This window comes from Strongylocentrotus purpuratus, unplaced genomic scaffold (genome assembly GCF_000002235.5).
Source record: "Strongylocentrotus purpuratus isolate Spur 01 unplaced genomic scaffold, Spur_5.0 spur5_scaffold_2, whole genome shotgun sequence".
Classification (NCBI taxonomy): Eukaryota; Metazoa; Echinodermata; class Echinoidea; order Camarodonta; family Strongylocentrotidae; genus Strongylocentrotus; species Strongylocentrotus purpuratus.
Window position 1 is genome coordinate 35777808 of NW_022145605.1, and position 514819 is coordinate 36292626.

The 514819-nt window shown below is 37.1% G+C and overlaps 11 protein-coding genes and 2 long non-coding RNA genes across 25 annotated transcripts; 5 read left to right on the forward strand and 8 right to left on the reverse strand.

Moving 5' to 3' along the window:
• Positions 1-3264: 3264 nt before the first annotated feature.
• LOC582144 (myeloperoxidase) lies at positions 3265-24967 on the reverse strand. Its single transcript, XM_782111.5, has 13 exons — positions 23985-24967; positions 22748-22872; positions 19191-19632; positions 14273-14469; positions 13609-13776; positions 12612-12842; positions 10806-11186; positions 9995-10209; positions 8748-8860; positions 7109-7288; positions 5541-5719; positions 4269-4362; positions 3265-3784 (listed from the first exon to the last, which is right to left on the reverse strand). Exons 1-13 carry the CDS (start codon positions 24017-24019, stop codon positions 3664-3666), a joined length of 2481 nt encoding a protein of 826 aa, XP_787204.4. The 5' UTR covers positions 24020-24967; the 3' UTR covers positions 3265-3663.
• Positions 24968-27579: 2612 nt separating this feature from the next.
• On the reverse strand, positions 27580-66015 carry LOC592143 (copper-transporting ATPase 2). Of its 4 annotated transcripts, XM_030992308.1 has the most exons (22): positions 65889-66015; positions 62265-62680; positions 60767-60965; positions 59737-59805; positions 50221-50592; positions 48188-48351; positions 47007-47168; positions 45888-45967; positions 44987-45137; positions 43876-44109; positions 42876-43125; positions 41240-41364; positions 40381-40530; positions 39435-39632; positions 37800-37985; positions 36649-36805; positions 35956-36114; positions 34740-34882; positions 31045-31248; positions 30440-30557; positions 29005-29107; positions 27580-28284 (listed from the first exon to the last, which is right to left on the reverse strand). In XM_030992308.1, exons 2-22 carry the CDS (start codon positions 62652-62654, stop codon positions 28221-28223), a joined length of 3678 nt encoding a protein of 1225 aa, XP_030848168.1. In that variant the 5' UTR covers positions 62655-62680; positions 65889-66015; the 3' UTR covers positions 27580-28220. The 4 variants fall into 4 exon arrangements, with proteins under 4 accessions (XP_030848168.1, XP_030848169.1, XP_030848170.1 ...); XM_030992309.1 differs by lacking the exon at positions 59737-59805; XM_030992310.1 differs by lacking the exons at positions 59737-59805; positions 60767-60965; positions 62265-62680; positions 65889-66015 and adding an exon at positions 57888-58920.
• A 5276-nt stretch (positions 66016-71291) lies between these two features.
• On the forward strand, positions 71292-73608 carry LOC115926844. Its single transcript, XR_004065299.1, has 2 exons — positions 71292-72284; positions 73241-73608. It is a non-coding gene; the product is annotated as an uncharacterized LOC115926844 (long non-coding RNA).
• A 15539-nt stretch (positions 73609-89147) lies between these two features.
• Positions 89148-93336, reverse strand: LOC105444401 (netrin receptor UNC5B-a-like). The gene is made up of 2 exons (XM_011678612.2): positions 91126-93336; positions 89148-90088 (listed from the first exon to the last, which is right to left on the reverse strand). Exons 1-2 carry the CDS (start codon positions 92797-92799, stop codon positions 89705-89707), a joined length of 2058 nt encoding a protein of 685 aa, XP_011676914.2. The 5' UTR covers positions 92800-93336; the 3' UTR covers positions 89148-89704.
• A 5169-nt stretch (positions 93337-98505) lies between these two features.
• Positions 98506-105294, forward strand: LOC763307. Its single transcript, XM_001199227.4, has 3 exons — positions 98506-98569; positions 100858-103268; positions 104380-105294. Exons 2-3 carry the CDS (start codon positions 101472-101474, stop codon positions 104782-104784), a joined length of 2202 nt encoding a protein of 733 aa, XP_001199227.2. The 5' UTR covers positions 98506-98569; positions 100858-101471; the 3' UTR covers positions 104785-105294.
• Positions 105295-122721: 17427 nt separating this feature from the next.
• LOC763319 (A-kinase anchor protein 1, mitochondrial) lies at positions 122722-168555 on the reverse strand. 2 transcript variants are annotated; one of them, XM_001199246.4, is made up of 9 exons: positions 168391-168555; positions 148897-150214; positions 133416-133611; positions 132312-132408; positions 130679-130800; positions 129024-129204; positions 128091-128306; positions 127119-127261; positions 122722-126625 (listed from the first exon to the last, which is right to left on the reverse strand). In XM_001199246.4, the coding sequence occupies exons 2-9, from the start codon at positions 149817-149819 to the stop codon at positions 126488-126490; spliced, it is 2016 nt and encodes a 671-aa protein (XP_001199246.3). In that variant the 5' UTR covers positions 149820-150214; positions 168391-168555; the 3' UTR covers positions 122722-126487. The 2 variants fall into 2 exon arrangements, with proteins under 2 accessions (XP_001199246.3, XP_003726488.2); XM_003726440.3 differs by lacking the exon at positions 168391-168555 and adding an exon at positions 150884-150901.
• A 7525-nt stretch (positions 168556-176080) lies between these two features.
• Positions 176081-217628, forward strand: LOC594031 (serine/threonine-protein kinase unc-51). 2 transcript variants are annotated; one of them, XM_011678609.2, is made up of 26 exons: positions 176081-176637; positions 177979-178071; positions 178609-178650; positions 186679-186748; positions 189097-189147; positions 192701-192826; positions 193369-193442; positions 194059-194219; positions 195913-195995; positions 196496-196546; positions 197397-197674; positions 198723-198765; positions 200112-200172; positions 201498-201623; positions 202767-202884; positions 203803-203919; positions 204880-204952; positions 205752-205949; positions 206450-206589; positions 207329-207542; positions 207925-208115; positions 208590-208756; positions 209106-209224; positions 210350-210543; positions 213104-213194; positions 213687-217628. In XM_011678609.2, exons 1-26 carry the CDS (start codon positions 176548-176550, stop codon positions 213761-213763), a joined length of 3048 nt encoding a protein of 1015 aa, XP_011676911.2. In that variant the 5' UTR covers positions 176081-176547; the 3' UTR covers positions 213764-217628. The 2 variants fall into 2 exon arrangements, with proteins under 2 accessions (XP_011676911.2, XP_011676912.2); XM_011678610.2 differs by lacking the exon at positions 203803-203919 and having other exon boundaries at positions 176082-176637.
• A 6991-nt stretch (positions 217629-224619) lies between these two features.
• LOC593425 (inositol oxygenase) lies at positions 224620-243002 on the forward strand. Its single transcript, XM_030992313.1, has 7 exons — positions 224620-224747; positions 226193-226357; positions 230101-230190; positions 237385-237477; positions 238441-238578; positions 239481-239821; positions 240500-243002. Exons 1-7 carry the CDS (start codon positions 224745-224747, stop codon positions 240606-240608), a joined length of 939 nt encoding a protein of 312 aa, XP_030848173.1. The 5' UTR covers positions 224620-224744; the 3' UTR covers positions 240609-243002.
• Positions 243003-248512: 5510 nt separating this feature from the next.
• On the reverse strand, positions 248513-281054 carry LOC763357 (integral membrane protein DGCR2/IDD). Of its 2 annotated transcripts, none has more exons than XM_001199299.4 (10): positions 280861-281054; positions 269491-269601; positions 267836-268014; positions 264230-264463; positions 262307-262421; positions 256573-256815; positions 255920-256042; positions 255206-255326; positions 254163-254338; positions 248513-253499 (listed from the first exon to the last, which is right to left on the reverse strand). In XM_001199299.4, exons 1-10 carry the CDS (start codon positions 280904-280906, stop codon positions 253249-253251), a joined length of 1599 nt encoding a protein of 532 aa, XP_001199299.2. In that variant the 5' UTR covers positions 280907-281054; the 3' UTR covers positions 248513-253248. The 2 variants fall into 2 exon arrangements, with proteins under 2 accessions (XP_001199299.2, XP_011676910.1); XM_011678608.2 differs by having other exon boundaries at positions 255920-256039; positions 280861-281053.
• Positions 281055-281370: 316 nt separating this feature from the next.
• On the forward strand, positions 281371-295595 carry LOC584245 (peroxisomal membrane protein 2). Its single transcript, XM_030992314.1, has 5 exons — positions 281371-281540; positions 289328-289426; positions 290088-290250; positions 291338-291457; positions 292424-295595. The coding sequence occupies exons 1-5, from the start codon at positions 281440-281442 to the stop codon at positions 292493-292495; spliced, it is 555 nt and encodes a 184-aa protein (XP_030848174.1). The 5' UTR covers positions 281371-281439; the 3' UTR covers positions 292496-295595.
• Positions 295596-297220: 1625 nt separating this feature from the next.
• LOC584224 (serine/arginine repetitive matrix protein 2) lies at positions 297221-344462 on the reverse strand. 3 transcript variants are annotated; one of them, XM_030992315.1, is made up of 12 exons: positions 344332-344461; positions 334873-335133; positions 331664-331774; positions 330180-330341; positions 329128-329202; positions 326418-326483; positions 311706-311732; positions 311016-311111; positions 309958-310152; positions 309111-309290; positions 307715-307860; positions 301192-301305 (listed from the first exon to the last, which is right to left on the reverse strand). In XM_030992315.1, exons 2-11 carry the CDS (start codon positions 335109-335111, stop codon positions 307740-307742), a joined length of 1272 nt encoding a protein of 423 aa, XP_030848175.1. In that variant the 5' UTR covers positions 335112-335133; positions 344332-344461; the 3' UTR covers positions 301192-301305; positions 307715-307739. The 3 variants fall into 3 exon arrangements, with proteins under 3 accessions (XP_003726265.1, XP_011676806.1, XP_030848175.1); XM_003726217.3 differs by lacking the exon at positions 307715-307860 and having other exon boundaries at positions 297221-301305; XM_011678504.2 differs by lacking the exons at positions 307715-307860; positions 311706-311732 and having other exon boundaries at positions 297221-301305; positions 344332-344462.
• Positions 344463-346052: 1590 nt separating this feature from the next.
• Positions 346053-394555, reverse strand: LOC584206 (leucine-rich repeat-containing protein 74B). 4 transcript variants are annotated; one of them, XM_030992318.1, is made up of 15 exons: positions 394295-394555; positions 386050-386197; positions 385421-385444; positions 380053-380225; positions 377708-377815; positions 376617-376710; positions 366368-366417; positions 365748-365915; positions 365033-365148; positions 364462-364540; positions 363971-364066; positions 363280-363522; positions 359273-359358; positions 352757-352796; positions 346053-349646 (listed from the first exon to the last, which is right to left on the reverse strand). In XM_030992318.1, exons 1-14 carry the CDS (start codon positions 394445-394447, stop codon positions 352766-352768), a joined length of 1569 nt encoding a protein of 522 aa, XP_030848178.1. In that variant the 5' UTR covers positions 394448-394555; the 3' UTR covers positions 346053-349646; positions 352757-352765. The 4 variants fall into 4 exon arrangements, with proteins under 4 accessions (XP_030848178.1, XP_011676807.2, XP_030848176.1 ...); XM_030992317.1 differs by lacking the exon at positions 352757-352796 and adding an exon at positions 355826-355898 and having other exon boundaries at positions 349542-349646; XM_011678505.2 differs by lacking the exon at positions 352757-352796.
• LOC105444355 lies at positions 368598-376285 on the reverse strand. 2 transcript variants are annotated; one of them, XR_004065301.1, is made up of 5 exons: positions 375519-376285; positions 371250-371357; positions 370363-370481; positions 369872-369973; positions 368598-369063 (listed from the first exon to the last, which is right to left on the reverse strand). It is a non-coding gene; the product is annotated as an uncharacterized LOC105444355 (long non-coding RNA). The 2 variants fall into 2 exon arrangements; XR_004065300.1 differs by having other exon boundaries at positions 371246-371357; positions 375519-376284.
• Positions 394556-514819: the final 120264 nt, after the last annotated feature.

Genomic DNA, 514819 nt, shown 5'->3' on the forward strand with positions numbered 1-514819 from the left:
TTAATTTGATGACATTTTTATTGACACCTCTTCGTGCTTTTTGTCCATGAAATTGCACAAGTCTGTTTTTTTCTTTTATTTCACTTTTGTTCTCGAACTAACTTCACTAGATGTCCAGAAGAATATAATTCTGCATACCATATTTTATTTTCAGGGGAAGAGAAACTGCTTTAGAGTTTCTCTTCCAGAAAGAAGGAAAAAACTGAAAATGTTTGTATAAATGACATGGAGAGTTGTCCGTCTGTGATGATGTCATCACATTCAATGTGATGACATCATTACTACTACCACCATCACCACCACTACTACTAATACCACCAATACCACCACTAATAATACTACCACTTCTACATTTAGTATTACTTGTTCTACTATATTGTGATACAACTGAAACGTGCTTAATGAACATTCAGTGATCTTTCGCTCTTGCAAGTTTCACAAAACAAAGAACTCATCCCGTCTTAATTCTACGGAAGAATTTTTTTTTCCTTCTTTCTTTTTTTTCACTTAGGTTTGGTAGCTTTATTCTTCTTTTTGGTGAAAAGGTAATTAAACATTTTTTTTTAGTTTAAGGGTCTTTATTTGTTTGTTTCTTTCTTTCTTATATGTGTAAAGATATTTTGGATTTGCTTTTGTTTTTGAACGATTTTTATTACCTAATAAACTATAATGGTTAATGATTATTCAATTATGAGTTGCTCATCTTACACGTTCTTTCCTTTTATAAGTTTATGTTTTTATTGTTTATATTATTCTGATGCTCTTAGCTACAATTTTCGCACGTACGAATATGCTTCAAACATTATTTATCATATACGCCTTATTGTTGTAATTCAAAACATCCATGTCAAGATAGAGATTGGATCGTTCGCTATATATATATTTTGATATGTGTGAAATAACATATTTGGGGAAGACATCACTTTTGAGTGATGTAGAAATCTCATGGAAATTCGATTCAGGGTCGAATTTAGGATGTAAAGCCGCGAGAAGGTGGTGAGTTGACACAAGGTAGTGAGTGTGTGGATAGCTTAAAAAGATACAATGTTGGGGCTGAATTTCTATGTGTAAATTTACAATTTAGTTAATACCTTTCTAACCGCCATGTGTATATATGTCGATTTCTGAGGAGTAATGCAAACATTATTCTATGAAAATGCATGGCTGAAGAATTGTCGTCGAAAAAACCTATTTGAATTTGTATCGCTATTATTATTATCGTTTGTAACAGTAAAACTAGAGGATACATGCATCAGTACTTGATCACTCAATTATATGTCCCTTTGACGTATCTTTAGTTCAAAACATGGGAAACGATTTTCTGTCGTTCATTTAAACTAAGTTTCAAAAGTAATTTGATTAAGGTAGCACCTGTTTGTAGTTTACCGTGATAATCGAATCGTATAGTTTATGTCATCTTTGAATGTTGAATAATTACATGTGTTTTATTCTAAAATTTTATTTATGTTTTAAAATGTTAGAATTCGTTTAATGTTTAATAGACAGATATCCCGAAAAGAATTATCAGCAACGGTAAACCTTTTCGTATGCAATTACTCTAAATGTTTATTATGTATCATACTTATCGAGGTATGAGTATATATAAAGATATTTCATGAAAATTTTCTCTTGAAAATAAAAAATAGATAGAATCTATCAATTTGTATCTAAATATATTATATCATATGCCCGAATTAATGTATTGCAAGCATACCTTTCAAATTCGTCATTAAAACAAATTATTGAGTTCGTCTTTGTAAGAAAACTCTATAGAGCCTCATTTTTTTAGTTATTTCGTTTTTCATTCTACATATTCATCTGTTGAATAATATTATATTTTTTTATTATAAATCGTCAGCGTCACAAAGAAACGATCATCTTCCATCCACTTCTCTTACAACACACATAACTTTGATGACATGAAATCGAATGCTTCGGATCGATCTTTCTTCCATCAAACATGTTTCAGACTCTACGCATTCCATAACCACTATTAGGATGATGCCAATAAGCTAAAAGGCTAAATCATTAAAAGTTTCTTGTTTCCTCCTTCTTTTTATTTTCTTTTTATGCCCGCCTCGATTTCCTTTTCAGATCTTTTCTTCTTTTCCCCCCTTTTTTGTCATTTTATATTTGTATGTTCTGAAAACTAAATTTAGACAATGGAGTTGACAAAAGTCATTCAATTTCATCTGTTTTCAGCCTCTGCAGTGCATATATACAAAATACAAATTTGAAATACCACTGATCTGTGTCGAAATTAACGGAGCAGCATTTCTTTACAGAAAAATATCAAATATAAAATATTATGGAACCCCATTTTCAAAAATATCGGCTGATAAATTCGGAATCGATTTTACTTGGCAAAATGACACAAGATTTTCCCTACTCATTCCGAATGTGATCATATCAATAATTGTCACAGTAATCAAAGAATCGAGAAACGGATTTAATAGTGTTGAAACAGATTTTATTTTATATTTTATCGGAGAGAAAGTAAAGTTTCATACTTTAACAAAGTAAATTTAACACTTTACTATTTGTTCTTCAGACTTTAGTTACTCATTACAAAAGATCGTTTTCAGAAGAAGGATTGTGCCATTATAAACAAATCAAACAACCTACATTTCTGTTTAAAGCCAAATAATAATAATATAAGAGATAAATTGTGTTATCGCAATATGTAAGTAAAAATTCGAAGGTAAGCAATGAGAGAACTATTAAAGCACAAGGACTTGCTGACAAGAGTTGGTGAAACAAGAGCTCAAAAATTACTTTGTTGTACTTTTCATAACATAAGTTATATTTAACTAAAGGTTACATCAAAAAATTATTATCGTATTTAGTATGAGTTTAACATCTTAATCCTGTCAAATAAAGCAAAAATCCATAGGTCCTAAAGGTAAATTCAGTGTAATTTAATAGATAAAAAATAATCTAATAACGAAGACGTAGATTGTTTTAAACCTTGTATCTCAAATCATGAGCGCTTTACAAGAACCCACTATTATTATTATTATTAAAATAATGTCTCAACACAATTATTATACGATGTATATAGAGTTACATGTTTATATATTTTTGGAAAATGTCTATAGTATCTTGTTTTTATTTAATCATCTAATGTTTTCAAATTTAAAGAGATCCAACAGCATGTTATTTTCCATTTCAGTTCATCACATGAAAGTTATTAAACTAAGACAGATTACATTACTTTAATAACCATCCGTAACCACATACCTTAAAGTGCTCTACCAAACTACACCAAGATAATTAAGACTTCATTATAATTTCTTAAAATACCCACGACGTGGCAGTACGTATACAGTCGCCCATAGCTAGTAAAGGCAATGTTGTGAAACGCGTACACGCGCTCATAGGTTCATGGAGCCCCCATAACTTATTTGAGAGAGAAAATTGTGACATGAGCATAATACGCGAGAGCCTCCATAGCTTAAATAGTTCCCTCCTATGCACAATCTCTATGGAAGTGAACTTGGAGCTGCATGAAATGGCTGACCAATCAGTAACTATTTCCGCTGTCACGACTGTCTCTGAATCAACTAGATACGGGAGCTCCTAAATAGTTTCCTCCATTACGATTGAATGTGGGAGGGAACTATTGACTCCTCCCTCCTCTACTAGCTATGCAGTCGACCAAGCCTAAAGGCCCGATTCTTTCCTCACACATTTGTTGGCATTCACACACCATGGGTCAAGATCAAACTTAGGGATGGATTTATATGCGAAGCAGTCAGCTTTTGGGTTGGTGCGGTGATCAGCCCTACAAGAGAAATCAATGAAATTTGTTGTTAAATGTGTAGCAATTCTAAAGGTAGAGTGGACATCAAAAAGGCAAATTTCGCAACAATGGTATGTAATATAAAAAATAAACCTATGTTACTGCACAGATTGCGCTAAGTAACATGAAACATTATAGGGGCGTCGGTACATCTCGCTTTTTGATCATCGAATCGATGGTGTCGAGCAATAGGGATTCTAAGAAACGGGGGTAAAGCATAGAGGTGTCGGAAAACAAGGGGTACGATTAATATGTCGAAACTGTGTCGGAACATTGGGGTGTTGGAATATTAGGGTGTATGCCACAAGGGGAGCTGCAATACAGGGGTAACCGAGGATATGGGCACCAGGACATGAAGATGTAGTAACATCTCGTGTAGGAATATAGGGCGTCAGAAGGGAGGGGGGGTGTCCAAAATAGAGGACTCTGAACATAAGGAAAAAGATAGTCTGAATGTTTTACTTACAACTTGAAGACATTCTTCTGGAATGTGACAGGGTTGTCAAGGGTTTGACAAAGAACACGAGCCATAGTCATTTTGTCGATCACATCTCGTTGAGCTGTGTTAGGAAGGTAATGTAAAGGAACATCGGTGTGAAACACAATAGTTTGCATGCTCTCAGTATTGTAATGATTTTTTTTTTACCTTAAAGATACCAAATCCCTTTTGCAGCCAACATCGATTTCTGTAGAACTTTGCAGGAATTATTAATATATGATGTATGTCCTATCTGTGAAATTTAAACATTAGCAGTGTCCTGGTATTCAAATTATGCAAGGAAACCCGTTTACTTTCTAGACTTCACTGCCAGACACTATTGAGTGACTGACTGACATTTTTTTTTTTCTTTGGTAATAACATACATAAAATGAGCTGTAACAGAAGAACCCACTCCTTGTAATGGCCAAATTTAACTGATGGAGTCTTTGTGCAGCACAAAACGTACGACCATTCAGTAAAAGGGTCAGAAAATTAGTATTTAGTATTGTCTTTCAAATGTCGTTGGAATTTAACCTTTTCATGTTTTTGGCTTGCAATGGGACATAATATAGTACCTTTAATACCGGTATCCAATATCCCCTTTAAACTGGATATTATATTGCTGTTTGTTCCCAAACCATTAGTGATGTGATTCACCTCGTACACTTCGCGTGCACATCTCTATCAATTTATAACCAAATATATTGTAGAAATTGTAGCCATCCAAAAAAGCTTGAAGATACCACATAACAAGTGGTGGATCCAGGGGGTGGCACGAGGGGCATAAAAGCTCCCCATCCCTCCTTCCCTTCCGGCAAAGCAAATGAAGTACACTCCCGAATACAACGTGATATCTTTTGCTTGATTTCTCTTGTTTTCTTTTTAAATTTAGTAAGTTATATATTATTTCTGTAAAAGTATATTTTATTTGTTTACCTATTCATTTGTCTATTTAGATTTTAATTATTTATCTATCTAAATACCTACTTATTTATTAACAATAAAACCTGCATTAGGCACCACATGCATCTCATATCCACCTGCTTATGAAGACCAGTTTTCTGGTATACCTTCGTTCATCGGTCTTTATATCCAGGTTTCACTGTATTTATATATGTAATCATTGATTGATTAATACATTTGGTCAACAATTCTTAAAAGACCTTTACCACCCACCCCCCCCCCCCCCCCCCCCCCCATCAAAGAATGCTAGATTCGCCTCTGAATACTGGTGTACTGATGTAGATAATGAATTACCTTTAGTAAAAGCCTGTGGACCTTTAGGATTGAGATAGAAGAAACGATCTCCCTCCCGTAGACTCTTAAACTGACGACCGATGATACATGATAGAGTAGGGCCTAAAGTCCCGTCCTTGTTGGCCGGTTTCTCGGCGACGAATCCCACGAATGGGTCGATGAGTTGCACATCAGCATTTCTAGGGATGTTAAGGTTTTTTTTAAAGATAATAATTTTCATGTTAACCCCTTACAGGACAACTAATCAGTGTCATCTGATTCAGAGTAATACTAGTATACTAGATGCATGAAAAGAAAATGGCAGAGCTTTCTACACACATTGTATCCATTTTTTGCATGACCAAATTGCGTTTGACGCCAAAGATTCTGAAGGGAAATAAACTGTAATGTACTTAAAGGTACTATGTCCCATTTGCAGCCAACCTCAAATTCTGTAGAACTTTGCAGGAATTATGAATATGTCATGTATGTCCTATCTGTGAAATTTAAATGTTAGCAGTGTCCTAATATTCAAATTATGCATGGAAACCCGTTTACTTGCTAGCTTCACTGTCATAATTGAGTGACTGACTGGCTTTTTTCTTCTTTGGTAATAACATACATAGAATGAGCTGTAAATGGCACATGAATATTTGTCTACATCAATAACCCACTTCTTGTGATGGCCAAAATTAAACTGATTGAATCTTTGCGCAGCATAAAACGTATGACCATTCGGTACAATGGTCTGAAAATCAAGACTATTACTTATCGGCTCTATAGCTCCTAAGTCGATTTGACAACTAATAGTCGTTATTTTCCCACTTGAAGATATTTTCAAGCCCCACCTTTTTTAGGGAAGTTCTAAATTAGTATTATCTTTCAAATGCCGTTGGAATTTAACCTTTTCATATTTTTTTTTGGCCTGCAAATGGGACATAGAACCTTTAAATTAGCAACAATATGGGACTCAATATCATCGTTAATCGCGTTTAGCGTACAAAATTGGCAATGTTTTTGTTAACTTTTCAACATAAAGCCCATAACCATCCATATCGTGTTCAGAGACAAGTCATTTTATTAAAACCATTTAGTAAAAGAGAAATATATAATTGTTGCCCATTTGAAGAAGAAAGGTTACTCAATTTAACTCTTTTAAATTCCTGTTGCTCTGTTAGTGTAGAACTATTGTTTGACTAACTCATCCATACGTGTATATGGAAAACAGCAACCTAAACACGAGCTTTCATTGCTTGAGCACTTTATCATGGTAGCTCGGCTATTAAAGCCGGGTGCTAATATAAATGCATGGCCTTCAGGAAGAACAGTCTTGATACTGATGAGGTTACCCTGGGTCACCAAGACATATTATCATTATCATTATCATTTTCATTATTATTATTATTATAGTTTTCAAGTTAAAATACTTATCTTAATGGTTACATGTCTATGGTTATTACCTACATGAAACGGGGTGAAAGTTTTCACAGTCTTCCCCGATAAAACAAAATCATTAAATGTTTCCTTGAATCATGATAACTTCCTGAAAAGTCTTGTTTTTGTGGAAATGGAAGCACTATAAAACTTACTCGTTGCCGTATGTTTTCTTGAGTTTAGCAATGGTATCTGCGGTCATTATCTTCTTAAGATCAGACCATTTTGTGATCGGCGACAGACCGCAGTATTTTCTCCAGCGATAGTAAGGTTGGATGCCGTTATCTCGACCACGGAGTATGTTGAGGGACAAGAGATCGAGACCAGTTGCATCACTGAATCACGGAACGGGTGAAAAGAGAAGTATAAGATTAATTTTGATTGTTACAAGCTTGTAAGGCACATACCGTACACCCGATCGTAAAGACTTTCGAGAAATCAACCCAGGCAATGTCAACATGGTTCTCCATCACCTCTGGAAATGTACGAACATTACAATGTCATTCAAACATGATTTGATTGGATATACAGATGTGCTTTTCCTTCGCCTCGTACTATTTTTCCTCTCACTTTTCTCACTCGGTATTGTGAACCCCGTACCATCTGCCAGGGCTAAGGGAATCTACGCTGTTCTCATTCGAAATCGTTAACCCCTAACTATGTCTGATTTGATACGGCTTTCCCGCCTTCACGGGTTAACACCGCTATCCTAAGCTCCCGACTATGTTGACTTCTCTTGAGCTGTTAGCACCTCATTTAAAGAGACCAGCATTGTCGTGCTAACCCTGTTTCTTTTCCGGGGCCACATAATCACAACCTTTCGGTGGGGCTAGCCAAATTTGGTAAAGCGAAGTTGCGTTAAAAGTTTGAAATGCATCAAAATGAATTAAAATCGATCTTTAGCTAAATTCTCCAAAGTCTTAATGGTCGTATTCGTGTAAAATGATACATAAATGCTATACTTATTTGTGTCTCTATCTCAAATTTTCTTTTAAACGTACGCAATTGAAACGAGGATTCATTTTAATTGTATTAGTACCGGTATTAGTACCATTAAAGCATTTAAAGGAATTTAGTGCCCGCACCAACAATTCAAAGATAAACTTGCACTATTCACTTTGCATACACTGCTCGCATGCGTGTTTGCAAGAGGAAACTCTCACATGGAGTGAAAAAGAACGCGAAATTCCCTGCCGTAGTCCCTGCCGTAGTCCCTGCCGTAGGTCCTATATGTCAGCAAACTGACTCGTCCAGTTCAAGGGGTATGATACCTCAGACACACCAATGAGACTGACTTCATACCCACTCACTCGTGGCCATTTGTCGTAATGTAAATTGTGGTTAAATAGATTTTGTAGGATATTTCCAAAGTATGTATATTTTTTTGAATTCGCACCGTACAGGTCCAAGGAGACATTTCTCTGGGTTATTTATCGAATGTTTAAGTTCAAAATTCTTTTATTTCCTTTTTACAGATTGTTTAACATAAATAACATGACAAAAAATCATTTCTGAAAAGAAAGACTTAATACCATTGTATTAAGTCTTTCTTTTCAGAAATGAATTTTTGTCATTAGTCTCATTAGTCTCAGGAAATAATAATTAAACATTACTAATGCCAATATAAACATTCACATGTTATTGCCTTCGTGATTATAGTTTTTTTAATATGGCATATACAAATAGCTTTACTAGCATATTATATACCCCAAAACTTACTTGAATCACTTTATGATAAGGTCATTGAAGAAGAAAAAAATGATAAAAACATACAACATACAGAAGTATACTTACTCGCTCTCATCAGGGTTGACAAAGAGCTGGTTTAGTAGTGTTTGGCTGAAGAAACGGTCGATTTTACGAGCAGTTTGTCTGATCATTCCCTGCATAAACCCGTCAATACCGCCCTGCAAATTTTTAGAATAAAATTACATTTCAAAGTACTAACGAGCAAGACCCGAGAATGAAAGACGAAGTTCTCGATTTGGGGATCTTTGCAACTACAGTCCAAACTATAGGTTATGATTATAGGTTTCTTCAGATATGGCGTGGCGAACCGGGCCAATCTGGGATGGTCTTTATAGATTGGTTTGACTGTAAAATGGGCAATCGCCCCCTAACCACCTCCCACATGTTGTCCTTGGAAAGAGCATCAGGATTTGTATCGTCATATAGAAACTTTTTTCTTTCTTCAAACGTATCTACAAACGTTTCGACGCGTTTAAAACCAAGGTTTTTACAAACCCAGGTTTAAAACGCGTCGAAACGCGTCATAAATTATGACGCACATAAACCTAGGTTTGCCGAGAAACCTCCTTTGTGAATTCAGGCCATTAGGTTTACCACATCCCAAGTTCCTTCGGTACCTACTCTTCCCACAATATTTCTGAAAGAGTTGTAATGTGTAGGCGAGTTAGCTCAGTCGGTAAAGCGCCTGCCTGTGGAACCAAATATCGTAGGTTCGAATCCAACCCAGGCGGATAACTGAACCCTTCGTCGTGAACTGTGACGTGCCCCCCTCCCCGTTTCATAGACACAGGCTATATGTTACAGTGAAGAAAAAACACTTCGTCACTCGGATAGGACGTTAAACAAAGGCCCCTTGTAGAGGAGAGTCACAAGCTTTACACGCAATTAACCTACTGCACTATTTGTATAAGAATAGGGGAAACCCCTGCGTAGTGGTTGATCTACCTTCACATCCCAATCAGTTATACCGGGAAGAGAGATCCGAGGGCTACTAATCACGTTAGTACACACTTGCGACTGCTTTTAATCAATTCCAACTTTTCATAGGACGGGGTCATGGATCTGAATGCCCCTGTAAAGAGGTTTTTGTGGCGGGGGAGGGAGGTGTTGGATTTTGCTTACCAGTACAATAATATTGCTTAGGAGAGATGGTCAAATTGATTCGAGTTGGGCACAATATCGCGAATACAGCTTTGTTGGGTAAGGACAAAACAAAATTCTATACGCCATGATGTGACCAACTGAAACCCCTTTGGCCAAACCATGAGGGTATAGATGGATCTGTTGCTTACGTTTGCGACGTCATACATGTAGAAGGCGTTGAAGAATGCCTTGGCAATGGGTAGGGGTTCTAGAGGGATATCATCACCCTCTGCATTGACTTGATATCGGTAAAGACTATCATCTACAGCGCTGTGCCCCTGACGAAACCCTGATGTTGCGAACACGTTCGAAATAGACGGGTTGATGCTGGAGTCGTACCCCGAGTAACGCAGTCCGATATACTCTGCACGGATATTGAGGAAGGGCATATAATTGAAATGGATTGAATTTATTTCACATCATTGACATAAGTACATCAATATTTGTTTTTATTAACGCGAAAAAAAGAAGAAAAGGAAAATATTTACAATTTGTATACATTTCAAAAAACAAAATACTAATATAACAACAATATTTCACTCATCGATCTTACCCATTAAAAAATCTCACATCAATACTATGAATTTAAAAAAAAGTTTGCTTTAGGCTGAGGACGACATCTTCATTACCTACTTTAATTATGAAATAGGACCTTTGTTAAAAGTATTATGTTTTGTTATTTGAGTAAAGGGCGGCAAAATATTTGTTATGTATCATCACATGTCACACTAATGAAAAAATGTTGTGTGTAGAAAATGTGGAAGACTAAAATATTGAATCTTGAAACTTGATTTGAAATAGGTAATGTCAAATTTAGCAAGAAAAGCGAGGAATGTGCATAACCTTCAAGAATAAGAAAACTCTCAGCACTTTCGTTGTTTACTGTTGCAAGAATGAACTTTCCACAATTAGGAATAGACCCTTGTTTGAAATAATCATTCTGATGAGGTATTTACATACTTTTGTATTCCGCCTTTCCCAAGAGAGTGGGAAGGTATTCATTGTAGGTGATAGCCTGCATGGTGGCGCCCACAATCTTCCGAGCCTCTTCGAATACGCGATCACTGTTGCGAGCCCACCCTGGATTCCTACTCTTCAACCCCTCGGCGATCTCATTGTGCAGACGGACGAAGATGGTGTGAAGACTTGTCAAACCCGGCTGTTCGTTGGCACGAAAATCACCCGCCTCTCCGCAGACGATGCCGAGTTTTTTGTCCTCACCGAAGCAGTTGCCGCTTTCTTCTTGATGGTGGGGAAGAAGGGCACCCCGGTTTTCATCCTCGGGGAACTCTTGAACTCGTAACCGACCAGACCCAATGGCGAGCTCCTTACTGGTTAGCCCTGTAATGATAATTAGATAGAATATGGTAATTAAACATTATGATAATTATTATTCGCCTATTAATGTTTCTCATTTTATTTTGAACTCGATTATTTTTAAATAAATTTGAATTGAATTGTCTTCCCCGTATGCATAATAACACACCCACTATTTAAAATATGTAAATATAATTTAACAACATTTTACAACAACTATAAACGGAAAGATGAAAGAAAGGTGAATCAATCATGTTAAGGTGATTTAGTGGATAAGTGTCTGGACTATGAAGCACAACGTACTGGGTTCGATTCCCTACCATGCAACTAACGTCCTTTGGCAAGACATCAATCTGCATATTTTGTCAAGCTCTACCTAGATAAGGTGAATTGAAACATGGCAGGAATGTATTCCTTAGAAGCACGCCGCCGTAAGAGCAGCCATGCCAAAGCTGGGCTAAAATTGGTGAAGCGCCAGGAGTGCCAAGAGTGACGGACATGAGCGCTGTACAGGAACCCACTATCATTTTTATAATTGTTGTTATTTATTCTTATTGTTATTATTGTTATTGTACCTATCATTATTATTATTATTATTGACCTATTGTCATTATGTGGACGCTAAGGAAAACTGACCGGACTGCGGACAATAGCATGAGTCCATCTTCTAGATAAACTTAGAAGCGTAGACATCAGAAAGTCATTGAAAATCTCCAAGACAATAAATGAGGATATATCCAACCGTCGCCTGAAATGGTTTGGACATGTGGCACGTATGCCACAGGAACGCCTACCAATACAAGTCCACACCAATGACTTTACTTTGCCATGGCCACCAGGACGTCCTCCCTCGAGGTGGACAGACCAAATTCGCTGACACTTTTGTGCAGTATTTTTCACGTTGTTAATATGTCATTTTCAGTTTTACCGTCTTAACAGTTTCCTGTACAATCTTTCATAGTTCATCAATTTCATTCGAAAACCTCTAGAAGATTAACATACTCTACAATGCATAATGATCTATAGATAGACTAAAGCGGAAATTTAAGCAAAATAGCCAAAATGAAACCCATATTTCAAGATCAAAATAATGAATGAGATTATCAAAAAAGATTTTTTTAAATTGTTTGGAGATGATGAAGACTGATGATAAAAGATCCCCTTGCTGTATTCAGAATTATAGAGGTGTCGTCATGAAGTGGTTCATTCCCTAGTCTCTCAATTCAAGGGTTATGAGTTCAAATCCCAACCCGGCAATAATGTCCTTTAAGCATGACATCAATCCACATTTGCCACTCTCTACCCGGGTGTAAACGGGTACCTGACCATTGATGGGTAATGTCAATTGCAGGGCCCCCAGGCAGAGCAGTATTCATACCGTCGAGGCTACCCTGGGCAAATAAGACCCAATTATAAATAATCATTTATCATGATAAGGATGTTACAAACCTGGCACAGAGCGAAACCTGAGATATTCTACCTCTCCTTCCGTTGATCCGTACACATTAGACGCATCTATCATAGCTGTGATTTCATTGAACTGTTCTCTCGCTTTACTATCACCGCAGTGAGCGAGGGTCCGGGGCACCTCAAAACATACCCTGTCCTTGAAAACTGGGTCATTGCCCGGAACTTGAAGCGGGAAGCAGGAGGAGTTCAGAGTCCCACAGTCACAAGGCTCTGAAGAAAAACATTGTTTTCATAAAGGTCACTTGAAGAACAATTCAATTAAGGGTAAAGACCAGTTATGGTCATGCGATTGAATTGTGGAATCGATCAGAAAAGGTTGATCATCTAGCATCTAGCATCTGCAAGGTTCTGGAATCATCAAAATGATAAGAAATTTGGCCCATTCTTCGTAAAGTTACAAGCACTATACACAGAAAGATGTATATGGGACTACCCTATATCTCTCACAGACCATGAGAGAAACAAATTTACCAAATATATGAATTAGTAGGCGGTTTCCCGGCAATTTTTTTATCATCATGTATTAGTCAAAACATATTCTTTCACATGATTGGTAATGAGAGCTTCCATTTAATTTTTTGAAATTGGGGCGTTTCCAATACTGGTCTTTACCTTTAAGGCGACATTTCTAATATTGTATGATTCCAAGCTGACGTAAAAAGAATGAAAAGCCCACCCTTTTTTACTTTCTCTGCAACCCATCTTTCTCTTTAAAACCCAATGTGAAATTCCTTCTTGACACAAAACATCAGTGAGCAATCCGTCCTTCGGAAAGGACGTTAAACAGAGGCCCTGTGTAGAGGAAAGTCATCATAATTCTTTTGTTTTTTATTCCTTGTCTAAATTCGATTTCCCCTGTTTTTGTTTTGGTCACCAGACACTTTTCGGAAATTTCTATTCCCCCCCCCCCCCCCCAATTTTTGTAACAGAATTCAGAATCCACCCCGGAGTATGACCCCCCCCCCCCCCTCCTTACCATGGGCAGCAGGGGTGTGTGTGATGTCGTGATCGGTGAACTGGCCCCAGTGCATGATAAGGATACTGACACCAGATTGTGCCTTGTCTTTGCTGCCGTCATCTGCATCGGCGAACGATGTCGATTCTTCACGCGGGGAGGAGTGGTAATTGCGAGGAAGAAAGCTTCCTGTAGATCAAGATGAACATTTTCAAATACATATTTATGCATTTTTATAATTCTACTATTATGCTGAGCATTAAATCAACATGTTAAAAATACATCAAAACCAAATGAAGAAATTTGTACACTGCCTATTATTATGGTAATATAAAAATGGATGTGTAGTTCAAATTTACTTTTAGTTTTGCCATTTTCTTTTTCTGTCTATGATCGATTTTTATGGGAAGTCCAAAAGTTTACGGAATTATTGTATTAATCATTTAGTTCAGGCGATTGCTGTCGTCAATAGTTTCAAAGGGGTTATACATTTTTGCCTATAGTCTTATAAAGGTTACAAAATATGCATTCATCAATTGCAGTTCATTCTGTTTCCTTGTCTAAACATGAGAGGAGAGGGGCAAATGTAGGTTGATGCCTTGCAAACATTTTTTTAAATTCGAATCTATAACAAATATTAACTTTATTCAAAATCAGTTGTTAGGTGTTTAAAATAATGATTTACCATGACCGCTGTAGTTCGCTGGTAGCCATCGGACTAGGGGTTCGAGAGAACTACCCCAGCTTGTATGTTCAAGGTTGTTACATGACCCGTTCATAGTACGGTAGGTAGCTCTGCGGTCACATGTAACGTCAGCATAACCGTGGTGGGTCGAGTGTTCGCAGATATCATTCATGTTGATCTGCATGTCGATGTCGATGCTGGTGATCGTAAATAAAATGGAAAAGTTTATTGGACATTATTTTGTATAGGTATTGTTGATTGTCGCAGGGATGGTCGTCATCATCATTATCATCACCAAAATCATCAAGATCATGATCATCAAAATCATTACCATTATTATCATCATCATCATCAATCATCATCATCATCATAATTATTATAATTATCATTTTCATTCTCATTCCGTCCCCTTCTCATTTTCATTCTCATCGTCATCATAACCGTCGTCATCGCCATCGTCATCGGCATCGTCATCAACACCTTCATCAGAATCATGGGCGTGGAATTTAGGAGAACGTTAACGAGGTGGGAAGGTGTTTCGGAGAAGTTTTTATAAGATAGATGGCCTTTTAAGACATCTGCCCAGTACACCGACAGACCATGAGAACGACAGCCCACAAGACCAATAACCCACGAGACCGAACAAGCAAAGAACTGGACACACTTCCAAAATGGTCTACGAGATCGACGGCCCTAGACACTGAGAGCCTCACACGAATAAGAAAACAAAGAAATTAATAAGGAAAGATAGAAAATGTAGTCGGTGGGCCGTCGCACAGTGGGCCAGGGAGGAACCAAAGTGCGCCAAAACTAAATTTGGGTGATTTATTTTTTTCAATTTTTTTCTTGCCCAGTTGAAAGGTAATACATAGAGGAATACCTCAGTGAAATATTTAATTCCGGTATGCACAATAAGGGTATAAATTTACTACTTCAAACTTCAAAATCCTACATATTCACAGCAGGTCCGCATGGAATTGGTGAAAGGAATGAACGAGGGGACAGATGGGTTCAGTGGTGTGAGGGGGAGAACATGGTCATCACTAATACTTGGTTCAAAGAACACCCTAGACGAATATACACTTGGAAGAGTCCTGGCGACATCGTCAGAAACCAGATAGACTATATTGCCATAAATAGTAAATTTAAAAGAGCAGTGAAATAATCAAAAACGTATCAAGGGGCTGACTGCGGGAGTGATCATGTGCCGGTGATATGTACACTTCAGTGCAAATTAAAGAAACTCAAGAGACCAAAAGTTGTGAAAATATTGGATTTTAAACAGTTGAGTAAACCGGACATTCGTCAAGAATTTACTGTACAAGTAAAGAAAAGGTTTAAGTTGCTCATAGATGAAGGTGAAGAAAATACGTGGGAGACGATGAGAAATATTCTGGTAGAAACAGCGGAAGAGTATATGCCGACGAAAGAGAGAAAAAGAAGGAACAAATGGATGACAGAGGAGATTCTTTTAATGATGAAAGATAGACAGAAAATTGGAAATAGACAATGCAAGAAATATAGGGACCTAGACAAACAAATTAGGCAAAAATGTAATGAGGCAAAAGAGAGCTGGCTAAACGAATAATGTGTAGAAATTGAAAATCAATTCGATAAGAATGGTAATGTTTACCAAAGAATAAATGAGATTTCAGGTAAAAAGTCTGGTTGTTCAAACCCTGGCTGTATCAAAGGAAAAGATGGGTCAATCCTGTTTGAAATGAAGTACAAAATGAGTAGGTGGACGCAATACATTGGCGAACTTTTTGAGGATAGTAGGGAAGCAATGCCGAGTTTTGCAGATAAAGAACAAAGCAGCTGGACCAGATGGTGGTCACTGAAATGTTTGAAGCATTAGAGGAATATGGTGTTGATAGATTAACAGAAATTATCAACAAAATATATGATGACGGAACATTTCCAGATGAATTGGGCAGATCCATTTTCATTACTCTCCCAAAGAAACCGGGAGCAGTAGATTGTGAGCAATATAGGACAATCAGCCTTATTTGGCATATCACTAAGATTATTTTGAGGATTCTGCTTTTGAGAGCAAGAAGTAGCATAACTCCCATGGTCGGAAGGGAACAATTTGGTTTTGTAAAGGATGCGGGCACAAGAAATACAATATTTGTGGTTAGAAATATAACGGAGAGAGCAGTCGAAATGCAAAAGGATGTGTACATGTGTTTTATTGATTATTCAAAGGCTTTTGATAAAGTAAGACATTCAGAACTTTTTAAAGAGCTGAAAAATCTTGATATATATATAGGAAAGATCTAAGACTGCTACAAAGTCTATATTGGAATCAGTTTGCATGCATCAGGGTAGAAGGAGATTGTAGTGAATATATCAACATCAGACGGGGAGTCAGACAGGGTTGTGTGATGTCGCCAGACCTGTTCAATATGTATAGTGAAATCCTTCTAAGAGAATTGGAAGATGAAAATGGGATACAAGTGGGTGATCATTCAATCACAAATATTAGATATGCTGATGACACTGTTTTATTTTCTGAATCAGAGAAAGATCTCCAGAGACTCCTGAATGTAATTGTAAAAGAAAGTGAGAGAATGGGACTAGAGATCAACTATACCAAGACAAAGTGCCTGGTGGTATCCAAGAAGAGCAGTCCAAAATGTAAATTGAAACTGAAAGAACAGACTATTAAACAAGTCTCCTCATTTAACTACCTCGGCAGCATGATTACCGATGATGCCAGATGCGAGACAGAGATCAAGAGAAGGATAGCTCTCGCTAAATCTGCATTTTCAAAGTTAGGCAAAATTCTGACAAATCGAACAATGTGTATGAAGACCAGAATAAGGGTATTGAATTGTTACATCTACCCAGTACTTATGTATGGAAGTGAAACATGGACTTTAGCCTCTGATACTAAAAAGCGTTTGGAAAGTTGCGAAATGTGGTTTCTAAGAAGAATGATGAAAATCCCTTGGACTGACAAAGTTAGTAATGAGGAAGTTCTTACACGAGCTGGAGTGCAAAGGAAAATGATACGTGAGATGTTGATTAGGCAGTTGAAGTTCATGGGTCACATTACACGTAAAGAAGGCCTAGAGAATCTTGCTTTGACAGGGAAAATTGTGGAAAGAAGGAGTAGGGAAAGAAGGAGGATACTTTGGATGGACAGTCTGCAGAAATTGTTGGAAGAGAGAGGGGTGAAAGAACTGGGAGTGGTACTAATACAGAAGGCTAGGAGCCCAGGGTTGTGGAACAGCTTGATCGCCAAAGTCAAACGATATGGCACTTAGAGAGAGAGAGAGAGATTCACAGTTTTAGTGCAAAAGTGACTTTTGTTATAAATGTATTCAACATGAAGTTTTTAAGTTATTGATATGAAATTGCTCTCACATATTCCTGATAGTTCATTTCTTTGAATGAATGGGTTAAAATTAATAGAAACACAATCTTCATGATATACACTGTTGGTCATAATGGTGGAATATTTATTTTTACCCCAGTTTAGGGAAGGATTTAAAAAAAAAAATTATTTCTAATAGATCTAGATAATGGCATACATTCTCAGATTTTATTGAATATTAATTTGCGAGTGTTTGTTTTGCGTGACTGCTTAATCATATGTGTGCTACTATGCTAATCAGCTAAGGGACCTACGTCCTTAAGTCATAATTGACAGTAATGGGGATTAATGCCTCACAAAAGGGCACTAATATATAGCTGATCGACACGATTTTTATCCTGGGGCCTCACAGTAACGAGGCCATTGCTTAGCCCCTGAATCATGATTGTACGCAGTGTTTGCTAGGGTACGCGGCCCCTTCCACAAATCCCCCAAAACGAAGAAAATGCAATAAATTGTCAAAAATTCATTGCATTTTCCCCCGGCCCCCAACAGGAAAAATTCCTCTGTAGGGCCATGCATTATGGTTCAAGTTTTCAAATTTAAGCGAAAATCCCTGGAAATCCAAACATTTCCTCTGGATTTATATGAGGAAACTTTTTTTTTGGGGGGGGGGGGGGTCTCGAAATTTGAAAATTTGACATTTTGCTCCGTTGGGGGGGGGGGGGGGGTAAGGTCAACTTTTTTAGGTCAGCCATTGGTATATATGTTTTGTTTTTTTTTAATTTTTTTTATTAAAACAAATAAAACATACCAAAGGGGGGTTTAACTCCCCAACCCCCCCCCCCCCCCTGCGTACGCGCCTGCGTCGGTCTATAGTGAAAATAATTAAAAGACCCAGGAGACCGATATCATCGGGCTTGTAGACTTGCGGTCTAGTGGGCTTTCGGTCCCGTGGGCCGTCGCGACGGTCTAACGAACCTCTGAGGAAATGTCAATAGGCCTACGAGATCAACAATGTTATTCCAGCCGTCATTGGCCTTCTGGTCACTTTTTAGAGGGTTTACTAGACCAACGCGAGGCCAACGAGACCGACATAAGACTGTCGGTCTTATGGGCCATGGACCTTTTAGGTCCATATTCTACTTCTTAAGTTAGACCCGACCATGGGTCGAATATCACATTTAACAAAAAAATTATACCTCAGACTGTCTTTTAACCCAATTTTGAAGAGAAAAAAGTGGGGAAAGGAATTGAGCCCTACGTCGGGTCCATATTTTGTAGAATACCGGCATTAAAATTTCAAAATGTGTTCACTGAGCATTATTTTTCTTTGTTTTATCGGTCTGGTGCGCTCTGATGACTATGTTTATTCAGAAAGAGAGAGAGAGAGAGAGAGAGAGAGAGAGAGAAGGAGAACAGAGAGAGGGAGTGAGAGGAATAGATAGATAGATAGATAGAGAGAGAGAGAGAGAGAGAGAGAGAGGGAGGGAGTAAGAGGATTAGATGGATAGATAGAGAGAGAGAAAGAGAGAGAGAGAGAGAGAGATCGGCGAACACCAAGTAAGAAAATAATCAGAACTCGAGAAAGCATACTTGAGCATTCGTTCCAGAACAGCCTCGTTGCCAGTTCGGATCGCTTTAACAAACTCCTGCCTATCAAGCCTTTTTTGTATACGTTCTTCTTTTCTCCTTTGCTTAGCCAGTTTCCTTAGTAACTTCCTTGCCCTCCTCTGCGCCCTCCTCCGCTCCCTGTATTCTATCCTCAATCTCTTCCGCTCTGCCTTCTGAAGACGTTTTTCCTCCTTCAGCGCTTCTTTCTGAAGACGTTCTTCCTCCTTCGTCAGTTCGCCGTCGGCCTGTCGTCTGGACCTCTCGCCGCGTTCGAGTCCGTCGTCGACCAGGGCAGCGGCCCCGGGTGCATTAGCGGCTTTGATGTTGCGTTTCTTGATGGCATCACGTCGCTTGCGGCTGTTGAACTGAAGGAGGAGGTCCATTGGTTCCAAGCTCCAACGATCTGCTACATCTTCCAGATTTTCTAGATTTTAACCAAACCGTATAGAAATGGAATGAAAGTGGTTTCATATTATTTATCTGAGCTTCTGCTTGATTTGCATAAAATCACAATTCACACCATAATGTATTTACATCTAGTCAGCTTCTGTCCAGCTATATCTATATCATTTTCTAGCTCCTGATTCTAGCAAAAATAAAATAGTTTTATGTCATTCATAATCCTGAATAACTTGTAAATCACCACAATATCCGTATGCATTATCACACGGTTTTGCTTTGAATAGCAGGTACCACTGGTTATTGTATTCTTGACATGCCATATTTTCCAGATAGCTTTTATAATAGCACCGTTACATATTATCTTTGCTAATGTATTTTTTTCTGTATCTAGTAATGTAATCGAAGGGATGAATGAATCAATTTATTACTATTTCTGAAACACGATATAAAACATTTTTAAATAGTATAACAGAGTATGTGTAAATGGGATAACACGAAATAGCCGAATGACTAATGAAAATGTGGAACGTCATAATACATAACACTTCTTAAAAAACAATTAAACATTATGAATCTTATATTCCATAACAAAATGAATCAGGAAATCATTATGCCTTGTAAATGTAAATACTGGCAGTAATTGCACGTGTTCACACCAACAAAAAATATGCTTGAATGCTTTTAGACGATATATATGTAGTTATTATTGGACAACATTTTTCATAAAATGGGTTCAAGAATGTAGCCAATGAGAAGCGTCGAAATGGATCACGTGACCGTGCATTATTATTATTTTTTTTAAAACTAAATTATGCACAGTACCATCTGCGTATTGGGGTGCATTTTGGTGATACAACCGTGGAAGAAGGTTGCGGGAGACTTCTTATGGCCTTGCTTAGTAAGATTGTCGCTCAATTTTATAAAACAAATAATACAAAGGTGTTTTTCCGTTCGTGTCATTTTGGCGATGCAGCGTTATTCGTGTATTCAAAATGGCACAAAATACACCCGGCTACGCCTCGTGAATTTGATTGCACCATAGTGAATACCCTCATGCGCTGCATCGACCATAACGCATTCACACCTGTGTATTATTTGTTTATCACCAGTTACTTTAAGTTCCTATGTTATATTATTTTCATTTTGTAATTACATTGCAATTCATCGTACTACTACAAAACAAATTGCCTAGTAAACCACTTTAATTTAAATTGTATTGATTTGAAATGATTTGAATTCAAATGAATTAGTATTGAGAAATGCCTTGAAAATCTATTTTTTTATTTGCTTGATATACAAAACTTGCAGTACATTGCATTAATTCTTACTTTCATCGCCATACATTTTGTACTATCAAAATAATCATCCTTGTTTTTATGAAGAATTTCATTTAAAATTAATACATACATTTATATAATGAATTTGCTTGTGACATTTCCTCCGCGACGATCAAAAAGTATACAAAACTTTTAAAAAGAATAAAGGAGAGGAGAAACTTTCGAGTTACTCTCAAATAATATCATATGATCACTTTTTGTGTGGTTGTTCTTCATCATTTTCATCACTCATACCATCAACTCTAACAAAAACAAAACCATAATATTGATCATAAAGGATACAATTATTATACGTTATACAGTGCGTCCCATATGTTTTATCAGCCATAGACGAAAGACTTCATGCATGGCTAATTGTCAACGAAACGGAGTTAAGTCTTTTGTCAATTCTGCTTGTTGCTACGGCAGGCAGCCAGTGAAAACGAATTCGTTTAATAACATTATGGAAATGCAAGCCTTATTTTAAACAAACAGAACTTTGTTATTACTCGCTCATTTTTCATGATTGAGGTGTCATATGAAAGGGCAGAAACAAATCTGATTTTCTCGTTTAAATTCAGATACCTCCCGTCAAATGACTTTTTAGTTCCCGCTCTTCAAATTAATTTTAATCACTCATGCGTGAAATATGAATTGCATCAAATGAAAGGAGAGGATTTGCATGATTATAATGATATAATAATAATATATATGTAGAGGTTTCGTAGAGTTGTCGTGATCTAGTGGATAGGTCACCGGACTGTTGATCACATGGTTCGAGGCTCGACCCAGGTGAGGTAAAATGGTAGTAGGAATGATTCCTTTAAATGCTATAGAGCGCCCTAATGGCAGCCCTGCTAAAGCCGGGGTAATGATATTATTGTGGAGTGCCAGAAATGCCAAGTTTGACATAATAATAATAATAATAATAATAATAATAATAATAATAATAATAATAATAATTACAGTGCTTATATAGCGCCTAACACTTACTTTGTCAGAAGTCTCTAAGCGCTCTACAATAATGCAGCATAATTACCCTGGCTTTAGCAGTGCAAATAAAATAAATTCCTACCAGGTACCCATTTACTTCACCTGGGTGGAATGTGGCAAATGTAGATCAATGTCTTACCAAAGGACATTAGTGCAGCGGCGGGACTCGTACGGAGCAGTACTGGCTCTTGACTCTTCTTTATTTTTGTTTACACTTCTTCTTTTTACAAATTCTTCTTTCAATTTGATGGATAATAACAAGACGTGTAATGTAGACAGTAAACATGAGACACGTTTGAATATGTAATTTTAAGTGACATTCTTTTTATAAAAAAACCAACAAAAAAAAACAGGAAGGCTGTAGACATGAGCGCTATACAATAACCAACTATCATTACTATATGGTTCATAGAACAATGAATATAAGAATACGATAAGTGGTATAAAGATATCATAATACGTGGAAATAACACAATAATATATAGCAATCGTATAATTACTGGTATAATAACATTACCGTGCTATAATGGTATCAAAATAGTGATATGTAATACAATATAATAGGTTTATAGAATACGTGATATGATATTTGCCTAATATAATGCAGTACAATATAACAATATTGTAATACGTAACGTAATTAATGTTCTGTGACATAACGATAAAAATACGAAATACATAAAACAATATAAAATTATATAAAAATATGTGAAAAATAATGCAGTGTAGTAGACACAGTGTAATGACCTGATATAATGATATAATAATACGTTATATATAAAGTGCATTATAATATGGTAAATATGATATCATGAAAGGTGATCTTACCATCTTCAGCGTAATATTCGTCGTTCCTGGCTACACTTCTCTTCTCGACTTGAAGAATGATCTCTTCCAGTTGCGCATCTTGGGCGGTTGTCTGCTCAAAGACGCAGCACAGTACCGCTAAAAAACTGACGTCATAATGACGTTCAAGTAGGAAAAGGAGTCAAATTTGTCATTGATCTAGTAGGTTCTACACGCAGATAAGCATTATTGGGTATATTGCCATCTGGCTAACATATCGTTGTAACAGTTTTCCCGATTAGTTTGAGTATTTTTAATTGAATTGAATTGAATTTATTCACCACTTTCATAAAACCATGCAAAGGCAAAGAATACCAAAGTTTCTTGCAAACAAAGATAAACCACTAAAATGGAAAATACACTAAAGGAAATTACGAAGTGGTTGGATCATCAAAAAAGTTACAAAAACTTATAGGTAGATCACTATGCACTATAAGGGAAATCCTCTGACAAAATAACCTAGATTTACTAAATCCACTTTGTCTACATCATTGGTGATAAAATATTATTTTAAACATACAAAAAATATATATATATATATATAATTTACTTTATTGGAATTTTTTTGATTTTCTCTTGTTGAGATTTTAGTAACAAAATTTGTTGTTCTGTCCTTTCGGAATTTACAAAGTTGTGAATCTCTTGAAAAATTAAATTCACTTCATTTTCATAACTCTACATCATACGTAATAATCATTTTGTATAAGATAATTTTTATCACATTTTTCGTACATACGATTTACTTCATTTTACGTTATTTTGAGAAAATTTAATCGAAGTATTTGTTTCATATAATAATCCAAATTGTATCATTCCCTCAAAAAGTTCATCATTCACTCAGAACATGTTACAATTATCACTAAAATATTGTAGAATTCTGTCTTTGGGAAAGGAAAGTAATTTGATAGATTGATAGTTTATCATTTCTTCAAGATGTTAAACGAATTCTATATGTGGTTAAAAAAAAACAGAAATGTGTAGACGTACCTTAGACTTAGTGTAACAAAAAACTACTAAAAAACTAACAACTCGATGTAAACATTGAAGTATTCCTACTACACTGTATTACCGGTACACTGTATTAATGAAATAATATATGAAAGAACAAAACAAAACTGATGTAACCTACGAAGTAGTGACGAAAGTAGAGCTGAATTAAGGATAAGTGAATGATAAAAAATCAAATTGATATTAAAAATATACAAATAGAGATACGCACCTCACTAACAAAATGAAATGAGCTCTTCCCGCCATGATCCTTGTAAGGCCCCAAACTGGCCGTTTGGGAACAAAACTACAAGATGATGTATTCACTTTCCTTTGAAAATGTCAATTCAAAGCTATGAATTAAAGATTAACCAGGCAAGGCAGATCTGTCAGTTATTACAAGTTCTCCTTGTGAACAACTTTTTGATGACTGGTTGTGGACAGTGCATCAACGGCATTTATATATTTAGAAGAGACTTCAGAATATACGATTCAGTATTCTTGTTCAATTTCACACTTTCTACAAAAGAGCGACACGCCACTGTGTCGTCAAAGAAACAATAGAAGTTGGAACATGTGTGCAAATAATAGTGCGACTGAAATAATCGAAATCGATTCACTCTGCATTGTCTTTTGCGTTATGTTTGGTTTGTAACTCGGTGGGAACCAAAATCCTGTCGACAATTGAGTGAAACGGAAAGCAGGTCGAAAGCTGGGCTTGGGTGCAATCGCTCCTCTTCCACCAAGAGACCACAAAATCCTCTTTTTCATCATCCCTTTGCTTTTATAAAACGAAAGTTTTGAATTATCATTTCGAAAGGCCGTAAAGTAGCCACTTTCTTTAAGTAGCAAAAGGGTAGAATCACACCTTTGTCATATTCAGATTAAAATCAGTTATTTAAAATTATTAATATACCATTACGAGCAACTTGCGGCTACTTTTCCCGGGCCTTTTAAACATTTATATTCTGTTTCGTTTTACAGATCCAACACTGTAGTCACATGTATAATACCACTTATCACACTCCTTTGAACATTGTATTGTCCAATATCAATATAGTCTCTTACACTGCTCTGACAGAACTTTAAGAAATATATTCATCAAACAATTTTTAAAATAATGTTGAAAAGGAGAAACTGAGGCATTTGAGATTTGAGGGTGGATTTAGTAGTAGCAGTAACAGTAAAAGTAGTATAGTAGCAGTGGTAGTAGTAGTAGTAGTAGTAGTAGTAGTAGTAGTAGTAGTAGTAGTAGTAGTAGTAGTAGAAGTAGTAGTAGTTGCAGCAGCAGCAGCAGCAGTAATAGCTGAAGCAGCTTGAGTGGTAGTAGTAGTAGTAGTAGTTGTAGTAGTAGTAATAGTAGTAGTAGTAGTAGTAGTAGTAGTAGTAGTAGCAATGTAGTAGTAGTAGAAGTAGTAGCAGCAGAAGTAGAAGCAGCAGCAGTAGTAAAAAGTAGTAACAGTAGTAGTAGTATAAGTAGTAGCAGTAGTAGTAGAAGTAGTAGTAGTAGTGGAAGAGTAATACCAGTAGTAGTAGAAGTAGTAGCAGCAGCAGCAGCAGCAGTAGTAGTAGTAGTAGTAGTAGTAGTAGTAGTAGTAGTAGTAGTAGTAGTAGTAGTAGTAGTAGTAGAAGAAGTAGTAGTAGTATAGTAGTAGTAGTAGTAGTAGTAGTAGCAGCAGCAGCAGCAGCAGCAGTAGTAGTAGTAGTAATAGTAGTAGTAGTAGTAGTTAGCAGAAGTAGTAGTGATAAAGAAACAACAAAGGATACAAGTTAGTCTGAGACATAAATACATGTAGATGCAGCGTGTTTTAATATTTCTTAAAAATTGTTGCACTGCACAAAAACAGACTTTGTATTATATCATTCAAACAATACAAATGCAATATACAAACACAGATTGCATATTAAAAATGAAATCATTATTATCTTCAATGATATTTTAACCTTTGTTCAACATTTCTAATGGCAATTTTCAAAATGTATGAAATGAGTCGAAATTTGTAGTAGATTAAGGCAACCTAAACCACTGTTCTATAACCATCAGCATTATCTATTTAATTATATATTTTACAATCGTCTGTTTGGAGCTAGAAGGCCTCCTATACTCTTACACAGAGTAAATACTCTTGCATCTCTCAACATATGAAATGTGTATTTTATTTATCCACGATTCATTCAAACTTCATCATGATCAAAATGGAACCCATATGCTTAAAGGTAATACAAAGTTTTGGTATGGGGTCGTGAATTTGGTTTAAATGAACATATTGGAAGCATATGCGATCCTACGATATTCACTGATCGTTGTCGTGGTCGAAATCGACTCTAAAGTTATGAAATTGTAAATAATAAACACTTTATATTGTATAGCTCCCTCTCAAGGTCAAGATATTAATTAAGCTATAAAACAATGTTTCTTGACTAAAATCGACCGATTAGCTATTCCCGTTCGGAAATTATATACCACAATTACATATTCTGATATTTTCATGGTCGCAGCTACCATTGTACGGCCGTAGGAGCTATTTGAAATTCATCTCCATTTACCAGGAGCTCCGGTAATTTTTTCTAAATTTCCCAAAACTTTGTAATACCTTTAATCAAACATATATTTGTAAATTGCCCAACCAAGAATTTGAAATACCATGCAGGTTTTGAAATATTTCTGTCTCTACATATCAACTTATATATGCCATAAATAATACAGTAAAATATAGAAAATATTTTGGAGAAAGAAATGTAAAATGTGCTCCACTCTTTTTAAATCTCAAATGTGGTCTCATGGATAATAGAGAATAATTTTATTCCAAAAATACTTAATTCATTGCTTAAATTACACATCAGCAATCATTCCATTTCCTGTGATTTTTGTCTTTCATTTAATAGGCAAATAAAAGATCTCTGTACTGTCCCCTCCCTTTCTTGTCTTTGATTAGGCAAATAAAAGATCTCAGTTCCCCCTCCCTATCTTCTCTGTATGTACAGTTGTTTTTCTGTATTACCACTTTTCTACATATGACTCTTCAGTACACCTCAAAAATCATGAATATTACACAATCAATTATACTGTAAGAAGTTCTTGGAAACATGGCATTAGCATTTCCTATCAGTTATCTAATCTATCAAATTAAGCTGATTCAACTTCTCATATAAGCCTCTTGTGCTAATAAATTTTGTTACAGTGATATTTAACAACAGAGTTGCCACATACATCATTTGAGCAAATAAAAATGGAATGAATACAATAAGTACGGAAGACATATTTACAAAGTGAAAATGCATATTTTGTGCCATTGTTAAAGTTATATTTTAAATCAACTATGTAGTCATTACATCTCCAAAAAGTTATTGTGGCAAGAACATTAAAGCATCACAACATGTGTACATTTTGGAAATAAAAATAGAACAAACAATAATACAACTGCAATCATTAAAATCTACTGGTACTGTGTGGGTTGTCGGTGCATAATAGTGCATAAATATTTCAACACGTTTTTATTATTTCATTTTGTTCAATTTGTTTTCTTCAATATAATTATGCATGGAAATAGAGAAAAAGAAGCATTTTACATTTATAATATGTTATGCTCATATGTAAATATTTGTGTTGTTAAATAGATAAAATGTCTACAATTTCAGCACTAAAGTCATAGTAGAAATATTGTGCTTGCTGGTTATATACATGCATTCATATCTCTTACATACTTCTTATAGGCTCGACTAGCACTTGTGCTATTAACAACTTCACCTAAATATAGTAATACACATATTTACGTAATAATATGCATTACTGTTCAATCGACATTACTCTTATGTTATATATATACATGTTTCAGTATGATTTTTTTCATTGTATGATTGTTCATATGTACTGTCATTATTGTGATGTGTTGTTGTTAATAAATTCAAATTCAAATTCAAATATTGTCTCCTGCTTCAATTAAACCGTTTTTAAAACCTCTCACAACAAACTGCACAATTGTCTTCATGAACATCTCTCACACCGCCTCTCCCTACCCTATCCTTAACATCATCAACTGAACTGAAAATCACATTGTTACATACAAACACTGAATCCAGTGTAAAGGACTACAATATTCAGGTATGTGAAGTTTGTACACGCCAATGAATGAATTAGCCTATTCATTTATCTGTGAGAGTTTATGAAAGAGAGGTCTTGAAGATATACATGTAATTCAAAGAAAGTTGACAAGTAAAACCAAAACCTTCCCAAATTGTATGAGTGGTTCAGACTTGCAGTAGTTAGATGCCATAAAGAATTGAATCACATCACTGAATTCTGGAAATCATGACCTTTCTTGATGCACAATGGCCAAGTCTTAAAAGTTCATGACACAAATGTTCTGATTTCAGCTGAAATATGACACAACTACAGGATTGTTTATCTGTAAATAGAGTAGGTGGGTGATGTATAGTAGGAGAGGTATTTAGTGTTTTGACCCGAGTCTTAAACCATAGCAGATGAACCATTGCTTTCGACCAGGACTCTCTTGTAAGTTGGCTTTTTGTACCTGACAAATGAAAAAAGAGATGAAGAAAGAGGTGAAGATTTAAACAATTCTTCTTTACTTTCTATTTATTCCATACATTTGTATTGTAAACGGTATCACTTTAAAAAAGGGGCAAGGAAATGAATACTAACCAAAATAATCACATTAATTGAAATTGATAGTTGCTCTTGACATTATAAAAATGAGAATTTGAAATGGGTATTTTTATTTTGGCTGGATGAATAATAAGAAAATAAAACAATCCTCTTCTTCAGAAACACATAACATGCAATCCTCTAGGGATCTGATAATACCATGTTTTAAATGCCCAATTCATTTTCGGGTTAAATATCTATCATAAGTAAAAAAAAAATTTAAAAAAATCTAAAAAAAAAATCAGTTCAGTTCAGGTTATTTTATTTTTGCACGGCACCAACTTCAGCCAAAGGCTGTTCTTCTGTAGGTCCGTGCGCAATATAAAAATTACATGTACAATTATTAGATAACACATATCATAACATATGAAATATTTAAACAAAAACAAAAACAAAAACACTACATTGATTGGTTAATATCAGTCCTTATATCCATCACACTGACATATAATTAATTCAATTAACAAGGAAACTTTTACAAAATTCATTCCTAAAACTTTATTCAGAATAATAGTTGATTAAGACCAAGCACAACAGTTTAATTGTGCAAGAAAAAATCTTAAGAAAAGGGAATAATGCTACTTACAGTTTGAGCATGAGAGAGGAGGAAACCACGGAAACAGAAGACATTGCCATGGCAGCTGATGCCATCCAGGGACGTAAGAAGATGTTGACTGGAGCTAGGACACCTGAAGAACACAAACATCATTCCAGATTAATATCAACATCTCCTATACAAAGAAGACAAATGTCTATTTTTCACATCAGTTTTTGTATCTATCGTATTCCCTCCCTCTTGCAATAATTTCTTTCTCCTTTTGTTTTATAATTACAATTCTTTTTCCTTTAGATGGTGTTTAATCACAACTTTTTTTGATTGAATCAAAAGATTTGATAATGTTCACAGACTATTTATGTTCTCCTTTCTGTATGTATCTATGTTCCTGTCATTTTGTTTCTCATTTTGTTTTTCTCCCTTTCCCCTCCTTCATCCATCTCCCCCTCCTTCTATCTCTCTAACTACCTCGTTTTTATTTCTCTTTCTATCAATTTTTATTTTTTCTAATGCCCTCATCAATTATCATGCTACTATCTGATCAATCCAGCTCCCTTCTTTCTTTCTCTCTATCTCTTGGTCACTTTACAGACAAAAAAAAATGAACTTTCATATTTCAATTAACCAGTCTACTTGCTGAGAGTAAGCGATACAAAATTATATGAGCTAAAGCCCTTCTGGCACAATCCGCTATATATGTATGTGCACTTGTGCATGCACAGAGATTTTGTATTACAGCTATTGGAATGTACAGGCTCGTTGGGCTGCTGGAGCAGGGGTACAAAACTTCCTAGGCATGGGTATGAAATAGGGGAATCCAAACGTTTTAAGGTCCAAAGTTTCATTTGTTGAAAAACCTTAAGCCATAGTTCTGCAAATGTATTCACATCAGTAATACTTCTAGTATTATTAAACATTTAGGTAGGAATATTTTCCTATGCAGGGTATCCCTTTCCTTAAATTTGTATGTTGTCTGTTGTGTTGTTTTTTCTGTCATTTAAAGGGTGATTGAGATATGATTGCGCCGATGGCTCAAGGTTAGTTTGGCTCTACAATAAATGGGCATAAATATACAGTCATTATTGTTTTTTACAACAATATGGAGCTAGCTAGCAAACGAGGGGGAATTATTGGTGAAGATTTGAGTTGAGTGATGAAGAATATATTTAGTTGTTGTTAATATTATTATTAATATTTTGCCAGGTATGGGTATAATGAATTTCCTAAATTGATAGTAGCCCGCCGTACAGTGCGCTACCGTTCTGTCTGCTATACACATCTCCAATTGATTCTCGCTGCACCTACCCGGAGCATATATGCCGTGAATACAGCAAGAAAACATTAATACGGTCCTTTTTTGCCTCTAAATCCCTTAAAACCACAAAAATCTATATATCCGAGGAGGAATCTCATGCCTGCAATGTGTATGCATAAAAGAATCTAGTAGAAATGAAGGTAATCTTACCAGCAGCAATAGGGATGCCTACAGAGTTGTAGATACAAGCAAAGAAGAAGTTGATGTAGATCCTTCTTACGGTGTGTTTGGAAAGGTCAATGGCACCTGCAACGTCCATCAGGTCACTCTGAAGGCAAAATGGAGACAAAATATATACAATCATTTTACTGTAGTTATTACAAACTAATAAATGAGGAGAACACATAATGTATGAAATTAAGCATCTACATATCAATGACAATATTTGAAAAACTTTTCATAATCATTGACACTGTTTATTTAAAGTCAGATTAATAAAGCAGATTTTAATGTAATTCTCCATATAACGCAAAGAACATTTCAAAATGTAGAGAACATGAATTGAAAAAGTTATGTATTTTCAATTTGATCATTATCATATTATTCGTTTGAGAGGAGTTAACACACTTTAATTATTGTTTATTTCCATCAATTGTATAAAGTGTGGCATAGAAGACACTTTCACCCCCCTAAATTCAAATTACTGTATCTGTCAATTTACATAAACAATGACAAATGGAGAGACAGAGGCAAAGGAAGAACGCGTAAATACAGAGAGAAAAACAAAAGAGAAGCGTAGACGATCAATGGCCCACCTTGATGAGAACAATGTCCCCTGCCTCTACAGCAACATCCGTCCCTGTTCCGATGGCAATACCCACATCAGCCTTCACTAGGGCGGGGCTATCGTTGACCCCATCTCCTACCATAGCAACACGCTGACCCTTGGCCTGTAGTTCAGTGATCTTTTCCACCTTGTTATGAGGGAGGACCTCAGCAAAGACTTGAGATATTCCAACCTGCCATGAGACATTTATAATAATCCATTTAATAGACTATACAATAAACATAATAATAATAATAAAATAAGAATAGTAATGATAATAACAACAACAGCAACAATAATGATAATAATAATATGTCATATATTCAAATAGTGCAGCTACTATATAAATATACTCGATTGTGCTTAATACAAAGTATCACATAATTAACTTGGCTATAGTCGAGCCACCATGTTTACAATGTCATCTTTCATATTACATTGCAATCCATTGATCTTTACTTGTGACCGATATCATTATTAGTGTGGGTGGGGCATTCAGTCGTCAAGCCTTATTGCTTTTATGGATGCATCATATTTTTATGTCATGTGTAATCATATCTTATTTAAATACGTGTAGCGAAAAAAAGAAAGTGGATACTGAAATCGTGGATAAGTCATTGGATACCTCCTGTACTCATCAACATTTGAAATTGCCAGATGCCTCTTTTGTTTTTCTTTCAGAAATGTTCACCAATGTTGAAAATCTTAAATATAAATAGAGTCCACATTTTCCCCCCTTTTTTTTGCAGAGTGAAGTTTGATCATATCCCAGATTCAATGTTATAACTTTGACTACGGTACATCACAATTACCAAATTTGATAATTTGTGTAGTGTCTCCATGGCTTTTTATATTTATGTACATGTAAACATATAACCATTCACCCTTCCCCAACACACTGCTGCATAGAAATTGCATTGACATTGAAACACTTGTTTCAATATTCACCATTGTAATTAATTTAATTTGATCAAGTCAGATGATACAAATTGCTTGTTGATACAGCTCTAATTTGCATGACAATGACGTTACGCAAACAAAACAGGTGTTCTTTGCCTTGGTTAAACACACGCCTTACTGTCTGGAGACAGAGGCCAGATGGCGTTCAGTTTGTGACTAGGCTCACAGATGCTGGTGTAGCCTGCTACGGCTACGGGGAAGTGATTGTAGACTAGATGTAAAGTGTTGATTGCTATTGTTATCTATATCTCAAACCTCACACCCCCTTGATTGCCCTGCCCTTCATGGTTTAGACCTTGACCCAAGAAAAAGGTTCTTTAGTTTGTTGACATGATACTGGGCTGTGTGTAGTAGAGTGGGTTGAGGGAGGGTTGAGGGAGGGTTGAGGGTGGGTTGAGGGAGGGTTGAGGGTGGGTTGAGGGAGGGTTGAGGGTTGAGGGAGGGTTGAGGGAGGGTTGAGGGTTGAGGGAGGGTTGAGGGAGGGTTGAGGGAGGGTTGAGGGTGGGTTGAGGGAGGGTTGAGGGAGGGTTGAGGGAGGGTTGAGGGAGGGTTGAGGGTGGGTTGAGGGAGGGTTGAGGGTGGGTTGAGGGAGGGTTGAGGGAGGGTTGAGGGAGGGTTGAGGGAGGGTTGAGGGAGGGTTGAGGGAGGGTTGAGGGAGGGTTGAGGGTGGGTTGAGGGAGGGTTGAGGGAGGGTTGAGGGAGGGTTGAGGGTGGGTTGAGGGAGGGTTGAGGGTGGGTTGAGGGAGGGTTGAGGGAGGGTTGAGGGAGGGTTGAGGGAGGGTTGAGGGAGGGTTGAGGGAGGGTTGAGGGAGGGTTGAGGGAGGGTTGAGGGAGGGTTGAGGGTGGGTTGAGAGTGGGTTGAGGGAGGGTTGAGGGAGGGTTGAGGGTGGGTTGAGGGAGGGTTGAGGGTGGGTTGAGGGTGGGTTGAGGGAGGGTTGAGGGTGGGTTGAGGGAGGGTTGAGGGTTGAGGGAGGGTTGAGGGAGGGTTGAGGGTTGAGGGAGGGTTGAGGGAGGGTTGAGGGAGGGTTGAGGGAGGGTTGAGGGAGGGTTGAGGGAGGGTTGAGGGAGGGTTGAGGGAGGGTTGAGGGTTGAGGGAGGGTTGAGGGAGGGTTGAGGGAGGGTTGAGGGAGGGTTGAGGGAGGGTTGAGGGAGGGTTGAGGGAGGGTTGAGCGAGGGTTGAGGGAGGGTTGAGGGTGGGTTGAGGGTGGGTTGAGCGAGGGTTGAGGGTGGGTTGAGGGAGGGTTGAGGGAGGGTTGAGGGTAGGTTGAGGGAGGGTTGAGGGTGGGTTGAGGGTGGGTTGAGGGAGGGTTGAGAGTGGGTTGAGGGAGGGTTGAGGGTGGGTTGAGGGAGGGTTGAGGGTGGGTTGAGGGAGGGTTGAGGGTGGGTTGAGGGTAGGTTGAGGGAGGGTTGAGGGAGGGTTGAGGGAGGGTTGAGGGTGGGTTGAGGGAGGGTTGAGGGAGGGTTGAGAGTGGGTTGAGGGTGGGTTGAGGGAGGGTTGAGGGTTGAGGGAGGGTTGAGGGTGGGTTGAGGGAGGGTTGAGGGTGGGTTGAGGGAGGGTTGAGGGAGGGTTGAGGGAGGGTTGAGGGAGGGTTGAGGGTGGGTTGAGGGAGGGTTGAGGGAGGGTTGAGGGTGGGTTGAGGGTGGGTTGAGGGAGGGTTGAGGGTTGAGGGAGGGTTGAGGGTGGGTTGAGGGAGGGTTGAGGGTGGGTTGAGGGTGGGTTGAGGGTGGGTTGAGGGAGGGTTGAGGGAGGGTTGAGGGAGGGTTGAGGGAGGGTTGAGGGAGGGTTGAGGGAGGGTTGAGAGTGGGTTGAGGGTGGGTTGAGGGAGGGTTGAGGGAGGGTTGAGGGAGGGTTGAGGGAGGGTTGAGGGAGGGTTGAGGGTGGGTTGAGGGAGGGTTGAGGGAGGGTTGAGGGAGGGTTGAGGGTGGGTTGAGGGAGGGTTGAGAGTGGGTTGAGGGAGGGTTGAGGGTGGGTTGAGGGAGGGTTGAGGGAGGGTTGAGGGTGGGTTGAGGGTGGGTTGAGGGAGGGTTGAGAGTGGGTTGAGGGAGGGTTGAGGGTGGGTTGAGGGAGGGTTGAGGGTGGGTTGAGGGAGGGTTGAGGGTGGGTTGAGGGAGGGTTGAGGGAGGGTTGAGGGTGGGTTGAGGGTGGGTTGAGGGAGGGTTGAGAGTGGGTTGAGGGTGGGTTGAGGGAGGGTTGAGGGTGGGTTGAGGGTGGGTTGAGGGTGGGTTGTGGGAGGGTTGAGGGGGGGGGGGTTGAGGAAGGGAAGAGGAGAAAAAAACATCTATCTTTGTAGGTTGTATTCATTGCAGGCGTCATTATTATAACAAATAGTATTAATAATAGTTAAAACAAAAAAACAAAAAATAATAATAATAGTAATGTTGATGAAAAGAAAAGAAAAGAACAACACAAAGCAAAAGACGAAGAATAAGGAGAAGAAAAGGAAGAAGAAGATGATAAAGAAAAAAGAAGAAGAAAACAAGAAAAAAAACAAGATTAAGAAGAAGAACAAAACAAAGGAAAAATAAAGACAAAATGAAGAAGAAGAAAAAGGAAAAACAAGAAAAACAAGAAAAACAAGAAAAAGTAAGAAGAGAAGAAGAAGAAAGAGAGAATAAAAAGAAGAGAAGAACAAGAAGGAGAAGGATACGATAAACGGAAGACGAAGACAAAAAGGAGGAAACTTATCGCTACAATTTTTTTTTTATCCATTAGAAAGAGCTTACCTGTTTAGCAATAGCATTAGCGGTAACCCTGTTATCACCTGTGAGTAGTACTACATCGAGACCTAGATCCTTCAATGTTTGAATGGCTTGTTTGGCTTCTGGTTTCACTGTATCAGCAATGGCGATCATTCCCACTATTTGATCTACATAAAAATACAAGAAGTATATACTTAAATGCTAGAAGTTTGCTGCAAGATTCAATCAGTTTAATTTTGGCTATTACAAGAAGTGGGTTATAGATGTAAATAAATACTCATGTACTCTTTACAGCTCATTTTATGTATGTTATTACCAAAGAAAAAAAAAGTCAGTCAGTCACTCAATAGTGTCTGATGGTGAAGTCTAGAAAGTAAACAGATTTCCTTGCACAGTTTGAATACTAGGACAATGCTAACGTTTACATTTCAGAGATAGGACATACGTGACATAATTCATAATTCCTGCAAAATTCTACAGAATTTGATGTTGGCTGCAAGTGGGACCTAGTACCTTTAACTGAACAGTTTGGCTGACCCATTTTCTGTTATCTGAATATCAGAAATGTGGGTAAACTCAATTATCAATCATCATTTTAAATGGGTAAACATGTAGATTCATTCGTGTTGGCAGGGAAAATGGTCATGGGGGTGGTGTTCATTCAAAATGACCTTCAAAACAAACTGTACAATTTTATAGATCATTGTGATGGAATTGAATTTTTCGGTATAGAAAGAAATTGTAAACAAAGAAATAATTATACATGATCCCCAAGATATAGTAAAGAACATTTTATATATTTTGTTTAATTGATGTTGTTTCAAATGCTGTAGGTAGCAGGCAGGCTTTCACTAATGACTTCACCTTCATATATGCCTCACCAACTGAAACACTACCTCTTTTTCAACCCAGTTATAAAAACCAAACTATTAAATATAGGTAAACATCTAAAAGGAGGTAATTCCATCACTAATTTGATCACCATCACCTTCACTATTATCATCATCACCATCGTAACACCCCGACTGCCACAACAACCACCACCACATACCACCATCATCCCCCACCACCACCACTACCACTACCACCATTAACACTATTACCACCATCATCACCACCCTCACCATCATGCTCATCTTAACCGTCATTATCACTCAAATCATCATCAGCATCATCACCACCACCACCACCACCACCTCTACTATCCCCACCACAAAAAACTGAGAGTAACAACTCTTACCATCCACTGCAACTAATACAGCTGTTTGCCCCTGTGCTTCGTTATGACCCAATGCCTCGTTCATATCAGCTGTGACCGTCAGGTCATTCTTTTTCATCCATTCCCTGTTTCCAATTAGTACTGTGAATTCATTCTTCTGATCCACAGCTTTCTTAATTTCTGAAATTATTCAACCAAAAAAAAGCATTAGCCATACTGAAAATAAGATGATTGACGTTATGATCAGTGTAACTTTCAAATCTAAGACGTTGTCATCAATCTACCTATTCAACAGCATTAAAATTTGCATATTTGAAGGAAAATTATTTACAGAATAAAATGTATACAGAGCTTAGAATCAATAAACCTGTCATGTTATGGTCTACTGCATAGATCCCAAGACTGTGTATCACAGGGTATAGGGTTGTACTCCTTGTCAGTTCACTATGGCAAGACATTAATCTACATACCGATATGCTACATACCGGTATAAGAAAAGTGAATTAGGTGGCTACCCATATTGTTCTTGAAATGAAAGTGTGTGTTGAGCCTGTTTGATGGAGATGAAGCTGGGGTAATCATATAGAAAACTATTTCATTGACTTGATTATTTATGTAAAACATTGATAGGCTTTAATAGGCCTATTTGAAGGATTACAAAATTATTATAAAATCACAATTACATCAGATCGAGGGCAAGGTCAACAATCTCACCTCCGCATTTCTCCTGTTTCTCGCTCTCATTGGCAAGCAATTGCATTGTGGGAAAATTGTCAAGCATGGCTCCCACATGACTGACAGTGCAGCGGAGTCCGTAGCCAGGCTCGGCATTGAAGTCTGAGCACCTCCCAACCTGTTCGGCGCTTAACATCTGTCCACAAAAAAACAATCAATTTTATTTTATTTTCTCTGACTGCACTGAAGGTGTCAATTTTCTCATATACTTGGGTATGTGAGTGTTCGGTTCATATAGAGGTGTATAAATCAGATACAATCTTTTAAGTCTATTGTCTATTGACCTTTTACGTCAACAATTTGTGTTTGATTAATCGCATCTTCAAAAATTCATAACTTTCTTATTGGGTTTTTGCTCAATGTTCACTGACCTGCTTCTCTCATTTTTCTGCTTCTATTAACTCAAACTTAATATCAGGATGGACTTCCCCTTTTAATAACATGGCACAATTTTCCTGGAGGTGATGCATGTTTGAATATGGGTATATGTACATGTATTTCCAGCTGCCCCCTCCCCTTTTCCATCCTCCCCTTCGTTCAGTTCAGTTCAGTTCAGTTCATTTTATTCAAAACCATACAAAGCATGATATAATCTGTTACATAAAAAAAGAGACTGGTAATAGTACATCAATCAGCATATTCTAACTTGATTACATCATAAACTGAACGGTTTTAGGACCCCTTTAGAAGCTAAGCTTGTACCCCATCGTATCCCCATCTGCACCTCTTACACCTATATTGGATCTTTCAATCAATGTCAGACATCTCGGTGTAGTATTTTTACACAGGACCAACTTTTATCTTTATTCAACCTAAAGCATTTGGGTAATTTTAGGTCTCTTCATCTCAAATATTGACTTATGGATTACTGAAAATTGTGTTGACTACAGTTTTAATCAGTTATAGTATACTGGAGGCGCACACAAGTAGTTAATTCCATTCAACTGAATTGTATTATATTAGTAATATTTAATTTTATTTTGTTGCTTTTAAGCTATTGAACATGTTGAATAATTATACTAAGTTAGTCAATACCACATGTGCGCTTAGAAACGCCTGTATTAAGCGCCCTATAAATGTAATTATTGTTATTATTATCACAATTAACAAGAAAGACATAGGTTAAGTACCTCCTTGGCATGCTTAAGAACAGCCGTACCCAGAGGATGTTCACTACCAGACTCTGCTGTCCCACAGATAGCAAGGAATTCTTCCTCTGTCATACTGTCCAATCCAGCAGAGAAGAGCTTAGTCCTCATGACCCTTGGTTTACCATAGGTCACAGTCCCTGTCTTATCAAACACAACTGTCTTCACCTGTTAAAAGAAGGTAGAAACAAAAGAAAATTTAAGGTCATTCACTTTTCCCACACACAGGCTGCATTAAAAAAAATATATACCTTTTTCAAGTTGAAGACCGACTTAAACATATAGCTCTGTCAGTTTGGTCGACAACAGTTTGATTTCTGTTAAATTATCACAACATATTTTCTGGAAATTTGAACACTTTTATGACCTGGGACCTTTGACCTCTTAGACTGAAAATCAAATCAATTCATCAGTGCTCATTCATACTTCACCCAAGATGGGTTTGAAATGCCTCATTGCTTTTCAAGTATCATGGTTACAAGTAGTGCTGTAGCTCGGAACCCAAAACCCGGACCCGGCCCGACCCGGCAATTTTCTAAATTTCTTAATGGGACCCGGAAAGGTCTGGTAACCCAGTGAGAGTTGGACTGAAATAATATTGACAAGATTCTATTTGAAAGCTACAAACACATCTTGTGTGACCTACCGACCTTGTCCTGAATAGAGGGCACATCGCTTCATTTTGTTTATCATGCTGTCTGTGAGTCTAGACATATAAGTCCCAGGTCAGCATAAATTATCACCCTTAATCCACTCCCTAAAAAGTTGAAGCATAAGGCTAGCTACATGTATGTAGGCATCCTAAAAAATAGCTCATTTCCCTGTCAGAGTGCCCATACAACATGCTCTACTATGATTGGTCCGTTTGTCTGCCAATTAAAAACAATGATCACATGTAAGGCACATGGTCTTAGCCGACATTTGCATATTTTTTAGATCGAGCCATCATGCTGTGTTTCTTTCCAGTTACTTTTGACAGTTTTTTATCGTGATGAAAGATAAGTAGATAACGAATAATGAGCTATTTAAAAACTCTTTTTTACTGCCGGGTTTTGTTACCGAGTTGATCTAATTCTAGCTACAGTTCGGCCCGGAACTGGTCCGGCCCGAAATGCTCAACCCGGCGGCTCGAAATGCTCAACCCGGCGGGTTGGAACCCGGTAAGCCTTCCGGGCTACAGCACTAGTTACAAGATACTTTTTTTTTTTTTAAATAATTTTATGACACTGCAATCTTTGACCTTTGACCTCTTCCACCCAAAATCTACTCACTTCATACTTTCATGCTCATACATAATTTATCCGAGTTTGATTTGTATTGCTTCAATTCTTTTCAAGTTATCGTGGTAACGATAATTCCTGGTATTTAAAAAAACTTGTACAACCCTGTGACCTTTGACCTTTTCCACCCAAAATGTAGTCACTTCATCCATGCATGCTCATACATACTCCCTCCGAATTAAAAGAAAAATCTATTGAATGGTTTTCAAGTTATCAGGGTAACGGGATGGACGGACAAACGGACGACCCGAAAACGTAACACCTTTCGGTGGCGGAGGCATACAAATGTGATCTCCCATCCGGAAGTAAACACAACAAGAAAACAATACTTTCTTACCTTGTGGGCCATTTCCAGGGGTTCACCCCCTTTGATCAAGATGCCGTTTCTCGCCCCAATCCCGGTGCCTACCATCACTGCAGTGGGGGTTGCCAAACCTAGGGCGCAGGGGCAGGCAATAGCCATGACGGCAATGGCAAGCTCAAAGGCAAAAGAAAAGATGGTTTCCATTCTTTCTTGATGAATCACGTCTTCGGTCTGAAGATAATTAATGATTAAAGATAAAGACAGAGTGATATTATGATACTCTTTCAAAGTAAATAATCTGTGGGGCCTATGGCATTGGATGGGGTTATAGGTAAAATGCATAATATATAACAGGTGTTTACACCTGTTACTACAGCATCAAAGATGACCAAACTATCATGAAAATCTTGCATAAAAGTCATAAACTTAATGATGGATGGACAAGACCTCCTAAATGATGCCTAAACAGTCAGAACAGACAGAGGGTCTTTAAATAACTATTTTTTTTCATTGGATTTTAACAGACCCGGAAGTAACCATCTAGAAGGTTGCATGAGAGATAGAGATCATGATTAAGCATGTTGAGCATTCTCTTGGGATGTAATAAAGCCAAATAAAGTCATTGAAGCACAAGCACAAGTAGAGTTTAACAACTAGGCAAATGCATACAAACATATATGTAATATTGAACAACAAATCTTCTAAAGTTTGAGTAATCATTTTTTAGCCTAGCAGAGAAAATATTATTACTTTCTCTGCTGTATGTACATTTAACTTTTTTCATTTTCAAAATTTTGATTTCTTTCAGTGATCAAAGGGCATGAGCTCATTTTATTTTTAAACATCCCTTCCTATTATTATACTACTATATATGTTTCTGGAAATGAAATGAAATAGGATAGATAAAACAATTCATCTTTGGAAAGTAGGCTAGTACGAATAGGTTTAAGGTCTCTCGTTACAAGAAGGGTTTGCTTACAGCATTTTCAGCAGGTGGGGAGTATATAGGAACTATTTCAATGTCCACAAATCCAATAGTTAACCAGATACCCAACGTAATGATGGATAAGAAGAGAATGGTTGGAACAAAGCGCCCGGATATCTTGTCTGCAATCTGCTGAATTGGAGCCTGAAATGTATAGAAGAAAATACAGATTGTCAGTGAATGATATACTGGTACTGTTATTAACATGTAAAGGTATAATAAAACGAAGCCAAAATTAAACTAGGGTTCTTAAGAACACAAATTAAATGGCTTAACCTGATTTTAAAAAAATATTGAAGAAACAACTTGCTATTATTGTGTTAAGAGAAACAAAATATATTTTTTTGACTGGTCAGAAAACAATTTTTACATTATCCACAAAATTGGAGGTCCAGGATTCTGAGATAATAATAAACAATAGAATGCATATCTAGCATTAAACTGAATTATTGTGAAGCCACATCAAAATCAAGTCGCAAATTTTGCATTTAGCCTTCTCCCTTACAAAATTGACTCTCGCAATAATTGAGAGAAATGGCTTAATAAGCACATTCACCAACAAATCTTGGGTCACATAAAATACAACTTTTTTCCACTATCTACTTTATTCATTAAGTGATCCGGAAAGTCCTCCATTTAATTACAAACATGCAAACTCTTATCTCTATATTACAGAGTAGATATATCAATTTTAACCTAATCGCAACTGTTTATAAATAAAAACGGGTCGAGGCTATTTTTTTAATTGCTGTTTTTTGTATTTTGAAGAAAAAATGTTCTATTACTGGCTATTCAACAATGAATGCAGTTGTCATTAAAGGGAGGCTTTCCAAGATGAGAGTAAAAGGTTTACCTTAGAAGTCTGTGCATCCTCAACTAATTTGACGATCTGAGCCAGAGCGGTATCCTTACCAACGTGAGTAGCCTCCATCATTAAAACACCAGTTTGATTGATAGATCCACCAATCACCTTAGATCCTAAAAAGAAAAAAATACCCATCATTTATTTATTTATTAGTCTTTTTTTAGTAGGGTGGCTCCATCACTAGTTAAATACTGTTTTCCAGGGAGGCCCTACAACATAAATACAAAATTTACAAACATATTGATGTAACCAATCCAAATCGAGACAAAATAAATTCAGTTACAACATTTTCGAACAAAAACAACACAATGGACCAATGACAAATGAAAAACTTTGTTTTCCCATCTGGGTTTTTATCTTAGGTAAAATTAATCCTGCGTTTTGTGCACTGCGCGTTCTAATGTTATGTTATGTTATGTTCTTAACTTTACAATATCACTTCTTGACATCATAGACACAATGTCATCTGACTTTTCTTTTATTGGATACAAATATTCTTTTCTGAGTAAAACGACTCCTAGATCATTAATTTTGGGTGAGGCGTTTTGATTCTATTGTGATTTTTGTTTGGCAATGTTGTTTTAAAAATTTACTACCAGTACTTCTCCAACCAAAGTCATGCTTGAAGCTGCCAAATATTGCTCATAATGGCTTCCCATACAATCAGCTGTGTTGATGACGCAAGCACTCATGCATTTGTCCACACAGCTGATTGTATGGGAAGCCATTGTGCACAAATTTCTCACTGCTTCAAGCATGACTGCGGTTGCAAAAGACAATTTACCTTTGGTCTTGCAATCCTTATTCTGTGTAATTTGGTTTTATTCTGCTTGTTTCGTTATATATCGTTGTTTAATGTGTTAAAGTAAAAGAAACAAAATTTGTTATTTTCTTTTCCTTATCACCACATGACTTTTTACGGTGGAGCGGAAAAACTAATATTTACACTTTTGAATGTAACTCTAATTACACAAGGTTATGAAAACCATTTTGAACCCTATAAATTTAGGTCAAATCAGTCTTACAATAAGATGACAAACCTCTTCCAAGGCTTCAGCTGTTAGATATGTCATACTTTTAATCATGCTACCCTATTATAAACTTCTAATATACAAATTAAAAGAAAATGGAAGACTGGGAGCAAAGTTTGCTTAATTGTTTTGTATGTTTCATATTATTGTACTCTGTTTCTCGTATTATTGTAATGCTGGTGGGAAGCATATTTCCACATTATGGACGAATAAATCAAATCAAATCAAGAAGAGCCTTGACATCCTGTTTCCCACTGTTTATGCACACCCAATTACAAAAACATTTACACTTTTAATCATCTGGTATAACAGCAAATAACAGCAAGGTTGTGATAATCATTCAAAATCCTTGCTTACTTTCCATTCTATTTAATAGCACAATGATGTTCTTTTAACATGTATTATGTTATAATCTTTTATCAATCTTGATTTTAACAATGGTTTGTTGGTCACAGAAATGAAGCATAGGAGACATCTTAGACCATGGAAGTAGCCAAGAAATTTGACCCATTACTACAGCAGTAATTTACAAAAGTAGTCCATTCAACCTCTTTTAATCAATTAGTTAACAAAATAATTTGAGAATTGTTTACCTGGTTTCTTACTGACAGGCATAGACTCTCCCGTAATAAGAGCTTCATCAACCGACGATATCCCATAAATCACCTCCCCATCGACAGGTAGCTTAGAGCCTGGAACCACCTTGAGTTTATCACCCCTTTGTACTAGTTCTATACTGATCTGACGCTCTTTGAGGACCTGGTACTCTGGACCTAGTTCTACCAAGATGGCCTCAGCGGGCTGAAGGGACATGAGCTTGGACAGGGCATCCGACGTCTTGGCCTAAAAGATGATTACAGGTAGATAATAAGATGCAATCCGGCAACAACTGCTCCATGGTCAATATGTTTCACTATACAAATTTTTTCCTTCAACCCTGCAGTACCCATATTAAATCCTTAACCCCTTACCTACAACAAAAATGAAATCCCAACCCTAACCCTCTATCTTTGACAAAATAAAGCCAGGAGCTATTGTCACTGGAAAATATGATCGAGCAGCGATTGAAGTACAGTACATGAATGTAACATCACTTTAATTTCACACAAAGAAGGTGATAGAAAATCAAGTGCTATCCTATGATAGCACTTATAAACAGTCATTATTATATACAACATCCCAAAGTATTATGGTAAGAAGAAAATCTTCTGTTACAGAAGCTACAGTTAAATAATATAAAAGCGTTTTTCGATATAGCAATATTATAAAACATAACACCAATCAAAAAACTATTGTTTATGACCCTCTTTTCTCGGGCTAACCATTCAAATCACGAATTCACTCAACAATTACAAGCTAATTAGAGTCAAATCTATTATAATTTTTGTTTTCATTTTTATTTCTCTTTCATTTTTTTCTTTCTTCAAATGCTACATTATGAGCAAGTGCAGAGGATGTTTGCTTTCTTGTCTGAATTTTGCTGCATGAGTTTGAGCATTACCAATTTCTCATTCAGTTTACAAATCTTAAGGACCATTTAGCAACAGATCATCAAATCTTGAACCTTTCTTGCTATATGAATATAAGACCCACCTTAGCCATGTGTTCCAACCATCTGCCTAGCGAAACAAAGACAAGCAGCATGGGAGGAGTGTCAAAGAACGTCATAGGACTGCCGTCTTCTTGACGACCGATGGCGACGAGGACAATGATGAGGGAGTAGACGTATGCAGTCGATGTCGCCATCATGATGAGGACATCCATGTTGGCTGTGCGATGTTTGAGGGCCTTGTAGGCTTGGACGTAGAAGTACCGACCACCTAGAAACTAAAGGAGCACACACACAAATATCTGATTACGGTACAAGACACAATTTGGAATTGTGAATATTTGGCTCTGAGACAATACATTTTTATCAAAGTTTCTCTTATTTTTCTAAGGCCAAGCTACATTTATACAGAAGAAGATGAAGATGACTATAGATCAAATTGTTGATACTAAGAAGCTACTGATTTATTAATTGTCCTATTTCTTTTTTGTATTCTATCACAAAGAATCTCATGAATCTCTTCATCCCTGTGTAACCATAAACAGGTTCTTACAGATTGAGGTTTGAATGGCATGGATGTTGAATAATGTGAAGTTTAGTGAAAGGATGGCAGAATATATGAAATTTGTACACCAGCCTATGGGAAATTTAAAAAAATACATTATTTGAACACATTTGTACACAGGTCTATGGAAAACCAGTGAGTGGCATATACTGGAATACCAATTAACGACACTTACCACACCTCAAGGAGCTGCAGTAAATGTTACCGTATATATGACCACTTGCCGTTCATAAACTTAACGTTTTATGAAACAGGAAGTTGCCGCTGCTTCCAAATTTGCAACAGGAACTGGACTTTAGCACTGAAAATGGGACTTACAGCTACGGTAAATGCTTTTGACCCCAGGGCCCCGTTGCTTATTTAAACTGGAAAAACAGCTCTGACAATAAAATATATAAAATTCAAAAAATGCCACGATCCCTGCAACGAAATGTCAAATTTACAATAGCAAATGCAAACAGAGATCACTGTCTGGTAAATAAAACAGTTATTATGACACTGCTCGAAAATGCCTCGTGATTGAGAATCCAGTAGTGAACATGTCTTAGAGACAAACAAATCAAATTAAATGTTGAATTCATTGTATTTACCTGAACCATGGTGGCACAGATGAAGAGGATAAGATTCTCAAGTGAGAGTCCAGGAATGACGATGATGTGATTCTTTGAGATCATAAAGTAGAGCATCGTTGTAATGGCTGGCACACCAAAGATGAGTGAGATGAAGAATGATGTCCTCCACCTTAGGTAGGATTAGAAAACAAAGGTTATCAATACCCTCAAGCTAAGCAAAATATTAAAGTGGATGTTATAAAATAATGAGAGAATATTGTATCATCCAGGGTTGTTTGAGATTAGAGGGCATTCCGACTGGTAAAGGCAAAGAATTTATTATTTGCAGGAGAGGTTCTTAACAAGTTTGTGAATGGACATGTAAGATCTGTCTATTGTAAAAGAGAAATATACTTCAAGTTAGCAATACCACATCTGTTATCCTTTGGATACTTGAGATGTGTCAAGGAGTAGGTATGATAAACTGACTTTCACAATAACTTTCTTAACTTAATGTATACGATGCAACAAATACATTCATAAAATTTTTCATTATACAGCAAAAGACTATGATAAATACATATACATGATACAACATAAATAGAAATCTTCATTAATACATCTTTCCCTGCATAAATGAGATGCAAATGATTGACGTAATGAGCATTCACAGAATGGTGTCCTGCTTCATTGTGTTATGTAAAATATGGTTTCTTAGAATGTTTTCAAAGACTTGAAAATAATTAAACATCCAATTTAAGCTTTCTGTTCATTCTAGCAATATACGCTGAAGAGTGCAAGATGTAAAGTTCTGTATCTTTTAACTACAATAAATATATGAAGAAATGAATTCCCCAAAACAACCTGAAATAGGCTGAAAGGATTAAGTCTCTGTATTTCATACGAGAATAAATGTGCGATTGATGGTTGGATGACTTACTTCTTGATAGTTTTCATGTGTTGATTTGCCAAGTTGATCTGGTTCTCTTCTGTACTGATTTCACAATCAAAGCCAGCATCCTAAAAGAGATCAAAATGAGAAAGGAAACACATTGAAATCATATTACCGCTAACTTATCCCAAGAAGCCAGTATTACGATAAAAATCTCCATTCTTCTTTGTCCCTTCGTCAATTGAGCGCAACATACAATGTAGGTACATGTGTATTTGCTTTAAAGGCATTTTTTAAACAATGTTTTCAGTTTTACAAATCTGAGATACATAATGGCCCTACGTGTTAAATTGCGCTTCAAAATGATCATGAAGTGCTTCAAAAAAGTTTAAATCCTTGAGTGACCCGTTTTACCATACTCATTTTCCCTAGTAGACTGTAGCGTTGTTCAAAACTGTTTGGCAAACAGTTTTTGACATTCTTAATTCCAATCATAAATATCTTGATAATCAGACAGGCGATCGGCTTGTAAAAGTAATGGGACTCCTGACTGGCCTAAAGGTTTATAATTACGATTGCAACATGAGCCTAATCCAGGATTTTGTATAGAATATGAGGTAAAGATACCCAATCCCTTTAATAGCTCTGTGATAACGACACAGAAATATGAAGTGTATTCATCCACTTTAAGTCATCATAAAAAGACTGCTGGGGTTTAGAACTGCGTATCTAAACGTCATTTAATACATGAATTATACATTAACTTTCAGGAGCCAAGCATTTGGATTGGCTTTTTTTTTAAACTGCTTTTAATGCAAATTATTGTGAAAGATTTGGAGGGTTCTGTTTTTATATGCAAACAAAAAATGCATGTATCATCCAGGTGATAGGCTTCACAATTTTTGTGTTTAAGGACATAGGAGGGTGAATTTGATCGATATTATCATGAGTTACTACACAAAGCTGGGAAGAAAAATAAAGAGCTGCTCTAAAATTACAAACTTCGGTTAAATTTTTACGAAGTTTAAAGAATTGAAAATGGGCAGCATAACAGTTTCTGCATACATGTATATATACATTTAAGTTTTACGCTAAAATTAGATCCTACAGATGTTTGTTTTATTACCCTAAGAATTTTTCAATTTCAATTTGTTATTTTGTACGTACCTCAATGGAATCCATGATGGTTCTTGGTCCAATGCTCCCTGGATCATAGCGGAAGACACCTTTACAGGTCGTCAAGGCAACAGAAGCATCTTTAACTCCTTCCAGTGCTTTTGTTAGACTCTCAATGTTATTGACACATGAAGAACATTCCATACCATTGATCTAATGAAGAAGGTAGACAAGACAAAATACTGGAAATTCATAATGTTCCTCTTTATATTTAGAATGAGCTTTAGTTTCCTTGACAGGCTTAATGAATGTTTACATCAATTTTTATTATAACAATTAAAAAAAACTGTCATCGTGTATATTTTATTTGACTGATTTTGGAGTTTAAAAAGCAAAAATAAATGTGCGACACTTCAGAGCCATTACATCCACACCACAGAGTGGTGGTCAGGTTCCACTGATATCAATGAGGCTATACATGTAGCTGGGGTACTATTTTGAAGTTCCTTGCAGTTCATGATTTCCTTTCTAATTGGTATCCATTTACTAAACCTGGGGGGTGTTTCACAAAGACTAAGATTGTCCTTAAGTTGGACTTAAATATGACGGGTCGTTCTTGCCACTGTTTTCTCTCACCATTATGATCTTTAGACAACATTTTTTCCTTCAATAATGAATTATCAAAAAATGTAAATTCTGTAGATTTGTGACTATGATTTGTACATCCCTTGAGAGATCAATGCCACTTAATGGTGATAGCAAACCTGCTATAGTTAAGTCCAACTTAAAGTTGATCTTATTCTTTGTAAAACCCCTTGGGTAGAGAGAAAGAAACAACTAGATATTTTTTCTATGGACATAAGAAATGGGCAAGGATTTTGAAAACTCAAAATACTTTGGTTTGAAATAAAGTCAATGAACCACTTTGCACTTTGGCATCCTCATTTCATAAATATACCTCAGAGTCTGCAATAGGAAGACACTGCCGTTATGGAATTCAACACAAAATTATCAGGGGGGTGTTTCACAAAGATCCTAAGTCGAACTTAACTCTAAGTTGTACTTAAACATTATGGAGAGCCATTTGTAGCCTTAAACAAAAAAAAATTGTGGGGCCGTGTAGGCCTGGCCAGGGCCTGGCTCTTTTCTCACTGTAAACAGGGTCTTAGAATCTTTGTGAAATACCCCCCAGGAGAATCGATAAATATGTTATTTGAAGAACTTTTACTTACAATGAGATTGAGCGTCTCTTCTCCAGCCATCTGCTCCTCTTTCACCTCTGCATCAAATCCCATGTCTTCTATCATCAATGCAATCTCTGCAGGAGTTACCACGGCAACCTGGTACTTCACTTCTGTCTTTTGGGCTATCAGAGAAACAGTCACAGCTTCGATGCCTATAATATTAACATGGAGAACAACAAATATATGTAAATTAGTTTTGTTTGCTTGTTTTTTTTTATGAAGTTTAGTTTTAGTTTAGTTTAGTTTATGAGGGAATCTAGTGAAAAGCAGGGCTTGTTAAGACAGATTTATAAAAAATAAAAAATAAAAACAATCCAATGCACAATGTACGGTATGCAACATTACAAAAATAATCTCCTTTTCAACTACTGATGTTTATACTTCATATTACCAAAAGCCCATAAAAGATGACATTCTTGTCATTAAGTAAGTCATACATGTATGGACCTTACAAATGTTTAGTAATTTAAAGAATTAGCATGATAAACATAAATCCAATATGCAATCTTGGAGAAAAAAAAGTATTTACCGGTACATCTTTAAGCAAGTTTGATTTTTCTTAAAGGTAAAGACCAGTTATGGACATGCGATTGCATTGTGAAAGAAACGTTGTGGAATCGATCAGAAAAAGTTGATCATCTAGCATCTAGCATCTGCAAGGTTCTGGAATCATCAAAATGATAAGAAATTTGGCCCATTCTTCGTAAAGTTACAAGCACTGTACACAGAAAGATGTATATGGGACTACCCTATATCTCTCACAGACCATGAGAGAAACAAATTTACCAAATATATGAAATGGTAGGCGGTTTCCCGGCAAATTTTTTATCATCATGTATTAGTCAAAACATATTCTTTCACATGATTGGTAATGAGAACTTCCATTTCATTTTTTGAAATTGAGGCGTTTCCAATACTGGTCTTTACCTTTAAACTATGATAGAGTGGAAAATACAAATCATTATTGCCAATTTGAGGAGGAGAAGCTGATTCATTTAAACCTTTCAAAGATTGAACTGTTATGGGTTAAAAACTTCATGTTTGTGTGAATCGAGTGATCTTTTTATATCAATAAACAGAAAATAAGAACAATACAGATAACATTCAATGTGTCGCCTTCGCCACAGGTTATCAAAAGGGCAAAGCAATGAGAACTTTCTCAAATATTTACTGGACCATATTTACTCAATATACATAGTCTTCATTCAAGGCAGAATACAAGTAAATTTCATTCCTGTGAAAAATAAGTTGATCAAATCTTGAGTAAGTAAAACTATCAAATGTAATCCCCTCTCATTTTTCGGGGGTCAAGAAAGGGATTGTCGACAAATTTTCAAGAATATGTTGTTTTATAATGCAATTTTACAACAAAATATATACTCTTTTTTTTTACACAGTCATTCTCTCTCGAAATCTAATTTGAATATTCACAAAGTAAGTTTTTATTTGTGCTTTGGTTTACTTCATACAGATATTCTCATGTGGGAAAGCCTCAATAATTCAACCCTGACTTGTAGCATTATCACATTAATACACGTGCACTCTATTCAAGTATAAACATAATTATCTAATTAGAATTTAAGGCTATCCTGTTCCACTAATATTGTTTGTGAAAGTGAAAGAAAATATAATCAGCCACAACAAAGGGTATCAGCATTGGATTATTCCTGAAAATAACATTCACTCTAAAACTTGCAATTTTGTTGCGAAAATGAATACATACATTATTTGAAATCTAAGGAGAAAGAGTGGATGCAAGATTAAAAGTTGAAAATGGAGAATTCTAACTTTTAAAAGTAATAGTAAAGAAACCAAACCTCACTTGAATGACAAGTTTTGTCTAAATGTGAAAACAAAACTTGTTACTGTCTGTTGAAAGCCAGAAGGACATTAACCCTCTGTTAAAGAATATGAGTTAATGCCCTTCTTGCTCCAAACAGATAAACATTCCTGCTATAGTCCCTCACACCCTGCATTGGTTCTAAAAATGCTTGTTTTACAAGGAATTTTGAAAAGTTTACCTCTTTGTTTGATGAGTGATTTTTCAATGGTATTGACACAGGAGGCACAGGTCATCCCAGTCACTGTAATGACACATCTCCCGACCTCCACCTTCCCATCATCCTTCACCATAGCAACCCTAGGCTTCATCTCAAGCACAACATCCCCGTTCTTAATCCCATTCTCCCTGGAGGTAGAGGGTGGGGTATCCCCCTCAGATGCTATCAGGGCTTGTATCTCGGCCCTGTCTACGGAGGTGGGTTTCTCTTTGGGGTGGGCGGGGCTCGTGGAAGGGTGATCGTCGTTACCCCCTCCCCTGGGGTTGTGGTAACTCTGTATGCAATCGCTCGTTGATTTGGGAAGATGGGCATCGTCAGCTGGCTGTGAACAGTCTAAAGTGATGAAAATAAATTATAAATGTCAATTTTGGAATGAATTATTCTTTGGGGAAGACAGGGAATTGGCAACTTGTAAGCTTTCATTTTTTATCACATACACATAATCCTTTCAATGTTATATATTTCTACTGCTTAAAATACATGACATTAACAAATCAAATTGACTAAAACGAACCAACTCAAATTAAATCAGAGGGGTAGGTACATGTAAGGACCATGCATAAGAATGTACATGTACAGTTCACAAGAAAAAAAGCATAGGAAATAAGGCTTTTGCAAATAAACCACAAATAACAACTTGATAATTTCAAATAGAATAACTAGTAACCATAAAGATGAATATAAAAGGATGTCCCTGAAAGCTAATCCAATGTTCCGCTCTAACAGGATAATTGAATGACTTGTGTCAGCTATACGCCATTGTCATCTTTCAAGTGTTCCATACAGATTTGAGGACAACCACATTAATGTGGGTTAATGTTTTAAATCCCACTTCCTCATATCCCATGCATGCATACATGTACATGTACGTCATATCAATGTCGGTCTACTTGATAAAGAACAAATGCTTTCATATTCACTCTTATTTGAGTCAGTTAATGAACAGATCCATGATATACATAATAATATATGGCAAGATGACATAAAATGTTTGTGACTCATTAATGACATGTCATGATGTGATATCAGTCAACATCCCATATATACATGTGTATAACAAAAAACACATTTAAATTCCTAAGTAATGGAAAACAAATATGTACCCAATAAAACAATGACAGACTGAAGTTTACAGGTGTATGTATATTAAAAAATGAAACTAGGAGAAATGACAAACAATTTCACACTTTTCTCGACCACGATACATGCATGTAGGACATGAGAAACATCAAGAGAACGTAAAGTAAAGAATAATAATTTACTGTAAGGACTATAAGGATCTCAATTATGTTTTGTCTAATTGAACATTGCATATTTTTTTTAAAGTAACATAATCCGACCACACAAGATTTTCCTTTTTAAAAAATCTATAAAACAGATTTTTTGTTTGTGTATTTGATTTGAAAAGCTAAAGGTCTTCATACATGGGAGAGAAATACTGTCTGTTTGACATACATGTAACAAGAAGATCAAATACATGTCTATCTCTACAGAGTTTATGAAATAAAATGTTTCAAAAGGTGACTACATGAAATACATGACATTTCCCTTTAATGTTTCCCTTTAATGTAATTTCTAGTTTGTTAGTTCAAGTGAATGATTTACTCTTCACTTTATAATAGATATATAATCCGTTTATGGCACTTGTTTGCCATACCATGCTTGATATTTATGAATAGGACAATGACAGGCTGTGAAACATGCTGATTTTCATGATTATTTTCTGTTCGAAACAGAAATTGTGGGGGTGTGCATGTTTTCCAACTGAAGCCAATGACCCTGAACAATAGTATCCATTCTGAGAAACAGCTTGGAGCCTACTTTCATCAGAAACTCCTTGCATGTTCTGGCAACCATGAATTGGGATTTGGATTTACTACATTCTCTTGCTTTTTAATGTTTTGTCATTGTCTTAGAGATATGTATGTAATGTTTCACGTCACTTGAATATTTCTACATTCCTATACCTTGAAAATCAAAAGATACTTTTAACTTCATGACAAACTATTTCTTACAATGTACATATTTTGGAACTATAAGCAGTTGTATAACAATGGTATGATCTATAGACATTTTCAATATTCCCCCCCCCCCCAACCTCCTGAAACAAAACAAAACAAAACAAAATCCTTAAATAATGATGATGGATCTTATCAGTATATATCAATTCTCAATCCTCTCAAACATTAAAACAAACTACATCAGCTTTTAATAATAAACTGTGAAAATGACATATAATTTATAATTCTTAGTGTGGTAAACAGTGCAAGTAAAATAAAAGTCATCCATGCTACATCACATCCTTTTTTTGTTTGTTTTGTCATGAACAATATATGTTTTTTAAAGTACAGTGTGTGATGGCTTTCTCAGGTACATGTATATGCTTTCAAATGGCAATAAACTCCAGGTGGTGTTTCACAAAGATCTTAAGTCAAACTTAACTCCTAAGTTGGACTTAAAACCTTATGGAGAGCCATTTGTAGCCTTTAAAACAAAATATATTCAAAAGCAAAAATTCAAGTATTTTAGACTTTTCATAAATTACACATTGAGATTATGAAATCTCCTAGATAATAGAAAATATGAATGTTTTGAATCACCATTTTATGCCTTTTAAAATAACTTTTACAAAATATTTTCAAAGATACTATGGCTTTCCATAATAATAAGTCCAATTTAGAGAAAAGTTCAATTCAGAGAAAACTTCAACGTAGGATCTCTGTGAAACACCCTCTTGTCCCTGTTTCATAAAACTTGATATCAATAACAAGTTACAAGCTACTGTTATAAGCTACTGAAATCAAGGCATCTGATTGGCTGAGAGCAAATTTGTCATAGAAATTTTGCATTTGTCATAGATAAAAAGTTTTATGAAACTGGTCTCCTGTATATATTTTATTAGTAATTTTTGATTCTCCCTACATTTAGGGCAATATACATGTTTGTCATTGATAAGAGGAAATTCCAAGGTTTGGGTTGGTTGCAAAGTATAAGTCATTCGGAAGGAAACTAGAGGTGGAACAACTTCCAAAGAATCATACTTTAAATGCAATAGGTATTTCCAATTGCTTCCTCTCCTCTGATCTTGGGAAAGTAGGTTTATGTGTCAATCACAAACACCGTGTGATAGGTTAAGTACTATTTTTCACTTTTCCTAAACCATTTTAGTTTTATTTGGTATTCAAATATAGGAAAGCAAAAGTCTGTATCTCCCTCCAACTATCTCTCTCTATCCCCTTCTCTCTCTTTCCTTCTCTCTCTTCCTCCCTCCATTCTTATGTCTCTCTTTGACTCTGTCTGTCTTTGTCTCTGTGTGTGTCTGTCTCTCTGTCTGTCTGTCCGTTTATCTCTCTCTCTCTCTCTCTCTCTCTCTTGGCCGTGACCCCAGACTCACTCAGAAAAGGGGGCATACATTGTCTTTTAATTGTGGCCAATTTGTTTTACAGTGCTGAAGTTGTTTAGTGTAAGGGCCTAGGGGGGGGGGGGCTGTGCAGGAATAATAACTGAGCTCCACGAAAGAAAAAAGAAAAGTAAAAGAAAGAAAAAGTCTTTTCAATGACAGAAATGCTCCCTTTCTCAAATTTGTCACTGCATGCCTCTTTTTTTTGTGAAAACGATACTTTTCATACTAGTGAGAGGAAAGTTGATAGTCATTGTACATATAAATCAAAGTTGAACAGAAAAATCACTTCTTAGCGGGGCTTGCAGAGATGTTTCTCATGTGTTGCCAGCTATGCACAGACATTATTCTAATAATAAGAGTTTCCATGGCAATCTCAATGATACTAACAAATTGAAGTAGTTATAATTTTCAGAAGACCACCGTGCACAATAAAAAGATTATTTCATGGCAGAAGATATTTCTCTTCATGTTCATGAATACACACATTTATTCTTAACACAATTCATACATGAAACCAATCAAAGCCTACATGTATCCCATTTAACCTCTCATATTTTCTTTGAACTTACCATTAATATCAACAAGGGCAACATAGGCTTGACTATCTTTCTTCATGTTGACTAGAGCTCATTAACCTTATTCCACCAATGCAGAGGGAAAAGTTGAAATGAACTCAAGAGAGACTTGTAGATGATGACATATACGTTCACAAACATCTCATCTCACAATTCCAGTTCTTAAAGGATATAAGAAGCAAATAATCCTCAACGCTCCTCAATTATATGCACTTGATCATGATCGACAGCTCAAGTTCTAAACACACAATTTTAAGAGAGCATTTTCCTTCACTTGAAGTTCAACTTTGATAGAGACGTACAGCACCAATGTCAATATGAATGAGGAAAGGTTTGAAACAAGCTCTGTATTATTAGGAATAGTTATACACTTATGCTTCGCTGCTGCAGTTAACACATGCTGTGAACTTCACTGGAAAAGAGAATGAAAGTCTTCCAGCACCCCATAGAGGTGATGAAAGAAAGGTGAACCACCGCGGCCTCTGCTTACCTGCAGCCTATACAATGGACTTGAGAATTTCTCCAAGCCAATAGCCCTGCAGCACAAGCACAGCTTGTTGTTATCACAAGTATACATATGCTCAGTTTTGCTCGCCTCAAAGGAGAGTTTGATCTACTCTGATTGTCAATTTGGTTTTAATAGAAACAGAAAAACAGGCCAGTGAAAGTTTGAGCAAAATCTGATTAATAACAAGAAAGATAAGAACTTTCCAAGGTACAATCAATCAAACACAAATTGGTAACTCTGTGAAGTATCTTGCAAGCTCCCCTCCCTAGTTAAATTTTCCCTTAAGAAAGTGTTTAAGCTTACATTCACCCTATGCAATTATAATTTTGCTAATATGTATTTATACAACCACTGCATGAAACCAATCAATCCCATCATCAATATCTAAGAAAATAATAATCTATCAAATTTTCTGTACAAAGCAAATTGGAGAGGAGCTCGCAAGATTCGTCACAATGTTGCCAATTTGTATTTCATTCAACTTCAAGAATTCATAAATTTCCCATTTTAGTCAGATATTGGTCAAACTTTCACTGATTTGTTTCTCTCATTTTTCTACTTTCAATTATTTAAATTAACTTAATATAAGGGTGGACTTTCCCTTTAAGTACAATGGACGCTAGCTCTCGAGAGCTAAGTTGTAAGTTATACCATGGACCTACTTGTAGTAGGTCCATGGTTATACTAAGGGTACGTTTATGCTCAACTTTTTCTGGCCAAAATGAGGCCTTTGTTACGTGTTTAGTTCAAAACACAGTTGCGTCCTTCTCATTTTTGTAGAATCACCGAAAAACAGTGATTATACTCGCCAATCGTAAACTCACAAAAAGGTGCGTTTTGGATCGGCGATTCTAAGGAAGCATAAACGCACAATCATTTGTAAATGCGTTAAATTGGGGTCAACGTAGCATACGCAGTGCAGGTTTGCAAATCCAGCTGCAGAGTCAGAGAAGTGAGCATAAACAGTACACCGTGGAACTGCGATTATGATGAGCGTTTACGATGAGCGTTTCAAATTGCTCATTCTGCCTTCAAAATTGAGTATAAACGTACCTAAAAGCCTATCCTGTAAGAGTTACAAAGGTTGTTCACACTAGTCTGCCTCCAGAGCCGGTTATTTGTCTATCCCTTCCCCATTCAGCCAAGCAAAGTTTATTGTATACAATTGTATAGCTAGAATAGTTTTTTCTAGCCTGTACGTATGTCATGTATGTATCCACACATTGTGTGTCTGGACAGGTTGGTTATAAATCCGAACAGTTTATTTCAAACAGTAATCAGAAGTTTACATTTAAATTTGGTAAATCTTCAAACTAATGTTGGACAATATTATATAACAACAAATCTTCATGATAGTTATTGCTATATGATGCATATTTTTCGTTAAATCCAAAGGCAAAAGTGACAGCTCATCTTGAAGAAAATAACAAGAAAGATAAGAACTTTACAAGGCGCAATCAATCAAACACAAATTGGCAACTCTATTGAATCAGGACCATAAATGTGCAAATCGTACTGAACGAAAACCATGAACTGTTTGGGATCGAAGGGCCTAGCATAAAATTCCAATGCAGATATGACACAAGCTGACACCAAACATACAAGGTTTAATAGCTACATACTATTTACACAATATTCTTATCTGGTGTGTACAATGTACACCAACTTCACTACATAACGATTCTTTATCCAAGCATCGTACAATTTATGTCTGGTGTGGATGCCCTCCCAGTTGCCCAGAGATCGCAGACAAACCGAACACACCTGTAGAACTGAACTTTAGACTGTGTTCTTATTCCAGGCTGAGTTGTTGATGTGAGTATTCCTACAGGAACTCTTTTATACACACCTTCAGTGCTTTACAAAAATGGTTGGTAGTCTCTTAATAGCTACAATGTATTTCAAATTATATCTTTATAGCTTCATAATTAATCCTCAAGAAAATTATGTTCTTGCATATTGGTTTCAAAATTCTCAAGTGAATATCGAACAATTCTCATTTTCTAGGGCAATATATAGCATTTATCATTTTATTTCACCCAAAATTGAAAATTTCTTGATATATTTGACCATTGACCAATGCTTCTTTCTTGTATCATATAACAGTATTATATGGTTATATCAAGATTTTGTTAATATTTTTTATGATATACAAACACGTATATATTGCACCTCGAGGGCCCTCTAAATGAACTGAAATGGTTCAACACTGTTCAATATTAAAGCCAACTGGTTCTGTAAAGAGCACAGGATTTTATGATACTCTCCTCAAATATTTATATACATATAAATATGTGCCGGTATACGTTACAACATGTGCCAGTATACCATAAAATCAAAGTTCCCACAAAATTGATATTTCAATGGTAGTTATAGTATACTCAAATATATGCATATATTTTGATCAATTTGAAAACAACAAGAGGTTACATGTACGTGGGGAATAATGTTCCATTTCTTAAATTCCATGCAACAGAATTTACATTCTGCAAATTGCATATCTCAAATACAATTATAAATTGATATAATTATATTATAACAATCAAATGGATAATTTGTAAAGACTTCACTAGCTTGGTTCCCACTTCCTGCATTCACTTCTCAATTGTTAAACACAAACTGATATATACATGTACATGCATGTATAAACGAGAATGTTCAAGCAAGATTATTTTCATGCATGGTTAGCTGCTATTAAATTAGATTGACAAAAAAAGAATGAGTCAACAGTACAGTACATTAAAAACCATGATCGTGTCTATGAGCCTGTTTTCTAGTAGTATAAGCTGTATGAGCTGATATTGCAAGTTTGCACACATTTTTGTCCTAATTCCCACTTATTCCATTTGATATGACAAGGATAATGAACATGCATGCATAGTCCGTAAGTACAGTAACCACATAAAACTACATGTTGGAGCAGTTGGAAAAATTACATATATATCATTCAACAAAAAGTTGAGAAGTAAATTTTAGTGTATAATAAAATAGAGATACATACATGTACTCTAGGAGTCAGAGGGCGAATAAACAAATCACAGGTAGTGATCTGAGAGAGAATGACCAAGAGGAAATATCGCCAACAAAATGCCTCTTGAAAGAAAGAAGCTACTTCACCCCAACATTTTCTTGGCCCACTTACCATTGACGGCAACTAGTGCCACATATCCTTGAGTGTTTTTCTTCATGTTATCTTCCTCTCAAAGTTATCCAATGAGAGAAATCCTTTAATCAAATGTTGCTTGTCTGCATGATCCCCAATGTGAAATCTATCTCAAATAAGTTCTTGAAAAGAACATTCTTTGGCTTCAAGGCCAACTACCTACACAGTGATCTTCATTTTCTATGAACTTGGGTAATTCAAACTGAGGAATATCAGCAGAAAAGCAGATTACAAAATCATCCTTCGCTTTCAACTTGAACTTTCTTTCTTCCACAAACAAGCTCCTTTTCCAAATGACAGAACAACATGGTTCACTTGATTTTGATGGTTAATGTTTAGCTGAAATATTTGATATTTGTAGGGATGAAGAAATTTCCGACTTGGTCTCGATGAGGTGTCCTCGTCTCAAAGTGAAAGTCAGTCTTGGTGTGGGGGACCAAAACTGGAATTGAAGAACCAAGTCTCAATTTCAAGGACCTGCATGGTCTAGATTCCCCCAAAATAGGCCAATGTTATTTAGACTACATTTAATATCAAAGTGTTTTCAGCTGTATACGGTCTGCTCTCTTCCTTCCTAATTTCAAAGAAATAACGGGACAGGCACAGACAGACAAAGCACTATAGCTGAGCTCACTCATGCATTTTCAAAGTGCACTGAACAACGGATGAGCATATATAGTCTTAGAGGTACATGCCCCAAGCTCCAATAATAGAACCTTCAACCTTTTCATTCCATGATTGAGCACGTTGCCCTTTGCAGCTCAGGATCAGTATTCAAATGGAGCTGATTAAAGCTTAAATCATATTCTCTTCACAAGTCCAATGTAGAAAGCAGTTCCTAATCACAATACACCTTCATATATATCCAATTATGATCGCTTGATCCAATTATGCAGATTATTGTAACATTAATTTCCCCTTGCTGGTATATTCTAAACTAGAAAGCTCACACTCTTTCCAATAACTACATGAAAGCCTATATGTGCACCGTACGTACACTCATCGAGTACAATGCTCTGTTGATTCCATTGTGCAAATAAGTTCAAAAGCTCTTTCATTGTATTCCATTGTTTGCTCTCTAAGGATTTCAAAAGAAGTAAAAAAAAAATAGTCTCAGCGTGATGCCCCAGCATGTTTTCTTTTCCTTTCTTTGTTCTTTTTTTTGGTGTTTTTTAAAACAAGATCTGATGGTGTTTCAATTAGGCTTCAAGAATATTTCAAGGCTTATAAGTGCACGCTAATAAAAGATTAACAATATACTTCATCGAGTAATGAACAAAATAAAAGAAAGAAACAGCAAGCAAAGAGGTAGAGGGATATGGACAAGGGGAAAGGAACAAGAAAAGAAGATTCCTGGACCATCTCCAGCATCCTCCCCCTAGTCAGTTACCTTGTCAATTTGCATTTAATATAATGTAAGAGTTCAGACGATTTTGACCAATTTTAACAATTTTGACAACAACAAAATAATTCAAAGAGAAGAAAGAGAAAAATACGTAAAGAAAATGATGACAGTTATAAAAAAAAAAGACAATGAGATAACATGCTATGTAAAAAGTAAGAGAAAAGGCAGATGACATACTACAGAAAACAATCTAAATATGACCAAAACACTGGTGAGAACAAAATAAATTGGACAACTAATATGATTCTAGTATTCCAAAAAATGGCACCATGGTTGTGATAACAGTGATACTACAAAGACAAATGCAAAATGATTTGAAGACAAAATCAAAATCTGTGTAGTGAGTCTTTCAGGTTGAATGTGACACCAACAAAATGGATGTTGACACTGACTTGACAGTGAAATTTGATTAAATTGATTTACCAAGCAAATTCTGCAGTTCTTCTGTCGTTCCTTTCTCATTTCTCCTTCTGCTCTGTCTTGATGTGCCAGCTTGAAATGTATTATGTGTTAGTCGCCATGAAAATATATTAATCAACACAACTTAAAATTTGATTTTAAATCCCCTTTTTTTTTCTCTCTCTCTCTCTCACATTATTTATCTTTGTCCTACTCATTCTCTCTGTTTTTTCCTTTATCATCTCTCCAACTACAATATTTGTTTTCTTTATTTTGTTCTTTCTTCCCCCCCCCCCCCACCGCGAATTTTTTTTTCCTACGAACTTTGAGCTCGCGAGGGGAACCTGCGCATGCGCACTCGCGAAGGAAACCAGCGCATGCGCACGTGGAATCCGGTAGGGCGGTCAATAGGGTGATAGTAATTATACAAAGCAATCTTTCATCAACTCATCGTTAGCTCAATCGGTAAGGACAGCATTTTACTAATAAAACCTTGGAGTTGCCGTGAGGGTTCAAATCTCAGTTTATTTAGTTTTTTGCCTTTATAAATAGTGAGGCAAAGCAATAAGTAATCAAAGTCTAATTGTTTGTGACCTCCTTGCATGCGTGAAGTATAAAAGTTTGTATGTGAGCATGCGCCAGGTATAAAAGTTCGTAGGAAAAAAAAGTTCGCCCCCCCCCCCCACCTTCTCTCTCTCTCTCTCTTTCTCTCTCTCTCTCTTTCTCTCTCTCTCTTTCTCTCCTATCCTTCATCATCCAATTCCATTCTCCATCTACTCACTTTGCCCATTACCCTTTAACCATCACCTCTCCCCCTTCCCTTCCCTCTCCCTTCCCTCTCTCATCTTTTTTGTTCTCTCTTTCTCTCTCTCTCTCTCTCTCTCTCACTTTCTCTCCCTCTCTCTACTTCATTCATTTGTCTATCTTTCACTCTTGTAACCATCTGTCACTTGGACTTTGATTATCAAACAAAACAAACTGCAATCTGTCTCATTAAAAGCTTTCAACTATTTGTTAAATGTTTGTTTGATATCTAGCAGAGTTGTGTAACTACCTGTGCTTGATTCTGACTGATAGCCCAGCTTGGCAATGACGTCCATCACAAAGCTCTTCATGCTCTTCCTTCCCGGATCATGAACCACTGTTAGGGCGCCCTCGTGGTTGACTGTTGCTCTCATGACCCCAGGACACTCACGAACCTTCTCCAAGACGCAAGCCGGCAACTGACTCCCTCTTATGATCTTTCCTTCAACCTAGAGGGAGGGGGGGGGGGGTCAATTTTTTATTTAAAGTACAGTTAAAAACGTAAAATGCCCACCTTTTCTTTACTTAAAAAAAAACATTTTCATTCTAATTGATCTGCTATCCATTTTCAAACTGAAGATGACAAAAACATATTTTTATAACCCACAACATATATAAGGAATATCTTATCTCGTAGACAACTATTGTGTCAACAAAATGAATGATAAAATTGCTCTCCAATCATCCTTTTTGTAAAGATAGCACAATAGTTCGATCAGGATTAATAATCTACTTTAAACCTAAACTAAGGCATGGTCCTGGGAGTTTTTACAATTATTTGAATGATCTAGAGTGCATCAAATGTAGCATGAACTCATTCTTCAAACCAAAGGAAGTGTTGCTCAAGTGTTTTTTCCCCTCCTCACTTTTCATTGAACAGCAATTGCTATCAATATTCTTTCTTTTTGTATTTATTGTCGATCAATTTCCACAATTTGCAAATACATGTCAACTGTTTTTAATTTTTTGTTTAATAATTATGAACTTGACATCAAGTTTTAGATAGCAATTACACCAGACCCATTTATTGAAATCTTCATAAGGATAACAAAATATTTTTTAAAAAACTTTGAAGTGAAGTCCTGCTATAAAATAGATGTAACTGTTGCTCAATAAGAGTGGTGAAATAAATTACCAGAAGATCATTACCTTCAAATATCAATATATGAAAAATACTGAGGGGAGGAGAACAATTTAAAACTAGAAAGATAACAAAATGCCAGAGACAATTCAAACAGATTGGGAAAAACAGTAGACTTCAAAACCTTGTAGATCACAAAATCTTACTTAAATTCCAATTTCAAAAAAAAAATGTCATTGAATTGAAACATGATTATTAAATGTTAGGCCTATACTTGATATCATCATTTGATGATAGATTTCTCCTAAAGATAAATTTAAAATTCACCTGGAAGAACTTAGGAATTGTATTTTTTTAGAACCCTGAAAAAGTCTCACTTTTTTTTAATTTAATATGAAAGTGACAAAATAAATACAAAGCAAACAATTTACTCTCTATTCTTTAAAAAAAAGAAGACAAACAATATTAGAAAAATATTCTTAATTGGAAAGAAGACAGAATAAATACAGTAGGGATAAATACTACTTGGACAGTCTTGTTCTAAATTCTAAAATGGTACTGAACTTTACAATGTTTCTTCTGAATTCACTTGACAGGGATTTTTTAAAAAATTGTTATCCAACAATCGATATAAAAAAATATGCCGACTTAAAAAAAAGACACTTACCTTGATTATCAAGTTAAATGTCTCACACTTCGGTGGCCCTATTTCCTTCTCCTCAAAATCTGTTTGTACATTGGCTACAGCAGAATCATCATCATCAGATTTTCCGGACTCAGATACAACAGGAGCGTTCTCATCCTTTGATCCAACGTCGGGTGAAACTGGATTGGCAAAAGACTCCACTTTGCCTACTATATAACCAAGCTCATCAATGACATGAGCTATGACATCATGACCAATCAGTTCATTGTCATAGAAGACCCTGACGATCCTGGTCGGCAAAGAACTTTTCACAAGTTTGACCCCTTGAAGCTTGGTGAGTTCAATCTCGATCGTTCTGCGGCAAAGCTCACAGTTCATGTTGGGGACTTTGATAATGGCAACGGAAGCCATCTTGAAAGTTTTTCTAAGAAGAGGATCTAAAATAAGGATGAAAAAAGACAGATCCCCAAATGATGTTATCTAAAGTGAGCATTCGCTGCTATTCTAGTCAGCAGGAAATATTTGTGAGGAAATAATCAAGTGCAGTGAATTAAGGAACATCTGCACACATGATGACAACATGAATTAATACTACACCTGAAAAAAATTGGTTTAGAAAGGTATTTCCCCCTCTAAATTCTTAAAATTTGGAAACATTCCTGTTGTTCTTTCACATGAATTCATATGGGAAATGACACAATAACCACATCCACATAAAAATAACTTTGATTAAAGTAAAGGAAAAAAAAAAAAAAAATCTTTTTCTTTCACCATTTGTTCAAAATAGTAAGTGCTTTTCACAAAATTTTCCTGATCCCAATATTATCAGTGGGGCTAAGGGGTATCTTAGCAGCACTGAAAGTAGAGGACTCATAATGTACATTTGGTTTTACCAAAGTAGGCTAGTCCCATCTATAATACAGGATTATTTGGTCCCAGAAAAAGCAGGGTTAGCACCGCAATTGTAGTGATATCTCTTGAAATGCGGTGCTAAGAGCTCAAGTGAAAACAGAAATCAAAATATTCTGGGGCTAAATCAGATTTGTTAAACATTTAAATCAGATTTTAAAAACAAATTTCAATCAATGTTTTAATTTTCTTTAAATAAAAAATGTTCCATTAAAACATGCTTGCCTACATGTACTGTAGTTGAGGTCATGAGGACCTTTAATATGAGAAATATCTCATTTTTGTGATACATGTACATTATACTTTCAAATTTAAAAATATCTATGATGTCATCAACATTACAGAGCAAACATAAAACTAAAGCACAATGCCCCAATAGCCTTGCCATAATGATTGGAACAGGTTATTTTTCCTGTGACATACAAGAAGCAAATACACAAATTTAATTTTTTAAGGAACCATTACTTCCTCAATCAAATGGTCAAATTCAATGGCTTTACTTGTGCAAACATGTGTGAAGGATATTCAATCAAACACAAGGTTTATTTCTCATCTAAAAGGTAATGGAAATATATTTTCAGGTGGCAAACTAATAAAACTATACTAGCCTCTAACTATTGTGGGGGCCATTATACAAAATAATTACCTATACAAGGTAATTCCACAATGCAATTAAAATGCCTATTTGGCCGATTCCGCAAACTAGCAGTTTCAAGCGGGCTATATTTCCTGATATTTTAACTCTTCACGTTGTATACAAAAACTCAATATTGAGCCCAATATGTGTTGGCCCTATTAAACATCTGAGCCCTTCAAAGCAGCTGAGTTTGATCAGACTATCGTGCGACGCGGTAGCAAGGTATAGTACCCTACGGTATTAACCTTTCATGACTCACAAAGGAATAGGGGCAATTATAATATTGACTGGCTTATCTTTTCGATGATACAATGATACAATTGCCCTTACTAAAATCACATTGGCTCTTTTTTGACTCGGTTAATCTAATTTCAGTAAGGGCAACATTTCCTGGTATCTCTATCAAGGCCAGTCAATATTATACATGTATATTTTTAGCAGATGGGTTTATCATGTTTTGGGACCAAATGGAAAATAAGCCAATTTCATACAGGATATGTTTCACGGAATCGCATATTGTATACAACACCTTAGACCTCTATAAGGCCATTTTTTAAAAATTCATGTTAAGCGTCCCCGTCTGCTTTTTTTTTTTCTCTTATTTTAATATAAAGACATGAAAAACATACTGCTAAAATCCTATTTTTCTGAATTAAAAAAAAACAAACATAAAAAATAGCCCGGCCTGGCTTGGCATCAGGGAAAATGTACCGAGCGGCCAAGGGCCTCTTGCCCTCTTCCTTCCTATTTTTCAAAAAGGCCTAACATGCTTTATACAGTTCATTAACACTAACAGGCCCCATCTGGTTGATCAAGAGTCTTGATCATTATCACCATCATTTTTTAGACTTCACTTTTGTATATATGTGTTAACTTTCATCAACACAATGTTGGCGACAGTTCAATATCTCCAATAACAAACCCCTTTGAAGAAAATTCTTTGCAGAATAGACAATCAAAACCGTCTACCTTCTTGAACATCCCATTAAAAAATGTGTTATAAAATTAACATGCATTTCTATGGGATGTCCCCAAACTTAGACTTACACATAGAAAAGTAGCTTACATGTCCATGTACAGTGTATGCACTTTACGTTCGACACGTCTCAGCCTCATTTTCAAACACTGGCGCTTTTTGCCCTGATTGGCTATTGCTGCCATTTGCTCAACGTTATAAGATGTTAGTGCGAGGAAAAAGCTTGCAATTTTCTGTTTGATCTGATACGGTTCGAAAATCATGATATTCCAGTTAAGCCTTCTATTTTGTATGATTTTTTCAGCATCCTTAAAAAGTTAAGTACTTTACTTAAGTTTAAGCCTTACTTTAGTTTGAAAAATTCTCATTTTAAATGTTTGTTGATTTTTCTATTTTATGTGTGTACCTACATAGATGCTTAGTGTCCACCATGCAGTTATGTGTATAAAGCATAACGTGTCAGAGTGTTGTGTAAGATTGCGTATTGGCATTGTCATTGCGCTCTCTGCTTAGATTTAAGTGAACCCTTTCTCACTTAAATTTGAAACCACTCGAGCGGATCGGCCAATGAGAGCGTGTTAACTCACTGTACAGCGCTACATGACGTGATTATGACGATTTCGAGAAACTGGCCCTTGCTATCTCTTCAATGCTAGTATTATTCTAAGTTGGGAAGATGCTGATGATCATCGAAATTCTGGTGAATACACAACAACAACACATCACAATACATCACAACAACGCCCATAAAAACATTCAAATTTCCACATAAAACAATAACATGTGTCACTTCCTTACAATTCTGCCATGTTCATCCTCAGAAATCACATCTTGCTCACACCCACCACATGCATTTTTTTTGCAAACTCATTCATGATTTACTGGCTACTACTGCATATATATCATCTCATCACATGTAATTCTAATTTCTAATTAAATATGCGCGTGTCTTGAAAATGGCTTCTATTGGTAAATCAATAATGATGAATAAAAATCGATTTTAGCAACTGTCCACCACAAAAATACGCACGCCATGAACATGAACATGAACATTTTTGTTCTCAAAAAGCCTTCAAAAATATTTGGTAGACAATCTAGTAACTGTTAAGTTCTGAAATATTACCTATACAATTTTGTATTCGTCGACGAAAGCTGAAATCGAAATTCACCACCAAAGATGTTTTCCTGACTCTCTAAACGTTCGACGCAACAAGGATCTAGAACAACCGACGCGACGATCAGCGAGGAAATTCATACCAACAACAGGTCATGTGATCAGTCACATGACTTCAACTACGTCATGATATAGTCACCTGACTTAAATCACCTGATATATCGTACGGAAGTAAGCCGATGAAATCAGTTTTTGTTTGTCGCGTTCATATTTTGGTTCATGACGTAATTTTCTCTACATCTTCCTTTTACTTTGAATAATGAGAGTGTTGTAGAAAACAGGAAGAGCAGGATAATACCGAATGAATGAAAACATAGTCATAACAATTCGCTGACAAGGATGTTTTCACCAATTCATAAGAATTCATAGGCCTACATGATACTGATAGGACTGGACATTTATTGTCATATGGATAAAGGTTTCCCAAATCAACAATTCAACTTTTTTCCGGGATACAGTCTATATGTAATATGTTCTTGGTATTTTTAATTTTAAAAAGTTTCTCTTCATTCGTTTTGTTCTATCTGTTTTTGTTGTATGTTTTTCTTCTTCTTCCTCCTCTTCTTCTTCTATTTGGTGTTAATTTGTTTGTTTTATGTTTATTGTGATTTGTTTCGTCTTTTTCTGTGTTTCTCTATTTCTGTTATTAAATATAATTTTTGTTTTGAATCTATTTTAAGTTATCATTCATTTTTTATATATTTCTAAGCAACAATAACAATTAAAAGATCGGATCACATATCAACTATAGATTTGAAGAAACAAAGGGAAATTGCACAGCTAGTCTCAACAACGGCCGCGAATATTAAGATTGATAAAAAGAAAACTAGGAAAGATCCGAGAAAGATATTTTCAATCAAGAACAACTCACATTATCACAATCACTACATTAAAAGAGTTTTGATTTTTTTTCCAGATACCCTTATGGGCAACAGCGATCTTCATGTTTAAAAAAAAAGTAGGAACTTGAAATGTTAACAGACTGCAATGATGTTTTGTTTTTTCCAAGCAATTTTTTTTTTTAGAAATAGGGAGTTCGGAGTCGGGGTGCTAAATTTGGTTTTGAGGACTTGTTCCCTCCACCCCTTCCTGATTCACCACTAAATGTCATCCAAATTAGCATCGTATAGGCTTGTTTCTTGCGTGTTTCTATTAGAAGCCATTATCCGGTTAAGCCGATAAGGGGTCAATTTTGCCTAATAGAAACTGTACTTATCCGGATAATGGCCGTGGGGGCTGTGACGCGTTCACGGGATAATGCAGGGGAAACTGGATATAACGTAAGTAGAAACTCACGCCGTTCCGATTGAGTGCACACGAAACATGCCCCAGGTTATTTTTTTTCTCTCTTTATTTTTTCTTTATTTTTAGGTAGGCCTACTCCAAAACGTATTTATATTTATAATGGTTAATAATTTGCAAAATAAATGTTTATTAAAGTGATTCGGTAACATTGTTGAAGGTTGATGGAACAACAGTCTGTGTATTTGTGTATGATCGAATGTTAAATTGTTAATTATTATATTCCTTCTACTGTACTTAAAAATCCTGAGAAAATTCTCAAACCACAAAGGTATTTGTGATTTTCTTTGAAGGCGCCACTCTTCAACAGCCTCTAACAGTGATTAACAGTAAATTCTCTAAACCATTTTTAAATTTTCCGGGGAATTTTCCCAACCGTTTTCCTTGAAAATAAGACATAAGACAGGCTATAACAAATATGTCGACACTTAAGTGTCTGGAATGGTATACAGAGCCAATTCATTGCTTTGTGACGTTTTACATGCACCTAATGTAATTGTAATATAGTTGGGAGAATTAAGGAATCGATCAGATCAGTTTTTCCCAATTTTATCATTGATAATGGTCCGTTTTCAAACTTTCAGATTATCTTTAATTGTAAATCTAGCATTGAAGTCACTATACCTTAGCACTCTCATCTGAACAATGTTTAAATTACTGTAACCAAGTCCCTTTAACTAAAAGGCAAATAAAAACTTTCGAAAAATGTTGCCATTATTGTATCAGGTTGGGTAGCAATAATACACTCTCATTCATATTTCAGTTTGATAAAAGAGAGCAGAGATTGAAAATTAGATTAATGTTTTTATACTATAAAAACCGGTTTGATATAAAATCTCGTACTCACAACGAAAAAAAAGAATACAAATGAATTATAGTAACCTTTGGTACATCCGAACAGTCTTTGGAAAGATGACAAGTGCATCCCCTTCATAAGTTTTATACTGAAATGAAGAAAAAAAAATCAATGGAATCAGACACATGCCCAGTTTCTTCAATTCCCTTTGGGTTGAATATACAAGAGGACTACGGGTCGGTTGCTTTCTAATCGACTAGTGCCCTCTAGCGGTTTATCATGCTTATTTTAGTCCCTCTCGACTTGTATTTGTCTTCTATAGCCATAGAGATATATACTTAATAAGTATATATCTCTATGTCTATAGCTGACGCGAATAATATGGTGGCCCTGAAGGGACATCGCGAATAGACTAAATCGTGAAAAATATGCGATAAAATTCACGATATCGTCAATTTTATCGCATATTTTTCACGAAGAAATTCACGAAAATGACGATATCGTGAACTTTATCGTGAACTTTTCACGATGAAATTGACGATATCGTGAATTTTATCGTGAAAAGTTCACGATATAAAGTTCACGATATCGTCAATTTTATCGTGTACTCTATCGTGTACTCTATCGTGTACTCTCCTGACGGGCGCTTCGTAAACAAAACCAGCCCTAGCTTGGGGAGACAGAGAGAAGGAAAAAAGGGAAAGGGAAAGAGAAGATAAAAGGAAAGAAAGAATAATAAGAAGAAAAGAGGGAAACGGGGGGGGGGGGCGAAGGGCTCTTGCCTCCTCCTCACTCCCCCCCCCCCCCCCCCCGCCAAAAAATAAATAAGGAGAGAGAGAAGGGAAAGGGAAAGGGAAAGAAAATATAAAAGGAAAGAAAGAAGAGGAAGAAGGAAAGAGGGAAACGGGGGAAGGGCGAAAGGCTCTTACCTCCCCCCCCCCCAAAAAAAAAATAATAAGAGAGAGAGAGAGAGAGAGAGAAGGGAAAGGGAAAGAAAGAAGAGGAATAAGAGGGAAACAGGGGAAGGGCGAAGGGCTCTTGCCTCCTCCCCCCCCCCCCGCCAAAAATAAATAAGAGAGAGAAGGTAAAGGGAAAGGGAAAGGGAAAGAGAAGATAAAAGGAAAGAAAGAAGAGGAAGAAGAAGAAGAAAGGAGGGAAACGGGGGCGAAGGGCTCTTGCATCCCCCCGCCCAAAAAATAAATAAGAGAGAGAGAGAGAGAAGGGAAAGGGAAAGAGAATAAAAAAGGAAAGGAAGAAGAATAAGAAGAAAAGAGGGGCTCTTGCCTCCTCCCCCCTCCCGCGCCAACAAATAAATAGGAGAGAGAGAGAGATAGAGAGAAGGGAAAGGGAAAGGGAAAGAAAATATAAAAGGAAAGAAAGAAGAAGAAGACGGAAAGAGGGAAACGGGGGAAGGGCGAAAGGCCCTTACCTCCCCCTCCCCCCTCCCGCCATAAAGGGAAAGAAAAGGGAGAGGGAAAGAAAATATAAAAGGAAAGAAAGAAGAGGAAAAAGAATAAGAAAAGAGGGAAACAGGGGCGAAGGGCTCTTGCCTCCTTTCTTTTCTTTCTTTTCCTTTCTTTCCTATTCTCCCTCTTTTTCGTTTTTCTCTTTCTTTCTTTCTTCTCTTTCCCTTTCCTTCTCTCTCTCTCTCTTATTTATTTTTTGGCGGGGGGTGGGGGGACGAGGCAAAAGCCCTTTGCCCCCGTTTCCCTCTTTTTTTCTTCTTCCTCTTCTTTCTTTCCTTTTATCTTCTCTTTCCCTTTCCCTTTCCCTTCTCTCTCTCTCTCTGATTTATTTTTTGGCGGGGGGGGGGGGAGGGGGGGGGGGCAAGAGTCCTTCGCCCTTCCCCCGTTTTCCTCTTTTCTTCTTCTTTCTCTTCTTTCTTTCCTTTTATCTTCTCTTTCCCTTTCCCTTTCCCTTCTCTCTCTCTCTCTGATTTATTTTTTGGCGGGGGGGGGGGGGGAGGGGGGGGGGGGGCAAGAGTCCTTCGCCCTTCCCCCGTTTTCCTCTTTTCTTCTTCTTCCTCTTCTTTCTTTCCTTTTATCTTCTCTTTCCCTTTCCCTTTCCCTTCTCTCTCTCTCTCTGATTTATTTTTTGGCGGGGAGGGGGGGGGGGGAGTGAGGAGGAGGCAAGAGCCCTTCGCCCCCCCCCCCCCCCGTTTTCCTTTTTTCTTTTTATTATTCTTTCTTTCCTTTTATCTTCTCTTTCCCTTTCCCTTTTTTCCTTCTCTCTGTCTCCCCCAGCTAGGGCTGGTTTTGTTTACGAAGCGCCCGTCAGGAGAGTACACGATAGAGTACACGATAGAGTACACGATAAAATTGACGATATCGTGAACTTTATATCGTGAACTTTTCACGATAAAATTCACGATATCGTCAATTTCATCGTGAAAAGTTCACGATAAAGTTCACGATATCGTCAATTTCGTGAATTTCTTCGTGAAAAATATGCGATAAAATTGACGATATCGTGAATTTTATCGCATATTTTTCACGATTTAGTCTATTCGCGATGTCCCTTCAGGGCCACCATAGAATAAGGTGTGGAAAACTACTTATTGTATAAATGTGAGCGGAGTAATACAAAAAAATGGTTGAGTAAGAGCGAAAGAAAAATACCCTGTTGGTTCTATTTGGTTTGTGTTATAAATCCCTCATTTCGATTAATAAGTGCGGCGTAACTGGAAATTATGGCGCCCTAAACAAACACCCCCCCCCCCCCCCGCCCAAATGTATTACCTCAAATACAAACTAGGTTAATTCCCGCTTTTTCACTAAAAACTCAATGCAGTATGTGGAAGAAAAAAAATTGTGATGCGCTTTCTTGATTGACTGTTTAAATACGAGAGCAAAGCGACCGAGCGTTATGTTATATCATATATGTTATGGACTATAGAAATATTAAAGGATGGAGCTGATGTATCACTGGGTCAATGTGGTGTTCTCTGTTGCTAAAAATGTATTTAAAAAAAAAAAAGATGTAGGATTGTTTGGTTGGCTGTTTGGTTTGAAAGCAATGCTAGGCCAATGACCTATAGCACACGAATGTCATCCGTAACTATAGAGATATTCTGTTTCCCTTTAGAGTCCATTAATTTCGCGGAATAGTTAACCTTGTGGGGAATGCAACAGGAACATTTATTTGAAATGCGATCTATTTCACCGCCTATTCCATGTGATCAACAGCCAATACATCAGGATAATTCAAAGACATCATTTAGTAGAGACAAGTAATCATCCATTAGTTTAACAACTGTAACCCCCATAAAAATGGCAGTTACTAAAATCATATTTTGTTATTTATTCTTTTCCTATCTCTATCTCTATCTCTCTCTCTCTCTCTCTCTCTCTCTTTCTCTCTTCTCTCTCTCTCTCTCTCTCTCTCTCTCTTTGTATCCATTCATTTCATCTCATACTTCTAAGAAACAAACTCTGCTTTGTGCTCCTTATGCAGTTTAGTGCAATATAGGTTTGTTCTCACCCAGATTATTTTCTTCTCCCAGTTTAAGAACTCTTGCTGGTAGATAACTTATTTGCTAGAGCTTTGACCATCAATAACACTGGACACAGTGTTTGGGATTATATTGTCTCCCACAGAATTCGGTGCCCTTTCCCCTTTGTCTATCCCCTTTAATAGGACCCTCTTTACTTAAGTGGTGTTTGCAGGTAGATTGTGTCCCTTCAGGATGTTGCTACTGTTAATCTCTGTATTCAGGAGAAGTATAGTTTTAAGTGGTTGTACTAAGAAAAGACGAGCTTTTAGACCATGCTGTAGAGAGCTGGCTTGGAGTATTGGGTTTGAGACAAAGGATGGGTCGTTTTAGTAAAGGATGCAAGCTTGGTCCTATCACATGATGTTAGGTAACCAATAAGAAGTCTAGTTGGAAGGAAGGGTAATGTGGGTCTGGATAGTTTAATAAAACTTTGAAACTTTAAGTTTCCAGCTCATTCTCTGCCCAGCTGCCATTGCTTCGAACACTGCCCTGTATATATTCAATCTCCATGTTGGAGCATGTGCTACTAAATATATCTGTAGCCTCTATCTGATTTTCTTCTTCAATATATATATATATATATATACAAAACGTATATATCAACTTTACCTTCTTCAAGTTCTCTAAGTTTTGAGAGAGTTTCCTGTATTATATTTGATTGGGCATTTCATCCAACTTCAACCTTTATGAGTTGCATGGTTATCATCCCAGTTCCTGATTTTATATTGCAAGCAAGTGTTGGCTTTTTTACTAGGTAAGAACACTATATTTTGCTATGTATGTTTTCATTACTCTGTTGTATGAAGTGTGTGTATATCATGATGATATCTATATTTTGCTTGTATGACTCTGAGTGTAGTTTGAGACTGTAGCATACATTCTATAACTTTTTAATTCAGATGTGTGTTATACAAGATTGATTCTTTCTGCTGATCAAACAATTCAGTTAAATGAGAAGAAAAGATTATGGGAGATTATTTTGCAGTTATTATACTGCATAGCATGCGAGCCCTAAAATAGCCCATGCTGAAAGATAATTGGCTTTTATTTAGGGTAATGGCAACTCGTGCTAGAAGGCATTGGACTCTCACTAAATTTGGTGGTTTGAGATACTTGGTTGTAGATAAGATTTACTAACCTTATCTACTGATGTACTGGTAATGTGTATTTGCTGTTCATTATGGTTATGCGCAGCGTGGAGCATTATTTTGCATATTCAATTGCTGGACTTTTCCATTAATTGTAAAAGTCAAATGTTATTTTGGCAAACTCTAAATCAAGCGATATGGTCAGGTCAATCAGATAGATCGAGCTATCTATCTGTGGCATCCCTATCGCATTCATTATAGCTCATAATGATATTAATGAAAACTCTACTGAACAGTTGGTGCACTATGCCATCTTTCTTGCATGCAATTATTGTGATATATATTAATTGTATATTTACTAACATGGGATAAGTACTATTTTGAAAAGGATTTTATCATGTTAATCATGAATTACACCAAGGTAAAACTAGATAAATTAGTTGACAGAATTGCATTCATTCTTCCAAAGTTAATTAGATAAATCAAGAGGCAAACTCTCATTCTTTTCTTAATTTAATCTATTCAGGGACGAGCTTGTTATATAAAGATATATATATATATCTTTCCCTCTCTTAAGGAATATTTTATTAGAAGAGTTTTGTTTATTATGCTTTTTTACTAGGTGGATCTTTTACTAGATCAGTCTTTTACTAGGATTTTTACAAGAGCCTTTTAATTGATGAAATTCATCAAGCTTCAAGCTATCGTTCAACTTGTTCCTGTGTTCTGCGTGCTGCGACGTCCTCTTCAACGACCCAGAGACGCCGGATATATTGATCAACCGCGTACCGCGAGCGAGTTCATGAACGTTTAATAATTTGGTTACTTTAATATTTAGATAATAGTCGGTTTAGTTATAAGTTATAATACCTTATAATGTTATAGTTGTAAGTTGTGGAAGTTTTGTTTATTTCAATGTTTACTTGATTTGCAGTTGTTATTGACAACGAGCTAATAAAGGCATTGCCAGGTTATTTTGTTAAAACGTAACCTCAAGTGTGATTTCTTTATTTATGGACCTGGGAAATTGTGACATTCGGGTTACATAAATTGGGGGCTTGTCCGGGAACTAAATTTGCATATATGCATAATTAATATTACTTACTTGATAGATACTTTATAATTTCCTTGTAATTAATTAATTAATATTCTCCGCTTATTAAGTTTTAATTGCTAGTGTAAGCAATTAGTATTATACGTTGTTGAAGGCATTGTAATTGTCTTCGTCATTATAGTTAAGAGTTTAAGAGCCAACACTTGCACAAGTTAGTAGAAGCAATGGCAGCGAACAGTTTGAAAGAATTTGGGCAGGAGTGGTGCAAGGAGGAGGGAATAACGGCAGATAATGCCCTCCTACTTGTAACACCAACAATGGCAATGCCTGATGAGGTATTTGCCCTGGCAATTTCGGATCGATTTCCCACCTTAAGTGGGATACTCAGAAAGAATGAGCCAACTAATAACGAAACTTTGATACTCTGTATGTTTGAGGGAGCCACTCCCATTGTCGGTGTAGGGAGGGAGATCCATATATCCGTAGATGGAGACACTGTGTGCCAGGTAGTTAGGTTGGAAGATAGGGACCCCTCGAAAGAAGGTAGGGTAAACATTAAAGACTTAAAGGATAGTGGGTTGGTAGACGAATGGAAGAAAGCTAAAGAAGCCGCATTGCTTAAGGAAGAGGTTTCCAAGAAAGAAAATGTTTCCCCTAGCCCTAGCCCAGCCACAAATAACTTAGATCGGGAAGTCCCTTCATTGTCTGCGTCGTTATCGAAATGCGCGCTTACAACAAACTACAGAAAATTGCGCTGTTTCTCAGGCGCGAGGAACCCCGCGCGCGATGAGGACACTTATCCTTTGTGGATAGAGCATGTTGAGGGTCAGATGGATGAGTGGCAGGATCTCGGAGACGGCGAGCGCCGAAAGCGCATTCGCGAGGCGCTGCGCCCTCCGGCGTCTAGCATCATTAGTGACCTCCGTCGTGAGCTTCCCCACGCAGACTCGTACGAGTATCTCAAGGCCTTAGATTTGGCCTATGGGGACACGAACACTGACGATGAGCTGTTCGTCAAATTCCATAACACCACGCAGCTCGAGGGCGAGCGACCCTCCGAATATCTTTCTCGCCTACAGGAGATACTAAGACAAGTAGTGAGGCGTGGAGTAGTAAAACCAGCAGACTCCAATCAGGTAAGACTAAAGCAGTTTATCAGAGGCATCTTGTATAATGAGATGCTCCTGATCAACTTACAACTCCGCGATAAATTAACTCACCCTCCTTCATTTCTGCAGTTATTATCCTCTGTAAGGAAGCAGGAGGAAGAAGACTCCATGAAGGCCAGCCTCACCCGGCCGAGACAAAGAGTAGACGCAGGTAAGCGTGCCGCCGCACATAACCGTGTGGAGGCCCCAGTCCAACCGGTCCAAATTTCTCGAACTTCTATCCCCTCTGAATCCACCTCTTCTCACAGGCCGTCTCCTCCCAGGCCACATGGCAACACATCTGAGGTCATTTGCTTCAAGTGTGGGGAGGTAGGGCATATAAGTAGAATATGCAACAGCCCAGCTGCCCCTGAAGCCATCAACAAGAAATTGATCCAATTTATCCTAGGCAAGCAGGGAAACGCCAAAGGACGCCTGGTAAGGGGAGACCAGGAGTCCACTTAAGTACAGCACCCCAACAGGTATGCGATGTTCCCCCAGGACTGGTTGGGGACAGTATCACCCAGAAGTGCTGGGTGGATGGGATAGAGACTACTTCTCTCATAGATAGCGGCTCACAGGTGACACTCATTCAGAAAAGCTTATTCGATAAGCTCGATCGTGAGTTGCATTCTATGAGGGATCTAGTACTCTATCATGGCGGTGACGGAACCTTACCCTACTTAGGCTATGCCTATGTTAACATAGGATTTGACAAGGCCTTTAGCGGGACAGGGACCCAATTCAGTACTCTAGCCCTAGTAGTGCCGAATGCTAAGCATCAAAGAAACCATTCAGTAGTTATAGGGACAAATTCCGGTCTTTTCCGTAATTGCTTTGAGTCATGTAAGAGGTTAGCTGGGGTTCGATTTGCACAAACTTTGCAAATAAGTCCTTTTTGTAAAGACATCTACTCTTCTCTCTCCAAGAAACAGACACTCCCTGCCGATGGTAAACTCGGCACCATCAGAACAAGAAAAAGACACGAAGTCCACATTCAACCTCATAGCCGTCATACCATAATAGGTCAATGTAGAAACACACTCCGGGCACCAGCGACTGCGGTCATTGAGTCCCATTCCCCAACTAGGTTAGCAAAGGGCTTAGAAGTGATACCCTCGGTAGTTGAGGTCCCTGGGGAAGCCTTTTGTAAGGTCGAAGTTCTACTTGTCAATAAGAGCTCAAAGCAAATCACCATCCCTGGGAACTGTCCACTGGCTGATCTATTCATCACAGAGTGGTGCCGCCAACCTCCCAATCAGGGCTCTACTAATGCTATCCATGCATCATCTTCTTCTACAAACGCAGAAATGGGCACCACCATTCCACATGATATCGATGTTGCGGACCTCCCTATCAGTTGGGGCCCCATAACCCCTGAATGGAAGGAACGCCTTCTACACCAGTGTAGGCGGAGGAAAACTGTGTTCTCCAGGCATGACTTTGACCTGGGATGTTCTGCCTATGCTGAGCATCAGATCAACGTCAACGACAGCACGCCATTCAGGGAGAGATCTAGGAGGGTAGCCCCTTCAGACTTGAAGGATCTGCAACAACATCTGCAGCAGCTACTTGACCACAAAGTAATCAAAGAGTCGCGAAGCCCATACGCTTCTCCAATTGTTCTTGTTCGCAAGAAAAATGGGAGTTTGAGAATGTGCGTAGACTACCGCACCCTCAATTCACGCACGATTCCTGACCAGTATGCAGTCCCTCTGATTCAAGAGGCCATTGATTGCCTTAATGGAAATAAATGGTTCTCGGTGATAGATCTGAAGTCAGGTTTTTATCAGATCCCCATGCGTGAAGAGGACAAAGAGAAGACAGCCTTTATCTGTCCTCTAGGCTTCTACCAGTTCGAGCGAATGCCCCAGGGTGTAAAAGGGGCCCCGGCCACTTTCCAACGTTTGATGGAGAAGTGTATGTCAGGTTTAAACATGATGGAGGTACTTGTGTATATGGACGACCTCATCATTTTCTCTAAGACGCTAGAAGATATGGAGGAGCGCCTGGGTAGAGTGCTTGATCGGATGCATGAATTTGGCTTGAAGGCATCCCCTGAGAAGTGTCAATTCTGTTGTGAGTCGGTCAAGTATCTAGGTCATGTAGTCTCGGCAGAGGGAGTGCAGACAGACCCAGACAAGGTAGCAGACCTCGCAACGTGGCCTAGACCAGAAACTATCAGGCAAGTAAAGTCTTTCTTAGGATTTGCAGGATACTATCGGCGATTCATCAAGGACTACTCCAAGATATCACGCCCATTAAATGCTCTCACTATTGGGTGTGTATACCCAAAGAAGAGAGGGCAGCCACCTCCCAAGAGGCAGCCTGACCCTAATGCTAGACGAGCTAATGATTCCATTAGTGACCTCTGGACAAGTGAGTGTGAGGATGCGTTCCAATCACTCAAGAAACTACTTGTTTCTGCCCCAGTGCTTGCCTTCGCAGACCTGTCACAACCCTTCGTTTTGCACGTTGATGCGAGTCGTGACGGTCTGGGTGGTGTCCTATACCAGGAGCATGAAGGAAAGCTCCGCCCGGTTGCATACGGCAGCCGAGGATTATCAGCAAGTGAGAAGAATTACCCAGCCCACAAGCTGGAGTTCTTAGCCCTTAAGTGGGCAGTTACAGACAAGTTCCGTGAGTATCTGTATGGGGCTAAGGGTACGCGGATTATGACAGATAATAATCCGCTAACATATATACTAAGCTCAGCCAAACTCGACGCCACAGGCCATCGGTGGTTGGCTGCACTCTCATGTTTCGATTTCTCCATCCACTATAAGCCAGGTAAGGCAAATATTGAAGCCGACGCACTGTCTCGCAAGCCTCAAAACCCTGCCTTGGACGAGGAATACGAACAGCGCCAAAAGTGGAAGCTGAGTGACCTGGAGGCACGGCTCAGGGATGACGCTGATGTAATCTGCCCCCAGGAAGCCATCAGTGCCCTGTACCAGCGGTACGAGGCTGTCCCCAAGACAGAAGTAGGCCCCATACCTAAGGTCACCCATAAACATGTACCTATGATAGAGACCCTTTGTGCAAGTGCTGAGTCCATTCCCAGCCTTTATGCAAAAGGCTCAGACCTAAACAAGGTAGACTGGTCCCAGGCACAAAATGCAGACCAAATCGTGAACCTGGTCCGGAGTCATGTAGAGCAAGGTAAGAAACCCTCTTCGTTGGATGGTGTACCTCGTGATGCTAAGCTCATGCTCCGTGAATTTGATAGGCTCGTGCTGAGGCAAGGCATCCTCTATAGGTCTTTCTTAGATTCTCTTGGGAAGACTCATTACCAGCTCGTCCTACCCTCAAATAGCCGGAGGCAAGCTATGAGAGGCATCCATGATGAGGTGGGTCATCTTGGCATTGAAAGATCAATATCCTTTGCTAGGGACAGGTTCTACTGGCCCAAGATGAGTGCCGAAATAACAGAGTGGGTGAAGCACTGTCCCCGTTGCGTGGCAAGAAAATCACATCAGCATCCATCAGCACCACTGGTTAGTATCAAGACGACGAGTCCATTGGAGCTGGTCTGCATGGATTTTCTGTCCTTAGAGCCAGACCGCTCTAACAAAAAGTCAATACTAGTGGTAACTGACCACTACACTCGATATGCGCAAGCTTTCCCAACAAAAGATCAAACTGCTAAGACTGTGGCTAAGGTCTTATGGGAGAACTTTTTTGTACATTATGGCTTGCCTCAACGCCTTCACTCCGATCAAGGCAGAGACTTCGAGAGCAAAGTCATATATGAACTGACCAGGCTCCTTGGAGTTCAAAAGTCAAGGACCACCCCGTATCATCCTCAAGGTGACCCCCAACCCGAAAGGTTCAACCGAACTTTACTAGGTATGCTAGGGACCCTAGAGGAAGAGAAGAAACAAAACTGGAGCAAGTACGTTAGTGCATTAGTGCATGCGTATAATTGTTCAAAGCATGATAGCACTGGTTTTTCCCCATACCTTTTGATGTTTGGTAGGGAAGCTAGACTACCTGTTGATTTGCGCTTTGGCACGAGTCCAGACAACCATAGTGGCACGGATCACGTTCAGTATGTCCAGGGACTTCGTGAACAACTCGCTCGTGCTTACAAGCTTGCATCTGAGGCGTCAGACAAGTCGGCCGAGGCCAACAAGAAAAGGTACGATGCTAAGGTGCGAGAAAATGATCTCCAGACAGGAGACAGAGTGCTTGTGAGAAATGTCGGTCTGACTGGCAAGCACAAGCTAGCCGACAAGTGGTTTCGAGAGCCACAAATTGTTGTACGGCGTATCAATCCAGATATGCCGGTTTATAAGGTAAAGCCGGAGAATGGAGAAGGTCGAGAACGAACCCTCCATAGAAATCTCCTCCTACCAATTGAGTATTTTAATGAGACCGTTTCCCCTATTGTGGAAAGAGTCCGTAAAGGTCCATCACATCGGACTAGATCCAAACAGGTTCTAGCCGCCGAACCGAGTCACTCAAGTGATGAATCTGCCTCGGATGATGAGAGTGTCGCTCTACTTTTCCCAGAGATGCCACCTGCCCCTGGCCTCCGTGTGGATGCCCCTGAGTTTGTCCCAGATAGGGTAAGGCCTATTCCTGAGATCCCATCCCCAATTATAGTGGAAGATGGAAGTGATGAAGGAAGTATCTAAGATGGCAGTCCTGCAGTAAGTATGATCGAAAGTGATGAAGAAATCTTATTTCCCTTGAATGAAGCTCCTGAACTGATAGAGCCCCAGCAGAGGGCCGAAGAGGTAGGTTATGGGGACCAGATTCTGAGGAGGGAGAATACTGATGACGAAGAAATGGGTGCTGACCCCGTCGACCAAATAGGTAATGTATCTCTTGAGAATCCTTTTGTTTCTAGCGATGTACCTGTTGTCTTACCAGACATCAAACCTGGTGCTGTAGACGCAGAGCCCGAGCCGCAATCCATCCGACGCTCAACGCGCTCTTCTAAGCCGCCGCAGCGCATGGTATATAGCGATTTGGGCGATCCTCTGACAAGATCGGCTACCTCCTCTAGGTTATTTGCTGGGTTAAGGCAGAAGATTTTTGGATTTTAAATATTGTCTAACTTTTACTTATGTTCACGGAGTGAACAGGGTTTGAGGAGGGAGGATGTAACCCCCATAAAAATGGCAGTTACTAAAATCATATTTTGTTATTTATTCTTTTCCTATCTCTATCTCTATCTCTCTCTCTCTCTCTCTCTCTTTCTCTCTTCTCTCTCTCTCTCTCTCTCTCTCTCTTTGTATCCATTCATTTCATCTCATACTTCTAAGAAACAAACTCTGCTTTGTGCTCCTTATGCAGTTTAGTGCAATATAGGTTTGTTCTCACCCAGATTATTTTCTTCTCCCAGTTTAAGAACTCTTGCTGGTAGATAACTTATTTGCTAGAGCTTTGACCATCAATAACACTGGACACAGTGTTTGGGATTATATTGTCTCCCACAGAATTCGGTGCCCTTTCCCCTTTGTCTATCCCCTTTAATAGGACCCTCTTTACTTAAGTGGTGTTTGCAGGTAGATTGTGTCCCTTCAGGATGTTGCTACTGTTAATCTCTGTATTCAGGAGAAGTATAGTTTTAAGTGGTTGTACTAAGAAAAGACGAGCTTTTAGACCATGCTGTAGAGAGCTGGCTTGGAGTATTGGGTTTGAGACAAAGGATGGGTCGTTTTAGTAAAGGATGCAAGCTTGGTCCTATCACATGATGTTAGGTAACCAATAAGAAGTCTAGTTGGAAGGAAGGGTAATGTGGGTCTGGATAGTTTAATAAAACTTTGAAACTTTAAGTTTCCAGCTCATTCTCTGCCCAGCTGCCATTGCTTCGAACACTGCCCTGTATATATTCAATCTCCATGTTGGAGCATGTGCTACTAAATATATCTGTAGCCTCTATCTGATTTTCTTCTTCAATATATATATATATATATATATACAAAACGTATATATCAACTTTACCTTCTTCAAGTTCTCTAAGTTTTGAGAGAGTTTCCTGTATTATATTTGATTGGGCATTTCATCCAACTTCAACCTTTATGAGTTGCATGGTTATCATCCCAGTTCCTGATTTTATATTGCAAGCAAGTGTTGGCTTTTTTACTAGGTAAGAACACTATATTTTGCTATGTATGTTTTCATTACTCTGTTGTATGAAGTGTGTGTATATCATGATGATATCTATATTTTGCTTGTATGACTCTGAGTGTAGTTTGAGACTGTAGCATACATTCTATAACTTTTTAATTCAGATGTGTGTTATACAAGATTGATTCTTTCTGCTGATCAAACAATTCAGTTAAATGAGAAGAAAAGATTATGGGAGATTATTTTGCAGTTATTATACTGCATAGCATGCGAGCCCTAAAATAGCCCATGCTGAAAGATAATTGGCTTTTATTTAGGGTAATGGCAACTCGTGCTAGAAGGCATTGGACTCTCACTAAATTTGGTGGTTTGAGATACTTGGTTGTAGATAAGATTTACTAACCTTATCTACTGATGTACTGGTAATGTGTATTTGCTGTTCATTATGGTTATGCGCAGCGTGGAGCATTATTTTGCATATTCAATTGCTGGACTTTTCCATTAATTGTAAAAGTCAAATGTTATTTTGGCACACTCTAAATCAAGCGATATGGTCAGGTCAATCAGATAGATCGAGCTATCTATCTGTGGCATCCCTATCGCATTCATTATAGCTCATAATGATATTAATGAAAACTCTACTGAACAGTTGGTGCACTATGCCATCTTTCTTGCATGCAATTATTGTGATATATATTAATTGTATATTTACTAACATGGGATAAGTACTATTTTGAAAAGGATTTTATCATGTTAATCATGAATTACACCAAGGTAAAACTAGATAAATTAGTTGACAGAATTGCATTCATTCTTCCAAAGTTAATTAGATAAATCAAGAGGCAAACTCTCATTCTTTTCTTAATTTAATCTATTCAGGGACGAGCTTGTTATATAAAGATATATATATATATCTTTCCCTCTCTTAAGGAATATTTTATTAGAAGAGTTTTGTTTATTATGCTTTTTTACTAGGTGGATCTTTTACTAGATCAGTCTTTTACTAGGATTTTTACAAGAGCCTTTTAATTGATGAAATTCATCAAGCTTCAAGCTATCGTTCAACTTGTTCCTGTGTTCTGCGTGCTGCGACGTCCTCTTCAACGACCCAGAGACGCCGGATATATTGATCAACCGCGTACCGCGAGCGAGTTCATGAACGTTTAATAATTTGGTTACTTTAATATTTAGATAATAGTCGGTTTAGTTATAAGTTATAATACCTTATAATGTTATAGTTGTAAGTTGTGGAAGTTTTGTTTATTTCAATGTTTACTTGATTTGCAGTTGTTATTGACAACGAGCTAATAAAGGCATTGCCAGGTTATTTTGTTAAAACGTAACCTCAAGTGTGATTTCTTTATTTATGGACCTGGGAAATTGTGACATTCGGGTTACACAACAAAAATACACTTAGACTTGAATGCATTCATTAACAAAAATCAAGTTACATCGTATTTCAGCATGATAACAATTATACATTTGGTAAATGGAGCCAACAAATAGTAAGGGCTGGTTAATATCGCCCGATGCAATACAACATACATACAATCAATCAATCACTAACAGTAAATATTGAATCATAAAGAAATAGTTTTAGTTTGCACCAACCTTAAACAATGTTGTTATGAGATATTATCATAAACGAAACAATCATATAACCAAAACATAAGAAAACAAAAAATGTATTTGAAAACTATTTACACAATCTGATTGAAATATTTAAGTAATTCTATTCATATTGCATTAATGTAAATAGATATTACGAAATGGTATGTAATACAAAGTTTTGGTCTGGGGTCATGAATTTGGTTCAAATGAACATTTTGGAAGCATATGCGATCCTATAATATTCAGTGATCGTTGTCGAGTCTAAAGCTATGCAATTGTAAATAATAAACTATTTATGTTGTATAGCTCCCTCTCAAAGTCAAGATATTAATTAAGCTATAAAACAATATTAAATTTTTCTTGACTAAAATCGGCCGATTAGCTATTCCCGTTTGGAAATGATATATCACAACTACATATTCTGAGATTTTCATGGTCACAGCTACCATTGTACGGCCGTAGGCGCTATTTGAAATTTATCAAAATTTACCGGGAACACCGGTAAATTTATGTTATAGGGGCTAAACAAATTTAGTGTTTATAAAACATCCACAGGGGCATTCAAGTATATCAAAATTGTAAAGAATCACTATTCACCCAATATTCCAAATTTCCCAAAACCTTGTATTACTTTCAACGTTTGTTATGTCTCTATATTAAGATTCCTTTGAATATGTGCAGCACTTGCTTCTTGTGTAATCAATATTATCAATAACATAATACATGGTTTAGTTTATGATTTGTTTTCTCTGTAGTATGGATATCCTCAGTTGGGTTGTTGTGCCCACTATATCAGATATAATACGTAGAAGTAGTAATGCGACTATAGCTATCCTATCCTAAAATGGCACATGATATCGTAATTTAAGGAATTTGTGTACCAGTAGATCTCCCCATGAAGAGGTTGGGGAATCTTCGCATGCTCCTAAATAATGTTTTGAAATATTCAATTCCAATATCCTGTAATGTGAGGCACACTAAAAACCAGTGCTAATAAAGTATTAATTTTATTTAATAACTTTAACTATCTCTTCCCTGTTGGATGGGTGAACTAGCCCTACTACATGCTGACTACTCCACTGGATGTGCTTTTCTCTTGGGACATTTTCATTCGTTGTCACATTGTCATAAAACTTCTCCAGTATGAATCGAGTTATAACAGGTGTTAAATAAAACCGACTGCAAAGTTTGTATCACTTTCCATGCCATCTTATTCAAGCATTGGTAATATGGTATTGTGCTGTCAGTCAGCCCAAAGTTCTAGGTGTACTTTCATTTTTTTTTATTTGTTCTGACATACGGTCATATCTTCGTCCTCTAGAAGAAGAAAAAAAGGTTGGTGAGGGTGATATAGATGATGAAAATGTAAAAGTCCGTTTTTAACAGACATTGGGATCCATGACAGGTAAATTGAACAGTGACTCGAAAAACTTCTCCAGTCACCTATTTAGGAAGCCATCTTGAATGCGATAAACGCAAATATAAATAAAATAAGGATTCCATCTTGACTCACACGGCTAATAATCTCCAAGTTTGGAAGCGCTTAGTGATTCTAATAAGCGCTATATAAAAACTCAGTATTATTATTATTATTATTACCAAAATTATTAATTACATTTTTATGTGTATAAACTCATATAAAGACGAAAAATATTTATTTTCCTATTCTTAAAAGGAACTTTCTTCGGGAATTCTAGGGATCTAAATGATTCTAGCTACAGGAGGATTAAACTGGTCTTCATGGATTCATTGCTCTCTTCCCCCAAACAGGGGATATACTGGGGCTAATGATTCAATCCTGTGTTCAAATACCGCAGTCCATCTTGGACGGCGTGTATCTAAGTCAACTATTTCCACCTTTTACATTCATGCCGGTGCCAGCAGCCTACTTGGATAGCAAAACAGCAACCATTTTACGAAACTATCTTGCATAATAACTCAGTGGCGGACCCAGGAATTTCTTACCGGGGGGGGGGGGGGGCACAAAATCGCATGGGGTGAAATATATGAAAAACGATGGAACGAAGCGACAGAGCAACGCGACAGCGGCGAGGGAGGTGAGTGACGAAGCGGTGGTGGGTCTGGGAGGGGGTCAGAACTCCCTCCCTGAGTAGGAAGCATTTGCAATTTGAGAACCCCATTTAGCGCACTTCCTGGAAAAAAAACGAGGCCTTTTGATTGTTTAGAAGTTAGAGAAAAGTGATCTGTTATACGTCGCGAGACGCTTCGTTGCTGCACAATGCACAAAGACGTTGATCTGGTACTCCACCAATAGTACTTGCAAAAATTATCTCGAGTGTATAAACTGAGCTGTTATCAGGAGCTTTGCTAGGGGAGGGGGTTTAGAGGCCACTGATTACCGACAAAACTAGCCACAAATTACCGACAAATATATTAATGCTAATGTCCCGATGTCTACAAATTTAACCCTATGAACCCGCGGGGCTAGGAACTAAGTCATTTTCAGTCCCCCCCCCCCCGGCACCCTCCCGATTCGTTGTACCGTTCCCGACTCTTAATTCTTGTTTCACCCCTCCCGCGTCTAGCACATAAGCTATGGCGTTTCATTTAATTATTAGAGAAAGAAGACGATTCGTTGTAATGTTTTCGACTCTTCATCCCTGTCTGAATTCAGTTACCTCCTTCCCGCGCGAAGCGCAGAAGCTATGACGTTTCATTAAATTATTATTCTCAATCCTTGTCTGAATTCCCTTTCACCCATCCCACGCGAAGCGCAGAAGCTATGACGTTTTATTTAATTATTAGAGAAAGAAGACCATTCGTCGTACTTTTCTCTACTGTTAATCCTTGTGTGAATTCAGTTTACCCCCCTGGATCCGCCACTGTAACTATAAGCTAAATGATTCCGACTATCTGTATATCTAGGTATGCATATTTTTAATAATCACAGTTATATTTCATTACGATTTGTTGTATGTAGAATAATGTTATCAGACTATATTATTCAAGCTGTATGGCTTGTTATCTTGTCAGGTATCAAGTTAAATATATTGTCTCCACTCTTTCTCTCTTTCTCTCTCTCTCTCTCTCTTTCTCTTTCTCCCTCCCTCCATCCCATCCCTTTCCCTCCTATGAATCTCTCTTCCCATAATCCTCTACTGAATATACATTTACTTACGTTGCCTGATAGGTCATGTCTACAGTAATAGATATAGGCGTAATGCACCAGGAACTTGGTGACCATCAAAAGAGAGAAACACAAATAGTGGCGTAATAATAGATACACGCCCCCCCCCCCCCCCCGTGCCACCACCCATTGAGTGGGCAAATAAGAAAGGAAATTGGAAGGGAGAAAGTAACAGAAAAGAAAACGCCCTGACCACCTCCGTACTCTCCCCTTATCATTTTAGCCTTGTTTATTCGCATATCATTACCGAGAGAGACCGATGCCCAAAAATATTTCCAGTGCACTATCATCCCTCAGTAGGTGGATTCACGCGATACGCCCTGTACATACAGGGGCGGATCTAGCTTTTTGCCAGGGGGGAGGGGGGGGGGGTTGACCCAGTAGCGGATCCAGGATTTTCCAAAAAAAATGCGCCGTTTTACTGTTTTTACTTTTTTCTTCTTCTTTTTTTACTCACTTGGCCGCCCAAGGGGGGGGGTTAAACTACCGAAACCCCCTCCCTAGATCCGCCCCTGACATTGTGTTAGCAAAGAAAATAATACTAAGCTGGAAGAATTGTTGAATATACTTTAATATTTAGCCTATGTTATGTTTCACTCAATCATTGAGTTATTAATGTACAAATTACTATTATGGAAATAAAAATCTCGCTTGAGGATAAGAGAAAAATATATTTTTATATACATATTATGAACACTATTTTCGTTTGAGCCCTCCGACAGGATATAGGCGGTGTAGTGGAAATAGCATACCAAATATAAGTATTTCGAAATATTTCCATGGGATTTCCCTGTTTGCATCACGGAGGGTTAGAGGAATCAGGCATTTAGCCAAACACGTGCCTATACAGCAAACCCACAGCAAACAAACAACAAGGTGAAAGGTAAATGCAGTTCGCTCAGCATTGTGAGCGTCTGTACAAATGTCACCTGGTATGCTCCACGGGGAGTGGAAAATGTGCATACATCGTATGCAGGCAAGTCTAAATCCGATGACCGGGGTAATAATGATATTATCTGTAAAGCACCTTTATTGAGATAAACGCAGAATATAATAGGATAGGAAATTGTGTTCCGTGCAAGCAATGTAATTATATTGGCAAGGCATTCTACAACCTTCTAAGAAAACGAATCAAAGCAAAGCATCTTTATCTCAGGTCTTATAGAAATCATAATTGGAAGTGCAGGAAGCCGTTTCAGAGATATAAATCTTGTATAACAGCCTTGGATAAATACATTCAAAACATTTAACCACCTAGTAGTTTTAGATTAGTAAGAGCGCATAATATGTTATGAGTGTGAACACAGAATCAGATTAGTAAGAGCGCATAATATGTTATGAGTGTAAACACAGAATCAGATTAGTAAGAGCGCATAATATGTTATGAGTGTGAACACAGAATCAGATTAGTAAGAGCGCATAATATGTTATGAGTGTGAACACAGAATCAGATTAGTAAGAGCGCATAATATGTTATGAGTGTGAACACAGAATCAGATTAGTAAGAGCGCATAATATGTTATGAGCGTGAACACAGAATCAGATTAGTAAGAGCGCATAATATGTTATGAGTGTAAACACAGAATTAGATTAGTAATAGCGCATAATATGACAACAAATTGTTAGAACAAAATTGTATACGACACAGGAATAGGCTGGCTATGAAAGGCAAATATAAATATTACGTCAAACAAGAGGATTGATAAAAGAAGTAAAGTTTGACAGTATGACTACTCTGAAAATACATAATTATAACAACAATAAAAGACAATAAAAGACAAAAAAAGAATATGCATTGTAATAAGACATAAGCGTAGACATTAAGGGTATTAAGGGTTTATATTATAGTTTCATAACATTCTTTGTCGCTCTTTTGATGGATAGTGTTGAAAATTGCCGGCATCAGGATCTCAAATACCAGGGGCTCAAAATGGTAGCATTCCCGTATATCATTTCCAAGGGGGGGGGTAGATATAATCTGTAAAGGGGCTATTGTACACCGGGCTGTCGAGATACGCTACGCCCCCCCCCCCCGAAAGAACTACCCCCATCATCCTTCAATTCCTGGATGCGATTCCCATAAAGATATCCATTGTATAGAATAGAGACTCAATATTCAATATTCAAGTTTTTTTTTTAAATTCAAATAATTTTATTTCTCTTGCAAAACATAGTACAATGAATAATTGAATTACAAAAATATGCACAGAAACGACAAAATATAACAGAAAAAGCACGAGAAAAATGGAACTAACTAAAAGCAGAGCTTGTTGAGTTAGTTCCTCAGACGCTGTTTTACAATATAACATGAACAAAGTATGCTTAAAAAATCAATAAATAGACAAAATATGTAGCTAAGAAATTTTAGATTTTTGGGGAAAAAATAAATGAGAGGAAAAAATGGGAGGAAATTAGAAGAAGGCAATTCAATTCAATTCAATTTTCTTTCGTCCAATAATGACATGGAAATTCATTGTGGGATTTTACATCTTGCGTTTACATTAAAATCATGTATAAAAAGACATTAAAAAAAAGAAAGATACAACAAAAAGGGAAAATGAATGATTGCAAAAGCTCTAGAAAAGGAGGTTAGATTAGTAGAATGAGTTTCGAGTTGTATTGTTCATAATTACAGAGCAAGTTCAGTTTATGAATAAAAGAGCAAGATGTAATAAAAATAACAAAATCGTGAATAATCACTCATCATGGAAACCTACAGAGTACATATCACAAGTTGTTTAGGACCTATTTCCTGTCCAAATTTAAGTATAGATATTTAAAAGAGAATAACCGTGGGAATTCACGTTTTGTCAATGTACGAACTCGACTAATTGTTTTTATTAGTTTCATTTTGTCTACGTGCAAATGATTTGATATGATGTGAAATCACATTTCTCGTTAGACAAGAAACAGCCATTTCTTTTGTTAGCTTTATTTTATCAAGTTTCTCTCTATAAGAATTGTAACTCGACCAAAAAGACTGACATGACATTTTCAAGAAGCCTTTTATCTTATTTTCTCATAATCAATTTACACTTTAAAGTTCGTATAAGGATTAATGAATAACTATTGAACAAAGAAAAAGACGGAAAGTCTCGTGTGTTGTTAGTATGTACATTCTTAAATTATGTTTTAAATAATATAGTGTAGTTTAAGTGCAATATATAATGACCCCACCATCCTTTATTCATCAGTGCAGTTAATTATGATCACAATATAATATATTTGTGTATGATTTTAGATTTTGTTTACTCCGTATGAATATAGCCTTTACATTAATCCATCAATCATGAACTTATAGAAGGGATTACACGAATCATTCTTGACACCAAATGTTGTTCGAGGGGGAGGGGGGGGGGGGGAACACCTTTTCTACAAAACACAGATATTTCATCATGATAATTTTACACACTGTTGGGACACTTAGGATTTCATCAGCTTCCAACCTTACGTGTATACATGAGTGCATATCGTGGGGGGGGGGGGGAATAACTAACGAATCGGCAATGTCGGTTCAGCAGAACTTCTGAAAAGTTGTCAGGAGCAGGTCCAGGAAACCGACGAGGTCCACGAGACATTCACATAGCTTTATTGAGAGAGTTCACAAGACCGACAGGCTGTTGGTCCCGTGCGCCATCGGTCTCTAGGGCTGTCGGCCCCGTGCGCCATCGGTCTCTAGGGCTGTCGGCACCGGGCACCATCGGTCTCTAGGGCTGCCGGCCCCGTGCGCCATCGGTCCTTGGGCTGCCGGTTTACTGGGATATCCCTATCTTGGGTGTACGCTGGCATCACCCTTTACGTCAAAGAGATCGGCCATACACACTATTCCATATCTCTTCAATGAGATAGCATATCAGAAATAGGGTCGATCTAAAACTATGGCATATCGTATAAAACGTTGAAAACTTTTAATTTCGTCCTTTTCAAAGTATTTATGCAGAAAGCTATATGTTATATTAGCATAACATATTAGTAACTCTGCATGTCCTGCATTATAATAATTATAAGTTTGTTAAACCACAAAAAACCTCATCAGCATTCATACTAATCTTCCTCCACATGAGTGTTTAGTCTCAACGATTCGATACCATCACCCAGGTACTTCGCTACCTCGTCCACCGCGTCGTACCGTTCTGCGTCACGAAGTACTCCATAGAGCCATCGACAGTCCTTTCCTTTCTGCGCTGCGACGTCCAACAATTCCTCAGTAGGACTTGGCTTCATACGAATCAGACTCACCAAGGAATCTAGATTGAGACTTTCAGCCAGAACACGCCAGTCATTGACCGAGGATGTGAGGGAACTGGGAGGGTCCAGCAAGGCCATGAGCTTCGACCGGAGCCGAAGAGGGAAGACAGCGGCAGGAAGGTCGTCTTGCAGGAGATCAAAGTTATCAGGTAAATCAGGAGGAGGTTGCACTATCATCTCCTTGGTATAAAAAGAAGAGAAACACACACAGTTGTAAAGAATGACTTTTATCGACACACCTATGTTATGACAAATAATCGGTAGTAAAATCGGTTGCCCAAATTATTTAAGTGGCTAGAAAAATCACTAACATACGTAAAGAAATGTTTTACATAACATACGTGAAGATTAGCCTGGTGACGTCTAAAGAATCAAATTATCCCTTGTAGGCATATAGTGGACGACGGTAAAATAAGAAGACAAATCTTAATATGTACCAGGCACAGATGACAGATGGCCCAATGAACCGACAGCACATGACAGTCGCTCTTGGGAACCCTTTCGAATTTTGTCAAAGGTTCATGTCCGCAAGGCCGATATGTCTTTCATGAGCGATTGTCATCCATCATCCATGTACCCTAAACAGTGTTGTAGAGGTGTTGTGGACTAGTGGATAAGTCAACTTCATATTCCTTGTACCAGATAGGTCGTATTATAAATTTTCTTGATAAAAAAATTCACCAAAACGCTTATATACGCATTTATCGCATGCCGTCTTGACCAATGCAATATTAGCCTTCTTTATGGCCTTCCGGACTCGCACATTGCAAAACTCCAGGGAATCCAAAACTCTGCTGTCAGGCTTGTAACACGCAAACGTTTTTTGTGAACAAATTACTCCTGTACTTCGCAAATTGTATTGGTTGCCGGTGATGTACCACATTATTTACAAAATCTTGGTTTTAACTTATAAATGTATTCATGAATTGGCACCAAGTTATATGCAACAACTTATCCAGGAATACAAACCCTCGCGCAATATTTAGTCATTTTCACAATTAAACCTCAATTCAGTGCTATATATCTGGCCATTGTTGTTATTATTATCATTGTTAGACGATTCGCGAGAAGACAATTTCGGTCTCGCCTCGCCAATCGTCGTACTCGCAGGCCGTCGGTCAACTGTTACCCAAAGAAATGAGAAGAAACACTATGAAGAGGACTCGTCACCCAACAAGAATGAGAGAGGAGGCAATCTCTCCCTTAGATTTACTTACTGTGTGAATATTGATGTTTGTTGTGTTCGTCGATTTAGAATGTGAGCTGGTCATTAACATAGTGTCAGCTACTTCATCATCATCAGTACCGCCTCTGTCAAACGAGAGATCATTATCGTGAACATTAGCGGTGGTGCTCTTGTCATTGATCACGGGGTCATCATGACGGCGATCTCCCCCATGCACCGTCGACTTGGTAAAGGCCGTCTCTGATGGCGTCGATGAAAGACTACGCTCGAGTCCGTTGGTGACTATAGAAGGCACTGCTTGTGTAACATGCACAGTTAGATTGGTGGTGGCGTGTGATTGACTCTCAGCAGTGCTCCAGGTTGGATTCTTACATGGAAACGACATGGCAACTTCGAAGTGTCGCTTGACGTCAGGCATGTCCTTCTGAAAGAGACAGATATTGAAGTTGAGGTCTGTGCAGGATGGATTATCGTGTTTGAATATGAAGGAAATGTTGTTGCACTTCTCTTGCCAGATGTCAAGAAAGCGGCCGATCTCCTCCCACTTGCGTCCTACAGGATTCCACCCCTCACTCACGTGTTTCAAATCAAAGACGAGGTCTCCTCCTTCCTCATCAATCAGGAACTCTAAGGGACATCGAATCATTGAGCAATTGTATTTTGATTGTTGATAGATTGCAAATTGCAGAGCACATGGTGTGTTGTTGAGCATGTATATAAACACCTGGAATTGTCCTCCCTCCTTCTTTCCGAAAGCGGCAAGCTGAATCCACTTCTTGGTCAACCGAGGATGTGAACCTTGTGCGATACAGGTGTACAGAGAGAAGTGAGATAGGTACACCTGACACTGGTTTTCAAGAAGAGCGTATTGAACCTTGCCACATTTCTTCCGATGCTGGATTGGTTTCCAGTGTTTGTCCTGAGTCAAATGCGTCTCGCTGGACAGCACCGCGATGTCTTGAACATCATCACCGCAATGCATTAGGCTAAGGATGGCTGGTCTTAAGAGCTTAAGCCCATGTGGACCACAGTGAACCACAGGACTTATAATAGTCTGGGTGTCTGTCATTGGTGGGTAGTCACTGAGTTCCCAGTCACTTGCCAGTTGGATGATCTGCTTCTTACCGCGAGGGATGGCACAGGGTGGAATTAGAAGTGAGATACCCATCTTGTCCAAAACAAGAGTTCCACCTAAATCATCGATCTCTCTCGATATGAATACTAGTAGTTTGCTGTCGACCTTTACAGTAGTGCTCTCCGTCATATCCGTCTTTAGCAGCTCTATTAGCTCACTATCTAGGCGACCGCTACCACATCTATCTGGGGTTATCAAATCAAGCTGCTCGTGAGACACTTTCAAATCTTTTCCTAGGACACCCGAGTCACTAACACAAGGGCCACATATTGGATCCGAACCATTCTGGAACTCTTCATCCTCAATGTCTGGGTCATAGGCAGGTATCGCCTTCATATTCTCACGAGCCATCGTTTGTAGACCAGTCATTGATGTGATTGACTGGGTGTGGGGATTCACGGTATTGATAAGAGACATCCGGAATTCTCCATCCCCTCCCCTCTCCGAACGTCGTCGCTGATATTTCTTCCATTTCATAAAGGCGACGTAAATCGCTAATATCAAAAGAACCAGTAATAAGAGTACGATGGCAATACTTAGGAATAAAACCACCACAACTGTGTTATCCATCTCTGGCACCAGTTATTACACTTGAATATATAACCCCGTAGACGACCGTCAAGCGAGCTGTGCATATTGCACATAGGTTATTGCAAGTTATAATGTTATCGTCTTGATGTCTGCTCCAGTCAATTTAATACATGTACCACTATGTTCGTGCAAGGCGGAAGCGACAGCGAGTCTATTTCATCCGCCCAAGTTCGATTCAGTACAATGATATCTTCTTTTGTCAAAATCGAAATATGAGTAAGCCTATATTTAAATACTAATATTCAGCTTGCGGGTGTCATCAGTTGACACGCGGCTATAATGCTACTTGAGATGATCTTTCGACTTCTCATCTTGCAGAAAATCACTTCAAGAATTCAACGATAGAAATAAGTGTCAATGTTTCATTTGCCTATTCGCCGAGTGCGTTTAGCTGGAAGTTCTGTGGATTATCTGCAGACATTTTGTATATATTGTCAGTCAAAAGTGACATATACAATGGGTCACATTTCTATATACCCGCAAGTCCTATGAAGTCAATTGCCAAACATTCGTGATGAAAATGATCACATACTCTCCCAGTCCGTGATTCATGGCTGCGTGGGAGGTCATGGGTGTGTTCTTTTCTCATTGCCAAAGTCTTTGTGTCATGATTGTTGAAAAAGAAATCACAGTAAAAAAAAATCACATGATATTATCATTCAATTCAATTGATCTAGATTTCTAGTTGAATAGAGCAATCACACCAGAGAAATGATAGTGGTTACTGGTTCCCTAACAAAATAATAGTAGTGTGTAAAGGGTAAGGCATGTCGTGCGAAGGTCGAGTGTGCTATGACTGCCTTGGGGTTCTCATACTGATGTTTTGCTTTACAATAATAATACCGGCCACAATATGGTTCTCTTTAGTAAACAAAGTTTTATGTGTTTTTATTTTATGTTTTAATTCCTCTGCTTTCCTCAACCATAAATGTAAATACAAGATCCAGAGGGTATTTAAGAAATAAGGAGTGTTCTTTCCCACGCTTCTTGATGAAAGTAGTGTTTTTCGCCCGGGGGGGGGGGTACTCAGATTTGGTTTGGACGGTGGTGTGCCGCTTGGAAATTTTGAAAAAATGGACCCATTCTTAATGGTATTTTGTGGGACCCATGTTTAGGGATTTTTTTGAGTGAAAAAGTGATCCATTAGAGCGGCACAACCCTGTATGTCCTAATATGTGAGTACCCCCCGGGTTTTTTCGCCATCACCCTTACTTTTACTGCGATATAATCAACTGTCGATTTCGTGTTGTTTGAATCAATATTATTTTGTTTAATAGTACATCGCGTGTTCTAGTTTGCTTCCCATTATCATGATAGATGAGGAAAAGTTGTATTCTTTACAATAATAACGGTTTGCTCATGACGATACGGAAAACACCGCTTCTTTAATTTGATATGTAGTATAGGCTAACAGGAAAGATCTATTTGGCAGTCACCATGGCGTAGTGTGGTTCTAGCCATGAGGGGGGGGGGGGTTACGGAGGAAGGGTGGGGTTACCGGTCAAGGATGGATGGACGAATATGAGAGAACGAGTATATCGAGTATAATATGTGCGCATGGAGAGTTTATACTTCACGCGATGTGGTGTCTCCACCCTATCTTTCGTTTTTTCTCTCTCTTTTCTGTTTTTTTTCCTTCACTATTTGATTGGGATCGCGCCCTAGATCTAGGCCCGTACCCACTTAGCTACGCCATAAATGGCTTTCTCAACTGTGGAAACTAATACAGTATCCATTTTTATCGTCTTTTGACAGACAAGCATACTGTTTGGGAGATATACAATGTACAACATATTATGTTATGGTCATAATAAAATATGTCATATCCGATGAACTTCATGAAAAAAAAAGAATATTTGGTGTTTATCCGTCGCTTTAATCTCAAACCGCCCATGATATTGAAATTCAGATGATAAAATAAATTGTACTTCACCCTACATAACCGCTGACTGTGAACAAATAATGGTCACATCGATATTCCTGGTTCAAATAAAATGCATTTCCTTTTCGAAGTTGGTCATAGGCCCCTAACTAAATACGTTCATACAATTGCAATCTCATGTGATTCATATGAATGCATGCATTATTACCCATGAACAAACACACACAATTCGGGGGTACATGTAGGGTCCACATAATGTATCCAGATTCAGAATATTGTTTTTACTTCTTGTTATGTTCATATTTAAGTGATGAATGAAACCACATAGTTTGTATTGTTATTGGAATCCGTTTAGGCCTATTCTATTTAACAAAACAGCCTTTTATACTTTGAAGGGGACAAAATATTTACAATAGGCTTTCCAAACATTTTACAAATTGTGCTGAAGCAGACACTCACGGAGCATGCTCATAGCTCTGGTGGGCAAAACAATTAGTTGGTTCACTGCATCTCAGACTTAGAGTGCCCCAAAACCCTAAATGATTACAAAACAAGCGATACAAGCAAACTATTACAAACACAAAATAAAAATAAAAGAAAGAAGAAATAAAACAAAAATAAAACAAATTACGTCATATCAATCATATCATAATAGAAACATTGCTACTTATGGAAGTAAGACATGGGCCATGACTAGAAGAGATATGAAAAGAGAATAGATGCATTTAAAATGTGCGTGTATCGGCGAAAACTGAGGGTTCCTTGGGCAGACGCACTTGACTTACTCCTTGTCAAACATCCAACTGTAGTCATAGAGGTTACTGCTGCTCCAGGAGTGTCTCACGTCAAGCTAGATGTGAGACCAACCAGGCGGCAGCAGATGTGGAGGATAGTATTACTTTACACCAAGCTCAGTGGGAGAAGTTTGCTGAGAGCTTGGGATCAGTCAAAGATGAGATAGAAGCTAAGCTACCATATGCCTCTGTGAACGAGATATGGCTCATCTTCAAATAGCTTCAGACGACTTATAAATAAACGCGACAGACTAAGCAACAAATGCAAACACCTTTGGAAGAGAGAGGGCCTCATTCCATATGCTATGGAAGAGCAGCTCCGTGACCTCAAAAGAACGCTCCAAACCGAACTCAGGAAAGCTTACTGGAGCTATGTCGACTCCATCTTTACTTCTGTTGAAGATGATGACGAAGGTCCAGAGAAGTACAACTGCATGAAGAGATTCTGACAACTCATCAAGCATAACAAAACCGACAGTGCTGGAATTGCGGAACTCAAATCTGACGGCATGCTCATTAGTGAACCTGCTGAGAAAGCTGATGCCCTGAATAAACAGTTCAAGAAGATTTTCACACATTAAGCGCCAGGGCCCGATGGGATCACCCCCACGCATCCAGGGTCATCGCTCCTATATTATGCAGCATCTACAGACTCTCGTATGCCACCGGCGAGATACCAGATGACTGGCATAAAGTAAACGTGGTGCCTGTCTACAAGAAAGGCGACAGAACCGATCCAAGCAACTATCTATCGTCCAATCTCCCTCAATGCATCTGCTGCAAGATGATGGAGCACATTCTTGCAAGTAGCATCATGAGGCATGGCGATGAAAAGAACATCATTCATCCCCTCCAACATGGGTTCCGACCTAAGAGATTCGTCAGTGACCTCCACAAGAACATGAAGCTAGGACTGCAAACTGATGTCCTTGTCATGGATTTCAACAAAGCCTTCGACAAGGTCAGTCACCAGAAACTACTGCACAAGCTGGACCACTATGGAGTGAGAGGAAAAAGCAACAGGTGGATCATCAACATTCTTCACCATCGAACCCAGCAAGTCGTTTTAGAATACCGTGCATCACCTGAGGTTGACGTCGACTCAGGAGTACCCCAAGGCTCTGTCCTAGGACCCTCTCTATTCCTGTACTACATCAACGACTTGTCAGACAAGCTCACCTCTCCGGTACGTCTGCGACCCAGTAATCGAGGTCAGACAAGAGCCTCTTGAACTACAGGAGGACTTTAATATACTCGCTGAATGGTCCGCTGAATTGATAATGGAGCTCAATACGGACAAGTGCAAGGCCATCACAGTATCCAGGAAGAAGAGCCATACACGACACCATGCAGTACATCCTGAACAAAACACAACTGGAAGAAGTCTCATCAACCAAGTAGCTTGGCATCACACTCATATCCGACTTGAAATGGGACAAACACATCACAAGTATATGCCAGAAAGCAAACAACACCCTCGCCTTCCTCCGACGAAATCTCCGGATCAACTCACCAGACTTGTAGAGTACTGCCAATTAAAGCTCTAGTAAGACCACTCGTTGAGTGCAGTGCCACAGTGTGGGATCCCTCCTCTGCAAAACACATCTATCTAATAGAAATGGTACAGGGACAGGCCGCTAGATTCACCCTAAATCGGTACCACAAGACCTCTAGCGACCTCCATGCTTCAACAACTTGACTGGACCAAACTCGAGCAAACGCAGAGAAAAGTTCAGACTGGTGATGCTGTACAAATTATACTATACTTCAATTGCTGCTGCGACTGCTGCTGATTATGTTTATACTATATTACTACTGCTGCTACTTCTACTATAAAATAGTGCTATGTAGACAGACGCGGATCCAGGGGGGCAGCGGGCCCTGCCCCCCCCCCCCGCAAAAAAAAATAGAGAGAGAAAGAGAGAAGGGAAAGAGAAAGAGGAGAGAAAGGAAAAGAAAGAAGAGGAAGAAGAAAAAAGGGGGGGGGAAAGAAGGAGATCGGGGGACCGAAAGGGCCTTGCCTCCCAGCTGTTACCTAACCCCCCCCCCCCCCCGTCAAAAAATATGTAGGCACACTAAACACCGGTCTTACATCGTGTAGCGTATTAACGTGCATTGGGTGTGACTCTCCTACATACGGGACCTTTACTTCACGTTCTTTTCGAGGAGCGGATTGTATTTACCTAAACCCGAGCCTGCATGGATCGAGAATAGATCGAAGGGACGCGCTTTATATACATGTACACTCAAACTTGTCGGCAAATTTGAATTGAACACCCTTCCAAACCCGCACCCCTTCCTAACCCGTACCCCTTCAAAATAATAATAAAAATAGTGGCTTCCACTTTTCGGTGCTCATGGCACATATTGGAATGTATATAGGCTTCAGCTTTTGTGAATACATACACGTAAAAGAAACCCAGGTATTCGCTCGGCACACGCCCATTAAAAAATGATGTCATCCAGTGAATAGGGAAATCCCCATTTTGATGCAACAACACCAACAAAAGAACACGTCATGATAGTCTACGTTCGGGTCTCATACTATTCCAGTGTTTCCAGTAAACATGATAAAACTCTCACTCAATTACCCAGAAACTAGTCTTCAGTCTGTTTCCCTTGTAAGGATTAAGGAAAAAAGAACTGAAGGAATTTTGTATCGATCTTTTATCAACTTTGAAAAATATTGTGTTCATTCTCGTCTTAAGCCACACAAACGGTTTGTTTATGAAGACTACATTCGACACTCTCTCGTTCAGTAAAGACTAGTGTGATTTCACTGCCTCTGTATATTGATTTGACATTATCTAATAGTAACCGAAGCCTTCGAGATAGGTAAAATGTTACGATGTATTAACCTGTTTCATTGGAGTTTTGATCAGTCACTTTTGATCTAGAATTCCTAAATTGTGGGTTTATATTGCGACTATTCGTCTCCCTTGCTGTTACGAGTATTGAAGACATGCAGCGTACTACACGACGAACGTGAAAACAGTATTTTCGACTGATTTATTCTACGTGAAGGCAGCATCGACTTGGTGAATTAATTTGCAAAGTTCATGACGGTATTCAGGTAAGCACATAATTTAAATAAAATTTTAATGAAGTAATGGATGTGAATCATGTGATGTTTTGTTAGGGCTATCGCAGAAATATACGAGTATATATTGAAGAATGCTAGATATAGAATAGTGGTATGGACTTTAGACCGACGACCATTGTGAAGTGCGACCGCGGTTGGGTATTACAATGGGTCAATCACTGATTTTTTAACAATGCTTGATCGGGTCTGAATTTAATCGTAGTAAATGTTATAAGGTGCTTTCTTCATTTAACGATCAATTATTTTGTTTAAACTGGAGCACCAGACCCGATCACTTTACAAGAACCCACTATTATAATTAGTCATTATTATTATTATTCATATTATTTTCATCATTATTATTATAATTATAATTTATTATTTGTTATCAATGTTATCATTATATCATTAGGCCTATACATGATTCATTGAGGTTCGAGTCCATAATTAAACCAAAACATGTAAAAAGATTTAAAAAACTTCGTACCAGTTTTGAAGAAGTAGTCCTATACATCTAATAATTTAATGAGAATACAACTAAATGATAACAAAAGACCAAAAATTAGTAGGGTGTAATTAATATTCTGAGACATTAACAAAGATTCGGTCTTATTTTGGTCCATTAAAGGTATTATGTCCCATTTGCTGGCCAAACAAATGAAATGGTTAAATTCTAACGGCATTTGAAAGACAATACTAATTTAGAACTTCCCTCAAAACGAAAGGGCTTGAAAATGGATTTTAGTGGGAAAATAACGACCTTAAGTAAGTTGTCGAATCGACTTAAGTGATTGCAATCACCTAAGTAATAGTATGATTTTCAGACCCTTTTACCGAATGGTCGTACGTTTTGTGCTGCACAAAGATTCAATCAGTTTAATTTTGGCCAGGAATGGGTTATTGATGTAAACAAATGCTCATGTACCTGTTATAGCTCATTTTATGTATGTAAATACCAAGGAAAAAAGGTGACTGACCGTGAAGTCTAGAAGTTAACCGGTTTCCTTGCATAATTTGAATACTAGGACACTGCTTATGTTTAAATTTCACAAATAGGACATACATGATATATTCATAATTCCTGCAAAGTTCTACAGAATTTGATGTTGGCTGCAAAAGGGACATAGTATCTTTAAAACTACCCTTCCTGCGGGCCCTATGCCTTATGACGGTTTAAACAAAAACTATTACACCTAAATGCAGAGGGGGAAATGTGGGCAAAACACTCGGTCCATGTGTGTAATCTTGGAGTAAGTCTCGAACCTGGAACCTCATGTAAGATAGTCAAGACAGGCACGGCTCTAGATGAATATATTTTGGAGGGGCTTGAGATGCTTGAGATTTTTGTTTCAGGGGAACCCCCAAAACACCCCACCCCCACCCCCTCTTGACTCGCTACCGAGTCTAGATCCTTCACCAATACACCACAGAAGTATTCCCACCTCTTAATAACCTCTAACACACTAGAAATAAAATGAAAGGATTACTCGACAAGCTCGATACTTAATCAAACTGAACATAGTGAATGAGGTGTAATTCAAATAGTTGGAAGTGATTTATCACTCCTGAACAGGAAATTGCACCAATACAACCAGTCCTTGCTTTTATGGATTTTTCATTAATTTCTTTAGATTGTTGTCCGTGATTGTCATATAGTAGTCGTAAGACATTACAATATTCATTAACCTTCTCTTATTATAGGATATAAGATAAAATATGAATTTAAAAAAAAATTGCAAACGGAGCTCATTGACCATTTAAATAATTCTCAGCCATGACCTCTACATGTTTAAGAATACATGAATTGAAAAGTATGCGGGAAAGAGCAGTAACAATTCAACATTTGTTTTGGTTTTCATGCCCTAACATTTATCCAAGCCCCAGAAAGAAGAATACTCGACCCCATCCCTCTTTTAAAAAGGGAAAGAAAATAGTTTTCTAGAACCGCTCCTTGGAAGGACGAAGGACTACTATTGTTTTTCTTTTGCGAATTGGATTTAAAGTTTTTTTTGTCCAGACATTTTCTTTCAAAGGGTATTTTATTGCCGGAATACAAGATGCTCTTGAATGTTTAATATGAGCTGGTTATTTGAATCCTTTCAAGTATCGTCTATAGGTCAAGGGCAAAACCTGACTCACCTGCATGATATACGACAATACGTGAGCGTTTTTTCCTCATCAGAAAACAAACATAAACTTCGGACGAAAATGACATTTCACGTAATCAGTAATACAACTTATCTCTCTCTCTCTCTATTCATTGTCTTTATTTGTCATAGAATCTTGGAGCGACCTGTTTTGAACAAACTTATAGGTCCAAGCCGAAAGATCCGCTTGGACAGTTCAACCACCGATCGTCAAATTCTTTTAAGTGCTAAGAAAGATCAGCATAAGTTTGCTCTCAGACTGTTTGAAGTTCAAAGGGGATTGATTATGCTTGAGTGTTTATCATTCGGAGTAGATTGAAAGAGATTCATATTTGTATTGGAGAGCAGAGAGCCGAACCAGGTATTTTCATGGGTGATAACATTATATGAATACTTGCATTCCATAGAGATTTTGTCCTTGCTGCGATGTTTACCTTACGATGCAGATATTTAGACAGAGAACAAGGGAAACGTCGCCGATCTTCATACACGTACACCTCCGTTTCGATTGTGGAACATTAGACTGATCGTGGAAAATATCTTTGAATTCATTTTGTACTACTACTGTAGGAGATGACTGAGAGCAAACAATAATGACCAAATTTCACTCAAATGCAGTGCAATCTGTGGAAAGTATCTGAATTCACTACTTTGTAAAATGGTATGGTTCACTCTTGAAATTTAGAATCTATCTGGAATTCGATCCAAAGATTTGAGGCAGAGCATCAGGAGGAAATGTTTTTACGATGGATGCCAAAGGCAATAATACTCACCAGACTATCACAGCAGCAGTCTTAAGCGTTGTCATTGTGCTATTGGTGATAATCCTTACGTTGTTGGTAATCTACATCGCCGTACTCAAATGGAAAAAGGGTCAGCGACGTCGTTCAGAGCGCGATGTCGAACGTCCGACCTCGCTGTTTCATCATAACCCTTCCAACTGCATTATATCAAACGCCATCAATTCGATGACCAATTACCAAATGAGGGCCCATGAGAACACTAAAGTGAATCCTGCGTATGTCCAAGAGCTGGAGGACGAAGGCTCCCAGAATGGATGGACTCCGGGTTGTGGTCCTTGTGATGGTGACTCAAGTGGTCACCATGTTAACGAGAACGACCTAACTATGGCTCATGAACAGGTGGATATATTAACTCCTAACAGTTGTGGTAGTGGACGTATCGACGGCGAGTTGATTGAATTGTTAAAAACAGATATGAGGGAAAGTGTCACTGTTGAGGTCGACAGCAAACTGTTAGTGTTTATGTCAAGGGAGATCGATGATTCAGGTGGAACTCTTGTTCTGGACAAGATGGGTATCTCACTTCTAATTCCACCCTGTGCCATCCCTCGCGGTAAGAAGCAGATCATCCAATTGGTACTTGACTGGGATCTCAGTGACTTCCCACCAATGACAGACACCCAGACTATTATAAGTCCTGTGGTTCACTGTGGTCCACATGGACTTAAGCTCTTAAAACCAGCCATCCTAAGCTTTATGCATTGTGCTGATGATGTTCAAGACATCGCGGTGTTGTCCAGCGAGACGCATTTGACTCAGGACAAACACTGGAAACCAATCCAGCATCGGAAGAAATGTGGCAAGGTTGAATACGCGCTTCTTGAAAACCAGTGTCAGGTGTACCTATCTCACTTCTCTCTCTACACCTGTATCGCACAAGGTTCACATCCTCGGTTGACCAAGAAGTGGATTCAGCTTGCCGCGTTCGGAAAGAAAGAGGGAGGACAATTCCAGGTGTTTATATACATGCTCAACAACACACCATGTGCTCTGCAGTTCGCTACTCAGCAACAAGCAAAGTATAATTGCTCAATGATTCGATGTCCTGTAGAGTTCTTGATTGATGAGGAAGGAGGGGACCTCGTCTTTGATTTGAAACACGTGAGTGAGGGGTGGAATCCTGTAGGGCGCAAATGGGAGGAGATCGGCCTCTTTCCTGACATCTGGCAAGGGAAGTGCAACAACATTTCCTTCACGTTCAAACACGATAACCCATCCTGCACAGACCTCAACTTTAATATCTGTCTCTTTCAGAAGGACATGCCTGACGTTAAGCGACACTTCGAAGTTGCCATGTCGTTTCAAATCAAAGGTCCACCCAGGAGCACTCGGAGATACCTACATCCCACCACCAATCTTAATGTGAATCTTTCCCCTGCTCTGCCTTCGTTTGTCATCAACGGGTTCGACAGCGGTATTTCGACCACTGCGTCGGAGACGACCTCTTTTAAGTCGGTGGTCATGGATCATTACCAGGTCACCAATAACGAGAGCAATACTGATAACGACGACAAAGATGGTCATTCATACCACATAGACGTGTCTGGTTGTTGCGGGGGAGATCAGGCGTATGATGGCAGCGAAGAGAGTGACGACGACGACGATGAAGGTGGGGATTTTGAGGAAGTCACATCAACCACGAAAAAAACTCACCTCGTCAAAAGCACACGAGGACAAATGCCGACGGAATATTCTGAGAGTACCAAATCGAGAAACACAACACATATCAATATCCACACGGTAAGTAAATACTTCTTTCTGCCTCACTTTCTAATAATAAGTATAACTTTAATGGGATACGAAATCTTCTTTATAGTTTTCTTTCTTAGTATTTGCCTTTACTAGCCAGCTCATTCACTTTCATTTTAGTCCATATATCTTATCTCCTTGTAGCACAGTGTCCTCACTGTTCGTTTCTACATTTGCATGTCTTGTCCGTTTGATCTTTAAAGCCTTTTCTCCTTTAAGAAGAAATCAGTCAGCATCGATGAAGTTCTAAAAACCTAATACTGACTATATATGTTCCATTTCATGTTCTGACCAGAGTCCTGTCCACCCCCTCAGTAAGGGATATTCAGTGATTATTTTGCTTTATTTAAAATTCTGTCGGTAAATTTTTGGGCATTTTTGAACAGATTGTTCTGCAAATGTGAAGAAATTGCTTTAAGCTATAATAATGATTGTTTTTCAATATTCTTAATTGATTCCATTCAATGCATAAACCATACATAAACAATTCATCTTGAATAAAAAAAAAACCTAGAAACAGTTAGATCAGAAATAAAATAATTACATCTTTATACAAGCCAAGACAATGAATTAACCTTCACAAACAATCCAACTTCGCTATATATACACTAAGAACCAATTAAAAACATAACACCCCTTCAAAAAAGAAGGCAAATAGTTTTTTTTTTATTATTATTGATTCCAAACAATACAAATTAATTTTAGAAATAAAATAGTTTTTTTTCGTTGACATGAATTCAAACATTTTTCATTACATAAACTGTACAATTGATGAAACAAAGATGAAATCACCCACATACACATACACACACGCTCACACACACACGCACACGCACGCATCGTCGAAAAATGATTATGTCACTTATGTCACAATAATGATGTCTCTATCGATTGAAAACTGTGTTAGCAGGTAATTAGGAGTTTACAGAGTATTTAACATCAAGCAGCCATTGTATTAGATTAGAATTCATTTCATCTTTGACATTATGGACTGAAACAACTCAGGAGTCAATTTGTAAATCGTGAAAGGGATGAATACGTTTTTGTCATCAATAATGCCGTTCAATTCGACTGTGATTCTTTTTCTTTCATCTCCATCCAGGGGAATGTAGTTCAACCTTCAAAATCCCTCGATCACCGTCAGCTCCTGCAAGACGACCCTCCTATCGCTGTCTTCCCTCTTCGGCTTCGGTCAAAGCTCACAGCCTTGCTGGACCCTCCAAGCTCCGTCACATCCTCGGTCAATGACTGGCGTGTTCTGGCTGAAAGCCTCAATCTAGATGCCTTGGTGAGTCTGATTCGTATGAAGCCGAGCCCTACTGAGGAATTGTTGGACGTCGCAGCGCAGAAAGGAAAGGACTGTCGATGGCTCTATGGAGTACTTCGTGACGCAGAACGTTACGACGCGGTGGACGAGGTAGCGAAGTACTTGGAGACCGAACAAACATGTGGACGAAGAGGAGGTTCGATGCAGGGATTCCAGCATATCGAAGACGCTCTCTTGTAGTTACTGATATACAGCTATCAATAGCGTTGACAATTATTATAGCATCATAGCATTTTTACAAGAGGTGTCATTTTGATTGCGTTATTATTTGCGTTAATCAGACCTATATCAGTATATGTCTTTGAGGATCAATTACGCCTAAAGGCTTGTTCAGATTATCAGATATGAAACGGCAAAACCGCGGCGGTTATGATAACGTATATGGTAATACGCTTCAAATCCTAAATTATATAACACATAGTTTAGTGAATACTTGCCTTTTGTTGCGCGCTGTTGCCGGTTGCCGTTTTTGCGACGGTTTACCGCGCATATCTGAATGAGCCTGAAATCATGCACCAGTATTTTAATGGAACAGTATTACACGTCTTATTTTGCAGTCGCATTTTGTACGAGGACATGGCGCGTCAAAGGCCGCACCAGTCGCTGACACAGTCTTGCGTTACCGGATAACACCTCGTACGCAACGTGCAGTCTTGAAGAAAAAAATATATATATAACTGTTTTTTTTTTTTTTTTTTTTTTTTTTTTTTTTTTCTACTGTGGGAGAGAATTGTAATCAAGTAGAATGACATCAAGTTTATGCTCTAATGATTTCGAAAATTTGCAGCGTTAAATCAATGCTTTCCATCTAATAACCCTAAGCTTGTACAGAATAATCTGTTTAATGAATCACAAATCAAATTTATCTTTAGTTAATTAATAGTTTATAATGATAACCTTTGATTTCAATACTAGTATTCCTGTATAATATATTTTCATTGAAATGATCGTCATTATCTCGCGTCGTCAGCATGATCATCGGCAGCGACTATGAGCGACACCTTCGTTATCATCATCTCTATCATCACTATCGTTATCATCACTATCGTTATCATCACTATCGTTATCATCATTATCGTCATCATCACCATCATCAAACTCATCATCATCGTCATCGTCATTAAAAGATCCATCACCATCATTATGACCATCACTGCCAGCATCATTATCACCATTACAAGATCCATCATCATCATGACAATCACTGCCACCAACATCATCATCATCATCATTATAGTTGCCATCAGCGTAATTATCGGCATAGTATTGTTTTGTTATCAATAATTTGCAATACATGCTAATGCCATAGACTTCCTATTTTATAAGATGTGTTTATTTTACTCTTTTTTTAAACTAAGAGTGAAAAATACAATTTGTCTCATGGTAAGAATGTAAGAATATTCGTGTAGCCACGAGGTCTAGGTTAGAATGACACTTGCATGTATTTTGCATCAAAAGACCCAAAGATATTAGAGAAAGTAATCAATGATGATTTGAAATCAGCTACGAAATGGTTTTCAAATAATGAATTGTTGCTTAACGTTGACAAATGTCAGGTCATGTTAACCGGCTCAAAGTCAAATTTGAGTCGTTTCTGTAATATTGATATTCGTCTGAATAACAAAAAATTACTTAGAGTAATGGAATGCAAATATCTTGGGATTTTGCTTGATTGCAATTTCTCATGGAACCCACAAATAGACCATGTAAAGAAAAAGGTTTTAAAGACATATTTTGCTTTAAAGCGAATGAGACAATTCAGCCTCATTTCGCTTATTGCAGCACGATTTGGATGAACGGTAGAGAAACTCGGTTAAAACAACTTCAAACTCTACAAAATAGGTGTTTGAGATCTGTACTTGGAGTGAATAGTAGATATCACACTGAAATTCTTTATAAAACCCTTGAAATTGACATGCTAAAAGAATACTGGGTCAAACAGGCTTTAGTTACTATATTTAAGTTGTTACATAATCTTGGTCCACCTGTTTTATCGTCATTGATCCAATTTAATACTAATGTAAGCTATAGGTTCCGCTACGCAAATTCACAAATCCCCCTTCCAAGACCTCACACTAATTTTATTCAACATAGTCCATTATATCATGCATCAAAACTTTTTAATACCCTACCCAACGATATCAGAATTATAAATGTTTTTAAATCTTACAACACTGAGATTAGTAAAATTCAAGATATTTTTGCTCACTTCTTCCATCTCGTAGATAATTTTTTTTTTTTTCTTTTTTTCCCCCCCCCTCACTTTATCACTATGATTCTATTTTGTACTTTGATTCTATTTCTGTAAATATGTTCACTTATTATAACTTGCATATTTGTTTGTAAATTGTATTTTCATTGTTTTATTTTCTGTTATATGTAATCACGGCCCTGCTGAAAAACAGCTTTTGCTGAATGCGGGCACAATTGTATTATGTTTTTAACCGTGAATAAATAAAATATACCATACCATACCATACCATACCATACCAAATCCCAATTTACATTTTGAAAGGCTTCACATGTTTTCGCAAAATTCCGCATTCAGTCAGTAACAGAATTGTATCAGTCTTAGTGAATACAGACTTCACCGATAAGTCACAAGCACCGACAAGATTTTTTGTAAACAACGTTTTGAAGGTAGTGGTGTAGCATTGGTCCAATCTTTAAAGAGGCACTGGAGTCATGGGGGAGATGGTAGCGGTCATGCTCATTGATGACATTCCAGAGAATATGACCATCATGTAAGGGGATGGGTTGAGGTGCCGCAATGTTTATAGGCTTTCTCTTTCTCTCCTTTGGTTTACCTTTTTATTCATTTATTTATTTTATTTCTAAAACTTGATAAGGGCGTGTGGCTTCCGTGCCAGCCCCTCCCCTTCCCTCTGTATAGCTATAAACACCACTAATAAATGCTCTGTAAAAAACATGACGACAGATCTTTCAACTGCTGCCAAAAAACGATTTGAAGACAGACTATGAATTCATTGAAGTATCTACAATTCTACAGGGAATGTCTAAAAATGGATGACCAATTTAACAACATGACATTATGTTTACTACTTCTACAATTATCATTATTCATGCTCTGGGTGTCTGAATCGGTAAGAAATATGGGAAGAATCTACACTGTTGCCCATGGAGTTAGAACGATTTTTTAAAACCTCTTTCCATAAAATGACTGTGACAATATAATTCATTCTTGGTAAATAAAGTTGATATCCTCTTACACATTCGTTGATGTATCTAAAGAGTCATACAGATTGACCAAGTTCAAGTTCAAATTCAAGTTCAAAATTATTCAACACTCTTCATAAAGACATTTAAAACATACAAATACAGAATGGAATGATAAAAAACAAGATAGTGATAACAAATAACAAGGGCAATTTATGAGAGCATTTGGGATAGGCAGAAAGGAGGGGTTCCTTATATGAAAGCCTACCCCAAAAACACATGCATACAGGAAAAAAAGAAACATGAACAAAAGAACAGAACAAAAACAAAAAAAACATACCAAAACATACTGTCATGTACAAATAGAGTAAAAAAAAGGTGTCAAATTTACCCATGCTATTAATACTGATTATTATACTTTTTTAACAGAAATTGTTTATATTTAATTTTAAACCAATTTTAGACCAATACAGCTATGAGAAGATATAAACTTTATCTATCAAGAATGACCAATATTCTCACAATGATTTCATGAAAAGAGATAAGAAAAAATATTCACATTTTATGGGAAGCAGTGTGTTACGAAATCATACTGCATACATTGTTACTATACTACCGTTTTATTGCATTGTTCAAAATGATTGATGTAAACATGACTGTAAACGTACACACCCAACGTCATTTATATTTCCATTTATGTATATAAATAGTCAAAGTAGTCAGCACGTTTCAACCTTCCAAATAAAAAAAAATTCTATTCATATGTGAGTTTCATGATTTAAGAATTTTATTCCAAGTTCTTCCTGTTTCGCGTATAATCTAGAATGAATTTATTCATCCAGCTAGTTCCTTTGTGTAATGAATTATGATAATCAACTCATTTTGGGTCTGTGCACCTCATTTCCCTCATGCATTTTATTTTTTTTCGGCTGAGGGGGAGGGGGGGGGGGTAGGAGTACATCCATTTATATGTATTTAAATGTATCCATTAAAAAGATATTTAATATGTATATGTTGTAAGCCTGTTTGTATTCAAGTTTTCGTGAGGATAAAGAAAAAACAATAATAAAGCATTTACCTTTTTTCAATTTTAAAGTGACATTCGTGATGAACAGCTGGCTGAGAATATTTAAATACTAGAGTAAATGATTATTATGTTTAGATCATAAAGCCTCTCCCTTTCCTCTCTCTCATTCTCTCTCTCTCTCTCCCCCTCTCTCTCTCCCTCTCTCTCTCTCTTTCTCTCTCTCCCTCCTCTCCATCCCTCTCTCTCTCTCTCTCTCTCTCTCTCTCTCTCCCTCTCCCTCTCTCTTTCTTTCTCTCTCTCTCTTTCTCTCTCTGTCTCACTGTGTCTCTATCTATCTTTCTCCATGACTCAATTTCTCTGTATGTAATATGCTCATACATGTCTATCTTTGTTCCTTTACTTTTCTCTCCTTCTCTTTTTCTTTCTCCTTTTCTCTTTCATATTCTCTCCACTTATCTTACTGTCTCTTACTGCCATATATGGACCCTGGTGAACACTAGCACGAGTGCTCCATCCCACAAGTTGTAAATACATAAATAAATGAATAGGGCTACGTATAAAAAAAATACATAATTACGTGACTTGATCAGTACATAACGCGTTCTAAAAATACGTCTGGGGGAGGAAAAAAAAAGAGTTCTTAATTACCGATAATTCATTTCCAATAAAAAAACCTTGATGTATTCTCTTTTCGGGTGCTCAGGTATTCAAAGTATCATACCAGGTAAACCAAGCATTTCTCGATTATCATGATGCATGACATATATGGGGTTCAATATGGCGATGACGTCATTGCATACAATCAAAAAACGTGTCGATAGCCAATGACAACAATGATACGCAAAGGTAAAATGGGCGAAATTCCCCATTTTACAGTAGCGCAGACCAAGACAGTGGGGAGGTATCGGCATCATGAGGCCGGGGGTTGTACTACATGGACGTGTGTGTGTGTGCGTGTGTGTGTGTGTGTGGGGGGGGGGGGGTGTCATGATCTTTTCACGTTACTTCCCCTTCTCTGTAAATCTTCTTTTTCTTATTCTTCTTTTCTCTCTCTCTCTCTCTCTCCCTCCCTTTCCATTTTCTATCGTTTTTTCCATTCGACAGGGGGAGTGTTCCCCACGTGCCCCCAGAACTACGACACTGAAAGTAAATATTTCAAGATTGTGGGTCTGACTCTACCTTGGCATACTAACAGGGGATGGAGGCTTGACCCCCCCCTCCCCCCCCCCCCCCTCCCAATAAAATTCAAACGTGGTTTATTTCTTATTCGATACCAGTGAGATACCGTTTATTGCTTACTTCAGTCCTTCTTCTTTCACATGATTTCAGTAGAACTATGTTACTTTATGCTATTTAATTCTGATTTCTCCTAATTTGTGTTTCCATATGTTACAATAAGCTATATTTCTCGTATTTATATACTGATTTATTTTTAAAATTCAATATATCATGTTATGCTATTTTATACATTACATTACGTATTGTTAATTTTGTTTGTAAACTTTTGTAATTCGGCTGAACGCCGCAATGAAAGTTTTATTTGAAATAAACCATTTTGAATTGAATTGAATTGAATTAAAAATGTTGCTGAAATTACATGATTTTCCGGGGTTTTTTTCTCACTATTTTGTAAATAATACTTTTGAATGCGACAATATCCGCACACGCCCCTCCTTAAAAAGAAAATTGCCCATTATGCCACCTGGTGGTGTTGCGAACTTTTTTTCTGCTCCCCAAAAAAGTTTTGGCTCATTACGCCACTGAAGCTCTAGTATGTACGTGATTTCAAAGTCTTTATTTTAACAAGTAATTGAGTTGATGTGGACAATAACAATAGTTCAAACAATGATAACATGAAGCCACAGTTTGCAGTCAGCAAACCAAGATCTTCGGTAGAAAAAAAGAGCTTCGTGATAAACGCAACGAAGGGCTTGGAAGGCAAAATATGTATCTGTATATAGACAAATATAAGTAACGTTTCTATCACATTTTTAGATATTATAGTATGATTCACAGTTTTTGTCATAAGAAAGTTAGTCGTCTATGGGGGGGGGGGTGCTTTCATTGTAAGATGATATTCTAAGTCTACATAAAAACCAACTTTGAATACCAGGCAATGACATATGTAATCACTCGTTTCAATAATTTGCATTAACAAGTAGGACCCGTTTAAAATGAATGGAAGCTTGTTTTCAATTTAATTTAACATTAAAAAAAAAATTAAACATACATGTAAGTAAAATACATTACATAAAAAACCATTCTGTTACAATTAACATGGCTATATCATCCATAGTCAAAAATGACATCATAATCACTAGCCTGAAGCCAGAAGGCTATACCCTTATTATTTATCTTGCCAAGAATGTAGGGGCGACCCCCCCCCCCCAACAAAAAAGGTGCCATATAACTCATGCGAGTTGTTTCCAAATATTTAAATTATGTTACAGGTGGAACAAAAAGAAATAATATATTATTTGCTAATCTTTATATTATAACACAAACAGGACCCACGAAACAATCGAGAGAGACGGGAATTCAACGCTAAACGAATGATAAACTATCGTTGATAGTGTATCAATAAATAAATCATGATTACAATATCGGATTTTACTTCATATCTATAAAGCTACGAAATTCTTACTTGACTTATGATTTTCTCTAAATTGACATGCATTGAACATTGCCCGTGAAATGAGGGGAAACGAAACGAATTTCCACTTCATATTTTTAATCACTATTATTATTATATTTGAGATAAGGTCTGAAGTCCAGTGCTATATGAAATGTGTGCTTCGCTCGTGAATGCTAACCACTTACTTCCACATATCAATGGGATCCTAAGTTTCCCACTTGAAATTGTTGATTTGTCCAAAGTCCACTAATGAAAACCAATGGCGGATCTATAAAGGCTGCCGGGGGTACGTGCTTTAACAACAAAAAATGATAGTTTCCTACACCCCTCCCCCTAGTGGCGTAGCGTGGTCTCAGTCACTGGGGGGGGGGGGGGGGGCAGTTTTTTAGTCTACTAGATCAGCTTTTAAACCCTTTTAGTTATAGTCACGGCATTCTTTTAGGAGTTGAAAAGTTTCGCGTCACCCCAATCCAGATTTCACCAAAAAGGATTTGTTTCTCATCCCTCGTATACAAAGACGAACGGACACATTTTCGCGAGAGGGCCTCTTGCCCGAAATTTATACTATCCACATCTTAAATATTGCGAGCGAGCGAAAAATTTGCACTTTTATCAGGGCAAAAATGTTATTTAGTCATCAATATAAACTAGATGAAATGTAAGATTACATATTCGGTCATTTCGTTACCAGCAATCATCATGAGTTATCAATTTTGCGAGAGGTTAAGCCAACGAGGGAGAAAATGACACCTCCTTCCCTCTCTTTCATCTTGCCCTTTCCTCACCATCACCCTGCCTAAATATCTCCCTCTCTATTCACAATCAATCCACCAGAATCTCCATCCCACTTCTCAAACATACTTACTCCAATGCATGAACACAACTGTATGTATGTAGGTCAAGCGTTCGAAGGGCGTTTGCTTCCCTGCTTGTTAGTAGAGTAAATACATCGTATTTGCTCGTCGGGGGAAGTGAAACATTGATCTTTAAACTAGTTGATTTGAATTTGTCTCGGTATACAGGATTTGATAAGACACCAAACATAATTATCAGTGATAACACTCGAGATCAACAATTACAATGCTATCCTAGAGCTTCAAAACTCAGAATGAGATTAAACCTGTGTTCATCTAGAGGCCCAAGCTGGTGAGGAGGCACTGGTGTCCCAAATTTCAGAGCCATCTATATACAAACACGGAGTTTGGCCAATCGGTTTCAGTTGGTCACAACATGGCATATTCATTTCTGTTGTGCTTGCCCAACAAGGCAGCATTAGGTCAAATTCGTAGGGTTTTGGACCGGAAGACAACTCTCACTCTCATCCATGCCTTCGTCACCTCTAAACTTGACACATGCAATGCACTTCTTCCTAATTTTCCTGCCAACGTACTTATGAAGCTTCAAAGAATTCAAAACATCGCAGCCAGAATCACAGAGAAAGCAACTGGTCTCACTTCTACCACATCCCTTCTCCGTAACCTCCACTGGCTCCCAATCAACAAGCGGATTCACTTTAAGATCCTACTTCTCACCTACAAGTCTCTCTCTAACTCTTCCCCTTCTTATCTGTCTGAACTCATTCATACCTACACACCCTCCCGTGCTCTCAGATCCCAGAACAAACATCTTCTCCAGGTTCCTCGTTTTAAGACCCAGTACTACGGCCGTAGCTCCTTCACCTTCAATGCTCCCACCCTCTGAAACTCTCTCCCGCTCGCCATTAGAACTGCACCTTCCATCCAGACCTTCAAGACTGCACTTAAGACCTACCTTTTTAAGACTTAATTATTATCATGCTTTGTTATCTATAATTTCAATTGAAATTGTATAATTGTCTACAACTTGTAATATATGAATAAAATCTTGAACCATAATTGTTGTATCATTATTTAAGAATGAATTATAATGTTTATCTATCTAGTTACTGTTGTACTATTTTAGTTAAGATTTTGTCAGAATTTTTGTTTGAGGATAGTTCAATAGTAGATGCATGTAATTAATTAAGCTTGTAATACAATTTAAAGCGCATAGAGACATACCTTGTATAATGCGCTATAGAAATATAATTTATTATATTATTAGCCATACTGTGCAAAACTCGAACAGGGTTAGCCAAATTCTTCTAATCAATGGCACTGCTAAAGTGCCCCAAAATAATTTTCAGGTTACATGTACTACTAACTTTTGAAAAGAAATATTTGTGTATTTATTACATTTTATTTCCTTCTCAACGGTACAATATGCAACACAATGTATATATAAATTATATATGTAACAATGGTTTCAACATAGAGTATACAGTAAATAATTCAGATAACAAAAGGAGGCGAAAATCCGAAAAGCATGGCTTGTGTTGGGAACGCCCATATTAGGTTAACACAGTTAATACATTTATGGTCCAAAATGTGATCGGAAGCCTAATTTTGAATAACGATAGTGTTATGGAGAATAGTTGATAATACTTTTCTACAGATACGATGATATCCATGGATTTTCGGTTTTACGCATCACGGTAGAAATAGAATTCTTATTACTTTATTCGAAATCAGCCTTGACAGTGTTATAGGAGTAAGTTGTTCTTGAAACTTAGATATTTGTTTCCTTCATTTTATTTCGTTATTTTACACCATGAGAGCTAACTCATTACAAGTCAAAGTATTAACTTCTTAACTTGAATAGTACTTAATGTCATATGGATTGTTTATAAATTATCTTCTTTAGGGAAGCCGTTCACGTGTGCTTAGCTCAGGGGCGTAAATCCGTACCGAGGAGTGGGGGGGGGGGGGGGGGATGATCTGCGATAGCCATCACATACTAGCAGGAGCACACGCCCACACTAATTTACGCAAGCGCGCGCGATCGCGCACGCACAAACACACAACACAACACACACACACACACACACACACACACACACACGCTCGCTCATAAGGGGTGTGTGGGCGATAGGCCTACCGCGCGAAGCGCGGAAGCTTAGACGTTTCGTTAAATTATTAGTAAAAAGAAGACGATTTATTGTACCGTTCTCTACTGTTAACCCTTGTCTGAATGAATCCCCCCCCCTCCCGCGTGAAGCGCGAAAGCTTTGGCGTTTCATTAAATTATTATAAAAAGGAGACGATTTGCTGTACCGTTCTCGACTGTCAATCCTTGTCTGAATTCAGTTACCCCCTCCCCCCCTCCCCCCTCCCGCGCGGAAGTTTTGGCGTTTCATTAAATAATAGGAGAAAGTAGAAGATTTGTTAAACCGTGCTCGACTCTTAATCTTTGGCTGAATTCGGTTTACCCCTCCCGCGCAAAGCGCGGAAGTTTTGACGTTTCATTAAATTATTAGAGAAAGCAGACGATTCGTTGTACCGTTTTCGACTCTTGATAAGCCCTATTTATCTGAATTCAGTTTCCCCCTCTCGCGCGAAGCGCGGAAGCCTTGACGTTTCCTTAAATTATAAGAGAAAGCAGACGATTGGGTGTACTGTTCTCGACTCTTAATTCTCGTCTGAATTCAGTTTCCCCTTCCCGCGCGAAGCGCGAAAAGCTTAGACGTTTGATTTAATTATTATAGAAAGAAGACGATTCGTTGCACCGTTTTCGACTCTTAATAAGCCCTATTTATCTGCATTCAGTTTCCCCCTCTCGCGCGAAGCGCGGAAGCCTTGACGTTTCCTTAAATTATAAGAGAAAGCAGACGATTGGGTGTACTGTTCTCGACTCTTGATTCCCGTCTAAATTCTGTTTCCCTTTCCTGCGCGAAGCGCGAAAAGCTTAGACGTTTGATTTAATTATTATAGGAAGAAGACGATTCGTTGCACCGTTTTCGACTCTTAATAAGCCTTATTTATCTGAATTCAGTCTCCCCCTCTCGCGCGAAGCGCGAAAGCTTTGGCGTTTCATTAAATTATTATAAAAAGGAGACGATTTGCTGTACCGTTCTCGACTGTCAATCCTCCCCCCCCCCTCCCGCGCGGAAGTTTTGGCGTTTCATTAAATTATAGGAGAAAGTAGACGATTTGTTAAACCGTGCTCGACTCTTAATCTTTGTCTGAATTCGGTTTACCCCTCCCGCGCAAAGCGCGGAAGTTTTGACGTTTCATTAAATTATTAGAGAAAGCAGACGATTCGTTGTACCGTTTTCGACTCTTAATAAGCCCTATTTATCTGAATTCAGTTTCCCCCTCTCGCGCGAAGCGCGGAAGCCTTGGCGTTTCCTTAAATTATTAGAGAAAGCAGACGATTGGGTGTACTGTTCTCGACTCTTAATTCTCGTCTGAATTCAGTTTCCCCTTCTCGCGCGAAGCGCGAAAAGCTTAGACGTTTGATTTAATTATTATAGAAAGACGATTCGTTGCACCGTTTTCGACTCTTAATAAGCCCTATTTATCTGCATTCAGTTTCCCCCTCTCGCGCGAAGCGCGGAAGCCTTGACGTTTCCTTAATTTATTAGAGAAAGCAGACGATTGAGTGTACTGTTTTCGACTCTTAATTCTCGTCTGAATTCAGTTTCCCCTTCCTGCGCGAAGCGCGAAAAGCTTAGACGTTTGATTTAATTATTATAGAAAGAAGACGATTCGTTGCAACGTTTTCGCCTTTTAATAAGCCATATTTATCTGAATTCAGTTTCTCCCTCTCGCGCGAAGCGCGGAAGCCTTGACGTTTCCTTATCGTGACATACTGTATACGTGTAGGCTATACATAAACAAAATAACTCATTTCTCATGCATTATGCTGCAATTGAAACAATCACATTTTTTCTTCTTCTTCTTCTTCCTTTTTTTTCCTCTCTTTTTTTGGTAATATTAGGGGGGATGATTGTACAGGTCATCCCCCCTACTTCAAACCAGGGGGGGGGGGGATGCAGCCCCCCCATCCCCCCGGGATTTACGCCCCTGGCTTAGCTTATTTACAGTAACTACGGAGAAGGGGTCCCTTTACCCTTCCCCAGATCAAATTGATTGATTGATTGATTGATTTTATTCGCCAAGCCTCCAACATACCATAAATTAAAAGAATAACAAATCCAAATGAAGTCAGCTTGAACAGGATAACCCACGAAAGCTCGAGAGCTTATTTCCATTTGGGTCCCCGATACATGTTCACAATTAGTAAGTTAAAATCGTATTATTTACAGACAGATAAGATTTAATTTTTTTTTATATTAACGATAGTAATAATAATAACATTAAACTGAATGATAATAAGTACAAGAAGAATAAGAAGATAAAGAAAAGAAGAGGATAAGGTAGAAGAAGAAAAAGAAGAGGAAAATAATGATGAATATGTTGAAAATCTATAACGTACAAAAACATAGGTATATATTTTATTTAAAAAAATATGAACCGGCAGAGAAAAGAAAAGTGTTCTGTATTTAATCATATAACATGTCATTCACTTCTCTCCTCTGACTCTCAAGTGTTAGGTATTCCTTTAAGTTCCTCTTAAAATGAGCAAAATTTTCTATTTCTTTTATATCATTTGGAAGGGAATTCCACTTTTGCTATTTTCATATCATCTGGCCGGACCACGGCTACGTTGCTGCCCTGATATTATGGTTAACTTTGTCTTTGTGTTCTCCTTGATGTGAGGTATTGTTTTAATAGTTTACTGTCAAATTTGAGAATTGAATAAAAAGACATATTTCTTGGACAAATCTTACTAATGTATGATGAATGATGATTGACGATGATGGTGATGAAGTTATTTACCTGTCAGCTTGTAGACAAGTAACTAGGGGCCTTCATCTTTACATCCTATCCGACAGACTTGGGAATGAGAATTAATGAGAATTATTGCTTCATCCATGGGCACTCGCACATCCACTAATTTTCGAACCTGAAACCTCCCTGTTGCAAGACCATTGTTTTATTGAATATAAACACAACTGACACTCTTTTTAACAGGTAAATCAAACAAAATTTTAATTCACAACAAAAAAATCCATTTATGGCTGAGGTAACATCTACTTTGCTTAAAAACAAACTGAAAATTTCTGTCATTTTACAATTTTACATATTATACACAGAATCTACAGCCAGGTATTGCTCTGAGAAAGTGTTTCTAATTGGGATAATGCTGCGATTAATTCAAACAACTTTTGAAAGGGATGAAAGCGTACTTGAATATCATTCACATTGGGGGAAAATTTACTGACTAGTAATATCATACACATTAAACTTCTTAAAATATACAGCAAACAATATGCATACTGTGCTCTTAACTGTGATTGTCCTATTTACTTCTATAGGTACTCAAATAAATATAATAAAACTTAAAAATGTGTCTTTAAGTAATACCAATTACTGAACATTTTGCCATAAATATTGATAATTTGGGCCAAGCATCTAAAGAAAGGAAATTTATACTCATTTTTTACTGATAAATGCACAACATAAAGATTGCTTCATAAATTTACGAAAAAAGGACTTCATGGACAATACGAACAAACGATTGTAATCACGTAATAATACTTGCAAGCAATCACATCAAGAAAGGAAAAGAAACACACAGCATACATTTATACAATTACATTTAGAAATTAAGATACATGCATTCAAAGTAGATGATTGATCCAATGGAGATTGTCAAAATGAAAGAAAATTTTGGCAAAAGTCCTTTTATGAAAAGCAAGAAAAGATTCTACAAAATGGAGGGAGCTTATATTAAATTCAAAAGTTGGCATTTTTTAAGTAAACGTGCTTTCTTGGGATATTGATCGCAAATATTCCCATTTTGGCACAATTTTTTTTTATGAGGAAGAATCAGTCCTGGTTTTTAAAGAATATCTATAAATCTAATTTAATTTTGAAAATTTTGTTGGTGTTGTTCTCTCAAATCTCTGGTTAGGTCTGAAAATACATGTGTAAATCATTTATAGGAAAATCTTGACTCTCTTTTGGTACTTTCACAGTTCACAAAATACATCACTCATTTAGCACTTGAAAAGTGGGAAGAATAAAGGATGTAATTTTTGGCTCTTTCTACACGTATATGGTACTACAATAAGGCAAGTCTGATCAAGAATAAAAAAATTCAAAATAAATAAATTCCACAAGAACTATATTCTACTTCCAGAAGTGAAAACACAAGTTCATGTTAATGCAAATACACTGCGTGATTCAATTTGTCTGAAGTCAGATGAAATCTGGGTGTTTAGCATGAGTATAGCTATCACAGGCATAGTCACTAGGTACATGTGTGCACTAACACATATTGAAACAAATCACATACAAGCAATATGACATCATGTTAAACAAACAAAAAGAAAATGGAACAGTCGCATTCTTGACTACACTTTGGCAAATTTTCTGGACAAACGATAGCATTTCTATGCTTCTGAAGTACATTGAACCTATCTATTGGGAATATCCAAGCACATTTCAATATTATGATCTGAATAATTTATCAAAAATGACATGGGAGTATGGCTAACCCTGTAAACGATCATCGGATCGGCCGCCGATACCGATCCGATCAGGGGTGATCGGCGAAAAATTTCCGATCGCCGATCAATTGAAATGATCGGAAAAAAATCGGCAATTTTTTTTTTTTTTTTTTTTTTAAATGACGAAATTTTTCAAGTTTTTGGCTATCAAATGCTCAAAAAAAGTTCATGGCTGGGATTATTTTGTCATTTGGAGTTGTTGTAGACCATGTTTGTTGATATTTAGTGCCTTTTCATGACTTTGAAATTAATAATATTGGTCTAAGAGCAGAGGCAAAACATGCGGGCCGCCATCTTGGATTATAATGCATAGAGGTCTACCTACATTATAATTCAAGATATGGCGGCCTGCATGTTTTGCCTCTGCTCTTAGATCTAGACCAATATTATTAATTTCAAAGTCATGAAAAGGCACTAAATATCAACAAACATGGTCTACAACAACTCCAAATGACAAAATAATCCCAGCCATGAACTTTTTTTGAGCATTTGATAGCCAAAAACTTAAAAGTTTTCGTCATTAAAAAAAAAAAAAAAACCTACATTATAATCCAAGATGGCGGCCCGCATGTTTTGCCTCTGCTCTTAGACCAATATTTTTAATTTCAAAGTCATGAAAAGGCACAAAATATCAACAAACATGGTCTACAACAACTTCAAATGACAAAATAATCCCAGCCATGAACTTTTTTTGAGCATTTGATAGCCAAAAACTTGAAAAATTTCGTCATTAAAAAAAAAAAAAAAAAAAAAAAAAAAAAAAAAAAAAATCGGCCGATTTTTTTTGTCGCTCTTCCGATCCGATACCGATCAAAGGTGCGAGGGTGTCGCTCCGATCTTCCGATCCGATCAGAGCCCCAACTTACAGGGTTAAGTATGGCTATTACAATGGCTTACTGTCTATGTTGAAATAGACGTGATTATATAAAATACTTTGATAATCAGTATGCCCTATAAATGTATCACACACAAGTTTATATCAAAGTACATTAGGGACACTATGCAACCGTCTGTATAACAATGCAAATCTTACACAATTCAATATTTGACAAACGTTACAGAAACTATCCATATACATTTTTCTTTTTACAGCCAACTATGTCATTAAGCAGGTAGTATTAAACAATAAAACTTGTCTATACAGCTCTACCATACTTCTCCATACATGTTAGGAATTAAAGAAGAAAGTCTGGAGTTCTGCTCAGAGTTTGAGAAAAACAAAAAAATTAAAATGATAAGACCCTACAAAAAGAAATTGAAATGATTTCATTTGACTTTTTAGAGTTGTTATGCACATTCTTTCCCCATAACATGCACCAAGGTGCAAGGAGAGAAGAGGACACAAAATATTGTTTCACAAAGAAAAAAGAAGGCAGTAAGTAGGAAAGATTTAAAGGTGTACTGCAAACACCCCCCCCCCCCCTCCTAGCAAAATGTTGAGACGTTGCTGTATTTATTCTGAACTCAAATTTTAATATGTATAGCATGGACTTAAGGACATTAACCTATCGTAAAGATGACCTCATCAACTCAAAAACATATTTTCACTGATTTAGCTAACATAGAATATCTCCACTTGCAAATCTTACAGAATTAGCAATAACAAAAAACATTTCATTAAACATACATTCATATACTTATTCAATATGAAAGGATACACACATACAGAAGTCTTCTGTTTTTATTCAAAGATATAAAAATCTGAAAGGAACAAGAAATAGATAGCAGATAACTTTGACATGTAACTGAAAGTAAATAGACAAATGTTTTATTTTCATATTTTCAGGAAGCTGCAGGATAATTTTATTCCAGGCAATATAGGTCATTACATGCTATAATTTGAATACTCTTTTATTTTTCTCTCTGGTAAACTTTTAAGTGTGACACACCTCTACAAGTTTTGAAATCAATATTCTTTTATCCTGATAGAAACTGTATTTGATTTGATTATATCCTGGTTAATTCCATCACAATCTTCTGTTCAGCTATGTACAGTACATTACATTCCTGTGTCGTCATACCAGGAGAAAGCTTACTTCATTTACAACAACTCCTTCTTTCAATCACTTTCTTATGTCCCAGTACTTACATAAAAATTACTACAAGGAAAGTTACAAAGCTCTAAAATATTTTGAATTATTTATAGTTTACACAAACTCATATGAATCTCTGGGTGGGCATAAATTGCTTTGTAGAAAATGCAACACTTCTATCATTCTTCACAACTGATTAATTATCTTCTTTTATTCACATGTTAGCAGAAGTCTATTCCTAAACATTTTTTTCTTCTTCACACTGACATACAGATCTGAAAATGAGATACAATTTTACAACCCATCAAGGATTTTAACACTTTATATTAGCCAACACTTTAATTTCCATTAAAATCTGTTAAATACTTTGATATGCGAAGACAAAAGGGTTCGTAATCCAATTTCATTTATATCGTTGCTACTTTTCAAACTCGTAGACTATTCTGAAAGATCTTTCCTTGCTTTTCAAATTCATTGCAAAGATCTTATTTATTTATAACATTAAAGAAAAGATTAGCACTTGCAGTAAATGGTGAAACTATGAGTTAGCTATTTACAGGCGTAACTACAATGCGCTCTCTACGATACTTCTCAATGTCCTATCATGAATCAAACATGTATGCTTAATACTAAATTGTTTTTCTTTCAAAAGAATCAAATACAAAAGTTCATCATGCTAACCAAGAAAAAACTAATCATACATTCCTTGAAGACCTAATTTAAGACCTCCATCAACCTATCAAAACATGCTCCCTAAACTGCTAAATAAACTACAGGACAAGTTATCTCTCTGTGTGGAGCCAGAAGGGCGCTAACTCAGACATTCAACCGAGTCGGAGAGTTAATGCCCTTCTGGCTGTAAACAGAAGATTTAGAAAGGTAGGCATACCAGACATGTTGATAGATTAATAGATGCTATGTTATACAGAGGCAGACAGAGATGACCTGTCTTGTTTGCTAGTGGTCAAAACTGAGAGTAAGTTTTTATCAAAGATTCTAATTCTTTAAACCTTCCTATTAGATCAATATTGATGGTTTCTACTTGCGCATCACTATTTGATGATTGTAATGGGGGTAGATAGACATTTGACCCCATTTCATTCTTGTCTGCATCATCACCTGCTGCCACGGGGCATTCCAACCCAGTTTAGTTTGGAAGCAGCTGCTACAGGGATTATATGTCATGGTTCAACATAACCTGGACTACAAACAAAGATGGTTGCATTTCCAAAGATTTTATATTTCTTTTGATTGCTAAACTGACTATTTTGTATTACTTTTTCTGGCTACGATCCAACCTTTTTATGATGACAAACCAATCCTAGACTTACTATTCCACAAGTTTGGTAAGAACAACGACTTTTGCACCATTTACGTTACTGTTTTGGTAATTGCTACTTGGAGAATGTAATGGGTATGTGACTAGGGTTAAATCCTCAACATAATCTACAAGATTAGAACCGTTACTTATAAAATAATAACAATTTCAAATAATAAGCATTCTTTGCCACAATACAAGCTTGAGTAATACATATCATACCATCCATCCCATAAATGTTTTGCACATTACTTGGTTTAAATTGGCTGAAAATATGATCAATTGTGAGTACTCCTAGCCATGGCAATGAGGACTATTTCACCAAACCATGCTTTAAAAGCTGGCCATCAGAGTTCTAACTATTTGTATGCATCCTTGAGTAATGACAGTCATTTCAAATTCTGGGTAACATGTCATGAAGTAACTTCTGTGTTGATCCTAATACACAGCTTCCACAATCTGCTTTACCTGATTAAAATGATTTTTTTTTTTAATGCAACAGATACTGTCAGCTAGTTTAAGCAAAACATTACATCTCAAACCCAAGTTTTCTTTAAACAGTATTTGAGGTAAAGCAAAGTAGACAAAAGTTCATGAAATCACTACTTTCAGAGCATTCATTAGTAAGACCGTTTTACAAAGATCTTTGCAAACCCACTCAGTCACAGTGCACTCAAGTGCGCATATCTGTTGGCTACTCCCAAAACTGAAACGAAAATAAAACATTATAAAAGTATAAACTGCACCCCATCTTTTCCTTGATGATACAACCAATACCAAGCTATTCCAATCTACAAAAGAAAGAAAGAAAAACTGAATGACTTTCTACATAGATCACACAAAAATCAACCTGATTTAGAACAAACTTCTTCATCTACATTCACAATGTTAGTTCCAATAACATGCAAATTCACCATATTTCATCTCCTCTTTGCTCTATACTCCAATCACAAATGTTCTAATATACATCATTCTCAATCCCATCACTACAAGAAGATTTTACAAAGTAAATGCAAAAGAATATCAACTTCAATCCTCATTATCTCTGCAAACTCTTTTCAATGACTCTTCATGTACACAATACAACTACCAGTATTTTCTCAAAACTCAAAAATATATATATTGTTCCCTTGTACCAACCATTCGTTTTCAACACAACTTAAAAATTGCTTGTTGAAAACATAATCCAATAAAACAAACACACTCAATGACTATCATAAACCATTCGATGACAAATACATATCGGTAATATCGATATCATACACTGCAACCCAACGTTTGTCTTTTGCTTTGGTAAATAATGCATACTCCTGACAGCTTCTGGGTCTATCTCCTACCAACTTTTCATTAATAACTGCTAGGTGTCACTGCACCATCAAGTATTATACAGACCAGACAGTTTAGATACAATTTTCTCCACTACATTGTCCTACATAGCGACTTTCTTTTATTATATTCTTGCTCATTTTCTATGATGTAATTTGGTGAATAATAGCAGCCAATTTAAAGAGCATCTCTATATTTACCCTTTTGGTTTGTTTTTGTTTTTAATTTTGAATACTGAATACTGGTACTGCAACTCCAATGCCAAGAATCCTAAGGGATGACATGAAATTTTCCATCAATGTTTCCAACTATTCATCCTTTTCTATGGATATACACATCTCTAGAAACTTTGCTTTGTGTCAATATGCTAACTCAATTTGCAAAAATAGCAAAAAGACAAACTTCTGTATAGATTGAGTGATATTGTGACAAAATCCAAAGAAAAGCACATTGAGTAAACGAAATGACCCAACTATCAGAAGTACGGTATGTATAAATGTATGCGAATGCTGTAAATGCTAGTTTGCATCCATTCACCTAAAAAAAAAAGCGGGGATGCTCACAAGAATGGTAACTAACCATAAAACTACATTTCAAATTCCTCCTTGGCACAAATCAAGTTTGGAATTACAGTCTCCCTAAAATATATATTTATATTTCTAAATTGCCCATGCAATGAGTGATTAATGAAGATGTCTTGCTCATATGATCCCATGTACAAGTAGGAAATCAAATGAACTGTTGTGCTTTTCATGCATAAACACAGGACAAATAAGAGAATGAACGTGAATTTGGACACAAGTATCAAGCTATTACAACTTTCTGATCTCTTGTCCAGCACAATGTTAATACTCGATGCAAAGCCGTACTCTTGAAAGCACATTCAATCAAGCTTTGTCATGAGTTTTATACCATGTTTCAAGGATACAGTTGGGATAAAATACTGAAAGTCACACAGTGTCTTCAGATATAAGTTAGTTTTATAATCCCTTGTTAAACATCAGCTAAGAGTGAATACCACAATAGGAACTTGTAATGTAATGACTTCAGGTAAGTAACTGTTATGAATTTGACACAGAAATGGTGATGAGTTTTTCCTAAGGTCACATGTAACTCAGTAACTTTGAAAATGTTTCTCAGTCATAAACGTCACCATACCATCAAAAGAGGCACTAATCATCCAGTTTGAAATATAGTCTGCATAGAGGCAGAAGGGGGTAACTTTTGTAAGATGATAAGGGATAAATGATATATCATGTTTGAGCAAATTAGTTTATAATTGACAATGCCAGTAAGAAGTATGAATTGTCTGCCCATCATACAGCCAACCTTTGCATAGCATCATAGAAATTGTCTACCGGTAATAGCGAAGTGATCGATGGGCATTTTTGTGGATGTTAAAAACAAACCAATTCCTTTTGCATATCTCTTACATGACCAAGTATCAATTCCTTCCCTTCTCCAGTTGTTTGCTAATATCAGAAGACAGAACTTCTATGCAGACTGGAAATCATCTCTACAAAGTATGCCCAGTTTATAATACTATCTATGATAAGCTACATACCAAAATGCTGATGGCTGACGAGAATACAAGCAGTGCACATTTATAATGCACATCAAGGAAGAGAAGAGTATTATTGAAGATATATCTCATGGCACAAATGAGTGTCAGTCTGTAACAGCAGGTGAATCTCATTTGACCTGTACTGTAATGTGTCACTCTCAACAGCACATTAGATGTGTAATATATTGTCTGTTAGGAGCCAGAAGGGGTTTGAACATGCTTCAGGCTCTCAAGAGATGATATGAACTCATAATAGTACATTGGCACTTGAATTATAGACAATATCTGTCTTTGGTACACTAGTGGGCAGTGATATATATGAAGTCCTTGGAAGATTATTGATAATATAGTCCTTGATAAAATAGTCATTTATATTTGTAGAAATAAGCATGGTCTGGAGCCGTCATTTCTGATCTAACAACAAACTCAACCCAGTATCAAACCATGCAATCTCACAGATCATTGTTGAGGGTATCTTCATCCTGCCTAAATGCTCCTTCTGATATAAGCGGTAATCCGCCGCACAAAAGCCATGTTTTTTGTGACGTACCTAAATAGCAGCTAAATGCAATAGCGGTCCTGCACGTTTTGAGATATAAGATACAGAAATCTTATGCATATTAGACTTTACGTCATCATATCAAACTTGCTGCGGTTTTGCTGCTTCATAATCTGAACGAGGCCTTACCATCTAAGGCATAACAGGTCCTCAAAACATCTTCAGTCCCCTTCTCCCATCCAGCCTCACCCTCTCTCTCTTCTTCTGCTTATTTTAATTCCATTCACCATCTGAAAAAATTGACCTGTGTAGCTGTAAACAATACAAGGAAGAAGAGGATCCCTATCAGTAGCCAGACATCAGTCTTAGACAAACAAATGATATAATGGGGGTGAAAGATAACCTCACCATCAATGATATTCATATTATTTTCTTCCTCTTACCTTTTTCAGATCAGACACAAACTAAAAATGGACATTTAAACCAAGGTAGAACCTTAACGACCAATTATTATGCATAATGCATTCCAAAGCAAAAGTAGTGTGTGTGTGATACAAAGGGATGAATAGCTTGTCATCTACAAGTACAAACATCATCCTTCGGTTCATCTTATCAATGGAGTCTGGCTCCAGTCTGTTGCTATGGGAAACATATGGTCATCACCTCATCAACTGTGTCTCCATCCATTCCATTCATCTTCCTCCAGCATTTACAAGCCTTAATATCCTTCAAAACTCAAAATTAAAAAAAAATCTAAAAACAGACAGGATTCCAACCTAACCATCATCATTTATCCTTCTCTTCCTCATGTCTCTGACTTTTGCTTTAACCTTCAAAATGTCCTTTCTAATCACACAACCCCTCCAATCCTAGCTCGGTCTGACCAATGTCTCCATGCTATAGAGGGCGCCATTTGTTACTGCATCCGGGCTGGGTTCCGCTGCCTCTGTACCTTCATACCAAGATACAAGACCCTGGTTCACCAATTCTTTGTTCAGTGACTGCGACTGTGTGTGCAAAGAGAGAAACGCAAAAGAATATCATTTAGCACTTGGGCATGAAGAAGATTTGGACACAGTCATACTACTAGTACTTGGCAGAATGGTGTTAGGCTGTTAGCATGGGCATTCCTAAAAGTTTTAATATACAATAAACCTGTATATAAAGACTGCTCAAGAAAAGAAAAAAGGTCTTTACAGGTTCTTTGGATACATGTTTCCAAAGAGAAATGCATATCAAGGGAAATAAAATGTGCTCTTTATAGAAGATGATCGCCTAAGCAGGTTTCACTTTGTTAAGAATTACCCAACCCATGCCTTCTTTGTCAGACAACAAAAATGCTCCTAAAATACAAATTTAACATGGACCAACACTTTGAATCCACGGCTAACCCTCTCGGCAATTCTTCTTTCCCCCAAGATTGTGAAAACCATCAATGGTAATAAAGACAGCTAAAAAGCCCTACCTTGTTAACATATACGGTATAATACATTTGCTTACCTTGCCAAAGCTGTCAATAAAGAAGATTTCAATGAATGGGATACCATCTACAGAGTATCCCGAGATGGTTGCTTGCATTACACCAATACTCTGAGCTAGCTGCTCAATGAAGATCCTACAGGACTCACTGAAGTCAGCATCACCTGTATCAGATAGCAAGAGAGAAGGATGAAAACTCCTCTAGACTAAGTAGCTTTTGTACAACCTGCTGTACTGTCTGAAAAATCGTTCAAAGTTTTGATCAAACATACTGTAATCTTGAAGGAGATAAGGTAAATATGGCTCAAATTTTCCACTGATTAAAAGTTCCATTAACATGTAGTCGTACCCTTTACTTGAAGCACAACTGTCAATAGTTTCCCAAAATGATGAATGTCTTTACTATTACAGTATGTATTTTTCATGCAATAGGTAATATAAACAGACAGCACAATTCAATGGGAACAGCGAGCATTTTCCCTCTGGGAAGCTCAAATAGAGCTATGAAAGACTCAAAAGGAGCTAAACAGAAATGAGAAGAAGAAATACAAAAATGGCCTCATAGAAATCTTGTTTAGAAAGCCGAAAAAGCTTCTGGGAAAAAAAAAAAAAATTTCCCTCTAGATTATTATGGATGCCTGCTACTTCTTACTTTTATTTTTCCATGAACATAATAGTAATTCTACATGGAACCATGGTGAAAGCCTTCAACATCTCACTTTTATTTCCTTAAGAACAAAAACAAAATTTTTACACTGAAGTATAATGAACTCATGAACTTCTAACATTTGAGATTTTAGGTTATCACATCATCTTATGAACCTACTTGCCCTACTAAAGCTTAGATAAGACCGACTATAGAGTGATATGCCACTTTGGATGTCAATTCACGTTACGAACATCCAAATACTTGGTAAAGTTTGATGCATCATATGAGCAGATAAACCTTGGACTGCCCTGCCACTGAGCTGGACATCATGAAGCTTTCATTACCTGGGAGAGGAGCAATGTTACTCATGTAGCATTCTGTAGCCTGGAAGGGAAGCCCCAGGAAGTCTGATCTGATCTGTCTCAGGGCATAGGCCTCTACCCTGGCGTAGCCTCCATAGTCTAGGAATCGCACATCCACCTCATCGGTTTCATGAGTGACCTCAACGACCTGGGCTCGATACCAGCCGTCCATCACAGGTGCTGCACAGATTACACCATCTAAAGAGCAGAGAAAGCAAAGATACATCAAAGTTTAGGGCTATTTTACAAGCTTATAAAGTAGGCTACCTGGGCATCAGTTCAGGGAACCATCATAGGCACAAGTTCACTGACATCCCACTGAAATGCATATTAAATGTAACATACGTTTCAATGAGATGTCTGCAAAATTGTACTTCTGACAGTGTCGTGAAACGATACGCCTAGGAGATATATGACTTACAATCCTTTTAGGCAGGCTTAAAAAATCATTGGAGATGAATGCCTTACCAAAGACTAGTGCACATGGTATTTTTGTTTTTCAATTTTCTTTTTGAAACTCTAGATCTCCCAGCTGTAACAATCATTCTTTATTCAATAAGTTGTCATATCTCTATTTTTCCTATCAGTCACTTTCCCTCAAGAATGTTGTCGTTCCCCATAATCACAGCTGCAATACTATATGATGTGTTGCACAGTAGTTTCATAGCTTTACAGAGGTTCTTTATTTCTTTCCCATGTTAACTGTATCGTGAAAGACCATATAAAGGAATAAGCTATAAAATAATAGGATTCAGGCATTGTTTCATACCAGAATTTAAAAAGAATCAAGGCCAACTTGTAACCTGAAAATCGTGCAGAATGGAAGTTGTACATAACTGAGTCAATTTCCTCCAAAACAAGTTGCTTTTTATGATGTTTCATATATTAAATGCTGTGATGTAAAAGGGGCCTTACTCTCAATGGGTCTTGGGAGCTGTGGAGTCATATCAGCTTGCTGGTAGATCTGTGTCATGAGGTTGTCCTGAACATTAAGACCTTGATAGGTCTGGTGTACGGGTTGCTGAATGAAGATATGGCCTCCAGAAACAACACTGGAAATCAGGATACTGTTAGGCGTCTCTTCTGGTAAGTGAAGCTATAACAACAATCAACAAGAGACGCAATCATTAATGTTGGTACATCTATGTCATCAGGTTGTCCAAATGCTTGACAGGTCTGGATAAAGACCACACTTAAAATAAGGATGCTGTTTGGTATCCATTCTGTTAAGTGGAGCTAAAAGAACAAACGAGAAAAAATGTCACCATCGGTAGAAAATCAAATCAAAACACTGATAATGGATTTATTTGAAGAGCCTTACAGGGATGAGAAGCCGATGAGGACAGGACCTAATGATATCAACTTCAGGAGTACTTGTGGCTGAGGACAAATATTCTTGAAGTGGAATAAAAACACATTATGTAGACTGTGTGTAACACACAGCAAGAATTTGCAGGATAGTACAACTTTCTTATAAAACTCTTTCAGTATTGTTCAAGTTGGGCCAGTGATTGAGACAAGTATTGACTTTTAATGGCCTGGCTTACAACACTACTTGCCAACATTATGACAACATGACAGTATTGAATTGTGACCTTGATTTAACCTAGCACAGCTGCTGATCTGTAATGCAAACCAGGCACCAATCTGATTCAAGTGTTACAGACTGTGGTCTCAGGGTTCAACCACTGCTGACTGACTAATAGCAACCACAGAGAGACTCTTGTATCTTGGTGTGGTGTGGGTCAGCTGAGACACATGATATACCCATCCGCAGCAAGCTGGGCATACTATGGGCATTAGCTGGCCATTCGCTCTCTACGCTCAGTATTTGTTGGATGGATGCTATGGATGCACCTTCATTTGTTACTATGGACACTAGTTATACAATCAGAATTTGTTTCTCATTCGATGGGCACTCGTCTTATACCCCAGAGATTGATTGTAGTTGAGGGTATCTGGTCTTTGCCAAATTTCAAGGAAAAAAACTGTATGCTAGGGATGAGTTAGCTCTATGTGATAATATATGACAGGGGCTTTAGACAGGTTAGAACAGAATAAACAGTCCATTTCACTTTTAACATTATAGCATCCAGACTGATATTCTACTTCTGTTATACATCAGTCTCAACCAATATGTCCTGACCAACAACAAACCAAACCAAACTACCACAAATCCTGACTTCAATCTGAGTTCAGAAGAAAATGCAATAGCATTTAATTTGGACATTCAAACTTTAAAAATCTGAATGGTCCATTAGTCTGAATAGTCATATACTTTAGTTTCAAGGGATTTCAAGCTTCTTTGTAAAAGTACAAACTAAATCGGCTCAGAATCATAGTGATGTCAGACCATTTTTTGCGATTGTGTACAATTTGAAGCAGATTTTATACAGCTTTAAGTCCACCAAGAAAGCTCAAATGCACTAAAACTCGGGTTGTTAGTATTCTTAACATTATTCAGAAACTGAATTGGGAAGAAGATGCTTATTCAATTATATGAAAATCAGATAGCAAGAAGATGATGATATGTGTGCTAAGCATTCCAATGAATGATAGAGTGTGCTAACCTGTGTCATGTCTGGTGATTTATTCTTCTTTTGCTGCTGTGTATTGGCTCGTCTGCTAAGGTCCACACTAGGGAACTTCTTCTTGATATACGCCAGGGCTCCATCAACCTCCCCTCTCAAGCCTGCAGCAGAACAAACAATTACAGTGACCATGCTCATTTCTCAATTCAAATCCATAACACTTTTTAATATTCTTCATTTTTCATGTGTTTTTTTTTTGGGGGGGTGGGGACATTTTTAGCATGCACAAGTATGCTCCTACGTTGAAATTCTCTTCTTTTCTTTTTCACCTACCCTGAAAATGCTGCTTTGATTAGGCAAGGTATTTACATTCTTATTACTCCCAAAATGGATGATAAGGGAACATTTACCTTTCTCAGTATTATAAGTTGTTTCACAGAGATTCATTTTGAGATGCCTTGATTGCGCAATCACCTAGGCTAACAAATCCTCTACAAACATTACCAATCTGGAGATTTCCTAGAAAAGCTTTAAGATTTGAAGTACCAGGCTAAAGAAGTCAACATTTTACCCTTTCCTGCAGGGAACATGGAATTAGTGCCAGCAGAAGAAGAAAAAAAAACTCATTTTTGGCATGTTAAAGAGAAGGTTTAGTTCTGGGGAGAGGCGAAAAAATAATTTGAGCATTTTCAATATTGTTTTTACCTATGCAAGTGTGGAAAATCATCAGAGAAAAATAATGTTCCTTAAAGGTAAAGACCAGAATTGGAAACGCCCAAATTTCTAAAAATGAAATGGAAGCTCTTATTACCCATCATGTGAAAGAATATGTTTTGATTAATACATAATGATAAAAATTTTGCCGGGAAACCGCCTACTAATTGATATATTTGGTAAATTAGTATATCTATTGGTGTGTGAGAGATATAGGGTAGTCCCATATACATCTTTCTGTGTATAGTGCTTGTAACTTTACGAAGAATGGGCCAAATTTCTTGTCATTTTGATGATTCCAGAACCTTGCAGTACACACCAATACTTATATGCTAGATGATCAACCTTTTCTGATCGATTCCACAACATTTCTTTCACAATGCAATCGCATGACCATTATTGGTCTTTACCTTTAAAAAGCATGGCTCTTCAAATGCCTTCAAATTCTGAATATAATGACATGTAACAAATGAGGACCACATTATTATGCCACTTGTTTGTGTAGTCCCATATACATATTTCTGTGTACAGTGCTGTTACTTTTACCAAACCTAGGCCAAATTTCTTACCATTTTGATGATTCCAGAAACCTTGCACTACACACCTATACTTAGATGCTATATGATCAAATTTTTCTGATCGATTCCACATCATTTCTTTCACAATGCAATCGCATTACCAGAACTCAACTTTATCTTTAAGTGTTGAGTCCTCCAATTAGTGCAGTTTGTTCATGAAATGTCTACCAATGACTCCATAACTCCATTACTTTGGCTCAATGCACTTGATTTCAAACATGAAATACTTTTAAAGGAAATGGAAAGAATATTTAAAGAAGTGAATTATTTGAAAATAGTATACCCATATAGAACCAGTCTGCCTGCACCCACAAGTACATGTATCTGAGTGCTCATGACAACTCTCAGGACAAGACGAGTCTGTGGAATGATTTACATACCTTCTACAACACAGATCTGATGGCTGGTACTGTATGGGACATTCTTCAGTATGACCTTGGCTCCTGTCTTATCCTTCAACTCACGAATGTTCTTTCCCTGCAAATCAAACATTAGGTGATGTCAATATATGAACACGTACTGTACACTCAATTGGATTCAAGGTAATGCAAATAGAAGGATCCATAAATATTGCTATATTCCATTTTACGGCAATCCTAAATGAAATTGATTACCGGTAGACTTTGAGGTATAAAATCTAAATTTACATCCAGGACCCTGTCTTATTAAGAGTTGATATTAATTGCAAATATTTGTGATTGATGAGTTGACTTCCGATTGATCCAAATCAATCGCAACTCTTTATAAGACGGGGGCCAGGACTGGTAATATACTGGCAGATAATCTAAGCCATAATAATGGCTTGTGAATTGTCCACCTGCAATCCAAAATAAATTTTAGAGATATGTGTTCCTACCATTCCTTCTCAATTAAACATTATGAACTTGTGAATACTAACACTGTATCTCAAAACTTTGATTAAATTGAACACCTCTGGCATCCACAGGAAATGATATATATGCGTCCCAGAAAAAACGAAAAACAAATTGACAAAAGACTTAACTCCGTTTCGTTGACGATCAGCCATGCATTAAGTCTTTCGTCTATGGCTGAACGCCAACGAAACAGAGTTAAGTCTTTTTTCAATTCTGTTTGTTGCTACGGCAGGCAGCGAAAACGAATTTGTTTAATAAATTATGAAAATTCAAGCATTACTTTGTTATATCCAGCTCATTTTTCCTGATTGAGGTGTCATATGAAAGGGCAGAAAATGAACTTTCTAGAATCCAGTTATTACTTTAAACTTAAAATCCAGTGTAAAAATACCGTTCTATTCGCTGGACCTCTTATAATTATAGGATTTGGTGTTACATGTATATAAAAGCGATTTTCTCACAGAGATATTGAAGTATTTCATTGTTTCATAACAGAGCATATAAGGAGTTTTCAAGAGTTAAATGGCTATTGCTCCTTTTTTTCACTGGTTTGATCATTGTAAAATACATATTCCGTTTTACCACGTCCAATAGTAGCCCACAACTCACCGACTTTCCTATGAGTCTACCACATAGCTTTGAAGGGAATTCAAACTGATACATGACTGGTCCTTCCTTCATTGCCGATGCTTGAGTGATAGCAGCAGGGCTAGCACTAGCCCCAGAGTCTCTTGAGCCATGACCACTGTCTATCGATGAACCCTCGCTGTTCACCTCAGAGCTTACGTCATATCCAGTGGAGTTACTGCAATCAACAACAAAAAACAAACAAATTAATAAAATTATAATGGTCCTTAATTTCTTTATTCTTATGTAGTCTTTCCTATAAATTCTAAGCCCCATTACAAATTCTGGAATGATTTAATATTCCATCTGTTCAGGGTAAAAAGGGCATTAAGTCTGTGTTAACTGTACATTACAAGTGTAAATTGCACTAACAGAAGTACATGTTTGTATTGCCACTTTGCCAGAACTCCATATTTTTTCTTGCTCGACTATACTGGGCAAAAGACAGCAAATAACCCTGAATTTTCTGAAGCTGTCTCCCATAAATAGATGTCGTGCATAGAATTAAAGAATTTAAGTGAAGAAAAGATGGAAAAATAAAAATTTGCGCCTAACTCAGCAGAATTTGTTGACTTTCAAGTTGATGAATACATAGGTCAATCTTTCATTGCACTGATAATACTGATCTTGATTATTCAGACACTACTTTACAAACTTTGAACAAAATAGGAACACGTACATGAACTTGAAGTCAACCCCCATTTATTCCAAACCTATTCAGGGCTCTTTTCTTTAGATTGGAATGTGCTAGATGTACATCCATCATACTTAAGGTTGTCTTGATATGATGAAGTAAACTGTGGCAGTTAGCATGTATATGTTTCACATATCTATATCTTACAATTCACGGATTGTAAGATGTAATACGTGTACAGCCTTTTTGGCATGCGGCTACTTTGTTTCATTTCAACTTTACATTCACAAATGAAATAACCCAATGCGGTTTCCTGCATGTGGGAACAACCCCTTAACGTTGCTTTTTTATAATTCCAAAGTATTCCCATGTGATATCAAGGTATGGAAAAGCAGGAAAAGTCGTCTAATAACGGATGTTATATTAAAATATCTTGATCATGAAATCAAGATTCCAAGGGTTTCTCTGGAAAATTCCATGAATGATTAATGGATGTTTCACTTTCTCACAGTTCAAACGTGTACAGAGTGACTTCCCTTGAAAAATAAACTTAGCCTTGCTACTAGATATAATTAATTTGTCTTTGCCTTCATGAACCAGGGCAGTCTAGATTCAAGATGAGTCTATCTTTCACTAACTGACTGAAGTCTGTGATAAATCCTCCCTCCAATTATCAGGAAAAATTAAATTGTCCAGCCTGGTAGCAAAGCTAAGGTGAAGTGTACATAGATGTTTCATGAATGAAAGCTCACGTACACCAACAGAAAGTAGAGCATGACCTACTGTATGAGCCAAAGTTTTAACTCAATTGAGAATCCGGATATTAATGTTCAAATACAGACAGATGCAAACAAATTGTTCACCTGTTGGACTATCAGCTTACTATGCAAACAAAAACAGTCATTAAAGCTAGGATTATTGAGCTGTACTCCATTTTTACTCAACACTTACTCAACACTATATTTCCATAGGCCCTTAGCACTTTGTCTTAAAAAACATGGGTGTACATTTAGAAAAGTCTGGGGTGTTTTTTCTGCCGTAGTGAGAAATGTTATAAAGCAGTTCTAAACTTAATTTATTTTGTTTTTGTTGTTGTTGTTTGTATTACAAACTTCCATTTTGCATCCATTAGTTGTTGCTTAGTGAAAAGAATATTTTATAAACTCTCAATGCTGTAAATACATGTAGACAGTTTCATCCACAAAGCTTGCATTTAAAGGTAATGCAAAGTTTTGGGAAATTTAGAAAATTGGACGGAAAGTAATTCTTGAAAATGTTGATATATTTGGATGCCCCTGTGGATGTGCTATAAGCACTAGAAAATCTAGTCCATAAAACATTTCTGTTTTCGAGAAATTGAATAATAAAAAATTTACCGGTACCACCATTAAATTTCAAATATTTCAAAAAGCGTCTATAAAGCTATTCCATAGTAGCTCTGCAATCAGGAGAATCTCAAAACATGCAGTTCTAATATATAATTTCTAAACAGAAATAGCAAATCGGTCAATTGTAGTCAAGAAACATCGTTTTAAAGCTAAAGTAATATCAGTCTTGAGAGGGAGCTATACAATATATAGAGTTTATTATTTACAATTTCATCACTTTAGACTTTTTTTTAACCGCGACAACTATCATTGAATATTGTAAAATCACTTTATGCTTCCAACATGTTCATTTGAACCAAATTCATGACCCCATACCCAAACTTTGTATTACATGTACCGGTACCTTTAAATCTGGTTGATTTTTATTTGTGCAAGTGTACATTCAATTCAGTGGATTTGAATAATCTCCACTGTGAGAAAGTTTAATGGATTTAATGTCCTTAGATTGTTTGATATACATACATACAGTGTACATGTCTCCGACCACATTGACATGTGTATGCTATACACATTTTTAATACAGGTTGTACCAGTATGCCTGATCATAAAATGATTAGCTAAAGTTTACAAGCTTGTCTTTATCTTAAAGGTAAAGACCAGTTTTGGAAATGGAAGCTCTTGTTACCAATCATGTGAAAGAATATGTTTTGACTAATACGTAATGATACAAATTTTGCTGAGAAACCGCCTACTAATTGATGTATTTGGTAAAGTATTATATCTATTTGGACCTGATAGATATTGCGCACATGTCACGCACGTGTCGCGTGGTCCCATATACATCTTTCTGTGTACAGTGCTTATAACTTTACCAAGACTGGGCCAAATTTCTTATCATTTTGATGATTCCAGAACCTCGCAGTACACACCAATACGCTACATGATCAACCTTTTCTGAACGATTCCACAACGTTTCTTTCACAATGCAATCGCATGACCATAACTGGTCTTTATCTTTAAGATCACTGTTATTAATACATCACACAGATATCTTGATGAACCTTTATCTTTGCAAGATTAATGTCATATTGATATGTCTGAAATAATTGTTTTTGTTTCTCAACCAGATAATCACCCCCACTATAAATCATCCATCCTAAAATCACCACAAACCAAATAATGCAGTCATCATTAGTGCTGCTATCCGACAACGACCTAATTACTTCCCACTCAACAGTATCACCTCTCCTGCAAGCTGGAGAAGGGGGCTACATAACTGACATTAGCTCCACAGGCATGACCCCGAATGCGAAGGACATGCGCTTGTGCATTAGCTGCAGTTCTAGTGCAGCCATGCGAGATTCTACTGGGGTCTAACTTTGATGACTAGTCTTGAGCTGCAGACTCAACAATTTGAATATTCCATTTTTCTACTTCCACTTCATCTTCTCATCACTGGAGTAGTTATACAGTAGGCTCGTGGGTGCACCATGTGAGAGAGAGAGGATTGAGGAGTCCTGAAAAAGAACTCTCAGTAATCTTTCTTGAGGGTGTGTAGTCCTGAAAAGGACTGTTTGTGCAGTCTTGAAACACATTTTTAGAACGAACGAAAGGCACTTCGATGTTATTTCAAGGGCTTTGAATTATTTTGCTTCATCAAAATATCAAGGGTAAACCATTATGTTGTGGATATATTTTGACAATTAAATTAATGTCTATTATTAGTATTACGATTTAATTGTAATAGTCTGATCAACATTTTAGTTTTGTCTGTGGGACTTTCTTAACTTGCTCAGTCTTCAGTGGGTCATATTTCCACTTCCGTTTCTGAACGCACTCGGTACCACCCACCTACCGTCAACTGAAACGATATTCATTTATTTCTTAAAGCATCTTAATTTAATTCAACTGATTATTTTATTGTTTTGAAAGCAGTAACTGTCTTTTCCGTTCAGTATTAGAACAGCAACTTCGTCTAACTCCCAACGCTGCACGAACACGATTTTTAGTGTCAGTGCAGTGGTGACAATTTCGGGTACCCAGTCCCCGCCCGAAATTTTCAAGTCAAACCCGGGTTTGGCAAAACCTGTGATGACTCAGGCCTAATTTCAACTATCAAAAAGAAAGACCAGGGCATACCGATTTTCTCAAGAAAAAGACCAATAATGATTCAAATGTCATGCATACTTCTTGAACAAAAGTAACCCAAACAAGCCCAACATTGTGATAGGCATACCTAATATAGCATGGGTGGACTCCTTCCATACAAATCATCAAACAAATTTGAATAGTAAACAGGTCTATATGCCACATGTACATCTAGCTATGGACCCCATTTTTAAAAGTATATTTACCAGAGGTCTGGATATTTCAAATTTTCAAAAGGTCTATTTGGATACAGACTAGACTAGTGTATTTCAACTTGACAGTGAAATATTTAGACTGATGTACAAGAGTGGTAGAGATGATACAATTAGCCATAGGATATACTGCTACACCATGACTGTGATTCAGACTGCAGCATCTCAGCTAGCTCGACCAGCTCAACTTAGTCTTATTCATACTACAAACAGACCTTGCTATGCTTCATGCGCAGAGCCTGAGGAACTAAATACACTACAAGAATTATATGCCAGCAATGATTTCATGAAAAAGGGCACAAATCAGTCATGTCTAGCTTTGCAAAATCAAGGCAAGGCATTGTTCCTGGGTCTTTTTAAAAGGATAAATATAAACAATCATCCCACTGTACAGGCAACTGAAAATATATAAAGAGATGCACTGAAATGTCGCCCCCTATATTTTAACAACAAATCAGTATGAATTTGTATCTATAAGCATATGCGTGCAGTGCCAAGCCAGCCATTCCTTATCACGTTTACAATGTTGCCCATTGCCATTCATTTACACTTTAGTGGTTTAAATATTACTTTGGCAAGTTTTTTTTTTTTTTTTTTACCTTATTAGAAAAGAATATGGATTATGGAATGAAAAAAAAAAGAACATACATTTTCAATAGGATTGCCTCATACTTGTACCATATGTGAGACCTTTGCTAACGTTTGGCTCAATGACTCTTGTACCTTTCTGATCTTTATCAAATCAAAAGTATTTTTCACTCAGAGAGTGCAATCCAACCCTATCATATTAAGATTAATTTGTCTGAGATAGATTTGTCTGGTCTGAGTTTTAAGACTAAGTTCTTTTCATCTGATCTGGTTGAATAAACAAGGTAGTGAAGAAAACACACATCTCGGCTTGCAGAGAGACGGGACAGCCGCAGACAGAATTCATCAATGCAGTCTAAGTACAAGACTAATATAAATTAGCCTTTCAATGAAAACATATCAACTGTTACTAATATAAAATGATTATCAGAAGTGATTAACTTATCTTTTACAACAAAGAAATAAAACAGTAATTGATTTTGATAACATTTGGTTTCCTGAAATGAAAGGAGACTTTTTGGGGGTAAATTTTCAAAGTATTTTCTCATTTTGGACAATTGGAAGAAATTACAAATTGTGAATTACCGGTAGACACATCTTGATTTTTACAGTGTATGTTTGTTTCTGACTGAGTTTACCTACATTATTTTATATATACATGTACATAAACTTAAAATATACAAAACATAAATTGAATACCGGTATTGGTAATTCATGTCTATCTTTCAAATGCAAAGATGGAGAAAGTTATATGCGATTTATCAATTATTTCTGTACATTTATCATATCTCACCTTCAGTTGATTACAACATTCTGAGGCTTGTTTTTCATTCTGTTTTGAGTCAGAGCAAATAATAGATACTAAAATATATTGCCCAAGGGACTTGGATATAAACTAGGCGACCCAGTATAGGAGAAGGAGTGGGTAGCGTTGATATGCAGGGATGCCCTTTTCTAGACAGCATGCCCTTTAAGCATAGTCAGCTATGCAACCAGGCCAATATGCTGTTTAAGGCTGTGGGTGAAACCCCCTGGTGGATGGGTTTAGAGCTTAGGCTGGGTGTCTTGTCGTCTAGCCACTGGAGGATATTCATTGACACATACATGCAGGTACAACTCTGCATGCATAAATATACATATGTACATAGATGTATGGAACACTATGAGCATATATATCTACATGTAGGTAATATGAATCTTCACAAAATGACAGAGCTGAAATACACATACAGTTAAGAACTAAATTGTTCATACTACATGTATACTGTATAAGCTGAATAAGACATTTATAAACTAAATTTCAATATGGCTATCAAATCTTCCTATTTGTATTTTAATGTCCAGAATTGGGTGAAAAAGATAGATTTAGAAACTGATTTTTCTGAAAAAAATTGCCAGACCTAACCTAACGATCTCTTATACACTGTAGAAGTGTTAATCATTTGAATGCAAGTTAAACAACACAAACTCTTTCCTATGTTCATGTACATGTAGGTTGGCAGGTGTATGTACAGGGCTACACATTTAACATAAGATAATTCTTCCTATATTATTTCTAACAAGGCCTTTCATCCCCCACCCCCTTCTCTCGTGAAAAGCAATCATGCTAAATTATCAGAACGGGCATCTCATTAGCTTCACTTGTCAGTAGTATTTAATATGTATCCATGTCTGTCAGTGCTTTTAAAGAGAGGGTAGAGTTCTGGTTAAGATGATAAATTATTTGTGAGCTCCCTTATTCTTTATACATGTAGTTTGGAAGAATATCATAAAAGAAATGTCTCCTGGAATGGATTGCTCTTGAAATCCCCTATTACTTTGATATATGACAAGAAATACCCAACAAGATAAGCCAAACATTTGTGTGTTGTCCCATATACCCATTTCTGTGTCCAGTGCATGTGAGATTTGAGTCAGGTTCTTTCTATTTTGATCATTCCAACACCTTAGGGCATGCATCAATTATCAATTAATCAAACTTTCCAAATTGCTTCCAGGTAGCTTTTTTCACAATGTAACATTATATGACCATCTCTCAACTTTACCTTTAACTCTAAGCCAGCACAAGGGAAGAGGGAGATATCAAATATCAAGTAGAATGTGAGAGCTTGGTCTTGGCCACCCTTCACCTCTGTTCCCCTCACTATCATATCCTAAATATGACACCCATCTCCCTCCCTACAGTCTGCCAATGCTCCTACATGTACATGGTAGCTAGGGACACACAAGCACATTTTGCATCTCATGCATGGCTAATATCATTCGCATGTACACCTGCATAAAGGCATAGACAAACATTAATGGTGTGAGCTATACACTGATCATCCCCTCTTTGATGCAGCACTTTCTAAATAAAGGATGAATTAAGATTTTTAATTTAATCTCTGCACCTGCCTCGCATCAAACCCATTCATGATTACAAAAAAAAAGGTGATTATGATTCTATTTCGCTTTTAACTGTTAACTAATACTGCAATATAGCCAATACATGTATGTCTATTTGTTAATTCATTTCTAGAATTTACATCAGTGAAAAACAAATTTCCAAAATGGATTAAAATATTGATTTCAATTTCAATAATAGTTATTTGGCAACAAAAAAAATTCATTGATAATAAAATTGATATCCTTTCCTTCTGTAATGGGTGCTCACGGCTGTCAACCAATATCGATACTTTGTTCCGGTGAACTACAGTTAACTCTTAGTCCTGAGGATTTCAAAGGGGAAAAAAGGGAGAGGGAGAATTTGACTTTATGAATGAACTTGTGAATGGAGATGCTATTTGCATTCATTGCTATTCATTTGATAAAACTGCAAGTTCAGTGAATTTTTCTCCTCAAAAGAAAAATTGAATTTGCTTTTATATAAAAGCTTGTGTGCAGATGAATGAACGAGTCACGCTCGTGTATTATGAACTTAATCTTGTTGTTTGTAAAAGTATTGAATAGTGATGAAAAGCAAATTCATTTACATTCACCGAAGCCATTTTGAAGTATTTTACAATACTGAATGCTTTTCTTTTTTGTCTGTCTGACCTCACCAGTTCATGTCCCCTGTGACTCTTACTAAAATTAAGTATGCAATGCAGTCTCCATAGTCTCCAGTCTCCATAGTAGGAAAAAACATTTGCTTAAAATGCCAATTACACTAAATTACCAAAATAATGTAAAGCTGTTAGTTAAAGGTACTATGTCTCATTTGCAGGCCAAAAAAATGAAAAAGTTAAATTCCAACTGCATTTGAAAGATAATACTAATTTAGAATTTCCCTAAAAAAGGTGGGGCTTGAAAATGGCTTCAAGTGAGAAAGTAACGACTATTAGTTGTCAAATCGACTTTAGGGCTATAGAGCCCAAAAGTAATAGTCTTGATTTTTAGACAATTGTACCGAATGATCATACGTTTTATGCTGCGCAAAGATTCAATCAGTTTAATCTTGGCCATCACAAGAAGTGGGTTATTGATGTAGACAAATGCTCATGTACCCCAGGGAATAATTTTCCTGGTATCGCATCGCAATTTGCTATGCATTTTTGCATGACTGCTATACAAAATATCTTTTGTGTAGCAGTTTTCTTCCATAGAAATGTACAGAATTTCATTTGAAATATTTATCCATCGGCTGAAATTGCTAACCAAAAAATTTGAGGAAAATTATTCCCTGTACCCTTTACAACTCTTTTCATGTATGTTATTACCAAAGAAGAAAAAAAGCCAGTCAGTCACTCAATAGTGTCTGACAGTGAAGTCTGACAGTGAAGTCTGACAGTGAAGTCTAGCAAGTAAACGGGTTTCCTTGCATAATTTGAATATGAGGACACTGCTAACGTCTAAATTTCACAGATAGGACATACATGACATATTCATAATTCCTGCAAAGTTCTACAGAATTTGAGGTTGGCTGCAAAAGGGACAGAGTATCTTTAAATTGTGAGTTCTAAAAATCACATTTTAAGTACAATCTGGTAGACCAAGAATGTGGATCTACTTAATTGTCTGCTTTGTACATGTAGTTCTCTGCACTCAAACACCAAGATACAACAAAAATTAACCAAACCAATCAATAACATCTGATCTCACAAAACACATGAACGGTGGTTCCAGATGACAAATTCATACTGCTACTCTCCCACTGACAGAATAGTAATTTCTCAATCAATTACACAGAACTCAGTGGATAAGACCTCAGATATTTCACATGAGCTAGAGAGAGAGAGAGAGAGAGAGAGAGAGAGAGAGAGAGACAGAGAGAGCTGTGCATTGCCTACATTCTTCTCAATTATCTCTTCTCTTCCCAATCACATTCCCATGTCTGGTGAACCTGCTTTGAATGACAAAGCAAGGTATCAAGTCCAAGAACATGCCCATAGGTTCCCTTTCATCACAACTGTACAGAGTCATACCATGGTCACTCTGGGCGCGTCTTCATCCTGAAATGCGCTATAAAAGAACAAACTATTATTATTATTATTATTATCTCGAGATTGCCAAATAGCCTGCTATTTCTGATTTGGGAAATAATCCCGAAGTAACAAATCACGTTTTCACTATCTCGAGATTCGACCTCGAAACTTGAAATTCGACCTTGAGAAACTAGCTTGAGATATTTTGCTCAGCGTTAGCGCCTATTGCGAATCTTCGGTCTAGTGAAGACGCACGGGACAAATAGCTGGATATTTTGCCAAATAGTGGGATATTTTGCAAACTATCCCAAGATATCTTGGGATGACAATCCTGACCAAATATCCTTCTAATTGCTACTTCGGTCTGATGAAGACGCAAATTAGCTGGATAGTTTGCGATCGGGATAGTTCAAATAGCTGGATATTTGGCAATCTCGAGATAGTGAAGACAGGCCTACTGGCAAGGACAACACCAGACCAAACCATAAAATGACCTCAATGACCAGGGGGCCGTTTCTCGAAACCGTCATAGCTCTAACTTCTAGAAGCATGTGTTATAAAGTCACCACACGTTTCTATGCGATGTCATAGACTTGTGACAGTTTCAGACAGTTAGCCCTAGACCGACAACAGACCAAACCAGAAATCAGACTATCCCTACTGGCCAAGAATCAGTTGGTTTGAAGTCACTGTTGGGTCAGTTTGTGAGTGTGACTGAGGTACATCTTACAATTTATTGACAGCTCTTAACTGACCCCCTCCCCCACCCAATTTTCATCATGTTTTTTGGGAAATGTCATGCACGCAATATGATACAAATCATATAACCTGGGCAAAGGCATGGGGAAATCAAGTTTTGGGGGATAAAAAGGGAAATTAATGGGATTAAACTATATAAAGCAATTGATAAGTTGTGAGGACATGACGTCACAAACTGATAACCATCTTGGCAATTTGTGTTGTGAATCTCATTGTTCCATAGTTTTACATACTTTTTCAAAAATTCATAACTTTCTTATTAGTTATCCGATTTTGCTCAAATTTTTTTTGATTGGTTTGTCTGATTTTTCTGCTTTTATTGAAAGTAAGTTATTTTTCGAGTGGACTTGTCCTTTAAAATAAGACAAGTTTGACAAGGCAAGGGATAACTTGGACACCAGTGCTTTGGTTTGGATTCAAAATTGTGCTTTAACCCAGAATTATGTTGTTGTTGCTTAATGGCCTTTATGTTCAAGGTTTTACAATACATTGATATAGAATCTACTTAATTTTTTTGCATTGCCAAAGTTACCACTAGTGAATGAAAAATAGCAATATCAAGTCTCATGAAACATAAGTACCATTTGAACTATGGCTTCTTTTTAAAAGTTGGTCAGTCATAACTCCAGTCTTGTGCTCGATCATCGCAATTCATTTATATAGGGCTCAATATTTCATTTGTTACTATAACAGTAAAAGTTTTAATGTTTTTTTCAATTTTTTTCATCAACATTTGAGGCATAAATTAGTTAATTTTGACAATGATCTTTATTCAGAAGATGTAAGAATATATACTTCATGTAGATCATTTAATCCCCTTTTCATTGAAAGAGCAAAATTCCTCCGAGTAAGCATATAATCTTTATGTATTTAATACAAGTACAATGTACATTGTATACATGTGTGTAGCGCAAATATTTCCAAACACTTGTCTTATCAATACATGTACCAATGTCAGCGGGATATCACAAGTATGTATGTATGACATTCACAGCCAAGTATCTTCATGTTACATGTGTACATTGTATTCAATCACTAAGCCATCACATGTTCAGATCATTAGCTACCATCTCTGAAAGACCAAGGGTGCGTTTATAGTACCTTTTTTGCCTAGAATCAGCGTTTTCAAACTCGTTTTAGGCAATTTTTAATGGTAATAAATGCAAGCCTGTTTTCAAACGCCTTTAGATATGGGTTGAGAAACGCCAAAAAAAAAGTGCGTTTTGAATGTGCATAGAGCCAGAATCACATTTCTGAGACAGATGATAAACGCAAAGCTGTCTTGAAACACATACATATTGGACCTTCCCAGACTAATATCCGTTTCAGATAGCTGCGTACTCGTCAATTGTATTGTTCATTGTTTAGTATTATGCGATTACGTGCTCAAAATAATGTTTTTTCATCGCATGCACCACTCCCAAGAAGAAAAAGCGCTGGCCCTAGTTGACTTCCATGCAAACCTCTGCTTCCCGGGTCAAATGGCGCACAGCAGCCGCGCAGAGACAAGGCCTTTATTTTGAATCTGAGTGGCAAAACATGATAAACGCACCCCTAGTCAGACCTCTACAATGATGATAAACTATAGGGATACATAATGTGAAAATAATAATAATGCTATTAAAAAGGGGTCACACCTAAACGTTAAAGTGATTGGGGTTTTGTCATCAAGTACAATGGACATTGTGCACTACTGTAGTATGCCTAAAGCAAATTATTGTATCATTATTATAAATTGTTCTGAACTGATGTCACATCACAGGAGTAAACTTGTTAGCTTGCAGACTTTATTGTTGACGTTTGCGCTCAGAAAATTGCTTGCCGAGCAATCTCAACATCTCAATGAAAACATTTGGAGAGAGGCTCATTACCATAACTCATCAAGGCCTGACCTACAGTGTGCAACAACTTCAAATTCATTTTTCACATTAACTGGTTCAAATTAGTTAGTTCATAGCAATGGGGGGGGGGGGGGGAGGGGGGAGGGGGGGGAGGGGGGAGGGAGATTTATTGTTATAGACTTAGCTATCATACATGTAGTTATCATTATCAGTGAGGTCTGACCTGGACCAGGCTTTTTAGATGGCAGATTGCTTTAAGTCATCTCAAGTTATTTCATCAAATCCCATGATTTCAACATCATGTGCAGTCCCTTCCTAATTAAATTCATTATGAAGCAGGAAATGAATATAGTTCACAGGCGCTTTTGCTTTGTTAATTTAAAATAAACAGATCAAATTATGCGGTTTGTTGGAAGTTGACTTGAAGAGGATGAATCTCCTAAATTATCTTTAACATGAACATACCTTTCCTGATCTAACACCATCTTAAAATGCAGCAACTCAAGTCATTCCAAGATGGGAAGGTCCACATCATCTGATCAAAAGCTTCAATTCCCTGAAAAATTCTTCTCAAGTGTACAGCTTCCAGAAATTCCCACTCCAACCGGATGGATAGATCACCTCTCTTGGTTCAATTAATGATCATTCCCCTCTAATATACATGTACATGTAATACTTCTTTACATTCAGAACTCCTACAAATCATCTCCAAGTCACTTGTGCTATTCACATCCTGTATTTCTTATTATTAAGATGCACAAGTGCCAAAGCTTCTTATACAAAATGCTTGCAACTCTCTACTTCAACCTGTGCATAATGAATTGATCACTTCAAAACCATCTGTTTGCCTTGATAACCAAACATTGCAGCAATTCCACCTATTGTTAAACTGTACATGTTTAAATTCCAAGGCCAGAACTTTTTATGATAATTCCTTTGATCTGCCTTGACAAAAGGGCCATGTGTTGTACATCCCACAGATTGGGTTTTGTATAGTTGGCTCACAAGGTTCAACCTCCATTGCAGATTTATATTTCAGTTTCAGACAGACATTAGTTAAAGGAAACCTCCCTGAAGATATATGTTATTCTGAGAGAAGCATAAAGCAAGAAAGTGTAGTTTCTCAGCACGACATGTGCATCGCCATTTTCTTGATAATGGGGCGTACTATAAAAATGAAGATGTTTATCAAGTAAATGTATTCAAATTTATGGATGCTTTCCTTCCAGGTGTGTGTGATGATGAAGTATTTTATTCACCTACTTTTATACTTTGTACTACAATTGCCAGAATGCACATTGCATAAATTAGTTGGCACTCTTCTGGGGTGAAGGTTTCGCAAAATGAAATAGATCTGTCAACAGCATATATTTTAGTACTTTTAAATAAATGAGTTACAATTGTTCCCCTGTTGTATAATTTTCACCAAATTCTCAGTTACGATTTTCCCCCATTAAAAAGTAAAGGTTTTGTTAAATTGAATTAAAAACTCTTTCCAACTAAAGCTTGGTGCATCTACCTTAGTAATAAGATGCATTGAGAGATATTTGAAGAAGAAAAAAAACATCAAGAGGAACAGTTAGGTTAAGGTGAAAATCTGTAAATAACAAACAAATTGCCCAAATCGTTATTGAAGAACAACAAAAAATTGGGTTATTTGCAACTTGGCATTATGGCCAATGAGACATTAAAATTGTGTCGAAATTGCACAAGTCACAAGAAAATGCTGCCAATTTCAGACTCTTGCAGAATGCCATAAGATCTATGACAAATTATAAATAAATAAAAGGTATCAAAACGTAATTTCTTCCTCAAAAATAAACTTACAGAAAAAAACTCTTCTCCATATATTGTAATGTACAATGTACATGTTCATTAAAGATGGTCTGCTAATTCTTACTTCTATGCACATTACATATCTACATGTACAGTATACAGGAGAGAAGTTCAGTTGGTTTTGATGCAATTATCTGTTCCAGTAGCCTTCACTCTAGTTATACCTTTGTACAAGGTCTAACAATCCTAATATAAATGTGTAAACTAATAAAAATATCATTAAGAGATTAAAGAAGACAAAATCAAAGTCCAAAATACGACGTGCACTAACAAAAATTATGCTGGAGTCAACAATTGTCCCTGGAAAAGTGCTTATTCTCTTTGTGATACTGTTTTTCTCATTCACAAATGTAATCAGGGTTTGCCTGGCAGGAAGTCTAATTATGTTGATAGTTTTACCTTTGAACTTCAGTCTGAAGATGATTTTGATAAGGTTGGGAGGGAGTTGAGGGGGGGGGGGGGGAGGGGGTTGGAAGACTGGAAGCAGTGGTCTTTCATAGAATGCCCTTACCCTTCTCAATAACATGTGTGACTTTGTGGGAGGAGTTGAGAATGACTTCATTCATCATATGATACACCTGCTACTGTCATCATTTACCGCTTGCCTTACATTGTACCTACCTATCAAATCAAACCCTGTTGCTTCTAGCTTCTATAAAAACCCTCTTGCCATCCCTTCCCCCTATCCCCCCGCCCACCTAAAAAAAAAATTAATAATAATAAAAATAAATAAATAAAATAAAAAATAAAATAATAATAAATTAATAATAATCAAAAAAGAAAAGAAAAAATTAAAATAAAAATAAAAGTGAATTCTAGTTTTATAGTGCTTATGTCTGCTATGTCTCACTATTAACATGACGGACAAAGAAGGCGGACAAAATATACAGTTCCTCAGGTAGACAAAAGAACATCCCTTCACATTTTTACACAATAGCAGTGAAGGGATGTTTCTTTATCTACCTGAGGAACTGTATATTTTGTCCGCTTTCTTTGTCCGTCATATTCATAGTGTCTAACACTCCAATATTATCCCAGCTTTAGCATGGCTTCTTTTACAGTTTTCAGACATTTTAGGGAAACAATTCCTGCCTGATACCCATTTACCTCACCAGGGTGGAGTGTGGCAAATGTAGACCAATGTCTTGCCTATGGAGGTTAGTGAACATGAGTAAAAAGGATGAGGAAAACACGAATTTCAGTTGGAGCTGTATTCTATCCATGTCTAGGGATTGTTGAGCAAGTTTCAACCCAGACTCAATGATGGACTGAGGACTTGAGGCACTATATGTACACCAACTGTTACTTTTATAAAAGTCATTTGTAACTTTAGAGATTCATGTTGAACACCCCCCCCCCCCAACTGCTCCTCCCCATTTAGCACTTGCATCCATTGAGATTTTTTTTCAAAATTATCAGGCTTCCCCCACAAAAAAAAAATAGATTTTCAATTGAGAAAATTATGTGGTAGGGATTCTATAATATTACAAGACAGAATAATCCCGGCTAAAGTTGTCGCAAAAGCTGGTCACATATAAAACGACAATGATAAAAATAAAATCAGCCTATGTAGAGAGTAGAGACCATATTGGATATGACAAAATCAGTACTCATAGCTCATTAGCATGTAGTGAGCACCATATATTTCCCTACATAGAACAATTTTATCATCATCATTATTTTTGTTTAATACCAGTCGTTGATGCATTCTCACCTTTCATTGTTTCCAAGAGACGTGCCATTGGAGCTATGTGCCTTCTCATCCAGGAGTACAGAGGAAGCCCAATCAACAGTCTGGAGCTTGGATAGGTCATTGCCCTTCTTGTTACCTCCTTTCTTACCACTAGCAATGGACCCCTTCCCATTGTATACAGGAGCATTATTCACATGCTTAGCCTTCCTTCCAGACTTTGAATTGGTCGTCGACGCTCTCGTTGATGTCTGATTGTCTAGCACATTGCCGTTTGTTATCGATGAGGTCTTACGATTTACGTTGTCTAGGGGTGGGCGCATGGATTCACAGGATTGTCTTTTGGTTGGAACTATTGCTTCCTGAATGGGCTGTGGCTGGGTGGAGGCTGTGATTTCGTGGATGGGATTTGGGATGCTTTCCTCCAGAGCTTGAAGGTCCTCCATAATGTGTTCATTAGATGCATTGAGAGAGGACCCTGATGAAGCGTTTGTGTCCATGCTACACTCCATCATAAAATCATCAACAACATTTGTTATCGTCTCTTCAATTTGTCTTTCTTTATTTACTACATTCTCATTTTCATTTCTTGTGTTCTGTGCATCTTCAGCACTTAGTTTTTCTAGCACCTTCTCAATTGCTTCAATGTCTGGTGGGCATCCGTTTGTACATGAACCAACATTTTTGCTGTCACATTTCTTAGCGTTGGCTTCATGACCCGCATTGGCCATGTTGAGCTCCTGTTTAGCCTCCTGCTGTAAACGTGCTTCAATAGCTTGCGTTCCACTGCCAACATTCTCCTCTCCTACTATGTCTCCCTCCTCAACCTTTTCCTTCATCTTAGCTTTCTTGAGGTTGTTACGGGTGTAGAGGTAGTATCCAGCCAGTCCCGCAGCCGTTAGAGCGGTGCCACACGCAACCGCCTTGGCATAGCGAAGCTGAGCCATGTCGGCGGAAGATTTCCTCGATTTACAGCACAATCTCTCCAGAGCGTCGCCCAAGTCAAATATTGACAATCCCACTGAAGACCTAACCTAGCACACCTCCAGTGTGCTTTACCACTTTCACTCCTAAACCTTCCTCACAAAGCAATTAGATATGAGCCTGCCAAGTCTTGCTGATTGTTGCTGAGTCCCTTGATATGTCTGGTTGGCTTGTGCCTTGTGCAGTGCGAATGTTTGTTCTGTAGTAAAGCGCACGTTGGGCCAGCCTGGTAGAAATGTCTATTTACTGGGTCAAACTCCAATCTTGCATCAGTGCATAGAGTACCCAATGAATGGATGAATAGACTGCGAATGATGTAATGCTGTATGCCAATGACAATCGATGAAAATCCAGAAATCTAGAGAGAAAATGACATAAGAAAGAAAGACAAGGTTAACTCCAGGGTTTTTCCATTCATTTAGCTGATGTAATGAAGATTAGTCTTGTTTATACTAACAATGATAAATATGAATGAAGAACATACAAATGAGAACTTATAAATAATCCTTCAAATCATGTAACCTGTTAATTCTTAGAGCTCAAACAATAATTTATAAAAGCTCCTGACATGTTCAGGTTGAACTTTATTCATCCATTCTTTCTTTCTTTTTCTTTTTAGTACATAAACATTTTTTAAACATCCCCATAATGTGTATTATTAGTGTTATATGTATTTGTTTTCCAATGTGTAAATATTTTTTAGCTTCCATCACTTAGTTTTAATTATATATGTACACATGTACATGATTTCAAAGTTGCTTTTAAAAATACCAGTGGAGTAAAATCTTTCTCAAGTCTCAACCCTGTCTCTTTAATTTGTTAAGTATTTGAAAAATTGAATTGTCCTGATTTATATTCTTTGCGATTTTGACATATATAAAGCTTACATCAGTTTTTTACAAAGGTCCAAATTCGACAGACAAAAAAGAGATCCCAATAAGTCATCAACATTACTCCAAGTAGCTGATAAAAAACACCACAAAACACATTCTGGAACAGAAACACAAAAAATAGAAATCATTCTCACATTGGTGAAGTGCTGCAATATCTTTCCAATAAGCAAGGCTCAGAGCACACGTTGTCCATACACACTACACTTATGTACGGTAGCATTATTAGCATATGAATACAATAACAAGACGATGCTTCTACAGGTGAGGTAAGGGTGCCAGATTATTGCATCTGCCTTTCTTGTCCATTTCACTACAAACTCAAGCATGTAGATATAACGGTATTTGTCATCATTACCATTGGACTACAGGATAAGCACGGCAATGCTTTCAAAAACTGAGGACATAAAAGATGATTATTGCAAACAAACCTCTCCTCTTTTTACCATGTTCACTCAACCTCGTCCATTAGTTGCATACTCAGCAAGACTCTTTCAAAGGATTGAACCACAAATCAATAAACAGGTACTACAAGCGTTGTCTGTCTGCGGGACTAGCATTTTGTTGGCGCTCTTTTTTTATATCGGTCATATCGGTTCATTGATTTTACACAGGTTTACAAATACCTGTAAATGTTATGCAAATAACTTGTTCTACTCAGTTATACTATTTAGTAATAACAATATTACATTTCACATGTCAAAGAAATATATACTATGGGATGTCTCATTGACTTGCTACAATGAAAATTAGAAAAGGAAAAAAAGGGGGATTAAAAGGTCACAGACTCATCTGATCAAAAATAGCACAACTCCAGAATTTCAGAAGTTACTTTCTTCTTTCTATTTTCATAGGGAGGGGTGGAGAGAGGAAGAGAGGGGCTGCCATGAAAGATGATTCTTGAAACTCATCTAAAAAGTCCCTGACCCAGTTACATACTAGCTGGAGGAATTGTGGTAATTACTTTTCAAGGGATACTCATGGTGATCTACAAAATGTATTATAGCAGTATTATGAAACATGGTATAAAGGACCAATCAGGCTGAAAAGAATGAAAGTTGGAAAGCATTTTGCCATATTTTCTCTCAGCAATGGTGCAAAACCTTTCATTTCACTGAATCAGAGTCAAAATGTTCATAGTCATTCCTGGGAGAAATCTTAAAAGTAAACTATTTTCCATATTGTTTGATTATTCTTATTACTATTCAACTTTTTATTACAGTAATTTCGAAGCCAGGAATTCAATTACATGTATAGCCCTATAATTCCCTGTACAACTACACTCTGTAAACCTGCTCTCTAATAAAACTACTACTCTACTTTTACCCCCCCCCCCCCCCATACTAATCCCTAGATAACTACCTCCTAGGTACAGTGTACATGTAGATGGCCGGTGGTGTACGATCATAACACAAATGTAATCTCCCATTTTTCTATTACAAATATATACCAAACATTATGTTTATTTGTCTGTACATTGTCTTTGTCTCATTAACACACTAGGCACAAGGAAAACTTGCCCTTGAGACAGGGGATATACTCCACCTTGCCCTAACATCTTCCTTCCTGGGGATGAATCTTTTGTTCCTAATTGAGAAGAGCTCCTGAGTAGAGAGGGAAACTAAATATTCCAATAGCGTTCTTAGTAAAAAGCCAGGTGCCAGGTACATTACCAGTCTATGAATTTGATTGTTGAAGGCTATTGATTAAGCCCCCAATGTTGTTATTTGTCGCCAAATACAAAATAAAGTCAGCAAAGAGCTGTGAAAGCGCTGCCGGCTTTCCTTACAAGGCTTCTTTATCTAATGAACATCAGAACTTCTTAAAGCTATCTTGAAGAATTTTGAAGCGCAAAAGATTTTGAGGCGAGCTGGTTTTTATGAAGAAACCCTTCTTTATCTAACGAACTGTGAAACTTCTTTCTTGGGGCCATCTTGAAGAATTTTGGGATGCAAATGATTTGGAGGCGCGTGGAGTGTACTGATTAAACTCTTCTTTATTTAAGGAACATTTGAACTTAGTAAAACATTAACACACATGGCAAAAAATAAAGGGGTCTGTGGGGGGCTACACAACCCTCAGACCCCCAGCTATCTCTGGTGGCTGGCTATTCCATTCAATTGTCCTGCTATTAGTTTACTTAGTAAGAACCCTGTTGGGCTCAATTTCAAATAAATTGACCTAAACAGTATCACTGGAGGCAAGAATATTGTTTCCAGTGTTGAACTATGGCCCTCAATCCACTATGAAAACAAAGAAAGATGGATCTGAGGAGATGGAATCTTCCATTGTGCGCCTTCTTCAAATATTTGAGGTCAGTAGTTCAATCTACACATAGCATACAGATAAGAATCTATGCTCTCCCCCACACTGGTTGAGAACATTATTGGGAGATTTATCAAGTTCATGGTAATTTGTCTTTAACATACAATTTACTTGCCATGCTGACTAGTGAAAGTCACATTGTCAGAACATTTTGAACACTGGGAATTTGTGAAAAGAAATTAAACCAGATCTCACAGCAAATATATCTGTATATACAGTGTATTCCGATATAGTCTGTGGAGGTTTACTGGATACTTTGTCAGACTGGGTCCCACGTGGCTCATGGTTCGATTCCTGCCGCGAAACTTCTGTCCTTTGCCAAGACATTAATCTTCATTTGCCACACTTCACCTACATGTTGTAGGTGTTAAATGGTTAACTTTAGGAAAGAATTCCTTGAATACTGAAGCAACGAAAGTGGTAGCCTACACCAAAGCCAAGGAGCACCATTATTGGAGCACTTGAGCACCTTGCGAAGTTGATTTGCTGGCTATAAAATGATCAAAAAATTAATATTATCATAAAAAAACACCATAAAGTTGCTTCTTGCAAGTGTAATGGGGACCCTTAAGTTACATCATTCCAACAGAGCTTACAGTAAATATTTCAATATTGATTTCAAGATAAGACTAGGTTAGCCTATAATCTGTAATAGTAGCTCAGCGGCTCCATTAGATAATTGACATCAATATTGACACAGTAACTGTGTGATAGACTACCAAAGTAGTGGGACAAACAATGATAGCAGCTTGTCCAGCAGGTACATGTACAGGTACATCTACTGCACATGTAGCATCTCCTATTTCTAGCAGTTTACCCTCATAAATGTATCTAGTATACCCTCTACATGTATCGTATAGTATACCCTCTACATGTATCGTATAGTATACCCTCTACTTCCATTTATGAATAATCAAGTTGACATACATGTATGTTGAACAATGCAAACTGTGACCACGTTTTAGAGAATGTAATTATTTCTCTTCTGAACCATAAAACTGCTTTCATTTTCATGTACAATGTATTAATGTAATGGAATGAATATATTGTACATCATTCAGCTGTAAGTTTCTTCCTTGAAATACATTTGCTTGGTCTCTTCAGTGTTACATTAGGAAAAAGACCTCTTGGTCAGAACTTGCTTTTAGGGCATTCCCCCCCCCCCCACCCATTTTTGTTTTATTTTTTTAAATCTTCAAATCTTGAAATGAACATTTTTTTTTCTTTCTCAATCCAAATCTCTCACAGCTATAGTCTAGAGAAACTTGGACAATCAAGATAATCTCATCAGTAAGTTGCATAAAGATGGGAAAAGCACTTGTTTTACCGATATGCTAATATAACTTTCATGGTGATGTGGCCTAGAGGACTAAATAACTGCCATGGGAGTTCAAATGCTTGACCTCTCAGAGAACAATTGTTACTGAATAATACACAAGTTGTATTTTATCAAATGGGATCTGCACTCCAGACTAATTCTTATTCATATCAGGTCACCTGCAGGTCACTCAGTGAGCACTCAATCTCTTCAACTTTTTTTTTTATCATCATATGATAAAAAGGGGCTTCTACACTGAATCGAAGCACAATTGATTTAATAATTTCTTAGTATTACATAATCTGTAGGCCTACCAAGTAAAGTACCATATGATGGTACCCTGCACTATGCAAAAGAACACGCAATATTTATATTCTGCAAGAAAAGACACATAATAAAACATTGTAGGTATATTCACTCTTGTTTTAAGAGTACAAAGCCTTGTGATGAGGTTCTTTATTCTAAAGCATTGTGATGAGGTTCTCTACTCTAAAACCTCAGTCACATCCCTAAAGCGACTCCACAAAAACTCTAGAACAACTGATGTTTGGCCATTTGAGGTAAAGTAATATTTTGTCCGATCAGCATTTTCACTAAAAATCATAGCTATTTTCACATTTTGGTATTTCATTGTAAGTTGCTAAGCAACCAATATGAAGACCTGACACACCAAATGACTGAACAATAAAGGAGCTCTCTGCACTCTAACCTAGATAAGATTGAACCTATATTCTGCCCATACAAGGAACGTTCTTACACACCACCATTACTCACTGTGACTGAGCACATGGCATCAATCCAGCCATGCACGTGGCTTAATCCTTCACTACTACCAGTATCCTTTACTACCAGCAATATACTACTGCTGAAGCAAGATCCCCAGTAGGGCTACTTCTTGAAGTTTCAGCTTTCCAGCTCTATGAATCTTGGCTGGCCTGCAAGTCGCACCTGTACATTTCAGATGAACTTTCAGGATCTGAACATTGTAAGATCTAATCTACAGATTGAAGTACATTGTACAGTATATGGAGAGTAGCATGGGAATATATAGCATTTCATAATGTCCTAAAGGTATTCTTTCTTTCCTAGATTTAAAAGTACCTGAAGAGTAGTAATATTTCACATTACATCATTTCCTCTTTCTTTCTTATATTCAAACTTGAAGAGATCAAGAGAAGTATGGGAATATTTCAGCAGCTCATATCTTTCTATACTGTGTCTGTGGTTATAATTAGGGCTGTGCACAACAGTGTAATGAGGTACCCGAGTACACTCCCAGGCTCACAGGCGAATACCCGAATATTCGGACGCCATGTTTTTTGATTTTTTTTTTGAATTTTTTTGAATTTTTTTGATTTTTTTTTAATTTTTTTGATTTTTTTTTAATTTTTTAATTTTTGGATTTTTTTCCTTTTTTTTTCCTTTTTTGCCACTACCATACCACTCGGCAGTTTCTCAGGACCCTCGCTGAAAACGCATGCAACTTTACTTTGAGTTGCAGTTGAAGGCGCCGATTTAATAAGAATAATAACAGTAAACAATGCTGTTTTAAAAACCAAAGATGGCAGAATAATCCATTTTCCTCCAAGTCCAAACAGAAATCTGGACATTTGGTCCCAGTTTCAGAAAGGTGAGTTTGACAGTGCTTGAGTTGGGAAACATTTTTACCGACGGTACCATGCCAGCGGACGCCGCTCTCCCTGGCACGGGTAAGCGTGGGCCTGGACATTTTTTTTTTTTTTTTTTTTTTTTTTTTTTAATTTTTTTTTTTTTGCGGCCGAATATTCGGGTACAAGAAATCGTACCCGAGTAGTTGTCAACCGTGCGGGTACTCGAGCATTCGACTACCCGTCGCAGCCTTAGTTATAATGTTGATTATTATGATAATCATATCATATAGCTTAAAGGAAATACAAAGTTTTGGGAAATTTTGAAAATTGGGTGGATAGTGATTCTTTACAATTTTGATATATTTGGATGCCTCTGTGGATGTATTATAAGCACTAAAAAAATTAGCCCCTAAAACACTTCTGCTTTTGAGAAAAATTGAATATAAATATTTACCTGTGCTCCCGGTAAATTTTGATAAATATCAAATAGCGCCTACGACCCTATAATGGTAGCTGTGACCCTGAAAATTTCACAATATGTAGTTGTGATATATAATTACCAAATGGGAATAGCTTATCGGTCGATTTTAGTCAAGAAACATTGTTTTATAGCTTAAATAATATCTTGACCTTGAGAGGGAGCTATACAACATAAAGAGTTTATTATTTATAATCTCATAACTTCAGACTCGATTTCAACCACGACAACGATCACTGAATATTGTAGGATCGCATTATGCTTCCACTATGTTCATTTGAACCAAATTCATGACACCATACCAAAACATTGTATTACCTTTTAGTATGAAAACAACCCATCACTGACAAGAAATTTATCTAAAAGGCCCTTACTATTTCTATATATGGGAGGGGGACAAAATATTGTTATGACTTTCTTAGTGACAAAAAGCATAATTTTGGTTGCATGATATTTATTTTACAAAGGCCATACAGAAATTGTAGATCCATGTACTAAGAATAATTTCCTTGTCTTACCTAATACATGATCTAGAATATTTGTATATATCAAACATAACAAATGTATAAGTTCTAGTCATTATTCAGTATCTCTTAGTCGAAGAACTTGTGCAAGAAGTCTCTAATCATTGTACGATCCAGTACTCCACCAGCATACAAATACTAAACTGAACTCTAATTAAAGAACAATCTGGGCCAACATTGATTAAGTCGGAGATTTCCCCCCTAGGACAATTTACACTTACAGTAAAAACCATGTTTTTTTTTTAAATCACATACTTACATTCGAAGTTGCAATGTAATGACTCCCACCCCCCCCCCCCCCAAAAAAAAAACCCTGCTTCGCTTTTGCTCACTACCAGGGTCAAAGATTTTCAAGAAGACATGATGCCCATGAACACAACTTGCCCAAAAGAAAAACACCCACAGTTTCATTTGCAGCCAGACTCCACAGTATCCAAGTGTGAACAGTTTGGTTTTTTAAAACGAGCAGGCCTTAAATTAATCGACGGCCATCGACGGCCAGGCCGTCGATGCCCCTATGACTGGCCGCGGTGCCCTCCCAAAAAAAGATAAATTCACGGCCAAAAAGGCCGTGCCCTTTTTTTCAAACTGGCCGACGTGCCTTTTTTCCAACTGGACGTGCCCTTTTTTTTTTAAATTTGCGCACATAAAACCACCAATTGCGCTTAAAACTAGACGGCAAGGCGCAAGTGTTTTCCGTGAAAATGCGCCCATAAATTATTAGAACAGAAAAAATACACGAATCACGAACAGTTTGCCGCCCACGAGCTCTCTTCTAGCTTCGTATTTAGTGCTTTAATAAGGCGCAAGTGCCGTGAAAATGCGCCCTTTGTTATTATATAGGCAATGCGCTAGCGCACGTACGTTCATGCGATCGCATGATATGCATATGGTGCATGTTGTTGACGCACGCACGTACGTACAAATCAAAGGCCAGGATCAAGAAAACAAATCGTCAAATGGAGAAATAAACAAGCATTCAAATAGTCATTAGAGATCTGTCGAGGTTTGTTTGTAGGTCTAGTTTATTATTTTATCTCAAATAGAATTTAGAATTATCTTATTAATAAGTTAAGAACACCTACGATGTTCTCGATCGTAATTACTCTCATTTTGCCACCAGCCGACCTCGCTTCAAAAAGCTACCCCGCCAGCCTCCCAAGACGAACGTTTCGAGTCCCGGTAAAATTACGCGCTGCGAGTCTCCGAGGGTGCATCGGTTTCGCTGGCAAACTTCCAGCCCGACAGCTTCCCACCAAAAGTGGCGAGAGTGTGTGTGCGAGGAACGATTTTGGTTTCGTGAATGCACGTTACGCAACTGAGCTGAGCGTGTCACTTTCAGCTGTCGAATGTCTATAAGGACATTTTTACATCTTAGTTCATTAGTTAGGCCTATCTAGACCTTTCTATACAACAGTTAAAAAGATAATTTCTTCAAATTTGCTCCTACTACCGAGAGAGTGGCGGAAGGTTTGTGTGTGAGGTGCGATTTTGATTTGGGATACCCGGCCCGGTAAACTTGCCAAGTCCTTCTGACTTTCGATGTTTGTGAAATTGACAATTTATTTATTCATTTGCTCATCAATATTTTTAGTTACTTTAGAATACTGTTTAATGTGCAAGTTTAATGTTCTTAATCAATCTTTCCTGTTCATATTGTTAAGATTAAAAAGTTATTAAATTGATCGTTCGATCTATTCACATTATGAAATTAACAACTCTCTTTGAACTTATGATTAGATAAGGGGCCTAGACTATCTGTTTTTGGAAAATTGCCCCTTGCTCTGGTAAATTCCTATGGCAAAGGGCGACTTAAAAAAAAAATTGCCCCTTGCTCCTGGCTGCTAAATCTAAGGCTTGCGGGCCGCCGCCTTGTTTGTATGTACCGTAGACCTCTATACATTCTGTGAAGAAGCTGGTGCTAAAAGTCATGGGAAATTGATCCCACACAAGTTTCATAAAATACACATGACATCTAACAAAAGTAGAATCAATTTTTTTGGCCTCATACTCGATGCCCTTTTTGTAAAATATTTTGGCCTCGATGCCCTTTTTGTAAAAATATTTTGGCCTTGGTGCCCTTAAAAATATGAGGTACTCGAGGCCAAACTGGCCTTGCCCTAAAAATGACGAAATTTAAGGCCTGAACGAGATTTTAAAAATCTTGGTTGTGTAAGTGTAAATGGGCCTCTTTAAATGTAAATCCTTCTCAACTTTACTTAGACTGAAATAAGAGGTTTATGTTTGTTGGCTGCTAGGGTTTATCTGGATTGAGGTATGATATGGTAGGATAATGAGAGGGTCAAGGTACAGTACACCTAGTATACAGACTAAACCTATTACAGGAATCCATCACTGTTAAAAGCCCTTAGTCTTAAGTAATTTGCTGAAAATAGGAATTATAATTTTGCACAACATTTGAAATCAAGTATGAATGTGGTATTACTCTCAACACATTATGCTTGCTGTCTTTCTCTTTCGCCAGTAAGGTCATGGTAACAACTATACTAACAGGAAACTGTTAACTAGCAGAAGTCTATGGGGAATCTTCATAGGAAGTTGGATATAAATGTTCAATAACACAATGAAGAATGTTCTTCTCTTGTGAAGCTTGTGTATCCTTGGTCAAGTCCACATTCCATGTTCATCATTGTAGTCAATATAAAGCTAGGTGAACTTTGAAAAAACAATGGCGAAATATGGAAAAGGCAAAGTAGTATACAAATGTACAAACTCTACAAAATCACAATGAAAAACATGATCTTGAAAAAGATATATTTAGAAGTTAAGCACTCATTTTACCCCCCTCATAAGTTCTTGATGAATTATACAAATCAAAAGAAAAGCCACTTTCATTGAGGAATCTGTGGATTTCCTCCTAAAACCCTTGCATAACATAGCACCACTAATTGAGAAAAAAAACTTCACACCTGAAGACAACGTTGCCTGAAGTCTGAAGATGCATTTCCTGTTCTTCTTTTGGGTTGGACTACAAGACAAACAATAGATAGTCAAGAGCAAGTTGAAGGATGTAGCATTACTCAAGTAAAAAAAATCAACAATTCTCCCAGGAATTTGTCTTGATGTCTTTTGTCTCTGCTAGTTCCTGTCTGCTGGCAAAGCTGGGCTCATGGTAGAAATGGCAGCAGTTGGAAAGGAAATATTGGAAAAATACATGACACTGGAAAATGAAAGCACATGGCTGGAAATGCACCATACTCTCTAATGAAAAAAATGAAAAAGGAAATCTAGGAAATTGGCAAGAAAGATTATTTGACTTCTGGTATCTGCAAGGGAAATTGGGCAGGTCAAAAAGAAAGGACAATTGGAAAAGGGGAGTAGGACAAGTCAAATGTATCTGGTCCCTTTGGGTCCAATATTCTTTCCCATTATCAAATTACAAACACAAATTGATAAAGATCTTATTTTAGTTCATTTTTTTCTGATCTAAGATCTTGTAGGGCTTACAAAGTACTTAGAATCTTAGATATATCTATAATTAGAAATGTACTTAACAAAATAGCTTGGACTTGACCAGGTATCTAAATAATGCAAAACTAATCATTACAGAGGATAGAAAAACATGTTCTAACCTAGTAATTCTCAATAAAGGTTTTTCTCTCAGCTCATTACATGGGCCAGGAGTAAACAGGTGATTGGTTAGTCATCTTTTGGGGATCCCAAGACTCTTAGCATTCACCAGCCAATTTCCTCTGACTGTCAGCTTAAAATTCCAGAATAAGGACATTCATTCTTCACTACAACTGTGTTACCTTTACCTGAGGACAACACACAGTCACTCTTGTTGTACACGAATGAAGGAGAGGGTAGAGGTGAGTAGAGCCGTGTCAGAGGTGACTTTGCTCATCCTCACAATTAAAACAAGACGATCAAATAATCCATAAAACAACAATTTTGCATGGATACATACATTGTGTTCATTAACTTGAAATTTGTCTTATGAAGCACCTGTTCCTGAATTATCTCCATAATACAGCTTGCATCAGAATTGAAAATGCAAAGGAGCTCAGGAATCGTCAGGATGAACCTGAGACTGAATATTTCCAAGCTACATACAAGAATTGTTTCTTTTTTCTTCAGTACATGTACATGTATTTTCTTTCTTTTGGACAGATTCTTTAGTTGAAAGTTTTAAAATGACCCCTGAGAAAATAAAGTTATGTAAAAAGGACTCACATTTAGGTTCTTGCCCTGTCACTTTCCTATTTACAATGAGAACAATCATAATGTTCACATTCCTAGTTATAAATATCCCTGTCTTCAGCAAGATACCAAGCCTGTAGCTAAGTTAGCTAACAATGTGACCTTGTGGCGAACTCATTCACGTAAACCCACGTGGTTCAAGCAGTTTGCCAAAAATACTTGGCCCATCGACAGAAGCGCAGGAAGCCGAGTGCTCCCAACCAACTCCTCGATAATATCTAAACCTGTTTGTCCATAGTGCCAGTAAGCTGACGATGACTCAAAGACCGCAAGATATGATGAGATACATGTAGGGTGTAATGTCTTCCTCTGTTTCAGCGCGAGAGGGAAGAATGTAGCCGTGAATGGGATAATTGGCTTTGTGAGGGGAGTGGTTGCGTATACAGCATTATGCCTAGCCATCTAGCGTGTTTGAACTCTCTCTGTCTGTAGAGTATTAGAACGTGACAGAGTATATAACGCAGAATGGACTTGTGGAAGTACTGTTGAGTTACGACAAACAAGGTGGGACTGTATGCAAATCACTACATGCCATGTTTGCAGAGAACAGTACAAACTACAAAGGAAGAATAATATGAAGGAAAATTATTTTGCTTTGCAAATCAGGTGGTTCTCCTGTGTGCAGCCATAATATTTTTATAATGGGGGATATTTAATTTAACAATTAAAAAAAAAAAAATCCAAAATATCTAAAAAAAATTCAAGTTCCCACCAAATACAAAAGTTAGTGAGCATAGCCTTTCCACTACCTACAGTCAAATGGAAATTCCAAACACCACTCCACTCAGTAAGACATTAATCTTACGGTACCTGGTCCCCAATATAAATTTTTTTTTTAAAAGGGAAAAGCAATGCTTCTCTATAATTCCTACATGTAGCTTCCCAGGAAAATGTACATATTTAAGAGTATTAAACAAACCAACATGAGCAAATCACACTCACAATAACATTTATTTACCACAAACCACAGTCTTACTTTAATAAGCTATTCTGATAATAATGAAAAAATGTCCAAAATCAAACTTTCAGAATTTTTCTATTCTATAAAAAAACATGGTCTTGCATATTAAAAATAAGAATTCTTTTAAATCCTACATTGCTATCTTGAAGTTCTTTGCACTTTTCTATATAGGCTTAATTAGATGCAATTGCATTTGTGCTTCCTATAGTTAAGGTGTTTTTGAGATAAATCAGGCTTCCTTTCTCATCACGTTAGCACAAAACAGGCTAACAGAGTTTGAAAAATGGCAGGAAATTAACCCTGTAAGTTGGGGCTCTGATCGGATCGGAAGATCGGAGCGACACCCTCGCACCTTTGATCGGTATCGGATCGGAAGAGCGACAAAAAAAATCGGCCGATTTTTTTTTTTTTTTTTTTTTTTTTTTTTTTTTTTTTTTTTTTTTTTTTTTTTAATGACGAAATTTTTCAAGTTTTTGGCTATCAAATGCTCAAAAAAAGTTCATGGCTGGGATTATTTTGTCATTTGAAGTTGTTGTAGACCATGTTTGTTGATATTTTGTGCCTTTTCATGACTTTGAAATTAAAAATATTGGTCTAAGAGCAGAGGCAAAACATGCGGGCCGCCATCTTGGATTATAATGTAGGTATTTTTTTTTTTTTTTTAATGACGAAAACTTTTAAGTTTTTGGCTATCAAATGCTCAAAAAAAGTTCATGGCTGGGATTATTTTGTCATTTGGAGTTGTTGTAGACCATGTTTGTTGATATTTAGTGCCTTTTCATGACTTTGAAATTAATAATATTGGTCTAGATCTAAGAGCAGAGGCAAAACATGCAGGCCGCCATATCTTGAATTATAATGTAGGTAGACCTCTATGCATTATAATCCAAGATGGCGGCCCGCATGTTTTGCCTCTGCTCTTAGACCAATATTATTAATTTCAAAGTCATGAAAAGGCACTAAATATCAACAAACATGGTCTACAACAACTCCAAATGACAAAATAATCCCAGCCATGAACTTTTTTTGAGCATTTGATAGCCAAAAACTTGAAAAATTTCGTCATTTAAAAAAAAAAAAAAAAAAAAAAAATTGCCGATTTTTTTCCGATCATTTCAATTGATCGGCGATCGGAAATTTTTCGCCGATCACCCCTGATCGGATCGGTATCGGCGGCCGATCCGATGATCGTTTACAGGGTTACAGGAAATGCCTTGTTTTCTCAGGATATCCAGGGAACGTGCATGAAGATGAAAACTTGCTAACTTGAGAAAGAAGAACTATTGCATATTTGACACCATCTGATAATATTCATCAACTTAATACAAGCACAGGGGGAGAACTACTGTACACCTGTACATTTGGAGTGGACTATTAGGCTATTATTATTATTACTAGGAGGACCCGTGGAAAATCCACGGGATTCTAGGGGGTGGGGTGGTTGTATTTATGATGTGCTATCGATTTTTTCAATTTTCATGTTAGATGATCTATTTTAAATATTCATGTTTGTTTTTCTGTGTTTTTTTTTCCCCTTTTATTTTCAATTTTTTATCCTTTTATTCTTTTTCTACTCTTGTTATTAATATTTAATTCGATAGAATATCAACCTTTTGTTTGCTGTTTCATATATCATTTTAAAATGTTTTTTTTTATTCGTAACATATAATAAAACTTGAAGATTAAAAGAAAAAATGAAATTAGTAATTTGTAAATAAACTGATGCAAACTATTTTACGCTTTAACTTCCGTTTTCACATTCATTATTTATGATTATTGTTTTTCATTCATTCCCATATACATGTATATCCTTATTCTCATTATCCATTTCCCGTCCAGTTTCTTACGAATACTGTTCTCAATCCTCCCATTTTCATTTTTCATATTTTCACTCATCTCTAATTAGAACTTGTTGCAATTAATCAAAACATGAGTAACAATTATTTAATTTGGCTTAACATACATTATTACAACTACATGTTCTATTAAACAAAATTATCAACAAAATGATATTTTGCATGGATGATACAAAGAACTTCAGAGAGGTCCCGGAGGTCTCAGTGAAAATACACAAATATTGACTGCTCATGAGGATGAACTTATCATTCCCAAGGTGGTGTTCAAACCGGTCCTTCTATCACCCGAGGCAAAGCCGACGGGGTGATAGAAGGGCCAGTATTTGAACGAAATCGAGGGAGTGATAATTTCCACCACCATTCAATTACAGAGCAGTCCTTATTTTTTTTTGTTTATCCCTCATGCTTTCATTAACAGGTCAGTAGAAAAGAAATCCAACATCAAGAGTCTATTTAACATATTCTTTCGGAGTTCAAAAGTTTCAAATAACCAACGCTAAACGAAATCAAACATACGGAAATCAAATCTATACAGTGTGTAGTGCAGTAACTGCAGCGCAGCGTAAAACGATGGCTTGAGCGTCGTGATGACCCGATTGAGTTGGGCGCTGGAAGGCATTTGAAATCCTGTATGCTCTGTGTGTGTGCAAAAATCGCAGATTGATTATGCGTACTATCACAGATCTATTAGCGTTATTATTGTTGTGATTTCGATGTAGTTTTCATGAAAAGACCTATAAAACAGAAGCTTGGACTATGAATATGTTGGTATAGATCACAGAATTTTTATAATTGTTTTCAGAGTAAAGATTTTACGCGAAAATAGGTCCATGGTTTGCGCCAATTGTCGCAATCGCCAAGACTCGAATCGAGTGTGTGTACGTGTGTACGGTGAGCGTGAAATACACGTACACTATGGGCGCCTGGCCTACGCATATCCTATAGAAAGACGCATAGCACGGGTCAGCTCAACCCATTGAGCGTACATATTGGCTACATCCCATCACCCGGGTGAGTCGTCTGTTAATGTGTATTTCTCTTACATGCTACAAAGCGAATCCTATAGCAAGAGGTCTTACTCGGGATACGCCGCAGCTTTTACTACGTGATATGCTACACCCGTTGACGCGAGTGGATTCTCGTCCATCGTGTGTCTCTTCGTCTCTCTTTGATAATTAGACAGAGGGCGGGTGCACGCCTTGTCGACTCGCTCTCGCGGGTTCGTCGCCTCCTTGCAATCCACCACGCCCGCCGTGCTTTCGTTCGCCCGTCCTCCCCGGCACCCCGAAACCGCGTTTAACGACATGGACGTCGATCGCGGGGTCGACGTGGCACGCGGGTTACGGGAGACATGCCTCGTGGAATTGTGCCGCCGTCCCCGCGCCACGGCGGAGGTAAGCGCGGTCGGGGAAAGACGTTTTTGAGGAACCGTTTTGGCCCGTGTTGGACCCCCCGCGGCGATTTTGCGTATTAATAATATAGATTATTTGTTAGGTGAAACTCTTCAAAAAAATTACCCTTTCCCATTTCTCTGAAAGATTTCCCTAATGCTCAGGTGCTCCATCTCTGTTACCACTCTGAATTACACACACATGGAACATATCTTATGGCCTACAAAATCAAAATCACACATTAGCAGAATCCACACTGCAGTGTACATGGTGTAAATGGGCCTATTAATTAAAATTAATTAGATTTCTACATTTAAGTGGTTAAAATTATTTTCCACTTCTTTAGAATGCAAATAAAGTCATGTCTCCTGTTAATTCCACAGCAGCCTAACACCCTAACCCCAATGAATTCTTGAGGAAGAAAATGAAATGGATGTGACACACACCAGGGAAGAGAATAAACTGGCTCTCCAGTTTCCTCCTTTTCCTCCTTCTCAATATTAGTCATTCCAAGATGAATGTTTGCCCCCAGTAATCCACCAAGCCTACTCACTCAATGTTACCAAAGAAGGTAATCAAAATGGGAGTTTATAATTATTTATTACAATTTACTTTCCTTGCCAAATTTAAACTCTTAATTTAAGCAGAATGGTGCTACAAAAAAATTATCAATTTACTCAACTAGCCAACTGACCAGTTTTCTGAGAAAAAGACATTGCTTGAACTCAATTTTACCTGCATGTACATGTACACTAAATGTGCACACTACATGTAGCTTCTCACCTCACCAACATATGGTTTGTTCAGATCCAGATGGATGTTAACTCTGTGCTAAAGTACAAGAGTGAAGGCCCTCCGGCTGTGCACAACAGTGTAATGAGGTACCCGAGTACACTCCCAGGCTCACAGGCGAATACTCGAATATTCGGACGCCATGTTTTTTTTATAATTTTTTTGAATTTTTTTGAATTTTTTTGAATTTTTTTGATTTTTTTGAATTTTTGGAGTTTTGGATTTTTTTTCTTTTTTTTCTTTTTTTGCCACTACCATACCACTCGGCAGTTTCTCAGGTCCCTCGCTGAAAACGCATGCAACTTTACTTTGAGTTGCAGTTGAAGGCGCCGATTTAATAAGAATAATAACAGTAAACAATGCTGTTTTAAAAACCAAAGATGGCAGAATAATCCATTTTCCTCCAAGTCCAAACAGAAATCTGGACATTTGGTCCCAGTTTCTGAAAGGTGAGTTTGACAGTGCTTGAGTTGGGAAACATTTTTACCGACGGTACCATGCCAGCGGACGCCGCTCTCCCTGGCACGGGTAAGCGTGGGCCTGGACATTTTTTTTTTTTTTTTTTTTTTTTTTTTTTGCGGCCGAATATTCGGGTACAAGAAATTGTACCCGAGTAGTTGTCAACCGTGCGGGTACTCGAGCATTCGACTACCCGTCGCAGCCTTACCAAGCATGAAGATAATTCAGAAGGAGAATATCTACGATATATAGACCCTACTCCAGTAAAAACGTCAAGATAAAGAAAAACATAGGGCATACATTTCGCCGGACTCCAGCAACAATTGGCAAATAAATCAATGCTAGTTCAGAATAGTATCCAGACTTTGACCGTTGACTCCGGCATGGCGATACCCTACTTCCTTACGCCTAGGCGTCATTTCTAAAAAGTGGCAAATTTCGGAGCTAGGATGGAAACAATGTTTAGATCGCTGTTTTGACCAAGATATTTTTAGAATTCCGAGATGACGCCCCTTTGGAAATATGGAGATTAACCTGCTTTTTCATACGACACCTTCAGGTAGGGTGTCTGATCGCGCACCCGATGTTGTGTCCTAAAATCCTTCACATAGAGATTGCATGCATCCCTATGCAGTCTATAGATCTACATGTGCAGTGCGCAATCATTCAAAATTGGTCAAAGTTTTTATAAATAAATCAAGATTAAAACCTTCATTTGTTGTGATCTTGAAGGTGATACAATAGAGTAAAGAAGAGGGTAATCGACCGGCGACAGTTTTCGGCCGGTCCATTGGATGCATGGTAAAATCCCTTTAAAATACATTGCATAATAGCATATCCCACACGTACCATAACATGCCATAGTCACTGAAGAACCACATTTGCAATGGAAAATATATTCTTAAATATCACATTTTAGCGATGTAATCGGCGGTCCCGCTACCCGAATCAGAAAAAAAAGATAAGAAAATTGACACAAAACAGGTAACAAACATATTAAACAAATATAGTCTACCATGCACTGAGACTGAGAGGCTTTAGTTGAAATTGTGGATCGAGGTGGCAGGAATAGCACTATTTTCAGAGGGGTGTAGGCTATTTTGGCTCGACTTCTGAACTAGCGCCAACGACTGTTAAATCATGACCCATAAAAATTTGAACAATTGATGAAGATTTAGAATCTAGTCGTTTTCGGTATGTTTACTTTTGGTATCTCCTCGCCGGAGAAATTAGCGCCAATTTGCCTAGCTCTAGTCTAGGCCTAATTTTCAAACATGTCATATGAATCCGCTGAAATTTAGTATTTTGGCCTTGGGCTTGGGCAAAGTTTTGTGGCCATAGACTAAACAATGTTTGCACAGGAGACCCTATGGTGGGCTCTTGTCTCTAAAGAGACCCTACCAAAATAAGAGGCTAACGAACGAACGAAAGAGACATACATTTTTGGTCTAGTGCTAGATATATACTACTGGATCTGGTACTAGCCCTAGGCCTAGCCTAGGCCAGTGGGCTAGGCCATGGCAAAACCAAATTCAGTTTCACGTCAATCACGATCGTGCAGAATTCAGAACCTGAGAACTGACCAACAGTAGACTATTTACTCAGAGTCAGACAGCATAGTCTACACCTCCATCATTCATACATTACTCATTAGCATGTAACCTTTGTTACGAAAATATAACAAGAATATTCTTAACAATTCTTACCGATGCACAATACAAAATGCCTTGAATTGTGTTCCCTTTTTGGTCCAAATTAGTTACATTCCTTCACCACGTGGTTTCGTAACTCCTCCTTACAAATTTTACTACGGCAACAAAAATTGCGATGTGTTTAGCATTACGCTAAAGGAGATGCTAGTTCAACGCTTCGCATTTTAGTGTTGCCACGGTCGATTCTACTATACTCTACATACACACACACGATACACACGCTAATAGTGTATGGTGCTAATTGTGCTTTGCCTTGCGCATTGGCGGATCAAGTAGGAGCGGCAAAATCGCGACTCTCGAAGCCTTTAGTTAAAAACTTGTTTTTTTATTACAACCGACATAACAACATACAAACAAAAACATTGAAAAGAAAATTGCCAATCAAGACTTGATTCGCTAGCCCAAATAAATGTAAAAGGGGCAGAATTAGATATACAATAAGTATATTTCTGACAGTGAATCGTAAATAAGCAAATACATACAGGGGCTGATCTACGGGGGTATATTTTTTATTTTTGTAATGGCGGGGGTAAAATGAAGAAAAAATGTATAGTGCTCACTACCAGGTGCGGCGATCCCGGGGGGGGGGGGGACGGGGGGGGGGGGGGGGGGACGGGGGGGGGACACGTCCCCCCTCTCAATTTTTTAGGGGGATCGTCGTCTCCCTCCCCCCCCCCCCTGAAAAAAATGAAAAAGTGAGAAAAAAAGTGTATAGCAAATACTGACTAAAGACTGCAACAAACTTTCAGGCTCTGGAGGGCCCTAGACCTAGAGTGCAGCGTTTAGACAAATAAAAATGCAAAAAATCTTCTCGCTCCCCCGCATAATATTCTTCGAAGTGTACAGTAAATATTCTAGAAAAATGAAGTGTGAAAAAAATATATTGCTTGTTTTTATACTATTCTTTTGCTAATTAAAGACATGTAATTTGTTAATACAACAAAACTTCAAAAACCTGTGAGGGGATAGTCATTGCCGTAACCTCTACCCCTCTCGTTCACTTTGCTCCCTCGCCTTGGCGTAATGATGAGGGGGGGGGGGCTTAGGGGCAGTTGCCCCCTAATAAAATTCAAACTTGATTTATTTCTAACTCGATACCAGTGATTTACAAATGTTGCTGAAATGGCATGGTTTTTCTCTGAGCTTCTGGGGGTTTGCCCCCTGGACCTAAGCTGGGGATCTAAGACGAGCCCCTGGATGCTCATCTGACCGTTATTAAATGCCTAAAACCCCTGAGCTTCATGGGCCTACGCCCCTGGACCACACGCCAATTTACGCTCCACTTGCTATGTTCGCTTTGCTCTACCTAATAAAATACTTTAGCCTCCCCCTCTATGAAAAACGTTCCGCGAGGCCTGCATGTATAAAAATACAATGTTAGAGTGGGGATGCGGATTTCCCCCCCCCCCCCTCCAACGTTTTTGTTCAATATACGCCACTGCTCCCCCGTCCCTCGCATTTCGTCCCCCCCCCCCGGTCATGAAAAGAAATCGCCGCCCCTGCACACTACCTCCCCCCCCCCCCCCCCCCCCCCCCCCCCCACTGAGCGAAATATTGGTCGGCGCGATTTTAAAATTAATTTCGGGGGAGCAAAATGAAGTATTTTTTTCTTCAAAAGTGGCCCTGATTTTTTTTTAAACTCCTAAAATGCTTGTTCTTGTTTTTTCTGAGGAAGTGGTCTCTATTTTCATGGTTGATCCTCTACTTTGTTTACTTTTCACAATTCATTGTCAAACACAGTCTTGTTTATCAGAGTGCACTGGGTATCTGCCAATAAATGTGTTCATATATTTCATGAGTTTTTTTCTGGGGCTGTCGTATAATCAAGCAATCTGCTTACGATGACACTCCGCAAATAATGTTAAAATGTTTTTTTTTATTTTATAAATCTAGTATTGTGTCAGTTTATCATTTCATTTTCTGGAAATAACAATATATATATATATATATATATATATATATATATATATATATATATATATATATATAGGGGCGGATCTGGCTTTTTGCTAAGGGGTGGGGGGGGGGGGGGGCTTAAATCTTAAATCATTTCCGATTGTAATACGATTATCGGAAAAGTTTTTTGGTTGATCCGCGATCCGTGTCCTTGATAGAGTGTACAGACAGTACAAGCAGAGGATGAATGGAAATATAGAAAGGAGATGGAAAATAGACAGAGAGAGTATGGATCGATTGTGTGTCCGTTTCAGTTTGAAACGCAAAATTTAGCCACTATGAAGAAGCAAGGGCCTGACTCGATCTGCCCCCTCAGTGATTTTTTGACTCTATCTATAGTAAAGTGTTTTTGAACCGGGTGGCCGCGAGAGCATTCTAGTTAAATCACTTCATATTATACAAATATACAATGACACTCGAGGATCTAGCTAAAACAATTCGCGTTGAAGGGAAGGAATCAAGGAATCAATAGTACTATTGATGTTCCTGAGTGCGAATAGTTTTGCCAGTTCTAAGAATGAGTCATTGAATATTTGTTTTATATCCCTTCCACCTGTATCATTCATTGGACACTTCTGTAATAACATGCACCGTACTCATTCACATCACATAAAAGAAAATTGCAAGGCTCAAATGAAACATTGAAGGATGTAAGAAACTAATATACAAATATACACTGTCTTGAGAGGTTCTGGTTAAAACCAGGCGCGCCGGAAGCAGTTTGAGATTGGGGGGGGGGGGGGCAAACATTCCAGGGGGCTCACATTCCAGGGGCAGTGACGTAATGAGAAAAAAGTTCGGAAGGGGGGGGGGGCAGACGAAAAATCTGCATCACCACCAGTCTTACACGTTACATGCAGGTCCCGCGGAACGTTTTTCAAAGTGGAGTATTATCGATCAGGTAGAGCGTAAATTGGCGTGGGGTCCAGGGCATGAGCCTCGGCAGGGGGTCAAGGGGCTGAGCCCCCGGAAGCTCAGGGGTTTTAGGTATTTAATTACGTTTATAGATGAGCATACAGGGGCCCTCTGTAAGGCAATTGACGTGTTCCAAGGGGGGGGGGGAGAGCCCCCAGAAGCTCAGAGGTTTTAATATTTAACTACGGTCAGATGAGCATCCAGGAGCCGTCTTAGGGCCTTTGGTGTGGTCCAGGGGGCAGAGCCCCCGGAAGCTCAGGGGTTTTAGGTATTTAATTACGGTCAGATGAGCATCCAGGGGCCCGCTTTAGATCCCTTGTTGGGGTCCAGCGGGCAGAACCCCCATGAGCTCTGAGGTTTTAAGCATTTAATTACGGTCAGATGAGCATTTTTTATACCTTATTTTGATAAATACCGTATAGGTGGCATGCGCAATGTCTATGAAATTTAATTCCTGTGAACATTCCTTTTTCTTTGAATGGAATTGTATATGTGATTTAATTCAGGTTTTTATTATTGTTACGTTCTTTTTGATTAAAAATGCAAACCATGTTTACTCCTTTACTGTTTTTTTTTTGGATGGGGGGGGGGCGTTGTTTTTTGTTTTTTGTTGGAGGGGGGGCGTTTTTTTTTTTTTTTTTTTTTTTTTTTTTTTTTGGGGGGGGGGGGGGCAAAAATGCGTTTTGCCCCCCACTTTTTTTACTGGGGGGGGGGCAACTGCCCCCTCTCCACTTCCGGCGCCTATGGTTAAAACTGAAGTAATGTTGTGCAGGCAGGCGCGGATACACGGGGGGGGGGGGGGGGGGGTTGGCAACCAAAAAAAGAAAACATTGAAACGTGTGCCTTGCAGCGGGGGTCGTCCCCCGGGAAAATTTGTAAAAGTGCCAACAAAAATGAAAAGCAACACATTTTTAGGCTATGGAGGGCCCAAGAGTGCAGAATTTAGACTAAGAAAAATACGAAAATCTTCTCGCTCGGTCGTTACACTCCCTTGCAAATACCCAAGAAAATATTGTAACAAATCTCGCTGCTCAGTGGCTGCCGGGGTCACGATCAATTGGGCAAAAAGAATTTCCGTTTCGGTTTAATAAAATTTGGAGTGGACTATTAGGCTATTATTATTATTATTATTATTATTTCGTCCCCCCCCCCCCGGTCATGAAAAAAAAATCACCGGCCCTGGTGCCGTGACAACAAAGAAAGGTTTCAAAACGCTGACCTAATAGACTGAATACCCCCCCCCCCCCCCCCCCCCCCGCCCCCAACCGTTAACCGATGACTGAGTAGAATCATCTTTTGAAGATGGCGCCATATCATTTCAGTCCGGTGAACGTATGAAGCAGGAACCGATCAAACAGTCGTGTCGAATTACAATACTAAGTTAATTATTCCCTTAGTATGTCCTTATTCGAATTAAGACACGACTTAAATATTACCTCGAATTGCAATCATGATTGTGTGTAATTCCAGGTAGGCGTGCATATAAAGACATGTACCACTGGTGTCGTTAGTAATTATCATACCCTTGATCCCAGAGGCCATTTGGCGTCATCTTGGTGGGTGGTGGCAAAGGGGGTTCGAATGCATGTCACTTTCATTCATCCCCCCTCCCCATTCGCAAGCACCGGTTAGCAAGTCAAACTTTGCAATGATGATGAGGAAGAGTGGTGGTGGTGGGGCAGTTGATGATGATGATGTTGACGTTAATGATGAGGGGGGGGGGGGGGTTCTCGTTATTTCTCCCAATGATATACATTGACTGTCACATTCCCTCAAATTTATGTTGACTCATAACTGCATCTCTCCCTCTCTCCCTCTCTTTCTCATTCTCTCTCCCCTCTCTCTCCCCCCCCCCCCCCCCTCTCTCTCTTTCCGAAGCCCCTCTCTCCGAGGGTCGGTAAATGCGGGGGTAAATGGTCTTAGGGCTCAGTCCGAAGCAAAAAAGCAAAGCCCAAACATTTCCCTGGATTCAGAGCAAAATTGAAATAGCTCATCGCACTCTTCATAAAGAATGTACTTGCATGTACTTATTAGTAGGTGAATGTGTATTAAGAGAGTATTTTGTGGTATAACTTCAGGCGCGGATCCAGGATTTCTATAGAGTGAGCACTATTTCATTGTTTTATTTTTTGGCCGGGGGGGGGGGGGGGGGGGGGGGTGGGGGGCACGTGCCCCCTGTGCCCCCTAGATCCACCCTAGATCCGCCACTGAACTTGATTAACGTGAAGCGTGTGAAAAGAACCCTAACCAAAACATAATTATCTATGAACCAAACAAATGACGTCACTTACGTCACTCGCTGATTTATTTGTAAACATGCATTCTATAATTTGTAACGCTATGTATCGATTAAGTGAGCACAATGATTGTATGATATGATAATTTTTTTATTATATCATATTAATGATATTAAAAAAAAAAACTCAGACGTGTTTTTAAATCTTTAAAAATTGTATAAATATATTGTCCTATTTTCATTACCCCTACAGATATAATGGTATATCCCTAATCAGCTGGTCACGGAATACTTGCCTGATTGTTGTTGTTATCAAACGATTTTGTGCTGCATTGGGCTACTTCTAGCGACCAATAGGATTTCCGGCCTCTGCTTACATGGAAACGATAGCTATGGTGTCTTCAAAAAGAGCAAACGAAAACGAAAAAAAATGTAATATGGGTGATAAAGAGAAGAAAAAATTAGATAAAGCTTTTACTAGAGTCTCCAATGTTAAAATTAGATGTGTCATATTATAGCGGAGTGCTAAAAATGGTGTTTTTTTGTTGTTGTTGTTGTTGTTATTTTAATGAATCAAAATTGTGTCTAAAAACATGATATAGTTTGGAAAGAGTTTAGCCAGGTTTTCACCCTCGAAATCTGGGCTTTAAATGTTAATCGGCCATTTAATGCATAGCGGTTACAGTGACGGATCCAGGAATTTCTTACCGGGAAGGGGGGGGGGGCACAAAATCGCATGGGGTAAAATATATGAAAAACCATAGAGCGAAGCGACAGCGGCGAGGCGACAGCGTCGATGGAGAGGAGCGATGGTATATAGGTCTGGGAGGGGGTCAGAACTCCCTCCCGTTGAGTAGGAATCATTTGCAATTTTAGAACCACATTAGGCGCATTTTCAAGCACTTCCTGGACGTTAAATTGTTTTCTCCTAAAGTCCTATACCCCCTCCAAGGCTAGGGATCTTTAGCAATTTGAGAACCACATTTGGCGCATTAATGTCCACCGGCACTTCCTGGAAAAAACGAGGCATTCTGATTGGTTAGAAGTTAGAGAAAAGTGATCTGTTACGTCGCGAGACGCTTCGTTGCTGCACAATGCACAAAGACGGTGGTCTGGTACTTCACCAATAGCTTGCAAAAATGATTATCTCGAGTGTATAAATTATCAGGATCGTCGCTAGACCTTTGTCAGTGAAAGGGGGGGGGGGGCGGGATGTAGAGGCCACCGATTACCGACAAAACTAGCCACAAATTACCGACAATATTCATGCCAATGTCTCAATGTCTACAAATTTAACCCTATAAACCTGGGGCTAGGAACTAAGTTTTTTTTTCTTCAGTTCAGCTTTGACACTTCATTGTAATGTTTTCGACTCTTCATCCCTGTCTGTCTTCCTCCCTCCCGCGCGAAGCGCAGAAGCTTTGACGTTTCATTAAATTATTATTCTCAATCCTTGTCTGAATTCCCCAGTCGCCCATCCCGCGTAAAGCGCGGAGGCTTTCACGTTTATTATTAGAGAAAGAAGACGATTCCTTGTACCGTTCTTGACTCTTACGGTCTGTATTCAGTTCCACGCCCTCCCCGCGTGAAGCGCGGAAGCTTTGGCGTTTCATTTAATCATTAGAGAAAGAAGACGATTCGTTGTAATGTCTTCGACTCTTCATACCTGGGCTGTCTGGATTCTGTAACCTCCCTCCCGCGCGACTCTTAATTCCCGTTCCCGACTTTTAATTCTTGTTTCGCCCCTCCCGCGCGAAGCGCAGAAGCTATAACGTTTCATTTAATTATTAGAGAAAGAAGACGATTCTTTGTACCGTTCTTGACTCTTAATCCTTGTCTGAATTCAGTCCCCCCCCTCCCGCGTGAAGCGCAGAACCTTTCACGTTTCATTAAATTATTAGAGCAAGAAGACGGTTTGTACCGTTCTCGACCTTTAATCCTAGTCTAAATTCGGTTGCCCCCCTCCGCGCGAAATGTCTAAATTTCGTTTAAAAATAGTTGATATCAGTCTGTTAGGTCTACACTGCAGGCAAGAGTCAGGACTAACATTTAGCATGTTATTAATTTTATTACCACTCTTATATTCTCTGAAATGTTATCTTTATTGAGGGTGACTTAAAACAGTAAATAACTTGGAAGGAAGGGGGTGCAACCTGCCACACGCTTCTACCTCTTGGTTGCTTTGATCCATTGCCGAAAATATTTTGGCACCTATCATCCCCCCCCCCCCCCCCCCCCCCCCCAAGGCTTCCACGGATACAAATCGACACCCCTGGCGGAGACTACTTTTAAATCTCTAATAATCTTGTATTGCTGACTCTTTGAATTCTGGAACGTCGCTCAGCTATGTTATGTTATTTACCTGGTAATTTTCTAGGGTGTAATATTTATAAATACAACTTTTCAACTCTAGCTTGTAATTCCAGTTGCCGTTATACCGTCAACAGAGATATGCACATTTCTTTTTCTTTTTTCGATTGGACGTTTTGGAGACATTTACGGTACAGAACTAAATATTCTGTGCTTTTGGGTCGCTGGCTTCTTCCTTATTGGTCCCTGGCTTATTGGTCGCCAGTGCAGTGCACTTGTACTTTGTGTATATGTAGGAACCTTTATTTCGTGCTGCGATATAGCAATAATAACATAAGCGAATTCACGACAAACTGAGCTGAGCCTAGATAATTTTTGTTTATGCATTTACTGTTTTTTGGAGCTATTTTCATCATACAGATGTGATCATGTTGACACCCAAATTGTGTCATTCCTTGCGAGAGAGGTGGAACTTTGGGAACTGACCGTTATAATCGTACCGGATTTCATCATCCGTGTGAAGGAAAATCAGCGGGCTCCTGTTTGCTTTTGTGTTCGGATTCGTGTGAAGTGCAGTGCACAGCGCGGCTGCGAAGCTAAGAACAATAAACTATTCTCATTGCGGGGAAGGATGACCGGTTTATGGCTTTAGCATCCGTTTATATATCGTCAGAAAGCCACCGAAAAATGCTGTTTTTGATCATGCTCAGAATGATTATACTTTCTTGAAGGCCATGGAGCACATTGACGAGTACGAGTACAACAAGAAGGATATAATTGGGCATGGAGCTTTCGCTATTGTTTTCAGAGGAAGGGAACGAAAGGTAAACGAGCGAGCTGAGCTTGACAAAAATAACCAAAATAATCGTCTGGTATGAGATTTGAGTTTTTTAATCATACTAATGGAGACATGTGTCGACCTTCCCTGTACACAGACAGACAGTAACCCATACATGTAGTAACACTAGCCGACTTTCGCTGTAATAAAAAATCTTGCACTCTGTTTTTTGTTAATAATAATGCTTTGATTTAGTATAGAAAAGGCGATGATTGGAAAGAGAATCTCATTTTCATTTACTATTAAATCAACATCGAAAATCATACAAATATAAGGACTTGCTTTCATCTGATCTTTCTGCTTCCTTGGAGCTAGTTGGTGCGATGAGATCGGCAAGAACACAAAAACTGCATGCCATTGCGCAACCTCCCCTCACTAACCCATACAAATACAATGTATTTCAGTCTCTGAATAAAGGTGGTCTGTGTAGCCAGATGTAGTCTTAATAACGAAACAACTGTTGATATCAGAGACTGAAGGCAGTTTCTACTGTGAGCAAGCTGAGGCGGCCGCTGCTAAGCTGGAGCACAAAGACGAAATGCATTCTTTGACTTTGGTTTCACTTGACTTGAAGTCGAGGACAATGAAGAAAGGATCTTTTCATATTTTTTTTTTTTTTGGACATTTGGTTTCATTTGATAAAATATGCAACCATTTGTGTATGTCTCCAAATTAATGATTGTATTTCACCTGATTTAAAGAGATTTCCATTCATTCATGTACCAGTAATAGGATATTACAAATTTATGCAGTATTTTGTGGAAAATTAACTTGAGGATACAAAATAATCTGTGTACCGGTACATTGATGTACGATTTGTTTTTCTGTGTATTGTTCTGTTATGAGTTTATATTCATGATTGTTAATTGTTATTACATGTAATTTATGTTACTATACAGGGCCTCATAGAGGACGACTACTATTGGAGAAAATGTGCTAATGTACATGTTATGTACCTAGTATTAATGTCATAAATAAATTTAATTATCAGCATCAGCATCAGTTCCCTTTAAAAATCAGTCGAAATATGTTCATGTTTAAAATCAATAAAAAATTTCTAATTTAAGATACTTGCACCGAAAATATGTTCATAGTTATGGCAGGTTGTCTACTTACCTAGAATGGGTCCCTGATGTGACGTCATCTAAACATTGCTAAATCTTCTGGCAAAGCCCTCATGGGCAATTCCGTGATAGAGCTTGAAAAATTCTGATAATTTGAAGTCGTGTTGAGTTCGCACCGATGTAGTATTAATTAAGTTTATTACCAAAACCAACTAAATTAAGTGAGTTTTCATACTTGTAACATACTTGTACGTTTTGAACAGAGACCTGACCAAACAGTTGCCATCAAGTGCATCAATAAGAAGAACCTGTCTAAATCGCAGACTTTTCCAGAGAAGGAGATTGAAATATTGAAGGTACAGTGCTTAAAGTTATTCTTTAAATTAGATTTGACCTAGACCATGTAAATCCTGCTCAAACCATATGTCAGTTTATCTTGCTTAGAACAATATAGGCAATACTGTTTTTTAGCATTGCAGAATACTTGTTGCAAGTACATGTATGCCTTGAAAAAATGTCAATAGACATACTTAAATGTATAATTAGTGGTCTTATTAACAGGCCTTTTGGCAACATTTACATGTACATGTACATGTAGAGTGTGATGACATGGTTTTCCTTTGTTCATGTAGAGTTGCTTGTTGTTAAATGAATGATGATTGCAAATCAAAAATGTTTGAAAAAATAAAATATATGAAGCATTCTCATGTACATTGTATATGTGAACATTGCATGAGTTGTTATGAATCAATCCATTTTACCTTGGAAAAGTGTAGTAAGTTTAATCGAAAGTACTTGACTGCTTGTATCTATTTTTAAATACCCCAGTATATATATTATGTACAATGTATTGACCAATTCCAACCATTCATTTGTCATTTTTATCAATCCAGGAGCTACATCATGGAAATGTGGTGTCTTTACTTCATTTCAAGGTAAGAAGAAATTACATTTAATAGCCACCAGTGAATCATGAAGGTACTATTCAACATTTTGGGGCTAGTAAATAATTTCCATACAAACAAAATCCAAAAAATTAGATAAAATGTTTCTTTCACAATATGGAAATACACTGGTAAATTCTCCCTACTCCAGGTTTATTTGTAAATACACTCAGGAAATCTAAAAAAAAATTAAAAAAATTAATACTACATGTATGTATTCTAAAGTTTGCTTGATTTTTGTTTGTTTGAAGCAGACAAAGAAAATGAATGAATAGTTCTCACCACTTTAGTATATTTTAAACCTGAAACTTATTAAAATGCTCTTTTAATCAAGTTAAATGCACAATTTGAATTCCTAAAATTTAAAGCACATCATAGATCACTGTTCCTCTTTTTCTCTCTCTCTTTCTCTCTCTTTATCTCTCTTGAACTCTTTCTCTCTCACTATGTCTCTCACTCAATCCCCCCAATCTTTCTTCTCTTGATTTCTTGTATGTAATCTACATATCATTCTTTGTGTTTTTCTTTGTCTCATACAATTTAAATAAAAATGCTGAAACTATATATATTTGAATCAGTCTAGATTTCATAAATATCATGTATTTCATGTACAATGTGCTTAGTTTCTACATATTTCCATGTAACATGTGCATGTTGTGTGATGTAAGTTTGGTTCAAAGTTCACTTGGAATATACCTTGACAATAGAGGTCATCTATGTTTGTACACTGATAAGGAGATCTCAAGTATTTACCATTTTAAGTAAGTCAGTGTCATGCCCAATACAGCCATCCTGCTTTTTTAAAAGTGCAATTGGAATATTGGATACAAAGTTTGAAGATTGTGTAATGATGGTTCACATGAATGTATACAAATTATAATGTGTGATTTGGAGCAAATCCAGGAATTACCAATCTGTACATGTACATGTACGTGTACAGTACATGTACAAGATGTCCAGTATGTTTCAATGGATGTTGCTTTCAGACTTTTTCTAAGGAATAAAAAGCATATACTGCATATATAATTATATCTTCTGAATCATTTTAAAGTATAATTTGTGTGTCTTCACAAAGAATATGGGCTTCATGAAGAATATAAACTGTTTTTAAGATTTTAGGAAAAGGCAATAGGAATCATATTAAAAGTTTAAAACCCTAAAACCTAGCAGATTTTGAACAAAATATGAACCTGAATGCCACAATGCACATGTATAACGTGTATGTATAACTGTAAACAACTCTTTTAGAGGTTTAGAGAGAGAGAGAGAAAGAGAAGGAAACAAAATTATTCCAATTTTATTCCTATTTATTGGTGTTCCTATTCCCTGTTTGTACTTGCCTGTGTATTTCTTATGCATTGCATCATAATGGGGAAATATTTTGTTGCTACAATGACCTACTTTGGTCTGTTAGTAGCTCCAAAATAATGACTCAACGTTTCCAGTTACACGTGTCTGATGTAATGTTGGAATGGACGTTGTGTCCAATACATCCCTGGTTTCCCAGGGTGGTCAGGAAGCTAACAGTCCTACGTTTGGCTTGTGATGCTATTTTATGGTGCCATGTATATATACATGTATATGAACTGAACTCAATATAAACAATTCACATTTCACAGACAAGATGGAATGTGAGAATAGAGATAAAATAGATTCTTCTGTAATACATGTATACATGTATGAAAATAGTGAAAATGAGATAAGATAGTGTTACTGTTCTGTAAAATATAATATTGGATAGAACCAAGATGATATTTCTGTGAAACAAATGGTATTTGCTCTGTTACAGTACTAGTAGTGATTTCTGTCTAAATGTACTTATGTACATGTACATGTAGGCACTACATGACTGAATGAAGGTCATAGGAGGGCATCAATTCATATACTTTAAACCAGAGTTAATGCCCTTTTTGCCCTGAACAGATGGAAGTGTTTAATTTATTAGCTGAACTGTACAGAAGCAGTTCAGAAAACAGAATTAGTAAATACTACCTCGGGCAAATTGCAAGAATGGGAGGGTAAAGCCTGAGATACCTTTAAAGTAGTATTATAATTAGGGCTGTAGATTGAAAAATGAAATGGATGAACGTCAGTACGTGTACCTACTACATTTGTGTAAACAGTGGCACAAAGCAATGTACAAAGAAATCTATGAAAAGGAAGTGTTTACTTGACTGTCAGGGAAGACGATGATGAACAAGCTTCCAATGACTAGTTATATTACTCTGTTGACACTTAGATTCTGCAATCTGATGGCATTGTTCATTTTGATAGTGCCCATGTAAACATATGGCAGGATACACATGTCTGTATTGGAGGTTGCCAAAACTGTGATGTCATCATTCATATGACACATACTGTATTGATATAAAAATAAAAATTGTGTAGTTGTTTGTAAACATGACATACATAGTGTAATAGTGAACGGGAGAAAGTGAAGTAGAGTACATATAACATTGAGAGAAAGATATTTTCTTTTTGTTTGATACATCATTCTTAATTATCATAAGAGAAACCTGCAAGTCTGCAATAGAGGATTAGGGTTGTGTATTATGCAGCGTGCCCACACACAAAACAATTTATCCCGAAACTCTATAACGAAACGTCGTATAAAGAATCATCGTATAAATTTCAGAGTGTCCACACACAAGAAACGTCGTATAAATAATCATCGTATAAATTCCAGGATGTCCACACACAGAAGAAAGTAATCCTGAACCTCTACAGCGAAATGTCGTATAGGTGCGCAGTTTGCTACTGCGGTCATGAAATGGAAGCGAAAATGAGAGGTCCGGTCTCCTTTCGCTCAAGGTCACGTTAAGCACCGCCCAGTTAGTTACACTAGTTACACTCCCCCTGTCCACACACAACATTTTCCGTGATTAGGCGTGATTCTTTATTGAGTTTCAGTTCGAAACGATGCCCAAACCTGCGTTTCGTTAGACTAGTTTCGTTATACGACGTATCGTTAGTAGGCCTGAGTCGAAACGGGTCCCCGCCCGGGCCCCGACCGTCGAGCTGAAACCCGGTTTTTGGTTTTCGGGTTTCGGGTTTTTCAAAATTAAATTTCACACTGATATTTTGAAATATAGAACTAAAAATATGGAATTCACAAACTTATATTTCAATATAATCAAATAAATATGCTTTAGAAATAAATGGATATTGTTTCAGTTGACGGTAGGTGTTTTTATCGCTCTAAAATTGAGGCTGCAAGAAAGGAATCACGCTTCGTGGTACCGATCGAGTGCGTTCAGAAACGGAAGTGGAAATAGATCTATGACCCACACAAGACTAAAATATTGATCAGACTATTGCAATTAAATCGTAATACTACAGGCATTAATTTACTTGTCAAAATATATCCACAACATAATGGTTTATCCTTGATAGTTTGATGAAGGAAAATAAATTAGAGCTCTTGAAATAACATCGAAGTGCCTTTCGTTCGTTCTAAAAAATGCGTGTATAACGGCAAGCAGAAGTTACGAGTCAAGCTTGATATGCACGTTTAAATCCCCACACCGTCATCCGACCTGATCGGAACAATAAGCATTAAACCAATTAAAAAACATCACGTAAGACTTTAAGGTACTCCAATTCAACAAAATTACCGTAAAATAATTATTTGCTTTGACAAATAATACTATAGATATTCATAATATCTTACAGAAATAATGATATTTCATGAGCTATACGTACTCGATATCGAGTTCAGCTAGCCATCATTTTGAAATGAGACGTAGTTGTCATGCATGCAGCGCAGAATGCGGCAGCTCGCAGCTAGAGAGGGAAAAAAAAAAATCACGTAATAGTCACGTGAATATCACGTGATCTCAGGCCCGCGCTTTTTCCTCTCTCTTCTGCATACTGCCCTCTACAGTCTACTGCATGACAACTACGTCTCATTTCAAAATGATGGCTAGCTGAACTCGATATCGAGTACGTAGCTCACGAAATATCATTATTTCTGTAAGATATTATGAATATCTATAGTATTATTTGTCAAAGCAAATAATTATTTTACGGTAATTTTGTTGAATTGGAGTCCCTTAAAGTCTTCCGTGATGTTTTTTAATTGGTTTAATGCTTATTGTTCCGATCAGGTCGGATGACGGTGTAGGGATGTAAACGTGCATATCAAGCTTGACTCGTAACTTCTGCTTGCCGTTATACACGCATTTTTAGAACGAACGAAAGGCACTTCGATGTTATTTCAAGAGCTTTAATTTATTTTCCTTCATCAAACTATCAAGGGTAAACCATTATGTTGTGGATATATTTTGACAATTAAATTAATGCCTTTAGTATTACGATTTAATTGCAATAGTCTGATCAACATTTTAGTCTTGTGTGTGGCATTTTCTTGCTCTGTCTTCAGTGGGTCATAGATCTATTTCCACTTCCGTTTCTGAACGCACTCGATCGGTACCACGAAGCGTGATTCCTTTCTTGCAGCCTCAATTTTAGAGCGATAAAAACACCTACCGTCAACTGAAACGATATCCATTTATTTTTTAAAGCATCTTAATTTAATTCCATTGATTATTTTATTGTTTTGAAAGCAGTAACTGTCTTTTCCGTCGCATTATTAGAACAGCAACTTAGTCTAACTCCCGCCGCTGCATGCACACGATTTTTAGTGTCAGTGCAGTGGTGAAAATTTCGGGTACCCGGTCCCCGCCCGAAATTTTCAAGTCAAACCCGGGTCCGGCAAAACCCGTGATGACTCAGGCCTAATCGTTAGTGAGCGTCCACACACACAATTTTCGTCATAAAACTATCGCGAAACGGTATAGCTAATCACGCTTAATCAAGTGTGTGGACAGGGGGTTAGGGTTGTGCATTATGATAGAGGTTTAGGTAAGGTCGAGGATGCTTGAGGGTCAGGGTCGTGTGTATAGTAGTCTAGTTTCAAAGGGGGGGGGGGGGGTTCCTCAAGACATCTCTAGGGGTGCAGTGGGAGAAATTTAGTTTAATCAAAATATCATTTTGGAATAATTTTGGAAAAACAATTTTCAGAAACTGCTTGAGTATTTAATTAGGAAATAGCATTTTAAAGATAACAAAGTGTCTTTCTTCCTCTCTCTTTTCAATTGCTGGCAAAATTTTGACAGCAAGGTGCCTCAATATATCTTTTATTTCAAAATTATATTTATTTACCACGCTTGTAATTAGGTTTATTTGATAAATCTGATAAATCTGGGCAACAAGATGCCTGAATATCCTCATATTTGTATGTTGAGGTCACGCCCGAATGTATGATTTTTCAATTCAAGTACATTCGGTGGCGGAGTGCTCACTGTCACATACAATATTTCATATCTTTTCTAGTGTGTTGATTACAATATAGTATTTTGTACCAAAATATTTCAATCCAAGCTTTGAACATTGTGCTTGTGTACTGTTATCAAATAATTTGACCCTCTTCAGGGGGTATACACTATACATACATGTACAACTTCCACTTTGACTGGGCCTACATGTACATGCATGTAAATGTGGGTAACACCCAGATACCGGTACATGTATGTAATAGTGACCTCAAATATCAACAATGAATTCATCATCCTAACCACCGTAGTGGCAGAACAATGTTTACAATGTAGGACAAGGCCAGGTTATTTCCTATTTTCCTTTGAAATGTAGGTGTGGTACACCCCATTGTCTAGTATCAAGTTGTGTCAATACAGTTTACAGATGCCTGACTGTTTCATGAAAGGTTAATCAGTGAATCATGCATTGATGCAGTTCACTTTAACCTGGGAGAATATGCATATTTTTCCTTATTTATATTATTTATGAAGCTTGGGGCAATCCAGTTTCACAATATCCATGTAATATGAGCAGACTCTTATTCCTGAGAACGAAACTATTAAAGAGGGAAAAGGAAACATATTGCTACAGTACATGGTCCCAAAGACCCTATTGTAATTGTAATAGAATCATCAGAATATAGTTTATACTGTACTTGTATACCAGTACGTTAATTAATGTCAAGTACTCAAGTCTAGACATTTCACCAGGTGATGCCCAAGGCAATCGAGATTGCCTTAGCTTAATTTTTAAAGTCTTTGGGTCATGTTTAAATAAACATGTAGAAAGAGTAGCAACAATATGTTTGAAAATGGGTGGAAAATCAATTTGTCCCTAAAAGATTTGTTGTTGGAAAAAAGATCCAGTTTCATTTTTTTTTAATCGTCCACTGGATTTCATTTCAAGTACTGGTACAATTGCGTTACCATGCGATCGTTAGAATGGAAAAAAATAGCACTGTTTTGTATGTTTTACCATCGATTTAACAATTGTACCTAATCTAAGATAATCTTACATGTACATATGTACATGAACCTTATAGCTGTCAAAAATATTCAAACACTACCGGGTATATAGATGAAAAGCTTAGAAAGCATTGTTTGCCTTTTGACAGAAGTCTTTTCAAATCAGAATACTGTAGCACCCCAAACTCAGTGAATTGTAAATGTACTTAGAAGTGCATGTATTTGTTTATCAACAGAGGACCTGAATTTCCCAGGTCAGTCTTTTGTGAGAGGTCAAGTTGTTTGGGTCATGGTCCACACACTAGTGACCCTTGTCAAGAAAGCACCCTTGTTGCCCAGACATGAATACATGTACAGGATGTATGTAGATCTATGGAAGATGACAGACCATGTGGATCATTCTTTAATAGGCCTGCATGCACTTGTACATATTAAAAATGATATTCAAATTGATATTTTATGATTTGTGAATGACAAGTCATTTGTCAAAATGGAAGCTGGAAATTGATCATTATTTGTTTCATTATTGTGTAGCATACATCTACATGTAGACTGTTACTTGAAAGTGTAATTTTCATTTGGGTATGATCTTTGTAGTGGTCATTTTAACATATTCTGTTAAGAGAAAGATGGCCCTGGGAGTGGTGGTGGTGGTGGCCCTCATAATAAAAATCTGTCAGGATGTGAGTAGAGATTGATAACTCAAGTGAACCCAAACTCCCAAGCTAGGGTGTTGAGTAAAAGGATATTATACAAAGTTGATGTCCTACTCCTGGCTGTCAAAAGACAAATAAAGGAAAACAAGGAAATGTTTGGTAGCCATCAAAATGCAGTTTCATAACATTCATATAGTATAAAAACAGGCACATACATGTACAGATAACAATAAACAAAGATTTTCTTCAATGGCTGTTACAACAATTAAAAACATACAAGTACATTTACATTCAATGAGGCATTAAATTGCATGCCTTTGTTTTGCTTCCTACGGTATCACATTGTCTTTTCCCCAATAAGTTCTTTTTCCTATTGCTGTAAGAACAATTACAGCCCACACCCTACATACATGTAACATATGTCATGATGTCACTTTAACAAGTGATTAAATTTGATCTGATCTTGTAGTGTGATGTGAACATTAATTGTCAGGTACAAAATGCATTGGTATCTAATCTAATACAAAATGTAGGAGTTAGGGACAGGATTTAAAATGTTGGAGTCAGGAAAGGATTTACATGTATCTTCAGCCAAAACTCTTCACCCTAACCTCTTCACTCTGAACAGTGCAGGCTTTAATCAATGATCAAACTATTATTCTCTGTGATAAGTTTGTGTTTACCGGTAGCCTTTTCCCCCCTTTTCTTCTCTTTTTAATTTTTTTCATGTGTGATTTTCTTCTGTAGGACCCTAACTGGTTGTCATTGTCTAGTGTTTTGAGTACTTGCCTGGAGATACAATGGTCATGGGTTTGAGAAGGGGAGGGGTGAACTCTTTCAATTTGATTGATTCCTATACAAGTTTACACAATTTATTTATGTTCATCCCTTTCTTTGTTATAAGTCTTGAATTTTAGATGCACCTTTGACATTAATGTCATTGAAAATGAATATCTGTATACTTAAAATGTGTTTATTTTCATGTCACTTTTATGGTGTACGAGACTCCCTCTTCCATGTACATCTGATTGATGTCTGTTTCTTTGAAATATTGTTAATCTTTTTTGCCACTTCATTTTTAGGAGACGACCTCGTCCCTGTTCATGGTGATGGAGTTCTGTAACGGTGGAGACCTTGCTGATTATCTACACAGTAAGAAAACACGTTTCTTTTAGCTTTCTTTCAACAAAGTTCATTACTCAACGGCAAATCCAAAACAAGGATACAGTGTACACTGTATGTTGTAAATTACTTCTGTATGCTTGTAATACTTGGATGTAAGGTATCCAGACCTGCCTACCCGATTTAGTCTTAGTTCGTACGATTTTAGAAGCAAATACGACAGTACAATTTTCCTCAATGAAGTACGATTCACAAAAAAACAAAAACAAACAATTTTTAATTTTTTTTTTAAATTTTAATTTTTTTATAAATATTATTTTCAATGTCAAAATGCCCATTCTGTCCTGTTAAGTATCCTACAAGCATCTCATATCGGCAATTTGGTGATGTTCATTGGTTCACTTCATGGAACACAACAGGCGTGATGAAATCATGCATATTCAACCAATAACCCATACAAAAATTGTCCTGTATGAAGGAACTGTAAAACGCATTGATCCGCGTAACAGTCCATGTTTATTTTAAAGAATACAACTTTTGGGATTAAAGAATACAGTTTTTGAACTCCAGAGGTTGGCAGGTCTGGGTATCCTATATATTTCTTTCTGACGCAGAATCATGTTTGTAGTAGATGATCTGACCATAGGATATATTCATTCCTCATTCAAACAATCAAACAAAGAATGAAACTTATGAGCTCCTGTGATGTTTTTTAGTAGACTTGAATGGTACAGCAAGGAGATGTGAAATCTATTCTAACATACATGTACAGTACGTGTACTTCTGCTTGCACATGTACATGTAGGTATCAAGGGTTTCACCTGAATGTGATTTTATTTAAGTTTAAAAATACAAAGACTGTCATCAAATCGTCGCTGTTTTCACGAAGTGACGGTAGTGAACAAAAATTGCATTCACTTTGCGTGACGATTTTCCTCACTACCGTCACTTCGTGAAAACAAGGACGAAATGTAATACATGTAGTTTAATCAGTAAGGGGCAATTTATGGAATGATTGGTGTCTGGTGTTGATGTATTATGTACATGATGAGAGAAATTCAATATCCTCTCAATGATATTATTAAAATGCTATTGTAAACATACAGTAGATGCAATGAATGAAAAGTCCAATGTCATGCAGTGAGGACTATTTATCAGATTGGATGCTTATGGATCTCTGTTTTGCAGCTGCCTTTCCTTAAGATATGCTTTCTTTAATTACTTCATAATGATCACGTCTTGAAATATCAGGATACCTGTACTTTCCATGTTCAACATCTATAGGCCCGGCTACATTTATGTCTTGAGATTAAGTTAAACTGCCGTGGAAGAGCGTTGGTTTGATATAAATGACTTACACTTTTATAGAGTGACACAGTATATATATGGCACACTATTTGACCCCTATCACTTTACTGAATACTTCAGCATTTGATATCATAATGCCTCATATTTAGAAATATGCTTCCCACATTAATTCATGATATGTGATATACCCAACATGCACCCCATGGATAATAATTCTTTGAAGTCCCTCTATGAGTCGGTAAACCTCAAGGCTATCATTTCATAATAAACCTACTATAATGTAGGTGCATGTCCATGCCATTTTTTAGGTATGGATGCTGAACACTTTTCACAATTTTTAATCTATATGATTACATTAACATGTCAATAAAAAACAAAATTTGATGAGTCCTATGAATTTTTAGTTTACCAAAAAGCTGTAGTTTTATAGCCTCTGTAACTCTGGCATACATGTACATGTATGCTTGTGTATAAATACCTGTATGCACATTTTTAATTTTGACTTTATATCATAAATCTTCTGGCTTACCACGAATCATCTGGTCATCTCATTAGGTCGGCTGGTCGTGTTACCACGTTTGTGAAAACATGCCCCTGTATTTTAACGAAATGTCAGGGTAACGTTTGTGAAATAAACCCGTCTCATCTACAAATGATTTAGTCCAGATTACCAGACAATTTCTGAAAACCCTATGGCAAATCTATGAAAGGTTGCATGATCTTCCGTTGAGTTTCAAGAAAAGTTGTGTAACACGTCCACATGATTGGTCGGAAAAAAGAAAAGGATGTACAGTGTACCATAATAATAGTTAAAATTAATCTATTCAAAAAATGTTCCTTCTCTACCTTCCCCGTATCTTAATTTCTTTAATTTCTGTCTCCCTATCTCTCTCTCTCTCTCTCTTTCTTCTGTCCTCTCTGTCTCTCTGTCTCTGTGTTTCTCTCTATATATCTTTACCTTGGTTTCTTCTCTTTATGTCTTTGTTTCCCCCTCTTTTGTCTCTCTCACTATTTCTCTCTCTCTCTCTCTCTCTCTCTCTCTCTCTACTTCATCCCACCTGTCTTTTCAGTCAAGGGAACATTGAGCGAGGACACCATCCGATTCTTCCTTGGCCAGATAGGTAAAGTATTACCATCATTGTGTGTGCGTGTATGCTGCGTGATGTTTACATGCTCTGTGCTTTGGGGGATTCCTCTTTGTCATTGATTGTCCAAAGTCCATAAATACATGTACATTACATGGGTCTTTGTTCATGCATGGGTTGTTTTGTTATCTTTGTTATGTACATTGTACCATTTTATCAAATATATAATCTAGTATTATTTAATGCATGGGTTGTGTTGTCATTATTACAGATCTCCATATGTTTGTTGGATTAGACAACCTTTTATGGTATGATCTACATGTACATGTAGTTCTGACAACTTCCTTTTTTTAAAAAATATATTTTTTAAACTGATGGTCGTTTCTTAATTTCATGTGTAAATATGCTTTCTATTTCATGGAAATGACCATGATGTTTCTTTGTTTAAACCCTAAGCTTTAATTTAAATTCTTTTTAGGCCTTGGAATTGGTGATATGGTGATAACAAGAGTATGCTTGTAGTAGTTTCAAAAGAATAGCTGTGAAGTTGTGTAAAAGGCAATCTTTACAGTACTTAGCAATCTGATGACATCTTTGTATATTATTGCATATTATATCCCTTCATGTTGATGCCACTCAGACTCATGTTCTCTCATCCCAGTGTATTAATATTAAAACAGATAAAAATGTCTCTCATTAAATGTCCTTGAGATACCTGCATAATTTTTGCCTACTGAACACACTACCCAAGAAATTTAGTGGCAATGTACATGCCAAATAGAATATGATTTATAGCCATATTCACAGTCTCTTTGCATCCCCTAATATGACAGAATGAAAGAATTAAATATATCTTAAAATTTGATTCAAATAAAAGATAAAAATTAAACAAACAAAAAACAGTATAATAAAACCACTTGAGTTAAAGCCCCTATAAAGTGTGGGGAGCCCCAAAAATTTGATAGCACAATTTCACTTTTACTGTATCATAATGTGAAAGAAAATGTTTTATAGGACACATTTCTGAAGGAATAAATTTTGATGAAAGAATACAAGATTTAGGTTTTATGTGTACAACAGAATATCCAAATTATGTATTCTTTTATCAATATTTTTTTTTAGGAAATCTTTGCAGAAATGTGTCTTAAAATATATGACATCCTCTTTCACATTATGATACAATTTAAGTGAAGTTTTGCCATAAATTTTGGGCGGATTTTGGGCTCCCAACACTGTACAATATATATGTATGATTAAATTTGAGAGATCGCAGTACCGGATGAAGGACTTCATTTTTTGAGAGAGGTGAAGAGTACAAAAGTGTTGATAAATAGTGTCTGCAAGGCAACCAAGGATATATATACACCCAATCCAGACATTTATAAACAATTCGTCCTTGTTTTCACGAAGTGACGGTAGTGAGGAAAAGCGTAACGCAAAGTGAATGCAATTTTTTTTTCACTACCGTCACTTCGTGAAAACAGCGACGAATTGTGTCTGGCTATACAATGATGTTATGAGTTTGTTGTTGTTATGAAATGCAGGAATGATGATTTTATGATGAGTCATAAGAGGCTAGCTTGAAAAAGGAAATACACATACCGTACATACAGTTTGTTTATATTTAGGATTAAGCTAATTTTATTATGCTTCTATCCTATAAATGTAACAAACTTTGTTTATTCATGAATATATATGCCTTAGCTGAATATATTTTGTATAAAAGCTGCGCTATATAAATTTATTATTATTATTATTTTTATTATTATTACATCATTAAATATGATTAAGTCTTCATGTGCAACTTTCATCGTTATTTTTTGAATCTGAACTGTAATTATGATAATGATAACAATCATGATGTATAATCATTCAGTTAATTATTACATAATAATAATAATAATAATAATGATGAAGATGATGATGACAGTGATGATGGTGATGATGACAATGATGACGGTGATAATGATAATGATAATAATATGTCTCGTTTACTGAGGGCCCTGCGATCATATTATTACCCCCGGCTTTAGCACAAATACACAACAAGCATTCAAAAAATGTCTTCTTAATGGGGCACCATTTACTACAGTGTACATCTGGATGCAGAGTGGTAAAACGTAGATTAATATCTTGCCAAAGGGGACTCGAACCGCGAACTATTGGATTTACAGTCCACTAAACCTCTACATTTCACTATAACGGTGAAAACAAGATATGTTTGCATGCTTTGCACAAAGCAATGAAAAATCCAGTTAAAAGATAACTATTATTAATATGACCATGGACCCTACTACAAAAGGGTTCATATAATTTAACCTCCATGATGTTTGTTTAATAACTCATTAAAAAGAAGGAGGTCAGCATGAAAGCGGATCACTTGTAAAGGGTACTATATCATCTACAGTGTGCACAAGCAGCTTTTCCACCCGCATACTGTATAGATATTATTATTTGTTATTTATGATAATAATAATAAAGATTTATTGCACCAACTCAAAATGACGGATGTGCTCAAGGTGCTAAAAGAAAAAGAAGTACATGAAAAGACACGAAAATGAAACAACTACAAGAATACAATTAGAACTACTGGAAAGCAATTTTGACAATATGAGTTTTTATGGAATTTGTAAAGTAATCTTTGCCTGAAATTGGAGATGCGGCCTTTAAGTGAACATGACCTCCTCCTCTTAGCTAGAATGAGCGTACTTCAATTTGAATTATATTGTTTGAGTAGTGTCTACTTGAATTATGCAGTCCATATAGAAATCTCTACTCCTGAGAATGAGTGACCCCATTGCATATATAAGTTATACAAGCCTAAAGGCAGAGGGACTGCATTGACGGCGGGATGGTTCGAAAGTGACATGAACTATGATTTGTTTTACAATATTCAATGCTATAAACATAAAGGATAAAGGAAATTTGATTAACCAACACGCTCTACAAATTGTCATCTTTGAGCAGTGGGCAGGTACTTTGAAAGGAACAATACTTTATGTTGATGTATGAGTCAGACACAAAAGTTGGCTTTCAAAAGAGATTGTGACTCATTTAAAACATTTAGTTGGTGACTCTGAAAACTTCATCAAACTAAGCAGAGTCTGTACATGTATAAACTATAAAGGTTATCATCCTGTCATTTAAACTTTGTATGGCCATTAAACACAACTTCATAGATGCTGTAATAATAGTTTCATGTTAATATATGGACAAGATGTTCCTGTATTTTGTTTACTTATCAAACCCTTCAGAAGTAATTGTTATGATATTCAATGTAATATTGGTAGTTTGATTTTATCTTCTTACTTGAGCTCAGTTTTCAGAGGTTTGAGATCAGCTGACATTACCGTTCATTTTAACTTAACAATAAATGTTATACTTATTTGCTTTATACAAGTCTTAACTTTTTGTATAAATTAATATAACTGAATAAATCCAGGGATATGAGCTTGTTATCAGAAACTAATGCACATTCAATATATTTTATTGGTTTACTTTAAGACCCTGAATTTCCTAGTATGTACTGATCTTAGATTCATGCGCATTTTGTAATTGTTGATTTAATATGTTTTGTCTTCCTATGTAGCTTGTGCAATGAAAGCTATTCATGAGAAAGGCATCATCCATCGAGATCTCAAGCCTCAGAACCTTCTTCTCAGTCATAACAGCAAGCATAAAGTACCTCATCCTAATGAGATACATCTCAAAATAGGTTGGTCATTATATTCTCTTTTTTTTACATTTTTTGTATAGTAAACTCATTTTGTATTCTACTATTAAATTATTCTGTTGATTGGAAATTTGTTTAGAAACCTTGGATTGGGGGAGGGGGGGGGGGATATCTCTCCCCCTCTCTCTCTCTCTGGAAGAAATATCTTGGAATTTTGTGTTCTATTTACTTTTCCCTGGGTATCATACATGCAAATATGTACATTATATCTTTGGATTACTTTCTTATTCTTTTATATTTATATTTTTTGCTTACCCTTCAGTATTGCATTCTCCTTTAACCTCTCTTTAATTTCTGTTTCTCTTGCTCACTTGCTCCATCTCTTTTATTCGCTCCCCTCACTCTTTCTGCGATCCGTCATCTTGGCTAACTTTATTAACTTTGTCTTTGTTTTTCAATTCCTTGTGCAATTTGTTTTAACCCAGCCCATCCTCTCACAAATGTTATGAAGCATCAAAGTAATGAGTCATTATCAAGTTATGAATATCCCTTGATTTTGTATTCTTTCCTTTCGTGTATCCTAGCTGACTTTGGGTTTGCCAGGTTTCTTGAAGGTGATATGATGGCTGCAACACTGTGTGGGTCTCCTCTCTATATGGTGAGTCCTGTATGACTGCAATATATATGTAATCTTAGATGCCCAAAATATACCCAACCATTGGCAAACTTGGTTTCTTTGAAGATGACCTGACCTGACCTTGTGGTATGGCTTTATAATGTGGACAAACTTGAATCTACATGCCGCACACATTAATTTAGGGGAGGAAAGATAATATGTTAATGTAGACCTCAGAAGTGAATTAGTTAGTTTTAAAGACAGTTAATTGAACAGTTGCAATACAATTCTGATTGAAAGTACATTTTGTTTGAGAAATTAAAACAAGACATGATAAAGCTACTTTGAGTTATACTCTTTAATATGAAGATAGACTACACAGCTACCTTTTATTGGCATAAAGTCATTTATTTATTTTCTATTATTGTCATTTGCATATATTCCTTATTTGCGACTGAGGAATGGAGAAGGGGGAAGGCAGAGGCTTCACACTCTGTATATGAGTGTTACGATGGTAGCACAAAAAGATCCTTATGGCTGCAAGTCTTTTGTTTTGGTATTTCAAACACTTTTGTTATGGCCCAAACCTCCAATATATCTACTTCAGTTTGTAACTTTAAAGACTTTAACCAAGATGATTGTGATATGTATACCACAGGCCCCTGAAGTGATTACATCCCAGCATTACGATGCCAAGGCTGATCTATGGAGTATAGGAACCATTATATTTCAGTGTCTCACTGGTAGTGCACCCTTCAAAGCTGCTAACCCTCCAGAACTCAAGAAGCTTTATATGAAGGCCAGGACATTGGACCCCAAGTAAGTACCATGGATCTCATTTTTACCAGAATCATCTTATAGCTATATGAGAATCATATATGTAGCTATAAGATAAGTAAATAGTTTTTTCCTTGTCTGAACATCGTACATTGAATGGCCTGTTTCAGCATTGTTTCGACAGAAAACTTGATAAAGAATCAGCATCTTGTTCTATTCTGAACGATGTATGTTACATAAATCGCGTAAGTGGGCGGTGCTTATCGCAAGCGCACACTGATGATTGGCCAACAGTCGTCTCATCTGACCTTGTCATAACTTGTTTCTTTGTGCGATGTTCTTATCCAGTCTGTACGCTCCTTACGCTTTATGATGATTCTTTATGAGTTTGGACTAAATTGTCTTCAGTCTGAACATGCTATTAGTGAATAAGTTTGATCCTATTTTACGTGCACCTGTGGGCTGTGGCTTGATTTGTCTTACACAAACACACACACTCATCTTGTCTATGACACGATTTTTGAAAAAAATTATACAATTGAAAATAGGACAAGTGTGTACACATAGGATCCCCTTATAATGTCCAGGGAAGGCCATTTAGATTGGATAATTGGCCAAGTATAATATATTTTTGTAGTTATGACCTACATAGTACAGGGAGACTGACCTACATGTTCTTCAAAACATCATACCATGATTACAGAAGATGTATTATTATTATGGAGCCTAGATAAGAAAAGTGAGACAGTCAATATACTTTGGTCATTAAAAGTTTGAAGACCCCTCAATATATAACGTAGGTTTTATGCATTGATTGATAGGACTGACCTGATATCATAAAGATGAAGTTAAAGTTTGAATGAAATCAAGGGTCTAATTTGACTGACAAATTTGGTTAATTGCTGTACTTATGTATATTGTGTGGTATACATGATGTACCTGTCCGAATTGTTACCTAAATGAAGTGATATTCTCCATTTCTTGCTAACTTGTTCATTGACTGATTGTTAGTGATGTAGGGCATTGTTTAACCCCCACAATCAGTAAGTTATAATGCAGAAGTTTGCCAGTGAGATAAAGCTTAAACATCAAACTATAAGTCGTTAAGTGTCTACTGATAAAGGTCATGTACACTTTATCCTACATTTCAAGGGAATATAAACACACTGATTCTTTGCACTGAATTTGACCTTTGACACCAAATTTCGGTGCGATGTCTGAAAATCTTTTATATGATGTTCATAGAGCTGCCATATTATTTTGTTTTATATGCATTCCACATTCCTACAACTGAAATACAATAACTGGTAGACAGATGAATGTAATAATAGTTCACATAGGTAACATGTTTAATTGGAATATATTTTGTAAATGGCATATGTTTTAAAGATATGTTGATGACTATTAATGACGCTTTCATTGTTTGTTATTGTAAGCAGTCGTGGTCTTTTGGATGCTTCACTGGACTGTGAATCACATGGTTTGTGATCCAAGTCCATTGGCAGCACCAGTGTTCTTTAGCACGTCATCAATCTACATTTGCCACTCTCCACCCAGATGTAGTAAATGAGTACTTGGTAGGAAGTTATTCCTTGAACGCTTGTAGCTCCTGGGATAAAATCAGAGTATCCCCTGGTTAAAGTGTTTGTGCAATATGAATATTTTTATTTTTCATATCTGTGATAACTAAGTTCACCTGTGATCTTCATTTTTCTTTGTTTGATTTTATTACCAGTATACCACCAGGGACATCCAAAGCACTCAAAGACTTGCTTATAAGACTACTCAAAAGAAACCAGAAAGACAGGATAGAATTCGGTATGAATCAAATTGTATTTATCAATTAATTGTTTTAGAATTAGTACTGCAACAAATTTTTGTAAGAAATAGTGTAAGAAATAGTGAATAAGTGGGATAAAGATCAACTTCATGGTAGTCAATAAATTCTGATACATGTTTATTCTAATGGCAGACTTTTTTTCATCAAGTCAAAACCTGTTCACAAACATGTTCGATATTTGTATTAGAGAATTTAGTTTGTATTGTCCTCATACCCTCCATACTCTCTCTTTCTATTTCCCTTTTGTTCATCTGTCTGTCTGTTTCTATCTCTCTCATTCCCTTCTTCTTGTTCACTCTCCTGCACATATTATCTCTCACTCTTCTTAAGATCCTTACTCAGTATTTTGAGGGGGGGGGGGGGAGGGAGGGGTGTAATTTAAAATTTTCAATTTGATAATTACTCAGTGAATCTCATGTTTAATGACATTTCATTTATATATTTATGTTGAATTAATCTTCCTTTCTTTTCTCTACAGACAAATTTTTCAGCCATGACTTTTTGGGAAAGAATCTTAAATCTACCTCAAGTAAGTGCTTTTTTATTTGGGCAAAATTTTCTTATTAGAGCAAATTTGTATCAGAAAAGATTATCAGCAAATGAGCAGTTGAAATAGTATATATATTCAGATTTCTATACATTACGTTTTATGTATAATCCTCTGAGTGAAACATAATACTTTCCCAAATTGTTTATTGTATATTGCTATTACAAGTGGTTCAGAAATATAGAATAAAATCTTGATTCAAATTACTATTTTTAACTCACAGTGGCCAAAGAAATGCAAATAAAATGCTATACAGTGACACCTGTTTATAAAGACCACTCAAGGGAGACTAGAACTTGAGGTCTTTATGTACAATATCTGTACATTTAGTGAAAAATATGAATGCAGTCTCTAAAGAAGGTTGGTCCCTGAACTGTATTTGTTTTCATAATGCAAAAGACACATTGAATTGAATGTGCATAGAACCGAATGTTGTTCTCTTAAAAATATAAACCAGGGCTCCACATTATCAGGTTACCACGACATATGAGGGTCCAAAATTGATTTCCGAACCCCCCAAATGTAAATTTGTACAAAGGGCTCATGAATACAGACTTACAGGCCTGATTTCACAAAGGAGGTTTGTCGACGAACCTTGGTTTTCGTGCGTTTCGACGTGTTTTTACAAACCAGGTTTGTAAAAAATGTGTAAAAACGCGTCATATGACGTACGAAAACCAAGGTTTGTCGACAAACCTCCTTTGTGAATTCGGTCCACAGTGTGAAGCCCTGCATAAACAGCAGTACAACATACATGTAGAACTGAATCTTGTATTTGCAGCAGTGCAACATTGATACAATTATTAAAGAGAATATGTTTGCACTCCTGTAGCTTCCCCAATGCCAGTCCCTAGCCGGACATACAGCTTCAGCTCGGACTCACCTGGTGAGAGGCGCTCCCTGTCCGTCTCCCCGCTCTCAGGACACATGCCCATCTCATCCCCTGAAGAGCCATCACCATCATCCGTTGGGTGTGGTCCCAGAGGGTATAGTATCAGTCCTCTAGCTGCCCCGCCCTTGATCTCAACAGACAGACCTTCTGCTGCCAAGGGACTACAGGAGAAGCTCAGACTCTCATCAGGGATGGGCTCTTCAGATTTAGTTGAAGATGTAAGTTTGAATATTTATGGCCTTAGACCAGAAAAGTAAATCAAAGAATAACATTCAATAATAATAATACACAACATTTATTAGGCGCTTAATACGGGTGTCTCTAAGCGCACCATTGTCTGACTAAAAAATTATTTACCAAAACTTGTAATAAACACACAAATTATAAATCTGTTCTTTATTCAATAAATCATGCATACATAATAATAAAAATAAGGTCAAACATAGGATCAAACATAAGATCAAACAAACAAGAAATAAGACGGTGTGCACCTCCTTTGACCGACTCACAACTGAAGAATATCATTCATGCATTAAAAAGGTGCGTTTTCATCAAGGACTTAAATTGGTCAAGAGAATGAATATTCAAGAGGGACATACTGAAGCTTTTCACGTAATGTTTCTGTTAGTATTGTCCTATTTTGGCTCTGTATTCATGCTTGAGGTTCACTCTGATTAATTGCAAGATAAAATGCTTCAGTATGTCTCTTCGGTGCTATTCTTTGATTTGTAGTACCTAAAATGTTATTGTGTTCATCATAGACAAGTGTGTCTTTGTATATACTGGGTATGCTAATGATTGTTATTCACTCTTTTGAATGGTGAACATTTCTGTGAAGTGTAGCACTAATTGAACTGCCTTTACAATACTATCCTAGATTCAGAATGATGTACAAGGATGATAATGATTACAACTAAATGTGAGAATGGCTGAAGAGACCAGTGATTACTATGAAGATGTTAGTCTCTGTCATGGATAAAAGATTAACCAAGCATTATAATAAAAACTTTATGTGAAGCAAACTTTTCAATTCTGATTTAAACAAAATATATACATATACGATAGGTCACTGATTGCATTGCCACTAAAATGCATTACAAAATTAAAATTGGAGAAAGTTTATGTATTTTATGATAATTCCATTACTTTGAAATTCAATGTCACATATATTTCTTGCATCCCTCATTCTGTTTTCTGTTCAATTGCTTGCACTGATTTATGATTCACTTATGCTATTAAATAAGGTTTATGATTACTTTATTTCAGGACTTTGTAATAGTACAGCCGAGCATTGTCTCAGAATTATCATGTAAGTAATGCCATCCATATCAGTACTTTCGTGTTTGAGTATTGTTTTCCCTCAGCTCAGATTTTTCTATTTTTCATAACTGAAACCCATAGTCCAAGTTATGTTGTATATATATATATTAAGTATATATATTAATGTTGGTTCTTATGCAAGATTGCTCATATGCTTATTTTTATCTTTCAATTAAATGTACATACTCCAATGGTTTCAAGCTAAGGATATTTTGCATACATCATTCATTATTATTTCATATTTTAACCATAGCTACCTGGTATTTAAATCTGACAATTGTTTAAATATAACACCAGTTGTGGGTTGTGCATATCAGTGAGGGATCATGGGGGTCATGCCAGAGCACACATTCAGAACATGCGCAACAGTCTGAATTTGACCACATGGACACTCACACAGGTCAAAGTCTTTGTAGCCAGATTGTAGGCGGTTCAGCTGAACCTAGGGCTTCCTGTGAATATTACTGCCAGGAACCTGGGTGAGAGGACCATTTCAAGGGTAGTTGGTTCTGTAGCACCATCTACCTCAAGGTTCTCAACATAGATATATATATATATATATATATATATATATACAGTGCGTCCCAGAAAAAATGAAACCGAGAAGTATCAATATTTATCATAACTTATTCACATTTATAATTAATAAATGACACATGTTTGGAAAGCTTAGACCCTCCTCTTTCATTTGATGCCATTTATATGATGCATATTTCACGCATGAGTGGTTAAAATGAATTTGAAGAGAGGGAACCAAAAAATCATTTGACGGACGGTATCTGAATTTTAAAGAGAAAATCACATTTTTAGAAAGTTGAGTTTCTGCTCTTTCGTATGACACCTCAGTCAGGAAAAATGAGCTAGGAATAACAAAGTTCTGTTTGTTTAAAGTAGTGCTTGCATTTCCATATTTCTATTAAACGCATTCATTTTCACTGGCTGTCTGCCATAGCAACAAACGGAATTAACAAAAGACTTAACTCCGTTTCGTTGACAATCAGCCGTAGACGACATACTTAATGCATGGCTGATTGTCAACGAAACATAGTTAAGTCTTTTGTCAATTCTGCTAGTTGCTATGGCAGGCAGCCAGTGAAAACGAATTTGTTTGATAAAATTATGGAAATGCAAGCACTACTTCACACAAACAGAACTTTGTCATTCCTTGCTCATTTTTCCTGATTGAGGTGTCATATGAAAGGGCAGAGACTCAACTTTCTAGAAATGTGATTTTCTCTTTGAAATTCAGATACCATCCGCCAAATTATTGTTTGGTTTTGATCTATTAGTGTAGCTTCTATTCCAACACTTTGTCATATGTTATTTCCTTTTCAGATGAAACCAGTGGTGCTAGCATTAATGTGCAAACTACAACAGATGTAATAACAATACGAAGGTGAGTCCAATTCTACTGTCCGCTCGTTCTCTTTTCAAGATTGGAAGGTAGCGTTCACAAAGTCACAACAAAGAGAGGAAAACAATACAAGATTACATCTCTCAGTCTTGCAATATTATAAAAGAAATTATGTTCCATTTAATGTTTCCATTTTCATGTACACATATAACAGATTTGAGTTCTTATGTCATGCATTGTTACATGGCAAGAACATGCTCATGGAATGTGGACACCCAATTGTAAAGTCTATTATTTTGATAAATCATTTTAGTAATGTAATCAAATTTAAAATGTCTCAGTAACATTGCCTCAGATTCTGAAACAAAATCCTGGATTTAGCTCATGTTGCAATCATAATTATAAATCTTAAGGTCAGTCAGGAACCATGACTTTTACAAGCCGATCGCCTGTCTGATTATCAAGTTCAAGTTATCAAGACACAAGCCCTTGAGGCTTTTTTCGGGACACTCTTTTCTTTCATTTATTTGTATTACTAGCTCTTATGTATGTATTACTCTGTTATTTTGATGTAAACATGAAATTATGCATGACATACTGTAAACTTGTTTGATTTTTCAATTGTACATATTGGAAGAAATAAATGAGAGCTATATGCTCTCTCAATCAATAAAAAAGATATTTATGATTGGAAATGATTTCATTCACCCGTTACAAATAATTGTATGTCAATAGTCAGAATGTGAATTTTATGCATAAGTTGTTGCTAGGTAGGACAAACCTTATGGCTTGCTCTACCTTACAACACAGAATGTATGCAATTAGCATTCTGCCTATTGAAATACAACTATTTGTAACTGGTGAAAGAAATCATTTGTAATGAGGCACTTAAAGGTAAAGACCAGTTATGGTCATGCGATTGCATTGTGAAAGAAACGTTGTGGAATCGATCAGAAAAGGTTGATCATCTAGCATCTAGCATCTGCAAGGTTCTGGAATCATCATAATGATAAGAAATTTGGCCCATTCTTCGTAAAGTTACAAGCACTATACACAAAAAGATGTATATGGGACTACCCTATATCTCTCACAGACCATGAGAGAAACAAATTTACCAAACATATGAATTAGTAGGCGGTTTCCCGGCAAATTTTGTATCATCATGTATTAGTCAAAACATTCTTTCACATGATTGGTAATGAGAGCTTCCATTTCATTTTTTGAAATTGGGGCGTTTCCAATACTGGTCTTTACCTTTAACAAAAATTACAAAACTGTCTTATCAAATCTGAATTTTCCAATACAGGCATTATTTCATTTGCAATGATTATAACACTAATTTACATTTCTCTTTCTCCTTAATCCAGCAATTCTTCTCCCATTATGTCAAGTAGTAGAGGTCATTCTGCTCAGCCAAAGTCCAGCACAAGCCCAGTGTCTGGCAGAATTATGGCTGCGGTAGTTAGAAGGAAACTGCCCTCTCCAAGTGAAAGGTCAGTGTATTTCATCTTTTGACAGTTTTACATTTAAACCTGTATATAAAGATGGCTCTAAGGGAAAAGGAAAGCAGTCTTTATAAACTGTGTATGTCTATAAGACATGTTCCAAAAAGAAAATTGTTTAAGTGATTAATTATATTTCATAAGTATTTACATGTATTCCTTGAAATCCACCATGTGTTGACAATGACTACCTGTGTCCTGTTGCATAACACTTATCATTAAAGGGAAAGTCCACCCTGAAATTAAGTTAGTTTCAATAGGAGTAGAAAAATGAGAGAAACAAGTCAGTGAAAGTTTGAGCAAATTCCGATTAAAAATAAGGAAGTTAGGATTTTTGAAGTTGTGATCAATCAAACACAAATTGGCAACTCTATGACGTATCATGCGAGCTCAACTTCCATTTGCTCAGTACTAAAAAAATCTAAAATTTTCATTTTCCCTCAAGAAAAATTTCAACCATACATGCACCCTAAATATAATAATTGCAAATATGTTTCTATACTCCCCCTGCAAGGAACAAATTTATATTCCGTCATCAATAACGAAGAAAACATGATTTTATGGAATATTATGCACAAAGCAAATGAAGGAGAGCTCGTATGATAAGTCACAGAGTTGCCAATTTGTATTTGATTGATCACAACTTCAATAATTCAAAACTTTCTTATTTTCATTCAGAATTTGCTCAAACTTTCACTCACCTGATTTTCTTATTATTCTGCCTCTATCGAAACAAACTTATTTTGGGGGTGGACTTTCCCTTTAATAGTACCTCTACAATGGTAACATTGCTCAACAGCCAATCAAAATCAAGGATTCCATGGAAGTTACCATTGGTGGCAAAGTTACCATCAATGATAAGATTCAACAGGACCCAGAGCTAAAGCAAGGATAATGATATCCAAACTCTGGAATTGCATAGGGTTGTAATATTATAATATCATGCATCATAGAAAAAGAATCTATCTACATGTATTTGTAATTTCTTGTTTTTTTCTTCTTCAATATGTTATTGTGTATCACTGTATTTTGTTTGTTATAGTGCTTAGAGACTTCGGTGGTAAGCACCGTTTTTATTATTATTATTATTATTATGTATTTAAGTTATTTGTTATAATTTTTATTTACAACCAGGCCAAGCAGCTTGCCAATCTCCTCTAGTCCATCAACCAGCCCAAATACTGGAAGACATCGAGTCAGTCCTAAACAGTCTCCGTCATCACTGATCTCTCCAAGTAGGATACATGCACAGGTAACAAATATACTCCACTCAGTCAGTAAGAATTACCAAGCATTCTGAGTTGTCATTGGCTGTGTTAGTATATGATGTGTAGCCCATGAGAAGTAGGACATATGTTAAAGTGTACCAATTACCTAAAACATTTAGCTCTGTATGTTAGGGGTTCCATGTTGCTATACTGAACTCCTAATGCGAGCTTCAAATATTACTTCTAGAAAGAGATATTGCAAGTTTTCAGTACATTCTTAATTGACATAACAACTATTTGGAGAAGACTAGTTGATGCACCCCTATGCCCCCGCATAGAATATGGCCTGCACAGAGCCTAAGTCTGACTTGGATCCTGAACATGTGACTTGGGTTCTGTTTCATGCAATCCTTTATTCTATTCATTCTCCTTCAACATGAGCCCATATTTTGCTTGGCAAAGTTTTAGAGATTGCTTTTATACATTCTAACTTGTATAGAAATTAATTTGTAGGTGATTGGTACTCTTAAAACACTAAAAAGAAGGTGTAAAACAAACATACTTTTGAAAATTTATACTTGTTCAGACAATGAATCACAGGCTGAAAGACCTTTTTAAACACTAAATGAAGTGCATGGAGCTTGAAACTAACACCTAGTCATGTTTTTAAAAATTCCTCAGCAACATTGTACTATCTCCCTATATTGTGTTGAATAATTGATACAAAAAGTTCATGCACTTTTTTTTCTACTTACATGTGCGTTAAGTTATTTGAGTTATGACTTGCTATTCAATTCTACTGTATCATAAAACTGCTCGCAGTGTATTACTTTGACTTTATGATGGTTACCATAAAATTTTATTTCCATATGTAATTATTTTGCTTCTCATCTTTCCATATTTGGTTCATGCTTGCATGGCATCCATCATTGCCCATTCCATGGTCTCATAACCGATTGTAGATAAGACACTCTTACAGTAGCAGTGGTGGCAGCCCTATCGGCAGCCCCAGCCAACGAAGACGACTACTCAGTCCTAACCAATCACCATCGTTGGCTAGACATTGCATTCTAGCTCAGGTATAACATCTGGCATGGTTGTTGTGTCCTGCTGTTTCAATCATGCTGTGCTGCTCTTATCCTTTTTATCTTTCATTGTGTTGTTCCGTCTTTCACTGGGGACCATTTGAAAGTGCGATCAGACTGCTGCAGCAATGAGAGAAAGTAGAAGCATTACCACTTAGAGGCATATTTTGAAATTGGTAGTTTTCTTTGCTGGTGCTTATATTCTCTTGAACTTTCCAAGCATGTTTCTTACAAATTATTAAACCATACTTTGACTGTTCTTCCTGCCAGCTAGACCTGTGTGATATGACAACAGTGTGACCACCAACAAATGCTTTCACAAAGAGCTATGTAAAACTCTTCTCCATCTTCTTCATTTGTTGTTCTTTCTTTCTCTCTTTCTTTCTTCCCTCCATTCTTTCTTTCTCTGCTCCATTCTTTCTTTCTCTCTTTTTTTCTTCCCTCCATTCTTTCTTTCTCTGTTTCTTTCTTCCCTCCATTCTTTCTTTCTCTGCTCCATTCTTTCTTTCTCTGTTTCTTTTTTCCCTCCATTCTTTCTTTCTCTGTTTCTTTCTTCCCTCCATTCTTTCTTTCTCTGTTTCTTTCTTCCCTCCATCCTTTCTTTTTGATGTTCTTGATGCAGTTTTTGCAGTGATTGTTTTTGCTTCTATCTCTTGTTTTTAAACCACATGGCACTTTCTGAAATCGGGGGATGGAGGGAAATGCATGTTTTGCTATGTATGTACCTGTGGTAATGCATGAGAGCACATCCTAAGTCTGTTCACTCTGGATGTATGCTTTATTTGGGAATGATAAGTTTACATGTGTAGGTTGTTGTGCAAAGATTACAAGATGGTGTATATATTTGGAAGATGTCATTAAGATCTTCAGGTGCCAATTGATCGAGTATTTTGAAAGCATACTGAATTATTTTGTTAATATTTGTTTCTTTATTTATATTTGTTTGTGTTTAAGGCTGGAGGGGTAGATAATAAGCCACCTAGTCCTGTGCAAGTTACTGGATTATCCTCCCCTGGGAGTCAATACAGTAAGTGACCTCTTAACCCTTTCCCTACTGGAGATGCATATTGTGCCCAGCGAGCATCTTATAATATACAAATAATACACAGCAGTGAGGGCATTAGTAAGAATTACCCACACAAGGTACCTTTGGAACAGTTAAACATGCATGAAGTGATAGCTGAGGGTGTTTGGACTGTTTTGAAGGTACCGAGTGTGGGTAATTTTACTAATGCCCAAACAAAATGATGTGTATTAATTGATTTATAAGATTTTGTTTTATATAATGATGTTTTATAACATGATTTTACTAATGACCGGTCATTAGAATTGGATAGTGACCGCTCATTATCCAAATTACGCGTTAGTTAGGTAAAATGAATGCCTGGTCACGTGTACGCTTTCAACCTATCATTTGATTAGGATCCACGTCATCATCTTATAATATTGTCTACTGAGAGATAAGGAGAGTGTTAACTCATATAATGTACCATAGGGTTAACACCATTCTGGCTGGTAGCAGACTGTATATGTGTTAACACTCTGCCATAGTATGAACAATCTTTGATGAAGCTGAAGCATAGTTGATTCTCTCAGAGAGTATGTTTACCTAGTAAGGAAAGCCAAGGACAGTCAAATTCAATAGTTAAACTATATACATGCAAATTAAATGCATGACAAATATATACATTCCAAATCCAGTGAAGTGGAGTACTCTTTGACACATTTTTTTTTCAATGAGAAAACCTGCATATCAGTTCTACTGGTATGAAATTTGAGGAAAGAATTAAATAATTCTCTTTTTCTCTTGCTTTCCATGACATCAGATCCAGGAGTGGTTCACAAGTTCTACAAGTTTCATGCCTCCCCCACGTCCCCTTCTCCGTCACCTCCCCATATACCCAGGGTATCTACAGACCCTAGTATGTGCTCTCAGGGGGCGGGGCTTTACAGAGGCTCCTCCCCTCAATCACAAGGATCAGGGACGTCACCTACAAACATTCCATCACCAGCTAGAAGGAAATGTAAGTTGACCAGTTCATTCATTTATAATAGATATATTTTATGTATTATTAGACAGGTGAATGTATACTTTGTTAGTGGTTAGAGGCAGTCTTGACTAAATTCTTTAAATAGTTTAGTCAGAAGTATGTGCAGTTTTCTAGTAGACTGAAAGGTATACTGTTTTTTGGAATACACCTGTACATATAATTTGTAATTTGCGTCTCGTATAATAAGGGTAAATAAAATAAAATTCTTCAGACTATTCTCTTTCTCCAAGTCGGTTCATCAAATATCTGCCTTAACCCTATGTATTTCAGAAACACTTATCTTTCAATTTTTATGTTATATTAGCAACTTTCTTTAAGTTGATGTAAATACTTTTATGAAAATAAATAATGAGACTCTCATATAATATTGCATCCCTGTGAGCAATCCTTATCAAGTATGAATTACAATTGAATTTCATTAAACATCAAACATTTTCACCAATACACTAATGATTAAATTGTTTTGATGATAGTATCATCACCAGCTAGGAGTTCACCTCAGTTCTTCACTGGACCTTCTTCACTACCTACCATCGCTGGCTCACCTACTAAGAAAGGCTTTGGTAATGAGATCACATTCACTATAGGCACGCATGGTATCAGTCCTTCAGAGGTAAGAAATCATCTCATGTCATCAATAGCAACTCAATCTCCTTATCAATGATTTGGTCATTTAGGGGGTGTACAACACTTGCTCCATCGACAATTGTTTCCTGTCTATTTCCACTCAACAAGACCTCAACTTCAACCCCAGACCCAACACTTCCTAATTCTAACCCTTAACTTGACCTAAAACCAATTGCAACCCTAACCCCAACACTATACCTTTGAAGAAATAAAGCCTGAAATTTTTGCCAAAGGAGTAAACTTCATTTAATGATTTGTTTGTGTATATAGTTGAGAGGAAGAACAGAATCACTTTGGCCTTTGGGAATCTGTGTGTACATGTACAGTACCTGTAAGATTTGAATATACAGGTGTAACAGTACAGTAGATAGTCACCTTATTCACAGAGCAATCAATGCAGCATCTATCCATAGTAGGTCTCCTAAAGATTCTTGAACCATGTTGTCTTCTTTGAGAGTCTCTAAAATTGTTCTGTCTAAATGAATTTCCAGGAATGCAAGTTTTCATACAATATTCAGACTTAAGGAGCAGTTCTTCCCATATCCTGTATGCCCTTCTTCACACATCAATATGACACATGTATTATATTTCGATTCAAGGTATGAAATAATTTGGTATTCCAGTATTTAGTACTTCTGATACATCAGTTTGATTATCAAGTGGTTTGCTGCTTCTAACAAGAAATGATCCCTGAATCAATACAGCAAGTTTGTTTTGCTTTGCAGCCTCTGAACATGCCATTTGCCAAGTCTCGTCGTGTGAGGGCATCTTCATGCTGTCTCGAAGGTGATGGACAGCAGGATATATCAGATTCACCAGGACGTGATGCTCTCATCCCAAGGAGTGCTAGTTCTAGCCGTTTGTCTGAACCGTTATGCCTCAAGGCTGCCTTTGATAACCTGGCTATGAACCCTGGAAGCAGCATAGAAGGTATCCCAGGTAAGACAATTATTTCTTCAATTTCATTCAGTTTAAGAGTTACGTCCTTTGTTCATTGAGAAACATAATTCTCACATTTTATGACTTCAATAAGAATACACTTTTTAATGATCAAGATTATAATTAAAGGATATTTCCTAAACAATTGACAAGGAATGATGCCTGAAGGCTGCCTTTGATACCTAGCTATGAACCCAGGAAGCAGCATAAAGGTATCCCTAATAAGATGAGGTCGTACTTTCTCATGGCATGAAGCTGCCAATTAAGAAACTCCAGTTTTGTAGTGATTGGTCATTTTGAAGGCATTCATTGTACATGACATTTTGAAAAGAAATGAAAAGAAATGTTGTAAATATTTTTGGTGTATTTCTTGTGTTTTCAGGTGCAATTGCTGCTAGTCCCCCCATGCACCCAACCAGCTTCTTCATAGGCAGCCAATCACGGCGTAACTCTGTGCTGACGGAGGGGTCACCATCAAGTCAAGGGTCATTGACCTTTGCCACCTCACCTCCTAATATGGAGGGACCTATCTCATTTGTTGCTCCTGAGCTTCCAGAGGAGACACTACTAGCAGTGAGTTCTATCAGATTCACTTGGAAATTCTTTCACTGGAGTTATTTCCTCAAAATATTTAGAGTAACTCCAGGGGCGACTGTGGCATATTTAGGTGTTATGCAGCCTGGGACAAGCATCGATATTGCAGTACAATTTTTGCACTTGTAACCCTAAAAAAAACCCATTTCTTTTGCAATTTACCCACATTGAAAATTTGCATGAGAGCACTAAAATCATAGGCATATACATGTACATGTAGGCATATTTTTCGGGGGGGGGGGGGGGGGGGGGGGAGCTGCAAAAATACATTTGTACGAAAAGAACTAAGGAAATTTGTGAATTACCAAAAATATAGATGCTATTCTATACATTCCTTATGGCTTTTCTAGAAGAATAAAAATTAACACAAAGTGACAAATGATATATTACAAGCCATGACTTGGGATGTGCAATTTAATAATAGTTGCTTTTCTTTTCCCTTCGATTTGCCAGGCGGAACACACAGAGACAGTTGACAGACTGAATGTTATCCTGGGTATCGTGGAGGCTATTGTAGAGGTGGCCAAGTCAAGAAGTGTTCCTCTAGCTGAATCTATCTACAATCAGGGCTCATCCATCTTCAGCAACTCACAAGTCTGCTTCGTCAGTGAGAACTATAGGTGAGCAGGGAGGAGGAGTGAAGAAATAATAATAGTGGTGGCCTCATATAGCGCTCATGTCCTTTAAACTGTAATGATCCTGGCACTCAAACGTTCTTACCCCTGTCATAGCCAATGGCTAAATATGTAGCGCTCTAGCATATGTACACATTTACACTTGGGTAGGCGAGTAGTAAACTTGGATTAATGTCTTGCCAAAGGACATTAGCGCCGGGGGAGGGGGCTTCAATCCTCGATTCGGTGACGTAACCACTAGACTGTGACACCTGTAATCCTAACAAGTAAAAGAAACATAATCACTTCCATACCAGTTTTGACACAAGATGCAATCCATGTTTATATGTTGCAGGTTAGCTGAGCAGCTTGTACTGTATACCCGTTCCCTTGAGTTACTCAATGCTGCACTCACCATGGCTAAAGAAGAGTTTAGTGCAGCAAGGTTAAAACCTTCAAATGCAGTCAGAACAGGTACGCAAAGTATTTGATGTACATTGACCAACATTAGAGAGTCTTTTCAGAAACACAATTAAAAACTGATTATCATTTATGTATATATATATATATATATCTATATATGCATTTATGTTCTTTCATGATGATGCCATGTTTCTCCTGGAAACATTTCTGCAGGCTTTATTTGATAATAGTTATAGCATTGTAGTAGGGTTAAAAGGGAAACCCAACCGTGATAGCAAACTACTCTGGAGGAAAGCAGAAAAATAGGAGAATTAGACTGGTGAAGTTTGAATGAAACAGACAAAAAATTAGAAAACTGTCAATTTGAGATTCGCATAGACTTAGTGATCCCCAATTGCAAACATTCATAATTTCTTATTATTGATCCAATTTATTTTAACTTTTGCTGTTCTGTTTATCTTGTTTTTCTGCTTTCATATAAATGAACTTTAAAGGTTGGATTGCCCTTTAAGATTAAGTTAAGATTATGTTTAGTATAAGAGTTATGAGTAGGTATAGTCTTGGGACCATGGTTAAAGTTAGGTATGCATTTAGTGACCATCTGAGCACCAAAAAGTCGCTAGATATTATTTTTCTTTTAGATTAGGTCTGATTCTTCAAGAAGAGATTCTCAGCTTTAAATGATACATAAGGAGGATCAGAACTCCATCAAAATTTCTGAGAAGGGATCATTCGGTTGTCCTAAAACTTGGCGCACTTATTGAGTGCATCCTGTTCTTTAGTTTGACTAGATATTATTGCAACAGTCTGCCCTATTTTAAAGTTATAGGAGATCCAAATGAGACCAGTATCCAGGATTGGAAAGAAATTCAGATTAATACAACAAACTCAAGATAGTCAAACATTCATCTACAGACACTGCCAAAAATAATGCTTTTAGATTATTTGGTGCTCCAAATTTTGTAATTCCACAGAAGAAATTATACTCTTTCAGGAGCCTCTAGAAACTGATTTGACCATTCTGACCAAACTGCACTTATATACAGTGTAGCTCTAATTTAAAATCACACCTTGTAAGTTTTTAGTAGTTTTGTGGTACCTATTCATATGTAGAACATCTTTCACATATGATAGTATCCCAAATAATTTGAAATGTAATTTCTCTTACCATGACAGTCCTTCAGGAACTGAATCGTGTCTATCATCTCTGCCTGACAAAGAGCCGTCAACTCTGTGAAGGGAGCCCTCTACAGTCCTTAGACATCGATCTTAACTCTGCAATGATTACTGCAGATAAGCTCATGTATAGCTATGCCATTGAGCAGTGTCAGTCTGCTGGCATGGATGAAATGTTTGGTAACACACAAGAGGTAAGCAAGGAGTACGACAGCTAGAATTACCGTATTTGCCGGCGATAAAGCCGCAGCGCCGCATAGGCCGCACCCCCAACTTTAACATTTCAAAAAAGGAAAAAATATAAAATAAAAAAAATAATCATAATTTTCTTGTAGAACACTATTTTTTTTACAAACTGATACCAAATTCATCAATATTCTTATAAATTACCAGAATTTTAGCTAAAAAATGATTGCAGGCAGATTTAGTGTCCGAAATTGCATGAAATTGCATGAAATGGATACAAATATCAGAAAATAGACTTGGTGCGACTTCAGCTGGATGCGCAATTGCATTCGTGGCAGCTCCAGAAAGGTTCCTTCTTTTTATTTTTTAGCAATGCATTGGCACGAACTGACCATGTCCTGTACCATAGTGGTATAGTTATTGTAGTCCCATATGTACAAATTTGTGCTGTTTTTTCATGGTTTTGACTTGCAATGTTTTACTCTTTCGCCGCAAAGGCCGCACCCTGAATTTTTGATATTTTCTCTTCAAAAAATACTGCGGCGTTAACGCAGGCAAATACTGTACAATCAAATCTATTTTTCTATTAGTAACTTAAAGTCACCTTTAGAGGGAGCCCTCTACATTCTTTAGACATTGATATCAACTCTGATATAATCACTGCTGAAAAGCTGATGTAAAACTTGTCTTTTTTATAACTTTTTTTCAAAGTGCAGACAGCATTATCCCCTTCTTAGAATCTCCCTTTTAAATAGCCATCCTTATTTGGATGGTCATGATGCTGTTTAATTTGCGCTTATGATCATTAAGCCTGAAAGTATAGAATACTTCTTCACAGTAGCTTTTCATTCTCTTCATATCCTATATCATATTCTCAATTGCTTGTTGTTCCGAAAACTAAGAAATCATGGGGGGATCGGTCATTTGCACACGCTGGACCTCACCTATGGAATCAATTGCCACAACATATTTGTTATATTTCAAGTAAGCCTGAGTCATTACGGTTTTTGCGCTAAACGTTTAACCGTTAAAAGTATACGGGCGGTTTCGTTTAACCGTTTAATAATAATCTGAAAAAGTGAAAATACAGTATTTGTAATAGCGATGTAGCTCGGAACGCCTGATGGTCTTCAGGCTGTCGGGCTGAGCATTCCGAGCCGGACTATGGCACAAATTGGGTCATCCTGCTAAACAGAGACCAGTAATAAACAACATAAAAAATGTCTTATTATTCCTCATCTGAATCTGATATCATGATTAACCTTGCAAAGTTACGACGTGAAGATAGCTTGATCTGTGACGTGTTTATATATGCCTTTGCAATGCAATGTTTGCATGTGGTCAGGGAGAGAGCTCCTTTCATGCAGGGACATGTCTAGCATGTCCCTGCTGCATGTATCCACATTGCCATATGAAATTATGTAGAAGTGTGTAACACTCACACCCAAGACACACCATCCTATGAGCTGATCCAAGTTAGTGACCAATCAGGAAGGTTCTCTAGCTATGTGGGTGGAGTTTGATACCAACATAAATTACAGGTTGGTGACCGCACGTGCTTTCACACAGTTCAGTGGGAGTCAAGAAGTCATGTGCTCCCCATCTGTGTGTATGCACATGTAGAGTGTATTGGGCGCCGATGTTTGAGGTTTGTGTGTACGATGTTTGAGGTGTGTGTGTACGTGTGTGTGTGTGTGTGTGAAAGAGAGCTGCATGGACCAGGCAGGGACATGAGAGAGTGAAGAAGTAAGACAAGTGAGACTAGATAGAAAGGGTGGCTGTGTGTGATCAAAAACTTAAATTACTCACAACGTCCAAGACTTTGTTGATTGATATTTCTAAAACTTCAATTATTATTGTTATCATTATTTTTGTATTTTATTTATATATGAACATTATTTTAGGGGGGCGAGTCGGCAAGGGATTGATATTAATATTGAGAGAGAGAGAGAGAGAGAGAGAGAGAGACTCGGGGAGAAGGGATGTGAGAGGAACTGACCATCGAATGTGTAAACATTTAGAACTTTGCTTGTCTGAGAGTGCAGTAATAAGAAAAGGTACATGAACACATTGCAGAGAGAAGGGAATAGAGAGGGTGAGAAAATAGGGAAGAGGGCATGGTTGTTTCATTGTTTACAAATTCATTCATGGAGATTACTGCTGCCAGAAAGCTGGCGCGCAGCGGACAGGGTGTAACATTACATTGCAGTTTCTTTGATTATCTTTATCATCGGCTATTAGCACATTCCAAAATGTATGCAAATAACGGTTAAACGGAGCAAGAAATGCTAAACGGTTTTGATGAATGCGGTCGGATAACCGTCTGTTAAATGGTTCGACTCAGGCCTAATTTCAAGTGTAGATTGCTTTTAACATGCCCTCAAAACTCATTTGTTCAAAGCGGCTTTCCAGTAGCTTTAGATTTACTTTCACGTTGTTGTTGTTCATTTTTGTGTGTAATTTTTGTGTACTTATATAGTTTTTCTTCTCCATGCGCCTCGAACACATTAGTCATGTGGAGTTGGCGCATTACAAATACTCTATATTATTATTATTATTATTATACAGTGTTTACAACGATACCGGACTGCTCAAATGCTGCTTCATGGGTTGTGTCTTCAGGCAGGGACAGATCATGACAGAAATCTACTCTTGAAATGTAAGTCACAATCACCAATTTCCTGGCTACTCTCACATTAAGGGTAGGATAGTGATAGTTACATTGTATACCAAATAGAGACATAATATTTTCCTGCAAGCTTTGTGTAAATTCTTGAAAGGGATAACCAGCAGCATAACAAGTTATATGTATTTAAAGTTGTATAAATCAACATCAATTGTTAAGGGGGAGGGGGTAACAGTGGGTATGTAGAGGAAAAGAGTATTATCCCAAATTATATTCATGATGTATTAATGAATGTATCTTTCTAGTGTACTGTGAAACAATTAATCGTCGGTCTTAAATCTCTAATTAGCTAGACATTCTTCATGCTGACATTGTTTAACTTAATAATTGTGTAATTTGAAAAAAGAGACCTTTTCATGTACACGACATAACTAGCAAACAAACCACCCTTTTTATATTCTTTTGTGACCTTCCTATATTTGTTTTCATTAATACTTTTGTTTTTCTCTAATAATATTTCTGCAGTTAAAAATGCCCTTGACCAAAGACTGCTCTTCCTTGAGAGGCAACAGACCCCTGTGACTCCTATGATTGGTCTCTAGCAATGGTCACTGCTCGGACCGTTGGGATGGTTCAAGTTTAGGAGCTGACCATCTGCCAAGATCTAAATAGCTGGTCACCTCTGGATTGTGGGTTTGCACAAAATTGCTAGGATTTCTATGATTGGTCATATCTTGACCTTGGGATGGTCACCCTTTGTACTCCTGCGATTGGTCATCTGGGCCTCAATAACTGGTCACTTCTTGATCTAGGACTTGCATAATTGGCCATCTCAAAGACGTCCATGATTGGTCAATTCTGGAACCCCTATTGGTCTTCTCTTGAAGCTGTCTTAGAAACATGTCATGGACTGGCATAGTTGGTCATCTCCTTGACCTCTGTCATTAGTCATCTCTCAATCTTGCAGTGGTCAATTCTGTGGCACCCATGACCAATCATCTCATCTCGAGCATTAGCATCAGATATCTTTGATATTCCCAAAGGTAATATCTCAAGGACTGTTCATCTGGACAAAGTGAGCGTTCAACAAGAAGCTTTCCTGGAGAAAGAAGATGATAAAACAAGTGGGAGAGACAGTAGAAGATGTCTTCACTTACTGGTCCACCTATACATGTACATGTAGGTTTGCAGGAGGATAAACTCTTTATCTGAGAGTGAGTGATGAACTGAAAGAGGGCATCCACTTCTACCCACAGAGAGGGTGTGTTAGGAGAGGTGTGATAAGAAGGTATGAAGGGGCCTGGTGAAGTATGGATGCAAATCTCCATATAATTATTATTCAGGTGGAGTTTCAATTATAGAATAAGAAGAGAGGATATGGCAGGTTAGTATGGTATTGATTGTGCAATGCAGATTAGTGGACATTCTAAAAAATTGTGGGAAGGTAGAGAAGAGTATTTATTGCTTGATATATTCAGCTTTGGTTTAAACAAAGAAAATATCAACTCTGATCCATGAGAGTTACCATTTGTGCTCTAAATTATGTGCTCCTGTTTTCTTTTGTTTTATGGAGAATTTTTTTTTGGATTAAGTTTGTTTTCGTTGCATCCCCTTCAACTGATTTCTACAGATTTACAAATTCCCTTGCCCCAGAGAAAGTCTGTTAGCCCTTGCAAAATGATTCCATCCTATGCATCGTGATATTCAAGGCGAGTGACTTTGATAATAACAAATCTGAAGAATTGACCTCAATATTCTATCAGCATTTACGCTGAGTGCCATCATTATGTAAAGATTCTTAATTTTGTTAAAGAACAAGAAGTTAAAACAGAAGTAGTGAATGGAGTTGACTCGTACTGAGTTGGGATAAGGACTTGTCTCAACTGTCATGCAGAGATTTCTCTTCGATTGGAGAAATTCTTGAGACTATATGAGATCAATATTCTAAAATCTGGTTCGACAGCATTAAATGTTTCTTTAAAAAGCAGTATATTTTGAAGAGTTGAGTATTAAAGAATATTTGCACTACTGATTGATTTTCTATGTCTATTGCATGCTTGTTTCCTGCTGCATATTGAATTATTCCCTATACTTGAATTGACATGCTGAAATACACATCCATTCTCTGTTACATACTGTCACATACATGTACTGTATTCCAGATGTGTGCAGGATGTTTTAGGTGCTGAAGCAATGGTCAGATAGTTTACACCCCTTTCATTTCCCAAATGCCATTTGATTTATTGTTAATGTTGTCTTATAGTTGGGATTTTCTTTAAATTGCATTGTACCGATTGGATTGGTGTGGATATTTGTGGTTGAGACGAAAAAAACTCTAGATAAATAAAAATATAAAAATTAAAAGATCGCATGTGGCATTACAAACTTGCTGAACTTGGTGCAACTAGCTACCAGTGCATGCATTGCTGTGTTTTAGGGATCCTTTGCTATATATTTTGAGCTTTTTAAAATCAATATTTTCAAAGAAAAACATCAAAATATGAAGGGAAAAAAATACTTGGGGGCAAATTCAGATATTTCAGAAAGTAATATTGCATTAAACCCATGTTTTTTTTTTGTTTTTTTTGCATTAAAACAAAAATGTTTGGATAATGTGTAATTGGGTCGTGCAAAGCTATTGCATGATAGATGGTTATTTTGCTGTGCCATCACAAACCCCTTCTTTGTTCATGTAATGTTTGCCATTGTATCAAGTTAAAGTTGTAAATGTTTAGCATCTTGTTAGAAAATGTTACAGTGTTAATTAGGTTGCATCTCACTGCCTGACACCTTTAAACATATAAGAGGATGTGAAGTTATGCTCATGCAAGGTTCTTTTCAATCTATTTTACTGGCTTTGTGGGTTGATTTTGATCTTCAAATACTTCTTTGTAGCTACATGTACATGGAATATTAAAAATAGCATCTTTTTTCTTTGTATGCTGTAATAATAAAATGAAATCATAGAGTAAATTCAGTAAAGATTCCATTTGCCAGCATGTGCTAGTTATACGTTTTGAGTTTTGTGACTTCTTAATCTTCATATAGAGCTAGGGATATTGAAATTGTCAATAGGCAAGCATAAAAATCATTTTGACAGTCTCCCTACCTGTTTGGATCAAGCTTCAGCAAAGTACTTTTAAAGGTGTTATGAAGAATAATCACATTTTGGAGAATACAACATATTCATGGAATCTACAGAAATAGTGCAGCTTCTAAGACTTAAAGGGGAAGTCCAAACTGGTTTTGAGTTGGTATTAATAGTAGCAGAACAATGAGAGTAACGGGTCAGTAAACGTTTGAGCAAATTTCGATTAAAAATAAGAAAGTTATCAATGTTTGAATTGTGATCAATCATTGGCAACACTGTGATGTATCTTGCGAGCTCCTGTCCAATTTGCTCTGTTCATAAAATTTCATGAACTTTCATTTTCTTTGTTATTGATGACAGAGTTGATTTTTTTTTCCATGCAGGAACATATTTGCAATGATTATAAATAGGGTGCATGTATGATCTGCAATTTACTTGAGGAAAAATCAAAATGTTTATTTCTTTTCAGTGTTTGTGTTTTTGTTTGTTTTGTTGATTGATTGCAACTTCAAACATTCACAACTCCGGTAGTTTTAATCAGGATTTGCTCAAACGTACACCAACCTGTTCCTATCATTTTTCTGCTTCTTTTAAAACCAACTTACTATCTATTGGGGTGGACTTTCCCTTTAAAATTGATTTGGGATTAATTTATCATGCCAAGTCAAGAAGAAAGTGTTCTGAGTTGAGCTTTTGACACTACCATGAAACAGTGCAATACTGAAATGTGTGTATCATACATTAATGTATGAATTTTGTACAAATGATCTGCAATTGTATATTAGGACAAAGTACATGTAAGTGGCTGCAACTCTGTATAATGAATGGCCTAGATACATGTACATACATGTATAATATGCTATAAAGACTGAAATTATGACGTACGGTACATGAGACCTAATACCAGTGTACAATACAGCATAGACATGATGTCCGTGGTGTGTTCGATTGAGATTTACAGTTTTACAGTCTCCCATTTTATAAAAACAGTATTATTTCTTTTTTTAAAACCAAGAATCGTATTCTTGTTACATATATTTACATGTATTAAATAAAATATATTAATTGGACTATTATTTACAAGTACAGTATAGGGGAGAGGAAACATTAATCTTGTCGCTGGATATTGGTCAGTGATATGTACCACTGGATGCAGCAATGATGGCTGATAATGAGCACGCACTTCCATGTTCATGCAGCTCTCTGAATCAGTGTATACAGATACATGTGTGTAGCAAGCTACTACCCAGTGGTACATATACATGTAGATGGCATTTGTTAAATACTTTGTCTTTATTGTTAAGTGATCATGTCCATGGCATTATATTCATGTTTGCATTGGTGTTGAGTATATACATGTATGTTCCATTATTTTACATTATGTGCATTAATGTTTTGAAGTATTGGACAAGCAAGTTTGTGACTTGTACCAGGAGAGTATTGGGCATAACGTGTGCAGAGGTGAGAAAGGTAGGATCCAAAATATTAGGAGAAAATTGTATTAAAGCCCCACTACACTACTTATAGCTACATGTACGTGGGCCCTCTGTATAGCAAACAATCCCTAAGCGGTGACTGTTGATCCCCCATGGTCCCCTTTTTCTTATGTTAATTGAGAGCTGATTTGATGAGATAACCACCTGTCAGTGACCATGCAGGGAGGTCTAATCCCTCTTGGCCAAACTAGTGCAGATAGGCTTTAAGTTCATTTTGAAAGTTACAATAGACCTACATGTACATTTTGCTATGTGAAGAACAGATGCTTGTACACTTCTTCAGGCTCCTAGGTAGCATGGGTACATGATGTATGTTTAGAAATATGTGATAGCGCCACCTTTTGTTCACTCTTGGTGTTATGCATGCTAGGGGGGGGGGGGGGATAAACATAACATAACCCCTCTAATGTTTGAACTAGTCTCTCAATAGTACCTTCCTCCTTTTTAATTTGTATAGGTTTTAACTTTCATTTTACAGGCTTACATTTCTCACAATAACTTCTATATAAGGCATTACATCCTACTTTATGCACAGGGACATAAATTGAATTTTGCAGTCTTGAGTGATATAATTAATCCATGGAAGATGAATTACCCTTCAACTGTTCATTTGTTATGTAATGTCTAGTATGTGTGTAATATAGCATTGAGAGCACATAAGTTGCTGGTATCTATAGCAATATAGACTTTGATAAGTTTACTCTGTCATTGAGATTAGCAAGGTACAAAAGCAAACACTGGAAATCTGTCATGACTGATAAGGTAATAAAGGAGCTGGCTTGCACATGTTGTCAAGAACTTACATGCTCACATGCTCATTTTAGGAGGGACACATTTCAGAAATTGTCCACAATTAGTTGTTTTCTCTCTTAGATGATGTTTATAGCTTTCAAAAAAGAAGCACTTGAACTTTGCTATCTTGAAGGAAACACTACCTGAAGAATAATAGTAGGCTTGCTGAAAGAATCTAATGTACAAAAATTGATTCTCTTTCATTATTTTCCTTTGTAAAATGTGCCAGTTCAAATGTTATTGAATGTCATGTACTGGGTACCTCATCTTGTCAAGAACCGGTCAAATCTAGATCTTCTAGAGGGCACACGTCGTCGGCAAAAGCCCCTATTAGTAAGCACTATGCAAACAACTACCTTAAATAACATAAAGGTTGATAAAGCATTAATGTGGTGTTAGTCCCAAACTGGCTGTTCCTTTTTGGCTTTTTATTTTTTTATTCCTGTCAGACTGTCACATTCTATTTGACTCCATAACTTTATGTTTGCAAAGCGACAGCACTTTGACCGTAATAGCCCTATGTTTACTAGATAACTCAATTTTAAGGTAGTAAGATCACTCAATTCTAAGGTGGGAAGATGTGATGAATTGTAGTTTATTTATTCAGAAAGGTAAATATTTATATCACATGACAGTGGTATTTATTCAAGTCACATATGCATCAAAGAATACTTAAAAATGCTGACCTACAATCTGCAGCAAATTATATGTACATTGATTTGTCATGTAATAAACATGAAAGCTAAATTATTGTGGTAAACATAACAACCAAAACAATCTCTCTAAAAAGGCAAAAAGAAATACCAAATCACACTTGATTTGCGAAACCAGTGACGAATAGCTTATATATTAGTGGTTGCTAAACTTTCATAGACCTATAGGTTTTTGGTTCTCAAACCTTTCCTGTAGAGATATTAGTTCTCATTTTCAACTGCTTTAAAATGCAAGATCATTATAAACCTTGTCCAGTTACTGATTAAAGTACAAGGATTGCAATCGAATGAAATGTGAACAAACTTTTTGTGCAAGGCCTTTCAACTTCTCTATCAACTTTGTGTACATAGAACCACTTCCAATATTAACATAGAAGAATCACTAGTGTATCTGAAGGAGGGGCAAGGGAGCACTTCCCCCCTATTGTCACATTTCCGATCAAGAAAATTTAGTGTACCGGTATCAACTTAAAGTGAGAGGAGACTCATTTTAAATCAAGAAACACAAAGTACAGACATAACCTCAAAAGGCTAACTTACTTCTAACCAAAATAGGTCAGTTAGAGCGACACCCTCCCCCTCCCCTGCAATGCAAACCAAGGACCTGAATAGGCAAAGTATATAGTGGTGGTTATTTTACCTGACAGCTAAGAAAGCAATAAATGCTTGTTAGTAAGCAACTAGAATACCGACGGCTTTAGGTCCTCTCTGAGGGACCTGGTAATGAGGATTAATGCCTTACCAAAGGGCACCAGCGCATCGCCTTGGTTTCGAACCCGGGTCACCGGATAACGAGACCACTGCTCTACCGACTGAGCTATCACACCTCCTATTGGTTTTCATTACAGGGGAGGGGGGGGGGGGAGGGTGTTGCTCTAAATGACATATTTTGGTAAGAAATAAGTAAGCCTTTTGAGGTGAAGTCCTTACTTGAAAATATTTGAATCTCAGTAACTTTTGTCCCTCCTGAGGCTAAGGTCTGGATATTTCTCTGCAAGGCATGATTATCCTCTCGCCCTATACAAGTGAGAAAATAACTCTACAGTATATCAAGTTACCAACATGCCTAAAAAGTAGAAGTCATTGTGACACGGGTGTCGTAATGGTGGAAGGCAGGCATTAGCTTTCCATTATTTTGCGATATTAAATTCAAATGTATGATTTCTTAATTATTTCATGTTAGTAATTTAAGCTTTGATGTAATTACCTTTGCTTTTATGTTTTAAGAAGTGCAGTAAGTTCCTTCAAAATAATTTATTTTTATTTTTTAAAGATAATATTTTAAACTGTTATTCAAAGAATTCTTGATGATCTAAGAGTGAAATGGATGGTCTGATATTGTCTAAAGCAATTAATACACAACTAAATGTACTTGACCTGAAGTAATTCTTCATTGGTGAATATAGTCTAGTTTGTGAACCATGTTCTGCAATGTTATTATTCATTTTAATGTCTTGGTAGTTTTTACTGTACACTTGTTATACTGTAATGTATCGTCCATGGTAAGTGTCATGTATCCGGCCTACAGTATTACATTAAAATGCATGCTTCTTTATTATTCTTTCATGCTTTTTTAAAATGGTGTTTTAAAAAATGGAATTTGTAAACTTGTAATGTAAGTGTACATTAGGAATCATGCATTGTGGTTCTTATCTATGTAACTAATATGTTTATGGTTTTGTATGTGAAATTGGTAGTTAGCAGTGTTATGATATTTGTTTCTTATCTTATTGTGCCACTAATAATGTAAGTCCATGCTGTCTGCTTTTGTATAGCGGTGTGGATTAAATCTCATGTGCATAATTTGATGATGAAATTAGGTGATCTTGCTTTTATCTGCCAAACTTGCTGATTTGTATGTAGTTGTACAGACTAATTTGTATATACATGAATTTTTGATCTCTTGTGTATTTGGGGACATATTCTCTCTTCTTTCTTTTTTTCCTGTCTTGTTAAATGTAAATAATGTACAGACATTAATGTAAAGATAATATTTAATTATTTATGCAGCTTGTGTGTGTGTTGTGTGTATTACAGTGAAAATTAGAAGCAGACTGAAAGTAATTCATTTCAGGTTATATGAGGGAATAATGAGAGAGAGAGAGAGAGAGAGAGAGAGAATGATGTCATTTAGAAGCAATTAACATGTGTGACTGATATTTTTTTCTTCAGTTTATGCTTGTATATGTCAACGCAAGAATAAAACTGATCAAATGATGAAATATAAAATTTTCAAGTTGTTGTTTCTTCATTTAGTACTACTTCCTTGCATTCATTTTATTCCCTAAGTTTTATAACTTTGAGTTCAGAATACATTGCCAAAATATAAATGTTTTAAATGTAGGAAATCACATTTTTGTTTGAATAAGATTGTGTAAATTGTCTTATTATTATTATTATTTATTTGGCATTTCAAACATACAATACAAGGTACAAAAGAATGGTACAAAGTATGAAAGAATAAAATTGGCTTCCCCTGCTGCACCTCCCGAAGTTGCCGGGAAGAAAAAAAGGAATGTAAAATTCCTATAACCTGTAAGTCTTTTCTTCCGACTCCAGGAGATGCATCAGGGGATGCCTAAAATATTATACATAATCATAATTAAAACAAAAACAAAAACTAAAACTTATTGATGACAATGCATAAAGTTAAACTTAAGCTTGATGAATTGCAATATGTTATCTCAGGTGTCACTGGCATGTCTGTTTAAGTGAAGCAAAAAAGACAAGTAAATAGCAGAAATTGGAATTGAATAATAGTTATTATGTTGCACAGATTTTGGAGAATAAAACTCAAGAAACGATTATAATGAGGGGAAATACAAATCAATCTCTTAATATTCAAATTATATATTCAATAAAAATTATATCCAAACATCAACTTTTGATGTTTGTTACATGTGTTCATAGTTTATTCAAAGTAAGATTTTTATTGGAAGCTCTTATTACCAATCATGTGTAAGAATATGTGTTGACTAATGCTTGATGATAGAAATTTTGCTGGGAAACCATGCACCTACTAATTGATATATTTGGTAAATTATTATATCTATTCGGACCAGATGGATAGTCTCATATACATCTTTCTGTGTACAGTGCTTGTAACTTTACCAAGACTGGGCCAACTTTCTTATCATTTTGATGATTCCAGAACCTTGCAGTACACACCAATACTTATATGCTAGATGATCATCCTTTTCTGATCGATTCCACAATGTTTCTTTCACAATGCAATCGCATGACCAGAACGGGTCTATACCTTTAAGTCTAGTAAAAATTTATATTCTATACAGTGTGAGTCAAAAAAAAGTTTACACCTAGAAAATTGCTAATTATTTTGAAAATCATTGATGAACATTAAATTGATATATGTCTTATGAAAGAGTGTTTTATCCCAAATCATTTGGTACCTTTTTTGTGTGGTATGTGTTCACGCTTGGATGAACAGGAGACATTGTTTGCGAGAGTGCAAAAATCGACTTCGGCACCAAAGTTTCCTATGTCATCATGTTTGAATAAAACAATTGGGAGTTAGGTATTAATTCGGTCTTTGCAGATCCAAATAACATCCCTAACAAAATTAATCATGCCACACATATCAAATATCGAATATCAAATACCAACGTACATTTGTGCGTGTGTGTGTGGGTGTGTGTGACTTTGCCCTTTGCAAAAAAACTTATGCAATGCATTTCATTTGATACATTCAATCCATTCTCTCACTCCGCTAATCCCAACATAATACTGTAGGCATCACTTTGGCGCAAGTTGATTTTTGCAATTTTCTAGGTGTTAACTTTTTTCTGACTCACACGGTATAATGAGAACTGATATATAGGTAATATCTTATATCTGTGAATTGATAATACATTTGAGTGCTCTTTTAAAAGAGTTTAGTGATTTTATATATCAAATATTGTTAGGTAGAGAACTCCATACATCTGGACCCCTATGTCTGATTGATTTCTGGGCTAATGTAGTGTGAGGAATGACCACATGTCAATTCAATGACTGTCTTGTTGAATACGAGTGAACTATGTTATTAGGTTAAAATATTGAAGATAATGAAGTAGGTAACAATTTTATATTGAAATGGAGCATAAATATGGCAATTTGGAGGAAGTTAATATCATTAACCTTTAAACATTTCAGTTTAACAAATAGTGGCCACTATTTGTTAAACTGAAATGTTTAAAGGTTAATGATGCGGGGTAGCCTGGTCACAATAACCAGCTCGGGTACATGCTAGCGTACAGCTTTCTTTTGCAGCAGAAGAATATTATTAGTCACACACTTGGATGTTGCCCACAAAATATTACAATAGGAGATATGTGGTAAAATTAGACTATTATATAGCATACCGTATCAGAAACAAAACATTTTATTCTAAATAGTACGCCAATATTTCTGGAGATTGGTGTAACAATGTGTTTTACATGGTCGCTCCAGTCAAGTTTTTCATTGATTTAGACACCATTAAGGAGCTTTGGACATGTCTTTCTCTCTATAGAAATATCATCTAGTTTAATATTTAGAGCAAGGTTGTCATCAGATTTTCTACCTCTAAAATGAATATAATTTGTTATAAGCACATTGAGAGAGAGAAACCATAAAGTCAACTTTGGCAGCTCCAAATTAAGTTTCTGTTAAAGAGTGTGATGAGATAAGAAAACACCTGTATCATCTGCAAATAAAGTGTAATTTAAAGTTTTAGATACATTATAAATATCATTGATATAAATAAGAAATAATAATAGGCCCAGGATGGAACCCTGCGGAACACCACATTCAAGATAAACAGGAATGTTGATTGAATATGATGAATGGATGAATGATTATATCAATGATTGGATGAACAAATGATTACATGAACAATCCAGTGACATATGATGGATGAAAGGAATCACGGATGACTTAATGGTCAAATCTACAGATTGTGAATATATTGATTGTAAATGTATTACCAGGGATATGTGAGTTTAACTCACATATCCCTGGTATTGTCACACCGCACCGCCACACTTTGGCCACACCCCCTCTCCACCCCTTATAGCTTATGGTACGTGACAGGGCCTAGGGAGCATATTAAATGCTCATTGTTTACAAACTGCTAAATTGCTAGTATTAGACATTAAGACCTTTTTATTATTGTGTATTCGGTAAGTTTTATAACTGACAAATCTAAAGGACTTTCTTATCGACAAACTGTCTTTTTCAAATAAAAATACTTATCAAGTAGTATTTTTGAGTTTTTTCAATACGAGATTGGATATTAAAATATAATATATTAGACACATATTTGTGAAAAGGGTGGGAGTTAAGACTAAGAGACCTTTTTCCTTTTCTTTGTATGGTAATGAGAATATCCGCAGCTAGCTTGTTACAGCTACCGTACCGTACTGCACTGTTGACAAACAGCAATCTCCCTTTCGTCAGATCGAACAGCTAGACGGGGAAATTTGTAACTGTAGGCTATTTTATCGCGGTCAGGATGGTGAGTTAAGAATTAATTTCATACTTCATAGTATAATAATCGTGATTCCTTTTCCAAAAATAGAACTACTCGAAGGAGGATGTGAATTTCAATGGCAATGTTGCGAACATGATGACGAAATCGATGCGAATGGCCCATGGCCTGGGTGAGCGCTGTGTGCGCCGCCCAACAAGGCAGCGTCGTCGGCCTGTTGTCCGCTGTCCGGTGCTTCACTCAGGAAATTCTATCAGAACATCTAGGCCTAGGCTATATAGTCTACTCACCTGTAGACTATAGCTGTATTGACCTTTCTCAGCTCCTTAGTAAGACAATGTCTTGTAATGCCCTCCCATAGTTCATCAATACACCACTGCAAATATACTGTTCTAGAGTAGTGGCTCCGGTCTGCGGCCGATCGGCGGGAACTGCCGATTCTATTTTTATTGGAATACTCACAGAATACTTCAATACCCTCAATAAAGAGTCCATATACTTACTTATTAAATAGAAGTCACAAATAACCTAACTGACCCACAGCGTGGTCAGCATTGACCACGTTTCAAAATGCTTTGAGTTCCCCGGTTTGCGGGCACGCATTACCGGTTTGCGGCACGCGTACGTCACAAAGCTTTATGCGCTACGTCACGATGAAAGCATGTACCAAATTACTACGGGTAACCCAAATTCTCATGTTTATCTGTTGCTACGGTAAATTTGTCAAATTTTAAACAATTTCACCTTTTCCTCGAATGGATCATCCCATCCGGGGGTAAGTACTACTAGAAATTATCGGGTCATAGCGGGTACACACATCAGCACACATACCATCATACACGATCCCGCATGTTATGTGTGTATTAACACCCCCCGCTGCAAACCAGAAAAAACACGTTACGTGCCGGTTTGCGGCCACCCCATGCAACTGGCCATGCGGTGGCACAATCAAAATATCTGCGATAGGAGACAGACCACAGCCATCATACTTCCACAAAAACATCAAATTTCACCTCCAGTCGGACAAATATCGGACAAATAGAGCTACAATATTGATCTAGTCATGCCTCGATCTCTTAACTTAAAAGTTAGCACCTGCTGGAATTTTCATCGGCGACTGGTGCCGTAGATTTCCGACATCGCTGACGGATACTCCGTACCGACAGGAGCACCTGCTACGGACGTTTTCGGCAAAGCAGAACTTACCGTGGAACCCACGGTAGGTTTCAATGATTATTATCGAGTCATATTCATTTTACTTTTAAAACAAATACCCCTGGCCGCAACCCGGGCGATGCCGCAAACCGGAGACTCTACTCTAGATCTATTTGTGATGATAAGGCCAAGGGTAAAAACAAAAATTGGAATGTGTAGTTGTAGGATTGATGAATCAGACTGTCTCAGCTCAGCTCTGGAACTGTCTTATAATTCAATGTTGTTCCTGTTTTTTTCCCTTTCTTTTCATAAAACAGGAGAACAAGGATAACAAGGTGGACCAGGTCCTAATAATGGACCCATCTCTGGTCTATCGCCCTGACATCTCAGACGAGGAGAAGAAATTCCTGGGCTTGACTGACCTATCACCAGATCTGGACTTCACGCCTGGTAAAGAAGAGGATGAATTCCGAAGATTTGATGTAAGTTAGTTGTAAGGCATAATATAAGCTCATGTCCAGGGAACAACATGCAACAGACACATTGACTATTGCAGAGACGCCAAGTTCAAAGATCGGCAATGCGTGACATTTTCATGATTCGGCGCGCGAGCACGCGTGCGAGGGTATAAGGTATAGCGTTTTTTTCAAAATCTAGGGCGCGCGTTGTGCGTAAGAGCATTTTCAGACTCTCGAAATGCGTGATGTCACGCCTAATGCGTGATACTTGGTAGCTCTGCTATTGTAGAACTCGATCTACATCTACATGTACATTGCTATGCCATGCCAGGCAAGAGAGTTTGTATGTAAAAATCCCAGCCAGCAATCATGCATGCAAAAAAGGAAAAATATATATAGACCTATAACACTTGCTCCTGCAACAATTGCTAGATGTACTATTTTGAAAACAAACCAAAGTCCTGAGATCAACTCTGGACAAAATACTTATCCTTTCCTTGAAGGACTTAAACCTTTAAATCTTGTATTAGTTGTAACTTAATAGCTACATGTATCTTTGATGAAATAAAGCCATGAGCACTGGAGCATATGTACATGTACGTCTAGTATTTTAGTCTTTTCGCGTATGATGCTGTGTAGACACCCTTTGCTTCTGAGCAATTAAAAAAAAATTGATCTAAAGTGTAGGTATTCATAAATGTTGGTTTATTGTGAATTGCCAATAGAAGACTGGTATCTACATTAGATGCTGTAATTCATTTACATCATTTTTATTTTAATATTATACACACAAAAAAATATTCAATTTCATCCTGCACTTCTGGCTGGCGATGCTTGTGTATACTCATTCACTCATTTTTTAAAGAAATTTATGAGGTAGTGCACTTTATACTTTTCATAGAAATGTACGGCCACAAATTGTTCATTGTTATTATTGTTAACAATAGCTCTTTTATTACATAGCACCTTTCTACTAGTTAAGTAACTGATACTGATACATGTAGATCATAAAAGTGCTTCAGGTATTATTCGGTCACTGGATTAAATTAGCCCTTTCAGAGATACCATCTGGGCTAATCGCCATTAATAAGCCAAAACAGAAGAAGAAGAAGAAGAAGGGCATGGGCAGATGATGGTCATTTCTATGGTACACAGAGGAAGTGCTTTCATGAAGCACCTCCATCACTTGGCAGTAATGTAAGACACATAAAATGGGACTTCTCCATGTTTGAAAGTTTTTGGTTTATTGGGGGTCATTTTGTACATACATGTATGACTTATCTCCGAACTGGTCTATTACAATTCTGCACATTACAGTGCACCATCACTCCTCTGACTGAGAAGCATGCATGTTTGGAATATTCAATGGCCTATCTGTGAAGATGGAGGCATTGTATCCTCCCAGGTTAACCTTCAAGTTACCCATTGAACTCCTGGGTGGATAAGATGAAGAGAAATGTAAAATATCTTTAATACTCAAGGATCCATTTTCTTTGTGTTCCAGTCAAGTTATAAACATCTACTACACTGTACATGCACATGTAGGTTTGTTTGTTATAGAGCCTTGAGATGTTACTTTAAACTTTCAAGTAATTTATACCTTTCTGTACCAGTTTTTAAGAAATCTGAATGCTGTTTTTATAAGTTTGCTATATACTTATTAAAAGAGAGAAAACAATCAGACTTATGTACAGTACATGAAATTTAAGCTTAAAGTTGTCATACAAGTCAATAAAAATAAAATTAGGCATATAATTGTCAGTTGAAAGTATAACTAGGAATTCCTTTCAAGCACTTAAAGATGAGACAACATGGTTGAATTGGAGACCATTTTTTATTTTATTAAATTATATTACCTTAATAATTTCAAACAAGAGGGATAACAAGGCTTTTTGCTCCATAATACCATATAAGGACCAGTTGTGATATAGACAAGTATTGTTTAACCTCTTTATCTAAATCAGCTGTGAATTTTAAGATTTTAAAGTCTCTGCAATGTGAGAGAAAATGTATAATTTACATGAAGTGAATTATCAATTTCTATTCATTATAGTTCACAACTGTGCAATTACATGTTAAACGTGCCTTAAAGGTGAAATTCAAAGAAAATCACAAATATGTCAACTAATGTATCACTAGAAACTGGTGGGCTAACAGATGGCCATCGTACAAGGTTTAGGTCAACTACATATCGGGTGATTTATACAAAATACAAATACAACCACCTCCATAGCAGCTGGGATATACGAGAGATTCGCCGGAAAAATAATGATGTTTTAATGACGTCACTATATGGACCATTACTGCCCAAACAGACGACATCCCATAAAGAATGAACATAATTGCAAAGCTATTATTTGTCAAATTATAATGAGTTTAATGTATATAAATTTAATGGCATATCAATTTATTCAAAAGGGGGTATGACTCGATTCTGATAACTAAAATCTTTTTCTTGTAAATACACAGGATAGGGGTTAATTAACAATCAAAGAAACCAGACTTTCAAATTGAAAACCCCTCAGAATGATTTTAAGGACGGCATTTGTTCCCTCTTGAAACACCCCGAACATACCGCGGTGTGTGCAGCTGAATATACAATGGCGTCTTATTTTGTTTACAAGCAGAAGATTCCTTTATTTTTGTATTGCTGCATTTGTCATCAAAATAAAACCATGCGCGGGTTTAGAGTGAGGCAATATATTATACATTTAGCCTGATGGTAGTGAAGTAAGAGAAAGAACTCAAGAGAAGATGAAAACACAGGCACTGAAAATGTGTAAGAAGTCATGGGACAGCGTCTGCTTGTGCAAATCATGTCCATACTGTGATCTCACACATCTCAGCAGCATTCGGAGAGCTCTCCAGTTGCTATGCCGGGGCTGTATTTAAGTGTTTTGTAATTTATAATAATCATTACTTTGGATTTTTCCAAGCATTGAATTTTAATAACCTTGTCGAATCAAAGTTTCAACTTTGCAATAATGAAAATAAAGTTAGTTTTTAAAATCAATGAATATCTACTTTAACCCTTTGAAGACTTTTTTCTATATGTCTGGTCAGGTCGCCCCCAAGCAGGTCGCCTCCTGTACGCAGTCGCCTCCTTACGTATCGTCACCCCCAAATTGTGTGGTTGGGTCGCCTCCTACACACAGTCGCCCCTCTCCGTGAATATAATGCATTAAGACGCAACAAATTTCCTTCTGGACCAATAAAATTGAATTGAATTTAAGAGTTCCATATGTACCCCCCAACCAATTTGACAAAAATATTGATATGACTCAGAGTGATATACTAGTTTTACCCATATAGACTACCTTAGACTAATTTAGAGTTAGGGTTAGGTTTAGAGTTAGGGTAACACGGACCTTGGTGTCCTAGGGTAGACGGGCCCGGTGTCCTTTAGAGTAACGTACGTGGGGCCTGGTGTCCTAGGGTTAGGGTTAGGGTTAGAGTTAAGGTAACACGGACCCTAGTGCTAGGAACTAAAAAAACTTTGAAGTTGTAAAAGACATCAAATTAAAACAACAAATTAGAGGGCGAAATGACCCCAAAAGTTGGGACGAGCTGACCAAGAATCCCAAAATCGCCAAAAAAAAAAAAATCGGGGGCGACATGACCAATTGAGGGTGACTTTGTAAGGGGGCGGGCTGACATTAGGCGACCTGACATGGAACCTTCTATATATTCCAGCGCAAGTAATCTTACTTAGGCATCGTAGGCAACATGAATTTGATACTTGATTTGTGTGATTTATACATTGACAGGATGATGACACTGATGCAACTATGGCTCAAGTTAAGAAGACATACTATCTCATGCATACCAACCAAACATACGACTACGTGATGAAACAGGTGGGTATCTTTTAAGGTTTTCTATAATAAAAGAATGTTGGTCACACACAACTTTTTTAATTCACCAACTTGATCATTGGGCAGCACATCAAATGTTTCACAATTCAAGATGGAATCTGCTTGATACATGTGTACTGATGATAACTCTTTAAAGGCTTGTCTAGGTATGGTGGGGTAAAGGGCTGCAAATAAACCACCATGTTTTGTTGTTGTTGTGTTTAAATGAATGGCAACTGCACTGAATATAGAACTTGCATGTTTTCACTTAGGTTTCAGTTTGATTTACTATTATCCATTCAGTGAGTTAACACTAGCTGGTATTGTTGATCAGAATGAAAGGATGGTCTCTGCATATTGGAATACACTTCAGTATGCAGAGATACTGCCTCTATAGGCAGTATTTAAAGGCCCACTGCACTACTTGTAGCTACTTGCGCCCTCTATATAACAAACAATGCCTAATCGGTGACCATTGGTCCCCCATGATCCTCTTTTTCTTATGTTAACTGAGAGCTGAGTTGATGAGATAACCACCTGTCCAGTGACCTTGCAGGGCAGTCTAATCCCTCCTATAAACTACGGCAGATAAGCTTTAAAAGGAAGGTTGATCGAGTTCTGGGAAAGGTGAATAATAATTTGTGAGTTTTAGCATTCTTTATACTGTGGATGAAGGTGTTCTCTGAAAAGGATGGCTAGCTTCCAAATGCTCTCATATTCAAGATGTGATAGTAACATTTAATGGTTTGTGGACTACACTTTCTGCAACATGTTTGTGTAGTACCATGTGCATGTGACATTTATCAAGACTGGGCCAATTTCTTATCATTTTGATGACTCCAGACCTCACAGTTTATATATACCGGTACATGTATATACACCTGTGCTACGTGATTAGCCTTATCCTATCACTTCAAGTTCCAGACAGTTTTTTTTTCACAATGAAATCACATGACCAGAACTCAATCGTTATCCTAGAATACGTTTAGTTTAGGTCAAGGCCATCAGTGCTTTATTCATTATATACTAAAGGGCAGTGCATGATCACATCTAGGCAGTTCTAAGCTAATATTTCCACTGTGTTACTGAACAAGGAACACATCCCTCTTAGAATTTAGTTTATATATCTGAAGTTAGCACTACAGAGAGATAATTAGATGAGACCAAATGTGAAGTTAAATAGGTACATACATGTACACACTGAACATGACGACAAAGAAAGCGGACAAAATATACAGTTCCTCAGGTAGACAAAGGAACATCCCTTCACTGCTATTATGTAAAAAGGTGAATATGCATGTGACACCTGTTCTACACATTTGTACATAGTAGCAGTGAAGGGATGATCCTTTGTCTACCTGATGAACTGTATATTTTGTCCGCTTTCTTTTTGTCAGTCATGTTCATAGTGACATGTATATATGCAGAACTACACAATAGTCTGTATTAAACATACATGTATATGTGACATCAAATGGCTAAATCCCTTTGAGTTTGACTTGCCCTGTTGTATGCAAATTATTTCCCCAAAATATAGGAAGCTGAACTTGCTGTAGAATCAGAGGGAACTATAATAGGGAAAGGCTAAAGTTCGATTAAATTAGAAATATCTTCAGCTAGCTCACAAAGTATACAAAGTATAAGTGCCCATTTGAGGTACATATTGAGTAAAACAATGTTTTTTTTGTTCACTATTGAGTGTTAAATGTAAAGGAATTAATTTCTAGGTTCTCATCCCACCCCCTTCCCCTTTTCAGCCCACCCGTACTTAGTTATTTGGTATTTGTTTTTTGTTGTTGAAAGGGAATAAAAAAGAATTTGAACGAGGACTTGGAGTCAACAAAAACATGATTGTTATCAGCGCTCAAAATACACAGGGGCGGTGGGCGATTCGCCCCCGTAAGCTACAAAATCGCCCCCGTCAGGTTGCTCACGGGGGCGATTGCAAAATTAAAAATCACCCCGGTGGAATTATAAAATAAAGATAATCTTTTCTGTTATAACTTTAACACAATATTGAGTTTCAATTTTCAAACCTTAAACCAATGAAATGGAACTAAGATTAGTGTGCAAGATTTCTCGTTTTATGAGTAGGCCTATTATTACCGATTCAGCTCGCAGTGCAGTGCTGCCGTCAGCAGTGGTTATAGGCCTACTGCGCCGTTAGTAGCGGTGCGTGTGCACGCTGCCGCGCCATGTCTGCTGGAGCTGGAGGCGATCGGGCAAGGGCAGAAACATGGTCATGGCCTGGAGAAGTTTTTCGTTGTCAGCAAATAATGAACCTCGACCAGTAAATCAATATTAGGGACTTTTAGATTTGCACGATGAGAACGTGGACTGCAACGTGTGACCTCCTTTTAAGGCACTGCCAGTGCTTAAAAGGATGTCACATGTGATTGCCAGCTAGTGCCTTAAAAGGACGTAACACGTCCACGTCCACGCAAATCTAAAAGTCCCTTTTGTGGAGAAGAGGAAGACCAAAATGTCGTGAAATCAGGGGCGGCGATTTCTGTTAATGACCGGGGTGGACGAAATGCGATTTTTTTTTTTACGAGGATGTTATGCGAGGGAGCGTAGCGACCAAGCGAGATTTTTTTTGCAATTTTATTGTCTAAACGCTGCACTCTTGGGCCTTCCAGAGCCTAAAAGTGTGTTGCAGTCATTATTCAGTATATGCTATACAATTTGTTTTGCACTTTTTCAAATTTCCCCCCCCCCTAAAAAAATTGAGGAGGGGGGGACGTGTCCCCCCCGTCCCCCTGGGATCGCCGCCCCTGCGTGGAATGATATGGTAACATGGGCATATCTACGGCGGGGGGGGGGGGGGGGGGGGGGGTAGGGGTTTAACCCCCTCCTCCCACCCCCCCCCCTTTTGCCAAGTGAAAATGTGATATTAAAGCGTGGGGGGGGGGGGAGGGGGATTCTGGAGAGGAGGCTACTAATCTATTTTATTTTTTTCAGAAGGCAGGGGGAAGTGAAGCGCCGTTTTAGCATGACTTTTTTTAAACTCTTACTTTCACCTATCTCAGATAACCCTAAGTTTTTGGTTGCTGCTTTATATGTAGTTGATAATGCATGATTAAAATAAAGAGAGAGAGAGAGAGAGAACCACCATCCTTTTGCAATGGTTCAGGGTTCGTGTAATGTACATTTGAAACCATTTCTTAGCGTCTCAACCTTAAAAAAATAGCAAAACTATTTTTGAGGAAAAGCATTATACTGAATTAAATAAAGAATAAAAGCTTTATATTGGATCATACTAATACTGATACGGGCTAAAGACAATGTGGTATTTGTATAGAGGTATTCCAAAATGACATTCTGATAATCAACATTTGTTCTGGTATCATATGTATATACGCATAATACAACTGATCTTTATGATTTCTTAACGTGACATAGCTTCTTCTCCCTCTGCAAACAAAACAGAAAACAAGGTTATTTAATAAAAGGACCCTGCGAAAAATAATCATTGTGATTCAAATTGATGCAAGGATTTTTTTTGAATAAGCAATGCTTTTCACTAGAATCTTCTTTGTAAAAACGACTTTTACAAATCTCAGCCATGCAATTCTGCCACTGTGCTGTAAGATCACTTTGAGATTAGGAGAAGTGTATTATGTAATGGGTATTTTAAATTGAATGGAACGTCTCAACTCAGTAAGCATGGCTGAGATTTGTAAAAGTTGTTTTTACAAAGAAGATTCGGGTGAATAGCAGTGCTTATTCAAACAAATATTCGCATCAATTTGAATCGCAATCATTATTTGTCGCTTAATCCCTTTTAATGACCATGTTTTCTTTTTCGTTTGCAAGGGGAGAAGAAGATATGTCACGTTAAAGACATCATAAAGATCAGTGTTGTATGCGTTTATATTATATACACAGGGCAGTAACAGCTATGTAGCTTGTAAATTTGTAAGAGGGAAAATGCTGATTGAAATGATAATGATGAAATAGCAAATAATTGAGGAGTATCATAGGTACCAATTCAATGGATATTTGTATAAAAAAGAGCCCCCATCAGTAATAAAAGAGCCCCCGTGAAAAGGCTCACGGGGGCTCTCTTATTTCGGGGGAAGAGCCCCCGTGGACAAAAAATTAATTTGAGCCCTGATTGTTATATATGCTATTCTCCTTGTTTCAGGCCCCTGTAGTGTACCACGGTATCTACAAATTTTTATTTGAATTTACAAAATGTTATGAATTTGACCGAATAGCATCTCTATGTGCAGAAAAATGTCAAATAACTTGAGACCCCTTATTCATTTTCAAAATATCTTGATGAGAAACTAAATTTTAATTGGCCTTAGACCTATGTATACATGTACTTGTGGCCTTTAAAAAATGTACAAACCAGTATGGATGAGCTGTTTTGAACTACTTGCAATAATGAGGTCAGGTCACTTTAAGGTACATGTACATTTCTATTAGCCAAGACCGTTGAGGGCTTTTTAAAGTTCCTTTCACCTTAAAGGTGAAATTCAAAGAAAATCACAAATGTGTCAAGTAATGTATCACTAGAAACTGGTAAGCTAACAGATGGCCATCGTACAAGTCAACTACATATCGGGTGATTTATAAAAATACAAATACAACCACCTCCATAGCAGCTGGGATATACAAGAGATTCGCCGGAAAATTAACGATGTTTTAATGACGTCACTATATGGACCAATACTGCCCAAACAGACGACATCCCATAAAGAATGAACATAATTGCAAAGCTATTATTTGTCAAATTATAATGAGTTTAGTGTATATAAATGCAATGACATGCCAAACCACTCAAAAGGGGATATGACCCGATTCTGATAACTAAAATCTTTTGCTTGTAAATACACAGGATAGGGGTTAATTAACAACCAAAAAAACCAGACTTTCAAGTTAAAACCCCCCCGGAATGATATTAATGACGGCATTTGTGCCCTCTTGAAACACCGAACATGCCGCGGTGTGTGCAGCTCAATATACAATGGCGTCTTATTTTGTTTACAAGCGACAGATTCCTTTATTTTTGTATCACTGCATTTGTCATCAGAATAAAAACATGCGCGGGGTTTAGAGTGAGGCAATAGATTATACATTTAGCCTGACGGTAGTGAAGTAAGAGAAAGAACTCAAGAGAACATGAAAACACAGGCACTGAAAATGAGTGAGACGTCATGGGACATCGTCTGCTTGTGCAAATCATGTCCATACTGTGATCTCACACAACTCAGCAGCGTTCGGAGAGCTCTTCAGGTGCTATGCCGGGGCTGTATTTAAGCGTTTCGTAATTTATAATAATCATTACTTCGAATGTTTCCAAGCATTGAATTTTGATAACCTTGTTGAATCAAAGTTTCAACTTTGCAATAATGAACATAAAGTTAGTTTTTGAAATCAATGAATATCTACTTTAACGGAAAACTACTCTAAAAAAAAGCAGAAAGATCAGAGAAGCAGACATATGTATCAAGTAAACACTAATGTGTGAAGTGGAATATTTAATTATTTATACAACTAGGTCTTGACACTTAACTTCTTTGTGACTAGCTTGCTCACAAATAATATGAAACATAAATAAATAAAATAAATGAATAAATTATAAATAAATGCAAAAATGAATGCAAAAATAAATAGATGAATAGATAGATAGATAGTAAGTGATAGATTATAGATTAATAGTGAGTGGGTGAGCGAGTGAGTGACTGGGTGGGTGAGTGGGTGGGTGTGTGGGTTAGTGAGTGGGTTGGTGAGTGAGTAGGTGAGTGAGAGTGAGTTGGTGGGTGGGTGGGTGGATGGGTGGGTGGATGGGTGGGTGGATGAGTGAGTGAGTAGGTGGGTGGTTAGGTGGGTGGGTGGGTGGGTGGGTGGGTAGATGAGTGAGTAGGTGGATGGGTGGGTGGGTGGGTGGCTGGTTGGCTGGCTGGGTGAGTGAGTGAGTGAGTGAGTAGGTGGGCGGGTGGGTGAGTGGGTGAGTGGGTGAGTGAGTGAAACCCTGGCCCAATTGGAAAATAAAGTCGCGGTGACGTGCAGACGTTGTCCGGACGACATTTACCCTCTTCCAATTAAGACGCGTCAATCGGGGCAACGTCCGGACAATATCGAGGTAAATCTCACCCTAGACGAGCCAGGGTGATATTTACCTGGGTGACATTTACCGGGGTAAATTACGTCATCGCCGTGAAAAAAATGTATACATGTATACAGCGCGCGCCAGCTGATCGCTGGGTGAGGTTTTTGCGGATGGCTGATTAAGACGGTGTCCAAAAGCTCACCTCGTGTTTTACGATCAGACCCCCCACTGTTTCTCATCCACATGTTGCTCGGGTGAGATCGAAAAATTTCTATTAAGACGGGGCTTAAGTGAGTGAGCGAGCGAACAAACATACAAACAAATAAATAAATTGACCTTTTGATGATTACGGTGAAGTTGCTACTCATGATACTTATGGTACTCATGCAGCTCAGTACTAGTTTCAGGCATTGTACAGGTACTCCAATCATAGAGACCTCCATGTACAGTATATTGATTTCAAATCTACTTGAAATCTACAACACCTTCCATAATTCCAATTCCAATTTGTAGTTTTGGAGGCTAGTGTCAATGCCATTATTGATTATTAACATTTCTATTATGTTTGTCCTTACTCGCATTGATTCAGCTGCGTTACCATGCATGGTTGATGTTTGCATTAGGGTACATGTAGGGTTGGAAATTGTGACACATGTCCTGTCAACATAGTAGTAGTAGTAGTGTAAGGTACATGGGGTACATGGAGAGGATAGAATCTGGTTTACTTGATTAAAACAAGCTTCATTGTGAAAATGTAGTTCTGATTGATTATTTTATTATGAGGCAAATGATCACAACTCCAAATTCATGAGTAATAAACTTGTAGACCTACATGTAATGTAAAGGAAATTTGAAGGGACTTTGTTTTTCTTTAATACTTATCCACTCTTACCACCCAATTCCAGGTAATAAGAATAATTTTCTTATAAACTCGGTTATTGAAATCCTCTCTTGGGGTGGATATGTGCGCATTATAAATATTATTATTTATTATTATTTTTATTTGTACAGCATATATCTTTGAATACTTCAACTTACATCAAGATTCTTTCCATAGAATCTCCCAAGAAGCTTGGAATAAGAGTGGTATGATATGGTATGATATGATTTCTAGATATCTTTATTTTTTATTACAGCATGAGAAATGGCTAAGCTTCACCTTGGGTGAGATGACTGTCATGGAGGCTCTTGATCTTCTTAACAATCTCATTGATGAATCAGATCCTGATGTAAGCATACAAAATCAACACACTGGTTGGATAAAAGAATGCAGTCAAACCTGTCTATTAAGGCGATCTAAGGGAAACAGAAAAATAAATAATAATTACAGTGCTTATATAGCGCCTAACACTTACTTTGTCAGAAGTCTCTAAGCGCTCTACAATAATGCAGCATAATTACCCTGGCTTTAGCAGTGCAGCTGTTACGCGCGCTGCGTTTCAAGGAATAAATTCCTACCAGGTACCCATTTACTTCACCTGGGTGGAGTGTGGCAAATGTAGATCAATGTCTTGCCAAAGGACATATGTAAAAAAGTGGCCACTGTAAAACAGGTGACCTTTAGAGACAGGTTCTTCAACACACATTTCCTTGAAGAGGGAGGCAATGTGGGTTACCACTACAGACAGGTGGCCTTTATAGATAGGTGGCCACTAAGGCAGGTTTGGCTGTAGTTCTTGGGATGGACACCTGTGAAGAAATATTGTCTGTTTGGAGCCAGAATATTAGAGCATATGAATGAACCCTTCCAGCTCCAAACAGACAATACATATATTTTGCCACATATGTTTAATAGACCAGTTCGTAGTTAGATTTGGTACAAATGACCCTCTAATATTCACAGATCTTTTACACATATAGATGTCTCACTTTGTGCATTTTAGAATAATCACCGCCAAAGTGATGGAGGTGCTTAATAAATGCCTTTTATTTGCCCTCTTGAGAAAAATAGTTTCTCCTGTGTATCAGAAAACTTCATGTCCCATCAGTGAATATATGAATTATGATTACATAACTGTTATGAGCTTCAATCCAGTATTAATCTTGATGGGTTTTACAAGTTTGGTGCACATTACCTTTTTGATCTGCCTATGGGCAGATTGTACGAATTGGCTCATTGTAATTGAATAAAAATACATGTGTTGTTAATAAGTTCTTTGGTTTTAATGTTTCTCCCACTTGCCTTTTTACAGACTGACTTGCCTAACATCTACCATGCTTTCCAGACTGCTGAAAGGATCCGAGAAAAGCATCCTGATGAAGACTGGTTTCACCTCATTGGTCTTATTCATGACATGGGTAAAATTATGGCCATGCATGGACAACCACAGGTACATGTAAAATGGGAACAAGAATTTGACACCATTCGGGTGTTAATTACCCAATAAAAGGTGTTGTCAATCAGCAATAGTGGACTTCACTTTTATGACCAACAGTTACTGTATAGTGAACTGTGCCCTGAACCTACTGCCATAAGGAATACTCATCATAATAATATTTCCATCACCCTTGAAATATGGAGGTAAGCTGTGGTATTTTCTGGTGGGACAGTGAGGTTAGCTGCCTGAGAGACCTGTGCACACAACAAAATTTGGTGTCAACAAATTATGATGAGATACACATAGACACTTAAACTACTATGTTGATTTAACTGTAGAAACAGAAACTTTCATGAGTTCCTAAGGATGTCCACTTTCACAGTATTAGAAACATTTGCAAATTTCACAAATTTAGTGTCATGTCTAAGTCTAGTCTAACATTGTTCAGTTATATTGCGGAACATTTCATGCCCACAAAAGTTTCGGGTTTTATTGTAACTCCCTCTTGGGGAATTTTTTTGCTATGACTTGTTGTATGTAAGGAGCTGCCACAAAATTTTTGCCTTTACACCTGTATACAACACTGTGTGGGCAAATGTGACTTACTGTACACTGTACATGTAAGTGTATCTTGCAGCTTGTAATGCAAACATTTATTTGAGATGCAATAGGATATTTCATTTTGTGTCATCTTATCTCCAAAAAAGAAAAAAATTAAAATATATTATGAATATGCTTAAAATTAAGTTAAGAGACTGAGCAATTATTTTGTTTGTATGCTGTTGATGTTATTGTTGTTTTTTTTGTTTTTTTTGGGGGGGGGGGAGGGGGAAATACCTGTTAAAACTCTTTATTGTACATTGAGAAAGAAACTATTCATAAAAATCTAATGCAGCTAATAATTCTTTTGCCAGTTTTCAACTGTTGGTGACACATTTGTGGTCGGATGTCACCCTCCCCTAAGTCTTCCCTACGGTCTCAAGAGCTTCACAGACAATCCTGACCTCAATGACCCCCGTTACAACACTCGCCTTGGCATCTACAAGGAGAACTGTGGCCTTAGCAAAGTGACCATGTCATGGGGTCACGATGAGTATCTCTATCATGTCCTGGTGAAGAATAAGACCACATTGCCTGATGAGGGTCTTTACATGGTGCGCTTTCACTCTTTCTACCCGTGGCATAGGGGTAATGAGTACACCTTCCTGATGGACAATAAGGATAAAGAGATGATGAAATGGATCCATGAATTCAAGTGAGTCATTGAGTTCTACATCTTTCATATGCTTGTTATCTTTTCTTTCTTCTTCTTTTTTGTTTGGGGGGGGGGGGGGGGTCTCAGTCTACATCTTTTTATCCCTATCTCTTTTCCTATCTCTCCGAGTCTCGTTGCTATTCTCCAAATATGTATTTTGTGTTTTGGAAATCGCCTAGAATTCTTAAGGCATTATAAAGAATAATCATAATATTGATAATATCAATGATAAAAATGATGACGATGATGATGATGATGATAATAATGATAATTTTTGATATTTTGTTGCACTCATACCTAACACACAAGGTGCTCAAGGCGCTCCAATATTACCCCAGCTCTAGCTAGGCTACCAATTTCAATGCTCACAGCATTCAAGGAATTCATATTTCTAGCGGAACACTATATTGAAACACCCGGTTGGATAATGGCAAATGTAGATTGATGTCTTGCCAAAGGACTCTAGTACTACCCATCAGAAATACCTTTTTGGTCTGCTGTTCCACATGTGTTTTGTCAGTAATAAACGCTCTTGATAAGTACTTTACCCTTCTACTTCTCATGCTTTGAAGTCTTCTAACAGCTATCATTAAAAACATGCGAGCTACCATGCTTAAATACAGGTTCATTCATTATATCAAACTGTATTTTGTTTGTCCTCCCTCTCTTTTCTTACAGCCAATTTGACCTGTACTCCAAATCAGATAGCGTGCCCAACATTGATGCCTTACGACCGTACTACCAGTCCCTCATCGACAAGTACCTACCTGGAAAGCTAAAGTGGTAGATTTTAGCACAAATTCCTTTGTGATCTAATACCATTATAAAAAAAATAAAGGCCCATCCGCATTTGACATGATTGACGGCCTAAAAATACTGTTGCAAGATAAAAACGGAATGTTGACAGTCATGATAATCATCATATCAATGAGTAGACTTCAACTCTTTGATTGCTTCTTTTTTTACACTCTGACTTGCCATTCATGTATAGTTGTACAATTTTGCCGCAGCGGGTTTTTAAAAAGCGGTTTACCATGGCATGTGACAAGGCTTAAGTTGTCTCTCTTATTTCACCTTTTTTTGTCCTTCTTCTTGATATTGAATATTCAATACTGGATACATATATAAAATCTCAGGTACCCACCATAACAGTTGAAGTGGTAGAATCTATCATCGATTTGTGGAGTTTATTGTGGTCAACACTTCAACATCTGTTTGACTTTCTGACAAAAGTGTGTATTGATTTTCTGCTGTCCCCCTCTCTTTCTCTCTTTCTCTCTGTCATGTGATTTCCATGTTAACCTCTCCTTCAACCTGAAACAGAAGCAGTCATCATAGGGAATGTGTCACATTAATACTCTTTGTTTATTTCCTTCTACATTCCAAGGGAATCAGATTCGCAGCTTGTGTTGTCAACCCCCCCCCCCCCCCCGCCCTCTTCTCTCTATTTATCTGTGTCTCTCTCTTGTTGTGTCCCTATCTCACTCTCTCCCCTCTTTATCTCTCCTTCTATCATTATCTTCATGATGTGTTTAGTAGCATGGTTCTAAATCCTTGTTAGCTATATTATGTATCTACAGTGTACTTTCATATTTTATTGGTACTTCTTTGATAAAGTACCCATATGTATATCTCATTACCTATATACCTGTATGTTGTCTCCCTTATTGATTTTTTTCTTCTTTCCTTTATATTTTACTCTTCTACCTCCCCCTCCACCCCCTGGCCCTCACTTGTCCCCCTCTTTTGTGACTTACATTTATATCTACCGGTATGTGTAGAATGTTGATGAAAATTATAAAAACAGCAATGATCATGATACAGCTAACACCTTTTTTAACACGTTAACTTTTCATACAACTTGTAAATGTGTGTTTTTTTTCTTCATAACTCAAGAATGAAAGTTGGACTGGCTTTATAGGGCCTTTATTGAATACTTTTAGACTTTTATATGTCACATTATTAAGAAATGTATATCAGGACAAACCAATCTTTAACATTCTTCAAAAACTACATTATTTGGTAAGGGCATTAATAATTTAGTTGTTAACTGTATACATCAATGGTAATGAGAATGTACATATCGTGCAATTTTCTAATTCAGTCGGTCATGTGAAAGGAAATCCTGTCGCTGGAATTCTAAACTTGACAAGCTATTGCCCATTGACTTAAAGGGATAGTTGAGTTTGTTGCAGAGGGTGCTACACAAAATAATTTCTTTGTGAGATTAGAAAGAACATACAATTTAAATGACAAATCTTCTTTGTTTGATCAAAATCGGTTCAGAGACGGCTGAAATATCCATAAATATAACCATTTCTAATATTTGTGTACCACCACAAATATTAGATAATTAGAACCAGCTGTTGACAAAACAAAGTAACCCCTCATACGTTTTTCTTCTAGCCACTGCCGATGTTGGTTTTTTCATGTTGGTAATAATATGCACAACCTGCCGGCAAATGTATTGTTATTATTGTTATTATTAATCAAATAATTAATTAATGGTCACCACATTTTTTTGTAAGTGGAGCTGAATTGGTATAATCATATTGGATGATCTGTGACTGTCAGAGTGTGGGAACAGAAGTTTTAATATGGATAGCACTAGCTGTTCCCTATTTTGTGTGTGCATACAACTTCTTCCAATACAGGATGATGATCATCCTTTTATGACAAATTGCAATGCAACAACATGCACATATTTTTATAGTAAAAAACAATTTATATTCTATTTTACTGTCATACATGTACCAGTATATTATTATCAGTGTGTATATATTGTACTTACACTAACTTTCCGTACTATAATGAACAAGAATTGTTCTTGTTCAATCTTTTTTTAAGATTATGAGAAGGAATTGAAATGAGTCGATTTGTTTACTGATATGAAAGCTTGGAGGTGTTTATTGAAACTATCATTAAGACGGTCTGAATTCTTGGACATCCCATAGAATCATGTTTTATAGAATTAACATGCGTTTCTTTTGGGATGTCCGCAAACTTTGGCTAACGGCGGTTCCAAAGTGTTTATAATCAGGTCAGTTAGTGGTTTGATTTATGTGTCTGATTTTTCTCAGGAAGATGTGTAAATATCCATTTCTAACATAATGATAATTCTAAACTTGGATAACCTCAGTATAAAAATACTGTGCTTAAAGATAAACTTGAGTTATGGTAATGCGATTGCATTGTGAAAGAAAAGGTGTGGAATGGATCAGAAAAGTTGATTATATAGCATGTAAGTAATGGTGTGTAATGCAAGGTTCTGGAGTCATCAAAATCATCATAAATTTGGCAGAGTCTTGGTAAAGTAACAATCACTTACACAGAAAGATGTATATGGGACAACACACATGGTGTCGGGGCTAGTACTTCCCTGATTTCCTTATCTTTCTATGCTCATTACTCAGCCAGTATACATTTTCTTCCAAAATTGTTTGGCTCATGACATTTATTTGTAATCTTGAACATTCAGTGTAAGTTTCGTTAGATTCTGTGAGAATTCATTTTCTTTTTTACCAGAACTCAAGTTTATCTTTAATACAAAATATCATACTATTACCTGTCTGTAGCTGAACCGCCATAATAAGGCACTGAAGCATTCAGGGGATTTCTTCCTACTGGTTACCTATTTCTTTCATCAGAGTGGAGAAGGGCAAATGAGCTTGAACCGCAAACCATGTGATCCACAGTTCTGTGACGTCCGCTAGGCCAAAACACCTCTACAAATCTTTTTCTTTTAATATCATATTATATATGACTGCACTCACTTGTGTAGTGTATTTTTGTGTTCTTTCACATCAATTCTATTAATTGAATTGTTCTGGCTTTTATTGGGGGGAATTAAGAAACTGAAAGAGTACAAGAAATGAGAAGACTTAGAATGAGGATAAATCAAAGATAATGACATAATAGCAAGATAGGAAATATACACGGGCATGCAAGGGTGTGACATGAATGTGATTTGTGCATTAACTCTTTTAAGTTTTAAATTTTTATGAATCTCATTACAATTGTTGAAAGAAAACATTATGACTGAAGTCATGCTAAATTATATGAATGTTATGCAATTCTAATACATTCTAGATCTATGAAATCATGTGGTAATGATCAGTTATACACAGTTATACATGTATGGTTATTTCATATTAAAATGTCTTAATACTTTGATGATATTCATCCAACAATATCTTTAGTTTATGGTTCTTCCTGGTGTCAAACTATGTAATAGAGGATTAGAGAAAGGAGAAGGGAAAACTAGGGTGCCAGGTAAAAATGTCAGAGGTAAAAATGTCAGAGGTAAAAATGTCAGAGGAAAAAATGTCAGAGGTAAAAATGTCAGAGGTAAAAATGTCAGAGGTAAAAATGTCAGAGGTAAAAATGTCAGAGGTAAAAATGTCGGAGGTAAAAATGTCGGAGGTAAAAATGTCGGAGGTAAAAACGTCGGAGGTAAAAACGTCGGAGGTAAAAACGTCGGAGGTAAAAACGTCGGAGGTAAAAACGTCGGAGGTAAAAACGTCGGAGGTAAAAACGTCGGAGGTAAAAACGTCGGAGGTAAAAACGTCAGAGGTAAAAACGTCAGAGGTAAAAACGTCAGAGGTAAAAACGTCAGAGGTAAAAACGTCAGAGGTAAAAACGTCAGAGGTAAAAACGTCAGAGGAAAAAACGTCAGAGGAAAAAATGTCAGAGGTAAAAATGTCAGAGGAAAAAATGTCAGAGGTATAAAATAAAAACAAAAGCATGTGAAAAGTTTGTTATGGTTACACCTGGGTTATTTTATTAGGCTTATGGACATCTCACACATTTTTAGTGCCTGTGTTAATTGTCATCTTCTCTTGCGTTCTGTCTCTTACTTCACTACCGTCAGGCTAAATGTATAATCTATTGCCTCACTCCAAACCCCGCGCATGGTTTTATTTTGATGACAAATGCAGCGATACAAAAATAAAGGAATCTGTTGCTTGTAAACAAAGTAAGACGCCATTGTATATTCAGCTGCACACATCGCGGTATGTTCGGCGTTTCAAGGGGGAACAAATGCCGTCCTTATTTCCGGGGGTTTTTCAATTTGAAAGTCTGGTTTCGATCTTTGATTGTTAATTTACCCTGTCCTATGTATTTACAAGCAAAAGATTTTAGAATCGGGTCATATCCCCTTTTGAATGGTTTGACCAGGGCATGGCCGGGCGTCAATCCTTACGTAATACCTATTGTTCAGGGGCAGTGGCGGATCCAGGGGGGGGGGGGGCCCGGGGGGCCCCCCTTGAGAAAAAAAAATCATGTAAAATCACATGATTTTTACGGGGGGGGGGGGGGGTGCAAATTGAAAATTTTTTTGAGGATCAAAAAAAAAAAAAAATGTGCTCACTCCCCCCCCCCCCCCCCCCCCCCCCCCCCCACTGAGAGACTTTTCGGCCGGCGCGATTTTCAAATTTTCGGGAGCAAAAAAAAAAAAAAGTTGGGCCCCCTCCCCTAAGAAATCCTGGATCCGCGCCTGTTCAGGGGGATGAATGAATAGATCATCCCCCTGAAATATAGGTATCAATTACAGATCTACGCCCATGGACCAGGGACTTGATAGAGAAGGACTGGACTCAAGCCGGCGAAACTCTTGTAATTTATTCAGCGCATTCGTGAGTTCTAAAGCGTAACAATGGGATGTGTAACATTCCACTTGGCTTTGAAGTTCCATGCTCCGAACCGCGCTTCCACTGCGGGGACTTTCGGAAGCCAGGCACCAGTTTTATATTTATTACAAAATATTAAATTACCGGCAAAATAATAAAAAACTTTATATGGGGATTGTATTGGGAATAGTGCATCCACCCCCCCCCCCCCCCACTCCGAGAACGGACGAACCCCATGCGTGTTACCAAAAAGTCCTGTAAAGGGGTACTTTCCGTGCGACAAAGTCCGGCCCGAGAATTGTAAAAAAAGGGGGTGTATCAACTTTTCATCCGGAGATTTCTTTAAAAAGGGGGTGTTGTTTTTTCTTTTTTTTTCTCTCATCTCTTTGGACTCCTGAGAAATTATTCCGAATTTAGGGCGGTGGAGCCAGGTGTCAACATCAAAAACTAAACCATAGGTTAGGTTAAGTTTTTGAATTTTTGATATAATTTTGCAAGTATATGTTCTTATTCAATGAAGTTTGCCCTAAAGGGTAATCAAGTATCCCCAATCATGTGAGTAGAATTTCAGGTCACAAAGTCAAGGTTAAAGGTCATTTCAGGTCACAAACTTAGACTATGTTGTGGCATCATCATCAAAAACTTAACCTGAGGTTAAGTTTTGGTGGTATTCTTCTCAAGAGGGCAAACAAAAGATATTAATGAAGCACCACTTCGGCAGTGATTATTCTAAAATTCGCTAATCAGGACGTCTCCATGTTAAAAGATCTGTTGATATTTTGGGGGTCATTATATTCTGAAAGCTAACTACGAAATAATCTATTAGTGTACATTGCGAGCTTTGGAATGATCAAAATACACTTTGTGTTCTTGGAATAATGTATATCTGTACGATTTAAAACTCTTAAGATTTCTTTGGTATCCTGGTGATACAACATTATGCCACTCACAACACAATGCATCATTCTTATAGCCTCGTATACAGTAGTTAATGCAGAATAAAAAGAAACCATATGTCAAGAAAGGCAACAATAATGTATACAGACAGAAATCAATGTAACTTTTCATACTTATGTTTATTAACAATATGCACATGTGAAACCAAATAAAAGTAAGACATTGGTAAAATATAACTTAAAGCAACAATAAACAACAATAATACATCTCATACTATTTCTGACATGGTCTACATCAGCCATGAGTCTGTTATGTATGACAAATGAAAGACATTACCACCATACTAACACAACTTTATAACATTAAACGTCATATTTCACCCCCCCCTCCCCTTTCCACACAATTAAAAAAAAAAGGGAGAATGTAAAATCAAGACAATATACCACAGCTATCTGTGCATGGACAGAAACAAGTCATTTGTATGAAATTGGGAAACCCATCAAGACAACTGCTGGGTGCGTGTTAATGAAAGTTGTGTAATAATTATTCATTTATGCACCGGTGGTACATTCTATGATACACAGGTATACACAGTCAAGAAGGCAAACAATAGGTTTTCGAGAAGCACCTCCATCACTTTGGAAGTAATTATTCTAGAATGCACAAATTGGGACTTCTCCATGTTTAAAGGATATATGGATGTTTTGGGGTCATCAGTACAATTGCTATCTCCGAAGGTGCTCATTAACATGCACTTTGGAAGCTTTTGAGGAGAAAAAATAATTCATCACCATAAAAATATGTACCTGTGTCACCATAAATGATAAATTGATATAAAGGTGATTTATTTGAATGCACATTAACCTGTGTAAACAGATATTCACTTACCGGGTAGTTTAAAGCTAATTCCCCAGCAATTCCGTTGATGTTGCTACTTATATGGTTAAAGATATCACCTCACAGTCCAAGATAACCTTCCTAGCAACTAAAAAGAATAATTATGACATCATCATACAAATTAACATGATAATGATACTATCCTTTATGCACCCGGTTTAAAGATATGTAGGGTATCCAGTTGTCTATAGTAATGCTATTCAACACACAATATTGATTACACGACTATTTCAAAATATCAGATGAAATAAAACCCCAAAACAATACTGTAACTTCATAATGAAAATAACATAACATAATTAAACAATCAAGTTTAGATAAGTAACAACAACAAACATTTATTGCCTTACCTTACAACACTAATGGGTAAGTTTTTATTTACTAGGCAAATATTGTGTATTTTAGTATTTAGGAGTAAAAATATTTGTCAACAAACTAACAAATTTTCTGCTTGTACTACATGGTTATTGCTGCTTTCACGATTAACCTACACATATTCAATTTACACTTGTATAATGAGTTGCTTGTAAGTAGTTATACATGTACCTTTCTCATTTGTAGCACTGACGTTTAATTAACCTGTGTACAAATAAATAAAATATTTAACATTTAAAAATTAACTAAAGATTCACAGGGATCTTTTTTTCATCTGAATAATAAGATTAAAGTACGGCAAGGAATATTAGGTTTGATTTTGGTAACAAGATAAAAACATTTTAAAGTAATAAAGGAAAGTATGTGTAAATGTGGGTAAATAGATTAGCATATCAAATGTGTAGCACTATCACTTTGAACAATAATGCATATCATACAGCCCAAACTTTTGAGTTTAGAGTCTCAGCTGAATGATGGGAAGAAAGAAATACAAATTGGGGAAAGAGAAGCAAAATGAAAGTAGAGACAATGATGAGAGAATTCCATTCCTTAAATGCTTCCCAATTATTTAAAATACACACTATGTAATATCTATGAATTCTATTTTGTTGTTTTGTTGAAATATGAAATGTCAAATATGTCCCTTTTAAAAAGCAGTTTTCCCTTAGGCCTAAACGAAAAAGATGTTGTATTGCCCTTTGCAACCGACCCAAAAATCTTGAAATCTACAGTCGGCTTTTAAAAAAAGTTATTTATTTTTTCAAAACCGTTTTTTAAAAGAGAAAAAAATGTGGAACCAAAGGGAGTTGAAGAAAAAAAGAAGAAGAAGATTTCTGACTGACCGACCCATGTTTTGGCACCTTAAAGGGCAATACATCTTTTTTTTTTTTTAAGGCCTTATGCCTATGCATAAGATCATTAAAGATATCGTTTTCTATACACCCTTTTATGTCATTCATTGATTAATATTCTTCATAAAGTTTCAAGAGCAAGGATAATTTTGGTAATTTCTGTTTACTAAAGGGTTACTATCTGATGGCAAGATTTGTTTAAACTTCCAATTTTGAATTCATGTATCTACATGTAGCATTTATAATAAAAGGTTGTAAAGTTTGTAAACATTTTATAAACTGATCATTAAACTTAAATATACTTTTGACCTATATTTGTGATTTTGTGATTTTTATTCAGACACAATCCAAATTTAAGGTTTGGTTTCAATTTAACCATGCATGAAAAAGATTGAACTGTGGTCATGCTCCATAGTTTGTGAATCTAAGGAAATATTTGAGTATTACTACATTCCTATTCAATCAAGGGAAATTCTTTGATGAATCCTTTCCTCTTGTCAACTCAAACCTTGCCCATGAAACCGTATTTAGGTTGAACTGAATTTGCACTCCATCATGTGACATTAGGCTATAGCAAGTAACATTGCCTGTATTGTTTGTTCATGTTGGAATGATTACGAACCAGTTTGGAAATATTCTATGACTGAAAAACACAAATGTGTTAATGAACAATAAATATTAAATAGGAGAAGGCATCACATCCTACAGGCGAATTTTCAAATTGATATATATCAATAAAAATATCAACAGAGTAATAAAGATGAACTATAAAGAGACATTGAATACCTAAATAAACCCCTCAATATTTTTTTTGAAACTCAAGCTTGATCAATAATAGCTCTTTTATCACACTGCATAACTGCTTTGGTATTATCATTAGAAACTGTTTTTATTCTTCATTACCATAATTGTTATGATTTTCCAGCCATGGAGTGAGCAGTACATTCAATGTGCATAATCAACAGTGAGAAGTTGCAAAATAAACTGATAAGCCTGGACATGCTGATATTATTAGGCAGCACTCTTCTTTTTTGACATAACTAAATAAGAGAGTGTGATTTTGTGTAAATGACAGTGGGTTTATTGTTCCCAGGCCCAACTGGTCATCCATGAATGCCCAATTGCAAGGAATCTGAAATGAAAATTTATGCACTATGGTCACATGTCATGCAAGATTTGCTACTGTTTGGTTATCAACTGTCTGAAGCATCATGCCTAGGACCCTAGGTTAACAACTGTTGACAAGGACCACGCAATAGGGCAATTTGAATGCACAGTTAAGCAAGAGCAGTGCATTGTGCAACTTTTCCATTTGACCTTGCTCCTTATTTTGATCTAGTGTACATTCCATGACTGAAAAAATAACAAATAAGGTATCCTTTTAAAAAGCAATAAACCCACTTTCCAATTGTACTAAACATAGCAATGATTATGCCATGACAAGTGAGATTAATTGATCATACTTGAGTTTCCAACCATTTTTTTAAATGAACTGTCCATTAAAAATAATAAATGCTTCTTTATTCTCAACAAAGACAGAAATGAGTCTGATTACAGGGTAAGTACAACAGATGCTATATAACTGAAAATCTGGATAAATGCAAGTAAAAATTATCCTTCATTTACATCAGTAAATCCGCAAGCCTCATTCTTTTTTTTAAACTCCAACAACTAATCTGGATCAGACATTCTACATAAAACTTCAGAAAAATAGGGATTTCTACATATTTACAACATCAATATTAAATACAGCACATTTGTAATATATATATGTATTAATTTTTATCCCCACTAATCTTTAACCAAGCTTAAACTATGGCTGACAGATACAAAACATTCTATAAAATGGCAGGATAAACTTTTACTCATTATTCTTCACATCCTTTTTTATTTGTAAATAAAACAAACAGATTGAATTCATATAAAACGGAAAAAAACTTTCTAAATAACCAGGAAACAGAATCTGGACCAGAACTACTAATCTCAGCATCTTTTATCTTCATCTTGTTGATAATGCAGTCGACCTAAATAGGTCATTTAAAGTTGTCTATATCCAATATATAAACAAGATTGTACTACATGTATATTTCTTCATAATTTCTGCTACAGCGTATATACTGGACTTTCAGAAGTAAGATAATACGCATCTCAACCGAAATTCCAAATAAAAAATACAGTAATCTTTAACAAGACAAGAAAGTAAAAAAGAATATCTCTATAAATGTAAATGGAATCTTTTTTTGTTGTTTTTGTTTGTCAATACATAAAAACTGTACTGAGGTCATAAATTTTATACACTTTATACACTGGGCCCTGTAACATAAAAATTATAATCAATTGAAATTTAAAGATCTTCCAAATAAGACAATGCATTGATATAATTGGTCGTATTTACAATTGATTGGCAGCTCCTATGATACAAAGTCCAAGTTTCCAGTCTTTAGACCTTCGTTCACATATGCCGCATATTGCAACTCTTTATAAGACACGGCCCAAAACTCAACTTCATCTTTAACATCGCATATCTACATAGGGTTTCTATTTTTGGTACATATAATACATACAAATCCCTCTTGAGAGTGGAACAGGAAATTTAAGTCTGTACAAATATACAAATACATTTTCATTCATAGTCAAATTTTATTCTATCAAATGATAATTAATAGATTTAGATACATGTAAAATTAAAAATTTGATAATTTATGATTTGCTCATACATCTGATTCATAACCACCGATTGTAATTATAACATAATTATCATGTTCACTGCTGGTCTATAGATGTCATTTTTAAAGATCAAAGATATCATTTAAAATGATAACAAAACTTAATTTGAGACAGTTTTGAGCTTTTTAAATTTTGTGCACACGTATCTAATACCTGTACAAGTAATTTGGCACTTTCAAAATAGTTCACCTTCTTTAGTAAACCAAATATTTAATCATCTTCTCAAAGACTTTTCAAAAATTAATATCTATATCCAGAAATAATTTCCTTCAATCTCTATAATTTTGTATTTTTTTTTAAAGGCAGTTATTTTCCATATATGATTCTTATTCAGAAAGAATGAATTAACTATTGTTGGCAGCACAGCGATGAAAGATTGTATTTGCTGCTCAATTTCCCCATCTTGATTCATACATGACAATAATTGGGCATTGTATTTGACATGATTTTGATATGAGCTCACATTTGTTTCTTAAACTTTGGGATTGAAAAAAATGGCTATCAATAATAACCATAATTGAGTTGTGAATGTAAATCAGCAAATATATCAATATTCTACAAAGCAGGAATGACATGATCATTACAACAACACAAAAAAATTTAACAAAATAAGTGCAAAAAACTGGGAGGAAGGATATCAACAACATACTAAAAAACTCTCACTCTTTATCACTCTATATGTTTACCTTTCTCTCTCTCTTTCTTTCTTTCTTTCTCTCTCTCTCTCTTTCTCTTTCTCTCTCTCTCTCTCTCTCTCTCCCTCTCATGTTTCCAAATGCAGTTCATCACGGTTTGAAAACATTTTGCCTTCACTACATGTACTTTACAATTTTAAACCTCCTATGTTTATGTCTTTTGAACATTCATAGGGAGGATGTACATGACGAGGCTGGGTTTGAAAAATGATCTTGTTTCTTCATCAAGCAATATAGCATACTGCAAGGACCATCTAGATGCAGACTGCCTGAAAGTACAGCTTGTCATCACTCCACCAAGGAATAAACAAGAGTATCTCAATTGTTGTACTTAGCAGAGAAAACAAAGGAAGTATGAGACACAAAAATAGGATAATTAAATGCATTTCCCAACTAGCCAAACACACACTATACATCTGTATGATAATATTCATCCTGCTATCACCCCTCGGCATGCCTCGGGGTGATAGCAGGATGTAACGTTCCCTTGAGCCTATACAAAAAACTATGTCTTTCATAGCAGTCATATCTATACCATCATAATTTAGTGTAAGTTTTTCCCCAAGCTATTAAGCCTTCTGGTCTTCAGCATGCACCCACCAGGCAGGGTGAGGAGGCAAGATGCTCTAACATCTTGTTCTAGTGTCTCCTTCCAGGTTTGGTATATTTCCTATATATACAAATAAAAACGGTGCTTTACAGTATAGAGACACACCATACAAGAGGAAAAAGTGGTGCTTTTATTTGGTGTTGGTGTTAGTCTGTTCCTTTGTATTGCCTGTCTTGTAATCATTATACATGTCAGTCATTCTGAGATGCAGTGAACCAATTGATTGGCCCATCAGAGCTCTCAGTCAGAGTCTGCTGTTTCAGCACATTTTAAAAGATAATGATGTTTGATGATGCTATTGTTTACCTTTTGTAACTTATGTAGAATATGTATATATATATATATATAGGAATAGGTATAAAAAATCTGTTTTTATGACCATTTTAACACAAGGAATCATTTGACAGCAAATGAGTGTTACACTATTAAATAAAAATGGCAAAACAAGCATAAAGAGTAATATTGAAGTGAGTTGAGTTATACAAGCATATAATATGAAAGGAAACAAAAGTATATAAAATCAACATCTACATGTAAATATTAAATATAATTAATTATTCTATTAAACATCACTTGAAATAATACTGATTGATTAGGATTCCAAAAGCTGAAGTAAAACCAGACACGATAGCATCTGAGCTCTCTTTGCATTTTACAACAAGTCCACCGCCATTTTGAATCACAGCGCGCTTCCATTCAGCTTGAGCATTGGCACAGACATCCCAAGTTTACTACTCTCCATCTACTACACGGTTGTGTTTCTTACAAGTGTAGGTGACCTTACTGGTGATTGTCTTGATGATCGAGTTTGTGATCGTGTCGGTGACGATCGTGGCATTGTTGAGTGTGTTGGTGATGATTGTTGCGGGCTTGTTGCTCTGTGTGTGGTGTTGATTGTTGGTAACATGGGACATGTTTCAGCAGGTGTCATTGGCATGCTATCGGATGACCGACAGCGATCGTACGGTGGTGGACTTGCTAGAGTTGATATTGTACCTGCAAAAAACAATCATTGATTGAATTGAATCAATATTTCATAATGCAGAAAGAATAAAACAAAATGACAGACTGTGATTAACAGTTGAAATCAAAAATATTTTGCCCCTGGAATGACTACAAAATCCATTTAAGGTCCTCCAAATTTCCTCAAGGATATAAGTTCATTTTATCTATTACTACATAAGTAGGAACAAGGGTGCTTAAAGAAAAGGAGAAAGTCCCAAACTAACAATAGTATGAGCATGAATGATGTAGAATGGTTTTGAGAAATCCACTAAATAGAAAATTGAACAGATGTTTGGAAGAAAAAAAAGTTATACAATCATTTTTCATGTACGGGCCAAGATAAAAGTTTGATCATTATATGGATAGGAACACCTCCATCACTTCATTTTCAGTGTATGCATAGAGGCCTACCTTTTCTCTTCTAAGATATTTTGGGGTATTCTAAGAATATGCAAACTCTATCATCTGAATTATATCTGAAGGTGTAGTAGGCTCAGAGTCAGGTAGTAGCCTAACATTATCAAGTTGGTCTGAACATCTGGAATCACATGAATGTCATGATTCATCTCCTGTCTACCAAAGGATTCGGGTCAGGGTTAAGGTTACGATTAGCTAGCATTATTTGCAGTAGTTCCAACAATTCCATGATCTTACTTATATCTGAAGGTGTAGTCGGCTCTGAGCCCGGTAATAGCCTAACATTATCAGGTTGGTCTGAACCTCTGGAATCCCGGTTATGATTAATCTCTTGTCTGCCACTACGTTGTGAAGCATTCTGCTGTCCGTTGTATGGAGGCGGCATCTCAATTCGGTTACAGTCTTTGAAAAAACTATAAAACACAAATATTGAAATGATGAATAACAGATTGTAAAATGTTTGAAAAAAGTTTGGACATCTCATTCTGGAAATGGTTTCAAGGGTACCAATCAACAACAAATTGTTAATGTACACATACAATGTATAAACCTTCTCTGATAGTTTAAACAGATATCTGGGCCACGTCTTTTAAAGAGTCCTCCAATCAATCGCAAGTTTGTAGTCTGTCTCCTATCTCTTATGCACTAAGTTGCGGTTAATATCAACTCTTCATAAGACTGGAGTCTTCTCAGCCCCTCAATCTTAAAGGGGAAGTCCACCCTAAAATTAAGTTAGTTTTAATAGGAGTAGAAAAATGAGAGAAACAAGTCAGTGAAAGTTTGAGCAAATTCCGATTAAAAATAAGGAAGTTAGGATTTTTGAAGTTGTGATCAATCAAGCACAAATTGGCAACTCTATGACGTATCATGTGAGCTCAACTTCCATTTGCTCAGTACTAAAAAAATCTAAAATTTTCATTTTCCCTCAAGAAAAATTTCAACCATATATGCACCCTAAATATAATAATTGCAAATATGTTTCTATACTCCCCCTGCAAGGAACAAATATATATTCCGTCATCAATAACGAAGAAAACATGATTTTATGGAATATTATGCACAAAGCAAATGAAGGAGAGCTCGTATAATAAGTCACAGAGTTGCCAATTTGTATTTGATTGATCACAACTTCAATAATTCATAACTTTCTTATTTTCATTCAGAATTTGCTCAAACTTTCACTCACCTGATTTTCTTATTATTCTGCCTCTATCGAAACAAACTTATTTTGGGGGTGGACTTTCCCTTTAAGTATCTAGATTTGCTTTGGTTTTACTCACGAGTATGGAGGTGGGGGTTCTCTGAATATAGCGCCATCTAGGTCGTCTAGAGCAGGAACGGGTGGGGGACCTGACCCTGGCTCAAAATCTCCTTCTTGAGTGTCTCTCAATTGCTGTACTCCTAGATCAAGAGAAACAGAACAAATATACACATCAACGACCATTTGTATATAAACTTCTTAGAGATTCATCTTCATTGTAAAATCCTCCAAAATAATGATGCACACTACATTTAACCTGTGTTTGATACAGACATTTTCACTTTTTTTTAAAAACACAATCTAGTTTACCTACATGTATAAAGACAATACAAAATAAATTATCACAAACTTAACAATAACAACAACACCTTGATATTGAGAAAAACTAATTGGTTTATTGATCTATTTACAGATGTATTAATGAAATCTGAATCATGCAAGCGCAAACATGTCTAAATGAATGAAGCTTCATATTCAAACTACCGTAGAACTGACAGAGCGGTCATTATTAAAGTCCATTCAAACCTATGCACTCTAACATTTTGTTTTTCAAATTGAAAGAGCTGTAATAAAGTTTGCTCCATGTAAAATATATGTAGGCCTACCCATGTATCTGATTAAGCATTACAGGTAAATCTAAGAATGCAACAATAGGGTCTATTTCAACTATTACTCCTTGAGGCTTGTCTATGAGTATTATTAGGACAAGTAGTAGAGTCAAAGATATACTTACTGTATCTGAGATAAGCTATTCTCTTTTGTCTCATCCTATACACCATGAAGAGCATCATACCAAGTAAGAGGAAGGATGTTATCATTGTCAAGACCCATCTCATATTCTCAGACATTATAGCTGCTTCAGTAAAGAAAGGAAAAAACAAAAATATTAAAATAACAAATTAGCATTTACATGTGTATGACTTCTTTCCTATACTAACCTATAATTGTTTTGAAATATAAACAGCAAATCATGAAAACAAACGTAGAATACCAATTGATTGAATGTACATATACTTACTCAATAAACTTAGTAAGACTAGATCTTTGAGCAGATCATTTACAATTTACCTAAATGTACGTGAATGAGTTGATGAATAGTCATTAAAATCAATGTAGTGAGCAGCAGAAGAAAAATAGAAAGAGAATGGTAAGTGATTTAACCCTGGAAAGCTCCACAAGAACTTAGGTAAAAAATATTTTAAAAAAATCAAAAGTGTATAAAACTGCAGTGAGAAATTTGCACTTTACACAGAAGAAAAGAGCTCCTGTGAACAGTAAGGTATCACTTTCAAAAATTATCTTTCCTTAATCATACTTTAAACCTCTGCTAAAAGATCAAGATATAAACAACATATGAAGAGATATTGAGGAGGTTAATGAACTTACGCTCAGTGGGTTCATTGTTCCCTGGGATGGTAGGATCACCTTCAAGGCATGTATACTGACAGCATTCATCTGGGTTATTCTCAAACTTAGAGCAGGTCGGAGGTGCGCATCCCGCGATACTGCAGATGTTCGGTACACCATGAAGACAGGTACACTGGGTGCATCCATCGTGGCCTGGGGGTGTAAACGTGTGACCCTCTGGGATAAGGTGACCCTTGCGATCATAGCAGGACTTGGAGGCCACTGAAAACAAGAAGATAGGATGAAGGTCAGAGGTTATATTATATTTAAACTATTATTAATTATTATATCCCACATACTAAGAATCTTGCTCTACGATTGGTCAAAAGTACATCACTTGATAAAAAGATATTTCGCCCATCATTGATGAGAGAAGACAAGTTTGTTACACTGTGTAGAAAGTACTACTATCTACACAGTGCATCACACTTTCACCAAAGACAGTAGTACTTTCTTATCCAAAAGCGCACTAAACCAGGCGTAAATAAGCGCGCAATTAAAGAAAACACGTGCGCGCACCGTACCCACAAGGGTTAAACTTAACCTTTTTGGTGTGAATTTGAGCCTAGGTGTCTTTTATGTAGATGCACACACGTCCTTTTCTTTCTGTAGTTAAATTGTTTCAGATGTGGAATATAAAGCAAATAATCATCTTTTGGTTTCAGGCGATTTGTTTTTTTTCTTCTTTTTAATAATATTATAGTTAATGTTTTGTTTAACTTTGTTTAATTGAACTCAAGATCGATCCCCAAATCAAAATTTCGTGCACATATTATTGAGTGCTCTTCATCTTTCTTATAAAGTTGTTCTTAAACCACCGTGTATAATTCTGCTGCAATCTCTTCTCATCTTTAATTTAAAATGTAATGTGGAACCTCAACAGTTATAAGAATTTGTTTATGCTCATAGGCATTATACATCACTTTATATGAAATGATTTAATGATATATTTTTATGATGTAATAATTCCATTCGACATAATTTGACCTTACCTGTCACACTACAGACACACCTGCATGTATACTTTTTCAGTCTATCGATCTCATTTTAACAATTGCAATATAATAATTTCCCCCTCTCTCTCTTTCTCTCTCTCTCTCTCTCTCTCTCTCTATATATATATATTAATTTTTTTCATAATTTTTTTATTTAAAGAATATTTTTACTTGCAATAATTGGTCCAATATTTCAAGTAACTGTTATAGGTTGTTCATCCATCTATTATCATTTATTTATATATGTATATAACTTTCCTGTTTTTTATGCACATTTTATGTAAACATTGCATTATTGGTCCCTGGACTACTGCATTGTACATTGTATATGTTGATATTAATAAACCGAAATTGAATTGAATTGAATTGAATTGATGGCAAACTATCACTTCCTCGTCGATCAGAATGTATACGCTATCTTTCCTCAGCTTCGCTTTGGAAAGATAGCTACATCGAGATCGTGTCGGAAGTGATAGTTTGTCCCATTACCTTCACCAAAGGTAATTATTTGCTTACTATAATAAAATGGCTTTTCAAATGTAAACAAGTCAACACAAAGCGTAGCATCCCCTCGCAGGGTACAAATGGCCTTGATACGTCAGAACAAGTTACCTCCATTGGACCATACTATTATATTACTATGCAAGGAAGTTAACCACATTTTCACATACATAATTAGGTGTTTTTGCATATGAGCTATGACCTACATACTCAGAAATCAAACTTAGGCTGTACATGTATTTTTATACCATGTACCTTTATATTCAATTTCATTAAAATTTGTCAAACATTACTCAAGTTATCAAATGGAAACCAGATTCGCATATTTAACGAGCTATGAACTTTGACCTACATACTCAGAAATTGAACTTAGGCTGTGTTTTGATACCATGAACCTTCATATCAAATTTCATTAAATTCTGTCAAACAATACTAAAGTTATGGATCGGAAAACAGATTCGCATATTTAATGAGCTATGACCTTTGACCTACATACTCGGAAATCGAACTTAAGCTGTGTTTTGATACAATGTACCTTCATATCAAATTTCATTAAAATTGTCAAACATTACTCAAGTTATCGAATGGAAACCAAATTCGCATATTTAATGAGCTATGACCTTTGACCTACATACTCCGAAATCAAACTTAGCCTTTATTTTGATACCATGAACCTTCATGTCAAATTTCATTAAAATCTGTCAAACATTACTAGAGTTATCGATCGGAAACCAGATGTACATTTTTTCGCATATTTAATGAGCTATGACCTTGGACCTACATACTCCAAAATCGAACTTAGCCTGTAGTTTGATATCATGTACCTTCATATCAAGTCCCCCTACGGCGCTAATGTCCTTTGGCAAGACATTGATCTACATTTGCCACTCTTCACCCAGGTGTGAAATGGGTACCAGGTAGGATGCAAAAGCTAGTGGCCCGTAATCTGAAGTTTTGTCCAACTTAGCCACGTCTAAAGTTAAACAACTGTTTAGTTAGACACGACTTAAACACGAGGTCGTGTCTAAGTCCTGTCTAACTTAATTTGGTATTCTGAAGTCGTGTCTAAGACCGCGTTCATGCTTGATTTTGAAGGCAGAATGAGCGATTTGTAATGCTCATCGTAATCGCAGTTCCACGGTGCACTGTTCATGCTCACTTCTCCAGGCAATTCTCCTTGGGTGGCCTTCAGCTGGATTCGCAAACCTGTGTGTGCATGCTACGTAGACCCACTAGAGGTCAGTGCGTTGACCCCATTTAAACGCGTTTACAAATTGTAAACGCATCTTTTTGTGAGTTTACGATCGGCGATCGTGATCGCCGTTTTTCGGTGATTCTACAAAAGTGAGCATGAACGCAAGCGTGTTTTAAACTAAACGCGTAACAGATGCCTGATTCTGCCTTCAAAATTTAAGCATGACTAAAACAACTAAACAACTGTCTAAGTCCTGTCTAAGTGGTGTTTAACTAAACAACTGTTTAAGTTCTACGCAGGTCGTGTTTAACTTTTAGTCACGACTTCTGCACATGCCCAGTAGGCATTAATTCTGACGAAAGACCCAAAGCGCATGCATGCGCGCACCGGATAAATAAATTAACGCGCACAGCTACCTGTGCGCGTGCTGGTACCATGGTGATGTGATCGTGACGTAACGACTAGACTGCGTGTACGTACGTACATGTACATACTACATGCACGTACTGTACACTGAGATTGACAAACACACTACTTATCAGTGCCTCATAGTGCTCGGAAGAACCAGAAAAGAAACTTCTCCAACAAAATGGTTAGTTTATTATAGATTATGGAATTTCCAACATGTCACCAGTAGATAAGAATAGTTAATATTATCGAGAAAAAAAATTAGGCTACACAAGAACAAATCCTGCAAAACGTATTTGAAATTTTAGAGAATTCACGTACCATCATTCTCCCCCGCAAGTTCCCGAACAAGTAGAGTGTACCATCGACGTTGAAAAGCAGCAGAATCGCGCCCTTAAACAGGACTTAAACAACCCCTCGCAGTTGTCTAAAGTTAAACAGGACTTAGACAGGACTTCGTGTTTAACTTTATTTAAACACGACTTCAGAATACGAAAAAAGTTAGACACGACTTTGTGTCTAAAGTTAGACGGGACTTAAACAACTGTTTAGTTAAACAGGAGTTAGACACGACTTCAGAATACGGGCCAATGTGTCTAGATTAGCAAGTGTGCGCATGTAAAGATGACGCCTGGCTGGAATGCTCCCCAGGGAGTGAAGAATGTGCATACATTGTGTGCAGGTAAGCCTGAATCCAATGACCGGAGTAATAATATATATATCTAGCGCTTTGAGAGGACCTTGTGTCCTGAAAAGCGCTATATAAGAACTAGCTATTATTATTATTATTATCAAATTTCATTAAAATCCGTCAAACATTACTGAAGTTATCGATCGGAAACCAAATTTGTTACGGACGGACGCATGCCAGCAGGCACCCACAGAAGGACGGACGGCAGCCTGGCAACAACTAATGTATGCAATTCGGATTCTGTCTATTGAAATACTATTATTCTTTTCAGGTGAATGAAATAATTTGTATTGAGGCACTTCACAAAGCCTACCGGTATTGTCATGTCATGATGCTCATTTCTTGACTTTATACCCATATTGCCAAACCGTTTTATCATAGACCTATTACGGATGGACATTCATCGTTTTCTTAACGAATTCATTGTGATTGTCTCCGTCAATGTCATCTCAATAACATTCCGTTCAAGTTTTGTCACTTTGATCCCATGATGGTCACCGCCAAAAAGCCGGGACAGAATCAAGATAGTGATTTCACACATGTTAATCTACATGCGCAGAAGATAATAACTCGCCTAAATCATGGAAAATCGATGTGCAGTTCTGACTTATAATTAAAAATTGTTGTTCCGTGTACTGTACATGTATTTTATTTTGAAAAACATGTTGATATTGCCAGATAGAGGTTATTTTTGAATTTTTGGGTTGTGATTTAAAATCCTGTTTCCCCCTATTTCCTCATAATATTCCAGAGTTACAAAGCACAGGGCTTATAAAGATCATGGCCTTCTAACTGTTTTATAAGGTCATATCATGGGTGTGTACGAAAGTGTGCGAATCAGTAATAATAGATTTCATATCACCAAAATCGTCTGCTTTTCAACTTTGCTGCTCCCCATTGGGGATGCTTTCATTTAAGACACACTCTTACAGAGCACACCATCCAAACAAAACCCAAGAGAGGGAAACTGCTCCTTTGTCAATGACTGAAAATGCTTACGCAGTCATTATTGTTAAAACAGCTGAATGTTCTCATTAAGATGCACATAATCAGAAGGCGGCGACTATCATTGGATCAAAGAAAGAATCACGTTGAATGTCCATCCGTAATAGGTCCATAGTTTTATAAATCATATAATTCACGAGCATTTAGCAATATGCACGGCACTTGGTTATTCACTAGTCACAATAGGCCGGATAATGAACTCAACAAGTCTTGCCCATTATCCAATTGTGACTTGTGACCTGTTTGCAGTGCATTTCTACTAATGCACTTACAAACAGATATTATTTTTATAATACGCAGAAACTTCTACAGGATTCTATGTGATAATACAATATTTCCCTGTTTTGACACAATAATGAACAATTTTACACATGTTTATAAATCAGGAAGTACATTTGTATTTAAGAGGAATTTCATACCCCCCCCCCCACCCCTTACCTTTTTCTTTGGTTGACTTTGATTGGCATAAACCCAACCAACTCTGCTGCCCATGGACTGACTTGCTATTCAAGTCCTTTGTGCTTTATGTGATCTGAAGTGCCAATTGGTGATTAGATGAGTGACAAGTAACCGAACAATGATAGCTTCTTCTCCTCAAAAGCTGCTTGGTACGATTACCTACATGTATATTCAGTAATGCAAATGCTGGAGCAGACTCACACTCCTTCTTAAAACTCATGAGAGTGACATATAAATCGTCAGTACTTATGTCTTCAATCTCCAAAAAAAAAAAAATAACAACAACAAAAAAGAAAGAAAGAAGTATGACAGCATCTCTAACATAAAACTTCTCCTAGCACACATAGAAACTTTCTGCATCGTGATATAACAGTGCCTGGGTTCATATTTCTTCTTCTCATTTCTCTGACAGGAGCCTGAGTTGCATGGATCCATCCTACTAGAAAGAAAGTGACTTACTTTTCTTACAGATGAATGGTACACTCTCATCACACTGTGCCAGGTTCCAACCCCATTTCTTCAAGAATCCTTCAATGTACACTAGCTTGAGTTGTATACAGACCACAGGCTGCCCCTGCAAAACAAATATTTATGTTTGAGAAAAGATTCATTTGCTGATTATATAAGAGAGCTTTGATTTAGAAAAAAGTTAGATAATGTGTTTCCTTGACCATTCCATTTCCCCCTCACCCTCCCTCAAATAAAACTTGATGTAGATTTAATTTTTTTTTTAAAGGCCAACTGGACTATTTCAAGAACAATAATTTCACTATTTTTGGCACATTTCTTTAGAAGAAAAATGATTAAACTTTTTAGTTTGTATTAAATCACAGGCTAATCCTTGATCCTTTGTAAATAGCTGATATTTCTAGTAAAACTAGGTAGTGAACTCACATTACAATTTTAAAAGAACATCAACTGTAAGTCCCACTGCACACTACAAATTTTGACTAAGATAATAATTTCAAAGAATATGGTATAATAATGTTTAATATTATAGAGAATTCAACTGGACTTGTTAAGTTTTAGCTTGTGATGTTTCACATCCGCTTTGGGACGCTTCATAAGGCCGAATAGTCTTTGGTGGCAAATGGTGTTGACCTGTGACAGGGTCAAAGAACTTTGGGAAACGTTGAGGGAAAACGAGTTGCCGCCAAAGTCCAGTCGGGCTGATGAAGCGTCCTGGAGTGGACATGAAGCGTCACAAGGTAAGTCCAGTTGATTTGCATATATATATATTTAACGTTATTTATAAACTACCTGGATGATTGAAATATTCATAGACATTAGATATGGAAATTGAATCTTCATCATGTAAGTTCTGAATTGTTAGTTCTGAATCTATCAGAATTTCAGAGCATTATAAGTGTCAGTTGGAATAAAGACCAAACCAACTTGGAATTGAAAACAATTGCATGACTGGTTTTACGTAACTACACTTGGAGCTGATTTGAAATAGGTTTTTCCTCTTTCCTCCTACAAGGAAGTTTAGAAACCCCTGGTACTTATTATCAAAATTACAACTCTGAAATTAGATGTTTGAATGTTCATCTAAATGTGCGTATTCAAAAGCTTCTTGCCTCAAACCATAGTCAGATCATCACATAGTAGTCAGTGGGCTTAAAGGGCCCATGACATCGAAATACAAGTGTATTCATGTTGGTGTGCAGTCCTGTATACATCTCATATTTTGATATGTTAATTTCTGAATTTGTTTCATATATTTTTAAATACCGGTATTTTTTTGAAATATTTGTTTTTCAAACTTGCTAAGCTCCACCCCAAAAACCTCCAGATCTCATTCCCCTTGTGACATCATCTGTCAGTCATCAATGAGCTAACTTGAGAAAGTGGTATGTATCTTTGCCGAAGTCGACCACCTGTTACAATACGTAATACAATAGCAACATACAAGTTGCTATGTCAGACATGCTGTAGCACTACCAGGAAGACATAGGCAATGATGATGTATTGTACATATGTATGAAAGCATGCAATTCTATTATGAACGTATGTTTAGCTGGAGGAAAATACATACCATTGTTTATTCTAGAATATTAGTTTAGTCTGACATGTCTGACATAGCTACTTATATGTTGCTATTGTTTGTGGTATTGCAACAGGTGGTCAACTTTGGCAAAATTTCATGCCACTTTCTCAAGTTAGCTCATTGATGACGAACAGATGATGTCACAAGGGGAATGAGATCTGGAGGATTTTGGGGTGGAGCTTAGCAAGTTTGAAAAACAAATATTTCAAAAAATATTTAAAAATCTATGAAACAAATTCAGAAGTTCAAAAATTCAAAAATCAACAGGAATGCACTTGTATTTCGATGTCATGGGCCCTGTACATCAACATTTCAGAAGTTTAAGAAACTACCTTTAAATCCTCTGGCACCGTGGTAGGAATGTTTGCGCTGTTGTCAAGGAGTGGCTCAGGTCCTGTCTGTTCCTCTGTCTGGACCTGCCACATGGTGGTGGCGGCGGTGGTATTGTTGGAGTTGTTGGAGTTGCTGCCATCGGTACCCGCTGGCTTGTCTACATCACCGGATACGCTCGGAACCAACATGTAGCCCATCCACCATACAAGTGTACTATTGCTTGGATCAATAGCCTGTTAAGAAGTATAAAGAGAAATAGTATTCCTCGCATTACATAGTAATAGTTTTACTATTAATACTAATCAGATACACTGGGAACCAAAATATATCTTAGCCTATTCACCATACTTGGGTACTATTCCTTGGAGAAATAACCTGTAAAACGAGGAATAGTATTACTTGCAATACTTAGTAATAGTATTACTGTCAAAATGCGCAAGCTATCAATGCCAGTCAGGTGTTTATAGGGAAAGGAATGCGATGCGTTCAAGCATGTAGTTGCTATTGTTGCTATGTGGGTTGAAGGCAAGGTTCGCACCACGTAGGCAGAGCTCTACAAGTATAAGTCTGTATAGCGTAAGGACTGAGTGAGAGTGAGCTAGTACATGTACATAGGGCGTGGTTGGAGCTTGGTGAAAACGTGTCAGGCTAATGGTAATTGTCTCAGAAATTACTTTAATATCCTTAATAAGCCACAAGAGAAAACCAAGCCTCTACAGGACCACACCAATGCTGCTCTGCAGTCTTTGGACCATGTACAGAGGAGATAAACTCGTACTTTTGGGCTTGCCTGGACACCAGGCCGCTATTAATCGCCCGAACTGGATTCTCACTAGCCGGGCTAGCATTCTACGGCTGCATGGACTAGAGGTCACATGCAGGTCACGCAGCATCTCTCAACCCGACCGGACGTAGCACAGTGGACATCGATGTATCAGATGTTTTTGACCTATTCATTCCTGGGTATATTATTATTATAATTAATCTACGCTTCTGCTTTAATAAAGAAGCTTGGTGTTTGCTTATTTCATAATCATACACAAATTGTGCAGATTCTGTTAATTTACGAGTACGTGTTTCGTGGAGACTGGTGGTGACGATTACTAACTACACTAGAAACCAACATATAGCCCATCCATCAAGGGTACTACTGCTTTGATCAAAAACCTGATATGAAGAAGTAAAGTAACCAGCGGTAGCTGAAACTATAGTTTCTGAGGTGACGTGACTACAACTATGAACAAGAGGTCCGTGGACCTTACGTTCACCTGAGCAGATGAAAGTAGGAGCCTCCCAATAGGCGACCTAGCTCCCCTAGCTCCCATCCCCCTTGCACCAGGAACAAATGATTTATTGGAACAGTTGGGTAATTTAGAGGTGCTGTTTCCCAAGTCCCCTGCAGGGGTATGTATCCCATTCACATAACTTTAGGTCTTCTTCACATAAAAATGATTCCTACAATGTTTAGTCAGAATCCATACCAACATTTTGTATAAAATCGTATCTTCACTTCATAATCTATAAGAATATGAAATCAAAACAAATGAGGGTAACCAGGCATTTTGAAGAGATATCCTTGTGCGTGCGTAGATTTTTCAGTTTGCTATGCTCACATTGCTGTTTGGATGGTGGATATTGAAGGCTGCTTCCCAAGCCCCCTTGGGGGTATGTACCCCATTTAACAACTTCAGATCTCCCTTGCCTAAGGATTCTTAGGATGATTCTTACCAAGTTGGGTTAAAATCAGGCAACAGATTTTTTAGAAGAAACTGAAAATGTAAAAAGTTTACGAATGGCGGAAGATCGCAATAGCTCTGAGTGCCCTGAGCCTTGGCTTGTGCTTCACATTTCTTTATCTTATAACCAGGGTTCCTACACTTACACATTTTAAAAATTCCATGACTTTCCATGACTTTCCAGAGCAGGATAATGTAAATTTCCATGATTATTTTCAATGATGAACATGTCTTAATTTAAAGCGTACAACTATACATCATCGCAATACTAGGAAGCAAATCACAAAAATATAAGGCGCACCCCTATTTTGAAGATCCCCCCCCCAAAAAAAAAAAAAAAAAAAAAATCTAAAAAAAAAATTTGAAAAAAAAAAAATCTGTCATCTTTAGTTTAAAAACAAAATTATTACTAGACCTAGGTCTAACTTAGTTCACAAGCACTTCAACTGTGCCTCGTATAATGAAAAGTGAAAGTATTTTTCGAACACTGAAATATGACGCGATCTGATCTGGTTAAGAAAAAGACACCAAAAAAAAGCCAACATTGGTCTTTTTGTTAACATCAGATCGGCTCTTATTTCAGTGACAGTGTTCGAAAATACTTTCATTTTATTACGAGGCACAGTTGAAGTGCTTGTGAACTAAGTTAGAACCATCAGTAACAATGTTGTTTTTAAAACTAAAGATGACAGAATTTTCCTCCGAGTCCAAACAGAAATGTGGACAGGCTAGTTTTTGTGTGGTGATTCGTTATCCCCTGTGTAAGTGAGCTGCATCATACAGGTGAGTGAGCTGAAGACACGGGAGAGCTTCGGCCGGCAAAGTGCTTTGTGACAGGGCATAATTTATCGAGACTGAAAAAAAACTCTCTTCCTTTCAAATTAGGAAAGTACTTTAACTTCAAATAGTAGATCCTATTCTTTATTTGCATTATGTAATTCATGTTGAGACGCAGAGATTTTTGAAAACCACTAAAAAGTAGCATTTGAGGACTCAAATATCCTGTACCTGACTATATAAGGCGCACCCCCGACTTTCGATATTTTGCTGACGGAAAAAAAGTGTGTCTTAATTGCGGACCTTGGGGAAAGCAGCAACCACGAGGCTAGGCTAGCTAACTACTGGCTGTATGCTTGCGCTCGCACAATGGACGCCAAATGTGGAATCAAATGCGATTCAGGGTTGCGATATTCGAGTAACGAGCAACACAATTTTTAAAGCGGTTCACAAGACAAATTAAATGCCATTTTAACAAACATCTTGAAGAAAAAAAGATTTTCCCTGACTTTCCAGAAAAAATGGATGAATTCCCCAACTTTCCCTGACTTTTTGCTTCTGGAAAAAACATTTTTTTAATTCCCTGACCCGTACAAACCCTGTATAACACACATATTAAGTGAGTAGGAAAAGGATCTTTGTTTTGCACAGCTAAAACTGTTGTGGTTTACCACCTCATGTTAACTAGCCTTTATATATAATAGAGTTTGGTACACAATGAATGGATAAGTAATCCAAATCTGACATTGCACATCTTCACTGACTTGCTAATTAGATGATCTCTATCAATAATGATGAACACTTTTGAAGGTTTATAACTTCCTTTTTTCTTTGTCTAATTCATCTCAACTTTTCACAAAACATTTTCTTTCCTTCTTCTGCTGTAATTCTGGCCAAATTTGTTTGACACTTCAATTACACTTCATATCCCATTCACATTGGTGAAATCAACAGCACGACACCAATCGACTGAAGAAGAAAAAATGTATGTTATCCCATGGCCAACAAATCAGTTGGTTTCAAGTTGATTTGGAGTTTGACTAGAGAGTACACGGTAAGCTTTAAAATCAACATTAGCAAGGTCCCCAATACCTGTTTAGTGAGGACATCCTGTAGCTCTTGCCCTGTGACTGTAGCCAGCGATCCACCTTCATGCCTGCAGAACTCCTGGGCAGCTGTGTGCTTCAGGGTATCGTGCTTCTGAGGCTTGCGGAAGCACGAGTTGGTCTGTGGGTACAAGTACCACCCCTCAGGACACCATGGCAGATTGGCTAAAATGAATCAAACACAGACAAAAAATGAAGAAGTCTCAAGTCATTTATACTTCTTTAAATGTCTCATTCCCTTGTGTCGACTCACAAAATGAAGTTTCATCTGGGCATTATTCCCCGAACCATAATCATAAGTACTTGGTAGACATGCTAGTGAACGTCTGACAAATATGTCTTGACTTATACATCCCAACTGTCACATATGTAAATCATTTGTGGATGTGTCATACCTGTAGAACCCTATATCTAGTCAAAGTACAAGTTTGCAGGCATCCCTTTGAAATGTTTGTTACTACACACATTCAATGGGATGTCTGCAAAGTTATACTGATGACGATTTTGTGAAATGATACCTTGATTGCTATTTTAGAAATTACACGTACACATGTTGTACATGTATGCTTATTTAAGTAAGCAACCAGATGACCTGCATGCCAAGTCCTACTAACCTAAGGACTTAGAGGTAATGAGAAGTAATGTTTCATCAAAGGGTACTAACCTATCAAGTTGGATCTAAATCAACGACTTTCCAGTCTGAGACTACTACTCTACCACTGAGTCATCACACTCCCTTCCTAAGTGTCACATAAACTTTTCCATAAAAGGCTTTTCTGTACAGTCAATACCGGTACTTTAACAGGAAACTACATGTATTTGAAGGGCTTCAAACCCAATAAGAAAAGCAACAACCCCTTGTTATAAAAATAATCAAACATCATTTTTGTGTAAAATATTCCTAGACTGAGTGTTTTTCCTCAATAAATGTAGATTACTTTCAAGCTAATATTCCTTTCCATGATAACTACATGTACCTGTATATCTCAAGTTATTAATCATTTCAACAGTATTCTCTCCACAATGTACATTTCAAGATCAGAACATTTGAATGAAAATAATGAAATTCCATCATTCGTACACAATCATTCCATCATTGTATCATTCGAAATTCCATCAGTTTACCTGTTACAGTATGTAATTTGCTAATTTCTACCAATTCTACACCATAAGATGCATTTCACACCCTTACAACAGGCGTAATAAATTTACTTTCTATATTTGCAACACCAATTATTCATTTCATTGAGTACATGTACATGTGTTTAATGAGGGCTATCAATCAATTCTCATTTCATCCACACACATGTATAAATACTACATGTAGTTAAAAACTTTACAGCAAGATGAGGTGTTTTGGTCTAGTGGATAAGTCTCTGGACTGTGAACTACAAGTTGTAGGGTTACTGCCGCAGCACTCATATCCTTTGGCAAGATATTAATTAGCCTCACTCGACTCAGGTGTAGTAAATAGGTACCAAGTCGAATATATTCCTTGAATGCAATGAGCACGACAGTTTTCGGAGCCAAGTCCTTTGGAAGCGCGTAGAGAGATTACATGTACATCATTATGTAATACATGCTCTATGTGTAAAAAAAGAATATTATTATCAAGACTTGGAATAGAAGACTTTGTTTTACCTGCAAAGCCAGGGTATCCTTTACGATCACCTTCTGGTGTTGGAAGCTCACCCGGTGAGGCTGATACTGGGTTCAACTCCATCCTTGCCAATACCAAGGAAAACAGGCATGCTAGAAGGAGATATGGAAAGTGGAAATAAAAAGAGATGGAAAAGGATGATGGAAAAACTTTAATTAAAATGAAAAAATATAAATTTTGTGAAAGTTTAAAGTTGTGATTAGATTGAATTGACACAATACGAAATGTTGCAATTTGGCCACTTTTCGACCCAAACTGACTATTTTAGTTGCTTTTGGTCAGGGGGTAATTTTTCCAATCATTGTTTTCAGCAAAGGAGATTTGATGGGCCTACTGTTTGCGATGTGCCCTGATGCTAGAAAATGTGGTCAAATTGACCCCCATTTTGACCATTTGTATTGATTGTTGTCCAAAATCAGGCCCATTTTTCAGTCAGAAAATGGGTAGTTTAGAAATCGAAGTTCATTATAAAAATGTGCGCAGACAATATCAAAACAATCGATCCCATTGAATGAATTTACACAGGTCGGTGGCAGCTAGCGTTGTTGCGCTCCACTGGTTGAAACTTTGAAAGATGTCGACCAGCAACATGAAAAATAGATCTGTCGCTTGACGGTGGGGGTGCTGTGTATTGTGAATCCACCATGTTGAGATAAATTGATTGCTAGTCGGGTCACAGATTTGCTGGAAATGTGTTTTCTTGATGCAAATCAAAAAATAATTTTATTGAATGATCTACATGTACATGTATTAAGGCTATCAAGTTGATAGATGAGTAAATCGGCAATGACAAAATAATCACAAATGAATAAATCTTGAAAACTCATCGTTAAACAATAAACTTGTGAATTATCAAAATTAGAGGCACTTCAGACTCTCACAGAGAACTTGTTGGGGTTTGTTTGATATTTTCTCCCCTAATTAATGTGGGAGTATCTCAAATAAGAACACCAAGAATGTAATTTTTGTTTTGATCCCTTTGATTTTACAGACAACATGTACTGTACATGTATTACACTGTACATGCAATCTCGTGCATCATTAATTATGTGCAGGGCAAGCTTTAAATCATTTTATGCTTAGTCATCAAAGGGGAGATTTAAATCAATAAATGTGCATACAAATTTTTAACAAAAATTGTAATATTATAAATTCAGCATAAAACTGGGATAGGAAAAGTGAATAAATAAGCCAACATTTGAAATTACTTCTATATTTAGATAGTCATTGGCATTGCCATCTGGTCATTTGCCATATTAATTAGCACACATTAAGTCTGTAAAGCCATGGACTTGATCCAGCTATGGGAAAACCTCCAATAAGATTACAAGGGAATCATGTAGGTAGAAACAAAATTGTATCATGTTTGCACACTTGTTACAAACATAAATAACCCTTATCAACCATACTGTACTGTAGGTACCTCTGCATGTTATGATGGTTAAAAAGAAACCCATCCTATCCCTTTCTTTTCCTAAATCTCAAGTTAATGTACAAAACAAAAATAAAAATTGGACTTGGATCATAATATCACATAAAGCAATATAAAACACAGGAAACCTTCCCATCTGACCCTATTTGTATTGGGGCATTGGAATATTTTGACAATATATAAAATTGTACCCATGCATGCATCAAATATTGTGAACAAGTACACAAATGAAGGGGGGGGGGGGGAGTGAATATAAAACAGACAGGAACAGGTTGCTGGAAACACTTTCTTTTTCTTCATTACATGTATCTATTATGAAGGGTTTCAGTATAAATGTACAATATATGCGTCATTAAATCATTGTATCGTCAGGGATTTTTTGTTGTTTTAAGATTGTGAAAGTCATACATGTAGTACATTCAACCCCTCCCCCTTTTTCCTCTAGGATTTCCATTCAGTAATTATAATCCCATGAGCTTACATGTAAATTATTCTAGATCAAAAGTTTAGATTCATGATTAGATTCAAAACCAAATTTTGCTGTATAGTGTGGAATTCTGTTCACTGGTCAGAGGCTGTCTCTAAATGATTGCTAGAGTGCATGGGCTACTCCATTTTTTGACCTTGTAACTTTCTCACTATTTTATTTCTATTTGAAAAATGTTTAACATTAGGCCTGCTATACTCGGTGCACATGTACTGTAGACACATGTAATATGTTGTAATACAGGCCTAAAGAGAGCATTATTCATTTATTAATTCATTTATTACCAAAATTTTGTGTTGTACATTAGAATTCAGCATGATAACAATTATACATTTAGTAAAAGAAGCCAACAAATACCAAGAGCTGGTCTATTTGGCCCGATGCAATACAACATAAATACAATCAATCAATCACTAAGAGTAAATATTGGATCATAAAGAAATATTTTTGATTTGCAATTAACCTTAAAACAATTCTGTTAAATTGTTATGAAATATATACTTGAAATAAACATACCGGTATCTCAAACGTACATACATGTACCGGTGTACAGGTTAATGTACACTACAGGGTATGTACATGTACATTAACCTGTTTAAATATTTAACTATTTAAATATTCATAGTAATTCTATTCATATTGTACAATTTCTTTACAATAGATGCATCAATGATGAAAATCAGTTAAAGTATATTCTTCAAGAAGAGCTGTTTTAAATATTTGTCTGAAACTTTTTCATGATTTTATGATCATTTTCATTAGACAGATCATTCTAAATATACATGTACACTGTATGTACTGTTATGTATGGTCTGTTATGTATGGTCTGTCCTATTGTATGGAGCAGAAACATGGACAATAAAGCAAGGCCATGGAAAATAGAATAACATCTTTTGAAATGTGGATCTACAGAAGAATGATGAAAATATCCTGGAAACGAATGAAAACCAACAAAGAGATATTGCTCATGGCAGGGCGAAAACAAATTGCACTAGTAGGATTAGTTAAGGAGAGAAAAATTAAATACTTTGGTCATGTCAAAAGGCACCAAAGCCTCTTAAAGGATGTATTGGAAGGAAGAGTGGAAGGAAGTAGACCTACATGTAGAGGGAGACTCAGAATCAACTGGGAAGAGAATGTCAAGAACTGGAGTGGACTAAAACTGCAAGAGTGCACCAGAATGGCAGAAGACAGAGTGAAATGGAGAGATGTTGCAATCAACCTCCAAACCAGGAGAAGATACTGAGATAGATAGACTCTATGCACCAGAATATGATATAGACTGTTTCTTACAGTATGTTTTTTCTTACTTTTATGAGATTAGTATTATAATTTTCATTGGTTGTTTGACTTGTTTCATAAGGCATGGGGGGGGGGGGGGGGGGGGGGGGGGTAAGAGTACTTTTATTTTGGGGGGGGGGGGGGTGGTCCCAACAATTTTGCAACGACTCGAGGGGGGGGGGGGGATAATGTCATTTTTGGGGTCACCCTTTTGCACACAACAAAATAAAAAACTTTTTTACCCCCCCCCCCCCCACTCCGTACGTGCCTGCAACTAATACACTTCTGGATACAAAATGTCTTATTCTTTAGTCTTTCTGTCTTTCTGTCTTCTTACTTACAACATTACATACATGTACTTCATTTCTATACTTTTTCCCATTCAGTTCCTCATTGATACTTAAACCAATTAAATGACATCGTCAAAGCAAATCCTACATTTTCCATAAAAACCACTGCCAGTGCCTTATAAGGATGTCATCTTTGATCACTGTCGACGTCAATCTCTATTCCGAGTTTCACCATGGTCGAACGTTGAGTCCGCATCCGATTGACATCGCTTTCCTTCATCTTCCATTTTTTAACTGTACTCTGATCACCGACGTCAGACTATGATCTACCAAGTACCATTATTTCTTTGACTCTCGTCTTTCGAAGAAATGAGTCCAACATCCTCTATGACTCTCGCACCTTTGCTGGAAGGACAGTTTATATAATGTACATTTTATCATGTAACTTGGATATGAGCGGCAGTCTTTCGCTATAGAAATAGACCAACTACACATTGTCGTGTACTTAAATAATTTATTATGTAATTTGATGAGCGGCAGTCTTTCGCTATAGAAATAGACTTGACTTTTGATGGTTAATTGTTTTATATATTTTGCACAAGCTATATTTTACGTGAGCTAGATTTTAGCTCGTTTGAATAAACGCTTTTTAATAAAAGTATACTTATTGTTTCCATTTTTCTTTGTTTGAACTTTGAAGCCCTATTGTCCTCTCGTTAAATCACAGTAAAAAAAAAGGTCAAGACTTGAATTGGATACAGTGAGTCAGTGATTATTTAAATAATAATCATTTTTCAACCCCCCTGATTTAAAGCTCTTGCCAAACGCACACAAAGTTCAAGGATTACCTAAGTACAGAAAAGGAAGTTCATGTTTAATAAACTAAAAATAAAACATTCCTTCAATAATTTTCAAAAGCCTCACAACCTATAGTACATGTACATGTACTACATTATATATACTTTGGACAGTCTCTTTGCTAAATTAAATCGGGATGTTTTTAACTTTTTATGCACGTATGGTTTAATTCATACAAATCAAACCCATATTATGATCAAGCACAATTTGCAACATTTTGAACTGTAGTATTCTTAAATAATTGAGCTCATTTTACATGTAGAACTGATCTATAGTTCAAAATTATATGCTTTGAGACATAACTCCTCAAAAAAGTTCTGCAATTCACATTTCAGTGTTGATAACTCTTGTTACTATATTATCATACTAGACATTGGTGTCATTGAAATTGTAATGATTATGTAATTATGGAATGTTCAGTACACCTGCATATGGGGCAGAGCCTGAAGTGAAATGTTGCAAAATGCCTTGTTATACACAGTTCTCAATGGCAAGTTTAATGTCACTTAATCGATTACTGATGAATTTTGACAAGGTCTTGCTGTATCGTAATTGATATTCCATTGGGAAGGTCATTGACATTTACATGTCTCCTCTCTCCAGTCTCAACTAGTCAATGGTACTACCTACCGTACACCCTACTAATGAATTTCACCATATTGATCATGCTACATGTACAAGTCGTACATTTCTTGTAACGAGTCAAGCAATAAGGACGCAGGATTCAAGAATTGCCATTTGGTTCCATATTTATTCATACTTATAGGTTCAGACAGCTATAATTTCTGTATCTCTCAATAAACATGTAGGTTCTGCAGAGCTACCAAGTGTCACGCATTAGACGTGACGTCACACATTTCGAGGGTCTGAAAACGCTCTCACGCACGACGCGCGCGCTAGATTTCGAAAAAATGCTTTACCTTATACGTGTGTTATACCCTCGCCCGTGCGGTCGCGCGCCGAGTCATGAAAATGTCACGCATTGCTGATCTTTGAACTTGGCGTCTCTGGTTCTGCCGAGGATACACCCAAATTCCTTATGGAGAACCCCCTTTCTCAGAGCCCACTAAAACGTTTCAATGCAAAGCTACAATTGTATAACTGTACATGGAGGCAGTATATGCATAGAGCTTTGCATCTAAATGTGGCAATCAAAGTTGTAAAAATAAATGATTTCACTGTACAAATGTTATGAATTCACTTAAATGCTTCTCAATGCATCATCCTGAACTAAGACTCACAATATGTTTTTGTTGCAGTTCCTACAAAACAATTCACTCATCTGTATGATACAGTGATAATTGTAAATATAATCAGAATTATAATTCATTTATTGTGCGCCAAGAGTGACACTTAAAGCAGATTTGTGCACCATATATTAAAGCGGGACTGCACTACTTGTAGCTACTTGCGCCCTCTATATAGAAAACAATGCCTAAGCGCCGCAGTGAAAAAAATACACAGGGCTCATGGCAAATTAGCCCCCCAAATGCCCCAAAGAGCCCCGAAAGTCATAAAAGAGCCCACAAAATTTGCATAGAGTTCAATGCAAAACAATTTAAAGAGTGTTATTTTCATGCAAGCAAGCTTGAAAAGCAGCCCCAGAAATTTGTTAAAGTATTTTTTACCCGCTAAGCTGTTTCTTATGTTAAGTGAGAGCTGATTTGGTGAGATGACCACCTGTCAGTGACCATGCATGGAGGTCTACTCCCTCCCGGCCTAACTAGTGCATACACTGTACATGCAGTAAAGAATTATTATTAGTACTATAGTTAAAATGAAGTGAAACTTCATCCCAAATGTGCACGACCATGTCTTGGAAACATAATAAATTTTGTGTTGGCACCATCAGTAATGAGATGTTTTGGCATCATCTTGTATCAAGTAACTGTACTGCATATAAACTAAAGAGAAAAAGAAATTTCAAGTTCAGAACTAGAATCTTGCACCCTGACAACAAGTAACTAAACTAAGCTTTTATTTGTCTTTAGAGTACTGTCACCATGGATTGACTGTGTCTGTAGGATGAAGTTATCCAAGAGAAACAAGTAGAGTCTCTTGGGACTAACCCCCACAATAATTCTTGGCAAAGACATATTCAAAAAAGGAAAGAGAATTTATCAAACCCAGCCTCCACGATGCAGGTAAACTGCAGAATCAGATAGAGTCTCTACTGGAGAATTACAACCAGAGCGCCACGCAAATATACAATTGTAATACTAATTGCACAAGTTTATTCAGCTCTTATTCATGGCCCCCCTCTAGGTTATGTAATGAGTCTTGCAAGGTTCTGGTTATTCAGCTTTTTGTACGATCTCATTGATTTTTCATACATGTACAAACAAATGTACATTAAGTTGGTATCACTGGAAAGAAGAATAAACAAGGAATAAAAAAGATACCTTTCATTCCTCTTTGATGGCGTACTTTACATTACTTGTGTCAAAAAGATTTCATAACAGCAGTAAAGCTACATGTACAATCAACTCTTGAATATGAGACCTTATTATGTCTCATCTTTGAGGACAGTCAGGAAGACAAGAACCAAGAAAATATACCGACACGTTCTTCTCAACGTCTACCCCAAAGCGATTTTGAAAAAAAGTAATGTACTGTATATAGTGCAAACTGATTGGTCGATGTGTAGAGCGAGGCCATTTTCCTTGCTTCCTCTAATATGTACAGTACATGTAGGCCTAATGTACACATACTATATAAACTGTACATGTACATGTATATTGGAAAGAGAAAATATGATATTGACAAAGTAAAGAGAAAAATGCAGATTCATTAACTTCTCAAGAATCTTCTTGCTTAGCATTTGTTTATTTTCCTGAAGGATCTGGCAAGTGCTGTGCTGGGCATGCAATCTTCAGACTTGTCACATACGTTAACGATTGAAGGTTTCCTGAATAAGAATGACATCTCCTTAATTGAGTAACAACTTGGCTACCACCCAAACTTACCCTAGAAACTCAAAGTGAAGGTGGTAAATATCTGCAGAAACTGAACCCTGCACATATCAGATAGTTGTAAGTTACTTGACAGAGTAATATTGAGCATTCATTAAACCATGAAATCTATTTCATGGAAACTGGGCAAGCAGAACAACCTAAACATGATAACTACTGATTAAAAAAATAACCAGGACTACACACATAATATTACCAACAGTCCTTTTCACGACCCTCTCTTTCACATGGTGCAACCTGTATCACCATGCAAGCCGATGCTTATAAGCAGCATCTAAAAAAAATAATATATTGGTAATGTATTGGTGCATTTCAAACTTTCAATGTACCATTATAATATTTTTGAAAGTTTGGTAACCAAGTGTATCATACCAAGTTGGGCCAAAATCGAACAAGACTTTACAATTTACAACCTTGTTTCAATATTTTCCAATAATCTTCCTTTCAATGTCTTTGTTTGAAAGTACAAGTACATGTAAGTACATTATGTATGTAGCTTCAAATGTAGTACACACAAACATGTATGTATGCATACAGATAACAAGACCTAATGATGTTACTGTTAGTGCATAGCCAAATATCATGCATTGAACAAGAGACATTACATACAATGTACACTGTATGTAAATGCATGTAGATGTACAGTGTATATGTAAGATGGGAAGTGATTATTTGGAAAATAAGCTGGAAATCTTTAGGCTCTTCTTCCTCATGTACAGTTTCAATTTTCAATTCAATTTCAATTTATTTATGTTTCCAACAAAACATTACAAATTAATTAATATCTTAGGAATTCATACATATTGGAAACAGAGTGGTCCACTAAAAAGCAATGCTTGTACAATTGTGGACCCCTGTACAGTCTCGTTCAGTTTGAATTGCACAGTTTGAATTTTTAAATTATTCTTTCTAACATCGGAAAGTTGAACAAATTGTATTTTACTGCTATTTAGGTGTCATCAATTGTCACTAAAGTGCAGATTTTGAGTGAAATTAGTTGAGTTTTGTTTTCAAACAAAGATATTTATGGTTTGCTTGGAAGGTGTCACTGTGCGACACCCTCTAACAATAAATTCTCCCAACCATTTTTGAATTTTCCCCAACCCTTTTTTCAATGAAAATAAGACATGCTTTTACAAATCTTTCAAATCTTAAATGTCAGGAATGGTACATGTACAGTACATGTGTATATATAGGCCTAGAGCGAATTCATTGCTTTGTGACGATATACATTTACCTACATCGTTATTAAATTGTAATAATATACCGGTAGTTGGGAGAATTAAGGAATCAATCTGATCAGTTTTCCTCAATTTTTATCATTAATAATGGTCTGTTTTCGCTCAACCTCTAGATTATCTTTAACACCTAGCATTGTCACGACTCACTACCTTAGCACCATTTTCTCTCATCTGAACAATGATACCCTAAAAGTCCCTTTAATGTAATGTAATGAGGTACTTGAGTACCCTGTCAGGCTTACAGGCAGATACTGGTACTGGAGTACTCGGCGGCCAATTAATTATTTTTTTTTAAATATTTTTTTTACAGACCCCTACATGTATTTTTTAGACATGGCACAGAAAAAAAAAGAAGATCTAGATCTAGCCTTTTTATTGTGGTGATTGCTACGAGTACAATAAAACATGTTTACGCCAACAGTCGCCAAGTGACGGCGCTGCTCAATTTTTAATTTTTTTTAATCGTTTCTCTTAATTCCCTCGATCATGTCTGCTATTCATTAATGATAATAATAGTGGGTTCTTGTATAGACAGAAATATTCGTCTGATATGGATTATTTCTTTAATAAAACTGACATTTGTTGACTTTCCCCATATACAGACGGTAATCTCGATGACTCGCAATGGGGGGATAAATTGGCCAATTTCTGTACCTCTGTACCGACCTAATTTACATCTGATTTAGAAATCAGAAAATTAGATCTAAATAAAGAAAATCGGGGAGAAAATGTTTTGAACGAAAAGATGTACATTGTTGGCTCTAGCTACCCCCACGGTACGAGATCTCTGGGTTACCATCTGTATTGGGGAATGTCAAGAAATGTCAGTTTTATTAAAGAAATGACCCAAATCAGATGGTTATTTCTGTCTAGTCTGCATGCTACATGGTGCCATCCCTTAATGCCACTTTGAAGACATCGAGTGAGACCAACTCTCTTGGGTCTTTCTTCAGAGAGTTCCATTCTTTGCTGGTGCGGTGAAAGAAGGAGGAAGAGTGCACTTGGGAGCTGCAGTGGGGATTCCAGAAACGTGAGCCATGACCTCTTACTAATACTAGTCTTGTGATGGATGTAGATTCAGTGAGATGTTGTTTCCACTTGATATCTACCAGGGGGGTCCAGACAACTCGCCACAAAGACAACCCGCCCCAAGACAACCCGCCACAATACCCTGGACATCTCACCACAATACCCTGGACAACTCGCCACAAGCGAGTTGTCCAGGGTGGGGTGCCTTTTCGGACAACTCACCACACTTTTTTCCCCTCATGATTTCTAGATCTAAAATCCCTCATCTTCATGATCTTAGATGAAATTGTCATTGTATGTATTCATTATTCTTTTATAAACACAGTCATGACAGGAAACATGGAAATTGTGAGTATTTTGAGAGCTGTTCTAAAGAATAAAGATGATTTTCCTTGCGCTTGCAACAAGACCCGCAACAAGAATCTATTTTGGACTGTGCGAAACTAACCTAGAAAACCTAGAAATAAACCATATTTCAATTTTATTTCGCTGGTCAACTGCCCCCTCCCCCATCAGGACGCCAGTGCTTCCAGTACCCTTCCATGAATTCCTACCATTAAAAATTATCAGAAGGGAAAAAGGACATGTACAAAGGATAAAGGGGGCACTTTAGGGGAACCCGAAAAAGTGGGGGCACAGTGTCCCCCCCCCCCAATGAAGAATGCCGCCTCTGACGAAACTAACCCAGAAAATCTAGAAATAAATCACATGTCAATTTTATTTCGCGGGTCAAATAACCCCCCCCCCCCCCCCCCCATCAGTACACCAGTGCTTCCAATATCCTACCATTAAACAATTTCTGAGACAGAAAAATGCAGCTGCTATAGACCTCTAGATCTAAATACCAAGTTATCCCAATGATCTGGCGATCGTACGCCTTCGGTTTGTCAAAAATATATTATTGTTGCAAGGGAAATCAGCTTTATTCTTTATTCTTTGAAATGACTGTGTTTATAAAAGCATGAAAATCATGAAAAATGATAATTTCATCTAAGATGAGGGATTTTAGATCTAGAAATCATGAGGTGAAAAAAGTGTGGCGAGTTGTCCGAAAAGGCACCCCACCCTGGACAACTCGCCTGTGGCGAGTTGTCCAGGGTATTGTGGCGAGATGTCCAGGGTATTGTGGCGGGTTGTCTTGTGGCGGGTTGTCTTGTGGCGGGTTGTCTTGGGGCGGGTTGTCTTTGTGGCGAGTTGTCTGGAATTCCTACCAGGTCCCAGCGGATTCTGTAGAGCATAGCCCATAGGCATAGCAAGTCGACCCTGGTAATATTACCCAGGCTTTAGCACGGCTGCCATTATAGGCCTACAGCGCTCTAGAAATCTACTCTACAAATGTAGATCTAGGTCTATAGACTACGTCTAGGGTCTAGACTAGAGAAATTTGCTATCAATTAACTATCATTGTAATTCAATGATTCAACTTCAACTTAGACTCTAGACCTAGAAATCTAACTTTAGCCTAGATCTAGGTTGAAATTGGAATCTCCTGATTTCCCTTTCTAAATTCTAGCTAGTCCCAAGGCTAGGCTTGGTTTTAAAGTTTCATACATCACAATTATCAGTTATCAATATCAGTATCATCAGTATCATCAGTATCACTGTGGACTTTCCCTTCTAGAAATCTAAGTACTATAACTCTAGTCTAACTATTAATTCTAAAGTCGTAACTGTTAGACCTAGTAGTAGTAGAGTCTAAGCTAAATGTAACTAAGAATAAGAAAAGTAGACGTTAGATAAAGTTCTAGTCGTAAAACTTACCTGCAAAAATTGCCTTCATGTACCATTTGAGAAATTCAAAGTCCATTAGGATATTATAAGTATCCAGTTCACGATTTAAAACATGAAATTATCGAAATAATGATGAAAGTTACCACCAGAAGTCGTAAATTTCCGGCTTCATTATCAGTAACACTTCTAACATGTTGATGTCAATGCAAATACAGTATACATACACAGCATTAGGTCTTGCGGATGAGTTCATTTTTTATACTGGGGTACTGTATGATTGGTAGGGTATTAGTAAATCAATTGATAAATTATTATAACAAGTTAAATATAAATAATGATATTCAATTTTGAATTTCATCTTCAATTCATAATTTTTTTAATATCAATTTTCTATTTTTTCTTCTTAAAAATGAATGATATATTAAAACACTTTTTTCAAAATACCCCTATAAAAAATAGTTGTTTCCAATGTCAGTACCTTACCTAAGTCCAATCACGAATTACGTTCTTCCTTCAATTTATACTGCAGCATAAAATTGGGCCAATTAGAGCTGTTGTTACATATTAACTTTAATATAAATCTACGTGCAAGAAAGTCGAAAATCAACGATGGAAACTACAAAAAAGGAACAAGGATCACTTCAAATACTCCTCCGAGGTTATTTGAGGTTATTGAAAGAGAAACCGATCACTACGAAATCACTTACAAGGTATGTCGATGTCCCATTATCATTTAGTGTTATTTTGTACATACTCGAACGGCTACAGCTACGATTACGAACGCAATGATGAATGAGCGGGAGGGTTGTGTGCAATAAGCCAGCAGTGTAGGCGCAAAAGTGACCAGCGTTCCGGTGCTGGCCGGTGGGCGTGGGAGATCACGACATCGGGGGTGGTATTCTGAACATTCTTGAATCTTGAATCTTGAATCTTGAATTTGTTGCACCCAAAAAGCTACGTTGACAGCTGTCCAGGGTGGAGTAATAGTGGTAGTGTGTGAGTGCGTGGTGCGTGCAAGTAAAAGAAGCCAGACATTGTGCAGAAGAAGACATGTAAATCTAGGGAGGCCAATGCCCAAATCTAACTTTTTAATTACTAATTTGTTTATACTAAAACTAAGATTAAAAGAAAGCATTTACTTTCACTAAGAAAATCCACCCATCTGCCGACTCCATAGGTTCCATCAAATAGGAGATATCCAGCTGGTTTGTAGCCATTTCCTTCTACGCCTTTCCGTACGTAAGAGTAGGGTGTCTGATCGCGCACCCGATGTTGTGTGCTAAAATTCTTCCCATAGAGATTACACGCATCCCTATGCAGCCTACGTGCATTGCGCGACCATGCAAAAAAAGTCAATTTTTTTTTTTCAAATCGAGATTCAAACCTTTATCAGTTGTGATCCTGAAGGTGATAATCAATGAATGAGGTGTCATATGAAAGAGCAGGTGAATTCCAATATTTCCAAAGGGGCGTAGCCCCCGAAATTCTAAAAATATCTTGGTCAAAACAGCAATTTAAACATTGTGTCCTGGCTAACTCTGAGGTTTGTCACTTTTGAGATATGACGCCCCGATCGATAAGTAGTCCCAGTCCTAAGGAACAATTCTATGTGATTATATTTTCGCTAGCCCCCAGGGATCACAACTGATAACAGTTTAAAAATACCCTTCTCGCTATTTGGTGGATCAGCTAATTAGGGGGCGTGCGCTCCGCTCAGTCCAAACCATGGTTACATCGCGTAACATCTCCGCGCACGAACGAAACCCCAAATTCAAGTGACTGAAATTATGGTTGGAAATTCCCTCGATAAACCCGGAAGTGAATACACGTTATAGTCAATGGCAATATCGCGGAGATTGTCTCCGCGATATTGCCATTGACTATAACGTGCATTCACTTCCGGGTTTATTGTGCGACGAACGCCAACCATACTAGTCAATCGCACATGTCGCGGAGACAGCGTAGCTCAAGCTGCAAGTCGCGGATTGGCTTAGCAGCATGCGTACGATATGCATACGCTTGCATATCGCGCGATACAGCTGTTTGGCTAAATTTAGCAAAACAACATCACTCTGCGTGGACGTCTTTTTCGACGATTTTGACCAAAATGATATGAATATACCAGCGTGTTGGAGGGGCTGTAACTTTTGATAGAAACATCGGTGAGACTTGAAATTTGAAATGTATTATTCTGATAACATTTTTTATTCAAATATCAAACAAAAATGGTGAAAAACGATCCCAAATTGAAAATTGAAAAATCGTTCAGACACCCTAGTAAGAGCCTTGAAACAATTATAATTCATGTCGCAAAGTTACGTTCATAATTAGACAGGCCCGAGGGACAAAGTTCATGATGAAGTTTAAAACTTCGCGCGAAAGTGCAATCACTCAACAGCGGCTAGCCTTGAATCGGTCGCACACGTACACACCTTCTTCTTCTTAGTTGATCCCTCCACCGACACAGGCAAGCCCCGATGCAGGCTGAAGTCCAGCCATCAATGTGCGAACGATTACATCTTCTACTACTACGAGCCGAAGACGATGGTTCAAAAAAGGAAAGAAATATATATAATTCATTGATATTTACCTTAGATGTGTATTCCAATAATTTGATTTCCTCATGAGTATTCCTTATTATCAACGATCGAGAAGTTACGAGGTCCAATTAAAATCCATCTTGCAGCGAACACAATCATAGCGCACATCCATGCATGCAACGTACGTGTACTAATATTTCTCTCACTCTCTCTCTCTCTCTCTCCCTTTCGCTATACGTAACATACACACTCACTAACCATGTATCATACAACACACACATTCAAATCATGGCTTTCATTTCAATTCTCAATTGGAGTATAGACTGCTCACGTAGACTTTTTTTTTTACTGAAATATCTTTTTTAACACTTCTCATACATTACTTCACGACACTCGTATCTAGTGCTGTGAGAATAAGGTACTAGGGTCTATAAATAAGACTACGCTTTGGGCACGCTCTGACCGGAGCTCAGATTATGTCGCAATACCCTTTATTTTTGGCGCGAACAATGACGTCACTGTTCACTGTTTTCCTTCTCATTTTGAGATGGATGTAGCTATAGGGCTCAAACCAACGCAAGATTGACAGAAACATCGTACTCTATCTACTTTCGAATGTTCAGTTTGTAAAAATCTGTATTTAAAAAGATATAATCTTTTTTCTTTATATTTTCTAGTTGTTAGAAGTGGCAATTGTGAACATCTGAAATGTTGATCTCTATCAAAAGTTCTTTACTCAAAACGGATCCCATATTTTTAGGGTCTACCTTCTGCCAATGAGAAGGTTTTTAGTGAGCAAACCTCTACGCCCTCTAGGATTTTCTTAGTCGGTGGTGCGAGTGCGTCAAGGTCGTCTGCAACCACAATTATTGGATTAAAAAACGTCAAAATCTGCAAGATTGTCAACAAATGGTGAAAGACTGTTACAGATCCGTGATTATAGGTATGTTGTGAAATGTATAATTGTATTTTCTTTTCATATTTTCTTCAATTTTTATTTTTACATCATTTTTTTCCCTTTGCTAATTTTTTGAAGTGGGCGATGAGCGCACAAATCGTAGGTGTAGAAGCCTTACGCCCGGGCATTGGCCTCCCTAGTAAATCTTCTGAAAGGAATCCGGACATCTATCGTGCGTCGTGCATTTTAGATCAGCTTCAAGAGGTCTTTATTTAATTGATTTTTAAAGGCTAGACTACGTGTGTATTCAAGTTTTTGGTTGGGAAGGTTAGGTTGTTCCAATCTTTTGAGTGTGACTATGAGTATGACTGTGAGTTGTAAGTTGTAAGTTCTGTGTTGTCTTTTGTTGTATCTCCCAGAGATAACACAGAGCTATTATTGTTGTAAGTCGGTATTTTGAAAATCATTTTATCCCTGTGTTAATCTTGAAGGACAGCCTCTATTCTTATCTTACGATAGACCACTCCAGCAAAGCATAGAGAGTCATAGACCGAAAGCTTCAGTCTCTATTATATACTAGGGAGGCCAATGCCCAAATCTAACTTTTTAATTACGAATTTGTTTAAAATAAAACAAAGATTAAAAGAAAGCATTTACTTTCACTAAGAAAACTCACCCATCTGCCGACTCCAGAAGTTCCATAAAATAGGAGATATCCAGCTTTTAAGCACTCCCTTCCTTCTACGCTTGGCCGTACGCAAGAGCCTTGAAACAATCAATTCCATGGTCCCAAAAATTACGTCGAGAATTAGACAGGCCCGAGGGAATGGGCGTGTCATCATGGTCATTGCCCGGACAACAAGTTCAAAACTTCGCGCGAAAGTACATTCATCATCACCGGCTAGCCTTGAATTAGTCGCACACACCGACACAGTACTGCAGGCCGTCCAGGTACGGTAATTGCATGCAAGCCGCAATCGAGCCATGCTAGCCATGCCACGGCATGGAGGGTCAAAAGAGAAAGCTCGAAAACCACTCATTGTAAATTAAGAAAATTATTGAAATAAATAAATAGGCCTACCTTAGTTTTGATATGTATTCCAATTATTTCCTCATGAGTAAAGATCAATCTGACACTGCAAAATCCAACAGTTGCAGCGAACACAATACGATCGATAAATCCAACAGTTGCAGCGAACACAATACGGAATCAAACATAGTCAATAGGACTGCACGCATTGATAGACGTGTACTGACGGAGATATATCTCTCCCTCTCTCTCTCTCTCTCTCTCTCTCTCTCACTAACCATATGATGATATCATACACTAAAACACACACGTTCAAATCATGGCATTCATTACACTTCTCAATTGGAGTATAGACTGCTCACGTAGACTTTTTTTTTTTACTGAAATGTCTTTTTTTACACTTCTCATACATTACTGCACGACACTGACCTAGTGCTGAGATTAGGTACTATGTGTGAGACTACGTCAAATTTGTTTTGCGCGCGATGAGACCGGAGCTCATACATATTCATATAATGATGTCGCAAGACTTCAATTTGGGGCTCGAACAATCATGTCTCTGTTCACAGTTTTCCACCCCAATTTGAGATGGCTCTAGCTATGGGGCTCAAACCAACGCAAGATTGACAAAAACATCGTACTCTATCTACCTTCGTATGTGCAGTTTGTAAAAATCTGCAATTAAAAAGATATGATCGTTTTTCATTATATTTTCTAGTTGTTAAAAGTGACATTTGTGCACAACTGATATGTTAATCTCTATCAAAAGTTCTTTGATATTAAATTGGTTCCATATTTTTAGGCTCTACCTTCAGTCATTGAGAAGGATTTTAGTGAGCTAACCTCATCGCCCTCTAGGACCCTTCTAGTTTCTCTTGTGCGTCCGTTATTTTCGTCTGCTAGCGCAATTATTGGATCAAAATACGTCAAAATCTGCAAGATCGTCAACAAAGGGTGAAAGACTGTTACAGATCCGTGATTATAGGTATGTTGTGGAGTGTGTAATTGTGTATTTGTTATACATTTTATTCCATAGATATTTGTTTTCTTTTTTTTCCCCTTTTTTTTTCTTCTGGTAATTTTCTGACTTTGACGACGAGCGCACAAATCGTAGGCGTAGAAGCCTTACGCCCGGGCATTGGCCTCCCTATCTATACCGTCGGTTGTTCCACTGAGACTACGTCTGGCTCCACTAGACCTCCGGTTATAGAGACAGAACGATCGCCTATGCCAGCCTATGTTGAAGATATACGGCTAGATTTTAGCCGTTAGGCCCCTCCCACAAACATGAACAAACTTGCCACGGCCGTATTGTTATGCCCCCAAAATCCCCCAAAATGTCATTTTACCTCGTGCATATCCAATTTTACATTAGGCCTAGGCTATAATACATCGGTTCCACTTACTAACTTGATTGAAATAATCCGTTTAATGGTCCCTTTTAAGGAAATTATGAGTCAAAATCGACATCCATGTTGAAAATCTTGCAAGCTGTGTTAAACTCTCGCTGCCGTCAATCTCATCCCTTCTAGTCTACGCCGAAGGCAAAATGATTATGAAGGAAAAACTGTGATAACGCCATTACGAACGTGTAGATGGCGCACAGTTTTTCCTTCATAATCATTTTGCCTTCGGCGTAGACTAGAAGGGATGAGATTGACGGCAGCGAGAGTTTAACACAGCTTGCAAGATTTTCAACATGGATGTCGATTTTGACCCATAATTTCCTTAAAAGGGACCATTAAACGGATTATTTCAATCAAGTTAGTAAGTGGAACCGATGTATTATAGCCTAGGCCTAATGTAAAATTGGATATGCACGAGGTAAAATGACATTTTGGGGGATTTTGGGGGCATAACAATACGGCCGTGGCAAGTTTGTTCATGTTTGTGGGAGGGGCCTAACGGCTAAAATCTAGCCGTGATATCTTCAACATAGGCTGGCATAGGCGATCGTTCTGTCTCTATAACCGGAGGTCTAGTGGAGCCAGACGTAGTCTCAGTGGAACAACCGACGGTATAGAGACTGAAGCTTTCGGTCTAAGAGAGTCAATGCTAATGCATAGACTATTCACGGAGTCGGGCTAACTCGGACCAGGGGACAACTTGGCCCAGCTGCAAAAACGGTCATTTTTTGTCGTTTTAGGTTTAGGGTTAGGTTTAGGGTTAGGGTTAGGGTTAGGTTTAGGATTAGGGTTAGGGTTAGAGTTAGAGTTAGGGTAAAATGACAAAAAATTACCGTTTTTGCAGCTGGGCCGAGTTGTCCCCTGGTCCGAGTTAGCCCGGATCCGTATTCACACATAGGAGCATCACTATCCTGGCTGTGTAGTATAACACACAACACTGGCCCCAGTACATTAAAGCAAAATTTTAAAAAGAATGTACTATGATCCTTTAAAAAGATCTACTAATAATTTACATGGGATATAACCCATCACAAATACATAAAGAATGGAACTTACAAGTTTCGTTGGTGGAAATTTCCTTGGTTTCCAGACATCTGGCCTAGAATACTTGTTTGCATAAAGCCCAATCGTCTTCCGCTAACGTGCGCCATTTTCGGATTCAATTACGTTTTTTTTAAAGACCGGTCTCGACCTCTTACGTCCGAATACTTGCATGTCCTCGCTTGTTGATATGGACGCTATCGGTTGTGTACACAACTCAGTGGTAGGCTATTGCGTACGAGCGTTTTTAGAGTTTGTTATTAAATACATATACATTTCAGCCCAACTAAGCCGACAGGGGTGGCGGAGCATTACTATATAATTCCCAAGTATAATATTAAATTATGCAATTGTGGGGTCTTACTAATAAAAATAATAATACTAATAATAGGCATTTCTATAGTCTAAATTCGTACAAAATAAGAGGCCTAAGTGCTTTAAACCTGCGACAAAGCAATAAATGAAAACGTCTGCGAGATAAGACAACTACCCGTCAGATATTGTGCAATTAGCATTAGATATCGTGTCACGTATGGTTTCACCAAATTCCAGACAACTCGCTAAAAAGACAACTCGCCCCTGGACAACTCGACACAATACCCTGGACATCTCGCCACGTTACCCTGGACAACCTGCTATGGTCGAGTTGTTAAAATCGTCATATCCTAGCATGTAATTTCTTAGAAAGTTCTCATCTGTGATGTTTCCGGTCAACACACAATCTTCTAACTCGTCTATTGGCACGGAGTTGGTTCTGGGCAAGAAATATTGCCGCCATTATATCACCAAGAAAGATACAACAACCCCCTACCTGTTGTAAATATTGTTGTAAATACCATCCAATATAAGATAAGATAAAAGATAAAACAATTTTTCATTACGGTAGATAATTTCACACAGGCGCGCGCCCGCAACCCACCATCGGTATGCAGATGTATTGTGCAGCGGTTTGCCGTGAAAAAGTGTATACTAATATCAACGTTTATCCGAAAAATATTCCAAAAATAACAAGAAAATTGACACGAAACAGGTAATAAACATAACCACTTTTAACTCATGATCTTTATTTGGACATTTAATAAATATTTACTTCATTTTGGGTATGTGTTAGTAGGGTATCTCCACGCTGGAGTTATGGGTCAAATTTGGGATACGTTTCTGAACAAGCACCCCTTAATTGGCACCCATACAAATTAACCCATTTTCTTGCGTGAAGTGGCAGATAAACAAATCCTAAAATGCTCTTGAAATCACCCCTTCCAAAACCAAATGAATATTGCACATTGGCTTCAGAGTTTGCTAGTCAGTAGTGGACTCTTCTTTCTTGTACACAGCACTTTGAAATCAGTCAAGTATTTAACAAAAAAATATGAGATTTTGATACCGGAGTGATAGTGATTTGCCTACCGTCCACATGTTCCTGATGATAATTACAAAAATGCTGACCTCTAAAGAGTTTGCAATGTTTCTTCCAGCTGAAATCAAGCAAGCAAGGTCGTCAACATCAAGCTCCAGCAAGACCCTTGAAGAAGCACATTTTCACTGTTCTGAGTTCTCTTCTCTATTTTGCTATTCTTTTCAGTGGTGCCATCGCTGGTATTGGAGATATCATTGCACAGAGGTTAGTTGACCCATCTTCTCCGTATACTGTCAGGTCAACAGCAGCATTTGCAGTTCTTGGGTAAGTCAAATCTGGACCACCATCAATTAATTGGACTTTAATAGACCGATAATTTGACTTGTGTGACTTTCGAGTTTATGCAGTGTTAAATGTATTCATATGGTCACTGTCAAATCTGTTCAGATTATGTAGGGGAAAACAGAAAATGCCCCTATCTCTTGCTGTCAATTGGTGCCCTTGTGTAGGGTATTGGGGGGGCATCAAGTTCATAATTTATCCTGGGCATTTTTTTATTATTTTTTTTTGGGGGGGAGCTACAAATCAATTCAAATCATTTATCAGATTGGCCAGGGCAACTGCATTTAATTATCTTACAAACTGCCCCTGGACATTCTGTTAACAAAATAGATTGAAATTGGGTCTGTCATGATCAGTCATCAGACAAATTTTCATTTGGTTATCACTCCAAATAAGAATGAGTAAAAAAAGAAGAGAGGCAAAATACTCTGTAATAATGGCATCTCACTGCTTAATGAAATCAATTAATGGATTATTTCTTGTTCATTGTGTTCTTATTTCTGTCAATCAAGGACTGTTCTTTCCTCATTTCCTTTTGGAAGATATTGTTTCTTGTTTTATATTCTGCAATGATTTAATCCCTCACGCTTTCTCTCTTTCTTTCTGTTGATCCTCTCTCCCTCTCTCAATCTCTATCTCACAGGACATTCTTCACAGGACCGCTGTCTCACTACTTCTATGCATGGCTCCAGAAGACGTTCCCAGGCAAAGATGTGCCTACGTCTATCAAGAAAATCCTATGCGACCGTCTGGTGTTTGCCCCGCCCTACCTCCTGATCTTCTTCTACTTGTTAGGAATCATTGAGGTAATGTTTGCGGTGGTCGAACATTTACTCCAGGCTTTATTTCATCCTAAGTGTGAGGTTAGGGCTAGGGTTGCAGTTGGGTTTTAGATTAGGTATATGGAAGTTAGGAGTTACCATAGAGCAGTTATCACAGGAGCAAGTGTTGTACAACTGTTTTGTGCAGAGCTGGAGTGTTCAAGTATGATGTTATCAATAGAGATTTCATTGTGTACCTGACAGAAGGCTACAAATACCTCTTCGGTCTAATTCAATTTTCATATTTTAGTAAATGGATGTGATAGTAAATAGAGAGAAGTATTATATAAGACTGAGAACTATTTTAGATGATGTACCAAATAAAATATGGTAAACTGTAGAAGTAGGTATAAGAAGACTTTGAAATTTGTATTTCTTAAATTTTACACCTGCCTGGTGTGCTTCTTTTCATGTTCTTCTGTTACACACACACATTTCTTTTTCTCATGCTCATGCTGAACTGAATCTGCATCTGGGTCTCTATTGTCTATTTGTGTTTGTATGTCTTGCCCTGCCTCTCTTGCCTCTCCTCACTATCTTCATTGTTGTTTTTATCTCTCTGCTTCTATTTGTTACCTTTACCCCCCTCCCTCTGTCTCTTTATCTGCCCTAAACCTACTCTGAATATGTATGGGATTGATGGGGGTGGCACAGGTTATGAGGATCAATAGACTTAGATGGTTTGGACACGTGGCAAGAAGAGAGGCAACACACTGGCTCCAATGGGCTCTAAACTTTCCGGTCACCGGAAGAAGACCTCGCAGGAGACCCAGGAAAACTTGGATGGAAAGAAGATGCCAAAACGTCGGGTATTAGTCATATGGATCCCACAGACAGGAAAGCTTGGAAAGCAGCCATTAAGGAAATGAAATGTCCAACCCCACAAAGTGGGACAAATGGACTTTAAAGGCTGATGAATTTGTATCTCTTCTTCTCTTATGTCACTTACTATTTCTGCATTTCTGCTTCTCCTATTTCTGTTCTTCTCTTCCCTTTATCTCTCTTTCTTTGTCACATATCTCTATAAGTCTTCTTTATATACATTCTCTTTGTTTCTTTCTCCATCTTTCAGGGTAAAGGTCATGCTGTGTCTGTAGAGAAGATTAGAGAGACATACTGGATAGCATTGAAGATGAATTGGAGGATATGGACTATCAGTCAGTATATCAATATAAACTATGTACCTTTACAGGTTAGTCAACTGCATGTGAATCATCTATTTACCGTGATATTACCAGTACCCAGTTTCCTGCTAGAAAATTGTTTGTCAATGGTTCAAATTCAAAGAAATGTGCCTTTACTGCATGCTTCCCAGGACAGTGAATTTAGGAGTCCCAGGTTGAAAGTACACTTTGACATGTCAATTGGTCCCAGATTGAGTGAAATAAGGCCTTAATACAACTCACTTCTAGATCCTAATCAAATGCTTGGTCAAAGCAGTCATGTGTGATTCGTGTACTGAGACTATCCCATGTTTTTTTCATTTAAAGGGATCCGGTAACTTTGTCTCAGATTCTGAAACAAAATTCTGGATTTAGCTCGTGCTGCAATGATAATTATAAACCTTTAGGTCAGTCAGGAACCCCATGACTTTTACAAGCCGATCGCCTGTCTGATTATCAAGATATTTATGATTGAAATTACAAATTTTGAAAACCGTTTGCTAAACGGTTTTCATTACACTACAGTCTATTGGGAAAAACGAGTATGGTAAAACCGGTCACTCAAAGATTTGTACTTTTTTGAGGCACTTCTTGATCATTTTGAAGCGCTTCATTATTACACCTTATCACAGACACTGATAATACGTAGGGCCGTGTATCTCAGATTTAACATTGTTAAACGATCCCTTTAAAGCATGCAATAGTTTTCTGTACTATCAACAATTTGTTTAATATGCAGTGCATGTAGAGGTTTAATCTTATAATTTGTTGTGCAGTAATGTGTGTATACACATATAGAGGAAAGCTGCCTTATAATCATTATTGACAGCTTTATTTGTCTTGAAGCACTGGCTTAATCTTTGTAGATTGTCAAACAATACTTTGACATATATCTTAGATGCTGAATAATGCTCTTTGTATTTCTTTTTTTTCTCCTTTTTTTTCCTCCTTTTTTTTCCTCCTTTTTTTTCCTCCTTTCTTTCTTGTTCTTGCAGTTCCGTGTTCTGTTTGCCAGTGTAATAGCCTTCGTATGGACCATCTATCTAGCTGTGATGAGGAGAAGATGAGCAATTCTAGATGATAATTTAGCAGGGTATACTAGCCTGATGGATAAGTACAAGCCAGTCGATCATTTGGACAGCCATTCTACTATTTAACCTGCCCTATAATCAGTCGGCAACTAATTCCTGTAGCTTTGATTCTGACATAAAGTACCAGGCAGATTTGTCAGAACCATAGATTTTCACATCAAACTTTAAATCTGTGCGTGGCTTAATCGATTTCAAACTGATATGCCTTACTGTGACATGCAGGTAATAATGTTGACATGCAAGTAAATGAGATAGGTATTGAACCAATTGCCCACTTGTTTCACACATTGGGGTTGTATGAAGGCAAACTGAAAACGAGAGCAGTCCACATATTTGTGTGTCAAGCTCTTTGTTTTCTACAAATTAAATGTAATAGTGTAATAAAATGAATTTACTAAGTATATAAATCCATCCATAGCATTAAAAGATGAGAAATTGATTTCATAATGTTTATTTGTTTGTTTACATGTTAAGAAAATCATGTAAAATTTTTGTAAAATGAACAGGTTGACACTTGAAACTTGGACTAAAGTTTAGTATGCTTCTTAAGAATACTCCAACCATTGAAAAGTAGTAGATTTTATAAAAGAGTATAGTGCTTGAATAACTTGCACTGATCAGGGTATTATGCCAGTTTTTATGTCTCGCCATTATGTACATACATGTACAATGAGAAGTTTGCAATGAATATTAATGTGATCAAGCATATATCTGCTATGATATTCTTAAAATGCAGATATCAGTACTTTTGATTCTCATTAAAAAATTGATATACTAGTGATTAAACAAATATCTCCTATGGTTCTCATGGAATTGATATGAATTGATATGCATATATCTGCTGTGATTCTCATAAAAAAGGATATTCATTAAAAAAAAAATGTAATGCAGATGAAACAAATATCTGCTATAATGATTCTCGTATAAAATGACATTCATTTTAAAAAAATGCAATGCAGATGAAACAAATATCTGCGATAATGATTCTCATAAAAAAGGACAATCATTTAAAAAAATGCAATGCAGATGAAACAAATATCTGCTATAATGATTTTCATAAAAAAGGACATTCATTAAAACGAAATGCAATGCAGCTGAAACAAATATCTGCTATAATGATTCTCATAAAAAAGGACATTCATTTAAAAAAAAATGCAATGCAGATGAAACAATTAAAATATCTGCTATGATTCTCATAAAAAAAGGACATTCATTAAAAAAAAATGCAATGCAGATGAAACAAATATCTGCTATAATGATTCCCATAATATTACTCCTTACAAGTTCATCCCGATGAAGCCAGCTTTAGTAAATGTCACACACTGACCCTAGGTTCAGGTTCATCTACTGAGTAGAGTATGCTCAGTATTATAAATCCTACTCTCAAGAAAATAATCTCATCATACGTCATAGTGGTGTACTCTTATTATTCGTTCGTTCGTGTCTCCTTCGATCAAGATTAACGTAATCTTGATCTTCGGAGTAGTTGCTACAACCGGCCGTGTCAGACACGTTGCCCCGGGGTGCGAGATAGGACTCTTGTAGCATGCCCCCATTTACTCTTATTATGAATTGGCATCTATGTCAAAATAACATCATTGATAATATATTTGTATCAAGATTGTTTGGGTTTGGACCATTCTTCCAAATTTATAGCATATTTCAATTCGCACATTTGCTATTTGGTCAACTTTGGTTAAAAAGAGACAATAATAATAATGGTATGATTATAGGGGAAATTGGCAGATCATACACTGTAATTATGCTTCATGTTTCGTTTTAATTTGAAAATGAAATTTTAATCTTGGATGGATTTTTTGTTTAGATTCAGCTCAGGGTCTCTTAGAGAATTTTGTATGCATGAATTACCATGCTCCTCTGCAAGGAAACAGTATTTGGTTTATGTCAGCATTCTGAAAATGTGAAGTTTACATCATGCATTATTTGTACATCAATCATGGCATTATTAATCAATAAAAATATGTCAATATTGTTGACGGGACTTGTGTGTCTAATTTATGTATTATGTGAAAACATTAAAAACAATACTAACAGTAAAATTACAAGCTGGTTTAAATCAGATTCCAAGCATAAAAATTATTTTGAAATGGTGAATTGTAAGGAGAAAACCCATGACAACCATTGTTATCTTTTGAAAAATGTGTGCCTCATGAAATTTCATGTATTTTTACGTCAATCATAATGGTTTTTCTTTTGGTGAGAAGTATGATATATCTATTACATGTAATGAAACTTTTGTTCATTTACTCCACCAGGAACTATTACTTGTAGTATTAGTTTTTATGATGATTATTTGGTTCTTTTATGGCAAATAAGTACTTATTAAAGTTTTGTTTTCACGTTTTGGGTAATATACACTGCCTATGTTTTGTTATCAGCCAAAGTCATGAAAACTATATGTACAACTATACTAATTGGTTTATCCTCATAAAAATTATGTTATAATGCACCTAATACTTTGTTTCTAGGAACAGCACATATTATTACCGCGGTCATCGGATTCAGGCTTACCCTTAACATAATGTGTGCACATTTTCCACTCCCTGGGGAGCATTCTAGCCAGTTGCCATTTTACAAGCGCCACTTGCTAATCCAACCACATTAACTTTCGCATCCTACCGAGGACCTATGTAGAACCTGGGTGGATAGTGGCAAATGTAGATCTTGTGATCCACAGTCCACTCAACCACGACACCTCTATATTGTACATTGTACAATTGTACATAAATATTATGTGGATGCCCTGGTCATTTTCACACGCAAAAATTATATTTTCGACTAATTTTCCCTATATTTCTATGGTATTTACTGGAAAATCAAACTATTTTTCTTCTAATTTCTATTTTTAAGGCTAAGGATTTGGAACCAAAGATTGTTGAATAATATATTAAGAGTTGAAATTAGTAAAGAAAATCCAAAATGTTTTCTGTGCTGGTTTTACACTCTTTTACACTAGTTTTAGACTATGTTCTTTTGATGAGGTTGATGTTCATGTAGAATTTGTATACATCATGTGAAAGATAACTAAAAAAATAATTAAAAACCAATGACAAAATAAGTGTTTGAAAATAGTAGTTTGTGTGTAATTTTGCATGACTGGTGATCAAGAGTTACATGAATGCAAGGATTGGTGAAATAAGCATGAGGTACTGAATTAAAATGTAGAATGTGGCATATTGAGACAGAAGTTATTCAAAATGGTCATTCATAGCCTGGCTTGTGAGCACTGGCTCTCAAACAGTATAATTATTTGGGTGATCCCGGAGCTAGATACTCTGAAGTGAAGGGCTAGTCAGACTATCAGTAACGATATTCACAAGATTCAATAGTTATCAAGACATACCTTCACAGCCAGATTGATGAATGGTGAAGTTTTAAAGATAACAAAATAAGATAGGAAGACAAATGTACTATTACATTGAATATCTACACGTGTATAGAATCAATGAACTGAATTATAAAGTACCGGTAGCAGTAAAATTTTAACCTCCAATTGTGCATACCGGTATGCCTTTGTAATTTCATATTTAGTTGAATAATCCTGCTGAAATATCAATTGAGCAGGGTACAGATGATAGGAAAAGAACGACATTGGTCGAAAGCAATCATTCGGAATAGGCAATGTAATATGGTAATAGGACTACTGGTGTACCATTAATTGAAAATCTCATTATTTGTATCAATATCTGCAGGGTCTAACTAGCCTCTTACTGCCTTTTGAGTTGAGAAAATAATGCATCTCTTTTCATCCATCTCTCGCTTTCCTTTTCTCTTTTCAGTATATATCTTTTCAGATGCTTGCGCTGGAGTTCATTTTACCATCTATACGCACTCGATTTGAGGCTGTGTGTATCCATCGCACGATAGATACACACAGCCTCAACAAGGGCGGATAGATAGTATAATGAATGAATGAAAACATGCATCATTTGTTTTATACTACGAGACTCCCAGATCCTTGTTATTTGATGTAAAAAAAGATTTCAATCAAGATTGTTTCATGACAGTATGGCTGACAAATAATATCAAGTTTAATATGCTTAATTTAGTGTGCACATATAGATAAGCGCACTTACCTCTACGCAGTGGCGTACGCAGGGTGTTTTCAAGGGGGGGTTTAACATTTTGAAATCAGGCCAAAATTTCGCAATGACTCAGCCGGCCTCTGAATAAGCAGGGGGGGGGGGGGGGGGGGGGGTCTCGAAATTTGAAAATTTTACATTCTGCTCCGTTGGGGTGGGGGGTGGGGGACAGGGGGTAAGGCCACCTTTTTTAGGCCAGCCATTGGTAAATTTGTTTATTTTATTTTTTTTTTTTTTATTAAAAAAAAAAAAAAAAAAAAAATGAACAAAAAGGGGGGGGGGGGGGGGGAGGTGGGGTTTTCCTCCAAAATACACAAATAAAAAATACCAAAGCCCCCCCCCCCCTCCCCTGCGTACGCGCCTGCCTCTACGCATAGTGCTGTGCAATAATAGGCTCACAAATGTACAGTACATGCACTAAAAAATTGTGGGATAGTACTGGAAACTAGTGCACGCTTTTTCATGAAAACCGTGGGATAGTGTCAGTAAATGAATCACACATGACCACGCATGACCAATCATTTGATTAGGATCTGGGAGTGAGTTGCATAATATAATATCAATCAACATTACAACAAGGAAAACTGAACAATTTTTATGTAAGAAATGGTGAATGGTTTTATTTACTTTATTATTTTTGTATACTATTTTTTATTTTAGTATTCTCTTTCTCACCCCTTCCGTTATATAGAAAATGAACACAACAGAACAATACTTGCAACGGTATATTCATCAACAGCACAATAATAAATACCTAAATGCATGTTTAATATTCAAGTCGTACATAAAGCCAAATAGTTCCAAGACACATACTACATTTTTGAAGATTTTTAATGAACAAACTGATTTATCACGTGATATTTCATTTTCACACATTGTTAGCTATCTAAGTGCATTCAAACTTATATTCTGAAGTTGATTCACAATCTGTTTTGCTATTTAGAATGTGAAATAAGATCCACAAAACAAGAATAATAATATCAATCAAAGTACTTGTCGTCTTGTTTTGATAAAAGAAATATTAAATCGGTCAATTCTGTATCCATTTACTAATGAAATGGTAGTTTTTTTGCCCACAGCTGTTTAAGGCACTACACAGCTGATGTAGTGCCCTTACATTTCAATACAATGAACGCTTATTTTCAAATCTTAAATTATGTTATTTTTAGGTGTGCATTGTAGGTAGCACTGCATAAAAGATACAGTGTAAGAACAACACATATTTTCTCTTTAAGTGACCTATGAATTAGACACACACATTAAAAAACTGAGTCCTTGGGGAAATGTTTGGCTTAGTAAAATAGAGTTTTGTTATGTCTCCATCCATTCTCATAATAAAGAGTCTGTATTCAAAATATAAACTAGTGAATATGGGAAGAGTTATTTCTTGCATATATTTGTACTACACAGAGAAACATCATGGGATGTAATGTTTTCCTAATTCCAATTATTTAAAGTACTGCAAACCATACTAACCCATATTGCATACAGAAACTGGGTTGGTTCATGTCTTAAGCCTATGCGAAAATCTAGTATTTAACAGGTTAAAACTTCTAATAATCACTGAACTGTGCTCTTGTTTTGATAAAAGAAATATTAAATCAGACAATTATTAAATCGGTCAAGTAAAGCTTCAGAAAACAAGAAAAAATCTGTCAGCTTGGAAGATTTTTAAAGTATTTTGTCTTTTGTTGCTCTCCTCCACGACATGTAGGGAAAGGATTTAATTCAGTGAGGCCTGATAAAATCTCATCAGAACATATCCCCAGATGCTAAGAACCACTTAAACTCTGTACTGTCTTCTTTCTCTCATCTTGGATGAATACTATTGACATTGATAAAATTACTTAGCATTGCTCAGGAACATAAGTCTGACTGCATCAAGAGGTTATATATTTCTTCTTTTTAACCATGATTGGCTATTAAAATAAAGAAGATATTTACAATTTACAAATCATCAATATCAGCACTGGATATAAAGAGACGTAATGTAAAAATTAAATTTAAAAAAGAGAAACAGGCAAGGGAAAAGTTACAACTAAAATTAATTTAAAATATGATACATACCGGTACACAATGAACACTAGGGAGGCAGAAATTGGCCAACTTCAAATCTGAATAATCATTTGCTAGCCAGTAAATACATGTTTACTGCTAAGATTTATTTCCTGCAAATTGAGCAAAAGATGGCATCATAGGGATGAAGTAAAGCTTCCTGATTTTGTCACTTTTCTTCCATTTCTTCTTGGACATAGAGATCCATGCATTAAAAACTTGTTGAGTGTCCTATATTAAGTAAGGAATTTCTTGGCACCAACATCTTAAAAAATTACCCCATAGCACCTGGGAATTATGTGCAGTTAAATGTAACAGTGAATGAGGCAACAAAAAGCTAAACATTATGTGGATTTTCCATACTGGATAAGTCAAGTCAGTTCACATCAATCCTAAGATTGGCATATTCATATTTGTTGCAGTAAACATGTATGTAGTGGCACTTTGCACTATTCTATGCAGATAAAAAATAGTTTGGACATTATTCACATCATGGCCTGTGTTCATGATATACTTCATACATGCTGTTTATACATTACTTGGGTTTCTCAATCGACTCAATGTTGAAGTTTCTCTGGCAGCTCTTAAAGATTGGAGCCACACACAGTTTCCAAGTTTTTAAAAAGTCTTCTTTAAATACAAACATGTACAATTCCTATAAAAGCAGGAATACATAATACTAATAGTCAACAGCCACAGCACACACTTGCAATAAAAAATTAACATTTCTGCTTATCGGTGGATTTGGGCTCTATTAAAGTAAAGGAAAAGTTATCAGGGTTCACAACTAATAGACACATTAGTGCACAAAAATGTATGTCCAGGACTCTGTTGCAGAAAGCTTACCACGTACTGATGGTACCTTTGCCATCAATATGAATTACCATTGCAGTATCACTCAACAGCCAATCAAATCAAGGTTGCCATGGAAGTTACCATCAAAGCTAAGCTGAATGCAACAGGGCATACAGACTCAATTCGCACCTCGTTCCAAAAAGTGAGTATGGAGCCCTGACTTTTGAAGAAGTAAAGTAGAGAACAAAATTGCTTAGATTCTCGAGTATAAAAATAAAGAGAACAGAAAGTTGAAGAATGAATACCTACATGTACAATTCCTTTCCATTTATGACTGATATATACAGTATATACCAGTAGAGAGAAAATCCTGAAATAGGCCCTTGCAATCCTGATAAACAGAGATATAATTGTTATAGAGCAATAAAATGATTACGCATTCACCGGGAAATATGGCAAGGTAGGCAGTTATGATTGGTCATGAAAAGGAGAGAAGAATCAAACTCTTTCCAACAAAGAACTTTTTGTTTATTTAAATCCAGCATATGGAGCTGGAAATTTTTTTACTAGGATCATTACAATGCAGGTCAGGATAAATATGTGAAATAAAAAGTGGAATGTCTATAAAGTATTCTAATCAGTATGGAAAGATATATTCAAACATTGTCCATGAACAGTCTAGGATTCTACAATGCACCTAATACCATTATCCTTTTTCTTAGTACACTTCTCTTTAACTCTATGGCCCATATTCTACTGAAATTTAACCTGACACTGAGTTTAGGCTTTTGTTCAAAATAAGGTTTAACAAAGTAAGTTAGTCTGAGGTTAAAGTTATCCTTTTGTTAAACATGATCTTATGCCTCAGTCACACCTTTGCGTATTTGGCTTGCGTATTGCTGCATATTTATGGCAAGCTGTTTTAACATTTATTCCTACTTCTTGATATTAAGAAATGAATTCTTGATATCAAGAATTACCATTGCTTTTCAACAGAAAATCATTTCTTGATAACAAGAATTCAATTCTTGATACGGTCAAACTGGTCTATAGCGACCGCCCAAGGGATACACAAAAAGTAGTCTTAGTACACAGGTGTCCTTTGTAGACAGGTGGTCACTAAAGCAGGTTTGACTGTATCAAGAAATAGGAATAAATGTTAAAATGGCTTGCCATAAATATGCAGCCATACACAAGCCGTATACACAAAGGTGTGACTGAGGCAAAAGACCCAGTGTCAAATTTAACAGTATTAGTAGAATACAGTCCTCTTAGTCTTTGACATTTTGACTCAAGCACTTTAATAATTCAAAAGCAAGCATATAATACAGAAGGGTTTGATGTGAACAAATGTTCAGAAACTACCCTTGTCATCCTCTAAAAGTAATTATCACACACACATTCTGCTGACCCTAATTTCATAAAGTTGGAATGGCTTTAATACCGTATAAATAAATGTTCTACATTGCACTGTTATATCCTGTATTGCCCAAACTTTATTTTTGGTTGAACAATAAATTTCATTACCACTGTATGTTTACAACCAAAGCAAACAATACAACTTTAAGATGATATTTCTGCCTAAATAGTCATCATTTCAAGAAATATTAATGCACTGAATAGATTTTCCCTTCTTGACCAATCATAACTGCCAGTCACCGAATGGATGTCCCTCCCGGGGATTTGTCATGTGACCTGATGTCATGTGACTTGTCATGTGATCTGGAGCGTGACCTGCTGTATGACCTGTGATCCCCATGGCTGTAGAGGGAGGAGTCCGAGTGTGCTGGGCTGGCTGCGGGTCTGTCGTACGGGACCGGCAACTTTCTTGCACTGTTGGGGAGATACATGTATAGAGGACTGTGTTAAAGCTCATCAAAACATGTACTGAGTGTCATTTCTACACTAGTAGGTAGATACACACCTGCTTCAAACTTCCATTTGTGAACATTCAATTTCTTCAAAGAGTTTGGTTAGATGTATCCTTTTAACAAAAGATTGAATGTAAGCATTAACTCAACTCTAAATTATCAAAATACGAGGAAAAGGGATATTATTTTCAAAGTCTTGATGTACATGGAAATACATGTAGTCCTCAGCTTTCTGTTTTTGAACTTGCATAATTTCAATTTTGTTGATGTAATTGTAAACGTTTACCAAACCATGCTACTGTATACCAGCACATTCGCTGTGTTGTCATTTTCACAGCTAAGCAGTACACAGAAACAATATCAGAATAGTCTTACACTTTTGTGTTACAATAGGAAAGACTAGTTTAAACTTTAAAGACTGAAGTTTAGCTGTCTACCGGTACATGTAGATAGTAAATACTCTAGAATTTGCCTCTTTCTCTAATGTTATAAAGCCCTCGGAGTAAGGCATAAAGTTGAGATATTTAAACCTGAAACAGGCATTCAGACTGAGACTCTAAATTCATTTCCATGTACTTTCTCCACTTATTGTATCTGAAAATGCTATGCATGCCCATGCAGTTGAAACTACTAATAGATTTCATATTTCTCATTATGCAGAGTGTAAATATGTATATCTTTCTACCCTATATCCAGAGTGCATAGATTATGTATATTATCCATCAAAATACAAAAATTCTAATATCCTGAGTACTATTCAAACATTATTTGGGCACATATGTATATTTCTCTTTTGTCATGATCGTTAAATAGCACACACGCATATACACCCACACAAGCTGAAAAGTGAGTGAAAGCTTGACTGATTATAATATATTTGATAGTTAGCATGACTGGTTACAATGCTGATGGTGGGATGAAGTTAGATTGATTCAGATTAGAGGCAGTGGTAATGGTAACCACCCCACAATGCAATATCGTTCTTATCCCTATTTGATTCAAAAGCCTGAATTCACAAAAGAGGTATTTTCAAGTTAACCCATATTTTCCACCTCCATAAAGCAAAGTATGCATTGTCAATAGGGCAATAATATGCCAATATATACACTTATTTGCACTTCTTTTAGTCAATGGTGGAGTAAACCATTATTTAGACAATTCTTTTATTGAAATCAAATCCCCTTTGTTAATTAATTTGGCCAACTTTTCATAAAAACTCTACAATACAATTCATGACCCTCAACATTTGCATGTTAGTGTTCATTCAGATGATACCTATTTTGCTGTAAGTTGCATAGTTCATTGAAGTTAAGTTACCCATGTCAACATGAGGAATAAATAATCAAGGGTAAAAGTAACAGCACTGTTGAACAAGAACTCTTAAAGTTAATTTTTGATACCAATATTCATTTTTTTTTTAATGAAATCAATATTTGAAAATTCATTTTCCTGGTTTTCAAAAACTGTGGACCCACAAACATACATTGCAAGTATACTGTGCATTTCTAACAAATTCAGCATTAAGTCATTGCTTACCGGCAGAATTATGAAAAAAATCACTATCACAGCATAAAATATTAACAAATTAACATTTCATTTGTGCCAAATCATTTGAAATTATATTGTACATCTGTTATAACTCAATGATCATGTAAATTGTTAAGTGAGTTAACACAGCACATGAAAGCATTAATCATTATTGATTAGTATGAAAACAGCAACTCAGCATTAGTACAGGGGTAAACAGGTGGTGTGAACACACATATGTGGTGGAACAACTGTAAGTTAAAAGAGAGAAGTTAGTAAGAATAACATGCACGCTGCACACAGACAGTTAACGTCAGATCTTTGATGTGCGAACCTGTGCAATGTGCGTCTTGAACAACAATGTCATACACTTTTTGATGAAATAAATGGGGAAAAAGTCATATAAATGTATCATACCAGACACATTTTAAGGAATCGCCCGGATAAAAAATGATTGTATTACACAATTACAGGTACAATGACATTTAAAAAAAGAAAATACATGTAATTCCATTTTCCCCACCATGTACACATTTTGATTTCTTGTGTTATGGTATTGGTTTGCCACTAATGGTTTCAAGAAAAGGTTGAGTTCTGGCAAATGTGAAAAATAATTTGTGAGCTCTTTCATTTTTTTAATTGTCAGTGTGGAAAATGTATCATAGAAAAAATGTGCCCTGAAAAGGGAGGCTCTTTAAATGCCCTCATATTCAAAATAAGACAATTAAGAGCTAAAGGTTGTGGACCACCTCCTCATGCCACAAGTTTGTGTATGTCCCATAAACACATTTCTGTGTTGACAGTACATGTGACTATCAACAAGACTGGGCCAATTTCTTATCATTTTATGATTTCAAAACCTTGTATTATACACCAATACTCATGTGCTACAAAATCAGCCTTATCCAATAGCTTCTACACAGTGGCTTTCACAATGAAATCGCAAGATCAGAACTCAATTTATCTTTCAAACATATGAAAGTATGATAAGATGTGTTAGATTAAAATAGTCATGCCTATCAATAGCAATTGCAGGGACTAGTATGTAAAATGTGAGATTTATAAGATTTATAATATTGAATGAATTTATGACAAAAGGGATAGAATATTTTTAGGCATAAAGAGAATATAAGAAAGGGGAAGATATAAAGGAAGACACAGAGATAATAAGCAGTACAATAAATAGAGCAAAAAAGAGAGAGAAAGAAAGAGAGAGAAAGAAAGAGAGATAAAGAAAGAGAGAGAGAGAAAGAAAGAGTGAGAGAGAAAATATCGTACAATAAGACTGCGGCAATAGAAGAGAATATCTTCACACAGAAAATATTAAAGACAAACATGACCTTTTTTATGTAGACTATTATTTCTAACTGGAGATTCCATTTTAATCATGAAAATGTATATGTCTTTGTTTTCAACATTCACTCTTCAGGAACGAATCATTTTCAATGTAAAACTCAAGAAAAAAAAAATATCGGTAGATAAATCCTATATGAAATAGTATTAATATGCAACCTTGAGTAAACAATCTGTGCATATGTTACAACTGATTCACAAGTACCAATTGAAGTTTAACAGGCCATCCATAAAAGTTTTCCAACCATCCACCCATCCCTACAGAGTGATATGCCTACAATGTTAATTGATGCATCTATGCATGCAGCATGTTATGTGAAGTAATAAGACAGAAAGCTGAGAAAGCTGAATCCCATAAAACATGCTAAGAAAACATGAACAGATTTTGATGTAGAACACTGACACATAATCCACATGCTCTAAAACCAACACAACATTGTTTTAACAAACACAAGAAAAAATAAAGCATGCATAGCTTGCTCAAATACACACATAGATATTGAATACGATGTTTATACTGCTATATGCCTGCAACAGAAGTACTTACAACAAATACAAGATTTTCAACACAAAAACATGAAAGCATGCAGTGGAAAAGGGAAAGAAACTTGTTTGATTATTCCACAACACATGCAACAAGATATTACAACATTCATGAATGCAATGGAGAAAAGGGGCAACTGACACATCAAATGAAAAAGTATTTAGAGTTTCTTTCATTCTAGGGATTAAACGAGCAAATTCAATGTGAATACTTCTGAAAATAGCTGGAAAGATGTTTCAAGTAAAGGAGAAAAAAAGTTGACTAATTCATCAACTTAACAACAAAATAACACGTTAGACTTTTTCTTCAGGATAACAAAAATATACTTAAGAAGTTAAGATAATGCAAAGCAAAGAGTGAACAAAATCCTTTCAAACTGATAATTACATGTTATTCAACACAACAGTATTCTAAAGTACAGGGATGCTAGTGAACACTTAATTTTGTTAAATTTTTTAAATGGCATCTAACAACGTTCCCCCCTTTTGAGTAAGAAAATAAGGGGGAAAATTGGGAACATCAGGTTAAATCCGGGGGGGGGGGGGGGGGGGAAGAAGAACAAATTCAGGAAAAAAATTGGGGGAAGAAAAATCAGGTAATTATCAGGCCTGAAAGTAATAACATAATTCAATTTTATTTGTTGTATTTGTAAGTTTCCCATAAAGCATAGGATTGATAAAGATAGGTTGGATCACCGTCCAAACTAAATTGTAGGGTCCAATCCACTAATCAAAAACCACTATCTGTAAACTTTTTACTTTGCATTTCTATGATACCTGCAATCACAGTAATAAAAGAATGCAGGCATTTCTAAATGAAAAAAATCCTGAAAAACTAAATCTTTTAAAACCATGCACAATACCCACAGCTATACAACAAAGCATTAAAATGAAATGAATCAAGATGCATTTTATGAGATAAACATGTATGATCTTACCCTGACTTCCAAAACACAAACAAAATTCATTTGACATAACAACTTTATGATCCTTCATGCTATTTTCAAATATATGTAGGGTTGCAAGTTGTTAGATGATACACAGTTGCACAAGGATGCATGCAGAGAATTTTAGAACGTCATACAGAGGCAAAAAGGAGCACATGTTAGTTAGGACATTAACAATGATTGAGAAATGCTGCAAAGCATGAATTTCTTAGCCAATAAAAAAAAAGCTTCAAGCACATAAACATGCAAATGAACATGCAAATGAACTTGTGTATATGAAAACATGCAACATGTAAAAATATCTTTATTCTGGATTCATGAGAGATAGTGCATGAAAACAAATTGCTACAGAGTTCTTATAAAATCATAAGCTTATCATCACAGATTGGGGGGGGGGGGTGGCTGAAAGTACTTATCAGTTAGAGATATTTTTATCCTGAAAGACAATCAACTTTTAATATTGCCAACAGTTAATTTTGTCAATTAACACTTTTACCACTACAAAACTAGGAAATCCATTGTTTCTCTATGAAAATATTAGTCTCTTGAATTTGTAGACCAAAGAACTTTGTTGCATAATGCTTACATGCACTGAAAGAACTTACACTAAGTAAGTAGACATGCATGCAAGTTTTACTTTCAAAAGGTTATCAGTATCATATTAAGCAAAGAGCTTTGGACCACCATCAATACAAATTTGAAACATTTGACACAAATATCACAGGGATGAGAAACACTATCAATGAAAGCATGCATGAGATAAAGAGAACCCACTTTTTAAAATTTTCTTAATAAATTTTCAGCTATAAAGTCTTATATAACTCTTACTCAACAAGGAACTATTTGTATCTTTTTGTTTTATGACGATAACCACAGGGAGAACAAGACATACACCTTTACCTACAGGTGTATATACATTTATCATAGTGTCATCTGCATTTATTGTAGATCAATACCCTAATTTTGTCATTATTATTATCATTATTTTTGTTAAATCCCATATTGTTTTATTTTCGCTTCTGCTTGTGAGCACTTTAATGAAAAAAGTTGCAATTGACCTGTTGCCCATAAAGTTGGAATAATTTGTCTTCACCTTGTTTCACGAAAGGATTCAGATCTCCCTTCATTCACTCTTAAATAGATACATTTTATATAAACTATTATGAATAAATCATATTGTCACTTTCATTTTATGAAAATAGGTAGAGACAAAATATTCCCTATTAAGGGCAAAAGTCTAGGTTGATAGGTGTAAAGGTGCATTTTGGGAAGATTTCACAACCAAATTTGGGGATGACATCACAAGTGCACCCGGCATACTGTGCTTGAGAGACAACTGAGGCAATTTTGCCTTGGAATTGTTGCATATCAACTAGGCAAGCAAATTTAATGTAAAAAATACAATTTTAAAAAGAGTACAACTTTGATAAAATTCTGTGACTAAAACATGACTCAAATTCCAACTGATTAGAATTTGCTGTTATTCTTTCATAAATGCACCTTGACTAGATTATGAATGTTGTTAGTTGATGAATGTCAGTGTATGTATTGCAGAGTTAAAGTTATCTGCATAACAAGATGTTGCTGCCATCATGGTTGTATCAAAGAAACACAGTACAATTCATTTTTTTTTCTTTCTATAACATTCAAACTCTTACCAATTACCCAACAGTCAAAAAGCATATTTTCTTTCATTTCTCCTTTCTATTTATTCTTCCTTTCTCTCTTTTGATATTTTTTTTCTCCCTATCCTGCAGTCACCTGATAAGAAATACAGTTTGTATTCTTTAATTTAACAGGGGTCGATTCTTTTGTCTCATTTTGAAACAACCTTGACAGGAGCAACAACATCACTAAATGTTAGCATTTTTCACTTCATGAGGCACTGTTATCATTTTATGCAGCAATCTCTATGCATTCCTGTGAAACAAAGTAAAATAATTCAACTATGATTAGTAGGATGAATACAGCTAAAAAAACAAAACTTGACATTTCCCCTACATTCTGTGAAGTAAGAGCACCTTGCTCATCGTCTGTAGAAGCGATCTCGAGATCGTGATCGTGATCGGCTACGATCTCTGCTGCTACGTCGATGTCTGCTACGATCACTGTAGTAGGTGCGATCTCGACTGGATGACCTCCTGCTGCTACAAGTTTTGAGAGGAACAAAGATCAGTAAGTCATCGCCCTAAACTCAAATTCAATTTAAGATGAAAGACTGGTTTCTTATGAATTTTGATAATTGATAATATCCTTTGTTCTTAACTGAAGTATCAATGAAATCTTATAAGGCAAAATATCAATTAAACCTGGTATACAATAGAGCACATATATATTGAGCTGAGCAAATAAAGAACATATTGTATTATAACAACTATATATACTATACATAAGAAGAATAGCAAATAAAGATAGTACAATCATGCTATAAAGAGAGATGCAAATCATTATTAAGATCATACTGACGATTTCACTATAATTTTATAATAAACAAAACAACACATACACATAAACAGGTTTTACAGCATTACACCTACAATTACAAGAACAAGCACAGAATAATAACTTTCATTTCTATCATAAACAAATTGTCAAGAAGAAATTTACCATTTCCCTTCCTTTAATATTTCCAATACTTCTGAGTAAATCAAGCAAGTTAAAATTGTGCTATCACGCTGTGATTCAAAACCTGTCATATTAACAACTCACATTCATCAATAGGTGCAAAAAACAAACAAATGACACACAGTGAATAACCTCCCTTTGATCTTGGGTGACATAAGTGAAGAAATCATCATTCATTATCATTTTCAACCTATCAACATCTTTCATACAAATTATTACAATTTTTGACCCCCTTTTTTTTTACTAGAAATAAAACTGAAATTTCAGCTACTGCTGGTTACAAACGAAAATTGGCACATTCCCTTTCTAATATATTGGGGGGGGGGGGGGGGCAGAGTCAAGGCAGTAAGACTGCAGTAGACTGCGTACAGTAACAGAACTCGTAACTTGTAAAATAATTCTGATTTTGTTTTTTAACCCGTGTGATATACATGCAACCTTAGCATGACAAAATCACTTAAAATGTTGACAGGCTGAATATTTAATTTCTGAAAATAGAATTTTGTGATTCACTGCAAGCAACACAAATATCAAACACAACAAAAATATCAATTTACAGAATTAATGTAATCCTCTTATTCTTCATAACCAATCAATTATGAAGTTAAATTTGTCATAGATCTTTCAATAAGGCAGGTTCATTTTCACATGAGGCTGAGAAAATCAAAAATCTCAAGGAAAAGGATGTGAATGAGGACAAGAAAGGCACAATGTCTGAACAAGATTTTCAGAGTGACGGCCTTTTGGCTCAACCAGGGATAACTTATATTACCTTGTGATTCTCCTTCTGTCTAGGAAGCTTGGAGAATCACGGCGTTTGCGGATTGGTGAGAAATTCTTCTCCTTGGTCTTGGAAGAGGGGCTCTTGCTTCTTGACTTGCGGCGTTCATAGGGGGAGTAGCTGAGGGAACGAGACCTTGAGCGCCGCCGCTCCTTAGAGTAGCTGTGAGACCTGGATTGGGGCAAGAAAAATTAATAACTGCATTGATACTGACAATTTCATTGTGTGCCTGACAGAAGGACTCAAATCTGTATAGCTTTCAAGCTCAAGTAACAAGTTATTACTGTTGATTTGGACAAATATAGAAGGAAATGTGCTGTGCTCATGTAGTCAAAGAATGTTTTTTCCTGAAAGATACATGATTTGTCTTTGCATCAATTCAAGCCTTTTCGGAAGGCATACATCATTTCATCTGACGATGGTAATGACGATGTGAAATGCTGAATACGTGAAAAAATCAGTCTTTCAGTTGCCTTCTTAAAATCTTAACTGGGTTTACTCAACTTTCCACAAATATGGCAGACTAGATATTGAAGATTAGTCATTTATTGACACAACTTTTAATATAATGTTTGTTAAGAGCAATAAGGGTGTTAACTCATGGCCTTTTACATGAGGTTAAAGCTCTTCTGGCTTTCAACACATGATGATGCTATTGATAAAATTTCAAACCGTGTCTCAACGTAGGCAGACATATAAACACAATACTTTCATTATGAACATGTACATCTAACTACACTAAGTACAATAGGGCTATAGGAACTTCCACTCATTACAAATCTCATGTCTTGACCTATCAATACTAAGTTGACAACTTGATAAAGATGACCAGTTATACCTTCTGCTTCTAGATCTTGACCTTCTACGTGACCTCCTCTCAGGAGAGCGTGAGTAGCTCCTTGACCGGTCTGAATCGGAGGAGTATGATCTTCTGCTTTTCTTGCCGTTTTTGCCATTTTCTTCCTTCTTGTGACTTTGTTTGGAGTCCGGAGAGCGTGAGTGATGTGAACGGCGACTTCTCTCCGGTGAGGATCTGTGTACAAACAAGAACATTGATGAAGAGGTATTTCACACAGCTTTGTAGAGAATATTCTGCCTACACTACATTGTGAAGCAAATCCTGAAGGCTTTGTACCGCAAGGATAATTTGCTATACCAAATACTCTTGTGAACTGGATAATGCCTCAGTGATACCAATGAGACTGAGACCAGATAAACAACACACCAAATAAAACGTTACAATACTCTCAATGTCCAAGAATCGGTTGGTTCAGAATACTTTCAACAACGAAAGTCAGGTATTACTAAAGTTACCACTATATCAATTCTATCGAAGCAGGTTGACAGGGAACATGACTGGTACATGTGCTTGTGATTTTTTTTTAAATAGTTTAATGTCTAGTTTAATAGCACGTTTCTTATCTTGGTAAACCAAACTATAGTTTCTATTTTGTGTACATGTATATACATTTATCACATAAAATATATTTACTCTGGAGTTCTATGGAGACAAGACCTATTTGGTAAAGATCTGAACATTCTTAAGTCAAACTTAACAAAACTACTTCAATGAAATACCAACTGTTTAAAATGTTTAAAATATATTATACCCAGGCTTTATTTGCAGATTTGACTGTAAATAGTCATGTAAATTTACTGTCAACTAAAAATTTATCTTCTATAAGATCTAAGGAAGGCAAGGATTACTCTGGAGAAGAAAAAAATGATAACATTCTCTTGTCAAACCCTGCCTTATCCATTAGCACATAGAATGCCAGGTAAAAACAATTTTGCAGTTGATTTTATACATTCTAGCTGTATACAAACAATTCCTTTAGGTGATTGGGACAATTTAAGCTCACTTAAATCTCTTTGTTGTATGTGTTTGAGACCTACCCTGCAGACTCTAGACCCGACTCTGATTCACTATTGTCTCTTGACCGATGACGGTGACTTCTCTTGCTACTTCTGTGCTTATCAGACTTGTCCTTACTGAAACAGATGAAAATGAACAAAGCAATTAATCATTATAAGGTTTCACAAGATGAATAGTGAGCTAAAAGAAATACATGTACTCATCATATATGTTCTCTCTACCCCCAAAATAATACCTGCATGAAAAATAACAATTGAAATGGAAGTAGTAGAAGTTGTAGTAGTAATAATGATAATAATAATGATAATGATAACGATAATGATAATTAGAATAATGACAATAATAATAATCAAAGTGCCACTGGGACCTATGAATGTGATTTACAACTACGATCATGCTTACAATGGCTAAAAACAATTATCAAAGAGGTAACTTTTTAGCACTTTCTTAAAAGCTTTGATGACTGTAATAGAACATTCGAAAATAAAGAGATAAAAAAAGGGAATCAGTAAAGTTAAAATCTATACACAAGACTCCTTTTGACTTCTATGTTGAGGGACATTTCAACACTAAAGAGATCCTCCTGTAACTTGCTATGGAACTATTTTGGGCATGTAGGGTACTTTTTGAGAGGGTCACTGCCATATAATTTTGTAACATTAAAACTTAGGCCTGAATATATCTATACACTTGATGAGCAAATATCTCACCTCTTGTGACTGCTCTTCTTGTCTTTCCTATTACAAGAAGAAAAATAATAAGAAAAAGTTCATGAGAACTTAAAATGGCTTTTGCATTTCACGGGGAAAAACACTCTAGAAAACTTAATTCCTCTGTACCCGTCACTCATATTTACATTGTAAATAGAGTGAGCTGTCCATCTATTTCTATTCAATATCTGCATTTCTAAACTATTTCTAGGAGACAAAAATTGCTTGACATTATTTCTCATTAAACAAAAAAACAAGCGGTCCATGGACCTAACGCTCACTTAAACTGTTGAAAGAAGGAGCCTCAAAATATGGGACCTACAATGTAGCTCCCAACCCCTTTGCCCTACATGTAGATCACATGATTTATCAAATATGAGAATAGTAGGGAAATTGAGGTGGGCTGCTGCAACATTCTCTGCAGGGGGCAGGTATTCCATTAAAAAAAAAAGTTAGGTCTCCTTCACATACCAATGATTCCTACAATGTACAATGATTAGCCACAACTTATACCAACATGTTGGTATAAATCATATCTACATGTACACTTTCTGATCTATCAGCATATGAAGTAACAAAATGAGGGTAACCAGGCTTTTTTAAGAGATATCCTTGATTCAAATGGAAAAAATAAATAAATAAAATCAACAGTGTTCACAATTTGCATGAGCGTGCATTTTTAAGTTTGCCGTGCTCGCACTGCTGTTTGGATGATGGGTATTGAAGGCTGCCCCAGAGCCCCATGGGGGCATACCCCATTTTAACACCTTTATATCTCCCTTTCCTGACATGTATTTGAGAAAAGGTCGAAAATATAAAACAGAGGACTTTTGGGGGGATGGAGGGGGAGGGGTGCTACCCCCAAGCCCCTTACCCATGGAGGGGTCAGTAGCCCTTTAAAACAATTTCATATCCCCCTGCCTGAAGCTTCCTATCAAGTTACTGGTAAGTCAAAATCTAAGCATGAATTTCAAAACAAAAATTAAGAGATGTCTAATGATTGCAATAGGGGCCTTGCATTTTTGAGAGGACTGACTGACCAGAAAAAAACGACCGCAGTAGGTGAGGGGGTTGCCGGGGCAAAAAAGGTTCAAAGAACTTTTTTCAGCTACTGGGGGTGATTCTAATTGGCATTAGAATGGCAATTATGAAATATATAAGTAGAGCGTAATGAAGTAGATATCAATGCTAAAGCTTGAATTACAGAAATTTTACGAGGGGTTTTTTTCAATTATCCTTTTTTCATGTATTACAATATATTCACAATTTGACATGCATAGTAACTGCAAAAACTACTGGTGGTGTAATTTTTCCATGATGTGAGAAAGATTTGAAATCAATATACATAAAATGTGTACATGTAAGTGCTTCAGTAGCCTTCCATCATGCTACACTGACCCTCTACTTCTTATTTAGTAAAGCCATTAAAGAAAATGATAAAAATAATAGAAAAAGCAGAGAGATAGATAGCTTACAAGTGTAAATTCTCGTCCCCACACAAGATTTTTTTTCTGTTAAAACTATTATACAATAAGACAATTGCCCAAGATGAAATCCAAAACGACCCAAAGAAATAGGGACAGAATGCATGGCCAGCATCTCTCTACCATTTCTCTGAACCATTTATACACAAAATACAATTTAAAAAGTAGTTTGTAATCATAGAAGCAAGAAGGTAAGATTGTGAATGAATGCATCAAAGCACAAATGTTTTTGCAAGAAAAATGATTAAACAACTTGTGGTATAACGACAGAAGTCTGGATGGTTTACAATCCTATGAAGTGATATCAAAATCCCAAATCTCCATTCCACGCATGATATGAGTATTGTGACAAACCACTTCAAAAAAGACATCTCAGCAACAGGAACAAGATACATGTGTTAGCTAACAGCATCACCAATCTACATTCATACACTTTGTTTGTTGGTTTAAAAAAAAAAAAAATTCCATCCATTTACAGAGGGTAGAAGACCTTTATATTTTGCTGAGGTGTCATATCATGTCAGAATAGGGCTTAAGAGGTGAGAAAACATGAGTAATATTCCAGGTTGGAGAATGACTAATGTCTAGAAGCTGTTTCTAAAAGAGATTTGCACATAACACAATGTGATGCTGCTTTGGGAAGGCAGTACCATGTAGTAGATGTGATCAAATGAAGTTAATAAACCCACTACTGTATGAGCTGATTTTTTTTTGCGAATGACATGCTAAGAGAAATTTTTGAGATTTGTTGTTTTTGCGAATGGCACACAGCAGAATTAGTGAATAGGTATGAAGTATTCCAACTTTCTCATGCCAAAACATAGCCTACGTACACACACAGACTCGGTCACGTAAGTACACGTACACACAAGTGTAGGATTACGTGAGTGCATCGTGCATTACGAACATTAGACAGTTAGTAGTAGCAGCTAGCCATCGAGAGGACGCAAGCACATAATTTTATGCTGATAATTTTGCGCTCCGGAATGATGAGGTGCTATTATTTTTGTGTGTGATTAAATTTGCGATAATATGCAATTGGCGAAATTCGTGATAATAAAACCCTCGCAAAAATAACAGTTTATAGTGTAATTGATAAGACAACACATACATGTAGTTCAGAAGGAGTAAATGATAATTTCATTCTTCTTAAAGTGCATGCTTTATCACTACTTCTGAACATCAATGCATAATGATGTTTTACTTTACAATACATGCATGTATATTGCGAAACTGTTGACAACAAAGTAACAATAAATATGGTTTGAGGTAAACATTTCTATGTATATGAAACTCTACAGCATAAAATGTAATTCTCAAATAATGGAAATTGTCACAGCATATCAAAGAAGTTGTATTAGTCACATTATGCAAAATAAATGTACAAGAATGCCACAAAATCATATGTCTCATTTCAGAAAATTGAGTTTGATTGACTGATGAAATATGTACAACATTGATTTGGGCTACTACATGTACGTGTACAAGGTCAAATAATAGTATTCATACTGCTGATGTGTCAGAATAAACTGTCAAGTACCTGATCTTCAATATCTTTTAAAACAAATCTATCCCTATTAATGATACTGTCTATTATGATTTGCTAAATTAGAAGAGCTACAGTTTGAAAAATCTCTGTGACCTGGGCTAAGGAGGGGGGGGGCGATCTCTCTCTCCCTAGGAGTTCCTCCTAATAACATACGGTGTGGAGCGGTGCAATTAACTCGCTGATAACACTGAAATCGTTTTTGAATATGTAACAGTCATCGAAGCACCCATGTTGTCAAGCTCACTTTATCAACGAAAATTCCCCCCGTCGTATCTCCTCTGTTTGTCGGGGGATTTCACTATGAGGAATGATGTAAAATGATCATCTCGAAGTACATATGAAAAATTGTATGACCTATTATAAATGATGACCCATTTCTCATTTTATCAAACATTTCATGTTCAGTTGTCTCCAAAAACTACCGATCAACCCCAACAAAAACTAGCGTATATGGGACTGTACTATTGAGCATGATGTCATCATCTGCGATGTAAAGTGTGTACGACTCGGTAGATTGGTGCTCGTATTGAAGGTATGAAAATGCATTCTGTAGGATTTTCCAGACATATATCCGGACGCAAGGGTTTATAAAAATGATATTTCACAGACATTTTCTTTAATAGTAATTTAATAACATATTTGAATATCTCTGTTGTCCACATTTTAGAAATGTGTAATTTTATACAATATTTCAGAATTGTATTTTTCTTTTTTCATACAAAATCTCTCGTCTTATTTTCCCCATTTTTCCTTCGTTATTTACAAAAAAAATGTAACGTATAGTTAATCTGATTATTCCACTTTAAAAAAATGTAAAGATCATTTACATTTATTGTCATATGTCAAAGTTATGGCAGGTTTGCTACCTGTTTATTTGAAAGCAAGGTCCAATCACACAAAATCTGGAGTTAATTGGACCGCTCCACACTGCCTGATAAAAGAGTTCTAAATTGTGTCTTGAAGACTAAAAGAGAAGGTTAGGTTCTGGGAAGAGGTGAAAAATAATTTGTGAGCATCATCATTGTACATATTATGCAAGTGTGAAAGAACAGCAGATAAAACATGTTCCCTGAAAAGCATGGCTCTTCTATCTAATGCCTCAATAATCTAAATATGGCATGTAACATCATAGAAATCGGGACAGATTTTTATGCCACATGTTCATGTAGTCCTATATACATCTTGTTGTGTACAGTGCTTGTAACTACAAAACTGGACCAAATTTCTTATCATTTTGATGATTCCAGAACCTTGCAGTAAACACCAATACTTAAATGCTAGAAGATCGACCTTTTTTGATCAATTCCGTGTTTCTTTCATAATTAATCGCATGACCAGAACTCAACTATATCTTTAAAACAAGCCCTGTGCCACCCTACTAGTATGGACAATTTTACATACTCCCATGCTCAACTGCGAAGGGAAGTTTGACCTGTATCTGGTATAAAGAGTATGTAAACATATGGTAGGTTTTTTTAAATCCTCAATGATAGAACAAGAAGCATGTGACACTTTTGACTGAATGAAAACTGTCTAAGGCTTAACTACTGGAAGCAACATTCTGCAGAGATAAAATGCTTTTTCCTTTGAAAGATGCATGACTAGCACCAATTACCGGTACACTACATGTACATGAATGGAAATTTTTCTATAAATCTAATGTAGTGTTTTATTATATGTATTTTCCCCACTTAACAAAGTTCTACTCCTTGAATAAAAAGTAATGTGAAATATACACAAATGCACACAGAAATTTATTGTAACATTCCTCACACAGAATGAGAAAATGGCACAAAGACCAACTGAATAAACACTGAGTGAAAACTGAAATACAGACTTCTATTCAACTTTTCACGACAGTGCTATACAGAGTAATAAATGAAAAATATAAAGAAATACAATTAGAAGCATCTAATTAATGTACTCTGCGCTGCTTGGATTTGATCTGTCCAAAGCCAAAATCACATCTTGGAATGGGTATGATTAATCACAGCAATAATCCATACAAGCAATACCTGTGTTTTTTACTCTTTTTCTTCTTTCCAGATCTAAGGGTAAGCATGTCATATTATAGAAGAAAAAAAAGTTGGAAGCAATGTTAGAATTTGTGCTGTTCAAATGTTCACATTAACATGTATGACACAGATAAACAAAACGATAATACGATGACAACAAATACAGTTGAAATAAAAACATATAGAGAAACACACAGATAAATTAAAGTCACAAAATAAATCTACTCTAAAAAATATGAATGTATGCACAAGATGTGGAAGTTTGTAGGAAAAAAATGCAGAAATTTCTAGAATTTGAAGGGAAGTCCAAAGCGACATTAGGTGCCCGAGAGGTTTCATGGGTAGGTTATTAATTGGTGGAAAAACAGGGTGGAATTCACAGCATAACATGGCATGCAAGGAACTATAGTTACATTAATTAATCATCACTATTGGGGCTTTTTCAAATATATAAAAAGCAACTCTTGCTTGTAAATAGGAAAAGATGTAAGATGTAAATGAGCATTTAAGAAATATAAAAAAGACTGACAAGACTTCACGGATGGGGATTTTCTCACATATTTAGATGCGTTTTGTGTTTTCTGTCTATTGAGAATCAAATTTGTCTTAAATAGCAGTATTATACACTGAAGTTTGGAAATGAACCAGAAAAAATACATTAAGTGATTAAAATGGGGAAAGACAATAGTTTGGGAAGAGGATAACAGATATTGTGGACATTATACAAGCACATAGAAATCCATGAATTAAACCAGAAAAAACTTCATTTGGGATTAAAAAAAATTATTGAAAACAATTACTCCTGTACAAAGTATTTCACCTACCTTTCGCTAGCATTTTCACAATATATCCTTGCATAATCTTGCTCATAAAAATGAGATTTATGAATAAGTTTTATTGTATTAAGTAATCAATTAATCAATGCTTTGATTTCATATAGGAGCTCCTTTTTGTCTTCTTTTGTTCTTTTTAACTGTTTTTCTCAAAAAGTGCTACAATTTTTAATATTCAACTGCAAAATCTGACAAATAATTTTGGTGAAAATGTAATGCATGATTCTTTTATCATTTGATTGTTCCAGTGACAAAGATTAAAGATACACAAGATTGTATTTAAAGTGATTCTCTGAATGGGCAACACGACAAAAGACAATGCAAATCATATTTATGGCTGTAATCTAAAAGAAAATCACCATAACACAATGAAGTGTGAAAGAATATTTCATACAGAAATACTAAAACAAAACTACAATGAGTCATGGAAATATGTGTTATAGTTGATATGAAGAAACAGACAGAGGGTGGAAATTGGAATGAATAATGATGTTAGACTAGAATACAGGTGCAGAGATATACAAAAGCTGACCAAGAGACACACAAAAGCAACTTTTTATCCCCCATTTTATCACCAAAATCAAAGAAGAATGACAAAGTAAAAATCAATATGAGAGAAGAGACAGCAAGGTAGTTAGTTTTCTATTTCTTGTGAGATCTAAAAAACTTGTACAATAATTTTCAGTCACTTTGGACTCATTTTCCTTCTCCCAAACTTTCATCACTGATTCTGACATAAAGAAAATCTATCAAATCTGACACCAATAGCTGAAGATAAACAAATATTTCAGTGTGGAAATACTACTCTCCAAATACTCATTTCTTTGTGAGAGAAAATAAAAGTGAGAAAAGAGAAGTAATGAAATAAAAGTCAGTCTTTGTTGAGTGAGTTTGTTCATGTGTTATAGTTAATGGGATATTGTGGCTAGTTAATTCAATGCAGTAAATAAGCACACATATATTTTGTTTAAAGAATGAAAAGAACATTCAGTTTGGTAGCAAAACTCAAAGACTTATTCTCATGAATATTCACGATGTGATGACCATGCAAAAGTGATACGTGCAGCAGCATGCGCATGACCATGCACATGATAGTTTTTACTCAAGAAGACATGCAAAAAAACTTTTTTTATTAAGATGTGTGTACAGTTAAAATATAAGAAAGTCATGATTGAAAAGAAAGTAAAATCACTCCCACAAAGAGAAAAGACAGTACAGAAACCATGGGAAATACAGTAGATGTGTAGGTAGTGCTAGTAATACACAATTCAAATTCGTTTAGCATAATGTCATCAAGAATAGAATATTCATTATCCACACTAGAAATGACACAATGTGGAAATATAGTTTATGGATCACTTTGTCTCTCTTGCTAAGAAAGACATGTGAAGGAGAATTAGATTGAGATTACTTTCACTACATATTTTAGCATTGTCACAGAGGTAGGCGTGGATAAGGCATCCATTACACACAAAACAAGTATTACTGAATGTTCTTTTGAGAGGCCAGAAGTATGTGAATGTAACCATTGACACACATATTGTAAGAGTATAACAAAATCTAATCAGGGCCATTTTAAATTCAAGTTTAAAAGTTAAAAAATTAGTATTTTCATCTGCTACCATGTATAACTCTACCCCTCTCACTAAATCATAATTGCCAACACTTTCAAGAAATCAATTCTAGCACCTTCCTGTACTGCCTATAGATATACATGTACATCGATCACTCCATATTTTGTTTGGTTAGGCTTTTAAAATTGCCCTAGAGTTGATCTTTTGAAAATGTTTGCTATCATGTTTCTGTATGCATTTTCTTTCAGCTACGAACTTTAATAGCTGCAGTTCTTGGCTGAAAAATAGAGAGTACTGTACTAAGCCTTTGGTGTTTTTAATCTTTATCATTTGAAAGATAGAAGCAATATATATCTTAAATATAGAATGAGAGAAAGAATGTGATTCCTGTGGGTTTACAAATCTCTTCATTCCTATCCCAGTCACATCACCAAACAGACTCCATATTAAAAGAAAGATAGCCTGGCCAATCTGGGTAATGAAACCTTTGGTTCAGTCTCTGATCGGTCATGGAATGGAATTGAGGTATGGACCAAAAATCAACAAAGGTGGTCTAAATCGAAACCATCGTTTAAATCACCAAATGACTATGGGCTGCTTAAAAAATATAGAAAACAAATTTTAATTTGCTTGCCTTTATTTTAAAGAATTGCATTTACCTGGTACTCTTGAACTTTTTGGGACCATGGTTTACCTGTTAATTAAAATTTTCTTTGGGAGTTACAGCCTTTGCACCTATTACCATATAGCAAAATATTTCACATTCAGTGAAAATATGGAGTTGTAGAAACGCATAGATCCATCAGCTTGTCCACTTTTGAGTGTATGTCTACATTAAACTGTACTATTTTTTATATTTTTTGTATGTATAACTGCAAACTTTCTGATATGCAAAGTGTATGCTGATGGAAACCTACTCAAATCCATGACACAAGATTGTAACAAATTTGATACAAATCTCCTACTTTAACGTTTTTCAACTTTTTTTTTAGTCACAGCACCTTTTTAAGAAATAACAAGTTTTACATCACACCAACCAAAATTCATCACAGTAGGTTCATTTTGCATCACTCAAGTACCCACCAAGTACCATCTACCAGGTACATGTATTTGATTGTAATTTCTTTGTTTGGTACAAGTTTTGTGTTTTGTAATCCAAACACACCAGATAAGAAGTAAAATTATGCATGCAGGGACACCAACAGCATGCATACAAAAATCACACATTCAGTCACCTTGATACACGAAAAAAGAGCATCTAGGTGCTAAGAATTATCCTGTTTCTATATGTTGAGAGTTAGTGAAGCTAACGAGTGAGGTGGAATGCAATTTTTATACAAAAAAATATAAGATATATTTGGGTACCTCCATGTTAAATAGAAGGATATTTGGGCACCTTGTTGCCCAATATGGGCGTATATTCAGGCACTGCGCTGCCTGAAATCATCTCATTTCTAAATGTTGTAAATGATCAAAGCGAGCGATGAAGAAACATATTATCTCTAAGAATATTATTTCCTCAAGAAAATACATATACTGTACATGTAGAAGTTTCCAATGTTTTGTTCTTACAATATTGACGTTCCCCAAAGTAAATTTCTCTCCCTGCACCCCGGTATGAACTATGCTGTCCTACTATATCTACATTTCAAACTAATGATATTTCTAAGAAGTGTTTTAGGAAAGTGATTGCTTGGCTTTCAGGAGGAAAATGAACTAGATCTGTAGATTAAAAAATATCCCCTTAAATTACTTACGCAGGTGAGCCTAGGATAGACTTTTTATCTCCAAAATGTCCATGTGATGCGAAATAGAGAAATATTTTTAGAAGTTCCTAGAGAATTGCTGTACAATTCGTTCACATGAGCCTCATGTTCCATGTAAAATCTTTCAGCTCTATTTAACAGTAAGAAGGGCAAACAAGGTTCATTAGATGGCTTTTACAGTTACAAAATATTGGATGCTAATCTCGTAAGTATACTCATTAGAATTGTGGATGTATATTTGACTAGCCTACACCATACCCCATAGGAGGCCACATGTTTTCCATTTTTCTTGTTTTGCTTTTAATTAAAACAATAAAATGCATTCTACTCATTTGGAAATTATATGTCAACAGTTTATTAGCATTCTCTCATTCTCACTCTAACAAAATACAGAGATCATGGATAAATCGTAAACAGCATTAAAAGTTTAAACTCCTGTATATATCTCAATTTTAAAATCATGTATACGGTATATCCGTTCTTGGATGTTCCAACATTTATAAGCTAATGCTTAGTGATGGAAAAACAGAGTTTCTCATTGTTGGAACATCCAGACAAGTAACAAAGCTAAATATTAATCATATAACAGTTGGAGACTGTCAAGCTCTGTGAGAAATCTGGGTGGGTGGCTTGATTCTCCTTTAAACATGGAGAAGCGCATATCCAACACATGCAAATATGCCTTTCCTATACAATCTTTCTCACATTTGAAGATACTTAGACCGGACCGCACAGAAAGCCTTGTCTATGCATTTATTAGCAATAGGACTGATTATTGTAATGGATTATTATCTGGCTTGCCAGATTCACAAATAATTAAGTTGCAGCAAGTTAAAGGGGAAGTCCACCCTGAAATTAAGTTAGTTTTAATAGGAGTAGAAAAATGAGAGAAACAAGTCAGTGAAAGTTTGAGCAAATTCCGATTAAAAATAAGGAAGTTAGGATTTTTGAAGTTGTGATCAATCAAACACAAATTGGCAACTCTATGACCTATCATGCGAGCTCAACTTCCATTTGCTCAGTACTAAAAAAATCTAAAATTTTCATTTTCCCTCAAGAAAAATTTCAACCATACATGCACCCTAAATATAGTAATTGCAAATATGTTTCTATACTCCCCCTGCAAGGAACAACTATACATGTATATTCCGTTATCAATAACGAAGAAAACATGATTTTATGGAATATTATGCACAAAGCAAATGAAGGAGAGCTCGTATAATAAGTCACAGAGTTGCCAATTTGTATTTGATTGATCACAACTTCAATAATTCATAACTTTCTTATTTTCGTTCAGAATTTTCTCAAACTTTCACTCACCTGATTTTCTTATTATTCTGCCTCTATCGAAACAAACTTATTTTGGGGGTGGACTTTCCCTTTAAGAATGCATGTGCAAGACTTGTGTTCCTTAAACTGTTCCCATGTTACACCTATTTTAATTAAGTTACAGTACATTGGTTGCCAATAAGTCTTGAAGATTGCACTTTCAGTTGCACCACTCCAAAGCCTTGGAATAACCTACCACTAGAAAGTCTCATCTGTTGCTGTCTTCAAAGGTTTGATGAAGCTGTACTTGTTTACAGTTTTGTTTGATTTCTGATTTATTTTTTTTTTTTTTTTTAATTGTGTGTCTGTAAATTTGCACTTTTAGGTGTTTTGTTTTCACCACAGTGCAGTAGAGTATATGTGAAGCTTCCCTATAAAGTAATCTAATTATTATTCATTATATAATGTGCTTTTTTTTCTTGGAACATTTTACACCAAAATAATACTCTCAATCTACACACTGAAGATCTGTTCAATTGATAAACTGCAGTTTATTGTACCTGAATTTTGTTGAATATATGCATTTATGGATGGAATAAACTACTTTAACATGTACCCCCTCCCCCTTTTTTTAAATTGAAATAGTGAAATAAAAATATGGAATGTGACAAAGCTCAGATCCACTAAAGAGGATCTTTACCATATTCACCAAATACCAATATCTATAATTATGACACATAATTAATTGATTTACTTATGATCAATGCTGACAGATAAAACATTACAACATCTAACAAACTCAGGACAGTTATGGTCTTACATGTAAGTCAAAAGAATTCAAGTTTACACAAGTTGGATCAAGATGTGTGGTGTCTATCAAAGGACAAACACATCTATTTTGTTTCTAATGAATACAACGTTGAAATCACATAAAAGAAACACCATTTACACTGCATGAGTAATTCCCTGATTTTGTTCTTTGACATTGAAAACATATGAATGAGTATATATCTCTATTGAAAAATAAACTATAAAAGGTTGTCTCAATTAGTTTATGGGTTAAAAGTTCCATTCTCTATCGTTTATCTTTGAATTCATCATTTTTTGTCAAAAGGCATTTCATGACAAAGTTCAAGGAATCATTAAAGTAAAGATATTCATCCTCATTTACATGTATCTCTATTTGCCATTGCACTAGGTCACAGGCTAAATAGCCCTTTTTAAAATAAAAGATGCCCAAGAAAATATTCAACATGGGGGAATATGTCTGGATATCAAAGGAAACCTCACACTAAGAAATAATATAAATTATTCGGAGAGCTTTATTATATTCTTGCCAAATAATATAGATTCCCAATCAAAGTGTATGAGAGAGGTATAAAGCAAGAATAGTGTACAGTTTCTCAGCACTACATGGGCATTGCCATTTTCCTGATAATGTGACGTACTATGTGAAGTCATTTATCAAGTACTAAATGTATTCAAATTTATGGATGCTTCTTTCCCAGGTGTGTGTGTGGTGATGAAAGCATTTCATTCACCTGCTACTACCATTTGTGTTACAATTATCAGAATGTAAATTGCATAAATAAGTTGATATTCTTCTGGGGTGAATTTTTTGCATGAATCAAATAGATTTGTCAGCTGTTTTTTAAAATATATAACAGGGGAACAATACTCAAATATTTATTTTTAAATAAATGAATTATAATTGTTCCCCGTTATATATTTTTCATCATTTATATAATTTTTAGCTTCTCGGCTATGATTTTCCTTCATTGAAAAGAAAAGATTTTGTTATTGAATTAAAAAGTCTTTACGACTAAAGCTTGTCGCATGATACAAGTACAAGTTCACCTGGTACGTCACATTATCAGGAAAATGTCTGCACCCATGTCATGCTAAATGCAATACATCATGCCAAGAATGTTTTCATTTTATATCTCTTGTACACTTTCGTAAGGAATATATTGTACATCAAAGGGCAGAAAAACTTATTTTGGGGGGGTGAGGTTTCCTTCAAGCTTCTAACTTTCTTATTTATTCCATTCAGATGTTTAATTTTTATATCAGCTCTTGTTAAAGGCAGGGCTGCACTACTTGTAGCTACTTGCACCCTCTACATGTATATAGCCAACAATGCCTAAGTGGTACCTGTTGATCCCCCATGGTCCCCTTCTCCTTACATGTATGTTCATTGAGAACTGATTTGATTAAATAAACCACCTGCCAGTGACCACGCAGGGAGGTCTAATCCCTCCTAGCCAAACTAGTGGAGATAGGCTTTAAAACATTGTCAGTATCATCACCATCATCACCTTAATCACCATCATCACTTCTATCTTAAAACCCTTCTGACCTCCACACCATACATGCAAAATTCATAAAAAACAACTTACTTACCATCTATCTTTGTATGTATTGTCTACATTGTATTATAATGTATATCATCATCACCATCATAATCATCCGCACCATCATCATTACCATCCTTGTCTTCATCTTCTTCATCAATATCAACATCACTGTTATATCAGTTTAATAACTACATGTAATTATTTATATTATTTTTAACATCATCACCATCTCCACTGTACTTAACAACACTTCAACATCATTATCACAAAAGTATTTAAACTTCTTATTTGTAGATTTGTTGTTGTTGTTTGTTGAAATAAAAAGCTTTCATTGAGGGTGTTTTATGTTTCCATCACTTTCCTCCCAAAGCTCCTTTTTAGCTATACAGAGCTACATTGCTGAAAGCAAGTGCACATGTATCTGGGCCCCGTCTTATAAAGAGTTGATATCAATCTTAACTTATTTGCGGTTGTTATCAATAATAGGCATTTCTATAGCGCCGTCTATCTAGAAATTCTATTCCGAGGCGCACTAATTATTACCCCGGCTTTATTAAGCCTAGCTGCCATTACAGCGCTCTAGCATGTCAAGGATGTAACTCCTGTCAGGTACCCATTTACCTCACCTGGGTCGAGTGTGGCAAATTAAGATTAATGCCTTGCCAAAGGACATTAGTGCAGTGTCTGGGATCAAAACCTTTGAATTTCAAGTCAAGTGCTTAAACCACTCGACTATGACTCTTTTACATGTACATAAGAGATAGGGGACTGCAAACTTTGATTTGAATCAATCACAACTCTTTACAAGATGGAGCCCAGGTTTATTATTCATTTTGTTGTTATTATCATGACCATTATCATACTGGTAATCACTTATAACATAAGAAAGCATCTTTTGGGGGAACCGATGTTACATCTGGTCAGCACCATGGTTCCATGGCATGCAAATATCAACAATAAAATAATATATATATATATATATATATATAATATATATATATGTATGGTCCAAGGTCTAAATATCATGTTTACTACATTTATAAAAAGTTGGAATGATTACTTTATAAATTACCCTGAAAAACATTTCACATGTACATATGGTATATCTTTCACACAACTACTCAATAAAAATGTACCAATAAAATGAAATACATACATGATTGTGAGCTATGATTTTTGCAAAGGAGGAAAAAAAAAAAAAAAAAATCTATTTTCTATGTCCACTGAAAGCTTCCATATGTCTTCAAGGGGAAACGAAAAACAAAATAGGGGAGAGAGAATGATATAGAATATTAATGTAAATGCGTGTGAAAGCATTTGTTTGTAGGGTTAGAAGAAAAAAAGCAAACACTTTTAAGACCATAGTTAACATGAAGTACATCTATTGATATATTGCTTATCATATTCTCATATCTATTCACCCAACAAATACAAGAATACATTTCAACATCTTAATAACTTACAATTTGTTTCAATGGTAATACATTTTACAATTGATACATTTAAATTGTATCACTCTTTAAAGAACTGCAAAATATACACTCTGGATTTTAGAGGAACATCATTCAATTTTAGAACTGGTTCTGTAGAGTTAAAGACGAAAGGTCATGATAGCTGCTGAACTGTACTGGCATGACGACGCATTATCGCAAGTACATACGACACATGTGTTTAGAGCAGTTATGAACAAATCAACAAGTAACGTGATTGAAAGACTATTATAATAAATAGGGCATTAGATTTACCATCCAATACTGCTTTCATTTTAATCATATGTTGGACATTCATTTTGAAGCATGCAGCACAAATAGAGGACAAACAAAAAGAAGAAGAAAGAAAAAAGATGGGAAGGGAGATCCACTTACCTGCTATGCTTAGACTTGTGTGATTTTTTCTTCTTCTCTTTTCTTGCTGGTGAGTGACTCTCAGACCTAGTATAAAGGACAAAAGAAATCAAATATCCTTTCTTGATGGCCAACCTTTCTCTATGATACTCAATTTCTATTCTTGGTTTCTCTTTCCATATGTTGTGGTACATTGAAACAAGAGCAAAAACTGTTGATGCATGTTCACTTTAATATGGAAATCCAAAAGAAAATCATCAACATTTGATATAAATTAATGACTCTTGAAAATGTAAGCGAAAACATATACACTGTATACTGCAACAGGAGACAAACTAAATAATAAAATAAAAGACAAAATATGACCAAGTTCATGTACATGGATTATATAGGATTCCAAGGTTTGAGAATTGAAAAAAATAGAAAATTGTACACTTGTAATATTTCACATGATTTCCTCACAAATACTGAAAATAGACAGCTGATTTTTTTTTATTTTCATTTTCAATTTAAGCAACCAATAATGGTAACTGACTCTGTAAGAAAATTTGTTTTAAATAATTCACATGCACTATTACAATTAAACACTTTATACAAGAAACCATATTTCATTCCTAATGTCTCCAAGTACATAGTTGTAATATCTCAGTTCTCCCTGGAGAATATTAAACATGCCCCACTGCACAACCAGGTAATATGATAAAGTGCAAGAGCAAGGGGGACAAGAAAATATGCTAGAGTAATGTAAGCTAGAGTAATGTCATTAAAAAAAAAATCATAAATTGAGAAATATCATTTAGACTAGTCTTGGCAGTCGGTAGTGGTATTTGCATGAAAATGAAACCTCTTTCATCTCTCACAATCGGTCAGTGTACGGCAATTAGTATACAAATAATGAAGCTTATGAGTTCAATAGTGAAAAACATGAATTATTTGTGTTATACAACATCAAAGTTGATCTAATAGAACATTAGTTTTTAAACAAATTATGCTTTGCTCCTTATATTATTATTATTATATTAAAGATAAATTAAAGTTGGCGTCAGGTCTTCTAGATTACATTGAGATTCAGAATTGACTTGAATTGAATTGAATTCAGATTGCCTTCACATCAGATGCACGCAGCTAATATAACGATAATGGGATACGAGCAGAGCAGAGAGGTACGCAGTCTGCATATATCCAAAAATGCATGCGTGTTGAATAGTACTCCAGCGAATAGTACCCAAAATGCATGCCCGTGCAATAGTATATCTATTGAATATCATGTGACCAACAATCCTCCAATCAAACGACAAGAATCTACTTAGGTGTTGTGTAACATCTGATAATACTGCTTGACTAATCTATGCCCATTAGAGAATACTATGACTGGTGTAAATAACTTGAACATTTACAGATACTTATCTGTATCTATATTGTTACGAATATGCAAATTCGATATGTTTGGAATATGCTAATTTTCAGAGGGACTGTATGCTAGAGTTGAGTATAATAAACCACGAATTCAGATCAAAGGTAACCAATCGTCTCAATTTTCTTATTATATAAATATTATTCTAAGTTGTGAGATTGCCCCGACCCAACAATATCTCTTTTCATTTGTAGGCCCGAGTCATGACTTATCCTTTAAACAATAACTGACAATTGTGGATAGGCATAACTGCCAACATTTGGAATTTTCAATTAGTAACATTTAAGTAAAACTGAATATCATGTGTGCAAAGCGCACATCACGAGCGCGAAGCGTGAACTCTCGTTAGCCGGGGTCCAGGGCCCGCTTTAGGGCCCTGGAAGCGCTGGGGTCCTAGATGCTCTCTGGTGCAATCTGAGCCTATTTTAGGGACCATTCCCCATAAAATTCAACCCAAGTTTAAAATGGGTAATTGAGAAATTACAAAAATGAGTAATGAGAAAAACACAGGTTTACCTGCCTTCCCTGGCACTTGACTTATTGACGAACACCACTTACATAGATCTACTCTCCCATTCTACTCATTCAGAGCTCTGTATGTTGCAGATTTTGCCCTCTTCTTGTCCTCTTTTGTGCTCCATCTTATTCACAATGATCTCCTGTTTTTAACCAACAACGCAACACACGGTATATTCAACTCTAGCGCATGCATGTACTGAATTGCTGTTTGCGTGTACATATTTGTATACCGCGTGTGTATTGAAATACAGCTAGCTGTGTGTTAAGCGAATGGTTCTCCGCTCTTATTCGAGTGCGGTATTCCATACGCTATTCAATGCATCGCACGCAAGTTAAGTTCGTAGCTGTTGCTAGAATCGGTGAGCTGCAGATGTCGAGTGCGTAGGTGCATAGGTATTTTGTACGAGGTTGCAGATTTTAATTTTGTACATGTTCTATGTGATTCGGCGAGATTTTTGTCAAACGTGGTGGGTTTTCGAGAGATTTCGAAATCGATATTGAAATGAGTCAAATTTGTAACAAGTATTCGTAATTTCGTAACAATTAGAATTTTTTCGTAACAGTTGGCAGCTATGGATAGGGGGTGGGTAGTAGAGGGCGTGAAGGGGATCCCTTAATTGAGGTCTGTCCATTAGTCCAAGTTTGATCTTTTAACATATTGATAAAAATATAATTAACAAGGAAATTGCTGTTGCCCTCTCCCCTTACTTATCATAACCTTGAATTTGCCATCAAACATTCTATGAGAAATCATCCCATCTCTTGAGCTAAGATTATTAGACAGGGCTGTATAATCACCGGCTTCTGTGTCCACTTTTCTTTTTCTTCTTTTTAGGAGGAGGGGATGGTGATGGGCTTGGGTCTCTTAAAATTCTGTAATAAAAGAGAAGAAATATAGGGGGGAGATAAACAAGACATCCATGGTTCAGGAAAATGACCTTGAAAAAATTATGAAGGAGACTGTCCCATATTATACAAGCAACAATAGTAATGGTTTATGAATGATACACGATACACATCAAATTGAGAGTTGGGTCTCAAAGTCAAACTTTGTTTCAAAAATATTGATTGAAGGAAGATATTATAATTGTTAAATAAATATTACATAAATAGTAAAGGAGTTATTGAATTTCTTCTTTCCTTTAAAAAAAACTATCTATAGGCTTCCTATCCCTGGATCAAAATGATATAGCACATAAAAGAGAAAATTGGTTTCTGATGACAACAGTCCTGTTTATTATGCTGACAGCAATGATGATGTCTCCTTTTTTTCACCTGAGTGGGTATAAATGTATTTCTTTGCAGATGAGTAATTCCTCTACCAGGTATTAGTAGCTGAAGAGTGATACCTTAAAAAAAGGGCCCCAACCCATCAAATTGATTTCAAAACCACGACCTCTCCATTCCAAGATTTCCACCATAACTGCCACGAGCCTCATATAAATATCACTATCTCTATTACCTCAAAGGGTCACACATTATACTTCAACGGTTCATACAAAACATACAGAATCAATAGCTATGCTAAGAAAAGGTATTACATTTTCATACTATGTCTAATGTTTCCCTTTAAAGAGAAGGTTGAGGTCTAGTTTGGAAGAGTATCACAGAAATAATGTCCCCTGAATAGGATTGCTCTTCAGATGCCACCATATTCGAAATATGACGAGAAATAGCTAAAAAAAGTTGGACCAATCTTCCCAGTCATATATGTGTGTAGTCCCATATACACATTTCTGTGGGCAGTACCCATGACTTTTTTAGCAAGATTGAGTCAATTTCTTATCATTTCAATGATTCTAAATGGGTTATTAATTTTTTTGACCACTTTATCTTTAGAACTAACTTACTCATATTTCTTCTCTGCCATAGCCTTTGCTTCTGCTTCCTTAGCCCTTCTCTCTGGGTCAAATGAGCTGCCATCAACGTAACCATCCTTGATACCAAAAGCTTCTCTTAGTTTAGCATTCTGTTTCTCTTTAGCTTCTGCAATCTCATGTGTGCCTGTCAAACTATCAAAAATAAAAACAAGCATATCTTTATAATTATGAAGAGTTTAATTTCAAAAGGAACTAAATCAATTTTTGTAACTTCAGAGAAAAAAGAAATTGTTTATCAGATTCCGTACCGGGGTCCATGGAAAAGCGATATTAGAAGTTGTATTTTTTCATAATTGCTCCCAAAATTTAGGTTGAAAATTTATTTTGTTGAAAGACGGGTACTTAAAGGTACTATGTCCCATTTGCAGGCCAAAAAAATGAAAAAGTTAAATTCCAACTGCATTTGAAAGATAATACTAATTTAGAACTTCCCTAAAAAAGGTGGGGCTTGAAAATGTCTTCAAGTGGGAAAATAACGACTATTAGTTGTCAAATCGACTTTAGGGCTATAGAGCCCAAAAGTAATAGTCTTGATTTTCAGACAATTGTACCGAATGGTCAAACGTTTTATGCTGCGCAAAGATTCAATCAGTTTAATCTTGGCCATCACAAGCAGTGGGTTATTGATGTAGACAAATGCTCATGTACCCTTTACAACTCTTTTCATGTATGTTATTACCAAAGAAGAAAAAAAGCCAGTCAGTCACTCAATAGTGTCTGACAGTGAAGTCTAGCAAGTAAACGGGTTTCCTTGCATAATTTGAATATGAGGACACTGCTAACGTTTAAATTTCACAGATAGGACATACATGACATATTCATAATTCCAGCAAAGTTCTACAGCATTTGAGGTTGGCTGCAAAAGGGACATAGTACCTTTAAGTGAACAATGTTCTGATATTAAGAACTCAATTTTCATCAAAAGTGGATTTAGCTCTTTTTGGAATTAAGCTCTTCATATGCAAATTTTATGATTCAATCAACTTTTTTAGTGTTATAAGTTGGGAGTTAAAATACTTCTTGGCAGCGTATTGGGGGCACACAATTTCGACAGTAAAGTGGGCTTTTCATTTAACTGAAAACAGGATGGTTGGATTGAGATATAAGGTAAAATGTACTATTTGAAGCTGAGATGTGTTTGGCCCGTACAAGAGCAAGCTCATGCTTCCATAATAACCTGAATTTGCATCTAAACAAAGGTGTAATTTTCAGTTCTTATAGCAGGCAAGTTCCTTTCTTTTATCATCTACATGCCGATATGTGACCCGGTACCCCCAAAACCACCAAGAAGTCACCATTAATTATTTCTAGTTCAGGTCTAGTTCTAAAATAGTAGATTATCAGTTTTAAAAAGTAATTATAAGTCAGATTATCTCTCCTGCCATTGACCACATAAACAAGTAAACATGCTTCAACTTGTACACCGTGGAATGTGTTTAGCTAATTAGACTTACGTTGCCCTCTCAGGCGTTGCTTTGCCTGCTAAGTCAGAGATTCCTTCCTTCTCAAATAACATTTTCCGGAAAGCGATCACTTTCTTTTCGATCTCCTCCTTGCTGTACGTTCTGAAAGATAATAAATAAATACATTTACATCAATAATACAAATTTATATCAAATAAAATTAAATCAATAATATGACCATCACATTTGTATCTTTCTGCCCTCTCCACTATTCATATGTTTCAATTGATCATATACACCTGTACTGCTTATAAAAGAAATGCTATCCACCACTATTTTTTCTTAAAGGGCAAGTCCACACCAAAAATAACTTACTTTCAATAGATGCAGAAAAATCAGACAAACCGATCAAAACAAGTTTGAGCAAAATCAGATAACTAATAAGAAAGTTATGAATTTTTAATGACATGAAAAACTCTGAAAATCACGAGACAAATTGGCAACTCACTTATGAGTCGTGTCACGTCATTGCCTAACTATGTTGTATGGTCGAACCGATTTCATTCTCATACAACTAAGCTGCAAAAAATTCAAAAGAGGGCCGCAAGAATAATATTGAACAAGACATATGACACACCGTCGGCTGATTTGTTCACAAGTCTTAAATGGATGACACTAGACAAGCGGTTTGAGTTAAGTCGCGTTATGATGATATATAAATGCGTTCATAACTTAGCACCTTCTTACCTTCAGGTAGGCTTAATCAATCCTAATGATGTACATGATCATCATACAAGGCAAATAGACAGTGGATGTTTACGTGTGCCTAGATTTCACACTGATTGTTATAAGTGTAGCCCAATTGTTTCTTCCATATTTGAATGGAATAAGCTAGATAATTCATTGAGAACGGCTTCCTCTGTCAATTCATTTAAGAGATTGTTTAAACAAAGTTGTAATTTGTGAATGGCTCAGCCGTACATACACTACGTGCATGTTCTGTAATATTTACATGACTTATTCACATAATTGCGACTTAATTAATATTTTCCTATTGACATTACTGTTTACTAGGTTAATGATTATATTTATTTTGCAAACGAGTATTATTTTTGTAACTGTTCTGTATAAATGTTATAAACGATGTAAATATGTTCATTCAGGGCCCCATGGAAGACCACTACTTGTTGGTGAATGGGCTACCCTGTCAAAATATTAGAAATAAATAAATAAAAAAAAACTATCCAGAGATGCCAACCTTATAGGATGGCTGTCAGTAACATTTACCATATTTGTCCGTAACAAATGGGGGTCTTTCCGGAACGCAAGACACTGCAGCATAATTTTCGCGCAAAATGTACACAAACACCCAATCACTCTTACTGCATTTCGAACCTACCATTTTTAAGTCCAAAATAAAGATGAGCATAAAAACGTTTTTTAAAATCTGTTTCCTGTCAAAGGATCTACTCCTCGGGTACTCGCTCTTTTGAGTGAATCCATGATAATATTCAGGAAGAAAACACCTCGTTCAAGCGTCGAATGGCAAATTCGAATCCACAGTCAAATGGCAGAACTTGTATCCTACACACGCACACGTACACTCACCAGTACCACAGACACACCAGCCCAGGCCGCTAGGCCCGGCGTTCATGAACAAGAACACACCGCATACCGCACTTGCAATGCGCCCACTGAATCACCGAAGTGTTTGCTACTATACTTTGAATGGGTATTGCGGGTGCCGCGCGCACGATCATCTACCACCATGCTCCCCCAAAAAACACACGACCACACGTAGCATACTAGTATAAAAACAGTAATAACGGCGGCCGTGTTGTTTCAGATTTAAACAAGATGACGGCGGACAGACCATGTGCGCGAAAGTGCCTATCCATTGTAGTCAAATTCAGTGAACTTATGAGTAAATGCGTGCGACATGCAGCGCTGTGTGCGGAGGCTATGTGATAAGGCGGCATTGGCTATAATGTATTTTTATTTATCGTTTCCCCGTAACCTTTTGATTGTTTACCGTAACGCCGTAACAAGAGCATTAAAACCGTAACAAATACGGCGAAACCGGAACAGTTGGCATCTCTGAACTACTGTATCCAGCAATTGTTTCCTTTATATTGATAATATAAATTTCTTATTTTACCCCTAAGAATCTTATTTCTTCACACCAGCATCCAAGTTAAATTGAGTATATGTTTTTGCGTGGATGCACTATAAATTAAATCATGTAAAATTTGAATTTAAACTATTTATATCAAAATCAATAATTATGAACAAACAATATTCAGAAAATTATCAAACGTTTCAATTCATCAAAGTTCATGAAAGATTTTGTGAAATGTCATGCATGCAATATGATACAAATCATATAACCTGGGCAAAGGCATGGGGAAATCAAGTTTTTGGGGATAAAAAGGGAAATTAATGATTAAAATACATACCGGTAAAGCAATTGATAAATAGTGAGTCTGAGGACACAACGTCACAAATTAAACCAAATTGGCAATTTGAGTAGTAATTTCTATTGTTCCATAGTTTTACATACTTTTAAAAAAAATAATACTTTCTTACATGTATTACCGGTAGTGATACGATTTTTGCTCAAAGTTTTTTTAATCGGTTTGTCTGATTTTTCTGCTTATATTGAAAATAAGATATTTTTGGAGTGGACTTGCCCAGAGCTGCCGATCTCCAGAACAGAAAATCAGTAATTTTGGGAATAAATCAATAATTTCCTATGTGGTGCTATAAATCTTTAAAAAAATGGTATGCCAACACTAGGCGGACGCATGCGCGAATGATTATCTGAAATTTTTGGTGATTTTACTCGCACAAAGTTGCTAAATATTGATTTTCAGGTCATTACAACACATCAGTTTTCCATGAAAAATTGGCTTCTATTGACAGAATACTTGATACTTTTCCATCCTTGTCAGCGAGTGTTAAATGGCCGCCATACTGCACAGCACTCAATACGATAATTCATATTTACGCCCCCAAAACACCCTAAAACACCCCAAAACTCGTTTATTCCATACCGATTCCAGGAAATCCGTACTACACTGTAGTTGGCAGCTCTGCTTCTACAGTAGTCTCTTTTAGTCTTTCCCAGTTCACACCAATGTGTATTTTCCTCTATACTCTGTATGCATGCATGAGACATACATGTAATATCTTGCAAAAATTATCCTAATTTAATCATTTGCTATCGGCAGTACAATTTCATAATGTTACCCTGAACCTACCCTTGTTCCTCCATAACCTCCTTCATCTCTGTACACTTGAGTTCTACTTGTCGCTTTCTCTTATGAGCAAGGATCTCCTGGTTTGGAGGTCTGTAGAGGAGGGCCTCAGCCTTCTGTATTTCTTCCTCAGACTTGTAGTCCACCTTCTGCTTCTGGTTGCGGACCAAGGCAAAGTTTCGCTGGACATAGCCATTGGTACCGCTACCACGGGCCGTCGATAGACCAACCCCATTATACATGGTGCCTCAGATAGCTCAGATGCTAAAGCATAGAGAAAAGGTTTCAAAAAAAAATTATTTGCAAAGTATTGTACTGAAAGTGATTCTACAAATAATAATACTACCCAAATTGTTCCTAAACAGGTAATATCAATTGAATTCTGGCACACTTTTTGTCAGGTTTTATTCTATACTTCCCTTCTTGGATATATACAGTACATCAAAGGTTGGGAAAGAAAGCAACGGATATCTTTTCAAGATATCAGAAGGCGTTTTGGCTATGATTGGTTAAGACAGATACTCATAGCCAAAACGCCTTCTGATATCTTGAAAAGATATCCGTTGCTTTCTTTCCCAACCTTTGCAATATGTATTGCTGAATTCCTAGTCAACGCATGATTTGCCTGTGTAAATAGACAAGGGAGGTGTCAATTCTCGCTACCCTAAATAGGTACGAAAATCTCGAAATTCGCGAGACGAGGTAATTTTCACTCTCTCGGGTCGTCACTACAACTTCCGGTATAGAGTCCCATCCCGCTGGCGCTAGCGCCTGTGTTCGCTGTGCAGAGTTTTCACGCACGCTAAAATCGATGCCAATCAGTGTAATTTGTACAGATTATAATATGCAATGGAAAGCTTCGGGCAGAATTAGTGACTTTAGCACAAAAGGCCGTTAAACTCTACCATGAAAGAGAGGGTTGTGATCACGAACGCCTGTACAGGAAGCTGTGATGTCGAAAAGCTATCCCATAATGCAATGCGCTTTTCAGGATTTTCCCCGGATCTCGGCAGAATCGCTATTTGGGGTAGCGAGAATTAACCTAACCTTCCCCTTGATTAAATCTATGTTGATAATACCGTTATAAATTAGATTTTTGTTTCAGAACTTGCATGTACACAGTATAATGATTTGTTAGAAAGGCCTCACTAATTCAATTTGGAAAATATGTGTTACAGTGTACACAAAGAGAAAACTAAAATGTAAATGTGATACTCTTTTTAAAAGATCTTGTAAATGAAGAAAAATGATACATTTAACTAAATCAACAACAAAAATAACAAAACATAATGTAAGTACACTACATTCATCAGGCCTTAAATTTCGTCATTTTTAGGGCAAGGCCAGTTTGGCCTCGAGTACCTCATATTTTTAAGGGCACCAAGGCCAAAATATTTTTACAAAAAGGGCATCGAGGCCAAAATATTTTACAAAAAGGGCATCAAGTATGAGGCCAAAAAAATTGATTCTATTTTTGTTAGATGTCATGTGTATTTTATGAAACTTGTGCGGGATCAATTTCCCATGACTTTTAGCACCAGCTTCTTCACAGAATGTATAGAGGTCTACGGTACATACAAACAAGGCGGCGGCCCGCAAGCCTTAGATTTAGCAGCCAGGAGCAAGGGGCAATTTTTTTTTTAAGTTGCCCTTTGACACGGGAATTTACCAGAGCAAGGGGCAATTTTCCAAAAACAGATAGGCCCCTTATCTAATCATAAGTTCAAAGAGAGTCTACAAATGTTAATTTCATAATGTGAATAGATCGAACGATCAATTTAATAACTTTTTAATCTTAACAATATGAACAGGAAAGATTGATTAAGAACTTAAAACTTGCACATTAAACAGTATTTTAAAGTAACTAAAAATATTGATGAACAAATGAATAGATAAATTGTCAATTTCACAAACATCGAAAGTCAGAAGGACTTGGCAAGTTTACCGGGCCGGGTTTCCCAAATCAAAATCGCACCTCACACACAAACCTTCCGCCACTCTCTCGGTAGTAGGAGCAAATTTGAAGAAATTATCTTTTTAACTGTTGTATACAAAGGTCTAGATAGGCCTAACTAATGAAATAAGATGTAAAAATGTCCTTATAGACATTCGACAGCTGAAAGTGACACGCTCAGCTCAGTTGCGTAACGTGCATTCACGAAACCAAAATCGTTCCTCGCACACACACTCTCGCCACTTTTGGTGGGAAGCTGTCGGGCTGGAAGTTTGCCAGCGAAACCGATGCACCCTCGGAGATTCGCAGCGCGTAATTTTATCGGGACTCGAAACGTTCGTCTTGGGAAGCTGGCGGGGTAGCTTTTTGAAGCGAGGTCGGCTGGTGGCAAAATGAGAGTAACTACGATCGAGAACATCGTAGGTGTTCTTAACTTATTAATAAGATAATTCTAAATTCTATTTGAGATAAAATAATAAACTAGACCTACAAACAAACCTCGACAGATCTCTAATGACTATTTGAATGCTTGTTTATTTCTCCATTTGACGATTTGTTTTCTTGATCCTGGCCTTCGATTTGTACGTACGTACGTGCGTGCGTCAATAGCATGCAGTACCATATCATGCGATCGGCGCGCTAGCGCATTGCCTATATAATAACAAAGGACGCATTTTCACGGCACTTGCGCCTGATTAAAGCACTATATACGAAGCTAGAAGAGAGCTCGTGGGCGGCAGACTGTTCGTGATTCGTGTATTTTTACTGTTCTAATAATTTATGGGCGCATTTTCACGGAAAACATTTGCGCCTTGCCGTCTACTGGTCTAGTTTTAGATGATTATGGGCGCAATTGGTGGTTTTATGTGCGCAAATTAAAAAAAAAAAGGGCACGTCCAGTTGGAAAAAAAGGCACGTCGGCCAGTTTGAAAAAAAAGGGCACGGCCTTTTTGGCCGTGAATTTATCTTTTTTTGGGAGGGCACCGCGGCCAGTCATAGGGGCATCGACGGCCTGGCCGTCGATGGCCGTCGATTAATTTAAGGCCTGATTCATGATAAGCAAGCCTTGTCAAATCAGATTTTATTCAAATTATTACAAAAAGACAAACATCTTCTCCATGTACATGTACATGTATGTACACATACAGTATGGAAGAGAGCATCACAGAATACAACTGACCCTCACTCATACTGGATCAATACTGACTGGAATGAGTGGAGTGGGGATGCATGTAATTCAGCACAGAAAGTATTCACTGATAACGCTCCTTATTGATTTTTTTGTTTCCTGCCTGTTTCCCTATTGCCCAAACAAAAGATGTTGGAAGGCTGAAACTTGTGCAGGGTTACAAAGACAACATTTAAATTTTGAATATCAAGCCAGAGTCAAAACGTTTAACCAACAGTTAAACGACCACATTCATCAAAACCGCTTAGCTTTTCTCGCCTTGTTCAACCGTTATTTTTGTGCAATTTGTTACATGCATGTTGTTTTTGTTTTTATCCTTAACATTTTGTTATATCTTCATCAAGGCATCAGCACTGATTAGCGCATTGACGCCGAATACTTTCCCCGTTTCCATTTTTAGATACAGTTTGTTAGTCATGCACAAGTCTTATTTTTGTTTTGTCCTTAGTAATATTATTATTATTTGGATGGGCACCCTGACGCCGATCAGTTTATTATTGCTGATTCATTTCCGTTTCATTTTACAGTTTATTTTAATGCAGTTTGTTAGTGTCAAATGAATCTTGTTATGAAACTAATTATTATTTTTGGATCTCTCCGTTATCAGCTTAGATGTCATGCCACTAACTGATATTTTCGGTTTTCCGGATCTGCAACAAAGTCTCAAAACTTATTATCATTTTTGGATCTACGTATCTCTCACGATGTCTCACCAATACATTATTATTTTTGGATCTCGGTACGGGCTACGATGTCTCACCAATAATAATTATTTTAAGATCTCTGTATCGGCTACGATGTCTCGCCAATAATAATTGTTTTTAGATCTCCATATCGGCAACCGAGTCTCGCCACTAGGCCTGAGTCAAAACGATTCCCCGCCCAGTCCCCGAACGTCACATCGAAACCCGGGTTTGAATGTTCGAGTTTCGGGTTTTACAAAATTAAATTTGACACTGATATTTTGAAATATAGAACTAAAAATATGCAATTCACAAACTTATATTTCAATATAATCAAATAAATATGCTTTAGAAATAAATGGATATTGTTTCAGTTGACGGTAGGTGTTTTTATCGCTCTAAAATTGAGGCTGCAAGAAAGGAATCACGCTTCGTGGTACCGATCGTGTGCGTTCAGAAACGGAATGGAAATAGATCTACGGCCCACTGAAGACAAAGCAAGAAAGTACCACACACAAGACTAAAATGTTGATCAGACTATTACAATTAAATCGTAATACTAAAGGCATCAATTTAATTGTCAAAATATATCCACAACATAATGGTTTACCCTTGATAGTTTGATGAAGGAAAACAAATTAAAGCTCTTGAAATAACATCAAAGTGCCTTTCGTTCGTTCAAAAAATGCGTGTGTAAAGGCAAGCTGAAGTTACATGTACGAGTCAAGCTTGATATGCATGCATGTTTACATCCATAAACCGTCATCCGACCTGATCAGAACAATAAGCATTGAACCAATAAAAAACCATCACGTAAGACTCTAAGGGACTCTAATTCAACAAAATTACCATAACATATTAATTTGAATTGAGTAATAATACTATAGATATTCATAATATCTTACAGAAATAATGATATTTCATGAGCTAAGTACTCGATATCGAGTTCAGCTAGCTATCATTTTGAAATGAGACGTAATTGTCATGCATGCAGCGCAGTAGCTACATGTAGATGGCAGCATGCAGCAGAGCGGGAAAACAAATTGCGGGCCTTAGACGGATCACGTGATATTTGCGTGCCTTTGATCACGTGATATTTTCCTCTCTGCCGCCATCTGCATGACGTGATGAAAATAGATTGCAGTTTCGCGATTAGTGGTCTAGGTTCAGCTAATATGATCTACCAAAACAAAATCGACCGCGAAAAACTCGACCCCTACGCTCCGTCTCGATCTCTCAACTGCAAAAATGTACGTGTTTTGGCATACTTGCGTGCGACATGGTAAGCCAGGTAAGGTATGCAATATGTTTTTTTTTTACGACCGATTTTTTTTGTGTATACAATTTTACACGGAGATTCGGCGCACGTGTGTGCGCCAACCAAGATATGCACACAATGAATACGAAGCTAGAAGAGAGCGTGCAGCCGCTCGTAATCGTTACAGGGGCGATTTGAGATTATTTCCTTTTTTGATGTCACCCCCGAAATTATATTTTGGGCCTATTTCGGGGGCTGTTTATGGTGTTTCCGGGGCGAATCCGCCCTCCACCCCCGTGTATTTTTTTGGCTGTGAAGGTCTCTGTACAAAGTCAATGTAAAGGAGGGGGTAATCGACCATCACCAGTTTTCGGCCGATCCGTTGGATGCATGGTAAAAAAAAATTTAAATACATAAAATACGCATAACAGCATGTCACATATCCCACACATACCATGCCATGCCAGAGTCACAGAAGAACCACATTTGCAATGGAAAATATATCCTAAAATATCACATTTTAGCGATGTTATCGGCGGTCCCGCTACCTGAATCTGAAAAACCGAGTATCTTACTCGTGTCTGTAAGAAATATGGGTACCGTAAAATGAGCTTTATTTCAAGTATTTTTCAGATTTAGAGCCCGATTTTGTGTTAGTCGCAAGCTCAAAAGTATTTCACCGCATATATTAAATCAATGCAGCCGGACACTGCAACGCGCACACGATATCTCTGTCTAATTCAGATTCCAATTTCCGATCACCGCAGTACTAGTTTTCGGCCTGGAGAGCTCCGGGGAGCTCCAGGGAGCTCCGGCATGGGCTACCTGCTCCGCCCGCTAGTGATATAGATCAGCGCGGAAACGCACGGCGCGTGCGCGCTTCCTATTGACTTTGTACATGCGGCCTAAAACTTGATCGCTATGCCGATAACTGCCTCCGAAACAGTGAAAATTGAAATGAATATTGTCATGGCAATTCGTGATTTTTTTCTGGGATTCTTTTTTTGTTTAAATAATAATAATATTTGCTTCATGATTTGAACAAGAAATGATAATAAAAAGGAAGTAAAGGGTCCAAAAAATAGGATTTTGTCTTAAGTGTAGAGTGTCTGAACGATTTTTCAATTTTCAATTTGGGATTATTTTTCACCATTTTTGTTTGATTTTTTAATAAAAAATGTTATCAGAATAATACATTTCAAATTTCAAAGCTCACCGATGTTTCTATCAAAAGATAGCCTACAGCCCCTCCAAAACGCTGCAATATTCATATCAATTTGGCCAGAATCGAAGAAAAAGACGTACATGCAGAGTTATGTTGTTATGCTAAATTTAGCCAAACAGCTGTATTGCGCAATATGCAAGCGTATGCATAGCGTACGCATGTTATGCGCAACTTGCAGCTTGAGCCACGTTGTCTTCGCGACATGTGCCATTGACTAGAATGGCTAGCCATTCGCACAATAAACCCGGAAGTGAATACTATCCATACTTTCATTCGGGTTTTGTTCTTACGCGGAGATGTGTTACGCGATGTAACCATGGTTTGGACTGAGCGGAGCGCATGCCTCTCTAATTAGCTGACCCAACAAATAGGGGGAAGGGTATTTTTAAACTGTAATCCTTTGTGATCCCTGGGGACTAGCGAAAAAATAAGCGCATAGATATAATCCTCAGGACTGGGACTACTTATTGATCAGGGCTGCATATCTCAAAAGTGTCAAACCTCAAAGTTAGCCAGGACAAAGATATTTTTAGAATTCCGAGATGCAGCCCCTTTGGAAATATGGGGATTCACCTGCTCTTTCATACATGTATGACACCTCATTTATTGAGGAGTCTATCACCTTCAAGATCACAAACAATAAAGGTTTGAATCTTGATTTGAAAAACAAAAATTTGACCAATTTTGCATGGTCGTGCAATGCACGTACATGTAGACTGCATAGGGATGCGTGTAATCTCTATGGGAAGAATTTTAGCACACAACATCGGGTGCGCGATCAGACACCCTATTAAGTGGCCGAAAACCCCCTCCTTTACTCTAAAATGCATCAAGAAAATCATCCTGGAATCCGTTTTTTGCATCGCCAATGTGCCAATCAAAATTATGGAACATCTGCTTTTTTGCAGACGATCCTTATCCTCGGACCAGTAGTAGGGAGGCCAATGCCCGGGCGTAAGGCTTCTACACCTATGATTTGTGCGCTCGTCGTCCACTTCAAAAAATTAGCAGAACAGAAAAAATGATGTAAAAATAAATATTGATCATGAAAATAAGAAAATAAAATACAATTATACATTTCAAAACATACCTATAATCATGGATCTGTAACGGTCTTTCACCATTTGTTGACGATCTCGCAGATTCTGACGTATTTGAATCCAATAATTGTCGTAGCAGAAGCTACATGACGCACACGCACCACCGACTAAGAAAATCCTAGAGGGCGTAGAGGTTTGCTCACTAAAAGTAAAAACCTTCTCGTTGGCAGAAGGTAGACCCTAAAAATATGGGTTCCGTTTTGAGTAAAGAACTTTTGATAGAGATCAACATTTCAGATGTTCACAATTGCCACTTCTAACAACTAGAAAATATAAAGAAAAAAGATCTATTTAAATACAGATTTTTACAAACTGAATATTCGAAGGTAGATAGAATACGATGTTTCTGTCAATCTTGCGTTGGTTTGAGCCCTATACATGTAGCTACATCCATCTCACAGTTTTTCCTTCAAAAAACTGTGCGCCATCTACACGTTCGTAATGGCGTTATCACAGTTTTTCCTTCATAATCATTTTGCCTTCGGCGTAGACTAGAAGAGATGAGATTGATGTAGATGACTTCGGCAGCGAGAGTTTAACACGGCTTGCAAGATTTTCAACATGGATGTCGATTTTGACCCACAATTTCCTTAAAAGGGACCATTAAACGGATTATTTCAATCAAGTTAGTAAGTGTAACCGATGTATTATAGCCTAGGCCTAATTTACATTTGGATATGGACGAGGTAAAATGACATTTTGGGGGATTTTGGGGGCAAAACGCTACGACCTGAAATGGCCGTGGCGTTATCAAGGGAATGTGTATAGACGGTTTCCGTCTCTAAAGAGAGAGCCGGCCGACCCTACCCCAAAAAGAGGCTAACGAACGAAAGAGACGGAAAATTCGGTCTAGATTTGAAGGTGTGTGTTTTGTGTATGATACATGGTTAGTGAGTACCGTACGTTATGTTTAGGATCTATAGCGAGAGAGAGAGAGAGAGAGAAATAATATAGTACACGTCTGCGAACGTAGTCACGTGCTGATTCCGTATTGTGTTCGCTGCAAGATGGATGTTAATTGGACCTCGTAACTTCTCGATCGTTGATAATGCAGTGTCAGATTGATCTTTACTCATGAGGAAATACTATTGGATTTGGAATACCACCTTAAGGTAGGCCTAATTGTTAATTTTAATTCTTTTCTAGGATTATATCGACTACAATCACGTAGATCTACGTTTATTTTTTCTGTCTGGTCATGTTTTGTCCCTCCATGGCTCGATTTCAGGACTGTGGCTTGCAATGCAATTACCTAGCTGTGTCGGTGTGTGCGACCGATTCAAGGCCAGCCGCTGATGATGAATGGAATTTCGCGCGAAGTTTTAAACTTGTTGTCCGGGCAATGACAGGCCCCATCCCCTCGGGCCTGTCTAATTAATTATGAACGTAATTTTGCGACATGAAATATAATTGTTTCAAGGCTCTTACGTACAGATAGGCATAGACCTTCTAGAAGGAACTGTCTACAAAAGAGCTGGATATCTTCTCCTTATTTGATGGAACTTCTGGAGTCGGCAGATGGGTGGATTTTGTTAGTGAAAGAAAATACTTTCTTTTAATCTTTGTTTTATTATAAACAAATTAGTAATTAAAAAGTTAGATTTTGGCATTGACCTCCCTACCAGTAGAGTCTAGACATCACTTGGCGTTGAGGCTGGCGTTGAGGCTGGCGTTGAGGCTGGCGTTGAGGCTGGTGCATGGTTGAGCTATCGATAACGTGCACGCACGCGCGATCGGTATCGTTCTTCTCAACTGACCATCGGGGTTGGAGCTCGGTTCAGCAGCCTTTCCAAGCTCTCAACACCAACACCAACACCGAACACCGTACTTGAAATCACTCAGCATGCTCAGTGAACGTTTTGTCGACAATGTCAATGACAATGTCTGTCATCTGGTCATCATCTTGTCAATGCAAATTGCAATGGCAATGATATGCGAAAAGAAATAGTTAATTTTCAGCTCTTTAAATATGTATCATGAGTCTCTACAATTACAACACACCACAAAAATAAAACATTTTACCGCCCTGATATAGAAAATGCAACATACTCACTTGGTATTCGTTTAGAAAAATCTTTTTTTTAGCCTTCAGTGGATACATTCACCGTTAACCTCGACTGTAGTGTAGGCCTACTGCACTATGTACTGTACGTGCATGCTGTACTACGTGCGACGTATTAATTGTCCAACAATAACCACAAACTATAAAGATATAGCCAATAGAGGGAGCGCGACGGATTATAGGCAGCGAGCACAGGCTATATATAACTCTCTCGCGAGGATTGTTTGGACTACTCATGTAAACTCATAAAACCAAGTGAAAACTTGGCAACTACATTGAGACAACTTTAGATGTTATAAACGTTGAATTTACTACGGCGAAAAGTTTTATAATTTAATGCTAGAAAGGAAAAAAGAGAAAATTGGTTTCCATTTTTGGCAAAATATTTTAGGCCTACCAGAAACATTTGTTTGGAAAGATGTATTTCAGTTCAAATTTAATAACATAAGAGACAATAAGATCAAACAATATAATTTCAAATTAATTCATAGAATATTGCCATCTAAAGACAATCTCTTTATATGGAAAATCGTACAGTCTAACGAATGTGAAATTTTTCGTGAAAAAGAAACTATTGAACATTTTATATTTCGTTAATTGCAAGAAATTAAGAGTTTTCTGGAAAATTATCTCAAGAATTATATATTTCATTTTTAAAATAGAAATTGAAATTGATATGAAAATGTTATTGATTGGATATAAAATAGATAACAAAAAAATATACTTTACTTAATTTTTGGATAAATTATGCTCAACTAGTTATATACAAAGACTACGTAAAGCGGAACTTTGGAGAAGTACCAACCAATCCAAAGAGGTTAATAAATAATTTTATTTCATCATTAAAATGTTATTTGAAATACAAAGAAAATATAAAATACTTGGATATTGAGGAAGTTAAGAAAGTATTAGAAATGTTAAAATGCTCATTTTAAGATATTCTGTTGATCTTGTATATAATTCATGTTTCATTTTACTTGTTTTGTAAATAATATATATGTATTTTGAAATGGAACAATAAAGTCCCTCTGAAGAGGTAAAGAGAAAAAAAAAAAGTGAAAACTTGGCAAGGCAGACATTCTCTCTCTTTATTTTTTCATCTCCTCCACATTCATTTCTCCTTTACCCCTTCTCTCTTCCTCGCTCACTTTCTCATTTTTTATTTAACTGCTTAACTACTTCATGCCATTTTACAGGCCCAAAAAAAAAAGATCAATGCTAATCTTCATAGATTTGCATATTATGGGTTGTTTGGGTCATCTGTAACTACGGGAAGCTCCAACACCGGCGCCGGTGTTGGACCTTCCCGGAGTTAGGTCATCTGAAGAAAAAAAAAAATTGTGTATAAAATTAAAATTAAAAATAATTATAGTTATACAATTCTGAAAAATTGCTGGATTTTGCACAGAACACATATGCAACTATTAGCTTGATCTCCTTATATATTTTTTAAACTCAATTTTATTGCTCAAATTAACCAGGGTTTAAATGACGGTCAAATTAGTTCATGGCTCTCAAGAAATGACTTTTGGCCTTCTAAAATTGGTGTACCCTCTTTTGTAAATGAGTGTCACAATATTAAATTAAAGATTACCTATCAGTTAACCAATTACTAGAAATAAATATAAAAAAGGCACTTAATCGATATTGGGATTAATCTTTATCAATCTACATATTTCAAGACACTTAAGATTTCAACAAAAACAGTTGTATTTTTTTTTCATTACCAACTTTAATCATTCTACATACTATTCTTTTATTTACAGTATACACACTCAAACAAATTTGTATGTACAACAAAAAATACTTAATGAAAATTCATTTTTACAATATACTTTTACAAATGATCTGATTATGATCATGTAAAAGAAAGGAAAAGTGTTTCTGGGCAGATCTTTTTCAAGGAATCTAAGTTAGCAATAATATCAAAGTACTTTGGTTCAATACAATACCAGGCTGGTATTCATTCCTGATTGAACAGCTAACAGATATCATAATAAAAACATGGACATTTTTATTTTTTCAAATGTATATGAGAGCTAGAATATGAGACGTTAACTCTAGTACGGTAGTATATGAGTAAATTACCCTCTGGCACTCAGCAGATGTCAGTGTGTGATATTCATATATATGTATATATAATATATATATATATATATATATATCAGATTTGATAATTAATCGACCCATCATGCAAACGTTGTGATCTTTAGATTCCTTGTTGACCATACATGCGAGACAAACGAATGCATGTAACTAGCGATATTATTTTCGATAATATTGGATTTGTTGACAGAAATTTGAAGAGTAAAAGGGTGTCATATTGATAATAATAATATTCCGCTTTTATATAGCGCTTAATAAATGTACATCTACGATGTCTCTAATTAAGTGCTTTATACAGATATACTATTACCCGGCCATAAACATTCCTCTCTTATGATACCCCTAGAGGCGTTATTACCAAAAAATAAATAAAAGATTGTAAAGCACATACCACAAGTACATGCAACTAATATACAAACCATATGACAACCAAAATTCATGGCTTAAGTCAGCTTTGGAGCTGTCTTAAACTTAGGTACCGTAATGTACTTAGCCAAAAGCTTCAACTGAATATCAAAGTTGGCTATAAAGTATTTTACCTTTTAAAGCCTAAGATTGAGTGAAATACTCTAAAATAGGTATTGAATTGAATACTGTATGACCCAGGTGCCTATTAAAGAAATACTGTATGTGTATTTTAACCGGCAATGGAGGAATCCAGAGGGCTTGTCATGTGGTTGATAAGAACAAAGCATTGTCTTTGGTAATTGGCAATATATAGATTCATGTAGATAGAATTCGTTAAATATACAAATCTTGTTTTCATCAAATATCTTCTTTTTAAACAGTTTAAAATGAAAGGAATGATGAGATTCTATCAATATAATTCATACTGTGAAAAAATTAGATTTAATTCATGTAGGCAAAAATACAATATACATTTTCACAAACTAGACTTGCTCTTTCCAATAACCTTGTTAGATTTTCATGCAAGTAATGATTTCAATCGCCAGTATTAAAGCACTTCAATGGATAAATTCTGAAGAAGAAAAAAAAACTACAGAAATGTTTTCCCCATTAGACTTCTGAAAAATGTTTCTTGGATACATCATAATCAAATCATGCTTAAAACATTTCACAACGATAACAACATCAAAATACACTATAAAATGATACTGTGCTGTAAGCAATATGAATAGAAACAAAACTTGGTTATGTGTTTGGGGGAGACAACATACAATATCTCCTATACGAAATATATGCCATTTATCGAGTTTCATCAAAAAATGAAAAGTCGTTTGAAAAGGCCAATTACTTTATTACAAAGAACAAACAGTCCAATAGAGAGGATTCACAATTAACAGCTCCCGGCCACACTGGCAAGCCGCGACAGCCTGCCTGCTAGGCAAACTTTTCAGCTCGTGAGTATTTTCTTTCAACCAGTGCAACCGTTTTTAGTACTAAAACAAAACAATAAAGGCTTGTTCAAACATGATGCTGCAAAAACCACATTTTTGTAATTGCATGACCTAAAGTGTTATATATGCTTCATATTTCTGTATCTTATAAAACAGAGCTCAGTGAATATGCGCAGGCCCTTTGTTTTGCGCAGCTGCCATTAATTTACATGTAAAACAACTAGGAGATTTTTTTTCAGGCGGTTAATTTCCCCAGCCATATCTGAACATATATTCTTTGGTATCAATTATCTACATAGACCGTCACAATCTTCCACCATACCAATAACTTCTCAAATATTTGGTTGTCTTGATACAAATTTGGTTTCTCTTCCATAACACATTCTCATCATTTTTTGATATCTACAATATAAATAAGTGCTCAATGATTTATTTGGTCGAGCTGAATTTGATTAACCATTTGTGCATACCTGTGTATTTTCATTTGGAAAAAAGCATGCTACTTTGAATTAAGGTCCTAAAAGTTATTATCACTACAAGCTAACTTTTTACCCACATTCTGCAAGAAATGTTGATATTTCTAAATAACTCTTATAATCTGTCATTACACAATCTTAACCAATAGGCTGATCTTTAAATAGATTAAATCTCTAGTATGTGATAAAGGAACATCTTTAAGTCTCTGTAAAAACATGTTTCAAGATAATGGAAGAATATTATCCCTGCAATTTGAAAGACATGATATATTCCAGTATTTATTTCCCAAAACTATCAAAAAGAAAGCACCACAATTCAAACAACGCTGATATACATTTCTTTTATGGTCAGCCTTCTGTCTATTTCCTATTGTGACAATATTTCATCTTTACAAAATAATTGAAAACATAAAAAATACATAAGAAATATGGAAACACAGACAATACAAATCTGTTCATATATCTCCATCTCCCACTGCAAGAAAATGAACTAGAAAAATACACTCCAGTTTACCAATAAAGAGAAACATTTGAAGTATGTACAATGTGGTCATGCAGAAACAAGAGTCAAGGAAAACAGAAGAGAGCAAAATAATAGGATACAAATTTCAAATTTCTGCAAAAATAACACACAAGCTGGTATTTCAAGTCATCCCTAGAAAGGTATTGGAGAAACAATCCAATTAAGTTTGAACCATACTTGAGACGGGATGCAACAGTAAAGAGGGACAAATAAGCTAAGCTTCCAGTCTCTACACCCAAGTATACCCAAGTAAGTATGAAATGAGTGTAGATCAAGGTAATAGAAAAGGGAATTGTGGAGGAATATAGCAGAAACACACTTTTGAAATTCTGTAAAAGCTGTGCTCATTAATCATATTTTGGTGTATGCATGGGCTAACCAAACTATCTACACTGTACATAGATATCTTAATTTCAAACTCCAATACAACAAACATTTAAAAAAAAGCATTTGTTCAAACAGAACATGATAAAAAGCAATAAGATAAATTGCTGCAGTCAAAGCTCCCTAATGCTTTTCATAAAATTAATTCATGACAATGTAAGGAACTATTGCTTGAATTTGTCCCCCCAAAATATGTGTTTAATGACCTACCTTAACAAAAGTCAATCGTAAAAGCAACAAAAACACAAAAAATAATTCTTCTATAAAAGTAATACTCATTGTGGTCCAGTGAAACTTAACATCTCTCAATCTTATATGACCTTGGTTTGACCATGATATGAACTTGTTGTGACCTCAGTATGACTTTATTAGACTCCGCCCTCCTCCTTGAAATGCATGATTGCTTCAGCCATCTTCTGTCCTTTATCCTCCTTCTCCACTGTTCCCAAGTAAAGCTCACTGAAATCAAATCGATAACAAAAGAGGTTATAAGGAAGTGATTAAGAGCAGGAATTTAGCCTTAATGTCTATGGGACATCAAACAAATGATCCATTTCTTGTGGAAGATGCCAAATCTACACATTTCATTGATGCCCTTTGTTTCCTACTTTATTCAATTTTGATACCCAATCTTGAAATTCTCACAAAAATTCTGATTTAGAGTATGTGATCATGTGAAGTGAAACCAGGTTCATCAACTGTGGCTAGCTGCCTTTCAAAGACTACCTTGTTTTTCTACCCTTTGAGCTGTATTTTAAATTAAAACCTCTAAAAAAAGGAAAATGGTAATATGATAATCTGTCTGTACAGACTGGCTTTTCTACTTTTCACTAAACTTTTGAAGGTAGCCTATAATGGTCTGTCTATTTCTAAAGAATATTTTCCCCATCACTAATTGTAAGTCTTTTTATACAGCAGTACTTTGACCGAGTTTGACCTAAACCTGCCATTTCAAGGTCATCCAAATGTTCATTGACCTTAAAATTAATTGTCATTATCAACTTAATTTGTCAACATTCTGAGATAAACAAATGCTGCTGATTCCCAATGGTGATTAAAATAAATTTTTAAATATGACAACTAAGGGTTATTATTAATAATATTAACAATGAGAAAGGTATCTAAATAAGAGCAAAGAAAATTGCTCTACTTCTATCACTGAATGAAAAAAAAAGCCTAATTGAAACAAAAATTATAATGGTAACCTAACTCTTTACTGTAACCTTCACCAATTAAAGGAAGTATTTATAATAAAACAAATTGTATATATCCAACTCTTTAACTAGCTCTCATTATTCGCAACTCAAATTTTAGCACATCAATCTTTTCCTACTTCTAGTCTACTAGCAATCATTATTAACCGTATCAGACAACTGAGCAGGGCAATTATAAAATTGTATTGTCGAGCACTGGATGCACAGTGCTGGTTTGACAATGTTTTTGCAGCTTTTCATGCTAGGAAACCCTGTGCAGTGTAGGCTATTGTATTTTACATAATTTAAGAGTATAAGATAGTAGGTGTTTCTTGTTTGCTCTAGATGTCTGATGTGGCTAATAATAGTAATATTGACTGCCTAATTCAGGACAATATGACTTGTCATATATAACCCTCACCTTCGGTTTGGGCGATATATGTTGTATTGCCCTAACGGCAGTCGATATTACTTAATTATCAATACCAGTATCTAAGCTAGAAGCAGATAAAAACATTCCTCAAAATATCTATCTAAATATTTAGAACTGGAAGACAAAGTATTGAGAAGAAATTGTATAAATAAGAAAATGTTTCTTGAAAATAAGATTGACTTTAACATTATCTCCATCATGTTATTGTACAAGAGAGAAAGAAATTAAGTTTTCAAAAAAGTTAGAAAAGATTAATAAATAAGTAATGAGTTTCATAAGATATACACAAGTATGACTTCTAGGTGGGAAATCGTATATGAAATTATAAATGAGGATATATTAGTAATGAGTTTCATAAGATTATACACAAGCATGACTTGCACATGTAGGTGGGAAATAGTATATGAAATAATAAATGATATATTAGTAGATTAGGCTACGGATTAAGATTCTAGATTGGAAAGTATATAGAATATAAGTGACCCTAACAGTGCAAGGTGATGATGTACAGTATAACATACAGAATACTCTGCACACAAAAAAAACCATGAGCACAGAAACGTTCACACCTGGAACCCAGTGAATAAATAGTGTTATATACCTCTCTTTAGAAATCTAGCCATCTGATTGGTCGAAATTGCAGTCGTGATTTTAGCCATTCCCCTCATATACCTGCCAACCGGTCAATAGTCTTTTTAAAGATGCCTATTGCCCTGGGTAACAGGCCGCATATGTCAATTGTGCTCAGATCCCCATTGGTATATGTGTTAAAATTTTCTTTGTGCGAGCGTGGACACCATACAGTGCTTTTTGTCTGCGATTCCCAAATGATTGAAACTTTCAGTCATTTTTCCAGCAAAGATAAACAGACAGTTTCTCAGATTTTATTACTCAATAAAAGGATAAGGTAAGAATTCTTGGTAGATATTTGTTTGAATTCGGCATATAAAAGACATATCGACTGCTTTAATATTCAAGGTTTGGCTGTTTTATAGGCTCTCGGGAAACTTGCACATCTTGCCATGACCCCTCGGCGCGCCTCTGGGCCATGGCAAGATGTGCGCACGTTGATCGTTTAGATGACACTTTACGTCATCATAAAATAAACGCTGCGGTTTTGTCGCATCATATATAAACAAGCCTGCAATACAATGTCTCATCATTTTGTATCAGGCTCCTATAGTATAGAGGTATCGACTGCTTTGAGAGGCCTGGCTGGTTTTATACACTCAAGGGGATACTTTCTGTACACAAGGACAGACAAATACAGAAATTGCCTTTTTGATAAACAATTTGGGATACTGAGCGTTGTGCATATATGCAATAAAAATGTCCGCGCGTTCAGATAACCCTTAAAGATATTAAAAATAATGCATTTTCGGAAGTACTCTTCTGTTATAGGTTATGTACTACAGTTATTCCTCTTATAAGTGAATACAAGTACCTACATAAGACAGTTTTTAATGAAATCTTCCAAGGTATCATAAATAGCTTCATTTTTTATTTGAAATTGGAAAATGGCCATTACAAAGCGGGAAAATCATCCAGTTTTTCTTAAGTTAACAAATTTCTAAATCTAAAAATAATAATTTGGTTTCTATATTATATACTGCTGACCTTTAGCACCTTTAGAGAAAATGGAAATGGAAAGAACCATTTTTTTTTTTAATGAATATCAAAATGAATATGTAAAGAGACAAGAATGAAGTAAAGGAAAAAGTACATGTAGATGCAAGATAAATCTAAATCTAAGTGAAAGAAAAAAATAATTACATTAAAAAAATAGAAGAAATTGTAACTTTTTTTATTAGACCACTGCAAATCCTCCCACATACCTGTTAAAAGTCCATAAGGCAAATCTGCTCTTTACATATAACAACTAACAATGGATATACAGCTTATAATTTTCAAAGAGTTAACAGAGCATATGACTATATACATACCTTTGCATATTAAATCTTGGCATAACCAAGATAAAGCTCACTAAATAATTGAAATGAAGCAAGATAGTACCAGGGAAATGCATGCATGCAAAAATAAATAAATGTGACAAATGAAAGTGTGAGAAAACAGCAAACTGAGATATATATTTGACATTCTTATAGCGATGCAAGTCTGTTGGTATTAACACTGTTGCACTTTCACATAAAGTTGGAATAACTTTTTCTCATCTTTTTAATGAAAAGATTGTGACAATATGTTTATTCTTGATAGACAAAGTTCTGAGAAGATATACACTTTATCTATACTGTCACTGTGTCACAATAAATTTTTTTTTTAAAGAGGTAAGAAAAAATTATTCCAACTTTGTGGGCAACAGTGTAACTGCAAGGGAATATGTATTATTATGAATGCACTGGTTTTGATGGTGAATCCAATCATTTGTGAAGGGGTTGACATTCAGTTTGCCTTCAGTTGCAATAATGCACCTTTGCATAATTTAATTATCTGATGATTCACTTGTAGTCCAGTTAAGCATCTCAATGTAGAGTTTAGGGTTATATTGCAAGACATGTAGCTGGCTCGCAAGCATTTTGGTTTTTTTTTTTCGTACAGTATGTTTTCTTGGGGGGGGGGGGAGGAGGTGGTGTAAAAGTAAAGACTGGTCGTGAAGAGCAAAGGGTGGGATGACTGACAGAGAACTTATACCTTCTCATAAAATTGATATTTACTACCCTTTCTCATGTATACATACCTGAGATATTGATAATAGCGGAGAAACATGGCTATATAGACCACAATTTAATACACTCTAAGCCCCTTATTCTGTGCATGGTTTCGTCACGGTAAATCAATCAAATATTAGTTTGAACTTGCACAGCCATCACCTCTAGAAACTGTCATCTAGCTATTCAGAGCCAGAAGGGCAATTGACTAGGTATGTGTTAACTTCAAGTATATGAGTGAACACCTTGGCCTACTGGTTCTAAACAGATGATGTCATAATATTTTCAGATCTTTTTGTAAGCAGAATGATAAGCAATATAGAGAGAACATTTGCCAACTTGCAGAAGAACAATTACATTTTCTTACCAAAGTACTAATGAATGAACCAGGTTGATCATTATAAAGCAAAAGAAAATGTACATATCAATGTTTAAAATCATTAGTTTGTGTTTCCATGTCAGATTTCATTTCAACATCAAAGCACATGCATTAGAAATGCATTTGAATTCACTGTTTTAAATAAAAAATGCAATAATCTGCTAGCAATTCAGAGCTTATTTTGAATTTATGTCCATTCTCCCAGAGATCATTCTACGGTTATATTAATCAATATTACATCCTTGAAATCATGCCGCATAGTTGCCATCATCAAACTGCGACAAGGTAAAAATCAGAATAGTTCTCATCATAAACATGATCTTATCAATCTATTTTTGAAAAATCCACTCAAGGGCAATTAACCCTGTTGTATGTCCTATAGAAATCATGCATGTTCAGATATAGTAAAATGTCGTTGTAATGTTGGCACATTTCAATAGGTGATGCACAAGGCTTTAGAAATTTTGTATTTTTCCTTTTTTTATCTTCAAGTATTTGTTCCCTGTTAATTCCATCTCGTTCAAACTTGTTCAAAACATTGCTGAGAGTTGTGGAAGATGTTAAAAAAGGGTGCTATTTCCAGTATGCAAGGGATCCTGTCCATCCAAACATTTCTATGAATCATATAATTGCATGAGCCAAAAGACATACCAGTATGCTTTTAGCGCAGAGATAATGCCCTTTTGGTTCCAAATAGACAAATTATTTTATTAGAAGTGGATTAGAAAGCAAGCCTCTTAAATTATTGATGTATTATTGCTGTGCTATACATTGTTTAATATCCACAACAACTTTTTGTTCTCTCTCTCCAGAGATTCATATCAGTATATGATATATGAACCTAAAGAAACCAAACGTCAAAGATGGACATTTTGATTTTCCACAAGGGTAGCACAGTAATGATTAATCATGTAAAACAAGGGCTTTTAATAGAGCACATTCATATTGTTTATGGGAGTCACATAAATTACATTCTTCAGACCTGTATTAAAAAAGAAAACAAACATGAGTAGCAATGAGTGAATTACTATCTAATGAGTTACACACAATGCATGCACCTTAATTATCAAGAAGCCTGCTCTAGAAATAAAATGAAAGTGAATTATCAATATTAGACTTCTCTACCAGGATCAAGTTAAATTACATGCAAACATTTCTAGTCACCCCTGTTGAGGAAAATGGGCAAGTTAACAGGGCAACAAAAAGAATTCCACTGACATCTAGCATAAAGTATCCATACACCTGTACATATTGCCTACATACCATTAACATTTGTAACTGATGTGAACAACTTGCAACACAAAGAAGTTTGTTCACTTCTAAATTCTAATATGGGAAAATTATTTCATGGACTATTAAACTCTTTCGCTTTCACAACATTAGAACATAGATCTGATGTAATTTTGACTCACAAATTGCCTACTTTGCACATAAACCAAACCTAAAATATAATTTTGTTTTCATAAGGTAAAAAAGAAACATCAAAGGTGTTCACTATTTTGATATATTTTTTGTGATAGTGACGTTATTCAAAATTTGATACTGCATGCATCTTCTCTCTAAATTTCATTCCTAAATCTACATATTTTGCTTTCATTCTTATAGATAAGTCTGTATCATCTTTTGCCTGCAATTTTCAAGTTTCTATTCTACATTTGTTTGCAATTACACCTTTTTTGCACACTACATAATAGGTATTGTCATGAACTTTGTTAATTTACAATACAATGCTAATTAAATATACATACAATGTGTTATATGATAATACTATAATTTCATTCATTAGGGATTCCCCTATTCAGCATGCAATCTACAAATCAAGATCATTAAGTTCTCTCAGAAGTAGAAAGAGTATACCCAGTGACATCTACATGAAGGGAGAAAACACACTGCCATGCCACTACTGCTAGCTAGCCCCTAGGGTGGGGATGGAGGGAGGGGGCATGCACATAATACTAGTGACTTACCACAGGTAACATACAAAAACAGGGGTGGGGTAATCACGTTGCTCGTAGGAATTGCATATATACAAGAAGGTTGCTGTATGGGGTTACATGGAAGGACACATTGTGGACATAAACAACATTCATGCCCATAAACAATATATCAACAACTCAAAATTTACAAATCTACACTCAAATATAAATATGTTTCTTAAACTCAGTATCAAATCAAGTGGAACAAGCAGATACATATATGGATTTTAGTATATACTCAATCAATCAAAACAGTACTGATCGATAGATGTACTTTGTAGTCTAATTACCTTAACTTTTCAAGTTTCAGATTTTGATACTGTAGTTTGACTACCGGTATAATCTTATTTTTTTTAAAGAAAGGGAACAATCTATGTGATATTAGAGGTACAGTATCCAACAAAATTGAGTACACCCCTTAACAAGTTTTGAATTCTAAATTGACCTCTTACAAAAGTGTACTAAAAGCATAAATGTAACCCTTACAACAATGATAGAGTAGACATTCTGTGATATGTGTATCAGAACAAAACATTTATATCATAACAACAGTATAGCATATTGAGGATATTGTTAAAATTGTAGCAAAAAAGTTGGTACACCCAGCTTTTGTATGTAGATTGTCAATGGGTTTTACAGAGTAATGTGTCATCCTGTAGTTAAAAATTGTATTCTCATATTTGAGAACTGGTCAATAATCTGTATTAATTTATAAATGAAAGAGATCCCTTGTATTATTCTTAGCATAAATGCCTTTCTGAAGAAGTTACAGGTGGATAGGTAGGAGTTACATAGCATGTCAAATAACCTAAACCCAATAAAGCTCTTCTGGGCCATTCTATAACACACAAACTGGAGAAAGACACACAATTTCAAACTTTTGTTCCCTTTTCAACGTCAATGCTGAGGAGCGGAACAGGATGAAATCCAAGACTTAAAAGTAATATTGGTTATCTCTACACTGATTACAATTTATATAGTGAAAGGAAAAAATGGTGACCATACAAACTTTTGACAAATATTCCAATATGTTTATAGTACAGGGGTGTCCTCACTTTTGCGCTATACTTTTGGAATGGAATTAATATTTTGTACAAAAATGTACTAGGGGTACACTATCGTTGGATACTGTATTGGCAATGTAAGCAAAGGGTTAAAACCATTTCTCAAGAATGTCTGAATATCCATTACCATCCCTAATTCCTTCGGCTACAATTTTTACTCTCCAAACGTATGTGGATTCTTCCCTGATAATATAGCAAATATAATTCCCATAATCAGGCAAATCAGAAACCTATACAATGTTAAAGATTTGTAGAATCTGGCATTATAAAATTAAATCCAATTTTTATCATAGTCTTGTAAAAAAAACAAGACGAATGCTAATGCGACTCCTATATGCCTCTGCCCTAAATTCAGTAAGTGGATTGATTTATTCATGACATATCACAATGAAAATAAAAAGCCTATATCTTGTGGTTCTTGAGATATCGCAATAACGAGTCGAATACCTGGAATTCTAAGTAGACCTCTGCGACGTTTGACCTAGTTACTCCAAAACCTTTTCAGGGCCCTGTTGCAAATTGCAAAAACCATTGATGGTAACTTTGCCATCAATGGCATCTACCATGGTAATAGGGCTCAACAGCCAATCAAAATCAAGGTTTTCATGGTAGTTACCATTGATGGCAAAGATACCGTCAATGGTAAGTCTTGTGCAACAGGGCCCAGATTGTCTTCCTATCATCAAGTTTTAATTTCATATCTCAAGCGGTTCTTGAGATATATTAGTATAGCGTCAACGAGAAAGCTGTACGGATGGACGGACAACCCGGAAACATAATGCCTCCGACACCACGTCTTTGGGGAGTAGGCATAAAAAGGCATTACAATAGCTCGGCAACCTGGGGGTGTTTCACAGAGACTAAAATTAACTTAAGTTTGACTTGAACTATGGAAGGCCATTCATGCCACTCGTTACTCTCACTATTATGATCTTTAGATAATATATTTTTTCCTCCAATAATGAATTTGATTTGTATGTCCAAATGTCCCAATGCCAGTAAATGGTGAGAGAAAACAGTGGCATGAAGCCTAGAGGGGACCTGGCAGACATCCATATTTGGATGTATTAGGTTCTTCCCTGAATGTTCAAATCCTCAGATATTGGTACCTCATTCGTTTGATCAAATTAGTGCACTGCAATGCTAAAAATAAAACAGATTTTCAGCTCCAGCTCTGATAATCCTAATTGTGGTTTAAACATGTATATTTGCAAAAGAATTTTTTTTAAATATAACTTATGGACCAGATATAAGCAAAGCCATGAGCCATATGCAAGTTTTTGAGGAGGAACCAATATATTTGAGAACAAAGATATATAATCAAACAAACAAAACACCAGTACCTGTGCAGTAGCATGAGATATTAACATTAAGACAGGTGGTGTATGAACATATACTTTTGAAAGCACATTTTTGGTAGTTAAAGGTACTATGTCCCTTTTGCAGCCAACCTCAAATTCTGTAGAACTTTGCAGGAATTATAAATATTTCATGTATGTCCTATCTGTGAAATTTAAACGTTAGCAGTGTCCTCATAATCAAATTATGCAAGGAAACCCGTTTACTTGCTAGACTTCACTGTCAGACACTATTGAGTGACTGACTGGCTTTTTTCTTCTTTGGTAATAACATACATGAAAAGAGTTGTAAAGGGTACATGAGCATTTGTCTACATCAATAACCCACTTCTTGTGATGGCCAAGATTAAACTGATTGAATCTTTGCGCAGCATAAAACGTATGACCATTCGGTACAATTGTCTGAAAATCAAGACTATTACTTTTGGGCTCTATAGCCCTAAAGTCGATTTGACAACTAATAGTCGTTATTTTCCCACTTGAAGACATTTTCAAGCCCCACCTTTTTTAGGGAAGTTCTAAATTAGTATTATCTTTCAAATGCAGTTGGAATTTAACTTTTTCATTTCTTGGGCCTGCAAATGGGATATAGTACCTTTAATGCATTCTTTTGCAAAATTTACAAATTCCTCCACACAATATAGTTTTCTCTTGTGAAACCCCAAAATTTTGTGCCAATTTTGGAAGACAATAATATAGCATTTACAAATCTGTAATTAGCCAGAGAGTTTATACATGGATCTCTGTACTTTGTTATATTAAAACTTGCTTTGACCCTAGCTGGATCCACACAAATCAACCGCATGACCTCTGAATTACGACCTCCCACAAAACACATGATGCAATGAGCAAAGCAGCATGACATGGGGATGGTAAGAGGTAGGCAATTAATATATGTGACAGTTAAATGCAAGCTATAACGACAATGCACATGAATATTAGGACTAGGTAAATCGTCTGGACAACACATATCATCACGAGAATTATGTGTTACAATTTTGGTCACGGTACCATACCTGTAGTTAATTTCTCCATCGCCATCTTTGTCTAGTTCTGCGATCAGGTGAGCAATGTCATCATCTGTCAGATCTATGCCACTCTCCTGGAAACAACATGAGATGAAAGCATGCATGCAGGGTTGAACTTTCCAAAAGACAATAAGGATTAACATAACCTATAACGATTTTTTTCCCTCTTCTTTTTGCTCTTACCCTAAACTAATCTGTGAGTATTCAGATACACTAGCAGGGCCCGTGGAAAATCCACGGGATTCTAGGGGAGGGCCGGGGGTGGGGGGTTTAATAGAGGCCTATGTGCTATCGAAAATAAAATTAGATTATTTTTATATAGACAATTTGTGTAATATAATTATGCTGTTTTGACCATGAATGGCGCACCGTAACAAAAACTATGTCAGGTAGGATCTCGATAAGTACGATTTATTTGCATTATTATTGTTGTGATTTCAATGTAGTTTTTATGAAAAGAGTACAAAAGCAGAAGCTTGGATTATGATTATGTTGGCATTGTTCATAAATTTTGTTTAATAATTTTTAAAGTAAAGATTTTACGCGAAAAATCAGACGGTTTGTGCCAATATGTAGCAGCCAGCTGCATGCAGTGCACAGATTGACTCGACTGTGTGTGTGACTGTGAGCGTAGAATCAAGTGAATTTTTTTTTTCGGGGGCTCGATCTATATCAAATTTTCGGGGGCTACTTTTTCAACTTTCGGGGGCTCTTCTTTCTTGGGCTAATTTTTCATTAATCCATTTAAGGATATAGTTTGTTTAGTTTAGTAGCGTGGTGTTACGTAAAGTTAAGTTACGTCAAGTTTCTACGCCGAAAGTACGCAAAATTTTAAAAACATATTAAATTGTTTGCGTCCCTCAGGGTTTAGTAACGTAGAACAGCGTACTCTCAGCGTAGTTGGTACGCAACTCTACTATGGACCCCACGCCAATAAGTGACCTGCCAGTGTCACAAATAAGGTATTAAAAATATGCTCATCAGACCGAGAGACTGTAATTAAATGCCTAAAACCCCTGAGCTTTCGGGGGTTCAGCCCATTGAACCCTGTGGACACAACACCTGCACTCAACTCGCTTTGAGCTACCTGATCCCCCCCTCCCCCACACACACTTTGAAAAACGTTTTAATGCATTGATTTGATGCAAGAACTGTATCATAGTAAAAGTATTATTGTCTATCAGTATCATTTTTTTAAACGACCGGCTGATTTTCTTGTGAAAACTTTACTTTGAAAATTGATTATCGAAATTCAGTATACAACTATGGCATGGCCAGAATAATCACAATCTAAGCTCAGGTTGCATACCTCTATGAGTCTATTTACGAAAGTATATTGAAATCGGGGCAATAATAGCAATTTCAAAGTGTATTTTAGCTTCGACTCTCCTCACACCATGGACAGGCCTAGCTACTCCATGTTCACACACTCAGTCACAGCACCGGCCACAGCACCGGCGACAGCAGCACTCAGCTGCAGTGGCAAAACGTGTGTGGATTCAATGCAGTTTGCAACTGAACTGTCAGTCACGTGAAAACTTTACTTTGAAGAATGATTATCAAAATTCAGTAAACATGGACAGATTAATACCAAAGTAACCCTGCTTGCATACCTCTATTCACGTAAACTATATACAAATCACGGCAATCATCATAGAATCAGAGTTGAACCGACTGAGCTGTGCGTGTGACGGTGAGCGTAGAATCATCGCAAACATTATACACGTACGTTCGTACACACAGCAGGTCCGCCTGGCCTACAAAGCATATCACATAAAAAGACGCATAACACGGGTAAGCCCGACCCGTGAGAGCGTGCATTTCTTACATCCCATCATCCGGTTGAGTCATCTGTTAATGTGTATTTCTCTTACATGCTACAAAGCATATCCTATAGAAAGAGGTCTAACTCGGGGTACGCCGCACCCGTTACAATGAGATTTTTTACACCCGTTGACGCGAGTGGATTCTCGTCCATCGTGTATTTCTTTGTCTCTCTTTGATTAGACAGAGGGCGGGTGCACGCCTTGCCGACTCGCTCTCGCGAGTTTGTTGCCTCCTTGCAATCCGCGACGCCCGCCGTGCTGTCGTCCGCCCGTCCTCCCCGGGACCCTGAAACGGGGTTTAACGACATGGAGGTCGATCGCGGGGTCGACGTGGCACGCGGGTTACGGGAGACATGCCTTGTGGAATTGTGTCGCCGTCCACGCGCCACGGCGGAGGCGGGCGTGGTCGAGGAAAGAGTTTTTGAGGAACCGTTTTGCCCCGTTTTGGACCCCCCGCGGCGATTTTGCGTATTAATAAATATAGATGTACTCTGACAGAGATGAGGATTTACAAACTAGTACAAGAATGAACAAGGTAAAGAATTTCAAAGGTTTTACCTACAACTAATTCATTCACAATAATTGGGCCTCTTTCAGATATAAACCGTGGTGGGGTTTTTCATGACGTAAAATGTAGTACGCATCACATTTCTGTTGCTACAACACAAAGCTCAATGTAGAAGCTACATGTACATGTTAGTTGCCATTCGTTCACACATTAGAAAAATGCGACAGCTGTTTGCGGCAGTTTAAAGCGTCATATCTGAATGAGCCGTTACATCTGCTGAAAGCCAGAAGGTCATTTGCACATTCTAAACAGAGCTATTTAATTGCCCTTCTGGTTTTTCAGAATATATCTCATGCATCTTTTTAATCACTATAGACTAAAAGTAAACAATGCCCTCTCAGCGATCTCACCGGCATTAATAATGCAATTCAATATGATGAAAAACTGAGGTTGTGACATTGTTTATAGGCAGGGTGGCCCATTAACAGGCCCCCAAAAATAAAATCCTCTGAATATAATCAGCATTTTTAAGTGAATATTGACTAAGAATTTGTACCAAGATTGATAATTTTCATGAAATATGAACAAATAATACAAATGTATTTATTAATTCTCATATTAAGTTGTGAATACACAATACAAGTCTACTGACCTAAAATGACCTTTGACCTTGACTTTGAGACCTAGAATTTAAGTTATATGATTTGTGATACTTGATAACCCTTAGGAACAAGTTTCATGGAATTTAAACAAACACTTTTGAAATTATGCTAAAAATTAAAAATCTTGATGTTGATGTCATAACAAAGAATAAGTTTGCAGACCTGAAATGACATTTGACCTTGACTTTGTCACCTAAAAGACTAATCACATGATTGGTGATATTTGATGACCCTTATGTTTGAGTTTCATGGAAGACGAATGTATACTTTCAAAAATATTATAAAATTTCAAAATCTTGACCTTTAGTTATGTTTTTGATGTTGATGCCACAACATAGTCTCAGTTTGTTGACCTGAAATGACCTTTGACCTTAATTAGTGAACTGAAATTCTACTCACATGATTGGGAAAACTCGATAACCCTTTGGTCTAAGTTTCATTGAATGAGAACTTATACTTTCAAAATTACATTAAAAATTCAAAAACCTAACCTTAGGTTAAGTTTTTGATGTTGACACCACCGTAACCATAATCTCCCTTCTTCAAATCTCTACACAGAATTTTAATAAATGAATACTTGACAATGTGCGACCGGGTTGCTGAAGGAGCAGTTAATGCTCGTTTGCATATGTTGCTGTAGTACACAACTGCAGATTTTTTTGTTTAATGTATTAAATGTATTAAAAGAGACATTTAAAAACTCATTTGTTTTCTTTGTAATTGTCATTTTTTAGAGTGTAATGCACTTGGAGAGTATATAACTATTATGTTTGTATTTTAAAATGTAAAGAGCCTTGAGCATGTTCATGTAAAGGCGCTAAATAAATACCAATATGTATGTATGTATGTATATAAATGAATTGCGAGTGCAAATGAAAAATTACAAAGTCCTAAGTGTATATTCACTTATCCTGTGTGTCATGAGATTGAAAAGTGAAAAGCAACAAAATGCTGTAAACCAAGTCGATCTACAGCTCATAACATTGACACAAGTAATACCTTTAATCCTTCTTCAAACTCATCATAGGTCACACTCATGCTGCCATCCTTGTCAAACTTATTGAAGAAGTCCACAAGTCTGAGGTTATTCTTTTGGATGAAGCGTTGAAGCTTGGCCATCGGGTTGATCCTTCGTTTTGGTTTGACTTCGACCTGCATACCACCATGCTTGATCTTCAGGTTAGGTTTGATCTCCTTCATCTCATTCTGAAGCGCCTCAAAGTCCTTGTTGACTTGGATACTCTGAGAAAGGTGAAAGGTCATGTTCAAATGGGCTTTGACTATACATGTAATATGAATCCAAATATATTATTATTTACCCTTTCATCAAAAAACAATATAAAATGTTTTTAAAAAAAGAAAATCAGCATCCCAGCTATCCAAGATATCAATACAACAATACAAGTGGAATTACATCAATAATGGACAATTTTGTTATTTTTTGTGTATTTATATATATATATATATTCATAATATAAAAGAAAGTCTAGAGTTCTGTTCAGAGTTTGTGTTTGTATGTTTATATACCACAATAATTTCTAATTGATTTAAAATCTACTGCGTACTATTAAATCACCTGGAGTTTGTTAGAATATTTGGTAATCATGCTGCATTTTCAGGTGAGGAAGCTGCAATTTATTTTTTATTAATTTATATAACAAAATACATGAGTAATATGATATCAGCTTACCGAGAAGTCAATTTGTTCCATAGAGGAGTTTGCATTTTCTTTAATTGCCTTAACAACACCATAGCAGCCAGCTGTCTGCATTGGGTTCTTGCCCATCTGGAAAAATTTGGAAGAGAAATATAAAATTTCTTAAAATTCTTTCAAATATAAATAGAACTGACTTTGTCAGCACTGATATCAAGATGATCATAAATAGTACCTTCTACGTCGTCTTCTTCTTCTTCTTGCTATTCTTTCTTTCTTTCTTTCTTTCTCCTCCTCCTCCTCCTCCTCCTCCTCCTCCTCCTCCTCCTCCTCCTCCTCCTCCTCCTCCTCCTCCTCCTCCTCCTCCTCCTCCTCCTCCTCCTCCTCCTCCTTCACCACCACCACCACCACCACCACCAAATATTTTTTTCATCATACAAAATCTGTAACAAATTAATGCAACTTTAGGTAAATTTTTAGAGATAAGTATTCTACTATAAAGATTTCAGGAATTTGAGCCAACTCACCCTTAGAACCTTCAGGCTTTCGTTGACAGTCAGGCCTTTGCCAAGGAGAACAGCACCTTCTGCTGAAATACGATTATTCCTGAAGACATGCAACAAAAAAGAAGAGTGAGAAAACAATACGATGAATGATAATGTAAATCAAAATCACTTTTGGAACATTCCAGTCTACGTATTCGAAACGTTTTCTAAATTGATCATTTACCCTTGTCCTGAATGTTTCTATCAAAGCAAAAGATAAAAATTATCAGCATTAGCATCACTTCCCTTTTAAAATAGTATGAAATACGTTCATGTTTAAAATAAAAAATTGCACTAAAAATATATTCATTAGTTAAAAGACGCGTCTGCTTACTCAGGATTGGTCCCTGATGTGACGTCATCAAAACATTGCTTAATTTCTGGCAAAGTGCTCGTATATGATAATATCCCAGATCCTGAGAGGTGCTTTTGTTTGTGTTACATTTTTATTGTCCGATTATTATTTGTAATATTGGTGATTTTCAATGAATGTCTACTTTAATGATTGGGCAGAGACGATACTCTGTATTGACCTACTGATCCCTTTACTTACGTGACATCTAATTCTTCCAGATTAGTATTAGATTTCAGAGCATCTCCTAGCGCTTGAGCTCCATCTATGCTGAAACCATTCCATGATAAGTTGATTTTTCTCAGTCCTATGTTATTCTGAGAAGGAAAGTAACCAACTCAACTGAACGCCATATCTCAAAATCGACTGTATGTATATTTAAATTTAATGTTATGTAAATATAAATATATAAATTGTCAACTTGCCAGTGCTCATCAAACTAGACAATTTAATAAATTTACTAATATGAAATTTATGCATATATGTGAGAATGTTACTGCTCATACTGCTTAAACTAAAGGTAATCTAGGCCTGGGTGGAAACAATTCTCCACCCGGTCCCCGACTGTCACGCTAAAACCCGGGTTTAAATTGCCAATTTCGGCCCATCATTATTAAACTCACATAGAACATGAAATATACAATTCACAAACTGAATTTCGATTTAATAAATATACACGCTGTAGAAATAAATGTATAATGTTTCAGATGACGGTAGATCTTTTTATGACTCTAAATCTGAGGGTGCAAGGAAGGAGTCACTCTTCGCGATATAAACAAAAGTCAAAACATGACTCACTGTCGACTGAGCAAGCTTCGATAGTACCACATACAGGACCAAACTGCTGATTAGACTATTAAAACTATTAAACACATGGACAACAGTAACATAATATATTTTACCCTCTTTTGCTTACCATGATACCCTTAGCAATAGCCAATGCCCCTCTTCTTCTAATATGATTCCAGCTAAGATCTAGATGTCTGAGGGTGATGTTTTCTTCTATTGCTGGTCCAAGAATGGCTCCTGCAAGTTCACCAAAATCATTGTGGCTCAGATTTAGGTATTCCAGCTTCTTGTTATTCTGTATGAGATCAAGAAAAAAATAAAATTCAGGAAAGCATATTACAAAATAAACTTTTTCTTAAATTTGATTAGAACATCATCACATCATGTTTGCAGAGTTTCACCTGCATCTAATTAGAAGGTAAAACAAAATGAATGTGACATCGACTCCAATAATCAGCCTTCATCAAGTCTATTACTAACTTTTTAATTGCCTTTAAAACGATACTGAATTTTAGCAATGAAGTTGAATTTAATTGAAGAGCATCGCAATAGTTTAAAATCTAAAATTTTAGATTGGAAAAAAATAGTCAGCTATTTTTCAAAGGTCAAATATATTTAGAGTTGACTTTTTGAACTTTGAAGTCGTGTATAGAAATTGCAATTTAAAGTGATTTAAAGGGAAAACTCTCTCCTCTCAACTGTACCACCACAGTAAGTTGCAATCTCTCAGGTTGAATAACTACTTACCAGTATGACATCTGCAAAGGCGTCAGCTGTTTTATCCTCAAATCCATTCCCTTGACATAAGAGTAACACAATGTATAAATTAATCCGTATTCTTTTAAACCACATTTATCACCAAATCCAGGTCCTAATTATGAACCATATTGAGAATTCACTTAAAGGGCAAGTCCACTCCAAAAATAACTGACTTACAATAGAAGCAGAAAAACTAGACAAACCAATCAAAAAAGGTTTGAGCAAAATCGGATAGCAAATGAGAAAGTTATGGATTTTTGTATGTAAAACCATGGAACGATGGAAATCACTACACAAATTGCCAATTTGGTTATCAGTTTTTGACATCATGTCCTCACTATTCGTTAGTTGCTTTCTTTATTTTAATCCCATTAATTTCCCTTTTTATTCCCCAAAACTTGATTTCCCCATGCCTTTGCCCAGGTTATATGATTTGTATAATTGCGTGCATGACATTTCACAAAATCTTCTATGAACTTTGAAGAATAGATACTATTTTCTGAATATTGTAAATTCATAATTATGATTTTTATATAAATAGTTTATCAAAAATTCAAATTTTTCATGATTTAACAGATAAAAATTACTCTATATTGGTGCATCCACACAAAAACATATTACTATCGATCTAACTTAGAAATAAGATTCTTAGGGTGAAAAATAGGAAATTTATATTATCAATATAAGAAAACAATTAGTGGATAGTGAGGCAATGACGTCAGAGACTCATGAGTGAGTTGCCAATAGGTCTTGTGATTTTCAAAGATTTTGTGTCATCAAAAGTTCATACTTTCTTATTAGTTATCAGATTTCGCTCAAACTTTTTTTGATTGGTTGGTCTGATTTTTCTGCATTTATTGAAAGTAAGTTATTTTGGGGGAATGGACTTGCCCTTTAAATGTTAAGCCAAATATGGTAATATTCTACACAGAATGACTGGAATTTCACACTGGCATGAAGAAAAGATTTCTTTGAGCAAAAATCTAAATTTTTAATTTTTAAGTACAATTTGCGAGTACAAAGGTCGAGTTGAACCATTACTATATAGTCACAGCCAAAGGTGCTGTAATTGTGAACTTTGAAATGACTGCTAGCTTTAACTCTTTATCTGCATGTTTTCTCAAAAAATCACTCTTTCTTTCCATTTTTTTTTCTTCTTCATCTTTTTAAAATTCTTTTACTTCAGGCAAAATAACTTTTAAAGCAAGGCACAGGTTTCCATCAAACATGGAGAAGAGCCACTTCTAACATACGACTGTAAAATTGAATATTACCAGGGCCCCGTATTATAAAGATTTATGATTAAGCGGAAGTTGGATGAATCCAGCGGATATTTGACAAATCAAGCGGATCTCTTTAAATCAAGCGGAAGTTTGATAACCTGTATTATAAAGATTCATGATCAAGCGGAAGTTTAATAAATCAAGCAGAACTTCGACAAATCAAGCGGATCTTTGACAAATCCAGCGGATCTTTTAAAATCAAGCGGAAGTTTGATAACCCGTATTATAAAGAAAGTTCCGCTTGAAATCAAGCGGAAAATCCGGCGGATCTCTTATAATTGATTGTATCTTTCCGCTGGATTTTTATCAAGTGGTAAGTTACAATCAAAGATGGCAGCCATACTGCTAGTCCTGCAGGAAGAGGCCGGTAGGCAACTACGGAGGGAACAAGTCTTACGAGACAGAGTAGACCCTCTGGATAGGACCGACAGTTAAATCTGGCGGAAATACAGGTTCACAAGGGCTGGCCTACTCTATCTTGTGGATCAACTTGCCCCCTGCATTAAGTCATCCCACAGCCAGGAATTGTAGTTTAACAGTCATATCAACAGTAACATCTACCGCAGCTCCTTGAGGTGCGGTAAGTGTCGTTATTGCTTTGTTTTTCCATAGACCTGTGTACAAAATTGTTCAAATAAAGCAATTTTTTTTAATTTCCCATAGGCTGGTGTACAAATTCAGTATATTCTGCCATTCTTTTCACTAACTTCACATTATTCAACATCCATGCCATTCAAACCTCGAATCCGACAATACAGGGAAACATTCCTATATGTCATTAAGTTCACATCCATCTATCTTGCTTCTCTCCTTGAAAACAAGCCTTCATGTCCAATGAAGATAGACACCTCACTTGCATTGTACATGGAAATATCCATTCACTGATCTCCACACAAAGAACTATCCTGAAATGATGACAATAATTAACAGATCAATTCATTAGTAATTAAGTTAGGATTTTAATTCATTTGATCCCTTGCTCGAAGGGTTTACAGAAGAGCAGGGGGGGGGGGTTGCAGCTTGAGGTTCTTGAGGTTTCTTATCAAATTTAGAAGCTTAACTGTACCTTAAGGCTAATACCAGTTACATAAATCAATGCTTCATCAAGTGTTTATTACGATTTGTTCAAGCATGACTGGTCGAGTTTTGTGCAGTAGAGCTTCAATCCATTAATTTAGTACATTTATAATGCAAGTAGTCCACAGTCAGGAGGGTCACAGACTCCTCTACCTCCACTGTCTTATCTTGATTCCTGATGAGCCAGGTGTCTGATTACAGATGAACTTGAGAGAGGTATCCACATTGTTTTGGAGTTGCACGCTCCTTCGGCTGACTGCTCCTCTTTAGCCACTACTGAAGATAAGTCCACTTGCATCTTTGTAACCAATTCTGACAAGCTGGCTGTTTATGAACAAAAGATTAGTGGAAAGAAAAAAAAAACATTTTCAAATATATTGTACAAGCACTTTAAGATGTAAAGCTGACATCATCAGTGTATTTCTTCTCCTTTTTTTCTTCTACTTCTTCTAGTAATCTTCAAAAGGCTATTAGTTTTATATAATGTTGCAAAATTGTTTTTGAGTTTCTGATAGTATAATTATCAAATAAACATTTACTTTACTTGTATTAAAGAGATCTGTTGCAGAGCTAGAGCCATGAGCACCCCCTGAGTGTGTGTGTCCTCTATAAATTTACACTATTATTATTATTATTATCATTAATATACTGTTTGCTTGACAGGAGTACATTCCTTTTTTTGTCATGCTTTTTTTGTGCCGGTAAACAAACATATTTGTTATTTATTACACTTCTGGGGCGACTACCTCCAGGATATAGCCATATGCGATAATAAGGCCTTGTATTGCTAGGCTGACCACCCCCCCCCCCAAAAAAAAAAAATAATAATAATAATAATAATAACAATAATAATAATAATAATAATAATAATAATAATAATAATAATAATAATTATGATAATCAAAATATAAATAAATAATTTAATCAATAACCATTTCAATTCTAAAAAATCATCAACAAAAATTCCTATATTTTTAAAGGAGATTAAATCATTTTCTGTAGCCTTTCTTAATCACTAAAGCAAATGTTGAATGTAGACCGCTACTGTTGTCTAGAGAATATATTGTGAAAGTGGGATGGGTTGGTTGACGATTGCAACTGAGATTTCATGCTCTTCTATTGGGCAACTTACATGTACTTCAGACTCTGTCATCTGGCCTTTGAGCTTTAGACAGCAAGGTCCTCGTTGTGTCTACCATATCACCAAGAGCTTCTGCATTACATGTACAGGCACCTGTTTATATAGAGACATACAATGAATTCGCATTTATGGCATGTTCATGAAAGCACTCAAGATAATAATTATAAAGTGAACAGCAGGGTATGTTTTTGTAGAAATTTTAGAACTTTAAGTAAGGGTGTAATCAAATATCAACTTTGAACACCACCAGTATGTAGAAAGGGATTTAGGGTTACCTAACTTTGAGTCTGGCAATATTTTAATACATTTATGTTTTGCAATAGATCCAGAATTAAGGTTAATTCATTTTTGTGTTACAGCATAACCAGTAAACAATTGCCAATGTCGTAAAAATTGCATACATCTTTTAATTGGTATTGTCTCTATTTCTTTCCCAGATTGGTTAAACAACGTGTACAAATGTAATATTTATTATGAATTACCAGTCCATTGTGCTTTGCTCCTACAAGAGGCCATCGCTTTGAGGTAAAGGGCAGAAATTCAAGGCTGGAACCTCAAGGCACCCCATGATCTCTCGACAGGAAGCCGTCCTTTTCAATTCCTGGAACAGAATTATAAACATTTCAATAAATATTGACAATACATGTAAGAAAATACAAAAAGAAATAGCATTATTTAATATTTTAATGCATTATTTAATATTTTAATTTTCTTCAATGTGTACTTTTTTAGCAAATTCAAAGGTCAATTATGTATTCTTTTTGCTTGTCATTCCTTTCCATGTATTGGATTTCCCTCCCCCTTTCTACATGATCTGAACTACAAATGTTAATTCTAAAAAGAGATTTGAAATAAACACTACAGCAACTTGTTAGTAGACATCCATACTTCTTGATGCATACTGGCACATAGACACAGTGGCGGATGAAGCCCCCCCCCCCCCCTCCCGCGCTCAAGGGGGGGGGGGTGCAATTTTTCACATTTGCCAGGGCCCCCCCCCAAAAAAAATAATTTGTGCTCACTACCCCACCCCCACTGAGCGAATTATCAACCGGCGCGATTTCCAAATTTTATAAAAAAGAAATTAATGATCACTACCCCCCCCCCCCCACCCCCACTGAGCGAAATATTGGCTGGCACGATTTTCAAATTTTAGCACACTAAATTTCAAATTGATTTCAAATTTGGGCCCCCCCTTAGAAATCCTAGAAGTGCGCCTGCATAGACACCCCCTGTAAGGATCTTCTTAAACCAGCCCTTTGCATCCCCCTCCAACTTGGCCTCGACCTCCCTCATTTCAAAATTTTCTTTTACTTGACAAAACTATACAGATCAAATTATAAGATCAAAGGTAAATATATTTACCTACTCTCATGGTGCATGGTGGTCCGTTCTCTCCAGTCGACATTTTTGTTTCAAGCACATACTCAAAGAAGGCAAGCATTTGGTATGGCAACAAGTCTCTCTGTATGTTTTCCTGTAAAAGTGAGTGGGGAGGGGGGGGGGGGTAATTCTTAGAATTAAAAAATGAGCATGATCATAGCATTGCATGTGATGAGCATTTTCAAAAAATTGTTTTAAAAGATGCGTAAGACTCGAAAGAAGAAAAGTCACGAAAGGAAAACTTTAACGTAGGGTTAAGACAGCTGGGAGCCTCACAGTGAGTTAGGCCTAGACCTAGTCCATGCAATTACTGTCTGATTTTGTATTGTGACTAATTCAAATCTGGTCACTTTGTCATAAAATCAGTACTTGGACTAGATCTAGATCTAACCGTTCACTTTAGGTGTGTGTGTGTGTGTGTGTGTGTGTGTGGGGGGGGGGGGGGGTTATCGGGTACTGGGCACAAGGCATTGAGGGAGAGGGCGAATCACTTGAGGCATTCAAATTCAAGGGCAGGCCGGCCCGGTAGCAAAATAGCAAGGTTTAGTTACTGCAACAAAAGTCACTCTTACTAATACTAGTAAGTAGACCCCTCTAGATTCTAGGCCTATGTTTGCATGAGACTATGCAAAAAATAAAGATCTAGACTAGACTCTACTCTAGATCTAGATCACTCCAGCAAAGCAATTAATAATCTAGTCTGTGTGATCTACTTCCCACCCAGGGACCCGCTCTCACCGGATTATATCGATCACATTACTTCTACCATTGATGAACTACTAATTCGATATCCTGGAGCCGGAATATCCATAATTGGTGATTTTAATGACCTCGATATTGAGCCCTTTCTACAAGATCAACGATTTAAGCAAGTTGTACAGCAACCAACAAGAGGAGAAAATATTTTAGATATGATTATTACAAATTATTTATTATTATATCACTCACCTGAGATTTTATGTCCAATAGCTAATAGTGACCACAACTGTGTTTTGTGGCAACCACGTTTTCCTCAAGCTAACCGTTCAAATAAAATACGCAAAAAAATTGTTCGACCTTTGACGGATAGTGGTCGAAGGGTTTTTGGATCTTGGATAACCCAACATTCCTGGGAAGAAGCCTCCCAGTACGTGAGATTCGTTTCCATGAGGACGATAAACCTTGGATGACATCAGATATTAAGTCAACAATCCAAAACCGACAAAGAGCATGGTGCCAAGACAATAAACCACTGTGGCGTCATTTTAAGAACAAAGTTGCTAAAGCAATACCATTAGCTAAAAGTCATTACCATAATACCAGGATAACCAATTTAAAGAGAGATGATCCTGCTGGTTGGCATAATAAAATAAAAATTCTCACTCAAGGCAGAAAAGAACAGACTGCTGTAGACATTCCTGGAATTGACTCTAGTAATCCAAACTGCTATACTGAAACTGCTAACAAAATTAATGAACATTTTATATCTATTGCTGAAGATTTGCCTCATCTTGATAGCTCATTCTTACCTGCATACTTACCATCACCTGTAAAATGTCCTTTCATTGAATGTCAACAAGTTTATAAGTTGCTTAGTAAAATAAATTTACAAAAATCTAGTATAACGGGAGATTTACCAGTAAGAATTCTTCGTGAATTTTCTTATGAACTGTGTGTACCATTGGCCGATATTCTTAATGTGTCTTTTGAAACTTGTATTATTCCTAACTCTTGGAAACATGCACAAATCGTTCCTATACCTAAGAAAAATACACCCACAATTACAGATCTTAGACCGATAGCTTTAACAAGCCACTTTGCTAAAATTTGTGAATCCTTTATTGTTAAGTGGCTACTGGAAGATATTGAAGGAAAAATTGATATACATCAATATGGAAATCGACCAATGGTATCAACTTGTCATTATCTGATTAAATTGCTACACCAATTGTATGAAAATGCTGATTCACCCAAGTCTATATCTACATTAGTTTTAACTGATCTGTCTAAGGCTTTCGATCGAATAGACCACAACATTTTAATTAGAAAATTAATTGACTTGGGCGTCAGGCCCTGTGTAATTTCGTTAGTTGTTAACTTTTTACAAAATAGGACCCAATGTGTGAAATATAGAGGTACAATTTCTGACTCACAATTGATTCATACTGGTGTTCCCCAAGGAACTAAATTAGGCCCTGTACTATTTTTGATAATGATAAATGATGCTTGTAAAGATGAAATTATATCATATTATAAGTATGTTGATGATCTTACACTTGTTGAAAGTAGGAAATGTACTCAAATTTCAAGAATGCAAGAATCTCTTAATAACTTTCAACAATGGACTAGTGAAAATAATATGAAATTAAATGCAGCCAAATGTCATGCCATGGTTATTACTTTTATGAAACGACCACTAGTGTTTGAAAATTTACTTATTGGGAATGTTGAATTAGATGTAGTGAAATTTGCTAAAATTCTTGGGGTCATTGTACAAAGTAATCTCAAATGGGACTTACATATCAAAGATACAATGTTAAGGTGTAATAGGAAATTGTATATGCTCCGTAGATTGAAATCATTTAATTTTCCTCGCAATGACCTTTTAACTATATACATGGGATACATAAGACCAGTACTTGATTATTGTGTCCCTGTTTTTAATGGAAATATTACTCAAGAGCAAATATTAAATTTAGAACGAATTCAAAAGAGAGTCCTTAGAATAATATTGGGAGGTGACTATATAACATATGTCAATGCTCTTTCATTGTGTAACTTGATCACACTTGAAGCAAGAAGAAAACAACTTTGTGAACATTTTGTAATATCTTTAGAAAAACATCCTGTTTTTAATGATTGGTTACCGGTTAAAAGAGAAAATAGATATAATTTGAGAAACTCAAACAAATATGACACTTTTAAATGTAAAACGCAAAGATTTCAAAATAGTGCTCTTCCTTACCTTGTTCGCATTTTAAACAATATATAGTTTATTTTGTTATGATTATTTTCTTCTCCTATGTACAATTGTGTATTTGCTGGTTGTATATGCATGGGCATTCTCTGGGTGATGGGCGCCCTTTCCTTGTTGGTGGGATCTAATCTTAATTTATTGGGGGGAGGGGGTTGTTTTGATTAATTATTATTTTTTTGAAGGGGAAGGGGCCCACCTCCTGGACATGTGTGCCCATCACCACGAGAATGTCCACTGCCACTCATCACTTTTTAAACTTTTTAAAATTTTAACATTTACTATTGGTTTGTAACGTGCACTTTGCAATTTTGTTTGTATGTATCTATTTTCAATTATTTATTTTGTATATCTTTAAATGTAACAAATGTAACAAATGTGCAATTCAGCCTTTGACTGCGAATCATTTGATTAATAAACTCTTTTTGAACTTTGAACTTTGAACTTAGTCTAGGCCTAGAACTTTAGACCAAATTTTTCGTCTCTTTCGTTCGTTAAGCCTCTTATTTGGGTAGGGTCGGCTCTCTCTCTAAACAGAGAGCCGACCCTAATACCCAAATAAGAGGCTTAACGAACGAAAGAGACGAAGAGAGAGCCGACCCTACCAATTAAGAGGCATAACGAACGAAAGAAATGGAAAATTCGGTCTAGTCTAGGCCTAGATCTAGATCTAGATCTTTATTTTTTACGTAGTAGGCCTAGATCTAAACGAGTCTGACTTTAGTCTTTATTTTACTTTAATTTAGGCCTAAAGTAAAGTGTAGACTTCTACTCTAGAACCTAGTATAGTAGTAGACCTCTATGACTAGACTCCAGGTCTAGAGTAGAAGTTATGACTTCTCATTCTGTTGATTTCTATTTTAGTATTTAGAACTAGATCTAGGCTTGACGCCTTGAGTCTAGAGTCTAGAGGTCTAGGGTCTAGTGAAATCTAGACACTATCTTGGTTCTTTCAGTTTATTGCAGGAGTTGCTGTTTCGATAGTTAGGTTGCAATAACACTGGATTTTCGGTTCAAAATTAATTAAACCCGACAGCCAACGGCCAACTCCGGATGCTGCATCGGATGACAGTAGTGACTGATACCAAAGTGCCCGGCACTAGCCCAGGCGCTACATGCAGCTTCCGCTTTCGACTCTTGCCGACTGCAGGCCGCACGAAACTGGTCAATCACTCGCAAACGAGCTATCATAATCTATCTTTGTTTAACCGCCAGAAAAGTATTACAAAATGAACAAGTAAATATATGTCGAGTTATGAATATTATTCTTCGTATTGGGTAATAAACATGACTTGTACTTACGGGATTGCTACGAAAAACCATTTCCCAGCACAGAAATTGGGTTCATTGTCGCAGACGATGGTAGACGATGGTAAACGACAAGTGAAGCAAAGTAGAGCTACTGCGCATGAGCCAAGTCGTAGACTCGCCGCTAGTCGCCTCTTTAATTATAAACTATAGTTTTTTAACCGCGAATCCATTGTAACTCACGCTTGATTTCCTAGGGCGTTTAAATACGGAAATCGGCTATTGAGTTACAGTTGATTGTGAGATACGCTGGATTATAATGATGAATCCAACTTACGCTGAATCTTTATAATACGGGGCCCATATTGCACACCATCAAGAACTATCTACATGTAGTGTTACAAATGCCAAGTATTGCAAACTGGTAAATATGTTCAGCTAACAATTGTCACTGAATGCAGCTGAGAATGACAGCTGAAAAATATCTCTCTAAAACCTAAACACAAAATCAACTCTACACCATATTTAACAATTTAAATTCATTACATGTTGTTTCTTCAGAAGGGTTACAAGTCTGGAGGTTTCTTTTTCAGAAGGTTCGTAATTCCAAAGGTCCACATATTTCTGAAGATGAAAAAGGTTCATTATTTCCAAAATGAAATAGGACCCTATAGCCTTTTCTGAATGATGAACCTGCAGAAAAATGAGTAACACCCTTAATTTTGTTTTGTTTAAATAAGTACTGAGATACTCCTGTGGTCCAAACAGGCACGTACACAGGGGGGTGGTTTGGGGGTTAAACCCCCCCCCCCCCCCTCAAGTTTTTTTTTATGTGTATGTTTTATGTATGTTATTTTGGAAACCCCCCCTCCCTTTTGATTTATTTTTTATTTTTTATTTTTTTAAATAAATTAAAACAAAAAACAAAAAACAAAAAACAAAAAACAAAACAAATTGCCAATGGCTAACCTTAAAAAGGTGACCTTACCCCCCCCCCCACTGGAAAAAATGTCAAACTTTCAAATTTTGAGACCCCCCCCCGCTTATTCAGCGGCTGGCGGAGTCGTTGCGATTTTTTGGGGCCCGGTTTGAACCCCCCCCCCCCCCTTGAAGAAATCCTGCGTACGCCTCTGGGTCCAGAAATACACATACCTGATAGAGTCACATGGGTTAATGTACTGTTCTGAAGAAGCATATCTGAAACAGCAATAGCTCCAACACTTCCCAGTCGGTTTTCTGACAGATCCTTTATAAAATGCAAATTAATTAGTAAAATAATTAGTGGAATTCACATTTTCTTTTTTTCAAATAATTGGCAATTTTTTTTATATCCAATACGTTCATGCTCATTAAGAAGACAATGAAATGCAATTTTGGAATGAGTGCATGCATGCATACTCTAAATAACCTGAGAAGAACCTTTTTTTATACAGCCAAATCTGTATGTAAATAGTGACCACCTCTTAATAAAGCCCACCTGTGTATAATGGCAATATGTATTTTCTTCTACGAGAAAGAGATGTGTGTTGTAGAACGTGTCTAGAAAGTTGTCTACAGAGGCCACCTGTTCTCTTTCTCTTGGGTGCACGACGTTTGACTGAATATCTGCCTAACAAGATAATATTCTTCAAATCATTTTTTCAATCAATTCACAGCGCATGACAATTCAGGAGAGTGCATGGAATGAGGGATGCATGCATGGGGTTGTTCCTATCATTCACCCGTATCATGCAGCTCACTCACACAGGGGATATCGACTCACCACTTGAAATCTAGCCTGTCCAAATTTCTGTTTGGACTCAGAGGAAAATTTCTCTGTCATCTAAGTTTTAAAAACATGTTACTATTATTTGTGACAAGTTCACAAGCACTTCAACTGCGCCTCGTAATGAATAAAAGTCCTTCCCTGCATGGCTTGCTTGGGTTTCTGAACGGTATACCTTTAATACCGAACGCTGAAATAAGACGCGATCTGATCTGGCTTGCTGCCTTCATTGCGTCTTATACACAGAGATTTACGGTACCAGTTTAGCCTCTTGGGAGAGCCAGCAAGGTCCTGGCATAAAACAAATCATATGCAATAAGCATAATTCTGCACCAGCTTAGGGTGTATTATGCTTACTTTTGAAAGCAGAATGAGCATTTTGAAACGCTTATCGTAAATGTTGCAAAAATTACAGTCAAATCATATTATGAATGGAACGTCAGGAATGATGTCGGTTTTTTGTATTTTTAATACTTACTAATTCAGCAATGTAGCAGTTTTCTTTCAGCATATCTGATATTGCAATACCACCCTCTGGATCCAACCAATTATCACTGATATTCAGCTTAACGATTGTAGTGTTGGTCTAAAATAAATCAATTAATCACAAAAACAAGTTAAAGCACACCTTGAAACTGTTATACAAATAATGCACTGTTGCAAGTGTGTTAGGGCAGGGCCAGTGCACAAAGTTTAGTCAGTGCCCATAAAGTGATAATGCAAGCGCCCGCAGGGCAAGTGCGTTATTGATTTTTCCCTAAAAATGATATTTTTTAAACAATTAGGAGAGACATTAAGTGCACAGATTCTTACTTTTTGCTCCCCTTTATCTTTCTGTTTTTATTTCACAGAAAATATTCTTCAGGCAAAGAAAAAGTGAGTAATTTTCTACAGTATATTAACCCTTACTGTACTGGGGGGGGGGGGGCCTAGGAGGCCCCCCTCGACATTTTTCGGAGATCGCGCCGCAACTGCTCGGAATTTTGAATTGTCGTTTCATGATTTTTTTCCTCAAGTCTTACGCACATTTTGATACCATTTTCGTTGAAATCGGATATACCTGTCAGGTGTTACATAACAATTAGTATGCGCATGTCATCAAAAAAGTGCTATAATTGCATATATTCATGTACAAGCAGATAAGTGAAGATATGAATTGATATCAAATTGCTTTTATATGTTTCTCAAAGTAACTTGATGTATTTCAGAACAAAATTATACATTAGAAATAAAACAATAGATATAATAAGAAATAAAAAACAATAAAATACATAAGAAAATAAATAGTTGAAAATCGCATCAAATTTGCATAAATTATCTTTATTAATTACATCAAATAACCATTTTGTGTTAGAAAAGAAGTTTCATATGAATAATGAGTTTCAACATTCAAAAAGTGGAGTCTGACAATTTTTGTAATGATTCTAGTTCCCTATATATATTTCCAGATTTGATATTCATGAATGCGTATTCATAATTTATGCAAATTAAGCTATGCATTTTCCAATATCATAAAAATAATGAAACCTCATGAATTTGAGATGAAGGAAACAATTATTCAATACATTTTCTAGATTTTTCACAAGTCTACAGACAAATATGTAGAGTTTTCTGTAAAATGCATAAAATTAGCATTTTGCATAATTAATTAGGCTATAACCACAAAAATTTGCATATTAGGAAAAAACTAATTAAACCATCTTGTTCCTTACGTAAATATCTACAAACATGCAAATTTTCGCGTTCATCGGACATTCGACGGCCGAGATCATAGGGGGGGGGGCCTCCCAGGCCCCCACCCCCCCCCCCCCCCCCCCCCAGTCAGAGAGTGCTCGAAATAGCCCAGTACAGTAAGGGTTAACAAAACAAAATCCAATGAGTATAGTGCTCAGCCTCTGAATGAGACAAACTTCAACATATTTTTTAATATAGCCTAAAAGAATTCAAATGAAAACCCCATCAAAATTTTATGAGCTAATTAACTTATAATCATAAATATAATAATAATAATAATAGCCTAATAGTCCACTCCAAATTTTATTAAACCGAAACGGAAATTCTTTTTGCCCAACTGATCATGAGCTGGCAGCCACTGAGCAGCGCCAGATCAACGTTGCTCTATCCCTTACTGTTGAATGCCAAACAAGGTAGCAACAACTCCCATCTTTTAACGTCTTTTGGTATGACGCGGCCGGGGTTCGAACCCACGACCTCCCGGTTGTGAGGCGGATGCTCTACTGACTGAGCCAACATATGAATTGGGTCTTGGACAACCACTATATGCTGTGATGCTCCCCGTTACTCAAGTATTAATTTCCATCAAAGCTTTTCAGTAAACCTGGGTCATGAGTGGCAGATGGAGATTCATGTCTTGGCAAAGCTCATTAGTAGTGCTATCCAATGGCTTGAACCATTCGCCATTCGGAGGAGGCGAGTTTGCTTAGTGGGTAAAGCGTCTGCCTGTCGAACCATAGATCTCGGGTTCGAATCCACCGGGGCAGATGACTAAAGTCTGCATTGTGTGTTAGCGTGTTTCATAGACGCAGGCTATGTTAAGTGGAATACACTCTGCCCTTCAGATAGGATGTTAAATGGAGGCCCCGTGTAGAGGAGAGTCACTACCTTTGCACGTTAAGAACCCATTGCACTATTCGTATAAGAGTAAGGGGACACCCCGGTGTAGTACGTAGTCCACCTGCACACCCTAGTATATCTGCAAGAATCTTCAATATTGAAGGAGACAGATTATCCATAAGAAGAAGAACCCATAACCCTCATCGATGACATGCATATACAAGCAAAAGTGAGAATGAAGCCACTTACAACCAGTGCAATAGCGATGGCCTTTGCTCCCCCTGGACCTAATCCATGATGTTTCATAACAAGCTCTGTGTCTCCTATGTGACGAAGGAAGTACGAGACCGGAATCACGCCATTGATTCGACACGCCTCCTTGTACGTGGTGCGACCTGAAGGATCATAATCCTCACGTGCCTCTAAATAGATTAAAAAATGGGGAAGAAGAGTATTAAGAGCAGTCAGGATGCAACTTTTCTGGTATAACAAATTAAATTAATATGCATTATATATCCTGCATCAAAAATCCATTGGTTTTTGATTGGCTGAGAGCTCTTCGGGTGACCAGAACTATTATTTGTGAGAACTATTAGGGAGTTTAAAATTTAGCGAGCGTACAGGATATAAAATGCCTCCAACGGGCAACTCCTGCGGTGTCAGGGCGCTTAATTACGCCGTGCAATCTACGCTGAGCAGCTGAAGGATGTAAATATATTTGAAACACTGTTCGTTAAACATTCAAGACACTGTAAAATATGGTAATCGTTAACTTTAGAGTTGGATGAATTTGGGTTCATAAAAAAATCTGTTGGAAACCTCAAGACAGGCCCGGAGCAATTATAAAGGTGAATTATTCTGCTGGATTATAAATTTTTGATGTAGGATATGAAACAAATATATCCTACCTTCTTTTCAAGGTATTGGTGACCCAATAGCACTCTTGGAGTCACCTCTTGCCCGTAGTTTTAACCAAAACCAGTGTATATATGTTTGTATACTATCTTTGAACTTGTTACATATTACAGTATTTTAGCCTTTCGAAAGCCAAAAGGGTATTATCTAAAATGCTGAAAAACAGAGTTATCGCTCTTCTAGCTCTCAAGAGATGAAACCTAATAAAATGTATATTTCAATCGCTTTACAGAAACATTGTATCATCTTTTGCTTTTCTTCAAATGTTGTCACTAGCTTTAGTATATGATGGCTTAATCATCAATAATTATATTCGTCATAAGCACTTGGTTATATCATTAGACTACTGTGTGTTCTATCATATTCATCCAGTATTTTCATGCAAATGTAACTGTAGTCATATTTAAATGTCATCCATAATCCTATGCATAAATCCTATAGCCCAGATAAGTGTCTAATAATTGAAACAAAGGTGACCAAATACCTCTAGACATGCCATTTTTTCAAAGAAGAATTAAACAAAATCTGTATAACTGTAATCATGAGCAGGTGAGTTTTAAACTAAAATTTTGAACAGTATTCATACTATTTAGAAAGAACTCTAGCAGCTGATAAGCCTGGGATGAATTGCTCTGTATCTGCCTGCCCAAAAGCTGAATAAAATAAACAAGTAAGGAAAGTCAAATATTTATGTCTAAAGTGTTTGTATCAATATTTTTTGAAAAATGGTGCCTTTTCACTTCAATTTAATTCAATTTGATTCATTTATTTTTCAATCTTAACTTTATCCTTTTACCTGCATACATTGTATGCAAATAATAATTATATCAACTTGTTATTAGTTAATTGTTATTGCAAATTTTATTAGTCTTTAATATAACTACATGTTTCTACAGTGTACGTCAGCCTTTTGGCTATTTTGGTTTTATTTTTTTCTTTATATCTGAGAAATTACAGAAATGGCAATAAATTTACTAAAAATTGGTTAAGTCACTCAGGTTTACACTTCCAGTTACAGATTGATTTAGTAATAAATTTATTCTAATTGATTTTTGTTTTTTTTTCGTTAGAAGTTAGAAAATGTTGTGATAAAAAAAAGAGATTTGCATAGACCATATTGTTAAAATATAAATACACTGTAGTTGTGAGATGGATTAAGAAGTTACAATGTACAGGGAATTAGAAAGTGAGACAGACAGAGAGATATAAAAATACCACCCAGAGAAGAACGATAGGGGGGGGGGAGAAGACTTTAACCTACTATCACAAGTTTCTATGTGAAACTACTTTTAACACCCGTAAATATGAAAATGTCATTATTATAGCTGATTTCACATGAAAAGAAACAAAAAAATTCATAATTCAAGATATTCATTCTATTCCTATGATAATCAAAAATGTATTATTTTCTAGTCCTGAATCGTAATCTTTCCAAGACAAAGTTTAAGATGGCGGTCTCCTGCATTTTCAGTTTTTGATTATTTGATTTACTATTTGATTGATATATATTATGATATGATTATATGATGTTCCTACTTTGCATATTACTCATTATCATATTGAAATATGCATAAACAAAAGCAAACAAACAAACAAAAAGGAGAAGGTTCTGTTTATTTTGCTTCAATATTTTTCAAAGACATACAAATACTTCATGTCCGGTCTCAATCCCAAACACAACTATATGACACATTTTGTTTGTGTACAACAGGGATTCAAATCCACTTTTTTTTTTTAAAGGTATGTATGTATGTATCATATGTACTTTGAATAATCCTCTCAATGTAAAAGTAAACTTCAATTCACCAATTTTATCAAGTGGTGTAAATAAATACACATATTGGATGGTGAATATCAAGGGCTGCCCACTAGCTTTAGATCTTCCTTTTCTGCAGATTAATTCCTACAAACTTTGGTTAGAATCCAGCCACAGGTTTCAAGAAGAAGAAAATATGCAATTACTGATGCTGAGGAACTTTGGGGGCACTGCCCCCAGGCTCCCCTTGATCTCCCTTGCCCAAGGCTGGATTTTAATCCAGCCATGCGTTTTTAAGAAGAAGTTGAAATAGTAAAAAGTTTACGGACAACGGACAAACAGCGATCGCAATGGCTCATTTGAGCCTTGGGCTCAAGTGAGCCAAAAATATTTATCAAACATGAGCTAGTAAGAATCATGAAAATTAAGTGCAATGTCAGCTTACTTTCCTACTTGTTATTATCAAGCATTATCAAGCTTTGAGATATTGATATATCTGCATAAAGCCCATTGCTATATTACATTTAAGAAAGGATGCAAAGAATTGCATTTTATGCATTTAGTTTCCACATCAGATTTATTACATGGTAGAATTAGTTTTCCTTTCACCGCCACAGACAAAATCAGAAGAGAAAAAAAAGCCACACACCATGCTAAGTTACTTTGTTAGCGTACATAATAAAGGAGAAAGGAGTGGAACATTAATTATCTTCATGAAAGTTAGTGTTCGGATAAGTAAACAGATAATAGGTCTATACTTCCACTGATACAATTTACAAAGAAAGCTAGCCATCTCTAGCTAAAATAACTTCCATAAAAAAATGTTTGTTACTTTACTGAAAATGTGCACTACCTTATATTCCTCTGTTTACTCTCCGCTCCCCCTCTCTCCTCCCCTTCTCCCCTCCCCCCCCCCCCCTCTCTCTCTCTCTCTCTCTCCTGAAAATGAATTTAATTGAAAATTCATGCCAATTTCATTTTATCATTCAAAGTATTGCCCCTAAACTCAATCAGAATGCATTAAAGGTAATACAAAGTTTTGGTATCAGGTCATGAATTTGGTTCAATAGAACATATTGGAAGCATATGCGATCCTACAATACCAAATTATCGTTGTGGCAGTTGAAATTGAGTCTAAAGTGATAAAATTGTAAATAATAAACTATTTATGTTGTATAGCTCCCTCTCAAGGTCAAGATATTAATTTAGCTAAAAACAATGTTTGGAAATTATATAGCTAATTGCAGCTACTATTGTATGGCCGTAGTCGCTATATTAAAATTATCAAAATTTACCGGGAGCACCGATAAATTTTGATATTCAATTTTTCTCCAAAGCAGTAGTGTTTTAGGGGCTAAATTTTCTAGTGCTTATAATACATCCACAGGGGCATCCAAATATATCCAAATTGTAAAGGATTACTATTCATCCAATTTTTTAGAATTTCCCAAAACGTTGCATTACCTTTAAAGATACTATGTCCCTTTTCAGCCAACATCAAATTCTGTAGAACTTTGCATGAATTAGGAATATGTCATGTATGTCCTATCTGGGAAATTTAAACGTTAGCAGTGTCCTAATATTCAAATTATGCAAGGAAACCTGTTTACTTGCTAGACTTCACTGTCAGATTTCATTGAGTGACTGACTGGCATTTCTTCCTCTTTGGTAATAACATACATAAAATGAGCTGTAAAGGAGTACATGTGCATTTGTCTACATCAATAACCCATTTCTTGTAATGGCCAAAAATAAACTGATTGAATGTTTGCGCAGCATAAAACGTACGACCATTCGGTGCAATGGTCTGAAAATCAGATTATTACTTACTGGCTCTATAGCTCTTAAGTCGATTCGACAATTACTAGTTGTTATTTTCCAAATTATAGACATTTTCAAGCCCCCTTTTTTTGGGGGGGGGGGGTTCTAAATTTTTGGGAAGTTCTAAATTAGTATTATCTTTCAAATGCCGTTGGCATTTAACATTTTCATTTTTTGGGCCTGCAAATGGGACATAATACCTTTAAAAGCCTTTTTTAAATCAAAAGTACATGGCAAAATTTGGTTTGATTCGCAACCAAAACTCATAGAAATATGCTTTAGTTTAAATGTTTTTTCTCACTAATTCTGGATAATACCTAAATAATACATATTTAACATGTTTAATTTAGTATCACTTTAATATGTTGCACTAATATTTTACCTTCACATGTAGTACTACCGCCACCTTCACTGACTATTTATATTTATATTATGTTGTCTACGTCTAAAACTTCTCTTTTTTTCTGCTAGCTGGTACAGTGTATGTAGATATTGTACACTCTAATAATGTTTGTACTAACTACACAAAATAAACCAGTGATAGTTTCCAAAACGAGCCAGTTAAAGAAAAAAAAAATAATTACGATGAAATATTTTCACTATAATTTGATAAGAAAACAAAATGTTTCCCCAAATCATAACTAGTCAGCATGAAATATTTTTGTGTAAATTTAAATCTTCTTTAATATCTTCTTTCCCTCATGAATACAAGATTATTTTATAGTTTGCACTTCTATGTCAAGAGAAATGCAATATATTTACATATGACTTTCAAGCTATTACTGTATTTTTACTCATGTGTGTATATATGTTATGCTAAAGTAGTCTTTTCATAACATGTACTTTTATATATTGTACACTGCGTTTTGGATGATAATATTATACAGAACCCAATTTTATCATGTCAGAATTGTTAGATTAAATATAATCTGTCATAATTCAGCCATATTAGTTCATTGTTGAGGTCACATATAAAGTATGCCCTTGATATTGATATTCCTAATTTTGCATTATGTTATGTTTTTGGTTGTTAGCACAATTACACTGTATTAAGTAATTGGTCCTCTGCATTAGATTAAACAAATATGTTAAATGTTAGAAAAGAAACCATTTCATTGTTCTTACTCCTTCTCATTTCCATTATTGTAGCTGCAAAAAAAAGATAAAACAGCAATGCAAAAAACAGAGGTATTGTTAATCTCCAAACTTTGATGCTCAGAAACACATCTTCAAAAAATATTATTTTGAGAAAATAGCAGCCACGTAAGGGATTGTAAAACAAACATTGAAATGAATGTGAAAATTAGAAGAGGCATGTGATAAAGAAATTCCATCAGAATCATCCAGAATCACACATGATACATTTTACAGTGTGTAATAATAAGAATTTAATAATAATATATAAAATAACAATTTATAACGACTAATTATGATAATAGTACAAATATTTTGTTCTTCTGTAGGGTATATCACATCATAATAAAAGCTAGCTCACTGTGTGCTTTCAAAGGATTGTGAACATTGTTACTACGCCTATAATTCAACCCTTTTCTTATGATGACGTTCCACTGTATTTAAGTTGCCATTTAAACATATTAATAAGCCATATATCAAATAATATTTGTAAAAAAACACTCTTGAAATTGAAATGTCACTTAATCCATCATTTGTAGATTATGGGAAACAGGTCTTTTTTTGTTTTAAAGGAAAGAAAAAAGAAAGGGAGAAAAGATAAAAAGGTACACAGTACATACCTTCAATTTCTAGATCTGTATCAAAACCACAGGTGGTTTCACTAGAGAGAGAACGCTGAGATGCTGCCCTCTCCTCATCCTCCTCGTCATTGACTGAAAGATGACTATCAGGGCGGGATCCTGATCGGCTCCCTGTACGACTTATCGTCTGAAAAACAGTGCATCAAAAAGGCAACATGTTCCAAATAATTAAAATAAAGGGCAAACCATCCTTCGTAGTAAGTTAACTTGTATGAAACAGCTAAGAGAAGCAGAAGGGTAAAAGTTTGACATAAATTGAACAGATATTAAGAAAGTTATGAATGTTTTGAATATAATGTTACTAAATCAAATTGGCTATAATCATAGCCAGAGAATGTGTTATTACAATTATAGCATATTTGATTTAATAAAACAAAAACAGACCCAGTTATTGATAGACTAAAAAGGGAATACGATCGAGACATTAAGAACATATTCTTATTCAATGAAGTTAAGGTCCACTCCCCAATATCGCAATGCATCCTGGGTATGAGGGGTGGAGCTTAGCAAGCTTGAGATCTGTGAAAAATGGATGGTTATCTTTTTTTGGTCAATAAAGAGATCTTCTGAAAAATCTTAGGCTGGAATATTAATAAGTAGAGGTGTACTCATGTTTTGAAGGCTAAGTGGTCAAAGTGGAACTTTAAGGTCCACTCCCGATGTATCCTGGGTACACCAGCTGCTATAGAATAATTAATCCACGCTGATTCGTTCAATCACTTCCATCCCCTGCGCGCAGTGTGATGAATAAATTACCATAATTACGTACATTAGGCAATTTGACCTCTCTAATTACGCTGATACGTGTATTGTTTTTTACCATGTAGTGAACATCATTCCAGTACACTTTGCGCGGGGAGCATCCTACAGAATGCATAATTCATAAGGGCTTAATTTGGCTTCTAATGGATCCGTACAAAATGGCGGAGCTTAGGGGGCCTGGGAGTACCAGTACGACACACATACATATAGCTGCCTGCATCACTATCCTGGCTGTGTATTAAAAGCTGTGCTATTGATCCTCAACATTTCAAACACCACTGTACACAACTCAACTGATTTCACTAAAAATCAGTACTTTAGTGACAATTGATGACACCTAAATACATGTAGCAGTAAAATACAATTTGTTCAACTTACCATTGTTAGAAAGAATAATTAAAAAATTCAAATTGTATTAAAGTCTACAGTCAACCTTTCCGATCAACCACATCATCTTCATTGTGTACATTAGTGTGGAATGAGTGTATTGACTATTCATGTGTGCAATTGCTGCCTCTTACATGTAGCATTGACTCTCTATGCTTTGCTGGAGTGGAGTACGAGTGGTTTAGTCTAGACTAACGTTAGATCTGGTCCAGGCGCGAATCCAGGATTTCTTAGGGGGAGGGGGGGGGGGGGGGGGGGCCTTAATTTGAAATTATGCGAGCCATATATTGGTATGTTATGGTGACACCGGCAGTGGCAAAAACATTTTTTTTTTTTTTTGGGGGGGGGGGGGTTAGACAAAAAAAATCCCTATCACCCCACTCTTACATGCAGGCCCGGCTGAACGTTTCTCGGCAGGGGTCTAGGGGCGGAGCCCCCAGAAGCTCAGGGGGTATAGGCATTTAATTACTGTCAGATGAGCATATTTTGATACCTTATTTGTGACAATGGCAGGACACAAATTGGTGTTGGGTCCAGGAGGCGGAGCCCCGAGAAGCTCAGGGGTTTTATACATTAAATTACCGTCAGATCAGCATCCAGGTGCCTGACTGAGGAGGAACACTTTTTTTGTTGCTTTCTTTAGCACACACACAAAAAAAAAAAAAAAATTGTATCCCTTTTTTTTTGCCAGGGAGGGGGAGGGGGCCCGGGCTCCTGGCCCCCCCCCCCCCCCTGGATTCGCCACTGATCTGGTCTATATGTTATCACGAGTCTCACTCTCAGTCAGTTGACAATTTACATAAGGTCTAGATTTACATAAGATCAATTCGCATTAGCATTGACTCTCTATGCTTTGCTGGAGTGGAGTATGAGTGGTTTAGTCTAGACTAACTTTAGATCTGGTCTATATGTTATCATGAGTCTCAGTCAGATGACAATTTACATAAGGTCGAGATCGATCTACTGGTCTGCTTCTGCCTAAGCCTTGCAGGCGCCTCTGGCCCAAAGTAATAGTGATATGGGTTTGATGTTACTGTGGTCACAATTTTCAGCGCTTGTTCAGACTGGAACTGTGAGTGTGTGACCATATTTTTGTTGTATCTCGACCCGTGACTCCATAGTGGAGATACCCTACTGTAACATACAAAACTAGATGGAATTTTGACTGCCCGCAGTCGAAAATGATGCCTCCGCCATAGAGCAATTTAAACAAATTTGGAGTTTAAATCTCCAGTGGTTCTTGAGATATCATGATAACAATCTCAATGTATGGAATTTCATAAGTTGACCTCTGTGACCCTTGACCTTTGACCTACGTGCTCCAAAATCTACTCAGATTGTCTTCCTATGGTGATACACACTATCATTAAGTTTGAAGTTTAAATCTCCAGTGGTTCTTGAGATATTATGATATGGTGATACATACTATCATTAAGTTTGTAGTGAAAATTCTCCAGTGGTTCTTGAGATATCGCGATAACGATCTCAATGTATGGAATTTCATAAGTTGACCTCTGTGACCCTTGACCTTTGACCTACGTGCTCCAAAATCTAATCAGATTGTCTTCCTATGGTGATACACACTATCATTAAGTTTGAAGTTTAAATCTCCAGTGGTTCTTGAGATATTATGATAACAATCTCAATGTATGGAATTTCATAAGTTGACCTCTGTGACCCTTGACCTTTGACCTACGTGCTCCAAAATCTAATCAGATCGTCTTCCTATGGTGATACATACTATCCTTAAGTTTGAAGTTTTTACATCTCCAGTGGTTCTTGAGATATCATGATAACAATCTCAATGTATGGAATTTCATAAGTTGACCTCTATGACCCTTGACCTTTGACCTACGTGCTCCAAAATCTAATCAGATCGTCTTCCTATGGTGATAAATACTATTCCCGAGTCTTAAGTTTAAATCTTAAATGGTTCTTGAGATATTGTGATAACGGTCAAACGGGACGGACGTACGGACAACCCGAAAACATGATGCCTCCGGCACCACCTTCGGTGGCGGAGGCATAAAAATCAACTAAATCCTCAACAATTGCTCAAAAAATGGTCATGATTTAAAAGTTTTTATCTTTCATACCTGTTTTGTGTCAATTATCTTATCTGTTTCGGAGTATTTTTCCTAAAACAAAGACAGTATGCATTTTCAACGGTGTTTGTAGTTGAAATAAAATCATGCAATCTTTAAGAATTTATTAAAAATCAAAATTGGCAGGAAAGAACTTATTGATTAATATTTACCGTAGATTAGTGTTTTATTCCAATATTCCAATAAATCTATTTCCTTATGAGTAATGATTTCAGTCTACTGTACAAGACTAGAACGAGATCCAAAATTCATCTTGCAGCACTCAAAACACAACACAGAATCTATATCAACGTATGTACATGTACTTGTATCTGTATCTCTCTCTCTCTCTCTCTAGCTACCGTATGTAACACGTCTTCAAATCATGACACGTTTTTCCATCCTAACTTCTTAATGGGTGTATAGACTGTTATCCAGTCATTTTTACTGAAAAATCTTTTAAAACACTTAATTCTCATACATAATTTACTGCACGAGCTCGACACCATGTCTATTGCTGTGAGAATTAGGGACTAGGTGTGAGACTACGCTACAAATGTTCTGTCATGTGATCTCATCGCAGTTCATACATATTCATATTTTTATTGCGCAACGTTTTTTCATCTATTCTTGGCTTGAAAATGATGTTACCTTCCACAGTTTTCTCTCTCATTTTGAGATGGCTATAGCTACATGTGGCTCAAATCAACGCAAGATTGACATAAACATCGTCTTCTATCTATATTTTAATGTCCATTTCATAAAAATCTGTATTTTAAAGATATCATCTTTTTTGTTTATATTTTCTAGTTGTTAAAAGTGGCATTGTTGGACATCTGACATGTTAAAGGGAAAGTCCACCCTGAAATTAAGTTAGTTTTAATAGGAGTAGAAAAATGAGAGAAACAAGTCTGTGAAAGTTTGAGCAAATTCCGATTAAAAATAAGGAAGTTAGGATTTTTGAAGTTGTGATCAATCAAACACAAATTGGCAACTCTATGACGTATCATGCGAGCTCAACTTCCATTTGCTCAGTACTAAAAAAATCTAAAATTTTCATTTTCCCTCAAGAAAAATTTCAACCATACATGCACCCTAAATATAATAATTGCAAATATGTTTCGTTACTCCCCCTGCAAGGAACAAATATATATTCCGTCATCAATAACGAAGAAAACATGATTTTATGGAATATTATGCACAAAGCAAATGAAGGAGAGCTCGTATGATAAGTCACAGAGTTGCCAATTTGTATTTGATTGATCACAACTTCAATAATTCATTACTTTCTTATTTTCATTCAGAATTTGCTCAAACTTTCACTCACCTGATTTTCTTATTATTCTGCCTCTATCGAAACAAACTTATTTTGGGGGTGGACTTTCCCTTTAATCGCTATCAAAAGTTCTTTGACTGAAGTTAGATCCTTTATTTTTACTTTAGGGTCTACCTCACCTGTTGCCAATTAATGGGAAGAATTTTAGTGACCGACCTACCAGGCCCTCTGGAACATGTCATGTATGTATATTATGTATAACTATGAATATTTTTCTCCTATTTACAGTTATCAAATTTGTTATGACTTATTTCTAAATGCGAAATTTACGGACTTACGTATATGAGTTCAATTTTTATCTCAGAACCATGAAACGGTACATTCATGCATTTGAACTGGTAATCTATGACATGACCCGGCCGATATATTTCAGGGTCAACCTACAAAAACATAGCCAATGGCCAATCAGAGCACTTGTTTAATATTGGGTTTAATATTTATATATCACTGGGTCAAGCTGGGCTGACTCGTACGTAGCTATTGGAAGTTCGAAAAGAAAAAATGAATATTCCTCAACTAAAACCAAGATGGCTGACAACGAATCATGTGACTACGAGACTTTCTTGGATTAATCATTAATTTAGGATCTAAATGAGCAAGCTATTGTAAGTCAAAGTAGATATTTCTGTGTTATTTTTTATCTTAAATAATTAGTGTAATATTACAGCCAAATTGGATAAATGAAGACGTAAAGAGTGAAAAACTTGTTGCATATCTCATTCATCGCGGTCTGGCCGAACCAACCCATTTGTTCCACTCAGTCCCCATAAGACGTACTTCAGTCTATGTATAGAGGTGGTCAGAGAAGCCAGATGCAATCTCAGCGGAACAACCGTCGTTATAAAATGGCTCTAGTATTTTAAGCATCGTGATTGGTCAAAACGTGTCACATGACATGCACCTATTTTTGATGCATGCATGATCATGCAATAAAAAGCGCTGTAAAAAGTTATACACGCTAATATCGATATCCAGCGCAGCGTACAGGTAGACTTTATCATTGTACGTTCCATCCAGTGCTAGTGTACGCGTAGCTAGTAGTATTGCACGCTCCATCCATGCAGCGTACGCGTAGCTAGTATTGTACGCTTCGATCCATCCAGCGCAGCGTACGCATAGCTAGCTAGATATAGAGCGGTGACCGGGTATTATTAGAAAACAAATTTTTCTTTACTTTTGCCTTGGATTTAGGTCTATATTGTTTTGACTTTTGGATTTTATAATGAAGCCAGGAATTTATGGATTTTATTTTTACTCAAGGCAAGTGGAATCCCCTGGACTTTTTGGTAAGCCTGCAAGGTCCTAACTTTCCATTTTCTAGTACCAATAACTCTAGATCTAACTCTCGTAGACTCTAACTTTAGATCTAAACTTTTGTTTGTTTTGATTGTCATGTGGGGCTATTTCATATAACAAATAATGCACTTGACTGTTGTGCATAACGTAAATGCAGTGTACGTTCAGTTTCTTCAGATGGTGTGCACTGTGAACTCGCCGCAACGGCTCGTTGCACAGAGGCGGCACCAATCTGTAGAAACCTCACGTGCACTGCATTCTCCGCTATTGCACGCTGGGCCGTGTGTTATTTGTATAATATCAGAAACTGAAGCTTCGGTCTACATGCAGCCTAGCCCAAATTTTCTGTCTCTTTCGTTCGTTAGCCTCTGATTTAGGTAGGGTCAGCTCCTCTCTTTAGAGCCAGAAGCCGACCATAGGCGTAAGTGTTCACGATCGGTTTTACGTTTCTGTACACCAAACTGATGCCTAATTTCAATATTTTACACGATGCATATCCGATAGGTTTCATTTGTAGATTATAGGCCTAGGCAATAATACATACTTTCCACTTAACAACTTGACTGAATGGTCCATTTTCAGGATATTATGGGTCAAAATCAACAACCATGTTGAAAATATTGCAACCGTATTTTAAACTCTCGCTGCGCATGACGTCATCTAAATTTCATCCCTAGTCTATGCGCAAGGCGAAATGATTATGAAGGAAAAACTTTGCACGAGCTATGAGCTCGTAATGACGTTATCACAGTTTTACTTTATAATCACTGTGACTTGCGCGTAGACTAGTGAGTATAAGGGATGAGATTTTAGTACCTGAGATTTAGATGATGTCATGCGCAGCGAGTGTTTAAAATACAGCTGAAATATTTTCAACATGGATGTCGATTTTGACCCATAATTTCCTGAAAATGGACCGATTTATTCAGTCAAGTTGGTAAGTGGAACCGATGTAGACTCTATTATAGCCTAGATCTATCTAGAGTTCTAGGCCTAATTTACAGATTAAAATAAATTGGATAGATCTAGTCTATGCATCCGGTAAAATATCGAAACTAGGCATTACTTTGGCCAAGTTTGGTGTATGAAGGGGTGACCAAAGTTCACAGACATTTTAGAAGATGTGATAGGTCTATTCGATCTATGATTTCTCATATTCTACACAAATTTATTTATTTCAATTATTACCAAATGGACGGCAAAGTATTTTACTACAGATTGGTTCAACTAGAAAATTGATTGTCGAAGTATTTCAGAGATATCGCGATCTAACAATTTGATGTCCGATCGTTCGTGCGCACTGCATCTAAAAAAGTCATAAAAACAAGGGGACCTAACTTCACGCACGGGGGTTTATAGTTGATTTATCAAAAAATGTGATCCATCAAAAAAAAGGTAAAATTTGCAAGGCAAGATATCATACAATCAGTTGGTACCACTTTTTACTTACAATTTTGAAAAAATCTGCTCTCAAATTAAAGATTTTCAGACCCTGGGCCTTATCGGTAAGTTGATAATTTTTCGGAACGGATGCAAAAGATTGCAAAATTTGCCGATCTTTTGTCAATATTTTCACAATTTCGTACCCAAATCCAAAAAAAAATTAATCTCTGGGTAATTTAGGTTTTGGTGATATCAGATTTTCGAAATCTTACTGATTTTTTGAGATAGCGATCTAAGGTCACACGCGAACTTTGGTCACAACACCATACAGAAACGTTAGTCTATATACCGAACGTGAACTTACGCCTATGGTCGGCTTCTGGCTTTAAAGAGAGGAGCCGACCCAACCCAAATCAGAGGCGAACAAAAGAGACAGAAAATTCGGGCTAGAGCCTAGGAGGATATTCTACGTAGAGGTCTACATGCACTGATGCAGCCTAGACATCGACCTAGGCCTATATAGGCTAGACCCTACTCTTCTTACATCACAATGATGTAGACCCCTCTAGTTATTACACAACCTCCTCCCTCCACAAATGGCAGTAATCATGGAAGAATCCTTGATCGATGAACAGGCTTAGACCTACTACAACATCGTGTATTAAAGTAGCCTAAAGTAAGTAGGTCTAAGTAAGGACTAGGCCTTGGCCCAGGCCGGTACTTAGCCTAGACTATTTATTTGGTAAACAAATCATTTTTAAAGTTTAAACTTCTGGGGAGATTCTCCATTGTAAAACCATCTTTGCCATATCAGTAAAGACATTAACACAATTATTTCAATAATCTTACATTATGGAAATGACGATATTTTAAGAATAGAATAACATTAACAAACAAAAACATTAACAACGGGTGGGGGTGCGCAGTCCGCGTCCGTGCATAACGTATCTTTACCATGTTTATATACCGTACGCACCTTTCTTTGGTCCCCGATGCTGCCGCGGCTCTTTGCCCGACTTGGTGCTCTGCTCCCGCTCCGAAGCAAGTTCTTCTCGTTGTTTTCCTTGTCCAACTCTGTCTCTTCATTATTGCCTTCATCTTCAACAGTAATGTCTACCTCCATAGACATATTTAATTCTCACTGGAAAGTGAATTATAAAGTAATGTTGGTATTTTTATCGTAGTCTTTTCTGCAATGTCCGGTTGCTACGTACGCTGACATTCTAGGCTAGCTCATCGCCGAAACAGAATTTGGAGCACATTCGTAGAGCGCCCTCTCGAAAAATATGGAGACAACAGAATTACATTAACGGACTTTCATTTATTTATTTTAGTGCAGAGGATTATGTGGGTAAAAAGACTTTTAACGGGGGATGCAAACATGGGATGGAAACAATATTTTAATTATTTAACTAAAGATGCTGGAGGAATTTTGATATTTTATAATAATGCAACCGTAGGTATATCTGAATTAGTATTACCAGCATTTTATAGAGACATGCTGGATGTTTGGATGGCTACGAGAATATTTTTGTTAAAGGAAAGTGTTTCTAGGAGGAATGAGATTATCTATAATAATAGATTTGTTTTTATCGATGGTCATGTTCATTTCGATGAGGGATTATTTAACAAAAATGTTTATAAGTTGCATCATATTGTTGATAAGGAAGGTAATATAAAATCTAATGAGGAATTTCAAAGAAAAGGTTTAAATAGTTTAGAAATTAGTAAAATACAACGTATTTTTCTTGGCATCCCGTCTTCATGGAAACAATTTTTAAATAAAAATACTCACTCAAATATAGATAGGGAATTGGATATGGATATTATTATGTTTGAAAAGGTATATATGTTAGATCAAATAACCTCAAAAATTATATACGCTTTTTTATTAAATAAGAAAGTAGAAAAATCATATGCAGAACGACATTTAGAACAGACTTATAATATTCATGGAAAAGATATACAATTAATATTTTTAAGACTTAGAAAGTGCACATTGAATAGTAAGCTTAGAGAATTTCAATTTAAAATGCTTTATAATATTATATATACCAAATTACATTTATATAAATTTAAAATGGTTAATAGTAATTTATGTTCTTTTTGTGGTAAATATGAGGAAACTTACGAGCATTTATTTTGTCTTTGTGAGAAAGTAAAACCAATTTGGGAAGAGTGTGGGAATTCATTTAATTTAGTAGAAATTACAAATATAAATTGGAAAGGTATCCATGTAGGGATAGTTGAGTTTAACATAGGGAAGGAACAGTTATTAAATCATATCATAATTTTGATAAAATATATGATATTTATAGATAGTAAAAATAGACAAAAACCACCAACTTATTTGGAGATTAAGAAAAGATTATTAGAAAATAGAAAGGAGGAGAAGAAATTAGCTGGGGACCGAGGTACACTCACATATCATTTTAGAAAGTGGGACAATTTAGAATAGCTTCGTGCAGAATAAATAAAATAAGGAAGGCGAATAGAAGCAATGAAATGGACATGGCTGATATAATGGTCGAGATTCCCGCAAAATGTAGGCATGTTTTAAGTGGGTGTTTGTGTGGGTGTCTGTCAGGCGCGGATCCAGGGGGGGGGCCGAGCGGGCCTTGGCCCCCCCCCCCCGCAAAAAAAAAAAAAAAAAAAAAAAAAGAGAAGAAAGGAAAAGAAGGGAAAGGGAAAAAGGAGAAAAAGGGAAAGAAAGAAGAGGAAGAAGGAGATCGGGGGGCCGAAAAGGCCTTGCCTCCCAGGCTGTTAACCCCACCCCCCCCCCCCAATCAAAAATAATAAGAGAGAAGGAAGGAAAGAGAAAGAAAAAAGGAAAAGAGGAGATACTGGCGTACTAATAGAGGGGGGGGGGGGCTTGGGGGAAATCAAATTCAAACGTGGTTTATTTCTTATTCCACAACGGTGGATTACAAATAATGCTAAAATGACATAATTTCCGAAATTTTTCCTCACTTTTTAGTAAATTATACGTTTGTATGTGTTTGTTGGAAAATGACAAATTCCTAAATTTACAGCCAGGCAAAAAATATGATTCTTGGGATTCCTACATGTCAGGGCCCAAGTTACGGCGGGGATCGAGAGTCTCGAGCCCCCCCCCCCCACTTTTCTTGAAAAAGTATATTAAAGAGAAATAAAATAGAATGAGAGCAAGAAAGTAAGAATAGTTAACTGCCAGTGTTAACAAAATAATGAAGCATCAAAATATGCTCATCTGATCGTGATTAAATGCCTATAAAACCCCTAAGCTTCCAGGGGCTTTGCCCCCTGGATTCCATCTAGGGCCCTACGGCGGGCCCTTAGATGATCATCTGACGGTAATTTAATGCCTAAAACCCCTGATTTTCGGGGGCTCCGCCCCCTGGACCCCACACCAAATAGTGACCTGCCAGTGTCACAAAATAATAAGGTATACAAAAAAATATGCTCATCTGACCTTAATTAAACGCCTAAAACCCCTGAGCTTCTTGGGCCGGCTCCGCCTGAATGCTTATCTGACCGTAATTTATTGCCTTAAACCCCTGAGCTTGCGGGGTCGGACATAGCCTATAATCTAGGCGGAGTGCCGAGCTTTTTTCTTTGCTGCTAGACTAACCTTAAGCAGAACGTCTGATACGGCGAGACTACGAACCGTGAGCCGCGCACCGCCTATAATCACTGGTCTAGCTGAGAGGTTTTTTCGTACGAAAAACTGCCACGGATTCATGGTCGATAATAAAAAAAAACAACGATTAAAGCTAGACCAGTGATTATAGGCGGTGAGCCGCTTCGCGACTCACGGTTCGTAGTCTCGCCGTATCAGACGTTCTGCTTAGGGTTAGTCTAGCAGCAAAGAAAAAAGCTCGGCACTCCGCCTAGATTATAGGCTAGGTCGGACAAGGTATCAAGATGTGTTTATCTGACCGCAGGCGCGTAGCCAGGGGGGGGGGGGGGCGCCCCCCCCCCAATCGGAAGAGGACGTAGAAAGAAAAAGGAGCAGACAAAGAACATCTTTGAAATTCAGACAAGGATTAAGAGTATAGAGAACGGTACAACGCATCGTTTTCTTTCTCTAATAATAAAACTTCAAAGCCTCGCGCAGGAGGGGAGGGGGAGGGGGGGGGGACTGAATTCAGAGGCGAGAACGGTAATACGAATCTTTAATGATTTAATGAAACGTAAAAGCTTCTGCGCTTCGGGATGGAGGGGGAACTAAATTCCGATGAGGATTATTTTCGAGAACGGTACAACGAATCGTCTTCTTCTCTCATGATTAAATGAAGATTAAAAGCTTCCGTGCTTCCCGCGGGAGGGGTGAACCTGAATTCAGACGAGGATTAAGAGTCGAGAACTGAACAATGAATCGTCTTCTTTCTCTAATGATTTAATGAAACGTAGAAGCTTCCGTGCTTCGCGCAGGAGGGGGGGGGGGGACTGATTTTAGACAAGGATTAAGAGTCGAGAACTGTACAACGAATCGTTTTCTTCCTCTAATGATTTAATGAAACGTAAAAGCTTCCGCGCTTCGCGCGGGAAGAGGGGGGGGGGGGTAACTGAAATCAGACGAGGATAAAGGGTCGAGAACGGTACAACGAATCGTCTTCTTTCTTTAATAGTTTAATAAAACGTCAAAGCTTCCGCGCTTCGCGCAGGAGGGGGAGGGGGGAACTGAATTTAGACAAGGATTAAGAGTCGAGAACAGTACAACGAATCGTCTTCTTTATCTAATAATTTAATGAATCGTAAAAGCTTCCGCGCTTCGCGCGGGGGAGGTACCTGAATTCAGACGAGGATTAAGAGTCGAGAACTCTACATCGAATCGTCTTCTTTCTCTAATAATTTAATAAATCGTAAAATTTTCCGCGCTTCGCGCGGGAGGGGAAAAACTCAATTCAGACGAGAATTATTTTCGAGAACGGTACAACGAATCTTCTTCTTTCTCTAATAATATAATGAAACGTCAAAGCTTGGGAGGGGAAACTCGCCCCCCGACCCTGCGAAATTGGCCGAACTATATGTCTATCGTTGGGTGCTGGCTGACATCTGTCAAGGAATCGACAAGCAGCAGTTTGGCAACCGACAAGGTGTCTCCACTACCCACTACCTTGTTGACCTGCTACATTTCTTGCACAGTAACGCAGACAAGCCACAGACCGTGTCAACTATGGTGATAACTGACTTCACCAAGGCATTTGATTTAGTGAACCACAACATTGCTGTTAGCAAGCTTCACCTAATGGGTACCCGTCCAGCACTCCTCCCATGGATTTGCAGTTTCTTACACCAAAGGGTACAGGTGACGAGATACCATGGTGTTCTGTCAACATCCTTGATGCCTAGTGGAGGTGTGCCACAGGGAACCCGACTTGGCCCCCTCATCTTCCTGGTGTTGATAAACGATGCTCTTGCCACAACGCCGATGGCCAGGAGATGGAAGTATGTAGACGATCTGACTATAGCCGAGAGTCGCAAGATGGGTGATGAAAGCGCAATCGCAACAGCAATAACTGATTTCCAATTGTGGTGTGACGACACTCAACTACGACTAAATCCAGCAAAGTGCAAAGTGATGCAAGTGTCATTTGCACGAGCGGCCATCACCTCTCCACGCATTGAGCTGTGTAACAATGTTCTTGAAGAAGTCAAGGAGTTGAAATTGCTTGGGGTTATTATCCAGGCCAACCTCCGGTGGAATAGTCATGTGAACGAAATCATCAAGAAAGCGTCGAGGAAATTCTATTTGATTAGATCTCTGAAGCGCTTTAATGCTCCAAGGAAAGATTTGCTGACAGTATATACCTCGTACATACGACCTACATTGGAGTATTGCGTACCTCTGTGGCACTCTGGTATCACCGTGCAGCAAAGCAATAACATAGAGATGATCCAGAAAAGGGCTCTTCGCATAATTCTCTCTGACCAATATGTGAGCTACAGAAATGCCCTCCAAAAGACTGAGCTTGCAACACTGAGTGAAAGAAGGGACAAACTATCCTTAAAATTCGCAGAATCGCTTCAAAGAAACTTCAAAGACTGGTTGCCTGAAGCACAAAACCAACGTCTCCGACGTAGCAATAGACTGAGAGAAATCAAATGCAGAACGGAAAGGTTCAGAAACAGTGCTCTGCCTTTTCTTGTTAGGCTGATAAATCGTCATTCCGAGTGAAACATTATTTGATGAATGACTTAATTATGATTATTGATTACACTCAAATTTAAATAGTTATTACAATGAAATGAATTTCAAAAGAAATGGACAGTATAAATAGCATGCAGGTTGCTTGTTTTTTTAATTCCTACTGGAACGCTTTAATCTTTACACTGTAATCTAATCCTAATGTCCTCCTCCGCCTATTTCGAGACTTTCTATTCATTAGCCTCGAATCTTTTTAATTCACTGTACGTTTAGCACGACTGATATCTTTGATCATACTTAATTTCACAATTGTACTATGTTTGAATTTGACCACCTGGAGAAGTTTCATAACTACAATACTACAATACTTGATGTTTCCAGTCAAAAGTTTAGTATAATAATTTGTATCATGTTTTATATATTGGTTGTTAGTACAAGCCATGAGGATCTGTACATTTTAAAGTTAATTAATAGAAGGCTCATTACACATGTTTTTCACCTCATCTTTCTTGATATATTCCTCTTACTTACCTTTCCTTTCTTTTCCTTTCATTCCTTTCTCACCTTTTGTTGATTCTTGCTCCTTGCTCCTATTCCTCATTCACCCCTTCTTTCTTTCCATACTAATTAAATTTTGATATAGAGTTTTAATATGATATTTTTTATATATATTAGGTCATAGTCCTAAGACTATTGTACTTTTAACTTGTAAATACATGTACTTTTAAATTGTATTCCAATGGCAATTCAGTTGTAAGACTGCGACGATGGAATTTGTTCAATAAAACCTTTCTATTATACCCCCCCCCCGCATTACGTCACTGTTGGTCACCATTACGTACCTATATTTGGCTCGCATAATTTCAAATTTGGGCCCCCCCCCCCTAAGAAATCCTGGATCCGCGCCTGGTGTCTGTGCACGTGTGTGTATGTGTGTATGTAAGTTTTTTTTTTTTTTTTTTTTTCTTCTTCTTTTTTTCTTCTCTTAAATGTCTTTTTATGTTCATGCCTTCTTCAAGCTGCTTGCATGCATGTTTCATGCTTTATTTGATGTAAATAGTAAAATTTCATTTGTATTATTTAGATGTGAATGTAAAATCATATTCTATATAATAATATTAACATGCAGATTATTTTATGTATTGATTTTGTTATTGTTTGTGAAAAGCAATGGAGAAAATAAAATATCATTGAAAAAAAAAAAAAACTCTCATATCCCTGCATGTACTGTATACATAGCCCTAACTCACGGGTGGCCAACCTTTTAAAGCTCGCGGGCCACATCTAACGATTGTCATAACTTGGCGGGCCGTAGGCCAGGCGGGGGGGGGGGAGGGGAGGGGGTAATCACATATTGAGACATACGGGGTGTGCCGCTCTAATGGGTAACCTTTTTTACAAAAAGAATTCCTAAACTTGGGTCCCATTTTTAACAGAAATATCCTAAACATGGGTCCGTGTTTTCAAAAAATTTATTTAAAAAAAATTCAGGGTTTTAGCCATGCAAACACCCGAAATTTTTATAAAATGGGTTTTACTTCAACAAAAATCTGCCAAAACAAGGCAACCCTTAAAAATGGGTAGAGGTTACGAGGCTTCAGCGGCACACCCCGTCAAAACCGAATCTGAAATCCCCCCCCCCCACACACACACTCATGTACACACCTGCAATTTTGCAAACAACAAAATCAGTCGAACAAAATCAGGCTTACTTTTTTAGTGTGATTTCTGGCTAACAAAATATGAGGCAAAGTTGTTTACCTTTCTCTTCTATGAAGAAATACTTCAGAGATCAATCCGATTTAAAGTTTCTGTCTTCATCAGAAACTTTCCTTTTCTTCGCACGTCTCGAAATGGATGCCATGTTGGTTGTTATTTCAAACAAAATCAATGACACAGCAGAAAGAATATAAGGGGACTATCCACGATTAAGATTAATGAAAAAATTATACGGCGGGAGAAAAGGGTTGTGAGTTTTAAGACAAGTATGGCATTTCAAACATATTTCTTGATTCACGATCGATTGGGCAAAAAGAATTTCCATTTTCGGTTTAACTTAATAAAATTTGGAGTGGATTTTAAAAGATTATTATTATTGTTATTATTTGTATATTTACAAAGGTTACTGCATGTGGAAATAACAAACTAAAATTAACACGGCGAGTGATGTTAATGTCGTTAATGTAATGTAATGACATATCAATTTCATGGGACAGTTAAGCGTTCACCCGTCCGCTCTAAAGAAAGAGATTTTCAGCGCCCGTTATAAAGGCATGGGAAGGAATCAGAAAAATCGTACTTTGGCCGGGTTTGATAGGTTTAGCATTAGTTGTGGAGGCTGTCCAGAATAGATACCAACATCTATAAAATGCCTGATATTTCCTCTTTGTAATCATGTAATTTTTTAATAATTTTCGAAAATAGATAATTCCGTCATTTTTAGGATTTCAAAACACTTATGGGTAGAATTTGGAAGAGATTTAAGCGTAATTTAGAAGAAAAGTGCTTGTTCACGCCCCCCTGTGTGACTTTTCCATTGGACTTGCGCGCGAACGGTATAAGCTACAAATTATATACCATGTCGAGAACACAGGTCATTTCCTCAGCTTTCATAATATATTAGATTTATTATGATTGCTTGAAAAAATTTGTCAAAATGACTTGACAAATTGTTATGTCTGTAAGAAAATACAACCTGAAGTGGCTTTCTTGAGTCGATGCGCGTATGCAATAGCTATGTATTGCTCGCTCTTACAACGCTGATGTCTAATTGAGCATGACGTTTAATGGTAACAAAATGCCACTTATTCATATCTATTAGTTAAATGAATGTAACCAAACTATAAAATAATTATATAGGAACAAATCTTTCCATATCATAAATAACAATACGTTTTCAAAATCAGTGAAATTAAGATGTATTTATAGGTATGTATAGCCATGATTAAGAGATTTTTGTTGTGTGACAGGATTCCGGACTGTATCCATTGTTAGTTTTTCATCACATTTGCTGATATCTTTCTTCAAAAGAATGCTCTGGTCTCCTGAGTGGTATCATTATGATGCGCTTGACCTCCTCTACCTGTTCGCATCATCGGTTTATGTTTTTCATCTTTATTTATTGTGTAATGATGAAAACGATGTGTAAAGCCCAAACTTCGGTCAAAAACTGTCAAATTGCACAAAAAGGCCTAATAACCGCGCAGTAGAGCCCAAACTTCGGACAGAAACTGTCAAATTGCACAAATAGGCCTTATAACCGCGCAGTAGAGCCCAAACTTCGGACAGAAACTGTCAAATTGCACAAATAGAACCATTTAAGGCGTATTTGTTAGTTTTTCATCACATTTGCTAATAACTTTCTTCAAAAGAATGCTCTGGTCTCCTGAGTGGTATCATTATGATGCGCTTGACCTCCTCTACCTGTTCGCGTCATCGGTTTATGTTTTTCATCTTTATTTATTGTGTAATGATGAAAACGATGTGTAAAGCCCAAACTTCGGTCAAAAACTGTCAAATTGCACAAATAGGCCTAATAACCGCGCAGTAGAGCCCAAACTTCGGACAGAAACTGTCAAATTGCACAAATAGGCCTAATAACCTCGCAGTAGAGCCCAAACTTCGGACAGAAACTGTCAAATTGCACAAATAGAACCATTTGAGACGTATTTGTTAGTTTTTCATCACATTTGCTAATATCTTTCTTCAAAAGAATGCTCTGGTCTCCTGAGTGGTATCATTATGATGCGCTTGACCTCCTCTACCTGTTCGCGTCATCGGTTTATGTTTTTCATCTTTATTTATTGTGTAATGATGAAAACGATGTGTAAAGCCCAAACTTCGGTCAAAAACTGTCAAATTGCACAAATAGGCCTAATAACCGCGCAGTAGAGCCCAAACTTCGGACAGAAACTGTCAAATTGCACAAATAGAACCATTTGAGGCGTATTTGTTAGTTTTTCATCACATTTGCTAATATCTTTCTTCAAAAGAATGCTCTGGTCTCCTGAGTGGTATCATTATGATGCGCTTGACCTCCTCTACCTGTTCGCGTCATCGGTTTATGTTTTTCATCTTTATTTATTGTGTAATGATGAAAACGATGTGTAAAGCCCAAACTTCGGTCAAAAACTGTCAAATTGCACAAATAGGCCTAATAACCGCGCAGTAGAGCCCAAACTTCGGACAGAAACTGTCAAATTGCACAAATAGGCCTAATAACCGCGCAGTAGAGCCCAAACTTCGGACAGAAACTGTCAAATTGCACAAATAGAACCATTTGAGGCGTATTTGTTAGTTTTTCATCACATTTGCTAATATCTTTCTTCAAAAGAATGCTCTGGTCTCCTGAGTGGTATCATTATGATGCGCTTGACCTCCTCTACCTGTTCGCGTCATCGGTTTATGTTTTTCATCTTTATTTATTGTGTAATGATGAAAACGATGTGTAAAGCCCAAACTTCGGTCAAAAACTGTCAAATTGCACAAATAGGCCTAATAACCGCGCAGTAGAGCCCAAACTTCGGACAGAAACTGTCAAATTGCACAAATAGGCCTAATAACCGCGCAGTAGAGCCCAAACTTCGGACAGAAACTGTCAAATTGCACAAATAGGCCTAATAACCGCGCAGTAGAGCCCAAACTTCGGACAGAAACTGTCAAATTGCACAAATAGAACCATTTGAGGCGTATTTGTTAGCTTTTCATCACATTTGCTAATATCTTTCTTCAAAAGAATGCTCTGGTCTCCTGAGTGGTATCATTATGATGCGCTTGACCTCCTCTACCTGTTCGCGTCATCGGTTTATGTTTTTCATCTTTATTTATTGTGTAATGATGAAAACGATGTGTAAAGCCCAAACTTCGGTCAAAAACTGTCAAATTGCACAAATAGGCCTAATAACCGCGCAGTAGAGCCCAAACTTCGGACAGAAACTGTCAAATTGCACAAATAGGCCTAATAACCGCGCAGTAGAGCCCAAACTTCGGACAGAAACTGTCAAATTGCACAAATAGAACCATTTGAGGCGTATTTGTTAGCTTTTCATCACATTTGCTAATATCTTTCTTCAAAAGAATGCTCTGGTCTCCTGAGTGGTATCATTATGATGCGCTTGACCTCCTCTACCTGTTCGCGTCATCGGTTTATGTTTTTCATCTTTATTTATTGTGTAATGATGAAAACGATGTGTAAAGCCCAAACTTCGGTCAAAAACTGTCAAATTGCACAAATAGGCCTAATAACCGCGCAGTAGAGCCCAAACTTCGGACAGAAACTGTCAAATTGCACAAATAGAACCATTTGTGGCGTATTTGTTAGTTTTTCATCACATTTGCTAATATCTTTCTTCAAAAGAATGCTCTGGTCTCCTGAGTGGTATCATTGTGATGCGCTTGACCTCCTCTACCTGTTCGCGTCATCGCTTTATGTTTTTCATCTTTATTTATTGTGTAATGATGAAAACGATGTGTAAAGCCCAAACTTCGGTCAAAAACTGTCAAATTGCACAAATAGGCCTAATAACCGCGCAGTAGAGCCCAAACTTCGGACAGAAACTGTCAAATTGCACAAATAGGCCTAATAACCGCGCAGTAGAGCCCAAACTTCGGACAGAAACTGTCAAATTGCACAAATAGAACCATTTGAGGCGTATTTGTTAGTTTTTCATCACATTTGCTAATATCTTTCTTCAAAAGAATGCTCTGGTCTCCTGAGTGGTATCATTATGATGCGCTTGACCTCCTCTACCTGTTCGCGTGTCATCGGTTTATGTTTTTCATCTTTATTTATTGTGTAATGATGAAAACGATGTGTAAAGCCCAAACTTCGGTCAAAAACTGTCAAATTGCACAAATAGGCCTAATAACCGCGCAGTAGAGCCCAAACTTCGGACAGAAACTGTCAAATTGCACAAATAGAACCATTTGTGGCGTATTTGTTAGTTTTTCATCACATTTGCTAATATCTTTCTTCAAAAGAATGCTCTGGTCTCCTGAGTGGTATCATTATGATGCGCTTGACCTCCTCTACCTGTTCGCGTCATCGCTTTATGTTTTTCATCTTTATTTATTGTGTAATGATGAAAACGATGTGTAAAGCCCAAACTTCGGTCAAAAACTGTCAAATTGCACAAATAGGCCTAATAACCGCGCAGTAGAGCCCAAACTTCGGACAGAAACTGTCAAATTGCACAAATAGGCCTAATAACCGCGCAGTAGAGCCCAAACTTCGGACAGAAACTGTCAAATTGCACAAATAGAACCATTTGAGGCGTATTTGTTAGTTTTTCATCACATTTGCTAATATCTTTCTTCAAAAGAATGCTCTGGTCTCCTGAGTGGTATCATTATGATGCGCTTGACCTCCTCTACCTGTTCGCGTCATCGCTTTATGTTTTTCATCTTTATTTATTGTGTAATGATGAAAACGATGTGTAAAGCCCAAACTTCGGTCAAAAACTGTCAAATTGCACAAATAGGCCTAATAACCGCGCAGTAGAGCCCAAACTTCGGACAGAAACTGTCAAATTGCACAAATAGGCCTAATAACCGCGCAGTAGAGCCCAAACTTCGGACAGAAACTGTCAAATTGCACAAATAGAACCATTTGAGGCGTATTTGTTAGTTTTTCATCACATTTGCTAATATCTTTCTTCAAAAGAATGCTCTGGTCTCCTGAGTGGTATCATTATGATGCGCTTGACCTCCTCTACCTGTTCGCGTGTCATCGGTTTATGTTTTTCATCTTTATTTATTGTGTAATGATGAAAACGATGTGTAAAGCCCAAACTTCGGTCAAAAACTGTCAAATTGCACAAATAGGCCTAATAACCGCGCAGTAGAGCCCAAACTTCGGACAGAAACTGTCAAATTGCACAAATAGGCCTAATAACCGCGCAGTAGAGCCCAAACTTCGGACAGAAACTGTCAAATTGCACAAATAGAACCATTTGAGGCGTATTTGTTAGCTTTTCATCACATTTGCTAATATCTTTCTTCAAAAGAATGCTCTGGTCTCCTGAGTGGTATCATTATGATGCGCTTGACCTCCTCTACCTGTTCGCGTCATCGGTTTATGTTTTTCATCTTTATTTATTGTGTAATGATGAAAACGATGTGTAAAGCCCAAACTTCGGTCAAAAACTGTCAAATTGCACAAATAGGCCTAATAACCGCGCAGTAGAGCCCAAACTTCGGACAGAAACTGTCAAATTGCACAAATAGAACCATTTGAGGCGTATTTGTTAGTTTTTCATCACATTTGCTAATATCTTTCTTCAAAAGAATGCTCTGGTCTCCTGAGTGGTATCATTATGATGCGCTTGACCTCCTCTACCTGTTCGCGTCATCGGTTTATGTTTTTCATCTTTATTTATTGTGTAATGATGAAAACGATGTGTAAAGCCCAAACTTCGGTCAAAAACTGTCAAATTGCACAAATAGGCCTAATAACCGCGCAGTAGAGCCCAAACTTCGGACAGAAACTGTCAAATGGCACAAATAGAACCATTTGAGGCGTATTTGTTAGTTTTTCATCACATTTGCTAATATCTTTCTTCAAAAGAATGCTCTGGTCTCCTGAGTGGTATCATTATGATGCGCTTGACCTCCTCTACCTGTTCGCGTCATCGGTTTATGTTTTTCATCTTTATTTATTGTGTAATGATGAAAACGATGTGTAAAGCCCAAACTTCGGTCAAAAACTGTCAAATTGCACAAATAGGCCTAATAACCGCGCAGTAGAGCCCAAACTTCGGACAGAAACTGTCAAATTGCACAAATAGAACCATTTGTGGCGTATTTGTTAGTTTTTCATCACATTTGCTAATATCTTTCTTCAAAAGAATGCTCTGGTCTCCTGAGTGGTATCATTGTGATGCGCTTGACCTCCTCTACCTGTTCGCGTCATCGCTTTATGTTTTTCATCTTTATTTATTGTGTAATGATGAAAACGATGTGTAAAGCCCAAACTTCGGTCAAAAACTGTCAAATTGCACAAATAGGCCTAATAACCGCGCAGTAGAGCCCAAACTTCGGACAGAAACTGTCAAATTGCACAAATAGGCCTAATAACCGCGCAGTAGAGCCCAAACTTCGGACAGAAACTGTCAAATTGCACAAATAGAACCATTTGAGGCGTATTTGTTAGTTTTTCATCACATTTGCTAATATCTTTCTTCAAAAGAATGCTCTGGTCTCCTGAGTGGTATCATTATGATGCGCTTGACCTCCTCTACCTGTTCGCGTGTCATCGGTTTATGTTTTTCATCTTTATTTATTGTGTAATGATGAAAACGATGTGTAAAGCCCAAACTTCGGTCAAAAACTGTCAAATTGCACAAATAGGCCTAATAACCGCGCAGTAGAGCCCAAACTTCGGACAGAAACTGTCAAATTGCACAAATAGAACCATTTGTGGCGTATTTGTTAGTTTTTCATCACATTTGCTAATATCTTTCTTCAAAAGAATGCTCTGGTCTCCTGAGTGGTATCATTATGATGCGCTTGACCTCCTCTACCTGTTCGCGTCATCGCTTTATGTTTTTCATCTTTATTTATTGTGTAATGATGAAAACGATGTGTAAAGCCCAAACTTCGGTCAAAAACTGTCAAATTGCACAAATAGGCCTAATAACCGCGCAGTAGAGCCCAAACTTCGGACAGAAACTGTCAAATTGCACAAATAGGCCTAATAACCGCGCAGTAGAGCCCAAACTTCGGACAGAAACTGTCAAATTGCACAAATAGAACCATTTGAGGCGTATTTGTTAGTTTTTCATCACATTTGCTAATATCTTTCTTCAAAAGAATGCTCTGGTCTCCTGAGTGGTATCATTATGATGCGCTTGACCTCCTCTACCTGTTCGCGTCATCGCTTTATGTTTTTCATCTTTATTTATTGTGTAATGATGAAAACGATGTGTAAAGCCCAAACTTCGGTCAAAAACTGTCAAATTGCACAAATAGGCCTAATAACCGCGCAGTAGAGCCCAAACTTCGGACAGAAACTGTCAAATTGCACAAATAGGCCTAATAACCGCGCAGTAGAGCCCAAACTTCGGACAGAAACTGTCAAATTGCACAAATAGAACCATTTGAGGCGTATTTGTTAGTTTTTCATCACATTTGCTAATATCTTTCTTCAAAAGAATGCTCTGGTCTCCTGAGTGGTATCATTATGATGCGCTTGACCTCCTCTACCTGTTCGCGTGTCATCGGTTTATGTTTTTCATCTTTATTTATTGTGTAATGATGAAAACGATGTGTAAAGCCCAAACTTCGGTCAAAAACTGTCAAATTGCACAAATAGGCCTAATAACCGCGCAGTAGAGCCCAAACTTCGGACAGAAACTGTCAAATTGCACAAATAGGCCTAATAACCGCGCAGTAGAGCCCAAACTTCGGACAGAAACTGTCAAATTGCACAAATAGAACCATTTGAGGCGTATTTGTTAGCTTTTCATCACATTTGCTAATATCTTTCTTCAAAAGAATGCTCTGGTCTCCTGAGTGGTATCATTATGATGCGCTTGACCTCCTCTACCTGTTCGCGTCATCGGTTTATGTTTTTCATCTTTATTTATTGTGTAATGATGAAAACGATGTGTAAAGCCCAAACTTCGGTCAAAAACTGTCAAATTGCACAAATAGGCCTAATAACCGCGCAGTAGAGCCCAAACTTCGGACAGAAACTGTCAAATTGCACAAATAGAACCATTTGAGGCGTATTTGTTAGTTTTTCATCACATTTGCTAATATCTTTCTTCAAAAGAATGCTCTGGTCTCCTGAGTGGTATCATTATGATGCGCTTGACCTCCTCTACCTGTTCGCGTCATCGGTTTATGTTTTTCATCTTTATTTATTGTGTAATGATGAAAACGATGTGTAAAGCCCAAACTTCGGTCAAAAACTGTCAAATTGCACAAATAGGCCTAATAACCGCGCAGTAGAGCCCAAACTTCGGACAGAAACTGTCAAATGGCACAAATAGAACCATTTGAGGCGTATTTGTTAGTTTTTCATCACATTTGCTAATATCTTTCTTCAAAAGAATGCTCTGGTCTCCTGAGTGGTATCATTATGATGCGCTTGACCTCCTCTACCTGTTCGCGTCATCGGTTTATGTTTTTCATCTTTATTTATTGTGTAATGATGAAAACGATGTGTAAAGCCCAAACTTCGGTCAAAAACTGTCAAATTGCACAAATAGGCCTAATAACCGCGCAGTAGAGCCCAAACTTCGGACAGAAACTGTCAAATTGCACAAATAGAACCATTTGTGGCGTATTTGTTAGTTTTTCATCACATTTGCTAATATCTTTCTTCAAAAGAATGCTCTGGTCTCCTGAGTGGTATCATTATGATGCGCTTGACCTCCTCTACCTGTTCGCGTCATCGCTTTATGTTTTTCATCTTTATTTATTGTGTAATGATGAAAACGATGTGTAAAGCCCAAACTTCGGTCAAAAACTGTCAAATTGCACAAATAGGCCTAATAACCGCGCAGTAGAGCCCAAACTTCGGACAGAAACTGTCAAATTGCACAAATAGAACCATTTGAGGCGTATTTGTTAGTTTTTCATCACATTTGCTAATATCTTTCTTCAAAAGAATGCTCTGGTCTCCTGAGTGGTATCATTATGATGCGCTTGACCTCCTCTACCTGTTCGCGTCATCGGTTTATGTTTTTCATCTTTATTTATTGTGTAATGATGAAAACGATGTGTAAAGCCCAAACTTCGGTCAAAAACTGTCAAATTGCACAAATAGGCCTAATAACCGCGCAGTAGAGCCCAAACTTCGGACAGAAACTGTCAAATTGCACAAATAGAACCATTTGTGGCGTATTTGTTAGTTTTTCATCACATTTGCTAATATCTTTCTTCAAAAGAATGCTCTGGTCTCCTGAGTGGTATCATTATGATGCGCTTGACCTCCTCTACCTGTTCGCGTCATCGGTTTATGTTTTTCATCTTTATTTATTGTGTAATGATGAAAACGATGTGTAAAGCCCAAACTTCGGTCAAAAACTGTCAAATTGCACAAATAGGCCTAATAACCGCGCAGTAGAGCCCAAACTTCGGACAGAAACTGTCAAATTGCACAAATAGGCCTAATAACCGCGCAGTAGAGCCCAAACTTCGGACAGAAACTGTCAAATTGCACAAATAGAACCATTTGAGGCGTATTTGTTAGCTTTTCATCACATTTGCTAATATCTTTCTTCAAAAGAATGCTCTGGTCTCCTGAGTGGTATCATTATGATGCGCTTGACCTCCTCTACCTGTTCGCGTCATCGGTTTATGTTTTTCATCTTTATTTATTGTGTAATGATGAAAACGATGTGTAAAGCCCAAACTTCGGTCAAAAACTGTCAAATTGCACAAATAGGCCTAATAACCGCGCAGTAGAGCCCAAACTTCGGACAGAAACTGTCAAATTGCACAAATAGAACCATTTGAGGCGTATTTGTTAGTTTTTCATCACATTTGCTAATATCTTTCTTCAAAAGAATGCTCTGGTCTCCTGAGTGGTATCATTATGATGCGCTTGACCTCCTCTACCTGTTCGCGTCATCGGTTTATGTTTTTCATCTTTATTTATTGTGTAATGATGAAAACGATGTGTAAAGCCCAAACTTCGGTCAAAAACTGTCAAATTGCACAAATAGGCCTAATAACCGCGCAGTAGAGCCCAAACTTCGGACAGAAACTGTCAAATTGCACAAATAGAACCATTTGTGGCGTATTTGTTAGTTTTTCATCACATTTGCTAATATCTTTCTTCAAAAGAATGCTCTGGTCTCCTGAGTGGTATCATTATGATGCGCTTGACCTCCTCTACCTGTTCGCGTCATCGCTTTATGTTTTTCATCTTTATTTATTGTGTAATGATGAAAACGATGTGTAAAGCCCAAACTTCGGTCAAAAACTGTCAAATTGCACAAATAGGCCTAATAACCGCGCAGTAGAGCCCAAACTTCGGACAGAAACTGTCAAATTGCACAAATAGGCCTAATAACCGCGCAGTAGAGCCCAAACTTCGGACAGAAACTGTCAAATTGCACAAATAGAACCATTTGAGGCGTATTTGTTAGCTTTTCATCACATTTGCTAATATCTTTCTTCAAAAGAATGCTCTGGTCTCCTGAGTGGTATCATTATGATGCGCTTGACCTCCTCTACCTGTTCGCGTCATCGGTTTATGTTTTTCATCTTTATTTATTGTGTAATGATGAAAACGATGTGTAAAGCCCAAACTTCGGTCAAAAACTGTCAAATTGCACAAATAGGCCTAATAACCGCGCAGTAGAGCCCAAACTTCGGACAGAAACTGTCAAATTGCACAAATAGAACCATTTGAGGCGTATTTGTTAGTTTTTCATCACATTTGCTAATATCTTTCTTCAAAAGAATGCTCTGGTCTCCTGAGTGGTATCATTATGATGCGCTTGACCTCCTCTACCTGTTCGCGTCATCGGTTTATGTTTTTCATCTTTATTTATTGTGTAATGATGAAAACGATGTGTAAAGCCCAAACTTCGGTCAAAAACTGTCAAATTGCACAAATAGGCCTAATAACCGCGCAGTAGAGCCCAAACTTCGGACAGAAACTGTCAAATTGCACAAATAGGCCTAATAACCGCGCAGTAGAGCCCAAACTTCGGACAGAAACTGTCAAATTGCACAAATAGAACCATTTGAGGCGTATTTGTTAGCTTTTCATCACATTTGCTAATATCTTTCTTCAAAAGAATGCTCTGGTCTCCTGAGTGGTATCATTATGATGCGCTTGACCTCCTCTACCTGTTCGCGTCATCGGTTTATGTTTTTCATCTTTATTTATTGTGTAATGATGAAAACGATGTGTAAAGCCCAAACTTCGGTCAAAAACTGTCAAATTGCACAAATAGGCCTAATAACCGCGCAGTAGAGCCCAAACTTCGGACAGAAACTGTCAAATTGCACAAATAGAACCATTTGAGGCGTATTTGTTAGTTTTTCATCACATTTGCTAATATCTTTCTTCAAAAGAATGCTCTGGTCTCCTGAGTGGTATCATTATGATGCGCTTGACCTCCTCTACCTGTTCGCGTCATCGGTTTATGTTTTTCATCTTTATTTATTGTGTAATGATGAAAACGATGTGTAAAGCCCAAACTTCGGTCAAAAACTGTCAAATTGCACAAATAGGCCTAATAACCGCGCAGTAGAGCCCAAACTTCGGACAGAAACTGTCAAATTGCACAAATAGAACCATTTGAGGCGTATTTGTTAGTTTTTCATCACATTTGCTAATATCTTTCTTCAAAAGAATGCTCTGGTCTCCTGAGTGGTATCATTATGATGCGCTTGACCTCCTCTACCTGTTCGCGTCATCGGTTTATGTTTTTCATCTTTATTTATTGTGTAATGATGAAAACGATGTGTAAAGCCCAAACTTCGGTCAAAAACTGTCAAATTGCACAAATAGGCCTAATAACCGCGCAGTAGAGCCCAAACTTCGGACAGAAACTGTCAAATTGCACAAATAGAACCATTTGTGGCGTATTTGTTAGTTTTTCATCACATTTGCTAATATCTTTCTTCAAAAGAATGCTCTGGTCTCCTGAGTGGTATCATTATGATGCGCTTGACCTCCTCTACCTGTTCGCGTCATCGCTTTATGTTTTTCATCTTTATTTATTGTGTAATGATGAAAACGATGTGTAAAGCCCAAACTTCGGTCAAAAACTGTCAAATTGCACAAATAGGCCTAATAACCGCGCAGTAGAGCCCAAACTTCGGACAGAAACTGTCAAATTGCACAAATAGGCCTAATAACCGCGCAGTAGAGCCCAAACTTCGGACAGAAACTGTCAAATTGCACAAATAGAACCATTTGAGGCGTATTTGTTAGCTTTTCATCACATTTGCTAATATCTTTCTTCAAAAGAATGCTCTGGTCTCCTGAGTGGTATCATTATGATGCGCTTGACCTCCTCTACCTGTTCGCGTCATCGGTTTATGTTTTTCATCTTTATTTATTGTGTAATGATGAAAACGATGTGTAAAGCCCAAACTTCGGTCAAAAACTGTCAAATTGCACAAATAGGCCTAATAACCGCGCAGTAGAGCCCAAACTTCGGACAGAAACTGTCAAATTGCACAAATAGAACCATTTGAGGCGTATTTGTTAGTTTTTCATCACATTTGCTAATATCTTTCTTCAAAAGAATGCTCTGGTCTCCTGAGTGGTATCATTATGATGCGCTTGACCTCCTCTACCTGTTCGCGTCATCGGTTTATGTTTTTCATCTTTATTTATTGTGTAATGATGAAAACGATGTGTAAAGCCCAAACTTCGGTCAAAAACTGTCAAATTGCACAAATAGGCCTAATAACCGCGCAGTAGAGCCCAAACTTCGGACAGAAACTGTCAAATTGCACAAATAGAACCATTTGTGGCGTATTTGTTAGTTTTTCATCACATTTGCTAATATCTTTCTTCAAAAGAATGCTCTGGTCTCCTGAGTGGTATCATTATGATGCGCTTGACCTCCTCTACCTGTTCGCGTCATCGCTTTATGTTTTTCATCTTTATTTATTGTGTAATGATGAAAACGATGTGTAAAGCCCAAACTTCGGTCAAAAACTGTCAAATTGCACAAATAGGCCTAATAACCGCGCAGTAGAGCCCAAACTTCGGACAGAAACTGTCAAATTGCACAAATAGGCCTAATAACCGCGCAGTAGAGCCCAAACTTCGGACAGAAACTGTCAAATTGCACAAATAGAACCATTTGAGGCGTATTTGTTAGCTTTTCATCACATTTGCTAATATCTTTCTTCAAAAGAATGCTCTGGTCTCCTGAGTGGTATCATTATGATGCGCTTGACCTCCTCTACCTGTTCGCGTCATCGGTTTATGTTTTTCATCTTTATTTATTGTGTAATGATGAAAACGATGTGTAAAGCCCAAACTTCGGTCAAAAACTGTCAAATTGCACAAATAGGCCTAATAACCGCGCAGTAGAGCCCAAACTTCGGACAGAAACTGTCAAATTGCACAAATAGAACCATTTGAGGCGTATTTGTTAGTTTTTCATCACATTTGCTAATATCTTTCTTCAAAAGAATGCTCTGGTCTCCTGAGTGGTATCATTATGATGCGCTTGACCTCCTCTACCTGTTCGCGTCATCGGTTTATGTTTTTCATCTTTATTTATTGTGTAATGATGAAAACGATGTGTAAAGCCCAAACTTCGGTCAAAAACTGTCAAATTGCACAAATAGGCCTAATAACCGCGCAGTAGAGCCCAAACTTCGGACAGAAACTGTCAAATTGCACAAATAGGCCTAATAACCGCGCAGTAGAGCCCAAACTTCGGACAGAAACTGTCAAATTGCACAAATAGAACCATTTGAGGCGTATTTGTTAGCTTTTCATCACATTTGCTAATATCTTTCTTCAAAAGAATGCTCTGGTCTCCTGAGTGGTATCATTATGATGCGCTTGACCTCCTCTACCTGTTCGCGTCATCGGTTTATGTTTTTCATCTTTATTTATTGTGTAATGATGAAAACGATGTGTAAAGCCCAAACTTCGGTCAAAAACTGTCAAATTGCACAAATAGGCCTAATAACCGCGCAGTAGAGCCCAAACTTCGGACAGAAACTGTCAAATTGCACAAATAGAACCATTTGAGGCGTATTTGTTAGTTTTTCATCACATTTGCTAATATCTTTCTTCAAAAGAATGCTCTGGTCTCCTGAGTGGTATCATTATGATGCGCTTGACCTCCTCTACCTGTTCGCGTCATCGGTTTATGTTTTTCATCTTTATTTATTGTGTAATGATGAAAACGATGTGTAAAGCCCAAACTTCGGTCAAAAACTGTCAAATTGCACAAATAGGCCTAATAACCGCGCAGTAGAGCCCAAACTTCGGACAGAAACTGTCAAATTGCACAAATAGAACCATTTGAGGCGTATTTGTTAGTTTTTCATCACATTTGCTAATATCTTTCTTCAAAAGAATGCTCTGGTCTCCTGAGTGGTATCATTATGATGCGCTTGACCTCCTCTACCTGTTCGCGTCATCGGTTTATGTTTTTCATCTTTATTTATTGTGTAATGATGAAAACGATGTGTAAAGCCCAAACTTCGGTCAAAAACTGTCAAATTGCACAAATAGGCCTAATAACCGCGCAGTAGAGCCCAAACTTCGGACAGAAACTGTCAAATTGCACAAATAGAACCATTTGTGGCGTATTTGTTAGTTTTTCATCACATTTGCTAATATCTTTCTTCAAAAGAATGCTCTGGTCTCCTGAGTGGTATCATTATGATGCGCTTGACCTCCTCTACCTGTTCGCGTCATCGCTTTATGTTTTTCATCTTTATTTATTGTGTAATGATGAAAACGATGTGTAAAGCCCAAACTTCGGTCAAAAACTGTCAAATTGCACAAATAGGCCTAATAACCGCGCAGTAGAGCCCAAACTTCGGACAGAAACTGTCAAATTGCACAAATAGGCCTAATAACCGCGCAGTAGAGCCCAAACTTCGGACAGAAACTGTCAAATTGCACAAATAGAACCATTTGAGGCGTATTTGTTAGCTTTTCATCACATTTGCTAATATCTTTCTTCAAAAGAATGCTCTGGTCTCCTGAGTGGTATCATTATGATGCGCTTGACCTCCTCTACCTGTTCGCGTCATCGGTTTATGTTTTTCATCTTTATTTATTGTGTAATGATGAAAACGATGTGTAAAGCCCAAACTTCGGTCAAAAACTGTCAAATTGCACAAATAGGCCTAATAACCGCGCAGTAGAGCCCAAACTTCGGACAGAAACTGTCAAATTGCACAAATAGAACCATTTGAGGCGTATTTGTTAGTTTTTCATCACATTTGCTAATATCTTTCTTCAAAAGAATGCTCTGGTCTCCTGAGTGGTATCATTATGATGCGCTTGACCTCCTCTACCTGTTCGCGTCATCGGTTTATGTTTTTCATCTTTATTTATTGTGTAATGATGAAAACGATGTGTAAAGCCCAAACTTCGGTCAAAAACTGTCAAATTGCACAAATAGGCCTAATAACCGCGCAGTAGAGCCCAAACTTCGGACAGAAACTGTCAAATTGCACAAATAGAACCATTTGTGGCGTATTTGTTAGTTTTTCATCACATTTGCTAATATCTTTCTTCAAAAGAATGCTCTGGTCTCCTGAGTGGTATCATTATGATGCGCTTGACCTCCTCTACCTGTTCGCGTCATCGCTTTATGTTTTTCATCTTTATTTATTGTGTAATGATGAAAACGATGTGTAAAGCCCAAACTTCGGTCAAAAACTGTCAAATTGCACAAATAGGCCTAATAACCGCGCAGTAGAGCCCAAACTTCGGACAGAAACTGTCAAATTGCACAAATAGGCCTAATAACCGCGCAGTAGAGCCCAAACTTCGGACAGAAACTGTCAAATTGCACAAATAGAACCATTTGAGGCGTATTTGTTAGCTTTTCATCACATTTGCTAATATCTTTCTTCAAAAGAATGCTCTGGTCTCCTGAGTGGTATCATTATGATGCGCTTGACCTCCTCTACCTGTTCGCGTCATCGGTTTATGTTTTTCATCTTTATTTATTGTGTAATGATGAAAACGATGTGTAAAGCCCAAACTTCGGTCAAAAACTGTCAAATTGCACAAATAGGCCTAATAACCGCGCAGTAGAGCCCAAACTTCGGACAGAAACTGTCAAATTGCACAAATAGAACCATTTGTGGCGTATTTGTTAGTTTTTCATCACATTTGCTAATATCTTTCTTCAAAAGAATGCTCTGGTCTCCTGAGTGGTATCATTATGATGCGCTTGACCTCCTCTACCTGTTCGCGTCATCGCTTTATGTTTTTCATCTTTATTTATTGTGTAATGATGAAAACGATGTGTAAAGCCCAAACTTCGGTCAAAAACTGTCAAATTGCACAAATAGGCCTAATAACCGCGCAGTAGAGCCCAAACTTCGGACAGAAACTGTCAAATTGCACAAATAGAACCATTTGAGGCGTATTTGTTAGTTTTTCATCACATTTGCTAATATCTTTCTTCAAAAGAATGCTCTGGTCTCCTGAGTGGTATCATTATGATGCGCTTGACCTCCTCTACCTGTTCGCGTCATCGGTTTATGTTTTTCATCTTTATTTATTGTGTAATGATGAAAACGATGTGTAAAGCCCAAACTTCGGTCAAAAACTGTCAAATTGCACAAATAGGCCTAATAACCGCGCAGTAGAGCCCAAACTTCGGACAGAAACTGTCAAATTGCACAAATAGGCCTAATAACCGCGCAGTAGAGCCCAAACTTCGGACAGAAACTGTCAAATTGCACAAATAGAACCATTTGAGGCGTATTTGTTAGCTTTTCATCACATTTGCTAATATCTTTCTTCAAAAGAATGCTCTGGTCTCCTGAGTGGTATCATTATGATGCGCTTGACCTCCTCTACCTGTTCGCGTCATCGGTTTATGTTTTTCATCTTTATTTATTGTGTAATGATGAAAACGATGTGTAAAGCCCAAACTTCGGTCAAAAACTGTCAAATTGCACAAATAGGCCTAATAACCGCGCAGTAGAGCCCAAACTTCGGACAGAAACTGTCAAATTGCACAAATAGAACCATTTGAGGCGTATTTGTTAGTTTTTCATCACATTTGCTAATATCTTTCTTCAAAAGAATGCTCTGGTCTCCTGAGTGGTATCATTATGATGCGCTTGACCTCCTCTACCTGTTCGCGTCATCGGTTTATGTTTTTCATCTTTATTTATTGTGTAATGATGAAAACGATGTGTAAAGCCCAAACTTCGGTCAAAAACTGTCAAATTGCACAAATAGGCCTAATAACCGCGCAGTAGAGCCCAAACTTCGGACAGAAACTGTCAAATTGCACAAATAGAACCATTTGAGGCGTATTTGTTAGTTTTTCATCACATTTGCTAATATCTTTCTTCAAAAGAATGCTCTGGTCTCCTGAGTGGTAATATTTGCTAATATCTTTCTTCAAAAGAATGCTCTGGTCTCCTGAGTGGTATCATTATGATGCGCTTGACCTCCTCTACCTGTTCGCGTCATCGCTTTATGTTTTTCATCTTTATTTATTGTGTAATGATGAAAACGATGTGTAAAGCCCAAACTTCGGTCAAAAACTGTCAAATTGCACAAATAGGCCTAATAACCGCGCAGTAGAGCCCAAACTTCGGACAGAAACTGTCAAATTGCACAAATAGGCCTAATAACCGCGCAGTAGAGCCCAAACTTCGGACAGAAACTGTCAAATTGCACAAATAGAACCATTTGAGGCGTATTTGTTAGCTTTTCATCACATTTGCTAATATCTTTCTTCAAAAGAATGCTCTGGTCTCCTGAGTGGTATCATTATGATGCGCTTGACCTCCTCTACCTGTTCGCGTCATCGGTTTATGTTTTTCATCTTTATTTATTGTGTAATGATGAAAACGATGTGTAAAGCCCAAACTTCGGTCAAAAACTGTCAAATTGCACAAATAGGCCTAATAACCGCGCAGTAGAGCCCAAACTTCGGACAGAAACTGTCAAATTGCACAAATAGAACCATTTGAGGCGTATTTGTTAGTTTTTCATCACATTTGCTAATATCTTTCTTCAAAAGAATGCTCTGGTCTCCTGAGTGGTATCATTATGATGCGCTTGACCTCCTCTACCTGTTCGCGTCATCGGTTTATGTTTTTCATCTTTATTTATTGTGTAATGATGAAAACGATGTGTAAAGCCCAAACTTCGGTCAAAAACTGTCAAATTGCACAAATAGGCCTAATAACCGCGCAGTAGAGCCCAAACTTCGGACAGAAACTGTCAAATTGCACAAATAGAACCATTTGTGGCGTATTTGTTAGTTTTTCATCACATTTGCTAATATCTTTCTTCAAAAGAATGCTCTGGTCTCCTGAGTGGTATCATTATGATGCGCTTGACCTCCTCTACCTGTTCGCGTCATCGCTTTATGTTTTTCATCTTTATTTATTGTGTAATGATGAAAACGATGTGTAAAGCCCAAACTTCGGTCAAAAACTGTCAAATTGCACAAATAGGCCTAATAACCGCGCAGTAGAGCCCAAACTTCGGACAGAAACTGTCAAATTGCACAAATAGGCCTAATAACCGCGCAGTAGAGCCCAAACTTCGGACAGAAACTGTCAAATTGCACAAATAGAACCATTTGAGGCGTATTTGTTAGCTTTTCATCACATTTGCTAATATCTTTCTTCAAAAGAATGCTCTGGTCTCCTGAGTGGTATCATTATGATGCGCTTGACCTCCTCTACCTGTTCGCGTCATCGGTTTATGTTTTTCATCTTTATTTATTGTGTAATGATGAAAACGATGTGTAAAGCCCAAACTTCGGTCAAAAACTGTCAAATTGCACAAATAGGCCTAATAACCGCGCAGTAGAGCCCAAACTTCGGACAGAAACTGTCAAATTGCACAAATAGAACCATTTGTGGCGTATTTGTTAGTTTTTCATCACATTTGCTAATATCTTTCTTCAAAAGAATGCTCTGGTCTCCTGAGTGGTATCATTATGATGCGCTTGACCTCCTCTACCTGTTCGCGTCATCGCTTTATGTTTTTCATCTTTATTTATTGTGTAATGATGAAAACGATGTGTAAAGCCCAAACTTCGGTCAAAAACTGTCAAATTGCACAAATAGGCCTAATAACCGCGCAGTAGAGCCCAAACTTCGGACAGAAACTGTCAAATTGCACAAATAGAACCATTTGAGGCGTATTTGTTAGTTTTTCATCACATTTGCTAATATCTTTCTTCAAAAGAATGCTCTGGTCTCCTGAGTGGTATCATTATGATGCGCTTGACCTCCTCTACCTGTTCGCGTCATCGGTTTATGTTTTTCATCTTTATTTATTGTGTAATGATGAAAACGATGTGTAAAGCCCAAACTTCGGTCAAAAACTGTCAAATTGCACAAATAGGCCTAATAACCGCGCAGTAGAGCCCAAACTTCGGACAGAAACTGTCAAATTGCACAAATAGGCCTAATAACCGCGCAGTAGAGCCCAAACTTCGGACAGAAACTGTCAAATTGCACAAATAGAACCATTTGAGGCGTATTTGTTAGCTTTTCATCACATTTGCTAATATCTTTCTTCAAAAGAATGCTCTGGTCTCCTGAGTGGTATCATTATGATGCGCTTGACCTCCTCTACCTGTTCGCGTCATCGGTTTATGTTTTTCATCTTTATTTATTGTGTAATGATGAAAACGATGTGTAAAGCCCAAACTTCGGTCAAAAACTGTCAAATTGCACAAATAGGCCTAATAACCGCGCAGTAGAGCCCAAACTTCGGACAGAAACTGTCAAATTGCACAAATAGAACCATTTGAGGCGTATTTGTTAGTTTTTCATCACATTTGCTAATATCTTTCTTCAAAAGAATGCTCTGGTCTCCTGAGTGGTATCATTATGATGCGCTTGACCTCCTCTACCTGTTCGCGTCATCGGTTTATGTTTTTCATCTTTATTTATTGTGTAATGATGAAAACGATGTGTAAAGCCCAAACTTCGGTCAAAAACTGTCAAATTGCACAAATAGGCCTAATAACCGCGCAGTAGAGCCCAAACTTCGGACAGAAACTGTCAAATTGCACAAATAGAACCATTTGAGGCGTATTTGTTAGTTTTTCATCACATTTGCTAATATCTTTCTTCAAAAGAATGCTCTGGTCTCCTGAGTGGTATCATTATGATGCGCTTGACCTCCTCTACCTGTTCGCGTCATCGGTTTATGTTTTTCATCTTTATTTATTGTGTAATGATGAAAACGATGTGTAAAGCCCAAACTTCGGTCAAAAACTGTCAAATTGCACAAATAGGCCTAATAACCGCGCAGTAGAGCCCAAACTTCGGACAGAAACTGTCAAATTGCACAAATAGAACCATTTGTGGCGTATTTGTTAGTTTTTCATCACATTTGCTAATATCTTTCTTCAAAAGAATGCTCTGGTCTCCTGAGTGGTATCATTATGATGCGCTTGACCTCCTCTACCTGTTCGCGTCATCGGTTTATGTTTTTCATCTTTATTTATTGTGTAATGATGAAAACGATGTGTAAAGCCCAAACTTCGGTCAAAAACTGTCAAATTGCACAAATAGGCCTAATAACCGCGCAGTAGAGCCCAAACTTCGGACAGAAACTGTCAAATTGCACAAATAGAACCATTTGAGGCGTATTTGTTAGTTTTTCATCACATTTGCTAATATCTTTCTTCAAAAGAATGCTCTGGTCTCCTGAGTGGTATCATTATGATGCGCTTGACCTCCTCTACCTGTTCGCGTCATCGGTTTATGTTTTTCATCTTTATTTATTGTGTAATGATGAAAACGATGTGTAAAGCCCAAACTTCGGTCAAAAACTGTCAAATTGCACAAATAGGCCTAATAACCGCGCAGTAGAGCCCAAACTTCGGACAGAAACTGTCAAATTGCACAAATAGAACCATTTGTGGCGTATTTGTTAGTTTTTCATCACATTTGCTAATATCTTTCTTCAAAAGAATGCTCTGGTCTCCTGAGTGGTATCATTATGATGCGCTTGACCTCCTCTACCTGTTCGCGTCATCGCTTTATGTTTTTCATCTTTATTTATTGTGTAATGATGAAAACGATGTGTAAAGCCCAAACTTCGGTCAAAAACTGTCAAATTGCACAAATAGGCCTAATAACCGCGCAGTAGAGCCCAAACTTCGGACAGAAACTGTCAAATTGCACAAATAGGCCTAATAACCGCGCAGTAGAGCCCAAACTTCGGACAGAAACTGTCAAATTGCACAAATAGAACCATTTGAGGCGTATTTGTTAGCTTTTCATCACATTTGCTAATATCTTTCTTCAAAAGAATGCTCTGGTCTCCTGAGTGGTATCATTATGATGCGCTTGACCTCCTCTACCTGTTCGCGTCATCGGTTTATGTTTTTCATCTTTATTTATTGTGTAATGATGAAAACGATGTGTAAAGCCCAAACTTCGGTCAAAAACTGTCAAATTGCACAAATAGGCCTAATAACCGCGCAGTAGAGCCCAAACTTCGGACAGAAACTGTCAAATTGCACAAATAGAACCATTTGAGGCGTATTTGTTAGTTTTTCATCACATTTGCTAATATCTTTCTTCAAAAGAATGCTCTGGTCTCCTGAGTGGTATCATTATGATGCGCTTGACCTCCTCTACCTGTTCGCGTCATCGGTTTATGTTTTTCATCTTTATTTATTGTGTAATGATGAAAACGATGTGTAAAGCCCAAACTTCGGTCAAAAACTGTCAAATTGCACAAATAGGCCTAATAACCGCGCAGTAGAGCCCAAACTTCGGACAGAAACTGTCAAATTGCACAAATAGGCCTAATAACCGCGCAGTAGAGCCCAAACTTCGGACAGAAACTGTCAAATTGCACAAATAGAACCATTTGAGGCGTATTTGTTAGCTTTTCATCACATTTGCTAATATCTTTCTTCAAAAGAATGCTCTGGTCTCCTGAGTGGTATCATTATGATGCGCTTGACCTCCTCTACCTGTTCGCGTCATCGGTTTATGTTTTTCATCTTTATTTATTGTGTAATGATGAAAACGATGTGTAAAGCCCAAACTTCGGTCAAAAACTGTCAAATTGCACAAATAGGCCTAATAACCGCGCAGTAGAGCCCAAACTTCGGACAGAAACTGTCAAATTGCACAAATAGAACCATTTGAGGCGTATTTGTTAGTTTTTCATCACATTTGCTAATATCTTTCTTCAAAAGAATGCTCTGGTCTCCTGAGTGGTATCATTATGATGCGCTTGACCTCCTCTACCTGTTCGCGTCATCGGTTTATGTTTTTCATCTTTATTTATTGTGTAATGATGAAAACGATGTGTAAAGCCCAAACTTCGGTCAAAAACTGTCAAATTGCACAAATAGGCCTAATAACCGCGCAGTAGAGCCCAAACTTCGGACAGAAACTGTCAAATTGCACAAATAGAACCATTTGAGGCGTATTTGTTAGTTTTTCATCACATTTGCTAATATCTTTCTTCAAAAGAATGCTCTGGTCTCCTGAGTGGTATCATTATGATGCGCTTGACCTCCTCTACCTGTTCGCGTCATCGGTTTATGTTTTTCATCTTTATTTATTGTGTAATGATGAAAACGATGTGTAAAGCCCAAACTTCGGTCAAAAACTGTCAAATTGCACAAATAGGCCTAATAACCGCGCAGTAGAGCCCAAACTTCGGACAGAAACTGTCAAATTGCACAAATAGAACCATTTGTGGCGTATTTGTTAGTTTTTCATCACATTTGCTAATATCTTTCTTCAAAAGAATGCTCTGGTCTCCTGAGTGGTATCATTATGATGCGCTTGACCTCCTCTACCTGTTCGCGTCATCGCTTTATGTTTTTCATCTTTATTTATTGTGTAATGATGAAAACGATGTGTAAAGCCCAAACTTCGGTCAAAAACTGTCAAATTGCACAAATAGGCCTAATAACCGCGCAGTAGAGCCCAAACTTCGGACAGAAACTGTCAAATTGCACAAATAGGCCTAATAACCGCGCAGTAGAGCCCAAACTTCGGACAGAAACTGTCAAATTGCACAAATAGAACCATTTGAGGCGTATTTGTTAGCTTTTCATCACATTTGCTAATATCTTTCTTCAAAAGAATGCTCTGGTCTCCTGAGTGGTATCATTATGATGCGCTTGACCTCCTCTACCTGTTCGCGTCATCGGTTTATGTTTTTCATCTTTATTTATTGTGTAATGATGAAAACGATGTGTAAAGCCCAAACTTCGGTCAAAAACTGTCAAATTGCACAAATAGGCCTAATAACCGCGCAGTAGAGCCCAAACTTCGGACAGAAACTGTCAAATTGCACAAATAGGCCTAATAACCGCGCAGTAGAGCCCAAACTTCGGACAGAAACTGTCAAATTGCACAAATAGAACCATTTGAGGCGTATTTGTTAGCTTTTCATCACATTTGCTAATATCTTTCTTCAAAAGAATGCTCTGGTCTCCTGAGTGGTATCATTATGATGCGCTTGACCTCCTCTACCTGTTCGCGTCATCGGTTTATGTTTTTCATCTTTATTTATTGTGTAATGATGAAAACGATGTGTAAAGCCCAAACTTCGGTCAAAAACTGTCAAATTGCACAAATAGGCCTAATAACCGCGCAGTAGAGCCCAAACTTCGGACAGAAACTGTCAAATTGCACAAATAGAACCATTTGTGGCGTATTTGTTAGTTTTTCATCACATTTGCTAATATCTTTCTTCAAAAGAATGCTCTGGTCTCCTGAGTGGTATCATTATGATGCGCTTGACCTCCTCTACCTGTTCGCGTCATCGCTTTATGTTTTTCATCTTTATTTATTGTGTAATGATGAAAACGATGTGTAAAGCCCAAACTTCGGTCAAAAACTGTCAAATTGCACAAATAGGCCTAATAACCGCGCAGTAGAGCCCAAACTTCGGACAGAAACTGTCAAATTGCACAAATAGGCCTAATAACCGCGCAGTAGAGCCCAAACTTCGGACAGAAACTGTCAAATTGCACAAATAGAACCATTTGAGGCGTATTTGTTAGCTTTTCATCACATTTGCTAATATCTTTCTTCAAAAGAATGCTCTGGTCTCCTGAGTGGTATCATTATGATGCGCTTGACCTCCTCTACCTGTTCGCGTCATCGGTTTATGTTTTTCATCTTTATTTATTGTGTAATGATGAAAACGATGTGTAAAGCCCAAACTTCGGTCAAAAACTGTCAAATTGCACAAATAGGCCTAATAACCGCGCAGTAGAGCCCAAACTTCGGACAGAAACTGTCAAATTGCACAAATAGAACCATTTGAGGCGTATTTGTTAGTTTTTCATCACATTTGCTAATATCTTTCTTCAAAAGAATGCTCTGGTCTCCTGAGTGGTATCATTATGATGCGCTTGACCTCCTCTACCTGTTCGCGTCATCGGTTTATGTTTTTCATCTTTATTTATTGTGTAATGATGAAAACGATGTGTAAAGCCCAAACTTCGGTCAAAAACTGTCAAATTGCACAAATAGGCCTAATAACCGCGCAGTAGAGCCCAAACTTCGGACAGAAACTGTCAAATTGCACAAATAGAACCATTTGTGGCGTATTTGTTAGTTTTTCATCACATTTGCTAATATCTTTCTTCAAAAGAATGCTCTGGTCTCCTGAGTGGTATCATTATGATGCGCTTGACCTCCTCTACCTGTTCGCGTCATCGCTTTATGTTTTTCATCTTTATTTATTGTGTAATGATGAAAACGATGTGTAAAGCCCAAACTTCGGTCAAAAACTGTCAAATTGCACAAATAGGCCTAATAACCGCGCAGTAGAGCCCAAACTTCGGACAGAAACTGTCAAATTGCACAAATAGGCCTAATAACCGCGCAGTAGAGCCCAAACTTCGGACAGAAACTGTCAAATTGCACAAATAGAACCATTTGAGGCGTATTTGTTAGCTTTTCATCACATTTGCTAATATCTTTCTTCAAAAGAATGCTCTGGTCTCCTGAGTGGTATCATTATGATGCGCTTGACCTCCTCTACCTGTTCGCGTCATCGGTTTATGTTTTTCATCTTTATTTATTGTGTAATGATGAAAACGATGTGTAAAGCCCAAACTTCGGTCAAAAACTGTCAAATTGCACAAATAGGCCTAATAACCGCGCAGTAGAGCCCAAACTTCGGACAGAAACTGTCAAATTGCACAAATAGAACCATTTGTGGCGTATTTGTTAGTTTTTCATCACATTTGCTAATATCTTTCTTCAAAAGAATGCTCTGGTCTCCTGAGTGGTATCATTATGATGCGCTTGACCTCCTCTACCTGTTCGCGTCATCGCTTTATGTTTTTCATCTTTATTTATTGTGTAATGATGAAAACGATGTGTAAAGCCCAAACTTCGGTCAAAAACTGTCAAATTGCACAAATAGGCCTAATAACCGCGCAGTAGAGCCCAAACTTCGGACAGAAACTGTCAAATTGCACAAATAGAACCATTTGAGGCGTATTTGTTAGTTTTTCATCACATTTGCTAATATCTTTCTTCAAAAGAATGCTCTGGTCTCCTGAGTGGTATCATTATGATGCGCTTGACCTCCTCTACCTGTTCGCGTCATCGGTTTATGTTTTTCATCTTTATTTATTGTGTAATGATGAAAACGATGTGTAAAGCCCAAACTTCGGTCAAAAACTGTCAAATTGCACAAATAGGCCTAATAACCGCGCAGTAGAGCCCAAACTTCGGACAGAAACTGTCAAATTGCACAAATAGGCCTAATAACCGCGCAGTAGAGCCCAAACTTCGGACAGAAACTGTCAAATTGCACAAATAGAACCATTTGAGGCGTATTTGTTAGCTTTTCATCACATTTGCTAATATCTTTCTTCAAAAGAATGCTCTGGTCTCCTGAGTGGTATCATTATGATGCGCTTGACCTCCTCTACCTGTTCGCGTCATCGGTTTATGTTTTTCATCTTTATTTATTGTGTAATGATGAAAACGATGTGTAAAGCCCAAACTTCGGTCAAAAACTGTCAAATTGCACAAATAGGCCTAATAACCGCGCAGTAGAGCCCAAACTTCGGACAGAAACTGTCAAATTGCACAAATAGAACCATTTGAGGCGTATTTGTTAGTTTTTCATCACATTTGCTAATATCTTTCTTCAAAAGAATGCTCTGGTCTCCTGAGTGGTATCATTATGATGCGCTTGACCTCCTCTACCTGTTCGCGTCATCGGTTTATGTTTTTCATCTTTATTTATTGTGTAATGATGAAAACGATGTGTAAAGCCCAAACTTCGGTCAAAAACTGTCAAATTGCACAAATAGGCCTAATAACCGCGCAGTAGAGCCCAAACTTCGGACAGAAACTGTCAAATTGCACAAATAGAACCATTTGAGGCGTATTTGTTAGTTTTTCATCACATTTGCTAATATCTTTCTTCAAAAGAATGCTCTGGTCTCCTGAGTGGTATCATTATGATGCGCTTGACCTCCTCTACCTGTTCGCGTCATCGGTTTATGTTTTTCATCTTTATTTATTGTGTAATGATGAAAACGATGTGTAAAGCCCAAACTTCGGTCAAAAACTGTCAAATTGCACAAATAGGCCTAATAACCGCGCAGTAGAGCCCAAACTTCGGACAGAAACTGTCAAATTGCACAAATAGAACCATTTGTGGCGTATTTGTTAGTTTTTCATCACATTTGCTAATATCTTTCTTCAAAAGAATGCTCTGGTCTCCTGAGTGGTATCATTATGATGCGCTTGACCTCCTCTACCTGTTCGCGTCATCGCTTTATGTTTTTCATCTTTATTTATTGTGTAATGATGAAAACGATGTGTAAAGCCCAAACTTCGGTCAAAAACTGTCAAATTGCACAAATAGGCCTAATAACCGCGCAGTAGAGCCCAAACTTCGGACAGAAACTGTCAAATTGCACAAATAGGCCTAATAACCGCGCAGTAGAGCCCAAACTTCGGACAGAAACTGTCAAATTGCACAAATAGAACCATTTGAGGCGTATTTGTTAGCTTTTCATCACATTTGCTAATATCTTTCTTCAAAAGAATGCTCTGGTCTCCTGAGTGGTATCATTATGATGCGCTTGACCTCCTCTACCTGTTCGCGTCATCGGTTTATGTTTTTCATCTTTATTTATTGTGTAATGATGAAAACGATGTGTAAAGCCCAAACTTCGGTCAAAAACTGTCAAATTGCACAAATAGGCCTAATAACCGCGCAGTAGAGCCCAAACTTCGGACAGAAACTGTCAAATTGCACAAATAGAACCATTTGTGGCGTATTTGTTAGTTTTTCATCACATTTGCTAATATCTTTCTTCAAAAGAATGCTCTGGTCTCCTGAGTGGTATCATTATGATGCGCTTGACCTCCTCTACCTGTTCGCGTCATCGGTTTATGTTTTTCATCTTTATTTATTGTGTAATGATGAAAACGATGTGTAAAGCCCAAACTTCGGTCAAAAACTGTCAAATTGCACAAATAGGCCTAATAACCGCGCAGTAGAGCCCAAACTTCGGACAGAAACTGTCAAATTGCACAAATAGGCCTAATAACCGCGCAGTAGAGCCCAAACTTCGGACAGAAACTGTCAAATTGCACAAATAGAACCATTTGAGGCGTATTTGTTAGCTTTTCATCACATTTGCTAATATCTTTCTTCAAAAGAATGCTCTGGTCTCCTGAGTGGTATCATTATGATGCGCTTGACCTCCTCTACCTGTTCGCGTCATCGGTTTATGTTTTTCATCTTTATTTATTGTGTAATGATGAAAACGATGTGTAAAGCCCAAACTTCGGTCAAAAACTGTCAAATTGCACAAATAGGCCTAATAACCGCGCAGTAGAGCCCAAACTTCGGACAGAAACTGTCAAATTGCACAAATAGAACCATTTGAGGCGTATTTGTTAGTTTTTCATCACATTTGCTAATATCTTTCTTCAAAAGAATGCTCTGGTCTCCTGAGTGGTATCATTATGATGCGCTTGACCTCCTCTACCTGTTCGCGTCATCGGTTTATGTTTTTCATCTTTATTTATTGTGTAATGATGAAAACGATGTGTAAAGCCCAAACTTCGGTCAAAAACTGTCAAATTGCACAAATAGGCCTAATAACCGCGCAGTAGAGCCCAAACTTCGGACAGAAACTGTCAAATTGCACAAATAGAACCATTTGAGGCGTATTTGTTAGTTTTTCATCACATTTGCTAATATCTTTCTTCAAAAGAATGCTCTGGTCTCCTGAGTGGTATCATTATGATGCGCTTGACCTCCTCTACCTGTTCGCGTCATCGGTTTATGTTTTTCATCTTTTTTTATTGTGTAATGATGAAAACGATGTGTAAAGCCCAAACTTCGGTCAAAAACTGTCAAATTGCACAAATAGGCCTAATAACCGCGCAGTAGAGCCCAAACTTCGGACAGAAACTGTCAAATTGCACAAATAGAACCATTTGTGGCGTATTTGTTAGTTTTTCATCACATTTGCTAATATCTTTCTTCAAAAGAATGCTCTGGTCTCCTGAGTGGTATCATTATGATGCGCTTGACCTCCTCTACCTGTTCGCGTCATCGGTTTATGTTTTTCATCTTTATTTATTGTGTAATGATGAAAACGATGTGTAAAGCCCAAACTTCGGTCAAAAACTGTCAAATTGCACAAATAGGCCTAATAACCGCGCAGTAGAGCCCAAACTTCGGACAGAAACTGTCAAATTGCACAAATAGAACCATTTGAGGCGTATTTGTTAGTTTTTCATCACATTTGCTAATATCTTTCTTCAAAAGAATGCTCTGGTCTCCTGAGTGGTATCATTATGATGCGCTTGACCTCCTCTACCTGTTCGCGTCATCGGTTTATGTTTTTCATCTTTATTTATTGTGTAATGATGAAAACGATGTGTAAAGCCCAAACTTCGGTCAAAAACTGTCAAATTGCACAAATAGGCCTAATAACCGCGCAGTAGAGCCCAAACTTCGGACAGAAACTGTCAAATTGCACAAATAGAACCATTTGTGGCGTATTTGTTAGTTTTTCATCACATTTGCTAATATCTTTCTTCAAAAGAATGCTCTGGTCTCCTGAGTGGTATCATTATGATGCGCTTGACCTCCTCTACCTGTTCGCGTCATCGCTTTATGTTTTTCATCTTTATTTATTGTGTAATGATGAAAACGATGTGTAAAGCCCAAACTTCGGTCAAAAACTGTCAAATTGCACAAATAGGCCTAATAACCGCGCAGTAGAGCCCAAACTTCGGACAGAAACTGTCAAATTGCACAAATAGGCCTAATAACCGCGCAGTAGAGCCCAAACTTCGGACAGAAACTGTCAAATTGCACAAATAGAACCATTTGAGGCGTATTTGTTAGTTTTTCATCACATTTGCTAATATCTTTCTTCAAAAGAATGCTCTGGTCTCCTGAGTGGTATCATTATGATGCGCTTGACCTCCTCTACCTGTTCGCGTCATCGGTTTATGTTTTTCATCTTTATTTATTGTGTAATGATGAAAACGATGTGTAAAGCCCAAACTTCGGTCAAAAACTGTCAAATTGCACAAATAGGCCTAATAACCGCGCAGTAGAGCCCAAACTTCGGACAGAAACTGTCAAATTGCACAAATAGAACCATTTGAGGCGTATTTGTTAGTTTTTCATCACATTTGCTAATATCTTTCTTCAAAAGAATGCTCTGGTCTCCTGAGTGGTATCATTATGATGCGCTTGACCTCCTCTACCTGTTCGCGTCATCGCTTTATGTTTTTCATCTTTATTTATTGTGTAATGATGAAAACGATGTGTAAAGCCCAAACTTCGGTCAAAAACTGTCAAATTGCACAAATAGGCCTAATAACCGCGCAGTAGAGCCCAAACTTCGGACAGAAACTGTCAAATTGCACAAATAGAACCATTTGAGGCGTATTTGTTAGCTTTTCATCACATTTGCTAATATCTTTCTTCAAAAGAATGCTCTGGTCTCCTGAGTGGTATCATTATGATGCGCTTGACCTCCTCTACCTGTTCGCGTCATCGGTTTATGTTTTTCATCTTTATTTATTGTGTAATGATGAAAACGATGTGTAAAGCCCAAACTTCGGTCAAAAACTGTCAAATTGCACAAATAGGCCTAATAACCGCGCAGTAGAGCCCAAACTTCGGACAGAAACTGTCAAATTGCACAAATAGAACCATTTGAGGCGTATTTGTTAGTTTTTCATCACATTTGCTAATATCTTTCTTCAAAAGAATGCTCTGGTCTCCTGAGTGGTATCATTATGATGCGCTTGACCTCCTCTACCTGTTCGCGTCATCGGTTTATGTTTTTCATCTTTATTTATTGTGTAATGATGAAAACGATGTGTAAAGCCCAAACTTCGGTCAAAAACTGTCAAATTGCACAAATAGGCCTAATAACCGCGCAGTAGAGCCCAAACTTCGGACAGAAACTGTCAAATTGCACAAATAGAACCATTTGAGGCGTATTTGTTAGTTTTTCATCACATTTGCTAATATCTTTCTTCAAAAGAATGCTCTGGTCTCCTGAGTGGTATCATTATGATGCGCTTGACCTCCTCTACCTGTTCGCGTCATCGGTTTATGTTTTTCATCTTTTTTATTGTGTAATGATGAAAACGATGTGTAAAGCCCAAACTTCGGTCAAAAACTGTCAAATTGCACAAATAGGCCTAATAACCGCGCAGTAGAGCCCAAACTTCGGACAGAAACTGTCAAATTGCACAAATAGAACCATTTGAGGCGTATTTGTTAGTTTTTCATCACATTTGCTAATATCTTTCTTCAAAAGAATGCTCTGGTCTCCTGAGTGGTATCATTATGATGCGCTTGACCTCCTCTACCTGTTCGCGTCATCGGTTTATGTTTTTCATCTTTATTTATTGTGTAATGATGAAAACGATGTGTAAAGCCCAAACTTCGGTCAAAAACTGTCAAATTGCACAAATAGGCCTAATAACCGCGCAGTAGAGCCCAAACTTCGGTCAAAAACTGTCAAATTGCACAAATAGGCCTAATAACCGCGCAGTAGAGCCCAAACTTCGGACAGAAACTGTCAAATTGCACAAATAGGCCTAATAACCGCGCAGTAGAGCCCAAACTTCGGACAAAAACTGTCAAATTGCACAAATAGAACCATTTGAGGCGTATTTGTTAGTTTTTCATCACATTTGCTAATATCTTTCTTCAAAAGAATGCTCTGGTCTCCTGAGTGGTATCATTATGATGCGCTTGACCTCCTCTACCTGTTCGCGTCATCGGTTTATGTTTTTCATCTTTATTTATTGTGTAATGATGAAAACGATGTGTAAAGCCCAAACTTCGGTCAAAAACTGTCAAATTGCACAAATAGGCCTAATAACCGCGCAGTAGAGCCCAAACTTCGGACAGAAACTGTCAAATTGCACAAATAGGCCTAATAACCGCGCAGTAGAGCCCAAACTTCGGACAGAAACTGTCAAATTGCACAAATAGAACCATTTGAGGCGTATTTGTTAGTTTTTCATCACATTTGCTAATATCTTTCTTCAAAAGAATGCTCTGGTCTCCTGAGTGGTATCATTATGATGCGCTTGACCTCCTCTACCTGTTCGCGTCATCGGTTTATGTTTTTCATCTTTATTTATTGTGTAATGATGAAAACGATGTGTAAAGCCCAAACTTCGGTCAAAAACTGTCAAATTGCACAAATAGGCCTAATAACCGCGCAGTAGAGCCCAAACTTCGGACAGAAACTGTCAAATTGCACAAATAGGCCTAATAACCGCGCAGTAGAGCCCAAACTTCGGACAGAAACTGTCAAATTGCACAAATAGAACCATTTGAGGCGTATTTGTTAGTTTTTCATCACATTTGCTAATATCTTTCTTCAAAAGAATGCTCTGGTCTCCTGAGTGGTATCATTATGATGCGCTTGACCTCCTCTACCTGTTCGCGTCATCGGTTTATGTTTTTCATCTTTATTTATTGTGTAATGATGAAAACGATGTGTAAAGCCCAAACTTCGGTCAAAAACTGTCAAATTGCACAAATAGGCCTAATAACCGCGCAGTAGAGCCCAAACTTCGGACAGAAACTGTCAAATTGCACAAATAGGCCTAATAACCGCGCAGTAGAGCCCAAACTTCGGACAGAAACTGTCAAATTGCACAAATAGAACCATTTGAGGCGTATTTGTTAGCTTTTCATCACATTTGCTAATATCTTTCTTCAAAAGAATGCTCTGGTCTCCTGAGTGGTATCATTATGATGCGCTTGACCTCCTCTACCTGTTCGCGTCATCGGTTTATGTTTTTCATCTTTATTTATTGTGTAATGATGAAAACGATGTGTAAAGCCCAAACTTCGGTCAAAAACTGTCAAATTGCACAAATAGGCCTAATAACCGCGCAGTAGAGCCCAAACTTCGGACAGAAACTGTCAAATTGCACAAATAGAACCATTTGAGGCGTATTTGTTAGTTTTTCATCACATTTGCTAATATCTTTCTTCAAAAGAATGCTCTGGTCTCCTGAGTGGTATCATTATGATGCGCTTGACCTCCTCTACCTGTTCGCGTCATCGGTTTATGTTTTTCATCTTTATTTATTGTGTAATGATGAAAACGATGTGTAAAGCCCAAACTTCGGTCAAAAACTGTCAAATTGCACAAATAGGCCTAATAACCGCGCAGTAGAGCCCAAACTTCGGACAGAAACTGTCAAATTGCACAAATAGAACCATTTGTGGCGTATTTGTTAGTTTTTCATCACATTTGCTAATATCTTTCTTCAAAAGAATGCTCTGGTCTCCTGAGTGGTATCATTATGATGCGCTTGACCTCCTCTACCTGTTCGCGTCATCGCTTTATGTTTTTCATCTTTATTTATTGTGTAATGATGAAAACGATGTGTAAAGCCCAAACTTCGGTCAAAAACTGTCAAATTGCACAAATAGGCCTAATAACCGCGCAGTAGAGCCCAAACTTCGGACAGAAACTGTCAAATTGCACAAATAGGCCTAATAACCGCGCAGTAGAGCCCAAACTTCGGACAGAAACTGTCAAATTGCACAAATAGAACCATTTGAGGCGTATTTGTTAGCTTTTCATCACATTTGCTAATATCTTTCTTCAAAAGAATGCTCTGGTCTCCTGAGTGGTATCATTATGATGCGCTTGACCTCCTCTACCTGTTCGCGTCATCGGTTTATGTTTTTCATCTTTATTTATTGTGTAATGATGAAAACGATGTGTAAAGCCCAAACTTCGGTCAAAAACTGTCAAATTGCACAAATAGGCCTAATAACCGCGCAGTAGAGCCCAAACTTCGGACAGAAACTGTCAAATTGCACAAATAGAACCATTTGTGGCGTATTTGTTAGTTTTTCATCACATTTGCTAATATCTTTCTTCAAAAGAATGCTCTGGTCTCCTGAGTGGTATCATTATGATGCGCTTGACCTCCTCTACCTGTTCGCGTCATCGCTTTATGTTTTTCATCTTTATTTATTGTGTAATGATGAAAACGATGTGTAAAGCCCAAACTTCGGTCAAAAACTGTCAAATTGCACAAATAGGCCTAATAACCGCGCAGTAGAGCCCAAACTTCGGACAGAAACTGTCAAATTGCACAAATAGGCCTAATAACCGCGCAGTAGAGCCCAAACTTCGGACAGAAACTGTCAAATTGCACAAATAGAACCATTTGAGGCGTATTTGTTAGCTTTTCATCACATTTGCTAATATCTTTCTTCAAAAGAATGCTCTGGTCTCCTGAGTGGTATCATTATGATGCGCTTGACCTCCTCTACCTGTTCGCGTCATCGGTTTATGTTTTTCATCTTTATTTATTGTGTAATGATGAAAACGATGTGTAAAGCCCAAACTTCGGTCAAAAACTGTCAAATTGCACAAATAGGCCTAATAACCGCGCAGTAGAGCCCAAACTTCGGACAGAAACTGTCAAATTGCACAAATAGAACCATTTGAGGCGTATTTGTTAGTTTTTCATCACATTTGCTAATATCTTTCTTCAAAAGAATGCTCTGGTCTCCTGAGTGGTATCATTATGATGCGCTTGACCTCCTCTACCTGTTCGCGTCATCGGTTTATGTTTTTCATCTTTATTTATTGTGTAATGATGAAAACGATGTGTAAAGCCCAAACTTCGGTCAAAAACTGTCAAATTGCACAAATAGGCCTAATAACCGCGCAGTAGAGCCCAAACTTCGGACAGAAACTGTCAAATTGCACAAATAGAACCATTTGAGGCGTATTTGTTAGTTTTTCATCACATTTGCTAATATCTTTCTTCAAAAGAATGCTCTGGTCTCCTGAGTGGTATCATTATGATGCGCTTGACCTCCTCTACCTGTTCGCGTCATCGGTTTATGTTTTTCATCTTTATTTATTGTGTAATGATGAAAACGATGTGTAAAGCCCAAACTTCGGTCAAAAACTGTCAAATTGCACAAATAGGCCTAATAACCGCGCAGTAGAGCCCAAACTTCGGACAGAAACTGTCAAATTGCACAAATAGAACCATTTGTGGCGTATTTGTTAGTTTTTCATCACATTTGCTAATATCTTTCTTCAAAAGAATGCTCTGGTCTCCTGAGTGGTATCATTATGATGCGCTTGACCTCCTCTACCTGTTCGCGTCATCGCTTTATGTTTTTCATCTTTATTTATTGTGTAATGATGAAAACGATGTGTAAAGCCCAAACTTCGGTCAAAAACTGTCAAATTGCACAAATAGGCCTAATAACCGCGCAGTAGAGCCCAAACTTCGGACAGAAACTGTCAAATTGCACAAATAGGCCTAATAACCGCGCAGTAGAGCCCAAACTTCGGACAGAAACTGTCAAATTGCACAAATAGAACCATTTGAGGCGTATTTGTTAGCTTTTCATCACATTTGCTAATATCTTTCTTCAAAAGAATGCTCTGGTCTCCTGAGTGGTATCATTATGATGCGCTTGACCTCCTCTACCTGTTCGCGTCATCGGTTTATGTTTTTCATCTTTATTTATTGTGTAATGATGAAAACGATGTGTAAAGCCCAAACTTCGGTCAAAAACTGTCAAATTGCACAAATAGGCCTAATAACCGCGCAGTAGAGCCCAAACTTCGGACAGAAACTGTCAAATTGCACAAATAGAACCATTTGTGGCGTATTTGTTAGTTTTTCATCACATTTGCTAATATCTTTCTTCAAAAGAATGCTCTGGTCTCCTGAGTGGTATCATTATGATGCGCTTGACCTCCTCTACCTGTTCGCGTCATCGCTTTATGTTTTTCATCTTTATTTATTGTGTAATGATGAAAACGATGTGTAAAGCCCAAACTTCGGTCAAAAACTGTCAAATTGCACAAATAGGCCTAATAACCGCGCAGTAGAGCCCAAACTTCGGACAGAAACTGTCAAATTGCACAAATAGGCCTAATAACCGCGCAGTAGAGCCCAAACTTCGGACAGAAACTGTCAAATTGCACAAATAGAACCATTTGAGGCGTATTTGTTAGCTTTTCATCACATTTGCTAATATCTTTCTTCAAAAGAATGCTCTGGTCTCCTGAGTGGTATCATTATGATGCGCTTGACCTCCTCTACCTGTTCGCGTCATCGGTTTATGTTTTTCATCTTTATTTATTGTGTAATGATGAAAACGATGTGTAAAGCCCAAACTTCGGTCAAAAACTGTCAAATTGCACAAATAGGCCTAATAACCGCGCAGTAGAGCCCAAACTTCGGACAGAAACTGTCAAATTGCACAAATAGAACCATTTGTGGCGTATTTGTTAGTTTTTCATCACATTTGCTAATATCTTTCTTCAAAAGAATGCTCTGGTCTCCTGAGTGGTATCATTATGATGCGCTTGACCTCCTCTACCTGTTCGCGTCATCGCTTTATGTTTTTCATCTTTATTTATTGTGTAATGATGAAAACGATGTGTAAAGCCCAAACTTCGGTCAAAAACTGTCAAATTGCACAAATAGGCCTAATAACCGCGCAGTAGAGCCCAAACTTCGGACAGAAACTGTCAAATTGCACAAATAGGCCTAATAACCGCGCAGTAGAGCCCAAACTTCGGACAGAAACTGTCAAATTGCACAAATAGAACCATTTGAGGCGTATTTGTTAGTTTTTCATCACATTTGCTAATATCTTTCTTCAAAAGAATGCTCTGGTCTCCTGAGTGGTATCATTATGATGCGCTTGACCTCCTCTACCTGTTCGCGTCATCGGTTTATGTTTTTCATCTTTATTTATTGTGTAATGATGAAAACGATGTGTAAAGCCCAAACTTCGGTCAAAAACTGTCAAATTGCACAAATAGGCCTAATAACCGCGCAGTAGAGCCCAAACTTCGGACAGAAACTGTCAAATTGCACAAATAGAACCATTTGTGGCGTATTTGTTAGTTTTTCATCACATTTGCTAATATCTTTCTTCAAAAGAATGCTCTGGTCTCCTGAGTGGTATCATTATGATGCGCTTGACCTCCTCTACCTGTTCGCGTCATCGCTTTATGTTTTTCATCTTTATTTATTGTGTAATGATGAAAACGATGTGTAAAGCCCAAACTTCGGTCAAAAACTGTCAAATTGCACAAATAGGCCTAATAACCGCGCAGTAGAGCCCAAACTTCGGACAGAAACTGTCAAATTGCACAAATAGGCCTAATAACCGCGCAGTAGAGCCCAAACTTCGGACAGAAACTGTCAAATTGCACAAATAGAACCATTTGAGGCGTATTTGTTAGCTTTTCATCACATTTGCTAATATCTTTCTTCAAAAGAATGCTCTGGTCTCCTGAGTGGTATCATTATGATGCGCTTGACCTCCTCTACCTGTTCGCGTCATCGGTTTATGTTTTTCATCTTTATTTATTGTGTAATGATGAAAACGATGTGTAAAGCCCAAACTTCGGTCAAAAACTGTCAAATTGCACAAATAGGCCTAATAACCGCGCAGTAGAGCCCAAACTTCGGACAGAAACTGTCAAATTGCACAAATAGAACCATTTGTGGCGTATTTGTTAGTTTTTCATCACATTTGCTAATATCTTTCTTCAAAAGAATGCTCTGGTCTCCTGAGTGGTATCATTATGATGCGCTTGACCTCCTCTACCTGTTCGCGTCATCGCTTTATGTTTTTCATCTTTATTTATTGTGTAATGATGAAAACGATGTGTAAAGCCCAAACTTCGGTCAAAAACTGTCAAATTGCACAAATAGGCCTAATAACCGCGCAGTAGAGCCCAAACTTCGGACAGAAACTGTCAAATTGCACAAATAGGCCTAATAACCGCGCAGTAGAGCCCAAACTTCGGACAGAAACTGTCAAATTGCACAAATAGAACCATTTGAGGCGTATTTGTTAGCTTTTCATCACATTTGCTAATATCTTTCTTCAAAAGAATGCTCTGGTCTCCTGAGTGGTATCATTATGATGCGCTTGACCTCCTCTACCTGTTCGCGTCATCGGTTTATGTTTTTCATCTTTATTTATTGTGTAATGATGAAAACGATGTGTAAAGCCCAAACTTCGGTCAAAAACTGTCAAATTGCACAAATAGGCCTAATAACCGCGCAGTAGAGCCCAAACTTCGGACAGAAACTGTCAAATTGCACAAATAGAACCATTTGTGGCGTATTTGTTAGTTTTTCATCACATTTGCTAATATCTTTCTTCAAAAGAATGCTCTGGTCTCCTGAGTGGTATCATTATGATGCGCTTGACCTCCTCTACCTGTTCGCGTCATCGCTTTATGTTTTTCATCTTTATTTATTGTGTAATGATGAAAACGATGTGTAAAGCCCAAACTTCGGTCAAAAACTGTCAAATTGCACAAATAGGCCTAATAACCGCGCAGTAGAGCCCAAACTTCGGACAGAAACTGTCAAATTGCACAAATAGGCCTAATAACCGCGCAGTAGAGCCCAAACTTCGGACAGAAACTGTCAAATTGCACAAATAGAACCATTTGAGGCGTATTTGTTAGTTTTCATCACATTTGCTAATATCTTTCTTCAAAAGAATGCTCTGGTCTCCTGAGTGGTATCATTATGATGCGCTTGACCTCCTCTACCTGTTCGCGTCATCGGTTTATGTTTTTCATCTTTATTTATTGTGTAATGATGAAAACGATGTGTAAAGCCCAAACTTCGGTCAAAAACTGTCAAATTGCACAAATAGGCCTAATAACCGCGCAGTAGAGCCCAAACTTCGGACAGAAACTGTCAAATTGCACAAATAGAACCATTTGTGGCGTATTTGTTAGTTTTTCATCACATTTGCTAATATCTTTCTTCAAAAGAATGCTCTGGTCTCCTGAGTGGTATCATTATGATGCGCTTGACCTCCTCTACCTGTTCGCGTCATCGCTTTATGTTTTTCATCTTTATTTATTGTGTAATGATGAAAACGATGTGTAAAGCCCAAACTTCGGTCAAAAACTGTCAAATTGCACAAATAGGCCTAATAACCGCGCAGTAGAGCCCAAACTTCGGACAGAAACTGTCAAATTGCACAAATAGGCCTAATAACCGCGCAGTAGAGCCCAAACTTCGGACAGAAACTGTCAAATTGCACAAATAGAACCATTTGAGGCGTATTTGTTAGCTTTTCATCACATTTGCTAATATCTTTCTTCAAAAGAATGCTCTGGTCTCCTGAGTGGTATCATTATGATGCGCTTGACCTCCTCTACCTGTTCGCGTCATCGGTTTATGTTTTTCATCTTTATTTATTGTGTAATGATGAAAACGATGTGTAAAGCCCAAACTTCGGTCAAAAACTGTCAAATTGCACAAATAGGCCTAATAACCGCGCAGTAGAGCCCAAACTTCGGACAGAAACTGTCAAATTGCACAAATAGAACCATTTGTGGCGTATTTGTTAGTTTTTCATCACATTTGCTAATATCTTTCTTCAAAAGAATGCTCTGGTCTCCTGAGTGGTATCATTATGATGCGCTTGACCTCCTCTACCTGTTCGCGTCATCGCTTTATGTTTTTCATCTTTATTTATTGTGTAATGATGAAAACGATGTGTAAAGCCCAAACTTCGGTCAAAAACTGTCAAATTGCACAAATAGGCCTAATAACCGCGCAGTAGAGCCCAAACTTCGGACAGAAACTGTCAAATTGCACAAATAGAACCATTTGAGGCGTATTTGTTAGTTTTTCATCACATTTGCTAATATCTTTCTTCAAAAGAATGCTCTGGTCTCCTGAGTGGTATCATTATGATGCGCTTGACCTCCTCTACCTGTTCGCGTCATCGGTTTATGTTTTTCATCTTTATTTATTGTGTAATGATGAAAACGATGTGTAAAGCCCAAACTTCGGTCAAAAACTGTCAAATTGCACAAATAGGCCTAATAACCGCGCAGTAGAGCCCAAACTTCGGACAGAAACTGTCAAATTGCACAAATAGAACCATTTGTGGCGTATTTGTTAGTTTTTCATCACATTTGCTAATATCTTTCTTCAAAAGAATGCTCTGGTCTCCTGAGTGGTATCATTATGATGCGCTTGACCTCCTCTACCTGTTCGCGTCATCGCTTTATGTTTTTCATCTTTATTTATTGTGTAATGATGAAAACGATGTGTAAAGCCCAAACTTCGGTCAAAAACTGTCAAATTGCACAAATAGGCCTAATAACCGCGCAGTAGAGCCCAAACTTCGGACAGAAACTGTCAAATTGCACAAATAGGCCTAATAACCGCGCAGTAGAGCCCAAACTTCGGACAGAAACTGTCAAATTGCACAAATAGAACCATTTGAGGCGTATTTGTTAGCTTTTCATCACATTTGCTAATATCTTTCTTCAAAAGAATGCTCTGGTCTCCTGAGTGGTATCATTATGATGCGCTTGACCTCCTCTACCTGTTCGCGTCATCGGTTTATGTTTTTCATCTTTATTTATTGTGTAATGATGAAAACGATGTGTAAAGCCCAAACTTCGGTCAAAAACTGTCAAATTGCACAAATAGGCCTAATAACCGCGCAGTAGAGCCCAAACTTCGGACAGAAACTGTCAAATTGCACAAATAGAACCATTTGTGGCGTATTTGTTAGTTTTTCATCACATTTGCTAATATCTTTCTTCAAAAGAATGCTCTGGTCTCCTGAGTGGTATCATTATGATGCGCTTGACCTCCTCTACCTGTTCGCGTCATCGCTTTATGTTTTTCATCTTTATTTATTGTGTAATGATGAAAACGATGTGTAAAGCCCAAACTTCGGTCAAAAACTGTCAAATTGCACAAATAGGCCTAATAACCGCGCAGTAGAGCCCAAACTTCGGACAGAAACTGTCAAATTGCACAAATAGGCCTAATAACCGCGCAGTAGAGCCCAAACTTCGGACAGAAACTGTCAAATTGCACAAATAGAACCATTTGAGGCGTATTTGTTAGCTTTTCATCACATTTGCTAATATCTTTCTTCAAAAGAATGCTCTGGTCTCCTGAGTGGTATCATTATGATGCGCTTGACCTCCTCTACCTGTTCGCGTCATCGGTTTATGTTTTTCATCTTTATTTATTGTGTAATGATGAAAACGATGTGTAAAGCCCAAACTTCGGTCAAAAACTGTCAAATTGCACAAATAGGCCTAATAACCGCGCAGTAGAGCCCAAACTTCGGACAGAAACTGTCAAATTGCACAAATAGAACCATTTGTGGCGTATTTGTTAGTTTTTCATCACATTTGCTAATATCTTTCTTCAAAAGAATGCTCTGGTCTCCTGAGTGGTATCATTATGATGCGCTTGACCTCCTCTACCTGTTCGCGTCATCGCTTTATGTTTTTCATCTTTATTTATTGTGTAATGATGAAAACGATGTGTAAAGCCCAAACTTCGGTCAAAAACTGTCAAATTGCACAAATAGGCCTAATAACCGCGCAGTAGAGCCCAAACTTCGGACAGAAACTGTCAAATTGCACAAATAGGCCTAATAACCGCGCAGTAGAGCCCAAACTTCGGACAGAAACTGTCAAATTGCACAAATAGAACCATTTGAGGCGTATTTGTTAGTTTTTCATCACATTTGCTAATATCTTTCTTCAAAAGAATGCTCTGGTCTCCTGAGTGGTATCATTATGATGCGCTTGACCTCCTCTACCTGTTCGCGTCATCGGTTTATGTTTTTCATCTTTATTTATTGTGTAATGATGAAAACGATGTGTAAAGCCCAAACTTCGGTCAAAAACTGTCAAATTGCACAAATAGGCCTAATAACCGCGCAGTAGAGCCCAAACTTCGGACAGAAACTGTCAAATTGCACAAATAGAACCATTTGTGGCGTATTTGTTAGTTTTTCATCACATTTGCTAATATCTTTCTTCAAAAGAATGCTCTGGTCTCCTGAGTGGTATCATTATGATGCGCTTGACCTCCTCTACCTGTTCGCGTCATCGCTTTATGTTTTTCATCTTTATTTATTGTGTAATGATGAAAACGATGTGTAAAGCCCAAACTTCGGTCAAAAACTGTCAAATTGCACAAATAGGCCTAATAACCGCGCAGTAGAGCCCAAACTTCGGACAGAAACTGTCAAATTGCACAAATAGGCCTAATAACCGCGCAGTAGAGCCCAAACTTCGGACAGAAACTGTCAAATTGCACAAATAGAACCATTTGAGGCGTATTTGTTAGCTTTTCATCACATTTGCTAATATCTTTCTTCAAAAGAATGCTCTGGTCTCCTGAGTGGTATCATTATGATGCGCTTGACCTCCTCTACCTGTTCGCGTCATCGGTTTATGTTTTTCATCTTTATTTATTGTGTAATGATGAAAACGATGTGTAAAGCCCAAACTTCGGTCAAAAACTGTCAAATTGCACAAATAGGCCTAATAACCGCGCAGTAGAGCCCAAACTTCGGACAGAAACTGTCAAATTGCACAAATAGAACCATTTGTGGCGTATTTGTTAGTTTTTCATCACATTTGCTAATATCTTTCTTCAAAAGAATGCTCTGGTCTCCTGAGTGGTATCATTATGATGCGCTTGACCTCCTCTACCTGTTCGCGTCATCGCTTTATGTTTTTCATCTTTATTTATTGTGTAATGATGAAAACGATGTGTAAAGCCCAAACTTCGGTCAAAAACTGTCAAATTGCACAAATAGGCCTAATAACCGCGCAGTAGAGCCCAAACTTCGGACAGAAACTGTCAAATTGCACAAATAGGCCTAATAACCGCGCAGTAGAGCCCAAACTTCGGACAGAAACTGTCAAATTGCACAAATAGAACCATTTGAGGCGTATTTGTTAGCTTTTCATCACATTTGCTAATATCTTTCTTCAAAAGAATGCTCTGGTCTCCTGAGTGGTATCATTATGATGCGCTTGACCTCCTCTACCTGTTCGCGTCATCGGTTTATGTTTTTCATCTTTATTTATTGTGTAATGATGAAAACGATGTGTAAAGCCCAAACTTCGGTCAAAAACTGTCAAATTGCACAAATAGGCCTAATAACCGCGCAGTAGAGCCCAAACTTCGGACAGAAACTGTCAAATTGCACAAATAGAACCATTTGTGGCGTATTTGTTAGTTTTTCATCACATTTGCTAATATCTTTCTTCAAAAGAATGCTCTGGTCTCCTGAGTGGTATCATTATGATGCGCTTGACCTCCTCTACCTGTTCGCGTCATCGCTTTATGTTTTTCATCTTTATTTATTGTGTAATGATGAAAACGATGTGTAAAGCCCAAACTTCGGTCAAAAACTGTCAAATTGCACAAATAGGCCTAATAACCGCGCAGTAGAGCCCAAACTTCGGACAGAAACTGTCAAATTGCACAAATAGGCCTAATAACCGCGCAGTAGAGCCCAAACTTCGGACAGAAACTGTCAAATTGCACAAATAGAACCATTTGAGGCGTATTTGTTAGTTTTTCATCACATTTGCTAATATCTTTCTTCAAAAGAATGCTCTGGTCTCCTGAGTGGTATCATTATGATGCGCTTGACCTCCTCTACCTGTTCGCGTCATCGGTTTATGTTTTTCATCTTTATTTATTGTGTAATGATGAAAACGATGTGTAAAGCCCAAACTTCGGTCAAAAACTGTCAAATTGCACAAATAGGCCTAATAACCGCGCAGTAGAGCCCAAACTTCGGACAGAAACTGTCAAATTGCACAAATAGAACCATTTGTGGCGTATTTGTTAGTTTTTCATCACATTTGCTAATATCTTTCTTCAAAAGAATGCTCTGGTCTCCTGAGTGGTATCATTATGATGCGCTTGACCTCCTCTACCTGTTCGCGTCATCGCTTTATGTTTTTCATCTTTATTTATTGTGTAATGATGAAAACGATGTGTAAAGCCCAAACTTCGGTCAAAAACTGTCAAATTGCACAAATAGGCCTAATAACCGCGCAGTAGAGCCCAAACTTCGGACAGAAACTGTCAAATTGCACAAATAGGCCTAATAACCGCGCAGTAGAGCCCAAACTTCGGACAGAAACTGTCAAATTGCACAAATAGAACCATTTGAGGCGTATTTGTTAGCTTTTCATCACATTTGCTAATATCTTTCTTCAAAAGAATGCTCTGGTCTCCTGAGTGGTATCATTATGATGCGCTTGACCTCCTCTACCTGTTCGCGTCATCGGTTTATGTTTTTCATCTTTATTTATTGTGTAATGATGAAAACGATGTGTAAAGCCCAAACTTCGGTCAAAAACTGTCAAATTGCACAAATAGGCCTAATAACCGCGCAGTAGAGCCCAAACTTCGGACAGAAACTGTCAAATTGCACAAATAGAACCATTTGAGGCGTATTTGTTAGTTTTTCATCACATTTGCTAATATCTTTCTTCAAAAGAATGCTCTGGTCTCCTGAGTGGTATCATTATGATGCGCTTGACCTCCTCTACCTGTTCGCGTCATCGGTTTATGTTTTTCATCTTTATTTATTGTGTAATGATGAAAACGATGTGTAAAGCCCAAACTTCGGTCAAAAACTGTCAAATTGCACAAATAGGCCTAATAACCGCGCAGTAGAGCCCAAACTTCGGACAGAAACTGTCAAATTGCACAAATAGAACCATTTGTGGCGTATTTGTTAGTTTTTCATCACATTTGCTAATATCTTTCTTCAAAAGAATGCTCTGGTCTCCTGAGTGGTATCATTATGATGCGCTTGACCTCCTCTACCTGTTCGCGTCATCGCTTTATGTTTTTCATCTTTATTTATTGTGTAATGATGAAAACGATGTGTAAAGCCCAAACTTCGGTCAAAAACTGTCAAATTGCACAAATAGGCCTAATAACCGCGCAGTAGAGCCCAAACTTCGGACAGAAACTGTCAAATTGCACAAATAGGCCTAATAACCGCGCAGTAGAGCCCAAACTTCGGACAGAAACTGTCAAATTGCACAAATAGAACCATTTGAGGCGTATTTGTTAGCTTTTCATCACATTTGCTAATATCTTTCTTCAAAAGAATGCTCTGGTCTCCTGAGTGGTATCATTATGATGCGCTTGACCTCCTCTACCTGTTCGCGTCATCGGTTTATGTTTTTCATCTTTATTTATTGTGTAATGATGAAAACGATGTGTAAAGCCCAAACTTCGGTCAAAAACTGTCAAATTGCACAAATAGGCCTAATAACCGCGCAGTAGAGCCCAAACTTCGGACAGAAACTGTCAAATTGCACAAATAGAACCATTTGTGGCGTATTTGTTAGTTTTTCATCACATTTGCTAATATCTTTCTTCAAAAGAATGCTCTGGTCTCCTGAGTGGTATCATTATGATGCGCTTGACCTCCTCTACCTGTTCGCGTCATCGCTTTATGTTTTTCATCTTTATTTATTGTGTAATGATGAAAACGATGTGTAAAGCCCAAACTTCGGTCAAAAACTGTCAAATTGCACAAATAGGCCTAATAACCGCGCAGTAGAGCCCAAACTTCGGACAGAAACTGTCAAATTGCACAAATAGGCCTAATAACCGCGCAGTAGAGCCCAAACTTCGGACAGAAACTGTCAAATTGCACAAATAGAACCATTTGAGGCGTATTTGTTAGCTTTTCATCACATTTGCTAATATCTTTCTTCAAAAGAATGCTCTGGTCTCCTGAGTGGTATCATTATGATGCGCTTGACCTCCTCTACCTGTTCGCGTCATCGGTTTATGTTTTTCATCTTTATTTATTGTGTAATGATGAAAACGATGTGTAAAGCCCAAACTTCGGTCAAAAACTGTCAAATTGCACAAATAGGCCTAATAACCGCGCAGTAGAGCCCAAACTTCGGACAGAAACTGTCAAATTGCACAAATAGAACCATTTGTGGCGTATTTGTTAGTTTTTCATCACATTTGCTAATATCTTTCTTCAAAAGAATGCTCTGGTCTCCTGAGTGGTATCATTATGATGCGCTTGACCTCCTCTACCTGTTCGCGTCATCGCTTTATGTTTTTCATCTTTATTTATTGTGTAATGATGAAAACGATGTGTAAAGCCCAAACTTCGGTCAAAAACTGTCAAATTGCACAAATAGGCCTAATAACCGCGCAGTAGAGCCCAAACTTCGGACAGAAACTGTCAAATTGCACAAATAGGCCTAATAACCGCGCAGTAGAGCCCAAACTTCGGACAGAAACTGTCAAATTGCACAAATAGGCCTAATAACCGCGCAGTAGAGCCCAAACTTCGGACAGAAACTGTCAAATTGCACAAATAGAACCATTTGAGGCGTATTTGTTAGCTTTTCATCACATTTGCTAATATCTTTCTTCAAAAGAATGCTCTGGTCTCCTGAGTGGTATCATTATGATGCGCTTGACCTCCTCTACCTGTTCGCGTCATCGGTTTATGTTTTTCATCTTTATTTATTGTGTAATGATGAAAACGATGTGTAAAGCCCAAACTTCGGTCAAAAACTGTCAAATTGCACAAATAGGCCTAATAACCGCGCAGTAGAGCCCAAACTTCGGACAGAAACTGTCAAATTGCACAAATAGAACCATTTGTGGCGTATTTGTTAGTTTTTCATCACATTTGCTAATATCTTTCTTCAAAAGAATGCTCTGGTCTCCTGAGTGGTATCATTATGATGCGCTTGACCTCCTCTACCTGTTCGCGTCATCGCTTTATGTTTTTCATCTTTATTTATTGTGTAATGATGAAAACGATGTGTAAAGCCCAAACTTCGGTCAAAAACTGTCAAATTGCACAAATAGGCCTAATAACCGCGCAGTAGAGCCCAAACTTCGGACAGAAACTGTCAAATTGCACAAATAGGCCTAATAACCGCGCAGTAGAGCCCAAACTTCGGACAGAAACTGTCAAATTGCACAAATAGAACCATTTGAGGCGTATTTGTTAGCTTTTCATCACATTTGCTAATATCTTTCTTCAAAAGAATGCTCTGGTCTCCTGAGTGGTATCATTATGATGCGCTTGACCTCCTCTACCTGTTCGCGTCATCGGTTTATGTTTTTCATCTTTATTTATTGTGTAATGATGAAAACGATGTGTAAAGCCCAAACTTCGGTCAAAAACTGTCAAATTGCACAAATAGGCCTAATAACCGCGCAGTAGAGCCCAAACTTCGGACAGAAACTGTCAAATTGCACAAATAGAACCATTTGTGGCGTATTTGTTAGTTTTTCATCACATTTGCTAATATCTTTCTTCAAAAGAATGCTCTGGTCTCCTGAGTGGTATCATTATGATGCGCTTGACCTCCTCTACCTGTTCGCGTCATCGCTTTATGTTTTTCATCTTTATTTATTGTGTAATGATGAAAACGATGTGTAAAGCCCAAACTTCGGTCAAAAACTGTCAAATTGCACAAATAGGCCTAATAACCGCGCAGTAGAGCCCAAACTTCGGACAGAAACTGTCAAATTGCACAAATAGGCCTAATAACCGCGCAGTAGAGCCCAAACTTCGGACAGAAACTGTCAAATTGCACAAATAGAACCATTTGAGGCGTATTTGTTAGCTTTTCATCACATTTGCTAATATCTTTCTTCAAAAGAATGCTCTGGTCTCCTGAGTGGTATCATTATGATGCGCTTGACCTCCTCTACCTGTTCGCGTCATCGGTTTATGTTTTTCATCTTTATTTATTGTGTAATGATGAAAACGATGTGTAAAGCCCAAACTTCGGTCAAAAACTGTCAAATTGCACAAATAGGCCTAATAACCGCGCAGTAGAGCCCAAACTTCGGACAGAAACTGTCAAATTGCACAAATAGAACCATTTGTGGCGTATTTGTTAGTTTTTCATCACATTTGCTAATATCTTTCTTCAAAAGAATGCTCTGGTCTCCTGAGTGGTATCATTATGATGCGCTTGACCTCCTCTACCTGTTCGCGTCATCGCTTTATGTTTTTCATCTTTATTTATTGTGTAATGATGAAAACGATGTGTAAAGCCCAAACTTCGGTCAAAAACTGTCAAATTGCACAAATAGGCCTAATAACCGCGCAGTAGAGCCCAAACTTCGGACAGAAACTGTCAAATTGCACAAATAGGCCTAATAACCGCGCAGTAGAGCCCAAACTTCGGACAGAAACTGTCAAATTGCACAAATAGAACCATTTGAGGCGTATTTGTTAGCTTTTCATCACATTTGCTAATATCTTTCTTCAAAAGAATGCTCTGGTCTCCTGAGTGGTATCATTATGATGCGCTTGACCTCCTCTACCTGTTCGCGTCATCGGTTTATGTTTTTCATCTTTATTTATTGTGTAATGATGAAAACGATGTGTAAAGCCCAAACTTCGGTCAAAAACTGTCAAATTGCACAAATAGGCCTAATAACCGCGCAGTAGAGCCCAAACTTCGGACAGAAACTGTCAAATTGCACAAATAGAACCATTTGTGGCGTATTTGTTAGTTTTTCATCACATTTGCTAATATCTTTCTTCAAAAGAATGCTCTGGTCTCCTGAGTGGTATCATTATGATGCGCTTGACCTCCTCTACCTGTTCGCGTCATCGCTTTATGTTTTTCATCTTTATTTATTGTGTAATGATGAAAACGATGTGTAAAGCCCAAACTTCGGTCAAAAACTGTCAAATTGCACAAATAGGCCTAATAACCGCGCAGTAGAGCCCAAACTTCGGACAGAAACTGTCAAATTGCACAAATAGGCCTAATAACCGCGCAGTAGAGCCCAAACTTCGGACAGAAACTGTCAAATTGCACAAATAGAACCATTTGAGGCGTATTTGTTAGCTTTTCATCACATTTGCTAATATCTTTCTTCAAAAGAATGCTCTGGTCTCCTGAGTGGTATCATTATGATGCGCTTGACCTCCTCTACCTGTTCGCGTCATCGGTTTATGTTTTTCATCTTTATTTATTGTGTAATGATGAAAACGATGTGTAAAGCCCAAACTTCGGTCAAAAACTGTCAAATTGCACAAATAGGCCTAATAACCGCGCAGTAGAGCCCAAACTTCGGACAGAAACTGTCAAATTGCACAAATAGAACCATTTGTGGCGTATTTGTTAGTTTTTCATCACATTTGCTAATATCTTTCTTCAAAAGAATGCTCTGGTCTCCTGAGTGGTATCATTATGATGCGCTTGACCTCCTCTACCTGTTCGCGTCATCGCTTTATGTTTTTCATCTTTATTTATTGTGTAATGATGAAAACGATGTGTAAAGCCCAAACTTCGGTCAAAAACTGTCAAATTGCACAAATAGGCCTAATAACCGCGCAGTAGAGCCCAAACTTCGGACAGAAACTGTCAAATTGCACAAATAGGCCTAATAACCGCGCAGTAGAGCCCAAACTTCGGACAGAAACTGTCAAATTGCACAAATAGAACCATTTGAGGCGTATTTGTTAGCTTTTCATCACATTTGCTAATATCTTTCTTCAAAAGAATGCTCTGGTCTCCTGAGTGGTATCATTATGATGCGCTTGACCTCCTCTACCTGTTCGCGTCATCGGTTTATGTTTTTCATCTTTATTTATTGTGTAATGATGAAAACGATGTGTAAAGCCCAAACTTCGGTCAAAAACTGTCAAATTGCACAAATAGGCCTAATAACCGCGCAGTAGAGCCCAAACTTCGGACAGAAACTGTCAAATTGCACAAATAGAACCATTTGTGGCGTATTTGTTAGTTTTTCATCACATTTGCTAATATCTTTCTTCAAAAGAATGCTCTGGTCTCCTGAGTGGTATCATTATGATGCGCTTGACCTCCTCTACCTGTTCGCGTCATCGCTTTATGTTTTTCATCTTTATTTATTGTGTAATGATGAAAACGATGTGTAAAGCCCAAACTTCGGTCAAAAACTGTCAAATTGCACAAATAGGCCTAATAACCGCGCAGTAGAGCCCAAACTTCGGACAGAAACTGTCAAATTGCACAAATAGGCCTAATAACCGCGCAGTAGAGCCCAAACTTCGGACAGAAACTGTCAAATTGCACAAATAGAACCATTTGAGGCGTATTTGTTAGCTTTTCATCACATTTGCTAATATCTTTCTTCAAAAGAATGCTCTGGTCTCCTGAGTGGTATCATTATGATGCGCTTGACCTCCTCTACCTGTTCGCGTCATCGGTTTATGTTTTTCATCTTTATTTATTGTGTAATGATGAAAACGATGTGTAAAGCCCAAACTTCGGTCAAAAACTGTCAAATTGCACAAATAGGCCTAATAACCGCGCAGTAGAGCCCAAACTTCGGACAGAAACTGTCAAATTGCACAAATAGAACCATTTGTGGCGTATTTGTTAGTTTTTCATCACATTTGCTAATATCTTTCTTCAAAAGAATGCTCTGGTCTCCTGAGTGGTATCATTATGATGCGCTTGACCTCCTCTACCTGTTCGCGTCATCGCTTTATGTTTTTCATCTTTATTTATTGTGTAATGATGAAAACGATGTGTAAAGCCCAAACTTCGGTCAAAAACTGTCAAATTGCACAAATAGGCCTAATAACCGCGCAGTAGAGCCCAAACTTCGGACAGAAACTGTCAAATTGCACAAATAGGCCTAATAACCGCGCAGTAGAGCCCAAACTTCGGACAGAAACTGTCAAATTGCACAAATAGAACCATTTGAGGCGTATTTGTTAGCTTTTCATCACATTTGCTAATATCTTTCTTCAAAAGAATGCTCTGGTCTCCTGAGTGGTATCATTATGATGCGCTTGACCTCCTCTACCTGTTCGCGTCATCGGTTTATGTTTTTCATCTTTATTTATTGTGTAATGATGAAAACGATGTGTAAAGCCCAAACTTCGGTCAAAAACTGTCAAATTGCACAAATAGGCCTAATAACCGCGCAGTAGAGCCCAAACTTCGGACAGAAACTGTCAAATTGCACAAATAGAACCATTTGTGGCGTATTTGTTAGTTTTTCATCACATTTGCTAATATCTTTCTTCAAAAGAATGCTCTGGTCTCCTGAGTGGTATCATTATGATGCGCTTGACCTCCTCTACCTGTTCGCGTCATCGCTTTATGTTTTTCATCTTTATTTATTGTGTAATGATGAAAACGATGTGTAAAGCCCAAACTTCGGTCAAAAACTGTCAAATTGCACAAATAGGCCTAATAACCGCGCAGTAGAGCCCAAACTTCGGACAGAAACTGTCAAATTGCACAAATAGAACCATTTGTGGCGTATTTGTTAGTTTTTCATCACATTTGCTAATATCTTTCTTCAAAAGAATGCTCTGGTCTCCTGAGTGGTATCATTATGATGCGCTTGACCTCCTCTACCTGTTCGCGTCATCGCTTTATGTTTTTCATCTTTATTTATTGTGTAATGATGAAAACGATGTGTAAAGCCCAAACTTCGGTCAAAAACTGTCAAATTGCACAAATAGGCCTAATAACCGCGCAGTAGAGCCCAAACTTCGGACAGAAACTGTCAAATTGCACAAATAGGCCTAATAACCGCGCAGTAGAGCCCAAACTTCGGACAGAAACTGTCAAATTGCACAAATAGAACCATTTGAGGCGTATTTGTTAGCTTTTCATCACATTTGCTAATATCTTTCTTCAAAAGAATGCTCTGGTCTCCTGAGTGGTATCATTATGATGCGCTTGACCTCCTCTACCTGTTCGCGTCATCGGTTTATGTTTTTCATCTTTATTTATTGTGTAATGATGAAAACGATGTGTAAAGCCCAAACTTCGGTCAAAAACTGTCAAATTGCACAAATAGGCCTAATAACCGCGCAGTAGAGCCCAAACTTCGGACAGAAACTGTCAAATTGCACAAATAGAACCATTTGTGGCGTATTTGTTAGTTTTTCATCACATTTGCTAATATCTTTCTTCAAAAGAATGCTCTGGTCTCCTGAGTGGTATCATTATGATGCGCTTGACCTCCTCTACCTGTTCGCGTCATCGCTTTATGTTTTTCATCTTTATTTATTGTGTAATGATGAAAACGATGTGTAAAGCCCAAACTTCGGTCAAAAACTGTCAAATTGCACAAATAGGCCTAATAACCGCGCAGTAGAGCCCAAACTTCGGACAGAAACTGTCAAATTGCACAAATAGGCCTAATAACCGCGCAGTAGAGCCCAAACTTCGGACAGAAACTGTCAAATTGCACAAATAGAACCATTTGTGGCGTATTTGTTAGTTTTTCATCACATTTGCTAATATCTTTCTTCAAAAGAATGCTCTGGTCTCCTGAGTGGTATCATTATGATGCGCTTGACCTCCTCTACCTGTTCGCGTCATCGCTTTATGTTTTTCATCTTTATTTATTGTGTAATGATGAAAACGATGTGTAAAGCCCAAACTTCGGTCAAAAACTGTCAAATTGCACAAATAGGCCTAATAACCGCGCAGTAGAGCCCAAACTTCGGACAGAAACTGTCAAATTGCACAAATAGGCCTAATAACCGCGCAGTAGAGCCCAAACTTCGGACAGAAACTGTCAAATTGCACAAATAGAACCATTTGAGGCGTATTTGTTAGTTTTTCATCACATTTGCTAATATCTTTCTTCAAAAGAATGCTCTGGTCTCCTGAGTGGTATCATTATGATGCGCTTGACCTCCTCTACCTGTTCGCGTCATCGGTTTATGTTTTTCATCTTTATTTATTGTGTAATGATGAAAACGATGTGTAAAGCCCAAACTTCGGTCAAAAACTGTCAAATTGCACAAATAGGCCTAATAACCGCGCAGTAGAGCCCAAACTTCGGACAGAAACTGTCAAATTGCACAAATAGAACCATTTGTGGCGTATTTGTTAGTTTTTCATCACATTTGCTAATATCTTTCTTCAAAAGAATGCTCTGGTCTCCTGAGTGGTATCATTATGATGCGCTTGACCTCCTCTACCTGTTCGCGTCATCGCTTTATGTTTTTCATCTTTATTTATTGTGTAATGATGAAAACGATGTGTAAAGCCCAAACTTCGGTCAAAAACTGTCAAATTGCACAAATAGGCCTAATAACCGCGCAGTAGAGCCCAAACTTCGGACAGAAACTGTCAAATTGCACAAATAGGCCTAATAACCGCGCAGTAGAGCCCAAACTTCGGACAGAAACTGTCAAATTGCACAAATAGAACCATTTGAGGCGTATTTGTTAGCTTTTCATCACATTTGCTAATATCTTTCTTCAAAAGAATGCTCTGGTCTCCTGAGTGGTATCATTATGATGCGCTTGACCTCCTCTACCTGTTCGCGTCATCGGTTTATGTTTTTCATCTTTATTTATTGTGTAATGATGAAAACGATGTGTAAAGCCCAAACTTCGGTCAAAAACTGTCAAATTGCACAAATAGGCCTAATAACCGCGCAGTAGAGCCCAAACTTCGGACAGAAACTGTCAAATTGCACAAATAGAACCATTTGTGGCGTATTTGTTAGTTTTTCATCACATTTGCTAATATCTTTCTTCAAAAGAATGCTCTGGTCTCCTGAGTGGTATCATTATGATGCGCTTGACCTCCTCTACCTGTTCGCGTCATCGCTTTATGTTTTTCATCTTTATTTATTGTGTAATGATGAAAACGATGTGTAAAGCCCAAACTTCGGTCAAAAACTGTCAAATTGCACAAATAGGCCTAATAACCGCGCAGTAGAGCCCAAACTTCGGACAGAAACTGTCAAATTGCACAAATAGGCCTAATAACCGCGCAGTAGAGCCCAAACTTCGGACAGAAACTGTCAAATTGCACAAATAGAACCATTTGAGGCGTATTTGTTAGCTTTTCATCACATTTGCTAATATCTTTCTTCAAAAGAATGCTCTGGTCTCCTGAGTGGTATCATTATGATGCGCTTGACCTCCTCTACCTGTTCGCGTCATCGGTTTATGTTTTTCATCTTTATTTATTGTGTAATGATGAAAACGATGTGTAAAGCCCAAACTTCGGTCAAAAACTGTCAAATTGCACAAATAGGCCTAATAACCGCGCAGTAGAGCCCAAACTTCGGACAGAAACTGTCAAATTGCACAAATAGAACCATTTGTGGCGTATTTGTTAGTTTTTCATCACATTTGCTAATATCTTTCTTCAAAAGAATGCTCTGGTCTCCTGAGTGGTATCATTATGATGCGCTTGACCTCCTCTACCTGTTCGCGTCATCGCTTTATGTTTTTCATCTTTATTTATTGTGTAATGATGAAAACGATGTGTAAAGCCCAAACTTCGGTCAAAAACTGTCAAATTGCACAAATAGGCCTAATAACCGCGCAGTAGAGCCCAAACTTCGGACAGAAACTGTCAAATTGCACAAATAGGCCTAATAACCGCGCAGTAGAGCCCAAACTTCGGACAGAAACTGTCAAATTGCACAAATAGAACCATTTGAGGCGTATTTGTTAGCTTTTCATCACATTTGCTAATATCTTTCTTCAAAAGAATGCTCTGGTCTCCTGAGTGGTATCATTATGATGCGCTTGACCTCCTCTACCTGTTCGCGTCATCGGTTTATGTTTTTCATCTTTATTTATTGTGTAATGATGAAAACGATGTGTAAAGCCCAAACTTCGGTCAAAAACTGTCAAATTGCACAAATAGGCCTAATAACCGCGCAGTAGAGCCCAAACTTCGGACAGAAACTGTCAAATTGCACAAATAGAACCATTTGAGGCGTATTTGTTAGCTTTTCATCACATTTGCTAATATCTTTCTTCAAAAGAATGCTCTGGTCTCCTGAGTGGTATCATTATGATGCGCTTGACCTCCTCTACCTGTTCGCGTCATCGGTTTATGTTTTTCATCTTTATTTATTGTGTAATGATGAAAACGATGTGTAAAGCCCAAACTTCGGTCAAAAACTGTCAAATTGCACAAATAGGCCTAATAACCGCGCAGTAGAGCCCAAACTTCGGACAGAAACTGTCAAATTGCACAAATAGAACCATTTGTGGCGTATTTGTTAGTTTTTCATCACATTTGCTAATATCTTTCTTCAAAAGAATGCTCTGGTCTCCTGAGTGGTATCATTATGATGCGCTTGACCTCCTCTACCTGTTCGCGTCATCGGTTTATGTTTTTCATCTTTATTTATTGTGTAATGATGAAAACGATGTGTAAAGCCCAAACTTCGGTCAAAAACTGTCAAATTGCACAAATAGGCCTAATAACCGCGCAGTAGAGCCCAAACTTCGGACAGAAACTGTCAAATTGCACAAATAGGCCTAATAACCGCGCAGTAGAGCCCAAACTTCGGACAGAAACTGTCAAATTGCACAAATAGAACCATTTGAGGCGTATTTGTTAGCTTTTCATCACATTTGCTAATATCTTTCTTCAAAAGAATGCTCTGGTCTCCTGAGTGGTATCATTATGATGCGCTTGACCTCCTCTACCTGTTCGCGTCATCGGTTTATGTTTTTCATCTTTATTTATTGTGTAATGATGAAAACGATGTGTAAAGCCCAAACTTCGGTCAAAAACTGTCAAATTGCACAAATAGGCCTAATAACCGCGCAGTAGAGCCCAAACTTCGGACAGAAACTGTCAAATTGCACAAATAGAACCATTTGTGGCGTATTTGTTAGTTTTTCATCACATTTGCTAATATCTTTCTTCAAAAGAATGCTCTGGTCTCCTGAGTGGTATCATTATGATGCGCTTGACCTCCTCTACCTGTTCGCGTCATCGCTTTATGTTTTTCATCTTTATTTATTGTGTAATGATGAAAACGATGTGTAAAGCCCAAACTTCGGTCAAAAACTGTCAAATTGCACAAATAGGCCTAATAACCGCGCAGTAGAGCCCAAACTTCGGACAGAAACTGTCAAATTGCACAAATAGGCCTAATAACCGCGCAGTAGAGCCCAAACTTCGGACAGAAACTGTCAAATTGCACAAATAGAACCATTTGAGGCGTATTTGTTAGCTTTTCATCACATTTGCTAATATCTTTCTTCAAAAGAATGCTCTGGTCTCCTGAGTGGTATCATTATGATGCGCTTGACCTCCTCTACCTGTTCGCGTCATCGGTTTATGTTTTTCATCTTTATTTATTGTGTAATGATGAAAACGATGTGTAAAGCCCAAACTTCGGTCAAAAACTGTCAAATTGCACAAATAGGCCTAATAACCGCGCAGTAGAGCCCAAACTTCGGACAGAAACTGTCAAATTGCACAAATAGAACCATTTGTGGCGTATTTGTTAGTTTTTCATCACATTTGCTAATATCTTTCTTCAAAAGAATGCTCTGGTCTCCTGAGTGGTATCATTATGATGCGCTTGACCTCCTCTACCTGTTCGCGTCATCGCTTTATGTTTTTCATCTTTATTTATTGTGTAATGATGAAAACGATGTGTAAAGCCCAAACTTCGGTCAAAAACTGTCAAATTGCACAAATAGGCCTAATAACCGCGCAGTAGAGCCCAAACTTCGGACAGAAACTGTCAAATTGCACAAATAGGCCTAATAACCGCGCAGTAGAGCCCAAACTTCGGACAGAAACTGTCAAATTGCACAAATAGAACCATTTGAGGCGTATTTGTTAGCTTTTCATCACATTTGCTAATATCTTTCTTCAAAAGAATGCTCTGGTCTCCTGAGTGGTATCATTATGATGCGCTTGACCTCCTCTACCTGTTCGCGTCATCGGTTTATGTTTTTCATCTTTATTTATTGTGTAATGATGAAAACGATGTGTAAAGCCCAAACTTCGGTCAAAAACTGTCAAATTGCACAAATAGGCCTAATAACCGCGCAGTAGAGCCCAAACTTCGGACAGAAACTGTCAAATTGCACAAATAGAACCATTTGTGGCGTATTTGTTAGTTTTTCATCACATTTGCTAATATCTTTCTTCAAAAGAATGCTCTGGTCTCCTGAGTGGTATCATTATGATGCGCTTGACCTCCTCTACCTGTTCGCGTCATCGCTTTATGTTTTTCATCTTTATTTATTGTGTAATGATGAAAACGATGTGTAAAGCCCAAACTTCGGTCAAAAACTGTCAAATTGCACAAATAGGCCTAATAACCGCGCAGTAGAGCCCAAACTTCGGACAGAAACTGTCAAATTGCACAAATAGGCCTAATAACCGCGCAGTAGAGCCCAAACTTCGGACAGAAACTGTCAAATTGCACAAATAGAACCATTTGAGGCGTATTTGTTAGTTTTTCATCACATTTGCTAATATCTTTCTTCAAAAGAATGCTCTGGTCTCCTGAGTGGTATCATTATGATGCGCTTGACCTCCTCTACCTGTTCGCGTCATCGGTTTATGTTTTTCATCTTTATTTATTGTGTAATGATGAAAACGATGTGTAAAGCCCAAACTTCGGTCAAAAACTGTCAAATTGCACAAATAGGCCTAATAACCGCGCAGTAGAGCCCAAACTTCGGACAGAAACTGTCAAATTGCACAAATAGAACCATTTGTGGCGTATTTGTTAGTTTTTCATCACATTTGCTAATATCTTTCTTCAAAAGAATGCTCTGGTCTCCTGAGTGGTATCATTATGATGCGCTTGACCTCCTCTACCTGTTCGCGTCATCGCTTTATGTTTTTCATCTTTATTTATTGTGTAATGATGAAAACGATGTGTAAAGCCCAAACTTCGGTCAAAAACTGTCAAATTGCACAAATAGGCCTAATAACCGCGCAGTAGAGCCCAAACTTCGGACAGAAACTGTCAAATTGCACAAATAGGCCTAATAACCGCGCAGTAGAGCCCAAACTTCGGACAGAAACTGTCAAATTGCACAAATAGAACCATTTGAGGCGTATTTGTTAGCTTTTCATCACATTTGCTAATATCTTTCTTCAAAAGAATGCTCTGGTCTCCTGAGTGGTATCATTATGATGCGCTTGACCTCCTCTACCTGTTCGCGTCATCGGTTTATGTTTTTCATCTTTATTTATTGTGTAATGATGAAAACGATGTGTAAAGCCCAAACTTCGGTCAAAAACTGTCAAATTGCACAAATAGGCCTAATAACCGCGCAGTAGAGCCCAAACTTCGGACAGAAACTGTCAAATTGCACAAATAGAACCATTTGTGGCGTATTTGTTAGTTTTTCATCACATTTGCTAATATCTTTCTTCAAAAGAATGCTCTGGTCTCCTGAGTGGTATCATTATGATGCGCTTGACCTCCTCTACCTGTTCGCGTCATCGCTTTATGTTTTTCATCTTTATTTATTGTGTAATGATGAAAACGATGTGTAAAGCCCAAACTTCGGTCAAAAACTGTCAAATTGCACAAATAGGCCTAATAACCGCGCAGTAGAGCCCAAACTTCGGACAGAAACTGTCAAATTGCACAAATAGGCCTAATAACCGCGCAGTAGAGCCCAAACTTCGGACAGAAACTGTCAAATTGCACAAATAGAACCATTTGAGGCGTATTTGTTAGTTTTTCATCACATTTGCTAATATCTTTCTTCAAAAGAATGCTCTGGTCTCCTGAGTGGTATCATTATGATGCGCTTGACCTCCTCTACCTGTTCGCGTCATCGGTTTATGTTTTTCATCTTTATTTATTGTGTAATGATGAAAACGATGTGTAAAGCCCAAACTTCGGTCAAAAACTGTCAAATTGCACAAATAGGCCTAATAACCGCGCAGTAGAGCCCAAACTTCGGACAGAAACTGTCAAATTGCACAAATAGAACCATTTGAGGCGTATTTGTTAGTTTTTCATCACATTTGCTAATATCTTTCTTCAAAAGAATGCTCTGGTCTCCTGAGTGGTATCATTATGATGCGCTTGACCTCCTCTACCTGTTCGCGTCATCGGTTTATGTTTTTCATCTTTATTTATTGTGTAATGATGAAAACGATGTGTAAAGCCCAAACTTCGGTCAAAAACTGTCAAATTGCACAAATAGGCCTAATAACCGCGCAGTAGAGCCCAAACTTCGGACAGAAACTGTCAAATTGCACAAATAGAACCATTTGTGGCGTATTTGTTAGTTTTTCATCACATTTGCTAATATCTTTCTTCAAAAGAATGCTCTGGTCTCCTGAGTGGTATCATTATGATGCGCTTGACCTCCTCTACCTGTTCGCGTCATCGCTTTATGTTTTTCATCTTTATTTATTGTGTAATGATGAAAACGATGTGTAAAGCCCAAACTTCGGTCAAAAACTGTCAAATTGCACAAATAGGCCTAATAACCGCGCAGTAGAGCCCAAACTTCGGACAGAAACTGTCAAATTGCACAAATAGGCCTAATAACCGCGCAGTAGAGCCCAAACTTCGGACAGAAACTGTCAAATTGCACAAATAGAACCATTTGAGGCGTATTTGTTAGCTTTTCATCACATTTGCTAATATCTTTCTTCAAAAGAATGCTCTGGTCTCCTGAGTGGTATCATTATGATGCGCTTGACCTCCTCTACCTGTTCGCGTCATCGGTTTATGTTTTTCATCTTTATTTATTGTGTAATGATGAAAACGATGTGTAAAGCCCAAACTTCGGTCAAAAACTGTCAAATTGCACAAATAGGCCTAATAACCGCGCAGTAGAGCCCAAACTTCGGACAGAAACTGTCAAATTGCACAAATAGAACCATTTGTGGCGTATTTGTTAGTTTTTCATCACATTTGCTAATATCTTTCTTCAAAAGAATGCTCTGGTCTCCTGAGTGGTATCATTATGATGCGCTTGACCTCCTCTACCTGTTCGCGTCATCGCTTTATGTTTTTCATCTTTATTTATTGTGTAATGATGAAAACGATGTGTAAAGCCCAAACTTCGGTCAAAAACTGTCAAATTGCACAAATAGGCCTAATAACCGCGCAGTAGAGCCCAAACTTCGGACAGAAACTGTCAAATTGCACAAATAGGCCTAATAACCGCGCAGTAGAGCCCAAACTTCGGACAGAAACTGTCAAATTGCACAAATAGAACCATTTGAGGCGTATTTGTTAGCTTTTCATCACATTTGCTAATATCTTTCTTCAAAAGAATGCTCTGGTCTCCTGAGTGGTATCATTATGATGCGCTTGACCTCCTCTACCTGTTCGCGTCATCGGTTTATGTTTTTCATCTTTATTTATTGTGTAATGATGAAAACGATGTGTAAAGCCCAAACTTCGGTCAAAAACTGTCAAATTGCACAAATAGGCCTAATAACCGCGCAGTAGAGCCCAAACTTCGGACAGAAACTGTCAAATTGCACAAATAGAACCATTTGTGGCGTATTTGTTAGTTTTTCATCACATTTGCTAATATCTTTCTTCAAAAGAATGCTCTGGTCTCCTGAGTGGTATCATTATGATGCGCTTGACCTCCTCTACCTGTTCGCGTCATCGGTTTATGTTTTTCATCTTTATTTATTGTGTAATGATGAAAACGATGTGTAAAGCCCAAACTTCGGTCAAAAACTGTCAAATTGCACAAATAGGCCTAATAACCGCGCAGTAGAGCCCAAACTTCGGACAGAAACTGTCAAATTGCACAAATAGGCCTAATAACCGCGCAGTAGAGCCCAAACTTCGGACAGAAACTGTCAAATTGCACAAATAGAACCATTTGTGGCGTATTTGTTAGTTTTTCATCACATTTGCTAATATCTTTCTTCAAAAGAATGCTCTGGTCTCCTGAGTGGTATCATTATGATGCGCTTGACCTCCTCTACCTGTTCGCGTCATCGGTTTATGTTTTTCATCTTTATTTATTGTGTAATGATGAAAACGATGTGTAAAGCCCAAACTTCGGTCAAAAACTGTCAAATTGCACAAATAGGCCTAATAACCGCGCAGTAGAGCCCAAACTTCGGACAGAAACTGTCAAATTGCACAAATAGAACCATTTGAGGCGTATTTGTTAGTTTTTCATCACATTTGCTAATATCTTTCTTCAAAAGAATGCTCTGGTCTCCTGAGTGGTATCATTATGATGCGCTTGACCTCCTCTACCTGTTCGCGTCATCGGTTTATGTTTTTCATCTTTATTTATTGTGTAATGATGAAAACGATGTGTAAAGCCCAAACTTCGGTCAAAAACTGTCAAATTGCACAAATAGGCCTAATAACCGCGCAGTAGAGCCCAAACTTCGGACAGAAACTGTCAAATTGCACAAATAGAACCATTTGTGGCGTATTTGTTAGTTTTTCATCACATTTGCTAATATCTTTCTTCAAAAGAATGCTCTGGTCTCCTGAGTGGTATCATTATGATGCGCTTGACCTCCTCTACCTGTTCGCGTCATCGCTTTATGTTTTTCATCTTTATTTATTGTGTAATGATGAAAACGATGTGTAAAGCCCAAACTTCGGTCAAAAACTGTCAAATTGCACAAATAGGCCTAATAACCGCGCAGTAGAGCCCAAACTTCGGACAGAAACTGTCAAATTGCACAAATAGGCCTAATAACCGCGCAGTAGAGCCCAAACTTCGGACAGAAACTGTCAAATTGCACAAATAGAACCATTTGAGGCGTATTTGTTAGCTTTTCATCACATTTGCTAATATCTTTCTTCAAAAGAATGCTCTGGTCTCCTGAGTGGTATCATTATGATGCGCTTGACCTCCTCTACCTGTTCGCGTCATCGGTTTATGTTTTTCATCTTTATTTATTGTGTAATGATGAAAACGATGTGTAAAGCCCAAACTTCGGTCAAAAACTGTCAAATTGCACAAATAGGCCTAATAACCGCGCAGTAGAGCCCAAACTTCGGACAGAAACTGTCAAATTGCACAAATAGAACCATTTGTGGCGTATTTGTTAGTTTTTCATCACATTTGCTAATATCTTTCTTCAAAAGAATGCTCTGGTCTCCTGAGTGGTATCATTATGATGCGCTTGACCTCCTCTACCTGTTCGCGTCATCGCTTTATGTTTTTCATCTTTATTTATTGTGTAATGATGAAAACGATGTGTAAAGCCCAAACTTCGGTCAAAAACTGTCAAATTGCACAAATAGGCCTAATAACCGCGCAGTAGAGCCCAAACTTCGGACAGAAACTGTCAAATTGCACAAATAGGCCTAATAACCGCGCAGTAGAGCCCAAACTTCGGACAGAAACTGTCAAATTGCACAAATAGAACCATTTGAGGCGTATTTGTTAGCTTTTCATCACATTTGCTAATATCTTTCTTCAAAAGAATGCTCTGGTCTCCTGAGTGGTATCATTATGATGCGCTTGACCTCCTCTACCTGTTCGCGTCATCGGTTTATGTTTTTCATCTTTATTTATTGTGTAATGATGAAAACGATGTGTAAAGCCCAAACTTCGGTCAAAAACTGTCAAATTGCACAAATAGGCCTAATAACCGCGCAGTAGAGCCCAAACTTCGGACAGAAACTGTCAAATTGCACAAATAGAACCATTTGTGGCGTATTTGTTAGTTTTTCATCACATTTGCTAATATCTTTCTTCAAAAGAATGCTCTGGTCTCCTGAGTGGTATCATTATGATGCGCTTGACCTCCTCTACCTGTTCGCGTCATCGCTTTATGTTTTTCATCTTTATTTATTGTGTAATGATGAAAACGATGTGTAAAGCCCAAACTTCGGTCAAAAACTGTCAAATTGCACAAATAGGCCTAATAACCGCGCAGTAGAGCCCAAACTTCGGACAGAAACTGTCAAATTGCACAAATAGGCCTAATAACCGCGCAGTAGAGCCCAAACTTCGGACAGAAACTGTCAAATTGCACAAATAGAACCATTTGAGGCGTATTTGTTAGCTTTTCATCACATTTGCTAATATCTTTCTTCAAAAGAATGCTCTGGTCTCCTGAGTGGTATCATTATGATGCGCTTGACCTCCTCTACCTGTTCGCGTCATCGGTTTATGTTTTTCATCTTTATTTATTGTGTAATGATGAAAACGATGTGTAAAGCCCAAACTTCGGTCAAAAACTGTCAAATTGCACAAATAGGCCTAATAACCGCGCAGTAGAGCCCAAACTTCGGACAGAAACTGTCAAATTGCACAAATAGAACCATTTGTGGCGTATTTGTTAGTTTTTCATCACATTTGCTAATATCTTTCTTCAAAAGAATGCTCTGGTCTCCTGAGTGGTATCATTATGATGCGCTTGACCTCCTCTACCTGTTCGCGTCATCGGTTTATGTTTTTCATCTTTATTTATTGTGTAATGATGAAAACGATGTGTAAAGCCCAAACTTCGGTCAAAAACTGTCAAATTGCACAAATAGGCCTAATAACCGCGCAGTAGAGCCCAAACTTCGGACAGAAACTGTCAAATTGCACAAATAGAACCATTTGTGGCGTATTTGTTAGTTTTTCATCACATTTGCTAATATCTTTCTTCAAAAGAATGCTCTGGTCTCCTGAGTGGTATCATTATGATGCGCTTGACCTCCTCTACCTGTTCGCGTCATCGCTTTATGTTTTTCATCTTTATTTATTGTGTAATGATGAAAACGATGTGTAAAGCCCAAACTTCGGTCAAAAACTGTCAAATTGCACAAATAGGCCTAATAACCGCGCAGTAGAGCCCAAACTTCGGACAGAAACTGTCAAATTGCACAAATAGGCCTAATAACCGCGCAGTAGAGCCCAAACTTCGGACAGAAACTGTCAAATTGCACAAATAGAACCATTTGAGGCGTATTTGTTAGTTTTTCATCACATTTGCTAATATCTTTCTTCAAAAGAATGCTCTGGTCTCCTGAGTGGTATCATTATGATGCGCTTGACCTCCTCTACCTGTTCGCGTCATCGGTTTATGTTTTTCATCTTTATTTATTGTGTAATGATGAAAACGATGTGTAAAGCCCAAACTTCGGTCAAAAACTGTCAAATTGCACAAATAGGCCTAATAACCGCGCAGTAGAGCCCAAACTTCGGACAGAAACTGTCAAATTGCACAAATAGAACCATTTGTGGCGTATTTGTTAGTTTTTCATCACATTTGCTAATATCTTTCTTCAAAAGAATGCTCTGGTCTCCTGAGTGGTATCATTATGATGCGCTTGACCTCCTCTACCTGTTCGCGTCATCGCTTTATGTTTTTCATCTTTATTTATTGTGTAATGATGAAAACGATGTGTAAAGCCCAAACTTCGGTCAAAAACTGTCAAATTGCACAAATAGGCCTAATAACCGCGCAGTAGAGCCCAAACTTCGGACAGAAACTGTCAAATTGCACAAATAGGCCTAATAACCGCGCAGTAGAGCCCAAACTTCGGACAGAAACTGTCAAATTGCACAAATAGAACCATTTGAGGCGTATTTGTTAGCTTTTCATCACATTTGCTAATATCTTTCTTCAAAAGAATGCTCTGGTCTCCTGAGTGGTATCATTATGATGCGCTTGACCTCCTCTACCTGTTCGCGTCATTGGTTTATGTTTTTCATCTTTATTTATTGTGTAATGATGAAAACGATGTGTAAAGCCCAAACTTCGGTCAAAAACTGTCAAATTGCACAAATAGGCCTAATAACCGCGCAGTAGAGCCCAAACTTCGGACAGAAACTGTCAAATTGCACAAATAGAACCATTTGAGGCGTATTTGTTAGTTTTTCATCACATTTGCTAATATCTTTCTTCAAAAGAATGCTCTGGTCTCCTGAGTGGTATCATTATGATGCGCTTGACCTCCTCTACCTGTTCGCGTCATCGGTTTATGTTTTTCATCTTTATTTATTGTGTAATGATGAAAACGATGTGTAAAGCCCAAACTTCGGTCAAAAACTGTCAAATTGCACAAATAGGCCTAATAACCGCGCAGTAGAGCCCAAACTTCGGACAGAAACTGTCAAATTGCACAAATAGGCCTAATAACCGCGCAGTAGAGCCCAAACTTCGGACAGAAACTGTCAAATTGCACAAATAGAACCATTTGAGGCGTATTTGTTAGCTTTTCATCACATTTGCTAATATCTTTCTTCAAAAGAATGCTCTGGTCTCCTGAGTGGTATCATTATGATGCGCTTGACCTCCTCTACCTGTTCGCGTCATCGGTTTATGTTTTTCATCTTTATTTATTGTGTAATGATGAAAACGATGTGTAAAGCCCAAACTTCGGTCAAAAACTGTCAAATTGCACAAATAGGCCTAATAACCGCGCAGTAGAGCCCAAACTTCGGACAGAAACTGTCAAATTGCACAAATAGAACCATTTGAGGCGTATTTGTTAGTTTTTCATCACATTTGCTAATATCTTTCTTCAAAAGAATGCTCTGGTCTCCTGAGTGGTATCATTATGATGCGCTTGACCTCCTCTACCTGTTCGCGTCATCGGTTTATGTTTTTCATCTTTATTTATTGTGTAATGATGAAAACGATGTGTAAAGCCCAAACTTCGGTCAAAAACTGTCAAATTGCACAATAGGCCTAATAACCGCGCAGTAGAGCCCAAACTTCGGACAGAAACTGTCAAATTGCACAAATAGAACCATTTGTGGCGTATTTGTTAGTTTTTCATCACATTTGCTAATATCTTTCTTCAAAAGAATGCTCTGGTCTCCTGAGTGGTATCATTATGATGCGCTTGACCTCCTCTACCTGTTCGCGTCATCGCTTTATGTTTTTCATCTTTATTTATTGTGTAATGATGAAAACGATGTGTAAAGCCCAAACTTCGGTCAAAAACTGTCAAATTGCACAAATAGGCCTAATAACCGCGCAGTAGAGCCCAAACTTCGGACAGAAACTGTCAAATTGCACAAATAGAACCATTTGTGGCGTATTTGTTAGTTTTTCATCACATTTGCTAATATCTTTCTTCAAAAGAATGCTCTGGTCTCCTGAGTGGTATCATTATGATGCGCTTGACCTCCTCTACCTGTTCGCGTCATCGCTTTATGTTTTTCATCTTTATTTATTGTGTAATGATGAAAACGATGTGTAAAGCCAAAACTTCGGTCAAAAACTGTCAAATTGCACAAATAGGCCTAATAACCGCGCAGTAGAGCCCAAACTTCGGACAGAAACTGTCAAATTGCACAAATAGGCCTAATAACCGCGCAGTAGAGCCCAAACTTCGGACAGAAACTGTCAAATTGCACAAATAGAACCATTTGAGGCGTATTTGTTAGCTTTTCATCACATTTGCTAATATCTTTCTTCAAAAGAATGCTCTGGTCTCCTGAGTGGTATCATTATGATGCGCTTGACCTCCTCTACCTGTTCGCGTCATCGGTTTATGTTTTTCATCTTTATTTATTGTGTAATGATGAAAACGATGTGTAAAGCCCAAACTTCGGTCAAAAACTGTCAAATTGCACAAATAGGCCTAATAACCGCGCAGTAGAGCCCAAACTTCGGACAGAAACTGTCAAATTGCACAAATAGAACCATTTGAGGCGTATTTGTTAGTTTTTCATCACATTTGCTAATATCTTTCTTCAAAAGAATGCTCTGGTCTCCTGAGTGGTATCATTATGATGCGCTTGACCTCCTCTACCTGTTCGCGTCATCGGTTTATGTTTTTCATCTTTATTTATTGTGTAATGATGAAAACGATGTGTAAAGCCCAAACTTCGGTCAAAAACTGTCAAATTGCACAAATAGGCCTAATAACCGCGCAGTAGAGCCCAAACTTCGGACAGAAACTGTCAAATTGCACAAATAGAACCATTTGAGGCGTATTTGTTAGCTTTTCATCACATTTGCTAATATCTTTCTTCAAAAGAATGCTCTGGTCTCCTGAGTGGTATCATTATGATGCGCTTGACCTCCTCTACCTGTTCGCGTCATCGGTTTATGTTTTTCATCTTTATTTATTGTGTAATGATGAAAACGATGTGTAAAGCCCAAACTTCGGTCAAAAACTGTCAAATTGCACAAATAGGCCTAATAACCGCGCAGTAGAGCCCAAACTTCGGACAGAAACTGTCAAATTGCACAAATAGAACCATTTGAGGCGTATTTGTTAGTTTTTCATCACATTTGCTAATATCTTTCTTCAAAAGAATGCTCTGGTCTCCTGAGTGGTATCATTATGATGCGCTTGACCTCCTCTACCTGTTCGCGTCATCGGTTTATGTTTTTCATCTTTATTTATTGTGTAATGATGAAAACGATGTGTAAAGCCCAAACTTCGGTCAAAAACTGTCAAATTGCACAAATAGGCCTAATAACCGCGCAGTAGAGCCCAAACTTCGGACAGAAACTGTCAAATTGCACAAATAGAACCATTTGTGGCGTATTTGTTAGTTTTTCATCACATTTGCTAATATCTTTCTTCAAAAGAATGCTCTGGTCTCCTGAGTGGTATCATTATGATGCGCTTGACCTCCTCTACCTGTTCGCGTCATCGCTTTATGTTTTTCATCTTTATTTATTGTGTAATGATGAAAACGATGTGTAAAGCCCAAACTTCGGTCAAAAACTGTCAAATTGCACAAATAGGCCTAATAACCGCGCAGTAGAGCCCAAACTTCGGACAGAAACTGTCAAATTGCACAAATAGGCCTAATAACCGCGCAGTAGAGCCCAAACTTCGGACAGAAACTGTCAAATTGCACAAATAGAACCATTTGAGGCGTATTTGTTAGCTTTTCATCACATTTGCTAATATCTGTCTTCAAAAGAATGCTCTGGTCTCCTGAGTGGTATCATTATGATGCGCTTGACCTCCTCTACCTGTTCGCGTCATCGGTTTATGTTTTTCATCTTTATTTATTGTGTAATGATGAAAACGATGTGTAAAGCCCAAACTTCGGTCAAAAACTGTCAAATTGCACAAATAGGCCTAATAACCGCGCAGTAGAGCCCAAACTTCGGACAGAAACTGTCAAATTGCACAAATAGAACCATTTGAGGCGTATTTGTTAGTTTTTCATCACATTTGCTAATATCTTTCTTCAAAAGAATGCTCTGGTCTCCTGAGTGGTATCATTATGATGCGCTTGACCTCCTCTACCTGTTCGCGTCATCGGTTTATGTTTTTCATCTTTATTTATTGTGTAATGATGAAAACGATGTGTAAAGCCCAAACTTCGGTCAAAAACTGTCAAATTGCACAAATAGGCCTAATAACCGCGCAGTAGAGCCCAAACTTCGGACAGAAACTGTCAAATTGCACAAATAGAACCATTTGTGGCGTATTTGTTAGTTTTTCATCACATTTGCTAATATCTTTCTTCAAAAGAATGCTCTGGTCTCCTGAGTGGTATCATTATGATGCGCTTGACCTCCTCTACCTGTTCGCGTCATCGCTTTATGTTTTTCATCTTTATTTATTGTGTAATGATGAAAACGATGTGTAAAGCCCAAACTTCGGTCAAAAACTGTCAAATTGCACAAATAGGCCTAATAACCGCGCAGTAGAGCCCAAACTTCGGACAGAAACTGTCAAATTGCACAAATAGGCCTAATAACCGCGCAGTAGAGCCCAAACTTCGGACAGAAACTGTCAAATTGCACAAATAGAACCATTTGTGGCGTATTTGTTAGTTTTTCATCACATTTGCTAATATCTTTCTTCAAAAGAATGCTCTGGTCTCCTGAGTGGTATCATTATGATGCGCTTGACCTCCTCTACCTGTTCGCGTCATCGGTTTATGTTTTTCATCTTTATTTATTGTGTAATGATGAAAACGATGTGTAAAGCCCAAACTTCGGTCAAAAACTGTCAAATTGCACAAATAGGCCTAATAACCGCGCAGTAGAGCCCAAACTTCGGACAGAAACTGTCAAATTGCACAAATAGAACCATTTGAGGCGTATTTGTTAGTTTTTCATCACATTTGCTAATATCTTTCTTCAAAAGAATGCTCTGGTCTCCTGAGTGGTATCATTATGATGCGCTTGACCTCCTCTACCTGTTCGCGTCATCGGTTTATGTTTTTCATCTTTATTTATTGTGTAATGATGAAAACGATGTGTAAAGCCCAAACTTCGGTCAAAAACTGTCAAATTGCACAAATAGGCCTAATAACCGCGCAGTAGAGCCCAAACTTCGGACAGAAACTGTCAAATTGCACAAATAGGCCTAATAACCGCGCAGTAGAGCCCAAACTTTGGACAGAAACTGTCAAATTGCACAAATAGAACCATTTGAGGCGTATTTGTTAGCTTTTCATCACATTTGCTAATATCTTTCTTCAAAAGAATGCTCTGGTCTCCTGAGTGGTATCATTATGATGCGCTTGACCTCCTCTACCTGTTCGCGTCATCGGTTTATGTTTTTCATCTTTATTTATTGTGTAATGATGAAAACGATGTGTAAAGCCCAAACTTCGGTCAAAAACTGTCAAATTGCACAAATAGGCCTAATAACCGCGCAGTAGAGCCCAAACTTCGGACAGAAACTGTCAAATTGCACAAATAGAACCATTTGAGGCGTATTTGTTAGTTTTTCATCACATTTGCTAATATCTTTCTTCAAAAGAATGCTCTGGTCTCCTGAGTGGTATCATTATGATGCGCTTGACCTCCTCTACCTGTTCGCGTCATCGGTTTATGTTTTTCATCTTTATTTATTGTGTAATGATGAAAACGATGTGTAAAGCCCAAACTTCGGTCAAAAACTGTCAAATTGCACAAATAGGCCTAATAACCGCGCAGTAGAGCCCAAACTTCGGACAGAAACTGTCAAATTGCACAAATAGGCCTAATAACCGCGCAGTAGAGCCCAAACTTTGGACAGAAACTGTCAAATTGCACAAATAGAACCATTTGAGGCGTATTTGTTAGCTTTTCATCACATTTGCTAATATCTTTCTTCAAAAGAATGCTCTGGTCTCCTGAGTGGTATCATTATGATGCGCTTGACCTCCTCTACCTGTTCGCGTCATCGGTTTATGTTTTTCATCTTTATTTATTGTGTAATGATGAAAACGATGTGTAAAGCCCAAACTTCGGTCAAAAACTGTCAAATTGCACAAATAGGCCTAATAACCGCGCAGTAGAGCCCAAACTTCGGACAGAAACTGTCAAATTGCACAAATAGGCCTAATAACCGCGCAGTAGAGCCCAAACTTTGGACAGAAACTGTCAAATTGCACAAATAGAACCATTTGAGGCGTATTTGTTAGCTTTTCATCACATTTGCTAATATCTTTCTTCAAAAGAATGCTCTGGTCTCCTGAGTGGTATCATTATGATGCGCTTGACCTCCTCTACCTGTTCGCGTCATCGGTTTATGTTTTTCATCTTTATTTATTGTGTAATGATGAAAACGATGTGTAAAGCCCAAACTTCGGTCAAAAACTGTCAAATTGCACAAATAGGCCTAATAACCGCGCAGTAGAGCCCAAACTTCGGACAGAAACTGTCAAATTGCACAAATAGAACCATTTGAGGCGTATTTGTTAGTTTTTCATCACATTTGCTAATATCTTTCTTCAAAAGAATGCTCTGGTCTCCTGAGTGGTATCATAACTCATTATAATTTGAGAAATAAAAGCATTGCAATTATGTTCATTCTCTATGGGGTGTCGTCTGCTTGGGCAGGGTTGGTTCATATTGTGACGGCATTAAAACATCGGTATTTTTCCGGCGAATCTCTCGCATATCCCAAATGCTATAGAGGTTGTTTTATTTGTACTTTTATAAATCACCCGATATGTAGTTGAACTAAAACTTGCATGATGGCCTTCTGTTAGCTTACCGGTTTCTAGTAATACGCTATTTGCCATATTTGTGATTTTCTATGAACCCGCACTTTAAAGAAAGATATAAACCGATGACGCGAACAGGTAGAGAAGCTCGAGCGCATCATAATGAGTGGTAACTCAGGAGACCAGAGCATTCTTTTAAAGAAAGATATTTGCAAATGTGGTGAAAAACTGGTTCTTTTTGTGCAATTTGACAGTTTATGCGCGGTTATTAGGCCTCGAATGGTTCTATATGTGCAATTTGACAGTTTTTACATGGTATTAGAGCTCTACACATCGTTTTAATCATTGCGAATTAAATTAAGATGAAAAACATAAACCGAAGACGCGAACAGGTAGAGAAGCTCGAGCGCATCATAATGATACCACTCAGGAGACCAGAGCATTCTTTTGAAGAAAGATATTTGCAAATGTGATGAAAAACTAACAAATACGCCTCAAATGGTTCTTTTTGTGCAATTTGACAGTTTATGCGCGGTATTAGGGCTCTTCACATCGTTTTCATCATTGCGCAATAAATAAAGATGAAAAACATAAACCGATGACGCGAACAGGTAGAGGAGCTCAAGCGCATCATAATGATACCACTCAGGAGACCACAGCATTCTTTTGAAGACAGATATTTGCAAATGTGATGAAAAACTTACAAATACGCCTCAAATGGTTCTTGTGCAATTTGACAGTTTATGCGCGGTATTAGGGCTCTACACATCGTTTTAAACATTGCGCAATAAGATGTATAAATAAAGATGAAAAACATATACCCGATGACGCGAACAGGTTGAGAAGCTCGAAGCGCATGATAATGATACCACTCAGGAGACCAGAGCATTTTTTTAAAGAAAGATATTTGCAAATGTGATGAAAAACTAACAAATACGCCTCAAATGGTTCTTTTTGTGCAATTTGACAGTTTATGCGCGGTATTAGGGCTCTACACATCGTTTTCATCATTGCGCAATAAATAAAGATGAAAAACATAAACCGATGTCGCGAACAGGTAGAGGAGAGCTTGAGCGTGACGTTTTTGATCGTTTTGGCCCAAATGGGAAAAACTTTTTAATAAAGTATGATAAGGTCTTCTAATTGATATCACGATGTAAGGCACGTCGACTTCTACAAGCTCTCATAAATGGTTCACGTCTGTCATTAATATTCTTAATAAAAATGGCAAAACCATGTGTAGAACTGCAACAAGCGCTCAAAATGAACTTTTTGGGACGTTTTTGTCTTGCATTCTTTGTTTTGGTTGAAAGGGTCAATACTTTGCGTAGAACTATCAAAGGCGCGAATAATAGTGTTGAAGCGCCTTTTGAGACGTTTTTGTCGCTTTGTACATATGCCTATACATATGTGTGCCAAATTTGAAGGCATTTGATTGAGCCATTTTCAAGTTATCTTGTCCACAAAAAAGTGTTTAGAAATAAGAAAAATAAACCAGACGTGCAATACTTGTTTTGAACAAGTATAGGTAGGCTGTTCCAATTAAAATTTGAGACAAAATAGAGCAAAAATAAGCGAGATACTGCTAAAAAAAAAACCCAGGTCATGTCGATTCATTTAAAAACTTTTAAAACAAATCAAACAATCATACACAATCAATTGAAATAACATCGTAGCATGTTAACATAGTTCAAATAAAACATGTTTTGTTTTCTTGAATAACAGCGTTTTCAAAAATGCATATCTTTTTTTGTTTTACAGGTCCTTTCGATCTTTAATCGGTTGTGGATTAATCTTTTGAAAATACAAAGAATAGAGACTTCATTAAACATGAGTTTGCGATTTTCCGCTTGAATAAATGTTAAATAAACTGCGTATTTTGCATATATGATAAGAAAATTTTAAACTTTGAAATATTGTTTTTCAAGTTATAACCTTTGTAGTGAATTTATGCTCCATTATAGTGTCAACGAACTTTATGTAATGTTTTGATATTGCCTTGTTGTGCCGACAACTTTTGAGAAATTTACGCTGATAATTTATGCAGTTTTCCTGCGACGTCGTATGTTTCACATTCTTGACACATTTTGGCACCTGCCTTCACATATCTCGTCGCCATGGTTTGTTTTCGTAATGTGACCAATCACAGCTTCCGCTGGTCACGTTTTCGCCACGGAGCTGGGGTTTTTCGTTAGTTAGCCTGCATGATCTCGTAAGATCATCACGTATTGGATTGATTCACTTTTATAGCGATCTTCGCGATTTTTCATCCAGCAGCTACGGCGACATAGTGTAGCATTTTCCGTTGGATTTCCACTAGTACACGCCTGTGATTTCTTCACGACAACTGTTAATAGCGAACTGCTTGTTTTCTCTTCGCGACTCGACATCTCGTGACTTCAATTCTGACACTTATTTCACTTGGAATACGCGGTTTATTTACAACGCGCCAGTGGTTATTTTCGTGTACTTTCTTCCTGGGCTAGCATATTTTGATTTACGCTTGTGCTAGCCCGAGGTGTTTATATTTACGTTACTTCATTTTTGCCACAACTTTAGAAGAACAAGATCCGCTTCTCGTACTTTAGCCGAGGCCTCCGGTTATTAGATAGCGTTTATATTACCAACTCTTGCCACAACTAGACTCCGCTTCTTCAGTTTTCAGTCTAGTATTTTGTATATAGTCGTCGGGGACATTTACTATACGAACACTCCCTCTGTTCCCCAACATTTAGGAGTGTCAATTTCTACAATTCTTCTTCAAACGTGTTACACTCGACATTGTATATTGATCAACACACATCGCGATCGCCATTGTCATCTTCGTACTACATATATAGGATCACTCTCAAGTTTCTACACAACAAAAGACAGTTGTGAGTAAAAGTCTAGCTCGTACTCATTATAGTCAGCATAGAATTTTTACACCTTCAATTAAAAGGAACTTGTCAAAAGAAAAATTAACATTGAAAAGTTTTCGAATTATGTCTCCAAATTTTAACCAAAACAATCTTGTGTGTTTGCATCTTACAAACAAATGGAGATTGTCGTGTAACTGGTCATCATATAAACATAAGGGATTGTTACACAACTTCCATTTGAATAAATTATACCTATTTGGTAATAAGTTGTGTAATAACTTAAAATTGAATTCTGATATTTTTTTTTTCATAGCTTGTAAATTAAATGACGATATGACATTCCAGTCGATTTGTTCTGTACTATTTAACATTTCTTCCCATTTCTCTTCGATTGGAGGTCATGTCGATTCATCATGTGATCAAAATTCATCTTCCATAGGCATAGGCATGACATTTAAATTAAGAAATTTCTGATATGTGGCCTTTAATCGAAATTTTCGCTTTGATGACGTCATCAAAATGAACAAGGGAAAAACGCTCTCGGCGGTCTCGCCTGCTTTACACAATTCGAAATGATGAAAAATTGAGGTTCAAACATTATTCATAGGCAGGGTGGCCCATTAGCAGGCCCAAAAAATGAAATCCTCTAAATATAATCATCATTTTGAAGTGAATATTGACTAAGAATCATCAGAAGAATTATTTACTATTAATTGAACCACGATCGATAACTTGAATGAAATATGAACAAATTTAAAAAAAAAAGTGATTTATTAATTCTCATATTAAGTTGTGAAAACATAATCAAAGTCTACTGACCTAAAATGAGCTTTGACCTTGTGACCTTTGGCCTTGTGACCTTGAATTTGTGTCATATGATTTGTGATACTTGATTGAATTCGAAAGTTTTGAAAATATGCTAAAAATTCAACATCTTGATGTTGATGCCACAACAAAGTCTAAGTTTGTTGACCTAAAATGACCTTTGACCTTGACTTTGTGACCTGAAATTCTACTCACGTGATTGGGGATACTTGATAACCCTATAGTTTAAGTTTCATTGACTGACAACTTACACTTTGAAAATTATATCAAAAATTCAAAAACTTAACCTTAGGTTAAGTTTTTGATGTTGACGCCGTCGCCGTCGTCACCGGAAAAGCGGCGCCTATGCCTTGCTTTTTGCTACGCAGGCGAGACAAAAACTTGATACAACAAGCCATTTACATTCTATTCAAGGGACAGACTTACTTCATAGGCTGTGTCCTGAGTGCCGTCTTGAGACTGTCCACCACTTTGGTCCTGTTTGCGACCTCGCCTTCACCCGATGTGAAAACAAGCTATAACACAAGAAAGAAAATATTACATCACATCAAATGACACGTTGATGTTAAATTTCTGCATAAACATAATGTGGTGCGATGTATTAAGAGATAATACAGTTTGCGCATATCACTTGTTCAAATGTTTTTGCCTTGATATTGTTAAAGGTATTAATATTCATATATTAATATGTTCTGTGGTTATTTCCATGGTTTTAGGGACATTAGGAAAATCTAGAAACAGGGATTTGGTCATAAAATGCTGTTCCATTCACATTGTTGACAATTGTTTATAAATTCCGCTAGGCTACGCCATCAAAGGAAGAAAGTGTTCAATGTGAAATTGGATCTTGGACACTTCTATATCCCACTTGATAGCAGTTTGAAATCAAAGTCTCTGAAAGCATGAATTCAAGACGATACAGGAGTAGATAGATTTCATCAATTGCATTGCTTTGGTCCAAGTAGAAGTCAGGCCACGATGCAGAATTGAGATCTTCTTGTTCCTGCAAATAAAGAAGAAAAAGGGGAAAAGAGTTAATTGTACACTTTGGTTAAAACATTGTATCTTAATTGGTATAATGTCATATCAACTGCATAAAATTCAGAATAAAAATTACCCCCAGTTTACCCCCGGATGCTTATACATTAAGATGTTTATAAGACAAATTTGTACTTAGTCTCTCCTCTACATGAAGCACGAGTGGGATCTGAGAGGAGGGGAGGGGGTGGGTGCACAGGTCTGAATATTCTCTGAAAAAGAGGGGGTAATTAATTTTATGTGCGGTTCTAGGACAATTACCCCCTGGGCAATGACCCCCCGGAAAATAACCCCTCGGAAAACTACCCCCAAGGACAATTACCCCCAGAAAATTATCCTTCGGAGAATTACCCCCCCCCCCCCTCCCCCTGAGAACAATTACCCCCGGAAAATTACCCCCCGGAGAATTACCCCCGAGGACAACTACCCCCCGGGAATTTACCTCCTGAAGACAACTACTACCGTTGACAATCAGGATTCAATAGCAAAAGACGATCTGACACATCGAGAGATGGCTCCGAGCCCGTAAGATCCCCTGCATGAACCCATATTTGTTCAAATACTATACAGCACGTTATCTTCTTCATTACTATACATTTCCATTCATAATTATAGTTTATGCAACGCCAGTGAGGTTGCTGATTTCCACGAAGGATGTAAGTTTTAGGTAATTGTCCAGCGCTTCTCAAAATGCACAGAAATACAGTTCTCTGGAGCAGCGTTATTTCAACTTGTTGTTAGTCACGGTACAAGTCGGTACCCTCACAAGAAATGAAAATGTTCTCCCAAATCCCAAAGTCTTCATAGTGCTATGTACACACGTATGGGCACATTTAAGAATAAAAAAAAACGATTTAAAGTACTGTATGCAGGCACCTTGTCGCCGAATTGTACATGGATAAAAAGTGATGTATTCCGTCATGATCTTGAAACACGAATATGAGGATATTCGGGGGTCTCGTTGCTTTTTTTTTATCATGTTTTTAAATGTAATGAGTGTGGTAACAATGTAATCTAAAAAAAAAAAGATATAATATATTCGGGCGCCTTGCTGTCAAAATATTATCAACGAGCGAGGAAGAAATACACTTTATTATCTTTAATACTTTATTTTCTCATGTTATTAAATACTCACTGTTTCTGATATTTGTTTTTCACAAAATAAACGTTTTCCTAATGAAGCTAACATTTTCTTGCGGCTACCGGTTGAAAAACGCTGCGCTGGAGTTACAAAATCAAATGAGATGAATTACCACAGAGCGAATAGTTATTTTCTTTTCACATGGCACCGTACATATAACTTGAAGGCAATTTCTATTTCAAAATAATTTACCTCACTAGAAAACATATTGTACTTCAGCATGACAACATAAATACATAGATAAAGTGAAGAAAACCTTAATTTGGGATCATGGATAAGGGCCCATGCATACAAAGACAAATACACGATCAGCTGATTATAAAGGTTAAAGATGATGTATAAATGAAATCTTACATCCTAATTTAGTGCCATTGTTGGTGAGAGAGGCTGTAATGCGTACTCATCTGCGCGCAGTGTATTGTTAAATTTCTAAGAAATGTAATTTCTGTTTTTTTTTTACCCAGTGGCAAAACTACGGGGGAATTGGGCAACCTCCAGCCCCCCCCCCCCCACACACACACAAACATTGAATTAAATAATTTGAAAAGACTGAAATTAACTTCATAAATAACTAAGAAAATGAAAGTTTATGACATTTTCTGGAAATAGCAATTTGGAGAGAAGCTCGCATTATACGTCACAATATTACGAATTCCTCGGGGGTGATTGTCATTTGTGGGTAGTTGTCCTCGGAGGTGGTGAGGTAATTGTCCATGGGGGTAGTTGTCCTCGGGGGTAATTGTCCTTGGGGGTACTTGTCCTCGGGGGTGATTGTCCTCGGGGGGGGGGGGGGTAGTTGTCCACGGGGGTAATTTTCCGGGGGTAGCTGTCCTTAGGGGGTAATATTCCGGGGGTAAATTTCCGGGGGGGGGTGATTGCCCAGGGGGTAATTGTACTGATACGCGTTTAGAGACTTCTGATAAAGTAATTATTAAGCGCTATATAAGCGAGGATAATTATGGTGAATGATAATACTGCAGACTGTTGTTTTAATTCGGAAGCAGGTCTTGCTAAAAATGTATATTACAGTTTGATTAAAGTAAGCAATTATAATCATTTGATACAGAAAACAATCTTTATTATATCCATTCTGATCTGTAAAATCACATAGTCAGATAATTTCTCTAGACAGTTCGTATCTAAAAGACCCATCAAGCATTGAATAACACACACTTGTGATTTCTACCCCTTATCATCATGTCACAAACATAATCATTTTCCAACTATGGTATACACATACATGGATAATTTCTATTGACAGTTTATTTCCCACTTGAACAACAACAACAGTACTGTCGGCTCTCTTGGTATTGCATTGATGATTTATTGTGAAATGTTTGTTGCCTGGAACAGGGATTGGTGGTTTGCCGTGACGATCCCACAGGATAGTACATTAAAGTCATTCAATATGACTTTTGCGGGACGACATTCAGCCTTTTCGCACACAGCTAAAATTCATCGTATCTAGAGATGATTAGTATAGACATGTTTAACCAGTAGCGTACCTGAGGGGGGCAGGGGGCAGAGTGCCCCCCTGACGGGCTCCGGGGAAAAAAGAAAAAGGGAGGAAAGGGAAAGGGGGAAGGGGAAAGGAGAAAAAAAAGGGGAAAGAGAAAAAAGAAGAAAAGAAAAGAAAGGAGGGGAAAGAAAAAAGAAAAAAGGAAAAGGGGAAAGAAAAAAACGAATAGAAAGGAAAGAAAAAAAGAATAGAAAGGAAAGAAAGTGAAAAAATGAAAAGGAAAGAAAAAAGGTAGAAGAAGAGAACAGGAAGAAAAAGGGAAAAGAAAAGGAAAGAAAAAAATGGGGAAATTACATAAAAAGACCATGTCCGTACGCATGGGGGGGGGGGGGCAGTTAACCCCAGAAAACATACATTTTTTTTCCTGAAAATGTTTAACAAAGCTCACAAGTAGTGTAGACCTATATCAAATCCTTCAATTCTACTTTTGAAAATGCAGAAGTACCCTCATGACTAGTTCGGTCGCTCGAACTCCCTTCACTCCTTTCGCTTTTGAGTTTCTTCGAGAGAAAAATTACGCATCTTTCCCCCTCCCCCACCAAAAAAATATTCCGCATACGGCCCTGAAAAAGACAAATGAAAATAGGAAAATATATGTGATATAACAAATTCGAAACTCTTCGCTGGCGCGAGCTGCTTGCTAGCCTATTTTGTATTAATTTTTTTCACTTGCTCATCCCCCTGAAAAAAAGAAAAGGATTAGCATTGCCTAGAATACAACTGTGCCTGCCCCGACGGGCCCCGACCTGCAACCATGGCAACAATAACATCCAATTTATGTACCAAATGTTACTAAAAGAGACTAATTCATTTTTTCTTGCTCGCTACGCTCGCTCGTGAATAAATGAAATAGACATTGCTTTGAAAACAATTGTGCCCACCCTTGACCTGCAACAATATCATTAAAAATGGAAGTGTTTTTTTCGCCCTCTCGCCAAAAAGGAATTGATATTGCGCCCATCCCGACCTGCAGCAATAAAAACAAGTTTATGTATTAATTGAGAATTGATTTTTTTTTTGCTTGCTCGCTATGCTCTAGTGCCAAAATGGATTTGATATTTTTAACAAAATATGTGCGCCCCCTTGCCTGCAACAATAATCCCAGTAAATAAGTACCAAACGTTATTTTTAAGAGATATTGTTTCCTCGCTCGCCAGAATTGATGAATTGATTTTAGTGATTGATATATGAGTTGATTTGTGTCACCCCGACCTGCAACATAAAGATATATGTTTATATACCAATTTTCATTGAAAGAAAAGAATATTTTTGTTTGCTCGCTATACGCTCACTCCCAAATATGTATTTAACATCGCCTTAAGCGCGATTGTGCTTGCCCCAACTTGCAGCAAATCAGTAAAAAAAAAATATATATAAAAAAGTTTTTTCGCTTTTTTCTACCCTAAATTGAATTTACATTGCCCTAATAATAAGGCCCCGACCTGCTAGGGTAGATGTTAATCTATGTTCCAATCATCATAAGACAATTATATTCTACGCTCGCTAGCCGATTGGAATTAACATCATCTTAAAACATGATCGTGTCCACTCCAATATGCAACAAAAAAAATCTTAAGTTTACGTACCAATTATTATTGAAAGAATAGTGTATTTTCCAGCTTGGCTCGAGCTTGCTCGCCATAATGGAATTAACATCGCTTTTATGATTTTGCCCGCCCTGACCTGCAACAATAAACCAAGTTCTATGTACCAATCAACATTAACAAAAAATTGATTGATTTTTTTTTTTTTTTTTTTAATTTAAATTTTATTTTTTTACCCTCTCTTGCTACGCTGTCTTTACAATTAACATCGCTCACCAACATGCTCGCCCCAACCTAGAACAAATTACCAGTTAATAGTTATGTACCAAACGTTATTCAAAGAAAATTTTGTTTGCTCGCTGGCTACGCTCCCTCGCCAAAATGGAATTAACATCACCTTAAACATGATTGTGTAAGCCCCAATCTGCAACAACAAAAACTGAAAATGATGTACCAATCAGCATCATTCTTCTTTTTTTTTGCTCGCTCGCTACGCTCGTTCGCCAAAAATAGAAGTAACATCGCTTTTACTATAAATCACGTTTGTGCCCGCCCCCAACATGGAACAATAAAACCAATTGTATGTACCATGTTCTCACTAAATGAGAAGTGATTGTTTTTCGCTCACTCGCCGAAGTGGAATTATGCTTACATTACTAACAAAATGTAATGTTCCCGCGGCTGACCTGCTACAATATCATTAAATAGAGAAATGTGGGGATTTTTTGCCTGCCCGCCAAAATGAGATTGACATTGGCTTAAACACGATTGTACCCACCCCCGACCTGCAACAATGAAACAAAGTTTATGTACCAATTCATTGAGGACAATTGAACCAAGTTTAATTGGCAATTATTAAAAAAAGAAGCAATTTGTTTTAATTACTCGATACGCTCGCTCGCCAAACCTTAGACATGATTGTGTAAGCCCTGACCTGCAACAAAAAAACCTGAAATTTATGAACCAATTATTTATATTATATCAATTATATATGAACCAAATTTTGCTTGCTCGCCAAAATAGAAATAACATCGCTTTTAATAATCACGTCCCTGACATGGAACGATGAAACCAAGTTTATGTACCATGTTCTCACTAAAAGAGAAGTCATTTTTTCGCTCGCTCGCTACGCTCGCTAGCTCGTGGAATTATGTGCCCATTACTGACCTGCTACAATATCATTAAAAAGAGAAATGTGGGATTTTTTTGCCTGCCCGCCAAAATGGGATTGACATTGCCTTAAGGTACTATGTCCCTTTTGCAGGCCAAAAAATGAAAAGATTAAATTCCAACGGCATTTGAAAGATAATACTAATTTAGAACTTCCCTAAAAAGAGGGGGGCTTGAAAATGTCTTTAAATGGCAAATAATGACTATTAGTTGTCGAATCGACTTAGGAGCTATAGAGCCAGTAAGTAATAGTCTGCTATTCAGACCACTGTACCGAATGGTGGTACGTTTTATGCTGCACAAAGATTCAATCAGTTTATTTTGGGCCATTACAAGAAGTGGGTTATTGATGTAGACAAATGCTCATGTACCCTTCACATCTCAGTTTATGTATGTTAGTCAGTCAGTCACTCGATAGTGTCTGACAGTGAAGTCTAGCAAGTAAACGGGTTTCCTTGCATAATTTGAATATTAGGACAGTGCTAACGTTAAATTTCACAGATAGGACATACATGACATATTCATAATTCCTGCAAAGTTCTGCAGAATTTGATGTTGGCTGCAAATGGGACCTAGTATCTTTAAACACGATTGTGGCCGCCCCCGACCTGCAACAATGAAACAAATTTTTATAGCAATTCATTGAGGAAAGGCGTATTTTCGCTCGCTAGCTAAAATGGGTATAAAATCCCCCTAAACACAATATTGGTCCCACACCCGGCATGGGACAATTGAACCAAGTTTAAGTGGCAATTATTAAAAAAAAGAAGTGATTTTTTTTTTTGCTCGCTACGCTCACTTGCAAAAATGAAATTAACGTCACTAGTAAATGAATGTGCCCACCCCTGACTTGCAACAATACCAGTTTAAATACCAAACGTTACTTAAAGATATTTTTTGCTCGCTCGCCAAAAGTGAAAATTAGCATCGCCTTTTGTTTTTGTTTCGGTCGCTTGCCCCCCCCCCCCCCCCCTGACGGAGTACCCCTGGTACGCCACTGTGTTTAACTCAACAGTTTTAAACACCTTTAAAGAAAAATTTCCGTGTGAACATAGTTTAAACGATGTTCGGATAGATACGAAGTCGCGATTCATACGCCCCTCAAAGCAGGCTGCAGATACGAAGTTCGTATCTAGATAGCTTGACATTTTGTGTGTGAACGGTTTAAACGTGTTTAAACTGGATGGAGCGTGTGCTTTGCTTGATATGACCCGACCTTCGATGCGCAATGGCACTACTGCACATTTTAAGAGCAGTAGTTAATCAGGAAACGATTAACGATCGTACCGAAATTTCTATGTGTGAATGATGTCGTATGTACAGCTGATTAGTTTAAAGCCCTTTAAACTAATCATGTTTATAGAATTGTAGCTGTGAGTGAAAAGGCTGAACAAGTACACAACACAATACAGCCATATTTGGAGTGAGCTACGACACCTTATTGCAATAAAAAACCCGCTCAAATTTTTTAGTGCATGGTGTCATAATAAATGGACTGGAAAATGTTCCTAGTCCTAATCAACGACGCATTGGCATCCTCAAATTTGGAGCATTGGAAATACGTTGATAACATGACAATAGGGATTTTTAGATTTGCACGAAGACAATAGGTCTATGCTACGATCGACGTCCTTTTAATGCACTGCCTTGAATGGACGTCACACGTATCAGTCCGCGCAAATCTAACAGTCCCTAATAGCGGAAGCGAGACCACGGGGTGCGGCTGCAGAAATCCACAATACCCTATCTGAACTCAACACATGGTGCAATAACAACGCCATGCAGCTTAATGCCAGTAAATGTCATGTAATGAGAGTAAACTTCGGAAAAACCCAACTCCCAAGTCTTGGGGACCAGACCCTTGATGAGGTGCAATCAATCAAAGCCCTGGGGGTACTACTACAAACAGATATGAAATGAAACAGCCATGTCGATAACATGGTGCGTAACGCAAATAGGCGTATTATGCTAAGAACCCTGAAACCATTCCAACTACCATGGAAAGACTTACTATGTGTATACACAGGCTATGTCAGGCCCCTGGTTGAATGTGCTGCTCCAGTGTGGCATCCTGGCTTAACAAACCAACAAAATGCCCAGATTGAAAGGATCCAGAAACGTGCACTCAAAATTGTACTGGGATCATTGTACGTGACCTACGAAAATGCACTACAAATGACCAATCTCCAAACCCTTGACAATAGAAGGCGAGAACTTTGCAAAAGATTTGCTAAATCACTAATAAATTCACCTCAGTTCAGGGACTGGTTGCCACGCCCACGCAAGAATAGATATTCTCAGTCTCTGAGAAGGGTTGCTCCTTATCCCGCAATCAGATGCAGAACTGATAGATACAAAAGAAGCCCAATTCCATTCTTGGTCGACCTATTGAATGATATGTAACTATAATCATCAAACATAGCTTCACTTTTCGCTTTTCACCCCTTATTATATTTGAATTTTGTCCAGTTTGTTACATGATATTAATTTAAATGAATTCTATCCAGTTAATTGACAAATCATTGCTGTATCAATCGTAACTGCTAAACTTATTTTCCTCTTCCATTCTCTCCCCTGTATCTAGCACTCTTTCTCCCCTCTCTCTCTCTCTCTGTCTCTCTCCTATTCTCTCTCTTTCTTCTCTCCTTTTCATTTCCCCCTTCTCTCCTATTGTATCCGTCACCCTGTATGTGTCTCTGTTGTAACGATTTGGAATAGCGGCCCCGTTTACAATCAGCACATGATACGCATTGAACTTATGAATATTAAAAGTATATCTATTTTTTGCCTTTGTAAATCTTAACTTATTTTCTGTAAAATGTAAATTTCCAATGTATCACTGTATTTTACTGAGCTTTTTAATCTGTCTGGTTAAAAACAAACACGACCCGTTAAAAATCAATGGATTTCGGAGAGGAAATATTATTGCATGTTCACATTTCTATATATCTTTATATTTTATATTTTTACTATGAACTTGAACGAATTTTGAATTTATATCTTGTAATGTCTGATTTCACATGTATTTATTGTAATGTAATTTTTTTTATCAATTTGTAAAAAGTCACAATTAAGCCTTCGGGCTGCGAGATGATTTTCAATAAAACAAACCATTTTAATTAATTAATTAATTAATTGTGGACACAGTGTGTGCGGGCAAATGTTGAATCCAAAGACCGGGTAATAGTATATCTGTAAAGCGCTTAGAGACGTTTGTATTAAGCGCTATATGAGAGCGGAATATTATTATTATAGCAACAGCCATTGTATGCAGGAAACAGTTGCTTAATGTAGAGATGGTTGATTCATGCATTTCACTCAAGTAGCAGAGGATTTCCATAACAATGACACACCTTGCCCTATTGTGTACACTCCAAAACATTTAAATGCCATTACCAAATCATGCACACCTAAGTCCTGCCAGTATCATTCTTTGAGTATTTAAAAAGGGGAACAGCTTAAAAGTCTTTTATCTACTCACACATTCAAAAGTGATTGTTAGAGCTTTCACTGATTGTGCATATATTAAGATGCATGGTGGGTAATCAATTGTTCGGGCAATGATTATTCATCAACTCATCATGTTTATGCATAAGTCGCAAGCAATGTTGGAGAGGATGGGATAAGTTGTACTAACTGTCATAAAAACTCTTTATCTATTCTGTTGGTAAGGTATATGTGGGGAGACTGCACCTGTACTAGGCGTTGTGGCGTGCGCCTGTAATCCAGCTAACAGTGGAAGTTACAAACTGATTCAGCCGAGGACGCAGGTTCGAAACTGAGTCACGTCTTACGGATGGTGACGTTAAAAGTCGGTCCCCAGACGTAAATAATCATATCTGATTGATACACGTCTGTAAAAACCCAAATACACACACACACTGCACCTGTACTATATGTGACGCCATGTCACTATGAACATGACGGACAATGAAAGCGGACAAAATATACAGTTCCTCAGGTAGACAAAGGAACATCCCTTCACTGCTATCATGTAAACATGTGTAGAACAGGTGTCACATGCATATTCACCTGTTCTACACATTTTTACATAATAGCAGTGTAGGGATGTTCCTTTGTCTACCTGAGAAACTGTATATATTGTCCGTGGTGTTCATAGTGTGTTCACATGCAGGGCCAGATCTGCAGTTGGGGGTGATAATAGTACGGGTTAAATGGGGTTTAATTATGCCGTACATCTGGTCCAGTTGTCACAGTTCCATGTTAGCCGTTTTTCTTTCTGCTGGCATGGATCTCCACATGGAGCTCCCCAGGTAATGTTATAATGGTGGCATTTTAGACTCGAAAACAGTTCATTTATTGGTTATATCTTCAACATTTCTAATGATGTCAAATGACCATTTCATATTATCAGGTTATTATGTTTTGCATAATATTCTTCTATTTAAATAATAATTTATGTAAAAAATTTCAATAAAGTTGCAAATAATCTAAACAAAAGTCCTGACAAAATATAAAAAGTTCTGCATTTCTAAAACAGTTTGAACCAAATTCATTGGATTCATGGGATAGATAGAATAAACCAGACATTGAGATTCAGCTTGTGAATATGAAATAGAAAAATGCATTTACAGTTTTACACAAACTCTTAACGTACAGAATTATTACGAGTCTGTAGAACTACCAATCTGATACTCTTGTTGGCTTTGCAATGGTATTTAGCTTCATATGTAATAGGACGATAATCTATTCTTATAAAAATTCACAGCATGTTCAAATGGAGCTCATTTACAAGTAGAGGTGAGTTTGACTAACAAATAACGTAATTATTCAAAACAAAGGGACTACTGGGGGGAAATTAGAGGATTAAGAAATGTCTAGTACAAATCAATATCATGTTTAATAAACATGCAGTAAAAAAAACTAGTTTCATAATTTTACAAGTTTAGTTCTGATGTATTGCTGTCAATTTGAATCATATTCAACAGCAGAGCACTCAACCGCGCTTTATTCATCACAATTTTCCCCGCTTTGGTATAGTGAAATCCTTTTCAATCCCAAGTTCAAGTCCAATATGCTTCACACCTTAATGTTTTCATGAAAACCATTGTCTGACGTCAGACACAAAGAATGCATTGCCCAGAGAAGGTGGGATTGTTGAATTGTTCGGTGTATTCCAATTGTTTTACCATAACATCTCCAAGCTTCATTAAATATTTGGAACGTTTTGTCTGTCAATTACATCTCACAAAATGTGTAAGCCTTTGTTGTGAATACAAAACATTTTAAAGTATTTATCCATTCTGTCAATAGTATGTGGTGTTTGTGTTTTGTTAAAGAGAATCCTTACAACGTTTGGTAATTCAAAAATACTTACGGTAAATATTGGTGGTTCATATTGTCAAAAGTTGTATACATCAACTAAATCAATGGTTGTGCAGTAGCAGAGATTTTGTCCGGTTCAAATAATATCACGTCGTGAGAATGTTTTCATTTATTTAGACAAATTGTCAAGAAGTTGATTTTTGTTTATAATTCTGTTTAAAATGTTGTTTCTGATGCTGTCATAATACAGTTGTTATAGTAAACAATGAAAAAGGCAAAATATATTTTGAGCATCTACCTAACCTTTAGGTACATGTAGATGCTCTACTATCTATGGCAACGAAATCCTATCTCGAACTTCATACACTTTTTATAAAACGCTATTGATAATAATGGCATACGCGCGCATTTTTTGACCTGAACCTCAAACTCTATCGAAATATGAAAACAAAATTGGGGGTCTCCGTGCATCCCGAAGAGCTATAATGTATTTCGTATAGGAATGTTTTTGCCCATATAGGCTATGTTTTACAATATCTCGCGCGTACGGACATGTATTTTAAATGGACGCTGATTCTGTTATTTATGGTCATAAAAGATAAACATGGTATCAAATTGTTCGGAAAAAAATGAGAAATATTCTGTCAAATTTGCACCAAAAGGAATTATTTTTCGTTCGGCCTTCACGCGTTCGGTTTTTTTTGTGTGAATTGCTTAGAATGGCCTAAAACATACTCTAATTTGATTAAAAAAAGGTTCTGAGCATTTTCAAATTTGCGCGCGCACTGACGAGCGCGTTAATTGACCTTGATCATGATAAATATGAATGAGAAATTAATTTCCCTTATGAAGATATGATCATATTTTGATTTTCACAAAATGGCGCCTAGGTGACGTTATCAGTCAAGGTCAAGGTTGAAAACCTGATTGTGCTCATTCTTTATGCCTATACATATGTGTGCCAAATTTCAAGGCATTTGATTGAGCCATTTTTAAGTTATCGTGCTCACAAAAAGTGGGTAGAAATAAGAAAAACATTCTAGCGAAAACATAAGGTGGTCTGTCTTATATACAGCCCACCTGATAAATAATAAAGGCAATTCTAACGAAATTATAAGGTGGTCTGTACGATATACAGCCCACCTGACTAGAAATTTAATTTGTCATGAGAATCAATGAATTGAGCGGTCTGTCTTTAATTCGTATGATCATGCTATCTTCAATTCATTGATCCAATTAAAAAAATTCTGACATGTCGCATTTCATCAAAATTTTCACTATGATGACGTCATCAAAATGAAAAATGGTGAGATATAGATATAGAGAAGGAGAGAGGGAGACGTGTTATAGTCATGTAAAAAATACATGAGCTGGACAGAGGGATGAAAGAGGAATCAGAATGCACTTGGAAGGAGAGAGGGTAGTATAAGGAAACATGGTAGGGGTGAAATAAGAATACTAAGGGCAAAGGAAAGAGCTAGAGAAAATTAAGGAATATCCTAAGACATAAAAGAGGACCGCACTGAAGGCACACTTACGATAGCTCACAGTATCAGCTATAACATACTTAAATTGGGGCAAAATAGAGCAAAAATAAGCGAGATATTGCTCAAAGAACAATGACGTGTAGATGCATGACGTGAACGAAATTAACCTTCCATAGGCATAACACGCACATTAAGAAAATTCTGATATGTCGCCTTTAATAGAAATTTTAATATGATGACGTCATCAAAATGAAAATAGTGGCAACTGGTCTTGTAGACAATCATCTTAGCTACAACATATCGAAATTCGGATGAAAATTGATCAATATTTACAGAGTTACAATCTATTTTGCACAAATATGATGACGTCATGAAATGCAAATTCGTATTTTGAGTTCCAATACAATTATGATGTCATGATATAATTAATTGCCAAATGAGACATGAAATCATATCTCCGACTCATACTCTTTCTAAACATGAACAAAGTTGGGGATCACAAGGTATCCCAAAGCGCCGTTTACTAATGTATTTCAATTCATGTTTCAGTACATGGTAAACATTGTAGGGGTGAAATAAGAATAGAAAGGGCAAAGGGTAGAGCTATAGAAAATTAAGGAACATTACAATACATCGTAGAGGGAGAACGAGAACCAGAGGCGGGAAGGGCAGAGGCAGGGCAGAGGCAGGGAGAGACAGAGCAAGAGAATAAGAGGGGAGCAAGAGAATAAGAGGGAGGCAAGACAAAAGCGGTAGAGTGAGGCACAAAGAGAGATCGAAAGAGAGAGAGAGAGAGAGAGAGAGATGCAGAGACAGAGCAAGAGAAGGAGGGGGCAAAACAAGAGAGGGGAGAGAAACAAAGCAAGAGAAAGAGAAGAGAAGAGAGAGAAAAAAAGAAGTGCAATGGAGAACGATGCATTAAATATTTCCAGCATAAATAGAATTGAATATTTACTCTAGAGAGAAGTTTGTAAACTGTCCGTGAGAGAAAGTTAAACATTGCATACCTGAACTGAATAGCTGGAAAAGTATTAATGTCTGGAAAGGAGACTAGCATCTTAGAAATCGTTGTGGCGTGCGCCTGTAATCCAGCTAACAGTGGAAGTTACAAACTGATTCAGCCGAGGACGCAGGTTCGAAACTGAGTCACGTCTTTCGGATGGTGACGTTAAAGGTCGGTCCCCAGACGTAAATAATCATATCTGATTGATACACGTCTGTAAAAACCCAATTACACACACACACACACACAGTGAAGCGTTCCTTACTTTTATTCTTTAATCGATCCGGCTAGCGGTCAAGCGGTCAAGACGTGCTGTCCGATTGCTCTCCAATTCCTCGAATTTTGAACTTGATTTTGGACCTTGTGGTGTTTTTCTGAATTTTTTTTTTTTGCTCATATGGGAGAGGAAATTCTGGATCCACCCTTTTGCTTCCCCTTTTCCGTCTTGGAATACGTATATTGGTGAGCAAATATTTTGGGCTTTCTTCTCACATTATAGATTTGCACAACTAACACCCCGATATATCGACTCATTTCGTATTTCCCGCCAAATTGGCACGGGCCAATAATGGCGTCGAATGTCTTGTATTCCCAACTAGTGGGAGACTCTGAATCGAACACTCCTTATACAGATCACGAGGGAGACTTCCAAACCGTAGGGTCGTCTAGAAGACGCCCGAAAAAGCGCAAAACACGCGAGGGTAGCCCTAGCGTCGAGAATATATCTCTCAGGGCGAACTCATCCTCTGGGTCTGAGTATGAATATCAAGACGTTACTGACTTCCGCACCCCATCAGCCGACACTAAAATACTAAACCTGAAAGTCTTCATCAACCCAATCGACAGGGAAAAATCCCTAAAAAATATCAGTTTGATCACCATCGCCAAATCTATCAAAAACTGCTGCGGATCACCCCCTGAATTCATAAAACCCACCCGAACCGGAATTTTAGTTAAATGTACTAACGCCAAACAACACAAACAATTCACTGAAATCGAATTGATCGGGAACATACCAGTAAAAATAAACCAACCGAACCTATTAAGAGGGGTCATATCCGGGGTCCCAACAGAAATGACAGAGAAGGAAATCGAGATTGAATTGAAAGGCCAAAAGGTAGTAAATGTCAAAAGGATCGTAAGAAAAAGTCAAAAGAAATCAGAATCTGATATGGAAACGCAGGAAAGCGCCACCCCAACACGCAGTGTCATTCTCTCATTCGAATTGAAGTCACTTCCATTAGAAATCAATCTATTTTTTCAAAAAATAGAGGTTCGACCGTACATTCCCTATGTCAAAAGATGCTTTAGGTGCCAAAGATTTGGCCACACGGTAGCCACATGCCGAGATAAACAAAGGTGTGTTAGGTGCGGGGGGAACACATCTTCGATGTTTGCCCACACAAAGACAAACCAACATGCATTAACTGTGGGGGGCAACATTCAGCCGCCTATCAAGGTTGCGAAGAGGCTAAGAAAGCCAAAGAAATTCAAAGAATAAAGATTGTAAACAAATTAACCTATGCACAGGCAGCTAAAAAACTCACTGAAAATCAACAAAACATTGAACAGGCTTCCACAATCCCAACTCCAAATCAAGATAGCAGGATTACCATAGACAAAAGAAGAACCCAAACCGTAGTACAGGCACAAATCCATAGGAATCCCGAACCAATCATTGACCAAGCGAACAAAGCATCCAACCATACCGAGCTAAAAATCCCGAAAATACCAACCCCAGAGAAAACGATGAAAGAAAGGGCTACGTGATCAACTCAACAAAAAGACAATTTTCTGACAACAGCCACCAATGAAGAACTAATCACATTTTTTGTAAAGCTCTTGGTCAACTTTGTTAGCCAATCAGAGGCGGATGTCATAACCATTATCAGGACAGCCGCCGACAAATTCAATGCGCCTCCAAACCCAATGCAAGCGAGCTAATCCAACTCGTTAGTTTCGCTCTCCTCATTCTGCAATGGAATGCGCAGGGCATGTTTGGGCACGGGGAAGAACTCATAAGTTATCTAAATTCTAAAAAAAATGAAACTATACATCTAATATGTATACAGGAAACATGGTACACAGGTAACGAGGCAGTACAGATCCCCAACTATACCTGTTTTTCTAAAAGCAGGAAGACCCATCGAGGAGGTGGATGCGCCTTCTATGTTCACGATTCCTTAAACTATGATTACCCATCTATGGACACAAACTGTGAAATACAACTAATAAATGTACATTTAGATAACTCTATCTATTCGGTAATCAATTACTACAACCCATGTAAAAAATTAGAAGAAGATGATATGAAGTTATTACTGCATCAAGTAAAGGACACCACGAAATTACTAATAGTAGGAGATTTTAACTCACATAACACGTTATGGGGTAGTGTAAAGACTGATAACAATGGGCATTTAATTGAAAACTTTCTCATGCAAAATAACATGGTCATCCTAAATGATGGCTCTGGGACTAGAATGGACCCACACACAGGTAAAATATCTTGCCTTGATTTATCCATTGCCTCCTCATCTTTAGCAAATAAATGCGAATGGCAAGTTCTAACGGATAAATTTGGAAGTGATCACTTCCCTGTTAGAATAGATTTGCATCTCAGAAAACAACGATCAACTAGTAACCCAAGTTATTATCCAAATAAGAAATGGTCCTTCAAAAATATGAAATGGAACAATTTTGCAAAAGTGTGTGAAAAACACTTTCAAACCCATAAACACCGGATTCCCGTAACAAATTAGACACACTCTTAACCTATGACCAATTCATGGAATGTGTTATATAGCTGCTGTTGATGAATCTGCTCCACAAAGCAGAAAGCATAAACAGAATCCAGTCTCTTGGTGGACGAAAGACTGCTCAATCAAAATCAGGGAAAGAAATAAAGCCAAAAACAAGTTAAGAAGATTTCTCTGTGAAGAAAACCTAAAAATATACAGAAAAAAGAAAGCAGAAGCCCAAATGACCATTAGACAGGCAAAACGAAACTATTGGCAAACCTATTGCGCTAAACTAGATCGTTTCACGCCACTTGCACACATTTGGCGCTTTGTAAAAATTAAATGGTGTGCAAACGAAAGCATCCAATAATATGCCAGTTCTGGCCGTTGGTAATAAGTTTATAACAGACGATAAAGAGAAAGCTGAAGAATTCGCACACCATTTTAATTCTATTGGGACAAATAAAACCCATAGCAGAAAAGATGTAGAAATTGCTAAAGAATTCAATACTCTCCCCCTTACGGAAACGGGACACATGAAACTAGCAGTCAATGAACGTTTTAAAATGAAGGAACTAGAAAGCGTCTTACAGACGAAAAATTCTTCAGCCCCTGGTGAAGACAATATAGGATACCAGGTTTATAAGAACCTCCCAGTGACTGCTAAAGAAAAGATGCTCAATTTAATCAACCAAATTTGGGAAACCGGTGAAATTCCAGCAGCTTGTAAACATTCAATACTGATTCCCATTTTGAAGCAAAATAAGGACCCCACAAAAACAACCTCATATCGTCCCATTGCTTTAACATCATGTTTCATGAAAATAATGGAGAGCATGGTAAAAAAGAGACTTCAGTTTTTTCTTGGAAAACATGATATATTATCTCCAATACAAAACGGATTTCGAAAAGGACGCTGTACCATAGATAATATTATACATCTGGAAAATGATATACAGAAGAACTTAGAAACTAGTGTAAAAACTCTTGCAGTATTTATAAATTTAGAGAAGGCTTTCGACTCTCTGTGGACAAAAGGACTTTTAGTCAAACTGAGTAACTTGGGACTCAAAGGCCACATACTTCTCTATTTACACAATCTTCTATCACGACGTACATTTCAGGTACGAATATGAAGACAGCTCTCTTGCACTATGGATATCAATAACGGTCTTCCACAAGGTAGTACCCTTAGTCCAATCTTATTCAATGTTATGCTTCATGATATTCCTGTCTCACCTGCTGTTCATAACTTGTTATATGCAGATAACTGTGTAATCTGGAAATCTGGAAATGATCTAAGAGAATCCAGTAAACAATATACAGGACTACTTAAACGTATTGAACGAATGGTTCTCATCATGGGGACTGAATATATCCCATGAGAAAACCGTACCTATGTTGTTTTCTCGCTCAACCAGAGAAGAACAATTTCTGATTTCCCTTAACGAAAATATACTCGCTCCTCGAAAGGAACACAAATACTTAGGTGTCATTTTTGATAGTAGATTAACTTGGAAACCGCACATACAAAACATTGTTCAGAAGTGCAAGAAAAAAAAAATATCCTGAAATGTATTGCTCACGCTCAATTTTGCAACAATGTTCAAGAAATTCTGCAAGTATATAGAGCTATCATACGTTCCATAATGGACTACGCCTGCGAAGCATATGACTCCGCATCAACAAATGTAAAGAAAATATTGAACTCTGTTCAATATCAATCCCTATTAGTTTGTGCAGGAGCGAAAAAGGGAACCTCTCTCAGAACCTTGCAGGTAGAGCTGGGAGAAATGCCACTGGATTTACGTCGGGAAATGTTTAGCATCAAAATAAAAAGGCGTATAGACAGCATCCCGAATCACCCTTTGGCAGAAGATCTCACAGATTCTTGGCAATTTAACATCTATAAAGATAAGAATACTAGACAACCATTCGGTCAGAGAGTAATAAAGTTGCCAGACATTCTTACCTATGATGTGGAAGAAATTTTTACTACCACCCCCATCCCCCCTTGGCATTACGACACAGCTCCAGTGTCTACGGAACTCAGTCAAATTATTTCTAAAAGTGACAATGCTTTGTTTCAAAGACAGAAGTTTAGAACTAATAAACCAGAAATGGCCAAATCACCTACATATATTCACTGATGGTTCGAAGTTTCCAGACACAGGAAACGCATCTGCGGCTTTCTTCGTACCTTTCTATGAATATGTAGAATCCAAAAGGCTGCAAAATAATACTTCTTCATACAGGGCAGAATTAGCAGCTATCGCCCTTGCATTATATTGGTTAAACCAACTAACAAGTCTTTATACAGGAGCAGTAATATTCTGCGACTCTCTTGGTGCTATGGAAGCGCTGAAAAACAATAAGGAAGAGCAATTCATTTATGAGATATTGATGCTGTATACACAACTCCACTATAACGGAGTACAAGTGTATTTTGAGTGGATCCCAGGCCACTGTGAGATCCAGGCCAATGAGGTGGCAGATAAGGCAGCCAAACACGCCTTAACACATACTCAAATTAAAATTAAAAACAAACTGAATAAAAATGAATCAAATAGTATCCTAAAATTATATTACATGCAGAAATGGCAAAGAAGATGGGACGAAACAGTGTCCCCACTGAAAAGCATCCAAAAATCAGTATCAGCGACTTTTAAGTTCGTTGTAAACCACAAGAGTGGTAAGACCATCCTGCACTGTTTAAGAATGGACAATATTGGCCTTAATCAGAACCTCCTTCTAAATAAGCATGCCACTGGGCTGTGTGACAATTGTGGAGTACCAGAAACCACAACACATTTTCTTGCTGAATGCCCCAGATACATCATAGAAAGATCAATGCTTTTAGTTGAAATAAATCGTAAGGAAGAAAGAAACATAGAAAGACTGCTGACTTCATCAGAGAATATACACCAAAAAGCGCTAGTGGCCTTCGTAAGAAGAACACAAACATTTCCCTTTATGTAAGCCAGTTTAGATAATAGTTCAGAGAGAAAGGAATTATTTATTTATGTCCATTAAGTTATGTACATTATTATGACAAAAGGATATAAGACATAAAATTACAATACTATAGTGTTTTGTTTTGTATCATGACCATGATGATTATTAAATTTTTTTTTTCTTTCTTCTATTTTGATAAATAAAAATGTAAATAAATAAATAAATAAAACAAAAGAGAGAAACTATAATGCAGCTAACTTCACAGGTACATACACACAGGAAATTGGGCACTGGGGCCAACGGAGGTGGTCATCCCCTGTGTGGTCAACAACTGGGGCGGTATTCTGAACCCTGTGTTAACTCTAATATTGTTGTATCTTTGAAGAAAAGATAAAGTTGGTATTCTGAACATTGTTGTAACTTTTGTGTTATCTTTTCTTGTATCTTTTCTCACATCTTATTGGCCGCGCCTGCGCTCATACTTTGGTGCGCTTGTTATTGTGCGTATTATTGATAAAGTGGCATTTAAACCTCATTTGCATATGCGCACGGGAGATAATATGTCGAGATAATTGGTATTCTGAAAGTTGTTGTATCTTTTATCTTATCTTATCTTGCATGGTATTTACAACAATATTTACAACAGGTAGGGGGTTGTTGTATCTTTCGTGGCGATATAATGGCGGCAATATTTTTTGCCCAGAACCAACTTCGTGCCAATAGACGAGTTAGAAGAAGATTGTGTGTTGACCGGAAACATCACAGATGAGAACTTTCTAAGATATTACATGCTAGGATATGACGATTTTAATGCTCTCATCTAGTGAAAGCGTGATTTGTCTTCATGATCCACATTCAACAGCGCATAATGATGACGCGCGTAATAAGTAATCAAAATAACTAATTACGCCCAAGATTAGTATGCGATAGGCGCATCTTCAGATATGGCATAAAGTATTCCTATTGGTTGACCTACTTATCATGCTTATATAAAATAGATTTTGATTGGTAGGGTCCATAAAATGGGCGTGTCATCAATGGTCAAAGATAAGATAGAGGCGGTCCTTCAAGAGATAACACAGGGATAAAACAATGTTCAGAATACCAACTTACAACAATATTAGCGCTGTGTTATCTCTGGAAGATACAACAAAAGATAACACAAAACTTACAACAATGTTCAGAATACCGCCCCAGGGGCGGTATTCTGAACCCTGTGTTATCTCTAATATTGTTGTATCTTTGGAGATAAGATAAAGTTGGTATTCTGAACATTGTTGTAACTTTTGTGTTATCTTTTGTTGTATCTTTTCTCTCATCTCATTGGCCGCGCCTGCGCTAATAGTTTAGTGCGCTTGTAAGTGTGCTTATTAGTAAAAACATGGCGCTTAATCCTCAATTGCATATGCGCACAAGAGATAATATGACAAGATAATTGGTATTCTGAAAATTGTTGTATCTTTTGTCTTATCTTATCTAGCATGGTATTTACAACAATATTTACAACAGGAAGGGGGTTGTTGTATTTTTCGTGGTGATATAATGGCGGCAATATTTCTTGCCCAAAACCAACTTTGTGCCAATAGACGAGGTAGAAGAAGATTATGTGTTGACCGGAAACATCACAGATGAGAACTTTTTAAGAAATTACATGCTAGGATATGATGATTTTAATGCTCTCATCTTAACCAATATAGTGAAAGCGTGATTTGTCTTCATGATCCACATGCCACAGCGCAAATGATGACGCGCGTAATAAGCGCTCAAATAACTGATTACGCCCAAGATTAGTATGCGCTAGGCGCATCTTCAGGTATGGCATAAAGTATTTATATTGGTTGACCTACTTATCATGCTTATATAAAACATATTTTGATTGGTAGGGTCCCTACAAATGGGCGTGTCAACAGCGGTCAAAGATAAGATAGAGGCGGTCCTTCAAAAGATAACACAGGGATAAAATGATGTTCAGGGGCGGTATTCTGAACCCTGTGTTATCTCTAATATTGTTGTATCTTTGGAGATAAGATAAAGTTGGTATTCTGAACACTGTTGTATCTTTTGTGTTATCTTTTGTTGTATCTTTTCTCTTATCTCTTCAGCCGCGCCTGCGCTCATACTTTGGTGAGCTTGTAATTGTGCGTATTATTAATAAAATGGCGTTTAATCCTCATTTGCATATGCGCACGAGATAATATGTCGAGATAATTGGTATTCTGAAAGTTGTTGTATCTTTATATATATTATAAAATGGCTCTAGTATTTTAAGCATCGTGATTGGTCAATACGCGTCACATGACATTGACAAAATTTTGATGCAAGCACGATTTTGCAGAAATGAGTGCAGAAAAAGCGCAGTAAAAAGTTATATTGCACGGTGCGTACGCGTGACCATGGAGATCCAGTGCGCGCGCGTACGTGTAGTACGCGCTCCCTCGAGTTGCATTGCAATTATTGTAGGCTACGCGTAGCTAATATTGTACGCTCCACCATGATCCCCAGCGCAACGTACGCGTAGCTAGCTAGCTAGAGCGGCCAGCGGGGTATTATTAAAAAGCAAATTTTTATTTTACTTTTGCCTTGGATTTAGGCCTGTTTTGACTTTTGGATTTTATAATGAAGCCAGGAATTTCAGCTGTCTGATGTAGACTCGTCTCTAGACCCTCTGTATGGATTTTATTTTTAATCAAGGCAATGAATCCCATTGACTTTTTGGTAAGCCTGCAAGGTCTTAGTCTAATTAGAAGTAGAACCAACATAACTCTAGATCTAACGTTAGATCTAGATCGAACTCTCGTAGACTCTAACTTATTAGATCTAAAGTTTCGTTTTTGCTATTTGTGTCGCTATTTTATAAAACAAATAACGCACTTGACCCTGTTGTGCAAAACGTAAATGCAGTAAACGCTCGGTTTCTTCAGATGGTTCGCACTGTCAACTCGCCGCAAGCGGCTCGTTGCACAGAGCGGCACCAATCTAAAGAAACCTCGCGCGTACTGCATTCACCGCTATTGCACTCTGGGACGTGCGTTATTTGTATAATATTGACTGGCCTTGAGGGGTATATCATAAATATTGACCAAGCTCAGATTATATTGCCCCGAGTCGAAAGACGAGGGCAATATGGTCTTAGCGCGGTCAATATTTCTGATATCCCCCGAAAGTAAAGCCAGTCAATATTTGTATTGTTATCCAAATCAGACATCTAGAGCAAATACAGAAATCCGGCATGACAATCTCAAAGAACTGAACAAACTTTGTCAAATATCCAGTGCTTGACGAAATTTTCGATACACTGCAATCAGTGTACATTTGATGTGATTAATACGTCACAATAGAGTGCGCGCAAAGTGCGCAGGTTCTCGTACGCATAATAGATGCGCAATGAAAATGACAAAATACGGCGCGGTCAATACAAGATGCCCGGATGCGAGACCGTGGAAAATACAAAGGTATATTTTCACTCGTCTCTACACGCAAAGTCTATACGAGCAGGGAGACCAAGGAAAATACAAAGAATATACCCCTCTGTTCCCACTGCTAGTGAAAACTAGGGCAATACGGTTTTGTAAATGACCAGCTCAGATGTCTGATACGGGTAATAATTTATCTTATCTTATATGGTATTTACAACAATATTTACAACAGGTAGGGGGTTGTTGTATCTTTTATGGTGATATAATGGCTGCAATCTTTCTTGTCCAGAACAAACTCAGTGCCAATAGACGAGTTAGAAGAAGGTTGTGTGTTGACTGGAGACATCACAGATGAGAAATTTCTAAGAAATTACATGCTAGGATATGACGAATTTAATGCTCTCATCTCTGTGATGTTTCTTGAAAGCGTGACTTGTATTCATGATCCACGTGCCACATGCACAGCGCATGATGAGGACGCGCATATATTAAAAGCGCTCAATTAACTAATTACGCCAAGATTAGTATGCGCTAGGCGCATCTTCAGATATGGCATAAAGTACTCCTATATAATTGGTTGGTCTACTTATCATGCTTATATAAAACAGATTTTGATTGGTAGGGTCTATACAAATGGGCGTGTCAACAGTGGTCAAAGATAAGATAGAGGCGGTCCTTCAAGAGATAACACAGGGATAAAATGATGTTCAGGGGTGGTATTCTGAACATTGTTGTAAGTTTTGTGTTATCTTTTGTTGTATCTTCCAGAGATAACACAGCGCTAATATTGTTGTAAGTTGGTATTCTGAACATTGTTTTATCCCTGTGTTATCTCTTGAAGGACCGCCTCTATCTTATCTTTGACCATTGATGACACGCCCATTTTTATGGACCCTACCAATCAAAATCTATTTTATATAAGCATGATAAGTAGATCAACCAATAGGAATACTTTATGTCATATCTGAAGATGCGCCTAGCGCATACTAATCTTGGGCGTAATCAGTTATTTGAGCACTTATTACGCGCGTCATCATTATGCGCTGTTGAATGTGGATCATGAAGACAAATCACGCTTTCACTATATTGGTTAAGATGAGAGCATTAAAATAGTCCTATCCTAGCATGTAATATCTTAGAAAGTTCTCATCTGTGATGTTTCCGGTCAACACACAATCTTCTTCTAACTCGTCTATTGGCACGAAGTTGGTTCTGGGCCAAAAATATTGCCGCCATTATATCACCACGAAAGATACAACAACCCCCTACCTGTTGTAAATATTGTTGTAAATACCATGCAAGATAAGATAAGATAAAAGATACAACAACTTTCAGAATACCAATTATCTCGACATATTATCTCCCGTGCGCATATGCAAATGAGAATTAAATGCCACTTTATTAATAATACGCACAATTACAAGCGCACCAAAGTATGAGCGCAGGCGCGGCCAATAAGATGAGAGAAAAGATACAACAAAAGATAACACAAAAGTTACAACAATGTTCAGAATACCAACTTTATCTTATCTTCAAAGATACAACAATATTAGAGATAACACAGGGTTCAGAATACCGCCCCTGAATACCAACTTACAACAATATTAGCGCTGTGCTATCTCTGGAAGATACAACAAAAGATAACACAAAACTTACAACAATGTTCAGAATACCACCCCAGAATACCAACTTACAACAATATTAGCGCTGTGTTATCCTGGGAGATACAACAAAAGATAACACAAAACTTACAACAATGTTCAGAATACCACCCCAGGTGTGTTTTGCATTTTGTTGAGCGACCTGCACTCATGCGAGTCCAAAATAATCATCTCAGTATAAGAAATGAAATTATACCGTATTATTTTGTGTCATGTAGAAGTTAAAACTGGTCTTGCCTATTATAGGCTATTTAAATTATATTTAATCAAATATGTTTTGGTACATATTATACATGAAAATGCCTTGGTTTCATTTGCAGGGCCATAATGACCTTTTTTTTTCTTTTTTGTTGTTGTCTTAATTCAAATCATATTGATAAATAAAAATGTAAATAAATAAATAAATAAAACAACAGCGAGAAATTAGAATGCAGCTAACTTCACAGGTATACACACAGGAAATTGGGCACTGGGGCCAATGGAGGTGGTCATCCCCCGTGTGGTCAACAACTGGGGTGAAACCCAGTCTGGCTCGTCTTGGTCGGTGCTTCCTATGGCCTTCCAGTAGGCAAGTTACCCAGCAACTCAAGGACCTGGTGTGTTTTGTATTTTGTTGAGCGACCTGCACCCATGTGAGCCCAAAATCAAGAAATTAAATTATACCGTCCATACCTCATTATGTCATGTAGATCAAAACTGGTCTTGCCTATTATAGTAGGCTATTTAATCATAAACACATATATATATATATATATATACATAGGTCGTAGGTATACGTATTGTTTAAGACTTGGGAGATTAACCTTATATAAGTTTAATCTATGACAAGGAATCCGATTTCCCATAGGGTTGTACACTTAATATTGGCATTCCTCTCCCAGAGAAATAACATGCAAAATTAGGCATTCTATTACATTGTTTGTGATTGTATATGTTATGACAGTCGAAGGAGGTGATCAATTCATCGTTCCTATTCTCACAAAGTGACAGTAGTGAGGAAAATCTGCACGCAAATTGTATGCGATTTTCATTCACTACCGTCACTTCGTGAAAATAGGGACAAAAATGCAATACGGAACAAAAACAAAAATTGACCCACTGGGAATCAAACCTTCGAGCCTGGGTCGATTGAATGGGAGGCAAGTGCATTAAAGTCAAATTTCACTCCACTGAAAAGTTGAGCAGATTAGATAGACAAAAATCTAAAAAGCCCATTTATAACTTGATTTTGGAAAATGGTGCTCAGACTTTAAAAAAAAAAATTTTAATAAGTAAAAACAAGTGAATGATCGAGTCGGTTTTCCCAAAAATGCACTTTTTGTGAGGTAAAGTTCCAATAACACTGATTCGTAATGTAACCGAATTAATTGTATTATTCTTGTCAGGTGAATGAAATAGTTAGTAACGAGGCACTTCACAAAGACGTACGCATTAAATTTGGTTACATTACGAAAAAAGACTATTGTCACAATATATACTGCTGGCACTTTCGTTGTGAGAAGCATACGTCACATCCATACATCGGTTTAATATTTTGCTCGAAATAACCGAAACAAAAATCGCTCTTAAAAATCACTTGATTAAAGTACGCCCGTGATATTAGGCAGATTTAACATTTGATTTATTTACAGCAAGCTATGATTTTTGAAAATCGGAGTGGACTTGGGCTTTAACTAATGGACGAAATATTTCTCATAGATTAAACATGCAAAGCTGACAAACGGCCTTGGCATAGTCGCGATTTCAACATTCAAGTGAAACTTTCGACATGATCTCAACTTCTGATCAAAAAACAAAAGACACAAATGTTATAGCCCATAGTCTGAGCTATAACATACCAAAATTTGGGAGAAAAAAGAGCACAAATAAGGTAGATAGGCCTCAAAGATTAATGCCATGTAGATTCACGATGTGAACGAAATTCACCTTCCATAGACATAACACGCAAATTAAGAAAATTCTGACATGTCACCTTTAATTGAAATTTTCACCATGATGACGTCATCAAAATGAAAAACAATGTGCCATAATCTTGTAGAGAATATTATTGTCTAAGCTACAACATATCTTAGTTTGGAGGTAAATTAATCGATATTTACAGAGATACAATTAATTTTCCATACATATGATGACGTCATAGTATGCAAATTCGTATTTTGAGTTTCAAGGCCATTATGAGGATGTCACGATATATATGTACGTAAAGGCCAAATGAGACATAAAATCATATCTTCAACTCAAACTCTATCGAAATATGAAAACAAAATTGGGGGTCTCCGTGCATCCCGAAGAGCTATAATGTATTTCGTATAGGCATGTTTTTGCCCATATAGGCTATGTATTACAAGATCTCGCAGGTACGGACATGTATTTCAAATGGACGCTGATTCCGTTATTAATGGTCGTAAAAGATAAACATGGTATCAAATTGTTCGGGAAAAAATGAGGAATATCCTGTCAAATTGCACCAGAAGGAATTATTTTTCGTTCGGCCTTCACGTTTCCTCAAATTATTAGAGAAAGAACACGATTCGTTGTAACGTTTTCGACTTTTAGTAAGCCCTATTTGTCTGAATTCAGTTTCCCACTTTCGCGCAAAGCGCGGAAGCTTTGACGTTTCCTTAAATTATTAGAGAAAAAAGACGATTCGTTGTACCGTTCTCGATTCGTCTAAATTTAGTTTTTTTGCGAAATGCTTAGAATGGGCTAAAACATACTCTAATTTGATATTTGACGGTTTATAACATGGTATTGCCATTTTCAACCAAATACAACTCATACACAAAGAGCGTTTAAATACTTTTTTCATTTTAAGGTGTACCTTAAGATTTTTTTTGTTTTTGTCTTTTTTTGAGGCCGCCATCCTTGTCAAGCTTTGCTTATGATTGCGGTCTCCTGCACTTTTCCAACAGAATAGTTCGGATAATACTTTAAATTTATGATTATGTTATGGAAATAATAAGTTTCATTATTACATGTACATATATTATGTAAAAAAAACATTTTGACATGAAGAAATTATTGTTTGTTTATGTTGTATTATACCTTACATTTATATGTTCTTTGTTATTCAGTTATATTTTATATGGAAAAAATGCAGAAATAAAATCAAATAAAAAAAAAAATTGTAGTGACTTGACCTTAGGAGAACTTTGCATTTGTAGATATTATTGTCTTGTCTCTATTGTGGGGCTTGAAGTCTAGCCTTTCATTCCATTGTCACTTATTTCTTTTGTGACACTTGTTACATTTCTAGAATGCCACACATAATTATTCTGGCAAGCACATTCCACACCCTATGGGTTGGGATGTGAAACCACCTAATGTGTTGGTATAGCTTATACAAGCACATTACACTTGCATGCCACACCTATTTTCATCACTTATCATGAGCTGTTCATATAGAGCACACATATTCTAGAGAGTCTTGAGTCGAGCTACAGCAAAGCTAATTCAGCTTCATCTTAATTCTTGTCCTATTTCTTCGCTTGTGGTTTCTCTACTCGGTTCTGAGGCCTTATTACTTTATAGAGATTATAAGTTTCTTCTTCCTTACTTAATTCGCAAAGAAGCGTCATTACTTTGTACATGGTCGTACATAATTCTTTCTACGGGTGCTGTGCAATATTTGAATTAGACTACTACTTGTGTAATATATGTCCCAAGTGTCAGCTTTACAACAGGTGTTTCTACGAGACAATGTAGGAAAGAAACCATTTTCTATTTCTTTAATTTAGGTGATTAATTCCCAACAACATAAACGTGTAAAAAAAGGTCTTACCATACATCAATATATCAATTAGAAGCCGCTGCCATACTGAAAAGGGAATGTCATTTGGATGAAAAACTAACAAAAACGCCTAAAACAGCCTAAAATGCCCAAAATAGCGATATAATCTATGCGCTATTTGACAGGTTTTAATATGATATCGCCATTTTCACTAAAAATAATGAGAGAAAAGAAACAAATACATTTACGCGCAGAGCAGGTCGAACCTTATATCATGATATCAATACTGAAAAGGGAATGTCATTGGGATGAAAAACTAAGTAAAAACGCCTAAAACAGCCTAAAATAGCGCCAAATGCGATTTGCCATTTGGATGAAAAAACTAACAAAATGCCCCCAAAAGGCGCTTTTTTGTTCTATTTGACTTGTTCTTAACATGGTATTGCCATTTTCACAAAAAAATAAGAATGGGACCCAAGAACCACATACATAATCGTGTAGAAATAGCGCCATACGCGCTATTTGACAGTAATTCTTAACATAGTGTAGGAATATTTGTCGTTGGAAAAACAAATGAATATTCTTACCGTTAAATTTGGTGATCTGAGCTGATATTACTGTTGGAGGACGAAACAGGAACGGAAACGTGCGAGTAGCACTGTGCGTGGAGCGCGACTAGCTAGCTAGCGAACACGAATGAAGGTACACAATCCTAATAGTTCAATATTGCACTTTCCCGAAATAAACCAGAGGATGAAATTGTAAATTGCGATAGAGTCCTCAAAAGAAAGATGTTGATGAAAAATCGATGATAAGTAAAACTGACGAAATAACGCTTATTGTAGAGTCAAGTCTCTTCCTAAAAACACGTCTGCGTGAGGAAACCGAATCAGGAAGAGTGAGTAAAATCTGTGTATGGAGACTTTCTCAATTGTGTATGTGTGTGTATGGATGCTTTTCCATGAGAGTTGATTGGCTAATTAAAATAATAAGAGGCCGTCCGATTGGTGTTGCTAAATGCTTTTTTATTGCTAGGTAGACCATGGACCTATCACGGATGGACATTCGACGTGATTCTTTCTTTGATCCAATGAGGTCATCCGTCTTCTGATTATTTGCATCTTAGTGAGAACATTCAGCTGTTTTAACAATAACGACTGCGTAAGCATTTTCGGTCATAGACAAAGGAGCAGTTTCCCTTTCTTGGGTTTTGTTTGGACGGTGTGCTCTGTAAGAGTGTGTCTTAAATAAAAAGAATTAACAATGGGGAGCAGCAAAGTTGAAAAGCAGACGATTTTGGGGATATGAACAGGGGCGTCGCTAGACCTTTTTCAGTGGGGGGGGGGGGGCGGTGTAGAGGCCAACGATTACCGACAAAATTAAATTTCCAATATCTACAAAGTCAACCCTATAAACCTGGGGCCGAAGGCTAAATTGTTTTTCCTATGGACTATCTATAGTACTTGCATATGCGCAAAATGGTCATTTTCCTCGACGACATTAATATACGAATTATTTCTTAAATTTAGTCAGCATCATAGCTATATATTTTAATGCAGGCGCGGAGCTAGGATCTTTTTTTAGGGAGGGGCGGTAGTGAGCAAGAGAATCACTTAAAAGCGCGCTCATAAGGGGGTGTAGGTGGTGAGCCTCCTGCGCGAAGCGCGGAAGCTTAGACGTTTCCTTAAATTATTAGGAAAAGCAGACGATTAATTGTACCGTTTTCGACTGGTAATCCTAGGCTGAGTGAAGTTTTCCCCCCCCCCCCTCCCGCGCGAAGCGCGAAAGCTTTGACGTTTCATTAAATTATTATAAAAAAAAGAAGACGATTTGCTGTACCATTCTCGACTGTTTATCCTTTTCTGAATTCAGTATTCCCCCCGCGCTTTGCGCGGAAGCTTTGACGTTTCATTAAATTATGAGAAAAAGCAGACGATTCGGTGTACTGTTCTCGACTCTTAATCCTAATCTGAATGAAGCTTCCCCCTCCCGCGCGAAGCGCGGAAGTTTTGACGTTTCATTAAATTATTAGAGAAAGAAGACGATTCGTCGTACCGTTTTCGACTCTTAATAAGCCCTATTCATCTGAATTCAGTTTCCCCCTCTCGCGCGAAGCGCGAAAGCTTTGACGTTTCCTTATATCATTAGAGAAAGAACACGATTCGTTGTACCATTTTCGACATTAAATAAGCCCTATTAATTTTGTCTGAATTCAGTTTCCCCCTCTCGCGCGAAGCGCGGAAGCTTTGACTTTTCCTTACATTATGAGAAAAAGCAGACGATTCGGTGTACTGTTCCCGACTCTTAATCCTAATCTGAATGAAGCTTCCCCCTCCCGCGCGAAGCGCGGAAGTTTTTGTTTTATTAAATTATTAGAGAAAGAAGACGATTCGTCGTATCGTTTTCGACTCTTAATAAGCCCTATTCATCTGAATTCAGTTTCCCCCTCTCGCGCGAAGCGCGAAAGCTTTTACGTTTCCTCATATCATTAGAGAAAGAACACGATTCGTTGTACCGTTTTCGACTTTTAATAAACCCTATTAATTTTGTCTGAATTCAGTTTCCCCCTCTCGCGCGAAGCGCGGAAGCTTTGACGTTTCCTTAAATTATTAGAGAAAGAACTCGATTCGTTGTAGCGTTTTCGACTCTAAATGAGCCCTATTAATTTTGTCTGAATTCAGTTTCCCCCTCTCGCGCGAAGCGCGGAAGCTTTGACGTTTCCTTAAATTATTAGAGAAAGAAGACGATTCGTCGTACTGTTCTCGACTCGTCTAAATGAAGTTTTCCCCTTCCGCGCAAAGCGCGAAATTTTTGGCGTTTCATTACAATATAGAGAAAGGAAGACGATTCCTAGTACCGTTTTTGAATCTTATTAAGCCCTATTCATCTGAATTCAGTTTACCCCTCTCGCGCGAAGCGCGAAAGCTTTGATATTTCCTCAAATTATTAGAGAAAGAACTCGATTCGTTGTAGCGTTTTCGACTCTAAATGAGCCCTATTAATTTTGTCTGAATTCAGTTTCACCCTCTCGCGCGAAGCGCGGAAGCTTTGACGTTTCCTTAAATTATTAGAGAAAGAAGACGATTCGTCGTACTGTTCTCGACTCGTCTAAATGAAGTTTTCCCCTTCCGCGCAAAGCGCGAAATTTTTGGCGTTTCATCACAATATAGAGAAAGGAAGACGATTCCTCATACCGTTTTCGAATCTTATTATTATTAAGCCCGATTCATCTGAATTCAGTTTCCCACTCTCGCGCGAAGCGCGAAAGCTTTGACGTTTCCTCAAATTATTAGAGAAAGAACACGATTCGTTGTAACGTTTTCGACTTTTAGTAAGCCCTATTTGTCTGAATTCAGTTTCCTACTTTCGCGCGAAGCGCGGAAGCTTTGACGTTTCCTTAAATTATTAGAGAAAAAAGACGATTTGTTGTACCGTTCTCGATTCGTCTAAATTTAGTTTCCCCGAAAATTTTAAACCTCTGATTTCTTTAGCTGATATTATAGGAAAGTGAAACTTCGAGAAAATACAAGTATTGTAGTTGTAGTCTCTCTCGAAGTCGTCACAGCGGATAAGAAGTCGCAGTTCGTAGGGAAAAAAAACTTGTCGGCCGACCGACAATATACATCGCATCGACTTCAAACTTATGCATTGATGAGGACCGAGCAAGAATACCGACACAGCTGACCCGACACAGCAACATATTTACCCGTGTCTTTCTTGCTCCCTCGACGAGACGACTCCACCCAACAACCCCCTTTTCTCTTTTACTCCCACTCCTCCTCTCTCAGACTCTTACCTCCCCTCTCTCTCCTCTCTTTCATCCCCCGTTTCTTTTGTTTCCCTTTCACTCTTTTTTCTTCTTTTTTTTTCCTTTTCTTTCTTTTCTTTCTTTTCCTTTCTTTCATCTCCCCCCTCTTTTTCTTTTTTCTCTTTCTTTCTTCTCTTTTCTTTCCTTTCTTTTCCTTTCTTTCCTTTCTTTTCCTTTCTTTCTTTTCTCTCCCTTCCCCCTCTCTTTTTTCCCTCTCTTTTTTTCCCTCTCTTTTTTTCCCTCTCTTTTTTTCCCTCTCTTTTTTTCCCTCTCTTTTTTTCCTCTCTTTTTTTCCCTCTCTTTTTTTCCCTCCCCCTTTTCTCTTTTTCCCGACGGCAGCGCAATTTTACCGACAATATCCTGACAGGTGGGGGGGGGGTGTCGCACCCCCACACCCCCCCCCCCCTTTGGCGACGCCCCTGGATATGAAATGTATTATTACTGGTTTGCACACTTTCGCACGCACCAATGACCTTATAAAACAATTAGAAGGCCATGATCTTTATAAGCCATGTGCGTTGTAGTTCTGGAATAATATGAGGAAATTGAGGAAAACGGGATTTTAAATCACAACAAATCCAAATATAACCTTTTCTATAAATATATCAACAAGTTATTCAAAAATAACACACAGTACACGGAACAACAATTTCAGATTAATAACCATAACTGCACATCGATTTCCCATGATTTAAGCGATTTATTATCTTCTGCGCATGTATATAAACAGGTTTAAATCACTTTATTGATTCTGTGCCGGCTTATTGGCGAAGGACCTTATGAAATCAACGTGAAGAAACATGTAGGGAATGTTATTGAGACGACATTGACGGAGACAATCACAATGAATAGGCCTGTTTACTAATGTATTCACGGACCTTTAAATTTGCACACGGTTGTAAGCTCTGGCAAACAAACCGAGCGCAGTGTCTGCTACGGCCCTGCTACACACACTTTGTATACGGCGATGTGGGGAATGCGAGGAAAAAAAGGCTGATCATCGTCCTAATAAACTTCGTTTAAAACTGTTTGTTTTCCAACCTTAGGGTATATAATTAAAATAAATATAGTTTTTCTCAGTTGTACATGACAAATCTTCGATTTTATTTTCCGAAATCCGACGAAATATCGCAAAAATGGGAGGTAAGCATTGCTGTTACGGCACGTGTAACAGCGATTCACGGTACGCAGACAGACCCCATATGAATGGTGTGTTTTTCATCCCGTTCCCCAAACCAAAGACGAACCTGGAGAAGTGTAAAATATGGATTAAGAATTGTGGAAGAAAGGACTTTGGAATCGACAGGATTTCAAGGAATACCTACGTCTGTTCAAAACATTTTGTAGGTGAAAATGTCGTATAATCCGAAATCTGGTATACTTTCAAAGTTCTCGGTGTAGCCGGTGATTTTCATTGGGTTGTCGAACGAGCACCCCGCACGCTCCAACTTCTCCCGCAGCGACCGTGCGGAGTCGAAGCTCGCAAGGTCCGGGTCTTGGGGCAAAGCGATATCGGCCACAGCAGTCGCAAGTTGAACTAGTTTCTGTTTGTTGTACCCTGATGTCGTAACTCCTCTCTTTCTTAAATAATCGGTGAGCTCCTTCACTGTCCACTGCGAAAACGGCTTGCTGGAACTACAACTCGATGTCGAAGGCGATGCCATTGTAGAAATTAGGGTGAAAAAACGTCGCGGTCGCTAGCAATGGCTTTGTATGTGTATAGCGTAGCGGGCATGGAAAAACAATGTGGCGACCGTGCCGCACCACGCAAAGCTTGCCCTACGTAGTAACAATCGCTAGGGTGCGAGGGATTATGACGTCACTCGCATATCATTAGTAAACAGGCCTATTCGTTAATAAAACGACGAATGTCCATTCGTAATAGGTCCATGGGTAGACCCGAAGATGAAATTAACTAAAAGAATGTTTAGAATGTTCAGCTGTAGATTGTTATTGTTCAAGCTGGCTGAATGGAAAGTACTAACGAAACGTATGCTTAAAAAGCTGAGTATTTACCATGTTGATAAACAAATAGAAGCTTGCGACCTTACAAAGTTCAAATCAATAGTATTGCCATTTTTACCAAAAATAAGAATGGGACACAAGAACCAAATACCGGTTCATGAACGTGTATAGCAGGTCGTACTTAGAAGTCGCGACCATACTGCATAGGGAAGATATTTGCCATTTGGATGAAGAAAAAAAACTATTCGATTGGCTATTAAAACTATTTGATTGGCTATTAAAGCTATTCAAGCTATTCGATTGGCGAACCGAGCGGACGTGTCTTGACGGGGCTCTTTCTTGTTTTTGCAATATTCGTTTTTTTTTTTCATTTTTGATTTTGTACTGTGCTGTTACAGTTGGAATATTTCTGACGATCATTTTCTTGGATTGCAAAGTGGTTGTTTTTGCTTTAATTTGATCTTGCATTCATCGTGTGATTGACCGATATAATTACTGGATTATATCGAAATATTGTTGTTTATTTGCGGATTAAACACCACTATTATTATACAGCACAGGCTTAATCTAAGAGGTCTTCAGCAAATGGATGCAGATAAGATACGACTGACTGATATGTGTATTCTTATTCTTATCTTGCCTAAAGTTTGAATAGATAACCTACATTTCCAAGATGGCGGCGACCAGTGCAATTTTGGCGCCAACTGATTCTAAAAGGACTAATGATGATTTGGTGGAGAAGATTACCTCCAACAATGTCTTTCTGAAAGCTATAAATGACATCGTCAAAAGCTCTTGTCAAAAGGAATTTGTATCCTTCCTAGACACAATTGAAAAGCTAGAAGGTCGTTTGCTTGAGCTTGAGTCATCCATTGTTGATAAAGACCTAAAGATCAATCACCTCACTCTGAAAGCTGAACAAAAGTCATCACAGATCACTGCCCTGATTCGGACCTGCGGATCAAGAACAATAATCGCGGAGGTGTTTGCTCGTTCGGCGTTCCTGAGAATAAGAACGAAGATACTACGGCTATTGTGTGCAAGATCGCTGAGGAAAAGCTTGGAATTCAGCTTCATCCTAGTGCAATTGACAGATCTCACCGAATAGGATCCCCAATCAAACACCAAGCGTCGGCCCGTGACCAAGAAACCTTCCACGATACCGGGAACATGAAACCCAGTAGTCATGACAACGACAAATGCGCAAAAAGCGACCTCGTCCAATAATTGTCAAATTTGTGTCGTACCAAGCTAGGAATGCGGTGTATCTACAACCACGCAAGATGAAAGACACTGGCATATCGATCCATGAAGATCTCACCAAGCACCAATTATATATATATATATATATATATAATTTTTTTTGTCTCCAAAGGAAAATGAAGAGGTGTAACTTTTGTATGTAAATGTAAAAGATCATTGGTAAATTTATAAAGACCTATGTTAAATTATTTTGTTATTTTGTATCCAATGTTATAAATGTACAATTTTTCTTTGAGAGAAATGATTAAAAACCTATGAAAACAAAAAAAGCACAACCAGCGTTTGCTGTATGAAACGAGGAATCATAGCAAAGTTCTCAAAACATGGACAAGATGGACATAAGATGTCGTTGCACTCCTTCCTGCCACCGGTGCACCGCGGTGGGAAGACAGTGACTAAGGGAATCAGAGACTTTGAGGACTTAAGAACATTTTGATATTTATTTTCAATCAATATTATGAATACATTTGTACCGAATCTTTTTAATGGTTAAATATCCATGCAGTAAATGTAATAAAGCAGTAAGGAAAAACCAAAAGGCCCTTTTATGTACTTCGTGTACAAAATGGGCACATACAATATGTGAAGATATTCCTAAATGCAAATACGATGATACGAATGTATCTTTTGAAAATTGGCAATGTACTGTATGTACTCTGAAACTTTTTCCTTTTGGGAAAAAGAAGATATCTTTCCCGTAGAAACTCGTCTTGGATGTTCTCATCTTCCGAATATTACACAAGATTCTACTTCGAATGAAGAAAATAGATACAATTGAATATACCAAGCGCGTAGCCAGGATTTCATTTTAGGGGGGGGGGGGCGGTAGTGAGCACGCGAAGCGTGCGAATCACTTAAAGAGCGCGCTCCCTAGGGGGGGGGGGGGGTGGGTGCAGAGAAGGGGGATTCTCCTTTCTCGACCCTTCATCCTTATCTGTATTCAGTCCCCCTCACGCGCAAAGCGCGGAAGTTTTGACGTTTCATTAATTTATTAGAGAAAGAAGACGATTCGATGTACCGTTCTCGACTCTTAATCCTTATCTGAATTAAGTTTCCTCCCTCCCGCGCACAGCGCGGAAACTTTGAAGTTTCTTTAACTTAGGCAACAAAAAAAAATCATTTGGTTGTCCTCGACCGCCCGCTCCTCATTTTCGGGCCGCTCGTATTTTTTTTTTTTTTAATTCAATTTTTTTTTTTTTTTTTTTTTTTTTAATTTAATTTTTTTTTTTTTGGTGGGGAGCAATCTTGAATGCCAAACATACCATTTTATGCATTTGCAAGGATCAAAATGCGTCCCGTTGCCAGTTTGGTCTTTTCAGTACGCAATTAGGTATTTATTAAACTTGCCATTTTTATTTTTCTATGTCAAAATGCCGTTCATTCAAATCAGGTTCTGAGCATTCTTAAACTCATTTTAAAGCCCATCTGTACTAGTTTACAGGAGGGATTAGACCACCCTGCATGGTCACTGGACAGGTGGTTATCTCATCAAATCAGCTCCGAAGTTAATATAAGATAAAGAGGATCATGGGGACCAATGGTCACCGATTAGGCATTTTTTGCTACATAGAGGGCGCAAGTAGATATAAGTAGTACAATGGAGATTTAAAAGGTGCTGTATTTCAAAGCCCAAAATACTTTCTGTGTTGGTCTTGATATTCATTGTACATTGTACATTGTACAACTAGTCTTTTACCATATTAAAGTGTTTTATAGACTTTGTTTGTTTAATGCTTGACAATCCCAATGATTTTTTTTTTTATTTTTTTTTATGGACAAAAAATTATTTAAAAAAAAAAAAAAATGGAAAAAAAAAAAGACACACAAAAAATGAATTAAAAAAAACAAAAACAAAAACAAAAACAAAAAAAAATCTGCCCGCCCGCCTCTTCTCCAGAAAAGCAATCGAGGACAACGAAACAATTTTTTTTTTGGCCTTATTAGAGAAAGAAGAAGACTCGAAGTACCGTTCTCGACTCTTAATGCTTGTCTGAATTCAGTCCCCCCCCCCCCCTCCTCCTGCGTGAAGCGCGGAAGCTTTGACGTATTATTGGACAAAGAAGACGATTCGTTGTACCTTTCCCGACCCTTAATCCTTATCTGTATTTAGTCCCCCCCCCCCCCCTCTTTCGAAGCGCGGAAGCTTTGACGTTTCATTAAATTATTAGAGAAAGAAGACGCTTCTTTGTTCCGTTCTCGACTCTTAATCCTTAATTTGAACTCAATTTCCCCCCGTTCCGCGCGAAGCGCGGAAGCTTCGACGTTTCATTAAATTATTAGAGAAAGAAGACGATCCGTTGTACCGTTCTCGACTCCTTTTCCTTTTTCTTTCTACGTCCTCTTACTTTTTTTCTTCTCTTTCTTTCTCTCTTTTTTTTGGCCGGCGTTTTTTTTTTTTAGGGGGGGGGGCGACCGCCCCCACCGCCCCCCCCCTGGCTACGCGCCTGCAATATACTTTGTGATTGTTCAAAGGAAAATGCCATTAAATTAGCATACCTTAACATGAGAAGTTTAAGAAAAATGTCAAACCCCTTTCGACATTTTAGGACTATCCGAAACATGGTTGAATGAGGATTTTTCAAATCATATGATTTCTATCGATGGTAACAAAATTAAAAGAAATGACAGGGATGCCACTGGTGGTCGTGTATTATGTAACATTAACGAGAAATTTAACTACTTAAGAAACACAGATCTTGAAACAAAGGAGCTTGAACTCGTGGTGAGAAATCAAAAGAACAAATAGTAGTTCGATTTGTGTTGGTGTTTTATACAGGAAACCTTCCTCCCCCGGTACATTTTTACCGTCCTTGAAGGGAATATTGAGAAAGTAATGTCATTGTCAAATAATATCGTTTTGCTGGGTGATTTCAATCGTAATATGAGAAATGATAATACATTGTCTAAAAATGTTGAGGGTATTTTTCAGCTTAATCAGTTAATCAATGCGCCTACACCACTGATCTCATCCGTAGAGAGATCAGTGGGCTACACGAGTTAGTAGGGGTCCAGACAACTCGCCACAAAGACAACCCGCCCCCAAGACAACCCGCCACATCTCGCCACAGTACCCTGGACAACTCGTCACGGTCGAGTTGTCCAGGGTGGGGTGCCTTTTCGGACAACTCGCCACACTTTATTCCCCTCGTGATTTCTAGATCTAAAATACCTCATCTTAGATGAAATTGTCATATTATGTATTCATTATTCTTTTATAAACTCAGTCATGACAGGAAACATGGAAATTGTGAGTATTTTTAGAGCTGTTCAAAAGAATAAAGATGATTTTCCTTGCGCTTGCAACAAGACCCGCAACAAGAATCTATTTTCAGATTTTGGACAAACCCAAGGCGTACGACTACGATCGCCGGATAACTTCTCGATTTTTAAGTTCATTTTTCTGTCTCAGGAAACTTTTTAATGGTAGGAATATGCTGCTATGTATCTTTGGCGTATCTTAACATTCTAATATTACCTTTTCTCTACCTCAGCAAAATTATCGCTCGCCTACAACTAAAAGATTACACTTGATTGTGCAATCGCTGTGTACTGTTTCTGTGAGCAATGTTTTAATGTTTTAATGTTTTAATGGAGAATGATATCAAATGAATTGAAATAAAATGAATTGAATTAAAATGAATTGAACGTTCCATATCCTCTCGAACTCTATCCTGAGGTCTTCATACTTGAGACGTTTGTCTCTTTCTTTGACGGCGATGTTGATGTCATGGGGAACGGTGACCTCGATGATATTTACTGTGTTGTTGTCCTTCTTGCAGTTATTATTAGTACTTTTTATTATTGTTGTCATCGTTGTCGTCATCATCATCACCGTCGTCGTTAAATTGTAATCATCATCATCATTATTATTATTATTAGTAGTAGTAGTAGTAGTAGTAGTAGTAGTAGAGTAGTACTATATTTCAGTGGGGAATATATTTGTTGTCACTGCCAGGATTACCAAAGAGGTTAAACGAGCATTCCTGACATCGCAACCAATTTGGCCGGAAGCACTTTGGGATTGGGTTGGGTGGGGGTGGGGGGGGGGGGAATATTCCAGGGGCAGTGGCGTAATGCGCAAAAACGTTTTTGGGGCAGAAGAAAAATCTGCATCGCCACCACTCTAATACTCTTTTCACACTTGTTTTGCTTAATCCCATACTTTGCTTATAGCCCCGTACTATCCTTAACCCCGGACTAACTTTTTTTGCTTTTCTCACTTCCTAAGCCCCATACTAGCCACAGGGTTTTAGGTATGTACTAACGGTCCGATGAGCATCCATGGGCCCATGCTAGGGCCCAAGAATGCCGCCTTTGACTGTGGGCAAAAGTGCGAAACTAACCCAGAAAATCTATAGAAATAAACCACATTTCAATTTTATTGAATTAGCATACCTTAACATGAGAAGTTTAAGAAAAATGTCAAAC

Bases quoted from the DNA above. Each gene is read 5' to 3' on its own strand.
- LOC582144 (XM_782111.5), bottom strand. From the start codon at position 24,019: ATGGCGGGAAGAGCTCATTTCATTTTGTTAGTGAG. The intron at 11,187-12,611 runs GTTTGTAACATC...TTATCATTACAG, and splicing joins CAGGTTTCGCTCTGTGCCAG to GGCTAACCAGTAAGGAGCTC. The intron at 7,289-8,747 runs GTAAGTATACTT...TCCGTGATTCAG, and splicing joins GTCAACCCTGATGAGAGCGA to TGATGCAACTGGTCTCGATC.
- LOC592143 (XM_030992308.1), bottom strand. From the start codon at position 62,654: ATGGCTTCCGTTGCCATTATCAAAGTCCCCAACATGAACTGTGAGCTT. The intron at 36,806-37,799 runs GTACTTAACCTA...TTTTGTGGACAG, and splicing joins TTCTTAAGCATGCCAAGGAG to ATGTTAAGCGCCGAACAGGT. The intron at 31,249-34,739 runs GTAAGCTCTTTC...GTCTCATGGCAG, and splicing joins CTAATGCTATTGCTAAACAG to GTTGGAATATCTCAAGTCTT.
- LOC105444401 (XM_011678612.2), bottom strand. From the start codon at position 92,799: ATGGATAACACAGTTGTGGTGGTTTTATTCCTAAGTATTGCCATCGTA. The intron at 90,089-91,125 runs GTAAGTAAATCT...TTTTATACCAAG, and splicing joins CAAACATCAATATTCACACA to GAGATGATAGTGCAACCTCC.
- LOC763307 (XM_001199227.4), top strand. From the start codon at position 101,472: ATGGATGCCAAAGGCAATAATACTCACCAGACTATCACAGCAGCAGTC. The intron at 103,269-104,379 runs GTAAGTAAATAC...ATCTCCATCCAG, and splicing joins CACATATCAATATCCACACG to GGGAATGTAGTTCAACCTTC.
- LOC763319 (XM_001199246.4), bottom strand. From the start codon at position 149,819: ATGGCTCAGCTTCGCTATGCCAAGGCGGTTGCGTGTGGCACCGCTCTA. The intron at 127,262-128,090 runs GTAATGAAAGCT...TATCTGATACAG, and splicing joins TAACATTGCTCCTCTCCCAG to GTGATGCTGACTTCAGTGAG. The intron at 126,626-127,118 runs GTAAGCAAATGT...TTGCACACACAG, and splicing joins TTATTGACAGCTTTGGCAAG to TCGCAGTCACTGAACAAAGA.
- LOC594031 (XM_011678609.2), top strand. From the start codon at position 176,548: ATGGAGCACATTGACGAGTACGAGTACAACAAGAAGGATATAATTGGG. The intron at 178,072-178,608 runs GTACAGTGCTTA...TTATCAATCCAG, and splicing joins AGGAGATTGAAATATTGAAG to GAGCTACATCATGGAAATGT. The intron at 208,757-209,105 runs GTGAGCAGGGAG...TATATGTTGCAG, and splicing joins TTCGTCAGTGAGAACTATAG to GTTAGCTGAGCAGCTTGTAC.
- LOC593425 (XM_030992313.1), top strand. The intron at 230,191-237,384 runs GTGGGTATCTTT...TTTTTATTACAG, and splicing joins ACGACTACGTGATGAAACAG to CATGAGAAATGGCTAAGCTT. The intron at 238,579-239,480 runs GTACATGTAAAA...TTCTTTTGCCAG, and splicing joins CCATGCATGGACAACCACAG to TTTTCAACTGTTGGTGACAC.
- LOC763357 (XM_001199299.4), bottom strand. From the start codon at position 280,906: ATGGACTTTGAATTTCTCAAATGGTACATGAAGGCAATTTTTGCAG. The intron at 268,015-269,490 runs GTAAAACAAAGT...GATTCATTTTAG, and splicing joins AGGATACCCTGGCTTTGCAG to CCAATCTGCCATGGTGTCCT. The intron at 256,816-262,306 runs GTAAGTCACTTT...TCTTGTTTTCAG, and splicing joins ACCATTCATCTGTAAGAAAA to TGGCCTCCAAGTCCTGCTAT.
- LOC584245 (XM_030992314.1), top strand. From the start codon at position 281,440: ATGGAAACTACAAAAAAGGAACAAGGATCACTTCAAATACTCCTCCGA. The intron at 281,541-289,327 runs GTATGTCGATGT...TATTCTTTTCAG, and splicing joins ACTACGAAATCACTTACAAG to TGGTGCCATCGCTGGTATTG. The intron at 289,427-290,087 runs GTAAGTCAAATC...TCTATCTCACAG, and splicing joins GCAGCATTTGCAGTTCTTGG to GACATTCTTCACAGGACCGC.
- LOC584224 (XM_003726217.3), bottom strand. From the start codon at position 335,111: ATGTATAATGGGGTTGGTCTATCGACGGCCCGTGGTAGCGGTACCAAT. The intron at 331,775-334,872 runs GTAGGTTCAGGG...ATTATCTTTCAG, and splicing joins GAGGTTATGGAGGAACAAGG to AACGTACAGCAAGGAGGAGA. The intron at 311,112-311,705 runs GTGAGATATTTG...CATCTGTTTCAG, and splicing joins AAGAAGAGCAGTCACAAGAG to TAAGGACAAGTCTGATAAGC.
- LOC584206 (XM_011678505.2), bottom strand. From the start codon at position 394,447: ATGTCTATGGAGGTAGACATTACTGTTGAAGATGAAGGCAATAATGAA. The intron at 366,418-376,616 runs GTATGTGTATTT...TCTTATGTCAAG, and splicing joins AACCCATGTGACTCTATCAG to GGAATGGATTTGAGGATAAA. The intron at 359,359-363,279 runs GTATTACTTGTG...TGTTGTTTCCAG, and splicing joins AGTTTGAAGAAGGATTAAAG to GAGAGTGGCATAGATCTGAC.